This window comes from Chelonia mydas, chromosome 8 (genome assembly GCF_015237465.2).
Source record: "Chelonia mydas isolate rCheMyd1 chromosome 8, rCheMyd1.pri.v2, whole genome shotgun sequence".
NCBI lineage: Eukaryota > Metazoa > Chordata > Testudines > Cheloniidae > Chelonia > Chelonia mydas.
In genome coordinates, this window is record NC_057854.1 from 682,287 (window position 1) to 1,232,134 (window position 549,848).

General features: G+C 56.2%; 16 protein-coding genes across 84 annotated transcripts; 6 read left to right on the top strand and 10 right to left on the bottom strand.

The window, feature by feature from the left end:
* Positions 1-6,235: 6,235 nt before the first annotated feature.
* On the bottom strand, positions 6,236-23,440 carry LOC122461465. Its single transcript, XM_043521217.1, has 2 exons — positions 23,348-23,440; positions 6,236-11,241 (listed from the first exon to the last, which is right to left on the bottom strand). The coding sequence occupies exon 2, from the start codon at positions 9,842-9,844 to the stop codon at positions 8,888-8,890; it is 957 nt and encodes a 318-aa protein (XP_043377152.1). The 5' UTR covers positions 9,845-11,241; positions 23,348-23,440; the 3' UTR covers positions 6,236-8,887.
* Positions 23,441-23,902: 462 nt separating this feature from the next.
* Positions 23,903-55,126, top strand: GRK6 (G protein-coupled receptor kinase 6). 4 transcript variants are annotated; one of them, XM_043521218.1, is made up of 16 exons: positions 23,903-24,064; positions 32,781-32,876; positions 36,915-37,027; positions 37,464-37,541; positions 37,886-37,986; positions 39,521-39,613; positions 40,014-40,077; positions 40,895-41,035; positions 42,949-43,139; positions 43,732-43,769; positions 43,952-44,041; positions 47,210-47,418; positions 48,112-48,249; positions 48,577-48,714; positions 49,020-49,154; positions 52,388-55,126. In XM_043521218.1, exons 1-16 carry the CDS (start codon positions 24,013-24,015, stop codon positions 52,391-52,393), a joined length of 1,683 nt encoding a protein of 560 aa, XP_043377153.1. In that variant the 5' UTR covers positions 23,903-24,012; the 3' UTR covers positions 52,394-55,126. The 4 variants fall into 4 exon arrangements, with proteins under 4 accessions (XP_043377153.1, XP_037762881.1, XP_037762880.1 ...); XM_037906953.2 differs by having other exon boundaries at positions 53,287-55,126; XM_037906952.2 differs by having other exon boundaries at positions 23,970-24,064; positions 37,427-37,541.
* A 23,206-nt stretch (positions 55,127-78,332) lies between these two features.
* On the top strand, positions 78,333-87,313 carry PRR7 (proline rich 7, synaptic). Of its 10 annotated transcripts, XM_043521223.1 has the most exons (5): positions 79,390-79,602; positions 83,438-83,524; positions 84,230-84,312; positions 85,176-85,861; positions 86,275-87,313. In XM_043521223.1, the coding sequence occupies exons 4-5, from the start codon at positions 85,567-85,569 to the stop codon at positions 86,661-86,663; spliced, it is 684 nt and encodes a 227-aa protein (XP_043377158.1). In that variant the 5' UTR covers positions 79,390-79,602; positions 83,438-83,524; positions 84,230-84,312; positions 85,176-85,566; the 3' UTR covers positions 86,664-87,313. The 10 variants fall into 10 exon arrangements, with proteins under 10 accessions (XP_037763271.1, XP_043377158.1, XP_043377155.1 ...); XM_043521220.1 differs by having other exon boundaries at positions 81,801-84,312; XM_043521225.1 differs by lacking the exon at positions 84,230-84,312.
* On the bottom strand, positions 87,290-119,548 carry DBN1 (drebrin 1). Of its 3 annotated transcripts, none has more exons than XM_037907335.2 (15): positions 119,346-119,508; positions 109,231-109,286; positions 108,859-108,971; positions 107,176-107,250; positions 105,332-105,478; positions 100,934-101,011; positions 100,090-100,241; positions 93,986-94,049; positions 93,627-93,689; positions 93,032-93,146; positions 90,591-90,728; positions 89,469-89,603; positions 88,809-89,377; positions 88,340-88,439; positions 87,290-88,220 (listed from the first exon to the last, which is right to left on the bottom strand). In XM_037907335.2, exons 1-15 carry the CDS (start codon positions 119,429-119,431, stop codon positions 88,150-88,152), a joined length of 1,962 nt encoding a protein of 653 aa, XP_037763263.1. In that variant the 5' UTR covers positions 119,432-119,508; the 3' UTR covers positions 87,290-88,149. The 3 variants fall into 3 exon arrangements, with proteins under 3 accessions (XP_037763263.1, XP_037763265.1, XP_037763264.1); XM_037907337.2 differs by having other exon boundaries at positions 90,591-90,731; XM_037907336.2 differs by lacking the exon at positions 90,591-90,728 and having other exon boundaries at positions 119,346-119,548.
* Positions 119,549-128,204: 8,656 nt separating this feature from the next.
* PDLIM7 (PDZ and LIM domain 7) lies at positions 128,205-152,069 on the bottom strand. 31 transcript variants are annotated; one of them, XM_037906118.2, is made up of 15 exons: positions 151,967-152,069; positions 149,389-149,501; positions 140,397-140,548; positions 140,096-140,126; positions 138,785-138,957; positions 137,536-137,556; positions 136,504-136,581; positions 136,031-136,185; positions 135,518-135,554; positions 132,459-132,517; positions 132,009-132,249; positions 131,628-131,808; positions 130,901-131,021; positions 129,850-130,009; positions 128,205-129,511 (listed from the first exon to the last, which is right to left on the bottom strand). In XM_037906118.2, the coding sequence occupies exons 2-15, from the start codon at positions 149,491-149,493 to the stop codon at positions 129,238-129,240; spliced, it is 1,788 nt and encodes a 595-aa protein (XP_037762046.1). In that variant the 5' UTR covers positions 149,494-149,501; positions 151,967-152,069; the 3' UTR covers positions 128,205-129,237. The 31 variants fall into 31 exon arrangements, with proteins under 31 accessions (XP_037762046.1, XP_037762049.1, XP_037762027.1 ...); XM_037906121.2 differs by having other exon boundaries at positions 129,850-129,965; positions 151,967-152,068; XM_037906099.2 differs by lacking the exon at positions 151,967-152,069 and adding an exon at positions 149,166-149,279 and having other exon boundaries at positions 140,096-140,146.
* A 6,313-nt stretch (positions 152,070-158,382) lies between these two features.
* On the bottom strand, positions 158,383-170,202 carry DOK3 (docking protein 3). Its single transcript, XM_037906871.2, has 5 exons — positions 170,070-170,202; positions 166,724-167,017; positions 161,519-161,612; positions 160,880-161,052; positions 158,383-160,689 (listed from the first exon to the last, which is right to left on the bottom strand). The coding sequence occupies exons 1-5, from the start codon at positions 170,124-170,126 to the stop codon at positions 159,829-159,831; spliced, it is 1,479 nt and encodes a 492-aa protein (XP_037762799.1). The 5' UTR covers positions 170,127-170,202; the 3' UTR covers positions 158,383-159,828.
* DDX41 (DEAD-box helicase 41) lies at positions 169,780-183,349 on the bottom strand. Of its 4 annotated transcripts, none has more exons than XM_037906869.2 (17): positions 183,089-183,349; positions 182,906-183,004; positions 182,059-182,218; positions 181,885-181,959; positions 181,404-181,464; positions 179,700-179,836; positions 179,362-179,434; positions 179,018-179,171; positions 177,563-177,699; positions 177,051-177,213; positions 176,378-176,509; positions 176,119-176,190; positions 175,733-175,829; positions 173,367-173,516; positions 172,087-172,158; positions 171,465-171,575; positions 169,780-171,084 (listed from the first exon to the last, which is right to left on the bottom strand). In XM_037906869.2, exons 1-17 carry the CDS (start codon positions 183,110-183,112, stop codon positions 170,948-170,950), a joined length of 1,854 nt encoding a protein of 617 aa, XP_037762797.1. In that variant the 5' UTR covers positions 183,113-183,349; the 3' UTR covers positions 169,780-170,947. The 4 variants fall into 4 exon arrangements, with proteins under 4 accessions (XP_037762797.1, XP_037762796.1, XP_043377172.1 ...); XM_037906868.2 differs by having other exon boundaries at positions 177,051-177,258; positions 183,089-183,270; XM_043521237.1 differs by lacking the exon at positions 173,367-173,516 and having other exon boundaries at positions 183,089-183,242.
* Positions 183,350-187,431: 4,082 nt separating this feature from the next.
* On the bottom strand, positions 187,432-214,192 carry FAM193B (family with sequence similarity 193 member B). Of its 5 annotated transcripts, none has more exons than XM_043521238.1 (10): positions 214,169-214,192; positions 200,759-200,998; positions 198,981-199,203; positions 198,417-198,626; positions 196,508-196,877; positions 195,492-195,687; positions 194,854-195,090; positions 193,154-194,171; positions 192,666-192,741; positions 187,432-189,439 (listed from the first exon to the last, which is right to left on the bottom strand). In XM_043521238.1, exons 1-10 carry the CDS (start codon positions 214,175-214,177, stop codon positions 189,343-189,345), a joined length of 2,676 nt encoding a protein of 891 aa, XP_043377173.1. In that variant the 5' UTR covers positions 214,178-214,192; the 3' UTR covers positions 187,432-189,342. The 5 variants fall into 5 exon arrangements, with proteins under 5 accessions (XP_043377173.1, XP_037762670.1, XP_037762667.1 ...); XM_037906742.2 differs by lacking the exon at positions 214,169-214,192 and adding an exon at positions 212,731-212,801; XM_037906739.2 differs by lacking the exon at positions 214,169-214,192 and adding an exon at positions 210,880-211,151.
* A 1,559-nt stretch (positions 214,193-215,751) lies between these two features.
* LOC102929402 (lateral signaling target protein 2 homolog) lies at positions 215,752-232,349 on the top strand. Of its 4 annotated transcripts, none has more exons than XM_043521240.1 (13): positions 215,752-215,866; positions 222,278-222,418; positions 222,707-222,844; positions 223,289-223,491; positions 223,856-223,945; positions 224,504-224,593; positions 225,145-225,246; positions 225,870-226,553; positions 226,850-226,986; positions 227,956-228,069; positions 228,606-228,693; positions 229,926-230,038; positions 230,348-232,349. In XM_043521240.1, exons 2-13 carry the CDS (start codon positions 222,341-222,343, stop codon positions 230,788-230,790), a joined length of 2,280 nt encoding a protein of 759 aa, XP_043377175.1. In that variant the 5' UTR covers positions 215,752-215,866; positions 222,278-222,340; the 3' UTR covers positions 230,791-232,349. The 4 variants fall into 4 exon arrangements, with proteins under 4 accessions (XP_043377175.1, XP_043377176.1, XP_037763430.1 ...); XM_043521241.1 differs by lacking the exon at positions 215,752-215,866 and adding an exon at positions 216,562-216,927 and having other exon boundaries at positions 228,604-228,693; positions 232,153-232,349; XM_037907502.2 differs by lacking the exon at positions 215,752-215,866 and adding an exon at positions 216,564-216,927 and having other exon boundaries at positions 228,604-228,693.
* Positions 232,350-235,369: 3,020 nt separating this feature from the next.
* Positions 235,370-242,166, bottom strand: PRELID1 (PRELI domain containing 1). Its single transcript, XM_037905998.2, has 5 exons — positions 242,027-242,166; positions 239,328-239,553; positions 239,062-239,175; positions 238,812-238,890; positions 235,370-235,693 (listed from the first exon to the last, which is right to left on the bottom strand). The coding sequence occupies exons 1-5, from the start codon at positions 242,116-242,118 to the stop codon at positions 235,554-235,556; spliced, it is 651 nt and encodes a 216-aa protein (XP_037761926.1). The 5' UTR covers positions 242,119-242,166; the 3' UTR covers positions 235,370-235,553.
* Positions 242,167-242,199: 33 nt separating this feature from the next.
* RAB24 (RAB24, member RAS oncogene family) lies at positions 242,200-249,859 on the top strand. Of its 2 annotated transcripts, XM_037905999.2 has the most exons (9): positions 242,200-242,344; positions 243,501-243,785; positions 244,391-244,459; positions 244,791-244,869; positions 245,417-245,484; positions 245,967-246,066; positions 247,403-247,453; positions 248,074-248,136; positions 249,371-249,859. In XM_037905999.2, the coding sequence occupies exons 2-9, from the start codon at positions 243,669-243,671 to the stop codon at positions 249,433-249,435; spliced, it is 612 nt and encodes a 203-aa protein (XP_037761927.1). In that variant the 5' UTR covers positions 242,200-242,344; positions 243,501-243,668; the 3' UTR covers positions 249,436-249,859. The 2 variants fall into 2 exon arrangements, with proteins under 2 accessions (XP_037761927.1, XP_037761928.1); XM_037906000.2 differs by lacking the exon at positions 244,391-244,459.
* A 2,349-nt stretch (positions 249,860-252,208) lies between these two features.
* On the bottom strand, positions 252,209-392,762 carry NSD1 (nuclear receptor binding SET domain protein 1). Its single transcript, XM_043520693.1, has 24 exons — positions 392,300-392,762; positions 390,714-391,369; positions 356,103-356,238; positions 345,845-346,017; positions 340,808-343,379; positions 315,955-316,035; positions 313,536-313,657; positions 313,066-313,384; positions 308,006-308,115; positions 305,687-305,762; positions 304,064-304,182; positions 297,813-297,956; positions 297,191-297,314; positions 296,726-296,926; positions 295,364-295,543; positions 293,338-293,494; positions 292,755-292,960; positions 291,752-291,864; positions 290,228-290,497; positions 288,699-288,815; positions 284,603-284,744; positions 283,527-283,633; positions 269,979-270,183; positions 252,209-266,057 (listed from the first exon to the last, which is right to left on the bottom strand). Exons 1-24 carry the CDS (start codon positions 392,760-392,762, stop codon positions 264,541-264,543), a joined length of 8,310 nt encoding a protein of 2,769 aa, XP_043376628.1. The 3' UTR covers positions 252,209-264,540.
* Positions 392,763-419,854: 27,092 nt separating this feature from the next.
* FGFR4 (fibroblast growth factor receptor 4) lies at positions 419,855-434,665 on the bottom strand. Of its 2 annotated transcripts, none has more exons than XM_043521250.1 (18): positions 434,444-434,665; positions 431,961-432,098; positions 428,948-429,214; positions 428,578-428,664; positions 427,881-428,047; positions 427,518-427,641; positions 426,599-426,789; positions 426,153-426,291; positions 425,851-426,041; positions 425,199-425,344; positions 424,599-424,720; positions 424,397-424,507; positions 423,940-424,130; positions 422,497-422,619; positions 421,402-421,472; positions 421,008-421,145; positions 420,820-420,925; positions 419,855-420,701 (listed from the first exon to the last, which is right to left on the bottom strand). In XM_043521250.1, exons 1-18 carry the CDS (start codon positions 434,484-434,486, stop codon positions 420,555-420,557), a joined length of 2,502 nt encoding a protein of 833 aa, XP_043377185.1. In that variant the 5' UTR covers positions 434,487-434,665; the 3' UTR covers positions 419,855-420,554. The 2 variants fall into 2 exon arrangements, with proteins under 2 accessions (XP_043377185.1, XP_037763361.1); XM_037907433.2 differs by having other exon boundaries at positions 425,851-426,044; positions 434,444-434,664.
* A 23,869-nt stretch (positions 434,666-458,534) lies between these two features.
* ZNF346 (zinc finger protein 346) lies at positions 458,535-471,961 on the bottom strand. 3 transcript variants are annotated; one of them, XM_037907435.2, is made up of 7 exons: positions 471,841-471,961; positions 471,245-471,348; positions 471,047-471,142; positions 469,601-469,745; positions 467,877-468,116; positions 464,928-465,021; positions 458,535-461,041 (listed from the first exon to the last, which is right to left on the bottom strand). In XM_037907435.2, the coding sequence occupies exons 1-7, from the start codon at positions 471,899-471,901 to the stop codon at positions 460,936-460,938; spliced, it is 846 nt and encodes a 281-aa protein (XP_037763363.1). In that variant the 5' UTR covers positions 471,902-471,961; the 3' UTR covers positions 458,535-460,935. The 3 variants fall into 3 exon arrangements, with proteins under 3 accessions (XP_037763363.1, XP_037763365.1, XP_037763364.1); XM_037907437.2 differs by lacking the exons at positions 458,535-461,041; positions 464,928-465,021 and adding an exon at positions 465,509-465,728 and having other exon boundaries at positions 471,841-471,959; XM_037907436.2 differs by lacking the exons at positions 458,535-461,041; positions 464,928-465,021 and adding an exon at positions 465,735-467,634 and having other exon boundaries at positions 471,841-471,959.
* A 7,582-nt stretch (positions 471,962-479,543) lies between these two features.
* On the top strand, positions 479,544-539,379 carry UIMC1 (ubiquitin interaction motif containing 1). Of its 11 annotated transcripts, XM_037907429.2 has the most exons (16): positions 479,546-479,721; positions 498,333-498,484; positions 507,849-507,939; positions 512,918-513,042; positions 513,354-514,508; positions 514,583-514,618; positions 518,529-518,593; positions 521,529-521,620; positions 526,325-526,404; positions 529,784-529,952; positions 534,137-534,226; positions 534,927-535,005; positions 536,275-536,395; positions 536,794-536,857; positions 537,928-537,970; positions 538,937-539,379. In XM_037907429.2, exons 2-16 carry the CDS (start codon positions 498,341-498,343, stop codon positions 539,139-539,141), a joined length of 2,559 nt encoding a protein of 852 aa, XP_037763357.1. In that variant the 5' UTR covers positions 479,546-479,721; positions 498,333-498,340; the 3' UTR covers positions 539,142-539,379. The 11 variants fall into 11 exon arrangements, 8 of the variants coding, with proteins under 8 accessions (XP_043377181.1, XP_037763357.1, XP_043377183.1 ...); XM_043521244.1 differs by lacking the exon at positions 534,137-534,226 and having other exon boundaries at positions 479,547-479,721; positions 536,272-536,395; XM_037907432.2 differs by lacking the exon at positions 534,137-534,226 and having other exon boundaries at positions 479,548-479,721.
* A 151-nt stretch (positions 539,380-539,530) lies between these two features.
* LOC122461467 lies at positions 539,531-543,942 on the top strand. The gene is made up of 2 exons (XM_043521251.1): positions 539,531-542,146; positions 542,302-543,942. Exons 1-2 carry the CDS (start codon positions 541,681-541,683, stop codon positions 542,793-542,795), a joined length of 960 nt encoding a protein of 319 aa, XP_043377186.1. The 5' UTR covers positions 539,531-541,680; the 3' UTR covers positions 542,796-543,942.
* Positions 543,943-549,848: the final 5,906 nt, after the last annotated feature.

Consider the following 549,848-nt stretch of genomic DNA (forward strand, 5'->3'; position numbering starts at 1 on the left):
TCCCACTCATGCCAGACGGTTCTCTGGGAAGCTATTAAGCCCCTCTGCCGCCCCAGAACCCTCAGCGGGCCAAGCCGTGCCAGCAGAGGGGGCCTCCCGGTCTGGGCTGCTGCATCGCATTCCCTGCCTGGCTGCAGCCCAGCCCCGAGGCCCATGGAGGCTCTGCTCTGGCAGGGCAGCCGCCACTGGATGCTCCCCATGCTGAAGTCCTAGAGCAGCAGGTTGAGGAAGCAGTTGAGGCTGGCGAGGGCCATGCCCGCACGCTGAGCGGTGCCGGTGAAGCGCGGGAGCCTGGGAGCCCGGGTGCTGGGATGACGTCGATCTGCCCAAGGTGTGCAGGGCATGGACGAGGTGGAAGGGCAGGAAGCAGAGGGCCAAGAGGCCAGGCACCAGCAGGATGGAGCAGAGGGAACGTTGTTTCACGGCCCGGGCTCTGGCCCTGGCCGAGGAGTCGCTCAGGTTGAGGATGCGCCAGACGATGGCCATGTAGCAGGCCAGGATGATGAGGAAGAGGAAGAAGCCCAGTGTGGCGGAAGCCAGGGCCGTGGCTGCCAGCTGCCTGCTCCATACGCGGGCAGGGAAGTTTTCCATGCCGTCTGTGCACGCATCTGGGAAGCGGTTGGTCACGGAGCCAGAGGAGAAGACAATCAACAGCCTGACCCCAATCGGTGGCCAGATGGTGAGGGACAGAGCCACCCGGCCCAGCGGCCTCTGGGCTGCAGGTAGTGGGCAGGGTGCAGCACGGCCAGGTAGCGTTCCAGGCTCATGCAGACCAGCAAGAGGGTGCAGCTGCACGTGTTGGCCAGGAAGAGGGCATTGGTGGCTTTGCACAGGCCATCCTCGAAAGGCAGGGGTGACGAAGCGGGGCTGTTCTTAATGTTTCCTCTGAATAGTGTGGGGGTGCCTCAGTTTCCCCTAGACAGTTCTTACGTCTCTAGGTGGTGGGATAAGGCAGGGGGTGTACTTGTTGCAGAGCAAAGGGCCAGGTACATAAATGGCCGACACTCTGTCTCCTGGCCACTGATGGCCTGGCCCTTCCCCCCTGCAAGGTGAGAGCTAAAGGGTTGGAGAACAAAGGAATCCGGTGACCTCCTGGCCTGGGAAAGGGACAAAGCCCAGAGGAGGAGGGGCTGGAAGGAGTTTCAGTTTGGGGCTGGCTGGAGACGTGGAGTGAAGGGCAGACGGGGTTGTCTGGCTCACTGCTCCCCAAAATGGACCCAGCTGAGGGGTCCTGTTTCTTGTACCTACAAACTCTGTGTTAGACCATGTTCCTGTCGTCTAATAAACCTTCTGTTTTACTGGCTGGCTGAGAGTCCCATCTGACTGCGGAGTTGGGGGGCAGGACCCTCTGGCTTCCCCAGGACCCCGCCTGTGCAGACTCGCTGTGGGAAGCGCATGGAGGGGCAGAGGAGGCTGAATGCTCCGAGGTCAGACCCAGGAAGGTGGAAGCCGGGTGAGCTGTGTGTCCTGCAGACAGGCTGCTCCCAGAGAGGAGACTGCCCCAGAGTCCCGCCTGGCTTCGTGGGGAGCAGTTCCCGAGCATCGCCCGGGGACCCCGTGACAGCAAGTCATTGCGGTGTTCGTGGTACATGGTCTGCAGTGGCAGTGACAGTGCAAAGAGCAGGTCGATGAGGATCAGGGTGTAGATGAAGACACGGCCCGGCAGTGCCTGGGCCCTGCTGTCCAGGCAGCTGCAGAGGGCCAGCCCGTTCCGGCCAGGCTCGGCACATACACCATGCAGTGGATGATGGGCAGCACCAGGTACTGGACCTCCGCCCCTGCCACGCACAGCACGGCCACTGAGCTGTTAGCTGGGGGGCTCCATGGCGAGGGCCTCCTGGGGTCTGCGATGTTCTCGGCCGCCTTCCCCTGCCAAGCACAGAGAGGCCATGGCTCAGAGCTGTTCTGCAGGGCCAGGCTGGCTGAGGCCTGCCTTCCAGCAATGCACCGCTGCCCTGGAGCGGGATAGGGCCCATCCTGCCAGGCCCGAGCCACCCATTGACCAGCCAGCTGGAAGCAAACTTCCCAGGGGCTGCTTGTTACAGAGCTCCTGGCACCACCCTTGCCCCAGCCTCTGTTGGAGGCAGGAGCCTGGGTGGGGCTGCCTCCAGGTCACTGCAGCATCAGCACTGAAAACCCACCACACTTCTCTAGCGTCTCCAAAAGAGCTCACCCTGGGCACAGCAGAGCCCCCACCCAGTACTGAGCCTGGATCCTGCCTGGGCCACTAGCTGGGGGAGTGCACCATGGACATCACCCAGATGCTGTGCCCAGGGACTGGGCCCCCTGCAGCCCTCCGGCCCGGGGACCTGGCACCATCCATCACCTGGTCCAGGGACCTGGCCCCCCTCCAGTCCCCTGGCCCAGGGACCTGGTACCCTCCTGCAGCCTTCCTGACTGGTCATGTTTCTGGAGTGTTTTGATCCCACATTTGTATTCATTCCTTGTTCAGGGTCTTTCCCCAGTGCCCCCCAGTCTTACATTCCCATCTGCAGGGTCTCCGCTCCCCCTCCCCACTCTCCTGTAGAAGCATCTTCCCTGGGCCAATCCCCAGGCACGGAAGGGGTAAGCTAGGGCATGGATGGGTAGGGGGCAGAGAGGGGATGTTCCCTCTGCTGTGGCCTGGCCCTTGGGGAGCCCTGGGGGTGCGTGCAGGGCCCCAGCTGCCTCCCCAGTGCAATCCAAGCACTGTCCAGTCCCTGCACAGCTGGTGAGCCCCGCTGGGTCCCGGCCAAAGCCCGGGCCATGGCTGCCCCAGGCCTGAGTAGCAGAGAAAGGTCAGTGGGAGAGGGAGCCAGGCCATTTGGGATGGCGTAGAGGGGGCAGGGGGGCTTGTGCTGACACTTCTGGCCCTGCTTGCAGCCCACAGCCTCTTCCCCTGCATGGCACTGGCGTGGCACGCCCTGCACCTTTCCTTCTGTGCAGCTGGAAGAGCCTTGCTCCTTGGCCCCGTGGTCAGAGCTGGCTCCGTGGTGCCCTGCTCATCCACAGGGAGGGAGAGAGGTGCTTCCAGGAATTAACTCCCCTATTGGCCCTTGCCCCATTTCCCTTCATGGCTGGTCTTTTGCAGTTCACAATTAAACAGCACTTTGCTTCTAAAAATACCCCCGGCAGCTGAGGGTGTTTGACGGGGGGCACGGTGCAGGGCAGGTGCAGCCAAGCAAGGAGCACTCCCTCCATGGGTGGCCCCTCCGCCCCACTGATGCCAGGAGCTCTCAGGCAGGCTCCCAGGCCTGCCCCCTGGGGCCAGGCACAGTGCATGTGACCATGGGTCTTGGGACGGGGGGAGTCGGCTAGGACAAGCGCTAGTGCTACAGGGTCCCTGTGGGCACTAATGTTGTTCCCGCCCAGTCCCTGGGGGAGGCCAGTCAGACCGCATGCTCTGGCCCCTGTTGACCCCACACAGACAGCGATTCTGTGGGGCTGTCCCAGGTATGGCTTGCAGAGCCGGCCTCGCACTGACAGTTTGTATGGGCGCAGACTGCCCTTCCCCCAGCCCTCTGGCTCTGGCCCCCCCAGCTCCCGGGTCCGGAAGTGGCTGCCGGAGGATAATAGGAAGCACTCATACATAATCATGCAGAGCAGGCTGGAGGGCTGGGCAGCTGGTTCCTGAGGCTTAGATTAATTTGGGCCCATCTGTCCAGCAGCCGGGAACCCTGACTGGTCAGATTAAAGCTGCTGCAGCATCTAATTTGTGCAGCCGAGACTCAGAGCAAATCATGATGCGAAGAACTAGTGGGGCGGGTGTTGGTGAAAGAGAAGAGGCGGTGCCTCTCAGCTGAGGTACCAGCTGGGGCTGCTCCAATGCACTAGCCCCCTTGCCCCCTCAGCAGGATCTGTCCTGTACCCTGGGGGGCACTGGAGGTAGGGGCTGGCCCCACCTTGGAACAGGAGCTCTACCCTCCAGGGTGCAAAGGCGAGTCTATGCTACACTGCAGAGGGACTGGTCGAGAGGCTAACGCAGGCAGGGAACGGGCTCCTTGAGGCTAGTCACTGCTGTCTCTGCAGGATGCCCAGGCAAGCTTTCCCCTCTCTATGCCTCAGTTTCCCCAGCTGTCATGTGAAGACAGTGACACTAGCCTCCTGCTGCCTGCGTTCTGTGGAAGTGTGCAGCTTTGCTCTGACTCCTCCCCACTCCCTCCCTCTGCCCACAGCAGCCCCTGCAGCTGGGTCATTCTGGTGCCCACAAGGCATTCTGCCAGCTCTCCAGCACCCAGCAGCCTCCCTTGTCTCCTAGCAAGTGTCCAGCCTGCAGCATCCCTGAAGCACAGCCAGGGCCTGGGCAGGAGGCCTGGCCTGTGTGAGGGACAGACCGTGAACTTCCCTGACATTCCAGCCCCGGCTGTTTGGGGTTTGTCATGGAGTCCCCGGGCGATGCTCTGGAACTGCTCCCTACGAAGCCAGGCAGGACTCTGGGGCAGTCTCCTATCTGGGAGCAGCCTGTCTGCAGGACACACAGCTCACCCGGCTTCCCCCTTCCTGGGTCTGACCTCGGAGCATTCAGCCTCCTCTGCCCCTCCATGCGCTTCCCACTGCGAGTCCGCCCAGGCAGGGTCCTGGGGAAGCCAGAGGGTCCTGCCCCCCAACTCCGCAGTCAGACGTGACTCTCAGCCAGCCAGTAACACAGAAGGTTTATTAGACGACAGGAGCATGGTCTAAAACAGAGCTTGCAGGTGCAGAGAACAGGACCCCTCAGCTGGGTCCATTTTGGGGGCAGTGAGCCAGACAACCCCGTCTGCCCTTCACTCCATGTCCCAGCCAGCCCCAAACTGAAACTCCCTCCAGCCCCTCCTCCCCTGGGCTTTCCCTTTTCCCGGGTCAGGAGGTCACCGGATTCCTTTGTTCTCCAACCCTTTAGCTCTCACCTTGCAGAGGGGAAGGGCCAGGCCATCAGTTGCCAGGAGACAGGGTGTCGGCCATTCTCTGTGTCCAGGTTTCAGAGTAGCAGCCGTGTTAGTCTGTATTCGCAAAAAGAAAAGGAGGACTTGTGGCACTCCAGAGACAAATAAATTGGTTAGTCTCTAAGGTGCCACAAGTACTCCTTTTCTCTCTGTGTCCAGACCCCTGCACACACCTGCCCTCTAGGGCTCTGCAGTGATCATACGCCCTTACCGCACCACCTAGATACTTAAGAACTGCCTAGGGGAAACTGAGGCACCCCCACACTATTCAGAGGAAACATTAAGAACAGTCCCACTTTGTCACATGGTTCCACTGTGCCCACAGAGTGGGGTGATGGGTTTTCCTTCAACCTTTCCCATTTTTCCCTTTTTTAGTTAGTTGCTGTTTAATAAATTGTATTTGCTTTGAACTGTAGGTAATGATCAGTGGGTCAGGGAAGTGTCCAGTGCGGAGAGAGCACTCTGGAGTGGGGACACCCTAGCCCCTGCCCTAAGTGACCACGGCAAGGTTGGGGGTTGAGCCCCCCAGGAATCCTGGGTCCAGCCTTGTCGGGGTTACGAGGACTCTGCCACACAGGAGAGTGGAAGGGGAGCCCTCGAGATCAGGCTGGGCTCTGGGTAAAGGAAGGGGGAGCGAGGACTCAGATCCTTTCGCTAGCCCATTTCCCTGGGATCATGTATAAGCCAGGAAAGTTCCCTACAATAGCGGGACCGTCCTCCGCTTACACTAGCTTGACACCCAGTATTGTGGGCAGGTCGCTGTGACTGTCTCCTTCTGGGCAGGATCCAGCTTGTTCTTCCCAGGGCCCCGTTGACTGGGGGCACCTGCTGGCCTGTCAGCGGGAGCATCCCTGGAGCCAGTTTGCTCCCGAGCAGCGAGAATGGAAAGGGGTGAATTGGGTTTCCGTTTGGGTTCATTGCTGACTCGCCGGTGCTGGGCAGTGCCGCGCTGTTTGCCGCTGTGGGTGTCGAGGTGGCTGGAGTTGACCGTTCTGTTCTGCACTGGACGAGTGGGCGGAGCAGGCCCATTCCTCAACGAGAGGGGGAACCGGCTCGGTCCTGCTCAGTGGCCGCTCATGCTGGGATCCCTGGGCCCACGGCAGGTTGTTCAAAGAACCTGTCCTGGGGGGTTCCGTTGGGGTTTTATCCCACGTAGCTGGTGCCATGGGATCTGTCACTAGCTGGGCCCTAGATTTCCCTCCCGTGGAGCTGGGTTGGCCTATGCTGCTGAATGGTCACGGGCCCTGGGGAGGGTGTGCGTGGGGGGGGGGGGGGGGGGGTTGAATTTGTCTCATGCAGGAGAAGCCCTAGCCCCTGCTTGGTGTGCCTAGTGTCCTGGCATCAGTGTCTGCTCCCAGCCGGGAAACCCGGCGCCCTCACTGAGCTGCCGAAAGCGCCTCTCTCGCCCAGGCTCCTGTCTATGGCCAGCTCTGTCCACACCTCCTTGTGCAGGGGAGACGCAGGAGCCGACCTGCATTCCTGGTGCACGCTGGAAGGAGGCCGGCTGGTCCATGTGGCAATGGGGCTTCAGACCCGAGGCCAGAGTCCCGTCTGAAGCGGTGCAGGGGCTGGGCTGGCACCCAGGGAGGGACGAAGCACAGTGCTTAGAGTTGGGGTGCAGCAATCTGATTCCTGAATGGATGCACCTGACACCGCAGAACTGCCCAGCAAAGGGTGGGCTGAGCTGCACTGCGAGCTGCGCTGGCTTGCACAGGGGTGAGCTGGGAAGGGGGAACGGGTGGCGAGAAATGGGTGGGGAGGATCATATTGCTTACAGAGATAAGATGGCCATACTGGATGTGACCAAGTGGGAATCGTTTGTAATATCTCTATGGAGCCAGTGCATGCCTCAGTTTCCCCTATATGCTACATTGTTACTCAGTGTGGGAGAGGTGTCTGTTTGCTTTTAGGATAAGCTAAGACACAAGTGTGAATGGTGCCCAACTGGCTGGGCCTTAGTCCCCGTATCAGGGGAGCATCTGAGGAGACAATGGCAGATCCAATGGCCTGGACACTGACACCTAGCAACTAAGGCCCCAGAGGGATTTGGCTTGCTCCGTTTCTCAGCCCAGAACGAAGGACTGGGGGCACCAGGGTGTGAAATGTGGGCTGCGGGAAGCAGTCGGGGCACAGGTCAGACAGAGATGGAGCTTGAACTGAGGGGTTCAGTGCAGCTTGGCTGGGCTCTGAGCTGGTCAGAATGGACTGTGCTTTACCCTTCCTTCCTCTGGGCTACCCAAGGCTGCCTGCTGTTTTGATAATGCTGTGTGAATGTCACTGCAAATGCTTGCGGAAGTGCATGGACCAGTCTCTAGCAGGGTCTGTCTCGGTGGGACTCGCTGCCCGGATCTCACAGGATGGAGCAGGGGGGCTGTAGGCCCAGAGGTCCAGTCTAAGGAAGTGATGAAGCTGGGAGACTTACCCTAGTGGGTCTGGCACACAGAAGGGGTTTCTTCTCGAGACTGTTAAGGTGGGGCTATAGCACCAATCCTCTGACACTGGGTCAGACCAGTAGGCTATCTAGCCCAGTATCCTGTCTGCTGACAAAAAGAAAAGGCGTACTTGTGGTACCTTAGAGACTAACAAATTTATTTGAGCATAAGCTTTCGTGAGCTACAGCTCAATTCATCGGATGCATTCAGTGGAAAATACAGTGGAGAGATTTATAGACACAGAACACGAAACAAGGGGTGTTGCCGTACACACTGTAACGAGAGCGATCAGGGAAGGTGAGCTGTGACCAGCAGGAGAACGGGGGGGGACGGGACGACGGACTGTTCCTCCAGGAACTTACCCAGTACTTTTTTTGGCCCCGTTATTTGTTTGGCCTGCGCAACATCCCCTGGCCAATTCCACAAGTTGACTGTGTGTTGTGTAAAGAAAAAACGGTTACTCACTTTCTCATAACTGTTCTTCAAGAGGTGCTGTTCTCGTCCATTCCACATTAGGTGCGCGCGCCGCGTGCACGAGTGTCGGAAACTTTTTCCCTTAGCGGCTCCCGTTGGGGCCCCCCCGAGTGGCGCCACTGTGCCCCGCACAGATACCCCCACCGGCCCTACCCCCTCCAGTTCCTTCTTGCCGGCGACGCCAACAGAGGGGTGTGTGGGGGGGTGTGTGGAATGGACGTGAACAACACATCTCGAAGAACAGTAGTTACGAGAAGGTAAGTAACCGTTTTTTCTTCTTCGAGTGCTTGGTCACGTCCATTCCACGTTAGGTGAATCACAAGCTTACCTCTGGAGGAGGGGAGGAGTCACGGAACAACTGCTCGGAGGACTGCTCTGCCAACCGCTGCGTCCTCTCTGGCCTGCTAATTGACCGCGTAGTGGGTCGTGAAGGTGTGCACCGAAGACCAGGTGGCTGCTCTGCAGATCTCCTGGATCGGGACCTGTGCCAGTAACGCCGTGGAAGTCGCCTGCGCCCTGGTCGAGTGGACCGTGACCGCCGGGGCCGGAACACCTGCGAGCCCATAGCACGCCCGGCTGCAGCTTGTAATCCAAGACGAAATCCGCTGCGCCGACACTGGGAGGCCTTTTAACGTCTCGGCCACAGCCACAAACAGCTGTGCGGATTTGCGAAAGGGCTTGGTGCGCTCCAAGTAGAACGCCAGCGCTCAACGCACATCCAAGGTGTGCAAGCTGCGGTGACTCGGGTCCGTATTGGGTTTCGGGAAGAACACCGGCAGACAAACATCCTGGCCCAGATGCAATTGGGACACCACCTTAGGGAGGAACTTGGGGTGCGGCCGGAGCTGCACCTTGTCCTTGTGAAATACTGTGTACGGTGGCTCAGAGGTAAGGGCCCTCAGTTCGGACACCCTTCTGGCTGAGGTAACGGCAACCAGAAACGCCACCTTCCAGGAAAGGTGGAGGAGGGAACAGGTAGCGAGGGGCTTGAAAGGGGGTCCCATGAGTTTAGAAAGGACCAGGTTAAGGTTCCATGGAGGGACTGGGGGGCGGGAGTATGGGAACACCCTCTCCAACCCTTTAAGGAACCACCCCACCATTGGGTGGGGAAACACTGAGCCCCCTGAGAACCACCTCCACATGGCCCCACACCTCCACCTTGGATTGGCCCACCAGGAGCCAGTCATCGAGGTACGGGTACACCCGGATTCTCTGCCTCTGTAAGAAGGCCGCCACCACCGCCATGCACTTCGTGAACACCCTTGCGGCCGCAGCTAGACCAAATGGGAGAACCGCAAACTGATAATGTTCTCGGCCCACGGTGAAGCGTAGGAACCACCGATGTGCTGGGAAAATGGCGATATGAAAGTATGCGTCCTTCATGTCGAGGGTGGCGTACCAGTCCCCCGGACCCAGGGAAGGGATGATGGTGCTCAGAGAGACCATGAGGAATCGAGCCTTGACAGGAATTTGTTTAGCCCGCGCAGGTCTAGGATGGGGCGAAGGCCCCCTTTGGCCTTGGGGATGAGGAAGTACCGGGACCCCTTCCCCCTTAGGCTGTGCGGCACCGCCTCTACCGCCCCAGCCCGTAGCAGCGAGCAGACCTCCTCCTCTAGGAGATGCTCGTGAGAGGGGTCCCTGAAGAGGGACGGGGAAGGGGGCTGGAAGGGGGGGAGGGAGGCAAACTGCAGCGAGTACCCGTTCCGCACCGTGCGTAAGACCCAATGGTCTGATGTAATGGTGGACCATGCACGGGAGAAACGGGACAGGCGGTTCAGGAAACAAAGGGACGGATCCGGTGACTGGTCTGGTACGTTGTCCTCGAGTGCACCTTCCAAAGCCTGGCTTAGTGCCCGGCGGGGGTTTGTGCTGGCCCTGGTTCTGGCCCGGCGCATTATTGTTACCGTTGTTGTTGTGCTGTCGCCTGATATCCCTGCCTCGCCTACGGTAAGGCTCATGCCTACGGTGAGGCTGGTACTGGCATTGACGGGGAGGCTGCGGCTTAAAGGGCTTCCTCTGGGTCGCCAGGGTGTGCATACCCAGCGACTTGAGCGTAGCCCGCGAGACCTTGAGGCTATGCAGCCTCGTGTCTGTCTGGTCCGAGAAGAGGCCAGACCCTTCGAAGGGGAGGTCCTGGAGCGTATTCTGGACCTCGGGGGGCAGGCCTGACTCCTGGAGCCACGCCGAGCGCCTCACGACCACCCCGACGCGATTGTTCTAGCCGCCGCGTCTGCCGAATCCAGGGAGGCCTGGAGAGAGGTCTTGGCTACTGCCTTGCCCTTGCCCACCAGGGCGGTGAACTCCTGTTGGGAACCTTGCGGGAGGCTGTCCTTAAACTTCCCCACTGCCGCCCAGGAGTTGAAATTGTGCCTGTTGAGGATGGCCTGCTGGTTCACAATCCTCAACTGAAGGCCCCCTGACGAGTACACCTTTCTGCCAAAAAGGTCCAGGCGTTTCGCCTCCCTGGCCTAAGGGGCTGGGGCCTGCTGTCCATGGCGCTCCCTTTCGTTCACCACCGAGACCACCAGGGAGCATGGACTCGGGTGGCAGAAGAGGAACCCATAGCCCTTAGATGGGGCAAAGTATTTATGCTCCACTCCTTTAGCTGTTGGAGCGCTGGAGGCCGGGGTCTGCCATATAGTCTTATAGTTGGACTGAATGGTCTTAATGAGCGGGAGCTCTATTCTGGATTGACTTTCGGGGCTCAAAATGTCCACCATGGGGTCCTCGTGTTCAACTGTCTCCTCAGCCTGCAACCCCAAATTTTGGGCAACTCTGTGCAGCAGTTCCTGGTGGGCTCTATGGTCTATTGGCGGGGGGCTGGATACCTCTGTACCCGCCACGGCTTCACCGGGGGAAGATGAGGTTAGCTGCTGCTCGACCCCCTCTGGTTGGTCCTCCTGCTCCCCATCTCCCGTGGCAGGGGCCCCCGGCTCAGGCTGCGGCGGGAGTCCATGGGACGGCACCGGGCTCGGTGCCGGACTCTCTGGTCTAAGCCGGGGGGATGCTGGAGGCCTGGATACTGTTGCCTCCGCCACCGTCTGGTGTCGGTGCGGGGACCGGGACCGCTGCACCGAGTAACTTGCCCATCGTCTGCACTGAGCTCACTTAGGTCTGGGCTCGGTGGAGCTTGTGTCGCCGGGACCGCCTGTACCATGTCCTTCCCGCTCTTGTCGGTGCTCAGTGCCTTGGGAGGCACCAGCCTCCTGTGTGGGGAACGACCCCGCCTTCCTTTAGGCTGCGCCAGGGGCCGCACAGGGGAAGACGATTGGTGCCGGCGCCTCACCTGGTGCTCCGGGGCCAACAATTTACGGTGCTTCGCTGGTGCTGGGTCTCCTGACAGCTCCGGGGCACTACGCACCAAGGAAGCCTGAGCCGGCGTCGGGCCTCCATCAACAGACCTCCAAGCACCTAATCGCTTAAGTGTTCACAATCTATATTGAGACGACATAATATTAAATCTTGTTGTGACAGATAAAGGGACTGATCAAAGAACTAAAAATTAATGGTAACTTAGCTACACATGATCATGATTTGATCACATTTATAAAGTGCAAACAGAGTAAAGTCCAGATCGGTAAGATAGATATATACATACTTTGTGCTTTAAAAAGGCCAGGTTCACAAAGCTTCTGAGCCAAATCAACTGGGAGGAAGAATTTAATCAGAAAAATGTGAACGGTAATTGGCAGTTGTTTAAGAACACTTTACTAGGTGCTCCAAAAGCCACAATCCCACAATTGAGGAAGAAGGCCATATTGGTTAAAAACCAATCTTGTTTAGTGGGGAAGTGAAGGCAGCTATAAAAAACAAAAAACATGTATATAAAACAAATGGAAGAAAGGGAAGGAGACCAAAGCCCTGAGGTAAGTGGGGAAGTGGGATACTGGGAGGAAGCACGAGCAGGAGTGCGTGAGAGGGGAGGGCTCCTGCCTCATACTGAGAAAGAGGGACGATCAGCGAGTTATCTCAAGTGCCTATAGACAAAGGCAAGAAGCCTGGGAAACAAGCAGGGAGAACTGGAAGTCCTGGCACAGTCAAGGAATTATGATGTGATTGGAATAACAGAGACTTGGTGGGATAACTCACACGACTGGAGTACTGTCATGGATGGATATAAGCTGTTCAGGAAGGACAGGCAGGGCAGAAAAGGTGGGGGAATTGCACGGTATGTAAGAGAGCAGTACGACTGCTCAGAGTTCAAGTATGAAACTGCAGAAAAACCTGAGAGTCTCAGGATTAAGTTTAGAAGCGTGAGCAACAAGGGTGATGTCGTGGTGGGAGTCTACTATAGACCACCGGACCAGGAGGATGAGGTGGAAGAGGCTTTCTTCTGGCAACTTGCAGAAGTTACTAGATCGCACGCCCTGGTTCTCATGGGAGACGTCAATCACCCTGATATCTGCTGGGAGAGCAATACAGCGGTGCACAGACAATCCAGGAAGTTTTTGGAAAATGTAGGGGACAATTTCCTGGTGCAAGTGCTGGAGGAACCAACTAGGGGCAGAGCTCTTCTCGACCTGCTGCTCACAAACCAGGAAGAATTAGTAGGAGAAGCAAAAGTAGATGGGAACCTGGGAGGCAGTGACCATGAGATGGTCGAGTTCAGGATCCTGACACAAGGAAGAAAGGAAAGCAGCAGAATACGGACCCTGGACTTCAGAAAAGCAGACTTTGACTCCCTCAGGGAACTGATGGGCAAGATCCCCTGGGAGAATAACATGAGGGGGAAAAGAGTCCAGGAAAGCTGGCTGTATTTTAAAGAATCCTTATTGAGGTTACAGGGACAAACCATCCCGATGTGTAGAGAGAATAGTAAATATGGCAGGCGACCAGCTTGGCTTAACAGTGAAATCCTTGCTGATCTTAAATACAAAAAAGAAGCTTACAAGAAGTGGAAGATTGGACAAATGATCAGGGATGAGTATAAAAATATTGCTCGGGCATGCAGGAGTGAAATCAGGAAGGCCAAATCACACCTGGAGTTGCAGCTAGCAAGAGATGTTAAGAGTAACAAGAAGGGTTTCTTCAGGTATGTTAGCAACAAGAAGAAAGTCAAGGAAAGTGTGGGCCCCTTACTGAATGAGGGAGGCAACCTAGTGACAGAGGATGTGGAAAAAGCTAATGTACTCAATGCTTTTTTTGCCTCTGTCTTCACGAACAAGGTCAGCTCCCAGACTGCTGCACTGGGCAGCACAGCATGGGAAGGAGATGACCAGCCCTCTGTGGAGAAGAAGTGGTTCGGGACTATTTAGAAAAGCTGGACGAGCACAAGTCCATGGGGCCGGATGCGCTGCATCCGAGAGTGCTAAAGGAGTTGGCGGATGTGATTGCAGAGCCATTGGCCATTATCTCTGAAAACTCATGGCAATCGGGGGAGTCCCGGACGACTGGAAAAAGGCTAATGTAGTGCCCATCTTTAAAAAAGGGAAGGAGAAGGATCCTGGGAACTACAGGCCAGTCAGCCTCATCTCAGTCCCTGGAAAAATCATGGAGCAGGTCCTCAAGGAATCAATTCTGAAGCCCTTAGAGGAGAGGAAAGTGATCAGGAACAGTCAGCATGGATTCACCAAGGGCAAGTCATGCCTGACTAATCTAATTGCCTTCTGTGACAAGATAACTGGCTCTGTGGATGAAGGGAAAGCAGTGGACGTGTTGTTCCTTGACTTTAGCAAAGCTTTTGACACGGTATCCACAGTATTCTTGCCAGCAAGTTAAAGAAGGATGGGCTGGATGAATGGACTATAAGGTGGATAGAAAGCTGGCTAGATTGTCGGGCTCAACGGGTAGTGATCAATGGCTCCATGTCTAGTTGGCAGCCAGTATCAAGTGGAGTGCCCCAAGGGTCAGTCCCGGGGCCGGTTTTGTTCAATATCTTCATAAATGATTTAGAGGATGGTGTGGACTGTACCCTCAGCAAGTTTGCAGATGACACTAAACTGGAAGGAGAGGTAGATACGCTGGAGGGTAGGGATAGGATACAGAGGGACCTAGACAAATTGGAGGATTGGGCCAAAAGAAACCTGATGAAGTTCAACAAGGACAAGTGCAGAGTCCTGCACTTAGGATGGAAGAATCCAATGCACCACTACAGACTAGGGACCAAATGGGTCGGCAGCAGTTCTGCAGAAAAGGACCTAGGGGTTACAGTGGACGAGAAGCTGGATATGAGTCAACAGTGTGCCCTTGTTGCCAAGAAGGCCAATGGCATTTTAGGCTGTATAAGTAGGGGCATTGCCAGCAGATCGAGGGACGTGATCGTTCCCCTCTATTCGACATTGGTGAGGCCTCATCTGGAGTACTGTGTCCAGTTTTGGGCCCCACACTACAAGAAGGATGTGGAAAAACTGGAAAGAGTCCAGCGGAGGTCAACAAAAATGATTAGGGGACTGGAACACATGACTTATGAGGAAAGGCTGAGGGAACTGGAGATGTTTAGTCTGAGGAAGAGAAGAATGAGGGGGGATTTGATAGCTGCTTTCAACTACCTGAAAGGGGGTTCCAAAGAGGATGGATCTAGACTGTTCTCAGTGGTAGCAGATGACAGGACAAGGAGTAATGGTCTCAAGTTGCAGTGGGGGAGATTTAGGTTGGATATTAGGAAAAACTTTTTCACTAGGAGGGTGGTGAAACACTGGAATGTGTTACCTAGGGAGGTGGTGGAATCTCCTTCTTTAGAAGTTTTTAAGGTCAGGCTTGACAAAGTCCTGGTTGGGATGATTTAGTTGGTATTTGTCCTGCTTTGAGCAGGAGGTTGGACTAGATGACCTCCTGAGGTCCCTTCCAACCCTGACATTCTATGATTCTATAAGTTGATTGTAATATAACTCAGAAGACAGGAATTGTAGCAAATTGATAAGGGAAGCAAAGGGACACAAGGAGAAATCTACAGCCAGCAGAGTTAAGGACAATAAGAAGGCATTTTTTAAAGTAAACTAGGAACAAAAATAATCCAAACACTGGTACTGGTCCATTACTAGATGGAAATGGTAGAATTAGCAATAATAAAGCAAAAAAGGCAGAAGTGTTCAATAAATATTTCTGTTCAGTATTAGGGGGAAAAAAAGATGCTGTAGTCCTATCATATGATAACACTTTCCATTTATTGTCTCAGGATGATGTTAAACAGCATCCCTGACATTTTTCAGTCAGCAGGTCCAGATAACTTACATCCAAGAGTTTTAAAAGAGCTGGCTGAGGAGCTTGCTGGACTATTAATGTTGATTTTCAATAAGTCTTGGAGCACTGTGGAAGTTCCAAAGGACTGTAAGAAAGCTAATGTTGTGCCAATATTTGAAAAAAGAGTAAATGGTATCACTTCCATAATTATAGGCCTGTCAGCCTGACATTGATCCCGGGCAAGATAATGGAGCAGCTGAGCCAGGACTGGATGAATAAAGAATTAAAGGAGGGTGATATAATTAATCCCAATCAAAGTGGGTTTATGGAAAGTAGATGCTGTCAAACTAGTTTGATATCTTTTTTAGATGAGATTACTAGTTTGGTTAATAAAGGTAATCGTTGATGTAATAGACTGGGACATTTGCAAGGCATTTCACTTGGTACCACATGGCGTTTGATTTAAAAACTGGAAAGGTATGACATTCACAGGGCCCACATTCAGCGGACTAAAAGCTGGCTCGGTGCGAGGTCTCAAAATGTAATTGAGAATGGGGAATCAGCATGGAGCAGGTGCGTGCTAGTGGGGTCCCACAGGGATCAGTTCTTGGTCCTGCGCTATTGAACGTGTTTATTAACAACCTGAAAGAAACCATAAAATCAGCACTGTTAAATGTAACCCCTCTGGCAGGGGTGTTCTGAGTCCCTGGTCTACAGCGGTAATGGTGGCAGAGGCTCAGGACTCCATTTCCCAGAGTGCCTCAGGCCTAGGGCGGAGCTAGAACTGGCTGGCAGCACCACCAGAACCAATGATGTGCCAGAACTTAGAGACAAGGGTTTGGTTTTACCTTCCATGTGGGCTGTGTTTGGAATGGAACAGGGAGAGACGAGTCACAGCTGTGGGGGGGCCTTCTGCCCATCCTAAGGGAAGACTCTGAGCCCTGTGGGGGTTTGAACAGTGTCATCACAGCTGAGAACAGACACTCAGGAGGCTGTGGAGCGAGTCCTGGCCATGGCCTAGCTGCCCACTGGAACCCAGACCGGAGAGCCGCAAGGACGGTTTGACCATCGGGAGGGACACTGTAAGAACACCCCTGGTTGTTTAGTTTGTTGTTGTTTTAAGAAGCCCCTGCTTGCAGCGCAGCACCATCCCTCAGAGCCCGAGCCTGAGCTCACTGCTTCCCCAGCCAAGTGCTGGGAGGGGGCACAGGCTGTAAATGTTGGGAGGGGCAGAGTTTGTGTATTGTTCATTTTGGCTTTTATCATCCTGATCCCTTTGCTCATTGTCCCCTGCCCTGAGTTCCCCACACCAGTTACTCTGGGCCTTGGGATAGCTATTTGAGTTTGTTGTGCTCTGACTGACACGCCTCTGGATGAGATTGGCTGTTGGATATTTTCCCAAGGGACAAGCCCTCTGTGTTCTCTGCACTGGGAGGGGTTTCCTTGGGTGGAGGCACCAGGCACCCTTATAGGTGAGCCCAGGACCCAAACCCCAGAGGAGAAAAGGGAGAAGGCTGCAGCCACACTGCAAAGCTGGGTTACATAAAGTTTGCAGATGACACAACAACTGGGGGAGTGATAAATAACGAAGAGGACAGGTTACTGATTCACAGGGATATGGACCATGTGGTAAGCTGGGTGCAATCAAACAACGGGCATTTTAATTTGACTACTTGTCAATGGGTACTCCTAGGAGCAAAGAACGTCTGCCATACTTACTGGGTGCGGGGACAGGATGACACTCTAGCTGGGGATGCAGCGACTTTGAAAAAGATTTGGGGGTCGTGGTGGCTAATCAGCTGAACATGAGCTCTCAGTGTCATGCTGTGGCCAAAAGGGCTAATGCCTTCCTGGGGTGCATCAACAGGGGAATCTCGAGTAGGAGGAGGGAGGTTATTTTACCTCCACATTTGGCCCTGGTGCGACCACTGCTGGAACCGTGTCTAGTTCTGGTGTCTATAATCCAAGAAGGATGTGGCTAAATTGGAGAGATTTAGTGAAGAGCTGCAAGAATGGTCAAAGGATTAGAAAAGATTCTTGTAGTGATATATTCAAGGAGCTCAATCTCTAACAGAGCCCCATTTATCTGATCTAATTGGGAATGGGGCCAGATCGGATCATCACAAATTTGGATAATCCGGAAAAATGCGAGGTTGCAGTGCCATCTAGTGGCCACAGGAGAGATCTGCTTCTGGACCTGTGTGCGCAGGTGGTTCCCTTAATATAGAGGGCTGGATAACGGAGGGTCGAATAAACCGGGTTCTACCGTATTTAGCCTAATAAAGAGAAGGTTAAAGGATGACTTGATTGCAGTCTATAAGTAACAACAAGGGGAACAAATATTTCATAATGGGCTCTTCAATCTCACAGAGAAAGGGATAACACAATAGCAGGAAGTGGAAGCTAGATAAATTCAGACTGGAAATAAGATATACATTTTTAACAGTGAGAGGAATTAACCACTGGAACAATTTAGCAAGGGGTGTGGTGGATTCTCCATAACTGGCATTTTTTAAACGGAGATGGGATGTTTTTCTAAAAGATCTGCTGTAGCAATTACTTGGGGAGGTTCTGTGGCCTGTGCTATGCAGGGGGTCAGATTAGATCATCACAATGTCCCTTCTGGCCTGAGAATCTATGAATCTCACAGATGTTATGCAAAATACAGAAGGCACTTATCACATGAGACCCATAATGAGAAACATCCAGCCTTGTCATGAGGCACCACCACCTTCCCTTCAGCCTTCAAACACACACTCCACTGTCATTCTGCAGCTACTCTAGGTAAAATTAAACCACTTTCTCTTGGCAAAGCGACAGGTTTCAGAGTAGCAGCCATGTTAGTCTGTATCCGCAAAAGAAAAGGAGTACTTGTGGCACCTGAGAGACTAACAAATTATTTGAGCATAGGCTTTCGTGAGCTACGAAAGGATATGGGTATCCTTTAAAAGGCTTCAGGAGCCAAGGAAGCAAAGGGTAAGCTGTGTCTTCCAGAATGACAGGAGGAATCATAACTCCGCTAATGTCCATAATGGTCTATGCAGCAAGCAAGTCTGAGTTTCTATAGATCCTGGTGTCATGGATCTTTCCAGACACCCCACATTAACACTGGTGGATCTTCCATGGTGATCAACATTACAACACCGTGGAGAAACACTCCTTCCTGTTAATTGTCTTTGGCCTGGTGTAGAGGACAAAGAATAAGGGTGTGTGTCCCCTAAATAGCCCCAGACAGTTTGGGAACCCTATCCTTGCAGAACCAGCAATAGCTTCCTGTGCATTGTCAAGCTTTGACCCAGAACAACAGCATCTTCCTCATAGCATCACAAACCTCCGTGACAACAGCCCTGAGAGTTGATCTACCATCACCCAACCGGTTGCTGCAGCCAAACTATATCAACCATTTAAATCCATCAAGACTCAACAGGAGGTTTTTGACAAAAGTAGAGACCTTTTTCACCTTCTAGATCAAACCAGGCAAGAGTGCAGGATAGAAACTGTGTCCAAACTGAATCTCACACATTCCAGCTACACCACCTGGGAAATGATTAAGAGACTGTGCAGAGATTCTCGTCTGGACAAGAGGGAATACCCAATCTGCAAACTCCATCACATCCCAGCTAGCCAATGGCAGGGCTCCTAATCAAGACAAAGCTTTCAGCCATCCAGCTGACATAGTGGTTGATGAGAGATGGCAGGCTTCGAGTGTAGACACAAACCTCATGGCTTCTTTCACTGACCAAGAGTTCGACATAGGTATACATCAACTGCAGCAGAACAAGGCTCCTGGGCTAGAGAACATCCACAATGAGTTTGTCTCTCATTTGGGGCCAGTCACCAAAAGCTGGTTATACCCAGAACTGCAGCATCCCAAAAGCCCGGCATAGAGCACAGGTCATAACTGTTCTCAAGACGGGGAAACCATTGACAGACCCAATGAGCTACTGCCTGATTTATCTGCTGTCTTCCCCCATAAACTGAGGGAAGAACTAATCCTGATGCAGATTCATGAGGTGGTTGATCCAGCTGGATTCAGAAGGGGATGATGCACCCAAGATCAGGTATTTCGTCTGATTCAGGACAGAGATGAATTTAGCACCTCGCGTTGCTAGTGGCTGTTTGAACTATACACCAATTCCAGTCTGTACGTGCTTGCACACAGTTCTACCAGCTGTTAAGTCTCTTTCCATCTGTCACTGCTGTCCAAGCATACAATTACATCTCCATTACGCTACGAATCCTATGGCTATCTCCACCCCATTCTCAGACCGGGAACAACACACTGTGTCAGCTCAAAGGGCTGCTCATATTCAGGAGAGGCATCCACCCTTGTGGTCCAGGATGGGATGCTGAGGTTGATCTCTTGACACTCCTTTGCTACAAAAAGAAAAGGAGGACTTGTGGAACCTTAGAGACTAACAAATTTATTTGAGCATAAACTTTCGTGAGCTACAGCTCACTTCATCGGATGCTACAGCCGCTCACACGCTCTCAGCCCTTTCCTGTGCCTGGATGATCAGTGCCACCAGGGAACCGAAAATCAAGTCCCTACAGAGTGGAAGCATCGGTGTCAATTCAGGAATCCATCACTGCACCTGCCTTCTTGTCCACTTGATTGTAGATGCTGGACCAAGCTCAACAGGCTACTCTCTGGCTCAACCAGAATTGCCACAACCATGGACTCACTTGGCCTGGTTTCCTTCCCATGCGGAGTACGGGGCAGCATCACAGGGTATAACTCAGGGTGGAAAAGTGCCCAACCCAATTTGACGCTATACCCCATATTCTTTATGGAAATATCCGTAGGATATGAATATGGCATAACAGATATATTTCATGCAAGATGGGTCATGTGAGGTTTCATTGGAAAGGTTATGATTTACTGAATGTGATTATCCTGTTTGTATGCATGTATCATTTCTGTATCTAAAGTTAGGACTGTTGACTATGTAACAATTACAACTGTGTGTGTATTTGGGAGACACCCACCAGGCAACAGGCCATCAGACTTGATGGACCATTAGGAAGAAACAATGAGACTTTGAAGATACTAATCTCTCTCCTTACTGAGAGGGGTCCTGGGACATAACTGTGACACTACTAGGTCAGGTGGTCCAGTCACCTGGTACTAAACACCACCCTGGACACTGCTGGTACTTTTCCACTGGAAACAAAGGCTTCCCGCCTTATGTAAATTCTATTTAAGGCTGGGGAGTAAGGCAAACAGGACTCTTCTCCATTGCCTTCCTGCCAAAGAAGACAGACTGCTGAAAGTACCTGACAAGACAGAGGAACTGAGCTGAGGGAAAGGCAATGGCTGAGTCCAAACTAAGACAGGAATCTAGTCTGTAAAGAGAAATACCTGGAACTCTAAGCTACAGAAACTCTTCAACTTGCCTAAAACAACATTTTGGGTGAAAAATTACTTCTTGAAACCAAAAAACAAAAACAATGAGGAGTACTAGTGGCACCTTAGAGACTAACAAATGCATCTGATGAAGTGGATTTTAGCCCATGAAAGCTTAGGCCCAAATAAATTTGTTAGTCTCCCAAGGTGCCACTAGTACTCCTCATTGTTTTTGCTGATACAGATTAACACAGCTACCACTTCTTGAAACCTGTCTCTTTAAGATCTTAAGCTTAGTATGTGTCTTTTGTTTTATTTGCTTAGTAATCTGCTCTGTTTGCTATTGCTTATAATCACTTAAAATCCGCCTTTTAAATGTAATAAACTTGTTTTTGTTTATTAGTAAACACAGTTTGTGCCATTTATAACTGGGGGGGGGGGGCAAGAAGTTGTGCTTATCTTCCTCCACATTGAGGAAGGGCGTGAATTTGTGCTTACACTGCACAGATTTCTCTACCATGCAAGACAATGGTATATTGGGTGTACTTTCCAGAGGGGATCTGCACGTGAGTGCTGGGCAATTTCCTAGCTGAGTCATCCCATAGAGAGCTGTTTGCAGACTCTGTGTAATGATTGTACAACTGATGCGTCCTTACCTATCGTGTGTGTGCTGCCTGAGGCTGGTGAGCCTAATTTAGAAAAACAGGGTGAGGGAGCCCAGGCTAGTGGAGCAGTCAGGCTCAGTGAAACCCCAGTACATCAGGTGGCACCCCAGAAGGGAAGTCCAACCTGTCACACCGACCTCTGGAGGGCCGTCTACCATGCCTAGATTCCCTCAATACAAAAGCCATCGTGTGGTTACAAAACACTGGACATCGAGCTGTGATGTTTGCGTATGAGAGGAAGTAGCTAATCGGGGGTGGGAAGCTTCCAGGTGGTGATGGCAGCACGCGTCACTACACTGAGGGGAGCTCTCACGTTCATGTTCTCACACCGTCCCTCCAGGGTTAGTGCTGTGCAGATTTCTAGAAAACTGACCTTTGTCATCTTGAAGTTCTGCAGACAGTGAAGAGTGAGGGGCTGTCCCATCAGTCACTGCAGAGCCCAGAACGGGTATACCACCAAGCAAAGCTGCCCCAGGTAAATGCTCTGCAGAAGTAAACTGCCCCACAGCTACGGCCTGCCCCTCCTCACACCCCAGCCCCACAGCTACCACCTGCCCCTCCCCACACCCCAGTTACCGACCTGCCCCTCCCCACACCCCAGCCCCACAGCTACTGCCTGCTCCTCCCCACACCCCAGTTACCGACCTGCCCCTCCCCACACCTACCGCATCCTCCGCCCCACAGCTACCGCCTGCCCCTCCTCACACCCCAGCCCCACAGCTACCGCCCGCTCCTCCCCACACCCCAGTTACCGCCCTGCCCCTCCCCACACCCCAGCCCCACAGCTACCGCCCGCTCCTCCCCACACCCCAGTTACCGCCCTGCCCCTCCCCACACCCCAACCCCACAGCTACCACCTGCCCCTCCCCACACCCCAGTTACCGACCTGCCCCTCCCCACACCCCAGCCCCACAGCTACTGCCTGCTCCTCCCCACACCCCAGTTACCGATCTGCCCCTCCCCACACCTACCGCATCCTCCACCCCACAGCTACCGCCTGCCCCTCCCCACACCCCAGTTACTGCTCTGCCCCTCCTCACACCCCAGCCCCACAGCTACCGCCTGCCCCTCCCCACACCCCAGTTACCGCTCTGCCCCTCCTCACACCCCAGCCCCACAGCTACCGCCCGCTCCTCCCCACACCCCAGTTACCACCCTGCCCTCCCCACAGCTACCGCCTGCTCCTCCCAACACCCAGCCCCACAGCTACCGCCTGTCCGCCCCACAGCTACCACCCGCTCCTCCCCACACCCCAGTTACCACCTTGCCCCTCCCCATCCCCCAACCCCACAGCCACCACCTGCCCCTCCCCCCACCCCAGTTACCACCCTGCCCCTCCCCATCCCCCACTTTGTGGGCCCCAGCCCGACTCTGCCGCACGCGCTAAGATGGGCAACTACTGGGGGGTTTCATATCTTCATAAATGATCTGGAGGATGGTGTGGATTGCACTCTCAGCAAATTTGTGGATGACACTAAACTAGGAGGAGCGGTAGATACGCTGGAGGGCAGGGATAGGATACAGAGGGACCTAGACAAATTGGAGGATTGGGCCAAAAGAAATCTGATGAGGTTCAATAAGGACAAGTGCAGAGTCCTGCACTTAGGACGGAAGAACCCAATGCACCGCTACAGACTAGGGACCGAATGGCTAGGCAGCAGTTCGGCAGAAAAGGACCTAGGGGTGACAGTGGACGAGAAGCTGGATATGAGTCAGCAGTGTGCCCTTGTTGCCAAGAAGGCCAATGGCATTTTGGGATGTATAAGTAGGGGCATAGCGAGCAGATCGAGGGACGTGATCGTTCCCCTCTATTCGACACTGGTGAGGCCTCATCTGGAGTACTGTGTCCAGTTTTGGGCCCCACACTACAAGAAGGATGTGGAAAATTGGAAAGAGTCCAGTGGAGGGCAACAAAAATGATTAGGGGACTGGAACACATCACTTATGAGGAGAGGCTGAGGGAACTGGGATTGTTTAGTCTGCAGAAGAGAAGAATGAGGGGGGATTTGATAGCTGCTTTCAACTACCTGGAAGGGGGTTCCAAAGAGGATGGCTCTAGACTGTTCTCAGCGGTGGCAGATGACAGAATAAGGAGTAATGGTCTCAAGTTGCAGTGGGGGTGGTTTAGGTTGGATATTAGGAAAAACTTTCACTCGGAGGGTGGTGAAGCCCCGGAAGGGGTTCCCTAGGGCGGCGGGGGAATCTCCTTCCTCTGAGGTTTCCAAGCCCGGCTCGGCGAAGCCCCGGCCGGGATGACTGAGTCGGGACCGGTCCTGCTCTGGGCCGGGGCTAGGCTCGGAGCGCCTGAGGCCGCTGCCCGCCGGACGTTCCGCGTTTCGGAGGAGCAGCAGCCGGGCCAGGCGGCAGCCGCGGCAGGAAGAGCGGGGTTCGGGCACCCCAGGGACTCACCCGTTCCTTGGGGCGGCAGCGGGGAGCGAGGCGGCCGGACCCAGGCAGGCCGCCGGTGCAGGGCTGCGGCCCCGGACGCTCGGATGAATCGGCTCGTCCCCAGGTGCCCGCCTCCCCCTGCTCCTATTGGGGGGTGACGCCTGGCCGCTCCGCCCTGTCACACCCGCCTCGCGGCAGAGTGGCAGCTGGGCCTCCAATCAGGTGTCTGCTCCGCCTGGTAGGCGGGGTCCCTTCCTCACATAGCTCATGACGGTCCAATCCGCGAAAGCGCTGAATTTGCGTTATGCTGATTGGCAGCTCCCTGACCTATCAGACTCCTCTGACACTGCAGGGGCCAGGCTTAGCCAATCGCCGCGCGCTAACACACACACACGCACACACACACACAGCTCTCGGTCCCCGCCCCTGTACACCTCCCTCACCTATGGGCCAATAGGAGCGGAGCGGCGCGTAGGGGGCGGGGTCCGTGCGCCGTGCGGCCCAATGAGGGGGCGGCGCGGGAGGCGAGTGCGCGGGGATTGCTGCGCTCAGGTAAACAGTGGGCGGGGCGAGCGGCCGGGGCGGGGCGGGGCCGGCGGCGGAGGCGGGCGCCGAGCCGGAGCCGGAGCCGGAGCCGGAGGCGTCGCGAGCCCGGCCGGGGAGGAGGCGGCGCCGCCCCGGGCCCCATGGAGCTGGAGAACATCGTCGCCAACACGGTCCTGCTCAAGGCGCGCGAAGGTGCGGCCGGGCCCCGCCCGCTGCCTTGGGGCTCGCCGGCCGCGCGTGGGGGCGGGGGCCCCGGGGCCGCGTGTGAAGGGGGGGCGGTGGGGGGCCCGGGACCGGATGTGAAAGGGGCAGTGGGGGTCTGGGAGGCCCGGGATCGGGTGTGGAGGGGGAGCAGGCGCGGTGGGTGGGAGGCCCGGGGGTGGGTGTGAAGGGGGGGGTCCGGGCCCGGGTGTGAAGGGGGCAGTGGGGGTCTGGGAGGCCCGGGGCCGCGTGTGAAGGGGGAGCAGGCACCGTGGGTGGGAGGCCCGGGGGTGGGTGTGAAGGGGGGCCAGTGGGGGGGGGGCCCGGGACCGGGTGTGAAGGGGGAGCAGGCGTGGTGGGTGGGAGGCCCGGGGGTGGGTTTGAAGGGGGGGGTCCGGGCCCGGGGGTGGGTTTGAAGGGGGGGGTCCGGGCCCGGGTGTGAAGGGGGAGCGGGCACGGTGGGGGGGGGTCCGGGGGGTGTGTGTGGAGGGATGGGGGCCCGGGGGTGGGTGTTAAAGGGGCAGTGGGGGTCTGGGAGGCCCGGGGCCGCGTGTGAAGGGGGAGCAGGCGCGGTGGGTGGGGGGCCCGGGACTGGGTGTTAAAGGGGCAGTGGGGGTCTGGGAGGCCCGGGGCCGTGTGTGAAGGGGGAGCAGGCGCGGTGGGTGGGGGGCCCGGGACTGGGTGTTAAAGGGGCAGTGGGGGTCTGGGAGGCCCGGGGCCGTGTGTGAAGGGGGAGCAGGCGCGGTGGGGGGGGCCTGGGGGTGGGTGTGAAGGGGGAGCAGGCGCGGTGGGGGGGGCCCGGGGTGTGTGTGGAGGGGGGGGGGCCCGGGATCGGGTGTGGAGGGGGAGCAGGCACAGTGGCGGGGGGGCCCGGGGTGTGTGTGTGGAGGGGTGGGGGGCCCGGGACTGGGTGTTAAAGGGGCAGTGGGGGTCTGGGAGGCCCGGGGCCGCGTGTGAAGGGGGAGCAGGCACCGTGGGTGGGAGGCCCGGGGGTGGGTGTGAAGGGGGGCCGGTGGGGGGGGGCCCGGGACCGGGTGTGAAGGGGGAGCAGGCACCGTGGGTGGGAGGCCCGGGGGTGGGTGTGAAGGGGGGCCGGTGGGGGGGGGGGCCCGGGACCGGGTGTGAAGGGGGAGCAGGCGTGGTGGGTGGGAGGCCCAGGGGTGGGTGTGAAGGGGCGTCGGTGGGGGGGGGGCGGCCCCGGGGCCACGTGTGAAGGGGGAGCAGGCGTGATGGGTGGGAGGCCCGGGGGTGGGTTTGAAGGGGGGGGCCGGGCCCGGGTGTGAAGGGGGGGCAGTGGGGGTCTGGGAGGCCCGGGGCAGTGGGTAAAGGGGTGCTTGGTAGGGGAGATGGTCGGGGATGGTTTGGCTTTGGCCAAGCCACAGAGCACATACAGGAGCGGCAATCTCCGAGGCCCAGCTAAGGCCTGGGCATGTGGCTGTGGCATGTGTGGGCGCTGCGGTGGGGCTGGTTAGAAGCAGTGTTTCTGCTGCAGGAGACGTATGGAGAGGACTTGGGGTCAGTGACAGGGTTATTGATAGTGGAGGCAGTTGGGAGGCCCGAGTGGAGGAGGAAGGCAGAGTGGCTGGCCTGGGGGAAGCTCTTGTTGCACAAGCTTCTGCCTGTGAGATGTACGCAGGAAGCTGAGCTTTAGCCACAAGCTGACATGGTTGGGGCAGGCAGAGAGAGGGGCATTTGTGGTGTCTGAAGAGAATCAGGGTGAGTTAGCTAAGGGAGTTGTTGGAGGCTGTTGGGCTGTATTGGGGATCAAGGATGTGCCTTGAATTAAGCATCTTCACTAGCAAAAAGAGGGTAATTGTGCTGAGGGATCTGGGTCCTAGACCCAAAACCAGTCAGGGATGTTGAGGGGAAAAACCTTTCCTAAGGGTTGGTCAGAGGGTGGTGGTCATGCTGGGATATGAGGTGGATAGTGGCACTTTTTAGAGAGCTGGAGAAGGTTCCAAAGGCAAAGAAATTGCTGAGAGTGGAGACAATGTAGGGAGGGGACCTGTGTTTAAATGACAGAAGGAAGGGAGTCTGGAGAATGGATTATGTTGGGTGTGGCTGAGCATGTCCAATAGATTGGAGTGTATATGGATAACCTGGGTGAGATTTTCGGAGAAATTTGAGTGACGCCCCTGAGCGTGGGTGTCAGCCTGGCACTTGTTACCTGGGTTCACAACCTGGCATCTTGCTGGATCCTTTGCTGCTGGATGTCCAGGTGCCAGTTAAGAAAACCTTTCATCACTTTTGCCTGGAGTCTGGGTGAGGGACTTAGCAGCAGGTATCTAGGTCTGTCATCTCGGAGTTGGGTCACTGGAATGAGCTATACATGGGCTACATCTTCAAAGGAGCCTGTTACGTTCTGTTCAGCCCAAACTCTCCAGTGGGTAAACAAGGTTTTATTAAGCCTGAGACAAGTGGAAATGTTTGACATCTTAAAAGTCTAGTGGAACATGTTGTTTTTAAACAAATAACCCTTCTCCAGCCACGTGTGCCACCCAAACACTGGAGCACTGAACTCCAGAGCGGGACTATCATTTTACCAGCTGAGCAAGATGCATAAACCGTGTCCCAGATGTGAACTGACTTCTAGAGATTCTTTCCCTTCTGATAACTCTGAGTGCTGATAGTAACACAAGGAGAGGTTTATTTACATCATATGATTTTTTCGTTGACAGTGCCTCATCTGGAGACTGCAGCTTATGAACTTTCCCAGGGGAAGCATCTCTCACTGGTTTTCTGTGACCTACACAGGCTAGCAGCCCATTTCCATGGGATGTTTATGATGGCTTTGACCTATAAAGCCCTGGACAGTTTGGGTCTTGCCTCCTTTAGAGACTATCTTTGTCCTTGTATGATTCCACAGCAGCTGTGTTCACCAGGAGTGCACAAGCTCACAGGCCCATGGCTTATGCAAGAGAAGCCTAGGGCGGGGTACTTTTGGTGAAAAGTTCTTGACTTCCCTCTCCTTGGTCTGCCAGGTCCTGGATTGGACAGCCTGGCTGCGTTCAGCCCAGGATTGCCATTGGGGAGGCTATAAGGTGGTGCTGTGCCTAGTTTATCACGTTGTCTTTAGTTTTTGTGCATGTCCTAAAAAGGTTATAACTAAATGCCTCGAATCTGTGGGGTGGGTAAGGAAGGGAAAAGTATTAGGGATGCTCCGGTAGAGGAAATACCAACACGAATTAGATTTGTCAGTTTCAGAGAAGGAAGCCAACTGCTTACCCTACTTTTTCCTGGTCAGATGAATGTGGAGAAGAGGCTGTATGAGGTGGAAGACGGCGGACGACTGGCCAGCACTCTTGGCAGTGCTCTCTCTAGTCTGAGCTTTTAGTCCTACAAGCAGAGAGGCCATGTCACTGGCAGCCCACTGGAAGCATGCATCTGCTCAGTCATCATTGCAAACCTCCCCCTCTTTCTCCCTCACAGAGCTCTTGATTATGTTGTCAGGAGACCCCTTTCTAATCTGAGGTGTGAGGATCCTCTCCCCTCCCTTTCGCTTTCCCTGTAAGTTTTCTGCCCTGTGCAACTCTTCACAGGCCTTGCTGCATGGTCTGAAAATGGCTGGGATGTCGATGAGGACAAGTATGCAGGTCAAAGCTTCCTGGCTCACAGTGCCACTGTGGCCAAGCATGCGCTCAGTTGCCAAGGAGAAGCAATAGTGCTGTTTTCAACAGTTGGCACAGGAGAAGTTTGCACGTAGTGCCTAGTGTTCACTCTTGCCCTTCCCATTGCTGTCTTCACCACTTGTACCTTGATGGATGCACAAACCAGCTACCAGTGAAATTCTGGTGCTGTGTAGTCACCCTCAACCTTGTTGGCCTTATCCTTATTTAGTATGGATCCAGATCTCAACCTGCATTCAGTGGTAACTGTGGAGACTCCCTCTTCATCCGCTAGCTGCGCTATGGGGCAGAATTACTCACTGAGGGTTTGCTGTGGGCTGGGCATTATTAGATTTCCTTGGATGTATTTTCAGTCCTGGAGGACAGCTGGCTTTTGGTTTCTTCATCACAGTCTGAGATACTAGAGAGTCTGAATATCTTATGCTGTTGGATGCTCTGATTCTAGATTTCTGCCCTGACGTGGTTACTGAAGGAGACGCGCAGATAGGGCATCGTATCTGTTGATGCAGAGAAAAGCAAGAGCCGGACATGACTAGTCATGTATATGGCTTACAAGAATATGCAGTTATAACAGTTAATGCAAACAGAGTTTGGAAGGGATAAAAACTCATGCTTTGCGGGTTAAACTTGTTAGGGACTAGGATGAGACCTACATGGTAGGTAGTTTACCTCACTTCTGCTACTGCTGGGTTTCTTTTAACTTCCCAGAGGCGTCTGGTGTTGGCCTGTCAGAGGCAAGATATTGGACTAGATGGACTGCAGGTATGATCTGGCCTGGTGATGCCTTTGTTGCCAACGATCAGCCTGGACCCTGGAATTTGATTTCTAGACTTCTTGTATGTCATTCTGAACCCCGAGGATTGTGGACTTCACTGATTAAGAGGCTGGTGAACTCTACAGGGCTGGTAGGATAAACTTGTCCCTATATGAAGCCCCAGAACTTGGTGTCCAGTCCTGCACTCAAGTGGCTGTGAGACTGGCGCACCTATCTGCTTGCCACTGTTCCTTACTGCCTATGTTGCACCAGGAACTCAAGACCCTTTAGGGTTTCTGCATCTCTGGGCAGCAATTCCTCTGTCAACAAAGCCATTTACACACCACACTGTGGATCTCAGTGGTTCTAGAGCCTGTCCCAGAGGCTGCTGCTGTCATAAAGGCAAAGGAGCAAAGCCTGGCTCTGCAGTCTCTTGGGCAAAATGGTAGATTTCAGCCTGACAATCCAACTACCTCTGTAGTGGCCCTCTCCACCCCAGTGCTGATCCCAAAACTTTATAAGTGCACGTCCCACTCCTTTGCTGACTCCTGTAGTGACCATGGGCCTCAGTCTTCTGCAAAACGGAGCAGGCTCTGCCAGGTGCTGAGGCTGAATTCCAGGACTTCTGAGTTGGGTGGCAGGCTAGTAGCAACAGAATTGTGTGAAACGTGGAGCTGGCTAGAGGTGCAAGTTGACTGTGAGGGTGATTAGCCATTGGAACAGCTTACCACTGGAAGTGGTGAATTCATTATCACGTGAAGCCATTAAATCAAGGCTGGTTGTCTTTCTAAAAGAGATCTAGTTCAACCCCATGTTACTGAGCTCGATAGTGTCACTTATTGAGTGAAGAAGAAGAAGAATTCCCTTCACTGCTGGAATAGGGGGTGAAATTCTCTGGCCTCTATTATGTAGGAGGTCAGACCAAGTGAACAGAGAATGGCCCCTGCTGGATTTGAAGTCTATGAAAAGGTTTTGAAGATGAGGGTTTTTGGGGAAAAACAAAAGCTGAATAGGGACATGGGCAGAGAAACTCCTCAAGCTACTTGAAAATCAGCTTTGGGGTAGAAACCCCAGGGAAGGTAGAAGACTCAGGCCAGGTAATCCCAGAGCTATGTGCCAATGAGGTGGGAAACTGAAATCGCTTTAGTGTTGGACTTAGATATGGAAGGATCCAGTGTCTGAAGAGACATGCTATCAAAACCTCCAGAGTAGTGGTGGACAACCTGTGCCTGTCAGGGTAATGTGCTGGTGGGCTGCGAGACAGTGTTTACTTTGACCGTCTGCAGGCACGGCCGCCTGCAGCTCCCAGTGGCCACAGTTCCAGAGGAAACTAGGTGGCAGCAATTATCTTGCTCTCAGATTCAAGAGATGTGAAAGGAACCCTGCTCCTGCACTGACTGCCATAAACTGCTGATTTCCAGAGACTGGAGTCAGTTACTCATACATGGGGAAATGGGGGAGCCACAGCCTTGGTTCTGGGCAACTATTCAGCAAGGAGCTTAGCCGGCCCTTCTGCTTCTGCTATTAACAGTCACTTTCCATGGGCGACTGGGTGCAGTTAAGCACAGCCACAGAGTTAATGTGCTATACAGTCTTTTATTAGAACCATGGAAAGCACCAAACCAGAGTTTGCAATGTATGTGATTAGAGAATGGAAGATGCTGGGTTAGCTGCTTGGGTGTACCAGAGCAGTACGTGGCTGTACCACCTTTCCACATCCCCCTATCCTGGGGGTCAAATTGCAAAGCCCCGCTTGCAAGTGAGAGCAGCCTGTGCTAGCCAGTCCAGCCCTCCCTGGAACCCACTTACACTGATGCAGATGGGGTGGGGTGACGCTGCCCTACACCTGTGGAACAGTGCACTCCAGGGAATCCTCAGCTGCTGCCTGAAGAGCGCTTCAAGTTTCCATTGCACTGCTGCAGCAGGGCCAGGAGCCAAGAGGGGCTGAGGATCTGGCCCACTGACTGTAAAGCTATTCCCTACAATATCAACCCGTCCCCCAAATTAACTCCCCATCGCTCACCCACTCTTGCCCCAGATGCCTTTGAAAATAGGCCAACTTGGCAGTGTGCCCTGGAGCTTAGCTCCTTCAGGTTTTGGGTGGGGAAGAGCTACTACTGGAGAATGGCCTGCCCTGGCTTCTTCCCCCTTAAGGCACAGGCTGTTAGCTGAACTGCCCCCACTGCTGGCTGCTGTGAGGGAGTTGTGCCGGGAGGGCAGCTAGAGCTCAGCTGGGCACCCAGCTGCTTGCTGTAACCAAGGGGAGAGCTTGGGGGGTGAATGCCTTGCTGGTACGGTTCCTTCTCTAAACAAGTCAAAGGAAACATGAGTTCTGCAGCTCTTACCCTTGCCCCCCTCTGCCCCCCCCCCCCCCCGCATGAAGTGGGGTTCTGGGTCTGCCCTTCATCAAACCCTCTGCATGGCAGGTGGGCTCTCCCTGGCTCTGTGGCCCACATCCCCCTCCTGCCTTTGTCACTGATTAGTCCTTCACGTCCTGTCACTGCAGGCTGTAGCTGAGAAGAAGGTGTCTGTGCTGCTGGCTCCTTCCCACTCCTGCTTGCCCTGAGTCACTTCCTTCCTGGGTTTGTATAGTTAGTTGCACAGCAGAGCTGCTGATGTTGGGCAGATGCAATGCTGCTGCCCATAGAACATGCAGCAAACTCTGGCACGTGCACCAGGTGCTCAGCTCCTTGGGCTCCAGCCTGCTGTAGCCTGCGTGGCTGCATGAGACACTCTGGGCTGGAATTTCGCTGTATCCAGAGCCCACGTAGTGTGTTGAGCTGGTGGTTCGTGCCCTATTATCAGAGGCAGCAGTGTCTCCTCTGGATGTTTGCCTCTCTGAAGCTTTCAGTGTTGGGTGTCTGTGTGAAGTGAGCTTGGGGCAAGCTCTCTTTTTGCCCCAGAGAAGGCAAGCTGATTTAAACAGCTCTTGTTGAAAGCAGCAATACCAAGGGCTGGCCAGAGCTGGAGGCACTTGGTCCTGCACTGTACCTGGGGATTTTCTGCTGGGTACAGTTCCTCTCCCCACCCCTCCACCAGGGCTCTTGTCTGTGTATTTAGTAAGTGCCCTGTCCTGTCCAGATGGTCTCTTATAGGCCCCCCCAGTGGTGGCTGCAGGAAATCTGGCTGTCGGGGGATGTGCAAACTGGCCAGGATCAACGCTAGGGGTTGGCTCATGTGCTCAGCAGTTGGTGGTGTGCTGCTGCCAGCTGCTTTTTCACTAGCTGATGGATCAATCAGAATGAAACATCTTCCCCTTTCTGGAAGAGTCCCATTTCTGTGCCTGAATCAGCTGGGTCCGGCTGCGGGGTTGAACACAGCCCCAGTGTACCTTGGCTGGCCTGGAGGAGAGGCAGGTGTGCTGTGGGCTAGTTTCCAGAGTGGATATCCTACCCTGCAGCATTTTAATACTTGCCATTTATATAAAGTATTGTATACACAGTATTTAAAGAGCTTCCCAGTCCTGTCCTATGGCGTTGAGCAATTAACCCTAACAGACCAATCTGCTTTTAACAATATTGATGCTGTAATGATACCTAGCACTTGGATCCTGCTTTCCAGACATTAACTAACTCTTGCTCCCTACCTTGGAGGGAGGAGTTAGTTCCATTTGCAGGTGGGGAGGCTGAAGCGACTTGCCCAAGGCTACCCAGTGAGTTGGCTGCAGAGCTGGGATTAGAGCAGAAATTCTTGTCTCCCAGTCCCACATGCATTTTTCATTAGCATGTTGCCTCCCTGTAGTGAATATATTTAGCCTTGGAAGATTAGGTAGCATGAACATCTCTAATTGTGCTAGGCAGGAAATTCTGCAGCTGGGGATTTCATACCTTTGCAGCACCGGGGTAAATGTTATCCTTCAGCTTACTTTCAGAGATGGGGTCTGAATACAGGCCTGGGAGCTAGAACTTCAGCTGATACAGGTGCTCTTAGGCCTTCTCCAGTCTGTGCCTTAGTTTCCCCATCTGTAAATGCAGATAACTCCTTTGAAATGGTTGGACAGAAGAGCTCATTGTTGTTGATTCAGTGACTTCCTGCTCCTCTCTTATGAGCTGGAGTGATTTAACTTTCCTTTAGTAGCAAGGCGATGTCCTGTCACTCAGGGAGAAAGGCACCATTGCTGTCTAGATCCACAGCATGGGGCTCAGGTCCCCAAGGTGCATAGCCTTGTGACTGTTCCAGGGAGTCCATTCCCTGATTCCTGCTGGCTGGGTCTAGCTCGGCATGGGGGTTTTCTCCTTCCCAGCTCTCTGTGCTGCTAGGTCGGACGCTCTAGCTTGGTCTCTTTTGTGGCTGCCTCATTGTGATGTCTGTTCTCTGTCCCCTGCAGGCGGCGGAGGGAACAGGAAGGGCAAGAGTAAGAAATGGCGCCAGATGCTGCAGTTCCCGCACATCAGCCTGTGTGAAGATTTCCGGCAAGCACTCGGTGAGGAGTAGCTGTTTGTTGGATGTCAAGTGCTGTCCCCCGCCCTGTTTGCATATGCGGCTGGCGGATATACGTGGTTGGCTTCCTTGGGATGACTCTTAGTTGCCTGGTGGGGAGTTGTTCATCCATTGTCCTGCAAGCTCTGCCTAATTGCATTTGTGAGTCTCACTGTGTCATGGGAGAAACTAGGGGCACTGTGGTGTGTATGGGGCACAGATCTGCCAGACGTGGTAAGAGTCTGGGTGCAGAGAAAGGGGGAATGCTGGTAAGTCATGCTTTCTCCAAGCCAGCTGGACACATCCAGCAAGGTCCTCCAGGGTCCTCTAGACCAGTGGCTCTCAACCTTTCCAGACTACTGTACCCCTTTCAGGAGGCTGATTTGTCTTGCGTATCCCCCCAAGTTACATCTCACTTAAAAACTACTTGCTTACAAAATCAGACATAAATACAAAAGTGTCACAGCATGCAATTACTGAAAACTGCTGACTTTCTCATTTTTACCATATCATTATAAAATAAATCAATGGGAATATAAATATTGTACTTACATTGCAGTGCACGGTATATAGAGCAGTAGAAACAAGTCATTGTATGAAATTTTAGTTTGTACTGACTTCACTAGTGCTCTTTATGTAACCTATTGTAAAACTAGACAAACACCTCGATGTGTTGATGTACCCCTGGAAGACCGCTGTGTACCCCTGGTTGAGCCACTGCTCTAAACCATTAGAGGTTTCCCCAGAGACAGGAACTTTCTTGTTCAGGTAAACATAGCCCAAAGGGTGTCGCTGAGCCCCAGATCACATTTCAGGGCTGCCCCTTACATAGATGGAGAAGTGGGTGCCTATGGCCGAGGCCCATATACTCCCTGGCAAGCTGGTCCTAAATTCTTCACCACCATCCCTGGGGATCTGGTGCAGCAGCTTCATTCTGATTCAGCTTTTCAGTGAACTGCAGCTGAGATAGTCACAGTGGGTACAGTAGCGCTGAGTTGTTTGTTCTGATATTCAGTTCAGTTTATTGTATGCTGTCCCCATGTTTTCAGTGCCTGAGGTGCTTCAGGGTTTGGTATTGACATTGCATAACTGCATCATCAGAGCCATGGAGGAAGCTGGAGGTTTTGGCAGTTGAGTAGGGGGCAGCTGGAGCTTTGGGCACTGGAGCTGTTTGACACTGGGATAAAAGCCTTACAGATGAATAGTAGTGAAATAGTGAAGTCACATTTTAAGTTGTCACCCGTAAGTTTCAGTGTTAACAGCCAATTGAGATGAATTATGTAGTTCACCCTCCTGAGCTGTTGTTTCAGGCTGTCTGCGGGCTAGGGCAGATGTTACTGTATCAGGTGCATTCAGGTCACATTAGGAAGGTTCTGTGTAACCAAGAGGCCTGTAAACTTGGGCCATGATTCTGCACTGTGTATGAGCACACTGGATGGTGGTGGCCACAGGGACCTGGGGGTGGTTCCCTCATCCTGAGTGTGAGGCCCCGCCGGAAGTTAGAGCAACAGGGGGCCTACTCTAACTTCCATCCTGTGTGTGAGCTCCAAGCTTCTCCTAGCTGAACTCCATCGCACCCCGTCTCGCCCTGCCCTGTGTGATGCACTCCTGCCCTTCCCCACAACTCCCTTTCCCTGGGGGTGGAGGGTGCAACTGGTGAACTTAGGATCAAATTCTCCTGTTTGCGTTTTAAAACAAAAGCTGAGATTTTGGAGCAGCTCTGCCCCCATCGCTGAGGATGATGGCTGCCTTCGTCTCTAGCCTGTTCCGTAGCCATCCCTGTGTGTGTTTGCATTTCTGACTGCTCTGCAAACTGAGCAGAGCGTTTCCTTCAGCTGGCCTTGATGCTCAGACCTCTCTGTTCAGTGGGCATTACGAGGCATTTTGTTAGCAGTGCATGTCACCTGCTGCTGCGCTGCCTGTTCACGCAGGCTGGCTGTCAAAGTTTAAATGTCCTTTCCACTGTCCTCTGGCACATCTGGCCAAGGCGTTGCTTGGGAAGACCTGGTTCCTGTCCCCACTGCTCGGTCGTTCCCCCTGCCCCCTCTCCTCCCTTTGCTGGACTCCAGCTTTGTGCTTTACTGGCTGTAGATCTGTTCCAGATAGAGACTCCTTCTCATTTACAGTTAAAGGACTGAGGTACTGCTGGCCCCCCGGGGAGAGGTGAGGGGGACGTGCAGTCCATGTTCAGGATGGGTCAGCATGTTTGTTTCCAGCAGTGGTTCCTGTATTTTCCCCTCTCGCTAATGGCTTCAAGGCCAGGTGTGGGCATTCTTCTTTCCCTCCCCACACAACCCAAGGGGGTGGACAGGCCCCTCTACATCACTGAGCTAAAAAGGTCACTGCAGAAATCCAGCCTCTCTGCATGCACTGGTCGTGCCAAGGCCTGCAAGAGCGAGGCCTGTGCCGTGCTGGGGCCAGTGATGGCAGCGAGGGAGTCTCTGACCCTGCCAGGCACCAAACCTTTCACTCCTCATTGGAGTGAGCTCATTTCCCCACAGAGAAGGAAATAGGGGAGCTAGTGAGGCAGCAGTGTGCCCCCCGCCCTCCCCCCGCCGCGCTGGAGCTGTTGTCTCTGAGCTCTGCACCACTCAGGAAGCCGCAGCTTCCTCAGGAGAAACTGCTGCACAGGGGAGGGGAACGCCTACAATATGCCTGCCATGAAGGAGGGCGGGGATCTCTGTCCTGGGGAGTGGCGGGGGTAGGTGCTGAATACAGTGAGATGCATTCTCCCCCTCCCCCCAGTACCTCCCTTAGTGAGGGCGCATGTCCCTTCCAGGCCACCGCACTCACCCCTGTAGTGTGAGCAGAGTCAGGTCCTTCTGCTCTGCCTGGACCAGGGATAGACCGCAAGGGCAAACGGAGCCCCCTGCAGGCTGGGGGTGGCCAGGTGTCCCGGTCCCTGATGGCTGAGTGCGGGCTCTAAAACATTACTGATGGATGGGGAATAAGCAACGTTTCTAATGGGTCTTGCAGGAATCCGTTCTCAGTCCACCAGTATCTTTACCAATGAGCTGAAAGAAAATATAAAGTCATTGCAGACTCAAAAAGAAATAAAGAAAAAAATTGCAGATGGCCCAAAGATTGATCAGGGTGGTAAATAAAGATGAGGACAGGTCACTGATACTGAGTGATCTGGATTACTTGGTAAGTGGGGCATGAACAAATGTGTTTTATTATGGCCAGCTGCAAAGTCCTACATCTAGGAATAAAGACCATAGACCGTATTTTATCCTGGAATGCTGTGGCTCTGAAAAGGACTTGGTGGCTGGGGCGGGGGAGGCGGTATGGTAGATAACCAGCTGAACATTATTCCCAGTTTAATGCGATGGCTAAGAGAGCTAACGTGATGCTTGGGTGTACAAGCAGGGGAATATCAAGCAGATGTGGAGAGGTGACGTTACCATTGTATACAGCATTAGTGAGACCATTAGTGGAATAGAGTCCAGTTCTGGTGTGTGCACTTTAAGAAGGATGTTGACAAATTGTGAAAGGTTTCTAGAATAGCTACAAGAGCGAACTGAGGTTTGGAAAACCTGTTGTACAGGGAAAGGGTTAAGGAGTTCAATATGTTGAACTTATCAAAGACAGAGTTGTGGTGACTGGACCATGGACAGTAAATCTCTCCATGGGGGAAAGATTTTTGATAGGAGGGCTCTGTAATGTAGAAGACTGAGGCAGACCAAGATCCTATGGCTGGGTATTGAAGTTATCCAGATTAGATTAATGGAGGAAATAAGGCACACAGTTCTAACAGTGAAGGGACTTGCCTGTTGGAGCAGCTTGACTTAGGCTCATGTCAGGTGGGGTCTCTAACCAGGACTGGATGTCTTTTTACACTCTAGTTCATCTGCAAGTTGTGGGCTCCACAGAGGAATCACGGGGCGCGATTCTTTGGCCTGTATAAACAGGGGGTGAGAATAGACTGTCGCAGTGAACCCTACTGGCCTGATCTGTGAATTCTCATTGGCTGTGGCTGTGCTGGGCTTTGATTATACCTACGCTTGAGGCAAGTGGCTCACTTCCTCCTTTGCATTTGCAGAGCGGGACTATCGCAGCCTTTGTGAGAAGCAGCCGATTGGGCGTCTGCTCTTCCGGCAATTCTGCGAGACGCGGCCTGAGCTGTCACGCTGTGTCAGGTTCTTGGATGCTGTGGTAAGCACAGAGCTGTGTGAGAAATTCCTCCAGGACGCTCTGACCCATGTTCGGAGAGTCGGGGCCAAGGCCCAATTGGCCTAGAGCCCTCAGTCTGTTGCTAAATCTAGGGCTGAGTGTGTGGGGAGACCTGAACCCTTGGCCCTTCCTCCCCTGCCTCAGCATGGTGACTGCTTCTCTGCTTTATGCTGCAACATTTCCCTGGGGAAAGAGTCTGTTAGCTGCTGTTCAGTAAAGGTCTCTGGAAAGACTGGGGCTGTGCCCTGAGGCTGGGGGGCAGTGTGCAGAAGCCCCATGTGCCAGTAATGGGGAGAGGGGGATTATTGATGGCAGGCGGATCATTCATGCTGTTCTGTGGCACGCCCTCTGCACGCACTTCCTGCATGTCTCCATGCCCAGCAGGGGGACTCCTACCAGCCTCATTTTCTCTGTACAGGCAGAGTATGAAGTGACTCCAGATGAGAAGCGGAAGGAGTGTGGGCAGCACCTGATTGACAGCTACCTAAACCCCAAGGTAAGTGACCTGAGCAGGCTGCTCCAGAGGCTGAGCTGCTGGCTCCATGCTGGCATGTATAAGAGGGACACTTGGGAAGCAGGTGGCCGCATAAGCACCCAGATGCTCACTGCGTGTTGGGAAAGAGCATCAGCCACCCCCAATGCAGGGCATCCCCTTACAGTCTGGGAGGAGGGAGCAGAGTCCCTCCACTACCCCAGGAACAAATGTGCCTGAGCTCTAAGTGTCCTGGGGGCAGGCCGAGACCTGTGCTGGGTTCCTGTGGATTCCATTCCCCTGGCTGCAGCCCATGGAGGACCCTGGGGCTCAGCTTCCTGTGTCTGACACAGCCCCTCCTTTCCCAGAGTGCAGATCATGTGCCTGAAGTTCCCTTGCAGCTGGCAAGCACCTGTTCTGAGAGGCTGGAGCAGGAGCCATGCAAGGAGCTCTTCAAGGAATCAACCAAGTAAGTTGGGGAGGGGCCCCGGGGCCTGGCTAGAGGTTACATTGGATAGTGTAAATATTCCCAGGGGAACGGACATTACAGGTAATTGGCTGAGTCCAGTGTGGCCATCAACATACGCCCCTTGCAGGAGCAATTTGGGTTGCTCCTGGGATTTGAGTCTTGTTAGCTATCCATGCTAGGGAGAGGGATTTGCATTTGCAATGAGCAGGCTGAGTCTAGCCAGCACTGATGGGGAAGGAAGTGTGAGTGCAGGCCAGCTTTTGTGTTTCCTGCATTTCAGGGGTCCCTGAAGGCCACAGGGTGGTGCAGGAATCTCTGTTCTCTTGTGTTCTCTGTCTTTACTGGTGTTCGAGTCACCATCCTGCGTGGATTCTGTCCTATTGCCTATGGTCAGCCCTGGACTTGCTGGCCTCCTGCTTGTGGCTTTTGTTGGGCTCTCCAGTGCATCTCTTTGGGCTGAGATTGGGACAGACCAAGTGTCAAAAGTTCTGCTTGCCTAACGCTGTCTGCATCTGGATGTGGCTGTTGTGAACACATGGTAGAAACTGTGAGTCCAGGGGACTCCAGGAGGTGGGGTGTGCAGGGGCCTGAGGCCTGCTTGCTTGGGGGGAACCGCAGTGATGGTGCCTGGAGTTCTGTACCGTGTAAGTATATAAAGGAAACTGTTAAGCAAGCCAGTCCTTCTCCCCCTCCTCCGTCATGCTGTCCAACTCAGACGTTGCCTGACTGAATACTGGGCCTAGCAGCAGGTGCGCCCGCTGCCTTTATGGAACATAACCAATGGCGTTGTGTGAACAAGGAGTCTCCAGTCTGGGCCCTGCCATCTCTTGGCAGCCCCTGAAAAGGGAAGAGCCCATCTGCTGCTCTTGATGTCATCTGCACTCCAGACACTTTCTGCAGGGCTCATCGCTCTGTGGGCTGGCCTTGGCACTAGCCTCAAGAGCCAGTAATGGTTCAGACAGGTTCCCAGTTTGGCCTGTTGTGGACCCTGCTCCGATCTCCCCGCCTGCACATAGCAACGGTGCCTCAGCAGCTGATTACAATGTCTGGGCGTGGGCCTTCTGCAGGGGGCTCCGTTGCTAAGGACTCTCTCTCAAGGGGCAGACAGCACCACATCCTCCTCGTGTGCATGGCACAGCCTGCACCTGGTCACAGGGGCCATGCTTGGATCTGAGCAGTGCCAGCCCAGCTCCGTAAACTGCTTTCCCCACAGGACGATGTCATCCCCAGTGTCTGCTTCCTCTTCCTGCAGTGGCTGCAGATTACTGAATGTCAGGACCAAAGGGCTGGAGTTTGTGGGAAAGAGCTCTCCTGGGGTGCTGGTGGGTGCATGGGGCAATGCCTGGCTGCCCTGCTAGGAGGGGGCAAGGGTCTCATTCGTCTTGGGTGCAGCTGTGGGGAAGGCCAGCTACTGCTTAGATCAGAGGGGTCTTGGGCCCAAGTCTGGGCTGGCAAGCTGCTCCATCCTTCGGAAAGCATTTACAGTGTCCTCCTGCCCAGGAAGCATAACTGACTGGCTGCGCCTCTCTCCCAGGCTCATCCATGACTATCTGAGCGTGGCTCCCTTTGCCGATTACCTCGACAGCATCTATTTCAACCGCTTCCTGCAGTGGAAATGGATGGAAAGGTAACTCTGTCCCTGCTTCTCTCGGGGGCACTGCAGCCCAGGGGCCCTGCAGGCTCGGGGCTAGGAGGTGCTGCTCGAAGGGAACCTGCAGCCCTTCCTTGAGTTCTGGCCTAAGCCAATCAAGTGGGAGCAGATGTTCTGTTACCTCACATCAGCTCAGGGTGCTGTTCTCCTCAGCACTCACGGAGCCCTTTCCCGGCTTTAATTAAGGCAGTAATAGGACCCTGCTTTCCCTGTGACTGCAGAGCCAGGGTTCGCCCTCTGAGTTCCTGACTCCGTCAGCTAGCTCAGGCCAGGTGTGCCTGCTGCACCAGGGAGGGTGGGGGACTTGTTCCATGCAGCCTGGTACCTCACTGCTCCCCCTCCCATCTCATGCCAGCCTCTTCTGCTTTGTTCACAGGCAGCCAGTGACTAAAAACACTTTCCGCCAGTATCGCGTGCTGGGAAAGGGAGGCTTTGGTGAGGTGAGTGGCCTGCATGCTCTCCTGCCTTTGAGTATGGGGGAGATTCAGGGGCCAAACCTTTGTCCTGCCAAAGGGCCCCACCTGCCCCTGACAATGGGACTGGGCCTTGCTTTCTGACCCAGTCCCCAGGAAAGTCTCACTTGCTGGGTACTCTCTGCTCTTGCTCTTGATCCCCTTTTCTGGAGCTGGGAGAGCACCTTATGTTGGACACTACAGCTGCGTCTGGTGGGGAGGGAGGGGCTGGCATGGTGTGTGTTCAGGACAGGCAGTGCTGGGGGAACACTTGTCACCCTGCCACTGCTTGGGCAGAGGACCAATATCATTATCTCCCATCTTACAGATGGGGAAACTGAGGCACACACCTGGGATTCTTCTGAGTTGGTGGCAGAGCCAGGATTAGAACACAGGACTTCCTGACTCTCAGCCCCTTGCTTATGCTGTTGGGTTACACCTCTCTCTCGGGCTGTAACTGCCTCAGGCATCCCCTCCATGGTGGCCAATGGGCTGCAGGACTTGTGTCCAGGCTTCACTGCCATGTGCTCGCAAGGGGACAGCTCAAAGTTGGTAGAAGTAGATAACCAGAAGAGTCAGATGGGCAGGCCACACTGGCCAATGATCAGAGACCAGCAGGCCAGGGAGAACCATATAAGCCCCACACCAGGAAAAGAGTTGGTCTGGTGGCTTGGCTGGCAGACCCAGAAGTGCATGGCACTAATATTAGCAGTTTGGATGGGGTGGAGTCTGATCCCTGAGCCTTCACCAGCTGGGTTCAGGGGCAGGGTTTGGCCTGCAAGCTGAGCCTGCTGGCTTCCTCCAGGTGTGTGCATGCCAGGTGCGAGCCACCGGGAAGATGTATGCCTGCAAGAAGCTGGAGAAGAAGCGGATTAAAAAGCGGAAGGGGGAGTCCATGGCCCTGAACGAGAAGCAGATCCTGGAAAAAGTGAACAGTAGGTTTGTAGTAAGTACATAGGAATTGCTTTAACTTTGCATTAAGGGGCTGAGAGGCAGCTGACCCACCTGTGGCCCATACTCTGCACTGCAGTGGGGCTGCACAAGGAGCCTGTGTGGGTCCTAGTGCTGCATTTCCCCAGTGCTGGACTGTAAATGTGCCATCTCCCTGGCTGGGCATGAGATGGCATGGCAGCAGTGCTCTGAGGAGGGTGCAGGCCTTGCTCGGGGGAACCCTAGGGTTCCCCAGGTGTCTGGTTTTCGACCGAAACGCAGTCAAAGAGGGACCCTGGCGACTCTGGTCAGCACCGGTGACCGGGCTGTTAAAAGTCTGGTTGGCTGTGTAGCGGGGCTAAGGCAGGCTCCCTGCCTGCCCTGGCTCCGCGTGGCTCCCGGAAGCGGTGACCTGTCCAGCCCCTAGGCTCAGGGGTGATCAGGGAAGCTTCACTTGCTGTCCACAGCTCCCATTGGCCAGGAACCATGGCCAATGGGAGCTGTGGGGGAAGAGGCAGCGCACAGAGCCCCCTCCGCCTAGGGGCCGGAAATGCTGGCTGCTTCGAGGAGCAGTGTGGAGCCAGGGCAGGAGGGAGCCTGCCTTAGCCCGGCTGCACTGTCAACTGGGAGCTGTCTGAGGTAAGCACCGCCGCCTGGCTGGAGCATGCACCCTGAACCCTCTCCTGCACCCCAATCCTATGCCTCAGGTTGGAAACCCCTTTCCCCTTCCCATACCCAAACTCCCTCTCGGAGCCTGCATCCCCACCCCTGGCCGGAGCCCAGACCCCCTCCCATACCCTAACCCCCAGCCCTGAGCCCGCTCCTGCACTCCAAAACCCTTACCCCCTCCTGTACCCCTGCCCCAGCCCAGTGAAAGTGAGTGATGGTGGGAGAGAGTGAGTGATGGAGTGAGTGGGGAGGGCTCAGAGAAGGGGTGGGGCAGGATCTTCTGTGATTAGAAAGTTGGCAACCCTAGACAATCCAGAGGACCCGCTGATCTTCACGCCCCTGCTGTGGGCCCAGATACCAGAATTCAGCCCTGTTTGCTGAACAGGGCACAGTGATGGAGCTCCCCCTACAGGCTGGATGGTGTCACAGCATTAGTCTGCAGAAAGAAAAGGAGGACTCGTGGCACCTTAGAGACTAACCGATTTATTTGAGCATAAGCTTTCGTGAGCTACAGCTATAAGGGAAAGCTTGGCCTATGCAGGAGGCAAGCTGCAGCCAGCCCCACCTCTGACTTGCTGCAGCTCGATGGGGGTGTGTGGCAGAGATCTACTGAGCAACTGTGGCGCACGATCCTGTGCCTGGTGGAGCAGGCAATGCGTAGCGTGGGGACTGCTGCTTCCAGCTGTAGGGAGGTGTTGGCCACATGGCACTGAGCGGTGTGACAGTTCCCACCAGAGAGAACTTTGGGGTGAGGGCCCTGCATGAAGTGCTTCCACCCAGCTGCTTCCTGTCCAGGTGTCTTGCTGTCCTAGCTGGATAGCAGCTTCGGTTCTGATCTCTTCCCTGGAGACTTCCTAGCTCCTTGCACAGACAATGCAGCCAGTTCCCTTTCAGTGTGCAGTGAAGAGGGAATCTCCGGTGAGCTGAGGATCTGCCTCGCTGGACCCACTAGCTACTGCCCTATGGGAGACTTGGATTTGAATGGTTTTCCTCTCTGCAGTGTCTGCCCTGGCTGGTTGAGGGCTTCACAGCTGGAAGGCAGGTGAAGCCAGAAAAATGGGAGGGGTGCAAAAGCCCCCTCCCAAGAGATAATCCCCAATGTGTCTGATAGGTGATGGGGATATGAAACAGTTCTAACCTTGCCACCCAGGCAGCTGTGTCCAAGGCTGGCTGGCTGCCTGGGTGGGCATGGTGCCTGCCAGGGCCTCTATCTGCAGCAGCTCTGTTGTCTTCTAACAGCTTTTCTGCCCTGTCTTGCAGGTGAGCTTAGCCTATGCATACGAGACTAAAGATGCTCTCTGCCTGGTACTGACCCTCATGAATGGAGGGGACCTCAAGTTTCACATCTACCATATGGGTGAGGCTGGCTTTGAGGAGCCTCGGGCTGTGTTCTACGCAGCTGAGATCTGCTGCGGCCTGGAGGACCTGCACCGGGAGAGGATAGTGTACAGGTGAGTGAGCTTTCCTGTGATGGTGGTGGGAGTAGAGGCTCACAGTTACACAATATGTCCTTTAGTGGGGCTGGTTCTTTCACTAGCTGCAAAGGCAAGAGGGCTCCGGGGAGCTCTGCCTCTCCCAGCTAGTTCCCTCCCAATCCTCCATGAGGGTCACCCTGGAACCCAAGTTAATGGGAGCGGGGAAGGCCTTAGAGGAAAGGCTGGCTGTAAGCCTGCTCTGGATGGGTTTGGATGAGCTCTCTACAAGAGAAGAGGGAAGCAGCCCAGTGGTTTTCACTTCACCCTGTGGCTGACAGCTCAGACTCCAAGCCTCATGAAAAGAGGGGAACAGGAGCTGTGCTGGGCTCGCCTGGTGATGGGGATGTGACTGTAGGAAGGCTGTGCTCCTTGCCTGTGGGGTAGGAGCTGCATCCCATCTGCTCATGAAATGCAATATCTGTGCTTTGCACTAGGCTTGTACAGACAGTCAGACTGAAGTAGCAGGCACTGCCCTGGTGGGATGTTGCCTGTAGGACTGTCCCAGGCTGAGCTGAGGGTTTTGCTGCTCCAGGGCATGTCTAATAGAATCTGCTCTCTCCCACTCTAGGGATTTGAAGCCAGAGAACATCTTGCTGGATGACCATGGTGAGTCGAGGGCTGCAGGTGGGAGAGGAGCCAGGAGTGTGTGGCGGTGCTCTGGCCCTGTGCCTGGACTGTGGGTGCCTCTCTCATTTCCTTGTGTGAATCAGGGCTACTTTGTGCTTACCAGTAGCCATGGCCTAGCCAGTCAGCTCATGAGCTCCTAATGGTGTTATTCCCATATTCAGGTCACATCCGTATTTCAGATCTGGGGCTGGCTGTGCACGTGCCCGAGGGCCAGACGATCAAAGGCCGCGTGGGGACAGTTGGTTACATGGGTGAGTATCTCCTGCGACAGGAAATCTGGAGGCTTTGTGCCCTGATTTCCAGATTTGAAATGTGTTCAATTTGCATAATACCTCCCTCTTCCAAAGTTTGCCCTGCCCCACAATGTCCTTTCTGACCATAGAGACCCTGCCTAAATTATGGCCTCCAACAACCTGCCTTTGGCCACAGAGAGATGGCTAGAGTGACTGCCTAGACCAGTGGCTCTCAACCTTTCCAGACTCCTGTCCCCTTTCAGGAGGCTGACTTGTCTTGCACGTCCCCAAGTTACATCTCACTTAGAAACTACTTGCTCACAAAATCAGACATAGAAATACAAAAGTGTCACAGCACACTCTTACTGAAAATGACCAACTTTCTCACTGTTACCATATCATTATAAAATAAATCTACTGGAATATAAATATTGCACTTACATGTCAGTGTACGGTATACAGAGCAGTATAAACAAGTCATTGTCTGTGTGAAATTTTAGTTTGTACTGACTTTGCTAGAGCTTTTTATGTAACCCGTTGTAAAACTAGGCAAATCTCTAGATGAGTTGATGTACCCCTGGAAGACCTCTGCATACCCCCAGGGTACATGTACCCCTGGTTGAGAACCATTGGCCTATACAGTGTCACTCTATTCATCACCCTGGGCTGCATTCTAGCCAGAGCTCCATGACTGGGAGCAGACTGGGGGCTTTGCTTCTGAGGTAGGTGTCTGTGGACAGAGCCCTGGAAGACCCTTGGAATCTCTGATTTAGAATCCTAGCCGTCCTTAAGGATTGCGTAACCATGGGGACATGGTGCTTTGCGCACACAGCTCCCCTACGCTCCCAATGAAAACGGGAGACAGAAGCAGGGGTGCCCAAAACTAGGAGTCTACTGGCAGATCATAACAGCTCTGGTATCCTCAGCTGGGTTCAGTGAGGGGATGGTGTGCGTGCTGACTGAAAACTAGACTGGAGACCTTGGAGCTGAACACTGTAGGCACTGATTCTACATCCCTCCTGTGACCCGAGGTGCCTAGTGTGGCCCACACTGAAAATGCCAAAGTCGGCGCAGGTTGCAAGAATGAGAGCAGATTCTCCCAAAAATAGTGGTTAATACTGTAGTTAGATTCACCAGTCGGTCACAAACTGTGCTTCTGATCCCCAACACTGGTTATCAAGAAGCCAAAAAAAGAAACCACACAGCCCCCTTTATTGCATTCCAGTCTCTGGCTCCTAATTAGCAAATAGGTCCAGTAAAGTGAGAAGTTATTTAAAACTCTATTCACTGTACAAAATGTTCTTCTGATCCCCAGAGGGCCAGCCACATTCCCAGATCAGTACTAGTTTGGATCTGACCCAAAATACCACGCTGCCAGCCAATCCCTTAGTATCTAAAACTAAAGATTTATAATAAAAGAAAGGAAAGAAATGGTTGAAGCTCTCTTCTAACAACTATCAGATACATACATATGACTTCAGAGTCCATATATCGGGTTCGTAGCCACATTGGTGAGTTTGCTGGCTTGTAAAGTCCCTCTGGAACACACCCAAAGCTTGGATGGGTCTATCAGTCCTTTGTTCAAAGCTTCAGTTTGTAGAGAAGTTACTCCAGAGGTGAGAAGCAGGATTGAAGACAAAATGGAGAAGATGCAGCTGCCTTTTATATCCTTTGCCATGTGGCTTGTACATCTTTTGGCCCAGAGGCAAGTTCCCAGCACATGGGCATGGAAAAGCTTTTGGAGTCTTCTGTCCATAGGCATGTCCCTACATGTCCTGCTGACTCATAGGTGTAGCCCCTGGCTTCTCTCAGTGGATTCATTGTACAGATGACTGCCCTTGGTGGGCCATCCAACAGGCTAGATAGTGCTGATGTCAAGTTGCCTAGGGGTGTCACCCAGACACACAGCACAGGTTTGAGATGTAGGTGTATATCACACACTTATAACTCATGATACAAAGATACAGACCTATAAACAAGATTATCATACTTAGCAAATCATAACCATGTAAGGTCTCAGTGGAAAAGTTATCTGGTAAGATTCATTGCCATATATAATATGGGTATCTTCTAGTATAAGCGGTCACCCATATTCCATACAGCGTCCCACCTACTAAAGGCGATGGTAACATATAGCAGTTGAGCAGTGGCACACAGCAATGGGGGGCAGGTGGGGCCCCCCTTTGGGGAGATGAGCCCCCGGCTCCACCCACTCCCTCCCCATGGCCAGAGCCCACAGACAGACAGACAGACACACAAGCCCCTCCCCCATCCAGAGTAGCCCTGAGCTCTCCCCCGACTGGGCTGGAGAAGCCCTGGGCTGCCCGGAGCCCTGAGTGCTCCCCACCGGAGCGGGAGAAGCTCCCTGTGCCTCCCCTTCCTGGCCCCAGCCTGCTGGGTCTGTTGGAGGACGCGTTTGATGTGCCCCATGCAGGGTCCGGGGCGGCTGAGGAAGCAGTATGTGCTGCCTCAGCCGCCCTGGAACCTGAATGGGGCATAATAAAGCAAACCCTGCCACAGGCATTCGGCAGCCATGCCAGGGGAGGCTGAGCCTCCCCTGGCCTATTCGACCCGCAGCCCAGACATGCTGAGCGCAGCCCGCCCCAGGCCTCCCACAGCAGATCCTGCCTAGACAGCTGTGGCTGCACAGCCTTAGGGCTGGACAGGTCTCCTCTCATTTTTGACTGGTCACAAAAATCACCCTTTCCATCTCGTGGCTATTCCTCTTTCCTGAGAGTCCTCCCAGACACAGGCAAGGCTGGGGCTGTGCCCACCCCTGACCACGCCACTCATTCTCAGAATCTGCCAGTGCCACAGAGCAAGCCAGCTCCCTAGCTGTGGCTCCGGGACTTACCCATGGGGGCTGGAACAATGTGTATAGTGGGGGTGCTGAGAGCCACTGAACCAAACTGTGAACCCTGTATGTGATGGAAACCGCTTCCAGCCAGGGGTGCCATAGCCCTAGTTCCAGCACCTGTGGACTGACCTGATAGCAATTCCCCAGCTCTTCTCCCCTGGAACTAAGAGGTGGAGGAGGCTAGAAGCTGGCAGCCTGGAAGGAGCCCTTGCCCAGCTCTCCTGCCTGAGCCATTCCCAGCCCTTCTCTGACTAGGCTAGATTCACCCTCTGCCCTCGTGGGTCGTGTTCCATCCTCATGTTGCACTCGTTTGCCCTGCCCCCTTGCAGCTCCCGAAGTAGTGAAGAATGAGCGCTACACATTCAGTCCCGACTGGTGGGCTCTGGGCTGCCTTGTCTATGAGATGATCGAGGGCCAATCTCCCTTCCAGCAAAGGAAGAAGAAGATCAAGCGGGAGGAGGTGGAGCGGCTGGTGAAGGATGTACAGGAGGAGTACTCGGAGAAGTTCTCGCCTGGCGCTCGCTCCCTCTGCTCCATGGTACCAATGCCTGAGTCCGTGGGTGCCCAGGGCGTCCATGGGTTTTCCAGGGCTGGAGCACCCACCGAAAAAAAATAGCGGGAGCTCAGCACCCACCAGCCACAGCAGTTTGGCAGCTCGAGGAGGGGTTTGCGGGAGGGCGGAGAGCAGCGCGGGGGCCTTGGGGGCGGGGGCAAGGCGAGGGCAGGAAGAGGTGGAGTGCGGGTAGGGATTTGGGGGAGGGGGTGGTGGGAGCAGGGCCTTAGGTGGAGCACCCCGGGGAAAAATAAGTCCACGCCTATATCTGAGTTCCTCCCTTGCCCTGCAGATGCCAGAGCAGCAGTGTCCAGGCTCGCTGTCCTTCGCTCAGCTAACGCTGCTCACGTACCTTTGGTCCCAGCCGAGTCGGCTGGGGATGAGGCTGCAGGCACAGCCTGCTGCCTGAACTTGGTGGGGGATGGGGGGAGTTGCATCCTGGCATCCAAAAACAAGGCATGTGGGGTGGCTGCAGGGTGCACTGACTCCCCCTAGCACCTGCCTGGCTGGAGAGCCTGCCCTCTGACAGGTCATTCAGAAGCCCAACCTAAATTCGACCTCAGCTCCTAGTGTAGACCAAGGCTAGGTGCTGCTGTTCCAGGTATCTTCTTCCCCAGGCTTCTGTGGAAGGGTCCTGCCCTCTGCCTGCAGTTCTCACCCTGCTGCGCTGTGTTGCAGCTGCTGTGCAAAGACCCTGGGGAGCGGCTGGGGTGTCGAGGAGCTGGAGCCCAGGAAGTGAAGGAGCACCCTCTTTTCAGACACCTGAACTTCAAGAGGCTGGAAGCAGGCATGCTGGACCCCCCCTTCAAACCAGACGTAAGTGTTGTTCCTGGGCAGATCAGAGGCCGTGGCCCTGTGGGGAGGAGCTCTGCTCCCACATTACCTCTCTGTCCCATTTGTGCGGATCTTTTCCCAGGTGAGCAGGGGCCCTGTAGCTACTTACTAACGAGGGGGTCCCCCTGCTCCCCACTCTGGTTGGGGTGTTTCTGGAGCAGCTGCCCCAGCCTCCCCAATGTGAGGGATGCTGTTGGAATGGGTGGCATAGGTGGGAAGGGAACTGCCTGGCAAATGGTGGGAGTTCTGACAGGGCCCATGGGGCTCGGCTCCGCTGCTTTGTGACTGCTGCCTCTGCTTCTCTCCCAGCCCCAGGCCATCTACTGCAAGGACGTGCTGGACATTGAGCAGTTCTCCACGGTGAAGGGAGTGGAGCTGGAGCCCACAGACAATGACTTCTACCAGAAGTTTGCTACAGGGAGTGTGCCAATCCCGTGGCAGAACGAGGTAGGGGGGGTTCATGCACAAAGGGCGCCTGCTCTGCAGGGAGGGCTGCCTCCCATAGCACAGCGCTTGACTAGGTCCAGGCCTTGGAGAAGGGGCCAACAGAGCCCAGTGACCCTGCTCCTCCGGGCAGTGACTGAGTGAAGGGTTCTTGGCAGTCTCTTGTGCCCTGTGTGATTAGCCTTCGGGGGGGTAGGTAGGGGCTTTTCTGGGCTGTTCCGGTCAGCGGGTCTCCAGTGCCCAGGGTCCTGTCTGCTGAGGCAGGGGGGTGAGTGTCTCATGCTGCAGTCATCTCGTTTCTCTCCTAGATGATTGAGAGCGAGTGTTTCAAGGAGCTGAATGTCTTTAGCCTGGATGGCACAGTGCCCCCTGACCTGGACTGGAAAGGACAGCCTTCTCCACAGCCCAAAAAGGGCTTGCTACAGCGCCTCTTCAGCAGACAGGTAAACCCCCAAGTGGGGAGCGGGCCCTCTGGGGATGGCACCCACCTTCCCTCTGCACTGAGACTGCCAGCACGCTCTCCCCCTCCCCCACCCAGCAGAGTCAATGGCAGGAGCCAGACACTAGGGGGCACCAGAGGCGCAATGTCTCCCAGCTGGTCACCAGCATGATGGGGCCAGTTTCCAGGGCAGCCACACTCCTCTGAAGTGCCAGCGGAGTGCCTCTCCTGGGCATTCAGAGCCGGGCAGGTCCTCTGGCCTCCCTGCCGTGTTCCCTAAGGGCTGGAGCCCTCCGCTGTGTCCACCGGTGCCTGTAGCGCACTCGCCTTTCCCCAGATTTTCAGGCCTGCAGTTGATGGAGCTTTGTCCCCCTCAGGAGTTACCAGCCCTGACATCTCCAAGTAAGCTGCTGCCCTGCACAGATATCCCTGTAGTGCACACGGCCTGATGGTGGGGTGGGGAGACTCGTACTCCTGCAGACTTCCTGATCATGTCGGCTCGTGCTGGGCTGACTGGGCTTGCGTTTCGCTAGGGGAGTGCCCAGGAAATGGTGAACTGGTCTGGCAGGGGTCCAGCCCTGTCTCTTCTCTGCTGAGCCCTGTTCTTCCCTTGTTTCCCACTTGATCCATACTCCCTGGTCTGAAAACGATACGTGTCTGTAGCATAGAGACTTGTTGCTTCCCTCTGCAAGAGGTGGCCCAGTACCTCCAGTCCTCTGAGACTGACTCCGTCCTCGCATGGTCCTGTGCACCTAGCCCTATGACATCTGTAAAGACAATGCCAGCTGCAGCCAACTGCACTGTTGCCAAGTAATCTCCAACCCTAGGTCAGGGCAGTTCAGCTCATTTGAGGCCCTACTTTAGATCTGCTCATGTGGACACAACCACTCGAACCCCTGGATCGGGGAAATTATATGGCGGGCCATGAACGCTCACAAAATTGCGGGTTGGGGTGAGGGCTCCAGCTGGGGGAGTGGGCTCTGGCATGGGGTCAGAAATGAGGAGTTCAGGATGTGGGAGTGGGGCTCTGAGCTGGGGCAGGGGGTTGGGGTGAGGACTCCAACTGGGGTACGGGCTCTGGGCTGGGGCAGGGGATGAGGGGTTGGGGGGGTGCAGGAGGGTGCTCCGGGCTGGGACCAAGGGGTTCGGAGGGCAGGAGAGGGATCACGGCTGGGGCAGGGGGTTGTGGTGTGGGAGGGGGTCAGGAGCGTAGGCTCCAGGTGGTGCTTACCGGAAGCAGCAGCATGTCCCCACTCCGGATCCTACACGGAGGCACAGCCAGGTGGCTTGGCGAGCTGCCCCGTCCTCAGGTGCCGTCCCTGCAGCTCCCATTACCCATCGTTTCCAGCCAAAGGGACCTGCGGGGGCGGTGTTTGGGACGGGGGGAGCATGTGAAGCCCCTGGCTGCCCCTACCCATAGGAGCCAGAGGGGGGACATGCCACTGCTTCCGGGAACCATGTGGAGCCACAACACGCTCAGAGCAGGGAAAGCCCCCAGCTGGAGCGCCAGAGCAGGGAAAGCCCTGGACCCCACTCCCCAATGGGAGCTCGAGGGCTGGATTAAAAAGGGCTGGATGTGGCCCCTGGGCCGTAGTTTCCCCACCCCTGCCCTGAACCTGTGGCTTTCCCATGCTCTCCAGGCAGTCTGCACAAGCCATCAACTGTCACTTCCTGGGCTTTGCCTTTATTGGAAACTTGAATAAAAGCAGGCTTTTCCCATAAGCCTGGCTTGTCCTCAGGCTTCCTTCAGGGCCTCTCTGTGTGCCTTGTTTGCTCCAGGCTCTGGGGGGCACCCCGTCTGATCTGAGGGGATGGGAAGGGGAAACTGTGGGGCAGCAGGACTCGGGCCCCTGCGTGTATCTCTGCTACCAGAGTAGATCAACAAGAGCCTTCATCCCTCCAGAGGGTGGGAGATTGTTCGGCTCCTGCTGGAGACGCACACGTCCTCCCTGTGCAGCTCCAGCCTATCTGCATGACGCTATCTGTGCTGTGCTGGAGGATGACAAACTCCCTCTCCACCCCACTCGTTAGCTCTTACCCTGCATGTGGCAGCAGTGCCCAAAGGCTGTGCGTGCATTGTGCTGGGTACTGCCAGAGAGACAAGGACGCTGCCCTGAAGAGCTCAGTCTGGTCTGAAACACACGCCAAGCATGTGGCAGATGGGGGCGGGCTGGGCTGGGGTGTGGTGCCCTGAAGTCCTAGGGACGGTGGGTGGTTCTAACTGCACTGGAATGCCCAATCCCCTCTCCTGCCTATGTTGGCATTGCAGCAGGAGTTGGGGGCGAGGCCTTGCAGACCAGCTCAGGGAGGGTGTCCCATGCAGAAGGGGGCAGTGGAGAAGGTGGAGAGGAGCAAGTGGAAGGGGGCAAGGTAGCAAACCTGACAAGGGAATGACACCAGAGAGAAGGCCAGATGGCATGGAGGAGCAGAGGGAGGCAGGGCCTGGATGGGTGAGGACAAGAAACTTGAAGTGGGTGTTGTGCAGGGCCAGGGGAGGGGCACAGTCAAAGCCCCAGGTCAGAGGGCTGATCTTGAATGGGTTGGAGGGGCTACCATGAAAGCTGGGAAGGGAGCGTCACTGATGGAGGTGCCCAGGGACTGGACCAGTTGGCTTTGGGAGGTGGAGGGGAGGAAAAAGTGGCCAGGTCAGATCTATCTGTGTAGTTGGGGTCGGGGTCTGAGTTGTGTACCCCCATCCCAGGCGGAAGGACTCTGCACAGACTCCTGAGGGTCATCCTGCCAGGCCGAGTCCTCAGCGTTAATGAGACTCCCAGCATGGCTCAGCCTGCAGCAGGCAGAGATGCGGCTTGGTGCACAGCTCTTGGGTGCCAGTGGGCACAGAACCACTGCAGACTTGTCTCTGCATGTTCTCTGGCATGGAGTAGTCTCAGTTTGTATCCAGGGACAGGCATAGCCCATGCTGCTGCCACTGAGCTGCTGCCTAGCAGCTGTGTGACCTGAGCACAAGTAAATGTCAGAACAGCCTGGCCCAGACCCGTTCCGAGCTACCTCCTCTGCTGGTTCCCGCTTTCCCCTCGTAGGCTCTCAGCATGGCTGTCCCTCTTTGGTGCTGTTTCATAAGAGCCTCTGGCCGGAGCCACTTATCCCACTGTCCTGGCACAGGAGTGCTCTGAGCCAGCTGTGGGACCTGGCAGGGGGGCGGGAGCTGCAGCAAACATGGGGTCCTGCCTGGTTGTGACTCACCAGCCTCTCATGCCACATCTTTTCTCTTTCCAGAGGTGAGCAGCCCTCTCCTGGCTGCTCTGCTCAGGGAAATACCTGGTGGCCTAGACTCACCTGCGGACATGGCAAGACCTGGGGAAGAGTCGTCTTGTCCTTCAGTGCCTAACCCCCACCCTCCCCACCCCAGCAGAGCAGATGCTGCTTGTGTGTGTTAATTACCCCGTGAGCGACTAACCCTGCTTCCCTGCACTCTCGTTGCCTCACCCCAGTGTGAGAGGGGGCTTTGCCACTGCTGTCCGCTCAGTCAAAGCTTCCCTGCATTACCACTGCTGTGGGCCCTGCTCCCAGCGAGGGGCTCCAGGAAGCCAAAGGCTCCTGCTGACCCACTGACCTCCATCCTGGGCTCTGAGTCTCGCCAGCCCAGGTGCTTTGTAGGGGTTGGGATATTTGTATAGGTCTATATGCCCTGAGGGCACAAGGATTGTTTGTGATGGGCTCCAAGAGCTGCCTTGCCCAGATCCCTGCCCTCTTCCTGCTGAGGGAGCCAGCTGCCTGTGGGCCCCCAGTGATCAAGGGGCTCTGTGCTGTGTGGGGTGCAGCCATTGGGTCAGACGTGAGCTGGTTGCTGTGTGTCTTCTGCACCTCGATGGTTTTCAGTCTGGGCAAGGCCAGTGAGGTCCCACCTCAAGCTGCTGAGCTGGCCAGTATAGGATTGTTCCTCCACTCAAGGGCATGTCCTCTGGGAAATGGTCCTGCTGGAAGGACTCCCCTGTCTGTTCCCCTCCCAAGGGTGTTAGCTCTCTTCCCCTGGCTCCGAGTCCCTTCTCTTGCAGGGCAGGGTGACCCGCCCTGCTCAGGGCAGCTGGGGACGTGTTGTTTTGTACCCATGCTCACCCTCTGCTTGCTGTGCTCCTCTCTCCCTCTCCTCCCTTCTGTTGCCCTTCTGACTTCAGGACTGTTGTGGAAACTGCAGCGACAGTGAGGAAGAGCCCAGCCGGCTGTAGACCCCAGCCTGTTCTCCGGGCCTGGACCCTCTTGCCTCTCCCAGGCACCCAGCTGTGCAGCACGCCAGCCTGATGGACAAGGTAGCAGCTGCCCTGCCACATGGGATTTGTTTACAGTTTTGCACATCTCTATTTTGAGACACTCGAAGTAGACCCAGAAAGATGCTCTGGGCTGTGAGCAGCAAGCCCTGCGCCAGGGAGCACTGTGCAGCAGGGCCTCGCTGTGCTCGGGGAAAGCACATGGCTGGGAAGACCTGGATGCTTCCGAATCTGCTGCTTGGAATTGCTCTTCTGCTGCTCCCCTTCTCAGCCCCGCTGCTCCCCTCCACCGGGGAGGGAGGGATCCCCCAGCACATGGTGGGGCTGCCAGGGCAGGAGCTGGCAGGAGCAGGTCCAATGACCCATTCCAGTAGCTGGCCAGTCTCGCAAGCCCCAGGTTTGATATATTTATATAGGTCTGTATGTATGTATATATCATGCATAGGTTTTTTATTTCTCGGGGGAGGGGGTCCTTCTGCATTACCCCTCCCCCTCCCATGGGCTCTGGGCACAGTGCTTCCCACAATGGGGGAGCTGCTGTGCCTGCTCTGCCCTGGAAGTCTTGGGCAGGGGCCCCTTGGCCACTTCTGGCACCTTAACGTGTCTAAAGTATCTTCCCTAGGACCTTCTGGGACTGCTTCCGAGGCAGCTTAGCAGCTGCCCCTCCCCCACGCCCCCCCCAGGAGGATGTCTCCTGGCAGCACAGGCTAGAGGGGAGGTCCATTGTGCAAACATTCCCACAGCCCTTTGGGCACAGGAAAGTACCATGCCAAAGCATTTACCACTAAAAAGCCCAGCTATGGGACCAGTCAATGCTTCGCCTCACCCCCTTTACGTGCTGGGCACCTTTTCTCCTTGCTAACCCTGGCACTCACTGCCTCTGGCCCCTCTGATGGGAGCCAGGATCACCCCGGCTGTTTGAGGCTGCAGTTCAGCATCTGCTGCTCTCTGCAGCAAGGCAGGATGTGGCCTTTCCCAAATAAAGCTGGAAGCCAGGCCAGCTCCTGGATTCTGCATGTGGCGTGGGGTGCCCTGGCTGCTGCTGAGAGCCATCGCAGACAGCTTGGGTAGTCCCCTGGAGGAGCTGCAGCAGGAGTCCAGCTCGCTGCACTGGCTGGCAGAGGCCATCGGTGCCCAGTGTGTCTGTAGCTTTCGCTTTGTGCAGACTCCATAGGAATGTGCCTCTGCCCCATAGAGGGCAGTGGGGCCGAGCCTGCTGCCTGTGTCCAGCTGTGGTGTCTGCAGCTCCACCCTGCTCGGAGGTACTGAGCTGCTTTCAGTGGAACAGCCCCACTCAGGCCACCACCTCCAGGCTGGGCCCAGCTGGCTGCTGAGCCCCAGGGACCTGTGCCAAAGGCTTAGTTCCCCTCACCCTTTCCCCATGGGACTCTCTTCCATTACACAGCCTTGCAGCATCTGGAAATCTTGTGCCTTCTGGGGAATCAAAGGAGAGGGGCACGGCGTCCCAGCTGGAGCCTTGCATGGCCCTATGGGACTGCTTCAGCCCTCGGACATGCTCTAGGGGTCCATCCATTTGCTCGTGTCCTGTACAGTGCACACTTGTTCCTAGCGGTAGTGGGACTCTTCCCCCGTGCACTGGGCTGTCTGCTCCTCGGACCTGTGGTATCGTTCGCTTGCATTGCACTGATGGTGGGAATATTTAAAGAATTTTTAACCTTTCTGTTAAATGTAAGTTCTGTCATGTCTGCTGCTGCCGTGCAGAGGTGAATACAGTGAGCACAACACTCTTCCCGTTGCCTCCTCCTTCTCCCCCTGTCTCTACCTAGCAGCCTGGTACACAAACCTGCTCGGGGAGAGCTATGCTGCTCTGCCCAGGAGCACAGTCGTCAACTTACACATGGTAAATTAGCTCTCCAACTTTCACAATAAGCCAAAAATCAAGCTAATCCCATTTCAAAACAAGCCAGTCCCTAAGAACCCCAACACTCAGTGATTAGACCCCCGGCGTGCAGTCTGGGACTGTGGTGGGCTCCAGGTGAGCACCCCTGACTCTTCCCCCCCCCCTCCCCCAACACTTGCCCCTGCTTGCCGGGAGCCAATCACAATAAAGAAGCAACAAACTAGAAGCCAAAAACTAGCTAACAAGCAACTCACAAGCCAGTTAAGCCAAAAACAAACCCAAATTCTGTTTTTTCTGTCGTGGGTTTGGTGGGTCTGTTTAGGAGCCTAGGATTAGCCAAGCCAAGCCCCTGGGTTCTCGGCTGCCTGGTGAGCCATGGGCATGCAGAGGAGTGAAAGGTGCTCACCTCTCTTGGGGCAGGGTGGCTCCTCTGTAAATTCTGCACTTCCATAGGCCTGGATCAGGCTTCTGCTATGAACACTGAGAGCCCTCCCCTGGGCATCCACGTGCCAGTCACGTTTGTCTCCCTGCTGCATCCAAGCTCCCCAGGAATCCTGGGTGTAGCTCTGCGGATGGGGCCTGGCTCCTGCTCTGTGCATTGGGCGGTGCCCATCCCAAACTGCAGGATCCCCCTTCTTCCTCCATCTGAGCCACTCTCTAGCAGCTCATCCACAGCTTCCCCTCACTGGGGGCCTTGGGACTTGTTTTGGGTGCTCCTAGCCAACTTGTCTGAGCTGCATGCGGGGCTCTCAAGTGCTCAGCCCTGTCCAGCCAGCAGGGAGCGTTGGCCACTTGAAGGAAAGGAAGGCATCTGAAAAGGGGTAGCAGCTCGATCGCCAGAGGGTATGTGGAGCTGTCTCCCCTGGGGTTGTGGAGGGGAGAACACAGCGACTGGTTTACCCTCAGCACAGGGGCCTGCTCCAGCCCAAAACCACAGCGAGCCTGGCTGTGCAGACATTCTCCTATCCCTGGGGCAGAGCAGGATCTTACATACGGGTGGAGAAAGTGTTTCTCCCTGGGAAGCCCCCTCCAATAACCCCAGTCAAATCCCGCTCCTGGACCAGCTCTATCTGGACAATGGGGATGGCTCTCAGCTGGGAGCAGTTCTCTGGGGCAATACCTGGGCATAAGAGGCTGCATGAGTTCATGCTATGGCTGGGTGCTAGTACTGCCTGGCTGAAGGGGGACTCGCCCCTGTGCTGGAAACTGCAGGCATGCTCCTGCTGAGGCCCTAGAAAAGGGAATCTAACCCGTGCCCTGCAACCTCCTGCTGGGAGGGACTCCAGCTAGCATGGGAGGGTGGCTGCATACCAGGGTTTGCTCTGAATCAGTGCCCTTGTGGATGCTCATCTGTAACACCCACCTCTGCTATCTGATTTGCTCCAGCCCCTCTCAATCTGCTGCCAGGTGCGGGAGCTGGGATTGCCCATCAGCAAGCACAGGCTAAGCCTCCTATCAGCTGCAGTGCTAGTCAGGGTCAGCAAAATAGTTCTAAACGCAATTCCAGGGCCCGTGCAGGGTGCCTTCATTCTGCCCTCCATGCATTGCCCCCTCTGCCTCCCACCAGCCTTTACGCTCCCCACATTCACTTGCTTTTAATCCCTCCTGCCCTCAGTGCATCCCCTCCCTCCACAGCTGCTGAAGTCTGTGGGTTTACTGTTGCATTTTCCTACCTTTAGAAGTGGGTTGTCCACACCCCATTGCTGTGGCAGCCCCACGTGCAAGGGGAAGTGCAGATACAGCTCGACCAAAGTGCTGTCAGGTACACCAAGGAACTACTGAGGCTGTGAACAATGGCCTTTAACTCCTCCTCCTGGTGTGCTGGTGCTGGTGCAGGCTTTGGGGATTGTCAGGCAGGTACTTGGTGCCCCTTTAATGGCTCCTAGCAGGGGCAAACCCCCTGCCATGGCATCTGCTCTGCCAAGCTGTGGCCTATGGGGGGGTTTGTGTTCGAAGGCCAAGGTTTGTTGCAGCACTTGAGCAATAGCTGGAGCCATTCTAGTGTTGCGTTCCTCCCCAGCGTGTTCGGGCAGCACAGGCTGGGGTGAAAGCAAGGGGCTGGGGCGTGTAAGTTCAATCAGATTTGCACTTCCAGCTGGAGTGGGCTGCTTTTGTCCCTTTTCTAGCTGGAGCCGGACACTTGGACTGAGCCACAAGCATATTCTGCCAGCCACTGCTCCAGCATGTGCTTTCTCAGGGCGTTACTAGGCTCCTACCTGGAACCACTGGCTGAAAGGACTGTTCCTATGTGCTGGAACAAGCCCCAGCAGCCGCTGCCCTCCCTCTACAGGGCGTGCGATGGTGGGAGCTGCGTCTCTCCCCTCTGTTTGCTGGAGATCAAGCCCTCTGTTCCTTAGAAATAGGCACTGTGGGTGGGTCCTAGCCCCCCTCCAGGCTGTGGTGAAGTGGCTCGGAGAGCTGCCTGGGCACACGGGGACCTCTGTGTGTGTAGGGGTTGGGGGGGCAGGGAAGGCAGGGCCCCTTCCTACAGAGTCCCAGCTCCCCCCTTCACACATTACTGAGAGCTGGCACTGCCGTCCATGGTTTGTGGGGGGAGGTGGTTTCCAGTAGGGGAGTGTCACCAGGCCAAGTCAGTAGTTGACTTCAGCCTGTGGAGGAACTGCACCTGCCTGGTGAGAACAGTCTGCCCCTACTGTCACTTGAAAACTGAACCTGGAGGGGCAAGCAGCCCAAGTGCCAGAGCCCTCTTGGAATGACTGTCCCCCACTTTTTCTGTGCCTCACACAGTGCCCCTCAGTGGGGGGCAGGACCCTGCATGCCTCGGGCACACATGGCTTGCCCCCTTTTCTGGCTGTTGGCAGGGAGCCCAGCTCTTCTTCTCTGATCACTTCACCTGCTGTTGCTCTCAAGCCCAAGTTCTGGTTCTGACATCACCTTGGTTGCTGGGGTGATGGGTGTGACATCACATGCAAAGGATTAGGGTTTCCTGTTTAGGGCTGTAAGCAGCAAGGGCTGGAAAAAATAGCAGCAAAGCTCCTATTTCCAGGCATCTGTCCTGAGACCCACCAGTTGCTCTTATGCCTGATCTGGGAGGTGGCAGCAGGTTTTCAGTGCTGAAGCTAATAGTTTGAAGTTGTTCCCTGTGAGAATGGGCTGAGTGACTCCATTGATAGAGCATGGATCTACCTGTGGCAAGTGCCCTGTAACTTCACAACAGTTCCTGCCTGCCTGCTGAGGGGTGGGTTTTTTAGGGGGGGCTCCTGCAGGCAGAGAGATTTTTGGAGTGAGCAACGCTGTGTGGTTACAGCACAGGGAAGGAAGGAGAGTTTGGGGGAGATGTGCTCTTTAATATCCTCTCTCATAATTCAGCTTGGTAATGGCACCTCTGGCTCCATGCTGTTGCATTCAAGGTGGAGGAGTAGGACTGGGTGGGTGGTGAGATGCAAGTATTGAAAGGCTGAGAAGTTAATTTTTGGAGCTACTTGCTAGCAACTTGGGGGCATGTGCAAATCTCCAGGCTCCTTGCAGCCTCACTGAACTTTGCCAGGGGGAGGCTGTGCTCAACGAATGTTAAGAAGAGTTCAAGATCCAATTTCCAAATTGAGTACTTGTGGCACCTTAGAGACTAACCAGTTTATTTGAGCATGAGCTTTCGTAGCTACAGCTCACTTCATCGGCTGCATCCGATGAAGTGAGCTGTAGCTCACGAAAGCTCATGCTCAAATAAATTGGTTAGTCTCTAAGGTGCCACAAGTCCTCCTTTTCTTTTTGCGAATACAGACTAACACGGCTGTTACTCTGAAATTTCCACATTGTTGTTCAGCAGTAATAGCAAGGGAGAGAGAGCAAGAGTGTGGCTACCAAATGTGGCACCTCGCAAGTCATTTCCTATATGGAAAGGGGCTCTATCTGCCGAGAGCAGCACTGGTTTGCTTGGCAAATGGTGGGGGCTTTTTTTGTTTTTTTAAAGGAAATTTCCCAATAAAAACGTTGAAACATGGTTGCAAATTGCTTTTTCCCAAGAACTCCTTGTCCTTAGTTGCCCCTAAAAGCCCTGGGCTTCTAAGTTGCAATTACATTTAAAAACAAAAAACTGAGACCCATATTAAACTCTTGGAAATGCTTCATTGCAGGACCAGTAACTGAATTGACCCCAGGTGGTGCCTATCTGCCAGCAAGCACTTCTCCCCCGGCAACGGCAGACTACCTCCTCCTGTGTTGACCCAAGTGGTTAGCCCATTCTGTGCACTGCAGGTAGTTTCCGATGCCCAGGTGGCACGGTGTCCCCGGGCGATGCTCTGGAACTGCTCCCCATGAAGCCAGTCAGGACTCTGGGGCAGTCTCCTCTCTGGGAGCAGCCTGTCTGCAGGACACACAGCTCACCCGGCTTCCACCTTCCTGGGTCTGACCTCGGAGCATTCAGCCTCCTCTGCCCCTCCGTGCGCTTCCCACAGCAAGTCCGCCCAGGCGGGGTCCTGGGGAAGCCAGAGGGTCCTGCCCCCCAACTCTGCAGTCAGACATGACTCTCAGCCAGCCAGTAACACAGAAGGTTTATTAGACGACAGGAACATGGTCTAAAACAGAGCTTGCAGGTGCAGAGAACGGGACTCCTCAGCTGGGTCCATTTTGGGGGGCAGTGAGCCAGACAACCACGTCTGCATTTCACTCCATGTCCCAGCCAGCCCCAAACTGAAAACTCCCTCCAGCCCCTCCTCCTCTGGGCTTTGTCCCTTTTCTGGGCCAGGAGGTCACGAGATTCCTTTGTTCTCCAACCCTTTAGCTCACACCTTGCAGGGGGGACGGGCCCAGGCCATCAGTTGCCAGGAGACAGGGTGTTGGCCATTGTTTGTGTCCAGACCCCTGCACACACCTGCCCTCTAGGGCTCTGCAATGATCATACACCTTTATCCCACCCCCTAGATACTTAAGAACTGCATAGGGGAAATTGAGGCACCCCCACACTATTCAGAGGAAACATTAAGAACAGTCCCACTTCGTCACATCTCTCCCCCCTTCAAGATCGCACTGAGCGGGGTCACTTTAGCCGGTGAGCTGGAGAAGTTCGAAGCCACCAACGTTCCCATGGATGCCCCAGCATCTCTCCCATTCCTTGGTGGGAGTTACACCAGGCCCTTCCAGTTTCACGCCCTCCCTTAGGTTGGGGGTGGTCGATAGCACTCGCAGGCCGCATGTGGGAAGGTTTATGCGGCCCGTGCCCTTTGGCCACCCCAAAACCCCAGGGGGTCAAACTGGGATCGGGTCTTCTCCCCAACAAGCTGGCCAAACACAGCCACTTGGTTATCGGACTGTTTAACTTTCTTAACAGCTTTCACTCCATCTGAGGCCTTCTCAAAGCTATCCACACTGGATCTTTCAACAGGAAAGTCAGTGGATCCATTCACAGCAGAAAATTTCTGGCTGTTAGGAACTGAAATTTTCTTGATTAAAAGAAAAGGAGTACTAGTGGCACCTGAGAGACTAACCAATTTATCTGAGCATAAGCTTTTGTGAGCTACAGCATCCGATGAAGTGAGCTGTAGCTCACGAAACCTTATGCTCAAATAAATTGGTTAGTCTCTAAGGTGCCACTAGTCCTCCTTTTCTTTTTGCGAATACAGACTAACACGGCTGCTACTCTGAAACCTTTCTTGATTAAATCACTTTCACACCCTTCAGTTGCAGTAAACTGCTTGCAAAGACTCCATGGGGATTCCTTTCCCTAGGGGCTTTTCTATGCAACAATTCACCCCTCACAGAAATTCTGCTCTTACCCTCTTCACCTAGGGCTTGCTCTAGAGGAACACTTTCCTGAGCAACAACAGACTCTTTCTGGGTCTCCCTTACATCCAGAATCACCTCTGGCCCATCCGGCAGATTCCTACACAATCCCCTTTCAGGCAAACTCACAGACTTCCTAGATAAAAGGTCAGAAGAATTCTCCTTCCCTTTGCCACACACAAGTTCAGGAATCTTTTCCTTCTTGCGACAAGTTTCCACACCCTCAGTAGGTAACACAATCACATCACCTTCATGCTCTCCTTGTGCCCTGGCTAGGATCTCACCCTGATTAGACAGAGTTGCGACACCCTTTCCCAACAACACACTAGCAACAGGCAAAATACAAGCACCAGAATTGTCTGGTCTCTGGGATTTTACATAGACACTAACTGGATGCAACCTAGTTACAGGGCCATTCTCCCGAGCAGACACAAACTTAGGGCCGTTCGCTTCCTGGGCTTTAGCTGAATCCAGAACCAATTCTGAGACAACTGCACGACCCTCAACCATCACAGGCTGAAAGGCCCCTTCTGTCTGCTCCACAGACAAAGAAGAGCCGGACACACTTTCTCCTTTCCCAGACACCCAGCTTGGGATCTCATTCCCCTTGTCCCAGCACACAAGGCTGGTCACAGACAACTGCTTGGAGATCAGGGTAGCTCCCTCCATAGGCAAGTCAATACCCCTGACAGACACAGGCACGTTTCCTTCACTGTCACACTTCTCCACCCAGCTAACAGGTAAGGTCCAGGGACACTCATTTTCCACTCTCCTCGCCTTCCCACCCTGCTGACGAGACACAGCCATCAGATCACAAGGCTGCCTAGGCTCATCCAAACTTTCCTTACCCAGCACTTTGCCACTCCCAACAGATCCCCTGCCCTGCCCGTGTCTCCCCCCACTCAGCTGGGGTCTCAGCTCCCACTGTACTCAGCGCGGCCCTTGCTGTCCCAGGGGGGGTAGGCAGCGAGCTCGCTGCTTTCCTCACTGCATCAGAGCCAGCCTGAGCCCCCTCTCCGGTGTGCAAGGAGGCGGGGAGCATCTCTCTGTCCCACCCAGCCCCAGGGGTCTGGTTACAGGCAGGCAGGTAGCCCAATCTAGCAGCTCCTCCCCGCTGCCAGCCAGGTCATCTGCATTTTCACTGACCATTTCCCTCTCCCCAATTGGTTCCCTGGATTCAAATTCAAACCCTCAGCAGTTACCGGAGCAGGGTCTGGATCCTGTCCCAAAGAGACACAGTCGCCCCACAACAGGGTCTCGCAGCTGGTGTCCTGGAGAACCCCAACGACCAGCCAGCCCCACCCCTCCTGGGTCTGCACAGGGATCTGGGCCATAGGCAGAGCGAGGGGCTTCATCCCTGGGACCCTCACCCAGCTCACACAGCCCCTCAGCATCTGAGGCTGCACCACCCAGGGCCTGACAACAGTTCTCTCTGTCCCAGGATCTCGCCACCCCAGGAATGTCTCCCCATTGACCATCACCTTCCCCTCCCACTGGGGGTCCGAGGGGCCTGGCCCCAGGAAACTCCACACAGACATATAGGTTGGGACCAGGAGTGGGAGCCTGTCCACCTCCCCACCCATCTGGCTGACGGAGTCTGTGGCCTTGGGACCCAGCAAGGGAGCTAGACACCGGGGCTTTTCCGCAGGGTCCCCCTGGTTCAAATCGCCAGCCTGCTCAAAGGCAGTGAGGTGGGCATCCACATCCCCCCCTCCTTAACCAGGGGCAGCAATTTAGTCTCGAGGTTCCCTGCGGAACTGGCCCCCGGGGTCTATCCCCACTCACCCCAGGGAGGTCCCCTAGGCCTCTCCACTCCCCCACCGCCAGTTCATGCTGCTGCTGCTTCTGCAGCTCTTTCTCGGGCTCTCGCTGTCTCTCACAGTCCTCTTGCTCTCTCGGACTCAGCTCCAATCCCGTCCGTCTCCGATCCCCCGATGGGGAACCCGATCGTGAAGACCCTCGTCTGGTCAGGGACAGGAGTCGATGCCTGGCTACCACTCCAGCTGCTCCCATATCCTGCTATAGCCCCATTTGGGTCAGAAATCTGTTCCTTAGAGCGGTCATCCTCCTCCAGCTGCACGATTAACTGTGCTTTGGTGAACTTTCCAATGTGAAACCCTCTCTTTCTGCACAGGGTTACAATGTCCTTCCTAAGGAGATGGTGACAGGCCATCACTCCGCTCTTCCCAAGTTGTTGTGGACTCACAGGCCTGTGTGCTCTCAGCGCCCCACGGTTTCCAGGGAGAACCCCTAGTGTGCCAGCCCTTCTCGAGGTCACCACCTCTTTGCCAGGGTCGAGCTGCAGACTCCTCGGCCCCTGGGACCGCTCGCTGCAATCCCCAGGGGAACCCTGTTACTGCAAAAGTCCTTCTCTCTCCCAGGGCCAAGCCGCAGGCTCCTCTGCCCCTGAGACTGCTCACCGCAGTCCCCAGGGGGACCCCATTACTGCACAGTCCTTCTCGCTGGTCACACACTCCCAGGGCTTAACCGCCCCCCGAAACCGCTCCTCTCTGAGCCTTCAGCACGCCTGGTCCTCGTCAGTCCCCCTTAGTTTTACTGCTCCCCAGTCACTTACTGCAGGAAGCGCCATCCGCAGGGTGCAGTACATCCCACCCCTGCCACCAGTTGTCACGGAGTCCCTGGGTGATGCTCTGGAACTGCTCCCCATGAAGCCAGGCAGGACTCTGGGGAAGTCTCCTCTCCGGGAGCAGCCTGTCTGCAGGACACACAGCTCACACGGCTTCCACCTTCCTGGGTCTGACCTCGGAGCATTCAGCATCCTCTGCCCCTCCATATGCTTCCCACAGCGAGTCCGCCCAGGCAGGGTCCTGGGGAAGCCAGAGAGTCCTGCCCCCCAACTCTGCAGTCAGACGTGACTCTCACCCAGCCAGTAAAACAGAAGGTTTATTAGACGACAGGGACATGGTCTAACACAGAGCTTGTACGTGCAGAGAACAGGACCCCTCAGCCGAGTCCTTTTTGGGGGGCAGTGAGCCAGACAATCACGTCTGCACTTCACTCCTCATCCCCAGCCAGCCCCAAACTGAAACTCTCTCCAGCCCCTCCTTCTCTGGGCTTTGTCCCTTTCCCGGGCCAGGAGTCACCTGATTCCTTTGTTCTCCAACCCTTTAGCTCTCACCTCGCAGGGGGGAAGGGCCCAGGCCATCAGTTGGCAGGAAACAGGGTGTCGGCCATTTTCTGTGTCCCGATCCCTGTACACACCTGCCCTCTAGGGCTCTGCAACGATCACACACCCTTATCCCACCACCTAGATACTTAAGAACTGCATAGGGGAAACTGAGGCACCCCCACAATATTCAGAGGAAACATTAAGAACAGTCCTGCTTCGTCACACCAGGAGAGATTGATGATGACGTCAGGTGTTTGTTTACAATGTCCTGTTTCCCTAATACAGGAGGAATCAAGCTGGAGTTAGTTTATTTGCTCACAGTTCAAAGCCTCTTTTAACTAGGACTTTGCCCAAAAGCTCTTGCTTACGTGGCCATGCTGCCCGCGCTTCTTTTCTGCCTTCTCTCAGCTTCTCTGGGCTTTCTTGCTTTTTCTATCACAGACACACAAACCTTCACCAAACAATAGCCAGTGAAATTTCCTCTGCCTGTTGGTTCAGATCCTGGGTTACATAAAGGAGTTTAATGCTTTTTACAACTATCTCAAATTGTTGGTCCCAGGCTGTGAGAGAGAGAAGGTGGGTGAGGTAATACCTTTAATTGGATAGACTTCTGTTGGTGGAAGGGACATGCTTTTATAGATTCATAGATACTAAGGTCAGAAGGGACCATTATGATCATCCAGTCTGACCTCCTGCACGATGCAGGCCACAGAATCTCACCCACCCACTCCTGTGAAAAACCTCTCACCTATGTCTGAGCTATTGAAGTCCTCAAATCGTGGTTTAAAGACTTCAAGAAGCAGAGAATCCTCCAGCAAGTGACCCGTGCCCCATGCTACAGAGGAAGGCGAAAAACCTCCAGGGCCTCTTCCAATCTGCCCTGGAGGAAAATACCTTCCCGACCCCAAATACGGCAATCAGCTAAACCCTGAGCATATGGGCAAAATTCACCAGTCAGATACCCAGGAAAGAATTCTCTGTAGTAACTCAGATCCCACCACATATGACATCCCATCATAGGCCACTGGGCCTATTTACCATGAATATTTAAAGATCAATTAATTACCAAAACCATGCTATCCCATCATCCCTTCTCCTCCATAAACGTATCGAGTTTAATCTTAAAGCCAGATAGGTCTTTTGCCCCCACTGCTTCCCTTGGAAGGCTATTCCAAAACTTCACTCCTCTGATGGTTAGAAACCTTTGTCTAATTTCAAGTCTAAACTTCCCAATGACCAGTTTATATCCAAGGCTTTTGAGCTGCACAGAGTTCTTCTCAGGTCTGTCTTGCTCCAGACTTGAGGAAGAGAGCTGTGAAGCTTGAAAGCTTGTCCCTTCCTCCACCAAAAGCTAGTCCAGTAAACTCTATTACTTCGCCTTCTGTCTCAGCTATCTTTAATGAAGGGGTCTGGTTACACCACCTGGTTTCAAATACGTTTAAACAAACTCATAACATCCATCCCCCACAAATCTTAGCTTCAACCATTGTCTCAAGGGAGTCCAAAATGGTGACGATCTAAATCAGTGGCTCTCAACCGTTCCAGACGACTGTCCCCCATTCAGGAGTCTGATTTGTCCTGTGTACCCCAAGTTTCACCTCCCTTACAAATTACTTGCTTACAAAGTCAGACATAAAAATACAAAAGTGTCACAGCGCACTCTTACGGAAAAATGCTGACTTTCTCATTTTTTACCATATAAAATAAATCGACTGGAATATGAATAGTGCACTTACATTTCAGTGTGTAGTGCACAGAGCAGTAGAAACTAGTCATTGTCTGCAGGAAATTTTAATTTGTACTGACTTTGCTACTCCTTTTTATGTAGCCAGTTGTAAAACTAGGCAGTTATCTAGATGAGTTGATGTATCCCTTGGAAAACCTCTGGATACCCCCAGGGCTATGTGTATCCCTGGTTGAGAAACACTGCTCTAAACAATGGATCCCAGCCAGAAGAGAAAGAACTGAACAAATCAGAAATGATTAGTCATGACTGTTACACATTTAGAGTAGCCTTCTGTAAGGGTGTGTTCACATCACCAACCTGACATCACTTTTCATAAGAACCACCATGATCTAGTCTGCCCTGTGTAACAGGCCATAGGACCTCCCTGAATTAATTCTTCTTTGAACTAGAGAACATCTTTTAGAAAATCATCCAGTCTTGATTTTAAAATTGCCTGTGATGGAGAATCCACCATGAGCCTTGGGCAATGCCAGTGGTTAATTAGCCTCTGTAAACATTTGCATTTTACTTCCAGGTTTCTCTCACTTCAACTTCTAGCCACTGGCTTTTGTTAGACCTTTGCCTGCCAGATCAAAAATCCCGTTATCAAATTTTTGTTCCCCATGTAGGTACTTGTAGATTGTGATGAAGTCACCGCAAACCTTGTCTTTGGTAAAATAACTAGATTGAGCTCCTTAATTTGATCACTAACAAGGGTGTTTTCTAATATTTTGATCAATCTTGTGGCTCTTCTCTGAACACCCTCTTTGAATGGTGACCACCAGAACTGGACTTAGTACCAGCAACAGCTGCTGGTGCAAAATACAGAGGTAAAATATCCTCGCTACTCCTACTTGAGATTTCGCTATTTATGCATCCAAGGATTGTGTTAGCCCTTTTGGCCACAGCATTGCCCTGGGAGCTCAGGGTCAGTTTAATATCCACTGTGTCCCCCAAATCTTTGTCAGGGTCGCTGCTTCCCAGGATAGAGTCCCTCACTCTGTAAGTACGGCCATCACTCTTTGTTCCTAGATATTTACATTTAGCCATATTACAATGCATTTTGTTTGTTTGCACCCAGCTTACCAAGTGATACAGATTGCTCTGTCATTGACCTGTCATCTGCAAACTTTTATCAGCAATGATTTCGTTTTCTTCCAGGTCATTAACACAAAAAGTTTAAATAGTGTACATCAAAAACCGATCCCTACGGGACCCCACTAGAAATGTACACATGGAATCATAGAAATGGCGGGCTGGAAGGGACCTCAAGAAGTCATCATGTCCAGTCCCCTGCTCTGAGGCAGGACCAAATAAACCCAGCCCATTCCAGGCAGGTGTTTGTCTAACCTGTGTTAAAAGCCTGCGATGACAGGATTCCACAGCCTTCCCTGGAAGCCTGTTCCAGAGTTTAACTAGCCTTAGCATTTGAAAGATTTCCCAAATATCTAACCTGAATCTCCCTTGCTGCAGATGAAGCCCGTTGCTTCTTGTCCTGCCTTCAGTGGATGATGGATCCCCACCCTCTTTATAACAGCCCCCCACAGATTTGAAAGTCCCCCCCTCAGTCATCTTTTCTCAAGATTAAACATGCCTAGTTTGTTTAACTTTTCTCAGGGGTCAGGTTCTTCTTCAAGTGTGTGCTCCACCTCTGGTGGTCATGTGCTTCATGTGTCTTCAGCTGAAGATTTGTTAGCTGTGTCCTTTCAGCCTACGTATGCACTAGTCACATCCTCATGCCCCTGCCGAGGCTCTCTAGGGCTGTGTGGGCGAAGAGCCACAAAATCCTTCTCAACCACCTTGGCCTGAGATGGGGCTGCAGCGTGTTCGCTGCCTGCATGCCTTATCTTTATACAGTCTCTCTCTCAGTCTTAGTTTAGCAAGTCGTGAGTTTATGTTTTGGTGAGAGGAGTGCCTTTTCCTCTCTTCTCCCACCAGGGAGACTTGTCTTCCTCAGGAGAGCATGCCCAGCTCTTCAGGCTTCAAATGTTGTGTCACTTGCTGGGAGATTCTTCCAGTTAGCCATGGCCGCTCCAAGTGTCTCCACTGCCTAGGGGAGCTGCCCATCCCACAGAAGTGTAGCTTCTAGTTAGCTCAGAAATCTAGGGCGAGGGAAAAACAGGACACCAAGTTGAGACATATGATGGAGTGCTCTCTTGGCCCTACTTTGGAGCCAGGTCAGGAGAATCCCCCTGTACACCACCTCCAGACAGAGCTAGTGCCCCTTTGATTTTGGTCCATCACTTCTCCAAGAAAGGGAATGCTTCAGAGACCTGTAAAAGCCCCGGGAAGAGGTGCTCTGACTTACCTCATAAGGAGTTTGCTCCAAAGAGATCGCAGTCTCCCACTGAGTCAGTGGTCTTGGAATCAACTTGTAGATCTGGTACCATGGAGGCTGCAGGTTCCTCAGCTGCCAGGAAAACCAAGACGCTCCTCCAAGAGCAAGCATGGTCTGAGTGAGCCTTGGTAACAACCGGACATGACGGGAACAGCAAGGAGAGACATTCTTCCAGAGAGGTGCCATCAGACACACCTCTGGCACTAGTATCACCCTCAGTGGGTCAATTGGTACAGTTTGAAGCGTCTACATCTGGCACCCTATGGGAGCATTCTAAATCCTCTGCACCATCTACATCCAGAGAGACTGTCACGCCTAGTGACGCTACATTCAGTACCGGGAGAATTTCGGACTCAAAGGACTTGACTCTAGCAGAGGAACCACCGTCTCTGTTGATCATGGGCACAAAGGGTCCCTTGGTACCAAGACTAGTTTGGTCCAGACGCCGGTTTATCACAGGTACCACCTGATTCATCACCACTTTCGGTTGGGGCTCTTCACTGCTCATGAGGAGGAGGATGAAAAGGACTTCTGTTCACCTCTTCAGTCTCAATACAGGGTTCTCCTTCCCCCGCCCCTCCTAGGAACACTTGCTGTGTGGGCCACAGAGATGGGGAGGAATCCAGGACAAGGCATCACAAGGGGTGGGAGCAACCCTGGGGGCCCTCCTCCCTGGTAGGGACTCCTCAGTGGGACTCCTGGGCTGCTTACCAACAGCAGTTCCCAGGGCTCTGAGCCAAGCTCACCAGGAGGGAAGGGAGGTGCAGTCTCTACCGCCTCAGCCCACCGCAGCGGGGGAGACATTTAAGGAATGAGACGCTAGAGCAGATGAGGCCGCTACTTCTCAACCCACTGTCTCCCCACCACCATGTGATGAAGCAGGGATGCCTCTGCACCTTCTCTGGGCAACAACTTTAAGCAATTTCAAGACCTCACGAAGAATGTGGCAGGCTCCCTTCAGATACCACTCAGAGAGGTCAAGGATTGCAATAGGATTTATTGAATACCTTCCAATTGGCAACACCGACCAAACTCGCCCTTCTGATTAACGAGGTGACCTTGGAATCTGCAAGGATGGCTTGGCACAGAAATGAATCGTACCTGCAGATACTGGGGCAGGGGCACGTGACCACCCCACATGTCACCTCTGGGAAGAGCCTTCAGCCCCACCTCCCTGGGCCAGGGCAGCCAATCCTGCTGGCTCCTGGAGGACTGAGGCCACAGAAGTGGGGAGTATATGCCTCTGGGCGAGGCTGGGGCCGGCCCAGGGAGATTCACAGCACCAGTGTTTCCCTGGAGCTCCCACGCCCTCACGGACATCTCAGCAGGGGGAGGGGCACGGACAATGTCCCTAACTTGAGCTGAGCAGAGGGACCCTGCTCCCTGTTCCTTCCCCAGCGACCCCCACCCCACCCCGGTGCCCGGCCCAGGGCTGCCATATTCCCCCTGCCAGTTACCTGGGGAGGGAGGGGGCTCTGTCCTTTTCCCACTGCACTCCCCTTGCCCCCCCCAGCATGTGTCCAGCCTGCTTGGCCCCTCTCTGGCAGCCAGGAGTGGAGGGAGGGGACTGAGCTGTTTCTCAAGCCAGCTGAGGGTGGCCACAGAGGGTCCTGCTCCATGCAGCTCAGTGGCTGCCTGCAAGAGCCAGGCTGGGGAGGCAGCAGCATCCCACACCCTCCACTCTCAGGCCGGGCAGCCAGGGCCAGGGGCAGGGGCTGAGGGAGCTGGAAATGTGCTGAGGGGGAAGGGAGGCTCCCACCCAGAGGGCCTTAGCTCTGTTCCTATGGTTAGGCCTACAGCTCAATGTTGAGAAGTCTGTGTTGACTCTGTGAAGAAGATACATGGGGTTGGCTGGCTGCCAGGGCTGTCTTCCTAGGGACAGGTTCATAACCTTATCAGTCCTCAGTGAGTCTATTCAACTGAGCTCTCAAACCGCAGTGAGGTTCTGTTTGCAGTTCCTGGGTGACATGGCAGCTTGCACTTGTCACAGCTCATGCAAGATTGCACCTTCGCTGCTTTCAGGGGAGGCTCAGGACAGTCGCCTCACCAAACTGCTTGGACAAACAGGTAGAAGATTCCCTGGACTGGTGGGAGGACACCACAACCGTGAGGCCCGCAGTCCCTTTGGCCCATGCCACTGGCTACCGTAACAACGGATGCATTACTGCTCGGATGAGGGGCACATCCTGGTGTTCATACAGGCCAGGGCAGGCAGCCACCTCAAGGGACCAGTCTCCACATCAACCTGCAGTCAGAAATGCCTGTCTCCGCTTTCTCCCTCTCATCAGACGGAAGCCTGGCAAGATCTTGCCAATGTGGCATGCATGTATCACATCAACTGGCAGGGTGGTGCGGGATCCCCCTTTGGGTGCTGAAGCAGTACAGTTATGGAATGGGTGCATAGCCCAGTGTATTCACATTTCAGCAGTGTGCATTCCTGGAACACACACTGCCACACCAATGTTCTCAGCAGACACTTCTCCCAGGACAGAGAAGGGGAGCTGGATCCCCCACAGACCCTAGACGACATATTTGAATGTGGGAATGTCCAGAGGTGGATCTGTTTGCCTCAGCCACAAACAGGAAGTGTCGTCTGTTCTGTTCCAGGGAGCCTGGGCCTTCAGTCTTTGGAAGATGCATTTCTCCTTCCTTGGACGAAGGGCCTGTGTCAAGGTTCCTTCCCCACTCTGAACTCTAGGGTACAGATGTGGGGACCTGCATGAAAAACCCCCTAAGCTTATTTTTACCAGCTTAGGTTACAACTTCCCCAAGGTACAAACTATTTTACCTTTTGCCGCTGGACTTTATTGCTGCCACCACCAAGCGTCTAACAAATATATAACAGGGAAAGAGCCCACTTGGAAACGTCTGTCCCCCAAAAAATCCTCCCAAGCCCTACACCCCCTTTCCTGGGGAAGGCTTGATAAAAATCCTCACCAATTTGCATAGGTGAACACAGACCCAAACCCTTGGATCTTAAGAACAATGAAAAAGCGATCAGGTTCTTAAAAGAAGAATTGAATTGAAGAAAAAGTAAAAGAATCACCTCTGTAAAATCAGGATGGTAAATACCTCACAGGGTAATCAGATTCAAAACATAGAGAATCCCTCTAGGCAAAACCTTAAGTTACAAAAAGACACAAAAACAGGAATATACATTCCATTCAGCACAGCTTATTTTATCAGCCATTTAAACAAAACAGAATCTAACGCATATCTAGCTAGATTGCTTATTAACCCTTTACAGGAGTTCTGACCTGCATTCCTGCTCTGGTCCCGGCAAAGGCAACACACAGACCGAGAGAGCCTTTGGTTCTCCCCCCTCCAGCTTTGAAAGTATCTTGTCTCCTCATTGGTCATTTTGGTCAGGTGCCAGCAAGGTTATCCTAGCTTCTTAACCCTTTACAGGTGAAAGGGTTTTTCCTCTGGCCAGGAGAGATTTAAAGGTGTTTACCCTTCCCTTTATATTTATGACAGCCTGTATTACACACTTCCCACAATATCTCTGATTCTAAAAGTAAGGAACAAGATCAGGCAAGACAAAGCCAGGGTTGTCCTGATAGTCCCTGCATGGCCGAGGGAAGCCTGGTTGTGACGGGTTGGATCACAGAAACCCCCTGGGAGCTCCCACCTGATGTGCCAAGACTACTTCTGCGCCTGCTTTCCTGCCCTGTCAGCTTAGGACTTCAGTGCCCTGCCTGGTTTGAGCCAGACCCGCCAGCCGGCTGCAACCCCAGACCCAAGTCTGAACCACGTCCCCTAATAGTTGTAGGCTTAACTGAAAGCAGCTTACAGAAGTATTCCTGTCCTTGACACGCAGATGCCCAGCTCCCAGTGGGGCCCAAACCCTGAATAAATCCATTTTACCCTGTATAAAGCTTAAGTGCCCAATCAAGAAGCATTTAAGGAACAGCGCATCTTGGAAGGCTCCAGTCCACATAAGAAGTCTTCCTGGAGACAGTCAAGATGCCAGGTGGGCAATGGTTTCTGCCTGTAAAAACTGAGAGTCATGCATGGACCTGTGACTGGCCCAGGTGACTCCAGAACTCCACCTTGGAGCTGGACTTTGCATAGGCGAGAGGAGGGAGTCTCCACCCACAAGAGAGAGTCTATTTAAGCCCGTGGGAGACCCTCTGTTTTGTCTTCAGCTGGCTAAGGAGATAGCCTCCGCACCCCCAAGGATACCTGAAAGAAACTGGAACAAAGGACAGTAACTACAGGGGGTGTGAGTGATTGCTGGCCCCAGACTAGAAGGAGATCAGTCTGTAAAAGGAAGCTTACTGGAACTGGTGAGGTTTTGTCTGTATTCAGTTTGATTAGACATAGACTTGTGGGTTTTATTTTATTTTGCTTGGTAATTCACTTTGTTCTGTCTGTTACTACTTGGAACCACTTAAATCCTACTTTCTGTATTTAATAAAATCACTTTTTACTTATTAATTAACCCAGAGTATGTATTAATACTGGGGGGGGCAAACAGCTGTGCATATCTCTCTGTCAGTGTTATAGAGGGCGAACAATTTATGAGTTTACCCTGTATAAGCTTTATACAGGCTAAACTCATAAGTTGTTTACCTGCTGTAACACTGATAGAGAGAGATGCACAGCTGTTTGCCCCCCCACCCCCCAGTATTAATACATACTCTGGAGTCACCTGGGCCAGTCACAGGTCCATGCGTGACACACAGGTTTTACAGGCACAAGCTGTTGCCCACATGGCATCTTGAATGTCTCCAGGAAGACTTCTTATGTGGACTGGAGCATTCCAAGATGCGCTGTTCCTTAAGTGCTTCTTGATTGGGCACTTAACTTTGCGAATTCCTTTCTCCAGGAACTGACCAAATGCTCTACTAAGGTTATTTAGAAATCAAACCAGTACACAGCCACTATTCATAACTTTGAATACAAAAATGATACCTGCATACAAATAGGATTAATATTCAGTAGATCATAACCTTTACATAGATATGTTACATGGCATATGTAGCATAGAACATATTCCAGTTATGTCATATATATTCCATAAAGCCTTATGGGGGGGCACCGTCACACTGGTATCCTGACTTGTTTGACTGCTGGACAAGGAGACAATCAAATCTTCCATGCTTCCCTCATCTTCTCTCTCAAGATGTGGGCCGAGCGCTTCATTCCAGCCTAAAGGGCCTCTGCCGCCAAGCATGGCCAGTTCCTTAAGTATTCTAAGTCGTCTGTAATGTGGTCTTTCCCCATGTTGTCTTGCATTCTCCCCTTGTCATTGCTTATGGTGACCGGATACTCAGCACAGTTAACCTTTTTAGTGACGACTGAATCAAAATCGGCATTAAACGCTAAAGTTATCCATCATTAGTTCTTCTTCCCCACTAAGTAAACGACCTGTGCTTTGTCTTGCTCCTAATGTATTTAAAGACCCTCTTTTTATTGCCTTTTATGTTCTTGGCTAGGTGTAACTCATTTTGTGCCTTAGCCTTTCTGATTTTTTTCCCTATATGCTTCTGCTATTCTTTGGTGGTACTCCTTAGCAATTTGCCCATGTTTCCACTTTTTGTAGGATTTCTGTGTGCTTTTCAGGCCATTAAAGAGCTCCTGGTGGTGCTATATTGGCCTCTCACTATTCTCCCTATGTTTCCTTTGCCTCGGAATTGGTGGCAGTTGTGCATTTAATAATGATGACTCCCTGTTTACAATTACATGTTGAGACCTTTCACTCAGACAACTCTATCATCTGCTTCCCCTTCCAATATAGGACAGCAGTATGTATCGAACACTTCGTTACTGCATCATTATTGGCAATTCCACCAGGGACCAAGCCCAGTGTTAGGATTTTTGAAATTTTGTTCCTCATATACTTTACAAACTCCTTATTGACCGTAATTCTGCTGGCATTAGATTTTTTTCCTTGTGTCCTTTTGATTCTTTTCTCAACTTCCTGCAGTTCCTAGCTTCTGATTTGTATTCATTACCCTCCACTTCCCCTTTCTCCCTTTTGTTAGAAATAGGGTGTTGTTTTTATAGCTGCTTTCACTTCCCCTATAAGCCAGTTTTTTTTCTTTCTCAGTTGAGACTTTTTTTATTTTGGTTTTTAGGCATTTAGTGAAATCTAGTCCCATCCAAATGTGCTTAGAGTCGTCCCCACCCCACCCAGCTGATTTCCTTTCAACCACTGTGGAGGGGCTTTTTTTCGCCAAGCCCCTGAGGAATGCCTGTTGTCTTTTGTGGAATATGCTGGTTGACGCGAACCCTTCCCTTTGTATTTTACTGTGGAACTCATTACTGTCACAGCGCTTCCAGCCGCAGGAGGACACCTCTCAGTTGCCTCCCTTTCCCTCTGAGAAAGACAGACCTACTGCTCACTTGTTGGCACCTGGATGCTCCAGTCAGTGGTGCCCTGCTTGAGACAGATGACAAAGCCCATGAGCCTATTTCTCCTTTATGCATTCTGGGAACAAGGCTGCCTTTAGTGTACTCAGAACTGGGCAGCCCACTCTACCTCCTCTGAGTGCACCGAGGCTGTAAGACCTCACACCGCTTCCTTTAGTCATACCTGCTGTGGCAGGGGAGCCATGCTTCCTGGAGCAGGGGCCATCCCTTCCGCCTGGTGCGGCTGTATGATTGCTACGGAGCTGTGGGGCTGGGTCCGATGTGTTTTGACCCTTGCACATGTGGGTTCTAAGCTGGAATTTCTTCTCTTTCCAAAGTTTGCAAGAGCAGCACCTGCATGGCAGGTATCCTGGAAGAGCTTGTGCTGGGCTGCCCCATTCCCTCAGCTTTGGCTGGGCGTGGGGGAAACGGGCCGCCCATGGGAAGGCTCAGGAAGCTGGTGCTGCTTGCAGCCTGATGTGTCTTGCTTGCTTTAGCTGGTCCTGGGTCCGGCTGGGGAGGGGATGGACCCTTGGCCTGTGGCTAGGAGTTGAACTGGGCTGATGCTGGCAGCTCTCTAGGGTCCTGTTCCTTCAGAGCCTCTTGCTGCTCTGCTCGGTCCCTGTCTTTCACAGCTGCACATGCCTGAGAACGGCAAGCACCGCTTGTTATCTTGGGAACCGTCGCCATGGGAACAGGCAAAAGTAGTGCTTTCTCGCCAGGAAAAGGAGCATCTTCGACTACAATCCCAGGAATTTTCTCTGCTGCAGCCTGAAGACTCAAACTCCCCCGTCCTGCAGGAGGGGCCCTGCCCCCGGCACAGCTCTAGCCCTGGCCCCTTGCGGCCACCTTCCCCGACAGCTGCCCAGCCCTAAGGGGTCTCTGCGTGCCCTCAGCAGCACAGCGGCTGGCACCGGAGACAACGCCCCCTTCATGTGAACCCAAGCCAGGGCTGGGGCTGCTTCACCCAGTCTCTCTGGCTCCTTGGGCAAGGCCAAGCGGGTCCGATCTGGGAGGGGGGTTCCCCCGGTCTCAGCCCCCCGAAGGGTGCTGCCCTGTTGAGAGGAGCAGGGCTGCCCGGCCAATGTGTGTGGGCAGCCTGGGCGTTCATGGCTGAGCTGAGCAGGAGAGCAGTGGGCAGGAGCCTGGGCTACTGGACTACAGGCCTGTACATTAGCTATTCCCAGTGGGGCAGTGCTGCGGGGGACCCTCACTGGACTAGGCTGCTAAATGGCTAGAAGAGGTGCTGAATCCCATGCCAGCCACCCCTGTAAAACCAGGAGCTTGCTGGCTTGGCATGTGGGGCATGGATCAGAGCTAGCAGGCACTGCAGCTGCATCACCAGAGGGAGAGCAGGGCTTTCCTCACCTCCAGGGGCCGGAGCCTGGGCTGGCTAACAGTGCTGGGGGGCTGGACCCTCAGCCAGGTGCAGAAGGGCAGGAGCAGCTCTGGCTAGTTCAGCTAGAACAGTGAGCGCATGCCTCCTCCAAGGCTGGCCTGGGCCCCCAGAGTGGTTCTGCCCCCCCCCCGCCCCCTTTCCCTTCCATAAGCCAGGGAGGCAACACAGCAAAGCAAGTTTCAGGGGTGAATGATGCTCTCAGCTGTTGCTAGGATAACCGCTCCTCCCCCAACCGCGTGGCTGGCAGCAGCTTTTTGACTCCTTCCACCCTCTGCTTTCTGGGCTTATTTGGGGGAGTTGGATTCTGTGCTGCCACTCTGCCTTGCAGTGATGGACGTGTTCTCGGCCTGGGCCTGGAGGGGTCTGGCCAGCTGTGGCCCTGGCCTGTTGTCAGCCCAGAGCGGCCTTGGAGTAGGTGAATAATCCTGCCTGGAACAGAGGCAGTGAGCATCTCCCACCTTGCATCACGGCTGGCTGGGCCATGCCACAGCTCCAGGGAAGCTGCACTCACTGGCAGCCTTGCAGCTGGGCCAGGGTGGCCCCCAGCATGGGAGACAGCTCTGAGATCCCATCTCAGCAGCCAAATTGCCCATTCTAGTGAGGGAGAGCCAGGCAAGTGACGGGGAAGTGCTGTGGGAGGAGGGAGCCTGCCCAGGGTTCCAGTGCTGCACAGGGTCCTGCCCAGTGGAGCCTGCAGGCTAATGGCACCCTGCTTGGGCGGAGTAGCTGCTGTTGCAGGGAGAGCTGTCTGCAGCAGCTAGGCAGTCAGGACTGAGCCTAGGAACAAGGGCAGCAGGAGCTGCTGATGGCAATGGGCCCCGTGTCCCTCTGACTTGAGCTAGGCTCTGTTTTGGGGAAGGGGAACTGCAGCTCTGTGCATGTGCCAATGCAATGTTCTGTGGATGAGGCTGAGCGCTGGTCTCCCACTGCCCAGGCCCTGGAAATGGCAGCCTGATTCCCATTCCAGGGGGCAAGGGCTGGTTCACAAAGGAGCTGAGTCAGAGGAAGGGATCTCCGACCCCACCCCCGCAGTAATGCAGCTGCCAATACCCATCCATGGGACCTGGGCCTCCCCTCTGGCCTGAAGAAGAGACAGCCAGGCACTCATCATTGTCCCAAGCGCCTCCAGCCCCTTGCCCTGCACGACCTGTCCCATGCAGCCCCTGCCCTCAGAAATATTCTCATAATTCCTGTAAGTCACAGAACCAGCCAGGGAGTCAGCCTGGAGAAACACCGCAGTGACTGCTGGGGCATGACCCCGGGCAGCTCCCCATGGCCCGGGGGCAAAGAGCAGGGAGGGCGGCTGCAAGTGAGACAGGGGCCTGCAGTGCAACATGGCAGCAGACAAGGCCAGTGCAATGTGGAGCAGACGGTCCTGGAGGGAACAGGATGGAGGGGAACGGAACAGTTGCCCTGGGAGTTCAGGGTCAGTTCTTGGCACTTCCTGAACAACCATGGAACTTACATTACAGCTCCTGGGCTGATTTGAGGCCAGACACCCTGGCCTGGCCCGGGGGCTTGGTAGCTTACTGATGGGCCAACCGCATGGGGGTAGCAAGGGGCTGACATAGGCAGGGAACAGCCAGGCAGCTGTAATGGCCTGGGGCAGGAGGGGCTCTGCCACTGGGGTGTTTAAAAGCTCTGGCCTGAGTCCAAGGGAGCTTGGGGCCTCGGGACAGGAGCCTCAGCCAGCTGGGTGGGGACTCGGGGGCCAGTCTCCAGGTCTGACACCAGTGAGGCCGGGCACGGGGGGCAGCTGGCAGAGAGGTGAGGTCTCCTGGAGAATACCCCTGCTGCAGGGCAGCCCTGCACCACAGCTGGTCCCCAGAGGGTCTCACACACAGGCAGCAAGGGCAGAAGGTGGGGCTGCTCTAACCAGTCCCAGCATGGGGAGACCAAGCTGGCCACACTCAGTCCCTGGGCCAGTGCTAGTGTGGCAGCAGGCAGCCTTAGGCTCACAGGTGCTGGGCATGTCATGCATTCCCGAGTGGCTTGGCCTGTTTGCAGCCTCTGTGCCTGCATGGCCGCAGGACCTCACCGGCTGGCTAGAGAACTTGTAGGCTCTTTGTGGCAAGCTCCTGTCCCACATCTCTGCCCCTCACTCCCTGAGCCCCCTCTACCACCATCCATGAGGGGCCATCTCTGCCCTTCTCTCTTGCCTGGGGGTAACGCCTCTGGAATTTGAGACCCACGTGGGCCAGTGAGACGGGGGGCATGTGTCTGTTTAAATTACCCTGAGCTGACTCCGTGGCCTGTCCCTGCTCCCTCCCGGGGCCCTGCCAGGGAAGAACGACACATGTAATTAAGTGCCAGCGAGCGGCAGCTTTGTGTGTTTCTCCCGGCGCTGTCACCATGACAGCCGCGCGGAGTGGCTGCCGGTTGCATTGTTCCTGCCACTGGCAGCTCTGCAGTCGGGATTGGCCGCTATCGGTCTGTGGCGAGCACATGGGGGGCAGCAGTGGGCTCTGCCCCATGCCCCCCCAGCTCCTGCCAGCCTTGCCCGGGCAGCAAAGCAGCTCGATACTGGGCTGCAGCCCGCTGCCAGCTCCCGACACCCACCTCTGGAGCCTTGCCCAACCTGGCATCACCCCTGTGCCACCCACATGGGCGGTGCATCCTCCCGGCACATGCCCCCCCAGGTGACTCCACTGCCCCCCTTTTTTGTCCTCACCCCAGGCTAAGACTGGGCCTGTCCCTCCCTGGAGCCGCTCGGGGGCCAGAGTTTCCCCATAATCTACTGGACAGAGGCCTCTGTGCCCCACAGCCCCGCTCTCAAGCTGCCCAGTGAGGGCTCTGACTGGACAAAGCAGGTAGCAAATAATGGGGGTGGTGTCTGGGAGCCAGGACGCCTGGGTTCTAGCCCCAGCCCTGGGAGCGGAGCGATGTCCCCTGGTTGGGGGGGGGGCAGGGAGGCGAGCCAGGACGCCTGGGTTCTAGCCCCGCTCTGGGAGCGGAGCGATGTCCCCTGGTTGGGCGGGGGGGCGGGGAGGCGAGCCAGGACGCCTGGGTTCTAGCCCCAGGTCTGGGAGCGGAGCGATGTCCCCTGGTTGGGCGGGGGGAGGCGAGCCAGGACGCCTGGGTTCTAGCCCCAGCTCTGGGAGCGGAGCGATGTCCCCTGGTTGGGCGGGGGGAGGCGAGCCAGGACACCTGGGTTCTAGCCCCAGCTCTGGGAGCGGAGCGATGTCCCCTGGTTGGGCGGGGGGGGCGGGGAGGCGAGCCAGGACGCCTGGGTTCTAGCCCCAGGTCTGGGAGCGGAGCGATGTCCCCTGGTTGGGCGGGGGGAGGCGAGCCAGGACGCCTGGGTTCTAGCCCCAGCAGCGCGGTGAGGGTCCCTGGGACCGGCAGGACACGCCAGGCAGGGGGCTCCCGGGCCGATTCCGGGGGGCGCAGCCCCAGCCGGTTCCACCCCCAGCAGCGGGGGGGCTGGAGGGGCGGCCGGGGGAGGGGCCAGCGGCGGGGCGGGAGCCGGGCGGGGCCGGGGAGCTCGCGAGCGAGAGCCGGGCAGAGCCGGGGAGCGCTCGGCAGACAAAGGGAGCCGGGCCGGGGCCTCCCTCCATGGCGGGGCGCGGGGAAGCGGCCGCCCGGAGGGGCCCGGCCTGAGCGCGGGCTCGGGCTCGGCGCCCCACGTGCGCGGCCGCCCGGCGCAGGATCGGGGCCGCCGAGATCGGCGCATCCGGTAACTTGCGGGGGGGCAGCGGCGGGGGGGGCCGAGCGCGCGCACCTGTCTGCGCGCGTGCCCGGCTGCGGAGGCGAATGCAGCCGCCGCGCGTGCCCGGCTGGGGGCGGGCGCGCGGGGGCCCTGGAGAGCGCGGGGGCTGCACCGTGCACGAGCCGGGGGCGAGCGGGGCTGGGACACGGACCCCCCCTGCGGCGGAGCGGGCTCGAGGGGTGCGGGGCAGAGCCCGGCCCCTCCACGTGCTCGGCGCGGGGGCCCCTGCAGGGCGGCTGGAGCCGGGGTCCCGCAGCCGGGTCTGGCCCGCCCGCGCCCCCGCCCCGCGCCGCGGGAGATGGAGCCGGGCTCGGAACAGGCGCCAAGCGCGGCCCCGGGGTGCGCCCCCTCCCCGCGCGGGCTGGGCCCGGGGCCCGCTGCAGCTCGAGGCTCGCCCGGCGGCTCCGCACCCCGAGCCCTGCAGAGAGCCGGGCGCCAGGCTGCCCCACCATGAGTCCCGAGGCGCCAGCCCCTTCCCCCGCCAAATCCCAGGGCGCCAGGCTCCCCCCGCCACCCATCCCGGGGCGCCAGCCCTCCCCTGCAGTGCCCCCGGGCACCAGCGCCCCCCCACCCCCTTTGCCCTTGCAGGAGCCCTGCCCAGGAATCTGTTGCCTGCCCTTGCCCCAGTGCACCACCTGCTCGTCCCTGGAGGGGGGCAGCTCCGGGGAACGTAGGGCAGCCCCGTGCCCCTGCTTTCTGGCCAGCACCCGACAACCTGTTAGGGTCAATACTGCTCCAAGTAGGGGCCGCCTTCTGTGGCCACAGCTGTGCCTGGTGCCAGAGCTCTCCCCTGAGCTCAGAGCCCAGCTGCGGTCTGACACACACAGGTGTGCGTTTGCTGGTAGGGGATGGTTCCTCTGGAAATGCCAGGGAAAGATCCACAGGCCCTGGGGGGTCTCCCCTCTCAGCACTTTTCCTTGCAACTTGAAGGGAATCTCTTTCTTGCCCTGGGGTGGGCCTCAGATGCTAGACAGAAAGTATCTGGCCCAGTCTCTCCATCCCACTGGCTGCAGTTGCTCCCCTGAGATCAGGGCAGGTTCTGGCTTGGTGATAGCTGGCTGTGTTAGAGGAGGGTCTGCCATAGCTTTGCACCTGGCACCATGGGCAGGTCCCAGTGAGCCCCTCCTTCCCTACAAGGACCTGCAGCCATGTGGCTTGCGGTGGTTTTTGGCATGCTCTCCCCAGGGCTGGCTGGTCTAGGACCTTACATGCCTTGGGGCTCTGGAGGAGGTTCCTTTCTCCAGTGCTAGGGAGGCTGCAATGCCTGACCCTGGGGCGTGGATCTCTCCGTTCAGAGTCTTGATGCCAGTGGACGGTTAGAACCAGCTGTGCTTGGCTCCGGCAGCACACGAAGGAGCGGAGAACTTCCTCCACTGCTGGAGCTAGAACAGAGGAAGAGGCCAGTCTTGCTGTGGAGCCCCCAAGTGGCCCTGGGTGCAGCATGCAATGGTTAATCATTGAAACACAAACACCTTTAGTTCTAGTCTGATTTTTATTCAGCTTCCAGACATTGGAGCTTGTTCTGCCTTTGTCTCGAGTAAAGCTCCCTCTCCCGTCAAATCTTTCTGCCATGTGGGAACTCGGACTGTGATCCATTCACCTCGTAACTGTCGCTGGTAAACTAAACAATTGATCCTCTGGCTCTCACCAGGCAGGGAATCGTGCTACTGGCTCTCTTTGGAACCTTTCCAAGGGTTCTCAGCATCCTTTTGGAAGTGCGGCCCCCAGAACTGGACACAGCATCTAGTAACAGTCTCGCTATGGCCGTCTGCAGAGGTGACACCGCCTGCCTCGTCCTGCTGATAGTTACCAGTTAGAGAATATTTCAATAAGTTTGATGGTTTCGAGGCAGCAGGGCCTGAGGAAATTCATCCTAGGGTACAAAGGAACTAGCAGACGCCATCTCAGAACCATTAGCAATTAAATATCTTGGAGAACTTAGGGGAGGGGTGAGGTCCCAGAGGACTCGAGAAGGGCACACAGGTAAAAAAGGGGAACAAAGGGGACCCAGGGAATTACAGACCAGTCAGCCTAACTTCAATACCTGGAAAGATACTGGAACAAACTATGACACAATCCATTTGTGAGCACCTAGAGGATAACAGGTTATAAGGAACAGCCAGTGTGGATTTGTCAAGAACCCACCTCATCTTCTTCTTTGACAGGGTCACTGGCCTAGCGGATGGGGGAAGCCACAGACGTGATGTCTCGATTTTAGCGGGGCTTGTGACACAGTCCCGCATGACATTCTCAGAAGCAAACTGGGGAAGTTCGGGCGAGATGGAATTACTAGAAGATGGGTGTCCAACTGGCTGAACAATCGTCCTCAATGAGGAGTTATCAGTGGCTTGCTGTCAAACTGGGAGAGCGGAGCTAGTGCAGACATCGGTCCTGAGGCTGGTCCTAGTCACTATTTTCGTCCCTGACTTGGGTAACGGAGTGGGGAGGGTGCTTATAAAATCCACAGCTGACACCAAGCTAGGAGGGGTTGCAAGCATTTAGGAGGGCAGGATTAGAGTTCAAAAGGACCCTGACAAATTAAAGAATTGGTCTAAAATCAATAAGATTAAATTAAATAAAGACAAGTGCAAAGTACTACATTTAGGAAGGAAAAATCAAACGTCCAGCTACAAAACGGGGAATAACTGGCCAAGTGATAGCCCTGCTGAAAAGGGTCTGGGGTTACAGTGGATCACAAATTGAACATGAGTCAACAATATGATGCAGCTGCAAAAAAAGGCTAATATCACCCTGGTGGTGTATGAACAGGAGTGTCGTACGTAAGCCGGGGAGGTCACTGTCCCGCTCTGCTCAGCACTGGTGAGGCCCCAGCTGGAGCGTCCAGTTCTGGGTGCGGCACACTAGGAAAAATGTGGACCAATAGGAGGGAGTCCAGAAGAGAGCAACAAAAAATTGATCAAAGGTTTAGAAAGCCTGACCTATGAGGAAAGGTTAAAACACCGGGCGTGTTTAGTCTTGACAAAAGAAACTCACCAAGGGGTGGGTACCTGATAAGTTTCCAGTTATGTGAAGGGCTGTTCGAAAGAGGATTGTGATCAGTTGTTCTCCATGTCACTGAAGGCAGGACAAGAAGCAATGGGCTTTGTCTGCAGCCAAAGAGATTGAGGTTAGATATTAGGAAAACTTCTTAACTCTCAGGGTGGTTAATCTGTGGAACAGGCTTCTGGAGAGGTTGTGGAATCCCCATCATTGGAAGATTTTAAGACCAGGTTGGACAAACACCTGCCAAGGAGGGTCCAGCTTTTCTTAGTCCTGCTTCAGTGTAGGGGGCTGGGCTCGGTGACATGTCGAGGTGGTTCCAGCCCTTCATTTCTGTAACACGGTGATTCCTTGCTCATATAGCCAAGGATCATGTTCGCCCTCCTGGCGACAGCACCGTGCAGGGTGCTCCCATTCAGCAGGTTTGTCATAAGCCCAAGTCCTGGTCTGCGTTGCTGCTTTCCAAGGTGCTGTCCCCCAGCCTGGGAGTGCGGCCAGTCCTCCAGGTTCCTGCGTGTAGGTGGGTTAAAGGCATGGGGCTGAGCCCACTTTACCGTGTGATGCGAATCACTCTGCAGAACTGACCCGTCAGCAGTTATCACGCCAACAATTTTTGTCCTCTGCAAAATTAGAGCAACTGCTTTATCTTCAGCCAGATGATACTGACAGCCTTTGGCCAAAACCAGACCCCTGCCGGACCCCTCTAGAAACCAGATGTATGTAAAGGGCAGGCCACCTCCCCGCTGCCCTCTTATGGCCAGGGGTGGCTCTGCAGCACCCGGCCTTGGTTTCCCCTTCGCAGGTTCCCAGGAATGCTCCATGGAGGCTTCCATGCAATACCAACCCCCTTCCTTGGGGACTGGTTCATTAACATAAAGCAAACCCAAAGGTAAGTCTTTGCTCCACCAGCCTCCCACGGGGTGCAGCACCTCATCCCTGAGCTCTGGCTGGCTCCCAGCCTCTCCATTTGGCCCAATTTTTAGCCTTTCCTAGGTTCTGCTCAGTCTGTCCCTGTGAGCTCGGGGGTTGCACAGGCCTCCTTGCTGGGCCTGTGTTTCAGCTTCCCCAGCTGCGTCCTTCAGGTGCCTTATTCAGCAGTTCTCGGTCATTCTTCCCCTTCCCTCCTTGGGCTGAGAAGTCCAGACGGCACCCCTCCCCTGCTGCTGGCTCCCCTTCAGGGCCCAGGGGCTTCCTGTAAACCCAGTTGGGCACCAAGTAATCAGTCATGGGTGCTCCAGCCCTGCTCCATCTTAAAGGGGCCAGTCATCCCGTGACAGCCTCTGGGGACGAAAATATCCCATTGATAATTGCTTTTGGAATCTGTCAGCCAGTTTCTAGTCCATTTAATCTGTGCTTCATTAAGAACTAGCACTATACAAATGCAATCAATTAATAATGTAATCGAGGACTGTGGGGCTACAGTTAAATACCTTACAGAAATCTAACTGTCCTGTCAAGTTACCTTTACTAACTATGGCTGTAATCTCAAAACAATACCAAGTTTGTTTGACAAGACCTGTTTATTGTGAAACTACGCGGATAGACATTATTTATGCTGCTCTCCTCTTTATTCTTTACCGATTGCATCCTGTAGCAGCTTTTCTATGATATTGCCCAGGATTAACATCAGACTAATTGGCCGATAGTTACCCGGCTCATCTCACTTAAGCTAAAAGGGTATGTTGTGACAATATTCTTTTTTCCCCTTCTCTGAGACTTACCCATTGTCCAAGAATTATGAGATATTACCAATTACTCAGCTGCTCCTTAGCCAATTCTTTTACAACTCTTGAGTGAAAATTATCCGTTCTTGTCCCTTTAGAAGTGTTTCACTGCAGCAGTGGCTGCTGCTCTCTGGCCTGGTCAGGACCAGGCTGACAGGCCCTGTGGCATCATGGTGGATCCTGGGGTCCGAGGAAGCTGTTTAACCCAGCTCCTTCCAGTTCCCTTGCCTCCCTGGCTCCTTCGGTGAACCTTGAGAAGCAGACGGGGAGAGGAGCTCATCCTGACCCCAAGCAGACAGGGTCTGGGGCTGCCAGCTATAAGCAATGCCTCCCATTTCTAGAATCTTTCAGCTTGTTGCCATGCCAACCCCAGCCCTTCCCAGGAGGCTGGCAAGCCCGGTGCCCCCCTCTCTTCACAATCCCTTTGGACCAGGCTCTGCTGGGCTTGGTGCCTTGGTGTCTGGGGTAGGGCATGCACAAGGCATGGGACCCTGGCTACGGAGGGGGGTGGGAACATGCATGCAGGGGCAGGACAGGGGGCAGGCAGGGACCCTGGCTATGGAAGGGGGTGGGAACATGCACGCGGGAACGCAGCCCTTAAATGAGCAGCTGGGGGTGGGGAAGGGGGCCTGGGCTAATGGGTGGTGGTCGGAATGGGGAGGAGGGAGCGACCCAGCCAGAGGGAATCCACACGGCTGTAGCCGGGAGCCGGCCTGGCCACCCTGAGCTGGGATCACTTACCTGTGGGTGAGTCACTAGGGGCACAGCGGTGTGGCCGTCATGCTCAGGTCAGTCGGTCTGTCTGTCTGTCTGCAGGGGGCACCGTCGGCTGCTCGGCACAGCGATGGGAAGGAGCTGGGCTGGGCGCTCTTGGTTTGGACGGGGCTACCCAGCCTGGCCTGCGGCTCTGCAGATCCCTGCGGCGGACGAGCCCCTCCGGAGTGCCCACCCGCCCGGTCGTCCCTGCCTGGTGCCTGGGGAGCAGGGCAGGCCCTGACCCTCGCCCCCCCGGCTCTGCCTCCCATCCGTCCCCAGCGCGGGGAGCAGGCGCCATGGCAACGGGTGCTGGCAGCACGGGGGCAGCCCTGAGCCAGTGACGAGACATCGGCGCTGGCACCTGGGCCCAGGCGATGGGCAGCGGGCGTGCAGTGCTCTGGGCCCTGCCTGCCTGCAGCTGAGGGGCGCCCCGGCCCCCGGCCCAGCCACCATGGCGATGTCCCAGGGCACCTACACCTTTCTCACCTGCTTCGCCGGCTTCTGGCTCATCTGGGGCCTCGTCGTGCTGCTCTGCTGCTTCTGCAGCTCCCTGCGGCGCCGTCTGAAGAGCCAGCAGGAGCAGCGGCTGCGGGAGCAGAACCTGCGTGCGCTGGAGATGGAGCCGCTGCACTACGAGGGCTTCTCGGGCAGCCCCCCCAGCATGGCCACAGCCATCCCCCCCCGGCTGCGCCTGGAGCCGCGCCACCCCCCCGCCCCGGCCCCCCGGCCCTGGAGCTACAGGCACGGTGAGGGCGGCTGGTGACCCGGGTGCCAATCCCCTCGGCCCGGCCCATCCCCTCCAGGGCTTCCCAAGGCAGCGTAGCGGGCGCTGTTCACGCAGGCTCGGAGCCTGAGGCAGGGCCAGCCCCTCAGAGCCTCTCTGGCTCCAGCAGCCCCGTGCTGCCCCAGTGGCCAATCCAGCAGGACCCCCGGCTGCCTGGCCCTGCTAAGGCCGCCGGGCCTGGCTGTGCTCTGGCCCAGGGCAGAGTGCCATACGGACACTCATCCCGCAGCACCCATCCCGCTGGCTGGAGCCCTGCAGCCCTCATAGAGGCTGCGGTTTAGGCCCCATCTACACATGGAAGAAGGGGGCGAGTCTGGGCCCCAGGGCTGATGCGGCCTCTGCACTCAGTGCTTGTCTCTGCTGCTTGCCTTGCAGAGTCGGACCTGTCCAAGCCCCCGTGCTACGAGGAGGCGCTGCTCATGGCTGAGCCACCGCCGCCCTACAGCGAGGTGCTCATGGACACTCGGGGGCTGTACCGCAAGATCAACGCCCCGTTCCTGAGCCACGAGCGCCCCGAGAAACAGGAGCAGCCCCCCAGCTACAAGCCCCTCTTCCTGGACCGAGGCTACAGCTCAGCCCTGCACCTGCCCAGCTCTGCCAGCCAGGGCCCCGCCTGCCCTGCCCTCTACTTGGAGGCTGAGCACGCCCAGCGCATGTTCCCCAGCTGGATGGACTCGGAGCTCAGTGGCAGGGACACGTATGAACCGGGAGCCTGGCACCTCCCTGTCTCCATGCCCTTGTTTGGCAGGACTACGGCGGTTTAGGGGCCTGCCGGGCAGAGTGCCACACTGGAGCCTGTATGGACTGGGGCTGCAGCAGGGCCTGCCTGGGCTCAAGCTGCCCCTTCTCCTTGGGAGCCGGCCCTGGGCCCCACCTCAGGGCTAGTGCAAACCCTGCCTGGACAATGTGAAGCGCTTCCTGCTGCGGCCAGTGTGTGAGGGGCTGGTCCCCATCTCGCCCCGTGGGCCCCTGCAGGCGCCCTTGGTGCTGACTGGGGCTCCAAGCAGGCCCTGCACTTGGCTCTTTCCTAGTTTGTTTGTTACAGTTTGAGAATAAAAGTTTGTGGCACCAGATTAATTCCAAGCAGGGCCAGGCTGCCTGGGCGGGGGGGACTCGGGGCAGGCTCCACCCTGCCCTCCACAAGGGGGCTTGGAGCGTCCCTCTCAGCAGGTGAGTCCAGCCCCACAGGGCTGGGCAGATCAGCCTGGATCCACTCTCCCCCAGGGCAGGCTGGGCCTCCGTCACAGCACAGGTGCCCGCTGACCCTGCAGGCTGCCGAGGCCCAGAGCCCAGCTCCTGCAGCCAGGGCTGGAGCAGGGTGGCCTCCCCCATGCACTCACCAGCCCAGCTCACTGCCCCTCCCACAGAAAGCAGCCAGGCTCAGCCCAGGCCAGGGTGGAGGCTTTATTTATTAACATACATTAGCACGTTGCCAATACACAATTTGTGCTTTCAAAAAAACCAGTTACTGTACTTGAGAAAGGGACCAAGCAAGGGGGGGACAAAGCGGGGGGGCACAGGGGGGCTCACAGTCTGGGGGATCGCCACATGGTCTCCTACTGAGACTGGCAGGGTCCTTGCAGCTGAGACAGCCTCAGGCAGGGAGGGAGAGGCAGCCTGGCACTAACTCTCTCCCAGCCCCCACCGTAGGGGTGCTTAACATCTGCAGGGGGAACACCTTCCCCTCGAGGGCAGGGCTCTGCTGCACAAGCACCTTGGGGCGCCGCTGAAGTGAGGGGGCTGCAGCCAGCCAGAGCCGCACCCACACAGGGCCATTTTATTGCCATATTTATTTTTAATTCGTGCAAAGTTCTCAGGGCTCTGGGCAGAGCCGGCGGGCAAGAGGCGAATGAGGCCCCTGCCCCATGCACAGAGCACCAGCTGCCCAGCCTCCCTCAGGGCACCAGGGCAGGGGAGCTGAGGGGCACGGAGAAATATATAAGCTCAATGCAAAGAGGCAGGAGCAGCGGGGTGGGGAAGCAGGGAGCTACCAGGGAAGGGGGGCGGGCGTACCCACATGGCTCCTAGTGAGACAACTTTTAAAAAAGAGAGAGAGAGAGAGAGAGAGAGAGGAAAGCTGTAAAAGTTGCCCTGGGGGGGCAGGGGTGCCGCGGGGCTGGCCCATCCAGCCGGGCCCAGGGGCACACGCAGACGGAGAGGGATGGGGCTGGGCCCCTCGTTGTGGCCGTCTTGCACTGCTGGGATCTCACGGTGGCGGTCCCGGGGGTCTGACACGCACAGGGCCCAGCCTTAGACGCTGCCCCCAAAGCTCTCCTCGTCCTCAGGCACCGGGTCGGCATCCCAGCAGGTGATGTCGATCTCTGTGGGAGAGTCGGACACGTTAGCACCAGGCGGCCCAGTGCCCCCCGCATCCCCTCCCGAGGGGGAGCAACGCAGGGCTTTGGGCTGCCCCCCACATGCAGAGGGCTGTCCCACTCACCGGGGGGCTTGGCGTAGAACACAGCAGGAGGAGTTTTGGCAGAAGTCTCCACCTGGCCAAACTCTTCATCCTGAGACTGGCTGAAGTAGCCCTCGCTGGCCTGGAAAGGAGAACGGAGCCGCCATCAGCAGCAGCCACGGAGGAGCCCAGAGCAGAGCGAGCAGCCGGCAGGACAGTGGTTCCAGCTGGCCCTTTACCACCTGGCCACAGCCCAGGACTTGCCAGCACCTGGAGCTGAGCAGGACCCTGCTCCAGGACACCCCTCTCACTGCCACTGCTGCAGGCTCAAGCTGGGCTCTGCACCCGGGAAGGCCCAGGAGCCAGAGCCCACCCGCCAAGGGGTCCACAGGGCGTGGAGGACAGAGCCAGGGCTTCAGTGGGTATGGGGCAGGCGCCCCACGGAGCCTCTTGTCTGACCAGGTTGGGGGAAGGGGCTCCAGGTGCAGCAGGAACCTGGCGCCCAGCTCACCTGCACCCCTTCCTTCTGGGCCATCTCCCCGTTGGTCAGCAGCTGGGGCTCGGGGGCCTGCTGCCCGCTGGCAGCCTCCTGCAGGGCATGCTGGTAGCTGAGCGTCATCTGGTGCGGCCCCTCCATGGCAATGAGGCTGGCCGGCTCCTCGTCCTGCTCCGCGTCGCAGAAGGTGGCCGGTGGCTCGGGCAGCTCGTCGAAGTTCAGCAGGTTGTCGTCAGGGGGGCCGGGGGTGGCAGGGGTGCCTGGGGGCACGTCCACCTCCACCAGGAGGGGCGCGGGGGGCCCTGGCGATGCGGGGGTGGCCAGCTCCCAGGCAGCGGGTGGGGTGGTGCTGTCGTTCTGCCACAGGTCGATAAGGCTCTCGGGGCCGGGGGGCTGCGTGGGGCCCGAGGACTCCTCTGCGGGCAGCACGGCCACGGGGAACAGCAGCGGCTCTCTGGGCTCCAGGAACACAAGGTCCTCGGTGGGGCCCAGCCCGCCCCCCTGTGCCGCTGTCCACGCAGGGTCCCCGGGCGGCTCGTCTGCCGTCAGCGGCGCCAGCACCTCGCTGCTGGGTCCGGGCGAGTCTGCACGGAGGGGGAGAGAGCGCATCAGAGTCCAGCCCCAGCTCCCCCCTGCCCTCCGGGGAAGGGCACCCTGGGCTCCCCTGCACCCCACCTTTCCGCGGGGCCTGCTGCGTCACTTCGTCCAGAGCCCTCTCGATCTGCTCCCCGACAGGTGTGGAGGCCGGGCTGGAGTCACAGGGGCTGCAGCCCACGGCCGAGGCCTTTCTGTGAGTGTCCGACTGGCTGCCTGTGAACGAGCAAGACGGAAGCTGAAGGGGCCCTAGGCCGACCCCTCGCCAGCCAGTGCGTTGGCACGTGCAAATAAGCAGGCCCCTTGTTTGCATGCACCCCTCCCACCATCAGCCCACCCTGCCATTCCCTTCTGCCGCCAAGAGTCCCTGGGGGTGCCTCCTCCCGTAAGGCATCTGCTGGGCACCCTGCTTGCCCACTGGGGCCTGCAGCAGGGTGAGGGGCAAAGGCCTGCCAGAGCACAGGCCCCAGGGTGGTTGAGCACTGGCCTGAGAGCAGGACGCTCCAGGCAGGTGGCTGGGGCCCCAGGGCGACGGGGCCAGCCCTTGAGGTTCACGGACACGGGCAGGGTGGCTCTCCCACGCCCCAAGGCTCCCGACAGCTGGCCTGCCCCACCCAGCCAGACAGGAATTCAGGCCCCAGGCCTACAGTCACACCCCCGCCGGAGCTAGAAACCCCATGGGAACTGGGCCCAGCACCTAGCACACACCAGGCCATAGAGCCCCCTCCCCTTCACCAGACCACGGGGGCAGGACTGCAGCAGGAGCAGGCCCCCCAATGGGACAGGGGCGATTCTGCTCCCACTTGACCCAGTCGCCACTTTAGGGAGACATTTTAAATATTTATTCTACGGAAGCCAGCCTCTCGGCACGCCCCAGCCCCCTGGCCCCCAGCATGCCCCAGCCTCTTGGTCCCAGCCACGCCCCCCTCCTCCGGCACGCCCTGTCCACCCGGCACGCCCCAGCTGGTATCTGTGAGAAAGGAGGTTCCTGGCCCTCCCGTTTGGTCCCCGCAGCTGCTTTCTCCTCCCATTTCCCTCGCCAAACCTCTAGTGCCCTGCAGCTGCCACCTTCCTCTGCAGTGATCACATGCAGGGGGGCTGCAAGGGGGGGGGATGGGGCCTCGGGGCAGGATAGGGCCTCCCCAATGCGCTCTCCCCCCAGCAGGGCGGGGCCTGGGCACTCGCCCGGGCACTGCTACCTACATGGGAAGAAGGAGGAGAGGTTTGGTGTGCGGTGGCAGGTGGCATAGGGGAAGGGGGTCCGCGGGGGGGAGGAAGAGGAGGAGGAGGAGGAAGGCGGCCCACTGTCAGGTGTCTTTATGAAAGGACAGTGCAGACGACCTGCTGAGAGAAAGACAGACAGACGCACGGAGACAGAGAAAGCAAAGAGAACAGTCAGTCTCCCAGGTCTAGTGCCCAGCCCGCCCTCCGGTGCCACCGTGAACGGGGAGGAGCAGTGTGGGCGGGGCTGCACCCCGGGGGGGGGGGGGGGGGGGAGAGAGACAGATCAAGGGCATTGAGGGGACGGAGGGGGAGCAAGGACGGGGGGGGACGAGGGACGGACGCCTGCACTTCTCTCTTGACCGCATCAGCCCTGGCTCCCTGTGGTCAGTAGCACAATCCTGCGTGGCAGGAACAGGACAGGACGCTGCGCCCAGCCACCAGCACATGGGGCACCAGCCCCATGTCCCCAGAAGCTCCAGGCAGAAGGGGGCAGCGACCAGCCCAGCCTGGCCGCTCCAGACAGACATGTCCCCTTGTCCTGCCCTGAGAAAACCCCCAGGAGCGGGCGTATCTCCAACCCTGGAGCCCATCAGCAGGTCAGAATGGCCCCCCAAGAGGCACATCCCAAGCCCAGCCCATCCCTGGGCAGCCTGGACTCCCCACACCCTTCCCCATCTGCTCAGGCCTCGCCCAGGGCAGCGCTGCCCACCCCCAATTCCCCACCTAGCATGGGTGGCCAACACCATAATGTCTGAAAACTGGACCCCCCCGCCCCACCTCTTCCCCCAGGCCCCGCCCCTGCTCCGCCTCTTCCCTGGGCCCCGCCCCTTCCTCCAGCCCCACCCCTGCTCCACCTCTTCCCCAGGCCCCGCCCCTTCCTCCAGCCCCACCCCTTCCTGCGAGGCCCCACCTTTTCCCCCAGACTCTGCCCCTGCTCCGCCCCTTCCTCCAGACCCCGCCCCTGCCCCGCCTCTTCTCTGCCTCTCCCCTTGAGGCCCCCCCCCGCTCCTCTCCCCCCCTCACTTGCTCCTCTCCACCCCCAACTCCAGCGTGAGCAGCCCCAAAGGACTTGCAAAGCCCAGCTCCAGCAGGCTGCCCGGGAGTGCAGGTCACAAGAGTGCTGCGGCCGGACTGGAGCAGTCAGGCAGCCCCACTGCAGCCAGGCAGCCCCGCTGGGGAGCGAGGCATGGCCCTCCTGCCTGGCAGCCCCCCACCTCCCTCCGTGCTGCCTGCCCAGCAGGCGCCTTCCCTCCCCACCCCGGGGCTGCCTGAGAGCGTGGCCAGGAGAAGCACTGGCTAGCAGGCCAGCTTGCATCCCTTCCCTCCCAGGGATCGTTCTATGCCCCTGGGAGCCCTTCACCCCACTCGCTGTGGGCCCCCCACTCTGTCCTCTGCCGCAGCCCTGCAAACCTTGCTCCTCAAAGGGGCTGCCACGGCCCGAGCCGGTGCACCAGGGCTGGGCGAGAGGCTGCCACTTCCCCCCGCCCACAGTAACCAGACTTTTAGTGTCCAGTCAGGACATCCAACTGGACACTGCCCGGTTCCCTTTTCAGTCAAAAACCGGACACCTGGGAACTTTACTCCTAGCCCGGCACCCACACTGCATCAACGCCCTTGAGGGGAGCGGGGGGCCGGCTGGAAGGGACTGGCCCAACACACACAGCCAGGCCCCACCCAACACCCACAGCCAGGCCCCACCCCCTAATGCACCCTCCCACCTCCCAACCCCCACAGCCAGGGACCCCCCCCAACACATGCCGCTGCCCCTCAACTTCCACAGCCAGGCCCTACCCCCAAACGCATACCCCTGCCCCCCCAATGCCCACAGCCAGGCCCCGCCCCCCCCAACATACGTCCCTGCCCCCCCAATGCCCACAGCCAGGCCCCGCCCCCCAACGTACGTCCCTGGCCCCCCAACGCCCGCAGCCAGGCCCCACCCCCCCAACGTACGTCCCTGACCCCCCCAACACCCGCAGCCATGGCCCTACCCCCCCCAACGTACGTCCCTGACCCCCCCAACACCCGCAGCCATGGCCCTACCCCCCCCAACGTACGTCCCTGACCCCCCCAACACCCGCAGCCATGGCCCTACCCCCCCCAACGTACGTCCCTGGCCCCCCCAACACCCGCAGCCAGGCCCTGCCCCCCAACGTACGTCCCTGACCCCCCAACGCCCGCAGCCAGGCCCTACCCCCCCCAACGTACATCCCTGGCCCCCCAACGCCCGCAGCCAGGCCCTACCCCCCCAACGTACGTCCCTGACCCCCCAACACCCGCAGCCAGGCCCTACCCCCTCAATGTACGTCCCTGACCCCCCAACGCCCGCAGCCAGGCACCTCCCCAACACCTGCCTGCTGCCCTTCCCTGCCCACAGCCCGGCCCCACCAGGAATGCCTGCGCCTGCCCCCCCAGCCCCTCACCTGTCCTCTGGCTGAAGGGGGACGTGGCGTCGGAGCTGCCCGAGGCCACTCGCTCCTGCTGCTTGAAGAACTCGCGGGGGTTGTCGGGGCGCCGCGCGATGATGGCGGCAGCTTCCTGCCAAGGCAGAGACGGAGCCGTGAGCGTCCTCCCACAGCGCCCCCAGCCCCCCCCACGCCCCTGTCCTGCCGTGAGCCCCCCACCCCCTGCCCCAGCCCCCCACCCCAGCCCTGTCCTGCCTGGACCCCTCCTCCCCCAGGCACCACCTGAGCCCGCCCCCATTCCCCGCCCCACCACCCCAACCCTGCCTGGCCCTGCCACCCATGCCCCCCCCACTGCAGCCCGAGTCCCACCATCCATGGCCCAAGCCCCAGCCCACCATCCACACCCCACTGCACTGTGCCCCACTCTGCTCACCCCACCATCTGTGGCCAGCCCCACGGGCTGCCCGCCGCCCTGCCATCCATGCCCCACCCTCCGAACCCTCCCCACCATGGCCTGCTTCAGTCCCACCCCAGCCCCCCACCCTGCCAAACCCACAGCTGCCCTGCCATGGCCTGGCTCTGCCCGGCCCCACGGCCACCCAGCCCCGCTCACCTCCACTTCCGACTCCGACTTCTTCAGCTCCTGCCCGTTCTCCGCCCCGGGCTGCTGCTCACCCTGGGGAGAGAGGCAGCGTCAGCCCCCGACTGCAGCCCCCAGCCCCGGCAGAGCCGCCCCGGCGGGGCCCCTCCGAGAAGCACCGGGGGATCCCAGGCCCCCCCACTGTGGTGGCAGAGAGGCAGGGGCCTCCGGAGGGCAGGGCCCCTTCCAGGGCTTCATCTGCAACAAAAGAGGGGCTGGGGCAACGACCCGCCAGGCCCGCGGGGGCCGGGGCTCAGCACAAATTAAGCACCAGCCCCTGCCCCAGGCGGTGGGGCTGGGGCCCGGGGAGGGGGGCCCAGGACGTCACTTACGAAGATGGACTGTTCCTGCAAGCGCTGCCTGGCCTCCTCCGCCTCCAGAGTCTGCTGCTTCCGCCTGCCATGACAGCCAGCGAGGGGGCCTGAGCGGCTGCTGGGGGCAGCCCCCAGACCCACCCCCAACAACGCACCAGCCAGCACAGTGTGCCCTGCCCCACACAGCCCCCAGCCCCGCCCCACGCAGCCCCCAGACCCACCTCCAACGATGCACCAGCCAGCACGGTGTGCCCTGCCCCACGCAGCCCCCAGACCCGCCCCATGCATCCCCCAGCCACGCCCTGCCTCACCACCCCCACGGTCCATCCACAGCATGTCCTGTCCCCCCCACAATGCGCCCTTCCCCCCCCATGCTCCATCCATGCTGCGCCCTGCCCCACGCAGCCCCCAGCCCCGCCCCCAACAATGCACCAGCCAGCACGCCGAGCCCCGCCCCACACAGCCCCCAGCCCCGCCCCACGCAGCCCCCAGCCCCGCCCCCAACAATGCACCAGCCAGCACGCCGTGCCCCGCCCCACGCAGCCCCCAGCCCCAGCTCTCCACACCACGCCCCCCATGTGCCATCCACGCTGCAGCCTGCCTCCTCCCCCCAGCCACGCCCTGCCCTGCCACCCCCACGCTCCATCCACGCCACCATGATTTCAGCTATTTAAATCTGAAATTTCACTGTGTTGTAACTGTAGGGGTCCTGACCAAAAAAGGAGTTGTGGGGGGGATGTCGCAAGGTTACTGGGGGGGCGGGGGAAGAGGGTGGCCACTCTGCCACCCTTACGTTTGTGCTGCTGCTGGCACTGCCTTCAGAGCTGGGCACCCGGCTAACAGCCACCCCTCTCCAGCCACCCAGCTCTGAAGGCAGCGCAGAAGAAAGAATCATCGAATATCAGGGTTGGAAGGGACCTCAGGAGGTCATCTAGTCCCACCCCCTGCTCAAAGCAGGACCAATCCCCAACTAAATCATCCCAATCATCCCATTGTCAAGCCTGACCTTAAAAACCTCAAAGGAAGGAGATTCCACCACCTCCCTAGGTAACCCATTCCAGTGCTTCACCACCCTCCTAGTGAAAAAGTTTTTCCTAATATCCAACCTAAACCACCCCCACTGCAACTTGAGACCATTACTCCTTATTCTGTCATCTGCTACCACTGAGAACAGCCTAGAGCCATCCTCTTTGGAACCCCCTTTCAGGTAGTTGAAAGCAGCTATCAAATCCCCCCTCATTCTTCTCTTCTGCAGACTAAACAATCCCAGCTCCCTCAGCCTCTCCTCATAAGTCATGTGCTCTAGACCCCTAATCATTTTTGTTGCCCTTTGCTGGACTCTCTCCAATTTATCCACATCCTTCTTGTAGTGTGGGGCCCAAAACTGGACACAGTACTCCAGATGAGGCCTCACCAGTGTCGAATAGAGGGGAACGATCACGTCCCTCGATCTGCTCGCTATGCCCCTTCTTATACATCCCAAAATGCCATTGGCCTTCTTGGCAACAAGGGCACACTGTTGACTCATATCCAGCTTCTCGTCCACTGTCACCCCTAGGTCCTTTTCCGCAGAACTGCTGCCGAGCCATTCGGTCCCTAGTCTGTAGCGGTGCATTGGATTCTTCTGTCCTAAGTGCAGGACTCTGCACTTGTCCTTGTTGAACCTCATCAGATTTCTTTTGGCCCAGTCCTCTAATTTGTCTAGATCCCTCTTATCCTATCCCTACCCTCCAGCGTATCTACCACTCCTCCCAGTTTAGCATCATCTGCAAACTTGCTGAGGGTGCAGTCCACGCCATCTTCCAGATCATTAATGAAGATATTGAACAAAACCAGCCCCAGGACCAACCCTTGGGGCACTCCACTTGATACCGGCTGCCAACTAGACATGGAGCCATTGATCACTACCCGTTAAGCCCGACAATCTAGCCAGCTTTCTATCCACCTTATAGTCCATTCATCCAGCCCATACTTCTTTAACTTGCTGGCAAGAATACTGTGGGAGACGGTGTCAAAAGCTTTGCTAAAGTCAAGGAATAACATGTCCACTGCTTTCCCCTCATCCACAGAGCCAGTTATCTCATCATAGAAGGCAATTAGATTAGTCAGGCATGACTTGCCCTTGGTGAATCCATGCTGACTGTTCCTGATCACTTTCCTCTCCTCTAAGGGCTTCAGAATTGATTCCTTGAGGACCTGCTCCCTGATTTTTCCAGGGACTGAGGTGAGGCTGACTGGCCTGTAGTTCCCAGGATCCTCCTTCTTCCCTTTTTTAAAGATGGGCACTACATTAGTCTTTTTCCGGTCCGGGACCTCCCCCGATTGCCATGAGTTTTCAAAGATAATGGCCAATGGCTCTGCAATCACATCTGCCAACTCCTTTAGCACTCTCGGATGCAGCGCATCCGACCGCATGGACTTGTGCTCGTCCAGCTTTTCTAAATAGTCCCGAACTACTTCTTTCTCCACAGAGGGCTGGTCACCTCCTCCCCATGCTGTGCTGCCCAGTGCAGCAGTCTGGGAGCTGACCTTGTTCGTGAAGACAGAGCCAAAAAAGCGTTGAGTACGTTAGCTTTTTCCACATCCTCTGGCACTACAAGGGTGGCAATACCACGATTAGGCCTCAACTGGAATATTATGTCCAGTTCTGGGCGCCACATTTCAGGAAGGATGTGGACAAACTGGAGAGAGAGTCCAGAGAAGAGCAACAAAAATGATGAAAGGTCGAGAAAACATGACCTATGAGGGAAGACTGAAAAAACTGGGTTCGTTTAGTGTGGAGAAGAGAAGACTGAGAGGGGACGTGATAAGAGTTTTCAAGTACATAAAAGTTTGTTATAAGGAGGAGGAATAAGAATTGTTCTCCTTAACCTCTGAGGACAGGACAAGAAGCAATGGGCTTCAATTGCAGCAAGGGTGGTTTAGGTTGGACATTAGGAAAAACTTCCTGTCAGGGTGGTTAAGCACTGGAATAAATTGCCCAGGGAGGTGGTGGAATCTCCATCACTGGAGATTTTTAAGAGCAGGTTAGACAAACACCTGTCAGGGGTGGTCTAGATAATACTTAGTCCTGCCATGAGTGCAGGGGACTGGACTAGAGACCTCGCGAGGTCCCTTCCAGTTCTATGATTCTATAATACTAGTGTTTTCCCATTGACCGGCCGTGACAAAAAACTGGGAGACAAAGGGTTCCCGCCATATGCAAAAGCTATTTAAGGCAGGGGAGTGACATCATCGTGGTTTGTTCTTCACTGACTTCCTGCCCAGGAAAGAAGACTGCTGGAAACACCTGAGAACAAAAAGACTGGACTAGGGGAGAAGGGCTGAGCCCAGACTAGAGGGCGTCTGGCCTACGAAAGGAATAACTGGAGTTTTAAGCTGCAAGCAAGTGCAGCTTATCTTCAAGAATCTCTGCAATCTGCCTAAAACAACATTTAGGGTGAGAATTTGCTACACATGTCCAATTTCTTTAGTACATTAAGCTTAGATTGCATTTTGGTTTATTTGCTAGGAAATCTGCTTTGATCTGTTTGCTATCCCTTATAATCACTTAAAATTAGGGCTTGCAAGCGATTAAAAAAATTAATCACGCACTTAAAAGCACTGTTAAACAGTAATAGAATACCATTTAAATATTTCTGGATGTTTTCCACATTTTCAAATATATTGACTTCAATTACAACACAGAATACGAAGTGTACCGTGCTCACTTTGTATTTATTTTTGATTACAAATATTTGCACTGTAAAAAAAGAAATAGTATTTTTCAATTCACCTAATATAAGTCCTGTAGGGCAATCTCTTGATCATTAAAGTTGAACTTACAAATGTAGACTTATGGACCAAAAATAACTGCACTCAAACAAAACAATGCAAAACTTTAGGGCCTACAAGTCCACTCAGTCCTATTTCTTGTTCAGCCAATCGCTCAGACAAACAAGTTTGTTTACGTTGGAAGGAGACAATGTGGCCCGCTTCTTGTTTACAATGTCACCTGAAAGCAAGAACAGGTGTTCGCATGGCATTGTTGTAGCCGACGTTGCAAGATATTTATGCACCAGATGCACTAAAGATTCATATGTCCTTTCATGCTTCAACCACCATTCCAGAGGACATGGGTCCATGCTGATGATGGGTTCTGCTTGATAACGATCCAAAGCAATGCAGACCGATGCATGTTCACTTTCTTCATCTGAGTCAGATGCCACCAGCAGAAGGTTGATTTTCTCTTTCGGTGGTTTGGGTTCTGTAGTTTCCGCATCAGAGTGTTGCTCTTTTAAGACTTCTGAAAGCATGCTCCACACCTTGTCCCTCTCAGATTTTAGATGGCACTTCAGATTCATAAACCTTGGGCCGAGTGCTATCTTTAGAAATCTCACATTGGTACCTTCTTTGTGTTTTGTCAAATCTGCAGTGGAAGTGTTCTTAAAATGAGCAACATGTGCGGAGTCATCATCCGAGACTGCTCTAACATGAAGTACATGGCAGAATGCAGGTAAAACAGAGCCAGAGACATACAGTTCTCCCCCAAGGAGTTCAGTCACAAATTTAATTAACCTTTTTTTTTTTTTTTAAATGAGCATCAGCACGTCCTCTGGAATGGTGGCCGAAGCACGAAGGGGCATACGAATGTTTAGCATATCTGGCATGAAAATACCCTGCAATGCCGGCTACAAAAGTGCCATGTGGACGCCTGTTCTCACTTTTAGGTGATGCTAAATAAGAAGCAGGAAGTACTATGTCCCGCAAATGTAAACAAACTTGTTTGTCTTAGCGATTGGCTGAACAAGAAATAGGACTGAGTGGACTTGTTGGCTCTGAAGTTTTGCATTGTTTTGCTTGAGTGCAGTTATTTTTGGTCCATAAGTCTACTTTGTAAGTTGCACTTTCATGATAAAGAGATTGCACTACAGGACTTATATGAAGTGAATTGATAAATGCTGTTTCTTTTGTTTATCGTTTTTACAGTGCAAATATTTGTAATAAAAATAATAATATAAAGTGAGCACTGTACGCTTTGTATTCTGGGTTGTAATTGAAATCAATACATTTGAAAAATGTAGAAAAACATCCAAAATATTTAATAAATTTCAGTTTGTATTCTACTGTTTAAGAATGCAATTAAAACTGCGATTAATTGCGATTATTTTTTTTAGTTAATCGCATGAGTTAACTGCGATTAATCGACAGCCCTATTTAAAACCTATTTTTTGTAGTTAATAAACTTACGTTGTTTTGTCTAAGACCAGCGTGTGTGTGGAAATCATAACTTGGGGCACCAAGCTGTGTATATTCCTCTCCACATTGAGGGAGGGGGTGAATTTCATGAGCTTATGCTGTACAGATCTCTGTGCAGTGCAAGATGGTATAATTTTGGGTTTGCCCTCTAGAGGGGGTTGTGCACTTTGAGTGCTGGGCAGTTCGTTAGCTGAGTCTTCCCATGCAGAGCTGATCTCAGCATCCGTGTGAATCTGCAGCCACCAGCAGCCCCCAGTCAGCCCCTCCCCGGTGCCTCCTGCCCACCAGCAGGCCCCACGGATCAGCACCTCGCCCTCCCTCCCCACGCCGCCTGCCCACCGCAAACAGCTGTTTCGCGGCATGCAGGGAGGCTGGGAGGGAGTGGGGAGAAGCGGGGATGTGGTGCGCTTGGGGGAGGGGACAGGGTTGGGGCGGGGAGGGGGCAGGGTTGGGGCGGGAGTGGGGGCAGGGCCTGGGGTAGAGCCGGGGGTCAAGCACCCACCAGCAATTTGAACAGTTGGCACCTTTGCTGGGGGATCAGGTGGGCTCAGTGGTACCCCAGTGCCAGGTGGCACCATGCAGCCCCTAGACTCGCCTCCAACACCGCACCAGCAAGCATGCAGCGCCCTGCCCCCATCCACGCAGCCCCTAGAATCGCCTCCAACAACGCATCAGCAAGCATGCAGCGCCCTGCCCCACGCAGGCCCTAGACCCATCTCTCCATGCCATGCTCCCCCCACGCCGTTCCCCCATGCATGCAGGGCAGGGCGTTCACAAACACCCTGACCCCCAAAGAACACAGCCCCTCATCCCCTGCCCATGCATGGCGGGGGGCAGAATCTTCCCACACCTCCCCTGAGAACCAAGTCAAGCCCAGCCCTTGCCTGTGCTCCTCAATCTGCTCCTCACGCTCCCGATAGCGCTTCTCCCGCTCCTCCTGCTCCATGCGCTCCTGCTCCATGCGCTCCTGCTCAAAGCGCAGCCGCTCCTCCAGCACCTTCTGTCGCTCCTCCTCCTTCCGCAGCTCCTCCTCCTTCTGCGGGGGCAGCCCGTCAGCCCACCAGGGTCCTACCCCACAGGGGCCCCTGCCTGCCCCGGGCCCCACAGGACACCCCCCACACACATACACCATGGAGAGGCATCCCAGGCCTCCAGCAGTACCAGCGGCTCAAGGACAATCTCCTGCTCAGCAGCCAGGGCTGGGCAGAGTCGTGGAGAAGTTTTTTGGTAGACTTGGGGCAAAACCTGACAGTGAAACCCTAATCCCTCCCCATTCCAAACCAAATGGCCCTGCAGGGATGCCGGAGAGCAAGTCCGGCCCATTCACCCTGCGGCAGCAGCTCCTGTTCCCCAGGCTGGACCCAGCTCCCCACTCCGGGCACCGCGCCCTGGTGCGTCCCCGGCTCCCCCGCTCCGGGCACTGCGCCCTGGTGCGTCCCCGGCTCCCCCGCTCTGGGCACTGCGCTCTGGCGTGTGGGGTCACAGCAACACTCAGGTTTCGCCTGGCTACCCCAGACACCACTTGGTTTGGGGGAGCTCTCAAGAGCGGGCTCGGGACACACCCCAGCCACAGATGGCGAGGGGTGCAGAGGACAGGAGGCAGCGTCTGGGCTGAGGGCAGCTCAGGCTTTGCAGAGACCTGCCGGCTGGGCCAGGCCTGGACACATGGGGTGGGGTGCCCCAGGACTGCTGCCTCTGCCCCCTGGCAGGCCCATCGGCTGCCCCTACCTTGGCCTGTTCCCAGAACTGCTCCCGGTTGAGCCGTTTCATCTCTACAGCTGCATCCGTCTTCTGATAGGTCGTGCCCTGGAACAGAAAGGGTCAGCGGGGGTGCAGCAGTGCCCCAGCATCAGTGGGTGGGGCCAGTGTCCCGGGATTGGGGGAGGGGGCACGCAGTGGTGCCCCAGCATCCGGGGGGGGCCGAGGGGGAAAGAGGGGAAGAGGGCCTGGCAGTTCCCTGGGATCAGTGGTGGGGACAGCACCTGCAGCAAGTGGGATTTTCCCACAGGGGTCAATGGCACTGCAGAGGTCATGTCCCCCCCCAGTATCGATAGGAGGTTTGGGGCTCCGGGGCTCCTTTGCTGTGACTCCCACAAGGCGCCCAGTGCTGGAACAGCCCCACCATGCTGGAGCCGGACAGCATGGGGCCAGAGGGCTCTACAGGTGCCAGATAGCACTGGACTCCCCAGTCCCACAGTTGAGAGCCCCAGATCCTGAGCAGTGGGTCTGGGAGAGGCAGCTGAGGATGGCTGGTGGGGCAGGATCTCTAACCTGCTGGGGAGAGGGATGCAGGTGGGGGACTGGGCTGGGGCTCCCCCTCCAGCCTGGTGTGATGCAGCAGGGAGGGGGGAGTGTTGCCCTGGGAATGTTGCCGGGGAGTTTCACTGGGGATGGGAGACCTGAGAGCCTGTAACCTGAGCCAGGATGGGGAGGGGGAGGTAACACCTCTGCCTGGGAAACTGGACAAAGGCTGCAGGAGGAGCTGGGGGAAGCTTGGTGAGACGCTGAAGGGGTTTTTGAGTGGGGAGTTGGCTGGGGATGAGGGGAGAGCCCCAGAGAAGGGGGTCTAAATTCTCCACCGCCCAGAAGGACCTGACTATGGGGTCCTGTTTATGCCTACAAGCTCTGGGTTGGATTGTGTTTCTGTCATCTCTAATAAACCTTCTGTTCTACCGGCTGGCTGAGAGATCACGGTGAATGTGAATCGCAGAGGAAGCGGGGATACAGGACCCTGACTCCCCCACGCTTCATAACAACTGGTGGTAGCGGTGGGATGTACTGCACCTCGTGGATGGCACTTCCTGCAGTACATGACTGGGGAGCAGTAAAATGAAAGGGGATTGATGGGGACCAGGCATGCTGAAGATTCAGAGAGGAGCAGTTTCGGGGGGCAGAGGAGCTACGCTTAACCCCTGGGAGTGTGTGACCAGCGAGGACTGTTGCAATAACGGGGTCCCCCTGGGGACTGCAGCGAGCAGTCTTGGGGGCGGAGGAGTCTGCGGCTTGACCCGGGGAGAGAGGTGGTAACCTGGAGAAGGGCTGGCACACTAGGGGTTCCTCCTGGAAGCCGTGGGGAGCTGCGAGCACACAGGCCTGCGAGTGGCCAGCACGGAGATGTACGCTAAACGCCTTACGAGCGACCTGGTGGAGCTAAGCAGGCAGAGGGGGCTGCGCACTGGGAGGCTCACCAAAGAGCAGCTGATTGCCCAGCTGGAGGAGGAGGATCGCTTGGATGACCCGATCCCTGTCCCTGAGGGAAGCCGCCCAGCAGAGGCAGCGTGGGCCCCGGTGCCTGACCCGGCTGGGAGGGGTCAGACCGCTGCTGAGGGCATCCTGAGACCCCTCCTACCTATGCCTGGGGAGGAGCCCACTGAATACCGAGGGCACCATGACCCCAGCAGCCAGCCGGGGATCCTCCCACCAGAGCTCCCCATCCCTGGAGCTGCGGCGGCTGGAATGGGAGAGGGAGATGAGACTGAGAGAGTTGGAAGATCGAGAGAAGGAGCGACAGGACCGCGAAAGGCAGCGTCAGCATGAGCTGGAGGAGCGAGCAGAACGGGAAAAGCAGCAGCAGCAGGAGCTGGCCAGGCTGAGGACCAGCAAGCCTCCGGCTGCAGTGAGTGTGGGGGGATCCAAGACTGCACCGAGCTTTGATAAGGGCTCCCTGGCCCAGTGTAAGGAAGGGGAGGACATCGATAGCTTCCTGAATGCCTTTGAGAACACCTGCGAGCTGCACAGGCTCGGCCTGCAGACAGGCTCCAGTTTCTCACCCCCATACTGGACCCCAAAGGCGTGGAGGTGCACAGCCGAATGAAAGGGGTGGAGGTAGGGGACTACGAACTATTCAAAAAGGCCCTGCTACGCGAGCTTGGGACGACTCCCAAGATGTACCGGAAAAGGTTCCGGAGGAAGCGTAAAACCCCTGAGGGCACATATCTACAATTGACCCGCCAGATGCAGGGATATGCCAGCAAGTGGGCGGATGGCGCCCAAACTAAGGAGGACCTGCTCGACCTGATCGTACTGGAGCAACTGTATGAACTGTGCCCATCTGATCTGAGGCTATGGTTGGTGGACAAAAAGCCAGAGAACCCGCAACATGCAGGGCAGCTGGCCGATGAGTCTGTGGTCGGTCAGGGGGTAGCAAAGAGGAATCCCAAACAAGCAGGCGCACCACGATGCAGAGAGAGAGTCACCATGGGACCTCCCAAAGGGGAAATATGGAGAACCCACTCCCAAAGGGAACATCCGGTGTCAGGTTGGCTGATCCGCTCGAAGGGACCAACGTGACCTGAGCTGCTATCACTGTGGCCGGAGAGGCCACTTACGGACCCAATGCCCCAAGCTCAGGGACAGACTGAGCAGACCGAACCCACCCAGGGTTAACTGGGTAGGGACCCAGTCGGACGAGGAGCAGACTGCCCAGGCAAGGTGGGCTGGCAGCTTATCAACTGCTCAGGAGGAAGAGTACCCCAGGCCAGCTCCTCTGGAGGGCTGGATGCTCTGGACTCAACGTTTTCAGTTTAGAAGGGGGTGCGGGGCTGTCCCTACGGAGCGAGTGCCTTGTCCCTCTGGAGGTGGATGAGAGGAAGGTCCAGGGATACTGGGACACGGGCGCGGAGGTGACGCTGGCCTGGCTCGAGGTGGTGGCCCCAGATCAGGTGGTGCCCAACACCTACCTGACCCTGAGCGGGGTGGGCGGGACCCCATTCAAGGTGCCTGTGGTGAGGTTGCATCTGAAATGGGCGGCTAAGGAGGGCCCCAAGGATGTGAGGGTGCACCACCATTTGTCCACTGAGGTGTTGGGGGCGCGGGGACCTAGAGGACTGGCCAAGCAACCCCCAGGGAGCCCTGGTTGTGACCCGTAGCCAGAGCCGGCAAGGGGCGCTACGCCCTGACCTCAGGGAGGGTACCTTGCCAGAGGTGCAGGACTGTAGCCCGGAGGGGAGGGAGCGCCGAGGGACCATGGCTCAGAGAGGCTGCGGCCTCAGACCAAGCTGGCAAAAGGGAACAGGTTCCCATCCCTTCCCCGACCGCTGAGTTCCAGAAAGATTCCTCCTTGTGGAAGCTAAGGGACCTGGCCGACCTCAGGGTGGTGTGACAAAGTGGGACTGTTCTTAATGTTTTCTCTGAATATTGTAGGGGTGCCTCAATTTCCCCTATGCAGTTCTTAAGTATGTAGGTGGTGGGTGTGACGATGTGACGCAGCAGGGAGTGGGGAGTGTTGACCTGGGAATGTGGCAGGGGAGTTTCACTGGGGATGGGAGACCTGAGAGCCTGTCACCTGAGCCAGGAGGGGGAGGTAACACCTCTGCCCGGGAATGTGGACAGAGGCTGCAGGAGGGAGCCTGCTGGGGGGGTTTTGGTTTCAGTTTGGTGCTGGGTGGTGGAACGCAGGGAACCCCAGGGCTGGGGTCTAAGCTCCCTGCCTCCCAGAAGGACTTGACTGAGGGGTCCTGGTTGTACCCACAAGCTCTGTTTGAGACTGTGTTCCTGTTGTCCAATAAACCTTCCATTTTACTGGCTGGCTGAGAGTCTCAGTGAATCCCAGGAAGAGGGTGCAGGGCCCGGACTCCCCCACACTCCATGACAGTGGGATAAGGGTGTATGATCATTGCAGATCCCTAGAGGGCAGGTGTGTGCAGGGGTCTGGACACAGAGAATGGCCGACACCCTGTTTCCTGGCCACTGATGGCCTGGCCCGTCCCCCCTGCAAGGTGAGAGCTAAAGGGTTGGAGAACAAAGGAATCCGGTGCCCTCCTGGCCCGGGAAAGGGACAAAGCGGGGCGGGGGGGGGGGCAGTTTCAGTTTAGGGCTGGCTGGGGGAAGCTTGGTGAGACACTGAAGGGGGTTTTGAGTGGGGAGTTGGCTGAGGAAGAGGAGGGATCCCCAAGGCTGGGGTCTAATCTCCCTGCCCTTGAGAAGGGCCTGACTAAGGGGTCCTGTTCATGCCTACAAGCTCTGGCTGGATTGTGTTCCTGTCGTCTCTAATAAACCTTCTGTTCTACCGGCTGGCTGAGAGTCACGGTGAATGTGAATCGCAGAGGAAGCAGGGGTACGGGGTCCTGACTCCCCCACACTTCGTAACACCTGGCTGGGGCAGGCAGCCTGGACGTGGGGCCTTACCACGGGCTCGGCGTTCTCATCCTCTCGCAGCCGCAGGCGGTGTAGCACAGGGCTGGAGGTGCGAGCCAGGCCGTTGGAGAGGCGCTGCCCAATGGCCCCCGGGTCCACATCCTCCACGCTGCTGGCGTTGACGATAACATCCACACCCTGCACCGGGGAGCAGCATGGGAGAGCAAGGCCGGCTGGCATGGGGGGGATCTGAGCCAACAGCTGCACTGCCCCAGCCCAGCCTCTGACCCACCCCCAGCCAGCCCCTCTCCTGGCCCTCCACTGCCACGCTCCCTGGTTCGGCTCCCCTGGGCTGGTCCGCGTCTGCCCCTGCCTGGGGACTGGAAATTCTGCTGGCCCACACTGTGTCTCCTGCAGCACTGCGGTGAGCAGAGGCCAGCATGGGGCCGGTACAAGTTTGCCAGGCCTCGCCGTGCTGGGCCAGGGAGGCTGCGTGTTTCAGTGTCACTCCTTTCTCTCCTCTCTGCGCGTTTGCCGTGGTCCGGCCCCACAGGAAAGGGACCTCCACAGGAAAGGGACCCAGCTCCCGCCTCGGTTCTGCACAGAGGACAGTTCCCAGCCTCGAAGTGTCGGACAAAGGTCTGCCCCTTTCCCGGCTCTGCAGCCAGAGGAAGGGAACGTGGGACTCTGCAAAACTAAAGCCTGGCTTGATACTCACATTTCAAAGACTCAAACTTTTCTTTTTCTGTCTCTTCAGCAAAGGGTCCCCAGGGGGAAGTTGGTGCGGGGTGTCGGGGGGGAGAGGGGGGAGGGGGAGGGCTCGCCAAGGCATTTGCCTGGCACTCAGCAGCCCCAGGGCTCTGGATACCAAACCCAGCCCTTGTTTAACCCTGTTCAATGTTGGACAGTGGCAGGGTCACATTAGCACCTGGGACTCTCTGGGCCTGTTACTGCACCCCAATTAATCCAGCAGCACACCCCCGCACCCAACACATAGAATCATAAAATATCAGGGTTGGAAGGGACCTCTGGAGGCCATCTAGTCCAACCCCCTGCCCAGAGCAGGACCAATCCCAACTAAATCATCCCAGCCAGGGCTTTGTCAGCCTGACCTTAAAAACTTCTAAGGAAGGAGATTCCACCACCTCCCTAGGTAACGCATTCCAGTGTTTCACCACCCTCCTAGTGAAAAAGTTTTTCCTAATATCCAACCTAAACCTCCCCCACTGCAACTTGAGACCATTACTCCTTGTCCTGTCATCAGCTACCACTGAGAATGGTCTAGATCCATCCTCTCTGGAACCACCTCTCAGGTAGTTGAAAGCAGCTATCAAATCCCCCCTCATTCTTCTCTTCCGTAGACTAAACAATCCCAGTTCCCTCAGCCTCTCCTCATAACTCATGTGTTCCAGTCCCCTAATCATTTTTGTTGCCCTTCGCTGGACTCTCTCCAATTTCTCCACATCCTTCTTGTCGTGTGGGGCCCAAAACTGGACACAGTACTCCAGATGAGGCCTCACCAGTGTCGAATAGAGGGAAACGATCACGTCCCTCGATCTGCTGGCAATGCCCCTACTTATACAGCCCAAAATGCCATTGGCCTTCTTGGCAACAAGGGCACACTGTTGACTCATATCCAGCTTCTCGTCCACTGTCACCCCTAGGTCCTTTTCTGCAGAACTGCTGCCGAGCCATTCGGTCCCTAGTCTGTAGCGGTGCATGGGATTCTTCCGTCCTAAGTGCAGGGCTCTGCACTTGTCCTTGTTGAACCTCATCAGATTTCTTTTGGCCCAATCCTCCAATTTGTCTAGGTCCCTCTGTATCCTATCCCTACCCTCCAGTGTATCTACCACTCCTCCCAGTTTAGTGTCATCCACAAACTGACACACACTGACCTGGAAGAACTCTGCGATCTTGGCCACGTGGCTGGCACAGGCACACTTGCGGGCATCGGCCACGTCCTCCCCAACCTGCCAGGGCACAGAGAGCAGAGTGAGACGGGGCTGCAGGGGGTGCCAGGGCAGCAGCTCGGAGTGGAAATTCGGGTAGCTGGGCAATGACAGATGGTGCTTGCTCAGCGTCTCCCCCGACGCCCTCTTCCCAGCCTGGTGCCCGCAGGCACTGGGCTTCACCTGCTGAGCTGGGCAGGTGCATGGGGCAGCTCAGAACATGGCAGGGCAGAGCGGCCGGAGTGTCCCTTTCTGACGGGCGGGCGCAGAGCTCTGTCCTGCACCTCAGGTGCCCGAGGGACGTGCCGGGCCTCTGTGGCGGCAGCATCACACCCCTGCTCAGACTTGCATGGGCCTGGATGCTAAGGGGGGTAGGGGCACGCAGCCTACCCAGGCTACACTCCTGGACTCTGGAGAGACCCCCCCACCGCAGCTCAGCTGGGTCCAGTGCAGGGAGGCAGAGGTCCACTAGGTGGCAGCACAAGAGCAGGATGGGCGCTGAGCCCAGGAGGGATCCCTGGAAAAGCTATGGGGCCAGGTGCATTAGGGCCATGCCATGGGGCCCCACCCAGCGCCACCGGGCCCCGCCCAGCCTCCAAGCCCAAGGACCCTGGAGATGGGGGGCGGGGAGAGTATTCCTGGATGTTCAGGCCACACAGGACCGTCCCCTCTGAGCTCTGGGAGGCCGGAGAGCACAGAGCCCCTGGCTCAGACAGACAGAGGGGCCCAGTCAGGATTTACGGACTCCAAGTGAGGCAGAATCCACCTCGGCCTGCAGCAAGGAAATTCCCAATTAACTCTGGTGGTCAGTTCCCCTCCCTGTTCCCCATCGGTGCCTCCAGGCTCGTCTGGCTTTTGTCCTGTCCCATTTCCAGGCACTGGCTCTCGTTCTGGCTTGGCCAGCAGGACTGAAGGGCCCCCTCCTCTTGGGAATCTCCTCCCCACGTTGGCATCCAGAGACCAGGGTCAGGGCACCTGTAGCCTCCTCTGTGTTCAGTGAATGGACCCAGTGCCGCCAGGCTGGTTTCCCAGGCCCTGGATCGCTGAACCTTCTGCCCGTGTTCAATATCCTGTTTGAAGCCCTGGCTCAGCTGGTTCCCGTCACGACCCCAAGTCCTGTTCTGAGTCGCTGCTTTCTTAGCTGCTGCCCCCAGCCAGCCATGCACCCCCACACCCTCGGGTGCCAGATGTGCCACCCTGTTTTGCACTGTATTCAGACATATGCTTGTCTAATGAGCCCAGCTGCCAAGCGACCCAGATGGCCCTAGAATTGACCAGTCCCCAGCCTTAGTCCCTCCCAGAACTGATGTGTCATTTGCAAACTTTATGAGAAATGACTTGATATTTTCTTCCAGCTCACTGATCACGTTGACTAGCATTAGGCCAGGAACAGGCCCGAACTGGGCAAGGATCCCCCTACCTATAGAGAGCTATCAGATAGCGTATAGGAACAGGCATCCAACCCCCACAGAACAGCACGACCAGCCCCCCCACCTCAATGACTCAGGCGAGTTGCAACCCACACCGGACCCTGAGCCTCATCATCCCGAACGTGGTTCTCTGCAAACAGGCTCAAAGGAGGTGTCCCTCCCCGCAGGCCTGCACCAGTCCTCCGCGGGCCCTACTCACCCAGTTGACCAGGACGTATTTGGGCAGCGCTGCCTGGGGCTCCCTGACGCTGCAGAAGCCGTACATCACCTTCTGGTTCTCAAAGTGGCCAGAGAGCTCCTGCAAACCGCCTCCTGGCCGGGCAGGGAGGAAGCACAGTCAGTCAGTCAGTCTATCCCCCCCACACACACACAAGGGATGGGGCAGAGAGGGACCACGGACAGTCTGTCCACCCCGCCCCCCCAGGTGTCAAGTTCTTTGTGGGGGAGGGGTGTTTAGGCGCCCTCAACCCCCTAAAACTGCAGCCCTGCATTGGCAGGAGGGAGGGAACCCCCAAGGCCGTTGGCAGGGACATGGGCAGCAGAGCGAGGTGGGGGGCTGGGGTCCCCTTACCTCCCGACGCAGCCAGCTTCAGGTCGTCAGACTCATCCTCGTAGGTGTACAAAGCCCTGGGGGAGGAGAGCGTGTGAGGGACAGCGAGGCTCCAGCCATGGCCCCTGCACCGGACATGGGGCGGGCACAGCCGCAGCACTCCACTAGAGCCCGCTCACGGGGGGCCTGCACCCCTTACCACACACAGCACACCTGCCAGCCCCCCCTGCAGCTGAGGGAACCCCCCACCTCATAGCAAAGGGGAAAGACGAGGCCAGAAGCTGGCACACCCTGTCCTCCAGCAGCTGTGGAGACCTCAGCCCTGGGGAGGAGATTCCCACGGGAGAGCCAGGATGGGGGCAGGGAGCTGTGCCCCCCCACACTGGGCACTCCAGGCCACGCTGCACGACCCCTCCCCCAGCCAGCCGCGTGGCCTCACGCTGACCCTGTGGGCGCCAGCGGGGGGGGGGCCGCCAGCAGAGCCCGGCTCCCAGCAAGTCTCTGCCGCTGGCACAAGCCTTTCGCCTGCCCCTGAGCAGAGCAAGTCTCAGCAGCCTGCCCAGCTACCTGGGCACCTGTCCCAGGGCCAGCCGGGGGCGGGAGGCACCAGAGGCCCGGGGAGAAGCCTCCCTGTGGCAACTCCCAGCAAGACGGGGGGCGGAATCCAAGTGCCAGCCACGTGGGGGTCTGGGGCCCCATTGCTCTGTGAGCAGGGAGTGGGGGGTGAGCCACCCCCTGCCCTGGGCTTCAGGCACTGTAGGGCTGAGGCAGGGAAGGGGATGGCCAACAGGGCTGGGGGTCCCGGCCCCCAGGCCAACGCACCTAGCAGGTCCTTTTCACCCCCCCACCAGGCAGCGTGGTGGCTGGTCACCTATGAGCTGGGGGCATGGGGGCAGCGGGCGACTGGAGGGGGAAGGGACCAGGATTCACCTGGCTGGGACCAGTCAGCGACTGTTCACCCACAGGGAACGCTGGGACTCGGGCAGCAGCGCCTCCCGCAGGACAAAGCAAGAGCTGCTCACGTTCCCAGGCTGCGTGAGCCCCTGGCAGGGAGCGGAAGGCAATTAAAGCAGGAGCAGCAAATCAATGAGCCTTCAGGGTGTGATGGGGGCTCCATGGAGACGGTTTCTTGGATACCGGCCCCTCTCCGGACTGTGCTTGGGAAGGCCCCCTCCCCCCACCCACTGCCCCACATGAAGCCCTGCTGTCTGTATCCCCTGCACCCCATGGCGGCCCCTCCTCAAAGGCGGGGGTGGGCAGCCGGCAGAGACGGTCCAGGGCTGGTGGGCGAAGACAGGGAAATTTCAGCTTATCTAGGCAACCAGCATCCTCTGTCTCCATGGCAACCACCCAGCTCTCCAGCTGGGATGGCGCTCACAAGATGAGGAGATGATTAGTGGGGGAAGTGGAGGAGGCAGGGGGCGCACTGGTGTCTGGCAGGCGCCCGAGCGGGGGCACTAGCTGCTGTACTTTGCCCCACGGACCCCTCCCCTCAAACACATCTTGCTCCCCACTGCAGACTGGCCCCCCGGCTCCCGAGCGCGCCGCCCCGGCCCCCGGGCTGCGCACCTTTCCCCATCCCCCACCAGGCCGCTCGCTGAGGGACACTCTGTGGAGCCAGGGCCATTTGCTGAATCACCACATTCCCCATCTGCTGAGCTGGGATCCCCGCACCCAGCTCCTCATCCACCTGGCTGAGCTTCTGGGGTCTGGGGGGGATGGGGAGGGGAAGGGCCACGTGGGCCCAGGGCAGCTCCGTGGCCGCCTGGACTCATCCCGGGAGGGGCAGTCACGTTAGCCCCGGAGGCCCAGAGCAGGGGATGGGGAATCGCAAGCCCTGGCCTCAGCCCCGGGGCCCCCCAAGGCAGGGCTAACAAACCCCGTTCATCCCTCACACCCCTGGAGGTTGCAGAGACTCTGACTGTCGGCTCTGCAGGTCCCCGACCATCAGCACTGGGGGCCCCCCAGCCCGTGGCCCAGCAAGGGCCATGCCAGCAGGAGACCCAGGAGCCCCTAGCCCAGGGGAGGGCAAACTATGGCCTGCAGGCCAGATCTGACCTACCAGGGCTTTCAATCCAGCCCGCAGGATTGCCAGTCCCATGTCGCAGCGGGGCTAAAGCAGGCTCCCTGCTTGCCCTGGCCCCGCACCGCTCCCGGAAACGGTCGGCACCACATCCCTGCAGCTCCTGGGGTGGGGGACAGAGGGCTCCGTGCGCCGCCCTTGCCTGCAGGCACCACCCCCTGTAGCTTCCATTGGCCGGGAATGGGGAACTGCGGCCAATGAGAGCTTTGGGGGTGGTACCCACAGGTGAGGGCAGCGCGCAGCAGAGCCGCCTGCCCCCTCCCACCCCCAGGAGCCACTGCCGGACATGCTGGCCATTCCGGGAGTGGCATGGGGCCAGGGAAGGCAGGGAGCCTGCCTTAGCCCAACTGCGCACGACTGCCCCCCAGAGCCCACACCCGAACCCCTGCCCCGAGCCCCCTTCCGCACCCCAACCCCCCATGCATGGCCCTGCATACAATTTCTCAACCCAGATGTGGCCCTCAGGTCAAAAAGTTTGTCCACCCCTGGTCTAGCCCCTCAAGCAGGATGCTGTTACCAGGCCTAGTAACCACCAAGCTCCAAGCCCAGGGACGCGATGACCCCCCAACCTTCCACCCTGGCCCTCATGTTGCCTGTGGCTCTTGTGGGCATTCACCCCTTTCACCAGGCAGAGTCCAAACCCAGCCGTGGGCGCAGACCACTCCCCCATTCCCACAGGACCTGTCCGTACCAAGCACCGGGTGGGGGGACAGGAGCAGCTGCACCACTGGGGACCAACACCCCCCAAGCAGCCCGCCCCCCAGTCCCTGAACCGGTACAGAGCTGGCAGTACTGGGAGCCACCCCCCTCCCCGAGACACAGATAATGGCATAAAGGAGATCAACGTTAATCTCAAAATCCAAATCTCCCAGATTGGCAGCTCAGGACATTGGCTCCTCCCCGGCCCAGGCTGCCCCCCGACCCTGAGCCGGATGGTCCTGAACTCTGCTCCAGCCCAGCTGCAGGGATGGGGGGGATGTGCGGGGACCCTCAAAATCCCAGCCCACCGCACCAGGACACTCGCCTGCCTGGCAGTGGGGAGCTCACGGGGTTCCTGCGCCCCTGATGAGCACCACGAGCCGCGACCAAATCCCTGCTCCAGCCCCCAGCTCCAATGTAACCAAAGAGCGGGGACAGTCCCCGTCTGCACAGACGCCCCCACACGCACACTGGGCGCTGCCCCCCACACTGGGCGCTGCCCCCCATGCACAGCCCCAGTGCCCTGCCTGTCCCACAGAAGGGCACTGCCCCCTGCCCAGAGCCCGGTGCCAGGCAACACCACACACGGGGCCACGAAACAGGAACAATCGGCTGGAGCCTCATTGCTGCACAGCCCCCCACCAGCCTGCCCCTCCCCGCAGCATGCTCAGCTCTGGGGCATCCGAGACCCTCCCCCAGCTGCACAGGGCAGATGGAGATACCCACAGGTTTGAGCCACAGGAGACTCGAGGGCTGGGCCGGGCACCGCGTGGATTCAGCCAGCGCGAGTGGCACTGCCAAAGGGGGAGGGGCAGGCTGGGGGGCAACACCAGCGGAGTGGGAGCAGTGCTGTTGGGAGGCCATGGGCACGCGACAAGCATGGGGGTCACTGCGGGCAGGGAGCCTGGGCGGGGCTGAGGGATACTGGGTAATTTCCTTCCCCCCAACCCTTGCATGGCCAGGTCAGTGCCCAGGCTGCCCGAGCCCCCTTTCCACACAGGGTGGCATGGATCTTCCCAGTGGCACAGCACCAAAGCCACCGGGAGCCCTGCTTCCTGCACCGGGCACGGCTCAGGGGGGAGCGTGCCTGGGGGGACAGCATGCCCAGGGGCCTGGCCCAGACCAGCCTGGTGCAATCAGAAACCAGCCTGACCTTCCATTAACTCTCACAATGGGCAGCTAATTTTAGCAGCTTCAGCTCCCTGTGTGCCTGGCCCTGGGCCAGCGGTGCAATGCTGGTGTGAGCGAGCCGCACGGGCACCTCTGCAGCCTGGCAGTGGCGGGGGAGTCTGTCCCAGAGCCCAGGGCTGATGGGACGAGGTGACAGGAAGCAGGCCAAGGAGGAAGAGACATGAAGGGCAATGTTAGATATGGGCAGAGCACAAAGGCCCAGAATGCGCCTGCCCCATCGCCCTCCCACATGCCGCGTGCTCTGCATCCCAGCTCCGGCAACAGAAAGTTCCACAGGCCACCGCTACCCCATGTGCCCACATGGGCCGTAGGACCCCCTCCAGCTTCCTCGCCAAGCCAGGCCTTCGCCCCATGGGCACCATCTTCCACGACACGGAGACCTAAGTTCCCTCTAAGCTGCACGGCCGCGCAGCTGCCCATTAAGCCCCACACAGGGGCTCAGAGCTGTGGCAGGGAGAGGATGCCCCAACACGGACCTGTCCCGGACTTGCCGCAGCCAGCCGGGGAGAGGAGCCCCTCCCTTGGCCCCGCCGGAGCTGCCATGGCTGGGGAGAGGCACCTCTCCCCGTTGCAGCCCTGGGGCAGCCTGTACCCCAAACACCTTATCCTTGGCCCCACCCCAGAGCCCAAAACCCCCCACCCCAACCCTCTGCCTCAGCCCTGAGCCCACATCCCAAGCCCCTCATCCCCGGCCCCACCCCGGAGCCCTCACCCCCCGCACCTCAACCCTCTATCCCAGCCCTGAGCCCCTCCTGTACCCAAAGCCCCTCAGCCCCACCCCAGAGCCCGCACCCCCAGCCAGAGCTCGCATCCCCCCACACCACAACCCTCTTTCCCAACCCAGAGCCCCTCCCGCACCGTGAAGCCCTCAGCCCCACCCCCACCACATGAATGTTATGTGCACCAGTACGAAGGTGATGTGCCACACATCACAAAATTCATTCCGCACATGGACATAAATAACGAGAAGGGACCCTGGCAGAGACCCCCAGTGCCGCTGCCTTGCTCAGAGCTCTGGGCTCAGCCGCAGACAAGCTAGCCAGTCACTGCACAGCCAGGCCGGGGGGGGGGGGGGGGGGGGGGATCATCCTCATGAGACCCTCCCTCAAGTGTCCCTTTGTCAGCCCCTCAAGTGCCTCTTGCACCCCAGCAGCCGAGCCAGCGCCCCCCAGTGCCCTGGGAGCAGCACCGCGCCCTGCCCCACCAGCCCTCACACCACATGGGCCGGGGACAGCACACTGCACATCCCAGGCTTGGGGCCCAGCAGCCAGCGAGGGGGGAAGCACAAAGCACGGGCCCGGGACACGCCCGCGCAGAGTGTGAATGGGGCATGGGGCAGCCCTGTTCCGACCCCTGCACCCCATGGCCTGGAGGGGGAGAAGCCCCGTCCCCCCCAGCCCCAGCCTGCGCACATGTGTTTCCAATGCAGGCCCAGCAAGTCACTGCACGGAAAACAGCACCGAATTCCTTTCCTATGGAGTAATGGGCCCAGCCGCCTCCACCAGGCAGGGAGGGGGAGGGGCCGCTCTGACCCCGGACCCTCCGGGACGCTCAGGGGAGGGGAAGCCCCAGACTAAACATCCCCTTCCCTGTGCTGAGCAGCCCTGGGATGGGAGCCCTGTCTGGGCAACAAGGCCGTGCTTAGGAGCGCTAGCTCCCTCCATGGCCCCATCCAGCCCCAGCCCCAGCTCCCTGCTCTGATGATGGCCCTCACTCCCGACCCGCAGCCCCTGCTGTCCGAGCCGAACCCTGAGCACGGAGCCTGATGCCCATGCCCTGAGAACAAGCTCCTGCACAGTCTCTCTCCCAGAGGATGGTGGAGCGGCCCCTCTGCACCACCTCACCCTGTCCCCAGCCTCCTCCCCTTGCACCCAGCTTCTCCAGCAGAGAGCCCAGCCCCTCAGTTAGATCTTTATAAAGGAACAATTCAGGCCCAGTGGCTGGGGCTGCTGCCCCTCCCAAGAAGCTGCCAGGTTCCCAGGGCTGCCAGCCCCAGAACCACCACAAGCCCAGCAGCAACCTAGAGGGAGGGGGCAGAGAGCCCAAAGGAGGGAGCAAGTCCTGCCCCCTGCCCAGCTGCGCCTGAAGCCGTCCTCTGGTCCCCAGGCCGGCTGCACTCACCCCAGCCATGGGAGAGCTTTCTGCCAGCTCTGCTGCAGGAACCATGTGAGCCAGGTCTCTGGCCTGTGCTCCCCAGGAGGCCGGACAAGGGCCTTGTCCCCGACCCGGCTCATCCGGGTGGGTGGGGAGGAGGTGACCAGAGCACACTGTTGCCAGGGCTGTTGTTATGCAGCATGCAGCCCGTGCCCCAGCTGCTGCATGGCTGGCTGGGGGACTGGCTGCATAAGGAGCCCATTGTTCAGCCCCCAGGCCGGCCCTGCTGCATGCGCAGTGTTTCCCAGGGGACTGTCTCGGGTGGGCAGACTGGGCCCTGGCACCCCAGCTCTCAGGAGCGCTCCCCGCCCTGCCCCTGCTCGTTCCCCATGGTGCTGCCCTACTGCCCCCCACGGCCAGACGGGCCCACGTGGGGGTGGGGGCTGCTCAGGTCAGCCTGAGCCACAGGGGAGGCGGCCTGGAAGGGGACTCCCGGCCAGAGAGCACGGGCGGAGTCTGTCAGAAGCCAGCCCAACACTGCCAGTGTCTCCTGGCCCCTGGTCAGTTGACCAGAGATGTGCCGCCCCCTCGGGTCGCCCCCCGTTGAGGAGCGGTGACTTGGCCAGAAGGGCCATGCTGGATGGGCCCTGGCCATGACCTCTCGGAGACAGGGTCCCGCTGGCTGCTGGGGGAGAAGCCAATGCCACTGTCCGCCGGATTAGACAGGTGCCGTGTGCCCACCCCGCCCCCAAGGGCCAGCAGAAACATGACTGCGCCTCCCGTGACCTGGGCCAGCAGGGGTGACCCGTCTGCAGCCTCAGGCGGCTGCTGGGGCTGGAGCAGGCGGGACCTGGCTTCCTTTTCAGCCTGGTCTGCCAGGGGGCAGCACCGGGGTCTTCTGCTGCCTGGCACATGCCCCCTCCGCCCTCACCCAGCCTGTCTCGGGTAGGACACCCCTGCCCAGGGTGCCCACGCGGCTCCACCCGCCCCTGGAGATTTGCGCTTTCCACTTGGGCAATTGCTCAGCAGCCCCATGTGACATCAATGGCCGCTGGGCCAATCAAATGCCACTGGGCCAATTTGCATCCTGCAATCTGACTGGCTGCAAGCTGGGCCTCACCCCACAGTGGCACCAGGCCCCATGTTTGGGGCGCATTGGGCAGCAGCCCCAGAGCCAGCCGGGACGTGCCAGGCCCTTCGGCCTGGGAGCCTCGCGCTCCAGGGGCCCAGACAGCATCTCACCAGCAACAAGCCACCTGCCCCATGCCAGAGCACCCCCGACCCCAGCCCCAACTCTGGAGGGGGACGCTGCCCCCAGGCTCAAAGAGCTCCCGGTCTGAGCACCCCACCCCAGCCCGCGTCTCTGGCTGAGCTGGCCATCCCCAAGTGCTGGTGGACGCCCGGCCCCTAGGTCGCTGCTCCCCTCACCGCCAGACCCGGTGCCTTGGCTCTAGCCACCTTTCCATGCAGCAGCCCCTGGGCCAGGTTCCCTCAGCACGCCCAGGAACAAAGTCTCCCCTTGGCCAGGGCCTCCAATGCAGCCTCCGCCCACCACATGCTCAGAGCTACCTCCAGAGCCACAGGGGCTCCAGCCTGCCCGAAGTGGGGAGTCCTCCTCAGCCCCCGGGGGTCAACTCCATCCCCAGCGCCTCAAGACCCTCCTCCCTGCACACCCCATGGAGTTTCCCCACTTCGCCCCCTGCTCGGCGCCCCCCCGCCCAGACCTAGGGCTCCAGCCTCACTTCACAAAGCAGGTTAGAACTTGTCGGGGGCCACGCTGGCCCCCGGCCTCCAGCTCCCCACACCCAACACTCACTGCATCGCCAGCTCATTGGGCGTCTCCCCGGAAGCCTTTGCGCCTGCTCCCTGGCCCCTGCCCCAGCCCCCCCAGTTATTGTTCCGCGGTAACATGGTTGGGGAGGGGGCTGATGCCCCTCCAAGCCCCCAGGTCCTGTGTGGGAGGAGATCAGCTCATGTGCTGCTGGCCCTTTACCGGGGCAGGGGCAGGAAGAAGGGCAGCACCCCTGCTCCTTGGCTGAGGGGTGAGAGAGGCAGGGAGCTGGCGGGGCCCGGGGAGGGCAGGGAGTGGAGCGCAGCAGCTGGAGTGGGGGTGAAGTGCACACTCGCTGGGAGGGCCTTGTGGGTCCACAGCGACAAGGCAGGGAGCAGGCCCCAGTGCTCACTAACAGCGGAACCGGGCACCAGCCGCGCCGTCCGGCAGCTGGAGGAAGATGCAAAAGGGGCCGAGGGCAACAATCCCTGCACAGAGCGCTCAGCCAGGGCCAGGGAGCAGAGCCTCACTCATGTGCAAGCGATTTTGGGGGAAGGGGCAGACCCAGCTGAGGGGAGATGCCAATGAGATGGTGTGGCTGAGTGGTCGTGGCTTCAGGGGCCAGACAGCACAGGTCCTTTCCCCTGGTCAGTTCGGACCAGCGAGTGGGGGCAGAGAAAAGCTCCAGGCTCGACCGCCCAGGGAACCGCCGGATGCAGCCCCGGCCCTGCATGGCCGCTAACCATTTGCTTCCCTCCATTCCCTGGACAAAGCGCCGACGGAGACGTGTCCGGCCAAGGGGCAACATCGCTATTTCACCCCAGAAGGGGGGTGTCAAAAGCAAGAGACTTTGCACCCTGAGACCCTGCTCCCACATGAACGTCCCGAGGAGCTGGGGCTCTGGCCAGGGTGGGGAGGCACCACCCTGGCACCTCACCGGCTGTTGGGAAAGGATGACTGGAAAGAGAACCCACAGCCATGGGACACATTGGGAAACCAGGGAGAGCCTGGGGGGGCAGGACCAGAGCCACGGGGGCCTCTTCGCTCAAAGACAAAGACTCGGCTGCCCCAGAGCACACCGCGAGGCCATTCCCCAGCCTGGCCAACACCGGAGCAAGCACCAATGCTGAGCAAAGGCGCCAAACAGCCGCCCAGGCTCCCACGAGCCTTCGCTCCACAGGGCACAGCCGCAGGATCCTGTGGGGACCCGGGCCCAGGCACTCAGCACTGAGTTCCCCTACTGGGGGCCATTAGACAGAGCCGGCCATCCTGCACCCCAAGGTGCTGGCCAGGTCTGGTGACCTCGCTGCCCCCTCCCGCTGGCTGAGGTCGCAGCCCCTCCATGCCAGCAGGTACCAGCACCCCCAGCAATGCCCGCCTCCCCAGTGCAGGGTGGGATGTCGGTGGCTCCGGTTCGGGGCCTGTGGGCCCGCATCTCCACCACCAGAACCAGCCAATCCAGCAAGAAGCAATTTGGGGGTCCCTCCAGCACAGGCAGGGTGGACATTGCCCTGGAGAAAGATGGGGAGACGAAAGGAAATGGGGCCTCCAGAGCTGCCCATCCCCAGCGGGTGCCTGGCAGGCCAGGGCCCACCCTGGCAGGAGGCGATGGGCCTGCTGGAGCCAGACTGCAGGGCTGGGAATGGATCCCACGGGAGCCAGTGGCAGGGCCAGCGGGAGGACGGGCACGGCTAGCAACCTGACCACCCCCCACCCACCTCCCCAGCCCCCCAACCGCCTCCTCCCCCCGCCCCTCCCCTCTCCTCCCCCCGCATCCCCCAGCCCCACCCTCCTTTGTGCAGCTTGTCGCTCCAGACTCTTGCACCCCCGAAGGCCCAACAGCCCCGAACCGCCCGGGAGTTGGGCCCGGGGCCGGGCAGAGGCCGGGGCGGTGCTGGGGACCCGGGGCTAGGGACTCCGCGGAGATGGGCCACAGCCGGGAGCCGGAGCGGGGCGCCGGGAGCTGGAGCAACCTGGGCAGGGCTCGCTCGGGTCCGGGCCCCCCTGGAGCCGGACGCTGCCTCCCTGGGCCCGGGGGGGGGGGCGTCCCCCACCCCGCAGCGGGCGGACCCAGGGGGCTGGTCTCGGGGCGCCCTTGGCCCCGGGGGGCTCCGGGCTTCCTCGCCCAGCGCAGCCCGCCCCGAGGGGCCCGGCCCCGGCTCCCCAGCCCGCCGCGCCGCCCGCGCACCAGTCTGGGCAGCTGCTGCTCGGCCCCGGCTGGGGGGCCCGGGGGCGCCGCCCCGGGGCTCGGTCCCCCCCCGGCCCCGCGCGGAGCCGCCCGAAGCGCCGGGCGCTCACCAGTCCGTGGGGCTCCCCTCGCCGATCACCTCCTGGTAGGCGGCCAGCAGCGCCAGCCGGTGCGCCCCGAAGCTCACGCCAGCCATGCCGGGCGCAGGGAGCCGCGCGAAGCCAAGGACCCGGCCGCCCGCCTGCCTCGGAGACACTGCAGCAGCCGGGCGGGGCGGGCCAGGGGCGGGCCGGCTCCGCCCGCCGCCGCGCCCGCCCGGCCTTAGCGCCGCGCCCCGGGCCCGGAACGGACCCCGCGCCCCGGCCCCCGCCCTGCTCCCCCCAGCGCCCCTCGCCGCCCGGCCCCCCAGCACCGCGAACCCGGACCCCGCCCCCAGCGCCCCCAGCGCCCCTCGCCCACCGCCCGCCCCCCCCCAGCGCCTTGGACACGGATCCCGCCCCCAGCGCCCCCAGCTCCCCTCGCCCACCGCCCGCCCCCCCCCCAGCGCCCTGGACACGGACCCCGCACCCCAGCGCCCCCCGCCCAACCCCCCAGCGCTACAGACACGGACCCCGCGCCGGACCCCGCGCCCCGGCCCTGGCCCCGGCCCCCGCCCTGCTCCCCCCAGCGCCCCTCGCCCCCAGCCCCCCAGCACCGCGAACCCGGACCCCGCCCCCAGCGCCCCCAGCTCCCCTCGCCCACCGCCCGCCCCCCCCCAGCGCCCTGGACACGGACCCCGCACCCCAGCGCCCCCCGCCCAACCCCCCAGCGCTACAGACACGGACCCCGCGCCGGACCCCGCGCCCCGGCCCCGGCCCCCGCCCTACTCCCCCCAGCGCCCCTCGCCGCCCGGACCCCCAGCACCCCGAACCCGGACCCCGCCCCCAGCTCCCCTCGCCCACCGCCCGGACCCCCCCAGCGCCCTGGACACGGACCCCGCAGCCCAGCGCCCCCCGCCCAACCCCCCAGCGCTACAGACACGGACACCGCGCCCCGGCCCCCGCCCTGCTCCCCCCAGCACCCCGAACCCGGACCCCGCCCCCTAGCGCCCCCAGCTCCCCTCGCCCACCGCCCGGACCCCCCAGTGTCCTGGACACGGATCCCGCACCCCAGCCCAACCCCCCAGCGCTCCAGACACAGACCCTGTGCCCCTCACCCAATCCCTAAGCCCCACCCCACACCGCCAGGCCCCCCAGCACCCAGGACATGGACCCCGCCCAGCCCCCCATCTGCCTCCAGCGCTCCAGACCCCGCCCCCCAGCGCTCCAGACACGGACCCCACGCCCAACCCCCAAGCTCCCCCCCCATGCCGCCAGGCCCCCCGCACCCCAGACACGGACCCCCCCCAGACCCTACCCCAGCGCTCCAGACACGGACCCCGCGCCCCTCGCCCAACCCCCAAGCCCGGCCCCACACGGCCAGGTCCCCCAGCACCCTGGACATGGACATGGACCCCGCCCCCTAGCGCCCCGAGCTCCCCTCGCTCACTGCCCAGACCTCCCCTGCGCCCCCTAGCACCCACCGCCCGGACTCAGACGCCGCCCCCTAGGGCCACGAGCTCCCCTCACCCACCACCCGGATCCCCCCAGCTCCCCAGACACAGACCCCGCCCCCCACCCAACCCCCAGCCTCCCCCAGCGCTCTGGACACGGACCCTGCACCCCTTGCCGAACCCTCCCCACACCACCAGGCCCCCCCAGCACCCCGGACATGGACCCTGCCCCCCAGCACCCCAAGCTCCCCTCGCTCACCGCCTGGACCCCCCAGTACCCCTCACCCAACCCCCCAGTGCCCTCACACACCCCAGGCCCTCCCCCAGGATCCCCACCCACCGCCCAGTTCCCCCACTCCCCCCATCCACTGCCCGGTTCCCCCAGCACCCACCCCCCACTGCTTTGTTTCAGAGCAGCCCAGTGCACTCAAGGCTCAGCTCCCTGCCCCCCATACAGCGAGTGCGGCTGCGGGGCTGCCATGGCACCTTGCGTGGTAGGTGCCAACGCACCACTTCTCCTGTGTCACGTCCTTCATTAGCACTGCCTGGCTTTGCAGGCGGGTGCTGTGCCCCTGGGGGAGCCCACACAGGCTCCAGCTCCACGCTCTGGCTGCGAAAGTGAGCTCTGGACTGCAGCTGCCCTGCAGGGCTCCCTGGCTGGCCTCAGACAGGCACCAGGGACCCTGCTGGTCCGGACCTGTTCCGCCCTACGATTGGTTTCATACCCCCCAGCCAGGGCTTAATTTGTAATGACAGAGTGGTCAGAGCTCCAGCTGGTTTTTTTACTTTCATAACTGACGTGGCAAGCCCAGAAGCGCGGGGGCTCAGCCCTGCCACAAATGAAGGGCTGCTCCCAGCTCCATTGGCTCCTGACCAGTGTTCCCAAAGAAAAGGCCGGAGCCTGCAGGTGGGGGAAGCTGCTACAAGGCAGCCAAAGGCCGTGCCCCAGACCTCAGCCCCCGGGAAAACAGCAGCCCCCCGGTGACCAGCACGTGCACCAGCAACATCCCGCACCAGCGGCCAGCTCTTAGCTGCAGCTTGGGGCCTCCTCCCAAGCTTAGCCTTCCTCAGGCTCTGCTAATGGGGCACACGACTCACTGGGCCCTGCTCCTGCAATTCCACCGACTCCTGCTGCATTCCCCCAGGAACCTGCCCCAGCCGCTGGCAGCACGAGAGCCAGGAACTGGGCTTAGCATCTTCCTTGGCAGAGAATCTGCTGCCCAGGCCCCTCATCCGTCACTCGCGCTCACCTCCTGGCAGTGCAGCCCCCTCACCAGCTCTGAGCTCACCCGAGGGCCGATGGCACAAGCTGAGAATCAGCCGGGACCTAAGGAAGTCGCCACCCAAGGAACGCTTACAATGGTGGTGCAGGGGGCTCAGGAGGGGAAGGCTTCCTGCAGCCAGCACTGACTCCAATGCCCCAGCATGGTACCAGGGGGTGCGGCCCTGCAGGGGGGCACTCGGCCCTGTGCTCCGTGCTGTTGACCCCACTGGCCCGGCACCGTGCGTCTCAGATCAGATAAAATGGTGAGGGGCTCAAGCCCCCTGCATGACTGTGGTGGCTCCTGCCTGTGAAAGCTTCCCTGGGGTGTTCTCTGCCAGAGGCAGGAAAGGCCCTGGGTCCTGCCTGGACTCCAGCTCCAGCGCCTCTCCAAATGCCCTTGCACCCACAGCCTTTCCTGAGCTGACGCAGGCTCCTGCCCACAGCTGCTGGGTAGGGTCTGGGAGCTGCCACCTCGCCCGGCGCCGCTTGCAGGCTGCTCTCGGCCCGTGGTGCGGATGCCGCTGGAGAGTTCAGCGTTTGGGAGCTTTGTTCTCCCAAGGCAGCTGAACTGGGCAGAGTCCCAGCCCTGGCTCCGCCCACCCGCAAGGTCCCCCCACTCATGCCAAAGCGCGCCGGCTTCTCCAGCTCTGCAGCGCTTTGAGCCGGCAGCCCCTGGCCTTGCCAGGGACGGGGCGCTAAGAGCTCTGCCCCTGCTCCACTTGTGGCTGTGCTAACCCAGGGAGCAGGGAAATGGGAGTGCTGACATGCACAGCCAGCAGCAGCAAATCAACAGGGGCCGGGCCCCCCTTGCCAGGCTGCTGCGTCTGGGGCTGCCTTGCGTCCTGCTCAGAGTTGTGCTCCTTGGGGAGCAGCAGACAACGTGCACACAACCCGTGGAACTCACTGCCAGGGCACGTGAAGGCAGAGCTATAACAAGACACGTTCGTGGAGGACAGGTCCATCAAGAGCTATTAGGCCAGATGGGCAGGGATGCAACCCCATGCTCTGCTCACCAGAAGCTGGGAGTGGAGATCACTCAGTGATTGTCCTGTTCAGTCCCCCTGAAGCACCTGGAACTGGCCACTGCCGGCAGGCAGGATCCTGGGCTGGATGGTCTGACTCAGTTTGTCCATCAGCAGCACCACAGCATCCTGGCTGCCTCAGCAACTGACAGATGGGCTCAGATCTGAGGTTCGTTTAGTCCTGTACCCTGCCAGTTACTGCAGAGAGAGGGGCAAGAACCTAGCAGTAACCAATGAGAGAATCTGCCCCCAGTGGTATCTCATCCTACCTATTCAAATTAGGCCTGAATAAAGACTGGGAGTGGTTGGGTCATTACAAAACCTAAACCTAGTTTTCCCCTACGGGTTTCAGAGTAACAGCCGTGTTAGTCTGTATTCGTAAAAAGAAAAGGAGTACTTGTGGCACCTTAGAGACTAACCAGTTTATTTGAGCATGAGCTTTCGTGAGCTACAGCTCACTTCATCGGATGCATAGCATATCGTGGAAACTGCAGAAGACATTATATATATATATAATGTCTTCTGCAGTTTCCACGATATGCTATGCATCCGATGAAGTGAGCTGTAGCTCACGAAAGCTCATGCTCAAATAAACTGGTTAGTCTCTAAGGTGCCACAAGTACTCCTTTTCTTTTTTCCCCTACGGTTACTCACACCTTCTTGTCAACTGTCTGAAAGGGGCCACTCTCATTACCACTACAAAAGTTATTTTTCTTCCCTTGGTATCCTGCTAAGTGAATTGTCTCATTAGAAAAAAGAAAAGGATTACTTGTGGCACCTTAGAGACTAACAAATTTAGCTGTAGCTCACCTGCTCAGGACCTGGAAAGAGAGGTCAGGGACATGCCGGCTTTGGGGGTGATCCAGCCATCTGCCAGCCCTTGGGCCTCACCGGTGGTGCTGGTCCCCAGAAAGGACGGGTCGGTCCGGTTCTGTGCGGCCTATCGGAAGCTCAGTGCCATCACTGTGTCTGATGCCTACCCCATGCCCAGGCCTGACGAGCTCCTAGACAAATTGGGAGGAGCTCGATACCTTATCACCAACGATCTTACAAAGGGTTACTGGCAAGTGCCGCTGGATGCAGAGGCCCGGCTGAAATCGGCCTTTATCTGGGGCTTTGTGAGTTCCTGACCCTGCCTTTCGGCCTCAAGGGAGTGCCAGCCACCTTCCAGCGCCTGGTGGATCAGCGCCACCAGTTGTCACGGAGTGTGGGGGAGTCCGGATCTTGCACCCCTCTTCCTGGGATTCACCGTGACTCTCAGCCAGCCAGTAAAACGGAAGGTTTATTGGACAACAGGGACACAGTCTAAAACAGAGCTTGTGGGTACAACCTGGATCCCTCAGTCAAGTCCTTCTGGGGGGCAGGGAACTTAGACCCCAGCCCTGGGGTTCCCTGCGTTCCTCCACCCAGCCCCAAACTGAAACTAAACCCTTCCCCCCCACCCCCAGCAGGCTCCCTCCTGCAGCCTTTGTCCGGTTTCCCGGGCAGAGGTGTTACCTCCCCATCCCCCTCCCAGCTCAGGTGACAGGCTCTCAGGTCTCCCATCCCCAGTGAAACTCCCCTGCCACATTCCCAGGTCAACACTCCCCCCTCCCTGCTGCATCACATCTCCCTGCTGCCACTCGCAGGCCTGGGCAGCTTTCCACGGTTTCCAGGAAGAACCCCTCGTGTGCCAGCCCTTCTTGAGGTCACCACCTCTTTGCCAGGGTCGAGCTGCAGACTCCTCCGCCCCTGGGACCACTCGCTGCAATCCCTCAGGGGACCCTGTTACTGCAAAAGTCCTTCTCTCTGGTCACACACTCCCAGGGGTTAACCGCCCCCTGGAACCGTCTCTCTCTGAATCTTCAGCACACCTGGTCCCCGTCAATCTGAAAGCTTATGCTCAAATAAATGTGTTAGTCTCTAAGGTGCCACAAGTCCTCCTTTTCTTTTTGCAGATACAGACTAACACGGCTGCTACCCTGAAACCTGTCTTGTTAGACTGACCTCACACCTGGTAAGGGAACTCCTGTCCTTTCATGTAATCATACCTGCTGCTGTATCTTCCACTCCATGCATCTGATGAAGTGGGTTCAAGCCCACCAACGCTTATGCCCAAATAAATTTGTTAGTCTCTACGGTGCCACAAGGACTCCTCGTTGTTCATCCTACCAGAGCCTGCTTTAGCCCCTCAGTGCAGGTTTACCTTCCCCACTCTGGCTGCACTGGTGTTATAGGTCTGCCGACTCCTATTATCCGTACACATGGCCAGCCCCTCTTGGGCTCTCACTAAATTCTGGGCCACAATGACATCCTGTGGCAATGAGTTCCGCTGGCTAATCACACTTTGTTTGGAAAAGTGTTACTATCACTTTTGAATTTGCCATCTTTCAACGTCATTGGAAGGCCTCCGCTTGTCATGTTCAGACAGGAGCTCCTAATTCACCTGCTCTAGACTTTCATCAGGGGCCCTCGTTTGTCTCCTTTCTAAGATTAACAATCCTAATCTTTTCATTCACTTCAGAAAAGAGTTTTCCAGAGCCCGGCTCAGTCATGTCACTGTTTGCTGCCCCTCCTCTGGGGCTGCCGTGTCCTGCTGGAGCTGGGCTGACCAGCACTGGGCACAGCAGCCAGCTGCAGTGGGACAGCAAGTTACAGAGCAGCCTGGTACTTTCCAGATTAGTCTCCAGGCCATTCTTTACGCAGCCTGATTTGTGGTTTTGCCCCCAGCATCTCATCGAGCAGGGGTCTCCACTGAGTTAGCAGCAGCGATGCCCAGGGTCCTTCTCTGAGCTGAGAGCAAACTTAGACCCCTGTAAGCCAGGTGAGCAGGTCCAATTTTTCCTTCCAAGCTGCATTATTTTCCTTTTTCAACATTAGATTAATTTTTCATCATGTGACCCATTCCCCAGGCCTGGTCAGGGCTCCCTGAAGTTCCTCAGTCTTCTCTGAATAGTGTCATTGCAAATGTTGCTAGCTGTCTGTTCACCCCCTCTCCAGCTTGTGATAAATGGGGGGGGGGAGCTCCCTTTTATGGACACCCACCCAGCCAGTAGCTATAACATCCCTCTGAGTAGCTGTTCTCTCATTGCTCTACCTGTAAAGCGTTAAAAAGTGTCACTGCCTTGCATAGGTCAAAGGAAGCGAGTCGGCACCTGGCCAAAAGAGCCAGTGGGAAGGCCAGAACTTTTTAAAATTGGAACAAGACTCCCCTTTTGTCTGTCTGGGGTTGTTCTCCAGGGAAAGGCAAATAGAGCAGCTCTGCTGTGAGAAGCTTGGGCTAAGTATGAAAAATCATCAGTATCATACCTAGAAACTACTCCTCTAAAACCCCAGCTATGTCAGTGGACCAGGAAACGTCCAGGAAGACGTGATTAGGTTTATCCCTTTTATTTCTTTATGGCTTGTGGATTCCTCTGGGCTAACCCCGGTGCTCTTGTTCTGCTTGTAACCTTTAAGCTAGACCTCAAGAGAGCTATTCTTGATGCCTAATCGTTGGAGGGTTTTGGTTTTTTTTAAATCTAGCAAACGCCTGTTTCCAAATGTATTTTCTTTCTTTTTTAAAAAAATAAATTTTACCTTTTTAAGAACAAAATTGGATTTCTGTCTCCTAAGAGGTTGTGCACATGTTTTTAGTTAGCTGGTGGGGGAAAAAAAGGGGGGGGGGGGTAGTTTTCTCAGCTCTTCCCCAGAGGGGGGGGGTGAAAGGGCTTGAGGGTGCCCCACAGGAAGGAATTCTCAAATGCGCCTTCCTGGGTTCTCAAAGGGGTTCTACACTTGGGTGGTGGTACCCATCCAAGCTCAGAGAAAAGCTGTAACCTTGGGAGTATAATACAAGCCTGGAGTGGCCAGTGTTAATTTTTAGAGTCCTTGAGGGCCCCCACCTTCTGCATTCGAAGTGCCAGAAGTGGGGAATCAGCCTTAACACAGCCCATCAGCAAATCTAGGACACAAGACCCAACCTAGTCAGGAAGCTCCAGGCCCCACTTTTAACCTTTTGCTATAATGTGAATTGACCATCTCCCCTTGTTCTTGGCTGGCTGTCTCCTGGTCAGTCTTTGCTCCGTAACAACACTGAGCTCTCACTCCCTGAACACTTTGCTTCTTTACTAGCCTCTCTCGTGGGACTTTAGCAAAGGTCTCTGAAATCTAAATAATTACGTCAGCTGATTCTCCATCATGCACTAGTGTCACCACAGCCAAAAAATCCTCATAGATTAGCCAGAGTTTTCCTTTACAGAACCCCTGCTGGCTAGACCCTATCACAGCACGACCTACCCAGTATTCGATTATTAATCCTCATTCCAAATCCTTCACTGGGCCCAGAGCTATGGCTTACTGGTCAGCCATTCCCCAGCCCCCTTGGAACCTGGCTGAAGTCTAGGTACATTTGCTACCCTCCAGTCCTTGAGGTAGGAGCTGTTCTTACAGTGATTCCCTGGGTTTGGGAGCAGCAGCTCTGCTAATTCATGCTTACGCTCTCCGAATGGTTGGCTTGGACCCAGCCGCGGGGGCCTGGTGACTTATTGCATTTTAAACGATCAGTTTGTTCCGGCCTCTCTTTGTCCGACACCTCGCTCCCTTTGCTGCCAGGAAAGAGCAGGTGGGAGGGAGGTGTCTCCACCATCCTCAGGGGGGAACTCACGCAAAGGAATCATTCAGCTTCTCAGCTACAGCCTCAGCCTGAATTGCTCCTTTTGCACTTGGGGAACCAGCAACCCCTTTCCCCCATTTTGCTGCTGCTGCCCAGCCAGACTTCTTGGTTTTACCCCTTTAGCAAACTGCTCTTCCCAGTCCCCTGGGGCCTTTCCCCTCCTCTGCTCCCTGGGGTAGCTGCTGCATGAAGGGCTGCTCTGAAAGCCTGGATTTGTTTGGCTCCAAGCTGCTTCAAGGTGCCACCGAGCCAGAGGGCTGAGCCCTGGCTTTCCGGAGGCCCTGGTGGCAGACACCCCCTGGGACTCAGCAGCGGGTGATTGTCCTCCCCTGCAGCATCTCATGCTCAGCAGAGGGTCTAGGTCCTGCCTGGCTCAGGACAAGGCAGCAGGGAGGATGGGTGGCAATTCCCGCCAGGAAAGCAACAGAAACCTTCAGCAAAATGCTTGGGGAGGGACTCTGAAAGGAACATGGGCCCTGCCCCATGCTTTACAATAACCACAGGCTCCGGGGCAGCCGACACTTGTCAGAGACGTGTTTATTAAGGCACTAAAAGCACTGTGGCTACACCAAGCACTGCCCCACACAGGCAGGGCAGCTCTGGGCAAGGCGGCCAAGCTGCCAGCAAACTCATTTCCCAGGTCATGGCCCGTCGATGCCTGTTTCGTAGAGGGCCCAGCTCCTTGCCCCGCAGCCCCACCAGTGAAGTAGCAGCTTCTGCAGGCAGGGTGAAGGGCGTCCTCTTCCAGACAGGTTTCAGCTTCCCCTCACCTCCCCGTTTGCAGAGTCCGGGTCAGTCCCACAGGGGCAGCAAGTGTGCCTCAGCCTGGGACACGGTAGGGCTGGAGCTGGGAAAAGCCTTCACCGAGGGCACTGGGTAGCCCGGGGCAGAGACCCACCCCACCTCTCAGCACAGGCCCAGCATGGGGCTGTGGGGCCAGGATAGGCGAGTGGTCCAGGCAGGATAGCAGCTGCATGGCGGCAGGGAACAAGGCCAGTAGTTTTCGCTGTGGCCACGTGGCTGGTGTGGACTAGCTCCTTCCAGGACAACCAAGAGCAGGCACCAAGCAGGCCTGGGCTCAGGGACTGTACTTGTGTCCTGCCCATGAAGCAAGGGCTCCCTGCACAGTGAGCCTGGGGGCTTGCAGCAAGGCCAGGGAGATGCTGAGCCATGGCCCCTGGTAAGGGAGAAACAGAGCAACCCTGCAGGATTCCCTCATCCACACCACAGCTTCCAGCCACCTAGCAGCCTGGCCAGGTGAGAGGCACCAGTCCCAGGCATGGGCCAGGGGATGGGAAGGATAGATCCAGCTGGCACCCAGGCTGGTCACCTCTTAGGGTCAGAGCAGCCCTGCTCCAGCAAGCCTCTCCCACCTTTGGGCTCAGCATGGGATAGGTCTAGCCCCCAGGCGAGGTGCCTGGCTCAGCTGGTTGTGGGTACAGAAGGAAGGGGACAGGCGGCCCCAGAAGAGCCTGGTCTCCCTGCAGGCCCAGCTGAGACCACCAGAGGGGCAGGGGGCACATAGTTCAGAGAGAAGACAGGCCATTGAGGGTCAAGAGAGCAGCAGGCTCAGCTTTGCCTCTAAGGTAGGCCAGAGCAAGGTGCTGCCCAGGCCAGAGGCGGCAGAGGGAGGGGTGGCTCCAACCCCTTCTCCCTGGGGCCCCATGGAGCAAGAGAGAAGGGGCAGACAGAGATGCGTGCAGGGCCAATGTGTGTGGTGTGGCAGCTGGAGCCTCCCCTTACACATGGGAGAAGGCATGGCTCTTGCAGAGGGGTTTGTCCTTCTTGGAGTAGAACGTCTTCCCTTCCAGGCTGACCTGGCAGATCTGAGGAGAGAGCAGGCAGTCAACAGGGAAAGACCAGCTCTCCCTCCGCAACACCCCATCCACACCCTTTCCCCCCAAACCCCATTACACTGCCCATGCCTGGCACAGACCTGCCCCAGCACTCTGGGGGCACAGGGCACATGTGGTCAGAGGCCCAGGGCAGCCAGAGCTGCTCCCCAACACAGACCAGCTCAGCACGAGAGGCAGGTGCAGCCAATCCCGCTCACGCCACCGCCAGCGAAGAGCCCTCCCCGGCAGGGGCTTAGGCCCTTAGCGGCCAGGGCCAGCCCCATCGAGTCAGGGTGAGCAACAGCAAGGGGCTGCCCTGCTGATCTTACCGCACAGACAAAGCAGGTGTCATGCCAGCTGAACCCCAGTGCCTCCAGGAACCGGTCACCAGCATCAATCTTGAAGTCGCAGCCACGGCATTTTGTGCCGAACATCTTCTCGTAGTCTGGAGAGAGAGTGGGCTGAGATGGGGCTCCCCAGAGCACCCCCCTGGGAGAGCAGGACAGGGACTGATGGGGCAGTCCTGAGATTGCTTTGCTGGGAGGGGAGGCGGGGGGGAAGCATTTTTATTTGTGCCTGGCTCTAACTGGGGCCAGTGCTCAGTGGGTGGCCACCCCCTGCCCCGTTGTAACAGCTCCGCCAGCGCCCCTCAGTCCCAACCCGTGGCCTCCTGCCAGCCTCCAGCCCTGAGACCAGGTTTGCTGAAGGGGCCCCGGGAGCCAGCAGCACGTCCCCATGTGTGCTTCCCCTCGGTCTGCGTGTGCGGCTGCCCCCCGGCCCCGCTCGCTTTGCCAAGGGGATTTCGCTGCAGCTGCCGCCGAGGGCTGGCACAGCCAATCCCATCTCCAAGAGCCCCTTGCCCCCCCGGGGGAATATCGCAGGAAAGCCAGTGTCTGCAGAATGGGGACCCCCATTTCCCAGGATGCCGTGCAGCACTCTGCCTTGATGAAGGTATGCACTGTCATCGCCATGGCAACCTGGGAGCTCTGGCACTGCCCAGCAGCCGTCTCGGAGGCCAGGCCAGCAGCAGAGGATGGGGGGTCCCTGTGGGGGAAGGGTGCCCCCCGCCTTTGCCAGGGCAGGAACCGCAGGGCATCTGGCTCCGGTGCTGGCTGCTCGGCTCCTGCCCTCGGCCCCGGCAGCAGCTGCTCAGAGAGTCCCTGGCAACGCTGGGGGCGGCCCGGGGGCTGGAGCAGTAACCAGTGGCCACAGCTTCCTCTCCCGCCCCACGCAGCGCTCAGCCCCACAGCGAGGCCACAGGGGACAGGCTGCCGCGGAGCCCATGGGAGCAGGGGGCAGCCGCGGAGCCCATGGGAGCGCGGGACAGGCTGCCGTAGTCCCAGCACCCCTGGGGCGGGGCAGGGGCAGGGCGCCCCCTACCTCTCTCGCAGTAGGGCTGCCCCTCCTCCATGTAGAAGGCGCGGTTGCGGATGGGAGTCCTGCAGGCGGCACAGGTGAAGCACTGCACGTGCCAGGTCATCTTCAGAGCGTGCATGATCTCCTGGGCAAGGGAACGCCACCGTCAGCTGCCCCGCCCCAGCCCGCCGGTCCCACCCCCTGCCCCGCCCAGCCCGCTGACCCCACCCCACTACCCACTGGCCCCGCCCCCGCCCCCTGCCCCCACCCCACTACCCGCTGGCTCCACCCCCTGCCCTGCCCGCCGGCCCCGCCCCCTGCCCTGCCCAGCCCGCTGGCCCCACCCCACTACCCACTGGCCCCACCTCCTGCCCTGCCCAGCCCAGAGCCCCAGCCCAGAGCCCCGCCCCCTGCCAGCTGGCCCCGCCCCACCACCCACTGGCCCCGCCCCACCACCCACTGGCCCCGCCCCCTGCCCTGCCCAGCCTGCTAGCCCCAGCCCGGAGCCCTGCCCCAGAGCCCTGCCCCCTGCCCTCACCCCACCACCCACTAGCCCCGCCCCAGAGCCCCGCCCAGCCTGCCAGCCCTGCTCTGCCCAGCCCGCTGGCCCCACACCACCACCCACTGGCCCCGCCCCCTGCCCAGCCCAGCCTGCCGGCCCAGCCCCAGAGCACCCCCCCCGGTCACTCCCCGCCACCACCGGGGCCCTGAGGGGGGACGGCTCCACAGCAGACACTCAGCAGCGACTCACCCCACCAATCTTCTTCTTGCACTTGGCACAGCTGGGAGCGTAGCGCATGTCGTAGCACTTGGGGCAGAAGACCGAGCCCCCCTCCTCGAAGAAGCCTCCCTCATCCAGCCCCTTCCTGCACTGGCAGCATGCGAACTCCTCCGGGTGGTAGTAATGCCCCAGGGCCACCAGGTAGCGTCCCCTGGAGGCAGGAGAGGGGAGGAGTTAGCATGTGCATCTGCCGGACAGGATGGCTCCGAGCACGACGGGAGCCAGCTGCCCCCCACGGCCCAGCGGGTTCATTCCTCCCTCAGGAAGGGGGAGCTGCCGGGCCACTCCCAGGAGACCAGCAGCCCTGCGCGGGGCAGAGATGGGGCTAGGCGGAGGGCCCACCCCACTCACCTGATGACCTTGTTGCACTGGTAGCAGATGGGGGTTTTGCTGGTGCCCTCGGGGGGCTGCTGCGCGGCCTGGACAATGGAGCTGCGGTTCTGCATGGGCGTGGGCATGGCCGGCTGGCTGTGCTTGCTCAGCACGGTGCTGGTCTTGTCGGGGGCATAGCGCTCAGCAAAGGAAGGATCCACAGCCCAGGGCGGGCGGCTGGCAGGGCCTGGAGCAGCTGGGGCCCTGGGGGCTGCAGAACCTGCAACAGGCCCCAGAGGGATTCTCAGGTGATACAAACCCGCAGAGCCCTCAACAGCTGCACTCTGCTAGCCTGGGCGGAGCCCGGAAACAGGCCCCCCAGCCCCGCGACCCCCTTCATGCACCCTGCTGGGGCACCAAGGGCTCCCTCTGCCCACAGCTGGGAGAGATGGCGCCATGCAGTGCCCATCCCCAGCACCCCCTGCTTACCGTGATCAGGCTCCACCTTCAGCACAGTCACCGAAGACAGGTCCAGCCCAGACACCTGGCTACAGAACAACTCGTTAATGCAGCTGCCAGCTGGCCATCACCCACCCCTGCCCACAGGAGGCTCCAGCTGCCCACAGGCCTGGATGGGGCAGGAGCCCAGGGCCTGGCTCCCTCCTACCCCAGCAGGGGCAAAGCCCCCACTGCTCAGGCCAGGCACCCCCTCCTGTTGTGCGGCAGCACCCCCTGGTGGCTGGTTTGGTTAGTCAATGACCCAGTATCGCAGAGCTGGGGCACTTCCTGCTCACATCCCAGGCCCAATGGGCGGTGGGCAAGGAGCGGGAGCCAAGGCACGTGAGGAGCCTGCAAGACGGACCCTGGAACGGCTGGTGCCCTGAGCAGCCATGCTGAGTCCCCATAGTTGTAGGAGGACCAGCCTGCCAGCTCACCCTGGGGGTCAACCCCCCCCCCCACTTCTGGGGGAATCTGACACTCACCCTGGGGTACCCATAGCCCAGTCCCGCCTCCTCACAGGCCCTGTTGCTCCAGCGGGTACGGAGAAGGAGCCCAAGGGTGGCAGCAGCCCACTGGCTGCTCTACCCATTAGGTCCAGCCCCCCACAAGGCAGTTTTTCTTGGACTCCAGTTTCTTCCCCCCTGTTGGCAAACCCAACATCCCCTGTCCCCGGACATCCCCCTAACCCCAGGCACCTAGCTAGCAGGATGCCCACACACAGACATATCACCAGCAGGATGCCTGAAAGGGCAGACCAGCCGGCTGCAGCCCTGCTGGGAGATGCTGGGGGTGATGGGAGGCACCAGCAGCCACAGACCCCACCCCAGCAAGGGATGAGCAGAACACACAGGTCCTTCCAGGGGGGCCAGCGAGCTCGCCCCCAGCTGACAGTTTGGCCTTGCAGCTCTCAGCTTAGGCCTGGGGAAGGCAACGGGGGGGGGAGAGAGAACAACAGCTCAGTGCCACCCCTTCCTCACCTCTCACTCCAGGATCCAGGGCCTCTCCAGCCAGCCCACAGTGGCCAATCCCCAGGCCCAGGATCAGCTGGGTTCAGCCCCTCCCTGAGGGCCAAAGGCAGCACTGGCTGCTGGAGCTGTGTCTTACACCAAGAAGGAGTGGAAAAGCCAGGAGCCCTGTTCCCCAGCCTGCAGCAATGCCCACCCTTGGGGGACCGGTGCCAGCAACCCAGAGGAGTGCGTGGACAGCAGCCTACAAAGCTGCATGATGCACTGGAGCTGGGTTTGCTGCAGGTCAGGGGCCAGCACTAGGGGAAGGCGGCCAGGCTCTGCAGACAGCAAAGCAGCAGCTGGGGGAACCAGCTGCTACAGCTCAGCCCTGGAGCTGGCACAGGATTATGCTGGGCTGCAGGCCCCAGGGCGCCCCAGGCCACCCCCACAGACCTGGCAGCTGGTGCCCTGGTGGCGCCCTCCTGGCAGCAAAGATGACTAGGAGCCAGTTACAAGAACAGGAATCTTTATTTTACTACAGAAGGGTCCAGCAAGCAGCTGTGCTGGGCAGACCCAGGGCCCGGGCCCAGCCCACATGGCCAGGCCACTCCCCAGCAGGGGGCTCAGCCAGCCCAGGGGAGGCACCACTCAGCCCATCGAGGTCACATCACATCGGCACTTGGGCGCACTGCGAGCCTGTCACAGCAAGGCAACGGGCTCCGAGGGGCCAGCACCATGGCACAGAACCCAGGGGCCTTGCTCCCAGAGCCCTTGGCCACCCGCCATGCACCAGGTCACCCCTGCCGGGCCAGAAAGAGGGACGTTCAGTCTAGACCCACCCTCCAGCCTAAGGTCCCCGTCTAGGCTTGGTAAGCAAGGAGACAGCGGCGACAGGAACCTAGCTTAGCCCATGGGCATTGAAAGGGAGAGGACAGGCCACCCCGCTCAGACCTTGTTACCAGGCTTGGGGGAGGCGCACATGGCAGGAGGGGCCCAGGTACTGCAGTCCTTCCCCAGACCGGCGTGAGCTCTGCTGTCAGCCCCCAGCCTGATGGGAGCTAGGACACAGCCCCAGCAATGGGCAGGGCAGGACAGCAGCCCCAGGCCCAGGGCAGCCTGCTGGGTGCTAGCCAGGCCCTCACACCATGAGCACAGCCAGAGGGCATCTGGGAACGGCAGCCTGGGCAGCTCATGGGAACAGGACGCAGCTGGCCTCGCTGTCACAGGCTCACCGTGGGAACACAGGCCCAGGGGACACTGCAGGCAGCAGTCCCAGCTCCCGTTGCCTAGCTGGGCAGAGCAAGGGCACTCCAGCCACCCCAGGGGCTGGGGCTCTTGGGGAAGCCTGGCATGACAGGGCAAGGACGCGCAGCAGTGGAGTCCCTCCACTCCCCTGGGGAGTGGGCAGCTTAGGGGGTCCGAGATCAGGGCCCTGACGCGGACAGCCTCCATCCCACCCTGCACAGGGCCACACAACGCTTCCTGCCCCGGGCCGGCCCTCCCCAGCCCAGGCAGAGCAGACCGCACAGCACGGCACAAGGAGTTCCCAGCTAGGTACGTTCAGGAGCAAGGTGGATGCCCCTCCCCAGGCAAACACATGTGATGTGGCCGAGCCAGCCCAGGGCAGAGAGGTGCAGGCTCCCAGCACAAGGCCAGGCGCTGCTCAGGATTTCACGTTCAGAGAGACAGCGGAGCGCTGGTGGTGCCAGTCACGAAGGCCAGTGTAGCGGGGGCTCTGCAGCTCAGTGACAAACTTTTCTCTGAAAGGAAGGAAGGAAGGAGATGGACAGAGAGGGGGAGGAGGAGGAGAGGTTAGCGCCAGAGGGAGGAAGAGGCTCCATCAGCTGAAATCAGGACAAGAAAGAGCAGCCACATGACATCATGCAACCAACCGGGGAGGGTGAGTGCCAGAACCCCTGACCAGCCCCTCCAGCAGAGGCTAAAGGCAGCACAAGGGCCTGCAGATGGCAAAGGCCAGGCCAGTGGCCTGCCAGCAGGGAGGCTGGTTTAACCTCAAGGCCAGGAGTGGCAGAGTCCAGGGCAGCAGGGACACCCCCAGACAGGCACCCATGCGGAAACCCTGGTGCCCACAGTCCTTACCTGGCTTTTCTAACATGCTCATCATCTGGATCTTGCACTGAGAGCAGCAGGAGAGAAGAGAGAGTAACAGTTGGAGACGCCCTGAGGGGGGAAGGAGGAAGCGCACAAGCACCATCTCTTGGCCCCAGCAACTGGCTCCCGCGGAGCCTGCGAGCCGCTCCTGCCCCAGCCAGCTGCGCTGCAAGGGCTAGACTGAGGCAACACAAGGCGCCCGCGGAGTCAACCAGACTCCATGAGCAGCAGGGACTGGTCTGGGGCAAGCCCACAGAGCACACAGTGGGAAAAATACCTGGCACGCTGCTGGGAGCGGGCTGCCCAAGAGCCGTCTGCACCAGCTCTGCAGGGAGACCGGCTACTCCGTGCCCTGCAGGCCACCAGCCACCCCAAGGCCCCCGGCCAAGAAGGATGCCAGGCCTGTCCAGTCCCAGCGTCAGAGCAGGGCTGCTGGCCAACCCACGCCTGGTGTTCTGTCCATCAGCCCGCACGTGCCAGGACCCTGAGGGAGGCACTTACTGAACTCTGTGCCCGTGAGCTGGGCCAGGATGCGGAAGGAGCGGGACTGGGTGGTGCCAGTACGAGGCTGCCAGTCCTCCGTATCCTCAATCAGCCGCTTTTTGCTGGAGTCATTGGGCAGGCCGACTGGGGGGCTCATTAGCCGCAGAGCGTGCCTGTGCGCAGACAGAAGGGCAGGGCGCTCAGCCAGTGCGCACGGCACACCCCACATCACGCAGGACAGGGAGGGCCTGCCAGCAAAACCCCGAGTGTCCCTCCCACACGGTAACCCACAACAGGGGTTGGGGCACCCCACCCCCCGGGGCACAGCACCCCCAACGCATCACTCGGACACGAGCCACATCCCTGTGTGTGCCTCCTTGCTGGCCTGGCAGCCGGCTGACACCTTCCCTCGGGGGCAAGCAGCTCAGGGCCCAGGAACACAACAGCACAACATGCCAACTAGCAACAGACACAGATTTCCCCCCCCTTACTCATCCTCCACATAGGAGCGGCCCAGGTCTCCACGGGGCTGAGTTTTCCCCTCTGGTGGGCTGGGGCTGGCACCGACCCTGGGGCCAGGAGAGAGGCAATAAGAGCATGAGTGAGTCAGGCGACAATCCCAGCACGGAAGAAGAGCCGAGTGAGCCCCCACGGGACCAGGGAAAGGCTCTGCTGGCAGCCATGGTGCTGAGGGAGCCGAGCCCCAGGAGCCTGCTCCATGGTGGGCCATGAGCTCTCCAGGGCACAGGCTGCTCCACCGCCCGCAGGTTACAGAGCACGTGACTGGGCAGGGATACCCTCCTGCCCCCACAGCCACCGGTCAGTGACACCCAGCTGCTCTCTGCAGACCCCTGCCCCTGGCTGCAGAGGGGTTGAACAGCATCAGGATCCCAAAGCCAGCAGTGGACAGAAAGCCCCCTGCCCTGTGACTGCCCCAGCCAGGCCCTCCCCTGAGCCAGCACCATGCTCCCAGAGGAGGCAGCTGCTCTGCCTGGCTCCATGTCAGCTCCCCACTCAAGGTCAAAGCCATTCGCCTGAGCACCAGCTCTGGGGAGGGCAGCAGGCTGAGCCCAGGCAGTATGTGAGGTTGCTGGATAGGGATGTTCCCCTTAGCTACAGTTCACTGCCCCCAGCACTCAAGCTGGGCCTGAAATCTTGTCCTTTGGGCAAGGAGCAACCCCCTCCGCCAGGACCCCTCCCCCTGCACAGGGCCAGCGCCCAGCCACACCCCAGCATGGCACTTGGGGCTGAACCAAGGGCTCCCGAGCCATGCCTGGGGGAGGGGATGGCTATAGGGGAACACAGCCCATAGGTCCCACTCCTCCCCCCAGCAAGCCACAGGCACCTCCCCGAGCAGAGAGGAGGAACACAGCAAGGCAGCAAGATGGTTCTAGAGACCAGAGGGGAGGGAGCACGAGCCCAACGATGGGGGGGGGGCATGTGGGTGCTCGCCAGCCCAGCGTTCTGGGGGGAGGGGAGGGGCAGGGCATACAAGGGATTAGGAGCAGAGGAAAAAGGCTTACTGACTTGTCAGGGTTCTGCACCTGCAGAGTCGGGGAGGAGAGAGAGGGAGAAGAGGAAAGGAGGGAAGAAAGAGATTAGACCCACTGCACCCACAAGAGAAACGTGCAGAGCGAGACAGAGAGGTCCAACCCTCCCTACACCCAGACCCCACCCGGGCCAGCTCTGGCTGCCGTCTGCCCCAGAGCAGGCCAGAGGAGAGGGTGCCCCAGAGGGCAGAGTCAGCAGTAGATCACAGCACATCCCCCGCTACAGACCAGACCTGGCAAGGGGGTTCTCTGGGGCACCTAGTCCAAGGGCGCTCCCCAGCCCACGCTCCTCCAGGCTGGGTCAGGGCCCCAGCATCAGGCTGCTCTCAGATAGGGAGGGGCTGGCCGGCCAGCTTTCTGCAGCCCAGGCTCCCTGTGGAACACGGGAAAGGATCCCAGCTTGGCGAAGTAACTGCACAGTGCAGAGATGAGGGCCACGCTCAGGGGCCCCCAGAGCTCCCCACACCAGCTCTGGCAGCTCAGCCGTGGGGGTACCCGTGGCACCCCCACCCTCAGCATGCCCAGGAGAGACCGGCCAGGCACATGCTGGTGGAGGCGGCACAAAAACGCCGCCAAGCTCAACAGAACAGCCTGTCCCCTTTCGGGGTGGGGTCAGGCCCAGCCTGCGGCTCCACTGCCCAGCCATCGCCCTGCCCAGATGGGCAGGAGAGCCCACGCCTCGGGAGTTCCAGGTACCCTGCCAGCAGCTGGCCAGGTGCAGGGGACACCAGCAATAGCCCAGAGTCAGCTGGCAGGAAGGCTCCAGGCTGGGCTCTGCTGAACATGCCCCAAGGCTCCTCAGAGAGGTCTGGAAGCCAGAACCCACATGGCCCCTCCCAAAGAGAGCCCAGCCCACATCAGCAAGGGGAGAGGGAGGAGCGCAGGGCCAGCGAGGCAGGTCAGCCAGTCTCTGCGTGAACTAGGTGTGCGGAAGGGGGGGGTGGGGGGCTGCTGCTGCTTTTTGCAGTTCAATACCGGAACCAGCCACCAGGGGTCACTGAAACACCAGCCCTGTAGATGCGGCCCACAGCTTTGGGTGCTGCTCCCCAGAGGGGGTGCCCGTCCAGCCCCGCCAGCGAGCAGCCCTGGCTCGCGGGGCTCTCACCGCATGCACACGAGACATCCGACATGCAAGGGCACAGCACGGCCAGACGCAGGCAGGGCCTCCGGGTGGGAGCGACCAGGCCCGGCCTGCAGTGCAGCGTGATGGACAGCAACATACCCATTGTGCTGGGGGGTGCAGGCGGGCGCGGGGGCCGAGTACGTCACAGGTTTCGTCACCAGCCCAGGCAGCGAGTTGGGCGTGGGACTGGCCCCGAAGGGCCGTGCCGTTTTGTTGAGGGTGGTACTAGGAACGAAGTTATATTTCGGGGGCTGAGAGCAGGGGAATGAATCCTGAGCGGGAGACAAAACACAGCACACAGGCTTGCACATCAGGCAGCATGCAAGAAGCACCTGGCAGCCCCGTGGGGCAGCCATGCTAGAAAGCCAGGCCCATGCCTGGCCTCACAGGGGTGTCCAAGGGTGACAGCCTCTGGCACCTTAGAGCGCTCTGTGGTGGCACTCAGCCACCAGCTGCTTCTGGGCTCTAGCAGGTGCTGCTATGTGCCCACCTGGCACCCAGTAAGGGGCACAGAACAGCACCATGCCCTGGGGGATGAAGGGAAGCTGTGAGCCCAGGAACTAGGTCCGGATGGGGGTGAGGGGCACAATAGCAAGCTGAAAAGAATTAGTGACAAGGATTGAGACACCTGGCCAAACTCACTCAGATGCAGGGCCCGCGGGACAGGCAGACCGCTAATGCGCTGCACTACGATACTTGCCCACACCATGCACCAGTGCCCTGCCCCCCAGAAGCCACCCAGCCCAGTGCCAGGGAAACTCCAAGGCAGTGTGCAAATACTGAAAGTGAGAGGCAGCTTCATGGCTGGGTCCAGCCCTGCCCGCCCCCATCCCTCAGAGGGACAGCACTTTGAGCCAGCCCCTGCAAGACAAGACCAAAGCCCTGGTTCCCAGCAGGATCTGGGAGGAGTGATAGCTCAGTGGTTTGAGCACTGGCCTGCTAAACCCAGGGTTGTGAGTTCAATCCTTGAGGGGGCCATTTAGGATCGGGGCAAAAATTGCAGATTGGTGCTGCTTTGAGCAGGGGGTTGGACTAGATGACCTCCTGAGGTCCCTTCCAACCCTGATATTCTGTGATTCTATGATCTGTGCTGGGACGTGCATGGCCAGGCACCTGTGGGATGCCCATTGACCTGCTGCGGAGGGCCTTTTGGAGGGAGGTGTCAGAGGTCACAGTGCCCAGTTACACCCCTCCGGAGTGGGGTGACTGGCATCTGCCCTGACCCACAGCCAACCATGCCTTTGCCACGGGAACCCCAGCAGCTGGTGCCCTCCAAGAGCAGCCTGGGGCTAATTCCAGAGCCTCCAGAAAGGGCCCACAGACAAGTTCTGCCACCAAAGCAACGGGGACCCCTAGCCCTACCCGCCACAAGGCAGAGCTGGCGCCCACGGGGATAAGAGCAGCACATACCTTGTGTGGCTTCCCCAGGAGGCACTGGACTCTGCAGGAAAACATATGGAGCTGAGGTGAATAGACCACACCTGTCTCAGATTGGGCTCTTCCCCCTCCCCAACCCAGGCCCAGCCAGACCCCTCTGCCAAACCAAGCATTGGCTCTTTATGGGCTCTGTGGGGTGGGGGACAAACCTGGAGGCTCTGAGTGAGGCAGTCCACACCTGCGGCTTGGGGCCTGGGCATTGGAATTGGGGTGGGGGCTAAGGAGGGGGCTGTGTGGGTCCCTGTCCCAGGTGAGATAGCAGCGTGGGCATTACCTGCTCAGGCTGAGGGAAAGCTGGTCTCCGCAGGCACGGATCTTGTTCTGCGCTTCGATGTGAGTCATGCTTCTGGTGTTCTCCCCATCGATGCTCAGCACCCAATCGCCCACTCCCACGCCGGCCTGGGCTGCCTTGCCACCGGGGGTCAGCTGCAGGGCAGAGCCCGAGAGTCAATCACATGGCACCTGCCCCCCAGGAATGATGGGAGCTGCTGGGACGGGTGGCAAGGGCCCCCGCAAACTGGGCCCAAGAGCCAGAGCCGCTCCCGGGAGCGGGACAGTGCGGGAGGGAGGCGGCTAAGGACACAGGCACTGCAGGGAGCAGCGCTGCTGGGGGGGACAGTCCCAAGCACCAGCGAGTGATGCTGCAGGGGGAGGGGAGGGCAGGGCAGGGCTGAGCCACCCACAGCCCTCGGGGATGCTATCGGCACGGTGCTTCAGGAGTCCCGTGATTCGACTACGGCCAACACCCTGAGCACACCGATCCCAGTGCCCCGACGCTCCCCAGCCCAGAGCCTGACTGCACCAGAGGGGGGCTGTCAACTCCGGAGCCAGCCAGGGCCAGCTTCCCCGAACTCTTCCAGCGGGACACAATGCCCTGTATTCCCAGGCCTACGGGGGCCTGGCTGTGCACTAACAGCAGCTGTCTTCCACCCCAGAGGTGGTTACGTTTTGGGGCTGGGTAACAGGCATGCATCTGGGCTGCCGAGAGAGCTGCTTTCGCAGCCCGCCCCGTGCCCCCTCCACCATGTCAGGAGATGCCCATCTGCCAACACTACTCAGTCCGGTGCAGGGCTGCTTTGCCTCCTGGTCCTGCCCTTGCTGCTAATGCATAGCTCTTGATTGGGCTCCTTCCCCCACCACCAATGTAACCTCCACACTGACCAGGGCAATGCCTACAGCTGGGGAGGCTGCAGCATTGGGATTGGGCTAGGCAGGCCCTGGATCCAGCTTCTGAGGGCTGCTTTGGATCTGGAATTGAGCACTTGCTGCTTCCCCTCCTACAGCCCCGTCAGGGATCTCCAGGACAAGAACCCGCTGACTCAGCCAACCCTCCAAGTGTTCGTTCAACAGCTCTAAGCCTTAATTCCGGCCCCTGCCCGTCACATCTGCTGTAACTGATAGGGCTATCACACCCAGCACAGGCTGCTGCAGCCAGTTCTCAGTGAGGGACTCTCCATGGGAGACGAGCTTTCTGCACTGCATCCCGCACTCCTGACACAGCAGCAGAGCGGCTGTAACAGCCTGACTCCCGAGCTGCCGGGTACCCGGGTTGAAAATGGAGTGCCAAGGCAACTCTGAAGTCTGCTCTCCCCCTGCTCTGAGCATCTCTGCTAGCAGGCCTTCCTTACAGGAGTAACTGTCCACCCTGGAAATCCCAGGGAAAGCTGCAAGTCCCAGCTCCGGCACCCATGCGGTGCCTCACAACAAGCACAGATCCAGGCATTCAATACACTGACTACGTGTTTGCAGCACAACCCCCGGGGGTTTTAAGACCCCTTTGCAAGCCACCATTAACGAAAGCATCCATGTTCCGGAACGTGAATACAAAGACCTTCCCCTCACCACAGGCACAAAGAGAGAAGCTGGTGTTAGGGTTTTAAGGCTGTGGGATGTGGTCTGACCCAGAGACCTCAGATGGACAGAACAAGCAACATCTGTAATTAGTGTGTTCAGCTGGTCAGTTCGGGGCATGTACCCAACCCAGTGCAGATGCGAATCACACCCCCTGGGTGAGACCTCTGGCTACCCACACAGCCCACAGCTTTCTGAAAAAGCCAGTCCCTGGGGGTCCCAGGTGCCAAGCGTCCGCACCTTTGGGGTTCAGGAACAAGTGTCGGGGCAGCAGAGCTGGGAGAGGCTGGAGTTTGGCTCCACCTCCAGGGTGGGCAGCACTGGCTCTGGGCCTAGCACTAGCAGCCCTCGTGCCTGCTCCCAGGGAGCCTGAGTGCCGCTCCGCTGGCAGGGACAGGGAGGCAGCGCAGTTCCAGGACTGCGGTAGCACCGGTGTCCCTGCACACAGTGGGGGAGGGGGCAGCAGAGGGGCCGGAGGCGTTACCCCAGGGCAGGCTGCCCCTTCCCCTAAGGGCCGCTCATGGCTCCCTGCACAACCCGGTGACTTGAGGAGGGGAGATTGCATCCCCCCGCCCACCCCACACAAGGAACGGAGGAGGCAGGCCACAGAACAAATTTTGGGGACTCAGTCCCTTCCAGCCCGCCATGCTGTTCTCCCCTCCTCTGCCGCCCCTGCTAGGCCTGTAGGGAGGGCCAGGGCAGGAGGAGGAATGCACCTTCCCCAGCTGGTGCCAGCTGCAGGGTCCCACGCTGCCAGGGCAGAGGCTGTGTGTGTCGGGCTCACTGAGGAAAACCAGGCACCTCCCGCCTACCCTCCCGGCCCGCAGGCTCACCGGCGCTCTGCCTGGGAAGTGCAGCCCCCCAGCAAAGGAACCAGCCCCAGCGCGGGCAGGCATTGGGCTAGAGGCCATAGTGCCGGCCAGGGTCCCTGGGGAGGGCCATGGAAGTGAGTCAGAGCCTTCCCTAACACAGCCCATGTGTCACTCGCTCCCCCGCAGAACTGGAAACCACAGGCATTTCCTAGGCTGTGTCTGGGCGGGAGGGGCCAGGCAGACCCCAGGAAGCTTCTCTCCTGCTGTGCTGATCCCATTCCTCTTCCTCCGGCAGCAGGCAGAGACATTACCTCATCCCCAGCCATAGGGCTGCAATACCCAGCCTGGCGCAGGGAGACATTAACACGGCTTCAGCACCGGCAACATTTCCTCTACTCCCAGCCCTGCTCAGGGCCCAGCTCAGGGGCTGGGCGAGCGGCCTGGCTTCACCCGCAGGGGCCCCCAGAACCAGCCAGGCTGCAGTCACACAAACCCCCAAAAGCAGGGCCCCTGGGTCAGCGCCTCCCCCCAAGAGTCCAGAGCAGAGCCTGGAGCTGGCGCACTCCGCTCAGCGGACAGCCAGGGTGGAGGACAGGGGGACTCCGCTAAAGCAGGCCCCGCTCCCTCCCTGCCCCAGAGACTGTGGGGCAGTCGGGTGCATGCACAAGGGTCTCAGAAAGGCACTGTGGCAATGAGACCAGCCACCCGCTTCTGCAGCAACTCCTTCAGCCCAGCAGCAGAAAAGCCTCCAAGCCACACCCTCCCCTTCCTGTTGCCTCAGCTGCCCGGATGGGCGGGGGGGGGCGGGCTCCCCTCCCAGGGCACCAAGCCTGCCAGCTGCAGGGTGCTAGGAGCTGGTGCACAGCACTTGCCATGCCCTTCTGCCCCAGTGTGACCCCATCACAGCTCCAGCATGCTGGCATGGAGACAAGCGGCGATACACGGGCCCAGAGCCATTCCTGCTCCTCTGGGGTGGGAAGCTCACGGGCCCTGAATTCGGACCAAATATTTCCTCAAGTCCAGCTCAACATGAACATAAAAGGACTCAGATAGGCCACTGGTGCCACACCAGGGGCTGGAAAAATCCCACCTGCCAACCAGACCCCTCTCCCCCCCTTGCCCTCTCTGCACAGGGACAGGAGAGGATGCCCTGCCCTCAAGGCTGCACAGGGGCAGTTCCTGCGCAACACCACATGCTGGCAGAGCCATGTGCTGCACTGGACAGCAGGCCCGGCCTGCGCAGGGGGTCCAAACCCCAGCACCATTCCCCTGCTGCCAGGAGTAAGCATTGGGGCCACTGGTGGCAGGACTGGGATGTCAGGGCACCCTGAGGGAAGCCGTGTCCCAGCCCAACAGGAGCTGCCGGTGCTGGGCCAGTGAAGTGGCTCGAAGGCATCAGCCCAACCCTGGGCAAGATGGTCACAGGGCCGCCCACCAGCCCTTCCCAGCCCCCACTCAGAGCTCTCCAGCCTCAGCCCATGGGGGAGCTTGGGAGAGACCCATGCAGGGCTTTGGAAACCAGACTGCACTCGAGCACCAGGACCTCCAAGGTGGCGAGGAAGGGACCCTGCTGGGCAACACAGGCACAAGCCTGCCTTGGCTGCCTGGGGCGAGAGCAAAACAGCTGCCAGCCACAGGAGAAGGGTCTCCCACAGTGCCCAGGACAGCAGCTGGCTCAGGAAGAGCATAGCCCAGGCTGTGCTGGGGAGGTGGAAGGTCCCTGCTCCTGCTGAGAGCAGGGAAAGCTAGCCAGGACCCTCCCCAACTACACACAGAGCTCCCACCTCTCCAGTCCAGGCAGGAAGTTTTTAGCAAGCTCCCCACGCAGCACAGCTGTGCTGGAGGGGCCATGGCAAGGGGAGGCCCTGGTAGCCAGGCTTGGCACTCTGTCCAGGCTACAATGCTGGGGGAAGTCTTAGTCTTCCATTGCCTGCCTAGTGGGGTGAGTTCCCCAACACAGCTGCACTCCCCACGCTGCCAGCCCCTCCTTTCCATGACCTTCCCCAGGCAGAGGGTCCCCGTTCCGCACATGCTGAGCACCCAGGGCACTTTGCGCCTGCAGCCACGACCAGCTCTGCCCACGTGGGAGATGCCCAAGATGGCCACATGCACCTAGTTCTGAATGAACCATGGTGGGGGGGGGGGGGGTGGAGGAGTCCCAGGATTCTCTCCCCCCATGCCGCCTTGGCTCTCCAGCCCAGGAAAGTCACCTGGGTCATGGGACCGCTGTGCCAGGAGTGTCCCAAGGCCCTGGCACACCCACCCTGCTGACAGCAAGGGCATATTTTTATCCTATCTCTCCTTCCCTTCCCTAGCACAGCCTGGGAACAGCTGAGGCGGCCAGCCCAGAGGGCCCCACCTGCTCCCTTCTCTCACCCAGCGCACACGGAGAAGTGCCCAGGTCTGAGGACGCTCTGGCCTCTCACCTCAGGCACCCCCCGACCTGCCTCGAGGGAGGAGATGTCATCGTGGAGTGCGAGCACCATATAAGCATGGGGCCACCAGGCAGAGCCCAGGCTGTGACCCACTTATTGCTGCCCCCCATGTCAGTGGAGTCACCCACACCTGGCCTGAGGGGAACCAGAGCCCCTGCTCATTAACTGGGGAGCATAACGAGCCACCCCCCTCCTCCCTGCAGCACTAAAGCCCATCAAGCAAGTGCTCAGCTCCCTATTCCCCTCCCTCAGCCTCTCCCCTTCAGCGCTGACCCAGCAGGCCCCAGGGGTTGGGTCAGGAGAGGCAGCCGCCACCTCCCTTCATGCCAGAGCCACTGGTGCAGCAGCCCCGCTCCAGAGCCCACCCACTGCATGGAGCGAAGTGGCCACAGGCAAGGCCCTCACAGAGCCAAGCGGCAGGTGAATCAGCGAGCCCAGACAAGCCTCGAACCCCAGGCCACTGGAGGCCTCGTGGCCCATGGGGACGAGTGCTGGGGGACGGTGTTCTCTGGTCCCCACAGGCTGGGCTATCAGCACCCCCAGTGCAACATTTTCAGCCCCTGCCCCAGGGCTGCACCCCACCACCACCACGCACTGTGCAGGGATGGTGAACGGCTGCTCAGCAGAGGGTGGGGTTAGGGGGTCATGCTTCTCCACAGGAGGTGGAGAAAGTCCCCCTGGCCCAGGAGCACCAGTCCTGGGTACAGGCAAGGGGAACTCTGAAGGACAGTGGGCACAGGGGCTGGTAGCCAGCAGGCAGCACTGAGGGGCCACAGAAGAACCTGGCCACTGCTCTAGTCTCCGCTTCAGCCTCACTCCCAAGCTAGCCAATGGAGCTGGTCTGGAGAGGACCTCTTGGGCCAGCTGGCAGCCAGTGAGAAGGAGCAGGGCACTGGGGTGGTACCGACACTACAGCATTGAGGGCGAGGAGCAGGGATGTCTCAGAAGAAGGGGTGGGAGCTGCCTTCAGCACCTCAGTAGCTCTCCTCTACCTGCCCACCACGCCACATGCCTCTGCATGCACCCATCTGTGGTGACAAGCCAGCCACTCCAGAGAGGCTCTGCCTCATCAGCAAGAATTCCTTTCCCGGGGTGATGAGTGGGAATATTTGGTAATGTTTTTATGAGTCCTGTGTGTGCCTCAGTTTCCCCTGAGTGCAGCAGTGCTCCCCAGTGAGTGGAAGGGGACAGTTTGCTCTCTGGACAGGCTGAGACACATTGGTGAGGGTGTCCCCCAGCTGTCTGAGCCTTAATCCCACACCAAGGATCAGCTGAGAAGACAACAGCAAATCCAGGGGCCAGGACACTGACACCTCACAACCAACAACCCAGAGGAAGATGGACTCCCCTACACCGCACCCCCCCAGCTTGAGATCAGAGGACTAAGGGGTGTGAAATGGGGGATAAGTAGTGGGTGCTGAAAGGAGTCAGGGCTGCCCCTCCATCTGACCTCCTTGGTCAGACCCCAGCTTGGACAGATGGAGCTTGTACTGAGGGGTTCCCTACAGCTTGGCTGGGCTCTGGGCTGGCCAGAATGGACTGTGCTTTACCATTCGTGTCTCTAGACTCACTAGGCCATGTCCAGTTAACAAACCGGACGGTTGTGACAGCGCTGTGTGCACACCACTGCCAATGCCAGGGGAGGTGCATTAATTCAGAAGAGCAGGCAAGTCTCCCCAGGGTCCGTCTCAGCTGGAGGTGCTGCCCAGAGCGCACGGTGCAAAGCAGGGGCTGCAGGCCCAGAGAGGTTCAGTCTCAGGAGGCAGCGAAGCCACGAGGCTCCCCCTGGAGGGAGAGACCCCTGCTCTGGAGTCTGGCCACTGGAGGGTTCCTCCCAGAGCCTGTTGCAAAGCAGGGCCCACAGCATAACCCTGCAGATCCATGATGGGGGAGGGGTTCCCAGTCCCTACAGAACTGCAGGTGGGCCCCACAACCTCCACTTGCACTCCCTGCTGTTCTCAGATAGCCACAGACCCCAGTACCGCGCCAGAGACTTGCAGCCCTTGGCAGGGGTGACCCAGCCACCCACGAGGGGAGCCAGGGCTGCGTGCACAGGAGAGGGGTTCTGGAGTGAAGGGGGCCTCTTGGTGACCGCAGAAGAGTCTAGTTGGCCCCTGCCACCCCCACACATTAGCTTTGCTCCTTATCCCACAGGCGGTGTAGTGCCAGCTGCACCCACGTCACGGGGTACCTGGTCTCATCTACATTAGTCCCATGCTGTCGGCTCTGCCGGGCTCTCCCTTCCACTGGCCGGACAGCAAACGAGACCTTTGTGATGGTACCCACCTGCACTACCCAGCCTTCCTGAGCAGCACACCCCCAGCCCGGGGGAGTTTGCCAAAGACAGTGTCTGGGCCCCAGCACCTGGCCTGCCTAGCCCCAGCACCTGGCCTGGGATTAACATGTCCCAGAAGGAAGCTGCACCTCCGTCAGCACCACACTCTCCAGGGCTCAAACCCAAACCCTGGGGCTGGCTGCCCACAAGCTGGGAACTAGCCTCCGAGCTGGCTGGAAGAGGAGATCCCTGCAGCTTTGCCTTTGTGGCCCTTTGGCCCCTTGGAACAGCGGGGGCTCGCTCAGGAAACCCTCCTCCCCAGGACATGGCCCCTCCCCCCAGGAGCTGAGCCAGGCTGTGCTCACCACTGAGCATAGGGCCCCTTGGAACAGACAGCGGGGGGGGCTGTGTGGGGAGGGGGCTCAGGGGCCATCACAGCAGCACAGCTCTGGTCCTCTGCAGACCCCTCTGCCTAGACAGGCCCTGTTTAGTGCAGGCAGCTAGCCAAGAGACATTGGTCTAGAACACGAGTTCAGGCTGTCTCTGCAAGGAGCCTCCCAAGCGCCTGCAGGGTCCAGTGGGCTGCCGGTGAGCTCCCCACAGGGCTGGGGCAGCAGAGGCCCAGTCAGAGACCCCTCCTCACCCTGACAACAGGCTTGCTGCTGTACACACGGGCTGTCCAGCATATGCAGGAGGGATACACACAGCCTGCTCCTGCCTCCAGTGTGTTGGGAAAGCCTCCATCCACCAGCATTGCAGCACATTCCAAGGCTTATAAGGCAATTCCACAGCAAGGGCCATCTGCCAACGATCCAGTGAGAGGTTCACGAGCATCCTGTGCCTAGGCAGGACTGGGACCCCATGGGGGGCAGCTTGCAAGGCCATGGAACCCCTCCCCACCCAGAAGGACTGGGCACAAGGAGCTGGCCCGAAGAGCCTTGAATGGCAAGGCAGGGGTGCAGTTTGTGCTAGGTGCCGATTCGCAGCCATTACAGTGTCAGCTCCTGTACTGCTCCATGCCAGCCTGGGCCACAGGGGAGTGCAGTCCTTCGCCTCCTCATGGCTTCCAACAAAACAGGGTGGGATGGAGCACCTGGCCACTAGGAATTGAACCAATATCCAAAGGTGTTTCCTCCAGATACTGCCACCCCAATGGCTCTAAGGCACAGAGCACATGGCTCTAGAGGGGTAGTCTCACCCACCTTGGAATTCACTGGCAGCCCCCTGATCCCCAGCCCAGGAATTAGTGCAGCCCTATGTTACTGAGACAGCCCTCCTGCACACAGCACAGCACCCTCCCAGTGGGGCAAGCATACAGCTAGGAGCTAGCCTGAAGTCAGCACCCAATGCTGCTGGGTACAGATCCAGGGCTCAGGGGCTGGGAGAGGGAACCCAGGGCAGAGCACCTGGACTCTCCAAGTGTGACCTGTGGCAGACTGCTGAAGGAGACTGCCAAGAGCCAGGAGAGGAGGTGGCTCTGCAGGACGATCCCCAGGAAGCAGCTGAGAACAACCGGGCACAGCGCCCTACAGCACTTCAGCAGGTTGTCTCAAGGTCCGGGCCTGCCCCAGGAACAGAGTCCAGACCCCAGGCACACTGGGCAGAGTTCATCCCACAGCAGCACCCTGCCCTGAGCACCAGGCTGGCCCAGCTGGGAGCAACTGACTCACATCCAAGCACGAAGGAGCCCCTCAGCATCAGCTTGGCATGGAAGCCACCACACCAAGACCGCGACCCACTGGCAGGATGCCCAGAGTTACTGCTCTTGTTGAGGACACCAGAACCTAGGCACGAAGGGAAGAGACCAGGCAACAGTCTCCAGGCCGGGAGCTCCATGCCGGGGGGGGAAGTCACAGCATGGCTGGGCCAGAGGTTTTCTGCCACAGTTCTTACCCTGGAGATGGAGAGGGGCATGTTGAAGTCCTTGCCCCCCTGCAGCCTGAATCCCCAGGGCGCCGGCCCATCCAGCATCACTTTATAGGAGTCCATGCTGCTCATTTCTGAAGCTAGAAGAGAAGATTCAGGCAGTTAAGAGTGAGGAGAGCAGAGAAGGGGGCCAGGGCATTCTCCTGGGGCCAGCTCTGCCTCTGGGGGCCACTCCCAACCATCTACTGACACACTGCCCCCATGGCTACTCCGGGGGAGCACGGGGGAGATTCCCCAGTGACACTGCTAGAGAAGATCCAAGCTAGGTCAAGCCATCACAGGGAGAGGATCCAACCCTCCCTCAGCATTCGGCCCAGAGTCAGAGAGGGCCACCCCTCATCACTCACAGGCACTGAGCAGGTTTTATATCCAGTCATGCACAGCCCTGCAGCAAGCACACAGCTGCAAAGCCACTGCCCCTACAGCCATGTGCCCATGGTACTCACCAAGCCACAAGCTACTCGGCACTCTGACAGTGACAGCAGGGTTTGGAAACCTTTTTGTTGGGCAAGTCAGCACTGCCAGGGGGGTCTGCTTGACACCCACTAGCCCCAATCACTGGGGGACAGAGGGGAGACAGACTTCACCCCAGCAGCCAGCTGAGAAGAGCAATCCCATCTGCCAGTGTGCACAGGGAAGGGAATCCCTGCAGGACAGCCTGTCCCTACACAGCTGCCAGCCAGGGGGCTGGGGCCAGCCCCAACCCTGCTCAATTCCAGGAGTCACCACCAACCTCATCTGGCAGGAGCTGGAGCAAGGCCTCCGGCCTCTCCTCTCCCTCCAAACCCATGGAGAGGCCAGCACCAAGGGATGGCGACTTAGCCCCCAAATCTAGCTCCACACCCCCACGGGTAGGTGATGGGCAGGATCCCAGCCACCCTCCCCCAAGCTCTCCCCAGCAGCTTGCAGGCTATATAAGGCATGTAAGATGACACCGGCATGCTCCTCTGGCTGCTCATCCGGGCTGGGGGCTGGGAGGGATACTCCAGAGCAATTGCTTCATGTCAGACATTCCCTGTGCTGGCCAATAAAGCAAGCAGACGAAACCAGCTCTGGGCTGGGATCCCTGCCCCAAGGCAGCTCCTGTGGGGGTGAGAACAGCAGCCACCTGGGCTCAGACCCGATCTGCTCCCCCCACTCCAGAGCCCACCATCCCCAGAGACCCCCGCGCCAGCAGGCCCCACTTCCTTCCCCTCCAAAGAGCTCAGCTGCAGCTTAAAACCCATCTCCATGGGACTGGGAGAGGAATGTGCTGGGCTAGGAAGAGGTGAGGAGCCTGAACCCTCCCCACTTCCTGGGTTGAGCCAACAGGACAACATGCCCGAGCGGGGCCCTTTGCCACAGGCTGCAGCGGGAGTCTCGGCTCCGTGCGGAGGCGGGGATGGGGCGGGGATGCCCGGCCGCCCCGGGGGAGCTGCGCAGCCGTTCCCAGCCCTGCTCTGCAGCCAAACCCCCGGTACCGCGGCCAGCAGAGCAGCGCCCCAGGCGCACCGGGCTCCCGCTGCCCCCGCCGCAGACGGAGCGTGGCTTCCTGCCGGACTCCAGCGGCACCTGGCTCCGGGGCCGGGGACGTGCCCAGGTGGGTTCCGGCGCCCGCGACAGGCGGCAGCCCCGAGTCCGGAGCCGGGCGCAGCCGGGGAGGAATAAAAGGCTCCTTCCTCCAAGCAGCAGGAGAAGGACCCGGAGAGCAGCCGCAACTGCCCTCAGCCGCAGGAGGGGAGACCTGGGGGGGGGGGGGGGCGCCCAGCGGGTCAGGGCCCCGGAGACCTGGGGGGGGGGGGGGGCGCCCAGCGGGTCAGGGCCCCCGGGACCTGGGGGGGGGGGGGGGGGCGCCCAGCGGGTCAGGGCCCCGGAGACCTGGGGGGGGGGGGGGGGGCGCCCAGCGGGTCAGGGCCCCGGAGACCTGGGGGGGGGGGGGGGGGGCGCCCAGCGGGTCAGGGCCCCGGAGACCTGGGGGGGGGGGGGGGGGGCGCCCAGCGGGTCAGGGCCCCGGAGACCTGGGGGGGGGGGGGGGGGGCGCCCAGCGGGTCAGGGCCCCGGAGACCTGGGGGGGGGGGGGGGGGGCGCCCAGCGGGTCAGGGCCCCGGAGACCGGGGGGGGGGGGGGGGGGGCGCCCAGCGGGTCAGGGCCCCGGAGACCTGGGGGGGGGGCAGTGACGGGCTCCCCCGGGCACTGCCAGAGCCGGGGCCGGCCTGGGGCGCAGCGGGGTGCGGGGCCGGGGGCTCGGGAGCGGCGGGGCCGGGAGGGGCTGCGGGTCAGCGAGCCGCCGCCGGCCCAGCAGAGCCCCGCAGGCCGCTCGCCCGGCACTTCCCCGGGACGGACCCCGGCCAGGGCCGTCGGCCCCCGCGCTGCGAGGCGCCCCGGCCCCTGGAAGGGAAGCGGCTGCCCCCCCGCACCGCGCCCCGGAGCCCCAAACCGCCCCGCTCCAGCGGGAGCCCGGCCGCCGCCCCCAGCGAGGGAGCTACGTGCGCGGGGGCCGGACCCACGGAGAGCCGGGCCGGGCCGGGCCGCCGCCCCCCCGCGCCGCGCCCTGGCCCCCCCTCACCTCCTCGCGCCGCCGGCTCCGGGCGGGGCAGACTGACTCTGGCCGCGGCCCCGCCCGCCCAGTTTCTTGTATACCCCGAAGGGGCGGGGCGATTCCGCCCCGTCAGCCAATCAGCGCAGCCTCCGTGCACGCTCACACACCGCCTTTTACGCCTGCGCGGGGCTACTCAACCTTCCGCGGCTGGGCTCCCCCTGGTGCCCAGACCGGGGCGCTGCAGGGACAACGCGCCTCCTGCGGGCCGCGCCGCGGGGCGGGGGCAGGCTCCCCCGGGGGAGGGGTCTGCACGGCCAACAGGCCCCGCCCTCCTGCCCCAGCCCGGCCCCGCCCTCCTGCCCCAGCCCTGCCCTCAGGGGGCTTCAGACTTAAGAGCCGGGAGGCAGCAGAACCAGGCTCCCTGCAAACTCAGGCACTTTCTCGCCTCACAGAGTGAAGGGCTGGGGAGTGACTGCGGCGGGAGGGGGCTTTCCTCCCGTGCACGGTGCATAAGCTGACGGGGCCCGGCAGGGCAGCGCCAGTACCAAGGGCACCCATCCTGGCTCACACCAGCCCTTCCCCCTGAGTTCTGGCGGCAGGGACAGCTCTCCCTTCCTTGCCAGTTTATCACCCCCTTTTCCCACATCCAGTGCAAGATTCAAGTTGCAGTGGGGGAGGTTCAAGTTGCAGCGGGGGAGGTTTAGGTTGGATATTAGGAAAAACTTTTTCACTAGGAGGGTGGTAAAACACTGGAATGCGTTACCTAGGGAGGTGGTAGAATCTCCTTCCTTGGAAGTTTTTAAGGTCAGGCTTGACAAAGCCTTGGCTGGGATGATTTAATTGGGGATCGGTCCTGCTTTCAGCAGGGGGTTGGACTAGATGACCTCCTGAGGTCCCTTCCAACCCTGAGATTCTATGATTCTATGATTCAGCTTCAAGCCCGAAACAGTTCTGCCCCAAATCTCAGGTCCTCTCCCTATGCCCCTCTTGAGCCCCCCGTTCTGTGCCCCTCCTTTCCCTCATAAGACCATAAGAATGGCCACACTGGGTCAGGCCAGAGGTCCATCCAGCCCAGTGTCCTGTCTGCCGACAGTGGCCAATGCCAGGTGCCCCAGAGGGAGTGAACCTACCAGGTCATGATCTAGTGATCTCTCTCCTGCCGTCCATCTCCACCCTCTGACAAACAGAGGCGAGGGACACCATTCCTTCCCCATCCTGGCTAATAACCATTAATGGACTTAACCTCCATGAATTTATCCAAAAAGAAAAGGAGTACTTGTGGCACCTTAGAGACTAACCAATTTAATTGAGCATGACCTTTCGTGAGCTACAGCTCACTTCATCGGATGCATCCACAGTATGCATCCGATGAAGTGAGCTGTAGCTCACGAAAGCTCATGCTCAAATAAATTGGTTAGTCTCTAAGGTGCCACAAGTACTCCTTTTCTTTTTGCGAATACAGACTAACACAGCTGTTACTCTGAAACATTAATTTATCCAGTTCTCTTTTAAACCCTGTTATAGTCCTAGCCTTCACAACTTCCTCAGGCAAGGAGTTCCCCAGGTTGACTGTGCGCTGAGTGAAGAAGAACTTCCTTTGATTTGTTTAAAACCTGCTGCCCATTAAACCTGTTCCTCCTGGAACAGCCTCTCTCTTCTTGTGCCTGAAGCTCTCTGCACCACCCCTTCCTTTCACTCCCCTCTTGAGCTAGAGCTGGGCAGAGCTTGCAAATAAGACGTTCTCTTGGGAAAATGGCCATTTCTCAAAAGCATGTGTTTTTACCAAAAATCGTTGATATTTTGCAAAGAGAAAAAAGCCACATTTATCAAAACATGACATATTTTTCATTTACTGGAAAACACTGTCTGAAGGCAAAATATTTCACTACATGTAATATAACTAATTCACCCATCATTTCGAAGAGTAGCTTCATTTCGAACCTTTCAAAATGGAGCAACTCAGACATTTCAAAGTTTCTTCCAAAACTAAGTTTTCATTTTCCAATTAATGCTGCCCAGTCACCTGCCAGTGCTGGCCCCAGGCTCCCTCTTACACCATCCGGCACCATAATAACCAGTGTTTCAAAGGCGGGAGGGGGTTACAAGAAGTAGCAGATCCGGCAAAAACAAAGGAAGGACAAAATCCACCCTGGAGCCGGGTCTCTGGGGGCGCATAGCGAGCCCTGAGCATTTGACCAAAGCTGGGGAGAGCCCTTCCCTCCACTTTGTGCAGACCCCTCTACTCACTGCTAATAACTAATCTAATTCTTGTCATTAACCCCCACCCCACGAGGCATCACCCTTCCCCCTCAAGCCTTTTGCATTTCTTAAGCCTGAAGGTGATCAACCAAAAATGTGAATCTGGAAATAACCATCTGCTCCTGAGCAAGGGCTCTACACTAGCACTCACAGTGCCCAAAGGGCCAGGTGTTGGCATGATTGTCAGTTAGGCAGGGCATTACCACGACATACATTTGTGGTGTAAATCCAAAGACCAACTGGTATTTGTACACATGCCTCAAAGCCTCAATGCCAAGCGACTGACTACAGCCCGTCAGTAACAAAACATTGCTAAGCGTTTGATGAAGCTCCTTACAAAAGGGCTAATGCCAGGGAGTTGGTTGGTCTGGTCTCAGGAGCGACCTTTCTTCCCAATTTACTCTTTGATATCCTGTAACAAGCCAGTGAGGTTGGTACCATTTACCAGCCCTTAGGCCAGCCCTGCTGAAGGAGTTTCCTAGACAGCCAAAGGTTTGCTGCCCCAGGGCCCATCTACCCAGGGCTGGTGTCTGTTACTTTCGCCCAGTGCTCACCTTGGAGCACGTAGGCATTCGAAGGGTCGCTCCAAGCTTAGCCCCAGAACTCGGCTGTCTCCTGATTTCACTCTCTTTGGTTCCATGCTCTGGCCCTGTTGTTCACGCTAATCTCCGGACTCCATTTAAAGCCAGAGGTCACCCCGACCTAATGGGGGCCTGTGGTCCCACGCTGGGAAAGGCGACGCCCGCTCTCATAACCCGGGGCCAGGGGCAGGACCTCCCTGACAGTGCTGCGTGTTGGCTCCATGGCAGAGGAGGGAAACGGGGCCAAGGTGTTGAGAGGCGCGCGGCGGGCTTGCCGCACAGGGGTGCCAGCCGCGGGGCGGAAGGTGGCATGCGGGCTCACAGCGCTTGCACAGGCACCCAGGAACTCCACAGCCTAATCTGAAAAGCTGCTCTCACCTTTCTAAACCCAACATGCTTACACAGGCCAGGGCTCCCCTGCGGCCCGGCCAGCCAAGCCAGCACCCTCTGCTCATTAGCCCCTCAGCTCATCCTAGGGCCCACCTGATGAGCCGCAATCACAGCAGCAGCCTAGGGAAGGCCCCAGCTGTGCACATGGCTGTTCTGAGTGATGGTGTGGGCTTGTTTCTGCCCCCCAGCCCCAGCCCTCTCCCCCTGTTCACCACCTGGGGTCCTGGGCAGCTCCTTGGGGACTGATGTTTCAGACCCCAGCGCTGGGCCTGCTCTGAGCGGACAGAGTCCCCCGTATCCTTGGCTGGGCTCCTGCGCCCCTGCTGAGGAGAGGGGGATTGTACCATGTGTCCAACACCTGCCTGCCCAGAGGCTGAGAGCTGCATTGGAACAGGCCCAGGAGCCCCCCGAGGGAAGCCCTGGAACCAGAGCCCAGCCTGGCTGCCCACAGGAGCTGCCAGAGAACAAGAACCCAATGAGCCGTGGGGAGCAGGGGGCTTTGCCAGGGGCCGCTGGGGCGGGCGCATTTGCCGCTGGCGGCAGTGCGGCCCATGAAGTCCTGTGCTGAGCCTCGGCCTGTTCCCTTGGTGCAGCTGAGCTGTCAGAACCTGCTGCCTTTAGCAGCTTCCCATGCAGCAGGGCAACTGCACAGCTCCTGCCTCCCAGCAGCTGACACCCCTGCACCAGACGTGGGGGGGCAGAGAGGACTGCAGAGACCCGGGGCATGGCCCCCCAGTGCACCTGTCACTCACTGAGGACTCCCAAAGCCCAGGGGCCCCACCCCATTATTTGGCAGTGAGAGGAAGGGCGACCAGGTATCTGGTTTTCAAGCAAAACACCCGGTTGAAAAGGGATCCTGGCAGCTCCGGTCAGCGACTGTCCGGTGCCGGTGCCGCGCAGTGGGGCTGGCAGGCTCCCTGCTAGCCTCCACGCCGTGCGGCTCCTGGGAAGCAGCCAGCATGTCCTCCCTCCGGCTCCTACACGTAGGGACAGCCAGGGGGCTCCGCATGCTGCTCCTGCCCCAAGCGCCACCATGTAGCTTCCATTGGCCGGGAACTGCGGCCAATGGGAGCTGCGGGGGCGGCGCCTGTGGACAGGGAAACACGTAGCAGACCCACCTGGCCGCACTGCCATGTAGGAGCCGGAGGGGGGAACATGCCGCTGCTTCTGGGAGCTGCTTGACGTAGGCGCTGCCTGAAGCCTGCATTCCTGAGCCCCCTGCCACCATGCTCCAACCCCCTTCCCCAGCCTGGAGCCACCTCCTGCACTCCCAAACCCTTGGTCCCAGCCCGGAGCACCCTCCTGCACCCCCAACCCCTCATCCCCAGCCTCACATCAGAGCCCGCACCCCCAGCCTGAGTCCTCAACGCCCCTGCTCCCCACCCCCCAGCCCCAGCCCCCTCCTGCATCCTGAACCCCTCATTTCTGGCCCAACCCCAAAACCTGCACCCCCAGGCAGAGCCCTCACCCCCTCCCGCACCCCAGCCCCCTGAGCCAGCCCAGTGAAAATGAGTGTGTGGTGGGGGAGAGCAAGCGACAGGGAGGGGGGAATAGAGTGAGTGGGGGCAGGGCCTCGGAGAAGTGGGGGGGCATGTGCAGGCCTCGGAGAAGGGGCGGGGCAAAAGTGTTCAGTTTTGTGTGAGTAGAAAGTTGGCAACCCTAGGGCAGGAAGGCATACGTCCGGCCCTGCACAGAGCCATGGCCCGGCTGGGCGAGGGGCCAGTCAGCACCAAAGGGGGGTCAGCTGGTCAGGAGTCAGAATTTCCATTCTGGGGGGCGCAGGAAGCCCCATGGTGCCAGACCCCAGGGTTGGCCCAGGAGCTGCAGACCCTGGACGACCAGGCTCCCTGGCCCTGCAGCCCTCCAGGAGCCGGGGCATGAGGATCCACTGTTGGAGTCCGGTCTGGGGGTCACAGGGAGTTCAACAAACCTGATATGTTGCCACTAAGTATGTGGTGTTCAACGAATCCGCCGTCCCCCAGGAAACCCCCTTTTGCTGCGCAGCTCCCCTCCCTGGCTAATCCCCGAGGGCGGAGAGGAAATGCCCACCCCCTGGGCCCAGCACCAGGCCCTGCCCCAGACACCGGACCCGCCTGGGCTGCCCCCTGGCCATGCCCCGGCCCTGATGGGATCCAGAGTGCCAGCGAGAGGCCTTTGTGAGCCACAGAGCACCTCAGGAAGCAGCTGCACTAGCCCGTGTCGGTGCCAACCCTGCTGTGGCCAGCAACCTCTTCTAGAAACCAGGCCCCAGGAGAACCCCCAGCAAGCCCCCTCCACGGCGCGGACAGGGGAGCCCTTGCATCACCCCAGGGAGCCACTTCAGAGCAGCCCCCAGCCCATGGCAACCCGACACTGCCAGCAGTGCCCGGGCAGAGCGCTCGGTGCTGCCTGCCCCCCACAGCGGCGTGGCCCAGCACAGCTCCCGGGGGCACGGCACCCACCTGGCTGGGCTCAGCTTGACCGGGAGTCTTGCCAGCGGCTGGCGGCTCTGCAGGCCAGAGCTGGGCCCAAGCCCTGCGCGCCCCCACGGCTCCTGCGTGCTCACGGCACAGGGCCCACATCCCCTGAGCGAGAGCGGCTGCCCCCACCATCCCTGTCGACGCGGCTCGGCCCCTTCACCTCCCTGGCCAGGCCTGGCCGAATCCCTGCCAGGCAGCAGCCCCCTTCTGTGCAGCCCTCCGTCCGGCAGGGGCTCCAGCTGGCCCCCAGCAACCCCCTCCCACTTCAAGAGCTGCAGAACCCGGCGGGCAAACTGGGCAGCTGCCTCCTTCCGCTGGGCACAAGGGGCCCAGCTTCCGGGTGCCACAAGGGGTGGGCCCGGCTCCGGCTGCTCCTGGGCCACGCTCAGGTTGCAGGGAGCAGCTCCCGCCCGCTCGGAGCTAGCGGCTGGAGAAGGCTGCTGCTTGTGATGCCCGGCAACAGCCCAGGCAGCTGGGTGCCCAGCCCAGCCCCGCTGCGGAGATGCCAGCACTGCACTGCTGTCTGCAGCAGGGCCTGCTTCCTCCTGGGCTGAGTGGAACCCACCAGGCGGGGAGCCGCCCACCCCAGGATGAACCCTGCTGGCTCCACAGCGCCTGGTGCGGGAAGCCACCAGCAGGTGGGACCCACATGGTACGGAGCCTGGGTGGGGTCCCGAGCTGCTGGGGGAGGTGCAGCACAAGGCGGGATCCATCCCACCCTACCCTGGCCCCCAGAAATGCCCTCCTGTGACAAAGGGGAAGCTTTTTTAATGTTTTGTATAAACATGGTGTGTGCCTCAGTTTCCCCTCTGTGTTGCACAAGTATCTCGGTGCTGGGACAAGGGTGTGTGATCCTTGCACAGAGGGCAGGGGTCATGCTGCCTGGGCCCAGACAATGGCCGAAACTCTGTATCCTGGCAGCTGAAGGCCGGGGCCCATCCTCTGCAAGGAGCCAGCCAGAGGCACCCAGGACACCTCCTCTGTGGAACTGGAATAGCTGCCATGGGAGAGGTTAATAAGACTGGGACTGCTCAGCTTGGAAAAGAGACGACTCAGGGGGAGATGAGAGAGGTCTGTAAATCATGGCTAGGGTGGAGAGAGTGACTAGGGAAGTGTTATTTACTTCTCATAACACAAGAACCAGGGGATACCCAAGGAAATTAACAGGCAGCAGGTTTAAAACAAACAAAAGGAAGTGCTTATTCACACAACGCATAGTCAGCCTGGGGAACTCTTTGCCAGAGGATGTTGTGAAGGCCAAAACTATACCAGGGTTGAAAAAAGAACTAGGTAAGTTCCTGGAGGACAGGTCCATCAAAGGCTGTTAGCCAGGATGGGCAGGGACCAAACCCCACACTCCAGGTGTCCCTAACCTCTGACTGCCAGCACCTGGGGCTGGAGTCCAGGGTGCGAATTGCTCACACTCACCCTGTTCTGTTCACTCCCTCGGAAGCGGAAGCAGACAGGACCCGGGGCGGGGCAGGGCGGGCCATTGGGCTGCCCCAGGTGGCCACGCTCCACTGCAGCGTTAGCGCCAGCACCGCCTGCCTGCTCCTAGCCCGCCTGGAGCACCCTGGCTGCCAGCTGCGGGGCAGCGGAGCGATGAGAACAGGGAGCCCCGGCTGCCTCCCCTGACTGCAGCAGCCAGCGTTGCCCCCAGCCACGCTCAGACCTTCCCCTGCCCTTTGAGCACCTCTGGGGAGCCTGTGCCAGGCAGCTGCCATGTGACCCACCCTCCCGGCAGGGTTACCTCTCCCCATCACCCACCGGGCACAGCCCGTTCATGCAACCTAGACCCAGCCACCCCAGCCCTGGCATGCCCTCAGCACACGCTGGCTCCACCCCTCCCTCCCACACCTTCGAAGGGGAAGGCCAGGCCAGGCCTGTGCAGAATCTGTCCCTGTCCCTGCGGAGGGGCCCAGGTGCCAAGGGCAGAGTCAGCCTATGCCAGGCTTGGGAGCAGCCACCATCCCACTGGAATGACTGAGCCTCACCCAGGCACCTGCCTGAGTAACCCAGGAGTCCTGGGCCAGCCTTCTCTCCCGGGGTTCGGGCTCAGGCAGGGCAGGGGAGAGCTGGGGCTGCCCTTGGCTGACCCAGCTGTGTGCTCAGGGCTAGGGTGAATCTGAGCGTAGGGGGAGATGCAGGCTGCGTGCCCCCCTCACCGCCAGCCTGTGCCCACAGCTGCCCAGCAGGGGGGCTAGGCCTTGTCCAGGCTGCTGGAGCTCTTGCCAGGCACCTTGGGGGCTACCTCTTGGCTTAGGAGGGTGACTAGCTTCCTGAAGCCACTGTTAACTGTGGCCTGCGGGAGGGAGCTGACTAGAGCATCTTCCTCCCCCTCCTCCTCCTCCTCGCCCCACTCCTGCCCCTCCTGGTCCAGCAGCCGCCTGTACTGGGCCTCGAGGGAGGGGCTGGGCCCCGTGCTGGGAGCCAGGGGGCTGCTCCAGCGCTTGGACACCATGCAGCTGTTGTCGTAGATGGGGGCCATGTTGGTGCTGCTCCCTTCCGGGGAGCCCCTGGAGCCCAGGAGTGAGGACCCCTCCCCCTCCACGGAGCAGGAGCGGCCCAGGGTGTAGAGGTTCTCGTAGAGATGCTCCGAAACCCGGAGTCCCTGCCCGCAGAACGCCCTGGCCACTCCCTGCTCCACCTTGGCCTCTCCCCAGGGCTCGAGCGGGGGCTGCAGGCCTCTGTGGATGGAGGCATAGACGATGGGGGTCTCAGCTCCTGCCCCTGCACAGCCCCCCAACTCCAGGGTGCAGGGCAGGGCCTGTCCGCTCTCTGGACAAAGCCCCGCAGGGAGGGACGGCCTCCCTGCACCCTCCAGGGCCCAGGGGGGCAGCGCTTCCTCCAGGCTCTGGGAGCTCCGCAGCCTGGGCTCCATTCCCTGCCTGGAGCCCAGAGGCTCCGGCGCTTGGGGGCTGCTCCTGCCCAGGAGGCTGCTGCTCTGGCGGGCGATGGCTGCGGAGACGAGGTTGCACAGCTCAGCGGCCCGGCTGGTGGCCAAGATGAAGATGCCCTCGCCCGAGTCGCAGCGGCGGCCTGCCTCGAAGGAGAACAGGGCCTGCAGGGAGCAGAAAGCAGCGTTACCTGGGGTGCTGGGCCATGGACGCCTGCCCGGAGAGCTCGGGTCTCCCCAAGGGGCCCACGCAGGCTTGGAGCAGGCAGACGGCAGGGCTGGGCCTGCCCCGGTGCTCCTGCGGCCCCTGGCACTGCAAGGGCAGAGGTGGCCCCTGCGGGAGGCAGCCCAGTACCTTGTCGTGGCCGAATTTGCGCAGGAAGGGGTAGGGCCAGGTGAGGAGGGACTGGCGGGACTGGGGGGTCTTCAGCACAAGTCCCTTGGGCAAGGCGGCCAGCAGGTAGTGCCCACTCAGGCCGCACCTGGCGGAGGCATCCGTCTTGTGCACCAGCACCAGGAACTCGTTCACTGCAGGGAAACAAACCCACACACGAGTCACTGCCCGGCCCCAGTGCATCCCACCTTCTGCCCAAGCCACTGCCTGGCCCGACTGCATCCCCCTTCCCGCCTGTCAGAGTCACTGCCTGGCCCCACTGTGTTCCCCTCTGTTCACCAGAGTCACTGCCCGGCCCCACTGCGTTCCCCTTCCTGCCTGCCTGAGTCACTGCCCAGTCCCACTGCATTTCCCCCCTCACTGCCCGGCCCCACTGCATCCCCCCACCAAAGCCACTGCCCGGCCCCAAGCGGCCCCCAGCCACATTTCCAGCCATTCTGCTCTCCCCAAGCACCCCACGCAGGAAGACCCTCCCCCTCCATTCCAAGGCCCCCAATTCCAGCCTCCCTCCAGCCAACTGGGTGGGATCCTCTGGTCCCTGCCCCTCCCCGTCGCCTGGGGTCCCTGTGCCTGACCCACACGGTGCCCGGCTGTACGTACAGTCCTGCCAGGATGAGTAGAGGGTGTTTTCCTCCACGTGGAGATCAGGTCCAGGGGGGTCCCTGGTGCTGCCAGGTGCTGGCTCCTTAGTGCACTGAAAGCAGAGAGCAGAGCAGCTGCAGCCCCCCAGGGCACCTGCCCTTCCCCGCCCATGGACACAGGGGCTGCACCCTCCTGGCACCCAAATATGGGCAACAGGGTGCAGCCAACTCAGATCCCCTGGGGCAGAGGCCATGCCAGCACCCAGGGGAGGGGCCAGGGGCCATGCCAGCACCCAGGGGGAGGGGCAGCATGTGACAAAGTGGGACTGTTCTTAATGTTTCCTCTGAATAATGTGGGGATGCCTCAGTTTCCCCTAGGCAGTTCTTAAGTATCTAGGTGGTGGGGTAAGGGTGTGTGATCATTGCAGAGCCCTAGAGGGCAGGTGTATGCAGGGGTCTGGACACAGAGAATGGCCGACACCCTGTTTCCTGGCCACTGATGGCCTGGGCCCTTCCCCGCCCCGGCAAGGTGAGAACTAAAGGGTTGGAGAACAAAGGACTCAGGTGACCTCCTGGCCCGGGAAAGGGACAAAGCCCAGAGGAGGAGGGGCTGGAGAGAGTTTCAGTTTGGGGCTGGCTGGGACATGGAGTGAAGTGCAGACGCAGTTGTCTGGCTCACTGCCCCCCAAAATGGACCCAGCTGAGGGGTCCTGTTCTCTGCACCTGCAAGCTCTGTTTTAGACCATGTTCCTGTCGTCTAATAAACCTTCCGTTTTACTGGCTGGCTGAGAGTCATATCTGACTGCGGAGCTGGGGTGCAGGACCCTCTGGGTTCCCCAAGACCCCGCCTGGGCAGACTCGCTGGGGGAAGTGCACAGAGGGGCAGAGGAGGCTGAATGCTCCGAGGTCAGACCCAGGAAGGTGGAAGCTGTGTGAGCTTTGTGTCCTGCAGACAGGCTGCTCCCAGAGAGGAGACTTCCCCAGAGTCCTGCCTGGCTTCGCAGGGAGCAGTTCCAGAGCATCACCCAGGGACTCCGTGACAACTGGTGGCAGAGGTGGGATCTACTGCACCCCATGGACGGCACTTCCTGCAGTAAGTGACTGGGGAGCAGTAAAACGAAGGGGGATTGATGGGGACCAGGCGTGCTGAAGATTCAGAGAGAGACGGTTTCAGGGGGTGGTTAACCCCTGGGAATGTGTGACCAGCGAGAAGGACTGTGTAGTAATGGGGTCCCCCTGGGGACTGCGGTGAGGAGTCTCAGGGGCGGAGGAGCCTGCGGCTTGGCCCTGGGAGAGAGAAGGACTTTTGCAGTAACAGGGTTCCCTTGGGGATTGCAGCGAGCAGTCCCAGGGGCGGAGAAGTCTGCAGCTCGACCCTGGCAAGAGGTGGTGACCTCGAGAAGGGCTGGCACCCTAGGGGTTCTCCCTGGAAAACATGGGGAGCTGAGAGCACACAGGCCTGTGAGTCCACAACAACTTGGGAAGAGCGGAGTGATGGCCTGTCACCGTCTCCTTAGGAAGGACATTGTAACCCTGTGCAGAAAGAGAGGGTTGAGCATTGGAAAGTTCACCAAAACAGTTAATCGTGCAGCTGGAGGAGGATGACCGCTCTAAGGAACAGATTTCTGACCCCAAATGGGGCTATAGCAGGATCTGGGAGCAGCTGGAGTGGTAGCCAGGCATCGCCAAGACTCCTGTCCCTGACCAGATGAGGGTCTTCACGATCGGGTTCCCCATCGGGGGATCGGAGACGGACGGGATTGGAGCTGAGTCCGAGAGAGCAAGAGGACTGAGAGAGACAGCGAGAGCCCGAGAAAGAGCTGCAGAAGCAGCAGCAGCATGAACTGGCGGTGGGGGAGCGGAGCGGCCTAGGGGACCTCCCAGGGGTGAGTGGGGATAGACCCCGGGGGGCCAGTTCCGCAGGGAACCTTGAGACTAAACTGCTGCCCCTGGTTAAGGGGAGGGGGGGGGGATGTGGATGCCCACCTCACTGCCTTTGAGCAGGCTGGAGATCTGAACCAGGGGGACCCTGCGGAAAAGCCCCGGTGTCTAGCTCCCTTGCTGGGTCCCAAGGCCATAGACTCCGTCAGCCAGATGGGTGGGGTGGTGGACAGGCTCCCACTCCTGACCCCAACCTATATGTCTCGGTGGAGTCTCCGGGGGTTGGGCTCCTCGGACCCCCAGTGGGAGCGAAAGGGGATGGTCAATGGGGAGACATTCCTGGGACGGCGAGATCCTGGGACGGAGAGAACTGTTGTCAGGCCCTGGCTGGTGCAGCCTCAGATGCTGAGGGGCTGTGTGAGCTGGGTGAGGGTCCCAGGGATGAAGCCCCTCGCTCTGCCTATGGCCCAGATCCCTGTGCAGACCCAGGAGGGGTGGGGCTGGCTGGTCGTTGGGGTGCTCCAGGACACCAGCTGCGAGACCCTGTTATGGGGCAACTGTGTCTCTTTGGGGCAGGATCCAGACCCTGCTCCGGTAACTGCCAAGGGTTTGAATTTGAATCCAGGGAACCAATTGGTGGAGAGGGAAATGGTCAGTGAAAATGCAGATGACCTGGCTGGCAGCAGGGAGGAGCGGCTAGGCTCAGGCTACCTGCCTGCCTGTAACCAGACCCCTGGGGCTCCCCGCCCCCCTGCACACCAGAGAGGGGGCTCAGGCTGGCTCTGATGCAGTGAGGAAAGCAGCGAGCTCGCTGCCTACCCCAACTGGGACAGCAAGGGCAGCGCTGAGCACAGTGGGAGCTGAGACCCCAGCTGAGTGGGGGGAGACACAGGCAGGGCAGGGGATCTGTGGGGAGTGGCAAGGTGCATGGTAAGAAAAGTCTGGATGAGCCTAGGCAGCCTTGTGATCTGATGGCTTTGTCTCGTCAGCAGGGTGGGAAGGTGAGGAGAGTGGAAGATGAGTGTCCCTGGACCTTACCTGTTAGCTGTGTGGAGAATTGTGACAGGGAAGGAAACGTGCCTGTGTCTGTCAGGGGTATTGACTTGCCTATGGAGGGAACTACCCTGATCTCCAAGCAGTTGTCTGTGACCAGCCTTGTGTGCTGGGACCAGGGGAATTAGATCCCAAGCTGTGGGTCTGGGAAAGGAGAAAGTGTGTCCGGCTCTTCTTTGTCGGTGGAGCAGACAGAAGGGGCCTTTCAGCCTGTGATGGTTGAGGGTCGTGCAGTTGTCTCAGAGTTGGTTCTGGATTCAGCTAAAGCCCAGGAAGGGAATGGCCCTAAGTTTGTGTCTGCTCGGGAGAATGGCCCTGTAAATAGGTCGCATCCAGTCAGGGTCTATGTAAAACCCCAGAGCCCAGACAATTCTGGTGCTTGTATTTTGCCTGTTGCTAGTGTGTGGCTGGGAAAGGGTGTCGCAACTCTGTCTAATCAGGGTGAGATCCTAGCCAGGGCACAAGGAGAGCAGAAAGGTGATGTGATTGTGTTACCTACTGAGGGTGTGGAAACTTGTCGCAAGAAGGAAAAGATTCCTGAACTTGTGTGTGGCAAAGGGAAGGCGAATGCTTCTGACCTTTTATCTAGGAAGTCTGTGAGTTTGCCTGAAAGGGGATTGTGTAGGAATCTGCCGGATGGGCCAGAGGTGATTCTGGATGTAAGGGAGACCCAGAAAGAGTCTGTTGTTGCTCAGGAAAGTGTTCCTCTAGAGCAAGCCCTAGGTGAAGAGGGTAAGGGCAGAATTTCTGTGAGGGGTGAATTGTTGCATAGAAAAGCCCTGGGGAAAGGAATCCTCATGGAGTCTTTGCAAGCAGTTCACTGCAACTGAAGGGTGCGAAAGTGATTTAATCAAGAAAGTTTCAGTTCCTAACAGCCAGAAATTTTCTGTTGTGAATGGATCCACTGACTGTCCTGTTGAAGGATCCAGTGTGGATAGCTTTGAGAAGGCCTCAGATGGAGTGAAAGCTGTTAAGAAAGTTAAACAGTCCAATAACCAAGTGGCTGTGTTGGGCCAGCTTGTTGGGGAGAAGACCCGATCCCAGTTTGACCCCCTGGGGTTTTGGGGTAGCCAAAGGGCACGGGCCGCATAAACCTTCCCACATGCGGCCTGCGAGTGCTATCGACCACCCCTGACCTAAGGGAGGGCGTGAAACTGGAAGGGCCTGGTGTAACTCCCCACCAAGGAATGGGAGAGATGCTGGGGCATCCATGGGAACGCTGGTGGCTTCGAACTTCCCCAGGTCACTGGCTAAAGCGACCCTGCTCAGTTCGATCTCGAAGGGGGGGGAGATGAGACGAAGTGGGACTGTTCTTAATGTTTCCTCTGAATAGTGTGGGGATGCCTCAGTTTCCCCTATGCAGTTCTTAAGTATCTAGGTGGTGGGGTAAGGGTGTATGATCATTGCAGAGCCCTAGAGGGCAGGTGTGTGCAGGGGTCTGGACACAGAGAATGGCCGACACCCTGTTTCCTGGCCACTAATGGCCTGGGCCCTTCCTCCCTGCAAGGTGAGAGCTAAAGGGTTGGAGAACAAAGGAATCCGGTGACCTCCTGGCCCAGGAAAGAGACAAAGACCAGAGGAGGAGGGGTTGGGGGGAGTTTCAGTTTGGGGCTGGCTGGGGACATGGAGTGAAGTGCAGACAGGGTTGTCTGGCTCACTGCCCCCAAAATGGACCCAGCTGAGGGGTCCGGTTCTCTGCACCTACAAGCTCTATTTCAGACCATGTTCCTGTGGTCGAATAAACCTTCTGTTTTACTGGCTGGCTGAGAGTCACGTCTGACTGTGGAGTTGGGGGGCAGGACCCTCTGGCTTCCCCAGGACCCTGCCTGAGCGGACTCGCTGTGGGAAAGCGCATGGAGGGGCAGAGGAGGCTGAATGCTCCGAGGTCAGACCCAGGAAGGGGGAAGCCGGGTGAGCTGTGTGTCCTGCAGACAGGCTGCTCCCGGAGAGGAGATTTCCCCAGAGTCCTGCCTGGCTTCTTGGGGAGCCGTTCCAGAGCATCGCCCGGGGACTCCGTGACACAGGGGCCATACCAGCAGCCAGGGGGAGTGGGTGGGGTTGGCAGGGCCATGCCAGCACCCAGGGGGAGGAGGCAGTGCAGGCGAGGCCATGATGGCATCTGGGAGGTCATTGTCAATGGAGCCATGCCAGCGCAGGGGTGTTGCTTTGGTTTATGGCAGCCCCACCCCATCAGACCCCCTCCCCCTGGGTCTCCTGGTGCTGCCCAGGGAGCCTAGGTGGGTCAGCCCCGGTGCTGAGGAGCGGTACCCAGGGCTGGTGGGGACAGTACCTGGAAGGCCAGCTGGCTGAGCTGTGCTATCCACCCGTCCCGCTGCTCGGCTGCCAGCATGTAGCTCTTCTCCATGGTGTTCAGGGAGAAGGCAGCCATGCCCTTGGGGCAGCTGTGGGCGTCCGCGGGCCCCACAGAGACGCAGTCTGCGAGCCGAATGACCCGGCGCTCACACCTCCGCAGGGATGCCTTCTCTGGACCAGAGCCGTCGTTTCGCACTTCGCATGTCTCCAGCCGGGCAATGCCACAGGGGCTGTTGGCAAAGAGCTGGGCCCACACCTTCCTCCAGGACTTCTGGGGGGCAGATAGGGCACGACTCACCCCAGGGGCTCCTGGCACAGCCCTATTTGCCCACAAAGCAATGCAAATGGCCCCTGGTGCCCACGGGAGGTGGCAGAGAACAGGGTGGGGCCGACAGAGATGAGGGGCTGGAGGGGACTGCCAGAGGGCCACAAGTCCAGGCCTCCGCACCGGGGCTGGACTCAATCAACTGGGCCCCCCCGATGGGTTTGTCCAAAATGGTCTTAAAACTCTCCCACGCCGGGAATGCCACATCCTGGCCTGGCCACTTGGCCCAGCGCTGACCTACCCGGAGACTCAGGCAGTTTCTCCTGCTACCTACCCTCAGTCTGAAGCCCATTGCTCCTCACCCTGCCTCAGCAGACAGCACCCTTTAGAAAAGCCCTCCCCAGATTGGTGCCCCTCGGTTGCTTTTCTCTGAACTAAACACGCCCAGTTTTTTAAATCGTTCCTCACAGGGCAGATTTTCTAAACCTTCCACCATGTTTGTTGCTCTGCTCTCTCTGGTCTCTCCAATTTGTCCACATCTTCCCTCGAGTGCGGCTCCCACAACTGGACACCGCTCCAGCCTCACGCGGCCCCGCCGGGTGGGACAGTCACCTCCTGTCTGCTGTTAATACACCCAGAGCGACAGCAGCCTTTTGCACAGCTGCATCACACCGGGGACTCTCAGTCACCTTACGATCCATGCTAGGCCTGTCCCTTTTCAGTTATTACCACCTAGTCCCTTAATCCCCAGCTGGTAGCTGCGCACGTGATTTCTCTGTCCTGAGTGAAGTAATCTGCAGGAGACAGAAGGGTTCGGGGAGGGCCCACTGGGCACGTGCCCTGCTGACATCTGGCGCCTTCCCAGACCCTAGGTGCAGGAGGACGGCCCACTCCCGCAAAGACACCCTGATCTTACTCTGCATGAGGAGCTGATGCTCCTCCGGCAGGTACCTGGAGCCTCAGGGTCATGAGCACCAAGGGGCGGGATGTGAGGGAAGAGGCAATTCCACAGGCTTCCGAGCCTCAGCCTAGTGGCTAGCCAGGACAGCCACCCCCAGCACAGCCAGATTGGCTTCCCCGACCCAGGCAGGGCCATGCAGCGAGCCAGCAATGGGGTGGGATAGGCCCCAAGTCCTGATTCTGGGCTCCCTGCTGTACCCACTAGCCGCCCTCTCCAGAGCTACAACTTGGCCCTGGACCGAGCTGGGCTGCTGGGGCTGTTTTTAGCGCAGAGCTTGATGCAAATTAAGCCATTTTGAGCCATTTGTTTTCTCGATAGCTGCCCCACATCTGCTGCATGAGCCCAGGCCCCGGAGCCAGCAACAGCCACATCCTCCCTGGGGAGGGTCTGCCTCAGCCAGCACCTGGCCTGCCAGAGCACAGCAGGGAAGAGAGAGAGGGAGCACCCCCACCCCCAGGGGTGTGGGACAGAACAGTGTGGCAGCAGCTGGGTCCATGGGCCTGGCCCAGCAGAGACTAAGGGATAAAGGCAGGTGAGCCTGGCTCGCAGCACCCACCAGGCCATAAATACCGGCCCAGCAGGGGAGCAGAGTGCTTTTTTCAAAGTGGGCGGGGGGGAGTGCACTACATATAAAACAAAACAGCAGCGGCCCCCCAGGGAGGAATTTGGTTCCCAGCCAAACTGTGTTTGCTCATTGTAATAGAATGAGCTGTCCCCAAAGCAGCCTTGCTTTTAATCATGCAAACCCTACACTTTTCTGGGGTGGGAAGGGGCTTAGCCCCCCTCCCACGGGTGTCTATACCCATGCAAGCAGTTCCCATGTGCACACAGAGTCCCCCCCGTTCCCAAAGGGGGGACTTTTCCCGCTCTTTGTTCAGCTCAGGCATGTGGGGCACCCTACTGGGCACAGCTGGGGTGGGGGCAGAGAGCACAGCTGAGGGGCCCATCACCAGTTAGCACAGACAGGGGCCCAGCCAAAGCTGCCCAGTCAGGGCCCTGCCTCTGCCGTTACCTTCAAGGCGCTGCATGCTCTCAGAGCCGAAGGGCCAGGCTGGGGCAGTGCAGCGTTCCTGCGACATGCCCCAGCCTGTCCCAAACCTCCCCACAGTGCTCCATGGGGCAGGCGTATTCCTGGGACCTGCCTTCCCAGACAACCAGGGAGCTCGCTGCATATTCCACAGCCCCAGCCCTCCCCCGGGGAGGGGCCAAGGACAAACCCCGCATGGGCCTGGGCAACCAAGCACATGGCAATCCTGCCACACAGCTCAGATTCTGCCTTGCAGAGAGGACTCCCGGCTCCCAAAGCCCGGAACTTGGTCTGGGGGAAGCTGTGCCCACAGTCCCCCCGGTAGCCACTATGCGCCCCCCCCAAGGCCTGCTCTTACTCCGAGTCCCCAGTGCCTCAGCAGGGCCAAGGCACATTGGTGAAGCTGCCCAGGTGGGATCCCTGCAGCCACTCATTGGAGAATGAGACTTCTGGGGACCTGACCTGAAATCTGCCCCTGCTCCTGCGCCCAGCATGACCCACCTGCCCCAGCCTCAGACAGCAGTCAGCACCAAGCCCCCAGGAACCCACGGCAGCAGCCAGCCCTTCCCCAGAGACAGCGCAAAGGGGCAGAGGGCAAGGTGACCCCTTTGTCTCCCGCCAGCTGTATCTCCCATAGTTCCCTGCAGCAATCACAACCCCTAGTTCTGTTGGCATAGAGGCAGGGGCCCCAAGCCTCCCCCCGCAGACAGTGCCCCACTCCCCCCAGCACATAGCAAGGGGGACTCCCTGTTCAAACTCCCCACCCCCCAAAGCTCTGGATTTTGTTTTCAGTCTGTTTATTAACATTTCAGCGAGAGTTACTCTCACGACACAGCTTATAGCTGGGACAGGCGTGGCTGAGGAACACGGGGGGCTGCCTGGGTGAGCCCCCCTACCCCAAAGCCTGGAGTTGGTGCCTTGGGGCCAGCAGGGGTTGAGATCAGACACAGCATGGTCAGTCGTGGGGCGGTGACCAGGGGCCACTCCCGCTTGGCTTTGTTGGGCCTGAAGACCAACCCCCCCTCTCCCTGCACTCCTGTGCCCAGCACTCTCAGCCCCTCCCCCTTTACCTTTCCAAATTTCAAGTGCTGGACATAGAGGATCCCGGCCTTCACAGGGGTCTCCATGGGCCCAGCCGGCCTGGCAGGGCTGCGTGCAGAAGGCAGCGGTGCCGGTAATGGGGAGTGGTGGCCGCTGCAGCGGAGTGAGTGCGCGGGGAGACTTCCTTTCTCACTAACTTCCCCTTTGTGGTGTGTGGGGTGAGGGGCAGGCAGCGCGGGGGAGCAACGTCCCCCAGGGAGACCAGTGGGGCAGAATGAGCATGGCAGAGGCAGCAGCAGCCTGCATGGGGTTGCTGGGTTCAGACAGTCAAGCCTGGAGACGGGGCCCCGCTGCCCAGCTCCTCCGTAGCCAGCGACGACACCGGGCTGGCCCGCAGCCGAGGGTCAGCCATGCCTCAGGGCCCTTCCAGCCCAGAGCAACTTGCGTGCGGTGAGCCACCACCCAGGGGCCAGCACAGCCGCCCCTCAGAACCCCAGGCCGTCGGCAGGTGCCACTGGGCCCAGCCCCGCGTGACGGCTCCTGCTTCTGGCCATGGCTCCCCTGTGCTCAGGGTCTTTGCAGAGCCTGCGAGAGGCTGGGGGCCCGATGCCTGCATGTTGACACTGGCTGACGTAATGGGCCATTGCAGCATAGCGCTGATGCTTCCTCTCCGAGCAGGGAACCACGGGGCCTGGCTGAGCAGCACTGACCACGGCCCACACAACACGGCACCTTACGACATGCCTGAGCCCAGAGGGAAGGGACATGGACCTGCTTGCAGAAGGGCCGGCCCCACATACTCTTGGGAAGAAGCGGGGCCAGCTGCCAAGGCTGCTGGGCTCGGGGAACTCTCCTGCCTGGCCCAGCAAGCACACACCATAGGCAGTAGCGCAGCCAGGGGCCTGGGCTAGAAGTCCATGGAGCTGTGTGCCAGGTAGTCCTTGCGGCCGATGTTGCTGACTTGCTTGGTCTGCATGGCTTCCAGCTTGGGGCAGTCGGTGATGCGGTGGCCCAGGCCCCCACAGAAGGCACAGCCCCTCTCGCCTGCAATGGAGGGAGTGGGGTCAGAGGCAGCTTGCCGGGGGTGGGGTGGGGACAGTGTGCAGACCCTACAGCACAGGGGGAAGCAGCCCCAGCCCAGCACCCTGCAGAGGCAGGGCCAGCCCATCACATGGGGAGCTGAGCCCCAGACCATGGCAGAGCAGGGAACTGACCTCTCGAGACCCAGACTAGCGCTCCAACCAACGGGAGCACCGGGGCCTGGACGTGCCAGCTCTGGCTGCTTTGCCCAAAGAGTGGCCTGCCAGCCAGGCAGTGCAGGGGTCCAGAGTGCCCTGCCCCCCCACGTCTGCACCACCACGCAGGCAGCAGTGCTGTGGCACCCCCCCGCCCCCTAGGGCAGCTGGGAGCCACCGACCCCTCACCTCCAATATCCAGCATGGTCTCGTCCCCACAGTGCAGCACCTGCAGCACCGGGGGCACCTTCTGCTTGGCCTCCAACAGCAGCGCCTTCAAGTCCATGAGCACGGACTCATCTGGGGCAGAGAGGAACATGAGAACCGAGCCTGGCCTGGGGCAGCTCTGCCCCCCCCACAAGGGCCCACTGGATCTGGGCACCACAGCAGAACAGGGGGCAATGCTCTGTTGAGACTGCACGCGCGCGGGGGGGGGGGGGGGGGGAGAATCAGCCAAGCTGGGGACAAAAGGAGTCCGTAAGCGCCAGCAAACCCCACAGGGCAGCACAGCACCCCCAAGCACGGGCATTGGGGCAGCACTGTCTGAGGGACAGCAGCCCGCTCTACTGAGTCACCTGCCCTGCTCCGTGGGCCGCATGGGGCCTGTGCTAGGGAGCGCCCCCTAGGGAGCCCCAGCCCACTCCCTGCAACACGTGGGTGTTCCTTGAGGTTTCCCCTTTAAGTGCTGAGCCCAGCCCAGGGGCAAGCTCCCAGGGGAGGGCAGAGACACTCCTGGCCCAGCTCAGCCCAACTGCTGCAAACCCAAAGGGCACAGCAGCCAGCCACAGCCCAGCTCCCGCGTGCCCCTCACCACAGGCCTTGTTGATGAAGGTGGTGGCGATGCCGGTGTTCCCCGAGCGGCCCGTACGCCCAATTCGGTGAACTATGGGGAGAAACAGAGAGTCAGACCCAGGCCACTGACCGCAGAGAGCCAGGCAGGAATCCAGCTGAGCACCCAGACGGGGGAACTTCCCACCCCAAGGATGCTGCCTTTCCCAAGGAGACCAGCCACTGCAGGGACAGGCCCAAGGACCTGTCCTCCCATCCCTGAACAGAGCAAAGCAATCTGCCTGGTTCACCCTCTGTAAGGCCTTCGTCTGTAGCCATATTGCAAGGCCTAAAGCCTAAGGCCTTTGTCTGCAGCCAGATTAAGAGAGCAGCAGCCATGAGCTAAGAAGCAGGAGTCACATCCTCACTTTCCATCTAAATTACATTAAAGCAATGTCATATCAGGCTGTTAAAAGGGAGATCCTGGCCTAATAGTACCCTCATCACCAGATAAAGAAACAGATCTTAAGATGGTTAAAGAAAACTTAGTTTGATGGCGTCTGCCTGGCAAGAAATCACTTCTCAATAGTTGGGATTGTGAAATCCCCATTTCTTCTTGTTTTATCATTATGGTCCCCACTTCCCTACTGTTTGTCTGTATGATCTCTGTCTGGTTCTTCGATTGTTTCTGCCTGCTACGTAATTAATTTTGCTCTGTGTAAATTAATTTAGGTGGTGGGGTAGGATTGGTTAGAGATTTTTGTTTCAACTTGTTAGAATTGGTTAGTAAAATGATTGGTTAAGGTACAGCTAAGCAGGACTCAAGTTTCACTATATAAACTGGGGTCCAAAAGGATGTTCTTTGGGAACAACTCCAGGACACAGCCCCAAAGATCAGAGCTGCCAGACCTCAACACTGCCAATGACACCGTGCAGAAACAGGAGGCCCCGAGATGGACCTGATCCTGACTGGCCATCAAGAAAAGTTCTTCTGTCTTATTGGGAGTGGCAAGCATTGTATGTGTAGCATGTGCATTGTGTTGGTGATTGTTAATAAATAGAGGTTAAGTAGGATATTACTGTGAGAGGCTCTTTCACTGGTAAAAGACCCTGTAAACCCGCAAAAGATTAAGCCCTGAGCCCACAGGGAAAGGGGTTTGCACAGAGCCCACGGAGGGGTAGAGCCCTGGGCCTTTCACCTGGAGCCCTAGGAACTGCGTAAAGGTGAGTGCCCTAGAACGTGCGAACAACAGAGAATTTTGTGTGGGAAACACCTCTGCCTGGCTCACCTCCCTCCCCCTGTCCTTGGGCCCTCTGCCCTACCGTAGTTCTCGATCTCCTCTGGCATGTCGTAGTTGATGACGTGCTGGATGGCTGGGAAATCCAAGCCCTTGGAGGCTACGTCGGTAGCAACCAGGACGTCCTTCTTCCCGTCCCGGAATGCCTCGATGGCCTTTGTCCGCTCCTCCTGGTCTGGAAGGGCCCGCACAGAGGGTTAGCGCGGGCCCAGCTCTGCCAGCTCAGGGACCCGCCCCTAAACCCACCTCAGACTAGGGGCATGGACAGAGCGATATGCCAAGTACTAGCCAGACCTCTCCCCCATGCGCCAGAGGCAGGGGGCCCTGTGGGTCAGAAACCACTGCAGGGTTCCATGGGGGCCCAAGAGAGCAGCTGGTCCGAGGAAGGCTCACTCATCTCCTCGGTCCTGCCCCTGGTGTGGTGACCTGCCTGGCCGTGGCCCATGGCACATGGAGCTGAGTCCAGAACAGCTCGTCACATTAGGGAGCTGGGGCCAGATTCACAGCAGAGGCCTGGGAAGTGGACTGCCTAGTCCCTTCCCAGCACTGCCCTACAGGCATTCCTCAGAAGCCATCTCAGGGCCCCACAGCCCCTGCTTTCGTTCAAAGCCACTACGTTTCTACCCGTAGGGCTGTGGCAACCGGCTGGGGAATGCGAACAGAGGCTAGGCTAGTGCAGCACTACCTGCTTGAATCTGCTGAGAGCCAGAACTGCTAGCTTTGAGCGGGGATCCCATCCTGCCCTCTCACACTCTGGGCTGCACCATTTCTGCTGCCAGGGGCCTAATGCTTTGCCTTCCTACCCCTGCCCTGCCAGGCCCCGCCTGCATCTGCCTCCTGCTCCCCAGCTCCCCTTGGGACAGTCAGCTGGATTCCACGGCATGCTCCCAGCATGAGACCATGGAGTGAGCTGTCACGGGGGCAGGGTGCCCAAGAAAGCACCAAGGTTGCAGGCTAGCGAGCGGCCCGGCCTGGAGACCAGCGCAGCTGCAAGGCCCAGAGAGCTAGCTATGAGCTCTCCTGTAGCTGGTGCACATGTGGGTAGGGTGAGCTGGGCCCCTGGAGAACACAACTAAACGATGGGCAAGATGGTAAAACGATCCGTGAGAAAGCAGCACCGGGAAAAAGGCTGAGCTCTGACCCCACCCATGCAAGCATCTGACAGGAAGGCATTGCACCGAGAGAAGAGGTTCTCGTTGTCAAGCTGGCGCTGCAGAGTTTCAGAGAAGGGACCATTGGGTCATCTGGTCTGTCCTCCTGCGTCTCACAGGCCAGAGCATTTCACAGACACCCCTCTATGGAGCCCAAGGACGAGTGCTCCGAGGACTGAAATGCTTTAAGACTCAGCTGTGAGCCACAGGCGGAGAAGAGGAGACAGCGAGGTGTCAGCAGCGCCCGAGGCCCCTGCAGCAGCTGGGAAGTGACTTGGTGAGATTTGCCCAGGTGGCAGGCCATGCCCCACGCTGCAGAGGAAGGTGAAGAAGCCCTTGGTTCCCAGCCAATCTGACCTAGAGAGAAATTCCCTCTCGAGCTCAAACCCTGAGCATGTCAGCAAGACCCACCAGTCTGGTCCACCTGGGAGGTGCCCTGTCTCCAGCTGTGGCCGATCCCTGGCACCCCAGAGGAAGGTGAGAAAACCCCAGAGTACATCTAGGCAATTGTGCACCAACAGAAAAATCTCCTGCCTGACCCCCACAGGTGACCAGTTGAAGCCCTGAAACCTGAGACTGGATTAGTCATTATCTTAATGCAGAGGGGCAGGGTTCTGAGCACGCTGAGGGCCATGCATGCAACTCACCCCCTTCATGGGCCATGGGGAGGTAGGGGAACAGGGCAATTCAGAGTCCATGGCCAGAAAGGACCGCAATGACCATACAACCCAACACTCCAGGCATGCAGGCTGGGGGATTTCCCCCAGAAGCTGGATTCAAGCGTAACTTTTTAAGCCATCTAGTCTCACCTTCCAGACTCCAAGCAATGGAGAGTCCATCAGCTCCCCTGCTAAAAGCCCTATGACCCTCACAGCTGGGAAATGACTTCCTCTGACAAGGCCTGATCTAACTTTCTCTGGGGGAGCCTGTGCCAGCCAGGCTGTTGAACACCCCGCTCTGGGGGAGCCTTTGCACGGGGAAGGATCCATCCGCAGGGGTCCAGTCACCAGCATCCTTCTTGGTGACAAGCTGCTTACACCTCCCATCCAAGACTTTTCCAGCCCCTGCACCAGCGCTTCAGGGCCCTGGCTACCAATCCCCTGGGGATGCACCTGACTGGCATCAAACACAGCCAATCTGATTGAGGCTTTCACCCTGTGCTCAGCCTGGGATCCTCAAAGCAGTGCATGCTGGGATGGCTACCCGTGTGACCCGGGGCACAGGAGCAGCTCTCACTGACCTTTCCCTCCGTGTATGGCCACCGCTTCCACGCCCTTGAGCAGCAGGTACTCGTGGATCGCGTCAACGTCAGCCTTCTTCTCCGCAAAGATCAGCACCTGCCAGAGGGCCAGCATCAGCACAGAGACCCCCACGCTCCACAGGACTGACCAGCGCCGTCACAGCGGAACCACTGGCTGGAAGGTTTGCAGCTGAGAGCCTGGGCACAGCATGGAGTGCTGTGGACCCCGAACCACCTTGGCACGATCTCGTTCGTCCCCTACCCTGTGGTGGGGCACAGGGCCAGGAAGAGCTGGCCTGCATCAGGGCTGCATTCCATCACAAGGAGCAGCTACAGTCCCTCCCTCCCCCGACAAGCTGCTGGGGCAGCTGGTGTGCCGTACTCACGGGCGGCGGGGTCTTCTGCAGGCACTCAAGCAGGTAAACCATCTTGGCTTCCTCCTTCACGTACTCCACTTCCTGCGCACAAACACAGGGCTCCAGTCAAAGAGGGGCAGGAGCTGGGAGAATACGCACAGGGCCGGGACTGTCTGGGAGGCACAGATCGCAGGGCCCAGAGCAAACCCCTCTGGCAGACAGTGGATTCTGGCAGGGCCACCGGGACCCAGCCACGCTGGGGTCCAGCACAGGGCATTCGGGAGCTCACCTGTATGACATCCAGGCTGGCAGCTCCAGCTCGCCCCACATTGATGGTGATGGGCTTCACCAGGGCACTCTTGGCAAAGTTCTGGATCTTCTTGGGCATGGTGGCACTGAAGAGAAGGGTCTGCCTCTGGCCCTGGACCGAGAGCCAAGGGCAGGGAGGTTAGCATGGCCATTCAGCCAGTACAACGAATGGGGTGAGCTGATCTCAGCAACAGCCAGTGGGTGCTGGCAGGCACCCCAGACTCCCTACACAGCGGCCCTTGGAGAACAGCTTTGTGCCAGCAGGGCTGGGGCAACACACGGTGCGACCAGAGCCCCAACTGAGGGGCACATGGGACAGCAGGCATGAGACAGGGCAGAAGTACAGTGCCAAGCTGGGAGGCCAGAGCTGTTACCCACAGTGATAAGCTGCAAGAGGCAGGCCGGGGCAGGAGCAGCTGGGACCTGACAAGGAAGCCGTTAGCCCTGCCAGCCAGGACCCTCGCGCTCCACAGCAGCCAGTGAGGCCCGGGCCAGGAGCTGGGCGCAGCGTTCCCCGGGCAGGTGGGGAGTTGTGCTGGCAACATGCACCTCCAGGCTCCTGAGTGGGCCAGGCCAGGGACTGGGAACAAGGGAATTAAACCCTTCAGGGCACCAGCTGCCCTGCACCCACACCTCCCCTACCCACCAGCTACCTTGAAGTAAGAGAAGATGGTGCGGATGTCTCCTTCGAAGCCCATGTCGATCATCCTGTCGGCCTCATCCAGGGCCAGGTAGCGACAGATGTCCAGGCTCACCATCTTCTTCTGCAGCAGGTCCATGAGGCGGCCCGGGGTAGCCACCATCATATGCACACCGCTGCAGGGCAGGGCAGGCAGGCATGAGGGCTCCTGCACAATCTGGCTGTAGGAGAGGAAGGGCCCCGCGATCTGCCCACCTTGCCAGGGACCCAGCACCCCACACCGCATCCCTCAGCCTCATGCTGCTGGCAGGCACCCTGCCCAGCCCCCACCCCAGCCTTCTCACCTTCGCCTAAGACCGATCCCCTGCTGCAGGGTCCCGAGGCTGCAGGCTCAGAACCCTGGCACCCAAGCAGGCCTGAGGAGATGCAGTGCCCAGTGAGACAGGCTGCTGCATACAATCCTCCTGGGGGTGCCCACACAGGGAGGGAAGAGTACAGCCCGCAGGTCTCCGGAGCAGGACTTACTGTTTGATCGTCTCCATCTGCTCCTTGACGGACATGCCGCCGATGCAGAGGGCGCAGCGCAGCAGGGGCAGGCCGTCCTCGTGCAGCAGGTGGCAGTAGTACTCAAGGATGCCGTGGGTCTGCCTGGCCAGCTCCCTCTACAGAGAGAACAGAGTCCATTATCCCCCACTGCGCCCGCCTCTTCTGGCTAACGCCCGATCCAACATCGCCCCGCAAGCCCCTGGCTCAGACCTGCCTCTACAGAGAGAGGAGAGTCCATTATCCCCCACTACGCCCGCCTCTCCTGGCTGACGCTCGATCCAACATCGCCCCGCAAGCCCCTGGCTCAGACCTGCCTCTACAGAGAGAGCAGAGTCCATTATCCCCCACTGCGCCCGCCTCTCCTGGCTGACGCCCGATCCAACATCGCCCCGCAAGCCCCTGGCTCAGACCTGCCTCTACAGAGAGAGCAGAGTCCATTATCCCCCACTGCGCCCGCCTCTCCTGGCTGACGCCCGATCCAACATCGCCCCGCAAGCCCCTGGCTCAGACCTGCCTCTACAGAGAGAGGAGAGTCCATTATCCCCCACTACGCCCGCCTCTCCTGGCTGACGCCGATCCAACAACGCCCGCAAGCCCCTGGCTCAGACCTGCCTCTACAGAGAGAGCAGAGTCCATTATCCCCCACTACGCCCGCCTCTCCTGGCTGACGCCGATCCAACATCACCCCGCAAGCCCCTGGCTCAGACCTGCCTCTACAGAGAGAGGAGAGTCCATTATCCCCCACTGCGCCCGCCTCTCCTGGCTGACGCCCGATCCAACATCGCCCCGCAAGCCCCTGGCTCAGACCTGCCTCTACAGAGAGAGCAGAGTCCATTATCCCCCACTGCGCCCGCCGCTCCTGGCTGACGCCCGATCCAACAACGCCCCGCAAGCCCCTGGCTCAGACCTGCCTCTACAGAGAGAGCAGAGTCCATTATCCCCCACTGCGCCCGCCTCTCCTGGCTGACGCCCGATCCAACAACGCCCCGCAAGCCCCTGGCTCAGACCTGCCTCTACAGAGAGAGCAGAGTCCATTATCCCCCACTACGCCCGCCTCTCCTGGCTGACGCCCGATCCAACATCGCCCCGCAAGCCCCTGGCTCAGACCTGCCTCTACAGAGAGAGGAGAGTCCATTATCCCCCACTACGCCCGCCTCTCCTGGCTGACGCCTGATCCAACATCACTCCGCAAGCCCCTGGCTCAGACCTGCCTCTACAGAGAGAGGAGAGTCCATTATCCCCCACTGCGCCCGCCTCTCCTGGCTGACGCTCGATCCAACATCGCCCCGCAAGCCCCTGGCTCAGACCTGCCTCTACAGAGAGAGCAGAGTCCATTATCCCCCACTGCGCCCGCCTCTCCTGGCTGACGCCCGATCCAACAACGCCCCGCAAGCCCCTGGCTCAGACCTGCCCGCGTGAGCCAAGCACACTTACAGAGGGGCAGATGATGAGCCCATAGGGTCCCTCTCTCTTGGAGAATGGCAGCCGTTTCTCCTGCTCCAGGCAGAACATGATGACGGGGAGCGTGAACACCAGAGTTTTCCCTGAGCCAGTGAATGCGATGCCGATCATATCCCTGCCGGACAGGCTGCAGGAGACACGGGGAACGGGTCAGCGGGAAGAGACTCCAAAGCAGTGAGGAGCCCTGCGCCAGCCCCTGCGCGTTCCCAGCCAGGGCTGTGTCCTGCCAGGGAGGAGGCGGACGGTGTATCACCGGGGCAGGGTGTCCGTCTCACCCTGCTGGCCACGCTCCCAGAGCTGGGGAAGGCAGCACTCACATGGTGGGGATGCCCTGGATCTGGATGGGAGTCGGCTGCTGGATTCCCTTTTTCTTCAGGCCCCTCAGGATAGCTGCGAACAGAATGTGCGGGGAGAGGGGTGTTAGTAGCACAAGAGTGGTCGGACATAGGGCTGTGACCCACCTCCCCTCCATCCAGTTGCCAATAGCATTTGTTTCATCAGTGCCACCTCCTCCCCTCCCCACCCCCCCAGGCCCTGCCTCCAGACCGGCAGCTCGGGGAGGGCCTGGTTGTGATCCCTGAATTGGATCTATGACCTCCAGGTACTACACACCAAGGTGCCTCCCCCCAACAACTCCTCCCTGCCCCCAAGTCACCTGCCGGGAACTTCATTTCCTTGAAGCTCTTGATGGGTGGGGGGATGCCCTCGCCCTCCACCAGGATGTGGTACTTTCTGCGCACCCGGTCGTGCCGTGCCTCCGACATGCCCAGGATGTAATGCGGCGCCTTCCAGCTGCGGAGAGGGCAGGGGTGGAGGTTCATCAAGGAACAGGAAAACCAAACTGACTGAGCTGCACTCACTGACGCACCCAGAGCTCAACACTGCTTTGCTTGGGCAGGCAGCTGGCGGACTGGCCCAGCTGCGTACTCACTGATCCCCCAGACAGAGCCCCAAGCCCCCCACGATTCCAGGCTCCAATGGCACTAATGCAAAAGCTGCGGCCATCCATGAAGAGGGGACAGAGCCCACCCACAGGGCCCACTTCCAGAGCAGAGTAACTGAACTGTCAGCCACCCAGCAGAATGGCCAGGTACCGTCTGGCACTCTGGCTCCCATGTGCGCTGGGGTACAATGGAAGCAACTGCTCCACTCTGCAGCATCAACCCCTAATTCCATGGCCAAGGCTGGAATATCCTTCGCTCCCAGTGAGGCTCAGGGTACAAGTTATTGAGGAGTATTTCCCATGGCCATGTTTCTGTTATACCCCCTGTGGGGCCTATCTAGGCCTCAGGTGCTGCGTTGCTCTCTAGGCTGCCTAGCTCGCCAGCACACGCGTCTGCCTTCCCAATTCCCCAGCTGGAGACCGGGCCCCAGCTCTCACTCCGAGTCCCCAGCCCTGCTGCTCTGACCCATGGAACAGTGCGCACAGCTGAGGATGGCTGCGGAGCAAGGAACAGCTGCAAGCAGGGCCCAACAGACACAAAAACTTGTTTGTGGGCAGAGCCTAGCACAATGGGGCCCTGAGCCACAACCGAGCCCCCTGTGTGTTACCATAATACACACAGTAAACAGTACCACACCATGCTGGGCACCTGGCTACAGCAGAAGGGTGAATCCCAGGGCATCTTGGGAAAATGCCAGCTTTCACAGCCAAAGAACTGTGGAGTCCATGGGAACCCGAATGAACTGACTGGGGCAGGTCAGAACTCTCCGAGCTACGCTTTCAGGCTCTCTGCAGATTCATCAGTCACACTTTAGAGATTCGCTCTGGAATCGCATGGCCTAGCCATTTTGAAATGACAGGTCAGTGTGGAGCACAAGTACGCAGTGAGAGGGAATTCGGAGGCAATTCCGTGGCCATGCATCTTCAGGGCCACAACTAAGGCCCGGGGGGAACCTCTAAAGCTGGCTCCAGCAGAGAAGGCAGGTTCCATGGCGCTGGTACGTGGGGAGATTCGGTTCCGGCTTCCTTCACTGGGGCTCCCCCTAAGGCTCAGCACTTAGCCCAAGGCTAGCAGTCTGCAGGAGCATTTGCTACCACTATGAACCAGAAGGATCCCCCGTGTGCACGGCAGGGCAGTAAGTGACAATACCTAGCTCTTCTATAGCACTGTCAGCCAGGGACCTCACAGCCTGCTACAAAAGAAATCAGTGTCACCACCCGAATTTTACAGATGGAGAAAGTGAGGGACAGAGGAAATGGCTCGTCGAAGCACACAGCTGCCAGTTCCAAAAATAAAACCAAGGCTCCCAATGCCCAGTCGAGGACTCAAGCCACTAGTTCACACCGCCTCGAGTTTCTTTCAGCTTGCACAAAGCCGCTGCAATCCGACAGCCAATATATCCCCATGGAGCGCACCTGGTTTTAATCGGATCGTCATAGGTGATGCCCTTTGCCATCTCCTTCACAGACATCAAAGCTGCACAAAAACAGAGACCGGAGGATCAGTGCCAGCTCTTGAGAGCTAGGCCAAGGTCAGCTGGGCACGTGGCTTTGACTAGAGGTTTAGCAGTGAGGCAGTCAGGACAAAGGACGTTTGGGGGAGCCAGAACAGGAGTGAAGTGGCAGAGAATTGTCCCTCTCTGTGCATGTGGGGCCCCGCTGGGTCAGCAACACCGAACTGCATGACTCGCTCTCTCCAGGGAGAGCAGCAGGAGCTAGGGAGAGGCTGGGACTGTTGAACCCCACACCAGTTGGCTGGGTTTCCATATGAGGACAGCATGAGCACCGTCACCTTTTCCCTCTGTCACTTCGCCAGCAACAGGCAGGGAACGAGAGTGAATGTCACCTCACAGCCAACTCCACTTCCCCCGCAGCCCTCAATCCCAGCACGACCCACCTCGACCCTCTGCCACGCTCTCCAGGATCTTTTCCTCCTCCTTCAGCTGCTTCTCCTTGGCTGACTCCTTGCGCGCTGTGGAGGGTCGAGAAAGGGAGTTATGTGCTGCCCGCAGATTACTCCCTGGCCACAAGCCACCCCTAAGGGACCCCCTCCTCCTCCTGCCGGCCCTACCTTCCGCCTTCTCTTTAAGGTGCTGGTGCTGGTCCAGGAGGCTGATGTTGGACTGGGGCCCCAGAGGAATATCATCTTCATCACCCCGGTGCTCACTGCTACTGTCCCGCTGCTCCTCCTCCAGCACCCCCTTCCTGCGCATCTGCAGCAGCTTCTGCAGCTGCGGGAACACAGAGCAGTCAGAGCACGCAGCAGCCACAAGGGCCCCGCTACAGGAGACGGAGCTCACGGGCCCCGTTGTGCCCTCGCCAGCGAGGAGAGGAACGTCAGTCTTGGGGGGAAGAGACCCCCCCTTTATCCACCCACAGGGCCCCCTGCAATCTGCCCTGGGGGACCATGATGCTGTCCCCATGACAGCCCCAGTGAGCTGCCCAGGGCCACAGGGGCTCTGCTCGGGGAGTGGAATTAAACCTACCAGCCCCACCTCTTGTGGGCAGCCCCCGGGGCCCATGCCCAGAGGCAGAGTGCTCACAAGCCGGGACTGGGGCCAGGAGCACCACGGCAACGGGGGGGGGGGGGGGGGAAGACGACACCAGCCCCTCCCCTCCCGCCCCGCCCCAAGCAGCCCGGGCCCCCCGCCCGCCCCACACCCACACCCACACCGGGCCCCTCCCCCCCCAGCCCGCCCCGCCCCGGCCCACACCCACACCGGCCCCCTCCCCTCCAGCCCGCCCCGCCCCGGCCCCCACCCACACCGGCCCCCTCCCCCCCCACCGGCCCCGGCCCCGGCCCCGGCCCCGGCCCCCTACACCCAGCCCGCCCCGCCCCGCCCCGCACCCACACCGGCCCCCTCCCCCCCCACCGGCCCCGGCCCAGGCCCAGGCCCAGGCCCAGCCCCCGCCGTCACCATCTCCTGCTTCCGCTGCTTGACCGGCACGTAGGGCACGTATCCGTCATCCTCCTCCCCGGACGGGCCCGACCCCTCCGCCGGCTCCTCGCGCGGCCGCTGCGGGGAGACACAAGGTCACGTCACGCCACGAGCCACGGGCGGGGGCCCGGGGGCGGGGGCGCGCGGGGGGGGGGCTCGCACCTTCCGGTCGCTTCCGACCTCCATGGTCCGGTCCCGCGGACTCGCCGGCGAAACGCGCGTAGCCACCGAGCCTCGGCGCTGGGCCTGGGGCGGGCCCTGTCGCTCAGCAACGCCCCGCAGACGTACCACGTGAGGGGCGACGCGCGGGACGGGCTGCGCTGAAGGACAAACTTAGCGAGTCGCTTACGGAGGGGTCCGCGCCGGGCTCGGGGGTGGAGCAGCCCGGCCGCCGCGCGCTGGGCCCCGCCCGCGCCGCAAGCCCCTGGTCTCCGCCCCCCGCTTCCCTCCAGACCCCGCCCCCCGAGCTCCCCCCCCGCGGACCCCGCCCCTCCCCCAGCTTCCCCCCCGACCCTGATCTCTGCCCCCCCCCGATCTCTGCTCCCCAGACCCTGCCCCTCCCCCCAGCTTCCCCCCAGGCCCCGATCTCTGCCCCCCCGACCCTGCCCCCAGCTTCCCCCCCAGACCCTGATCTCTGCCCCCCCCCGATCTCTGCTCCCCAGACCCTGCCCCTCCCCCCAGCTTCCCCCCCAGACCCCGATCTCTGCCCCCCCGACCCTGCCCCCAGCTTCCCCCCCAGACCCTGATCTCTGCCCCCCAGACCCTGATCCCCACCCCCCACCCTGATCTCTGCCCCCTGCCCCCAGCTTCCCCCAGCCCCTGATCTCCACCCCCAGCTTCCCCCGATCTCTGCACCCAACCCCGATCTCTGCCCCCCCGACCCTGCCCCCAGCTTCCCCCCCAGACCCTGATCTCTGCCCCCCAGACCCTGATCCCCACCCCCCACCCTGATCTCTGCCCCCTGCCCCCAGCTTCCCCCAGCCCCTGATCTCCACCCCCAGCTTCCCCCGATCTCTGCACCCAACCCCGATCTCTGCCCCCCCGACCCTGCCCCCAGCTTCCCCCCCAGACCCTGCCCCCAGCTTTCCCCCTCTGACCCTGATCTCTGCCCCCCACCCTGATCTCTGCCCCCTGACCCTAGCTTCCCCCAGCCCCTGATCTCCACCCCCAGCTTCCCCCGATCTCTGCACCCAACCCCGATCTCTGCCCCCCGACCCTGCCCCCAGCTTCCCCCCAGACCCTGATCTCCACCCCTCCACCCTACCCCCAGCTTCCCCCGATCTCTGCACCCAACCCCGATCTCTGCCCCCCGACCCTGCCCCCAGCTTCCCCCCAGACCCTGATCTCCACCCCTCCACCCTACCCCCAGCTTCCCCCGATCTCTGCACCCAACCCCGATCTCTGCCCCCTGACCCTGCCCCCAGCTTCCCCCCCAGACCCTGATCTCTGCCCCCCCAGACCCTGCCCCCAGCTTTCCCCCTCTGACCCTGATCTCTGCCCCCCAGACTCTGATCACCCATCACCTTCACAGCGGTGCACACCACAAAATTCATGGGGTGGGGCTGAGGGGTTCAGAGTGTGGGAGGGGGCTCAGGGCTGGAGCAGAGGGGTGGGGTGCAGGGGGTGGGGCCAGGGATGAGGGGTTTGGGGTGCAGGAGGGGGTTCAGGGGCTACGGTGGGGAGAGAGGACTCCCCCTCTCCCTGCCGTGGCAGTTCTGGGGTTGGGGCTGCAGGAGAGGCGCCCCTCCCTAACCCCAGCAGCCCAGGCCAGGGGAGGGCCTGGGTGCCGCTCAGCTCACCGAGAGATTTGCCTAGTTTTAACCAGGTTACACCCAGAGCCCTAGCAAAGTCAGTACAGACGAGAATCTCCTGCAGACAAGGACTTGTTTCTCCTGCGCTAGGTACTGTATGCTGACATGTAAGTGCAGTGTTCATAGCCCCGTTGATTTGTCTGGTAAACCTCTAAGTACCCCCAGGGCCCCAAACCCCTGGTTGAGCACCACTGAACAAAGGGATCCCTGTGCCTGCCCAGGCCGCTTAAAAACAGCCCTCCGCTGCCTGGCGCCCTCTTTCCCCCCGCTCCGCGTGGCCCTTCCCGAAGACCTTTCACTAGCAAGTGTTGCTGGTGCCCCCACAGCCGGCCGCAGCGGAGCTGGTCGTGAGAATTGCCCACGAGCCCGATCTCTGCCCCCCCGACCCTGCCCCCAGCTTCCCCCCCAGACCCCGATCTCTGCCCCCCAGACCCTGAATTGCCCACGAGCCCGCCTGGTGTTTGCTGGGCATTAGCACCACAGCGGCACGACTGACCTGCCTGCGCGCCTGGCTGGCTGCTGATCCAAAATGCAAGTTACAGCAGCTTTTACCCTGCTCCTGGCAGGCCTTTCCGGGGCGCAGCTGGTCGCTGCTGCAGCAGACTGGCACCTTCAGGCTGCAGGGTGGGTCTGACTATGGCAAACAGACCCTCCTTGCAGACCCGGACCTCAAACCCTGTGCATGGCCCAGGCAGCACGGGGCCAGCCCATGGCCGGGAAGCTGCAGCGCACCGGGCCATCACCCCCCAGCAGCGGCCCTGGCTGAGGCGCACTGGGCACATGCGGCATCTAGCTCTTTGGGCACGGTCGGACACCTGCTTTGGCAAACGGGGAGGGGGCTATTTTGCTGCCCCTCCCCCTATAATTTGTGGGTTCTCTCTCGGGGTGGCTGCCTAGGCTGCTCCTCCCCACCCACCTTCCCTCTGTTCTTACCCACCAACCCCTGGCTCTGCCACATCTGCCAGCTCTCCTCTTGGCCAGGCCCTCATCCGTGCCCAGCTCGCTGGCCAAAACGCCAACAGGCATTGCTAGTGCCGCCCGTCTCCAGCAAGCCTGGCACGGCCAGCTCCCTGCTGTGGGAGAGGTGGAGAGACTCTGGTGCTGGGGCAGCTGTTCACGCTGGCCTTCCCCACCCACGCTGCAGCACCGAACGGCCAGGCTGGCTCAGAGCAGGGCTCCACCTGGCTCCGTCTCCTGCCGCCAGGGGTGGCCCACCCCAGCTGGTTCAGAAGTTAGAGCCCCGTAGATGGCAGTGATGGGGAACTGTACTCGGGGCGCTTCCTCTAACGCTCCAAGTTAGGGTTGGCTCATGCCCTAAAGCAGAAGGGTTCCTCTCCTTTCCAAGAACTCATTTGGTTTCCATATTTATGCATATCTCTGGATCTTGTTTTCCATGGAAACATCCGAGCCCTTTTTGGATCCTGCTGAATTCTTGGCCTCACTGCCATCATGTGGCAGAGAGTTCCCATGGCTAATCATTCACTGAAAGAACAAATACGTCCTTTTACCATGTGTGAACTCGCTGCTTCCCCATGTCATTGACAGCCTGCCTGTTGTAGGATTAGGACAGGCTGAGAGCAGTGGCCCTGCCCCCTGCCGTAGCCCCCTCATTGGGTACTTTATCAGATCTCCTGGCCCAAGGATTCCCTTTCTCCACAGAGGTGGAGTCCCACCCCCTACTCGAGGTCACCCTCCCCAGGCCAGTACTGAAGCATGGCCTCCAGGGGCCGGCACGGAGGCCTTTAGGGTGTGACTCTGTGCAGCTGAAGCTGCAGAGGGGGCTGAAGGCGGCAGAATGACCTGCCCTGAAGCGTGGCTGGGCCCCACCTCCTGAGAGCCGCCTTTCTGACCGGCCAGCAGCCCCCCAGCACAGAGCCCTGCAGAGGGAAGCCTCCTGCTGGAGCAGCACTTCCTGCAGCTCCCCATCTCCCACCCAAGTGCTGACCTGGCCCGAGGTCAGGCAACATCCCAACAGAGGTTGCCTGAATGCAGGGGCCAGTGTAACTCCATGTCCCAGCCTGGCCCCCCTGCACCCTGGGGCGGGCAGGCATGCTGGGTGAGCGGTGCCTGATCACGTTGCCTGCAGCAGCCAGGGGGTCTGGCAGGAGCACATGGCCTAGCCCACGATACCAGGCTAGGGAGTCTCCTGCCTGTGCCAGCCAGGCTGGGTCAGTGCCAGAGCCACCAGTGGGAGCGCTGGGAAGGCCACCCTTACTGCCACAGCTGCTAGGTGGTGCTCCCGTGGCCATGCGGGAAGCTGCCCCGCTGCTTGGCCTAGCATGGGGCCCTCACAGAACCGTGGGACAGAACGGGACCTCGAGAGGCCATTCGTCCAGTCCCCTGCCCTCAAGACAGGGCTAAGTGTTTGCCTCTCTGCACTGGCCCATTCCCCATACAATCCCCCGGCCCCGCCATGCAGTCCCTGCCAGCAGAGGTCAGCATGGGACAGCTGGGTTTGACAGCAGCCAGGCGCTCAGAAGGGCAGATGGCCAGGGGTAGGGGAGAGCAGGGGAGCGTTTGGCACAATCTACCCCCCCCACAGTGCCATGAGGGGGCCATGATGTCACGGCCAAGGCACCCTCGGGCTGCTGCTGATCAGAATCACTGCCAGGGCCTGGCTGGACCTGGGACACGCTGCTGGCTCGGGGCCTGCCCCCTCCAGCCGCCCGCTAATCACACAGCACACACACCCGCTCTGTGTCCAAACGGCATTTTATCTTTCAGCATGAAAGATTTTCACAGTATCAAAAGTAAATAATTAAAAAAACCAGAGAAGCCAGTCTGGCCGTGGCTGGCTGCACAGCACGCTCCCCCTGCAGGCGGGGCAAGGCCAGCGGCACCTTCCCAGCCACCTGCAGGCTGGGGGACCGGGTAGCACCAGAAATCGTGGTCCAGAGATTGGCAGTTTGTTTCCGTTGTAGCTCCCTAAGGGGGTAGGTTGGTGTGGGGAACGCCGGGCACGTGTGCGGGGAAGGGGACCCACTGCCTGTCCATCCCTCTGCCCTTCAGCACACACCCTGAGAACAGACTAGGAGGCGCTGCTCGGTCAGTCAGAGCCCCCGGCCCGCCGTGGCTCCGACACCTGTCACACCAGGGTTAGGCTGGGATTATGGTACAAGCAGGGGCCTGGCAGGCCAGGGATTCACCAGAACCCTGCGAGCCGCAGAGCCGAGGGTGGAGCCTCATGGTGGAGCCCTGGTGTTATCTGCACAGGGCAGGAAGATCCGGCATGGAGTAGGTGGCAGAGCTCAGGCTGTGTTCGACCCCGCTGGGCTGCCTGGCGCCCTCTTTCCCCCCAGCCCCAGTGCTGCTTGGCCCAAGCTGGGAGGGGAGGTGGAGTGCACATGCTGCTCCCTGGGGCAGAGAAAGCCCCCGGCTCCTGTCCTGGGCATCCCTTACCCCAGGCTCCACAAGCTGAGGCACCCACGCCCTGCTTTCGATCCCCCTCAATCCAAAGCAGGCCTGGGCAGGGCAATACGCCCATCAGGACCTCACCCTATACTTGGGGGCAGGGCACAGGCATTGCCCCCTGAGCAGGCCCGGCAGCCTGACGTGCACAGGTCCGCTCGGCCATAGGGCTGGCCAGAGGGAGAGCGAGGCACAGCCCAGCTAGTACCAACCACGTCCCTCCCCTGGCTCCCAGAAGTGCTGCTCTGGGTGCACTCTGCCCCCAGCCAGGCATGGCCCTTTGGGAACCCGAGAGCAGAGAGCACGTGGACTGGTGCAAAGGGGGTGCAGAGGGCTGCTGCAGGCACCCACACTGCTGGGAGAGCCGCGCCTGCAGACTGGGAGGCCCCGGCCCTTCTGCAGGTGCTGCTGGGCTAATGGGACGCTGCAATGTGCTCATTATGGTGCCCATTGAGGCTTCCCCCAGCAGGTGCAGGGTGCCCCTCGCAGCCAGGGAAGACGCTCAGGGCCTGCGGCTGGGTAGTGACGGGAGGTGGAGAGGCCAGGAGAGGAGTGAACTCAGCCCCTAGGCAGAGTGGAAGTTGCAGCCCCTGCCTAGGGCCCAAACCCTCAGCTCGGCTGGGACACAGTGGGTCAGCTGGACCCCCCCAGGGAGCTTGGAGGGCCTGTTCGCTACAGGAAGCTGGGTATCTCCTGTGACAGGCTGGCAGGGCAGCTGAGCTGGGGGGGGGGCTTAGGGTGTCCCAGGAAGCCAGGAAAAAACAACAAAAAAAGTTGGGTTTTTTAAATAAAATAAAAAATTAAAAAGTTCTTTATTAGGTCCAGCATGGTCCTTTCCCCCGGCTGCGCGCCAGGCTGGCACGGGGGGGCTGCCCACTGGCGTTGGCAGGCTCCCTGCACATCACCAACGGAGTGCTGGGAGAAGAGAAAATCCCCTAGAGGGACTGGGCGGGGGAGGGGGCTGCCTAAGCTAGGGAGTCCCCCTCCCCCCCCTCCCCGCCGAGAGCTGTGACTGGCTGGGGAGGTGCAGGCCTGACAGGCCTGGGGGGAAGGGGTTCCACATTCACAGGAAGAGGAACCCACAGAGAAAACAAAAGGGGCCCCCCAGCAGGGGGAGGGGCACAGTGAGGCGAGTGTCTGTGGGTGCTGGGGGGTAGGCACAGGGCCCCTTGCACACACTGGGGCTCCCCCCACACCTCACTGAGCTGCACTTGAAGTGGTTTTCTTCAGGGTGAAGTTGGTCCAGTTCACGGCCACTTTCTGCCGAGTTTGCTTAGCAGAATCCAGACAGAACCTGGGGAGGGGGGAGAGAGAGAGAGAATCAGGGAAAGAGCAGAGACAGTGACCGCTCCCTGCCCCCTGCACGGCCAGTGCCCAACCCATCCACCCCCCGCCCCACAGCACCACCCAAGCCAGGGATTCTACCCTCCCCACCCTAGCCAGAGCAGGCTAGGTCCCTTGGAAGAAAAGCCCAGGAATGAAGGAGCCCAGGAGAGGAGGCAGTTTCTCACAGGGACAATATTAAAAGCACAACTGCCAACCAGCCCGAGCAAAGGAGAGACAGGGAAAACGGTCAGAGGCCATGAGGAGCCCTTTAATGACCTGAAGATCAAAAAGGAACCCTACACCAGTGGAAACCTGAACCAAGTGCCGAGAAGTACAAAAGAACAGCACGAGCACGCGGTGACAAAATCAGTTACACCTGGCAAGGGACAGACAAGGCTTAAGCGGTTCTATAAATACACAGGGGCAAGAGAAAGAGGAAGGAAAGCCTAGGTCCTCTCCTGGGGCGGGGGATGAGCTCAGAACTGACGACTTCACGAGGTGGAGGTGTTTGCCGCCTGCTTTGCTTCTCATTAAAAAGGTTAATGACGACCAGACACTCGCTAACACAGCAAGGGGGCGGAACGCAAGCCCAGACAGGGACAGAACAGGTTAGAGAATCATTAGACAAGCTGAACGTATTTGAGTCAGCAGGGTCTGAGGAAATTCACCCCAGGGTTCTTAAGGAGCTAGTGTATGGATAAAGCCTTTTCTTATAGCCATATGGTCAGGCCTAAGGCCTTTGTCTGCAGCCAGATTAAGAGAGCAGTAGCCATGAGCTAAGAAGCAGGAAGTCACATCCTCACATTCCATCTAAATGACATTAAAACAATGTAATATCAGGATGTTAAGGAGGAGATCCTTTCCTAATGGCCCCCACTATCACCAGGTAAAGAAACAGATCTTAAGATGGTTAAAGAAAACCTAGTTTGATAGCATCCGTCCGTCAAGAACCCACACAACTATTGATAAGGTTGTGAAATCCTCATTTCTTTATTATTTTGTCTTTATGGTCCCCACTTCCCTATTGTTCGTCTATATGAGCTCTGTCTGGTTCTTCGGTTGTTTCTGTCTGTTACGTAATTAATTTTGCTATGTGTAAATTAATTTAGGTGGTGGGGTAGGATTGGTTAGCGATTTTTGTTACAATGTTAGGATTGTTTAGTAATATTTTAGTAAAATGATTGGTTAAGGTACGGCTAAGCAGGACTCAAGTTTCACTATATAAACTGGGGTCCAAAAGGATGTTCTTTGGGAACAACTCCAGGACACAGCCCCAAAGATCAGAGCTGCCAGACCTCAACACTGCCAATGACACCGTGCAGAAACTGGAGTCCCCGAGATGGACCTGATCCTGACTGGCCATCAAGAAAAGTTCTTCTGTCTTAATGGGAGTGGCAAGCATTGTATGTGTAGCATGTGCATTGTTTTGGTGATTGTTAATAAATAGAGGTTAAGCAGGATATTACTGTGAGAGGCTCTTTCACTGGTAAAAGACCCTGTAAACCCGCAAAAGATTAAGCCCTGAGCCCACAGGGAATGGGTGTTTGCACAGAGCCCACAGGGAATGGGTGTTTGCACAGAGCCCGGAGGAGTAAAGCTGGGAGCCGATGGAGGTGTAAAGTTTGGTGCCTTTTGCCTGGAGCCCTAGGAACTGGGAAAGGGTTGGGGTGCTTAAATGAACCAGGTTACACCTTGAGCCCTAGGAACTAGGCAGAGGTGGGATGTCCTAAAGTGTGCAAGTGACAAAGAATTTTGTGCGGGTAACACTAGTCTAAGCCATCTCGGAACCATTTGCAATTCCTGTATCTTCAAGAATACCTGGAGGACAGGCGAGGGCCCAGAAGACTGGAGATGAGCAAACACAACACCTCTCTTCCAAAAAGGGAACAAAGAGGCCCTGGGAAAGTACAGACCAGTCAGCCTAACTTCAATACCTGGAAAGATACTGGAACAAACTATGACACAATCCATTTGTGAGCACCTAGAGGATAACAGGTTATAAGGAACAGCCAGTGTGGATTTGTCAAGAACCCACCTCATCTTCTTCTTTGACAGGGTCACTGGCCTAGCGGATGGGGGAAGCCGCAGACATGATGTCTTGATTTTAGCAGGGCTTGTGACACAGTCCCGCATGACATTCTCAGAAGCAAACTGGGGAAGTTCGGGCGAGATGGAATTACTAGAAGGCGGATGCACAACTGGCTGAAAGACTGGGCTCAAAGAGGAGTTATCAATGGTTTGCTGTCAAACTGGGAGGGCGTTTCTAGTGGGGTCCCGTGTGGGTCAGCCCTGGGTCTGGTACTACTCATTATTTTCATTCATGACTTGGATAACAGAGTGGAGAGCGTGCATGTAGAATGTGTGGCTGACACCACGCTGGGAGGGGCTGCAAGCACTTTGGAGGTCAGGATTCGCATTGAATTCACAACGCTTTTACAAACTAGGAACTGGTCTGAAATCACAAGATGAAATTCACTAAAGACAAGTGCAAAGTACTTCACTTACGAAGGAAAATCAAATGCCCAGCTACACAATAGGGAATAACTGGCTACACAGTAGTCCTGCTGCCAAGGATCTGCAGGCTAGTGGATCACAACAATGGGATGAAGTTGCAGAAAAGGCTAATATCATTCTGGGACGTACTAACAGGAGTGTCGTACGTAAGCCAGGGGAGGTCACTGTCCCGCTCTACTCAGCACTGGTGAGGCCCCAGCTGCAGTGTCCAGTTCTGGGTGCTACACTTTAGAGAAGATGTGAGCAAACTGGAGACAGTCCAGTTGAGAGCAACAAAAATGATCAAAGGTTTAGAAGCCCTGCCCTGTGAGGAACGGTTAAAAAACTGGGCGTTTAGTCTGGAGAAAAGACGACAAAGGGGAGGAGGGTTGATACCAAGGGGGGGCTATTACAAAGTGGATGGGGATCAGCTGGTCTCCATGTCCACTGAGGGTCGGACGAGACGTAAAGGGCTTCATCTGCAGGAAGGGAGAATGGGGTTAGCTCTTCGGACACTCCTCTGGGTATGCCTGCAGCATGGCACAGCTGAGCCTCTCGGGCTGGAGCCTGGCCTCTGGGACTCTCCCCACACATGGAGTCCCAGAGGGCAGGAATGCCCCTCCCCCCAACAGGATGACACACACATACCCCTCCTGGCACCCCCAGCCCCACTCTCGCAGAGAGCTATAGGCTGGTCTCACCTCTTGAAGTACTCTACTTCTCGGTCCGTCTCGTCCATCTCTGCCCCATCCACGTCTTTGGGCAGGAACACGTCATCTGGCAAAGCAGTGGGACACAGTCAGCAAAGCGCTCCAGGCGGAGCAGGGTCAGCGCCAAGGACCGCACGCCCCAAGAACGCCCCCCTCAGCACCAGGGGCCCGCGCTGCCGCCCGGCACAGAGCCTGCTTGGAGCAAAGAGCAATGGACAGACACCATGGGGTGCAGGGCAGGGGGGCAGAGCCAGGGTACACCACCGCTGACTGGTCTCCACTCGAGCCACCCTATGGCAGCACAGCTCCGTGGCCTGGGGGGTGCGACGCAGCCACACCGACCTGACCCCACCCCCCCATGCATCGTGCCGAGTCGACAAGAGAGCTTCGCCCTCACCACAGCGCTCAGCTGCGCAGGATGACAGGCGGGAGCTGGGACAAGGTCACTGCTGAGCAGAGGGACCGCACAGGGGACTCACCGATGGACGTGTTCGATTTCTCCATCCTGCTCCTGCTCTTCCTGCTCTTGCCCTTGGGCTGGGGGGAGCTGCCCAGGGTGGTGGGGTGCAGGGGCTGCTGGTCCCCAGCGGCAAGGGGAGGTGGCTGCACCAGCTCCGGCTGCTCTGCTTTGCCCTCGCCCCTCCGGCCTTTCCACTCGCTGCTCCTCTCCTTCTCGGGCCTGGAGCCGCCGCAGCCCCAGCCCTGCCCCTTGGCGCTCTCCGGTGGCTCCACACAGCCACTCCCCCTCCGCAGCGTGGGCACTGCTCCAGGCTTTGAAGGGTGCTTGGCTCCCAGCACCAGCCCCTTCGAGCTGGGACTCTCCAGCCCGGCCTGGGCGCTGGGCACCGCGGTGCATTCCCCCTTCCTCGCCTGGCAGCTCTGTCGCTTGCTCCTCCTCTGCCTGCCCCCCGCCGGTGCCTGCTCCTGCGGCTCTGGACCCTTGGCCGGCGCCACCTCCTTGCACTCCAGGCCAGGCCCGCCGCTCTCCTGGGCAGAGTCTGTCGGCTGGGGGGACTGGACCCAGATCATCCGGGAGAGGTTGGGCACCGCGCTCAGGCGCTTCACCACCCCGTTCTCAGCCTGCGGTGGCCCCTCCGCAGGGCCCTCCCCCCAGCGAGGGCCCAGCTCGCTCCGCAGCAGCATGTGGTTCTTGGAGGAGCTCAGGCTCAGAGGGGAGAGATCCAGATCGATCTCCTGCAGGCCCGAGGAGCCGTTAAGGTGGGACAGCAGAGTCTTCTGCTCCAGCACGGCGGCCTTCTTGGGGAAGTCAGCAACGTCCAGGTTGAGGTCGTAGACGCTGAAGCTGGCGCGGATGGAGTCCTTAATGGTGTTCTTGATCTCCTGCAGCCGGCTGCTGAGGAAGCTGTTCACCCGCTCCAGCTCCAGCTGGGGCCACTCCAGGAGCTTCTCCTCCGCCAGCTCCCGGTCCTGGCCAGCCAGAGGGCCGCGCGCCACCCGCTTCTGGGCCTCCGCCTCCAGCTGGGCTTTCTCCTTCTCCTGGAACAGGCAAGGCAGTGGGCCAGGGTCAGAGGTTCTCAGGGGGCCGGAGAGAAGCCCAGCAGGCTGGCACGCCCTGGGCGTGGGGCGGCAAACCCAAGCACTGCTGCGCAGCCCAGCTCAGCCCGTAGCAAGCACAGCTGGGGTGCCACATGCCCTCTGGAGGGGGCACGACAGCCCCTGCTCCGGCACGGCCGCCCACCAGCTCAGGCCTGGGGGAGACTTATCGGCTGGCACAGGCTGCACCACAGACCAGTGGCTGATTCTCAGCTCCCAGAACAAGGAGGGGCCCTGGCCCTGGCCCGCACCGGGATCCAGCACTCAGCCCCATCAGGACAGGCACATGCTGGGGAGACCCCACGTGGGAGAGGTGCCCAGGTCCCTGCAAAGAGCCAGAGGTGTTCCCGACAGGCCCCTGGGGAGGGCGCTAAGCACAGGGAAAGCTTCCGAGGTGGGGAGGACAGAGCCCCATGGGGGTGCAACCCTGATCCAGCCTCCCAGGTAGGGTGGGTGGGGCTGGGCCTCAAGGCCTTTCCCAGCTCTGGGGTCTATCTAACACTCTGGGCTATTCCGGGGGGGGCTCGGGGCCAGGGCCGCTACCAAGGGAAAACGGGACCCAAGGCAGCTCTGACCCCCGCTGGACTGGGTCTGGAACAGCACATTCCCCTCCCCCCGTCCTCACCTTCTTCTTCTGCTTGTGCCGTGCCCGCTTGGCGGCCTTGGCGCTGTTCAGGGGCTTGGGCTCCGAGCTGTTGATGTAGTCCAGGAGCTCGTCCACGTCCCGGTGATCCACGGCCGGCTCCCCCGAGCTGCTGCTGTGGCCCAGCTTCTGTGGGAGCTCCTCCTTCCTCTTGGTGAGACGGGAGCGCAGCTTCTCCCGGATCTCGGCATAGTTCCGGCTCGTGGGGGCCGCAGGGGGCTGCAGAGAGAACCTGGGCTACTACTGTCCTGCCTGGCACAGATGGACGCTGTTCCCAGGCCCCTTCCCACCCTCTGCTTATGGGGCTGCCCCACCCACAGCTCATTGCTGAAGGCAGCATGGTTCCTAGTTTGCCGAGGAGAGTTGCTGGGCTGAGACGGGGGGCCCTGGGGGCTGGGACTGAGAGGCGTTGGCCGAGCTGCAGGGGGCAGGGGCAGTGTCAGATAGAGATGGACTGGCTGCTCCCGGGTGGCTCTCCAGGGCTGGACTAGCAAAGAGGCGCTGATGTCAGGCCTGTGGAGGACACAGGCCCACAGCCCAGCCACCGGCTGCCTGTGCTCTCGGCATGGCAGTCTCCCAAGCGCCCATGGCCAGCAAGCCCAGTTCAATGGCTCACTTACCGCGTTGTGGCCGAAGAACTCACAGTAGCAGCAGTCACAGAATTTCCCGTCTTTCTGGTTGGTGGAGGAGGAGGTGCAGGAGCTGCGCTCGGAGCTGCTGTCCTCATCCTCCCCGAGCCCCTCGTCTGCCTCGCATGACTGTGGCGGGTGGCAGCTGGTACCATTGGGGAACTTGTGTCCTTTGCACATGGGGTCCCTGGGGGAAGGGAGGGAGGGAGGTAGCTGGAAGGCAGACCCAGGGCAGTGAGGCACTGGGGGCCGCAGCCGAGCCAAGCTCAGACGGCGCTGGGGCTGCCGAAAGGAGAAGTCCCCTCCGATGTCCCAGAACTGCTTGGGGCCACCTTGCAGGGGAGGGAAGGCCCCAGGGGAGGTGGCCCCCACCCCCAGACACTCTCCTGACACTGACTGGCTTGTTTAATCGGCTGGGAAGAGACCCCTGCGCTGCTCCCTGGGACCCCAAGCCCTTTGGTAGGGCAAAGACTTGCCGAGCATGCCAGCAAACCAGACCCGGAGCCAGGGGGTGCAGCCAGAGCCTAGCTGCCTGCACTACACGCCCCATCCACCATGGACCCCACTACGGCGCTCTCTGCTGCCCCTCCCCAGGTGGGCTGGGGCTCCCTGCCGACAGGCATCCCCAGGGAGGAACCCAGCGCTCCAGCCCACTCCAAGGGGCCAGGGCAGACGGCTGGAGACCAGCTAGTCCTTGGGCTCCTGGTCCTGCTCGTGACAAAGAGCACGCTGGGCGGGCCCAGGTCTCTGAGCCGAGAGGGATCAATTCCTGAACTGCAGGAGAGACAGGCAGCGAAGGCCACGTCAGACAGAACTGTCATGGCGGGAGAGGCCCTGGAGCCTCAGGGCTGTGTGGTGCTGGAGTGAGACCATCTCTGCAGAGCCGTGGTGTGAGGAGCCCTTCTGCCCTGCAAGGGCTGGTTCCTTGGGATGAGGACAGGGCAACCTGAGCCCAGAGAACACCAGCGGCCATCACACCAGCCACAGGCAGGCAGAGACCCTCTCACCTGTTAGTGCTGGGCAGCTGGTGCGGGGCAGCTGGTGGCACCAGGGAGCCGCTGCAGTGCCCATTGCAGGGGTGGGCACAGCCTGAAAGCGGAGGTGGCATCTTCAGAAGCGGCACGTTGGCGGGGGGCAGGTGAGGGCTCTTGCAGGAGGCCTGGCCATGCGAGAGGGTGCCAGCAGGAGGGGACTCGGCAGCGGCTGCGTGGGGGCTGGCTGCAGGGACCGGCGCTGCCTGCGGTGAGGTGTTCAGGTGGGCGGGTGACTGCTTGGTGGAGATCAGCGCCGGTGGCTGGGAGGGGAGCCCTGTGGGGCTGTTGGGAGGAGCGGCGAGGTCCGGGTGCCGGTGATGGTCCAAGGAGTGGAAGGCCTCACCTGCAGATAGGCAGGATCAAAGATGGGTCAAGCATGTGCGCAGCGGCACCAGGCTGTCCCAGCCCAGCATGGCAGGTAGGGGAGCGCCCATGCGCACACAGAGCCCAGCAGGACCCCAGGCTCTGCTCACCCCCAGCAGAGGAGCAGAAAGAACAGGGGCTTCCTCCCCGAGGACTTCCACCACCCCTGACCCTAGAGCACATAGCCCACCCTGGCCCATGCTCTGATCCTGGCCCAGCACGCTGGGCTGCAGAGTACCCTCCTGCATCCTCACTGCTGCCAGGACTGGGCAACAAAATGGCAGATGAAATTCAATGTTGATAAAATCAAAGTAATGGACATTGGAAAAGATCATCCCAACTATACCTATAAAATGATGGGGTCTAAATTAGCTGTTACCACGCAAGAAAGAGATCTTGGAGTCCTTGTGGATAGTTCTCTGAAAACATCCGCTCAATGAGCAGCAGCCGTCAAAACAGCTAAGAGAATGTTGGGCATCATTAAGAAAGGGAGAGATAATAAAACAGAAAATATCACGTTGCCTCTATATAAATCCGTGGAACGCCCACATCTTTAATACTACGTGCAGATGTGGTCGACCCATCTCAAAAAAGATCTATTGGAATTGGAAAAGGTACAGAGAAGGGCAACAAAAATGATTAGGGGGATGGAACAGCTTCCATATGAGGAGAGATTAATAAGACTGGGACTTTTCAGCTTGGAAAAGAGACGACTAAAGGGGGGATATGATTGAGGTCTATAAAATCATGACTGGTGTGGAGAAAGTGAATAAGGAAGTGTTATTTACTCCTTCTCATAACACGAGAACTAGGGGCCACCCAATGACATTAACAGGCAGCAGATTTAAAACAAACCAAAGGCAGTATTTCTTCACACAACGCACAGTCAACCTGGGGAACTCGTTGCCAGAGGATGTTGTGAAGGCCAAGGCTATAACAGGGTTCAAAAAAGAACTAATGTTAATGGCGGATAGGTCCATCAATGGCTAGTAGCCAGGCTGGGCAGGGATGGGGTCCCTAGCCCGTTTGCCAGAAGCTGGGAATGGGCGACAGGGGATGGATCACTGGAGGATTCCCTGTTCTGTTTGTTCCCTCTGGTGCACCTGGCACTGGCCACTGTCAGCAGACGGGACACTGGGCTAGATGGAGCTTTGGTCTGACCCCGTCTGGCCACTCTTATGGCTGCTCCCTGCTGGCAAGGGGATGCCAAGGGGACTTTCTCAGCCCAGCGAGCTTCTCCCAGCCACAGGCAGAGGACACAGCTGCATCTGCACATGCAGCTGGCTGGGAAGGGGCCTGGCCCAGCAGCTTCCACGCTCTGCAGGACTCTTCATCCTCCAGCAATGAGAAAAGGCCCTTCTTGGGCAGGGCCTTGGGCCTGCCATGCTCTTCTCCCCCACCACAGGCAACCCGAGAGCCCACGGGAGACGGGCTTTGCCGCCGGCTGGCCTGGGAGAGCAGGCGAGGGGGAGGGGAAAGGAGCAGTGCCAAAGGCAGTGCCAAAGGCCCAAGTACACACCTGGCGGGGTGGGCCTGCGGCACATGCTCTTGAATTGCTTGGGAAGCGTCTTACAGAAGTCGAGTGAGGTAGGCAGAGGCGAACCGGGGGCAGCCCCGCTGGAAGCTGGGGGGACGGTGTGGCTGTAGGGACAGGCCTTGAGCCCAGGTGCCGCAGCGGGAGCCTGGCCGACGCACTCCGGAGCCAGCGGGAGGCTGGGGTGCTTGTCACCTGAAATGGAGTCAGCGCTGGAGACGGCTTCTCCTGTGCAGAGCCTGGCCTGGGCCAGCACTGGAGACTCTGGGACGGCTCCGAAGCAGAGCGCATATCGCTCCCCCAACATCCGGCTGCAGCCTCGGGGCGCAGCAAGGGAGGATCCAGCCCCCTTTGTACCCTGGGCACTAAGGCCATGCACTCCCTTTCCCCCTAGCCAGCCCTTCCAGAGCCCAGGGAACCCCAGGGGTTCTGCTCTCTAAGGCAGGGCCCCTGGAGGCCAGCCAGCATAGCACTCCACTCAGGCCCGGACCCAGAGATGGCCAGTAGCCAGGCCGGGACCCATATGGCCCTGGGCTGGCCTGGACTCACCTAGTGCAGCAGGGGGCCCCCCCAAGGGGCTGCCTTGCGTGGCTCCGTTAGCATGCTGGGAATTCCAGAGGCCCGACAGTTTGTGAGCAGACAGGAAGGAGCTGGGATCCCAGTCCCCCGAGTTCCCGTGGCACGAGGAGGAGGAAGATGATGATGAGGAAGATGAGGAGTGGGAGCCGCCCCCACAAGACTGCGACTTGCAGGACGTGTGCGATAATGAGACCTGGAAAGAAACTCACAGTATGAAGCAGCAGGAGGCAAATCCCCAAACACTCTGGGTCTAGTCTGGGCTCCCCAGGGCCAGGCCAAGTCCCAGCACGCCCCCACCTATCCTCACTCATGCAGGGCTCCCTGCTGGGCCTCCCCCAGCCAGGACCGAGCCTGGGCATGGGGGGCCCATCCTGTGTCTCCCCCACTCTGCCACCTTGGTCTCCACATCAGCCTTCGGTGAGAGCAGGTCTACGCTACACATTTACAGCGGCACCTGTCGCTCTAAGACAGCTCTCCCGTCGGCTGAAGAACACGGGAGCCGCGCTGGAGGAGACGCTCTCCCGCCAACACAGCACCGTGCACTGCATGACTCTGTCGCTCGGGGGTGGATTATCCACACCTCTGAGCGACGCAGTTACACGGACTTAACTCTCTAGCGTAGAGCAGGGCTACAACAGCAAGCTCTGGCCTAGACCAGTCAGCTGCACGAGGCTACCAAATGGACGCCTTTAACGAAGTGCGTCTGTAACTCTTCACCCAGAACAAGAGCGTCCCTGGAGGGATGTGCGCAGGCATGAATCCTGGTGCATCTCTGCATGAAGGCCAGGGCTGCCCATAGCTCAAGTTCCATCTGCCTTGTTTACCAAAGGGAAGCGTTAGGGGTGACTAGATCTCAGCCTCTAAGTGCCTGCACAGTGACCAAACATTTGCTAGTGGGCCCTTCGCTCAGTCAGGGGCAGGTCAAACCCAATCCAAGGGCTGGACATTGACACTAGACCCATTCAGACTGGAAATAAGGGCCCGTTTTTAACGATGAGAGTAACTGACCACTGGAACAACTTACCACAGGCTGCAGCAGAGTCTCTGGCCATTTTAAATCCAGCTGGGAGGTCTGTCTAGCATATCTTTTGTAGGGGAGGTCTGGGGGCAGCTCTCAGGCCCGGGCTGTACCGGGGGTCAGATGAGCTGACCACAATGGTTTCCGTCGGCCTGATGCTGCCAATCCCTGACTGATGGGCCCAGAATCAGGCCTCAAGGGGGCAGCTCTGGTGAGGAGCTGGGCCTGCCAAGCCACGGGGGGAAATTCCTGTAACTTAATAAAATCCCCTCACCCCAAGGAGCATCCGAAGGTCTGCGGGAGCAGCGAGCCAGTCTTCCCAGCCAGGAGAGGGATGGGGGGTGGCGGGGAACCGAGGCATAAGTCAGTGGCACACACACTCTTCCAGCTCTGCCCTTACCATGCAGGGGGCCCCTCATGCCACCTGGGCAGCTCTCACACAATCCTGAACAAACAAACGCCTGCCTTCCCCACCAGCACTACCGGCTCCCCCCCGCTAGGAGAAACCCTCCGTGGGCATCACAGCCTCAGGAGACAGCCGCGTGGAGATGCCCAGCAGACAGGTATGTGTATAGGCACTCAGCAAGGGCCAGAGGGGTGCCCGGCTCAAGGGGACCTTCAGCAGCCATTGCTGCCACGTGGCAATTAGTACCGATTGCTCAGCAGGACCCCCTGCCTTGAGGGGAGCCATGGCCCTAACCAGCATGGCCAGAGGACAGCAGCTGCCTACCGCCAAGGCCTGCTCCTGGACGGCTCGCCGCTCCTCCTCCTCCACACTCTTCCGACAGCTCTGGCAGATCCACAGCGGCATTTCTCCCAGCAGGTTCTGCACGAGCGTTGGCACGAAGTCTGGAGGCAGCCTCTCGCCCGGGGAGACCAGCCCGTTGTGAGATGGGCCTCCCCAGTCCTTGCGCTCTCGGTGACATAGCAAGCAACACGTCTGCACAGACTGGTTGGCAGTGGGCAGCACCTGCAGCAGGACACACGGGCAACGAGTCACTCACAGCTGGGCACAAAGCAGGCTGCAGGGCTCCCAGGTGTTTGTGCAGGTGCAGGACAGGCCCCGAGGGCCAGCAGGCTGGGTCCATGCAGCACCTCTGCGAGCCGTGCCCACCGGACGCTGCTATCCCACTATGGCAGCCCTCACAGATCGAGTGGAGCCCAGCACTACCCAATCCAGCAGTCTTGGGCATTTAGGGGAAGTGCTGTGGAGTCTGTCATGGCCACAGCCAGCCCCTTCCCAATAGCTCCCACCTTCGGCTTGGGCACAGACACGCCGGGAGCGCTGAGTGAGAAGAGCTGAGCAGAAGCAGTGACCCTGGGAATACCCAAGGGCAGGCAGAGGACACCAACTGGGGTAGGCAGCCAATACCCTGCTTTCTAGATACCCTGTCCCCCTGCCCAAACCCTTGCTCCAGCCCCACTGGCCTTGGGCCCGCCCCAGCTCTTTGTTTGGTGTGGACAGAGGAACAGATGTGGCAGGAGGCAGGCCCTCACTGCTCTTTGCATTCTGCCCCGCAGTCCCACCCAGGGCCGGGGCCTCCTGCCGGCGCTGGTGGGAAGCCAGGCCGCAGCCCACGGCTACTTTAGAGACCCCCCACCAGCTGGGGAGAGCAGAGTGCAGAGCTGGGGAGGGGTCCCCCATTGTTTGCCGCTGCAGCGGGGCCAGGACAATGAGCCACGTGTTTAACTGCTGCTGTGGAGCAGATGGCGCCTCACACTCAAGGTGAAGCAAAGGGGGCACAGGGAGGGGCCAAGCTTCTCCTCTTGCTAGGGCTGACGCAGATCCTGGGGGGAAGGGGAGAGGCAGGCAGGCTCCTGGCTCACCCTGTGCCTCTCGGGCAGGGGGGGCAGCAAGTGCTGCCCAGAGTGGGGAAAAAGGAGCCCCCCAGGGCACTGCCAGGCTGCGCCAACGTCACCAGCCCAGGGGGAGCAGGCAGGAGGCACCTGAAGGGAAGGTGAGAAGCAGAGTATGTGGGCCCGGCGGGAGGGTCTGCTGCTAGCAGAGAAATGCAAGCCAACGCGGGCTCCAGTACGCCTGTCATTGTGTCCCTTGGCGCCAACCCCAGGGAGGGAGCTAGCGCATCGGGGGGGAAGGATGTTCCCCAAGCCCCTCGCTCCTGGGCCCAGGTGCCAGCCGCGGGCAGGGCTCCCGGCCATCTGCTCTGCCAGCGAGCGCGGAAACCAGCCAGACACAGACAGAACAAAAGCACTGGAGCCCCTGCTCTGGTGGGGGCGGGGCGCCCCGAGGAGACTGTCAGCTCCGGGCAGGCTGCTGGGGGCTGCGACAGACCCGGCATGGGGGGGCTTTTTAAAGAGGCTGGGGGAGGGGCTGGGCTTTCCCTCTCTACGCTCACTAATGACAGCCACATATCACCCCCATGGGCATCTGCTGGAGAGGGACTGAAATCTGGCCCGACCTCCGCCAGCCTCAGCTCCCAGTGGCCGAGTCTCCGTGTGGGGTACGGACAAGGCCTGCCAGGTGCTAACCCATCCCCGGGCGCTCACAGGGGTTGCCCTGAGCAGGTGCTCTGCTTAGCCTAGGAAGCACCCCAAACAGCCAAGCTCCCCATTTTCCCAGGAGACTATCCCATAACTCCAAAGACACTTCCCCAGCTGGGCAGCCCCATCACCCCTAGTCCCCGTGGATCACCCCCCACAGGTGTGGCCCCAGTGCTACCAATGGCCGTTCACCCCCTGAATTCATTCCCACCTGTCAATGTTTGGAGTGTGACAGAGCCCATCAGCCGAGCCGGGGTCCAAGCCCTCTCCCCCCAGGGCAGCACAGAAAGCTAAAAAGTAATCCTTTTGCTTCTGGTAGCATCACCACAACTGTAAAATGAGCATCAAGTAACAGGCCCTTTCTGCTCTGCAACACTTCTGGGGATACAGTCCAGAATCTCAAGGCTTCCAGCAGCCATCGTGCACGACCCCCTCAGAGCCCTGGGCCCCCTTTAGCACCCGCCCTCCACGGACACTGTACAGCCACTGCGCCTCCTGATGCGCCCGTCTGTTGTTCGCCGGCCGGCAGGCTCTGCGAGGAGAAGTGACTTGGCCACACGCAGAGCCGGGAGCGCTGATCACTCCCCTCACAGCACTGCAGGTTTGCCTACAGACACGAGCCTGCATTTCCCCAGCCCTGTAGCATTCTGCTGCCTCCAGAGGCGTGTGCAGCTCCTCACACTTCATCCTCAGCTGAACATCTTCCGTGTACTGGCTCCTCGTGTTCCCCGGCTTTGCTAGCCCCATGCAGCCGGCTCCCCTCCCACGCTCCAGAGTCCAGTTACAAACCGGCAGGTTCCATACACCCCCCAAGGGAGTGAGCTATTGACAGGAGTCCCCCTGCAATAAGGGGGCAAACCCAGACAGGACACAGGCCAAACACAACGAACAAGGGGCAACGCCCCGCCCCACCCCGCCCCTTTGGACCAAGCCAGCCCCAGAGCTGTATTTATGCAGCCTCAGCTCCAACTCCTCCCGGGCCCACACCCAGCCAGCAGCCCAGAGACCTACTGCACATGCTCACTGGGACCCTAGCGGCTTTCAGAGGGAGCCTGTCCCAGCCCTCCAGGGCCAGGGGGCTGGTCTGCCCCTGCCCCGCCAGGCTCTGCAGCTGCCCTGCGAAGTCCCTTGCCACTGTGCTGCGGACACACCTTGGCGAGCCCCTGGATGGCTTCTCCTTGAACCTATTCGTTAGGGCGGCATTGCGTGACGGGTGCCCGGGCAGCAGGGACGGACGGGTCTGCTGTTCGGTGCTGGGGGGAGCTGAGGAGACCGGGGTTCCGTTCCCTGCTCTGCCCCAGGGTTCCCATAGGGCCTTGAGCAAGTCCCCGAAGGGACCTCAGCAGCACAAGGCTGAGTGCCGGGGCCGCGAAGAAGCAGGCAGTCCCAGGAACGTCCCTGCGACGTGTGCTCCCCGCGCAGCACCTGGAGAGCGATGGGCTGTAAGCACGGGGCCACAAGCCAGCCCACGAGGCAGGGAGCCACTAGCCCCTTGCAGACTGACAAGAGGGGGATGCGAAGCCCCGCCCCCTTGAAGAGAGGTGCCTAAGTCTGGGCCGCAGGGAGGCGCCCATCTCTGCTCAGGCCCCCCACGGCACCCAAGGCTTCTCCTGTGGCGCCTCCTGGCTCCATGCAGAATTGCTGGAGGCACCCACCGGTACAGCTCGTAGCCGTGCGGTGGGAGCACTGCTGAAGCATTTATCCCAGTCACGGGGCCCAGCAGAGTGAGAGTAACTCTTTCGGTAATGGTCAGGCACCGCCCTGCGGGTGGGAGACCCTGGGTCCAGACCCCCTGAGATAATGCCATCAGCTTGTACAGGACAGCCTGTGGGAGCCCCCCCGGACTCTCCCAAAGCCCCGCGGGCAGAGCACTCACCTGGGGAGTGAGAGACCCCTGTTCAAATCCTGTCGGGGGGAGGGGGATTGAACCGGGGTCTCCCACATCCCAAGAAGTGTTCTAATCACGTCCTCCAGCTGGACTCTGCCTGGGACCTGACCCAGCAGGTCTGCTCTGGCGGCTTACTGGATTGGCCCTGCATGTGCCGTAGGCAAGTGTATGTTCGGGACAGAAATGCCGGCTCCAAGGGAACATTCACGCTGAGAACTCAGGCACCCACAGCGCTCAGCAGGGATTCTGGGGCTGGGTGGGGTTTGGGCACCTTCATGGCTCAGGGCCTTGGACTCTCTGTGCATCAGGTCCCCATCTACACAATGGGGCTAGCACCCACGGCCTCCCTACGGGGGTGAGTGTTATTGTGAGGTGCTCCAACAACGAGAATGGGGCCAAATGGAGCCTTCAGCCAGATGGGCGCTGCAGAATCAGAGGGGCCCTGCCGAGAGCTGGGCTTTTATAGGCTCCGAAATAACTGGTCATATATCGATCACATGATATCAAAATGGTCATTTAAAAGCACTAATGTATCAGCACGGTAACAGACGAGTGAGGCGTTATGGTCGCCAACAGACTTGGCCTTCAAGAGAGGCCTAATTACAAAAAAGCCACCTAACCATCTACACTATTCTAATTCAGAACAACGAGAGCTTGGCTGAACCGAAGGTCTCAGTAAGGACAGAGTGGCACCATGGTGTGATCCCGCAGGGAGCTGCCCTCTATGCTGGGCCACCCTTCCTGGAACGGCTGACCCCTTCAGAGTGCAGACAAACACCCCTTCCCATGGCAGGCTCCTGGGGACAGCATCCACACCAGGGTTTTCCTTCCGTGAACAGCCAGTGACATGCCCCTGGAGCAGGACGCAGCCTGACATGCCCCTGGGGCAGGGGGCGGTGGCTAAGCTGGGACTAGGGGCAGGACGCCTGGACTCTGCCACCAGCCTGTTCACAGGCAAGTCATGTCATCACTGGTGGTTGGAGCATCTCAGTGCTCAGACTGCCCAGGGTCTCGTGATATCTGCCTAAGTCACGCAGGGCTGCCCTCAACCAAAAACCCGGCACAAGACCGAGTGGGGCTGTGCCTCTCCCGCCCAGGCGGGGCAGGGGCAGAACGCTGTCTCCTCACACCCAGGGGCTAGGAGGGGCAAACAGGCAGGCTGCATCTTCACACATGTATTTAAGACTGAGTTTTGACTTTGATGATCTTCCAGGAGCTGGGAAGCAAGGGCTCCCCCACACGCTGAGAATCAGCAAGTGGTGTGAGCCCAGGGGGCTGATTTCCTTGTCATCACACCGTGCTGGGGGCTGACTCTTGGTGAATACACACAGCTGGCCCTGCACCAATATCAAGTGGGGAGAATCCCCCAGCCTGTGGCCAAGGGAGCTGCCAGCCAGCTCCCCTCAGACACTGCCTCTCCCTTCCCAGCATGGATAAAGCCTGGCTTCACAGCATCCCTCCAGCCCAGTGTCACTAGCTCATGCTGTGGAAAGGGCTTGTCTGCCCTCCGCACCCATCAGACGAGCGTGTCCAGCCCAGCAAGGGTCAGGCGGGAGCACTGACCAGGCTTCACATGGCTGCGCAAGATGGGGACGCTGGAGCCTGTCCGTGGCTGGAGGCACTAGGGCAGCTGGAATGCCAAGCCCTGCCCCACTGGTCCTCAGGCCCAGGTGAGCCATCTCTGCCCCACTAGAGGCAGACAGCCCAGCCCAGCACTCCAGTGGGGCGTCTGGTTCACCCCACTCCAAGAGAGCATGTCAGGGATGCAGAATGCAGGTGGACAGGAAGGAACCAGAGCATCTGCAACTTCAAAGAGCTGCTGGCCCGGACACCCAGGAGCTTGCCTGGCCCAGCTGCCTGCCCTCCCGCCCAATGTTCTGGGAGAGTGGCAAAGGGCCAGGGATCCACGGTGGGCTATGCTGGGAGCTGTAATAGGACCTAGAGAAGCTAGACACGGGCAGGTAGGGGAACGTCTCTCGGCTCTGGAGAGACCACATCTGTGTACAGCCCTGGGCGCCCTGGTGCTGAGTGGGGCTCAACATGGCGACCACAGAGAGGGGCAGGAGAAGGACCCTGATACATGGTCACCCCTCTTGTCCCTGTGCACAAGGCTATGCAGCCCCGAGGATCAGCAAATCCACGAGCAGCTGGCTAGCATCACTGCCTGCCCACAAGCAGCCATGGCCCAGCGTGAGGAGCAGAGAGCCAGCCCCGTGACACACAAGGCCAGCAGAACCTGTATTGGGGGGTGCCTGCCGGGAGCCCCCGTCATGCAGCAGGGCCCCACTGTGCTAGCGCTGTCCGACACGGAACTCACAGTCCACGTGTAACGGGCGTTCCCCTCCGGGGCTCAAGTCTCCACTGCTCTGCCCACCCGTGATGCCAGATGTGATCCCTGGCTGGCTGTTCTCCACAGAACTCCATCCCTGGGCTGGCCGGCAAAGCCAGGCCCTCCCCTATTTGAACCCCAGCTGGCTGCAGGCTGGTCTCCTGCCGGGTCATCCTATCCCTGCAGCTCCCTTACAATAGCCCTCGGCCCCTCTGCGGTGCGCTCGGCTCAACGCCGGGGCACATGGGAACCTAGTCTAGACGCTCCTCCCAGCAGGGGTCCGGGGTTAGCCGCTTGGGGAGACATCTTGAGCACATCATGAAAATACACAGTGCCAGGTGCCCTTCCCTCCCCTTCCAGAGAGGGCAGCCTTCCCCGCCCCCCAGCGCTGCGCCGCACCTGACCCCACATGCTCCAGTTCTTCTCCTTGCAGTGAGCTCGGAGCTGGAGAAAGACACCCGAGAGCCACGCTCTGAACAGGCTCAGCCCAGAGGGCAACTTGAGCTTCACGAACAGACTGAGCCCCCTGGCCTGTGGAGCCTGGCTGGGGGAGAAGGGGGCCGGTTCCCAGGACATCTTTGCCCAGACGGCCAGGTAGATGCGAGGCTGGTATGTTCTACTACCCACCAACTCCTTCCCCACTTTGCCCGCCATCTTCAGCTACTTGCCATAGCTTCTGCTCCTGTGGGCCTGGGGCTGCTGTCACCCTGGAGAAGCTCTCTACGCCTTGCAGCCAGCCGGCCCACGCTGGAGGGAAGCGGTGCAGGAATTCCCTCCAAAGGCAGCAGGCAAATAATGTCCTGCACAGAGATGAGCTTGGCGTTCCAGCCTCCAGCCACAGACAGGCTCCAGCGTTCCCACCTTGTGCGGTCACGTGAAGCCCCGACTCTGCTCCCGCCTGACCCTCGCTGGGCTGGACACACTCGGCTGACAGGTGTGGAGGGCAGATGAGCCCTTTCCACAGGCCGCAGCAGCTGTGCACTGCCTGGCTTTCCACAGGGTTAATACCACAACCGTGAGCTCTCACAAAGCGAAGTGAATCCTCCCGTCCCGGAGATCCGCCATCTCAGTGCACTGGGGGGAGGTGCAGCCTACCCAGAGATGTATCCAGCCTGGTCCAACATCCCACCTGGAAAGGAGCCGCAGGGCACAGCTCGCTGCCAGCTCCCCAGGAGCCTGCCTGCCTGTGCCAGCTTCCAGCACAGGCTGCCCTCTGCTTGCAGCAAAGCTGCCGTCTCCTTACCCCATCACTCTCACAGGAACTCAGGAGATTTCTGCAAATTCATCCCAATGCCACAGTTCATCTCGGCTGCTCCAGCTGGGGGCCCCGAATTCCTCCTGGAGAGGCCGGGGCAACAGTTTGCACAGCCCAGCGTTCATGCACACACTGCCAACGCACTGCAAGATCCAGGCAGGTGGCTATCTGGGCACCCCCCAGCCCAGCAGCACACTCCCTGCAGAGGCCTCCCCCCTCCGGCTCCAGCAAGAGGCACAATGGTCTTCAACTCCCAAAGCTCCCTCTGCTTTGAGGGGAAGTGGAGTTCTGCGCAGAGAAACCGCCTTGTGCAGCCGGAGCCCTGGCTAGGGCCAGCCCGTTGGGGGCTGGGTGTCAGACCCACTTGCAAACTGCCCACAGGAGAGCAGGAAGAGGATGCTGCGATCACCTGGGACAGGACCTGAGCCCTCCTGGAGGGGTGCATGCTGCGTGGCTCCAGCCCCCTGTCCCACCCCCGAACGGAGCAGCAGGGAAAGATGGGGGTGAGTGTCTGCAGGGTAGGCTGTGGCTGCTGGATTCAGTGTCGGGGGAACCATGCTAGGTAGGGAAGGACGAGGTGGGTGCCACACGCAGAGCAGACGGCTGACAGAGGGACGGGGGGATGTAAGGAGCGGGCTAGGTGGTAAGGGTCGGAGATGGGGCTAGGAGCACATGGTTCTGCATCTAGGCAGGGAGGAAACAGAAAGGTGATGCAGAGTGAAGGAAGGGGGCACCAAGCTCTATGTGCAGAGACTTCGAGGGAGGGCGAGAGGAGGGTGCTGCCTGCAGGGGTGGGACATGGGGCTCTGCATACTGGGGGAGGATGCAGGGGGGTGCGCACGTGGGTGCAGGCTGAGATCCGGATAGGTGCTGCAGGTGGAGGGTGGGCGGGACCCAGGTGAGCGCTGCCAGCCTGGGATGGGTGCAGATTGGCATGGCTACTCCACGCAGAATAATGGGGCGCTGCAGGCAAGGGGTGGGTGCAAGAGGCCGGGGGGTGCAGGGGGAGAACTGCAGGCCCAGGACAGGAACGGGATGGGCGCCGGGTGGGTGTGTGCAGAGGGCTGGATGGGATCGGCGTGAGCACTACAGGTGGGGGTGTGTGCAGGGAGGAATTGGGGTGTGCGGGGACGGGTACATGGGTCGGATTGGGGTGGGAGCAGGGCCCCAATGGGGTGCAGAGGGGAATTGGGGTGGGACCTACATACAGGTGGGGATGGGGGTCGGGTGCAAGTAGGGGATCAGGGCAGGTGAACTGGAGGCAGAAGGCGGTGGGGAGGCACAGGGGCTGGGAGCAGAAGGGGCGTGGGGTGCAGGAGATCAGGAGCTAGGCATGAGTGCAAGTGGGGGACTGGGGAACGGGGGTGCAGGAGATGGGGTAGAGATTCTGAGGCAGGGCAGAGGATCGGGGTGTGGGTACAGGGAGCAGGGTGCAGCAGCCGGGGGATTGGGGTGTGGGGTGCAAGGGGTTGCAGGATGCAGGCAGGGGATCGGGGGCGGGTACAGGAGCTGGGGGATCGGGGGGCAGGGGGCAGGCGGGGGGTGCAGGGATCAGGGTGCAGGGGATGCAGGGGGCGGGGACCGGGGTGCAGGGATCGGGGTGCAGGGGATGCAGGGGGCGGGGACCGGGGTGCAGGGATCGGGGTGCAGGGGATGCAGGGGGCGGGGACCGGGGTGCAGGGATCGGGGTGCAGGGGATGCAGGGGGCGGGGACCGGGGTGCAGGGATCGGGGTGCAGGCGGGGGGGCAGGGATGCAGGGCGCGGGGATTGGGGTGCAGGGATCGGGGTGCAGGCGGGGGGGCAGGGATGCAGGGGGCGGGGATCGGGGTGCAGGCGGGGGGGCAGGGGATGCAGGGGGCGGGGATCGGGGTGCAGGCGGGGGGGCAGGGACCGGGGTGCAGGCGGGGGGGAGGGGATGCAGGGCGCGGGGATCGGGGTGCAGGGATCGGGGTGCAGGCGGGGGGAAGGGGATGCAGGGGGCGGGGTGCAGGGATCGGGGTGCAGGCGGGGGGGAAGGGATGCAGGGGGCGGGGATCGGGGTGCAGGCGGGGGGGAAGGGATGCAGGGCGCGGGGATCGGGGTGCAGGGCGCGGGGATCGGGGTGCAGGGCGCGGGGATCGGGGTGCAGGGCGCGGGGTGCAGGCGGGGGGGAGGGGATGCAGGGGGCGGGGATCGGGGTGCGGGGGGCGGGGTGCGGGGTGCAGGGGGCGGGGTGCAGGCGGGGGGGAGGGGATGCAGGGCGCGGGGATCGGGGTGCAGGCGGGGGGGGAGGGGATGCAGGGCGCGGGGATCGGGGTGCAGGCGGGGGGGAGGGGATGCAGGGCGCGGGGATCGGGGTGCAGGGGGCGGGGATCGGGGTGCAGGGGGCGGGGATCGGGGTGCAGGGGGCGGGGATCGGGGTGCAGGGGGTGCAGGGGGCGGGGATCGGGGTGCGGGGATCGGGGTGCGGGGTGCAGGCGGGGGGGAGGGGATGCAGGGCGCGGGGATCGGGGTGCAGGCGGGGGGGAGGGGATGCAGGGCGCGGGGATCGGGGGGCAGGGCGCGGGGATCGGGGGGCAGGGCGCGGGGTGCAGGCGGGGGGGAGGGGATGCAGGGCGCGGGGATCGGGGTGCAGGCGGGGGGGGAGGGGATGCAGGGCGCGGGGATCGGGGTGCAGGGATCGGGGTGCAGGCGGGGGGGAGGGGATGCAGGGCGCGGGGATCGGGGGGCAGGGATCGGGGGGCAGGCGGGGTGCAGGGGATGCAGGGCGCGGGGATCGGGGGGCAGGGCGCGGGGGAGGGGATGCAGGGGGCGGGGATCGGGGTGCGGGGATCGGGGTGCAGGCGGGGGGGGGGCAGGGATCGGGGGGGCACAGGGGTGCAGGGGGGGCCCGGTACCTGCGGGGCTCTGCCCGGCTCCGCGCTGCTGCCCGGCGCCGCCTCGGGGGGCTCTGCGGGGCCGGGCCCCGGGGGGGGCGCGGGGGGGGCGGCTCCCCCCGCCCGCTCCCTGCGCGCCCCGGCCGCGGCCGCCGCCGCCCTGCTCCGCCTGCGAGTCATGCCCGGCCCGCGCCGCCGCCGCTCCCGACAGGACAACAGCCAATATGGCGGCGCGGCCCGTCCGGCCCCTGCCCGGGGGCGGCCCGGCGCGGGGAAGCCGCCGCCGCCATCGCCGGAGCGGGCAGCGCCCGGGCAGCGCGCCCCCAGCGGGCGGAGGGGGAAGCGCGCCGGGGGGGGATGGGGGAACTCGGCGGGGAGGGAACTCGGCGGGGAGGGAACTTGGCAGGAAGGGGAGTGGCGGGGGGAGGGAGGGATTTGGCATGAAGGGGGGGGTGGAGGGGTGGAGGAAGGGAGGGAACTTGGCAGGAGGGGAGCCAGGGGGGGGGAAGGATCTTGGCTGGGAGGGGAGCGGGGGGGGGGGGGGGGGGGAAGGGAGGGAACTTGGCAGGAGGGGGGGCTGGGAGCGGAGTGGGGGGGGGGGAGGAAGGGAACTTGGCAGGAAGGGGAGTGGCGGGGGGAGGGAGGGATTTGGCAGGAAGGGGGGGGGTGGGGGGTGGAGGAAGCGGGGGAACTTGGCAGGAAGGGCCGGGCTGGAGGTAGGGAGCCCCCACCGGCGCTGTGGGGTATAAGGGGGCGCTCAGGCAGGGTCCCCATCTTGTCCCCGTGTGTGTACCTTGCTGAGCCCCATGGAGGCCCGGGGGCTACTCTTGCTTTGCCCTGCCTGTCCCAGACACATTCCCCTTTCCAAGGGGAGCCGCTGGGCAGGGTTCAGACCGGAGGCCCTGCTCCGTGGTCTGCCCCGGCAGCACTTCTCTCCCAGGGACAGAGAGCCTGCATGTGCCTGGGCTTTAGTTCCTGGCCCCGCGGGCACGACCTGCTCAGGGTTACGGGGGCTGCTCCTGCATTCATCCTTCCCATGAAGCAGAAGCCGGTCACGTCCCTGAGCAGCCAGCACAGCTGGGGCAGCTGCATGAAGCCAGAGAGGGCATGTGGCTGGCACTGCAGAGGGGAGCTTCTGGGTAGGCCTTTGCCACTTCGCTGTGTTCCCCCCCCCCCCCCACACTTGTCCCCATCACCAAAGCACCAGGCTCCTGTACTGGGTGGAGAAGACACAGCCAAGCGCTCACAGGGCCAGCATCCGAACGAGCATTTCCCACCTGCGCCAGGCCAGCTGCTTAGCTCGCCAGGGCTGGGCTGATTGACGAGGCAGCCAGGGCTCTGGTGGGACTGAAAGAGCTTCCTCGCATGGTGCCCCGCTCCTGAGCGCCTCTGGCTGCTGCCCGTGCTGACCAGCTGCGAGCCGTCAGGGGAAAGGGGCTGCCACTCCCTCACAGCGGCTTCAGCCCTAGGTCCTGTCAGATCATGGGTGAAACAAACAAGGTCAGCCCTCTGCCACGGCCACCCAGCCTTTCCCCCAAGCCTGTGGGGAGCGGATACAGCGGAGGACTGCACAGGGGCTGCAGGCCCCTCACAGCTGTGCAGCTCTTGGGCTTGGCCATCTAGGAACCCAGGCAGAAACCTCCAATCAAAGGATGGGGAAAATCAAGTGTTTCTGTAGTAACCACCCCGCAGGGAGCGGGGAGAGAACGGGGCCAGGAAGGAGAGAGCGCACTCTAATTGCATTGGGGCTCCCACAGCTGTGAGAGCAGTCCCAGAGCCGTGCTTCAAGAGCGCCTCTAGTTCCTGGTGTGCAGCTGTGTGCGGGTCGCACACCTGCTGCCAGGCTGAGTCACAGCAAGACGTCACACTTACCTGTCTGCGCTGTGGTAGAGAAGCAATGGTCTCTGTAGGCAAAGGCTCTGCGGCACCCCTCACGCCAGAGCTCGCAGTGTCTGTAAGACAGGGGCACCAGGAGAAACAGAGGATTGTGCCCCACTTCTCTGTGTGGACTGAAAGCAGGCCCCTTGCACAGCGAGAACCCAGCTTCCTCTAGCGGGCGCTGTTCAGCAGGAATCAGGCCTGCCTGTGAGTCCGTCACCATGGCTCTGCAATCAGCCGGCTGAGGGCGCTGTGGAGTGAGGTGCCACGCTGCCCAAATGCTGGGCACATGGATCACTACAGTAGAGGTCTGCTCAGGCCTAATATTTATTCAGGAACCAGACCAAGCTCACCTGACCCAAGCCAAAGAGGGTCAAGTCATTTTCTAGGCCCCCCCCCCCACACACACACACACTTGAGTCAGTGCCACCCCCAGCTTCTGCCTGGGCGTTGCTGTGGTGGCTGTGTGCCCTAGCAGCTGCATGCCCGGCTCCTGGCAGCCCCCCATGCTGTGGGGTGAGCGGTGCTCGGACTGCTGGGCACCCTCACTTCACAGCAGTCACACAGGAGCGAAGTGGCAGTGGCTGTCAGGGGCAGGGCCCGTGCACGGACCCTGCGGGTAGGAGGCGGAGACCCAGCTCACCCGAGAGGGGCTGGCTTTTTTCTGACCCAGACTCGGTGCTTGTAGTCCAGTCTCATCAGGTTAGGTTGCAGGCCTCTGCAGTGCTTCCCCAGCTGCCTGGGCCCACGCAGCCCGGGCACGGATCACAGGACAAAGGTACGTGAATAGAGCAGGACAATTAGCAAATCCCGTTTCATGAAGCAAGGAGGGGGGCGGGGGGATTCAATCACTGAAAGGCAGCATGTTTAAAACTGACCTTTTCCATGCAGTGCACAAGCGTCCTGTGGTACTCACTGCCACAAGGTATCACCAAGGCAAAGACCTTCACATGATTCCAAGAAAAAGGGCTGGACGTTTATATGGAGAACAGGAACATCCAACATGGCATAGGAAGGGTTAAAGACAAACCAACCTGAGGTGGGAAGGGGATCTAACCCCCCAGCTTCAGTTCAGGAATCCCCACTAGCTAATGGGGATTTGCACAAAGCTTCCCAGGGGCAGGCTGCCCTCGCCCTACCAGCTGCTGGGTTTCTTGCACCTTCCTCTGAAGCAGCGGATGGCGGTCAGTGTCAGGGTATAATGGAGCAGCGGGACCCTGATCTGCTCTGGTATGGCAGATCCTAGGCTTCTACATGCACAATCCTATCAATCCCTGCGTGAGACGGATATTTTCTGTTTTTCCCCCAGCACCATCCCCACTCAGCATTCCTGAGGGTGAAACCACTGCCTTTGTCTTACCAATGCTCCCCCAGCCCAGGCCTTCCCCCAGGCTCCCTTGTCAGCAGGCACCCATTGGGCTCCCCCTCAGACCTGCATCATCTCTCCTCTCCCCTCTAGGTGTTCTGGGGCTAGACCCCTTCCCAGGGAGCACCCCAAATCCAAATGAAAGGCCAAAGAAAAATCTTCAGCCAAACAGCTCTTCCCCTGCCTCAGGCTTCATGGGAGTTCCCTTGTGGCCCTACCTCAGGCTTCCCCTGCAGGAGCCTAACCTGGACTCTGGTGCTACCTGTCAAGCCCTACACCAGGGCTTCACGGCAGGCTGCCTCCACCGGAGCACCCACGGCCTATGTAAAGGCCCAGCTCCTCCCTGTCTCGCCAGGAGGCAGTTAATCACCCCCAGGTGCGGACCATGAGTAACTGGGATTCTTTCCCTTGCCTTGTAGGTGATGGCGGGGAAGTGGCAGAGAAGGGCAACAAAAATGATCAGGGGTGTGAACAGCTTCCGTATGCTGGGAGATTAAAAAGGCTGGAACTCCTCAGCTTGGAAAAGAGAGGACTCAGGGGGAGATGAGAGAGGTCTATAAATCATGGCTGGTGCGGAGAAAGTGACTAGGGAAGTGTTATTTACCCCTTCACATAACATAGGAACTAGGGGGTCACCCAAGGAAATTAAGAGGCAGCAGGTTTAAAACAAACAACAGGAAGTACTTCGTCACCCAACGCACAGTCAATCTGTGGAACTCCTTGCCAGAGGATGTTGTGACGGCCAGAAGTATAACTGGGTTCAAAAAAGAGCTAGATAAATTCATGGAGGATGGGTCCATCAATGGCTGTTAGCCAGGATGGGCAGAGACACAATCCCATGCTCTGAGTGTGGCTAACTAATGTTTGCCAGAAGCTGGCAGTGGCTGACCAGGATGGATCACTCCAGGGCTTAAATTCTTATAGAGTATTTCCCGGAGCCCCCACATATCCCCTGCCCCAAACATGCTATAAAAACTCCAGGGGTTTTGAAAATATTTACCAGAGCTCAGCTCCAGACAGCTCCGGCTGAATTTAAGCCCTGGATCACTCGATAATCGCCCTGTTCTGCTCACTCCCTCTGAAGCACCTGGCACTGGCCGCTGTTGGCAGACAGGACACAGGGCTGGTTGGACCATTGGGCTGCCCCAGTCTGGCTGTTCTTACGCTCTTGCACAGAGACTCTAGGCTGCATGGCCTCCGAAGGAGGCAGTCTCCTACTAGCAGGGCACCAATGTCCTTAAGAGCACTTATACGTACTTGCAAGGCACCCTCCCTGTCACAGCTGGTGCCAGAGGCTGGCAGGAAGGGAGGCCTTCCTGGTGTGCTGTGGTGCAAAGACCCAAGCGGGGCCAGGAGCCGTCCTTGCCTCCCAGGAGTGGCACTTGCATGCAGGACCAGCACATGGCTCACTGCAGCTTAATCACATTCTTGCTCTTGGAGCCACCAGCTGGTGTCAGAGGCATCCCTGGCTTGGCTGCACCCATGGCCCATGCTGGGATGAACGAGTTCTGCCTGGCTCAGAGTTCTGCCTGGCTCAGCGAGTCCTGACAAACTTCAGAAAACCAAACAACTGCTCTGGGCTACAGTCCAGCCCATTGCAACACTCAGCCCTGCCCAGGGGCTGTCTCCCATCTAGTTAAAGGTACAGGGCAGCTACCCCAGCCAGGCTCACTCCTCACAGTGCAAGAGGGATCTGGGCAGAGCACTGTGGGGGTCCCTGCTGCTGCTGTGGGCCATTGCAGACTTGGCTCCACACAAACCCAAGTGACCGGGGGGCGGGGAGACACTCCGAGTCCTCTGGCTCAGTCCCCGCAGACCCAAGCAGGGGTGAGGCTATTGCCACGGAAGGGACGGTGGTTATGACTGTTGGACAGGCTGGGAGCAGGGCTGGGGCCAGACGACTCCATGAATAACAGACATGACTAGACTGTGGCTCAGGAGTGAAATCCCCTCTCCAGCTACCCTGCGGTTACGCAGAACCCAGGAAACCCCGGCCACCCTGCTGGCGGCAGCCTAGCCAGCCCCCCCACTGCTCCCTGTCCCCCAAGGGCAAGCAGCCAGTGACTCTGGGTGTGGGGGTGTCTGGGGCCCTGCCTGCCAGCCTCCATCTCCTCCGCGGCCGTCCTTTGGGACCCTTCCAAACACTCCTCCGTGGGTCAGTCTGAGGCAGGCTCTGTCCCTTGGGACACGTCCCACGCCACATGCATGGCCTCATGCATCCTGCCCCCAGCACCCATTCCCGGGCCCCCTGGCCCAGCCCAGCCAGGGAACGGCCTGTCTCTGGTGTCAGTGCCTTGGCATGCAGAGACACGCAGGGGCACGCCTGGGACGCCCTGCCCTGGTGGTGTAATGCACAAAGGGGGTGGGTTCTCCTCCTGTCTCTGGGGCAAGGGGGGGCTGGAAGCCGGGAGTCCTGAGTTCTAGCCCTGGCCCTGGGAGGGGAGCGGGTCTAGTGGTTGGGGGGGAGGGGAGGGAGCCAGGACTCCTGGGTTCTATTCCAGACCTGCCACAGTGTGAGTTTGGGGCACGTCCCTTCCGCGCGGTGCACGCGGGGCCAGACCGCCCGCCCCATGCGGGGCTGAAGGAGAATTTGACCTGCCAGGGGCACTTTCAAAAGGGAGAGAAATCGGGGGCGGTGGGCGCTGGGCTCGGGCTGGCCCCGGCAGGCACCGCCCCTGTTCCCCGTCCGGGCGGTGCCAGCTGCGGGCCCGCCCCGTGCGGGCGGCGGCGGCGGGGAGCCGGGAGTCCGGGACCGGGCGCTGCGCTCCCGCCGCGCTCTCGCCATGCTGCCCGCGGCCGTCAGGAAGTGGCTGCACCGGCCCAAGGTGAGACCCCAGTTCCCCCTGCCAGAGACCCCCCTTCCCACCCCCACCCGCCGGGACTCCCCTCTGCCCCCGGGGGGCTGCCAGAGACCCCCGTCCCACCCCCACCCGCCGGGACTCCCCTCTGCCCCCCGGGGGGGCTGCCAGAGACCCCCGTCCCACCCCCACCCGCCGGGACTCCCCTCTGCCCCCCGGGGGGGCTGCCAGAGACCCCCGTCCCACCCCCACCCGCCGGGACTCCCCTCTTTCACCCGGGGAGCTGCTAGAGACCCCCTGTCCCACCCCCCGGGAATCCCATCTGCCCCCGGGGGGGCTGCCAGAGACCCCCTGTCCCACCCCCACCTCCCGGGACTCCCCTCTGCCCCCCGCGGAGCTGCTAGAGACCCCCTCTCCCACCCCCACCTTCTGGGACTCCCCTCTGCCCCCCCAGGGGGGTTCTCAGAGACCCCCTGTCCCACCCCCCGGGACTCCCATCTGCCCCCTCGGGTGCTGGCAGGAATCCCCTGCCCCAGTACCCTGCCCCGTGCTCTCCCCAGGGATGGCAGGGAACTCATCCCTGGGTCCTGGGGGGCTGTGGAGCAGCCAAGCCAAGGATCAGATGAGGGGTGGGTTGCCCCTGTCGCTGGCAGCGATTCTCTGAGGTGGAGGGGGACAGCCTGGACTGGCAGTGCTGGCGGGGGGGCTTGGCTCTAGGGCCCTTTGCCCCAAGTTTTGCCCTGTGGCACAGTGCCCCCCTGCCCTGGCCAGGAAGCGCTGCAGCCCCCTTGCAGGAGCCTGTCGGCACTGGAGAGTGGCCCCACGGCTCCCTGGTGTAAGGGCCCCGGTCTGAACCAGGCACCTAGGCTGTCCCTGCACCTGGCACTGCTGAGGAACCTGTCCGCTTGCCCTGGGTGCTGCTGTCCAGCCTCTCCCCATGCCTGGCGCTCCGGGCAGCCCCCGCCCGCTGTGCAGGGCAGAGAGGGTGGAAGTGTCCCATCGACTCCTGGGGCCTGGCCCCTGTGTGTTCCCAGGGACACCCCTGGCCTGCCTAGCTCTGTAGGCGCCCTGCAGCTCCTTCCCTCCGTCCCCAGAAGAGGGGCTTAGGCTGGGGGGTGGCTCAGCACAGTTCACGCTCCAGGGGCTGGACAGCGTCCACGGGGTCTGGCCGGGGCGAGAACCGGCCCACTCTTACTGCCCCTGCTGCTCTGCCAGCGGGGCTGGGCCCCGGGCCTGGGCTGGGCCAGAGCTGTGGGGAAGACGGGTGCAAGAGGTGACTAAGGCGGGTGGGGGAGGGCCACGGCCACAGCCTACACTTGCCTGAAGGGTGTCAACAGGCTGAGCTGTTTACAGGAGTCCCAGGCCTTCCACTCCGGCTTAAAAAAGGCCACATGTGGGCGGGGGGTTCTCTTCCCGCATCCAGGAAGGGGAACGGGACGGGGTGGGGCCTGGCGCTCGGGGTGCTGACACCTAGACTGGAACGGGGCCAAGCAAGGCCCAGGAGGGAAGATCCCTGTCTTGGCCCTGAGGCCCGGCTCGGGGGGTGACCCAGTGCCAGGAGCTGCGTCTCTCTCTGCGGGGGGCTGGGGGAAGGAACAGGAGGGCACAGCCAACCTAGCTGAGAGCCGGGCCCTGCCACTTCAACTTTCCCTGGAGGAAAGCCATAGGGAAGGCCCAGGCTGGGATTCCCCATGGCCAGCCCCAGGTGGGCCCTGTGTGCTTACGCCAGAGAGTCCTGGGCGACTGGGAAGCAGAGGGGCTGGAGGCAGGGTGTGTCCACGGGCAGCTCGGCAGGTGGATCCAGGCCGTGCTGTGGGCTGATGTTAGACTCTGCTGAGGAAAGGCAACCGACTGCTCGGCTGCAAGGTGCCCTCCTGAGGGCGGGAGGGGTGGCTTCCGGGTGAAGGGAAGAGCTGCAGGTGGCTAGTGGCCACTGTCCAGGCTTCTCTCTGCTTTTCCCCACGGGGGACGGGGGCTGCGTTGCTAGCAGGCTGCAGTAGGCTGTTTGCCTTCTCCAGAGCGATGCTTTGAGGCCCAGAGGGGCTCTCTTGCTGTCCCTGATCAGTCTAACCGGCCCCTCCCAGAGCGGCTCCTGTGGTCTGCGGCTCTCTCCCACACGGGGCGAAGCAGGACGGGGATGCTGCCCCTCGCCCACTGGCAGCGTTACAGTAGGTTTGGGGGCTTTGCAGAGGCGAGGTGGTCCCGCGCAAGAGGTGCAGGAGTGAGGGTCTTAGCGCCAGGTGACCCCATTGTGTGCACGGCCCCGGGAGCCGTGTGTGTGTGGTGGGGAAAGAGGAGCTGCAGGGCTCTCTTCTCCTGTCCACGCCGTGGTCCCTGGATACCTTGCGGGAGCGACGCATCACCCCAGCGACAGCATGTGGACACACGCTCTGCTCCCAGCCACTCTACAAGGCTTCTGGTCCCAGGACCTTAAAGGGACAGCAGCCTGGGCTTTCCCCAAGTCTGACTGATTGCCCTGGGCCCGTCTTCTGCTCTCCCCACGCCTAGCTCTACCCTCCTCCGCGTTTCATCCTCTGTACAAGGCCCAGGCTTTAAGGGACACACCCCAGGCCAGGGGCTGACTGACCACTAGCCCTCACTATTCCCGAGGGCAGTCACCCTGTCACAAAGGCTGCCTTCTCAGACGGTTGTACCTGGGTGTGACATGCACACATGTCCAGCCCCACCCCTACTGGGATCCAGCTTGAGCTCATTAACCCTGTTCTACACCTGGGGAAACTGAGGTAGGGACTTGCACAATCCACAGTGGGGGGTTTGGGTGGAACCAAAATGAGAGCTCCAGGATTCCTGTATCCCAGTCCTGTGCCTGGTCCACTCACTCTAGCTGCCTCTGCACAACCCAGTTCAGCGGCTGTGTGGTTAGCTAATTGTGGAGTGGCTTGGATTGAGGAAGCTTGTGAGAGGCCGGGCGTGCTGCAGGGGTGTGTGCTGCTAACCTGCTCCATGGCTGAGTCTCTTTGGCCTCTTACCGGGTTAGCTCCATCATGCCTGCCCGGGGCTTGTGTGACCTCATGGCCCTAGGCGGGGGCCTGCTGTGGCCCTGACTTCGTTGCTGAATAGCTCTGCACGGCTGTGGCTGTTCACAAGGGCGCGTGCCGTGGCCTGAGGACAGACCTCCTCGCTACGGTTTATAGGTGAGCTTCAACTGAGCCTGCAGCCCTCCTGCTGTCAGTCCTGCCCCAAACCCCGCTGCAGGCGCAGCCTCTGCTCCCCACTGCAGCACCCCTGCTGGTCATGGGTGGCCCTGAAAAGATTCCACTGCTGGGCTCGGGGGGGATGGACGGACGGATCAGTGTTCCTGGGAGCGTCAGCGACAGCTGGGATCTGTGGTGCTGCCCTCAGGGCAGGGGCTCCTGGCTCCTCTGGCAGCAGGAGAGCTGCAGGAATTCTCCAGGCACGCCCCAACCCCTTCCCCCTCTGGAGGATTTGCTGGTTCTGGCTGGCACCCATGCTGGGAACCCGGCTGTCCTGTCTGCTTTGGGCCTGCTGTGGCCAGGAGTGGCTTGGAGCATTGGTGTATTCTGCTCTCCTGGGCCCACAGACCTTGGAGGAAGGCTGAAGCCCCAAGAGCCCTAGGGGGCTGTTTGTCACAGCCTGGGACATGTTAACCCCCGGGCCAGGTAGGGGCTAGAGGCTGCTCTGAACTCAGCCTCCTGCTGATGGAATAGCCTTGGCCTGCGGCTTTGCACTCCGCTCTGCTGGCCCGAGGCTGCCTAGAGATGATCTTGGCATCACAGCTTTACTTGGGAGCAGCCTGGGGGGCAAGATCCTGACCGAGGATAGTAGCTGGATGCTCCTGGCCAGGCTGTCGGCAATAATGGGGCCACTTGGCAGTCCATGTTGCAACAGACTGTATCTAGCTCTTCGGACAGGGTATTGGGAGCCAGGATTCCTGGGTTCTGTCCCCGGCTCTGGGGGAACATGGATGGGTCGCTGCCCCGTGTCTCTGGCTGGCGCACTGAGCGAAGGGCCGGGAGCGCCTTTTGACAAGCGGGTTCTGTGGCGTGGGGGTGCTCTCGCCATACCCATCCCCATGCCATGACCTAGCCCCCCAGTAACAGGGAGGGAAATGAGGGGCCAAAGGACATGGGAATTTCGGGCTTGAGGCCCATGGCTGGTTCATGCTGCCGCTGATGCTGCTGTCTGGCCTGAGGAGAGCCAAGCTCGCCCCATGCCCCCAGCTCTGCATCGCCTCTGGTGCTTACATGCTTGGCTGCAGTGCCCAGAGTACCGCCCCCCCAGGACCCACACGGCCTGTCCCTGAAGCTCTTCCTGCCCATGGGGGGCCCGGGGAACAGGACACAGTGCTGGCCCCTCGCGCGATGGGCTGGGAGGAGGCAGGTGCTGTCCGTCCTTCCTGCCTGTGCTCCTCCTCTGCTCACTGGCCTGCCCCAGACACCCCCACTCTGGCCACGTGGTGCATGTCGTACTGGCTCCATGCGAGCTCTTGGGGCCGAATATGAGCACGTCAGCCGAGCAGGACAGGGCTCTGGAGCTGGGCCTGTCCCCTTCCCCCTGTCACGGGGTCCCCGGGCGATGCTCTGGAACTGCTTCCCATGAACCCAGGCAGGACTCTGGGGAAGTCTCCTCTCTGGGAGCAGCCTGTCTGCAGGACACACAGCTCCCCCGGCTTCCACCTTCCTGGGTCTGACCTCGGAGCATTCAGCCTCCTCCGCCCCTCCGTGCGCTTCCCACAGCCAGTCCGCCCAGGCGGGGTCCTGGGGAAGCCAGAGGGTCCTGCCCCCCAACTCCGCAGTCAGACGTGACTCTCAGCCAGCCAGTAAAACAGAAGGTTTATTAGACGACAGGAACATGGTCTAACACAGAGCTTGCAGGTGCAGAGAACAGGACCCCTCAGCTGGGTCCATTTTGGGGGCAGTGAGCCAGACAACCCCGTCTGCCCTTCACTCCATATCTCCAGCCAGCCCCAAACTGAAACTCCCTCCAGCCCCTCCTCCTCTGGGCTTTGTCCCTTTCCCGGGCCAGGAGTCACCGGATTCCTTTGTTCTCCAACCCCTTAGCTCTCACCTTGCAGGGGGGAAGGGCCCAGGCCATCAGTTGCCAGGAAACAGGGTGTCGGCCATCCTCTGTGTCCAGACCCCTGCACACACCTGCCCTCTAGGGCTCTGCAATGATCATACACCCTTACCCCACCACCTAGAGACTTAAGAACTGCGTAGGGGAAACTGAGGCACCCCCACACTATTCAGAGGAAACGTTAAGAACAGTCCCACTTCGTCACACCCCCTCCAGCAGCCAGGGCTCCTGCTGGGGGAGGCTGGAGCCACAGCGCTCTGCTCCTCGGGGTGCCGCAGTGACTGACAGAGGCTCCCCTTCTCCCTGTGTCTCTCGCCAGCGATCTGACCCCAGGCTGCTGTCCCAGTTCTTCTACGCCGACGAGAGGGTGACCCGCGTGGTGATGGAAATAAATGGCCTGGACGTGGAGACGGACCCTCAGCAATACTTGGTGCTGCTAAACCAGCTGCACCTCAGCCAGGTACCCTGTGAGCCAGGGCCCTGCCCCCCACATGAGGCCCAAGGAGTGTGCGCGTGCCCTGCCCTCAGCTGGAGTAGCAGGCTCTGCTGCTGTCCAGGGTGGGAGCGCAGCGAGGGCGGAGGGAGGGCTGGGACTTCAGGGCTGGGGCCCTGGCCCTGGTGGAGGAGCTGGGAGAGATGGTGCATGCTCTGTCCCGCGCTGCATGGCTCGGCAGGGACCCGCCAGCGACCAGCATCCCTCGTGTGTGGGACAGCGATCTCAACAGACGCCTCCTGCTCCCCTGCCCAGGCTCACCTGCTGACCCTCATCGAGCAGCTCATGAACGAGTGCATCCCCAAGGAGAGGCACTGCCGTGACTACCTCGCCAAGTTCCCGGAGGAGCTGCTGGTGGACAATCTGGGGAACCACGTGCTGTTTGCGGCTGAGGTCAGCCTGCGGTGATTCCCAGGGAGCAGTCCGGGAGCTCCCCTACCCCAGTCCTTCCAGGAAATGCACTTCCTGGAGCTGTCTGGAGCCTCAGAACCCCCTTTTGGGGGCGCAGGAAGGGTGCCAGGATCCTTTGTACGGTCTCCCTCATGCTAGACTGGATTGCACCCAGGAGAGCCAGGGGCTAAAAACACCTGCTCTCCCCAGATACCTTGAGGGGAGGTGCCATGCAAGTGCCCCCCCCCACGCCCAGCTGTCCAGCCCTGGTATCCGCCCAAGCAGACCACGTGCCGTGCCCAACTCCAAGGAGGCTGCCTGGCCCCTGGGCCCGTGCTGAGCCCACGACTCCTGTCACGTGCTCTCGGGGTGGTGGGATTCGGCTAGGTGGGCAGGGGAGGGGCTGCGCTGGGCTGGCTCCGTGAGCGGCTCGTGTGCTCTCCACAGTGTCTGGTGGCGGGCACCGTCCTGGAGCTGGAGGAAGCGGACGGGCTGCAGCTGCGTCCCCTGGCCAAGAACCTGGTGTGCAGCTTGCAGCTGGTGCGGAAAGTGCTGCGGGAGCAGAGCCTGAGCCAGGCCAGCCCCTGCTCAGAGCCCGTGCGTATGGCGCTGATCCGGTTTGACACGCTCTTCGCTGAATTTGAACTCCGGTACGTGCCAGGCGCAGAACTCAGCTTGGCTGCAGAGGCCAGGTGCAAGCATTGGGGCAGGGCAGGCCAGCAGCCTCCGCCACCGCCCCGGCCATTCCCCAGCAGCCCAGAGAGCGCCAGGCTGGGCGTGGCGGGTGCAGAATGTCGGTAGCTGCTTGTCCTTCGTAGTGCGGGGGCTGTGACAAAGGGCATCCTCCGGGACAAGCCACTCTGGAGGGAGCCAAGCAGGGCTAGATCTGCTGTCAGGAGCCCCCTGGGCACAATCTGGGCCCCTCGCTCCAGGCCAGAGCGTTCCATGGCACCCCGCTGGGTGCCCTGGGAAGCAGGACAGGGCTGGGATTCATGGCTGGCCTGTCTCTTGTAGCTACGTGTCCTTGCTGGTCTCGGTGAAGTCCCCGGAGGAGCTCTACAAGCAGCAGGAGATCGTGGTACTCTTCTGTGAGACAGTGGAGAGGTGAGGGGCTGTGTGGCTGGCAGGGCACCCTGAGGGGAGAGGCCCTGGGCAAGAATTGCTAATTCCGCCCCCCCTCCTACTTTGGGGTATAGTTCCCCTGAAGCTTATGCAGGGGCTGCTGGATTCACCGGTGGTGAATGGGAGCTGAATGCCATTCGATGCAGGAGTGGGGACACCCCAGCTCCCCACTCCTTGGTGGGCGGGGAGCTCTCACCTGCGCCGCTCCGTGAGCCAGATTCCTGGACGCTGGAGCGTCCCCCTGGCCGTTCCTGGAGGCCGGCTGCTTGGACTGCCACAATGTGGGGCAGAGACTGTCCCCAGCCCCCCGGCTGCTGCCTTGGGGTCACGCTCACAGAGCGTTCCTGGGGCGCCCCCAGCAAGCCTGCTGGGGAACCAGGGGGCATCAGGTTCACTGGCCCCCAGCCTGCCTGCCGGGGAACCAGGGGGCATCAGGTTCACTGGGCCCCAGCCTGCCTGCCGGGCCTGGCTTAAAGCAACAGCTGCTGCTCTTTGGCACGAAGCCCGTGGTCCCAGCCTGTCTCTGCCCTCCCTGAGCAGAGCCCTGAAACTCGGCTACCTGAGCCAGGACATGATTGACGGGTGCGAGCCGCTGCTGATGTTCACCATCCCCCGCCTGGCCATCATCAGGTGAGTGGGCAGCTCCGTGCTGGGGGGCTGAGGCTGCACGAGCCAGGGTGGTGTGGAGCCAGGCATCCCCCCACGCACTGGGCTTCCGGAGCTGTGGCCCAGGAGTTCCCCGGGGTGGGGCAGTGGCTGCCCGACTCCAAGCTGCCCCAGCTCTTCTCCTCTGCCCTGGGCTGGCTCCCGCTCTCCCCCCTCGCTGGGCGCCAGGCAGTGCAGCTGCCCCGGGACAGGGCACTTCCTCGCCCTGCTGCTGCAGAAGGGTCACTGGCCTGCGGGCGCCTGGGGCTGAGCCCCTCTCCCCGTGAGCTCAGCTGCCCCGGGTGTGTCCCTGGGGGACCTGGAACCGCTTCCCAACCACAGGGCCTGCACCACCCCTTGCCCCTTCCAGCCACTCGCTGAGCCTTTGGCTGCGCCCCTGGCCTGGGCACTGGCCAGCGGCTGGTGGGAGGCTGGTGTCCTCCGGTTTGGAGCCCCAGATCGAGAGCCAGGGTTTGCTTTGGGAGGGGGCAGCCCAGGGCGGAGCTGATGGGGCTGCCCCCTCTCCCTGCATGCAGTGGGCTCCTCATCTATCCTGAGGGGCCCCTGGGCCTGGAGCGGAGGCCCGAGGAGACGTCCAGGCTCTTCAGACCCTTTCGCAGCATGCTGAAAAACATCAGGTAGGTGCACTGGGCCGTGGGGGGCAGCCATGGGGCAGGGGAGGGGGAGCGCCCGGGGGAGGGGGAGGGCTGGGCAGTAGGGAGGGGGAAGGGGAGCGCTGTGGGGCGGCGGAGGGCTGGGCAGTGGGGAGCAGGTTGAGGAGGGGGAGCACCGTGGGGCCTAGGAGGGCTGGGCGGTGGGGAGGGGGAAGGGGAGCGCCGTGGGCTGGGGGAGGGCTAGGCAGTGGGGAGTAGGGTGGGGAGGGGGAGCGCCGGGGGGTGGAGGATGGCTGGGCAGTGGGGAGCAGGGTGGGGAGGGGGAGGGCTGGGCAGTGGGGAGGGGGAAGGGGAGCGCTGTGGGGCGGGGGGGGCTGGGCAGAGGGGAGCACAGGGGCTCCAGTGGGGTTTATAAAGCAGGGGTGCGGTGCCCTTTGGCAGCACGACCCCTGGCCCGGCACAGACTGCCTCGCCGGCGCGCTCCTGGCGCTGGTGCCTGGGAGGGGCCCAGCTCAAGCTGCGGTGGGGCCCCAGGTGCCCGGTGGCATGGAGCTGCCCTTGCTCCCCTCCCGCCCGGCCCGGCCCCCCAGCTGTGGGAGGGCAGAGGGAGGCCCAGCCTGGGAAGGTCTCATGCCCATCTCCGGCAGGGACCTGCTGCGGGTGCTCTCGGAGGAGGAGCTCGCCCTGCTGGAGAAGACCCTGTGTGCTGCCGAATCGGAGGGTCCTTGCAGCGCAGCCGGTCCTGAGCCCAGGGGCGAAGCGGCTGCGGACACTCGTCGCCCTGCCCCCTGGTGCTCCCCGCAGCCCGCCCCCAGCTGCTCTTTGCACCCCCCAGCTGCTGCGGGAGCCCAGCGCACGGCGGCCTGCAGCCGCGGAACAGCTGGAGCCCCAGGGCCTGCGAGTGGAGCCCCACAAAAGGGCAAGGAGGAGGCAAAGGAGCCAGTGCCCCCGGGCTCGGACCCTCTCCCCGAAAGGCCCCTGAGCGTGAGGACTAGTGATGTGGATGCGGCCTGCACCGGGCCAGCCTCGCCGGGCCTGGGGACGCCTGCTCAGGCTGTGCACCAGGGCGTTCCTGGCAATGCCAGCAGGGACATGCGGCTGCAGACGCATGCCGCCAGGCCAGAGGGAGCCGGGCACGCTGACAGCACGGGGCCTCCCTGGGACAGAGGCCAGCCGTCCTGGGCGTGCTCCACAGGCCGTGGCCAGCTGGCACTAGTGGCTTCTAGGCCACAGGAGCCGACTCTGCCAGGAGGAGGCATGGAGGCCTGTGCCTGCCTGCAGGACGGGTGGGCGAGGCCTCTCCCCCCGCTCCTGCCTGGCAACAGCGGCAGGTAAGTGGTGATGAATGATCGGGCTCTGGAGCAGATACCCATGCCAGGGGCCCCAGCGAGCAGTTCCCCGGGCAAACCAGTGCCTCCTCCAGGCCAAGCCTCAGAGTCCATGTGGCTACGAGTCACCTGAGGCAACCAAACCCAGTTCTGGTGTCTGAACTAGGGGCAGTGCCGGGGGCAGGGGGTGAGGAAGGCAGGGAAGGCCCTGCTGTCGGATCAGATGGGGGCTTGTCTGGGGGGCAGGGAAGGGACCAGCCTGTGCCCTCTTGTGTAACTGGCTCCTCTCTTCTGCGCAGGCCCTTGGGGCAACAGCCAGGCAGTGCCCGGGGCAGAGTGCTCCCCGGGGCTGTTCTGCCCGGCGCACGCTCAGAGCTCCGCTCCCGTTACAGCAGCGCCCAGGAGATGATCCACACGCTCTTCGTCTGCATCTCTGGTATGTGCTCTGCGCAGCGGGCCGGGAGAGAACTCCGGCCCTCTGCGCTGTCCCGCCCTGCAGTGGGGGAGCCGGGGGCCAGGGCACGGGGCTGTCCTGGGCTCGCTGCGGGCAGTGGGGTGCCCTGTGAGGGGAGCGTGTGCCAGGCGCACAGAAACCTGCTTCTAGTCAGCTCTTCATGGGGCAGCAATGGCTCTTGCCAGCAGGTGTGACTGCAGGAGGTGCGTCCTCCAGGTGCTTCCCCACAGCGGGCAGCGGGCAGCGGCTCATCAGAGGGCACTGTCCTACCACCCGCTGGGCCCCCGCAAGGGGACAGAGGGAGCCGCAGCAGCGTGGAGCTAGCTGGGCCCATAGGAACTGGAGCGGTTCTGGAACAGGGCAGGGGGAGGCGGGGGCATGCACCCATGCTCCCAGCCGCTGGGCACAAGCGGACACGGCAGGCCGAGTGCCAGCACCGGCCTGGTGCCTGTGCCCAGGCTGCCCAGCCCAGGACCGAGCCGGAGGGTCACGCTGCCCAAAACAGCGGCTCCGCCTATCTGCACAAGAGTGCCGTGGAGGCTACATGTCCCACCCGGCACTGCCTCCCAACGCTTGGCTTAAGCCTGAGCTTTGCTGCGGGATCTGCAGTCTCTCCAGGCTGCATCCTCGGCCAGAGCCCCGAGGGGGGGTCTGCGGGCCTGGAGGAGCCGAGCTCTGCAAGCACCTCACTGACGTCCCTATAAAGTCCGTTGTCGTCTAGGGGACGCTGGTGTCTCCGTAGGTCACCCCATGCTGAGCGTGGGGCTAACCCCCCCTGAACTGCCTGCAGACACAGTGATGGCCAGCCCCAGACCGAGTCATTAGTGCAGAGTCCTTTGGCGCTGTCTGAATCTCACCCTGCGGGCCAAGCCACCAGCACTCTGGCAGAGCCCCTCTCGGGGGGCAGCTGCAGGCCCCTGGGCCCTGACGCTGCTGCTCTCTCTCGGGCAGGGGTGGCAGACCAGCTGCAGACCAACTTCGCCAGCGACCTGCGGAGCATCCTGAAGACGGTGTTCCACATCGTGACGTCCCAGCCCGAGGCTCCGGTGGGGACAGATACCGGCCGTGAGTGATCCTCCTGCTCCGTCAGCTGCAGTCTCTCGGGAGGGGGTGGCTGTGGGGCTGGCCCAGAAGATGCTCCTCCCATCGGTCTTTTCTGTCACTTGCTGGTTAGTGGCAGTGCCAAGCAGGGAGCCCCTTGCATGATGCTGGCTCCCAAATCTGCCCCTGGGGAGGGTCCAGGGCTGGGGAGGCGCGATGGCCAAGCACACGGCTTAGGCAGCACCCCATACAAAGTACACCCCACGCTGTGGTACAGGGGACCGCCCTGATGGGGCAGAGCAATTGCCATGGAGCAAGTGGCTGGCATGTAAAGCTGCTGGACTGTCTGGGAGCCGATGTGCAGCACCAGCCCACACACTGCGGGCTACAAGCAGCATCGCCTTGTGCTGTGGGGCCCCAGCCCCTCTGCCCGTGGGGCGTGCGCCTGCTGGCATGCTGCTGGGTTGCGAAGCAGGGAGCTGAGCAGCAGAAACCAGCCCCTCCCTGCTGCGAACAGCTCCTGTGTGCATGGTGCTGACGCTTCCCCTTGCACCCCAGAGGAGGAAGAAGCGGGAGAAGCTTCCCCCTTGGCAGACTGTGCTCTGTGCTCCAGCCACAGGGAGGGGAACAGGACCAGGCACGGAGACGGTAAGAGGGGTAGGGTGTGACTGGGGTCCCTGCTGGCCCCTAATTGTTGACTAAATAAACTCTCCCTTGGTCCCTGCTGTCAGCACCCTGGCACCACGCAGGTCTGATCCCACCCTGGCCTCCTGTTCCAGACAGTTCCAGTTTCCATGAGCAGCTCTTGGGTTGTGGATCAGGGCACAGGGGCCCACTGTGATCACCAGGTCGGCCCTCCTGTGTGAGGCGGGGCAGAGGCCCCGCAGCAATTCCTGGCTGTCTAGAGCGGCTGGTAGGAGAACAGCTGGGCTGGGTTTACATATTCCAGTGAGGAGAGAGCCACCCCGGCCCTCGGCAGTAGCTGTGCCAGTGGCTAGTTACCTGCGGGTCCCCGAGTGCTCCCCCTCCCACGGCTCCCTCACCCCCCCCCGCAGACTGACCTCACTTGCACCCTGCAGAACCGGCCCAAGCCCGTTCCTGTCAGGGGACACGGCCCTTAACGCCCCCTCGACGTAGCACCCACCAGGCTCCAGCATCTGCTTGCCACCCCCCCCAGGCTCCCCTCCTGCACCTCTGCCCGCACGGCTACCCCAGCCCTTCCCTGAGTGCACCTGCTCTTCCCAGCCAGACCCCAGGTTCTGTTAAGGTCACCTCAGACAGGTCCACCCCTCCCCTAGCAAACCCCTTCTCCTGCCCCCAGGGACCCACCTTGGGTCACTTCTCCTTGAGCTTTTATCACGCCCAGGTGCTGCCCCGCCCTCCTAATTGGCCAAGCCGAGAGCGCCTGTTCCAGCCCAGGGCCAGCCCCTGGGATGCCCTCACTGTGAAAGGTATCGAACCCTTGGAGCAGGCCCTTCCTCTCCAGCATGCTCCCCTCCCAGCTCTGGGCAGGCCCGGCTGTGCCCGGCTGCCCCCTCACTGGAGGATTGGTGCAAAGTGAGGCTCCAGCCCCTGGGCTCGCACAAGATCTGGATCTCTGGCTGCCTTTCCCTCGTGACTCGCGGCAGGCTGGCCCAGTCATTAGGGGCTCAGTTCCCCGTGTGACGGTGGGCAAGTGGCTGAGTCCTGTGCAGTGAGGAGCAAGCCAGCCGGGGAGGCGCTGGCGGTGCCTGGCTGGCCGTCGCCGTGTGAGCCGCTCTGCCCGCCCCCTGCTCTGGGGGTGGCACTTGCTGCTGGCATGCGGCAGGATTTGATTTCTTCATGCGCCTCCTCGGGGCCCGGCTCGTCTCACCAGCCGCCCTCCTCCTGTCCCTCCGCAGGCATCTCCAGGCTGCCTCCGTGGGTGCCGGACGGCACCTGCAGCCGGTGCACATCGTGTGGGGCCCCCTTCTCCATGGTCCGCCGACGGCACCATTGCCGCAGCTGTGGGAAGGTAGGCAGCCGGCTCTGGGCAGGAGGCTCTCCGCCCTGCGGGACTGCGCTGGGGGCTCCTGCCCGGGGGACGCCTGCGGGGCGGCGAGGAGGGGGCAAATGAAGCCCCATTTGACAGTGCCTCTGAGGGGGTGGTGGGGCCCATGTTGGGAAGGGCTGCGTGGACTGGCGGATGCAGGAACAGGCAAGTGCTCACCGCTGCTGCCCTTGGGTGCGCGGGGTGCCCCTGCCTCGGGTGGTCCTGCAGCGGGCCAGAGCTGGATTCCCACTTGGCGCCCCTCACTCATGGCTCAGTTTCTTTCCCTGGCAGATCTTCTGCTCGCGCTGCTCCCAGCACACGGCGCCGCTCCCTCACTACGGCCTCCTGAAGCCAGTGCGTGTCTGCACTCACTGCTACACCGTGCACCTCCCCGCCAGGCCCCCGACCCCCAGCCGCCCCTGAGCCGCTCTCGGCTGCGTGCATTGGTGGCCCCAGTGGGGTGGATCATCGCACACTCTTTGCCTCGGAAAGCTACCAAAGACTGCTCAGGGCTTCTGGCAGCCTGCACCACCTACAGAGAGGGCTGGGACACTGCCCAGACCTGGTGGGGAGCTCCCGGAAGGGCTCTCGCTACTTCTTGCAATGGGGTTTTTAGCTTTAAGTCAAGGAATCCCTGTCTGAGCTGGAGGCTGGGCTGCGGAGACAGCAGATCCCCACGTGCACCCTCCCTGGATCCGAGCCAGCCAGCTGCACTCCAGCTGCCATCTCGGTAGGAAAGGGAGGGCCCACAGGGATGGTGCCTGGACTTGCGGGCACTGCACTCCAGCCACTCCTGCTCACTCTGACCACAGCAGATCCCGCTGGCAACAGAACCGGCCCCACGGTGACCCAGCCGGACTCGCCTGACGTGCTCCTCCCTGTTCCTAGTTCGAGGCGTTGGGACAGGCAGGGTCTGCTTCCTGAAGTGACTGCAGAGAACGCAGCCTGGTGCTGGCCACCTGGCCATGAGCTTTGCCCAGGGGGGCCCGGTGCCCCAGCCTCTTGTGCCACTCACCCAAACAAAGCCGGGTGGATTCAGGAGCTCAGTTCGTGTCCCAGTTCGTGTCAGTTCGTGGGGCCATGGGTCTGGGCCTGCACGGCAGGGTACTAAGTGCTGGCTCTGGTGACAGTGGCGAGCCTCCCCTGCAGCACCAAGGCACGGTGGGGGGCCTAGGAACAGGGGGAGGACTCCTCCTCTCTTCTCCCCATCCCCGCCCGCCCCATGCTGTGGGCAAGGTGCATTCTCCTACTCGCGGAACAGCTCAGATCAGCCACTGGGACTGGTGCCAGGAGCCAGCCCACCCTTGCACACGCTGCTGGGAAACCTCCGTGTTGTATCTCGAGGGCTGCCCAGCCTTCCTGGGGGCAAGAGGGGCTCTGGGTGCTGCAGGGGCTGGCATGAGCAGTGACTAAACCCGGAGCACCTAGACTCTGCCCAGCCGAGGCAGCAGCGAACAGGCACAGAGCAGACTGGAATGCAGGCGGCTGCCCCTGTGGAGTGCAGAGGGAGCGGCTGCCGCGGGGGACTCCGCATCCCAGTGAGCGTAGGGGCCTGGCTGGCCCAATGGGCTGGTCCTGCCCACTGGCATTGGTCAACGTGGGCTGCACCTTGGCTCTGGGGGCGGGGGGGCTGCAGGTGTTTCCTGAGCTGTTCCTTGTCCCCTGCCAGTGTGTGGGGGGAGGAGAGTTTCTCTTCCTCTTTCCAACCAGGGTCTCAAAGCGCTCACACTTTCCTCTCCCAAGCCCCGTGGTGGGATAGGCACCTCTGTCCTTGCATGGTTCTGCTCCCGAGCGGGCTGGAGCGTGGCTCTGAGCTCCTGGCTGGGCTAGGGAAGCTGCAGCTGTTCTAGGCCCAGGCTGTAGCCTGCACCTGGGTAGGGTTGGTAGAAAGCTCTGCCAGGAAGAACAAGCCCTAGCCTGGATGAAGGCTAGCGCCCTGTGGAAGAGTGGCCGCAGCCATGGCTGGGCACCCGCCTGTGGCTGGCAGGGTGCAGCAGGCCCTTTCTCAGGCCAGCTCCCATTCAGTCCCACACCTGCCAGCGTGGAGCCTAGTAAACGAAACGCCAACCAATGGCTCTCTTTGGCCCTGTCTGCAGCTTCGCAGAGTCCCCCGCTCCTGGTGCTCGCTGATGGGCTGGCCTGTGACCCTGATCCCGAGGGGCAACCAAGCTTTCATTAAAAAAGTGCATCCAAGCACCCAGCTAGGCTGGAACGAAGGACAACGATTCTGTGTGTAACGCGCATACTTAAGAAGCAACGGCAAAAGTTATGTTTTGTTTCAGTGGCTCTTGTCCCTTTAAAGATGGGCAGGTGGTGGGAGCTGGTGACCTGCATCCATGAATGGCACAGGTTGTGCACAAGCAAAATGAAGCCGTTGGTGGTTTTCAAGTAATGGGGTAAACCAGGAACATTAGCTGCAGCTGGAGTAACCCCTGAACCGTGGAGTCAGGTGACTGTGGGAGAACAGGGGGGCATTATTACAACTTGTTTTCAGGATCCAAGTTTGCAGCCTAGAGAAAGGTGGGTGGTGGCTGAATGCAGCTCCCCTCTGTTCCCTGGGGGGCAGGCAACACAGCCGTGCAGAGGGGGCCGTGGCTGGCTGGCTCTGGGAGGAAGCCAGGCACAGGCAAGCCCAGAAAACATCCCTTATGCCGCATGCTTGTAGGGCTGGGACTTGGCCCTGCGGGATGACTTTACAAATGGGGGCCAGGTGTGGGTCTGGCCCAGGAATGCAGGACCCTTGAGCTGTACAGTTCCGCTCGGCGTGGGTGACAGCAGCCTGGCTCCAAACGCAGGTGGTCACCAGTTTTCTGGATTTCGAATAGGAAGTCTAGTTACCACAGGCTGGGGGAGGCACCGCGTCCGTAACTCTTGCCAGCTGTGGGCCTAGGCTGGGTGGGCTTTGCCCCCCACCCCTAATGTCTGCAAACACCGAGCCGGGCTTTGCCCCCCACCCCTAATTTCTGCAAACACCGAGCAGGGCTTTGCCCCCCACCCCTAATGTCTGCAAACACCGAGCAGGGCTTGCTCCACTCAGCCTGGGCTGGGGAGGGACGAGGGGCTCTGTCCTGCCCATGCTGTGGCCTGTCTCCTGGTGCCTGCAGGCACGTCCTTCCGCCCCTGCTGCTGTGCAGCAGCGAGTGCCTGGGGGGTGGGGTCCAGGCCAGGGGACAATGGGGATGGGCAGGGAGAGCTGCCACCTGGCCAGGTTTTGGCTTCTATGCCCAGGTGCCATTTAGGGTGGCCAGGGGCCCAGTTTCTGGCCATCAACCTGCACCAGCCCCTGCTCAGCCTGGGCCTCTCTTACCTGCAGCTGCCAGGTGGGCTCCTTGGGGGATCCAATGAGAGACGGAGCGTGGGGGGCAGGACCTTGGTGGGAAAGGGTGGGGCCTCAAGGGTCCAGTTATTGGCAAGGCCACACTGGGCCCGGCCTGTGGGGTTTGCGCAGCAGGTGCCGGCTGGGCTGGGCTGGCCCGGCCCAGGCTTGGCTCTGGGTTCTCCCACGCAGCGGCCAGGCCCGGGACAGGTGTCGGTTAGGAGGGGCAAGTGGCTGCCCCATGCCGCCCGCTGGAGCTAGGGGTGCCAGGGGCCCTGCTCTGCCTGGCTGGGGGCTAGCCCTGAGCTCGCATCGCCTGCACAGAGCAGCAGGATCCAGTGAGCGGAGGGGTCCCGTTACACCCCCCTCAGCTGCCTGCGCTGGCCCTGCTGCAGAGCAGGGTGAGCCCTCGGGGAGCCGGGCTTCTCCCTGCCCGGCGCGTGGGGGCAGAGCCCGCTGAGCAGCACTGATGAGCTGTGAAGCCCAGGAGGGCTCTGGTCCAGAAGGCTCCTGCACATGGCCCAGCCTGGTGCCTCGATGCTGGAGGACAAGGTACAGAGGATGTGGAGGTTGGACAGGCTGAGGTGTGAGCAGCTGCTCTCTGCTCCCAGCAGCCAGGGAATCAGGGCCAAGGCCGTGGACTCCTCCAGGCTCTCTCACAAGCAGTGACCAAAGTCAATGCCACAGAACCCCAGGGCTGGGCCGGCCCCTCCCCTGGCTGCAGCTGTGCTGGTAACAGAATCCTCTGCCCCACACCCTGAGCCAGGGCAGAGAGGCCCAAGCCCTGCTCCCCCAGGGAGGCTTCTTTACTCCTCACCCCAGAATCCCACAGCGGCTTCCATGCATCTGCAGCTGTAGGGGCTGGGCCCGGCAGGGGGCTGTGAATGGGCCCTCTCGTGGCTTGGCCGGCTGGGCCCAGGCATCTCCAGCAGCTCCAGCTAGGGCTGCCTTTTCCCGCCCCGAGGCCGAGACGGATGTGGAAGGACTGGCATGAGGTGGCAGTGACGGGGAAGGACTGGCCAGTTTCAGCACCGGCAGGGAACACAGCTGCTCCAGCAAATCTTGGTTATGCCAGATGGTGCCCTGAGCGAGGGCTCCCCACACAGCCCTCTCTGGGCAGGGCCTGCAGGAGCACACCACACCGACTCCCAAGGGCTCTCGTCCCAGGATTGTTTCTTCTGCAGAGCCTGCCGCAGCAGAGTATGCCCCCCTCGCTACAGCTGCAGAGCCTCCTGCAGGAAAGGCCCCTGCCCTCCCACCCCCTTGGGCCACAGCTCCTGCAGGGAGGGCTCTGCAAGGGGTGTGCAAAGTCTGGCATTCATTTTTCCAGACGAACTCCCAGGCTGAGGCCTCCCTGGGGCGTAGCCTGGCAGCACCTGGCCAGCTTCAAGGGGGCCTAAACCTCACTGGCTGGCATGGGGAGGGAGCTGCCTGGCCTGGTTTCCAATAGCTAAAGTGGCTGGAGCTGCCGGGATGGGGCCTGTGGGAGAGGGGACAGTCACCCTCTGTGAGTGGGAGCAGCCTGCTGCTGCAGGTGGCATGCAGAGTTGTGCTAGGGCGCCTTGCTCTGCTGCTGGGGCAATAAATACTGCACTCAGGGGAGGAGGAGACAACCCAGCTCTCCCTCGGAACAGAGAGAAGCCTTCATTGTAAGTAGGGAAGCAAGCGTGCTGCTTGCCTTCCAGTGGGGAATGGGGCTCCCCCTGCTTTGCAGACAGCTCTGGTAGGGGCCTGCCCATCACAGGTGCTGCAAGGGAGCATCTGCCATGGGAGTTTCTGCAGCTCTAGAGCCTGCACCTCAGCAAAGCAGCAGCCCCAGGAAGCTGCTGTGGGTCCCAGCTGGCCAGAGCTCCAGTCAGGACCACAGGGTTGTCCCTCAGTGCTCTGCTGGTCTGGCAGGGTCAGTGGGGCTAGGGGCCAGACACCCCCATTCTCAGGCCACTACTGGAACCTGTGCGGCGCACTGCCAGCCCGTCATTGTCCAGCCCAGCCCCTGGTGGAAGTAGATTCTTTAATGATAGTTACACCTTAGTAAGGATCTCGCTGCAGCTGATTGTCAGACTTGTACAGTTTCAATTAAAAAATATAAACTCTAGAGAGGCTCCTGTCCGCTGTGAGGTGCGGGACAGAGCTATCCAGTGCTATTCTGCACTCGTGCCAGCAGCAAAGGGGGCTGGCTTCTCACACATACTGCTGCTTCTTCTTGGTGGCAGCCTTGCTGGCCAGGTCCTTGGCTTTCTCTGTGGCTGCTAAGGCTGTCTCCTTGGCCTTCTCAGTGGCCTCCTTCGCCGTCTCCACCAACGTCTTGGAGGGAGCTTCTCCTACAAGGAGCAAGAGTAAGCCAGCTGCGTAGCCCAGCAGGGCTCCTCCCCTGCACTCCCCATAGCCCAGGATCTCAGAGGGCTGCAGCCCTGATAGAAAGGTTCCTCTTGCTCTTGGGTAACAGGCTGACACAAGCAGTCACAGCCTCTTTGGGGCTGGAGCCAGTGTCCTGGCACAACAGGGTGTGCGCCAGTTCCTTTATTGGCTTCAATAGCATCTGCTTAGAGCATGCCCTGTGTAGCCTCAGGGTCTGCAGCAGGGAGAGACCTGGCGGCACAGGCCAGGTGCCTCATTAGGCTGCGATTGGCAGGCTGTCTCCCGGCGGGTTCGTGGGTGCAGCGCACGCCCACTTGACACTGCTGGAACCTCTCACCCACCTCCTGAGCACAGGGAGCCCTTTTAACCACCCTCCCCACACCTTGCTGCAGGCCAGCCGCTAAACCCACTAGAACAGAGGTCCCCAAACTGTGGGATGTGCCCCCCGAGGGGGGTGCAGAGAAATGTTCAGGGATGTGGGGCTGGGGACCAGGCCAGCTCCCACAGGGGGAGGTGAGGGCAGCTGCAATCCAGAGGTGGCTGCAGGGCTGTGACACCATTAACAACACTTGGCTGGAAAATCATGTTGCCATCCCCAGACCCACCTGCTGCCAGTGCAGGCCCCGCCAGAGGCCAGAGTCCCCAGAGGGGGGGCACTCACCAGTCCCCAGAGGCCAAGGCGCTCACCAGTCCCCGGGGGGGGGGGGGGGCGCTCACCAGTCCCCGGGGGGGGGGGGGGGCGCTCACCAGTCCCCGGGGGGGGGGGGGGCGCGCTCACCAGTCCCCGGGGGGGGGGGGGGCGCGCTCACCAGTCCCCGGGGGGGGGGGGGCGCGCTCACCAGTCCCCGGGGGGGGGGGGGGCGCGCTCACCAGTCCCCGGGGGGCGGGGGGGGGGGGGGGCTCACCAGTCCCCGGGGGGGGGGGGGCGCTCACCAGTCCCCGGGGGGGGGGGGGGCGCTCACCAGTCCCCGGGGGGGGGGGCGCGCTCACCAGTCCCCGGGGGGGGGGGCGCGCTCACCAGTCCCCGGGGGGGGGGGCGCGCTCACCAGTCCCCGGGGGGGGGGGCGCGCTCACCAGTCCCCCGGGGGGGGGGGCGCGCTCACCAGTCCCCGGGGGGGGGGGCGCGCTCACCAGTCCCCGGGGGGGGGGGCGCGCTCACCAGTCCCCGGGGGGGGGGGGGGCTCACCAGTCCCCAGCGGGGGGGGGGGGCGCGCTCACCAGTCCCCAGCGGGGGGGGGGGGCGCGCTCACCAGTCCCCAGCGGGGGGGGGGGGGCGCGCTCACCAGTCCCCAGCGGGGGGGGGGGGGGCGCGCTCACCAGTCCCCAGCGGGGGGGGGGGGGCGCGCTCACCAGTCCCCAGCGGGGGGGGGGGGGGGCGCGCTCACCAGTCCCCAGCGGGGGGGGGGGGGGGGCGCGCTCACCAGTCCCCAGCGGGGGGGGGGGGGGGCGCGCTCACCAGTCCCCAGCGGGGGGGGGGGGGGGGGCGCGCTCACCAGTCCCCAGCGGGGGGGGGGGGGGGGCGCGCTCACCAGTCCCCAGCGGGGGGGGGGGGGGCGCGCTCACCAGTCCCCAGCGGGGGGGGTGGGGGCGCGCTCACCAGTCCCCAGCGGGGGGGGGGGGGGGCGCTCACCAGTCCCCAGCGGGGGGGGGGGGGCGCGCTCACCAGTCCCCAGCGGGGGGGGGGGGGGGGGGGGCGCGCTCACCAGTCCCCAGCGGGGGGTGGGGGGGGCGCGCTCACCAGTCCCCAGCGGGGGGGGGGGGGCGCGCTCACCAGTCCCCAGCGGGGGGGGGGGGGGGGCGCGCTCACCAGTCCCCGGGGGGGGGGGGGGGGCGCGCTCCACCAGTCCCCGGGGGGGGGGGGGGCGCGCTCACCAGTCCCCGGGGGGGGGGGCGCGCTCACCAGTCCCCGGGGGGGGGGGGCGCGCTCACCAGTCCCGGGGGGGGGGGGGCGCGCTCACCAGTCCCGGGGTGGGGGGGGGGGCGCGCTCACCAGTCCCGGGGGGGGGGGGGCGCGCTCACCAGTCCCGGGGGGGGGGGTGGGGGCGCGCTCACCAGTCCCCGGGGGGGGGGGGGGCGCGCTCACCAGTCCCCGGGGGGGGGGGGGCGCGCTCAACCAGTCCCCGGGGGGGGGGGGCGCGCTCACCAGTCCCCGGGGGGGGGGGGGCGCGCTCACCAGTTCCCCGGGGGGGGGGGGCGCGCTCACCAGTCCCCGGGGGGGGGGGGGCGCGCTCACCAGTCCCCGGGGGGGGGGGGCGCGCTCACCAGTCCCCGGGGGGGGGGGGGGCGCTCACCAGTCCCCGGGGGGGGGGGGGCGCGCTCACCAGTCCCCGGGGGGGGGGGGGCGCGCTCACCAGTCCCCGGGGGGGGGGGGCGCGCTCACCAGTCCCCAGCGGGGGGTGGGGCGCGCTCACCAGTCCCCAGCGGGGGGGGGGGCGCGCTCACCAGTCCCGGGGGGGGGGGGCGCGCTCACCAGTCCCCGGGGGGGGGGGGGGCGCGCTCACCAGTCCCCGGGGGGGGGGGGCGCGCTCACCAGTCCCCGCGGGGGGGGGGGGCGCTCACCAGTCCCCCGGGGGGGGGGGGGCTCACCCGTCCCCCGGGGGGGGGGGCTCACCAGTCCCCGGGGGGGGGGGCTCACCAGTCCCCGGGGGGGGGGGCTCACCAGTCCCCGGGGGGGGGGGGCTCACCAGTCCCCGGGGGGGGGGGGCGCTCACCAGTCCCCGGGGGGGGGGGCGCTCACCAGTCCCCGGGGGGGGGGGGGGGGCGCACCAGTCCCCGGGGGGGGGGGGGGCGCGCACCAGTCCCCGGGGGGGGGGGGGGCGCACCAGTCCCCGGGGGGGGGGGGGGCTCACCAGTCCCCGGGGGGGGGGCGCGCTCACCAGTCCCCGGGGGGGGGGGGGCGCTCACCAGTCCCCGGGGGGGGGGGGGCGCTCACCAGTCCCCGGGGGGGGGGGCGCGCTCACCAGTCCCCCGGGGGGGGGGGGGCTCACCAGTCCCCGGGGGGGGGGGCTCACCAGTCCCCGGGGGGGGGGGCTCACCAGTCCCCGGGGGGGGGGGGCTCACCAGTCCCTGGGGGGGGCTCACCTTGCAGTTTAGCCAGCACGTATTCAAAGCCCCTGGTGCTCTTGGTCACGTTGCTCTGGAACCTGGCCAGGCCAAACTCCTGCAACGAGAGAGCAGAGCCGCAAGCCTCCCTCCTCCCTGCGCCGGGGGGTCCCTGGGGCTGCTACCTAGGCACCCAAGAGAATCAGCCTCTGTCGGCCACAGGGCTGGTGCTCGCAGCGTCAGGGTGTATCAGGCTTCTGGGGACGCACTGAACATGGCAGCCACTCACCTGGATGGCTCGGGAGACGCCAAACAGACTGGAGGAGACCCATGCTTCCCGTTTGACTTCAGTCCAGCTGCTGTTCTCTGGGTTCACGCGGTAAACACAGCGCTCCTCCACCACCTGCAGGAGACGACAGCCGCATCGGCTCCGTGCTCCCACTGCCCATGCACGCTGGACTGAGGGGACCAGACGGCTCTGGGGCGAAGGAGCTGGGTTACCTCAGGCAGCAGCGTTTGTGGTCCGGTTCGCTGCTTGCTGCCCTTGCCACTCACCATAAGACGTGCATGATTAATGTTCCAGGTGTACGTGGTCATGGTTCGGTTCTGCGGGTCCACAATGGAATCTTCCAGGATGTACACAGAGCGGGCGACGTTAGCAGGAAAGAAGCGCTCTGCCCACCGCGGCATCCTGTTGGTCTTGGTCAGGAGCCGCCTGGAGAGCAGCTTCTGGTCCGCTGTCACCTCCCGGTGCACAATGTCTTCTGTCAGGACATGTTTGCTGGGTGAGGAAGGCAAGGGGAGGAGGGTGGATGTCAGGCTTAAGTCTGTGCCTCCTGTCCCCCAGCGCTCTGTGCTGGGACCCAGTCAGATCCTGGTTGCTGAGCATGGCTAGTGCTGGGTCACTATCTGAATGGGAGACACCCAAGCAAAACACGGTGCAGCAGGGAGCGTGCAGACGAGTCAGTAGGAGGCGCTCTCCCCTAGGAGTCAGTACTGGCCCCAAAGCAGGACTAGATGTAGCAGTGTGGGTGATTCAAAGGCACTCTCTCCTCCTACGCAGTACTGACCCCGTGCCCCAGAACGGGGCCAGGCGTGCTCTTTGCTAATGGAGAGGCCCTGGGCATTTAATCATTCGAGATATCACTGGGTTTTCATTTCACAGAAATTCCAGGGGAGCCAAGCTGTGCCAGCATCCCCAATTCCACCTCCCTGCTGACGCAGCTCATGGGGGGGGTTACCGGCTGGCCCCATCCTGGAGGGGAGTAGCGGACTGGGTGGGTCTCTCAGCAATGGCTGGCCCAGGCCAGGGATGGGGCCCGGCTCACTCTGTGCTCAGCTCCAGCCCAAGCTGCGTGTGGGGAGACCAGAGAGAGGGGACAGTGGTGACAATGCATGATTAGAAGGCTTGGCCTGGCCCGCCTCGTAGCAGCCCCCACAGGCCCAGGGGAGACACTATTGTGCTGGCAGGTGAGGAACTGTGAAAAGACGGGGTGCATGCAAACCAACGCCTGTGGGGCAACTACTCCATAACAATGACACCCCAGGATGCTACGGCCCAGTGTGGAGAACCTAAGCATGAACTCAGAGCTCCTGCATCTCCTTCCAAAACACACCCCAGTGCTGGGCCACAGACACTTTGTAAAATGACAATAATACGTTGGCCATGTCATTTCAGTTCACTTCCTGGCCCCAGGAGCTTTGTAACCTTAGTGTGCGGCTATTCAACAGCTACTGCATATCACCCCAGAAGTCGCTGCATGTCAGCAGTGGGCACAGCAACAGCTGGGTTTAAAGGCTAATGCACGCTAGGATCTTTGGGATGCGGGAGGACCCACCAGGGAACCTGCAGGAGGATAATCAAACGTTCCCGAGCCAGAGAGGTGGCCAGGGAAGCTCATGTGAGCAATGGAAGGAGTTTCTGATAGGAGACATCCTGGTTTCAGAGGGAGTGGCTGCCTGGCACGTGGTGCAATGCAAGAGACCTGTGGTTCTGGCAGACCACACCTTGGAAACAGGCAGCGGATCCCACAGGCGCAGCAGAGACGGTCACCGAACTGGCTTTTGCTGAGTAGAAACGCCGGGCGCATCAAGCCAGCTCCAGGGCGGATGGTCCCGGGAATGAGTGTGCGTGGGCACCGTGTGTGTGTGCGTGCGTGCGCCCTTGAGCCATAAGCAGGACAAGGGGCTGGGGACAAATGTCTCAGCAGACCCAGCCCCCCGCCTCAGCGAAGGGCTGGCACACGACACAGATCTCCCTTCCCTGCCAGGGGCCTGCCAACAAAACGCTGGAGTCTAGGCCCACCACTGCCCCTCGCAGTGGCTCCGTGGGGTCCGGCACAGCAAGCAGTGCAGGGCACCGGTGGGGCACGCTCGCTGCCCAGGGCCAGCAGCAGGAAGAGGCCACAGGGCCACCCCCCACGCAGGCCCCTCCAGCCCGCGAGAGGAGGGGCTCAGCACAGAGAAAACATGGGCAGCAAACAGTGCTGGACACCGACCCAGAGCTGCCTGGGGAGCGGGCTCCTTGTACCCACGCCCTACCGCTGTGGGGGGGCGCCGGGGTGGGGAGGGGGGGCCAGTGGGGGAAAAGGGGGGTGTCGGTGGGTTCCAGAGGTGGGTGTGGGGTCAGGATGGCGTGGGGGGCGCCCGCCGGAGGAGGGGGATGGGAGAGAGATGTGGGGTCCCGGTGTGTGGGGGGTGCCGGAGGTGGGTGTGGGGGGTCCTGGCGCAGAGGTGGGGGAATGGGAGAGAGAGATGGGGTGCCGATGCCGGGGCGTGGTCCTGGTGCCATGGGGGGGGTCGGGGTGGTGCGGGGGGGTGGCGCCGGGGGGTGGCGGGGTGCCGGTGGGGGGGGTCGGGGTCCCGCGGGGGCTGCCGGGGGGAGGAGGGGGTCCTGGTGCGAGGGGAGGTGGGGGGTCCCGGTGCCGGAAAAAGGGTCAGGGTCACGGGGCGGGGGGGGTGCCGCGGAGGGCCGGGGTCCCGGTGCGGGGGGGGTGTCACGGGGCGGGGGGGTGCCGCGGGGGGGCCGGGGTCCCGGTGCGGGGGGGTGTCACGGGGCGGGGGGGTGCCGCGGGGGGGCCGGGGTCCCGGTGCGGGGGGGGGTCCCGGTGCGGGGGGGGTGCCGCGGGGGGGGGTGCCGGGGTCCCGGTGCGGGGGGGGGTCACGGGGCGGGGGGCCGGGGTCCCGGTGCGGGGGGTGCCGCGGGGGGGGGGCGGGGTCCCGGGGGGGTCCCGGTGCCGCGGGGGGGCGCTCACCTGTAGGGGTTCGGGTAGCGCTGCCAGAAGGCGGCGAACACTTGGTCCCAGGGCCCGCGGAGGACGCCCAGGCTCGCGCAGTGCTTCCCCATGGGCTCGCCGGCCCGCCCCGCCCGGCGCCCCGCGGGGGAGGGGACGCGGCAGCCGCTTCCGGGACAGGCCGCGCGCTCGCCCGCTTCCGCCTCCCGCCCCGCGCGCACTTCCGGTCCCCGGAGCCCCGCCCCCGGCCCCGCCCCCCAGTGCAGCCGGGAGCGGCCCGCAGCGCCGGGCGCCGAGTCGGGCCGCGGGTTCCGGGGCCGCGGGCACCATGCGGCCGAGGTGAGCCGGGAGCGGGGCCTTCCGCCCGCAGCCCCCCGGGCCCCCCCCGGCTCCGCCCGCAGCTCCCCGGGCCCCCCCCGGCTCCTTCCCCGGGCCCCCCCCCCGGCTCCGCCCGCAGCCCCCCCGGGACCCCCCCGGATCCTTCCCCGGGCCCCCCCCCCGGCTCCGCCCGCAGCTCCCCGGGCCCCCCCCCGGCTCCGCCCGCAGCCCCCCCGGCTCCTTCCCCGGGCCCCCCCCCGGCTCCGCCCGCAGCCCCCCCCGGGGCCCCCCCCCCGGCTCCGCCCGCAGCCCCCCCGGCTCCTTCCCCGGGCCCCCCCCCGGCTCCACCCCCAGCCCCCCCGGGACCCCCCCTGGCTCCGCCCGCAGCCCCCCCGGGCCCCCCCGGATCCTTCCCGGGCCCCCCCCGGCTCCGCCCGCAGCCCCCCCGGGCCCCCCCCAGCTCCACCCACAGCCCCCCCGGGACCCCTCCGGCTCCTTCCCCGGGCCCCCCCCAGCTCCACCCACTGCCCCCCAGGACCCCTCCCCGACTCTGCCTGCAGCCCCCTGGCTCCCACCCGCTTGGGAGCCCCCAGGCCCTATCAGGCCCCCCCCGGCGCCACCCTCAGCCCCCCGTCCACCCCAGGCTCCCTCCCACCCTGTGACCCCCCCCCCACCGGTCCCCCAGACTCCTGTCTCCGGTTCCCCCCCCCCCCCCCGCACCCGAGCTCCTCGTCAGGCTCCTCCCCTCCCCCCAGCTTCCTCTGGTCCCATGCCGCCCCCATGACCCCCCAGCTCCTGCCCTGCTTTCCCCCGTACAGTTTGGTTGTTGCTCCCTAGCCCCTTGGCTGCCCGCCAGCCGTGCGGCCCGGGACTCCCTCGTGCCGTTTCTGAGCCCCGGGATTCTTGGTTGCCGCCTTCCCCTGAGCTGTACGGCAGCCTCGGGGCCCCGCGCGGAGCCCGTGATGTCGGTGCTGCGGGTGGCCAGGGCCGTGCGTTGCACAGCTCCTTGCCCTTCGGCGAGTGCCTCGTCGTGTCCTGTGGCCGCCCAGCCCGTGGCTTCCATGGGCCTGCGGCTGTCGCCATGCGGGAGGCTGTAGCTGGCTTGGCAAAGGCAGCGGTTTCCTGCCCACGGTCTGTAGTGTCAGCTCATCCCTTCCTTGGTGTCTCCTTGCTGCAGGTGAAATTCTCCGCTTGACTCTCTTTCCTTGGCTGCGTACGGAGCCCCGGCGCTGGCCGGCTCTCTCGCTAAGGCAGGTAGAGTGAGCTCGCGAAGGGGGCCTGGGATCCAGCTGCAGGCACCAGAGGGAAGCCCTTGGCTCGGGCCCAGGCTGGCAGTGGCTGGAGAATGAGTGGGCAGCGTGTGGATGTCAAAGTAGTAATGCTGGGGAAGGAGTATGTGGGCAAGACCAGCCTGGTGGAGAGATATGTCCACAACCGCTTCCTCGTTGGACCCTATCAAAACGTAAGCATGCCCCTCTGCCCAAGCTGCCTGGGGGATCCCCCTGGGAGGAGGCAGGCTGCCCGCCCCACTCATGGGGACTCGAATGGCTAAAGGGGACCTTGATAATTATCACAAGGCAGCTGAGTTGCATGCGATTCCTCACAGCTGGGATGCCAGCAACTGGGAGCAGAACATTGGCCAGGTCTCTGGAGGCGGGTCTGGCTCCCTGGCTGCATCTGGCCCCTCACCCCACAGCCTGGCTCCATCTGGCCCCTCACCCCACAGCCTGGCTCTTCTTGCCTACAGGTAGAAAGCTTTGCAAAGACTCCTTTGAAATTCCAGCGGAAGGTTTTGTTTATAGCCCAAACACATCCAAGCGCCTTGGATCAGTGCTTGAGAATCAGTGGCCACGACTAGAAACAAAGGGGAACTGTCCAAAGAGTCACACGACACCTAGTGCAAATGAGCTTGGGCGAGGGAGTTGGCTAGTAGGGAGACTGGCCGGGACTCATAAAACCCACTGTCCCTCTACGGGGCGCTTGGGATGGGCAAGCTGAGAGGCGAAGCCTGAGGGACCAGGAAATGCTGAGCGAACTGCTGCGTCCATCCCTTCTGTTTCTGTTTAGACGATCGGGGCTGCGTTTGTGGCCAAAGTGATGTCCGTTGGGGGCCGGACAGTAACCTTGGGGATCTGGGTAAGTCTGATCTGAAACAGCTTCACGACCTTGCCAGAAGCCCACAGCTCTAGGTGCTTAGAAACCTGTGGGCCTTTCCCCACTTTCGGATTGGAAACTGCTGTGGGAAAGGGTGTCCTGGCAGCTGGGGGCTCTGCATGGAGCGCCATTGAGCAGCTGGCTTCTCCCGTGGCCATCTCTAAGTCCTAGCTCGGGTAACTGTCCCTGTTCTCTTGTTGCTGGTGCCTCAGCTTGGCTGGGCACTCCCTGGCTGGGCGGGAGGCACAGAGCCAGGCTGGGGCTCTCACCCATGGGGCACGGAAAGGGATGACTGTTCTATTGTTCTTCCTAGGACACAGCTGGGTCGGAGCGGTACGAGGCCATGAGTCGGATATACTACCGAGGGGCCAGAGCTGCCATTGTGTGTTACGGTAAGGGCTTTGCCCAGGGCGCCTGGCTGTCCCTGCAGCTGTGCTATTCCCAGCACCTGGCAAGGTGCTCCTCACCCCAGAGCGTGCGCTGGCACTAGTCTGTAGTGGGGAGAGGGGCTGGCCTGCCAGGCCCTGAGGGAGCTCCCTCTGTAGGAAATGAGGCAATCCACTCCCAGCCCGTCTGAGCAGTGGAGGCAGAGGCCCCTGGCAGTATGCTGCTAGCTCCTGTCTATTTCTTTAATTCCTGGAAGGGGGGAATTTTCAATGTTACCCTAAACACAAGGAGGGGCTCAGATACCAGGGTGGAGGGTGGCACCTTCCCACACCCCCAGCATCGAGGCAGCTTTCTGGCCACCTGAGAGGGTCTCCAGGGCTGCCGAAGCTGTGTTCAACTCTGAGCGGAACGACTCCTCCCCGGGGCCTCTGTCCTTGCTGGTTGGGGGTCTTGCTGCACTCCCTGCAGGCACAGGGCAGGCCGCGGCTTGGGGTGGGGCTAGCTGGGGAGAATGCACTGGGCAGGGCAGGGCTGACTTCTCCCATCTCCTAGATCTCACAGATAGCAGCAGCTTTCAGCGAGCTAAGTTCTGGGTGACCGAGCTGCAGAACTTTGAGGAGGTGAGTTGCTCTCTGCTCCCAGCCTGGAGCTCTGGGCGGGGGGGTTAGTTCACGCTTTCCTTCTGGAGACGCTGAGTGGGTGAACAGTTGGAGGGATTTTCCTTCCTTTGAGGAGCTGGTTCCAGAAGTGGCCAGGGCAGTGAGAGCCCCACCGCACTCAGCCCAGCATAAGGCTTGGGGCTTCCCCACCTGTCCTTCTGCTGGCGGGGGTGTCTGCCCCAGGTGCTGTGCTCCCGGCAGCGGGTGTGCAGGCGCACCGGGGCAGTCTGCACACGCCTGTATGGGGGTCAGTATGTGACTGAGCGGGGGCAAGGCCTTGTGGTGTGGCATGTTGCTATGTGGGTGCGGCGAGGTGATTGTGGCTTGTGTGGGAAGCGTGCTTGGGGAGAGTGCACGCATGGGGGGTTTCCTAGGGGTGCCTGTAAGCTGTTCTCTCTGAGCAGTCTCTGCAGGATGACTGCCCTGTTCTCTCCTTGCTCCAGAACTGCCGGATCTATCTGTGTGGCACCAAGAGCGACCTGTTGGAAGAGGACAGGAAGAAGCGGGGCATTGACTTCCATGATGTGCAGGATTACGCAGACGGTACGTCTCTGCCTTTCCGCGGAGCACACGGCTCTGCCCTGCTGCTCCCTGTCGTGCTCAAGGGGAGATGGCGCTCTGGAGTCCCAAGCACCACCCCACCGTGCTCTGCTCTTAGCTTCGCTTTATGCCAGTCAGGTGCTGGCCGCCTGTCATGTTAGTCCCAGCTCAGCGGGCAGAGTCTTTGGCTCTGGCCAGTATCAACAGGGGAGCCAGCGTTCACCTGCAGAGCTGGAGCCGAGGGGAGATGAAAGGACGAGAAGCTGGATATGAGTCAACATGTGCCCTTGCTGCCAAGAAGGCCAATGGCGTAGTGGACTGCATTAGTAGGAGCATTGCCAGCAGATCAAGGGACGTGATTATTCCCCTCTATTCAGCACTGGTGAGGCCACACCTGGAGTACTGTGTCCAGTTTTGGGCCCCACACGACAGAAGGGATGTGGACAAATTGGAAAGCGTCCAGCGAAGGGCAACAAAAATGATCACGGGGCCGGAGCACATGACTTATGAGGAGAGGCTGAGGGAACTGGGCTTGTTTAGTCTGCAGAAGAGAAGAGTGAGGGGGGATTTGATAGCTGCTTTCAACTACCTGAAGGGGGGTTCCAGAGAGGATGGAGCTAGGCTGTTCTCAGTGGTGGCAGATGACAGAACAAGGAGTAATGGTCTCAAGTTGCAGTGGGGGAGGTTTAGGCTGGATATTAGGAAAAACTTTCACTAGGAGGGTGGTGAAGCCCTGGAAGGGGTTACCTAGGGAGGTGGTGGAATCTCCTTCCTTTGAGGTTTTTAAGGCCCGGCTTGACTGATTTAGTTGGGGATTGGTCCTGCTTTGAGCAGGGGGTTGGACTAGATGACCTCCTGAGGTCCTTTCCAACCCTGATATTCTATGAAAGGGAAGGTCTTGGCTTGATTTCCCGTTAGTTTTCCCACACTCCTGGGGGGAGTTAAGCAGGAGCTGGGAATGTCACGGTGGGAGCTGCTCGCTGCTGAGCCTGTGCCCTGCCCACGCTGTGCCACGTTCAGAGCGTGTCTCCCCCCACAGGAGAGTCTTGGGCTGGTCAGTGTGCCGGCTGGTGGGAGATAGTGCTGACAAGTTGCACCAAGCCAGCTAGGGTGTGGCGAGGAGCTGGGCAGAAGCGGCACTTCCTCTCCTTGCGGAGGGGCTGGAGCCAGCTTGTTCTGCCTGCTGGCTGCCTTTGTGACTCTGGCAGCAGCCCTTGCTTCAGGGTGGTTACCAGGAGGAATCCTGGGGGTGGCGGCGGGGAGCCTCCCCCCCCCACTGCCACTAGCCCTGATGCACACAACACAGGCACCCTCTGGCACTAACCTGTTTGTGTTGCAGAGATTAAGGCTGAGCTCTTCGAAACCTCCAGTAAGACAGGCCAGAGCGTAGGTGAGTTGCCCCTGGCGGGTGCCTGGAGAGCAGCAGCAGCCACTGCAGGCTGCGGGGGTGGCCGTACAGGTTAAGGGGTCGCTGTCTTGGCCATCTTCCTACCTAAACATGTCCTGTGCACCCACCCCAAGGTGTGCTTGGGAGCTGGCTGCTGACGGGGTTTGTGGGAGAGCAATGCCAGGGAGGGAGGGGAGGGGGGCAGAGCGCCTGCTGACCAGGAGTGGGAAGAAGTTTAGCATAATTACTTGTCTGTCCTATCAGGGCTAATGCAGGGAGCAGGCTGTGGAGACCACAAGTCCCATAATGCCATGCACTGGCTGGGCTCCATGCTGGGACCCTGGGCTGCACATAAGCATTACAGGAGAAGGCAGGTGTGGGTCACACCTGGCCCTTGCCCCTTTGGCTCCCTCCGTGGTGAAGCAGATTCTGCCCCACTCCTCTAGTGCTGGAGGGTGAGTGCAGTGGCTCAAGTGAAGTTCCCTGCAGCGGGCTGTCTGCCCTGCCCCGGGCTTCTCATCAGTGCCCCACACTGGGCAACAGTCTCCTCCTGGGAGCCCGGCCCCAGCGCAGCTTGTGCTAGGAGTGCGGAGGAAGCCCTCATTCTCCCCTTCCTGTCCCAGATGAGCTGTTTCAGAAGGTGGCTGAGGATTATGTCCAGCTCATGGCCTTCCAGGTGATGACAGGTGAGTGGCAGGACAGGACCTGCTGCCTTGCGACCCACGCACCAGCTGAGTCAGTGGGCGTGAAACCTTTCCGCTCATTCTCCAGCTGGGGTAGGTTTGTCATGCTGCCTGAGGGGAGCCCACGGGTGGCACTTCCCCTTCGTTAATGCTCCCAGTTCAGCCCAGGCCTACGTTCAGGGCGTTTGCTCCCTCGCAAGGGTCGTGGTGGTTCAGAGGTTGGGTGTTTTCTGAGCTGCCGGCGTGCAAGGAGCGGCGGCCTGGCTGCCGCTTCCCCCAGAGTCCCTGCAGGATCTGTTCTCAGTGCTGCAGCAGGTCCCTGCTGATCCAGACCCATTTTCTTCATTTGCTGCCTCTGCTGAGGCTCCGAGGTGAGATGCAGGGACGCAGCCTTCATTGCACCGTCAGCACAGCTCGCAGCAGAGGTGCTGGGCTGCAGGGAGATGGGTCAGGGGGTGCTGGCTCCCCCTTCGCCTCCATCTGTTAGCAGGGACTGATGTCCCCACACGCTGCTGGAGAGTCACTAGTGCACACGAGAGCAAGACTCCTGTGTGTACTGGGGTGCAGGGAACGATGGATTGCCCAAGGGCCTGCGCCAGGGAGAACAGGTTGGTGTCTGACGGTGAAGGGGGCATGTGCCATGGAGGACGGTGCTGGCAGGATGAGCTCCTAGTTAGCTGGAATTTTAAAGGGCTGCTGTCAACTTGAAAATCCCACTTCCATCTGTTCCAGGGTGACTAGAGCAGAAAGGCTGGAGAGAAACACTCCTCTTTAGTTTTCGTTGGGTCAGTTGCATTTCCTATCCCGTGCTCTACGGGCAGGTCTCGCTCCTGTCCTGCCCTGCCCAGGGGGTGCGCTCGGCCATGCGTTCCTCAGCCCTGGGAGGGGGGCTGGTGTGGAAGAGGAAGCAGGCAGGCATGTTCCTGGGCATGGGCCCACCGGGGCCTAACCCAGAAGATCAGCAGGAAACCCTGCAGGATTGTTCTTTAGTTTGAGGGCTCCCTGATTCAAGGGGCTGTGATTAGAGAAATGGATTCTAAGACCTGTTCCACTTATGTGTCTGCCCTAAGCTCTGTCTGGCGCAACCTGGTGCCCACCGTCATGTCCTTAGTTTAGTAAAAGGGCTGGCAAGCAGGCTGGAATGGTGGCTACTGATTCTGTGGGCTGAAACCGAGCATCCAGCTGAGCGGGGCACCGAAGAGGCAGCAGCCCCCTTTCACTCGTCTTCTCTTTTCAGAGGGTGAAGGCGTAGACCTGAGCCAGAAGAGCAGCACCTACTTCTACAGCTGCTGCCACCACTGAACGCACCTCCTGCTGCCAAAATAAAGCCAGCCTGCTGGGGTGGCAGTTCCTGCTCTTCGGACTGTTTGTTTTCTGCCTGCTGTACGTAAGCTGTAGGGAATGCCAGGCACCCTGGAGTACGGGATCCCCGTGCCTGGCTCTCCCCTCCATGGGACTTGACAAGCAAAGCTGCTGTGGTCCTAGAGGAGAGACGGACTCTGTTCCACTTTTGGCAGGACTCTGCTGCCTTGTGACGGACACCAGGCGCCTGCACATTAGTGAAGAGTGTTTGGAATAGCTGCTTTCCCCAGCCGGCTCCTTGCAGCTCAGGTCATGTGTAGCTGTGGCCAATGTTTTCCATGGGATATGTTGCCTGATTCTTTGTAGGTTACTTAAATGGCTTCTATTAAGTTATACAAATGTAAATAAAGTGCATTGTAGTCCATGAGGCCTGTTGGGTGTTCTTGGGGAAGCCAGGGCTGACAGAGCTTGTGCTTTGGGACCTGTGCCTGTGGAGATGTACCTGCCACAGGAGGGAGGAATGTCCCCCTTCAGCAGCAGCTGGCCAGGAACCTGCACCCCCTACTGTAGCATGAGGACATGGCTCCCAGCACCAAGGTTTTCACCCTCCTCCAGCTCACTGCAGCTGTCCCTGAGGAGGGACCAATCCTCCCCGGCTCCCTCTGTGATTTGTGTTACTGTTGTGCCTCTCTAACTTCCTCTGTTCCCTGGCGCCTCTGCACTTGCAGCACAGCCAGGCTGAGTTCAGTTAGTAGAGATGCTTAGTCAAAGGCTCTGAAGAGCTTGAAATCTGTCCCTCCCCTGGAAGAAGCGGTGCCTGAACTGACCCGGAGGGCAGCTGGGCTGATTCACAGCTCTCTGCCCCCTTCACCACTTCCTGCCCCTGCCTGGCTTACAGAAGCCCAGGACTGGCCCAGTGCTCTCTTGCCACAATACGCAGCTCCAGCCACTCAGGACTGATCTTAGCCTTATGACAACAGCTGGTGGGAGCCTGGGTCTGATGTGGTGGTGGTGGAATGCAGGAGACCAGCTTAGACATTTCCCTCCCAGTGTAGGTGAGCCAGTCTGGTGCCTCTGGGAACTGGCTCTCAAGTTGCTCACTGGATAAGTGCACTGGAGAATAAAATCAACGCCAGAGCTTTGAGCCTCAGCTTTAAGCAAAAGTAGAGAGAGGATCAGGTCACCTCATTTATCCCAAGCTCTGCCTGTTCCTTCTAGTACCGCAGATAAGACTTTCTTGACTGGTTTCCATGCCAGGCTGCAGCAAACCCTCAGGATAGGCCCTTAGTGCTGCCTTCAGCTTGAGAGCATTCTGAAGCTTGTGAGCCAATTCAAAACCTTTGAGGCTCTCTGGTCAAAGGGACTTCTGTCCGTGGCTTGGCTCCGGGGAGCAAGCGTGGAGATTAGTGGTCCATGCTTACTTCAGCGCACACACCAGGATCTCAATTCCTTTCCACATACCCAGCACTGTTCTTGATCAGCCAATCTTCCCGAAAAAGGACCATATACACTCCCACGATGCTGGTTTGTAAACACTGCAGACCTGCCACGCCACCCCCAAATGGGTAATGGTGGTGTCGGTACCAACCTGAGCTGTCTTCTCAGGCACCTGAACATTTCTTCCTGAGATGGAGGCTGGGCCCAGACACCCCGTGAGCACCAGGAAGCGCTGCTGCAGCTGAGTCTTTTGTGCACTGGCAGCCGCTTGCTGGTGGTCTTGGCCCCAAAGGCCTGGATGCTGTTGTGCTGTTTCTCCCCAGGCTGTTGTGCATCCTTCTGGGGAGGCAGAAGAGATCTCAGCACCTAATTCTGCAGATATCACCGGGGATAAAAGATGGCTGCTTGCTCCCACGCCAACACTTCAGGGGGCAGCGGCGGCTGGAGCTGGAGCCTTGGGCTTCTCTTGGAACGGAGACCTGGCATCCAGCCGCAGCGCTCTCACCTTCTTCTTGCCCGTACCGTTGTGACCGCTGTGATGGACTGGACGGGCTCTCGGGGACAAAGGGCAGCTGCTGCAAGACGACCCTAGACCCCTGCGCGGTTTTCTGCAGGCCGGATCCACGTAGCGACCACTGGCTGTGAGTATCGGAGCTTAGAGGCTAGCCCCGCCCAGGGGGGTGCCCGAACGGCTGCCAGGCCATCGCGAGGTAACTGCCACTCCCCCCGGTGAGTCCTCCAGAGGAGGCAACAGGATGCACGGCACAGACATCTCACCCCAGTCTGTTACTCGTAAGGGCTCAATCCCCCAAGCCCAGCACTTCCTGGGTGTCAGCTCCAGCTGGGAATCCCAGAGATTGTCAGAGCCTCCAAAGCATTAGATTAAAAAAATTGAAAACTCCAATGGTGGCATTAACATGACTCAGACTCACTCAATTCTGCTTTTCGGTTCAGCTCATTTGCCATGTCAACTGGGAGGCAGAGACTATGCCGTTGGGCACTACAGAAATTACGCTGTTGGAATGAGCCTAGAATTACCTTCCCCAGAAGGGGCAGCTTGGCCTAGGCAGGGGGGAGGGGGCATTAACCAGCTCGAAGAGCAGGGCTCTAACTTGTGGGGACTACCAATTTCTTCGCAGCAACGGGTCACCAGCCAGGAGAGTCTGGTAGCTGAGTTGACCTCTCTGGGTGGAACTCATCCACACGGGGAGATGTACGTCACTCACTGGCTGTGCGCCTCGCAAGCCGTCACCTCACAGAGACCACATGTAGACTCTCATGCTGCTTGTTAAGCAGCAGCTGCCCGACCTCAGTGAGACAAAACACACACGACAAATTCAAGAGTAAAGTTAAACTTTACTTTACAGTAATTGTTTTCTTCTATATACAAAGAATTACAGTACATAATCTGGGAGCACCTGGAGAAGGCCAACCCTCTTTTCATTATCATAAGTTTCACATACACAGCCAACAGTCTAAGGGGAGCAAAGTGAAATTAATCAATGGTCCAAGACTCTCCCCTTCTCCCTCTTCTAAAAATAATAGATATATACTGTAAATATATAAGCCTCTCTCACTCAATCTCATGTTCTTTGTACAGGACGTGTGGCAGGTGAGTTCTGTGTAACACCATTACATTAGACAATCTTTCACAAACTCCCATGTGCTGTGTTCATCCACCATCCACTGCTCCCTGCACACACATACAAATAAAGCACCGGCAGAGTCATGGCAGGGCACAGTGACACTTGGCAACCCCTTCCTGCAGTTGTTACTCAGGCACTATTCCCAGTTACTTCAGTGGAGGTTTTGCTACGGCATGGGCCCTGCCCGGTGTCCATCTCACCAGCCCCAGGGCAGCGTGCGTGCGGCCTGATATGACAGACTTGGGGTAGGAACGCTATCATGCGTATTCTTCATTCAGCTTGTTAGCGTAATCACACTGAAGCAATTTGCCTCTACAGCCCTCTTCTCTGCTGCGTGACCCTGCGGTGTTAGTCCTAACCTCCTAGTTCCTGGCCCAGGGGCCGGAATATCACAGTCCCAGCTGGAGCTTCAGCTGAAGGAAGAGGAGGGTAGGTTAAGCACGGAGCGCTGGCGGTGCCCCACGCGGGGGAAGGGGCGCTTTGCTTTTTACAAATTTTTCTCCCCCGTGCTTTTAAGCAACTTCATACAAACCTGATCGATCCCTCATGTTTCATCATTTATTCCTCAGGGTAAGGAGGGGCCCCTCCCTTGGCCACGGCAGAGAAGGGCCCCGCAGGGGCACGTCTCGATCCAGATGCTGAACTGTGGGGAAGAGAATTCCCCTGCTCAGTCCTGAGGATCGCGCTGCAGGCTGGGGGGCGCGGAAGGAACTACTGGACTTCTACAAGCCTAGTGCAGTGTTAGGGAGAACCAGTGCAACGGGAAAGGGCCAACCCTGAGGCTGAGCACAACTTTCCAGCCCCAGTTCTGCCATGCCATGGGGGCTAGCCAAGGGGACAACGGTAGGAGCTTTTCTAAGCCGTGTGCACTTTACACCAGGCTCCCACTGGCCTAACAAAGGCAGACCTGGGGGTAGGGGGCAGCGTGCCAAGTGAAAGCAAGGCCAGGCCTCTGCTGTCAAGCTGCTCTGACCAAAGCTTGGAGCATCTCTCACTTGCTAACACACAAACTGCTTGTTAGAAAATACAGAACTTCCAGCACCATTAGCCCCTGCCCATCTCAAGGCAGTGATCTTGCTAACGCTTTACTTCCGTTCTCCTGTGTATGACTGATTGGTTCTCAAACTCCTGTATCATATAGGTCTGCAAGCAGCTTAACTGATTTCATTCCAATCCTTTATCCTCCCTGCAGACACCAACAGAGCATGCTGACTGTTCAGTTTGCTTTACAGGTTCCCAGCATAAAGGTCCAAAATCCAGTTCCTCTAGGTCAACAGTTCTGAAACATCATAAACCTGAAGCCAGCTCAGTCCCTACGCCAACCCAGAAGAACATTCACGTCCCAGCGCACGCACAGGTCCTTCTTTACAAAACCCAGAGACTCGCCGGCAGCTCGGTCTGGTTTGAAGGCATCTCAAATCTGGGTAATATCAAAACAATCAGGGTGTTCCTGTGAGCCCTGTCCTGTCTGTTTCAGTGACTCTAACCGAAGGCCCAGCCCAGCTACCAGAGAAGGAAAGGATTCAGCTTGCAAAGGAACTCCCGGCGTAGGGCTGGGGGACGTGAATTGAGCCCTACTGTTCTGAACAGCCAAACTCTGTACAATAGCACCATGAGAGCCCAAGTACTTAGCCAAGGGCAAATTTAAGATTACAACTTTCCCTAGCAACAGGACACAGCACTATTAATTTGTAGAGATTTCCCCAAGAGGTAGATTGAGTTCTGCCGGGCCCGCCCACCACAGCCACTCCTCTAGCCCATGGTGCAGCATATCACTCTGCTGCCAAGATGGCAGAGGGGGCTGGCTGACTTCAATAAGAACATCACATCAGGACGTCTCTAAAGGAAGGAATCTGCTTTCACTTTAGCGCCCGGTCGCCAAGAGCCCTGCTAGCAGGCTACATGCAAAGCTCCCGCTGACGCCAACGGGAAAGTGAAGGAAAACCTGTTGACAATCTCCCTCCTGACCTAGATTTGTCCCTTTTCCACGGGTACAAGAACCCAATGAGCAGGGAGGCCTGTCTACATTAGAAAAGTTAGTAACTGGATCACTGCATATGCTTCCAATGGTGCAGTACTAGCAAGCATATGTCCTATTGTAGACAAGCCTCAGGCAGCTTTGACACCACGTCTGAGAAGCTGTTCAGAACAGATGTCTGCACTAGTGGCTTAGTATCACTGCACGTTCTGCTGTAACCTTCCCAGGTATCAGCTAGGTTCAGATGGCGTACGGCTGAGCACGCAGAGCGGTAACGTAGGGTAACGTACATTCGAGAGATGTAAATTGAGAGTTAAGGCTAAATTTAACAGAAATCCAAACACGTTAAGGTGTTGAAACGCACAGTTCAGGCTCCCAAACAACCCTGCCTCCGCCCTGTAGTGATGTCAGCCAAGAACCAGTCAGTTACGACTGATGCTCATCAGAGCCTGTGCGCTCAGATTAGACTGAACTGACTTTTGCCCATTTTTCATTTCCGCCTTTACAGGAATGAGCTAAGGTTGTTTCCACAACTCAATCCTGCCTAGTCTCATCTTAACATGTTGTATTTCTTTTATGTTTAACATTAACTCCAAATTCCCTGGGTTTAATGATGCTTGTTTAAAATTAATCACAACATCCCTGTATTTTTTTTACCCTAATTCACTAATATGTATTCTCTACCTTAACTCCATCATACATTTTTCTCTGGGAATTTGTTTTCTTTTTAATTACTAAAGTTTTCATATGTGATCAGTAAACAAAACTCACAAAGAAACAGCTACCAAGGGATATTTTTAATGATCTGAAGATATGTAGCATCAGCCTTAACCATCTTTTAAAATGGTAATTTTTGTGTCCAGATTCACCAGTGCGCTGGCTGCTTTAGGCATTCAGAAGCAGTGCAGAGGTGGATAATTACGCTGCGTTTGCAGTTGTTTTCAATCGTCAGAGCAGCACAATGCATCAAGTGCATATGCCCCTGCCCCTTCCCTCCACATTCCCCTGTGCATACCCCACCCCCACCGTTTCTCCCTGATCTCCCAGCTGGAGAGATTTGGTGCAACAGGTAGTTTTTGAAAAGACCTGATTAGTATTAAGCGTCATCATTTTGCAGTTATTCTTCATAAAGGAAAGTTACTTATAGTAACAGGAGAGCTACGAGATGTCCCAGCAGGTATTCACCATGTCTGCACATGTGCTGTGCGTGCCCAGGACTGGAAATTCTTCAAGAGTGATGTCTGTTGGGGCACCCACATGCCCTGCGTCTCCTTGTGCTGTGAACCAAGAGGTTAAGGGGTGGCATGGACCGACGGCATCTCCAGTTCCTACTCTGCCATGAATCCCGTGAGGATCCGAAGCCGGAGGAGGAGGGTGGGTCTGCAGAGACCACACATAAGAACGAACCCAGTTAAGGAAAATAAACTTCCCTTTTTCCTCATCAAGTGCTGGTCCCAATGGCTACTCACTGTGGGTGAGTGCCAAGCAGGCGGTGGGCAGGAAGAGTTCTGTACACAGCTCACAGAACGGCTTAGCTGAAGGAAGCACGCTCAGCCGAGGCCTGATTCAGTGATTGGTGCCCAGTGAACCGCGAATGGAGCGCCATCGCTCGACACACTTCAGAGGGGTCCCTTGGCAGGATGCCATTGCGGCAGCTTGCGCTCTGGTAGAATGAGCCCTGAGAGTCTGGAGAGGGGCTCCCACCCTCTCAGAGCAGAGAAGGATGCAGCTGGAAATCCATTCTGAGTGTCTTGGAGAAGATACTGCTTCTCCTTTCATCCGCGCAGCTATGGACGCACAGCCGTGGAGATCTCCTGCAGGACCTTGTCCTATCCAGACAGAACCACCAAGCTATTCAGCATCCAGAGAGCAACCTCCCGCCCTCACTATTCCTGTGAAAATCTGGGTAATACACAGGCAGGTGAGTGGCTGGTTACAGTGGAAGTCAGATGGAACTTGGGATACAATCTCAAGGACTCTGTCCCTGTGAATGACAGGATCAGGCAGGTCTGCCACTGGGCCCAAACTCACACATTCTCCTGGCCAACAGCTTTAAGGACAGTTACCTTCAAAGAGTAGGACTGAGGTGGAGGCTCAGGGTTCAAATGGTGGTTTCATGAGTTGGGAATGGACCAAGTTCAGGTCCCAAGACAGAGGGGGGTCTTGATACGGTGGGAACATTCTAACAATGCCTTTTAAGAACTTGACTCTTGTGGGATGGGTGAGAACTGACCAGTCCTCTACTGAGGATGAAAGGCATCGACAGCTCTCAATAATCCCTTAATGAAATGATGGATAGGCCGGCTGACTTCCAGAAGAGGAGACAGTCCAGGATAAGAGGAACGCCAGACCCTCCTGAGGCAAATTGTGCCTCTGACACCACATGGAGAGCTGCTTGCACTCAGCAGTGTAACACTTCCTTACAGAAGGTTTCCTGCTACTGAGAAGCATGGATCGCCGAGTAGGGTCTCTCTAAGTCTGTGGTCCATCCGAAAAACAGGCTGTCAGATGAAGATATGGGTTGGGATGGTTGGTCCTGTCCCCATTCTGTGGCAGCAGGTTCAGAAATGGCTGCAGGCAAATGTATGGCAAAAGCAATAAGTCAGGTACTTACTGTTGTCCTGGGTTGCAAAGTCATCACAAAACGGGGATCCCCACTGGCACAAGGTTTGTTGGATGACGGACAAAGAGAGCTCCCATTCATGGGCTGCGTGAGAACGCCTGCTGAGGCTGTCTGCTAGGGAGTTTTTTCTCCCCAGTAGGTGCACTGCAGAGAGGGTGAGCTGCTGCTGGACGCACCAGCTCCCAGCTGGACAGCCTCCCCGCAGAATGATCTGACCTGGACAGGTGGCTCGGAAAAAGGGGAGGACTTGTGTGCATGCTTTGTGGACAGCACAAAGCTTGAGCAGGTTGATGTGGCATGTGAACTCTTGCAAAGTCCAGGAACGCTAATCTATGTAGTCATGCAGGTGGGCTCCCCCGTCTAGTCAGGCTGCGTCTGTCACAAGTGTCCTTGGGAGTGGGGTGGGAGCAAAGGGAATCCCCGCAAATACTGACTCCCTTTCCCTAACAGGTGAGAGATACCCGAATGCTGGAAGGAAGGGTGTCTCTTGTCCGAGCAGTCCTTGTTTGGGATGTTGACTTTCCTCAGCCAAGCCTGGAGACTGCAGGGGGAAGCCAGGGGATGGGTGTAGGTGCGTGTCACCACATGGCCTAGGAGGACCAGACTGCTGTCTGATGACTGAGAAAAGTTGGATACTGAGGTCTCTCATTGTTAGGAATCTGTCCTGTGGTGAGTAAGCTCTGGATGCAAGCAAGTCAAGAACTGCTCCAATAAATTCTGCAGCGGTGGGTGTTAAATGGACTTTCCTGGGTTTCCCTGAAGTCCCAAGGAGGGGCACAGGTCAAGCAGGGCGGCGAATGCTGTATGTACCGCCTGATAGGATCCTCCCTGGAGGCGCCAGTCACCTAGACAGGGACGTACATGGTAGCGGTGACAGTGTAGGTGTGCTGCACTAACAGGACTTCTGTAAAAGCCACCGGTGCTGCCAAAAGGCCCCAGGGGCGTGGACCTGGTACTGGAAGCGCCCTGACCCCACCATGAAACGCAGGGATTTCCCGACTGCACGTCCGTGAAAAGGCATCCTTTAAATCGAGAGCTGCAAACCAGCTGCCTTTGTCCAGGGAGGGGACTAGAGCATCCACGGTAATCATCCTGACTGCTGAACGGCAGCTGCCGGAGACCAGGGTGGGTCCCCGCCCCTCTTCCTTTTGGGGATCAGGAAGTATCTGGAGTAAAAGCCGTTTCCCCGGCATTCAGCAGGTACCAGTTCTGTTGCTTCTAGGGATGAGGATGGGGATTTTGCAGAAGGACAGGGATCGGATTGTGTAGCTGGCTGAGATGATGCCAAAGGCCCATCTGTTAGAAGTTAAATGTTGTCACATCAGAAGAAAACAGGTTAGATGTCCATCAAAAGGGGTGGGGAGACTGGACAGACAAGCAGTCTGTGTGAAGCTCTCAATTGTCTCCTCGAGGATCAGACTTGCTGAGAGATGTCTGAGACTGGAGAGGGGACAGCGGTGCGTCTGTTGCCCTGTACCCTCTGGCATGTTCTCGATGGCCCATAGGACCCCCAGTGGTACCACAGCTGTGGGGCTGGGCAGTCTCTAGCTTGGGGTAGTTTAGAATATTTTCTGTGAGAAGCTAGGGTGCATATTCCTGAGGAATTGAGGTGGCACAAGTGTCTTTGGGTGACTCATCCGTCCTTTCACTCAGTAAGTTGTTGCCCCCAAGGATAGATCTTCTAGAGCAGCTAGAACCTCCTTGGGGAGATCGGACGCCTGCAGCCACGATGCCCATCTCATGACCGAGGTAGCCACAGAACAGGAAGCCATGTTCACGGCATCCAGGGATGCCTGCAGAGATGACCCACTACAAGCTTTCCTTTATCTGGGACAGCCGGGAAGGCGGCTGGTTTGTGCCAAAGGTTTTTAGCAGGCTCCAAGACGGCCTCATTTATAGAGAGCGCTTTGGAGTCGGTTTCAGAGTGCTGGACTCTCCTGGAACTGCGGGTGCCGGCTCTTGCTCCCTGGGAACTCTGGGCGCACCTGGTCTGGGGCATGGATTCTCACTCAGCCCCAAGGGATGGGGAGCCATCCTCCTCTTTGATGACTTATTAGAGGACTTGTCAGTCTTCTGATGAGTGTCTTTCCCTACCCTCTTCATGCGTCCTCTTCGAGTCTGCAGGCCTGCTGGAGAGCTCTCAGGTCCCTGCAGAGTCTGAGCTGCCGGGATGGCCTAGCACAAGGGGGAGAGGAAGGAGTAGAAGGTCTCACAGTTCGATGGGATGTTAGACTCCTGGAGGCAGTAGAGACAGGTCTTGTGAGCGGTGGTGAACAGGAAGACCTGAGGGCATGCAACACAGTGCTTGAAACCTGGGGCCTTGGGCATAAATGCCTTGGACATAGGGAGAATAAGGTGGGGGGAACCTCCTGATCACCACTAACTAACAGCTACTTGAAAAGCCCTAGCTAACTAGTGAAAAGAGCCACATAACCAATACACCATTAGAAACACGTTTAATGTTTACAGTAACACTGAACAGAGGCGAAGAGACTAACGAACACAACAGGGCTCAGTCCCAGAATGCGAGCGGTAGCAATGAACTGGAGAGGCACCTGATCCGCACTGTCACTTATATGCCCTCAGTTCATAGCAGAGGAGACGCAGAGCACAGACACGGACCAAGGGACATGGTTATTGAAGAATTTGTGGTCCTGAGTGCTTGGAACACGTGCCCCCCATGGCCAGACCTCAAAGTAGTACTGAGTGTTTTCTCCAGCAGCAGAGGCTGGTGCATAGCATCTTGTCCTACAGAAAAGCTCACCAAAGGCTTCCCTTCCAAACAGGCATGCATGCCTACTGACCTCCCTCTCACTGCTCTGAATGGCACTGAGGTCGCAGGCTTTGCAACGCTGACCACTGCTTCCCATTGTTCCCAATGGGAGTGAGTCCTCAGGGGAGACAATGGCTCTATGCAGGCAGGGGACAGACAGCAGCGCTGGGAGGAGCTGATGAGTAAGGTGGTGACCATCTTTGCTAAAGGCAGCGAATGGCCTCAGTCCCTTGGAGAACAATGGGAGCCTGCAGCCATTTCGCAAGAGGGCTTTTATTGGAGAGTTTCTATGAAACCTTCTTCAGCCTCTGCCAAATGGGAAACTTTCAGTTACAAGCAGACAGAAAACATGGCTCTTAACCCAAAACTCTTCTTCTCAAAACCGCCCCTTGCACTAGATCTACTCAGGAGCCACCTCTTGCGGTAACACCTGAGGAGCGGAGACTATTGGGGGGCCGGGGGGAGGGGAGGAGGAGAGAATGTCTGACACCTCTTTGCTATGCAGGGAGAATGTGTTTGTCCTCAACAACGAGGGTGAATTTCTGCTTTAAGTGCAAAACTTGACTCCACCTTGCCTGTGGGGCAGCCCCTCTATCTGGTACTGATGTCTCTAGTTTCAGAGTGGCAGCCGTGTTAGTCTGTATCTGCAAAAAGGCCGAGGAGTCCTTGTGGCACCTTAGAGACTCACAAATTTATTTGAGCATAAGCTTTCGTGGGCTACAGCTCACTTCACTGGATGCATGCAGTGGAAAATAGAGTAGGAATATCGGATGCATGCAGTGGAAAATACAGTAGGAATATATCTTCCTACTGTATTTTCCACTGCATGCATCTGATGAAGTGGGTTTTAGCCCACGAAAGCTTATGCTCAAATAAATTTGTTAGTCTCTAAGGTGCCACAAGTCCTCCTTGTTCTTTCTGATGTCTCTAGTGTAGACGCACCCTGAGTCTCTCTCTCTCCATTAAATTGTTTGATCTCAGTAGAGCTCAGTGTCTGTGGCAAAGGCCAGAATGAACTGCCGGCACACTTTATTTAATTTACTTTAAAACTGACCGTTTCTCTCTCTTGCTACTATCCTACATGAGCACTAACATGTTTGCAATGCTATTTTCTATATAAAGAATCCAGTGACTTGAATTATTGATGAAAATTCTAAAAGGTAGCAAAGGAAATAAATGGCATTTAAACCGCCCCAGTACAAGTGTCTCCTCCGGCCATCCAAGTCAGCAGATGCAGCTGGCTGGCTCTGCTGGCTGCCACCATCTCAAACAGTGGAATTCAGTTTTGTTTCCTTTAGTGTGGATTTACCTGGCATACAAAGAGTGCCAGTCTGACCCTGAGGCTGAAGTCACTTTAGTCCTCCCTGAAAAAAGGCAGCCTTGGTTCCAGCAGAGCATGTCTCAGGGATCACATCTAGAGGCAAGAGAGTATTCTGTTTCAGACCGTGGCCTGTATGCTGAGGTTGCCAACAGGCTTCAGACATAAAGCTGTTAATTTCTTCTCCATCATACTAACTTACAGAGATGTTCCCATCAGTATCAAAAGCTTCCTCCTCTAGCCTGGGATAACACAGAAGTGGCCAGCCAGCCACGATTCGGCAGTGTCCTACGGCTTGCTAGCGAGGGGCCGGGGCACATCCGCTCCCGGGGAGTGGGGTGTTCAGCCCCGGGCAGAGAGGAAAACCCCACTAACTGCACAACCCCTTCCACCTGATACAGAATAACTGCTTCCTGGTTTCCTCACTTCTCCTAGTCACTAACACTCTTACACCTAGAGAGGCATTTGTATTAACTTCTAAGCTGACACAGGCACTGCCTTTAAGTGATATTTCCCAGTACAGATCCATATTTAACCAAGCAGGTGCACAGCTACTCTAAAGTCAGCTCTGTGACATGTGTCAGCTGGAAGGTGGGTGGACTGGAAAACTGGAGCTGTACAGAAAAGGTCTGGAGGGAGAAGAGAAGAGAAACAGTGGTGTAGTCAAATGAGTGGCGGCAGGCCGGGGGCTTAAAATATCATGCAATGGCTCAATCTACTTTCACTGTTCAAACAGGAGCTCCTCAATAACTGCTGAGAGTGAAGGGATTCTGCTGCTGCTGTGAACCTCGCCCTATATTTCAACACATGATTTATAAGGAAGATTCTTCAAACCTGCGCTCATGAGAATTCACTGAGAACTTTTCCATTGTAAAGATTTAAAATAGCCTGCACCAAAAATATTCACAGTTTATTTTTCATGAAACAAATAACTAGTTAACACATGACATTGCAAAAACAGAGTTGGACAAAGCAGTGCAGATGTCTTTTCTTGTTACAGCTCCGCTGGCTGGGGGGCTGGCACAGGGGACACCCTGCTCACACAATCTACATGGCAAAGTCCAGCTCATGGGAAGGGCTATCAATGTAAATTAGAGATTTATTTTCCTTCTCACACATGATAAATACTTAACATACTGAACCTCATTACCGTTTTTTTTGTAATTTTGTTTTTATTTAAAAAGTTAATAAAATGCCCTTAGTTTATCCTCTCTCAATGGCTCTGAGGAGACATCCTGATTCCCTTTGTGCAGGAGTCATGCAAAACAATAGCTGCTTGCATCTCCCCCAGCTCAGCAGAGATCAGGGACTGACCCGCAGGTCTTCACGGAAAAACAACACTAAACACTAAGATTCCATAAGCCATAAAGCTTTTCCAAGTCACGAGCTACACTGAGGGGCCTGAAGTGATTCAGACTAGAGAGGAGACACACGACAGCACTGCCCAGAGGGGACACTCTTGGGGAGCTGACTTTGGAAAGGAGAATGGATCAGGATTTGCCTTGTTACAGAGATCTCTCTGCCTATCACAGAAACCCACAAAGCTAATTATTGCTCTCTCTTGGAGCAGTGGGAACATGCGAGCTGAACGCCAGCCCTGACCTGTGCCCAAGTTAGAGGAAAGGGGCTAGTATGGAACTAGGGCTCCCCTCTGGGGAGAGACCTACTGTGCTCTCTCTGAAACAATGGGCCCAGGTCAGTGGAGCTCAGGCATGTCACGCAGGTAATGTCTTGGGAGACAGTGTTGATGAAACAGCGCTTACCGATGGCACAGCGCACTGCACTGACCGTGGGCAGCACGGACGCAGACTGCCCGGCCGCTCCTTCGCAGATCACAAGCGTCACTAAGTCACAAGTAGTCATTTCCTACGTCCCTGCCTGTTATTCTACCGCACACCGTATCAGTGCCATAGCAGTGTGTATTTCTGCCTCAGCAGTCAGGTCACGTAACTGCTTCCATCAGGTCTACTCGGAATACCAGCCTGGCAAGTCACCAGGCACAGAGTTACCTTTAGTGGGAGAGGGCGGGAGGGGGGGCCAGCCAGGTGCTAGAGCCATTGTGTTCCAGTGTGAGAACTATTACCTTGAGGGGCTGGTTTTCTGACACACAGACACTTCAACATAGTCCAGGTAATTCAAGTCTCCTGTGGGGTTTTTTGGTTGGAAATACAGAGGCTAACCAAGGGGAAGGGTGTTGACATGGTTTTCCATTCTGGATACAGCATGCCTTCTGAAATAGCTTCTTGACTCTGCCCTATGGAGTGAATTCCACAGAATTCACTCTGCTAGGGCTACCAGGACACTCTGCAAACAGGACTCCTAAGCATGTGGTTGAGATGGGGGAGGAAGAGACTATTTAGTTTGCTAGTTCATGGTAACAACCAAGGTCAAGAAGGAACTGCCTGGAGCATTCAGAAGGGCAGCAGCTCTACCCTGGCAAAGGCAGCGCTCAGCATCCCGTCGGGGCCTTACTCAAGCGCTACCCTGCTACAGCTGCCTCCAGGGCTCAGAGCATTGTATGTGCCGTGGAAATTCCGCCTCTCTCACGTTACAGAGCTAAGACCCAAGAGGAGAATCCTGGCAGATGGTATCTTCAGAGACCCTCTCCCCCCATCCCCAATCACAGGGCCTGCGCAGAAGCAGTTCTCTTGCCCACGCTGGAATGAACTGTACAGTCTGGCAGGAGCAGGCTCCTCCACTAACTCCAAGGGACTCCGCCATTTTATAACAGCACCTGTGTTTTGGGTGAGCCTTGCACTGGTGACACATATCAATGCGCACACTCAGGCAAACACTTGCAAAGGAAAACCCTGTGGGGAAGGAGAATGGGGCAGCACAAGTGCTAAATCCCTTCCCCTCTTCAGAGTCTAGCAAAGACACTTGTCCAATTACTCTGTGCACCATTTAATCATTTGAAACATCTGAGATCCCAGTTCAGACTAGTTGTTCTGCTTTCACTAAGAACAGTTAAGAGAAAGGAAATTGCTTCCTCAGGGCCATTTAGCTGTGTTTTGGAAACCCCTTTTGGATGCAGACCTCGCACGCAGACGCGCTAGATCAGTAACATGACCATTTCAATGGAATTAGAGATTTTATCCGGAGTGGACTCTTTATTTCAACTTTACCGTTTGTAAAAGGAAGAGGAAAAAAGGTCGCTGATGCTCACTCTCCGTGGCTGGGCCACACTCCGGTTTAGGTAAACGTCCTTGCTTATGTCATGAGAGCACCTGGGCTCGAGGCTGGGATCAGGGACGTGAACAAGAAACAAAACAAAGAAAATCCCTCTCCCCAAACAAACCGACTGCAACCTGCCTGCCTCATTCACTGACTTCACTTCGGTTTCGATTCAGCCAATTCCTGACTGGGAGAATCCTGGGTGCGGATGAGCACTACGTTTTGCTCAGGCAAAGGGGCCTGCCCCAGGGGTGTCTGTGCTTTTCCAGAGAGCCAAGAGATCTGCTCAAATGTCTGAATGTTCCTGGCAAGCCATGAAGCCTGCTCTGGGGGCATTGGTGCTTCCCTGGCAGGCCGGGGGGTCGGTTCAAATGTACGTAACCTCTCTGCAGTCCAAGGGCTCTGCTCTGTGGGTGCTGATGCCACTTCCCGGTCAGCCTGCGTCGGCGGCTCAGGTGTCTGTAATTTCTCCATGGGCCAAGGTGCCTGCCCCACGTGGGTCATGGCCGTCCCTGCAGGCTGAGAGGTCTGCTCCTCAGGTAAACAAGTTCGCTCTTTCTGCTGCGGCTGCGGCTCCCCCGCTGCGGCTCCTCTCTCTTTTGGCTCAGCATTCTGATCCCCGGGCCGCAGTGCTTTCTCAGACAGCAAAAGCCTTGGAGGCCTGTCGAACGCCTGACGCTGCAGGGCCCCCGTGGCGGGAGCCTCATCTGACAGCAGGGGCTGCGGGCCCTTGATGGGAGACTCGCCCAACGGCTGAGGCCGTGGGACCCTAGCAAGGGCGGGAGACTCGTCCATTAGCTGGGGCCACTGAGCCTGGGTAGCGGTGGGAGACTCGTCCGATGGCAGAGGATGCAGGCCCTTGGTTGGAGACTCATCTGCGGGAGGAGGCAGCGGAGCCCCAGCAGCGGAAGGAGACTCATCTGAGGGTGGAGGCTGCTGGCCTGCAGTGGTGGCAAGAGGCTTGTCCGACTGCTGAAGCCTCAGGGATACAATGGTGGGTTGTTTATCTGACTGCAGCCTCAGGGCCACGGCGGAGCAGGGCTTGTCCGACGGCTGCAGCCTCAGGGCCACAGCAGAGCAGGGCTTGTCCGACGGCTGCAGCCTCAGGGCCACGGCAGAGCAGGGCTTGTCCGACGGCTGCAGCCTCAGGGCCACGGCAGAGCAGGGCTTGTCCGACGGCTGCAGCCTCAGAGCCACGGCAGAGCAGGGCTTGTCCGACGGCTGCAGCCTCAGGGCCACAGCGGAGCAGGGCTTGTCCGACGGCTGCAGCCTCAGGGCCACAGCGGAGCAGGGCTTGTCCGACGGCTGCAGCCTCAGGGCCACGGCGGAGCAGGGCTTGTCCGACGGCTGCAGCCTCAGGGCCACAGCCAGAGGCAGCCTGTCAGAAGGCGGACGCCTGAGGCCCAGGACTGCAGGCTGATGGTCAGAGGGCTGAGCGTTTTGACGGTTAGCTGGCGGGACTGTGGGAGAGACATACTCACGAATTTCCCCGGGCTCTAGAGGGTTGGGTCCGCAGGGATCATGCTCTGTGCATGATAAGCGTCCATCCAGTTTGGAGATAAAGAGCATGCCCTCCCGATGCTGCTTGCAGAAGGAGCTGGGACACATCTCACAGAAGGAAGCTGCTTCTTTGCCACACACATCACACTGATGCCAAGGGCACTCCCACTTCCCTGCAGCACAAACAGGAGAAAAGGCACCTTAGGAGGTAACGTAACAGAGCTATCGGGTTGCAAAGCTACAGCCGAGGGCGGGGGAGACCTGCTTGTAACGGCTCTCACTAAAACATTGTCAGAAATTCCCCTTCTCTGCTCCTGCACCAGTTGCCTTGGATCCATTACACCAAGCACAGAGGGAAACCTAGACTCCGCATAGCTCAGGGCTAATGCAAGAAAAGTTCTGCCTTCAAGCTAACCCCCTACTGAAAGGATTCCAGATGTTTCCAATTTCAACTAGGGCTGAGTGAATTTGAGGCCAATTTCCTCCCTTCACACTGATGTGAGAGAAGATACTGGAAGACACTGGAGACAAGGAACTGAGGGCTGGTCTACACTACCGTGCAGGGTCGATCTAAGAGACACAACTTCAGCTACGTGAATAGAGTAGCTGAAGTTGACGTACTTTGATCAGTGAAGACACTGCGGTAAGTCGACAGCTGACGCTCCCCCCTTGACTCCGCTTGCTCTCCTCGTTCTGGTGGAGTACTGGAGTCGACGGAAGAGCGCTCAGGGGTCGATTTATCGCGTCTATGACCCCGCTGGATCAATCACTGCCTGCCGCCGATCCAGCGGGTAATGCAGACAAGCCCTGAGTTTCTCTTGTCTCCCCCTCTGGGCATAGGACAATAGTTCTTTCCAGAAGCCAAACTATGTCTTAAGGAGTTGAGTTTGGGATTTCACTCACTGCTAGTATCAGAACCATCCTGGAGAAAAACAAATCACCCCCAATGTGCAGCAGAGTCAATTGCAGGCCTCTCTGCGGATTCAACCCATAGCACTCCCCAGCTGGGCACACACTGCACTGGCTGTCACTGGCTACCGAAAGCCTCCAGCTTACAGATTCATAGAATTTAAGCCCAGAAGGGACCATTAGATCATCTGGTCTGACCTCCTATATATCCCACACCATTACATTTTACACTGTTACCCCTGTATGGAATCCAGTCACTTGTGTTTGGCTAAAGCATCTTCCAGAAAGGCATCAGCCTGGCCCTGGAGACATCAAGAGATGGAATATCCACCACTTCCCCTGGGAGTTTGTCCCACTGGTTAATCATCCTCACAGTCAAAAAATGGGGCCTAATTTCTAATCTGAATTGGGCTGGTTTCAGCCACCCACCATTAGTTCTTGTGATGCAGTTTTTCCATTAGATTACAGGGCCATGTAGTACCCAATATTTTACCTGTGAAGGTACTTCTACTCCACAGTCAAGTCATCTCTCAATCTTCTTTTTAATAGTCTAAACAATTGAGCTCTTTACGATGAGAGAGTTAAGGTATCTTCTCCAGCTCTCAACTCATATTTGAGGCTCTTTTCTGACCCTTTTCAATTTTCTAACATCCTTTTAAGAACATGGACACGGTATTGCAGTATCTTCTCAGCGAGGCCATACACAGAGATAAACCAGCTGCTGACTCCTACGCACTACTGCCATTTACACATACCAGGATTGCATTCGTTGGTTTTTCACAGCATTGCCCTGGGAGCTCATGCTGAGTTGCTTGTTCACTACGAGTGCCCAAATCCTTTTCCAAATCACAGGTGCCCCAATCGGTAGCGATGGCCTGCATTCCTTGTCCCTAAATGTATAATGTTCATTTGGCTGTATAAAAACCCATTTTGATTGAATGGGCCTGCTTACCAAGCAATCCAGATCCTTCTGTCTGACTCCCTGCCCTCATCACTATTTACCACTCTGCCAGTCTGTGTTTCACCTGCAAATTTTATCAGAAGTGATTTTATATTTACTTCCAGACCGCGGATAAAAATGTTGAATAGCGTTGGGCCTCGTACCAACCCCTACAGCCCACTAAAACACCTACATTCAGTGACGAGTCTCCATTTATGGTTACTTTGAACTCTGTCAGTTAGCCAGTTCTTAAGCCATTTAATCTGTGCTTTGTTGCTATTGTAAAGTGCCCATTTTCAAAACCAGAACATCATGTGGTCCTGTTAAAGGGTGGCTTGCCCTTGGGATGGAGAGCCTGAGGCTAAGCCAACCTGATAACAGGACAAACCCCACTTGTGAGGGCCCAGCGGATTTCCTGTATACAAGAAGCTGACAGGGAGCAGCTGGGGAAAGAGCTGGAGGGAAGAGACTGCAGGGAGCAAGGTGGTCTCTGTGGGGCCCTGAGTCAGAAGGCCAGTCAGAGCAGGAAAGGAAGCTCAAAGCAGGGAGACAAGCTCCCCAGGCTAGGAGGCCTGGGACAGACCCGATCAAAACGGAAGAGATTGAGAGCCCCTGAGGGGAAGGAAAGAGGTGAGGTATGAAATGGCTGAGGGAAAACTGCAACGTGGGTAAAGGAGCTGAGCTAGCTGTGCGATACAGGTTGAAGAACAGAGATAAAGAGGTTCAGAAGAATTGTTTTTTGCATTCAGACATTTTTGGGATTCCTTAGTTTGGACAAGTGTGACACCAGAAGGGGTGGACTTATGATCGTAACCCAGTAGGAGGGCTGAGGTACTATTCCAGCGCTGGTGACCACTGGCAGGGAGCACTAGCCCTGCGGGAGAGCTGCAATGCCGTATCTGGTCCTGAGGGGGCGGCGGGGGTGAGTGGACTCGCCTACAGTTATTAAGTCAAACACCTCACAAAAGTGTAAGTATTTTAAATCTACATAGTTAACTTTATCAATCAAATTTGTAATCTCATCAAAGAATGAAATTAGGTTTGTTTGATAAGACCTATTTTCATAAAACTATGTTGTCTTGCATTAATTATATTCCTGTCCTTTAATTCTTTACCAATTAAAACCTGTATCAGCTTTTGCTTTATTTTGCTAGCCAATAAATAGCTGCATCATCCCGTTTTCCCTTTTTGAATATGGGCACAACACTAGTACTCTTCCAGTTTTCTGCAATTTCCCCAGTATTCCAAGATTTATTAAAAATTAACATCAGCAGATCAGATCTCCTCAGCCAACACTTTTAGGACTCTTAAGTGCATGTTATACAGGCCGGCTGAATTAAAAATGTTTATCCCTAGCAGACTCTCCTCAGTCACTAATGGATTGGAAAATACTTCATCATCCACATGTGATACATCATCCTGCTTCTTTCCAAACATAGAACAGATTTATTAAATACTTCTTCCTCTTCTGCATCAATATGAACAATTTTATCATCTGCATCAAGTAATGGGCCATGACCACAGCTAGGATTTATTTTGTTCCTGATATATTTAAAAAAATCTCCTCACTGAATTTAGCCCTGCCAGCAATGGATTTTTCCCTGCTATCTTTAGCTTCCCTTATCAATTTTCTAAACTTCATAATTTCCAATTTATATATTATTATTCTATTTTCCCCTTTTTTACATTTGTTATATATTGATGTTTTATTTCTAATTTGCCACTAAACCAGGATGGGTTTTTAACTAAATTTCTCCTCTTTCTTGATTGTGGAGTTGTGGCTTTTGGGCCATCTAATAACTCCCATTTTTCATTCACATTTTTCTGCCTCAGTGTGTTTCTGCTTCTCCTGCTCCCAGTTTTGCTCATAATTTTTCTCTTCTTTAGGAACTTAGCCCTTTTGAAGCACCCAGTGTATATATTACTGGTTGGGACTGTTCTCTGTTCGCTCACTTTGAACGTAAATAGGTCATGATTAATGGTCCCTAGGTAACCACCAACTTCCAGTCTAGTGATCAACTCAACGTTATTCATTACATGGAGGTCTAATACAAAATTGCCTCATGGTGGGTGCAATACCTCTTGTGTTGGAAAATTACTATCTATAATTTTTAGAAGCTCCAATTGTGTGTTACTGCCGGTGAGCAGAGAATTTGCTTTCCTCTAGCCAGGCCTAGCAGTGCAGGTCTATACTGCTCCCTTCCCAAGAGCGGAGCCCAAAGGAGCTGCCCCAGGCATTACTGACCTGCTGGCCGTTTGGTCAGGTTGAGGCAGTCTGCGTGGTACACTTTTGGGCAGCCCGTCTTCTTACACGACACTAGCTGTCCCCCGTCTCCACAGCTGAAGCACTCGTCCTCTCGCTCTTTCATGACCTCTGCCTGTGATCTGCGCTTCACTTGCTGTCGTCTTTTGAACTTCTTGGACTTCTCCTCTGTGAGGTGAGGGGGATTCTGCAAGTAAGATCATACAAATTAACACTGGTCTCTGCCCCCTCTAGGCAAGTGGCACAAGCCATGCTGAAGTATCCTGCTACAGGAGAGCTGCCCACCTAGCACACAACTGTTGTCTCCAAAACAAGGCAACTGGGGATACTCTGCATAGTCAAACAGAGGAAACACTGGAATGAAACCCAAAGCAGAGTAACAATTCCATCTATACACAGTGGGGCCAAGCCACCCAAACTCCTGGCTTTCACGCCAGACTAACCTTCCTCCCCAGGACCAAATCTTGTCTTTTTTTTTTTTTTGTAAACGAGAATCAAAAACTTATACGTTGGTGACTGAATGACAAACTCCAGACAGTGAGATTAAAGAGAGAGAGATGTAAGTGTTTTTTACACATTAAAGAATTAAAAGTAGATTTGCTTTATCTTACCCTGAAAAGTATCAAAGCCATGGACGGTGATTCATGGATGTTAGCTTCCTATTATGGAGTGCACTGACTGAACAATAGAGCACATTTTAATACCTGAAGAGCTTTTAAAACCCCTCATGAAACATGCCATGAGTTATGCTGAAGTGAACATGACGTGAATGGTGCTTTCAACCCCAAATAGGGCAGTGGAAAAGCATCCCATTCTGGGAAATAACTGCTTTGCAGAGGACACATAATTAGCAAAACATTGCCACTGAAACCTGAGACGTACCTGGCATCTGACAGAGCTGTTTCTAAATGTTTTGTGAAACCCATGTGACCTGTAGTAAGATGGGCTGCTGCTGCTACCGTATCTGGAAACGATCTAGAACCTTTGCACTGAACGGGTTGGTAAAAACGGGCACTGCATTGTACTTACCAATGGCAAAACTAACACAGTGGGAATAAGATTGAGGGTACCAGAATGCATGGCTCTCTCTGATGAATGAGGCTGATCAGAATTCAACAGAACTCAGACTGATGTATTTCATTATTTGGACATTTACTGACACAATGAGTCTCTCTCCTTTCCTTTTTCAGCTAAAATTTTCCATACTTGGACTTTGCCAAAAGGTGATTGTTTCTGGACAGCTTGACAAACCCCTGGGAAGTTGGATTTACTGACACACATTGCTCCCCAGTACAAGAAACCTGACCTCTAACATGGGATTAACTAAAAGACCAACTAAATTTGAAAAGTCAAACTTTAGTGTAAATAACCCTCTAGGCCAGATTTTGTCCTGCCTCTGAGAGCGGGCATGTGAGGAGGGGAGAAGCAGGAGGTGAATGCCGTGCACAAGCTGTGTGGGGAGTGACTGCACGGAACAAGGGCTATTTGACTAGCAAAGGCAGTTGTGAAAGCAGGGGATCACTCTAAGCAAGACCCTGCAATACTCTCTAGCTGTGAAATATACTCCTTGCTAAAGAATTATTCGACTGATTCCGAGGCCTGGTCTACACCTAAAAATTAGATCTAGCTACATTTCTCATGGCCGTGAAAAATGTTGCATGTAGTTAGGTCGTCCTAGCCCCCACTGTCAACGTGGCTAGATTGATGTAAGAATTCTCTGTAGTGTAGACACTTCCTACATCAGTGGAAGGGGGAGAGGTGGATTAACTACATCCATGGAAAAACCCCTTCCAACGGTGTAGGAAGCATCTACGCTACCTAGGCACAGCTACAGCGCTGTAGCCTCTGCAGGGTAGATATGGCCTGAGCTCTGACTTAAAAAAAAAGTTTCCAGCCTTTAAAACATAAACAGAAGGGGATGGAACAGCTTCCGTATCAGGAGAGGTTAATAAGGCTGGGACTTTTCAGCTTGGAAAAGAGACGACTAAAGGGGAATATGATAGAGGTCTATAAAATCATGACTGGGGTGGAGAAAGTAAATAAGGAAGTGTCATTTACTCCTTCTCATAACACAAGAAAAAACGGTTGCTCACTTTCTCGTCACTGTTGTTCTTCGAGAGGTGTTGTTCATGTCCATTCCAGGCAGGTGTGTGTGGGCCGCGTGCACGCCAGCCGGAAGATTTTCCCCCTAGCAGCGTCCGTAGGGCCTGGGCGCCCTCTGGGGTGGCGCCTTCATGGCACCAAATATCGAGCCCCGCCGACCCCCCCACCCCCTCAGTTCCTTCTTGCCGACTATTCCGACAGAGGGGAAGGAGGGTGGGTATTGGAATGGACGTGAACAACACATCTCGAAGAAAAACAGTTACGAGAAAGTGAGTCACCATTTTTTCTTCTTCGAGTGATTGTTCATGTCCATTCCAAGCAGGTGATTCATAAGCTAGAGCTCAGGAGGTGGGGAGTTATCCACAGAAAAGAGCATGGCTCGCCCAAAAGCCGCATCGTCCCTGGACTGTTGTGTAATTGCACAGTGCGACGTAAATGTATGTATCGAGGACCATGTGGCTGCCCTGCAGATTTCCTGAACAGGGACTTGTGCCAGGAACGCCGCAGAGGAGGCCTGGGCCCTGGTAGAGTGAGCAGTTATCTGTATAGCGGGCGCCTTTGCCAGGGTATAGCACTCCCTAATGCAGGACGTTATCCTTGACGATATGTGTTGAGATGATACCGGAAGGCCCTTCATTCTGTCTGCCACGGCTCCGAAGAGTTGGACGGACTTCTGGAACGACTTAGTTCTCTCTATGTAGAGAGCTAAGGCCCTACACACGTCCAGTGAGTGCACCCTGCGCTCCCTATCGGAGGAGCGTAGCTTGGGATAAAACACTGGGAGGAAGATGTCCTGGGTCATGTGAAAATGGGAGACAACCTTCGGGAGAAAAGCCGGAGGAGGCCTCAGCTGAACCTTATCCTTATGAAAAACTGTGTAAGGGGGCTCAGACGTGAGGGCCCTGAGCTCCGAAACCCGTCAAGCCGAGGTAATTGCGATGAGGAACGCAACCTTGAATGAGAGAGATAGCAGGGAGCAGGTGGCCAGAGGTTCAAATGGCGGGCCTGAAAGCCTGGAGAGGACTAAACTGAGGTCCCAGGCAGGGACAGGCTGACATGTGAGTGGGAAGAGCCTGTCCAAACCCTTGAGAAAACGACTGACCATAGAGTTTGCAAAGACCGAGAGACCGTCTGAACCCGGATGGAAGGCGGAGATAGCGGCCAAGTGGACCCTTATTGATGACCGGGACAAGTCTTGATGCTTTAGGTGAAGGGGGTAGTCCAGTATAAATGGCCTGGGGGCGAGGAGCAGTGGCTGACTATGTTGCTCCGCCCAGACGGAGAACCTTTTCCACTTGGCCAGGTAACTAGCCCTGGTGGAGGGCTTTCCACTACCCAGGAGGACTCATCTGACCTGGTCTGAACAAGAGAGCTCTGTGGCACTTAGCCATGGAGCATCCAGGCCGTAAGGTGGAGCGACTCCAGATTCGGGTGCCGGAGTCGGCCCTGGTCCTGTGCGATCAGGTCGGGGACCAGTGGTAAGGTGAGTGGGGCCGCTATGGACATTTCCAGGAGAGAGGTGAACCAGTGCTGAGGCGGCCACACTGTCGCTGTTACTATGACTCGGTCCCGGTCCCTGTGGATCTTGAGGAGCGCCCTGTGGACTAGCGGGATGGGTGGGAAAGCGTACAGCTGGCAGCCCTCCCACGAGAGGAGGAAGGCGTCCCCGATGGACCCCGAGCCGTGGCTCCCGAGAGAACAGAATGTCTGACGTTTCCTGTTGCCCGGAGTGGCGAACAGGTCTATCTGGGGAGAGCCCCATAACCGGAAGATTGAGCTCACCACGTCTGGCTGAAGGGACCACTCGTGGCTGTTGAAGGTCCGGCTGAGGCTGTCCACCAGTGTGTTTCGCACCCCTGGGAGGTATGAGGCTTGCAGGTGGATCGAGTGCTCTGTGCAGAAGTCCCACAGCACAAGGGCTTCCCAGCACGGGGGAGAGCAGCGTGCACCCCCCTATTTGTTGATATAAAACATCGCTGACATGTTGTCCACGAGGATTGAAACACATCTGCCCGTTATGCGTGTTTTCAAAGCGTAGTATGCCAGACACACTGCCCTCAGCTCTTTGACATTGGTGTGAAGAGCGAGGTCCACTGGAGACCAGAGGCCTTGGGTCTTGAGGTCCGCTAGGTGAGCCCCCCAATCCAGATCCGAGGTGTCTGACACCAAGGTGAGCGAGGGCTGAGGGCTGGCAAAAGGTACCCCTGCGCAAACCATTCGAGGGCTGAGCCACCATAGGAGTGAGTCCAGTACCAGGTGGGGCAGGCTTACAACCCTGTCCAACGCATCTCTGGCTGGTTGGTACACTGACGCCAGCCAAGACTGGAGTGGGCGCAGCCTGAGCCTGGCATGCTGCATCACGTACGTGCAGGAGGCCATGTGTCCCAGCAGCTTTAGACAGTTTCTTGCCGACGTCGTGGGGAACCGTCTGAGGCCTTGTATGATGTCCTGAAGTGAGCGAAACCTGGCCTCCGGGAGGTACGCCCTGGCTTGAGTAGAGTCCAGGACCGCACCTATGAACTCTGTCCTCTGCATCGGGGACAGAGTGGATTTCTCCTCGTTCAGGAGGAGACCTAAGTGGAGGAAGGTCCTCCTTATAAACTTGACCTGAGCCTCCACCTGGGCCCTCGAGCAACCCTTGATCAGCCAGTCATCGAGGTATGGGAAAATCTGTATCTGGCACTTGCGTAGGAACGCCGCAACGACTGCCATGCATTTTGTGAATACTCGCAGGGCAGTCGACAGTCCGAATGGGAGGACGGCAAACCGGTAGTGGCCTGTGTTCCCCACGAATCTGAGGTAGTGTCTGTGATGTGGGACTATTGCGATATGAAAATATGCATCCTTCAAGTGGAGGGCGGCGTACCAGTCTCCTGGATCCAGTGAGAGATAACGGAGGTTAGCGAGACCATGCGAAACTTTAGTTTCTTTACGTACTTGTTGAGTTGTCACAGGTCCAGTATGGGTCTGAGGCCCCCCTTGGCCTTCGGTATTAGGAAGTACCAGGAGTAGATACCCTTGCCCCATAGCTCCTGAAGAACCTCCTCCACTGCCTCTACTGAGAGAAGGGACTGCACCTCTTGACACAGAAGTTGCTTGTGAGAGGGTCCCTGAAGACGGACGGGGGTTGGGGGGTGTGTGGGAGGGTACAGAATTGGATGGAATATCCCCTCTCTACCGTGCAGAGCACCCAGCGGTCTGAAGTAATTTGAGACCAGGCACGGTAGAAAGGGGATAGACGGGACGAGAAAGTAAGATGGGAAGGATCCAAAGGTCGAACCGGCAAGCCATCCTCGACTGTACCCTCAAAAGGATGGTCTAGAGCCCTGTGGGGCCCTAGACTAGCCTGAGTTTTGCCCAGAGGGAGGACGTTGCCTCCTCCGAGTGCTCCTGTTCCGTCTATGTGGAGCGTCCTGGCGGTTCTGGGGCTGATAAGGACGAGGAGCAGGTTGAGGCCTAAACTGTCTGCACTGGGTAGCAGGCGTGTGAAGCCCCAGCGAATGAAAGGTAGCCCTCGAGTCCTTCAAGCTGTGAAGTCTCTTATCCATCTTCTCGGAGAAGAGAGCTACACCTTCGAAGGGAAGGTCTTGAATGATCTGTTGGACCTCGTGGGGAAGACCAGAGACCTGTAGCCAGGAGCCTCTCCTCATAACCACCCCTGTGGCCAAAGTGCGAGAGGCTGCATCCGCCGCATCCAGGGCCGCTTGTAAAGACACTCAGGAGACCAACTTCTCCTCCTCCACGAGCACAGAGAACTCCTCCCGAGCTTCCTGGTGCAGAAGCTCTGTACATTTTGCCATGGACGAGCAGGTTTTATGTCCATAGCGGCTTACTATGGCCTGTTGGTTGGCTATACGAAGCTGTAGACCTGCTGTGGAGTAGAACTTCTGGCCAAACAGGTCCAGTTTCTTGGCATCCCTGTTTTTAGGGGTGGAGCCTTGAAACCCCTGATGTTCTCTCTGATTGGCCATGTTGACCACCAAAGAGTCTGGAGGAGGGTGGGTATAAAGGTGTTCATACCCTTTAGAGGGAACAAAGTAGCGGCGCTCAGATTATTTGGCTGTAGGTGCCAGAGAAGTAGGGGTTTACCACAAGTTCTTAGACGTTTCAGTTATTGACTTGATAAATGGCAGTGCAACCCTGGATGGGCTGGAGGGAGCCAGGATGTCTATGAGCGGGTCTAAGTCTTCTTCTACCTCCTCTGCCTGAATCCCCAGGCTTTGGGCGTCCCGCTTCAAAAGCTGTTGAAGAACCCCGTTGTCCTCCAAAGCTGGGGCTGGTGAAGTCCCCGCGACCGCTTCATCGGGTGAAGACAAGGAAGAGAGAACCGGAGGTGGACCCAGTTCACTGCCTTCAGCCCCCCCGGGGTTCCTTGGCATGCGGTACTCGGTCTGAGGAACCGGCGCCAATGAAGAACTCTGCATCGCAGCTGGTGCCAGGGTAGGTAAAACCGGTGGGACTGAGACTGTTGAGGTTGGTAGGGACGGAGCTGAGGCTTCCACCGGTGCCGTCAGTTGGGGAGCCGGCGCCGGGACCGGCTGAGGCACTGGTGCCGAAACCATGTGAGTCGGCAGGGCCACTCTGCCCGAGGGCGCCGCCATCATAGGCAGTGCTGGGGCTGACTGTAGCACAAACGACGCTGAGGACACCGACACCGTTCTGGAGCGCGGACCATGGACTTGACCCTGGCTCTGATGGTACGCCCAGGGTGTCCAGAAGGGCCACTGAGCAGGTGGTTGCCACTGTTGTTGCCACGGTGCCGGGTATGGTTGGTGACTGCGCCGGGACCGGGATCTTCTGCTGTGCGATGTGCCCAATTAAGCCGAGTCTACCTCCGACTCCGAGGTCTCTGAATAAGACGACCACGGAGGAAAAGTCCCCTGGGTCGCCAACGAACGACGACTCGACTCCCGGGAGCAGTGCGCTTCCTGCGTCTGTGCAGGTGGTGCCAGAGATGGAGACTGAAGAGCCATCATGGTTGGCCTGCCCCTGGAGTGAAACGGGCCATGCGGTCGCCGGAGACTTGTCCCTCTTTCGGGGGGAGGCCAGCACCAGGAGGTGCATCAGGTCCATTGCGGCCTCAAATGCCTCTGGCATCGATGGTGTTTGTATGTCCACCAGATGGTCCGGGGACCGAGGAGGGTTCGGACTTGACAGGACCCTGGCCGGGGGCAGGAATCAGTGAGACCCTGGGCGGAAGCGAGGTGGACGCGGTCTATGCTGAGCCACTCGCGGACGGCACCAGTATCTTAGGCTTCAAGGGGGGTGATCAGCCCCCTCACCGGCCTCTTCTTCTTTACTGGCACTGGGGATGGAGAACAGTGCCGAACTGATGCCGACGCCCTATGTCCCGAAGAGTGGCGGTGCCGGTGGGCTTTAGAGTCCTTAGTCTGGCCCAATTCACGCGCCGTTGGCGCCGGAGCGCTGCACACGGAAGCAGGTGTGTTCGGTGCCGGGTCGTTGGGTCCTGGGTCGGACTGCGGTCTCAGAGCAGCCTCCATGAGCAGGAGTTTCAGTCTCTGCTCTCTGTCCTTAAGGGATCTTGGGCGAAAACCCTTGCAAATGCAGCACTTGTCCTTTTGGTGAGTCTCACCAAGGCACTGCAGGCAGGACGAGTGAGGATCACTCTTGGGCATAAACTTGCCGCAGGACTCACAGAGTTTAAACCCCGGAGACACGGGCATACCCCCGGAGGGGAAACTATCTATCTACCAGACACTACTAACTATGTGATAAGTACAACTACAGAGAAAAACTACTTACACTAAGAACAAAGACACTGCTAAGGCGCTTGCTGCAAGAGCGAGCAAAGTTCCAGCTAGCCGTCACAGGCAGTAAGAAGGAACTGAGGGGGTGGGGGGGTCGGCGGGGCTCGATATTGGGCGCCATGAAGGCGCCACCCCAGAGGGCGCCCAGGCCCTACAGACGCTGCTGGGGGAAAATCTTCTGGCTGGCGCGCACGCGGCCCACACACCTGCCTGGAATGGACATGAACAATCACTCGAAGAAGAACTGGGGGTCACCAAATGAAATTAATAGTCAGCAGGTTTAAAACAAACAAAAGGAAGTATTTCTTCACACAACGCAGTCAGTCAGTCTGTGGAACTCTTTACCATAGAATCATAGAAGGTCAGGGTTGGAAGGGACCTCAGGAGGTCCTCTAGTCCAACCCCCTGCTTGAAGCAGGACCAATCCCCAATTTTTGCCCCAGATCCTTAAATGGCCCCCTCAAGGATTGAACTCACAACCCTGGGTTTAGCAGGCCAGTGCTCAAACCACTGAGCTCTCTCTCTCCCCAATGATGTTGTGAAGGCCAAGACTATAACAGGGTCCAAAAAAGAAATAGATAAGTTCATGGAGGATCGGTCCATCAATGGCCATTAGCCAGGATGGGCAGGGATGGTGTCCCTAGCCTCTGTTTGCCAGAAGCTGGGAGTGGGCGGCAGGGGCTGGATCACTTGATGATTCCCTGTTCTGTTCATTCCCTCTGGGGCACCTGGCATTGGCCACTATAGTAAGACAGGATACTGGGCTAGATGGAGCTTTGGTCTGACTTAGTATGGCCGTTCTCATGTTCTGTGCTGTCTGCAGATAGCCTGAAATAATCCCTCTGAGGGAGTGAAAAGACCGGTACCTTTTCTGTAACTGGTGTTCTTTGAGATGTGTTGCTCAAGTCTATTCCACAATAGGTGTGCCAGTTTTTCCCCTAGCAGTACCCGTAAGGGGGAGCGTCCCCCCTCCCCCGCAACCCCTGGAGCAGCGCCTACCTGGCACGGTATAAGGGGGGCTGCACTCCCCTCACTCTCAGTTCCTTCTTGCCAGACAACTCTGACAGAGGGGAAGGAGGGCGGGGTGTGGAATAGACGTGAGCAACACATCTCGAAGAACACCAGTTACGGAAAAGGTAACTGTCTTTTCTTCTTCGAGTGATTGCTCATGTGTATTCCACAATAGGTGATTCCAAGCTATATCTGTTGGAGGCAGGTAGGAGTTCACAAGTTCTCGGGACGGAGTACCGCCCTGCCAAACCCGGCATCATCCCTGGCCTGGGAGACAATTGCATAGTGCGAGGCAAACATGTGAACCCAAGACCACGTGGCGGCCCTACAAATGTCCTGGATGGGGATGTGGGCCACGAAGGCAGCCGTCGAGTGTGTCCTCACAATGGGTGGCGGGGGGACACCCGTCAGCTCATAACAGGGACGGATGCACAAAGTGATCCGCTTAGAAAGCCTCTGAGTGGAAATCGGCTGACCCTTCGTGCGCTCAGCTGAGGCAACGAACAGTTGCGAAGACTTTCTGAACGGCTTGGTCCGCTCGAGGTAGAAAGCCAGAGCTCGCCTCACGTCAAGCGTGTGGAAACGGCGTTCCTCACTAGTTGTGTGAAGCTTGGGGCAGAGGACTGGCAGAAAAATGTCCTGACCCATGTGGTAGGTGGAGACCACTTTCGGAAGGAATGTGGGGTGTGGGTGGAGCTGGACCTTGTCCTTATGAAAAACCATATACGGTGGTTCAGAGGTTAGGGCCCTGAGCTCCGAGACCCGCCTGACTGACGTGATAGCTACCAGGAAGGCCACCTTCCATGAATGCATCCGATGAAGTGAGCTGTAGCTCACGAAAGCTTATGCTCAAATAAATTTATTAGTCTCTAAGGTGCCACAAGTACTCCTTTTCTTTTTGCGAATACAGACCAACACGGCTGCTACTCTGAAACCTTCCATGAGAGGTGAGACCAGAAACACATGGCCAGTGGTTCAAACAGGGCCCCCGTGAGACGAGCCAGCACCAGGTTTAGGTCCCATTGCGGAACTAGGGGCTTGGAATATGGGTAGAGACGGTCCAAACCCTTAAGGAATCAGCCAGTAATAGCATGGGAAAATACTGCGTGCCCTTGCACCGGAGGTTGAAAGGCTGATATGGCCACCAAGTGTACCCTGACTGATGAGGGTGCCAGTCCCTGGGCCCTCAGGTGGAGGAGGTAATCAAGGATAAGCTGGATCAGGGCGGCTGTCGGGGAAACACCCTGGCCTGGCGCCCACCTCGAAAACCGAGACCACTTCACCACATAGGACCGGCGAGTGGAGGGCCATCTACTTTTGAGGAGGACGTGCTGAACCTGTTCCGAGCATGTCCTTTCCTTGCCACCTAGCCATTGAGCAGCCACGCAGTGAGGTGAAGTGTTGCTAGGTTGGGATGGAGGAGGCGGCCCTGGTCATGAGAGAGCAGGTCCGGGCAAAGCGGCAACTGCCATGGCGGAGCTACCGCCATCCCCGAGAGGGTCCCATACCAGTGTTGCCTGGGCCACGCTGGGGCAACGAGGAGGAGGACCCTGGCTTTGTCCATCTTTATTTTCTCCAGGACCTTGCTGGTCAGAGGGAACGGGGGAAAGGTGCAGAGGAGCTGGCCTGACCAGGACAGGGTAAAGGCATCGGAGATAGCACCCCTCCCTAGGCCCCCCCCGGAGCAGAACCGGGGGCATCGTCGGTTCTGCCTGGTCGCAAACAGGTCCACCTGGGGAGTACCCCACCTTTGGAAGAGTTGGTGAGCCACTTCCAGGTGTAGAGACCACTCGTGCTGAGAGGAAAAATTCCTGATCAAGTGATCCGCCCTGACATTCCGGGCACCTGGCGGGTGGAAGGCTTTTAAGTAGATGTTGTGGGCTATACAGAGGTCCCACAGACTGAGAGCTTCATGGCAGAGGATCAGGCCCCACCTTATCTGTTGATATAGAACATTGAGGCCGTGTTGTCCGCGAGGACCCTGATTACCTTGCCCTCCAGGTGCGAGCGGAACGCCATACACGCCAGTCGCACCGCCCTGAGTTCCTTGACATGTATATGAAGGGGTAGGTCCTCCAGAGACCACAGGCCTTGGGTCTGAAAGTTCCCCACATGGGCCCCCCAACCCAGGTCTGACACAGCTCCAATGACAGGGCCCTGTCCCTGAACGGGACCCCCTGGAGCATGTTGTTTGGGGCGGACCACCACTGTAGGGAGATGATCACAGAGTCCGGCATGGTGAGGACCTTGTCTACCCTGTCTATGGCCAGGGAGAACTGCGAGGCCAGCCAGAGCTGGAGGGGCCTCATTCTGAGTCTGTGCACGCAGACATGTGACCCAGCAGTTACAGGCAAGCCCTGGCTGTCGTCACTGGGAACCTGGTGACCGAGTTGATAAACACTTTCAGGGTCTCAAACCTGTCTGGTGGGAGAGAGGCCCTGGCAGACGTTGCGTCCAGTAGCGCCCCGATAAACTCTATGCGTTGGACTGGGACTAACGTGGCCTTGGCGTTGTTTATCAACAGGCCCAGGGCAGTACATGTGGACAGGAGGAGCGCCACGTGATCTCTCACCTGCGACCGGGAGGTGCCTTTGACTAGCCAGTCATCCAGATATGGGAATATTTGGACCCCCTGGCGTCTGAGGTAGGCCGCTACCACTACCATACACTTTGTAAAGATCCTGGGGGCAGTGGACAGACCAAATGGTAGGACCGTGAATTGGTAGTGACTCCAAGGAGAGACTGCTGAACTGGAATTAAATCGCAAACTGGATACAATTAACTTAGGCTTGAATAAAGACTGGGAGTGGATGGGTCATTACACAAAGTAAAACTATTTCCCCATGTTGATTCCTCCCCCCCACCACCCGCTGTTCCTCAGACATTCTTGTCAACTGCTGGAAATGGCCCACCTTGATTATCACTACAAAAGGTTCCCCCGCCCACCCCGCTCTCCTGCTGGTAATAGCTCACCTTACCTGATCACTCTCCTTACAGTGTGTATGGTAACACCCATTGTTTCATGTTCTCTGTGTATATAAATCTCCCCACTGTATTTTCCACTGCATGCATCCGATGAAGTGAACTGTAGCTCACGAAAGCTTATGCTCTAATAAATTGGATAGTCTCTCAGGTGCCACAAGTCCTCCTTTTCTTTTAACTAAACTAACTGCATTAGCTAACTGACTACAGGTACTACTGAACAAACGAAGAGTTCTGGGGACGAGCCGCAGCGGGGCTGGAGCAGAGCAGTTCCAACGCACCTTCACTGGCGGCAAGAAGGAACTGAGAGCGGGGGGAGTGCAGTCCCCCTTATACCGCGCCATGGAGGCGCCGCTCCAGCGGTCGCGGCGAGGGGGGCGCTCCCCCCTACAGGTACTGCTAGGGGAAAAACCTCCGCACCCGTGCACGTGGCAGGCACGCACACCTATTGTGGAATACACATGAGCAATCACTCGAAGAAGAACTACCTCAATCATCAGAATGAAATGTTAATTCTGGATCCCAACAATGGCAAGTTAAGTGTAAACACCATTAGCTATTTCACTGCTGATTGTTTTATCAGAAACATCCATAATGTGCTTATCATAGAATTCCAAACCAACCCCCCAGGCCCAAAGCATCAGCTGCTCCCATCCAACTGCCAAAACCTCCAGCTTCCCCTGATTTCTATGATGTAGCAAAAAGATGAGGCACACCAGGAACTGAAAATGTGGCATCAGCATACAATAAACTGAACTTAATATCAAAATAAACAACAGAGGAGCTCACTGTGACAACTGTGCGATTCAGCTCATCCGTAATTAATGGGAAAGCTGTGGTTTTCATTGAAATGAGGCTGCTAAAGAATTTCTAATCTGCTACACCACAAGGCCACAAAACCTGGGATCCCGCTACAGAATTTAGGCCCAGCTTGCTGTGGAGAACACAGGGCCTGGCCTGTAAACTTGTGAGGCTTTGGTGGTGCAGCATCTAACTCAACTCCCAACGAGGCAGTTTCTTTGTTGCAGTACGTGCCCACTAACTCCACAGCACAGAGTTTACAAGCTGCTTTGGGGAAGCATGTGGAACTAGTAAACAGCTGCGGCTCAGACTCTGCTGGTGAAGACTGCGAGCCATGCCAACTGGTTCTGCAGTTTTTCATTAAGTCGTCCCCATCTCAAGCAAACAGTAAAATTCAAAATAAAATATTAATTCCTGTTAGCGCAACATCAAGATTACGAAATCAAGTGCTCAAAAATCAGGAAGCTCCAAAAGCAAACATTTCTCCTCCGATGTTAGCTCATCCCTCTTGCATGTATAGAGTATTTCTGTTCCTATTTTACTCATAAACTTTAATGTATTATTGCCAAACCCGTGGAGAAAAATATTTATGAAATCTCCTAGTGCAGACAAGGCCTCTGTGTGGGTGCTCTGCTCTGGAATTTGGTTCCTACACTGATTTAACGAAGTCTAAGATTCTGTGCTCCTGTAACCTAAAGTGAGGTACTTGCATGTTTGCCCATCTCAGCCTCAGCAGGATTTTCACAACCACTTTGAAAATACAGTGGCATTTATCATGGCACTTCTGTGTCCCTGCAGCAAGCAGGCCACTCCAATTCAAAGAGAGCCCTTCGAATAAAAAGAAGCCAGAGAAGGGCTGTCCTACCTTTGGCCGCACTCCTAGGAACCCGCTGCAATTCGGAGCACCACATTTGCAAACTGTCTTTCCATTCCCCAAACATTCCAGGTTGTAGTTGAAAGTCAGCTCAGTCCCTGGTAATAAAAGAAATCGGTAGGCAACATCTGGACTGTGACAAACCAGACAGCTTCTCCTGCTGAACTGAAGAAACACCAGAGCCTACTCACGGCTGGCAGAAATGTGGAGGGGCACCAGCTTCTTCCCCCTCCCCTAGGGTAGATCTACACGGATTGGCAACTAGATGCAGACCCCATCACCTGCCACATTCCAGGTTTGACACTGCATTTGTTTGCTTGCCAGTGGCAACCCAGGAATCATATTGCTAGGCCCTGGGCAATTATAACTATGCCACTCTGCTCAGGGGCACAGACGCTCACCGAGAAGGGGGGAGGTGGAGAGATAGGGAGCAAGGGGAGCTGTTAAGACTCTATGGGGGCTAGGGGGAGCTGGATCTAGCTGTGGGGGGGCATCCTGACAGTTCCTGCCATTCCTAGGAGAGTTCCTCAGTGTCTGGCTCCCTCTGCACTGACGTCCCCCTACCCAGGTGCCAGTGCCCCATCCCCCAGCCTACCCCAGCTAGCTGGGGGGCTTACACTGTGTCCCCTCTGCATGGTCCCTGCACCCCCAGAGCTGGCTGGCACAACGGCTACAGCTGGCCGGGAAAGGAGAGCGGCTCCTGCCTGCTCTCCAGTGGCCAACCCGATGCTGTGAGCCACTGCAGCTGTTCTGGCCCCTCCTCCAGGTCCCTGGCCCCTCTGCCCCCCACCACGCATGTGCAAGGAGATGGAAACACATCCAGGTCCCGCTCTTGCCTCCACAAGATATTGTGGGGGTGGAAAACATGGGGCAGGTGGCGGAAACACACAATCAGCCCTCCCAATACACCCTCTGTTGTATGTGCCAGGCTTACGTGTTCCACCCTTTGCGTACTGAGGCTTTCCTACAGGCCGCCTCAGCTCCAGACCCTTGCTCCAGACCCTTCCCTTTCCTGACAGAGATGCCCCACCAGAACTCCGGGTCAGCAACAGAACAAGGTCCCTTACCAGCTTTGATATTGACAAGAGCAAAGAGCCCAACGCGCGTATCACCATTCACGGACCATTTCTGAGTCTCACAGTTGGGCTGGCAGCAATGGTTCATAAATCGAGCGTAATTGCCCTTCGGTCCCGCATCAATGATTCGATCCTAAAATCGCAAGGAAAAGCGACTTTTCTAACGTAACATCTCCTGCTCGAGCCACCCCACAAAGGCCCTGCCCTGTCCCCAAAGCGTGTTACGAAGTATTCTCAGTGCTGGCTTTAAGTGCCTGGGTATGTGTTTTACAATGCCCTACAGCCAATACCTTTTACCATATGCACTTCTGACACCTGGCAGAATCCAAACAAGCTTCTGCACTCGGATCTACTTTGCTGGAGCTTGCAGGCAAAGTGCAAAATGCAGAGAACTGCCCTTCCCCAACCCCCCGAGCATCTCTTCCTCCAGTGGAGATGGAGGCTTCCTAATGAAAGAGGCTGCTGTCTGGCACATCCAGCTTTTCCTTCCTCAGAAGGGTAAAACCCAGGGCTTGTATTGGGCCAGCATGCTGTGGCAGGGCATACCAGCACCACTCCTATGCTGCTCTCTTGTGCTCCATAATCATCTTCTTATTTATGATTTGTATCACTGAAGCACCGAGGAGCCCTAGGTGTGGACCTGAACCCCGGTGTGGACCTGAACCCCACTGTGTTAGGCGCTGTACAAACAAAGAATCACAAGATGGTTGGTTCTGCCCCAATCTATGTATAAGACAAGAAACAACAAATGAACACAGACAGACGGGGGTATACAAGTAAACAATCAGACAATAATGGTCAACATGACAGGCGGCAGTCTCTGCGCACCACCAGTCTACTCTTGCCAACTTTTTTATAGCTGTCACAGCAAAGGAGATTTTTGAGACTGCATCTGCAGGTGGATAACAAGGTAGCTTTGCAGATCTTAATGGGAAACGCCTCCCAAGCATGTGGGCCAGCACAGGGGAAAGCACAAGGGAGCTTTCTGGAACATTTAACACGTGGGCAGTGCAGACTCATGTCCTGGGCCAATCAGAGGTGAGCACTGATGGCTTGATAACGAATATGAGATGACTGGAAGGTTGTGACAGGCCACGAAGGGCCCTGAAAGTGAAGATAAGCAGCTTGTGCTTGATGCTCTAGAGCAGGGGGAGCCAGTGGAGGGTGCAAAGAGAGGAGTGACATGGTCAAACCAAGGGCTAGGAAAAGACCTTTGAAGGAGTGTTCTGAATAGATACGAGCAGGGCAAGGTCTCATTTATCAAAGCCAAAGAGAAGGAGGCTGCAGTAATCAAGAAGACGGGAGCTGGGATGAGCGTTTTAGCTGGATGGCTGGCTGGGAAAGGCCGTCTCTTAGAGGCACTATGCAGAAAGAAACAGCAAGATTTAGACACAGGCTCAATGTGAGGCCCTAGCAAGAGCGCCAAGCTGAAGATGACACCAAGTTATGGGACGGAGTGATAGGCAGGATATGAGAGTGTGGTCCACAGTGATAGTTTTCATTTGCGTTCAACAATGCCTGTTGGCTGATCAGTGCTCAGCCGGTAACAATCACGCTAATGAACACGGCGCTTCTGTGGTGCAATTACCTCTGTCCACCCTCAGATTTGGGACTGTACTTTGGTGCGGCAACATTGGTGGAAAGACCTGAGATGCCACTGAAAGAAAGGAGGGCTTCCGGTTTTAATGAGACAAAAGCAGAGCTTCGGGTTCCGTCCTGTCGGATCCATGCTGCTATGGGCCAGGTCAAACATCAACACATAACTGGGGAGCTTGACCCTGGGTTTCTTGAGACCTAGAAGCCTTTCAGGCTTCTGGGTCAGCTACGTGCAACTACTGGAAAAGTCGAAGCCCAAGAGGACTTTTGAGGAGCTCACTCTGGGACCTGATTGCTCGTGGAGGCAGGTGCGAGCGTCTCTCAGTGAGGGCCTTGAGACACCATGCATGAGGCATGCCTGTGCAGAGAGACACTGCATGGCTGCACTTTAAAGCTCCTGAGATACTTCTGCTGTCTCTGAAAGGCAAAATAGAAGGACAGAGAAGCAGGCAAGACAGCAAGAGTGCAGAGAAGCCTACAGCTATGACCCAAGTCTCTGCTTGGTGCTCAGGTGCTTTGAATTCAAGTCACGACGAGCCTCAGAAGCTCAATGATGCACCTAATAGTGGAACAAGAGCAGAGCGTGCTATTGAGCACTATTCTGACACCTGTGATCAAGGGAAGCCTGGAGCTGTGGAATCCCGTGCTCCCGAACAGTGCCCTAAGGGTCTGTCTACACTGCAGTGTAAGCCCAGGGTTAGCAGAACTCGAGTTAGCAGACTCTGGGTTTGTTAACCTAGGGTTTGAACTCATTTGGGCCTCCAGCGACTACACTGCATTACGTGGGCCCGAGTCCAAGCACCCACATCCCAGGCTTCCTAGCACCCTTCCAAAATGTGGCTGCTCTCGCCCTTTGTTCATGGTGCAGTGTGGGAAAACTTGACAGTCCAGAAGCAGTTGGACACTTCTATAGTTGCTCCAAAGACAACCGGAGAATACAGCTCTGCTGGGGTGGATATCACCACCAACGAACAGTGCACGAAGCCAAGACCTGAGGCTGGAGAGTAGACAAAGGGTGCAATGGGGGAGGGGAGCAGTGCTGCGAGGTCTGTGAGTTGACAATCAGCAAGTTACAGTTCCAGCAGGCTCCTTCTCTGACCATAGCCAGAAGGGAAATACGCTCTGGTGAACAGAAGGCAGCCTCAGGATCTTAGCAGGGGTGGCCGGAGACACTTTCGGCGGATCCACCGTGGACCCAAGAACAGAGAGCCATTAAGAGCAGAAATCCTATTTAGAGAAACCCTATTGCCTGTCTGCCTATATGGCCCCTGTGACCATCATATCTGAGCACTGGGGAATCATGGAATCGTAGGCCTGAAAGGGACCTCTCAAGGTCACCTAGTCCCATCCCCTGCACCGAGGCAGGACTAGGTATTATCTAGACCAGCATTTCCCAAACTGGGGTCCGCGAGGGTACTCCAGGGGGTCCGCGGACCCCGCTGATCAACTCCTCCCCCTCCCTCCCAGTGCCTCCCACACACTGGGGAACAGCTGTTCACCGGGTGCAGGAGACACTGGGAGAGGAGGAGGAGGAGTGGGGACAGAGCGCTTGGGAGAGGGGGCGGAAAGAGGTGGAGCAGGGGTGGGGCCTTGGGGGTAAGGGGGAGTGGGGCGAGGCCTGGGGCTGAGCAAGGGACTTGGGGGTTAGCAAAAAAATTTACATAAAAATGGGGGTCCTCAGGTTGCTAAAAGTTTGAGAGCCACTGATCTAGACCACCCCGACAGGTGTTTGTTTACCCTGCTCCTGAAAACCTCCAATGATGGAGATTCCACAACCTCCGGGGGTAATTTGTACCAGTGCTTAGCCACCCTGTCAGACAGTTTTTCCCAATCTCCAACCTAAACCATCCTTGCTGCAATGTAAGCCCATTGCTTCTTGTCCTGTCCTCCGAGGTTAAGGAGAACAATTTATCACCTCCTCCCTATAATAACTGTTTATGTACTAGAAGACTTATGTCCCCTCTCAGTCTTCTCTTCTCCTGACTAAACAAACCAAATTTTTTCAATCTTTCCTCATAGGACATGTTTTCTACACCTTTAATAATTTTTGTTGCTCTTCTTTGGACTTTCTCCACATCTTTCCTCAAGTGTGGTGCCCAGAACTGGACACAATACTCCAGCTGAGGCCTTATCAGTGCTGAGTAGAGTGGAAGAATTAGTTCTTGTGTCTTGCTTTCAACACTCCTGCTCATACATCCCAGAATGATGTTTGCTTTTATTTTTTTTTTTGCAACAGTATTCTATTGTTTACTTATATTTACCGTGTGATCCACTATAACCCCAGATCCCTTTCTGCAATATTGCTTCCTAGGCAGTCATTTCCCATTTTGCATTTATGCAATTGATTCTTCCTTCCTAAGTGTAGTACTTTGCATTTGTCCTTACTGAATTTCATCCTATTTATTTCAGACTTCTGAAAGGGGTACAGTACTCTGGAAAGATTGAGAACCACTGGTCAAAGATACTGGCAAGAGAGAGGCCCATCATGTACCTTGTCCAAAGTCAGCATATAGAAGTTGGTAATGTCATGCTCCTGTGCGTAGCGGATTCGTGCCCGACACTCCTCCTCATCAATCAGCTCTCCCACGTATTCATTAACAAACTCACCCTGCACAAGAAAAGGAACAGGCAGCTGCTCAGGTCTTGCTACTGACGGAAGCAGAACTCTTTGGGGGAGGAAGGCCCTTCTGTGCTAACAAAGCTTGCTATCCATTTCCTCTCTGGATACTTTCATTTCATTAACGACTAGACCCCAGGTACTTTGCAGCACATTTCACCTAGATTCTGCAGCAGCTTCATAAATTTCAAAAAACGTATTCAGAAAACTAAATAGGACCGTTAATAATATAGTCACACGTTACCCCCTGTTCTATTTGAAAATAAAACATTTAGGGACAGCATAAAGCAAAGTGAATTTGGGTTTAGTGTGTTACAGAATTCCGCACTGACACCTGCTCCATAACTGAATTACAGGAGTTGTTGGCAGAATTGATACACAGCCTGGGTCCTGGAACACAACCCTGCAACAAGCTTTGCAACATCGCAGAGCACAAGGCATCTGGTTTGAACACTGCTGACATTTATCCCACACAGTAAAACCTGTTCAAGAGGCCACCAAACACAGTGAGTGCAATGCCGCGCCACTTTTACCAAAAGACACCCCCATTTCAGCATCTGAGTTTCACTGGTTCCTTGTGTGGTGGTTACAGACAGGTTACATGGAAGGTTTTCAGGGATAACCACCTACACTGCATCACTAACAATCAGCAGTTAGGGCAGCCCACCGAGGCCAGGTCAGGGGCCGAGTTTGGCCTTCCTCTCTCTGGAGATGCCAACCCCGCCTTTGCTAACCTGTTCTGCAGTCTAACAGCCCTTACACATATAATGTGTCTGTCTTCTATTCAACTTAATTGTTCTCTGCTTTCCTTCGTTGTTTAACACAAACCCTCTTTCCTATGGAGAAAACCCCTCTGACCACCAGCAGATCTAGACTTCTGGATTTTAGAAAGATAGGGGTTTGGGTAGCAGGGGGATTCCCCCACATCCAGATATGCTAGCTTCAGCCATCACTACAGCTCTCCCAAAGACACTGTCCTCGGTCTGAGGGCTTCCCCAACAGACACTAATTATGACCTGGGTTTTTAAGTAAGATCCCCACGTGAAGAATGCCTGGAGGTTCCAGAATGGAAGCTCATGCTCCTTGTCTGAGAAATCTCAACCCAGTCTAAGGCCTGCTACCTTAGTGCCCATCACTTTAGTGTCTGAGGGCCATATAAGCAGATGGACTGAACCATCTTCTAGACTACCATGGGGATTATTAGATCCCAAGGCACTTCCCCAGGGAAGCTAGAATATCCCTGCCACCTGGATGAAAGCAGGTCAGGAAACTGAAGTCATCCATTTCTCTTCTATATGGGCTCCTTTGGTCAGACAATATGTAAGTTATGGAACCACAGGAAGATGTCTATTAAGACGGGCTCAGTGTTACCACAGAGTAAAATGAAGACACATAATGGGTACCTTCTTAATGTCCCTTTTGGCTTGCAAGCCCCAGCCGCGTGCCAGTGTGCGGAAGATTTCTACCTCTGGGTACTGCCTCTTGGAGAAGCACTGGTTCTGACAACGCTCCCCAGCTGGGCAGACCAGGGGATGGCACTCATACAGCAGCATGCGATTGATGCACTCTGAGTCCAGGCCACAGGGGTTTTCATCTGTGTGTTTGCAGTTGCATCGTGGTATCTCAGACAGGTCTGCTGTGAAGATTTGCACCTTGCCCACTGGTCTGTTTACCTGGAAATGCACACACACAAGGTTAGCTAGCTAGGAAACAACAGCATGATGAGGAACAATCAACGCTGCATTTCATCCCACCCACTGAGCATACAGGCCACAGTGCAAATCAGTTACAGCAAAGACTGAAGGCCACACAGGTCTAAGCATATACTTAACTTGTAGGCATCCCTCTGACTCCATTCACCCCAACCTCTGCCTGCACTCAGGAGGTGCTGCTTTACCACTCTTGCCGCCACTGCCAGTCTGCGGCACGCCCCACGCATCTTCCGTGTGAAACAGCACATTCTGCACTCTCTCGTGACAGGCCTTAACGCAGCTTCGCGTTTTGGCCTCTTGGTTTTAAAGCAGTTACCTCCAACAGTCCTTTGGCATCCACCACCCAGACTGCACATCTGTGACAGGTGCAGGGACTCTGCTGAGCACTGGAAAACAAGCAGTTAACTCCCCACCCAACTATCTTGCATGCGTAAAGGCAAGCGTAACCAGACAAGGCTGGGGTCTGAAGGCCCATTCTGAAACTCAGAGTTAAGCCAGGAAGCTCTTTAAAAACATCTCTGTGAGGAGGTAGAGGGCTGCATCACATGGAGAAGGGATTGGCTTGTTTTTAGCACAAGTGGGGCCTTTGACTTGGTTAAAGGCAAGGAACTCTGAAAGGCAGGCAATAAAGAGATGCTCTCTTGAGAAAAGCCCTTTGCGGTTCTTTGTACCAACTTGCAATCCCACTGAATCCACCCCTCCGCAATGAACACCAGTAGGTTACTCACCTATAACTAGAGCTGTCCTCCGAATCCCCAAGACCCACTTCTTGGTTCTCAAACAGTGGGTTGGGACACAACTGCACACAACTGTTTTTTCCTTCACCACTAGCTAAACCCACATGGGAGAGAGACATTTCCGTGCTGTATATGACTGGTCTGTAGCGATGTAAAGATGCCCAGAGATGTCTCAGTAAATCAGAGCACCTCTGTTACTGATGTCCAGCAGTGACACAACAGCTGCTACATGAATTCAGGTAGCAGAGAGGACAGATGAAGTGCTTCAGGACACTGCTGGAAGCGGAAAACCTTCCTGTCAATCCTCCCTGGGGGTAGCGAATCAGCCTTCAAAGGCATGCTCCACAGTGCAGGACACTGCAAGCAGCAAAGGCATTTCTGTGTGCCTGTAAATATCCTGCACCAACAGCTCAGAGCTTATGACCCTAGAGGCCTCCCCTCTAGCGCCCACCAGCTGGTGATGATGTGATGTGCTCACCTTGATATGTTTGTAGGGAGGAGGCTTCTTATCATTCTTTCTGTCTTCCTGCAGCTGCCTCAGTTCTTTCTGTGCCTTCAGCTCTTCAAACCGCACAGCAGCTTCCTGCAGAGCTGAAAGAAAACAGACGCTGTGTTACAAGAAGCCCCTTGCGCTAGTGTTGAAGTCAAGTAGCCTGAATATTCTCCATGGCCATATTTGTGCTCAGCTGTTTGTATGCATGGTTCTGAATGGACAGGCCACGCTCCAGTGGCCTTCCACCTTGCCCAAAAGAAAGATGTTCCCCAGGTGGAATAACAGCATCCCATAAGAGGTGTCACTGAAGAGAGCTACTAGTAACCAAGTTGGAAGCATTAGCAGCCCCACTGAGGGAGTTGGGGAGCGAGGGCGTTATTAACTCTGCCCCCGAGATGCTAGCCTTCCATCACTGCTTGTATCACAGGGTCCCCTCCAGCACAACACACCGCTGCGCTGAACACCCACAAGCAGGAATCGGGAAGAGGTAGTTTGGAAAAGGCCAGACTAAAGGGGCACACAGTAGCTGCAGTCATGTAAGGTGGGTGCCTGTGGCTGGAGGACTACAGTATGGCTTGTTCTTGTCTTCCCTTGTCCTTGAGCAGTTGTGTTAGGTGTATGGTGTATTTAGCAATTCTAAACTGCTTTGCAACAACGTTTTGTGTATGTTCATTACTCTCACATTACAGACGGTGGCCCTGAGGCACAGTGGCAGTGGTTCAGCCAAGTTCACAGAGTTTGTGGCAGAACTGGAATAAACTGGCATTCAGGAGCTGGGTGTCTCTTGTTCCCCTGGCATAAGCTCAGAGCTCTGAATCTTCTGGGTGGGCTCACTTATGGGTATGAGGCATAAACCAGAGGTGCTCTGCAAGCCTTGCTTCAACCTTGACTATGGGAGGACCATCGTTTTTCCACACCCTTCATGGGACCATAGACAATCTCAGAGCAGACAGCTAGTGTCTCCCTAGAGCACGAGGAAATGTGTTACCTTTCTTATAAATGCCATCCACTCCCTTGCCCATCTTGTCCTTGCTGCTCACATCGCCTTCCATGTAGGGAAACACCCGAGCCTGGTGCGTCCAGAGGTAATCGTTGGACCCAAAAAACAGCACAGGAAACTCGCCAATGTCATGTTTCATCTTTTGGATATTTACAGGAATAGTTCTAGGATGACAAATCTCAGCTGGCCACCACCTGTCACAGGGGATAGGGACAGGAAAAGCAGGTCAAAGCTTTGACACCACTGCCCCTAAAAGCTGGTAACAGCGATTTTCCAGTCTGTAGGGGCACTGAGAAGGAGAAAAGGAACTTTCCTGGGGCTTCCAGTACTTCACACAAAGCAGCAGTAATGGGCAGAAGCTTGGCTTGGGGAAGAGAAAAGCAGCAGGTGGAAGAGGGAAAGAACGGGGAGGAATGGTGCACTCTACTATCAGGTGCCTATGTGGAATTAAAAACAGACCCAGCTGCATAACCCAGAGTAGAAACCAGCACTCTCCAGAGCCCCCCGCATAGTCCGCGCTGCACGAGGAAGGGCTTTAACATGGACAGGAACTACATTTATTTTTACCCACCTGTAGCGCCCAACTTTTACCCAGACCACCTCCTTGTAATGTGGTTTCTTGCCAGCTTTGCAGTCGTTACAGTACCAGCTTCCCTCAGGCATCTCGATGTTCAGACACTCGCGGTGAAAAGCAGCTGGGCATGACTCACAGCACAAAAGGCTGCCCCCTGCATCCAGGAGCGATACAGCAGTGAGAGCCACATCACAGAAACACTGGACCCTAGGCTCCCAGACAGATTCAAACCAGCTCTTGCACAAAGCTCGTTCCATCTGCCCAGGCACCCGATCTCTCCATCTCTGCCAAGCAGCAGCACAGGGCCATGCAGAGGGCCGGGCCAATGCCTACGCACCACCGAGGTCCCTCAAAACAGGGTTACAGTAGCCTACAGGCTTTGCGTTCTGTACCCTTCGCCTCACTCAGGCCCGGCAGCAATGGCCACATGCAGCTGAGGCTGTGTCTCATCTCCTGGGGTACCTGCAGGGAGGCATTTGCGGGAAGACTAGGTGCAACCACATTTGAAAACAGACTTAGGCTCTTCTGCGAAGCTGTTCCAGTGGCAAAGTCCTTCCATCAAGAATATTATCTCATTTCCTGCCCTGAGCAGCTTCTCCCAGCCTGGATACAGAGACCTGGGAGCACAGCTGCCCAGTGTGTGGAACGGCGGTCTCTAACACAAACCAACCCTAATTCAATGAGGCTTGATGAGAGCAAGACAAACACCTTGACCTGGCATTGGACGAGAATGGGGGCCCCAAGCTGGTCTGTCCTCAGTAGTATTTTCCTGCTAAGTAGCTGGTTCCTGCATTAGGTCTTTCCCCTTGGCACCCCCCACGCAGGCTCCACCCTGTACCTCCCACCGGGCAACTGGGTGTCACCCTAGCACAGGCCCCGCCCCGTACTCCACGCGGGGCAAGTGCACGTCTCCCCAGCACAGGCCCCGCCCCATATCTCCCACGGGGCAAGTGACGTCACCCCATGGCACAGGCTGACAGTTGGCTCCGCAGTGCAAGCCCCACCCCGTATCCCCTGCGGGGCGAGCGGTATCACCCCAGCCCGGGCCCGGCCCCGTCTCCCCGGCGGGGCGAGCGCGCGGCACCCCGGCGCGGGCCCGGGCCCCGCCCCGTCTCCCCGGCAGGGCGAGCGCGCGCGGCGCCTGGGCCCGGGCCCAGGCCCCGCCCCGTCTCCCCAGCGGGGCGAGCGCGCGCGGCGCCCGGGCCCGGGCCCAGGCCCCGCCCCGTCTCCCCAGCGGGGCGAGCGCGCGCGGCGCCCGGGCCCGGGCCCGGGCCCCGCCCCGTCTCCCCAGCGGGGCGAGCGCGCGCGGCGCCCGGGCCCGGGCCCCGCCCCGTCTCCCCGGCCCGGGCCCCGCCCCGTCTCCCCGGCGGGGCGAGCGCGCGCGGCGCCCGGGCCCAGCCCAGCATCCCCCGCGGGGCGAGCGCACGGCACCCTGGCCCAGCCCAGCCCAGCATCCCCCGCGGGGCGAGCGTGCGGCACCCCGGCCCGGCCCGGCCCAGCCCAGCCCAGCCCAGCATCCCCCACAGGGCGAGCGCGCGGCCCCCCAGCGCAGGCTCCGCCCCGTATCCCTCATGGGGCGAGTGATGTTATCCCATTGCACAGGCTGACAGCTGGCTCCCTAGCACAAGCCACAGCCCGCATAGCAAGCACAGGTTGCCCAGACCCCGCCCCGTATCCCCTGCGGGGCGAGCACATGACGTCCAGGTCCAGGTCCCGGATCCCCCGCGGGGCGAGCGCGCGGCACCCCAGCGCGGGCCCGGCCGGGCCCCGTATCCCCCGCGGGGCGAGCGCACAGCAGCCTGGCCTGGCCCGGCCGGGACCCATATCCCCCGCGAGGTGAGTGCGGGTCACCCCGGCCCAGGCTCCGGCCGGGCCCCGTATCCCCCGCGAGGTGAGTGCGGGTCACCCCGGCCCAGGCCCCGGCCGGGCCCCGTATCCCCCGCGGGGCGAGTGTGGGTCACTCCGGCCTAGGCCCCGCCCCGCAGTGCTCACCGTGCACTAGGCAGAATACAGAGGGTCTCACCTTCCGAGCAGACAAAGCACCAGCTGACGTTGACGTGCTCATGGTTTCTGCAGCCCCGCCGTGGAGAGAAGTGAGTGGGGCAGATGATGCTGTTGGAGGCGAGGATCACTGTCCCAGCAGCCAGACAGAAATCATTGGCGTGGTATGCCACCGGACACCGAACACAACGCATCAAGCGACCTGGTGGTGGTAAAGGTTGGACACAGGTAAACACTTGAGGGAAAGTGACCATTATAATTTGCTTCTAGAACTTAGTTTTGTCAATATTCAGGCTTACAACAAAGGGTGAAATGAGTCACTTGGCGAAGGGACACCTTGCCTCTAATTACGCCAGCTTCCCAATAACTCATTCCCTGTGTTTAAATTAACTGATAGAACAGCATGCCCCAATGGTGGGTGCTGCACCCTGGGCAGAGGGGCTGGAGAGCGAGCCCGTCCTGCACACAGCCTGCAGCAGAGGCTCCAGGCATTGCAACATGGCACGGGCTCACAGCTGGCTCCCCCCAGCTGTCAGGTGGGCATCAGCTCACAGCTGTGAGCCCCCCCGAATCACGCTGACAGCCCGAACCTGCACAGGCTCTATTTCACAGCAGGGAGCCTACCAGCAGGGAAACCGACATTCTCGCCGAGATGGAGTTAGGGTATCGGTGTAGTGGCCACGTGCTGCAGCGGAAGCAGCTCTGTGGTGCAGACACTGACATCACGTCGACCTAACTCTGGAGGGTGGACCGAGCCTCAGCTCTGGCCCGGCCTGGCCCGGGGAGCAGCTGAGACAAAGCTGAATGGGACCGCCATCTTGGGCACCAGGTTGCCACATCCAGAGCAGGGAGATGGGCCCAGCCTAAGCATCCACACTGCACTGTAAAGCTGTGGGTACAATTGCTGGACCCAGGTCTCAGCCATGCTAGCATGTCCGTATTGAACCACACAGAGCTTCTGACTCAGGTCAATTTGCAGTGTGGACACAGACATCGAGTGCACCGGAGTCTCACTGGGACTTGAGCTCGGCCCCACGCCATAGCAGGGTCCTAGGACCCGGGTCCTGAGTCAGGCTGATTGATATGTGTGCGTGGACAGAGCAGGGTCTTCGACTCACACCTGAGTCAGAGCCCAGGCACTGCGTGGGTATACCCTAGCTAGAGAGCAGCAAGTTCACAGTCCGGCACCTTCCCCTGAGGACCATATTTACACAGCCCACAGCAAATGTCACACGATGAAAGACTGAAGAACAGGCACTGGGTGGGAGACACCAAGCACCTCAAACTGCTCCAAAATTACAGGTGCTTTGGATGCAAGAAAGGGGCTCCCGCCTTTTTTCCTTGACCAGCCCCAGTAACTGCAGGCACAGAAGGGTTTCTTTACCTTTAGACGCAGACAGGTTCGCTGGGTTAGCAGCATGACAAGTCATACAGATGTGCAGTGAGCATCGAAAGCCCTTGTTCTGCATGACCGTGGGTGGATACTTCTGCACACACTCTTCATGGTAGTACTTCCCGCACAAGGGGAGCAAGCACCGCCTCACGTCCTCCCCACTGCTCTTGCACACAAAGCAGGTGTGGACGCCTGGAGGAGAGAACACCGGTCACATGGCACAAGGGAAGGGGCTCTCTCAAAGAAAAAGTTACCACCTCCGGCCAGACTGGCTGGCTCCTTATGAGCTCCCGGCCTGGACTGCACAGCTTCCCAGCCCCCGCCATGCTCTCTGGCCCTGGCCATTTGTCCCAAGAGCAACGCGAGCTCAACTCGTGCCTTCTGCCGATGGCACACTTGAAAGCAGCCCCACACAAGCACCCAGCAAGCGGCCCGCCCTCCCACCCGACGCCGTACCTGTCGAACACTCATTGCAGATAAACTTGCCCTTCGGCATTTCTGAGAGCCCGAGGCACTGCAGATGGAAAGCACCACAGCACTGCGCTTCACACAGCAACAACTCCCCCGGCTTCTCACAGATCTGCACGGGGAGGGAACACAGCGTTACTTCTGGGACAAACCCCTGGCTAGAGACACACAAGGAACGCAGCTGGCTGAGACTGCCACAAGAACACCCTACGGAAATCCCTTCACACCAGCCCTGCTACTTCTCCCTGAGTCCCTGCTGGGAAGCAATGGCTTAAATACGTCCCACGTCATTCCCAGCCACCTAGCACCCACCCCACCGCCGCAGGGATAATGCACCCGGAGCCTGCTGCAGGAGGGACGGGCACTGCAGAGCAGTCATGCCGCATCTACACACAAGGGAAGTGTCCATTCAGCGCAAGGCACAGGAATAACTGGACAGCCAAGTCTCCTGACAAGAGGGGCCCATCACCAGGGATCCAGAAAACATTAGCTAACTCAATCAGATCTGCTTGGAGGTTGCTTTGTTAGCCAGGGTATTAAGTGTGCTGCACAGTTGCTCAACACCACCGTCAGTGTTACGAAGGTTCACACAAAGACCGTAGCTCCCTACCTGACACACGTTCTCCTTGAGGGCTGCTCCTCCTCCTCGCTCCCCCTGCATCTTTTTGGATGAAGGCACTCCATGGTCATTCTCAGACCCATCCTCATTGAGCTCCTTGGGGCTTGCAGCACTCCCATGGATAGGTATCTCTCCCTTTAGAAAAGAAATCCAGAATTTGGACTGTCAGTATTTCCTGGCCCACCCTCTGGGCTGTTAGTTTGGCTATCAAGCACATACAGGTTTTCAGCTGGGCTGTAAGCAGTGCCTCTAACTCTCATCCTGCCTGCAGAGGGCCCCTCATGCCCTGGGGAAAATGCCCTCCGCACTGTTCCACTCTGAGGTTTTATGAGGGAGGAAGCTTTAGTTTGCGCTTTAACCCCAGGTATTCAATTTGGCTCGCTTGCTGCCCACGACCCCTCTTCAAGGGGCTCTCTTTTTGGATTAATTCTGCCCCAACCTGACCCGATAGAAACACTCACTTTGGTGCCAGAACAGTCCTGGAGCCGCCAATATGGCCCAGAAAGCTTCCCCAAGGCACTGCATACACACTCCACTGGATGAGATGCAAATGAGCAGAGCATGGTCAAAGCAACCATTATTTCATTCTGTGTATCGGAGCGCCAGGAACACACTGACACTATTTTAACTGGGGGTGTTGGCTGAGGCGATGCTAGAGAACCAGATTGCTGGTAACGGATCCAGTGGAGCTGCCGAAGGGCAGCGAGTCATCCCAGCCATCTCCTTTAGGGTGCAGTTCTATTCTGCATCCATCTGCAAGCCTAGATTCTAAGGCCAGACGGGGCCCTTCCGATCATTTAGCGTGACCTCCTGCAGAGCACAGGCCACAACTGCCGGTGGCATTAAAGCATCTTTCAGAAAAAATCCAATCTTGCTTTAAAGACTTCAAGTGACGAGAACCCAGCACATCCCTCGGTGAGCTGAGTCACCAGGTCCTTGCAAGGTCCGAGACGGGCAACAGGAGCTGCAGGACTCTCCATTCAGGGCAGAGAGACAAGGTGGGGGAGGTAATATCGTTTATTGGCCCCATCTGCGAGGGGGAGAGAGACCAGCGTTCGAGCTTACACAGAGCTACTCTTCGGGTCTGGGAAGGAGAGCCTGTCTGCATCTCTGTGGGGAGCTGGCCCCCACGCTGCAGCGGCAGACCCCAAGGAAAGGAGAGTTCCAATTATCCTATGGAAGCCAGGTCCCCTGGAGAGCTACTGGTCCACTGGGTACTGCCTGGGGTTGGGAACGTCCCGGGGGTGCCATGGGGATGAAGGCGTGCATGGCAATACACCAAGTGTTGCAGGGGTATGGGATCAAGATGGCAAACGTGCCTGAGATCACTGAGGGATCTGAGCAATTGGACTCACTGAACTTTGCTGGAGCGCAGGTGTATTGCACGCACCTATCCTGTGCCCATTCCCATCTAACCCAGAAGAGCTGTCACTCCAAGGTCAGCAAGCCTTAGGGGAGCCCTGTACCGGTTCCGACAGGCAATAAGATGGCCTGGCACGTGCACCACATAAGGATTTTTGAGAACTCTGTTCTTTTCAGAAGCAGACAGACTCACACTCTTCCCACAGCATAGACAGTGAGGTGTCACAGAATCACTGCATACCCACTGCTCCCCCGGCTCACCAAGCCATACACTGAGCACAGGCACTCAGATGGTGGTTCATCTGCACCCTCAGAAGGCACAGAGTGGTGGTGGAAAGCTCAAAGCAAGACGATGGTGCTGCTGACATGCCAGGACAGTCAGGATCACGAGTCCCGTCACAGCTGTCTGCTGTATTCTGCAAAGGATGAGGTATTCTTGCAGCAATCATTCGCAGCCAGACTGAAAAGCAATGCCACCCAAAGCGGTGACTTGCACTTCGCGTGCAAACAAACCTTGAGATGCTGGGGCCACACCTTTTGTCTGGGCAGAGAAAACAGTGGGGATGGATTACGCTGAGGTGTGCAAATGTCAGCATTCCCTGCTGTTAAGTACCATTGCTAAGGCTGCAGGTTTGTCATGGTGGTCACAATGTCACAGATACAGACGCTCCCCGGGTTACGCAAGACCCGACTTATGCAAATTCGCACGTATGGAAAAAGTTCCATAAGCCAGAAATAAGGATTTTTGAGTTGCGGAAATTTTTGCATAACATACGGGTATACGTTTCTGACCCATGCAAAATTCGAGTTACGCAAGGCTTTCCGGAACAGAACGATTGTGTAAGTTGGGGGGTGTCTGTACCGTGATTTTTCTATTTGGTTAGGACTTTTCTTTGTGTCTGAGACTTTACTGAAGCAGGGTTTCCCAAATGCTGGGTTGCTGAGCTGGTGTGGAGCTGAGGGTGAGCCCTGGAGAGCTTATCCTGCAGCAGGGGCTCCTGTCCCATGAGGCTCAACCTGGCTCCCTGCTGTGGGAACTGCAACCTGGTGCATGGGTTTGCAGCGCTGCTCAAGTTTGGTCAAGCCACCCTCTATTATGACAGAGGCAGCTGGGCCAAATCTGAGTAAGTGGCACTGCAAACTAACAGACACTCAGGGTTGCACTGCCACTCACTCAAATTTGGCCCGGTGCTGCTCTGTTATCATGACCGAGGAGCGGCTGGGCCAAACCTGAGAGGCAATGCAACCCCTGCACCAGTTTGCAATGGCTGGAAGGGGAAGCCAAGCAGACAGGTGCTGTTGCTGAAGGGTGAATGCAGGGTGGGTTCAATTTCCAGACTCCCTCCCTGGGGCCCTCTCCTCCTCACCAGGCCAGGATTAGGGTTGTGGTGCAGAGGCAGAGGGTGCTGTTGTGGGTGGTCAGCGTCCCCTCAGGAGGGCAAGGAGGGGTGGGGCAGCAGCAGAGGGGAAGGATTCTGGCCTGTTGAGGACTCCCTCAGGAATCTGGACCCTGGGTGGGGCACAATAAAAGACAATATGAAGTTGGTGGGTCACCATGCTAAAAAGTTCGGGAACCACTGACAAAGTGGTTTGAACTTGAATATTTGAAAAAAATGCGTATTTTATATAAAGAGCTACAGAGAGTTGACTTTTCCAACCTGTGACTTTACACACCATTTCCCCAGACCCCTTTGGTTCTTACTACATTTCCCATGGCTGCTCTGTGATTTTTGATTTAAAAAACACCATGAGAGATCTGCAGTCCTAGTCACTGCCTCCTTTGCTCCTGCGTTTCTCCATCACTGCAGCCATTTTTAACCGGGCAGGAGTTTGCAGGGAGGAGTTCTGGAGCGAAGTAGGGATGCACTGACGGCACACTGAAGTATGGGACAGAGATATATGGAGCAAATCATGTTTATTAAGCACACAAAAGTGGAAGCCCAGCAGCAGCAACAAACTAGATCAAAACCACAATACTACACACCAGGCACTTCTGCGGACGACAGGGGTACGAATGCATGTCCCGGGGAGCCTGAGTCACTCTGTCCAGTTTGTTGGCAGAGATGGAATGCCATGGAAATGCACAGGAAGGAACAGACCAGTATGGCACAGACCAAAACGAGCTGCCACCATCCTGTACCGCAGCACTGTATGAGGAGGTGGTATGTACAGGTCAGATGCAGGGGCCTGCTAATGGGATAATGGCACTAATTGCCTGTGTCTTTGGATGTGCTTTCTCAGGCGTTCATTCCCTTTGGAATGCTTGCTCCTGCCTCCTCCTTTCTCTGCCATGAGGGATGTATAACATCAGAGTCTCTGTCCTCTTCCCCCACTTGGCTTCTGCCTGGAAGCTGCACATAGGAGCAGAGTCCCCTTTGCACATCCCCCTGCAGCTCCAGGGTCAGATCCTTTTGTTCTCCATTTCCCCCCAAGGACTGGTGAAGCATTTAGCCCGCTGATGTCCTCAGACGCCTGTTCCCGCTCCTGCTCAGCAATGCAGCAGTGGTTCCTGTAACGAAGAAGAGGGTTAATAGGTTTACTGACACTGGAAACCCTTGGAATACCAAGGAATGCAATAGTTCTGGTTCCTGCTCACCTTGGGATTCCAGTGCCACTCACAGGACCTATCTGAGCAAGCGAGGGCAAGGACTTGGATTATTCTCCTGGATAACACAGGAGGACATGTTCAAGGAACTGGAGAGGCACTATGCATTTCCCTGAGGGATCTGGAAGTTAGTATTACACTTGATCTGATTAGTAAGGCCAGTCATCTAGCTTTGCAAAGATTACCAGAGACTGCTCTGAAATCTGGAGGAAAGTTCTCTGTTGGATTGCTGCCCCATGTTTGCAGATAAGTAAATAGTGCACTGCTTTGGTGTGGGGCCAACAGAGACAATGTAGCCTGTGTGGGGCCATGCTGCCCCGGGTGTGGTTTACTGCAGTAGACCGCTCCTGCCAGGACATCTCCTATATTTCAGGGTTTGACCTAAAAACCCATCCTGCTTGGCTGCCCTTTTGAGTCCAGGCACATGCATGGCTAAGCCAGTCACTGTATGCTGAGGGCTTGGGACTTCTGCTCCAGCTTGGAATAATGCTCCACACAGACAAATGTAGAAGGGGCGGCTGAACCTGGTGGAGCAGAGCCAGCTGGGCGGGGGTGGCATAGGAAGCCGCCATGTGCACAGTGGAAGGGAGACTTCCGCTCTCATGAGTTTGCAACTGAACATTTCTCATAAGAACCAGACACATTGCCCCCTCCTCGGCCCTGAATCTGCCAAACCAGCCCTGGTCAGTGAGAATAAATAACAACCACGTACCTCGTACAAAGGGCAGGCATCTCTTCCTGAACCTTCTGCCGCTGTCTCTGCAGCTTACGATTCATTGAAGAGTCCTGGGGCGTCTGGCATGTTCACAGGCATGGCCTGAGCCATATCCTGGACTTGTCCACGCCAGAGCTGTCACCCCACCCCGCCTGGCGCGCCAACATCAGGTTTCACAGGAGGGTGAGTGCAGAAAATACAGTCTTGTTCAGCATGAAAGGGGCAGGTTTCCTCTGCCTTGGAGCAGCTGTTATTATTCCACACTTTGCTGTCCTGGACCTTCAGGTCAGTCTCCCCACACTGTGCACCGGAGTGAGGGCTACCCTGCTGGCAAGCCATTTGGATACCCACTCACAGTCCAGGGCACTCTGAATTACAGAGCTCAGCTGCGACGGGATCTCCTTGTCACCCTAGACACTCACAAGTGTCCAGACATTTCTCTCCGGCCAGCTGGCAGCATGCTCACACCATGGCTGCTAGGAGACCTGCTCTGAAACTGGCGTGCCAGAACACACAGCAATCACAAGCAAGTGGAAGCTGGCAGGGAACAGCACACAATGAGCTGTACAGGGCCTCGGAAAACTTGTTCCCAGGCCAGCAGAAAGTACCACCGCTGCCGTGCCTGGGGCCCTGCGAGGAAGCAGCGGGAGGGTGACCTGCACGCCCGTGCTTGCCCCACACTAGTACTGCACCAGTGGAGACTGCCATGGCAGTGAGCAGCAGAGGGGTTAGCCTTGCTTGGGTGAACAGCTGTGAACCACTGGGAGCCATTACAGCAACACAGTGATAAGAAATGCCTACGGCTGGCTCCTAACATACATCCTGCCAGCACTGGGTGCTGTTCAAGGTGTCCCTCCTCTCCCAGGACATGTCTTGGGGAGACCTGGCTCATTCCTAAAAGGCAAAATGTGGCGGTCAGAGATACTGTTATGAGCGGTCTCTGGCAGGGTGCTTTCACGTATCCAAAGAGGGAGTGACCCACTGGTGCAGGGGAAACACCCCAACTCAGACCTCTGGATTGAGGGCAGAATTCTAACAAGGGGCTGCCAGAAAGCAACCAAGAGCCCTGACCTCACGAGTGGTTCTCAATATCCTCTTCCACAACTCTGCAGCTAATGCTGGAGCGCAGAACGCAGACAAGAGGCGACTGCAGCATGTGATGCCCACACTCCAGAGTTCGTTCTGCTTATCAGTGCGCAAGAAGGCAGCATTCCCCACTGCAGCAGCCACGGCCTTTCAGTTGAATGAAAAACCTTCCAAACTGGCAAAGCAAAACGCCAGATGAAATTCCGCTCTGTCATTGCTTGGAACCCTCTCTTACGGTGAAATTAGCTGAGCAATAGCCCCAAAATTAAGCCCAAGCTTCAGTGGTCTTTAAAAAACAGCTGCTAATTCAAAGTGATACATTCCGTTTAAACTCAGAACAATTTAAACTCTTCTCTCCCATTTAGCCAATCAAATGCTGCAGAGTTTGTTTTTCAGAGGATACTTTGAAGAAGGAGAGGAGAGGTTAAAGGGTTCCTTGATAAAGTTTGCAACACCTAGAAGGACTAGCAGTACCTCAGAACTGGGAGCTTCCCCCAGTGCATCTTCACTCCTTCCTTTCTTGTACTGCGCTATAGCTGGGGAGTATCGCTGTCTCTTGCGCTTTCTCTGCTTCTCAGGGAGTCTGTCAGGAGCTGATGGGAGAGACATGTGTCAAGACAACGGAGAAGTAATGCTTCCCTGGCCATGAGCAGTGCAGTGAATTCTGCAGTTCAGGCTAGGAAGCTCCAAACTTGTCCCACTGCACTAATGGATAATGCGGCCAGGTCCAGTACAAGCCTGCAGGCAATGCCTTGGAATGCAGTTCCCAAATGGCTATACTGGTGACACCTCCTGTTCCTGCAGCCCCTCACAGGGGCATGGACCTGGGAAATGGGGATTCGTTTTGGCATGGCAGCAGAAAAACTCAGAGCCATTCCTGCTCTCCCTGAGACCCCAGCGGGGAAGCGCGGCAGCCAGCTCAAAGCACTGTGAGAGGTTTAGAGATTTTAAAAAAGAAAAGGAGTACTAGAGACTAACCAATTTATTTGAACATAAGCTTTCGTGAGCTACAGCTCACTTCATCGGATGCATGAGATTTTAAAGTTATTAATCGAAATGCTGATCAATTGTCCCCCTTCCCTAAGTGTTGCAACTCAAACTTCCTTGACTTTGGCTCAAGGGAGGGAAAAAGTGCGATACAACTGCAGAATTCTCTGCTGGCAGACCGGCCCCTGCCGAGCCTGGTGCAGGGCTCGCTGTGGCACAAGGCCCCCTACAACAGCCACACTAGACACCCTCAGTAACATCCTCACTTTGGGCCAATGGCTAGGGTGTGAATCCCACACTGGGCCTTGGCCTGCAGGGGCACCGAGCACTATAGAAGCTGCCTTCCATGGAAGGTGTGTATGTCCAGTATCTCCACCGCCCACAGGAAAGAGAAGATGCACTGCCATCTTTTGATAAATGAAAGCAATCCAATCCAGAGTCCAGGGCATTACTCCTGGCAACTCGAGAGCTATTACTGAGTGCACAATATCCACTGTCCGTATTCAGTCACAGCAGTATGTAACGGGCTGGCTTGGCACCTGCATCATGACAGGTGCTAGAGAAAAAGCAAATCTGGTTCCACAGGCCACCGTCTTTAAGGGAGGTATCGAAATTCCCACTGCCTCTTCCCCTTCCAAAATGCAGGGCTTCCAAAAACTGGCTTTCAGGAGAGACAGAAATCCCTAAATCTCGGTATCCCCCAAAACCTCATCACCAGTAACAACCTGGCAGGACCTCAGGAGAAAAACTGCACTGAGAAACCTCTATCCGAACGAGCAGAAAGCACCCACCTAACCCCAGCCCCACCGCAGGACAGTGCTCTGGAGACAGAGTGCACTCACAGCTCTACTGCTCCCTTCCCCAATTTCACACTTTACAGAGCTTACCGGGCGGGGCGGGGGGGGGGAGCGGGGCACAACTTTGAACAAATCAATTAGTTCTCCTGAGCAGTAAATGCCTCTGTAAACCCTGACTGGGTGCTACCTATAGACATGCTCTTCTGCCACAGGAACTAACGTACGTGGTTTGCCAAGAGTCCTGGCACAGACCACCCCAGGAATGGAACCTGGGGCTCCCTGCTTTGTTTCACAGACGCCTAGTGTTTCCTACCTTCTCCGAGATCCAAAAACTGGGGTGTGGAATAAAATTCAGAAAGGTCATTCTCCAGAGGGCCAGCATCAAAACACTAGGAATAAACAAGATTGAAACAATTTACCAGTTGCATTCAGACACGAGCAAGGAGATGTGTTTTCCTGAGCAATTCAAGCTGAATGTTTTTATGAACTGCTGTTATAAGTAACATCTCAGATTCCCACGAACCGAAAGAGATCAGAGAAAACAGGATCCTGTCAACTTTCAATTAATTTGCTTCGTGTTGGACAAATCTTGGCACATAGCAAGTCAACTGGCTGGCCAGCTGGAGTGCTCTGGCTGCTGCTGCTTATCATGCTGACCAGTGTCATCTCACTGGTTCCTCATGCTCCCCGCCTGTGCGTTGAATCCACCTGTTTTCTCTCATCGTACACTTAGCCAGTGAGCTCACTGGGACAGAGCCTGTCTCTTTGCCATACGTTCGTACAGGGCTTAGGACAATGGGGCCCTGATCTCGGGATGCTACCGCACCACTAACATTAACAATCCTGTTGTCTGGGGGGCTTCACGCAGCAACAAGGGAGAGGGAAACATCTTTCAGAATAGGAAAATGTAATCACAAACCCACAAAAATTGGCAAGGGCTCTTGGGTAGGTACAAAATCTAAAATGCATGCACAATTCTGGTCTCCCATTTGTAAGAAAGATTAATTCAAACTGGAACAGGTGCAGAGAGGGGCTACTAGGATGATCCTTATGAAAGGAGACTCACAGAGCTTGGCTTGTTTAGCCTAACCAAATGAAGGCCTAGGGGCGATATGGTTCCTCTCTATACATATATCAGAGGGATAAACACCAGGGAGGAAGGGGAGTTATTTAAGTTAAGGGCCAATGAAGAACAAATGGATATAAACTGGCCATCAACAAGTTTAGGCTTGAAATCAGACAAAGGTTTGTAACCATCAGAAGAGTGAAGTTTTGGAACAGCCTCCCCAGGGGAGCAGTGGAGACAAAAAAACTAACCTGTTTCAAGACTAAGCGTGCTATGGAAGGGGAGCTATGATGAGGTTGCCTGTAAGTACATATGGCTCATCCATGACGCTATTAATGACCATCTCCCAAGGCCGGAGGTGGGACACTAGAAGAGGAGGGCTCTGAGTTACTACACACAATCCTTTCCCAAGCGTCAGGCTGGTGGTTCTCGCCCACTGATCACCATATTTCAGGTTGGGAAGCAATTTTGCACCAGGTCAGATTGGCAGAGACCACGGGAGGTTTTTCGCCTTCCTCTGCAGCATGGGGCATGGGTTACTTGCAGGTTTAACCTAATGTAAATGTTGGATTCTTTGTAACTTGAAGTCTTTAAATCATGATTTGAGGATGTCAGTAACTCAGCCAGAGGTTAGAAATCTATTGCAGGAGTGGGTGGGCGAGGCTCTATGGCCTGCAATGTGCAGGAGGTCAGACTAGATGATCATGATGGTCAACTTCTGACCTTGAAGTCTGAATCTTTTTATCTCATTTTTTGAAACCATGTTACCTGGTGAACATTAGAGACCAGTGGGTGATTTTCCTTTAATCATCAGAATCCAACACCACAGAGAGCAACCTGAACATTTCATACCATCGGAACCCCGTCAATTTAAAGTACAGGTTTGATGAGACCCAGCTAAGACTCATTCTGATGTTCACCAGCTTGCAGAGGAGGGTGATGAGAGAAATGTCGTCCCCACTTCAGAGAAAATTTGGTATATGAAAATTCAGGGGCTAGGACCTCAGGATCAAGATCAAGCAGCAACAGAATAGAACACATGGAGACTCCCTACTCCAACCGGAAAAGTCTACTGTAGAGCACTTCCACCTGGGAGTCCTGGTGAGAGTTCCCTGGAGTGCCCTTTGCCAATGCAAATTAAAGGAGAGGGATGTTTCACAGCAGAAACTATCCAGTCCCCATAAGAAGCAAAGTTGTTTCCCTCCTTATCTAACTTCAATTGTTTTATTCACCGTAACACACAGACTAAAATGTGGAGACTCAGCACAGGGCTCATGTGGCTAAACATGACCTGGTGCTGACAGGTGTTGTTAGTGCTGTCGGGAAGCAGTGCTAGTTAGGATGAATTTATAAGGAGATTTTGTATAACATGTTCTGAGTGGATTTGCACAGAGCAGTCCCTAAAAATCAAGAGAGGTCACCGGAGCCGAGGACATAGCGCTACCCCAAGAGTCGGAGAGCCGCGTTATTACGTCATAATTCACAGCTGCAGCCAGCTAGACACACTCCACGCTGGCTGGTGTTTCGTTCCCAGCTAGCACTCAGGGTTTGCTGGAAGGAACGTACCTTCTTTGGAGGAGTCCACCCCTCCTTCTTTGGCATAAACACAGCATCCAAATCGTTGGATTCCAAGAGCTTCTTAGTTGGCTTCCTCTGACGCTTACTCTCCACATTCCCTGCAATAAAGTTCTAGTTAGGAAAAATACAGTTCCTTTAACTGGACTCAGACTAACAAAATCCATCATCAGATACTAACTGATATTTAAAATCTCATCCACCTGCTACCCCTTGTGTCTTAGTCTGTAGGCTCTCAGAGGCAGTGACTATTAGGCATTTTACATGTGTGGAGCACCCAGCGTTACACACCTCAGCCTGGCTGTGCTCTTTAGGTTTTACCACAATATCTATGTTTAAACAACAACGTCAAACTCACAGAAAAACCGGAGCTGTCAGGTCAGACAGCACACACCAGCAATGCAACTTAGAGAGAGCCAGGCAATCAGCAGCTACATCACTCAACAGCCCTCTGACCACCGCTCACCAGTCCCCTTCTCTACCTCGACGAGTTCCCTTCCACCACCCACAACCCACATATCTCCACCTCCATCCTGAACCCCAGCTGTCTGTACCATTGTGTGTTCATATGCTACCATCAGGTCGGTATGGCTTCAAAAATTACATTAGATGTACTTCTATATTTGACTCTGTATTGGTGCTTTTAGGTGAGTGAGGATCCAGTTGCTGGTAACAGTGTTTTGGGCAGTTTCTTCAGACCATAGCTACTGCGCTTCTGGTCTCGCAATCACGGGGAAAGATCAAGTCTAACTCAAGCACCTGCCTCGTACAGATGCAACAACTACACTATGATCCTGTTTATCCAAAATGTTTTGGGGACATCAAAAAAACTTTCAGACTAACAGGAATATAACCGTTGCAAGCAGCATCCATGCGGAGATAAACATGATCAGAAAAAATGGTTACTCACCTTCTCATAACTGTTGTTCTTCGAGATGTGTTGTTCATGTCCATTCCAACCAGGTATGTGCGCGCTGCGTGCACACCAGCCGGAAGATTTTTCCCTGAGCAGCATCCGGAGGGTCGTTCTGGGCACCACCTGGAGTCGTGCCTTCATGGCGCCTAATATAGGGCCCTGCCAACCTGCCACCCCCCAGTTCTGTCTTGCTGGCTGCTCCGACAGAGGAGTAGAAGGGTGGGTATTGGAATGGACATGAACAACACATCTTGAAGAACAGTTACGAGGAGTAACCGTTTTTTCTTCTTTGAGTGCTTGTCCATGTCAATTCCAATCCGCTGACTCACAAGTCTAAGCTCAGGAGGTGGGACTGGAGTCTGCCACTGATTAGAGCACTGCTCACCAGAAGGCTGCATCGTCTCTGGCCTGCTGAGTGATCACACAGCACATGGTAAAAGTGGGTATGGAGGACCACATCGCTGCTCTGCGGATTTCATGGGTGGAAACCTGTGCCAGGAATGCTGCTGAGGAGGCCTGAGCTCTGGTGGCATGCACAGTGATTGACTGAGAGGGCACCTTTGCCAAGTTGTAGCACTCCCGAATGCAGGACGTGATCCATGACGAGATACATTGAGAGGAGACGGAGACTTTTCATTCTGTCCGCCACTACCACGAATAACTGGACGGACCTTCAGAAAGGCTTTGTTCTCTCGATGTAGAAGGCTAGCGCTCTGTGGACATCCAGTGAGTGAAGCGTCTGCTCCCTGTCGCTGGAGTGAGGCTAATGGTAGAATACATTGAGGAAGATGTCCTGGTTGACGTGAAATTGGGAAACAACCTTTGGGAGAAAAGCCGGGTGAGGCCTGAGCTGAACCTTGTCCTTATGGAACACAGTGTAAGGGGGCTCTGAGGTTAGGGCTGAGCTCAGACACACTCCGAGCCGAGGTTATCGCCACCAGAAACGCCACCTTGTATGAGAGAGAAGCAGGGAGCACGTTGCCACTGGCTCAAATGGTGGCCCCATAAGTCTGGAAAGGACCAGAATGAGGTCCCAAGCTGGGACCGGCTGTCCGACCTCTGGGTATAGCCTGTCAAGACCTTTAAGGAAGTGACTGACCAACGGATTGGCAAAGACTGAGCGTGCCTCTGCACCTGGGTGGAAGGTGGAGATGGCAGCCAAGAGAACCCTTATTGACGACACGGACAGCCCCTGCTGCTTGAGGTGGAGGAGATAGTCCAGTATAAGTGTCACAGAGGTGACAGTTGGGGATGGGAGGTGTTGCGCCGACCAGACTGAAAATCTCTTCTACTTGGCAAGGTAGACAGCTCTCGTAGAGGGTTTCCTGCTGCCAAGGAGGACTTGTCTGACTTGATCAGAGCAAGAAAGCTCCAGGTTCAGCCATTCAGGAGGGAGCAAAACTGGTGACGCTTCCTGTTGCGTCGCGTGGCGAACAGGTCTATCGGGGGAAAGCCCCACCGATGGAAAATTGAGGTCACGACGCCCGGGCGAAGGGACCACTCGTGGCCGTGCAACAAGCTGCTGAGATGGTACTTAAGGGAGATACGATGCTTGCAGGTGTATTGAGTGCTCTACACAGAAGTCCCACAGCATGAGGGCTTCCTGGCACAGGAGAGAGGAGCGTGCACCCCCCAGTCTGTTGATATAAAACATCGCCGAGGTAGTGTCTGTCAGGACTGATACACACCTCCCTGCTAAGTGGGCTCTGAAAGTCTGGTATGCCAGGCACGCCGCTCTCAGCTCTTTGACATTGATGTGTAGAGCGAGATCCACCTGAGATCAGAGGCCTTGTGTTCTGAGGTGTCCCAAACGTGCTCCCCAGCCCAAGTCTAATATGATGAGAGGGATGGCTGGGGGCTGGTGAAGGGGATGCCAGCACATATTACCTGCGGGTCAAGCCACCATAGGAGGGAGTCGACTACCGGGTGAGGCAGGGTTACAATCCTGTCCAAACTGTCCCGGGCTGGCCACTGACACCAGCCATGACTGAAGAGGTCGACGTCTGAGCTTGGTGTGCTGTACTGTGTAGGTACACGCAGCCATGTGTCCTAGAGGTTTCAGGCAGTTCCGTGCTGTGGTGGTGGGGAACTGCCTGAGACTTTGAATGATGTCGCTGAGGGCTCGGAATCTTGCTTCGGGAAGGAACTGTGTCGAGTCCAGTACCACCCTTACAAATCCCATCTGCTGAACCGGGGACAGCTTTGATTTCCCCTTGTTCAGTGGCAGGCCCAGTTTGTCAAATGTCATTCTTATGAAGATGACTTGCATCTCTACTTGAGCCCTGGATCGGCCTTTGATCAGCCAGTTGTCGAGGTATGGGAACACCTGTACCTGTCGCCTACGCAGGAACATGGCCACGACTGCCAGGCACTTGGTGAATACTTGAGGTGCCACTGACAGGCTGAATGGGAGGACTGTGAACTGGTAGTGGGTGTTGTTCACCACAAACCTGAGGAATTTCCTGTGGGACGGAGTTATCGCTATGTGAAAGTATGAGTCCTTCAAGTTGAGGGCGGCTCACCAGTTTCCTGGATCCAGTGAAGGGATGATGGAAGCCGAAGAGACCATGCGGAATTTGAGTTTCTTCACGAACCTGTTGAATTCTCGCAGGTCTAGGATGGGCCTGAGCCTGCCCTTGGCTTTCGGTATTAGGAAATACCGGGAGTAGAAGCCCTTGCCCTTCAGCTCCCGAGGAACCTCTTCCACTGCCCCTACTGAAAGGAGCGAGTGCACCTCCTGTACAAGGAGTTGCTCATGAGAGCGATCCCTGAAGAGGGACGGGGAAGGGGGTGGAAGCGCACAGAATTGGATGGAGTATCCCCTCTCTACTGTGTGGAGCTCCCAGTAGTCTGAAGTGACAGGGGACCACGCACGGTAGAAAGAGGATAGTCGGAACGAAAAGGTAAGATGAGGTAAATCCAGTTTTTGATCTGGTACACCGTCCTCGTGCGCGCCTTCAAAAGGCCTGTTTCTGGCCCACAGAAGACTTGGTCTGGCCAAAGCCCTGGCCTGAGGACAGCTGAGGCCTCTTCCTGCTGCTCCTGTTCCTCCTCTGGGAACCGTCCTGTCAGTTTTGCTGGTAAACTGTGGAGGTTGCGGCCTCAAATGCCTGCATAGTGTCACCAAGATCTAGACCTCCTGCTGCTGGACCTATCTGAACGATAGGACTCTGCCTTGGACTCCGAAAAAGAAGACCATGGAGGAGCAGTACTGGCTGGTGCCGCAGAGCAGTGCCAAACCTCTGGGGACTGATGCAGTTCCCCCCCACCCCCACACCGTGGGCTGTCGGTGCCAGGGAGTGGCACACAGGAGATGGGGTGCAGCGTGACACCATCGCTGGCTTGCTCCTAGATGGAATAGGCAGCCTGGCTGACACCGATGTCTCATCTCTCCTTGGGGAAGGCGGAGCCGTCAGGTGAACAAGGTCCTGCGCTAACTCAAAAGTCTCCGGAGTGGAGTGGAGTTGAATGTCCTGGCCATGACAGTCCGGAGAGCAGTAGTGGGCCAGACTTCACTGGACCCCTTGCGGGGCACGAATCAATGAGCCCCTAGGAGTTGTCGGGCCCGAAGTAGGCTGGATGGGCTGAGGCCTTTCTCCTTTCTAGGAGCCGACTTGCGCACCGTCGGCACCGGTGCGCTCAGGAAGTTCCAGCTAGCCGTCGCTGGCGGTCAGAAGGAACTGAGGAGGTGGCGGGTCGGCAGGGCCCTATATTGGGCGCTATGAAGGCGCAACTCCAGGGGGTGCCCAGGCCGACCCTACAGATGCTGCTCGGGGAAAAATCTTCTGGCTGTTGTGCATGCAGTGCGCGCACACCTGACTGGAATGGACACGAAACATGCACTCGAAGAAGAAGAGGGAGTTCGGAATACGCAGGTTTGGACAAACATGTAGTATGCGGAGAGCACATCACGGTACGGACAATGCTGGGAAATGTGAAGCGAGCAGCTTTTTCTTTGGCTACCAAATTTATAATTTATGCTTGCTCGCTTACAGCCACGTTACTGAGTTTAACAAAACAGAAACCAGAGAGCAGTTCTTCAGCTTTCCAGCACCGATCTGAGTCAGAATTCCTGCAGCTAGACGCAAAGCAGACTCACGCATTTCAGAAGGGAGGCATGCTGCATATCGCTTACCTGATTTCAGGAAACGTTCCTCTGCCTCCAGAGAACAAGCAGAAACTTCAGACACATCAGGGGAAGATAACATCAGCTCCGGCAAATCTGAATGTCCTTCTATGAGTAGGTCAGTGGGCTCAGAGGAATGGGATACTGGCTCTTCTAACAGCAAATGTTCTGCTTCAAGGACCGGAGGAGAATCTTTGGTTGAAGAGGAAGATGGAGTTGACATCACAGGATTCTGCTCCAGCTGCATATTCTGGATATCACTTCCACGACTGCATCGTGCTGGAAGCCTTTCCTCCCCCTTGAACTCAGACCTCTCCCGGGAACTCACCTAGCAGCAGCAACAGATACAGATGGAAGTGGGTTTAACCTGCCCTGTGCTATGCACAGCAAGAACACAAACAACATACTGCAGGGATACAAACCAGAGCCCGAGAGCAAAACCACAGAACGCGAGTTAGCAGCACGACGCTCTCACCTACCCTTTGCAATTGCTCCTGGCCCTTCTTTGATTTTTTCTTAGGTGCAAATATCTGATCATATTCTTCTGCATATTCCAGAAGCCGTTTGCTCGGCTTTCTAAGGCGTTTCTTTTCTGAATATGCTATGAAAAAAGAAAACAGCTTCAGGATGAAGTTTCTGAGAAGAGCAAAAGGCTGGCATGAAATCCCCTTCTAGCCTGTCCGTAGAGGCTGCTCCAGTACCGTTTTCCGGAAGCACCATGAAGAAAAGGCAGTGTAATCCAGAGAAGAAAAGTCCCTTCACATGATTCTCTTGGACAAATTGTTATCTTCAAGGGGATGTCTGCACTGTGACAAAAGACTTGCGGCACAGCCGCAGCTAGCCAGGTTAGCTGACTCTGTCTCGCTGGGCTATAAAATTGCAGTGTAGACATTCAGGCCTGGGCTGGAACCTGGGCTCTGGGACCTTGCCCCTCCTCGGGTCTCAGAGCCCAAACTCTACACTGCAATTTTATACTCCACAGCCCAAGCCCGAGTCACCTGATCCAGGCCAACTCTGGGTCTTCTACTGCAGTGTACCGGTTTCAGAGTAACAGCCGTGTTAGCCTGTATTCGCAAAAAGAAAAGGAGTACTTGTGGCACCTCAGAGACTAACCACTTTATTTGCGCATAAGCTTTCATGAGCTACAGCTCACTTCATCGGATGCTGTAGCTCACGAAAGCTTATGCTCAAATAAACTGGTTAGTCTCTGAGGTGCCACAAGTACTCCTTTTCTTTTTACTGCAGTGTAGATTCTAGTTCCTAACTTATTAACCCTTTCTTGGCACAGTGGGGGAGATTTTCAAAAGTGCCCAAGACAGCCAGGCACCCTGAACTCTCACTGACAGTCAGAGAGAGTTCACCAGCAGATCCTACGCAGGCACATCCGGAAATCTCACCCTGCATCTCCCTTTCCTAAGCTCCCCCCGCCACTGCCCTTTTCACACCATCTCCCTGCTATTTCAGACTCTCTCCCACTCTCTGTTGTTAAGACTGAAACTGTTGCTCTTTTTAACGTAGTTTAGAGTTAAGCCAGAGTTTCACTAGAAGCTGTGCTGGAAGCCTCTCTTCTTCCCACCTTTATTCCGCGCAGCCTTCAGGTGTCTCCCTCCCTCTCCTTCTGCAAACCCACTTCGTCCACTTCGCTTCACAACACTCCACGCTGCTATGATGCTGCCTGACCTGTTTGCTGTCTCAATCAGACTGCACATTCCTCAGGGCACAGACCTGCCTTCCATACGTTTGTAAAGCATTGCAGTATTACAGAAAAATAAATGATAAAAATGCTTCCATTCATAAATTCCGAAGCAAGAAGGAACCCTTGTGGTCATCTAGTGTGACCTCCTGCATAGCACAGGCCAGAGACCTGTCCCACAATAATTGCTAGAGCAGAGCGTTTAGAAAAACATCCAGCCTTGATTTAAAAATTGCCAGTGAGGGAATTCTGCACCAAAAAATTAAATATTCTGCACACATTTTAAAATCTGCATATTTTATTTGTCAAAATAACACAATATAATCACACCATTTTCAATTATTTGCTGATAAGTATTTTGAAATACATTACCAAAAGAATTGAAAATGGTGTGATTATATTGTTATTGTGTTTCTGTGTTGTTTTGACAATCAAAATATGCAGAACTTTGCAAAATTTTTAGTTTTTCAGTTCAGAATTCCCTCAAGAGTACCACGGTTCTGTGTGGTGAAATCTGGATGCTCCTCGTGGGGAGTCTGGGTGCAGGGGGGAATCTGGATGGCTCAGTATGGGATTTTGGGGGCAGGGGGAATGGGACTCTGCAGGGGAGTCCAGGTGAAGGTGGTTAGGGCTCAGCTGGGGGGGCCCTGGGGAAATGTGGCTTGGGTGAGTGGGGGGTCAGGGTGCAGCTGGTTGGGACTAAGTAGGATGGGGGTCTGTGTGGGGGGGGCTCCTGGTGCAGGGGGTAAGGCTCGGCAGGGTGGAGGTTTGGGGAGCTCGGTGGTGAAGTTCTGGCTGCAGGGGGATCCTGATGCGGAGGGGGCTCAGTGGGGAGGGTTCAGGGTGCAGCAAGGGGTCACAGTACAGGGAGCTGCTCCACATCCACCCAACCCCTGTGCATCCAGACCCCCGGCACCTAACCTCCCTCCCACCGCGGAGCCTCACCTCCCCACACACCTGGAACCTCACACACCCTCCCACCCCCACCCCGCAGCCAGACACACACATACACACACACATATATATCCTGGGGTGCAGAGCTTCCCGCAGCTAGTGGAAGTTTCTCGGGCTTGATCTGACCCAGCCCTGGTTGCTCCGTGCAGGGAAGGGGAAGGTGGAACTCCGTCTCCATCCCCACCACCAGCTGGGACCAAGTTCCTGGGTGGCCAGGGCATCCCCAGACCCCTCTCCCCTGACTGATTTACCTCTCCCCAGCTGAGCTGCCAGGGAGGGGTGTGCGAGTACTGGTGCAGCTTCTCTCTGCTTCCCCACAGAAACCATTTCATCTGCAAGGAAGCAAAAGGAATCTGTAAGGTGGGGGACAGGCATTTTTCTGCTGTGCTACAGGGGCACAGAATTTTTCCAGGAGTAAATAACCTCCCTATTCCTACTTGAGATTACCCCGTTTATGCATCCAAGGATCACCTTAGCCCTTTTGATCACAGCATCTCACTGGGAGCTCATGCTCAGCTGATTATCCATCACGACCCCCAAAACATTTTTCAGTCGCTGTCTCCCAAGATAGAGTCTCCTATTGTGTAACTATAGCCTACAGCCTTTGTTCCTAGATGTATCATTTACATTTAAGCGTATTAAAATGCATAGTTTGCTTGGCCCCAGTTCACAAAGAGATCCCTGTCACTCTGAATCAGCAACCCGTACTCTTTATTATTTACCACTCTACAATTTGTGTGTCATCTGCAAACTTTATCAGTCAAGATTTTTGTTTTCCTCCTGGTCATTGTTAAAAATTTTCAATAGCGTAGGGCCAAGAATCATTCCCTGCCAGACCCCTCTAGAAAGACACCCCTTGACGGAGAATTCCCCGTTTACTATTACATTTTGAGACCTATCAATTAGCCAGTTTTTAATCCATTTAATGTGTGTCATGTACATTTTATGTCATTCTAATTTTCAATCAAAATGTTCTGTGATACCAACTCAAACGCCTTATAGAAGTTTAAGTATATTACATCAACACTATTACCTTTATCCACAAAACCTGTAATCTTATCAAAAAAAGATAGCAAGTTAGTTTGACAGGATCTATTTTCCATAAACCATGTTGATCTGCATTAATTACACTTCCCCCATTAAATTCTTTACCAATGAGTCCCATACCAGCTGCTCCATTGTCTTGCAGGTATGTGTGTCAGACTGCCAGGCCTATAACTACCCTGGTCATCCCATTTAGTCTTTTTAAATATTGGCACATTAGTTTTGTGTAACTTCTCTAGTGCTCCAAGCTTTACTGACCATCAACACTGATGGTCCAGAGAGTTCCTCCGCCAACTCCTTTAAACTCTTAGCTAAATCTCTGATAAGACTCCTAATAGCCTGTGCTGTATTGCCATGCAACACATCTAAACCTTGTAAGCGGCAATGAATAGCTTCAGCTCAACACCCCATTTCTACGCAACAGGCTATTGGAGCAGGATGGCACACTTACTTCCCTCCTTTGCTCTTTGAGATACGCCACCAATGGTTTTTGAGCAATGCTATTCTACTGACTTTCCATCTTTCACGGTTGAAAGAATCATTAAACAACATTCTCAGGAGATTCCCGTTAGTCACTGAATGTTTAAAATCTGATCACTTCAATCTCTCCATAGCTCAGAATCTTAGAAACAAACCAAGAACATCTTCCTCCTCCATAAGCTTTTTGTCCACCTCCACGTGTGTGTAGGAGGGGCTATTCTATTTATTTTTTAACTGAGGCACTTCGTAACACAGTGAGAACAGTGGGAGGCCGGGCAGCATCTCTGTGCCTTATTGCGGTTTCATGCTTACATAAGTACAAAAAAAATCTAACTTAGCCACAAGTGATGCGACAAACACTGTTTGCTTACAACAGCTGTCACCAGTAGGCAGCAATGCACCATGTAGGTGCTGTCAGGGTGAGGTGCAGGTCCCGCTGCATAGCCTGCCTGGAAGCCAAGCGCTTTCTATGACACCAACAGCACACAGAATGTAGCACTGCACTATAAAATGGTTATTTAATAGTTTAGCTCACAGGATTGATCTGTACAAAGAGAGACTCAATTGAACAGTCAGACCACCGCATTTGCCAGCCAGATTACTTTCTTAAAAATACCAGGAGTTAGCAACTTCCAATCATCCTCCCTTTTTGCTTATTTGGTGTAGCAATTACACTGGTACCAGAAATATGTCAAATATTCCATTTGAATTGCGAGGGCAAATAATATGTAGCTGAGAACTTCTGCGGTTCAGGATACAGCCTATCATGGTAGTTATGCGGGAGCACTATTATAGTTAAGGTTGCATCATGACATCTGTTTAAAGGTGGACCATTCTAAGTCCTCTGAAATCGACATGCTTAGTCAGATTTCTTTGAAATTACGGGTGCGTGCCTGGGGAGAGCACAGGGTAGGATTAGTGACCCAAATTTGGAGTCACTTGAGCCAAGGGTTCCAGAGATTTAAGCCCCAGCAATAAACAGCCATTTAAAAAAAACCAAAGTGGCATGTCTTTGGCCAGAGCTAGAGATCAAACTGCTGACGTGACGCAGGACAAAATGGTCTCAGTAGAGTGTTACCCGAGGTCATGCATGGCATCACCTGAACCTCTGCGGGACCTAACTTGTGAAGTGTATTTAAGAAAATGGACATTTTTACACAGTCCATAACAGACTCATAGCTAGAGGGTTTCCATTCCTGCCATTTTATATGCTTTAAAGCTCAACTCTTGTAAGTGCTCTAAAATCCAAATGATTCATTGGAGTGCTTTGAAATTCAGAGTGCTTCACAGGGGTTTAGCACAGCATTAGTGATCCAAATTTGGGGTCATTTGACTGAAGTTCCCAAGTTACAGCCTCACCCCCAAAAATAGTTCCCTTCTGCTGCCATATACTGTTAAACTGAGCAGTACAAATGAACCACAGGTCTCCTTGAGATTGATGGCTATGAACTCACTCTTCCAAACACATATCTAGGGGTAAATCAACCAGAAGCCCGCTCCAAAGACAAAAACATTTTGAACTGAGTGGCTGCAATTTGAGAGTCGTGGGCAGCAATTTCATTTTGGGGGAAATGTAATCACAATATTGGTGGTGGGGAGGAATTAGACACGTGTTTGCTTCCTGGGATGAGGAGGATTAGTAGGGGGTGAAGAAGTGGGGGAGCAGGGGAGAGAGATTTGGGCCTGCAGTGAGGGGAGGGAGATTCTGGAGCAGGGGACAAATGGGGATGGATGATAGGGGAGGCAAAAGGGGTTGGGGGCTCAGGTGGGGGAGGCACGGCACCCCGGTTCCCTGCACCACCAGCTCTGCCAGGGCACCCTGTGACCCGAGAACCCCTGTGCTAACTGGCATGGGGCACTGAGGGGCTGCAAAGCGGTTACAGGAATCTCCTGAGTCTGGCATGTGCACCCTAGTTTCAAAGAATGTCGGGTGAGATCTCCAACGAAAGCCAGTGTCAATATTATGGTGAAACGGATGGATGTTCAGTAAATATACTGAAAATACGTCCTTAAAGTCTGTGTCTAAGGAACGGTCACAGCAAAGGGGAACCCCAGATTTTCAGTCTAGTGAACAGGAGCACAAAGAGGAGGTTTGTGAGGGAGTTCTCCAGGTGAAGGAGGACCACCTACAGCTGCGGGCGGGGGGGGAAGGGGGGAAGAGTTTGTCTGTTAGTTTATTTGTCTATTTGTTTGCCATGTGCTTGCCCGCTTGACAATTATTGTGTGGGCTGTTTTGGGGGCATTGAAGGAGCAAACAACACGTCCTTAGTCACTCTCTCCACACCAGCCACAATTTTATAGACCTCGATCACATCCTCCCCTCACCCACAATCTCTTTTCCAAGCTGAGCAGTGCCAGTGCTTTTAATCCCTCAACATAAGGAAGCTTTTCCACACCCCTGATCATTTTTGTTGCCCTTCTCTGCACCTTTTCCAATTCCAATATATCTTTTTTGAGGTGGAGTGCCCAGACCTGTATACAGTATGCAAGGTGTGGGCGCACCAGGGAGTTATACAGCGGCATTATGATATTTTCTGTTTTGTTGTCTGATCCCTTTCTTAACAGTTTCTAACATTGTTAGCCTTTTTGACTGCTCAGAAGTCAAATCCTACCGAAGGAAATAGAAAGCAGCATAAATTCTGGCAAGTCAAGTGTAAAAGGATAATTAGGCAGGCCAAAAAAGAATTTGAAGAGCAACTAGCAAAAGACAAACAGCAAAAAAAAAATTGTAAGTCCATCCATCAGAAATAGGAAGCCTGCCGAAAAATCAGTGGGGCCACAGGACAATGGAGGAGCTAAAGGAGCACTAACAGAGACAAGGTCATTGTAGAGAAGCTAAATGAATTCTCTGCATTGGTCTTCAGGGCTGAGGATGTGAGGGAGATTCTCAAACCTGAGCCATTCCTTTTAGGGGACAGATCTGAGGAACTCTCCCAGATTGAGGTGTCAATAGAGGAAGTTTTGGAACAAGTTGATAAATTAAATAGTAGTAAGTCACCAGGACCAGATGGTATCACCCAAGAGTTCTGAAGACACTCAGATATGAAACTGCAGAACTACCAGCTGGAACTCGTTACAGGGTGTATGGTAACACCCATTGTTTCATGTTCTCTGTGTATATAAGTCTCCGCACTGTATTTTCCACTGAACGCATCCGATGAAGTGAGCTGTAGCTCACGAAAGCTTATGCTCAAAGAAATTTGTTAGTCTCTAAGGTGCCACAAGTCCTCCTTTTCTTTTTGCGAATACAGACTAACACGGCTGTTACTTTAATAACTGTGGTATGTAACCTATAGCTTAAATCAATCAGTCTCTGTACCAGATGACAGGAGAATAATTAATGCAACACAGATTTTTTAACAAGACTCCAGAGGTGATCCTGGCAATGACAGGCTGGTAAGCCTAATTTCAGTACCACGCAAAGAATTATCAGATACATAGATGAACATGACTCTTGGTGAAGAGTCAACAGGGCTTTATATAAAGGGAAATCATGCCTCACCAACCTATTAGAATTCTTTGAGGGGGGTCAACAAACATGTGGACAAGAGTGATCAAGTTGATCTAGTGTATTTAGATTTTCAGAAAGCCTTTGACAAGGTCCCTCACCAAAGTCTCTTAAGAAAATTAAGCAGTCTCATAGACATTAAGGCCAGAAGGAAACATCATGATCATCTAGTCGGACTTCCTGCATATTGCACGCCACAGAATCTCAGCCACCCACTCCTGTAATAAACCCATAACCTCTGGCTGAGTTACTGAAGTCTTCAACTCATGATTTAAAGACTTCAAGTTACAGAGAATCCACCATTTACACTAGTTCAAATCTGAAAGTGATCCGTGCCCCATGCTGCAGAGGAAGGTGAAAATCCCCCCAGGGTCTCTGCCAATCTGACCTGGGAGAAAATTCCTTCCCGACTCCAAATATGGCGATCAGCTAAACCCTAAGCACGTGAGCAAGAACCGCCAGCCAGACACCTGGGAAAGAATTCTCCGTAATAACTCACAGCCCTCCCCAGCTAGTGTCCCATCACCAGCTTTTGGAGATATTTGCTGCTAGCAATCGCAGGTAAGCCACTTGCCACTGTAGGCCGTCTCATCACACCATCCCCGTCATAAACTTATCAAGCTCAGTCTTGAAGCCAGTTAGGTTTTTTCCCCCCACTGCTCCCCTTGGGAGGCGGCTCCAGAATGTCACTCCTCCGATGGTTAGAAATCTTTGCTTAATTTCAAGCCTTAACTTATTGATGGGCAGTTTATAGCCATCTGTTCTTGTGTCCACATTGGTGCTCAATTTAAATAACTCCTCCCCCTCCCTGGTATTTATCCCTCTGAAGTATTTACAGACAAAATCACATCTCCCCTCAGCCTTTGTTTGGTTAGGCTACACAAGCCACGCTCTCTGAGTCTCCTCTCAAAGTAGGTTTTCCATTCCTCGCACCATCCTAGTAGCCCTTCTCTACACCTGTTCCAGTTTGAATTAATCTTTCTTATGGGGTCTCACCAATGCCTTGTATAATGGTACTAACACTTCCCTATTTCTACTTTAAATACCTCGCCTGATGCATCCTAGGACTTAATTTGCCTTTTTCACGGCTATATCACATTGGCAGCTCATAGTCTTCCTGTGATCAACAATACACCCAGATCTTTCTCCTCCTCTGTCACTTCCAACTGATACGTCCCCATCTTATAGCAAAAATTCTTGTTATTAGTCCCTAAGTGCATGACCTTTCACTTTACACTATTAAATATCATCCCCATTTCTATTACTCCAGTTTTCAAGGTTGTCCAGAACTTCTTGTATGGTATTCCGGTCCTCCTCCGTATTGGCAATACCTCCCAACTGTGGAAAGAACAAGGAGTCCTTGTGGCACCTTAGAGACTAACAAATTTATTTGAGCATAAGCTTTCGTGGGCTAAAACCCATTTCATCGGATGCATGCAGTGGAAAATACATTAGGAAGATACATATATACACAGAGAACATGAAACAATGGGTGTTGCCATACACACTATAATGAGAGTGACCAATTAAGGTGAGCTATTATCAGCAGGAGAAAAAAACCTTTTGTAGTGATAATCAGGATGGCCCATTTCCAACAGTTGACAAGAAGGTGAGAGTAACTGTGTGTGTGTGTGTGGGGGGGAAATAAGCATGGGGAAATAGTTTTTACTTTGTGTAATGACCCATCCACTCCCAGTCTCTATTCAAACCTAAGTTAATTGTATCCAGTTTGCAAATTAATTCCAATTCAGCAGTCTCTCGTTGGAGTCTGTTTCTGAAGTTTTTTTGTTGTAACATTGCGACTTTTAGGTCTGTAATCGAGTGACCAGGGAGATTGACGTGTTCTCAGACTGGTTTTCGAATGTTATAATTCTTGACGTCTGATTTGTGTCCATTTATTCTTTTACGTAGAGACTGTCTGGTTTGTCCAATGTACAGGATAAATGGACACAAATCAGACGTCAAGAATTATAACATTCAAACACCAGTCTGAGAACACGTCAATCTCCCTGGTCACTCGATTACAGACCTAAAAGTCGCAATGTTACAACAAAAAAACTTCAGAAACAGCTCCAACGAGAGACTGCTGAATTGGAATTAATTTGCAAACTGGATACAATTAACTTAGGCTTGAATAGAGACTGGGAGTGGATGGGTCATTACACAAAGTAAAAACTATTTCCCCATGCTTATTTCCCCCCCACACTCACAGTTACTCTCACCTTCTTTGTCAACTGTTGGAAATGGGCCATCCTGATTATCACTACAAAAGGTTTTTTTCTCCTGCTGATAATAGCTCACCTTAATTGATCACTCTCATTACAGTGTGTATGGCAACACCCATTGTTTCATGTTCTCTGTGTATATATGTTTCTTCCTAATGTATTTTCCACTGCATGCATCCGATGAAGTGGGTTTTAGCCCACGAAAGCTTATCCTCAAATAAATTTGTTTGTCTCTAAGGTGCCACAAGGACTCCTCGTTCTTTTTGCTGATACAAACTAACATGGCTGCCACTCTGAAACCTGTCCCAACTGTGGGTCATCCACAAATTTTATTAGCACACTCCCACTTTTTGTGCCAACATCTTTAATGAAAAGATTGAAGAAGACTGGTCCCAAGACTGATCCCTGAGGAACTCCTCTGGTAACCTCCCTCTGGCATGTTCACCTCTCAGTATGCCCATTGTAGTCTCCCCTTTAACCAGTTCCTTATCCACCTTTCAATTCTCACATTAATTCCCATCGTCTCCAATTTAACTAATAATTCCCCATGTGGCACCGGATCAAACGCCTTCCTGACATCCAGGCAGATTAAATCGACTGCATTTTCTTGGCTGTCTTCTCAAAGAAAGATCAGGTTGATCTGGCACAACCTGCCTTTTGTAAAACCCTGTTGCATTTTATCCCACTTGCTGTTTACCTCTATGTCCCTAACTATTTTCTCTTTCACTTAAGGTCAAACTAACAGGCCTATAGTTTCCCAGATCACTTTTCTTCCCTTTCTTAAAAATAGGAACTATATTAGCAATTTTCCAGTCATGGCATTCGACCAGAAAGTTTATAGATTCATGACAAATCCTTGCTATTGGGCTTGCAATTTCATGTGCCAGTCCCTTTAATATTCTTGGATGGAGATTATCTGGGCCCCGCGATTTGGTCCCATTAAGCTGTTTGAGTTTGATTTCCACCTCAAATTTGGTAATTTCCATTTCCACATCCTCATGTCCATTAGCCACCCTGCCACTATCCCAAGCCCCTTAGTAACCTTACTAAAACCTGTCTAAAATGGATGGACACCTTCTGGTGTGGCAAGAAGGCCAACAAATTGTCACCCCTTGCCAGGGTCTTCAGCCCCATCTCTGGGCCCTTTAAATCCTGCCCTTCACTCAGGCTTCTGAGCAAGCCTTGTCCCCTTCTTGGTGCCTAGGCCACTTTCCCAGTGGCCAATGGGGGAGATCTGGGCTTTCCCACTACTCTGGGTCCCAACCCAGGGACCCTACACATAACAGCCACGTACAACTGCCTTCAATTTGGTGCTGTTATTCCCTTGGATTTCTCCCACGTAGAGCCTCTCTTCACCCTGGCCTCGGGACGGAAATTCTCAAATCCTCTTTGTCCTTCAGAATGCAAGTACCAATAGAATCCGTCTTCTGGTTCTCTTCTTGAGCTCCTGTGACCAGCAGCGAGCCCCCTTTCCTTGCTTTCCAGCCAGCAAGAGCAGCACCTTCTATCTGGTGCTGCTGGGCTCTGATTGGCTGCTTCTATGCAGCCTCTCTAGGCAGGCCTGGAGGACCCACTTTCACCACTCCTTTTCTGGAGCCCGGTGGGGTAGGACTGTGGGAACTTCAGCAGGAGGCCTCAAAGACCCAGGTTCACTCTAACACAGTCCCCTAAGGACCAGTCTGAAACAGAGGGGCAGGAAGGCAAATAGTGGAGTACCAACTGGGACACACATCTGGAAGAACCACAGTTACTGCACAAGGCGAGTAACCTCCTCTTCTTCTTCGAGTAGGAGGTGCTCCACTTTAGGTGGCTTCCGAGCAGTAACCCCAGATGAATGAGGGCGCTTCGAAACAGACGAGAACTGCAGATATATTGCAGAGCCAAGTGCCACATCAGATCTGAGGGCATGGATCAGGCCCTAATGTTTCTGAAACATATGTTCTGAAGCCCATGTTACGGCCCTATATATTTCAGATACCAGTACGTTATTCTATAGTGCCAGAGATGTTGCCTACAATCTGGTTGAATGTGCCATCACCATTTGGTGATGATATTCGGATGCTGGCAAACCAGGTGCCAGCTTAGCTCAGAACCCCAGGCCAATTCACTTGTGTGTTAGAACAGATCAAAGCGTTAAATGTATAAGCGTGTGTTCAAATGTTTAAACTTCATGAAAACTAGTGGAATGTTACTTGTATTGTTTTCACTTATCTGTTCCTGTTGTAATGCAACAGCAAACATTTACATGGTGTATACCCTGTAACTAAATAACCCACCAAAGAGACCTCGTGAAATGCTAATGAAGGACTTTAACAGAAAATGCTAATTTCAAAGCAAGTGGCCGTTACGTATAGCGGTCAGGGTCAAAAGACTAAGGGCACGTCTTCACTGGCAACGCTAAAGCACTGCCGTTCCAGCGCTTCAACGTGGCTTGTGTAGTCACGGCAGAGCGCTGGGGAAGAGCTCTCCCGACGCTCTGAAAACCCACCTCCGCGATGGGTGCAGCTCCTAGCGCTGGTGCACTGTCTACACTGGCACGTCACAGCACTGACACTTGCTGCGCTCAGGGGGGTGTTTTTTCACACCCGAGTGAGAAAGTTGCAGCGCTGTAAAGTGCCAGTGTAGACACGCCCTAAGTACTTTCCTCACACACATCATCAAAGGAAAAGCCCACAGGGTTAGAGACACTATCAGCTCGCTTTCTGTGTGACAATACTACAAATATGGATTCAACGAAAGATCCTTGATCTCTGGACAGTTTGGACTCTTACAGGGAAGTGTGCCAAATGCAAAGCGGAGATTCCAAGAGACAATCTGGGTACCCTGGAAAGACTTTTGGGGAACAGGCAGTTCATTACATCACTGTCACCATTTGGAGTTAAAAGGAGTACTTGTGGCACCTTAGAGACGAACCAATTTATTTGAGCATAAGCTTTCGTGAGCTACAGCTCACTTCATCGGATGCATACTGTGGAAAGTACAGAAGACGTTTTTATACACACAAACCATGAAAAAATGGGTGATTATCACTACAAAAGGTTTTCTCTCCCACCACCCCACTCTCCTGCTGGTAACAGCTTATGTAAAGTGATCACTCTCCTTACAATAAGAAATGGAGTACTTGTGGCACCTTAGAGACCAACCAATCCATCTGAGCACAAGCCCTCGCGAGCCACATTGTTAACCTATCCAACTATACTCTTAGCCCAGCAGAAGCAGCTGTCCTATCTCGGGGCCTCTCCTTCTGCCCCTCCACCCCCACGAACATGATACAGTTCTGTAGTGACCCAGAATCCTATTTTCGACGTCTCCGACTCAAGGAATATTTCCAACACACCTCTGAACAACATACTAATCCACAGAGACCTCCCTACCAACACTACAAAAAGAAGGATTCTAGGTGGACTCCTCCCGAAGGTTGAGACAGCAGACTGGACTTCTACATAGAATGCTTCCGCTGATGTGCACGAGCTGAAAATGTGGAAAAGCAGCATCACTTGCCCCACAACCTCAGCCGTGCGGAACACAGCCTCAGAAACAACTCTGACATCATAATCAAAAAGGCTGACAAAGGAGGTGCTGTTGTCATCATGAATAGGTCGGAATATGAACAAGAGGCTGCTCGGCAGCTCTCCAACACCACTTTCTACAAGCCATTACCCTATGATCCCACTGAGAGTTACCAAAAGAAACTACAGCATTTGCTCAGGAAACTCCCTGAAAAAGCACAAGATCAAATCCGCACAGACACACCCCTGGAACCCCAACCTGGGATATTCTATCTACTACCCAAGATCCATAAACCTGGAAATCCTGGGCGCCCCATCACCTCAGGCATTGGCATCCTCACAGCAGGATTGTCTGGCTATGTAGACTCCCTCCTCAGGCCCTACACTACCAGCACTCCCAGCGACCTTCGAGACACCACTGACTTCCTGAGGAAACTACAGTCCATCGGTGATCTTCCTGAAAACACCATCCTGGCCACTATGGATGTAGAAGCCCTCTGCACCAACATTCCACACAAAGATGGACTACAAGCCATCAAGAACACTATCCCCGATAATGTCACGGCAAACCTGGTGGCTGAACTTTGTGACTTTGTCCTTACCCATAACTATTTTACATTTGGGGACAATGTATACCTTCAGATCAGCGGCACTGCTATGGGTACCCGCATGGCCCCACAGTATGCCAACATTTTTATGGCTGACTTAGAACAACGCTTCCTCAGCTCTAACGCCCCCTACTCTACTTGCACTATATAGATGACATCTTCATCATCTGGACCCATGGAAAAGATACCCTTGAGGAATTCCACCATGATTTCAACAATTTCCATCCCACCATCAACCTCAGCCTGGTCCAGTCCACACAAGAGATCCACTTCCTGGACATTACAGTGCTAATAAACGATGGTCACAAACACCACCCTATACCGGAAACCTACTGACTGCTATTCCTACCTACATGCCTCCAGCTTTCACCCTGACCACACCACAAGATCCATTGTCTACAGCCAAGCTCTACAATACAACCGCATTTGCTCCAACCCCTCAGACAGAGACAAACACCTACAAGTTCTCTATCAAGCATTCTTACAACTACAATACCCACCTGCGGAAGTGAAGAAACAGATTGATAGAGCCAGAAGAGTTCCCAGAAGTCACCTACTACAGGACAGGCCTAACAAAGAAAATAACAGAACGCCACTCGCCATCACCTTCAGCCCCCAACTAAAACCCCTCCAACGCATTATCAAGGATCTACAACCTATCCTGAAGGATGACCCAACACTCTCACAAATCTTGGGAGACAGGCCAGTCCTTGCCTATAGACAGCCCCCCAACCTGAAGCAAATACTCACCGGCAACCACATACCACACAACAGAACCACTAACCCAGGAACCTCTCCTTGCAACAAAGCCCGTTGCCAACAGTGCCCACATATCTACTCAGGGGACACCATCACAGGGCCTAATAACATCAGCCACACTATCAGAGGCTCGTTCACCTGCACATCTACCAATGTGATATATGCCATCACGTGCCAGCAATGCCCCTCTGCCACGTACATTGGTCAAACTGGACAGTCTCTACGTAAAAGAATAAATGGACATAAATCAGATGTCAAGAATTATAACATTCATAAACCAGTCGGAGAACACTTCAATCTCTCTGGTCACGCAATTACAGACATGAAAGTTGCGATATTACAACAGAAAAACTTCAAATCCAGACTCCAGCGAGAGACTGCTGAATTGGATTTCATTTGCAAATTGGATACAATTAACTTAGGCTTGAATAGAGACTGGGAGTGGCTAAGTCATTATGCAAGGTAACCTATTTCCCCTTGTTTTTTCCTACCCCTTCCCCCCCTTCCTCAGACGTTCTTGTTAAACCCTGGATTTGTGCTGGAAATGGCCCACCTTGATTATCATACACATTGTAAGGAGAGTCATCACTTTAGATAAGCTATTACCAACAGGAGAGTGGGTTTGTGTGTGTGTTGGGGGGGGGGGGAGAAAACCTGGATTTGTGCTGGAAATGGCCCAACTTGATTATCATACACATTGTAAGGAGAGGTTTCAGAGTAACAGCCGTGTTAGTCTGTATTCGCAAAAAGAAAAGGAGTGCATGTGGCACCTTAGAGACTGACCAGTTTGTTTGAGCATGAGCTTTCGTGAGCTACAGCTCACTTCATCGGATGAAGTATGCATCCGATGAAGTGAGCTGTGGCTCGCGAGGGCTTGTGCTCAGATGGATTGGTTGGTCTCTAAGGTGCCACAAGTCCTCCTTTTCTTATTGTAAGGAGAGTGATCACTTTACATAAGCTATTACCAGCAGGAGAGTGGGGTGGTGGGAGAGAAAACCTTTTGTAGTGATAATCACCCATTTTTTCATGGTTTGTGTGTATAAAGACGTCTTCTGTACTTTCCACAGTATGCATCCGATGAAGTGAGCTGTAGCTCACGAAAGCTTATGCTCAAATAAATTGGTTCGTCTCTAAGGTGCCACGTACTCCTTTTCTTTTTGCAAATACAGACTAACACGGCTGTTACTCTGAAACCTGTCATTTGGAGTTACAAACCCACTCACCTGTACGCATATTTTACCTGCTTTAACCGCTTTGCAACTCATCTGTCTGGGTGGCAAGACAGACTGGAGAGTCTAAGGGCACTATCTGTGACTCCATGGTAAGTGACTCCATGTTTAGTGATCCAGGAGTTCACATTTGTCACTGGCTTGGTGAAATCTAATTATAGAACATACTACCAGTTTGGGGTGTCTGCCCTTGTTTTCTGACCATCTGCCCTGAGGTAGGCACTCACAGTTGTGAGTTACTCCAGACAGCACGACTGATACATCCAGATACACGTCCATAGTCTCTGAGTAGAGACAAGAGGGCCCCACGGATCTATCTGCGAAGGAAACAGCCTAGGTGACTTCCTAAATTGCTTGGTTCTATCTAAGTAGAAGGCCAATGTCCTTCTAACATACACAGGAAGTACACAGGATTCCTTTAGAGAACTACACGGCTTCATGAAAAATACTGGTAGATGAATGGATTAATTAAGGTGAAACTCCAAAGGAACGTTAGGTAAGAATTTAGAGAGTGGAAGTAGAGATCTTGTCTTTTAAGGGGGGGGGGGGGGGGATCTGCCATCAAGGCTCCAATCTCCCCAACCCTACACATCATATCTGTGATGCTTAAACAAGGTCCACAGATATAAAGCAGATATCTGCAGATTTGCAGGACTCTAGATATAAAATTTGGATCCGCATCCATCCATGAGCTGCAAAAATGGTTCATGGATGCAGATATCCACAGGTACAAAGCAGATATCCACAGATTTCCAGGGCTCTACTGATCTGGAGACTGGTTTTCCGAGTTGTCCATGAGTCCTGAGTTGTGAGGACACTCAGGTGCACTACCCATCCCAACAGTGATGCCTCTGTTGTTAAAGTCACTGATGGGGCTGGGCGACAGAAAGGAACAGCTGCACAGACGCAGAGTTGATCCTTCACCAGTCGAGGGAGTCCCTCCCCTTGTAGAGAAACTTTCACCTGTCTGTCCAGGGTGCATCTGACTGGAGAACAAGTCGTTCTGAGCCAGCCCTGGAAGCAATGGAGGCATAGCCTTGCACGATCGGTCACAAAGGTGCAAGCTGCCACGTGTCCCAGGAGCTGAAGACAGTTCCTTATTGCAGTTCGAGGGCTCCCCTGAATTGCCCATATCAGACCTGACAAGGTTACAGATCTGTCTAAAGGAAGATAGGCTCTGGCCATCAATGAGTCCAGATATGCCCCTATAAAGTGTATCTCCTGTACAGGGATTAATGTGGACTATTTTCACCATCCTGAACTTCTGAGGCTTTACAAACTGGTTGAGAAGCCTTAGATCTGAGATCAGTTTCCACCCTCCATCCTTCTTTGGCAGAAGGAAAAACTCTGAGTCGAATCCCTTGCCCTTGAGGGGAGGAGGAGGAACCGACTCTATCGCTGCTATCAAAGGAGAGAGAGTTCACTTCTCGTCTCAATAAAAGCTCATGAGGGGGTCCCTGAGAGGGACAGGGAAGGGAGGTGGAAGAGAGGGAGTGATGTAAAATGGATGGTATAGCCCAAAGTTATGACCTTGTTGACCTACTTGTCTGTAGTGATCTGCCTCCAAGCATGGAGGAAATAGGCAAGGTGGTCTCTAAAGCAGAGGATGTGGGCCAATGGATGTAGATTTATCCAGAGGTGCGGGAGGATTCAAACCCTCGACTGACCCATCAAAACTGTTGCTTCAAAGATGATTGGGTGGACATGGAGGGCTGTTGGGCGGTCCTCTCTCTCTGAAATCTGTCTCTCTTTCTGAGGGATTCGGTGGATCTGTTGAACCCAGAACACGGAGCAGGACGCAATCTCTGGGCAGTCTGTGACCTACTAAACCTTTTCTTATTTGTAGGTGTGTATGTGCCCAGGAACCATAAAAGTAGCCTAGAGTCCTTCAGTGCATGCAAGGACTCACCCATGGTCTCCCAGAACAGTTTACAACTGTCAAAGGGGAGGTCCTCCACATGGTTCTGCACTTCACTCAGAAACTAACCACTGCCGGGGAGATGGACCTGGCAGCTGTGTCCACAGCATCTAAGGGTGCCTGAAGAGCAGTTCTGGCCACCCACTGGCCTTCTGAGATAATGGACTGGAATTGCTCCGTGTTCTCATGGAAGACGTTCAATAAAAGCAGGGAATCGGTTATGATTTGTACAGTTATATTTGGACATGACCACCTGAGAGTTGTGATCCTGAATTGCGAGGTTGCTAGTGAACAGGCCTTTCACCCGAAGCGATCCAGGCTTTTTTGGTCCTCGTCATAAGGGGTAGACAGGCTACATCTACACTGGAAACGCCAGAGGTGCCGCTGTCGTGCTTCTGGTGAAGATGCTCTAAACCAACAGGAGAGAGCACTCCTGTCAGCTTAATTACTCCTCCTCCCACGAGAGGCAGTAGCTATGTTGGCAGAAGAAGCTCTCCCATGGATGTACCACTGTCTACACCGGCGCTTAGGTTGGTATAACTTATGTCGCTCAGGGGTGTGGATTATTAACACCCCTAAGCGAAGTAAGTTATACCAACGTAAGTTCTAGTGTAGACAAGGTCTCAGAGGAGTGCTGCCTACCCTGCTCATTTACCACATCTGCCACCAGGGAGTCAGGAGGCAGGTGAGAGAACAAACTCAGAATCCTTAGGGGGAACATAATACTTCTTATCCGTCATTTACACATGGGTGGAATAGGACAGGTGTTTGCCACACTGCCTTAGCTGGATCTGGAGCACCTCACCGATGGGTAATGCCACTTTGAAGGGTGTTGCTGACTGTCAGATATCCAACAGCGTGCGCTGTAAATCCTTGATCTCTCTGAGTGGAATCTGAAAGGGGTCAGCTACCCTCTTTATGGAGCGTTGAAACTGCTGAAAATCACCTGTCATGGATGGCAGCCAGAAGCATAATAACCACCTCATCCAGAGAAGAGAATGAGATAGGTGTTTGAGGGGTGGTCTCCTTATATGCCCTGACCTCCCGCTCCTCAGTCATCTCCTCCCGAAGGGGGCTGGCCAGGAGGAGAGAGCTGTCCGACTCTACCCTCCCCCATGAGATGGTACCATGGTCTGGCAAATGGTTGGGGTCCCAATATGGCCATTGAGGGGGCCCATGCAGGAGTGTGGGTGGCATGCAGGGTTGGTTCCATCACCCTTGATAACGAGCCTGATCTTCCCTATGACTTCCAGAGAATGGGTTCCTGTAGCGATATGCTGTAGAACCCAGAACAGAAATAAAGGAGACTGACTGGAAGTCTCCTTCATCGTCCTCCTCCTTGTTCAACAGAGAAGCACCCGCGAAAAATGGTGGAGTCCTGCAATACCAGAGGATGGTAGTCCAGACCCAAACTCAGTACCCATGTGGAGTGGGGACTCCAATTCATCCATTATCCAGAGGTCCTTCGTCTATCTGAATTCCTGCGGTACTGAACAGGGGATTGGTACCAATGCAGTAGTTGAGGCCATGGTTGCCAAAGCCAACAGCGCCATCTATGGTGGGCACACCAATGGCATCTGGCACCATTGCTTGCTTGGTGCCGAGGGCGCTGCATGTATGGGTCCCGATGGCTGGCCTGAACTCGACAGTGCCGTTCCAGAGTGCCTATGCTTCCCATCCTTGCTGGTAGACGGTACCGAGACCCTCCTGGAGCCATGTCTCTCCTTCGTGCTCTGGGACTTGGCAGCCTCACAGGTACCAGAGGAGTTGCCCTTCGACACAACAGTACCAAGTCGAGCAGTCAAGGCTTTGGAGATGGTAGATGTCTCTGGAGATCTGGTCTTTTTCAGAGCTGGCTCCTCAAGGTGAGAGTCTGCATTCCTCTTTTTGGAAGCCTTCCCTGAAGGCTCCAAATCCTTCTCTTTCCTAGGGGAAGCCAGCGCCGAGGTAGAAGGGTCACTGGATCTGTCCAGAGAAGACATACAGGGACGGGGGTCTCCTGACCTGACTCACAAGCAGCTGAAAGGAGCATTCCCTCTGTAGCAGGCTGAGTTTAATCTCCCTGTGTTTCCTTGCCCTGGGCCTGAGGACAAGGCAGAGTTTGCACTTCTGGGAGACGTGGGACTCCCCCAAGCAATGGACACACTCAATGTGGCCGTCACTCACAGGTAAAGCCTCTTGGCGGAAGAGGTAGCATTTGAAACCTGGCGAGCCAGGCATGCGCTACCACGAAAACAAGATTCCCAGAGGGGAAACAGACAACAAAACAATCCTTTCAATACTTATCTAACTTGCTAGCTATAACTATAAAAACTATCGTACCCACTCCAGAAATATTAGAAAAGCCGAGGGATGCTTCAGGCAGACACGCGAGGGCCCAATCTCAGGCCGAGGCGGCTGAGAAGGAACTGAGGGTGGGTCACCTCTGCACTTCTCAGTGCCTAGCACAAGGAAGCACGTGTCGGCTGAATGGACACTGCGAGCTGAAAATCTCTGGCTCAAAATCCTAAGATGTGGCTGTGCACCTGCAGTGGAGCGCCCGGGGGACACCAGGCGAAGAAGAATCTCGGTTCTTTGACAATACACTGGGTCTTTGTTTTCACTCGAAAGAGAGCTACATGCGGTGTGATAAGCCAAGTGCTGGTCCTTAGCTGACTCTGGTGTGTGCGGTTCCTCTGGGGACAGCAGGCCTGGTGTGCTGGGGCCGGACGCTGCAGGGAACGCTTGGAGCACTCAGGGGTGCGGTGTGATCATCACGCCCGGTACCGAGCAGCAAGGCAGGTGGGTTCAGGGAGCCGATCCACAGCAGCCACAGACAACCAGATACCCCTACAGAAAGTCACAACCCCAGCCTTGCTGCTCCCCAACCTCCCAGCACCCCAGCCACCCTGCAGCCCCAGCTCTCCCAGTGCATCTAACCCACCTGCACTCCAACCCACCTGTACACCAGTGCTCTGCCAGTGCACTCCAACACCCCAACCATCCTGCACCCCACAGGTCTTCCAATGCACCCAACCCGTCTATACCCCCCAGCTCTGCCAGTATACCCCAACCTTCCTGCACCTAGTCTCCTGCACCCCCAGCTCTCCAAGTGCACCCCAATGTCCCTGTACCCCAGCTCTGCCAGTGCATCCAAATCACATTGCAACCAAACCTGCCTGCACCCCACAGCTCCACCAGTAGAACCCGACTCTCTACTCCACACCCTCTGCATCTCCATCTCTGCCACTGCACCCCAACCCCCCTGCACTGCCTATCTCTGACAAAGCACCCCACGCCCCAAGCCCCAATCATCTTGCAGCCCTAGCTCTCCCCTGCACCCAAACTCCCCACACGCCAACCTGCCTGCACCCCCTAGCTCCGCCAGTCCACCCCTAATCCCTGCACCCTCAGCTCTGGCAATGCACCCCAACCACCCTGCACCCCCACCCTCCTACATCCCCCACTCTGCCAGTGGACCCCAACCTGCCTGCACTCCACAGCTCTGCCAGTGCCTCCAACCTTGCACCTGAACCCCTCTGAAATCCACAGCTTTGCCAATTCACCCAAATCCCCTGTGGCCTCAAAATCTTTGGGGGGAAATTAGCCATATGAACACTCCCTGGGAGGAGAGTGGTACTCAGGGGAAGAGGAGTGGGGGGACAGTGGGAGAGGGATTTGGGTCTGCATCAAGAGGAGGGGAGAAGTGGAGATGGGTGGTGAAGAGGGGAGGGAAGCTGGGCAGTGGGAAAAGGGACGTGGACGTAAGTGGAAGCAGGCCTCAGGGGAAAGCAGGGACAGGGGCACCTTCAGCCCCACATACCCCTCTCCCTGTGTTTGCCTAGATCTGTCAGTCTCTTGCCCCTGTATGGTGGTCTAAGCCCCTCTCGCTGCCCTCCCATGTGTGTGCCAGGATCTGTGAGGCCCATGCTGGGCCCTTCTACAAGGAGTTGGATCATCCCCTTCCTACCCTCCTCACGTGAGCTGAATTCTGGGGGTGCTGGCCCTTCTGGGAGGGTCTGAGGCCCCCTCCGTGCTCCCCATGTGAGCCAGGATCTGGGGATGTCCTGCCCCTGTGGGTGGAGAGCTGAGAACAGGCAAACTTCATGCATATCACAGACTCTACAGCACTCAAATAGGGGGATGGGAACCCACACTGAGGCAATGTCTACACTAGCGCTTTTGTCAGTCAGGGGCATGGGGGAAACCCGCACGCACATGTCTGACAGAAGGTTCACCAACAAAAGTGCCCGTGTGGACAGAGCTGTGGGCAGGAGACACTCTCCCCCTGACATAGCTAGCACCGCTCCTTGGGGGTGGTTTAATTATGCAGATGGGAGAGCTCTCTCCTGCCGGCATAGAGCGGCCACACAGGAGACCTTAGAGCAGCACAGCTGCAGCCATACAGCTGTGCCCCTGTCAGGTCTGTGCTTTAGACACTGCCTGAGTCAAATGAAGCAGTTCACATGTCTCAGAGCTGTCTCCAGGCTGTCCCATCCCCCTGTTCTCATTCAGCTGAGACCGTCCCAGTGAGACGAAGGGGCCACTTCACACCTCACAGAGCCTCCTGTTCTGCAGAGGGGGGTGTAGAGTTCAATGCTTCTAAGTGCTCTAAAATCCGCATGCTTGCACGGATTTTCTTGAAATTCACTTTTCCTTGTGGGAGTGCAGGGTAGGGTGAGTGAACCACATTTGGATCCACTTTAGCCAGGGGTTACAGAGATACAAGCCCACAAAAAGACAGTCACTTTTCAAAAAGTTTCTAGGTGAGTTTTTTTGGTGTGGAGCTAGAAATCAAACTATTACTGTGGTGCCAGGTCAAAATGGTCTGTCTGTCAGTCAGTCAATGTTTACCCCAGGCAGTGCCTGGCACCCACTATGTCTTTGGGGGTCCCAAACTGTGACTGGCATTTAAGAACATGTTCTCTTCGCATGCACAGACATGCAGCCCAGGAAGATTACAATAAAGAAAAAAGTGTGAGGGTTTCTACGTAGCCACTTTGTTCTGGCCTGTGTAGCTTGAGGGAGATGCCATTGCCCCATGGACAGCCCACCACTGATGCTTCTAGTCCCACCTCTGCACACCTGTGCTAGTGCCTGCTCCAGGGCACAGAGGGAAGGGGGCACAGGCCCCCCTTTTTCTTCCCTTTTTCCCTTTAACAGTGTAGGATGGAATCCCCTGGGGGAGAGTGACTGGGCTGTAAAAGGAGGTGAAGAGCTTTCAGCAACTGTGTGGTTGTCAGAGAAAAGGGGTGTGTGTATAAATGGGGTAAACTGCAGCCCTGCTGGAAAAGGGCAGAGCTAAGGTTGCCTGGGTTGTTCGGGGAAGTGGTGTTACTGTGCTGATGGAAAAACACCTGTTGGCGTACGCGGCGTCTACACTAGGGCTCTGTTGTCCAGTTGTATCAGTAAAGCTTGTGACGCGCAGAGAAGGCCTTACGCTGGCTGCTGCAGACAAGGATTGGCCGTACTCTCTCAAAGCGCAGCTACTATGAGGAAAACTATTCTCTTTCCTAAGCCACCAACCGTTCTTTTGCCAAACCTCCAGTGTGGTTATGGACCGGTGAAAAGGTCACAGCACATACAGTTTTCTCAGCCTTCCTAACAGCCAACCTTTGTCCGATACCATGGAAAGCAGAATAGCTTCCATGTGTGCATCCTTCACAACATGACCCGTTTACTCAGCACCACCACTCCATGGGGGATCTCTCAGCATTCTCTGCACTCCACTATACACAACAGATCTTCAGCTCCTTGGTCTGATGTCCTTCAGGGCATACTGCAAAGCCTATGCATCTCCCCAGAGGGAAGGCTAGAGTCGGGTAGGTGAGCGGTGTGGAAAGGCTGGGATAGAGTTAGGCTTCACTGTGGACATCGGTCTAATTTGTAACTTATCAGCACGCCTGTCCTTGCAGCTAGAGCTCTCCTACTCAACGCAGCTCTCACCGTGCCCATGGAGGCCCCCTAAGCAGCCCTCCCCTGCCCACCCTCCTCTCTGCCTCCCTTGCTCATCAACACCTCCATGCGCTGTCTGGAAGGCTACAATTTAGTCAAGGGTATTTTTAGTAAAAGTCATGGGCAGGTCATGGGCAATAAACAAAAATTCACGCCCCGTGACCTGTCCATGACTTATACTATAAATACCCCTAACTAAACCTTGGGGAGGAGGGGCCGCTGCTGGGTGGTGCCCAGGGGCCAGTGGCACCAGCTGCCAGAAGCTGCTGGAACAGCGGCTGCTCCAGTCGCCTGGGGGACCACTGCTTGGTGGTACCGGTGCCAGCTGCCCAAAGTAAAGGCCGGTGAGGCTGGCCCTGGGGTCAGTCACACTGGCCGCTGCAGAAGTCACAGAGATCGTGGAAAATCACGGAATCCATGACTTCCGCAACCTCCATGACTGACACGGAGTCCTAGCTATCTGCAAAGGCCCTCTGGCCTCTTTGCCGAGCCCTCTCCCTCACCTTGTTCCAGTCCCTCCTACCATTTCACCGTAACAATATGAGGGGGTGTTCACATGGTAAAAGGATCACCAAATCATCAGGACACGGATGCCCCTCGAGTAACCTCGAGACCTTCTCACTCATGTCTCCCCCTTTGCCCGTTTGTGACTGTTTCCTGTGCCATTGGTGATTTATATGGCACCACCTCGGGGTGGGGATTACACCTGTGTTTTTGTGAAACACCAACACACTGCTGGGTGCTCAGAAACTATGTCACAACAAACAGAGGATTCAATGAATTACTTAAGATGTCACCACTTTTGAGACGGGACCTTCACCGGGTCACCAGTGTATTATACACTTGTTGAGCCTCTCTCAGTTTATCTTCCATGCCCAGTGGGGCAGCAGCTGCCTGTCTCTGTTTTGTACCGTGGCACGCATGGATGGCAATCAGGAAATAACGACTAATATAAAAAGGGCAAGCGGCAGAGTAAACCTACATGAACAGTAAACACAGCAAAACTAGTGGAAAGTAAACTCAAATTCTAAAATTCTTCCAGTTATAATTGATGGTAGTTTTGTAACACTGGCTGCTGGATCAGATTCCTGCCCCAGTCTGACACACAATGCAGTTTAGTGGATCAGGTCTTTTCAAGGGAGGACAAAATAAATTCAGATTTTATTTTCACTGCCACCAAATAACCTTTATTTGAAGGTGTTTTAATTTACAGTTGCTCCCTGGATGATGAAGACAGTTGCGTTGGACTCTATTCCCCCCTCAGTCCCCTGGTATACTACTCCTCTTATTTTAAATAAAGCTGTCTGCACAAGGTGGGGGAGAAAACAGACAATTTTATTTAGAGTCTAATGCTAGTAATGGGCTAAATACAAATATAGAAAAATAGAAAAGGAAAACCGAATCAGGCTTAAAACAGAAGTTACTTGTAAAATCTTTACATACAGGAATTAAAACTCTAGTACTATACTGAATTGTAAGTGATCAACACAACAAAGCCATAGAGGTTCCTCTGCCCTTCTCTCTGCATTAGCACTGGCGATGCTATCCCTTGTCAAAGTTGTAGTTTGACCGATTATCCATTCCCAGGGACAGGCCCCTGAGCCTTTGACCTAAGCACTCGGCTGTCCACTCCACACACTAACCACATCAGAGTTCCATCCAGGGTACCGTAAAGCTCTGTTTTGCTCTGAAAAGTGACTGTGTAAAATTGGCCTAGTGGAGGTTCCATGTTCATTGCGTCTCAATGATGCTCTATTAAATTTTCTTAAGTTAATGCTGCTTTCCTAATGGCCAAAACTGTAAGCGTCATAGACTCCAAGGCCAGAAGGGACAATTATGTGGACCTCCAGCAGATCAGAGGCAAGACAACTTTCCCAAAATAATTCCTAGACCAGATCTTCTAGAAAAAACATCCGGTCTTGATTTAAAATTGCCAGTGATGGAGAATCCACCATAACCCTTGGAAAATTGTTCCAATGGGTAATTACACTCATTGTTAAAAATTTGCCCCTTATTTCCAGTCTGAATTTGTCTAGCTTTAGCTTCCAGCCATTGGATCATGTTATCCTTTTCTCTGGTAGACTGAAGAACCCATTATTTAAAAAATACCTGTTCCCTATGTAGATACTTCTAGACTGTAAACAAGTTATCCCTTAACCTTCTCTTTGTTAAGATCAATAAATTGAGTTCCTTGAGTCTGTCACTATAAGGTATGTCTTCTGGTCATTTACTCATTCTTGTGACTCTGCTCCGAACCCTCTCCAATTTATCAACATCCTTCTTGAATTATGGACACCAGAACTGGACACAGTAGTAAAACAGTGGTCTTACCAGTTCCAAATACAAAAATAAAATAACCTCTCTACTCCAGTTGGAGACTCCCGTTTATGCATCCCAGGATCGCATTAGCCCTTTTGGCCACAGTGTCACACTGGGAGCTCGTGTTCAGCTATTTATCCACCATGACCCCCAAACCCTTGTCAATCATTGCTTCCCAGGAGAGAGTACCTCATATGTAAGAATGTTCTACGTTCTTTGTTCCTAGATACACGTTTCTAACCATATTAAAATGTCTATTGTTTGCCTGCACCCAGCTTACCCAGGGATCCAGAGCACTCTGTACCAGTGACCTGTCCTCTTCATTATTTTCCACTCCCCCAATGTGTGTGTCATCTGCAAACTTCACTGATGATGATTTTGTTTTCTTCCAGGTCATTCATACAAATGTTAAATAGCAAAGAGCCAAGAATTGATCCTTGCAGGATGCCGCTAGAGACGCACCCATTCAATGATAATTCCCCATTTACAATTACATTTTGAGACCTATCAGTTAGCCAGCTTTTAAGCCATTTAACGTGCACTATATGTTCGTTTCATATTTTTCCTTAATCAAAATGTCACGTGGTACCAAATCAAATGCCTTACAGCTTGCTCTTGGACCTGAAAGCCAAGCCGGGTTCCTTCTGGTTCATGCATCACCAACGGAAATATGAGTCTGCCAACAAAACTCTACCTCAGCTACACCTAAGCAACTCCACTGAATTTCCTCAGGTGTTGTAAAACTTTTCAGAACTATTGAATGATGGGAGCCCCTGAAGACCCCATGAGCTCCTGTACATTCCATCCCTCTGCAGATACCTCCCTCCTGCTTCCCAGACCACCTCACCTGAGCTGAAGCTTCCATCTACCCACTCTCTTCCAGATCTAATTCAGCCCGCGCCTCCCATGTGGTTCTCTCCTTCCTGCTCCTCACCTCATAGACAATATGAATGTCAACGCAGCAACATTCATTCCAAAATAGCCTGTGGGTGAGGAACTCCACAAGCTTCCTAATTAACCCCCTGTAATAGTTAATTAGTTCCCACCCTAAAAAACAGGTGGGGCATCAGCCCTTGTTGAGACCAACAGAACAAAGCAAATGTGGTCACTAGGCTCAACTGAGAGACAGAAAATGAGCCAGAAACAAATTGTTCAAAGAGCAGAACCTGGTTTTCCTCCAGACTTTTTGGAACCGACCTACACAGTGTAAGAGTAAGTTGTAACCTTTCAGGGAAAGCCTGGAGGTGAAAACTGGCTTATAAGAGACAGACACTCACTTCTCCCTTCACTATGGAGACGCTAATCTCTCTCCAAAATATACTTCAGCTTTTAGACCAATATGTCAAATAAATCATCATGAAATCAAACCACCCCTCTCTCCTCCGCACTTTATTGGGAGATATCTAAGAACACGACATCACACGCTGAGTGCAGTTAGGTGCCCTCAGTGTTCCACTTAGACCAGTCGATAACATGCTGTTTTATATTTTTAACTTAAAGGATTACAGAACGCACACACGCATGGCCACACATGCACACACACACTCTTAGGTGTAAATCGAACTCCTTACCTCGTGAAGAGAACTCAGACTGGGAAGCAAAACGGCCAAGCTCTGATTCTGAATGCATCCCGTCACTGTCTGGCTTATCACACACACGCAAACTTTTCACAACTAAGTCTAGGTGATTCTCCCAGTCCTGGTCTGTCAGGTCTCCCTCAAGCCCCGGGGAAAGGGCGGGAGGCCTGTGCTCCAGGCGCTCCTTTCCCTTTAGTGAAAAGTCACTAGAATTCAGGCCCCCAAAGGCGCCCCTGGAGCTCTCTTCTTCCCTAGATCTATGGACGTGCCGACTGGTTCTAGCACTGCTTTGGTTAAAACGCTGCCATCGCTTCTTGGGTGCTACATGGTTTACTACATCGTGAGACTCATCCCCCAGGGAGCTTTCGCTATTCAATTCCGAATCCAGCTCTAGGCCCTCACCATTTTCAGCAGAAGTGCAACTCTCAGTATTTTTATCAGGTTCAGGCCTCTTTCTGATACGATCTAAATTATCATCAGATGAACACGCAGAGTCTTCATCCGTGGAGTGTTCCATGAACTCAAGAGACTCTTTCCTTGCAGTTTCTTCTATTTCATTACCAACAAGACTAGTAACCAAGCCCTGCATATCCCTGCGCGGGAGGGATGCTTTCTCCGCTATATTACTGGAGACCTGATTTAGAGGCTTGCTCAGCCCTTCTAGTTTTAAATCTTTTCTGATTGATGTTGCATTATCTACTAGCTTGGATGACTGCTTAGATTGTGAACAGTTGTGTCTTGAGATGCACTTTGTGCCATTCGTACCAGAAAGAGCAGTATCCGTGGGCTCCCTTTTGTTAGTACTCCTCCCACTTATCTTGGCTGTAGCGCTGCACGAGAGAGAGGATTCACTGGCACCAGGTTTCTGACATGTTGCTTCCAGAACACAATCCCCATTTTTTTCTAATTTATAAGTGGATCCTTTTGCAGCCAAAGCCTTCAAGCCACTTGCAGAGTTACTTCCAGAGGAACTGCTCATGCCAGCATTTCGATACGGGACCATGTTCTGAGCTGACATCAGCTGCTGCTCTTTTGTCTTACTATCATGCATATCTTTCAACATCATTAGCAAGGTGCTGAATTTGTAGTCCGGCTCAATGGGCAAACGACTCTGCCCAGAGGCAGAAGAGAAGAGTAAGGGTGCTGTGGTCTTAGGTGCCCCATAGTCACTAGCTTCATCACCAAGAGACCTATAGGATAGCTCCTTCAGCTCTGAGAGGACATGCTTCACCACGGCAGTCTCTATTTCAGCAGAATCCCTGGCTCTCTCATGCACATTATTTAATGGTTCCTGACTATCAACTTTCCCACTTTTGGCAGGAGGACCAGTGAAACCTTTGGCGCCAGAAGAGCAGCAATTCATGCCACACTGCTCTTCTAGGAGAGGGGGTTCTGTCACAGCAGCACTCTCCTTGTGTTTGCTTCTTATACTTTTGAGCCGGGGCACTTTGATGTTTTTCAGGTGGAGATTCAGTTGATTTGCAATCCCAATGTGGGAGCTTTCCCGGCAAACACTCTGGCGTGTAGGGTCCTTATCTACAAGGGAAAGATGGTCATTTCTTATAGCTGAAGTACACTCTAGAGCAATAACAGGCATCTCAGTGTCTGAGGCTGCTCCTTGGAGCTCCCCATCCACAGATTCAGCATCACTTCTGCCACCTGGAGGTCTGTGATCTCTAGATGACCTTTTCCTGGCTCTTCTGCTGCTGTTTTGTGAGAGATACATGGAACATTTACTGTTTCCCCTCATCCCTGTAGAGAATTCCTTCTCTTCTTTATCTGCAGAGTCACTGATCTCCAGGGCGCTGCAAGCTGCTTCAGAACTTTGGTCCCCGGTATCTAGATCACTAGTTCCATCATCTGAGAAGGAAGTCAGCGAATCGGACTCAGTTTGCTTTTTCTCAATAGCAGCGTCAGCTGTAGAATAGTGTACCTGTAATTTGGAACTGCAAAGAATGCCTACGGGGCTTTTCTGTTTCTCTGTAGAGCTGCTGGAAAGCAAATCCACTTTCAGCGTGTCCCGTAGGGAGTCACCATGAGGGGCCTGATACTCCTGTTTCAAGGTTGTCTTTTCAAAACGTCTTTCTCCAAAAGAAGAGAGCAAGTAGTTTTCCACGGCACCATTGGATGCTGTTAGGCTGTTTGCTATCCGGCAAAGTTCGTGTGATGCATGTTTATCTGGCAGGTCCCCAGCAATCATGTTTCTAACTATGTTCTCTGGTGCCTTTCCTCCAATTTCTCTCCTAGATGCTTCCAGTCTGGTGCGGCTCTTTTTTACTCTAGTCCTTTTCCTGCTGTCAGAGCTCTTTTTCACTTGTGATTTAGTGCATGACCTTCCCTTCTCCCTGGCTGAGTGTTTGGAGTCAAATGCCAATGATTTAAAACAGCCATTCAGCTGCCTGTCCGGTTCCATTACAGGGCCATTAGTGCAGGATTCCAACAGCACATCCTCACTGTTCAGCTTGCTGGGATTCTGACTACACTTTTGATCCTCAGTCCCCTTGAGAAGGAATTCTTCCGCATGTCCAACACTGACTTCCCATTTCGCCATAAACCTCTGAGGAACCTGAATGTTTGAGAAAACACAAAGAGAGGTTACCATCAAATAAACATTTAGCGGAACCATAAAGTGAAACAACACATAAGAGATACAAGTGTATCTAGTGTATGCAAAATGCAGCAGCAGTCTCCAGGACAGGAGTCCAGCACCTCATGGCTAACATGGCTCCTGGACAGCACATCCATGGAGCACAAATGCATAGGACTCCAACTGAACCCAACCGAAATCGCTGCAGACCTGCTTGGATCACAATACTAGTAAATTAGTGTCCTGTGTGCTTTCCTAGTGCTATTGAAGCTTCTGTACTAGCAGCCCTATAGGGTTCTGTAATGTGTGTCATACCAACACTCTCACTGGAAGAAGGATGTCGGACATGATTCAGGCTTGAAAGAGGGAGGCGTGCAATTCCCCCCCAACCTGTCACTACTGACAAAAGGGGTCCCTGATGGTACTGGCCTTCCTCAGGGACTGAATGCACTGGCCTCCCAGCATGCACCTAATGCAGCAACCTGGACAGCAGCTATCAGGAAGGAGAATCCGACATTGGCCCCCTGCGTGGCAGGGCAGAGCACCAACCACTGGGCCATCAGAGGGGCCTCAGCATGCATCTCTCTAAAACATGCCATAAAGAAAGCCCTGGTTTGCTCTGTCCCAACCCTTCTTGCTTCCATTTATTTCACACTACATTTCAACTTGTTCTCCCTACAGCATCCCCCTTCTCTGCCACCCCACGTACAAACCCACCGCTTTCTCGGGGATTTACCTCACACAAACCCAAACACACTCTGCTGTTGCTTCTGCTTAGAAGGCTCCCAGGATCCATACTGAGTTTTGTACCCTTCACACAAAAAGAGGTGCCCAGGGCATTGGATAGGCTTTTTAAAGAAGCCTGGCTTTCCATCAGGGTTTGTTGCTCTTAGCGACGACAAACTGTAGGTTTTCGTTACTACTCCTGAACCAAAATGAATCCCAGCTCAGGGGAGCTGTTTGATTTCCCACCACTTTTCTTTTAAAGGGTGATCTACAGAATCTCAGCTGACTAAAGAATGCCAAATAACCCAATGTCACAAGGCAGCCAGATCCTTTGCAGCTCTGCGGGAGACCCTGGCGGGCGACCCCCTCGCGGATACAAACCCAGAATATCAAGTAAACAACGTGTCTGGTTTACATAGGTGCAGCTATGCCAGCACTACACCCCAGCAATTCAAAGAACTGGACTCAAGCCATAGACCTCCTGAGTCTTGGGTGCACAGAGCTAATAGACACTAGGCTGGGAACAAAGGCAGAGGACTGCAAACGCTGAATGAAGATGTGAGGAATATCCCCCAGACAAAAGGAACCAGGAGAAAGGAAGGCATGTGTATAAGAGTAGTGAATCCTCCGGTGCTTTTTACTACAATCACCCAATCACTTACACTGAGACAATCAGATCTGTCCCTTAACAAAGCAGCCACTACTGTCAGCAGTTAAACTATCAATATAAGATACAACTGCTTCCCTCTTGCAACCATCCAGTGGCCCTCTGTATTCCTTCACTTTAATAATGCTGAACTGGTGAATTTATGGCAGGAAGCTTGTATTATATTGCATTGTACAAAGGCATGTCTGCTCCAGGGCTGTACCTTTGAAATAGAGGCTGCTTCATGAGCAGACGATATGCCAGACTATGCAACTCCCTCCCGAAGTCTGATTGGTGAGGCACTTCCTAAGTGAAATCAGGAGGAACTCTAAGTGCTTATACAACTTATTACAGAAGCAGGGTTCAAAACACTATTATTGTTTTTTCCGTAGTGGTCTAATACAGAATGGAAGCATGATCTGTTCCTGAGTCAGCCAGGAGAGGTCACTGGAGAGCAAAGTAAGTTACTTCCAAATGCACACTTTTAATCATCGTAACTGATATTTCACATCCATAGAACCGTTTCAGAGCAGCAGCCGTGTTAGTCTGTATTCGCAAAAAGAACAGGAGGACTAGTGGCACCTTAGAGACTAACCAATTTATTTGAGCATAAGCTTTCGTGAGCTACAGCTACAGCTCACTTCATCCGATGAAGCTCACGAAAGCTCATGCTCAAATCAATTGGTTAGTCTCTAAGGTGCCACAAGTCCTCCTGTTCTTTCTCCATAGAACTGTACTGTTGAATAAAACGGATAGATAGTGAGTATGTCAAACTGTGACAGGGTGACAACTTCTCCACCTCTCCGAATGCTCTCGACAGTAACTTACAAACTATAGACCATGCCCTTAAATAGGAGCATGTCTGGAAACTCCTTGTGGCTTAAAAACTCTGATCATCACAGGAATTCTGCAAATCAGTTTACCAGCTGTGCCCTCACAATTATCACTGCACAAAAACATTTTTAGGGTGCGTTTCCAGACATACAAGAACAATTCGGCTGTGCAAACGCAAGCTACTTTTTAATCTCAGAAAAGAGTGAGCAAAGCAAGCTACCAAGAACAGAAGCTTTACCTTGTGCTTGTAGCCTTTTTCTTTTTGCTTCCCTCTTCTCCGAAGGACAGGTAGCTCTTCAAACTGATATCTGCCTTCAAAAAGTACAATAGCTTTTCCTGCAACCCAGGCTTTCTCAGAAGGATCTCCTAAGGCATCTACGTAGTACTCTCGATATGGTCTCCGATTGGAAACTATTTAAAGAAATTAAACAGGATTATTGTCTTGCTTAAAACAGCATACTAGTGTGGGAAAAGAAGCACAGAAAGTTTATTAGTAGATTCTCCACACATTCTCCTAATAACATCTTCCCAAAATCCTAAACAAATGCCAGCTAGGGGAACTCCTAGTCAGAGAGTTGGTGGGTATGCTTTTGTCTTAGTTTTCCTTGCTTTTAGTTGGTATTTTGCATCTTGGAGAGGAGTTTGCTGTTAAATAGTTGACAGACAGTTTGCTTCCTCACTGGAGCAAAGACTTGGAGTTTGGTGAAAACAACCCAACCATCTCCCTCTGTGACAGGAAATTAATATAAAGTGCAACAAACTTAATTTTAATCCTCTTAACGATCACACTGTCCAGTCCTCTAGATCAGCGGTTCTCAAACTTTAGCAACCCAAGGACCCCCATTTTGATTTAAAATTTTTCACGGACCCTCAAGCCCCCCGCTCAGCCGCAGGCCACACTAGGGTTGCCAACTTACTAATTGCACAAAACCAAACACCCTTGCCCCCGCTTTCCTAAAGGCCCCACTCCTTCTCTGAGGCCCCACCCCCACTCATTCCAGCCCCCCTCCTCCACCCTCACTCACTTTTCACTGGGATGGGGAAGGTGCAGGAGGGGGTGAGGGCTCCGGCTGGGGGTGCGGGCTCTGGGGTGGGGCTCGGGGTGCAGGAGGGGGCTCCAGGCTGGGGCCAAGGGCTTTGAAGGGCAGAAGCAGGCTCATGGCTGGCGCAGGGGGCTGAGATGCAGAAGAGGGTTCTGGTTACCGCTGGGGGCACAGGCTCTGGGGTGGGGCCTGGGATGAAGGGCTCGGGGTGCAGCTGGGGGGCTCCAGGCTGGGGTGAGGGGTTTGGAGTGTGGGAAGGGGCTCGGGGCTCCACACTACTCCCAGAAGTGGCAGCCATGTCCAGCTCCATGGTGCATGGAGCAGCCAGGGAGGCTCCGCACGCTGCCCTCGCGCCCACAGGTGCCACCCCCGCAGCTCCCATTGGCCACAGTTCCCCAACGTGCAGGAGGCGCTGGGAGGGAGCGGGAGGAGTTGTTCAGCATGGTCTGCGGACCCCAGTTTGAGAAACGCTGCTCTAGATGGTTGTGAAAACTGCAGGTAGGTGGAATGGAGATACACAGAAACTAGATACTTTGGATTCATTCACATATTTCCTCCATCTCCCGAACCCCCAGAGAGAAGAGCCCTGCTGTCTCTGTGCTGGAATCTGGGAGAGGAAACCCCCAAACATCATCCAAGGCCTTAATTTCCAGCTTGTTCAGCAGATCATTGCCTGATACTGAACATCTATCCTGGACTCAGAATGGTGGCGACGACAGGCGTCGGAATCTAAGGAGCAGAATATAAAGGTGTTCCAGCTAGTCCTTACTCTGAGCGTGCATGCAATCTCTGAGATGCTGCGCAGTTATACTGGATACCTGCATGCGCAGGGGGCATTGGGAGCCCAAGGCAAAGGCAGGACTCCACTACAAGCACGGATCTGGAAGCGCGTGACTGCTTAAAAGGTGTTTTCTTGATAAGGGCATTCAGTGAGCTCAGCAGGGTGAAGGGATGAGAGGAACTGTAACGCTGGGCTACATGGCATGCTGCAAGGGAATCCTGTGTGCTTGTGAAAGGTGCTGGACTGAGGGCAACAGAACAAACATTACAGGCCTCTTCCCCACACCGTCCCACCAGCACATCCCCACCCTGTTCCGCAGGGACCACCACTGACGGGGACAGGGCAGTTCAGTCTCCGTGGGCAATTCAGTCCTTGGCTTCTCTGCTGAGACTGCCAACAGTAGTGCCACTCCCAGCGGTGTTCTAGGGATATGGGCATCAAGGATTAGACGGAGATCACCCACTCACTTACCAGACAGGACACAGGACAGCACTCGGAACATGGTACAGCATCAAGACTTTTGGCTAATGCTGACCTGACCTAGTGTCAGGCCAAAGAGAGGCAAAAGATTGCACATATCCTATTCCCAATCCCTGAACCAGCCAGTCTCACTGAGGAGAGGAAAACTGCTTTAAACAAATCACTATGTCACAGATGAGACAAGCCCTCTGGGTAAGTGATGGGTTTGAACCAACCTGCCTGGCTTTGAACAACCCAGTGTTTGTTTCCATAACAAGTGCAGGGAGTAACAGCCAGGTGGGAGAACTTGTACGTTTCAGAAGTAGGTGGACAATGCTGGAAATTCCATTTGCCCAATAGCATCAAAGACCTAAGGTTTAATTGGTGCCTAAAGTCGTTTAATTAGGGAAGGAGACAGAGCACAATGGGGCGGGGGGGGGGGGGGGGGGGAAACCAGGGAAAGAAAGATTTCTTCCACACCTGTTCTGATCTGAGCAGGAGCAGAATGTGCGGGGAGGGCTGTGGTCCGAGATTATCTAGGACAAGCACATCAGTTGGACCGTGTTAACCAGCATATTACCTCCATTCCAAATTCGCATTTTAGAAGTAATTGCACACAGCTGTAAGCTGACTGGGAAACAACCATTCCCACTAGATGCAGCCAATAATGGAAAACGCCCATTACACGCTCTCAGGAGGTGTCACAGTAGCCAGAGTACGACATTTAAAAAAGAACGTAACGGTCACACCGGGTCAGCCCAATGGTCCACCCAGCCCAGTGTCCTGTCTGCCAACAGCAGCCAGTGCCAGACACCCAGAGGGAATGAACAGAACAGGCAATCACAGAGTGATCCATCCCCGCCATCCACTCCCAGCATCAGGCAGAGTCTTAGGGATACCCTGACCATCCTGGCTAATAGCGATTGATAAATCTATCCTGCAGGAACTTATCAAAGTCTTTTTTGAGCCCATTTATGCTTTTGGCCTCCACAATATCCCCTGGCCATGAGTTCTTCACACAACGCACAGTCAGCCTGTGGTAGTATTTCCTTCCGTTTCCCTCAAACCTGTTACCTATTCACTTCATTGGGTGACCCCAGGGTCTTGTGTTATCGGAAGGGGCAAATGACACTTTCTCTACGTCATTCATGATTTATAGACCGCTCTCATCTCCCCCCGAGTCGTCTCTTTTCCAAGTTGAACAGGCCCAGTCTCTTTAATCTCTCCTCACGTGGAAGCTGTTCCATCCCCCTCATCATTTTTGTTGCCCTTCTCTATATTATTTCCAATTCTACAATATATTTTTGAGATGGGGCAAAGAGAACTCGTACAGTATTCAAGGTGTGGGTGTACCATGGATTTACGAAGTGGCATTATTATATTTACTGTCTTCTTATCTCTTTCCTAATGGTTCCTAACATTCTCTAGCTGTTTTGACTGCTGCTGCACTTTGAATGGGTGTTTTCAGAGAACTATCCACAAGGACTTCAAGATCTCTTTCTTCAACCCATGTATAGTTGGGATGCATTCCAATGTGCATTACTTTCATAGAATCATAGGACTGGAAGGGACCTCAAGAGGTCATCAAGTCCAGTCCCGTGCACTCATGGCAGGATTTTTGTATTTATCAACACTGAATTTCATCTGCCATTTCATTGCCCAATCACCCAGTTTTGTGAGATCCCTTTGTAACACTTCCCAGTCAGCTTTGGACTTAACTATCTTCAGTAACTTTGTATCATCTGCAAACTCTGCCATGTCACTGTTTACCCCATGTTTCAGATGATTTATTAATATGCTGAACAGTACAGATCCCTGGGGAACCTATACTGTTCAACATATTCAAAAATTTATGGATAATAGGTTCCACAATGGCTATGAGCCAGGATAATAAGGGATGAAACCCCATGTTCCAGGTGTCCCCATTCTGAAAACTGACCATTTATTTCTACCCTTTGTTTCCTGTCTTTTAACCAGTTACTGATCCACGAGAGGACCTTCCCTCTTATCCCATGACTGATTATTTTGATAGGAGTCTTTTGTGAGGGACCTTGTCAAAGGCTTTCTGAAAGTCCAAGTACACTATATCCACTGGATCCCCCTTGTCAACGTGTCTGTTGACCCCCTCAAAGAATTCCAATAGATTGGTGAGGCAGGATTTCCCTTTACAAAAGGCCTGTTGACTCTTTCCCAACATACTGTGTTCATCTGTGTGTTACTAAAGTTAGGCTTACTGGCCTGCAATTGACAGGATTGCCTCTGTAGCCTTTTTAAAATATTGGTGTCATGTTATATCCTCCAGTGACCCAATAGAGATGCTGATTTAAATGATAGGTTACATACCACAGTTAGTAGTTCTGCAATTTCGTATTTGAATTTCTTCAGAATACTTGAGTGACACCACGTGGTCCTGGGGACTTATTACTGTCTAATTTATCAATTTGTTCCAAACCCTCCTCTATTGATTCCTCAGTCTGGGACAGCTCCTTAGATCTGTCACGTAAAAAGAATGGCTCAGCTGTGGGAATCTCCCCCACATTCTTTGCTGCAAAGACAGAGCCAAAGAATTCATTTAGCTTCTCCGCAATGGCCTTGGGTCTTCACAGAGAGCCCCTTCGGCGCTTTGTCCGGTGGCCCCACTGACGTTTTTCGGTTTCTGAAGGACTTAAATAAATTTAGCTGTTAGTTTTTGAGTCTTTTGCTCATTGCTCTTCAAATTCGGTTTTGGCCTGGCCAATTATATTTTTACATTGACTCGCCAGAGTTCATGCTGCTTTCCGTTTTCCTCAGCAGGGCCTGGCTTCCCATTTTAAAACGGCGCCTTTTTGCCTCTAACCACCTCTTTCATTCTGGTTTGCCATGGTGGCATTTTTTTGGTCCGCTTACTTTTTTTTTTTTAACTTGGAATATATATGTAGTTTGAGCCTCCGTTATGGTTTTATAAAATGTTTCCATGCAGCTTGCAGGCATTTCACTCTTGTGACTGTTCCTTTTCGTTTCCATTTAACTACCTTCCTCCTTTTTCTGTAGCTCCCCTTCTTAAAGCTAAATGTTACTGCGGCGGGCTTCTTTGGAATCCCCCTCCCCCCCCCGCACAAGGATGTTGAATTGAATCACATTATGACCACTATTACCATATCCTGTGATCCACTTAGAACTAAATCAAAAACTGCCTCCCTCCTTGTGGGATCCAGGACTACCAGCTCCAAGACACAGTCATTAATAGTGTCTAGAAATGTTATCTCCGCATCCCGTGCTGAGGTGACATGTACCCAGCCAATATGGAGATAGCTGAACTCCCCTATTATTATTATTATTATTGAGTTTTCTATTTTTATAGCCATTCTAATCTCCCTTGGCATTTCACAAGCATCACCACCATCTTGGTCAGGTGATCAGTAGTATATCCATACTGCTATACTCCTATTATTCAAGCATGGAATTTCTATCCAGAGAGATTCTATGGGACAGTTTGATTCATTTAAGATTTGTTCTATATTTGACTCCACGCTTTCTTTCACAAACAGTGCCACTACCCCACCAGCGCGATCTACTCTGTCATTCCTATATAGTTCGTACCTTAGTATTACCTTGTCCCACTGATTATCATCATTCCACCAAGTTTCTGTGATGCCGACTATGTCAATGTCCTCATTTAATACCAAGCACTCGAGTTCCCCCATCTTACTATATAGACTTTTAGCAGTCGTATACAAGCACTTCTAAAATTGATTAGTATTTAGTTGTCTGCTTCATGTGAGGTAACTGAATGGGACTCTTTCATTTGACTGTTTCTCTTCATTTCCTACCTGCAATTTATCCACTTCTATCCTCTCCCCTTTACTAGGGCAGAGAATCCCAGTGAAAGAATGCTCCCCTAAGGGATGTCTCTGTCCGAACCATGTGCTCCTCCGTATCTGTCGACTTCTCCCAGCCATTAGTTTCAAAGCTCCTTTACCACCTTTTAAATTGTATATGCCAGCAATTTGCGTCCATTTTGGTTCAGGTGGAGCCCATTTCTCCTGGATAGGCTCCTCCTTTCCCAAAGGGTTCTCCAGTTCCTAATAACCCTAAACCCCTCCTCTTACCTAGCAGTCTCTCTTCTAGCTTTCCCTATGTCATTGGTACCTACATGTACCATGACCACCGGCTCCTCCCCAGCACTGCACACGAGTCTGTCTAGATGTTTCGAGAGATTTGCAACCTTCACACCTGGCAAGCAATTCACCATGTGGTTCTCCCAGTTATCACAAACCCAACTAGCTATATTTCTAATGATCAAATCCCCCATTACTGTTACCTGTCTCTTCCTAATAACAGGGACTCCCTCCCCTAGAGGGGTATCGTCAGTGTGAGACAATACCATGACATCACCTGAAGGAGGGTCCCAACTATGAGACTGTTTTCTTTTGTTCCAGTTGGATGTTCTTCCTGAAACTTTCATCCTCCTCAACAGCACAGAAGCGGTCAGCCTGGGGATACAACCACACTGCAGTGTCCCAGAAAGTGTCCCATCTGTGTTCCTCTCTGTCTCCCTTAGTTCCTCCCCGTCTCCCTTAGTTCCGCCCCTTCAGCCACTCTGGTCTCAAGAGCCTGTACTCAGTCCCTCAGGGCCCTGAGCTGCTTAAATTGTTGCATATTTAAACTGTATATTCAGATATTATCTAACACTAGGGTGAAGGGATTTAGGGGAGGGAAAGGCAAGCAGAGGGACAGAAAATGAGAATGTGGTGAAGCTGCTGAACCTGGGGGGGAATATAACATGCTGTCTATGGAATTATGTATCACAGAACCATAGGACTGGAAGGGACATCGAGAGGACATCTAGTCTAGTCCCCTGCACTCATGGCAGGACTAAGAATTATCTAGACCATCCCTGATAGGAGTTTGTCCAACCTGCTCTCAAACATCCCCAGTGATGGAGATTCCACCACCTCCCTGGGTAATTTATTCCAGTGCTTAACCACCCTGACAGAAAGTTTTCCTAATCTCCAGCCTAAACCTCCCTTGCTGCAATTTAAGACCATTGCTGCTTGTCCTCTCCTCAGAGGTTAAGAAGAACAATTTACCTCCCTCCTCTTGTAACAAATTTATGTACTTGAAAACTGTTATCACGTCCCCTCTCAGTCTTCTCTTCTCAAGACTAAACAAACCTAATTTTTTCAATCTTTCCTCGCAGATCATGTTTTCTAGACCTTTAATCATTTTTGTTGCTCTTCTCTGGACTCCAGTTTGTCCACATCTTTCCTGAAATGTGGCATCCAGAACTGGACATAATATTCCAGATGAGACCCAATCAGTGCGGAGTAGAGTGGAAGAATTACTTCTCATGTTTTGCGTACAACACTCCTGCTAATACATCCTAGAATTATGTTTGCTTTTTTTGCAACAGTGTTATACTTTTCATACATATTTAGGTTGTGATCCACTATGACCCCCAGATCCCACTCTGCAGTACTCCTTCCTACACAGTAATTACCCATTTTGTATGTGTGTAACTGACTGTTCCTTCCTAAATGGAATACTTTGCATTTGTCCTTATTGAATTTCATCCTATTTACTTCAGACCATTTCTCTAGTTTGTCCAGATCATTTTGAATTTTAATCCTGTCCTCCAAAGCACTTGCAACCCCTCCCAGCTTGGTATCATTCACAAATTTTATAAGTGTACTCTCTATCCCATTACCTAACACGCTGATGAAGATATTGAACAGAACCAGCCTCAGAACTGATCCCTGCAGGACACCACTCAACATGCCCTTCCAGCTTGACTGTGAACAACTTATAACTACTCTCTGGGAATGTTTTTCCAACCGGTTTTTTGCACCCACCATCTAGGTAGTATTTCCCTAGTTTATGAGAAGGTCATGCAAGACAGTACCAAAAGCCTTACTAAAGTCAAGATATACCACGTCTACCGCTTCCCCCCATCCACAAGACCTGTTACCCTGTCAAAGAAAGCAATTAGGTTGGTTTGGCACGATTTGTTCTTGACAAATCCATGTTGACTGTTACTTATCACCTTAGTATCTTCTAGGTATTTGCAAATTGATTGCTTGATTATTTGTTCCATTATCTTTCTGGGTAATGAAGTTAAGCTGACTAGTCTGTAATTCCCCCAGGTTGACCTTATTTCCCTTTTTATAGATTGACTCTATATTTGCCCTTTTCAAGTCCTCTGGAATCTCTCCTGTCTTCCATGACTTTTTGAAGATAACTGCTAATGGCTCAGATATCTCCTCAGTAAACTCCTTGAGTATTCTAGGATGTGTTTCATCGGCCCTGGTGACTGAAAGACATCTAAGTTCTCTTAAAGTGTTAGTTCCCTATTTTGGCCTCTACTCCTACATGAATCACTATGTTAGACGACCAATCGCAACTAAACTTTTTGGTGAAAATCAAAACAAAAAAAGATCATTTAGCACTTCTGACATTTCCACATTTTCTGTTACTGACAATAACAGAAAATGTGGAAATGTCAGATGGACGGACGAACAATAACAGTTCTCAAAGAGAACTCATTAAGTAAGGGGCCTACTCTGACCTTGGTCTTCCTCTTGCTTCTAATGTATTTCTAGAATGTTTTCTTGTTACCCTTTATGTCTCTAGCTAGTCTGATCTCATTTTGTGCCTCGGCCTTTCTAATATGTCCCTACATACTTCTGTTATTTGTTTACATGCATCCTTTGTCATTTGACCTAGTTTCCCTTTTTGTAGGGCTTCTTTTGAGTTTCAGCTGGAGATTTTAACAGTCTGAGCTGAGAGTCACTAACACTGCATGCTCTCAGAGTCCAGCCTTCCAGACTGGTGAGGGCCACAAAAGTTGCAAAAACGCCACATCACTAAACAGCAGACTGTCCTGCATACAGAGCACTACCCCAGACAGACTGACATTTCAAAGGTATTCAGTTACCAAGGGAATGTGGAGAGAGAGAGAGGCTGGAGGGAAAACAAGGAGAAAGAAATACCCAGAAATATACAGGTCCCCCCATTCATGATATGCTGGAATAAAATAGTCCCCTGCTGTAGCTAACTTTACATGGCCAGCAGTTTAAATACATCTGAGTGAAGTGCAAGGTCAGTTTCCAAATCAAAGAGTCTCTTCTCCTCTGTTTACCTGACCTCTCTGCTACCTCTGTCACCACTGACCACTCACGTTGATACCACCACCACCCCCCACCCCGTCTTGGGCTCACAGGACTCTGTCCTTTCCTGGCCCTCTCCTCTTTCTGACCGTTACCCAAGGAGAATCCTCTTTCTCTTTCCTCCCCCTGGTGCATGTGCCTCAGGGATCTGTCCTTGGTCCCCTTTATTCTCCTCCTCCTTCTCACTCACCCCTTCTCTGCTCCCCTGGTGCATTACCCCTGGGGCCAATGGCCCTCAGATCTACCACTCAATCTCCAGCTCTCCCGAGGCCTCTCCAATAAGAGACATCTGTGGGGAGTTCACCTCCTTATATGAAACGAGGCAAAAACTAAACTTCTCATCTTCCTCCCAAGCCTTTGTACCAGGAAAACTGTGATCTACTGGTCTGTAGGCCTCTCCCTTGCATCCAGCAGCTAAAACGATCTCCCTTTCCCACTGCTCTGTTCCTCTTCCCACTACCAGCCTCCTTAAGTCCATTCACTGCCTCCCCGTTTCTTTCCATGTACAGTTCAAATTCCTCACCCTCACTTGTCAGGCTCTGTACAGCTGTGCCTGGCCCCATCCCACTCCCTACTCCTGCAGTTTTCCCTGGCACTCTGCCCAACCCTCTCATCTCGCTCCACCCTCTCTCCTCCCACCCTTGTCCCTTCTTTCCCTTTTCATGCTGCTCCCTATGCCTGCAATGCCATCCCTCTTGGTCTGCGCCAGGCACCACTGCTCTGCTCCTCAGAACATGCATCTCTTGCTTAGCACAAGAATGGAGCTCAGTGGTACAATCTACTCCCCAATTTAAAATGCCGGAACCTACAAGATCCAACTGCTATCTGACCCCCATCATTCTCATTTGTCTTAACGTTCATCTCCCCATCCCTATACTTCCTTTGCTAACCTCATATCAGTATTTTGTCTAATCTATACTGTAGGTTCCCATGGCAGGGACCATCATTTTTGACCTCTCTGCACTGCCGTGAGGTTAAAGGGCTGCCCAAATGCTTATTAGTAACAAAGAACTGCAGCAACTGTGCCACTAGGTGTCCTTAACTGTGTCGTTCAAGTGGGTACAGTACCTTTCATTTTTGAGTGACAGTCGAGCACTGGATCATGACAGATTGTGCAGGGCCACCACGGTCGTCTGTTGAACTTAGCCCAGACTAGATCTCCAACGTCATACTTCACTGGAGCAGGTTTCTTCTTGGCTCGATTCTTTGGACAGAAATCAGAACATGAGGAATCAAGTGAGTGACAGACACCTTTGAAGAAAGTCTCACATCTCACTGGAACGTCATCGGACAATCACCAGTGGTGATTTCTATTTTTAAAAAAAGTTAATATTTCTTGTTCGGACATCTTTCACAGGACACCAACAATTTCCTCCCACCCACTCCTTCCCAATCCACTGTAGCCAGACATCACACCATTCAGCAGTAAAAGCTTTCAGCTCATAGCCAACACCAATTACTATCCAGTTCAGTCAGATGTCCTAGTTCACAGACAAGGAAGCAGAATATCTTGAGGCAGTTCTGTCTGGAAGGTGGCGATCAGAACAACAGATGCACAATATCTGCCACTGAGTAAAGGAAAAGTGCTGGGCACATACAAGCTAATACTACTCTGCTTCTCAGACAAATGCAGGAAACGGAGTTTGCTGATAAAACACTTTATACTACACTGAATGCATGTATGGTCATGATATCTTTGCCATTTCTCTGGCAGTTTGGTTTATGCATGCAGAACCACTGCTGCTCCCCCTCCCAAAATCCACAGGAGTGAGAGAGCAGGCAAGCCTGCATTGTCAGTCTGTCGCCTTTATGAAAGGAACCAAACTATAAAATCCGAGTGTGACTGGTCGAGACACGGCTCACTGGAGGGGCATCAAGACAGGCGCCACACCTGCCTCCAGAAGCCACACCTGAATTGCTGTTACTGGTTAGGAAATTGAATGCCCAAATCCACATGGTATCACAAGTCTACACATGGGCAGGTGGGCGAGCTATTTCAGGGGAGTCAGGGGCCAGCTCCACTAAGGAGAATGAGCCAACCCAGATCCAGCTGTGAGTTAATTACCAATGTGGCTAGGCAGCAGTTAAGTAATTAAGGAACACACAGGCCTTATAAAGGTTATAAGAGCTGAGGCAGGTCTTGAAGAAAGGGGCTTCTCAGGGGAGCTGGTTAGAGAACGCACCAGAAAAGGGGACCTAGGAAAGGGGCTCCTGGAGGGAGCAGGTTCCAAAAGTGCTACAAGGGGCAAAGCCCTAGGGAGGCCTGGTCCCAGCAAAAGGACCTTACCAGGCAGCAGCAAGATGTCCAGATTGCTGGGGAACTACACACAGCTCCAGAGAAGAGCTGCAGCAGTTTGACCTCTGCGGGGCCCTCAGTCCAGAGAAAGAACCCTTCCCTAGGTGATGGCAGGAGCCTGACTCCAGAAGAGGGTCCCGGGTCAAGAAGACCTTACTGGTGAACAGCCTGGATGAAGGAGATGGAGGGACTCAGGTGGGGAAAACAGACTAATATTAATTCGCCCCCGGCCCCAGTTATACCACTGGGATGATGACTTGCTTGCCTGTCTGTTAGGCTTTTCATCAAATGAAATAGCAAAAGACCTGCAGGTAGCCCTGTGGTATCTCGTGCCCTTCTGGAACGTTGAGTTCAGCAAAACTGAAACTCCTGAAAACCAGGAAATAGAGTTACAGTAAAAGCCCGTGCAACCTTAACTCTGTCCCCCCTGGAGCCGGCAACAGCCACTGGGAATTACCTGCATGCTCTCCAGCTGCACTCAGTCTGTTAGGGATAGCTGTACTGAATGGTGGAGGAATATGTTGGAGTAGCTTGGAAGAGCTGTGACTGTGATATGAGGAGATCTGGGTCTGAATCAAAGGAGGAACATATCTATCTTGAGGTTCCAGTCTGCATCATGTCAATCAAGTTGTGTGGATTGTCAGCAGCGGGCACTGGGGCACTCTTGCCATGCGTACCGTCAGTAGTGAGGTGGGAGCAGTCCAGATTTAATGATGGGTAGGGGAAAGTGTAGGTTTAGCTGGTCTGCTGTGTGCAAGAGTGAAGGGGCCATAAAAGGTACAAAAACAGTTGTTAAATGTGACAAGTGTGGTATTCGGGGGGGGGGGAGCAGATGCAGTGTTTGAGCACAGGGCAAGTGAAGGCAGCACCTGTTCATTACCGAGACAAGGCAGAGTGGGAGTGCAGGTGTGATGGATGTGTTGGGGTATCACTCCAAGAGGGGCAGAGTTAAGGTTGTGTGGACGTTTACCTGAAGTCTGTATGTCCTGGTTTTCAGAAGTCTGAGTTCTGGTGAATTCGACGTTCTAGAAGGGCACAAGCTCACACCGGGCAGCCTTAACTCTGTCAGTGTTTTGGCCATTTAATTTCTTAGGTTTTGTTAAAGAAATGTCTCTTGGCAGGAGTTAGTAGTCATTGAGACAGTTTCAGTTCTCACCTAGATTTGCAGCCGATAGGCTCCTGTGGCTAGGTAATAAGTAACTGGCTTTCACACAGTGCTTTTCATAAGCAGATTTCAAAGAACTTTCCCCTTTAAATGAGAAACTGAGTCACAGAAGTGACATGACTTACCCAAGGTCGCCCACCAGGCTGTGACAGAGCTAGGAATAGTCCCAGTTCAGTGGTCTTTCCACTGGGCCATACAGCTGCTGTGTGGTTACATAGTGCTCCCTCGCCCCACCCCAGTACATGTTGTTAGAGTGCAATGGGGACAATGGTGGGTCAGAGCCAGCGAGAGAAACCTCACCCCTGATCTCGGTCCCAAAACCTTGCCAGTTTTATCACACGGCTGTTAGAGTAACGTTAAGCACATGAGAAGACTGGGGTCTCTCTCCACCCCTCCCACCATTCTCCTGAACATGGATCGTCCCACCCTGCCAACGTCTCCAGCTCCCCCTCCCCACCCCATCCCATGGTGCCACTCGCTGCACTGCAGAGGCCAATCACATGTCAGAAGTTGCTCCTTGCTGTCTCTTGCCCTGTGCTGCTACATACATGAATCACAGGCTGCAGCTCACTAGAGGGCTGCCTGCCAGCCAGAGCTCCACACTGAGCCCAGCCCCTCATTCCCACTCCCCATCCCGAGTTGCTCAGCTAAACTTCCGCCATGCCCCAGACCCATCCCGTCCACCCCTCCCGCAAGTCACCCCACACACAAAGGGGGGATATCTTAACTATTCACTTTTTGGATTTCAGATGTTTAAATCTGTTACCCTAAGGTCCTGTCCCCCATGAGATCCAGATTCACATGGAGGAGCAGGAGGAGGGGCTCAGACCCTTTCAGGGGGGTAGACCTCCCTGAGATCCCACATGCACATGAAGGTGAGAATTCAGGACTGACATCCCCCACTCCTAGCCCCCCAACTTCCTTGGCTAGCCCTGATTCTCCAACCCCTCGTTTTCCCCCAATCCCCCCCCTTGCCTAAGCTCCCCTACCACCCATTCCCATGTATACCCCTCTTCATATTATCCCCATCTCCCACTGCACACCTAAACCCTCACCCCCAAATCACCCCTCCTCTCCCAGTGAGCATTCACACATGGAAATGATTTTCAAAAATAGTTTCAGAGCCTTCTGAATATTCAGCTGTGCTCAGATTAAATTTCTCCTAAATTAATAAATCAAACTCGACAGGGGCAGATTTTTCCCACACGTGTACAGTTCGTTCTCAGATTTCCTCCCAGAATGGGTTCAGAGTTGCAGACTCGGAGAGGTGTGAAGTGGCCCATTCACCTTACTGAGACGTTTTCAGCTGAAGGAAAGCACCTGATGGAGATGACTACAGCCTGAAACAATAGCTATGAGACCTGTGGATTGTTCCACTCATGTCAGTGGGTGTGCCCATCTCTTCTCCCCCCTCCCCCTGGGTGCAGGAGAGTTTCTGACATGTGTCAAGCATACCTGTTCTCAGCTCCTCAACCCAGTCTCAGCAGTATGTTCTTGGTGCATGCTCTGAGCATGCCTGTTCTCAGCTCCCCAGAGGGGCAGGGCTTCCTCAGCTCACATAGGGGCAGGGAGAGGGTTCAGATACCCCGGAAAAACAAGCCATCTCCAGAACCTGGCTCACATGAAGGGGTCAGACTCCAGTGGATGGGCAGGAGCCCCCCAGAGCCTAGTGCATACAAGGGGGCAGAGACCAGGGCTCAGGCTCCACTTCGGGGGGCAGGGACCCCCCAAATCCTAACTCACATAGGGAGAAAAAGCAAGGCCTCTCCCTTCCACCCCTGCAAACCTGGCTCACATGAGGGGAGTCTCATTCCCAGGGCACAGCACACATGTGGGAGGGGTATGTGGGACTGACAGGCACCCCTGCTCTTACTTTCCCTCTGACTCCCTGTCACTCACCTTCATGACCCTCTTCCCTTCCTGCCACTGCACCTCGTCCCCATCACCTGATCCCCCAACACCTCTCCCCCATTCCCAACTACTCTTCCACCTCTAATCACCCTCCCCCCCATCAGCGATTTCATGTGTAGCTTATTTTCTTTTCAAAACACTTTCAGCATCTTCTGTGCCCTGGTCTATACTACAAACTTGTGTCGCCCGCGGCGTGGAAACATCCACCATCCTGAGCAACACAGTAACACTGACCCACCCAACGCTCGGTGTTGATGAGAGGGCTTCTCCGGTTAACCCAGCTACTGCCTCTCGAGGAGGTGGAGCACGACGCCTATGGGAGAGCTTCTCCTGTCGGCGCAGGGAGCGTCTTCAATCAGCACTACAGCTGCGCCCCTACAGTGCTGTAAGCGTAGACACGCCCTGAATAATCTGCTGTACTTAGATCACACTGACGGAAAAACCCCTACGTCAGCGCAGGAAGCGCGGACACCGTGGCGCTGCAGCCGCTGTACCACAGACATACCCAGAGGGCTGGTCTACGCATGGGGCACTGCAGAGGCGCATCCGATGGGAAGGTTTCTCCTGTTGGCATAGGTAATCCACCTCCCTGAGAGGAGGTAGCTAGACTGACAGAAGAGTTAGTCTGTCACCCCGCACTGTCTACATCGGGGCTAGGTCTGCTTAACAGAGCTATGCAGAGGTAAGTTTCAGTGTAGACCAGCCCCTAGACTCTCTGGAATTCTGACCAATACGTGCCAATGACACTGTGGCTAACTGAATTCATCTTTTTGAAGGAAGTGTATGTTTCTGGCAAATCTAATCTTCCCTCTGCTCTCTTACTGTGAAGTAGTAATGGTATTAAATGGTGTTAGAGTTAGGCCTGGTCTACACTAAAAAATTAGGTTGACCAACTGTGTCGCTCAGGGGATGTGAAACATCCACACCCCATAGCAATGTAGTTAAAATGACCTAACCCCCAGGCTAGACAGTGCTAAAATGCTTCTGTCAATCAACCTACCTCCCACTTACTGGGGAGGTGAATTAATATGCTGTTGGGAGAACCCCTCCCATTGCCATAAGTAGTGGTTACACCAGCATTTCTCAAACTGGGGTCTGCAAACCCCTGGGGGTCCCCAGGCCCCGCTGATCAACTCTCCCCCATCCTCCCTTAACTCCTCCCCCTCTCTCTATCTCTCGGAGGCTACTGAAGCCAAACCAGGAGATTTTAGGCACTAAAAGTCCGTCAGCACAGTGGGGCTAAGGCAGGCTCCCTGCCTGCCCTGGCCCTGCGCCGTTCCCGGAAGCGACCAGCACATCCCAGTGGCCCCAGGGGGGAGGGAGGGGTCTCCAGGAACTGAGGCCAGTGGGAGCTGCGGCAGCACCTGCAGGCAGGGGCAGTGCACGGAGCGCCCCTGGCCCCACCGACCTAGGAGCCACAGCCAGAGAGACGTGCCGGTCACTTTTGGGAGCCACCCAACGTAAGCGTCGCCCAGCCAGAGCCCACACCCCCTCCTGTACCCCCTCCAAACCCCTGCCCCAGCCCAGAGCCCACACCCCGCACCCAAACTCCCTCCCAGTGCTACAATGGTACAGTTGCAATGCAGCAGCAGCTGTCGCTGTAGCAGTTTGAGTGTAGACATGCCCTGGGTAAAGGTGGGTACAACAGGCTTTCACATAATACAGGTGTTACCATTAGCCCCAATGTGCTAGCTATTTGCCCCTGCCTACAGGCTTCACCAGTGACCTGCCTCATGTCACTTCAGCAGTCCAACAGCTTTAAAGCATTCCAGATGCGATATACTGTACATGAACCTCTAGGGCTGCAAGAGCAAAACACACAGAGTGGCTTCCAAGAGCATAGCCCTGGGGTTCCAGGCAGAACACAGATGCATAGAGTCCTACACTAAGCCTCTCCCTTCACACTTTTAAGTCCTGCAACTAAATTGTTAATTTAACAGTAAGATGACAACTGTTTGGGCTGGAATATATGGACCCAGTTCCAACTATTTATAGGTCAAGATTTTACTGACCAAATGTTAGTTTTCTCTCTCTCTCTCCTTCCCTCCCTCTCTCTAACTGAAGAAAATGCATTATACTTTTGGAAATAATTGTCCAGGTTTCATTTGCATTGCTAAAGAACAGAATTCAAAGCAGAAAGGCATTTTGCAGCGAACAGCGGAGAGGCTAACAGAGGGAGTTCGCCTGGGATAAGCCCACTGAGGCTTTCATCTTGCAGGCTTCTCTGAGTAGTTACTGCAACAGCTGAGGAAGCGGTAGAAGGAAGGTAATATGGATGATGAGCATTCAGCTGTTGTTACCTGCACAGGATGTGCCACGTTTGTCTTTCTTCCACAGGACAGAAGCGACTTTGTCTACAAAGTGCAAGCTGGTCTCCATATTGGAAGAAACGGTTCAAGGTCTGGAGAAACAAGTATCGACCCTGCGTTACATAACAGAAACTGAAGATTTCCTGGACACACGTCAGGATATGCTTCTACGAGCACAACATACTGAAGATTCAGAGCAGGCTGCGCAGCGCGGACAGAAGGACGGTGAAGAAATTTGGCAACATGTGACCTCCAGAAGAAAGGGGAGCATCCATGTACCAGCAATGCAGATACAGGTAAGCAACCATTTTCATGTTCTATTCACAGGTACTAATGCGGAGAACGGACTAGATGATACATCTGAGGGAAGGGAGCAGGAGACTCCACCAACTGGAAGGCATGAGATGCACTGTCTTAGGAAAGGGAGTTCCACGACCACTGCTCCCAAGAGAAGGAGGTGGTGGTTGGGGACTCCCTCCTCAGGGGGACTGAGTCATCTATCTGCAGCCCCGACTGGGAAAACCGAGAAGTCTGCTGCTTGCCAGGATTCACGATGTGACGGAGAGACTGCCAAGACTCATCAAGCCCTCGGATCGCTACCCCTTCCTGCTTCTCTATGTGGGCACCAATGATACCGCCAAGAATGACCTTGAGCGGATCACTGCAGACTACATGGCTCTGGGAAGAAGGATAAAGGAGTTTGAGGCGCAAGTGGTCTTCTCGTCCATCCTCCCCGTGGAAAGAAAAGGCCTGGGTAGAGACGGTCAAATCGTGGCAGTCAACGAATGGCTACGCAGGTGGTGTCGGAGAGAAGGCTTTGGATTCTCTGACCATGGGATGGTGTTCCAAGAAGGAAGAGTGCTAGGCAGAGACGGGCTCCACCTAATGAAGAGAGGGAAGAGCATCTTCGCAAGCAGGCTGGCTAACCTAGTGAGGAGGGCTTTAAACTAGGTTCACTGGGGGAAGGAGACCAAAGCCCTGAGGTAAGTGGGGAAGTGGGATACGGGGAGGAAGCACGAGCAGGAGAGCGCGAGAGGGGAGGGCTCCTGCCTCATATTGAGAAAGCCGGACGATCAGCGAGTTATCTCAAGTGCCCATACACAAATGCAAGAAGCCTGGGAAACAAGCAGGGAGAAATGGAAGTCCTGGCACAGTCAAGGAATGGAAAAACAGAAACTTGGTGGGATAACTCACACGACTGGAGTACTGTCATGGATGGATATAAACTGTTCAGGAAGGACAGGCAGGGCAGAAAAGGTGCGGGAGTTGCATTGTATGTAAGAGAGCAGTACGACTGCTCAGAGCTCAAGTATGAAACTGCAGAAAAACCTGAGTGTCTCTGGATTAAGTTTAGAAGTGTGAGCAACAAGGGTGATGTCACGGTGGGAGTCTGCTATAGACCACCGGACCAGGGGGATGAGGTGGACGAGGCTTTCTACCAGCAACTCACAGAAGTTACTAGATCGCAGGCCCTGGTTCTCATGGGAGACGTCAATCACCCTGATATCTGCTGGGAGAGCAATACAGCGGTGCACAGACAATCCAGGAAGTTTTTGGAAAGCACAGAGGACAATTTCCTGGTGCAAGTGCTGGAGGAACCAACTAGGGGCAGAGCTCTTCTTGACCTGCTGCTCACAAACCGGGAAGAATTAGTAGGGGAAGCTAAAGTGGATGGGAACCTGGGAGGCAGTGACCATGAGATGGTCAAGTTCAGGATCCTGACACAAGGAAGAAAGGAGAGCAGCAGAATATGGACCCTGTACTTCAGAAAAGCAGACTTTGACTCCCTCAGGGAAGTGATGGGCAGGATCCCCTGCGAGAATAACATGAGGGGGAAAGGAGTCCAGGAGAGCTGGGTGTATTTTAAAGAATCCTTATTGAGGTGGCAGGAACAAACCATCCCGATGTGTAGAAAGAATAGTAAATATGGCAGGCGACCAGCTTCGCTTAAGAGTGAAATCCTTGCTGATCTTAAACACAAAAAAGAAGCTTACAAGAAGTGGAAGATTGGACAAATGACCAGGGAGGAGTATAAAAATATTGCTCAGGCATGCAGGAGTGAAATCAGGAAGGCCAAATCACACTTGGGAGCTGCAACTAGCAAGAGATGTTAAGAGTAACAAGAAGGGTTTCTTCAGGTATGTTAGCAACAAGAAGAAAGTCAAGGAAAGTGTGGGCCCCTTACTGAATGAGGGAAGCAACCTAGTGACAGAGGATGTGGAAAAAGCTAATGTACTCAATACTTTTTTGGCTCTGTCTTCACGACCAAGGTCAGCTCCCAGACTACTGCACTGGGCAGCACAGCATGGGGAGGAGGTGACGAGCCCTCTGTGGAGAAAGAAGTGGTTTGGGACTATTTAGAAAAGCTGGACATGCACAAGTCCATGCGGTCGGATGCGCTGCATCCGAGAGTGCTAAAGGAGTTGGCGGATGTGATTGCAGAGCCATTGGCCATTATCTTTGAAAACTCATGGCGATCGGGGGGAAGTCCCGGACGACTGGACAAAGGCTAATGTGTAGTGCCCATCTTTAAAAAAGGGAAGGAGGAGGATCCGGGGAACTATGTGCCAGTCAGCTTCACCTCAGTCCCTGGAAAAATCATGGAGCAGGTCCTCAAGGAATCAATTCTGAAGCACTTAGAGGAGAGGAAAGTGATCAGGAACAGTCAGCATGGATTCACCAAGGGCAAGTCATGCCTGACTAATCTAATTGCCTTCTATGACGAGATAACTGGCTCTGTGGATGAAGGGAAAGCAGTGGACATGTTATTCCTTGACTTTAGCAAAGCTTTTGATACAGTCTCCCACAGTATTCTTGCCAGCAAGTTAAAGAAGTATGGGCTGGACGAATGGACTATAAGGTGGATAGAAAGCTGGCTAGATCATCGGGCTCAACGTGTAGTGATCAATGACTCCATGTCTAGTTGGCAGCCGGTATCAAGAGGAGTGCCCCAAAGGTCGATCCTGGGGTTGGTTTTGTTCAATATCTTCATTAATGATCTGGTGGACTGCACCCTCAGCAAGTTTGCAGATGACACTAAACTGGGAGGAGAGGTAGATATGCTAGAGGGTAGGGACAGGATACAGAGGGACCTAGACAAATTAGAGGATTGGGCCAAAAGAAATCTGATGAGGTTCAACAAGGACAAGTGCAGAGTCCTGCACTTAGGACGGAAGAATCCCATGCACCGCTACAGACTAAGAACCGAATGGCTAGGCAGCAGTTCTGCAGAAAAGGACCTTGGGGTTACAGTGGACGAGAACCTGGATATGAGTCAACAGTGTGCCCTTGTTGCCAAGAAGACTAACAGCATTTTGGGCTGTATAAGTAGGGGCATTGCCAGCAGATCGAGGGATGTGACTGTTCCTCCCCTCTATTCGACAATGGTGAGGCCTCATCTGAAGTACTGTGTCCAGTTTTGGGCCCCACACTACAAGAAGGATGTGGAAAAATTGGAAAACGTCCAGCGGACAGCAACAAAAATGATTAGGGGACTGGAACACATGACTTATGAGGAGAGGCTGAGGGAACTGGGATTGTTTAGTCTGCAGAAGAGAAGAATGAGGGGGGATTTGACAGCTGCTTTCAACTACCTGAAAGGGGGTTCCAAAGAGGATGGATCTAGACTGTTCTCAGTGGTAGCAGATGACAGAACAAGGAGTAATGGTCTCAAGTTGCAGTGAGGGAGGTTAAGGTTGGATATTAGGAAAAACTTTTTCACTAGGAGGGTGGTGAAGCCCTGGAATGCGTTACCTAGGGAGGTGGTGGAATCTCCTTCCTTTGAGGTTTTTAAAATCAGGCTTGACAAAGGCCTGGCTGGGATGATTTAGTTGGGGATTGGTCCTGCTTTGAGCAGGGAGTTGAACTAGATGACCTCCTGAGGTCTCTTCCAACCCTGATATTCTATGATTCTATATTACAGCTGTAGGGAAAGTTCCACCAGTAATTACATTACAGACCACATTGCTCAGAATCTTATAACTCAGCCACCCAGATACCACAATAACGAGCAAAGTTTAAGAGCTCAGATAACTCATCCAGAGAGGCGGCACAGCCTAGTCGATAGAACATTGGACTGGGAGACAGGAGATCTGCCACTGGCCTGTTGTGTGATCTTGGGCAAATCCTTTCCCCTCGCAGGGCAGTCACTTCCCCTCCTGCCTTGTATTTGTCTGGTCTGTTGTACTGTGAGTTCTTTGGAGCAGGGCTGGCCTCTCATTGTGTATGTGCAGCACCCACCAGGATGGGGTCCCACCCTTGTGGGCCTGTAGGGGCTACCATAATATAAATGAACGTTTGTACAGATACAAAAACACATGCATCTGACTGTTCACATTACAACCTTATTTTAGGTATTTCAGGTTGTTTAAATAATAATGAAATTCTATAAGTGATTAGTTTCAGAGTAGCAGCTGTGTTAGTCTGTATCCGCAAAAAGAACAGGAGTACTTGTGGCACTTGAGAGACTAGTCTCTAAGGTGCCACAAGTACTCCTGTTCTTTTTATAAGTGATTAGTCTCAGATGAGCAAACTTTCGTTATGGCTAAGTGAGATTTCTCTCTCAAGAGTGCAGATATATATGCAGTATTTACAAAAACATTTTAAATGCACACAGTATGTGTATAACCCACACACACAATGTACGTATATATACACAGTATGTGTATAACCCACACACACACTGCTCACAGCTCTGGTCTGAGCAGGGTGAACCGCACCAGCGTAGCTACAACAAGGTACCTACACCAGGGCAAAAATCCCTCCTAGAGACGGGCCCTTAGTACACCTCCTCAAAGGCACGTTCTAGTGGGACCTAACTTCTCTAGTGAAAACACCCTTAACGAAATTATCCAGGTTTTAGGCAGCTACAAAATAGCTAACTCTGTTTCATTACACTCTAGAAGCCTTTCAGCAACCTTCAGTCCACTCCACAATTATTTTAATTCTTCACCAATTTACATTCTTATTTTTTCAGCACCAGGAGTCAGATGTTGGTCTTATAATTAAGCATCATCAAGGCTCCATCAATGCTCTCATGAAGGGAAATTGAGCTAATGCAAACTGGTACAGTGCCTTCATGACAAACATTAGAGCCAGCTGTCCTGAAACCGGCTGCCTCTAGGCACTGTCTCTTTCCCGCCAACTCCCACAAAACCAAAACAAAGAAGAAGCAATAAGACTCCTCTATATTTTCAAAAAACATATTTCCTGTTAGACAATGTCCAGAGTACTAATGACAAAGAATTAATGTTGCTGATTAAATAGCAGTGATTAGGCACTTACAGAAACAGAGATGGCTCTTCTGTTAAATTGTGCCATATAAAGCCATACTTATGGTCCCCAAAAGTACAGGATTTTTCTGGGTCAGACTGCCGTAATTTTTATTCCTAGTACAATATAATTACAACATACAGTTTTAGGTTAAAATTGATAGAATATATTAGTGCCTGGAACTGCAAGACTTCAGAGAGGGCTTATTATTTTTTTAAATGCCAGTTAAATTGATTTTTTTAAGGGACACAGGGGAGCCCAAAACACAACTTCTAGATGTAATTCCCATTCCTGGTAATCTAGCATTGAAGCCCATTCTACCACCTATTAGCATGGGACAGGACATGGAATTTTAAATAATAAAGCTGGTTACCTGCCCCACACAAGGTAGATCGTATATTTTATCTCTGGCAGTGATGGACAGAAGTCACGCAGTGATTGTAAACAGAGTACATGGGGAGGGAAATGATATTACCTAGCTCTCTTTGAAAAAGATCACAATGAACATTGTGTATCAAGTCTGACATCCTCTTTCAAGTTGGGTTAGCACTGCCTGCTGTACATTCAATCATTTGGAACATATTAAATTGATTTGTGTTGAGACTGGGCATAAATCCTGGATTATATATAAAATTACAAGTAATTTTTTCACACTATTTTTGAATGAAGCAAGAAAGACTTTTTGGTGGTTTTAAGTGGTCTACATCTGTCAAAGCACGGACCCAAAACTAAATTGTGGAGAGAGGGTCACTGTCCCGGAAGCACAGCCTTGCATGACAGGCCAGTCAGCCTCACCTCAGTCCCTGGAAAAATCATGGAGCAGGTCCTCAAAGAATCAATCCTGAAGCACTTAGAGGAGAGGAAAGTGATCAGGAACAGTCAGCATGGATTCACCAAGGGAAGGTCATGCCTGACTAATCTAATCGCCTTTTATGATGAGATTACTGGTTCTGTGGATGAAGGGAAAGCAGTGGATGTATTGTTTCTTGACTTTAGCAAAGCTTTTGACACGGTCTCCCACAGCATTCTTGTCAGCAAGTTAAGGAAGTATGGGCTGGATGAATGCACTATAAGGTGGGTAGAAAGCTGGCTAGATTGTCGGGCTCAACGGGTAGTGATCAATGGCTCCATGTCTAGTTGGCAGCCGGTGTCAAGTGGAGTGCCCCAGGGGTCGGTCCTGGGGCCGGTTTTGTTCAATATCTTCATAAATGATCTGGAGGATGGTGTGGATTGCACTCTCAGCAAATTTGCGGATGATACTAAACTGGGAGGAGTGGTAGATACGCTGGAGGGGAGGGATAGGATACAGAAGGACCTAGACAAATTGGAGGATTGGGCCAAAAGAAATCTGATGAGGTTCAATAAGGATAAGTGCAGGGTCCTGCACTTAGGACGGAAGAACCCAATGCACCGCTACAGACTAGGGACCGAATGGCTAGGCAGCAGTTCTGCGGAAAAGGACCTAGGGGTGACAGTGGACGAGAAGCTGGATATGAGTCAGCAGTGTGCCCTTGTTGCCAAGGCCAATGGCATTTTGGGATGTATAAGTAGGGGCATAGCGAGCAGATCGAGGGACGTGATCGTTCCCCTCTATTCGACACTGGTGAGGCCTCATCTGGAGTACTGTGTCCAGTTTTGGGCCCCACACTACAAGAAGGATGTGGATAAATTGGAAAGAGTCCAGCGAAGGGCAACAAAAATGATTAGGGGTCTAGAGCACATGACTTATGAGGAGAGGCTGAGGGAGCTGGGATTGTTTAGTCTGCAGAAGAGAAGAATGAGGGGGGATTTGATAGCTGCTTTCAACTACTTGAAAGGGGGTTCCAAAGAGGATGGCTCTAGACTGTTCTCAATGGTAGCAGATGACAGAACGAGGAGTAATGGTCTCAAGTTGCAATGGGGGAGGTTTAGATTGGATATTAGGAAAAACTTTTTCACTAAGAGGGTGGTGAAACACTGGAATGCGTTACCTAGGGAGGTGGTAGAATCTCCTTCCTTACAGGTTTTTAAGGTCAGGCTTGACAAAGCCCTGGCTGGGATGATTTAACTGGGACTTGGTCCTGCTTTGAGCAGGGGGTTGGACTAGATGACCTTCTGGGGTCCCTTCCAACCCTGATATTCTATGATTCTATGATTCTATGATTCTAAGTGTATGCTTCCACCCTGAATAAATGCAATCCCTGCACACTAGTGTTTTGGGAGACGAAAGAGCTGTTGTAATTCATTGAGTATCACTGTGGGACATCACAATAAAGTTTTGAAGAGCTCTTACAGACACTGTAGCAATAATGTTATATAAACGTGTATGAACTACGTAACTCCCCAGACTTGCAGTTCCCATAAATTGGGTGTGAAATAAATAGTGAGCAAAGAAACGTCATACATCTAAAGGATTTTATCAGAATGACACAAAGGCAGGAAAACCCCGTGAGTCTTGCTAATCTTCCTTTTAAAACGGACAATTTATTAAGCAGTGGTAACTACTGTGCATGTCCCGTAACCACCCTTCATAGCATTGCTGTTCATCTCTATTAGTCTTGCTGGAAGGAGGATAAACCACAAATCCACACAAACTAATGCACATGCTGACGGCTATCGGGTGCGTCATTTCTGCAGCCATTACCCTCTCACTCTGACAACTGCAGCGCGCTCAGATCATTAACACAGCATGGCAAGATCAGATATCCCTAGTATTTTACTGGCTTTTTTTCAGACTATTACAGGCAGTGACTCTCTTGCTAAAGAAGCAACAATGAAAGACTACAGGCCAAGTAGCAGCTGAATGTAAGGCAACAGGCCAAGATTTTCCAAAACTAGGCACTATAGTTAGCCTCCTAAATCCTCACCCAGGTGCTTGAACAAGTCACCTGACTTCCCAAAGCACTGAGCACCAAGCGACTCCAGTTAAAGTGACGGACACTTCTGAAAGGTCAGGAGACCTCTCGAGGTGCTGAACTCTAAGCACCATTTTAGAACATCTTGGCCAGGAAGTCTCTATGCTTTCATTCTGGTGCAATGAAGAAATTATTTTATGGTTACAATGCTCTAAAATAGTTTATACATAGTTTATACATATAAATAGTCTATACATTAACATTTATGACTACAGGAGTGAAACACACACTTATGTTGTGCTCCAGATCACTGGTACCATTCTGCCTGCCTAAATTTCCCAGTGGCAGGGTAGATTTGATTTAACTCACTAGTCAGGAAGACTTGATTTAATCATGGTTTTCTACATAAACGTGCATTCTTGTTGGTTGTTATAACCTCAATACCTATTCTTCACCACTCCGAGAAAGAGGAAGGTGTCATTTTTAGAAGGTACACACTATACATTTTTAAACGGTGATTTATTTTGAAAACTTTTCAGATTAGTTTTACCGCTATATCAGAAACTGAATGATTGTTTGGTTATTTCATTTACCAAAGGTAATCAAAGCAGATATTTATGAAGTCACTGGGAGGTGAACTATCGCCAATTCAACAAGAAACGACTATGTTATGGAGTCTGGGTTTTTTTCTTCAACAGCAAACATATAATATTTTAACAAAACAAGCATATGTCCCTCGCTTCTCAGATTCATCTCCAGACCTATTCCACCCCCAACAATCTTCTATTCACTGAACTTTTTGAAACTCTGCACTTTTAGAGAGAGGTAAGGGATTGACTCTATGTACGCAAATTTGCAGAGGGACAACAGAGTTGAGGTCTGTTATTTCTCACCTCTATATATTATTTATTTAAAAACATTTTTGCTGTTAACAAGCATGTTACTTCTGGGAAGACAAATCCACAGTTTGAGAACTGCAAAACTAAGCATCTCTGATGGTAGCTTCTAGACTGAACACTGAGTCCCATTATGTAGATAGAAAGATTAACCTAAATAATCTATACAGAAGCGCCTGGAATCCCATAAAATTGGGTCCCTAATCCATGAACGATTGGAACTCATTTACAAAACTTTTCTTAAACATTACATGAATCTATTGTCTCATTCTATAGAATTAGCATTTATAATCCCTATTCCATGATGAGATATCTTTGAGATATAATGCATTTTAATTAAAACTATCTTTAGATAGGTTTTTCCTCAAAAAGCATTTTATCAAAAAAATCCAATTTAAATAAAAAAAATCTGATTAAAAAAAAATCATTGATTTTTATCCACCCTGCCCAGTGGCATCTTCACTTCCTGGACAAGCTTTGCTGATTCCATGACATTTGCTGCTTCCCAAATGAGAGGTAATTCCAAAATAGTAGAAAGTCAAGTGATCCCTGTATGGATTGTTTGCAACTCTGAAGAGCGTCTTGATGCTTGTAAAAGGTGCTACACATAAACAGGATCTGAAAAAAAATTCTACCCATGCAGGGCAAGTATGAATCTTTCCTACACAGGCACCACCAACTTCTGCAGATTTTAAGCTTTCAGTTTAAAAAAAAGTAAGATTCTCACCCTCAAGTTGGTGCCGCTAACTATCCAAACATGAACTGAGGGCTTGTCTTCAATACTGGGGTAAGTCGAACTAAGTTACGCTACTCCAGCTATAACAATGAGGAGTCCTTGTGGCATCTTACAGACTAATTTCAGAGTAACAGCCGTGTTAGTCTGTATTCGCAAAAAGAAAAGGAGTACTTGTGGCACCTTAGAGACTAACCAATTTATTTGAGCATATTTCTAGCTCACGAAAGCTTATGCTCAAATAAATTGGTTAGTCTCTAAGGTGCCACAAGTACTCCTTTTCTTCTTACAGACTAACACATTTATTTGGGCATAAGCTTTCGTGGGCTAGAACCCACTTCATCAGATGCATGGAGTGGAAAATACATGAAAGGATGGGAGTTACCTTACCAAGTGTCTAATGAGACAATTCACTTAACAGCAGGATACCAAGGGAGGAAAAATAACTCTAGCTGTGTAAATAACATAGCTGAAGTCAACGTAGCTTAGGTTGACCTACCCTGGTGTGTTCACTGCACTGCGTCGACAGAAGACGCTCCCCAGTAGACTTACCTTACGATTTTTGGAGAGCTGGAGTCCCAGGGTTGACCGGAGAGCACTCTGCCATCAATTTAGCAGGTCTTCATTAGACCTGCTAAATCGATCCCTGCTGCATCGAATGCAGCAGCATGGATCTCTCCTTAGTGAAGACTAGCCCTGAGTGTAAACTGATGCAAAAGCACCTTCCTAAGTCTGCAAATAGTCAGCTTCAATGTCTGTTCCACAGCAGTGGAGTAACGTTAACAGACTGGTTAGCTTTACAGTGGCTATTTAAAACCAACCAGGTAGCAGGGAAATTGTCAAGCATCAGGCAGGCTACTGGTGTCCAGGAAGATTACAGGCAGTGACAAACCCAGGAGTTATTCACTGAGAAACTGGACTTAGATAATAAACACAAGGCACTCAGGATCAGGACAGGACAGATCAGCAGAAAGCTCCACCACTGCCTTGCTGCAGCCAGGATGTTCTGGGGCCCGAGGGGAGACAAAGAATGCTCCTTCCTTCCAGCAGACAGAGGGGTTGGAAGCCTTGAAAGCCAGCGCCCGCCCAAGGGCAATACGGTTACACCCTGAATGAGATGCAGAGAGAACAGCCACAAAGGCATCCAAGCATCAACTTACAGGGGTTGTGGCTTCTTATTTGGGTGCTACCCCTCATGTTGGGTATTTACGCCTCTGGCTATTAGCTGTTTGATTAATTTTTCAATTTGTGTGAAGGTGTTGATGGGATGAAGGAATGTGTTAGTGTGTGGATGCATGTGGGGAAGAGACACCGGCGGGTTAAACTGCAAAGAGAAGCAGGGTACTGAGAAATTTGGGGGAGGAAAGAGTAAGTGGAACAGACAAATGGTAATGGGCGGAGGAGGAAGATAAAATGATGCTGGGATCAAAAATAGAGAGTCTAAAGGCAGAGAAAAAGGAAACCACAGACACGGAGCCTAATGCAGGAAAAGATACAGCTCTGATCTACCGTAGGAATGAAAATAAAACATGGAATGAAGACAGGATGGAAAAGGTAAAAAGCAAAGGACAGGAATTATTTTGGGGAAATCCTATGGCCTATGTTCTGCAGGGGACAAGATGATCACCGTGATCCCTTCTGGCCTTAGAAGCTATAAAAGCTACATAGAAATGTGTACTGAATAGAAAGGTGATTGAAAACATGTTTCCAACGAATAGGCAACAAACAGTACGCAACTGTTTATTTCTCTAAACCGCGAGAAGAGGTGGCATGAGACCGTAGTGGCACAGGTATCTCCATCTGGCTAGCAAGCTTAGTCATCAGACTCATACATGCCACTTAACGAAGCCCGGTAAAGCCAATTCATAAATAAGTGTCATGGGTTCAGAAAGGTAGCCACTATTAGCACTAAGTTGAAAGCTTCCACTACTTCATTTTGAATGTACATGACTGTGTATTCATGTTACACCTTTCTCTGCCAGACTGAAGAGTCCATTATTAAATATTTGTTCCCTAACTCTTAAGTCTCTTGGATGCAAGTTATCTGGACCAGCTGACTTTGAAATATCTAACCTTAGTGGCTGCATGTGTCACAGAATGTCAGCTGCCTATCCACCCTGGGGTCCAGCGTTGCTAGAGCTAGCAAAGACAAAGAGGCACTTGCTGCGGTAGATAACTTCCGCAAAAAAAGCCCGAATGTAGTCCAGGCTCACGGGAGCTCAGACTGCTAGGTTCAGCGAGACCAGCAGCTTTCATTTACATGAAAAATGGCTGCCCCATGTCGGTGGCACACATACCCCCACCTAAAATCCAGAGAGAGACACAAAGCTCATGAATACAATTGAACCATGGCCAACCTGAAGTTACCAATTCACGAGGACCCCCACAACCTTTCAAAGACACGTCTGAAATCATTCAAGCTTCTTTGGGAGCAGGCTGAAGCTCTTAAGGGGTCCTCACTTAATCCTGAGGCACACTGGAAAGAAGTCTGGGACAATGCTAATGTCCCAAACAAACACCGAATTGCTGGCTCCACAAAAGAGCTTCCATGCTTCAACAAACCCCAGAAACAATGGCTCAGAGTGAACTGTTTAGAATCCTGCATGACAGATGCGGCCATCTCTTACAATTCTGGAAGACGAAACACAATCCACAACATGACTGTGGACAGCAGTCACAAACTATGGACCACAACGTAAATCGGTGCTCGCATTGATCATTTGCTGGGGGCATCTCAGCGTTACACCAAGCTCCTCCTGAAGCTACCCACTACAATAGAACCTCGGAGTTACGAACGCTGGAGTTACGAATGCCAGAGTTACAAAGTGACCAGTTAACCACATGCCTCATTTGGAACCAGAAGCATACAATCAGGCAGTAGCAGAGACCAAAAAAAAAATGCAAATAGTACAGTGTTAAACGTGAACTACCTAAAAAAAAAATAAAGGGAAAGCAGCGTTTTTCCTTCTGCATCGTAAAGTTTCAAAGCTGTATTAAGTCAATGTTCAGCTGTAAATTTTAAAAGAACCCCCGCCCCCCCCAGCATTTTGTTCAGAGTTACGAACATTTCAGAGTTACGAACAACCTCCATTCCCAAGGTGTTCGTAACTCTGAGGTTCTACTGTAGCTCACTGACCTGGACTTGGTTATCCGAACATTGTTAATCACCTCTCTTGGAGTACAAAAGAAGACGTGACTCCATGGATCATTATTTCTTTCAGTATGGGGAAACAATAGAACAGAGAAGAAAAAAAGACAGGATCACGAAAATATTTGTTTGGTATGACTTGCTTTTTCTTTAGTGAATTTTCTGTTTTAAATAAGCATTCTGAAATCTCTTTCAATCAAATTGAATCTACTAGCCAAAACACATGTAAAGGGAAGAAAAGTAAATTACTACGCAACAGGTAAAGAAGTGTTTGAATCCAAGCAAAAAGAGCCCTTCTATTGAAGTTTCTGCGCAGGAAGTGACACAAAGCACATTAATACGAAGGCCTTGACTATACGCACAATTTGTATTGTTTTAATATACCAGTACAGAGAAAGTGATACAACCGCCCTAGTGTGCTCACAATCACACCAATATAAAAGTGCTTACAGCACTACAGCTTATTACCACAGGAGAAGAGGAGTCAGCTATACCTGTGTAATCGCTTTTAGAGCATTATAACTGCAACCACACTACACCCGTTACACTGGGGTAAGTATTTCAATTTAAAAAAATCTCATACCCCCTAATCAAAACAGTTATATAGCTATGAAATCTGTGTGTCGAGCATGCCTAGAACAAAACATGGACATTACAGAAGCCCAAAGAACCTTAAATGACTCCCTTCTCTAGCCTCAGGGCCTGATCCTGGAGAACTAAAATCAATGGGATTTTTGCCATTAGCTTGGGCTCCTGAGGTCAGTGGGAGTTCAGAGCTGCCCAGCATGTCAGAATGAGGCCCTTAGTGACTGACGGTCTGAAGTGCTAAGCTAAAGAACCCAAATGCGCACTAACAACTGGATAGGAGTTTGCCTATTCTACCCATCATGCCAGAGTGGATGGCTCAGGGTTTTCACCCTTCTATAAAAGCCAAGCATCCTGCATCAATCTCTGTTCATCTTGGTGGTAACTGTAGCAGTAAAAAGTTAACATGTAACTGCTTTGCATTAATGTCTGAAAAGCTACAGCACATCTCACAATTTACAAAGAAGTGGCATCGAACCCTGGATAGTTCACACAGTTCTGTGACAAAACAAAGAGCACAATAAATAACATACCTGGATTTTATTCATATTATACTAGCAGATTATAATCTTATATTTATTCTTTTATCTGAGGCCAATTTTTAGTATTTTTGGTATATATATTTTTAATTAGTGGGCAGCACCCAGACACCAAGGGGCAAAGAGAGAGAGTATACATATAAACTGAAAAGACAAAAACCAGCTGACTGGGTTATTTATAATAACCTGAAATTATATGTTCCAAGAGAGCTTCAAAATTCTAGAGTAAAATATTCTCATTTAGGTATGAAGGAGATGCTAATAGATGAGAGTTCTTTGACACAAAGGGGTTTGGGTTAATTGCATCACTGTTTTACCAGTGGTGACTTTAAGTGTACTTACATATTCTGGATCGAGTATTACCAATGGGATACTGAAGTCTGCACCTCAACACCACCATAGTAACCAGAAATCCAAACTGACATCACGTAACAACTGCAGGAGTTGGAGGTTCTCAGTCCAGTTTCCTAGTGGACGGAAGTCCACACCACAAAAGGCACTCCTGCAAGTGGCACTTTTATTAGCAGCCTCAGCGGCAGAGCCAAGAACTGAATGTACAGGAAGACTGATCCATAGGATGTAGTCCCTCCAGGTTAGAGATAAGAGAGTAGCCGTGGATGAATGTGGGGATGCTTACACTTGCTGTTGCTGAAACTGCATGTTTTCAGGATAAAGATGACTTCACTTTTCTGCTCTAGCACCTTTATTACAAATAAATTACTTCAAAAATTAGAGAAACAGCATACAACATTTCCTGCATTTTGCATAAATGCCTTACAGAACAGTCTTCTCACTAAACACATGTTCCACTATTAGAGAACTCATAAAAATAGGTCACAGACCTGCTCATCTTCCCCCTTCCCTTTATTCACAGGGTTATAGTCAGAGCTGAAGACCAGAAGGGATCACCAGACCAACCAGTGAAATTATTAAGTGAGCTATACCCAAAGAATCCTGGCAAGTGATCTGCACTCACATGCTGCAGGGGAAAGGGAAAAATCCCCACTGTCGCTGCCCTTCACCCTCCCTAGTGTTTACGCTCCCAATGTATTTACAGAGAGCAATCAGATCCCCTCTCAGCCTTCTTTTGGCTAGACCCAACAAGCCATGCTCTTCCGGTCTCCTCTCAGAAGACAGGCCCTCGATTTCCCTGATCGCCCTAGTAGCTCTTCTCTGCACCTGTTCCTGTTTAAATTCATCTTTCTTAAATACGGGTGACTAGAACTGTACACAGGATTACAGATAAGGTCTCACCTATGTCTTGTTCAATGGCATTAATACTTCTCTATCTCTACTGGAAGTGTCTTGCCTAATACAGCCTAGGACCATATTTGCCTTTTTCACATCCCAATCACACTGGTGGCTTATAGTCATCCAGTGATCGACCCACACATCTAGGTCTTTTTTTCCTTCTCTGTCACTTCCAACTGATAAGTCCCCAGCTTGCAGTGGAAATGCTTATTAGCTGACCCTAAATGCATGACCTTGCACTTCGTGCAATAGAATTTCATCCCATTTCTACTACTCCAGCCTTCAAGATCATCCAGATCTTCTTGTATTATGTTCTGATCCTTCTCTGTATTGATGATGCCTCCTACCTATATATCATCAGCCAGTTTCATTGGCACACTCCTAATTTTTGTGCCAAGGTCTTAATAAAAATACTGAATAAGATTTGTCCCAAAATCAATCCTTGAGGAACTCCCCTAGTAACCTCCCTCCAGTCCGATAATCCACCCTTCAACACAACCTGTTGCCTTTTCCCCTTTAGTCACCTTATCCACTTTACTTTGCTTGTTCTGATTCCCATCTTCCCCAATTGAGCTAATAATTTCCCATGTGGTACCATGTTACTGAAGTCAAAGTAGATTAGATCTACTGTGCTTCCCTTATTCTAAAAAAATCAGTTACTTTCTCAAAGAAGCTAATCAGGTTAGACTGGCATGATCTACCTTTGGTAAACCCATGTTGCAGTACATCCCTTTTACCATTTACCCCCATTAATTTAATTATTCTTTCTTTCACAATTTGTTCTAAAGCCTTGCATACTGCTGAGATCAGACTAACAGGTCAGTAATTGCCCAGATCACTTTCTTTCCCATTCTTACACATAAACATGACACCAGCTTTTCTCAAGTCTTAAGATACAACCCCCAAATAGATGGTTTTATTACAAATCCTTGCTACTGGACAAGCCATCTCATGTGCCAGTTCTCTCTCCAGTCTCCTGATTTGAGCACATTAAGCTCTAAGTTTTTCTTAACATCAAGGAAGATGGAAGAAAAATACACACTTTTTTCAAAACCAAAAATCTGCATAGATCCAACATTAAGGTTGCACAGTTAAGTGTGAAAAGTCAGAAAATGGAAAACATTCAGATAGTAAGATTAACTTGGCTGTGTTGCACTTCCTACAAGTATCACACACACACAGAGGACAAATTTTATGACCTAAAAAGTAACATTATTAAGCTACAGATTTAACCAGAAAAACAGGAATAGAAAAAAAAGGTACAATGTAGCAAAGCAAGCATTGCTGCTGAAACCTTGACTTCTGCATTCCAGGACTTGTAATTTTACAGTTCCACAGTCAAAATCATTCAATCAGTGCAACTTCTGGCATAAAAAAATGCAACCTAGGAAGTAGAGTGTGCACCTCTAGATTTCGGAAAGGTTTTCAACGTGCATGTGTAGCATGACATTTTCAAAAAGTCTTATATTTGTGAAGCCAAGCTTTTTTCCAAACCAAGCAAAGGCATTATTAGTTCTTAATGAGGATTATGTTCATGCCAAATTTTAAGTTTAAAACTTCAGCTACTTCACTTTCTTTGGGATACAACAGAAGTCATGACCCGTACATACTCACCCCTGTTGTTTTACTTCTAGAACAAACCAGTAAGCAATGTGCCCTGGAGAACAACAGGGCCACAGCCATCAGTTTCTACAAATTTAAGATTTAATTAAAAAAGATGAATCTCCTAGGCCTTATGGTTGTGAAGGTAACTTCATAAATAGACAATGAATGTACAGAGAACTCTGATGCTGCTGCAGAGTAGAAGGACAGCAGAGTGAAATTAACAAGACTCCAGTCTCTTTCACTGCTGCTATTCAGAAATCTGTAGACAGCTGAGACACTCATCCAGAATAATGTAAAGTTCAAGCAGCTGCCTGGGAAAGCAAGAAACAGCATTGGGGCAAGGGCAGGCATTAATTATCGACAGAGAAAGAAGACCAGTAACTTCATAAAAATCCTTTCCTGTCCCTTTCTGCAGCAGCTAGGAGGCTCTGGGGCAGAAGCAGAGTAGCAAAGGCGCTCCCTGACCTCCTGCTTCTACAGAGGGCAGACAAGTTTCCTTCCTCCTTCTAACAGCCAGAGTGGAGCAGAGCATCAAATTTAAATGATGGAAGCTCCATCAAGGGCCCAAGGACAGCACTTTGCTAGATATCCTACAACCTCAGTCTTGCAGCAGTTCGAGGATAGCTAGATTTTTCACCAGAACACTGCCCAAGGACAGAATGAGCAGGAGTTCCCCATTCCAGTCTCTTGTATCAAACTCTGGCTACTAAGTTTCTGGTAACATTTTAAAGTGCTACTTCCCCCTTCTCACACAACCCAAAACTTACACATGCAAAAATCAGACAGAACAAAAATGGAAAATTTAAGCCCTCAAATCAGTATTTCGGAAAATTATGAGCTTATGAGACTAGGGGAAAGTTACTAATGGAAGCTACTTTGCTATGTTAATTACAGCCATCACTACCAAGAGCAGGAAAGTTCTGGACTTTTACATTACGTTAGGTTACGTTACTGAAGTTCCATCAAAATAATGTCAATGCCCAATCTCAAATGGAGCTCGTAAGTGTCCAGCATCATGCTCTTTTAAAGCCATCGGAAAGGGTTACTATACTATTACGAATTAACAAAAAACAAAACCGCACAATTTTGTTTTGCGACAGCAGAGATCACGTCACGACATATTCAACGCACCCAAATCCTGAAAGGATGCAAAATGACAAGGGAAAAGGCTCCAACATTCCTTGCCACCTTTCCAGTGCCTACAGCATTGTGGAGGACATGCTCTAAGAGGCATTCACTTCCGTCTCCAGTGCATACCAAACACAATATGTACCCCAGCTTCATCCAACTGGCTGTCTACTCCACACACACACCCCAGACTCCCTCTCTCAGCCAGCATAAAGCAGAGTTCTCCCCCTTCCAACCTGCCATCATGATCCAATTTTCAGCATGTCAAACCCCTGAAACACTACAACACACTTTCCTTTTGACCTTGCCAGCTGTGTCTGGAAACAATATGACGGTACCTTATGGAAGTCCTGACTGACACCTCCCAACCCCAAACACAATAGTTCTGCTAACATCCAGGTCACCAGCACCGCGAGGCTTGCCAGTCTGCAAAAGGAAGCAGGAGTCAGATGAAAGGGGTCAGAATTGGCATTTGGTGGAAGTGTCATCTTGGGGGAGGACACATAGAGGGGCTACCACAGGTGTGACTGAGCCCCTCACTTCCCTGTTGCCTGACAGCCAGAGCCAGGAGTGACAACCACAGAGATGACACTGATCATTGATGTTTAATATACTGACCGTAGGTGGCAATAGTTATTTCAAAATGCCCCAAACCTCCTCCTTTCCTTGAAGCATTCTGCATCCCATTCGAACACAGCATGGGGCTGTCTCTCTCTGTAGGGGCTACACCACATATTGAGGTTTCCGAGTCTGCTCCTGCCTTTGACCTAGAGCTCTGGTCCTTTAGCTCAAAACAGCACCAGTTCAAAACCACAAGTACAGGGTTCATTCTCCAGTAAGCGACCCAACGGGGGGCATCATTACACATCATCTAGCCGCTAGAGGGTGACAGAGCCACATTTTTAGCATGGGTCACACTCACCCTGACTGGGGAAGATTGTCTGAGCTGCAGGAGTACATAGCAGTGTAAACCCCCAGACACATCTGTGGGGACTGAACCTAGGACATCTGGATTGAAAAGCATGAGGGCTCTGCTGCTTGAGCGAAAGCAGGGATTCTCAAACCGGGGGTCAGGACCCCGCAGGAGGTCGTGAGGTTATTACATGGGGGGGTCACGAGCTGTCATTCTCCAGCGCAAGCCCTGCTTTGCCTTCAGCATTTATAATGGTGTTAAATATTTTAAAAAGTATTTTTAATTGATATGGGGGGTCGCACTCAGAGGCTTGCTGTGTGAAAGGGGTCACCAGGACAAAAGTCTGAGAACCACTGAGCTAAGGGATCAGGATAGTGTCAGGACCCAATTCAAACCATTATCTGTGGTCCAGCCTCTCCAGGAGGACACACAGTCCCAATGGGCTAGGGTGGATTACAGCTGCCATCTCCTGAAATCCTGCTGCCTGGCAGGGAGCAATATGTCTGAGACATTGTGTCCTCCTAAGCCCTCTGTCCTTGCGCTGAGTAACTCCTATGCTGTCCTCTACCTGGAGTCATCAATAATAATAATAATGTCAAACGTGAGCCTTATATTGTATCAGTGTCAACATTCAAAGAAGTAACTTTTTAAACTTTAAATAATTAATCAAAACATGTAACTTATCAAATATTCTTGCACTGTGCTCCTAGCAAAGAATCACACATTTAATTGCATAACTGGCTGCTCTAGGATATCTTCAAAGGGATCCAAAGAAAATGTCGAACACTAGAAACATTTTAGTTATGTGGCACTTTTAAAAAGTCACAATTAACATTTTATTCACTATAAACTACTACAGGAAATTCTAGCAGTTCAGAAACTACAAATATTTGCAATTGATCCTCTAACTCAAGACATACTTTTTATTAAAATGGGAATCCTGACATAACCTTAATGATGGTAGTGCTACCTCCCCACTGTCAAACGACTTAACCCGCATCTCCCCTAGCCAAGACTGTATAGGACAGGACAGATGGATCAGTACAGACAGGACCAAACACAAATCACCTTTCAAGTATTAAAGTGATACCACCAATTTTCAATCTTTTTTTTTTTTTTTTTTTTTAAATGAGTTTAAAATAGTTCCAGGTCCCACACCGTCTCTGAGCCCTTCTGCCCTTTTTGTGGTTTTACAATCATATTTTTTAACATCTGCCCCTCATTCCTGTGTTCACAACCAGCACAAAGAACAAAAAGAATTTACTGAAGGACTATACAAGAGAAACAATAAAACTTATTGTATGCAAAGTGCTATCAAACGCATCAAGGAACAAGATTTTTTTCTCCTAATCTTTCAGTGATCGTAATCTTCGGTGTTATTCAGAACAGGGGTTCTCACCCTTTTTCTTTCGGAGGCTCCCTCAACACTCTATAAAAACTCCAGGGCCATGGAGTGAGCAGCTCTGCAGGGCTCAGGGCTTCTGTCCCGCAGGGTGCCGGAGCTTGTGGCTCAAGGGGTAGGGGACTCGTGGCTCAGGGCTCTGAGATTCAGCCCCACGGCTCTGGGCTTCAGCCCCATGGGGGGCACTGGGGCCCAAGGCTTTAGCCCTGTGGGGGTGCCAAGGCTCAGAGCTCTGGGCTTCAACCCCACAGGGGTGCAGGGACTTGGGGCTTCAGCAGAAGAGCCCGTGGAACCAGAGACTGGTTCACAGACCCCTGGTGGAGAACTGCTGATTTATAACAATACAGAAGTCTGATTTCTAAGTTGATGGTATTCCTTTAAGGAACACTATAAACTACTTACAGTCACTTCAAGAAAATGCCACTTGGGTTCTTCTTGTGCCTCAGTTCATTAGTTAAAATTCAGAACTCCTCAGGTATAAAACAAACCAAAAGGCTACATCTCTCCATTGACCCTACAGATCTGTATTTCTGATTGTATTTGCTTTATTGGTACTTTAAAGAATATCCAGTTTATACAGCGGAAGTAAGAAAAACAAGAGATCACAGAACTCCCGCTCATATAATTAACTGTCTTAAAAGAAAACTACAAGTTCTAACCTACCTCTGGAAATAATCCACAAAGGGTTTCAAAGGCAGCTGTTACACTGTAGCAAGAAATTAGCAAATTCATGTGACTTTTTTGGGTCAAAAAAATTTGTTTTTTGCACTCCGTCTTTAAAATTATTGTTCCATAATCAAACTGAAACATCAATCTCAACCCTTGGCTAAAATTTATATGAGTTAATAAGAACAGAACTACAGTCATGTTCAATTATATAAATTTCTAATAGGCATAGTTTTGGAAGAGATTTTCTAGAAGAAAAATCAAATAGCTACATAATAAACACAGTACTAAAAGAAGCTAAGTCCAAACACATGGTTAAGAATGAGATACAGGTAGGAAGAATAGACAAAGTAGTATTTTGTTTAAACAAAGTTTCTGTTACTCAAACAAATATTAAAGTAAGAGGAAATATAGTAAACAGAAATTTATGTGAAGGTTTTGACAAAGTTTGACTTCAAAATAAAGTTCTGAGACAGAAACACACAAAACTTTCAGGAGACTGAAGAATTTAATGCCAATGTCTTTTGTGACCCATTTCTAGCAATTTGCAAGACAACACCTGAGGTTTTGCTATTCACAGCTGTAGCATCTGTTCAGCTGCAAACAGTTGCATGACCCTGTATGACCGGAAGATCACTAATCATACACTTTTTGAGGTGCATTATGTGTAGTATAAATATACATACCAAGTGATAACACATTGTTTACGGCCACAATGCAAAGGAAAACCTGTAGCTGACACCTAATTTCCTGAGCACCACAAGTTATCAGGTGGAAACAAGTAGAGGTGAAACTGGAATAAAGAAGATTACTGCTAAAGAGTGCAACACTGCCAAGATCCAATCCATTGCAATGGAAATCTCCATTTCCTGAATAACTATTCAAAAGCCCTCAGAGACTGAAAATAAAATTGTACCATTACAGCAGCCTCTATCGTACTTATCTGCCCCACATATAGGATCTATGTATTTATCCTCACAAAAGCCCTTACAAGGTGTCTATCCTTGCAAGGTAAAGCACTGCGATTATCCCCATTGTACAGATGGGAACGGAGAGACAGAGATGCTAAGTGACATACCTAGGGTCACACAGGATGTTTGTGGAGGGGCAGGAACTAAACCTGGCTCTCCCAAGGCTCAGGCTAACATTTTAACGACTGGACCACCCTTCCTTCTGTATAGTCATCACATTTGAAGATTTTTGCATGAAATTTAAACAGCATTTAAAACAATAATGCGTTTTTAAAAGGTACAGTGTAGTCACTTCACAAGTGTGGTACCCTGGCAACTTCCATGGCATTCTACTTCACAGTAAGCATAAGATCCAATCACACAGCCATTTCCAAGAAAGAACCAGATCTTCCAACCCAGACAAATTTCAGTGTTAAGAAGAGGCCTTTGAAAGAGACAGAACAAGGATAGTGGCCGGTGGACAGCCTCTAGTTTTCAGAGGGTATGTGCATGTTGCCTGTTTTCAATATGGAAAGCCAAACCGATCTGATTACTGCACTGGGGGAAACCAGGGCTGACAAAGGGAACTTATACTCTGAATACACACAAACACTTGCATCTAAGGGACAGTGTGCTACCATAAACATTTAAAATTTAAATCAACATGTAATCTTAGTTGCTCATGCTATAGTGAGGGTTTCATACGAGAAGGTTCTTCTAGAGAGCTCTCCAACAGCAGAGTGCTTAACAAGGCAAAAGGAATTCAAAAAGAGGCAGGGAAAGTCGCGGGGCAGAACCCATTCACTATGCAGCAGCAGGAACTCCTATATTTAGGGTGCCTAACACTTTTTATTGTGAACACTGCTGTCGTTTTTTTCGGAAGAGGTCTCACTCCTCCACGGTTTGCCGCAGGATTTTGAAGTTTAGCAGGGATTAGTTCTGGAGGTCAGAGGTGCTTTTTGCTGGCCTCGTGGAAATCCTTTTAAATTTGGCCATGTTACAAGCAGATGAAAACTGCCATTGCTTGTCCATGTTTCACACAACACAGCTGTTTTCTGGCAACACACCCCTCCCCTGCAGTGTTCCACCAGCCCTGCATATGCACCCGAGATGTCTCAAGTGGAGTATAATCACTGAATAACCTTCAGTCAGTAAAAAGAAAAGAAGTACTTGTGGCACCTTAGAGACTAAGGTGCCACAAGTCTTCCTTCAGTTAGTGGTGACTTTTACAAATTTGGCCTTGGGTCTCCCACTGCATTAGCTCCTCATCAGTAAAACGGGACTAACTACTATTGTCTCTCGCTGAGCACTGTGACAATACATTCATTAATGTTTGTGAGGACCAGATATTACAGTAACAAGAACCACAGAAGAGCCTATGCGGAAATCAATAATCCTGTATTTAGTGTACGGTTTGGATGACATGCGGTAAATAAGACATAAGGCCACACATTGAATGATAAGGAACATTGAACAGAGGCATCATTCCCTGAGCACTGGGCATCCTGTACCCTGACCCCAGCAGAGTCATGTGGAAAATACACCACGTGACCATGTAGTTAAAGGCAGTATCAATGAACATACTTTAAGGTTGCATTGGCAACCTTAAATTCAACATTTCCGAAACACTTAAGCTGGCAATCCAAATAATTTTCTCTTCAGAGTTTGGTGTACTTACTATAATTAACTTTAACAAAACATCAAAGTGAAGGGAAAATAATATAACAAAAGGTATATAAATCAAACCAAAATATAAATGAAGGGTTTTTTTATGAGAATGAATTTATTGGCCCTGCAATGCTCTGCATACAGACATGGCCCTGCATCTACACAGAGCCCTGCGGAAGTCAATGAGGCTCAGAGGTTTGCAGGGATGCATCCATGCACAACGCATTGCAGGATCAGGGCAGTACTGTCTATATAATTCCCACCGTACTTTCACCAGATTTACTCAACTTGCAAAGACCAGAACAACAACAGCGTTCAGAATTTCTGAAATAAGTAACTGTCACATATTCCTGAGTTACCCAGGAAAGAATTTTCTGTAGTATCTGGCTGGTGAATCTTGCCCATATGCTCAGGGTTTAGCTGATCGCCATATTTGGGGTCGGGAAGGAATTTTCTTCCAGGGCAGATTGGAAGAGGCCCTGGAGGTTTTTCGCCTTCCTCTGTAGCATGGGGCACGTGTCACTTGCTGGAGGATTCTCTGCTCTTTGAAGTCTTTAAACCACGATTTGAGGACTTCAATAGCTCAGACATAGGTGAGGTTTTTCGCAGGAGTGGGTGGGTGAGATTCTGTGGCCTCCGTTGTGCAGGAGGTCAGACTAGATGATCATAATGGTCCCTTCTGACCTTAGTATCTACGAATCTATTAAAATGACAAAAACTCAGTGGAAGAACTAGACATGGCTACTCACTTTACAGGTAAACAATAAGCTGTAGTCCAGTATAAGTAACATATGTGGCAGGGAAAACACAGCAACTACCACCATGTTGAGCTGACTTTACTGTGCCAACAGTTCTGAGATGGTGTTACTACACTTTGGTACCCTTACAGCACCTGCAGTAACTGCTATGGATAAACAGAGAACTTGTCTACCCCATACTAACATTCACTTAACACTTAAAAGAAATGAAAAAAGGTGCATATCTCTGCATATACCTTAACTTTAACAAAGCAACCTCTCACCCATGTGACATGTACAGTGTGCAAAGAGATCAGAGAACTACTAACACATCATCAGGCAAAATGGTATAATCACTCAATAACCTTCAGTCAGTAAAAAGAAAAGGAGTACTTGTGGCACCTTAGAGACTAAGGTGCCACAAGTCTTCCTTCAGTTAGTGGTGACTTTTACAAATTTGGCCTTGGGTCTCCCACTGCATTAGCTCCTCATCAGTAAAACAGGACTAACTACTATTGTCTCTCGCTGAGCAGTGTGACAATACATTCATTAATGTTTGTGAGGACCAGATATTACAGTAACAAGAACCACAGAAGAGCCTATGCGGAAATCAATAATCCTGTATTTAGTGTACGGTTTGGATGACATGCGGTAAATAAGACATAAGGCCACACATTGAATGATAAGGAACATTGAACAGAGGCATCATTCCCTGAGCACTGGGCATCCTGTACCCTGATCCCAGCAGAGTCATGTGGAAAATACACCATGTGACCATGTAGTTAAAGCTTTCTATTCTCACCTATATAAATAAAGGAATTTAGCATGCACCAAAGTGCCTATTTTTAAATGTGACTTTTTGTCGCCAAAAAATCCACCTATTTTCCCATCAATTCCATTGGGGGAGCTACTGTCATCTTGGAAACGGTCATCCCTTTGAAAGTGAGTGCCCAATGCTTCATTTAAAAAACAGCTGAACACAGGCACAAACAAGAGGCCCTATCTTCAAACAGGCTTTATTCTTAACAAAACAGGAAGTCTGAGAAGCTGTGGGCATGCTCAAAGCGGTTAGCATCATGAACAAAAGCTCCCTGCGAGTTCTTGTATAAAAGGTGGAGCTCTGTCCTTGGGGGCAGGGTTGAAAGGGCTTACAGAGGAGTCCATCTCTGAAAAGCAACTCTAAAAATAGCCATGCGAGCTCCTGATTTTTAAATCTTTCAGCAACTCCAAAGAAAATTGGCTCAAATTACATGTAAATAGGTGGAGCAAGGAGTTAAATGCTAGCACCACCAACGCAGCTTGGGATCTGAGAATCAAGCTTGGTTATTTCTATCTACTACCATCTGTAGTAATAAAGATTCTGCAGTTGGACTGCAGTTAACTATTCTGTTTGGAATGCGATGCAGACTAAAATCTAGCTTCCTCTCCCAGAGCTGCAGGACTAGCAAATGTAAACTCACAAAAATTTACTTTCACAAATAAAGAAAGCAGATAAGACCTCCACAGTGCACAGAAGAAGATGATCTGTTGGTTAAAAGGTGCTTTTTTAAAAAAAAAAAATTTTTTCCAAATACAAACTACTCTTTAGCTCCACTGAATTATCTTAAGGACTCAGCCAGAATACAGCAAACGGGATTTATTTTATTAGAAAGCCAAGCCTTTGAGCCTCCTGTTTGTACATAAAAAAATATTACAAATCCAATACAAAAATAAATTGATTTTATTTCTGTGCCTTTCCAAATTCTGCAGCACCTATGAAATCACTGATCTACAACTTGAGTGCTTCAGTGCCAAGTGCTGTTGTGAAAACTCCTCTACACAGCTTCTGTTTACAAAGTGAGACCCCTCCCATTGCTGCATCACTGAACACATCTGCTGTAGGTAACTCCTTTGCTTTTCAAAACAAAGAAAGTTGCAGTAAATAGAAAAGAGACAAAGCAGCAACAGGATCTCCCCAAAGATCTAGAAGGATAGTGGTCCCATGCACTACCTTCCCTGAAAGCTTTCTTCACCCAGAGCTCATTGCAAGATTTGGGCCTAAAACAGCAGCATAATTAGTTTAAACTGACATTCCCGATTTTCCAAGATCATCCCTTTCTATGGACACAGAGACTTTTCGAAAGCCTACTCCCCCACCTTTGAACACATCTTAGGAGAACCCTCTGCAGGTTTCTGAATTTATAGCTCCACTTCCTACAGCAAAGAACACAGACCTAAACATGAATCCATTTTCAAGAGTACTGTGTACATGCATAGCATGTCACACTATAGTATCTGTAATTAAATAAAAAAAGTCTTCAGGGGGTGGATGTTGTATTAAGTAATCTCCCCAGCACAAGTGTCAGAAAATATTTAAAACTCAGACACAAGACATGCTTAAAGCAAGGGGAAGTTTTAGCCAAATGCTCTTAAAAAAATTAAAAGAGTGGCATGTGCATTTTAGTACTGCAGCAATTATTTATAAAACACACACTTAGAAACGAAGGAAAGTGACCTACAAATTATAGGTGGCACATGTAAAATACAACAACGAAGCTACACACATCCAACTACCTATGGAACTTAAAAGGAAGGTTTAAAGCAGTTTTGCTTCTAAGGAGCTCTGAAAATCAAGGAGACGTAACCAAAAGTAATGGGATCTTTTTCTGAAAGATTTGCTCTAGGAATTATTTTGGGGAAAGTTCTCTGGCCTGTGTTATACAGAATGTCAGACTAAATGATCACAATGGTCACTTCTGGCCTTGGAGTCTATGAAATTAGAAAGGAAAAATGTAGCCTGAATAGCTAGAGACTTCCTGGCAGTAAGCTCTATTAAGCCATGAAATAGGAAAATCCAGTGGCTTGAGTTATTTAAAACTAGACTGGACAAATAGAAAATGTACTGTAACTAGAAAATGGACTGTAGGGAACAATTTTGCACTTGTAAGGGGTGGACTAGCTGGTCCAATCGCTCTTTTCCATCTCCAGCTTCTCGAGTTTTAAGGAGATAACTCTACTGGCAATGTCAAAAAAACCGTATCTGAAAATAAAGTTTGTCACTGCAAATGGCATTTCCAATCTTTAAAATATCATACAGGGAGAAACAACCCCAGAGGCCAGCAACTATATCAATCCTGCTTTTATACTAGTTTAACATCTCAAAAAACTTGAATGCTTTAAGAACTGCTCCACGCTGGAGAAAGACTAAAAATGGCACCACCGGGTTCCAGTGTCTATGACCTCAAGGGCTGCCAGATCAAATCCACTCAGTTTACAAGTAAAACAATCTGTTTCCTGACGGCCAGGACCTGCAAACTAAGCCTAAGCCCTAAGAGGCCAACTGGGCTCTTCCAGGCTCACACATCACAAACAGCAAATATTCTGCAGCGAGGCCTTCGTTAAGAACTCCGCCGGCAGCTCGGGGGTGTCAGCTCCGGCAGGAGGCAGGGACGCCCTCCGGCGTCTAAGGGGAGCCGAGGGGCTCTCCTTTGCCAACCTCCAGGACTTTGCGCCGTGCAAAATGGCAGCAGCTCTGTGTTACCTGTGCGGGCCCCGACCTCCAGCCCGCCGCTGCGCGGGGTGACGCGAAGTACGCGCTGGGAACCCGCACCTGACACCCCGCCCGCCCCGCCGCGCCCCGCCCCGCCGGCACGCTCCCCCGGGCGCGGTGGATCGGGACCACGGGCTGCTTACAGACTGTCTCCGCGCGGCGGGCTCCGGGGTCCCCACGGCGCTTCGCAGGCCGCCGGGGCTCGGGTCGGGATCCTCCTGGGCGGCCCCGTCCGCGGCGCTGCAGGGCTGCTCCGCTCTCCCACGTGTCGGCCCCGGGGGCCCGGGCACCGGGCGCAGCTCGACCCGCTCGGCCCGCGGCCCCAGGCCGGGCTCCCGGCCGCCCGGGCCCGGCGTCTCGGCCGGCGGCGCGGGGGAGCAGAGGAGGGCCGAGATGGGCTCGTGGTGCCGGCGAGCCGCCGGGCCGCCCGCCCCGGCCCCGGCCCGGCCCCCGGCTCGGGCGGCGGCGGGCGGCAGGGGGCTCCCGCGAGGCTCCTCCGCAGCCCGGCCTCGGGGCTTCCCTCCGCGGCCGCGCCGGGCCGCGCCAGGCCGTCCGGGGCCCCGCGGCCGGGCGGCGGGGGCAGGGGCGGGGGCGGGCTCGGGGGCGGGCTGGCCGCGGCCGGCGGCTCGGGGGCGGGCGGCGGGGAGCCGGGCCCGGGCTCGGCGGCGGCGCCGTGCAGACACTCGGCGCTGATCATGGAGGCGAGGTCCTGCAGCCGGCGCAGCGGGATGTAGCAGGAGGCCGGGTCCTGGCCGCAGGCCGCCTTGGCGGGGAGCGGCCCCGGGCGGCCATGGGGCGGCTCAGCCCCGGGGCTGCCCGCGCGCTCGGGCAGGGCCCGCGGGCCGGCGAAGGGGGCCAGGCCGCCCCGCCGGCTCCCGTCGCAGGCCGGCTCCATCCCGCGCCGCGGGCATCGACCTGCGGAGCGAGCAGAGCACAATGGTCAGGCCGGGCCTGCGCTCCAAGATGGCAGCCCGCGCCCCTCCCCCCGCCGGGCGGGCGGGCGGGCGGCCGGACCGCCGCGCTCCGCGGCCCCCCTCCGCCCGCCCGCCCGCGCCGCTCCCCTCCCCCCCGCTCCGCGCTCCGCGCCCCGCGCCCCGCGCCGGCCCCCTCCCTCCGCGCCCCCTCCGGCCCGCGCGCGCCCGCCGCCCTACCTGCCCCTCCCGCGCCCGGCCCCCGCGCGGGCCCAGAACCAGCAGGCCCGGCCCGGCCCCGCAGCTCCGCCGCCTCCCTCCCCCGCGCCAGTGCGCGCGCCCGCCGGCCGCCATCCCGCCCGCGCCAGTGCGCGCGCCCGCCGGCCCCTCCCCCCCCGACTCTCGGGGTTCAGCGCCGGCCAATCAGCGCCGCGCGGCCCCTCCAGCGCCTCGTGCCCGGGGCCCCCGGCCGGGGCTCGCTGCTGCCTCCCCGCGGCGGCTCCCCCCGGGCCCGGGACCCCCGGCCCCGCCCGCCTCCTCCGCGGCCCCGGGCCCCGCTCGCGCCGGCCTCGCCCGCGCCTCACCCGGGGCCCGGCCCGCACGCGGCTGCCGAGCGGCGCCAACAAAATGGAGGCCGCGGCCGGGCCCCGCGCCCCCGCCTGCCCCCCCCGCGCGGCCCCCGGCCCGGCCCCCCCGCCCCGGCCCCGCAGGCCGCCCCCGCCTGCCCCGGCCCGGCCCGGCCCGGCCCCACGGGCCGCCCCGGCCTGGGCGCGCGGGCCCGGCCTGCCCGGCCTGCCCCGGCCCGCGTCCTCACTTGCCCCGCAGCGCGCGGCCGGCCGGGCGGGACCCGCTGGCCCCGGGCCCGGCGGCTCCCGCGATCCTTGCCTGGAGCCGGCCGCGGGTCCTGCTCCCCGGGAGCCGGGCTGGCCGGGCCGCGCGCGGGGCGGGCGTGCGGGAGGCCGCGCTGGCGTGCGAGGCGCTCACCCCGCACGAGTCCCGGCTCGGGGCGGGGGTCACCCGCAGGGACGCGCGGAGGGTGGGGTTCGGCCGCCCGGCGGACGGCCGAGGGGCTGCTGGCTCGGCGCTCGGTACAATGGCTCCGGCGGCAGCGTGCCCCCTCTTCGGAGGTGTGATTGTGTTCCCGAGGGCTGCCGGTACTTCTGCACCGACAGCTGGGATCTTCTCCAGCACTGGGGGTGTGTGGCCAGCCTCCCTCCTCAGCGCCTTTAGGCCAGGGGTGTCCAGCTCCGCTGGAGGACAGGGCTGAATGCTGGGTGCCATTATACTGTATGGGCCGGGGGCAAATTCAGGAGCATGTTGTCCCTTCAGGGCTCAGGGGAGTGGCAGCAGGAGCCAGCTCTGCAGAGAGATCAAGGGGAGAATATCGCCTTTGAATTAAACCTGGAGCTAGTTATATCCTCAGTGCCTATTGTCACACTCCTCACTCCATGAACAATCTCCGCCCAAGGCTGTCTGTGCCCTTTGTTTCTCTTCCTTCCCTTCCCCTTCTCTGTTTCTCTCTCCCCCTTCCCAGTGTGTGTGTGTCTGTTCTTTTCTCTGCATTTCCTTCCCTGCAGCAACTCCAAATTCCCATCCCCTTCTGCCACTCAAACCATCAGTGATTACACACTTAATGCTGACACAGAAGTGTCATCACTAGCCTTTAAAACTGATAGTCCAGTTAGATTAATAGGGGGCAGTGGACTTTGCTTTTGTGCTGAGTCAGGTTGCAGGCTCTGGGCACACTCAGGCAGACATCACTTCACGGATTACACCGCTCACATTTAGGTTGTGGCCCTGCAGCCAGGAACTTGCTCTTTTGTAAATTTAAAGATGAGATTTTAGAGAATCTGAACATGCCACATATCAGTCATAGAAATACATAATGTGGGCAGGATCTGGCCAGCAGGCCGGATGTTTGGTGGTCCTGATTTAAACCCTGGAAGTTCATGTATCTCCATCCTTCCTAGATCTTCTGCCTAGTTGGACCCTTGGCTTCTGCTAGTGGCAGAGCAGGCTGGAGTTCGGTGTAGGGCCTGAGGAATTGTAGAGCTTGCTCCACCATTCCTGGGCCCCATTGCCAGCTCTCTATGTGTGGTTTCCATATGGCACCAAGGCCTTCGGCCCCTTTGCTGCCAGGGGATCTCTGGTCATGGTCCCCTCTCACAGGCTCCATAACTCACGGGGTTTCTCCTTTGTTCTCCTCACTCCTGGCTATGGCATGGTTCTGTCCTGCCATGTCAGCCAGTTCCTTACTGCCAAGTCGCCCTCTCGGCTGAGAGGAGAGGGGGACTGCTGTCACTACACACTGGGCCATGGACTCTATAGGCCTCAACGGTGCCCCCCTTCTCTGAAAGGAGCATCACCTGGAACATGCTGAACAGCAGAGGACTGGAGAAGCGTCCGGCTCCCCCTCACCAAAGTGGATGGCTTTCTCTCTCTTGGGAGCCGGGGAAACCACCTCACTGGTTCTATTCACATGGCTTCTGCCTCGCGCTGCTCTACACGGGGGGGCGGATGACTTGGCAGAAGGCATGTACTGCGGTCCCCGAGGGCTTTTCCTCAAGAGTCCCCAACTTGGGAGACTGCCATAGCCCACAAGTCTAGGGCTGAGGCCCAACCTTCCCATGGACATTGGGAGAAGACCATGTATTGTCCCCCTCCAGTACAAGCAGAGGTTAACCCTTTGTTCACAGGTAGTGCCTCTGTCACACACGTTACTACTTCTCCTAACATCCACACCTCTGTCATGGTTTGCATGAGAGACAAGGTGAGGGAGGTAATATCTTGTATTGGACCAGCGTCTGTTGGTGACAGAAGGAAGCTTTCAAGCTTATCAGAGCTCTTCTTCACATGTGGGGACCACACTCCCAGTGTCACAGCAAAACGCAAGGTGGAACAGGTTGTTTAGCTTGAGTAGTCAGTTAGCACATAGGTAAGGGACCATTCAAGGTAGAGTGGCCCGTTAACCGCTCTGCAGTCATAGGAGAAAAAGAGGGGGTTCTTTGGTTACAGATTGTTGTAATAAGCCATAAATCCAGTGTCTCTGTTCAGTCCATGAGTTTTAGTGTCTAGCAAAGTTCTCAGTTTAAGCTCCCAGGCTTGTCTTTTGAAGGTGTTGTGCAGGTTTCCTTAGAGGACAAGGACTGAGAGGTCAGACATGGAGTGATCGCTTTGTGAGGTGATGGGGTGTTTGTCATTTATCATTTTCCTGTATGAGTTCATTAAAGAGTGTAGTGATTGTTTGCACCCACATAGTTATTGGGGCATTTAGTGCACTCGATGAGGTACACCACTATACCTTGAATGGTTTCTTACAATACGTGCCAACAACTTGTGTTAAACAATCTGTTCCACCTTGCATTTAGCTGTGACCCTGGGAGTACCTTTTCCAGACCTGAAGAAGAGCTCTGGGTGGCTCAAAAGCTTGTCCCTCTCACCAAGAGAAGTTGGCTCAATAAAACATACTACCTCACCCACTTTGTCTCTCTAATATCCTGGGACTGACATGGGTACAACAACACTGCATATGACAATGGATTGCATAGTCCCACAACAACTACTCAGCACTGTTTCTCTCATCTTCTTATTCTCTTTGAGGATTCTAGCTCCAGGATTGACCCTGGTTGTCAGAACATAGCACTCTGATCTCTTTACAGTCCATCTCCTCCTCCTCTTGTGACCTCTCCAGCCTTACTGTTCTCAGCACTGATTCTGTACTTACAGCGCTATAGCACGTCGTGAAGACATTGCCTGTGCTGATGGGAGAGCTTCTTCTGTTGCATAGGTACTCCAGCTGCCCGGGAGGTGGTAGCAGCCCTCCTGACATCCCGCTGTTTACATTGGGGGTTAGGTCAGTATCACTACTTTGCTGAGGGGTGTATGCTGACATAAGCTGGCAATGTAGACCGGGGCTCAGACTCAAAGGACACATACGCCAGTCCTGCTACCACTTTGTTTTCTGTTATGCTTGAGCCTGGAGTTGACTTTTCTTTTGTTTTTTGGGTAATCTGTCGCTTGCATTTCTGAAAACTTATCCCCATGATAAAACAAAAAAATATATTTGTAAATGCCCCAAAAGGCACTCAGGGCTCTGTACAAAACCAGTGCATTGGTGGAGAATTGTGGTTTTCCTCTTTCCTTCTGTAATACTTTTGTTGAAGAAATAACACAGCAAAACAAAGACAACAAAAACCAAAAACCCTGTAAGTTTCTAACAAAGCACCCCCAGCTTCATTCCCTACAGCCACTAAAAGCCCCCAACTAAATAGATTAGCACTGGGTTATTTCTCAGCTTGTTTTTAACCTGCTGCCTGTTTATTAAGCACTGACAGAGCTCAGCCGTGTGCTAGGACAGAGCAGAGATGTGGAGCAACATTTTCAAAGCAAGCTACCTGTGTCCAGCTTTAGCCACCTAAAGGAAAGTGATTTTGAGAGGTGCTGGCACCCCCAGCTCCCAGTGGCTGCAAGTGCTTAGCTTGTCCGACAGCTAGGCTGCTTTTATTTAGGTGCCGACAATGGATCATTTCAGCCCTGGTCGCCACCACAAAGGGCTCACCACCCAAGGCCCCGGTCCTGCAAACACACTCAGCCCCAGGTGCTGCTTGCAGTCAATGAGGTTACTCACCTGTTGAAAGCGAAGCAAGTCCCTATCTGTTCACAGGACAGGGCCTACAGTGTAATGTTTAGCGGGGCAGACTAGAGTCTCTGGGCCCTAGAAATGCATTTCCTTCATTCCTTTTGTAGTTCTCACTATAAAAACTTAAAAACAGCCGTACTGGGTCAGACCAAGGGTCCATCTAGCCCAGGGTCCTGTCTTCCGACAGTGGCCAGTGCCAGATGCTTCAGAGGAGATGAACAGAACAGGGCAGTTATTGCGTGATCCCTCCCCTGTCGTCCAGTCCCAGATTCTGGCAGTCAGAGGTTTAGGGACTCCCAGAGCATGGGGTTGTGTCTCTGACCATCTTGGCTAATAGCCATTGGTGAACTTATCTAATTCTTTTTTTAGCCCAGTTATAGTTTTGGCCTTCACAGCATCCCCTGGCAGTGAGTTCCACCGGCTGACTGCAATGTCTGAAGCAGTGCTTCCCTATGTGTCTTTTAAACCTGCTGCCTGTTATTTTCATCTGGTGACCCCTGAAATCCCCCTCTATTTCCTGGGATTCTGGAGTCAGCCCAGGCTGAAACCTGGTTTAAAAGCTGCCACTGCACATAACCGTGACTCATGCTCCAGTTCTTGGCAGCAGCAGCTCCGGTGACCCCGCCCTGCTCTGTGTTTTCATTGCTAGTCACGGTTTGCTACTCCCTGGCTGCAGCTCCCTGGCAATCCCTGGTATTGGTGCCCTCTGGCGGCCCGTCCAACAGCTGCCTGACAACCACAAGTGAACAAGCTGCTCCTTGCATGCCAGACGGACGCCTTCCTAGTCGCCGCCTAAATCTCTGTATCATTAACAACCCACCCACAGGCTGCTTAGACTGGCGCTTTCTGGGCAGGGACGGACACACCGCACCAGGCATGATGGGGCCCAACCTGCTTGGCTTCTGTGGCCACAGATGTCGAAATGTTAAAGAGTGTTCAGGCCGTAACCTAATGGTGGGGTTGGTCGGACGTGTCAGATGCACCGTGTCTTCCCCCCGTTGCCCTCTGCTGAGATGGGCCTGAGAAAGTCCGTGCCCAGGGCGCAGCCTTTGGACCATCTCCAGTCTCCCTCTCTGGTACATTACACCGGTACGGCTGGCCAGACTGCCTCCTCACTGGGGGGGGTTATTAGCAGTGCTGCCCTCTGCTCTGCGCTGACACACTGCATGGAGTGGGGAGGCCCCAGTGGGCTCCCCACCCCAAGGAGGACTAGGGGCCTCTGTCTGGTCTCTCGAGTGGCTGCTCTCCCGGCGGGGAGTGTAACTCACTGGGGCTTGTGAGATTTTCCTTGCCGGAAGCACGGGTCTCTGAACGTTTTTTAAAAGCTTTTCCTCCCCAGGAGGTTCTTTAGCACACACACGGCTTCTCTTGGCCTTCTCCAAGACCCATGCCCTCGGCTGTGCGTCCATGCGCTGCGGTAGGGGGGAGGTTAATACTGTGTCTCCATTCCGAGGTCAGGCTGATCCGGGTATATTCCTGCAGCCATGCAATGCAGCTAATCTGTGTGTTTGGCTAGATCCTTCCCAGCCATTCCCTCTGGCGCCAGCAGGTCCCGTCCCGTGTGCAGGGCCCTGCAGTCACTGTGCAGTGAGTGGCAGGGCACAAGGAGAGGGGCCTTTGGTTTCACTTGCTGAAATGGCTTGTGTTAAGCCATTCATGCAGGTCTGTCTGGAAGCTGGCAGAGAAGAATGTTGGGTTCAAGCCAGCATTGTGTTTCCCGTACAAAATAACGTCCTCTTGGTGTGACAGACACCTTGAGCCAGCTGCTCAAATCCAGGGAAACGAACGACACCGTCCATCTGGCAGGCAGGCAGGCAGGTGTTAAACCTGGCCTTGATCACCCTATTTGTTAACGAGTTGGGCAGGGGTCAGTAGGCCGTTAATGGCCAAACTCGGGGCGGTGGGGTGGCACAAAGATCAGTGAGCAGAGTTATAATGCACAAGGCAGGACTAGCTGGACCAATGACAAACGCAGGTCAGGCTGGAGTAACTCAAGTGAGGCCTCTGGGGGAAAACTATCCTAGCTGCAGCTACCCATGTGCCGGGCCCCCCTTGGAAAGCAGGAAGCCCTTGGATCAATGGTGGGGGCATTGCAGGTGACACTGGGCCGCTCCAGGCAACTCTTCATGAAGTGCGCTGGCCACCCTGGGGTTCAGACCAGCCACTCCTACCCCCAACCAAGGCATTCCTGTCTCACGCCCAGCTGGTCCCTGACGGGGTTCAAGTTTGCCGTGTGGCCAGGTGCAGCCAGTCTCCTTCTCAGGGTCACCTGTGTGGAGAGAGCACAAGGCCCTGCCCACACCTGCCGTAGGTAGCAGGTGTGATGAAGTGGGACTGTTCTTAATGTTTCCTCTGAATACTGTAGGGGTGCCTCAGTTTCCCCTAGGCAGTTCTTAAGTCTCTAGGTGGTGGGATAAGGCAGGGGGTGTAATTGTTGCAGAGCAAAGGGCCAGGGTACATAAATGGCCGACACTCTGTCTCCTGGCAACTGATGGCCGGGGCCCTTCCCCTCTGCAAGGTGAGAGCTAAAGGGTTGGAGAACAAAGGAATCAGGTGACCTCCTGGCCCGGGAAAGGGGAAAGCCCAGAGGAGAAGGGGCTGGAGGCAGTTTCAGTTTGGGGCTGGCTGGAGACGTGGAGTGAAGGGCAAATGGCATTGTCTGGCTCACTGCCCCCCAAAATGGACCCGGCTGAGGGGTCCTGTTCTCTGCACCTACAAGCTCTGTGTTAGACCATATCCCTGTCATCTAATAAACCTTCTGTTTTACTGGCTGGCTGAGAGTCCCGTCTGACTGCGGAGTTGGGGGGCAGGACCCTCTGGCCTCCCCAGGACCCCGCTGAGCGAACTCGCTGTGGGAAGCGCACGGAGGGGCAGAGGATGCTGAATGCTCCGAGGTCAGACCCAGGAAGGGGGAAGCCGGGTGAGCTGTGTGTCCTGCAGACAGGCTGCTCCCAGAGAGGAGACTTCCCCAGGTCCTGCTTGGCTTAGAATCATAGAATATCAGGGTTGGAAGGGACCCCAGAAGGTCATCTAGTCCAACCCCCTGCTCGAAGCAGGACCAAGTCCCAGTTAAATCATCCCAGCCAGGGCTGTGTCAAGCCTGACCTTAAAAACCTCTAAGGAAGGAGATTCTACCACCTCCCTAGGTAACGCATTCCAGTGTTTCACCACCCTCTTAGTGAAAAAGTTTTTCCTAATATCCAATCTAAACCTCCCCCATTGCAACTTGAGACCATTACTCCTCGTTCTGTCATCTGCTACCATTGAGAACAGTCTAGAGCCATCCTCTTTGGAACCCCCTTTCAGGTAGTTGAAAGCAGCTATCAAATCCCCCCTCATTCTTCTCTTCTGCAGACTAAACAATCCCAGCTCCCTCAGCCTCTCCTCATAAGTCATGTGCTCTAGACCCCTAATCATTTTTGTTGCCCTTCGCTGGACTCTCTCCAATTTATCCACATCCTTCTTGTAGTGTGGGGCCCAAAACTGGACACAGTACTCCAGATGAGGCCTCACCAGTGTCGAATAGAGGGGAACGATCACGTCCCTCGATCTGCTCGCTATGCCCCTACTTATACATCCCAAAATGCCATTGGCCTTCTTGGCAACAAGGGCACACTGCTGACTCATATCCAGCTTCTCGTCCACTGTCACCCCTAGGTCCTTTTCCGCAGAACTGCTGCCTAGCCATTCGGTCCCTAGTCTGTAGCGGTGCATTGGGTTCTTCCGTCCTAAGTGCAGGACCCTGCACTTATCCTTATTGAACCTCATCAGATTTCTTTTGGCCCAATCCTCCAATTTGTCTAGGTCCTTCTGTATCCTATCCCTCCCCTCCAGCGTATCTACCACTCCTCCCAGTTTAGTATCATCCGCAAATTTGCTGAGAGTGCAATCCACACCATCCTCCAGATCATTTATGAAGATATTGAACAAAACCGGCCCCAGGACCGACCCCTGGGGCACTCCACTTGACACCGGCTGCCAACTAGACATGGAGCCATTGATCACTACCCGTTGAGCCCGACAATCTAGCCAGCTTTCTACCCACCTTATAGTGCATTCATCCAGCCCATACTTCCTTAACTTGCTGACAAGAATGCTGTGGGAGACCGTGTCAAAAGCTTTGCTAAAGTCAAGAAACAATACATCCACTGCTTTCCCTTCATCCACAGAACCAGTAATCTCATCATAAAAGGCGATTAGATTAGTCAGGCATGACCTTCCCTTGGTGAATCCATGCTGACTGTTCCTGATCACTTTCCTCTCCTCTAAGTGCTTCAGGATTGATTCTTTGAGGACCTGCTCCATGATTTTTCCAGGGACTGAGGTGAGGCTGACTGGCCTGTAGTTCCCAGGATCCTCCTTCTTCCCTTTTTTAAAGATGGGCACTACATTAGCCTTTTTCCAGTCATCCGGGACTTCCCCCGTTCGCCACGAGTTTTCAAAGATAATGGCCAAGGGCTCTGCAATCACAGCCGCCAATTCCTTCAGCACTCTCGGATGCAATTCGTCCGGCCCCATGGACTTGTGCACGTCCAGCTTTTCTAAGTAGTCCCTAACCACCTCTATCTCTACAGAGGGCTGGCCATCTCTTCCCCATTTTGTGATGCCCAGCGCAGCAGTCTGGGAGCTGACCTTGTTAGTGAAAACAGAGGCTTCATGGGGAGCAGTTCCAGAGCATCGCCCGGGGACCCCGTGACAGCAGGGAGCACTGTTCTGCCACCAAGAACAGCAACAAGCTGCAGAGGACCCAGGCCGCCTTCCCTGACCTGCCAGCTGAGGATCCTAGACTCCAGCACATGATTGTGACCTTCAGATGGGCTGCTGCACCCCACTTCTCAGTCCCAGCCTGCAGCGTCACGAGGGGCCCTAGCTCCAACCTGTGGGGGTTTGCCCTCATCTAGCCTGTCATGTGACACTGGTGGGGTCATTCTGTTCCCCCCACCACTACAATCCTGGGCAGAAACAGCCAAAGCCGTTCTGTGGGAACGAGTGGGCTGGGCCGCGCTAAGCTCCAGTGGCACGGGCTGCGGTGCGGGCTGTGGGGCAGTCCCAGTGCGCCTGTCCCTTGGCCTCCCACGTGCTCCAGCTCAGGCCAGCGCTCTGTCTGGTCGGCTGCACCACCACACACGAGCCCCAGAGCAGCGGGCTGAGCCCCGGCAGGAGGTGCTAACAGCAGCTGCCAGTCGGCCCCCGGGAGCCAGACAATGTCTGGTGACCAGAGGTTTCCCCCGCCCACGCTGGCGAGCAGCAGGGGAATGGTTCGGAATGGCATCTTAAACCAAGCGCCAAGGCAGGGCTCCCCTGGGGCTCCCGCCACAGCCGGCCCCGCTACACCCACTCACGCACACTACACCCACCATCGCCCAGTCTCCCGCAAGCTGCGATTGGCTCAGCTCGCTCATGGTCAGCGTACGGGACCTGCCGGGCACCTTGTCCTGGGCCTTAAGGAAACTTCCCGCATAGCTTCAGAAACAGCTCTGCATGGTCCCAGCGACGGCCCCTCCCCGAGCTGAGCTGCTCTGCTCAGCTCCCTGCAGCTGTGCAAAGACATGGAGGGTTTAGCTCAAATCCAGGGCCCCCCCTTGGCCCTACAACCAATCCAATGCTGCAGCGTAAACACCCAGCTGCACGGCTGGCTGCTCGCCAGGAGACGAGGTCTATCGGCTCCAGCAGCTGCCAGATCGGCCCCCTCCAGGACCCAGGGCATCCTGCTGCCGCTGGGGCTGTGCGACTCCCCCTCTCTGGGCCCAACACAGCAGCCTCCTGTTGTGCCACTTCTGGGCATGAAAGGAAAGCGTCCCCCAGCCCGTCAGCTGCTGCTAGTGCCTCGTCAAACTGGGGGAGCCCTGCATGAGGGGCAGGTACCCCGCCACCCCCGCAGAGCTCTCCTGGGCTGTGGTGGGGAGCAGGGCTGGAGCTCCAGATACCCTGGAAAAATCATGGAGCAGGTCCTCGAGGAATCCATTCTGAAGCACTTAGAGGAGAGGAAAGTGATCAGGAACAGTCAGCATGGATTCACCAAGGGAAGGTCATGCCTGACTAATCTAATTGCCTTCTGTGACGAGATAACTGGTTCTGTGGATGAAGGGAAAGCAGTGGATGCGTTGTTCCTTGACTTTAGCAAAGCTTTTGACACGGTATCCACAGTATTCTTGTCAGCAAGTTAAAGAAGTATGGGCTGGATGAATGGACTATAAGGTGGATAGAAAGCTGGCTAGATTGTCGGGCTCAACGGGTAGTGATCAATGGCTCCATGTCTAGTTGGCAGCCGGTGTCAAGCGGAGTGCCCCAAGGGTCGGTCCTGGGGCCGCTTTTGTTCAATATCTTCATAAATGATCTGGAGGATGGTGTGGATTGCACCCTCAGCAAGTTTGCAGATGACACTAAACTGGGAGGAGTGGTAGATACGCTGGAGGGCAGGGATAGGATACAGAGGGACCTAGACAAATTGGAGGATTGGGCCAAAAGAAATCTGATGAGGTTCAATAAGGATAAGTGCAGAGTCCTGCACTTAGGAGGGAAGAATCCCATGCACCGCTACAGACTAGGGACCGAATGGCTCGGCATCAGTTCTGCAGAAAAGGACCTAGGGGTTACAGTAGCCGAGAAGCTGGATAGGAGTCAACAGTGTGCCCTTGTTGCCAAGAAGGCCAATGGCATTTTGGGATGTATAAGTAGGGGCATAGCGAGCAGATCGAGGGACGTGATCGTTCCCCTCTATTCGACATTGGTGAGGCCTCATCTGGAGTACTGTGACCAGTTTTGGGCCCCACACTACAAGAAGGATGTGGAAAATTGGAAAGAGTCCAGTGGAGGGCAACAAAAATGATTAGGGGGGTGGAGCACATGACTTATGAGGAGAGGCTGAGGGAACTGGGATTGTTTAGTCTGCAGAAGAGAAGAATGAGGGGGGATTTGATAGCAGCCTTCAACTACCTGAAAGGGGGTTCCAAAGAGGATGGATCTAGACTGTTCTCAGTGGTGGCAGATGACAGAACGAGGAGCAATGGTCTCAAGTTCCAGTGGGGGAGGTCTAGGTTGGATAGTAGGAAAAAAATTTTCACTAGGAGGGTGGTGAAACACTGGAATGCGTTACCTAGGGAGGTGGTGGAATCTCCTTCCTTAGAAGTTTTTAAGGTCAGGCTTGACAAAGCCCTGGCTGGGATGATTTAGTTGGGGATTGGTCCTGCTTTGAGCAGGGGGTTGGACTAGATGATCTCCTGAGGTCCCTTCCAACCTTGATATTCTATGATTCTCAGCCAGTCCTGCTGGGGGGGGGGGTCACTCTGAGATTTGATTTGGCCAATTCTTAGCTTCTTAGGGGAACCTCTGCCTCCCACCCGTGGACTCCGAGACATTGCCCTGTCCTCCCCTTGGTCTCCTGAGCCTGCAGCCCCCACGGCCTGTACAACACGTTACCTCTCCTGCAGCAGCTGGCGACTCACCAGCCTGACTTGCACTGATGTGTGGGAAGTCCTGGTCCTAGTTCCCAGTGGGATGAGCCAGGGCTGTCTCCAGGGGCTTCTCCCTAAGTGGGTCCTGCCTCACAACTGACCAGAAAGCAAGTCTCAGGCCCCTCGGCCCATGGCAGGCTGTGGGGCACTCTCCTATGGAACCCTGTCCGCACGGAGCCTCCTGCAGCCCCTGGGAAGCAGGCCTAGGGTTAGGGTTAGGGTATCGCAGCACAGGTACAGCCCCGTGCACTCTGCACAAGCCAAGCAGTGTCACCGTGGAACAGTCAATGAGCACAGTGGCTACGGACTAGACCCATCCGTTCCCAAAGTGCCCCCACCTGGATCCCCAGCCCCAGAGTAGGGCACTCCCAGGATTCCTGTGGGCACCTCCCCAGGCTGCTCCCATGGCCTCTCTCCCAGCCCACCCTGGCCCCTACTGCAGCCCACGCCACGTGGGCTCCTCTGCAGTGGTTTTCCCATCCTGCAATGGGAGGAGAGCTGGCCTGGTTTGCTAACCCATCAGGGCCAGCCACTCCACAGCTGTGCTGCAGACACATGGGGCAAGGGCTCCCCAGGGTGCGGGTACGTCTCTCTCTCATGAATACAATCCCACCATCAAGTCTCCTCACAAATCCACCTGCCTCTGAACCCTCCCACACTTCCATTCTCCTGCACAAAGGGCTGCCCGTAGGGCTCTTCTGGGGCAGGGGTGGCCCCTGGCAAACACACCGCTGGGCCTGGGGAATTCTGGGAGATATTGCACACAGAACTCAGAGTCCTTCTCCGCAGGACGGGGTGAAGCAGCTACTGTGGAAGTGACCTGGTGCTGGGTGCTATGGTGCTGGTGGCTCAGCCACTAGAGGATAACAGCCTACTACTGCTACCAGCTATCTGAGTTACTTCTCTGGCTCAAGGGCTGGGGTGCTGAAGGCTCTGGATCCACACCCTGCTGAGGACCTGGGGATGTGATACAAGGACATACCCCAAAGGTTCTTTCGGAGACATCACTGCTGTGGGACTCCATGGAGCCCAACAAGGGCAGGGGAGGGGACCAGCAACTCCATGTCCGTGAGCCCCTGTAGGACTTCCCCTCTTGGTGCAGCCAGGCTCTGTGTGCTCCGTCCGTGTGGGAAGCTGTCTCACCAGCCGGTGACGCTCGCTGGGAGGCGCTTTTGCTGGCTCAGCCAGAGTTTTAGCCCCTATGCACCAAAGCGGAGCGGTGTGCGTGGTGACCCGGCCAACAGCTCGGGGGGCTGCGGCACAGAAATAGAGGTGCCTTGGTCCACAGTGGCAGGAGTGGGTGGGGCGGGAGAGGGCCCCAGCTGGCGTCAGGTGAGCGCGGCACCTGGGTTCCAACACCTTATCCCGGGGGATCTCTGGCAAAGTCAGCCTGAGAGCAGCTCCGCTGGGGTGATTGCTTGGGCTGCCCAGTGGGTTTGCAGCCCAGAGCGGGGTCCGTCGCCCACACTGGGATTATCCATGCAGACACTGGGGTCTGGGCAGCTCTAGGCATCCTTGGCTTGGGGCAGCACCTGAGACCCGGCTGGAATTCTCAATGGCCAATGGTGGGGTCCCAGTCCGATGAAGGGGGGAAGGGCTGTGCTCCCAAGGGGCCGGGGAACTGGCTTAATTTGTCCATGGCCCAGGTCTGTGCAGAGGTGGACACAAAGGCTCAGTTCCCAGCCTGTGTGCTGGCGGGACCCTTCCCTGGCTGCGGGCTGGGAGAAGGAAGTGATTGTTTGCAGCCCTGACCCCAGGCACCAAGTTCACAACTTGGGTTTATTTCTGTTCCCCTTGGGATGTTACCAAGGGTGAAGCCATCACGGGCTGTCACCTGCCCATCCCCGGAGGGAGGACGAGGCAGGAAAGATGTCTCTGCAGCGGGGGGCAGGCAAAACTGCTTGGCAGAATGCAAGCTCACAGCTTCACCAAGAATAGTGCAATGAGTCTGAACAAAGACAGGGCAACCCCACACGGAGAGATCTGCGCAGCAGGCCCCAGCCCCGGTATTTGCACACCCAGCCCCTCGTGCAGCTGGACCAGGATCCATGCACCTAGCCCTGAGCGCAGTGAGCCCCGGTATTCGCACACCCGGCCCCCAGTGCAGCGGGACCAGGATCCATGCACCCAGCGCCGAGCACAGCAGACCCCCAGCCCCAGCATTCGTGCACCCGGCCCCCACAACAGTCCCTATGGCCTCACATGACTTGAGAGTGACAGATCACTGGCATCACCCGGCCATGACTGTAGCCCGGTCTGCAGCGTTTGCTGCAGACAATAGCCCAGCCAGGCCATTGAGAAGCCGGAGAAAGGACGGCTCCTTGTGGGACAAGCAGCGAAGGCCAGGCCTGAGGAGCCCTGGACTCAGCCTGCAGCACCCTGAGGAGGCTGACAATATGCCACTGATGGAAAAAGAAGAAACTCCCAAGAGCTGTCTGGGCGAAAGGGCAGCACCCCGGGGCCTGCGTCTCCTTCCGCGTCCCACCGGTAGCTGGCTTCGCTGTCGGTGGGGCCAGATCTCCCTTTCGCCAGCAGATGGTGCTCTCAGCTTGAGCAATTCCCAGGGCAAGCTGAGCGTGAAATCACCGCGGCTTTGGGACCCCCAAGGGTGCATGTAAAAATACTCAGAGGAGCCTGTGGTGCGTTAGCCCGGGGGGCTCCGCCTGCTCCCTCTGGGACGGGCACTCGACTGGGGTCCCAGCCAGCCCATGGCTATTCCTCCCGCAACGCCTGAGACCTCCTGGGCACGGCCTGCCTGTTTGGGAGAACAGCCCCGAGCTCAAGGTGAGGGGCTGCAAGAGGACATGGAGCACAAGCGCCTTGATCAGGTGGGCAGCAGCTGCCACACAGGGCCCTGCCAGTCCAGAGCCCACCCAGCTGGGAAACCTGCCAAGACACAGCAAGGACCATGGGACTGGGCCGGGTCACACACGCACCCGAACGAGCAGACCCATCTCACATCCCCTTACCAGACAGTGTGATGAAGATAGAGCTGGACATGACTGCAATCCCGTCACACCCCATCTCAGCGCCCGTGCACCACCCCGGTGCCGGGCAGGGCTCTGGGAGCCTGGGCGAGTCACCTGTGGGCGGGGGGGGCGGCAGCGTCTGTTCGGAGGGGGCCTGGAGACCAGCTGGTGAGCACACAGGCAGGTGCGGAGAGCTGTGATCCCTGCAGCCCTTGCAGTGTGTGGCGGCCAAGCCCCTCCTGGGGGGCTGGTGATTAGCACTGCAGCAGGGTGCCGGTAGCTCTTCTCCGACCCTGGGATGCGCCAGTCAGGGTGTGCGCAGTGAAACCAGCAATGGGAACGTGTCCGGTGGCTGACACAGCCCTGCTCCTCCTGCCCCTCTCCACCTGACGGCCTCCTGCTCCTACCCGGCAGCTCTCCCACAGCCACCTTAGCCAACTCCACAGTAACCCCTGAGTGACAAGCCAGGCGTGGGGCGCATCCCCGGCAGGCGGGCAGTTCCCCCATCTGGCTTGGCCGTGGCCAGGCCGGCCCTCGCTCACTGCCCCCCCGCAGACCCTCTTCCCCCTGGGGGCAGGATGGCAGGGTGCAGGGCCAATCGGGGGGATGGGGGGGCAGGAGGGCCATTTGGCCTGGGCCTCCAGCTCAAAGGGGGCCTCTGCTCCCTTCTCTGCCCATGTGCCTTGGGCGAATCCCTTCCCCTGGCAGGCAGCAAGGGGGCATTGGGCGATGGCTGCAAAGTGCTCCGGGTGGGTGCCCTGGCCACAGGGCTGGGTGCGTCTCAGTGGCCCAGAGGGGAGATTCGCTGCATTCCTGGGGCGCTGGCTGCTGTCGCCCCCTCATTCCATGGAGCCAGAGGCTGGTCAGGGTCACTCTCGCCTCCCTATGTCCTGGAGCTGGGTTGGATGGGGAGCCTGTGCCCGTCTGGAAGCTCAGATCACAGACAGTCTGTGGTGCCCTCTCTGTCATGCTGGTGTCCCAGGCCTTCCCACGGTGCTTGGGTTGGGATGGGGAGGCTGAGAGCTGGGGCTCGGATGACAGCCTGGGCGCAGGCGGGAAGCACACCAGCTGGCTGGCTCCCAGGTCCACGGCAGGCCTCACAGCCCCTCCTCGGAGCCAGAGGCATCGAGAGCTGGGTGGGGAAGAAGGGGCGAGCACGCGGGAGCAGCCCCTCCTGGCCAGGCTGCTGCTGGCTGGTCCTGTGCCAGCCCCCTGGGACAATGAGGCTCTTCCTCCCCGGGGGTTCCTGTTCCTGGAGTGCAGGAGGGGGCTGGGTCACATTCAGCCTTGCCAAGCCCTGGCTCACCTATGCCAGCAGTCAGGCCCAATGCCAGAGACTGGCAATGCCAGGAAGGTTGGGTCTCTACCTGCTGCCAGGCACTGGAGCCAACGGGGGCCACTTCCCTGCCCCCCGCAGGCCCAGCAGGGCTGGCAATGCTTGGCATTTAACAGAGCAGCACACCAGCCCCAGTGAGCGCCGGAGCCCCCCCCGTGAGCTGCGCAGCCAGGGAGAGCCCAAGTGGGTGTGTCTGCACGCGCGTGGCTGTGGGGGTGTGCGGGGTGCACGTGTGTCTGTGCACGCCTGTGGCTGGGGGCGTGTGGGTGCATGGGGTGGGGGAGCAATGGCTGGGCAGTAACAGGGTCCCAGGTGCTGCCCAAGTTCCGATTGCTCCCCAGAGAACACGGTGACCCATTTCCTTGGATTAGCTCCCCCCTGCTGCCCCCGCCACCCGGACTCCCGGAGTCGGTTCACTCGCCCCGGCAGACGGAGGACTTCCTTTCCTTGGCCTTGCCGAACGAGGGGCACCAGGCACCACCTGTGCTCGGCAGGCGGGCCCGAGGCTTGTGAGTGCACAGCTCTGTCGGGGGCAGGGCAGGCTGGGGGGCCCTGGGAGCCCCAGAAGTGAGGTGGGAAGGGGAGCAGGTGGGCGGGTAGCTCACACGTAGAGGCACTGCAGGGTACTTCCCAGGCTCTGCACGGGGCAGCCAGCCGGGGCTGGACACTGGCCCGCTGGCCCCAGGTGAAGGGAAGACACAAGTGGTGCAGTGCAGTGCGGGGGGGGGGACGGGGACACTGGACAACTGGGAATGAAAAGCTGCTGCAAACACACAAGCTCCTGGCCCCCCCTCCCCGCTGGGACATGGACAGGCTCAAACGAAGGCTCGGGGGACAAGGGGGGCCCTCAGACAGCTGCTGGCAGAGCATGTCAAGTGCACGGCAAGGAGAGTGGAGGAGTCTGGTGCAGGGTGTTTTGGGAAGGCAGCTCCTGGGAGCCGCCTCTCCCCGCAATTGCTGCCCATCAGCCCACACTGCCCCATGGGCCAGAGGCTGCACTTCGCAGGAGCACACACCAAGTGGCCCAGGAACACGAAACGGGCTGCCCCCGGCTGTGAAGGAGCGGTGCTCCCCTGCGGCCAGCAGACGGGGAGCTGCCAGGCCTGGGCCCGGAGGTGCCATTCTGGGGAACCCTGCCCAATAGCCCCCCCTTCCATTTGCTTTGTGAGTGAATGTGTGAAACGCCAAACCCAGCCCCTAGTCAGCCCACTGTGCAAAGCCAGCTGCAGCATTGTCACAGACATGAGAGCAACGGCCACCAAACACTGCGAGCATTCGGTTTGTTCAGCCAGCTTGGGAGCGGGACCAACGACTGATGTTCAGGGCTGGTGAGGGAAGACATTTGAGCCCAGGATTGGGGCTGGGCAAAGACCTGGGAGGCAAGGCAGGAAGACCCTCCTGGGAGCCCATGGGGCTGGCGAGGGGCCAACAGAGCTGCCCTGCTTGGCAGGAAGTGGGACACAAAGTGGGCGTGGGGAGCCCAGGCAGGAAGAGGCTGAGGCTGGTCGAGCCAGGAACACTGGCTAGAGGAATCAGACCCCCAGGAAGGGCAACGTCATTTGTAAATACTCTTGGCTATGAGTAACTGGAAAACCCAAGAGGGAAACTGAGTCAGGGTGAGCGCAATGCCATGCCTGGCCATGCGGGGGCATGCCCCAGGCCTTCGCCCTGAACCAGGATCACAGCTGCCCTTTCTCTGGGGCGGGATTTCCCTGGGAGCCGAGGAGTAAAACGCACAGCGCCCCTCAGCAAAATGGTATTTCCTCCGTTGCTGAGCCGCTTCGCCCTCGTTCAGGCTGAGACTGAGCCTTGGTCTGAGACCGGGGACGGGAGCAGCTCCGGCGGCTGGTGACTGCTCCGGATAAGGGTTCCTGAGGGTTTACGTGCGAGCGCCCTGCTCTGCACAGACGGGGCGGGTCTGCCTGGCCTAGAATTCCTGCCTGATTTGCCTCTGTCAGCCTCTCCGGCCTCTCCCCAAGACGCGTCTGCTCTGTAAGCCTGACACGACCCCTCACCACCCCACACCCCACACTTCCCCCTCTGGGAAGGGCTGGGGCAGAGTGGCCAGGACTGGCATTCTTCCCCCGTGGGCCAGCCGCTCCAGAACAAGGCGGGGGCGCAGGGGGGGCGCTTGGCAAGACCCAAGAAGCAGTTTGTCATTTGGACCCCCTCCGTGACATTCCGAGCAGCCCTGGGACAGGAGCCAGAGACGGGAGCTGCTCGCGGGATCAGGGCCAGTCTCACTGCTCTGGCTGAGCCGTCACACATTCTGGAGAGGATGTGGGGAACTGGGAAGAAGGGAGCTGCCCTGCCAGCCCAGAGCCCCCCTGCAGAAAGAAAGTCATGGCCCCTGACAGGCCCGGGGAGGAGTCTGGGGTGAGCCGTGCAATGCGGCTTGTCCTGCCCCTGCTTCCAGTGCCAGGGGCTCGTGCAGGAGGTGTGGGGGCTCGGGCAGGAGCTCGGGAAGGAGGGGCAGGTCAGGGGCTCGGGTAGGAGGGGCTTGGGCAGGCCAGGGGCTCGGGTAGGAGGGGCGGGGCAGGAAGGGCGGGGCAGGGGCATGGGCAGGAGGGGTAGTGCAAGGAGGCCGAGGCTGTTGGCCAGGGACAGGGAGTGGGAAGGCTCGGATGTGAGGCTTGGCTGTGTAGCAGCTGGTCCCACTGATTGGAGCCAGCTCCCCGAGAAGGGCTGACGGGAACACTTTCCTGGCCCCGCTGCCCCGAGTGCCACGCTGCAGTGCTGGGTCACCAGTGCCGAGGGGCCCCCTCCAACAAGCAGGGCTGCTCCTGGCACAGATGGGGCGTCCAGGCAGATGGGGCTGGTGCTCACCAGCTGTGCTGAGAAGCGAAGGCAGGTGCGCGAGGCCACGTGGCTGTGAATGGAGGCCCAGCCCGAAAGGGGTCTCAGCTTCTTACTCCAGTGAGAAGCCAGTGTCCTCTCCCTGGGCACAGCCAGCTGCTGGCCCCGCTGAGCAGGGCCCAGGGCTCTGCGCGCACCTTAGGTCTCTGCAGCAGCTTTCGGCCAAAGGAGCCTAGAGCACATTGCAAAGTGCGGGGCACCCTCAGCCCCCCAGGACTGGGCATGGGCCTTGGGGATGGATGCACAGCACAGCAGAGCACTGGATAGCAAAGGCCTCTCGCAGCCCAGCCCTGCCTCCACCAGCAACCTGAGCAGACAGGCCGGGAAGCCCAGTGAGCACGGTCGGGGAAGCCTGGGGAGAAGAACAGTATCACCCGTGTTGGGAGCTGGGCGGGAAACCACAGCTCAGCCCAGCTGCGGCAGGAAGCAGCAGGGGCTCTGGAGGGGCCAGTGGGCAGGATCCTTGGCCCCAGGCTCAGCCGCCAGCGCTGGCTCCGAGGGGAGCGGGGCCCCCTGAGCCCTGCACTGAGGCAATGGGGTCAGCAGTGACCCCACTGATTCCAGCGTGGCCCAACACCGGCCTGGGGGCTATGAGCCGGCAGAGCCCCGGCTGCCAGCATCCATCTCTCTGCTTGACCTGTCCCTTGCGCTGCGGCCTGCAGAAGCCAGGGCCCTGCCGCGCTCGGCTGCTGCCAACACAGCCCTGCCACAAGCTCCGGGCTGGGGGGGCAGCTCCGTGGCCAGGCCTGAGGCAGGAGCGGGCGACCCAGCGTGGCCCAGGCTGGGAGGGGTGCAGTGGTTGGGGCAAAGGGGCCTGTCTCAGGAGGGAGCTGTGCAAACACCACACAGCTCCCCTGGCGCTGAATGGGGCCATTGTCCCAGCTGCTCTGGCCACTCACCAGCTCCGTGAGAAAGGGAGTGCGCTCCTGGGTTAACCCTGTCCAGCCTGCGCGCCCAGGCACTGCTGGGGAAGGCTGCCGGTCCTGGGTGCAGTTTGCAGGTGGGGCGGGTGCTGCCTTCCCAGGGCGCCAGAAGCCGGGAGAGGAGCTGAAATCAGGGGAGAGGGAGGCAGAGTGAGGTGTCCCAGGCCCTCCCCCACTGCCCCTTCGCACTGGGGCTTGCAGGAGGAGCTTTGTAAAATTAAACAGCTTCCAAGAACAGTAAGCCGGCCAGTTCCCTCCCTTTGCTGTGTGCGTCCCTGGCCTGGGGGCTGCCTGGGCCTGCCCCGCCCCTCCTGCCTGAGCTCCTGCCCCCACCCCTCCTGTCCGAGCCCCTGCCCCCGCCCCTCCTGCCCGAGGCCCATGCCTGCTGCTGTCCTCCCGGGGGCTGGCCCATCCCCATTTCTGTGCCCCAGGCGGTGAGTGCTGCGTGGCACCCAGGTTCTCCTGCAAGCCTCTGCCCTGCTCCAAAGTGTGTCCAGCTGCACGGGGCGGGCAGGGGGGAGGGGGTGCAGAGCTGGCTAGCCCCCCATGGGGAGGGCTCAGGCAGTCCTGCTGTGGCTCCCTGGGCGGGCAGAGGGCCCAGCTTTTGCCCTGGCTGTGAGGAATTCCCCTGGTGCGAGGAGGGGCCAGGGAGGGAGGTGGATTGAAGGGAAGAGTGGCCCATGGGAGCAGGGTGACCTGTACGCTCTGGTGAGTGCACTGGACATGCAGGAGCCCGCAGCAGGGGCTTGGGGTGGCTGGGGGGCCAGGCAGGCCAGTGTCCCGGGGCAGCCGGGGTGTGGGCATGGCAGGCGCTGGAAGAGGGCGTGTGGGAACTCGGCTCAGGAAGCGAGCGGGATTTACTGGCTGTGCTGTAAATCCTCCCGCACAAAAGCCCCCTGTTCCCGGCGCAGGACGCTGGCGGTTCCGTGCTCGCTCTGCCAGCCGCGCCGGGTGGATTAAGGAGAATTGGTTCAGCCGTGACAGCAGAGCGCAGGAATGTTAAACAATAAAACAGCCTCCAGTTGTTCTGGGCGCGGGGCTCCCCCGTCCGCTCCGCTGGAGCCCACGCGCGGCTCCCACGCACCCCCGGGCTCTGCCCTACCGCCCTGGCCCCTGCGGGTGCAGGATGCCTGCCAGGGCCGTCGCAGAGCCAGCAGCTAAGGAGCAAACCCCAGGCACAGACTGAGAAACGCCAGCGGGGAGGGACGGCAAGAGCGGAGCATGTCCAGCTCCGGCGCTGCGGCAGGGCCCCGTAGACCTGGACACCCCCCGGCAGGGGTTTGTCCAGCCCTCCAGCAAGGGGACCCCCCAGCCTCCCCAGACGCCCGGGCCCCAGGTTAGCTGCCTCAGCGTTAGGAAGTTTTCCCTAATATCTACTCTGGGGCCCCGGCTCCAGAGTAATGGCCTTACATTGCCTGTGTCCATGGAGCCCCCCGAGCCCCAGCCTCTTGGACCAGCCCTGTGCGTATGGGCAGCCTGGCCGCAGGGCCCCCCGCAGCCGCCCCCTGGCCAGACTAAACGCCCCGTCGGTGTAACCGGGCCTCGTTTCCGACCCTTTGACATGTTTGTCGCTCTGCCCTGGACTCTCTGCCGCTCGTGGCGGCTCCTGGCTTTGCCGGCTGCCGACAGCCCCACTGTGCGGGGGGCACTGGGCACCCCACTAGCACAGACCCTGCACTGCCTCTGCCAGGAACACGGTGGGCTGGGGTGGGCCTCACCATTCGGCAGCCCGCTGGCCCCAGCAGCAGGCCCTGGAGGGGAGGCACCCGCCCAGCCGGGGTAGGCAGGTGGGGAGGTGCTGTGCAGGGACCTGGGCTCTTTATTCTACTTCACAGAAAACCAGCCCAAACAGGCTGAGATCGGGGCTAAATCCCGGTTACTAAAGCATCTGACAAGCAGTGCTGGACGTCAGGGCTCCTGCCCTGTGCTGGGCTCTGCCCCAGGCTCCCCGATTGCCACAGCCCCCCCGCGTGCCCAGCGCTGCAGCACAGGGGGACACAGCGTGGGTCCTGTCGGGCCCCGCTCCTCACCCACAGCTGGGCTCTCGCCAGCTCGCTGGCTAGCTGGAGTTCTCCACGTGCTTTGTGGGGGCAAGGCGGGGGCTGCGTCGCTGAGATGCACTCTGTGGGCTGGGCCTGCCCACCCCAGCCCCGCGGGGTATTTCTGCGCTGACTGGCTGATGGATTTACAGCCCCGGCTTTCCCAGACGGCTGCATGACCAGGGGGTGCCACCCGAGTGCCCTGCTGCACTAATTCCAAGGGCCTAAAGGGGCCCTAAGATGTTAGTGCCATGGCAAACACACCCTTCACCCGCCTGTCACCTGTTGGTAAGGAGACCAACCCGAAGGGAAAGCAGTTACAGCCTCTGAGGCTGGCTTCCACTGTGACCCAGCCCTTGTTGTGGCCTGTAGCTGGAGAGAGTTTGCGAAGGAAACCCCTGGGGTCAGGCTCTTAGCTGGCACCAAAGATGGTGATTGCTGGCCTCTGGGAGCGAGAGATGCGTTGGCTGAGCTGGGCTCGAGCTGGGGTTGTTACAGTCTGAGCCTGTTTCACCCGTGGGGAAGGGGGTCAGGATCCAGCTGCAGCTGGGGCAGTCACATGGGTCCCGCTCTCAGGATCAGGACAAAGGTGGCTCCAGGTCCCAGGAGCTGGAGGGCAGAGGTGCCATGATGGGGAGTCTCACTCCAGGAGCCTCCATCTGCTCTTCCCAAAGTCTCTTACCGTAAGGACCCAGGAAGGGAGCGGTGGGTGGAGTAGCCCCACCCCTTGTTATATGTCCACCAATTAGGCCTCGTTTCCAGCGCACCCCGTTTGGTTCATTAATTTCTCCTTCCAGGGCTTGTTTTTACCAAGCAGGGTCTCAGCACAGGCCTTGAGCTGGGTCCAGGGGCCTTTTGATTTAGACGAATCCTGGTTCCTTTTTGTGCCTTTTCCCATCACCAGTGGTTGGTAGAGGGTCTGGTGGCGTCTCATGCCCCTGGACAGCACTTCTCAGCGCACAGCTCCCCACGCAGCCCAGCTCCCAGGCCAGCCCTCCCCAGAGCAGCTCTGCGGGACCCTGGCTGGTGCTTCGCACTCCCTGGGGAACCTGTGAGCCCACCGTCGCTCAGCCCAGCGGGGGCAGGGAACCAGCACAAGGGGGGAATGGCCAACTCGCTCAAACCCCTGTGCCGTGACTCCTCTCTGCAGCATCCCTCCCGGCTACCCGAGCCCAGGCCAGCTCCCGCTGGTCAGGGCGCCGAGCGCACAGCAGTGCGTCCAGCGTGGCTCCTGGGAAGGCGAGGGAGGGCTCTCCGGGCACAGGCCCGGGGGAGCCGCGCTCTGTCTCTGGGGCTGAGACGATGGGCAGGGCACGGGGAATGGCCTGCAATGGGCTGCTGGCTGCAGAGCTGAGGACGGGGCACCCCTCCACTGCTGGGAACGACAGTGCGTGGGCTAGGGCCACTTGGGCTGGGGGCGGGAGCATAAGCCCCCGAGAGCGACTTGGGGGGCCAGAGCTTGTGTCCTGCGAAGGTGGCGTTCGGCTCGCTGCGTGTGCTGACAGCCAGCGTGCTGGGGAGGGGCCCGCCAGCTCATGCATGCACCAGACACGAAGAGGAGGGGTTCAGCTAGGCAGACTCCTCCGCTCGGCCCCTCTGCTTAGCTCAGCCCTCCGCTTCCAGAGCAGCCGCTTGGGCCTGGCTTGCCACCAGTTGCCCGCTTGTGCTCACACAGCACTAAGGGGGTTCAGCTAAATGGGTGGGAACAAAGCGGGGAACACTTAACACAAACCAGCAAGTGTGGGCCTGCCTGGGAGCAGCCAGGCCTTGTTCCCTGGCACACCAGCCTCTGGCCAGGGCCAGCTGCCATGCGGGGAGGAGACGCGCCTGTTTGCTGCCCATACCCTGCAGCCTGCATGGGGAGCGGGAACGTGAGCAGCGCATTTGCTGTGGGGCCTGCGAGCTCCTTGCACACAGTCTCCCCCTTGTCTCCCTCCACCTGGCCCAGCGCTAGTGTTAAACATCCATTAATTCACCTCCTCCCGCCTGCGTTGGCAACTGGCCCCAGGTCCGTTTGCCAGGGCCCTTGGTGGGCCAGGACCCAGGGACTGAAGAGCGAGTGATTGGGAAACCACATCCGTCCCCTTCCCTGGAGCCGCAGCTCCCCGGCGGCAGGGACAGGCCAGCACTGTGGGGTGGCTGAGCGCGCAGCAGGCCTTGGGGGCTGCTGCGGAAGGAAGCGGACGGAGCTGGCTGTAGCCAAAGGCGCAGGCGGGCGCTGGCGGTGCAGGGGGCCAACGCTGCCCAGATGCTGCATCCCCCCAGCCATTCCCGGCTAAACACCCCTCCCCCTCGCCGAGCCGTGGAGGGCGGGAGCTGCTCAGGGTGGGACAAGAAAGGCCCTGCTGGCTGCCGGGGCAGCGGGCCCTGGGCCTGGCTCAATGCCCTCATTCACGGGCTGTGACGAATGCATCGGTTCTGGCACATTAGCGGACAGCTGGGTTTCTTCTCCACGCTGGGCCAGGGCAGGTTTCACACCTGCTGGTGGTCTGTCTGCCTCTTGCCGTGGGCTGGGGAGGGGGCCAGGAGCAGGGATTGTGAGTGGGGGAGGGCAGGGAAGGCGCCTTCCCCAGTGGGGCGGAGGTGCTGGCCTAGACGAGTCCCGCCAGCCTGTAGCAGGTCAGTGGCCAGAGGCACTGGTGCAGTTTGACATCTGGATTTGGGGGGCAACTTCCATGCCTGCCCGAGGAGTTTGGGGGGGAAATGCCTGCCCTGCCCCCTCCAATCTACACTCCTGGGGGGCAGGGAGAGGACAGGGCTCCTGCCACTGCTGGGAGCCCTTCCTCCCCCGGTGCAGCGTGTACACAAAAGGAGCCAGTCTTTGCTGGGACTAGAGAGTTACCAGCCCCTGGCCCGGCCCACCTGCCAATCACCCACGCCCGGCTTGGCCCTGCCCCAACTTCCCACGCCCGGCCCCAACCACCCTTGCCCAGCCCGAACCTCCCGCACCTGACCCGCCGCCAACCACCTGCACCCAGCCCAGTGCCAACCACCTGCACCCGGTCCAGCTCACTGCCACCACCCGGCCGGCTGTGCCCTGAGCACACACAGAAGTGATTGTATCTGGGCAGCCGCCAGCAGTGGACGTGTGTGAAGCCCAAGGTCCCTGGCAGGGCAGGCAGAGGAGAGAGGCTTCCTTTGCAAAACCCTTGGGGAACAAAGGGCTGGAGCACCGGCAGGCTGGCTACGGATGCCCCCGCCAGGGTGCAGCAGTGATGCCATGCCACGTGGGTGACCAATCACAGCACAGAAGCTGGAGGCTGTGAGGTGTGTTTGAGGAGCAGTTGGTGACATGCAGCCCCGGGACACGCGCCCCCCTGGGGCCCACCTGCAGCCTAGTGCACCAGGCTCTGCTCTCGGGGACACCCGGGTGCCAGCGTCCTCCCGAGCCGGGGGTGTGATGACGAGGCGACGGGCGAGTTAAGAGAATTGAGCTAAGAGCTAAGCAGCCCCTGGACCCCAGAGATGCTGGGTTAGCGGCACTGCACCAAGAGCTCGCCCAGGGCTGCCTGTGCCAAGCACCCCTTTGCCCCAGCCCCACGAGTGAGCAGAATTAGCACCACTTCCCTTAGTGCTGGGCAAGCATCTCGCGAGGCGTGGGGCTGCCCCACTTCACACCCGCCTGGGCACTCCCCAGCCCATCAGCTGCAACAAGGGGCCTCCCGTGTCCTTCATCCCCCCTCCCCCTGGGGCTGGGGACACAAGCGCGGCCCCAGCGCCTGTCCCTATGACCCCAGGGCAGCTGGCCATGAGGACATGGGGTCCCCCGTCCCTCTGCCTTGAACGCTCACCTGCACTGGCACCATCTGCAGGGGGCAGGCCTGCAGACGGTTGTTTAGAGCAAGCCCCCCAGCTGGGGCCATGGGAATGAGGGGCAGGGCCAGGCTGCTCTGTGCTATGCGGCTCAGCCCCGGGCAGCCTGGGGCTCTGTGATTTCCAGTCACTGTATTGGGGGGAGGGGGCTGATCAAAACCCCGTGATGCACAAAAAGCTGGAATCAAGTGGCTGAAGCAGCAGGCTCTGCTCCCCCCCAGCAGTGGGGCAGCCCGGGCCCGCTCCAGGCTGCTTCTAGCAGGGCCCCTGGGGAATTAGTTACAGTTGCCTTTGAACAGGCCAGCGGCCTGCAGGGCTGACCTGGCTGAGGGGGCAGTGCTAGCCCAGGCTGGCAGCACCGCTTGCCCGAAGCCAACCCCCATCCTCTAGCCTGTCTGGGGGGGGCCCTGTCCCCACCCTGCCTCCCTCAGCTGGAGGGAAAGGGCAGGCTGCAGCCGCAGCTGGGGGTGGGAGGATGAAAGAGGATCCTGAGGCTAACGGCCCAGCGAAACCCAATCCAGCCGGAGCGGAGGAGAGGCAAGTCCTTGGAGACCCCGGTGAAACCTAAACCCAGAGCGCAGCAGGGCTCGGGGCAAGGGACAGCTGCAGCCCCTCCTGCTGCCAGGTGCCCGGGCTCTGGGCTGAGCTTGGGGGGAAGGAGCCAGCGTGACACAGGCCGAAGCTGGAATTCACCCCCAGCACTGGAGCTGCCCCCGCCCCCCCGGCAGCACGTCCTGTCCCCTCCCCTCCCCCTGCGGGGTGCTGGGGGGGTAGAGGAAGGCCGCTCAGAGGGGGCGGGCCGGGGGGGAGGCGCAGAGACACTCCGGGCTGCTGGTGCGCAGCCGGGACATTCTCCCCAGCCTGGGAGCAAGCTGGCAGCTGCTGGGTCAGGGTCAGGGGGACGCGGGCTGTGGAGATCACGGTGGCTTAACGCAACAGTGTCTAAGGCAGAACAGATGCGGCCGCTCCTTGTGCATGAGCGGGCCCCAGGCCACCCCCACCTCCTGCCGTGCCCCGGGGCACCCAGAGCCCGTACAGACAGCGTGCGCCCAGCCCAGGGCTCCCGGCAGCCACCCCTCGGGGCAGCACAGGGGCTCCCGGCCCATGGCGGCCATTGACTCTGGGCGCTGCAGCGATTCGGGCCCTGGCAGCTCTTCAGGGCTGGCCACGTGCGGAGAGGGCAGCATGCTGGGCAGGAGGGCACCCACCGGCTGGAGCTCCTCCCTCCCGCCCTGTGGGCCAGGAGCACACCCGGGGGCAGCGACTGGCCCAGCCCCAGCCCTGCCCCCTCTGCTGCGCTTGCCTGGTATTTAAGCAGAGCGGCCCACAGGAGGCCCAGCAGCGTTCGGGGCAGCGTTGTACCCCCAGGGCTCGGCTAGCCCCTGTCTCAGGGCAGGGCGCTCTGCCCCACTGCGGGAGCATGCGCCTCTCAGACGGCCAGCTGCAGCCGTCCACCCCAGGCAGTTCTGGCATCGGGGGAGCTGGCAGCCCCCAGCGTCGCTCTGCCCTGGAGTCGCCAGGGCGCACGGAGCCAGAGGGGCTCCCAGCAGCCAGGCTCCCCAAGGGGCAGAACCGGCCACCTCTGACCAGGGAGCCTTTGGCCTCCCGTTCCCGTCGCAGCCCTGCCTGCGCCCTACATTCCTGCCCGCCAGGATCTGTGCCCCGGCCCCACACTCCTGCCTGCCAGGATCTGTGCCCCGGCCCCCAGGGACACGACGCAGCCGCTGAGGGCGAAGGTTTCCGTCCCTCCCTGCCACAGGTTCCCGTGGTGTCCCGGGGGCGATGGCCGTGCCGCCCCCACCCCACTGAGCAAGGCGCCGCCTGGCCCCAGGCAGCATTGCCCCCACCCCCTCCGGCTCCCGGCTCCGACGGGGAAACCACAGGGGCTGAGCCCGCTTTCAGACAAGCCAAGGACGAGAGCAGGCCTGGGGCCGACAAGCCAGGACGAGTCCCTGGCCCCAGAGATGGTGCCCAGGCCAAAGGAGCCCGTGGCTTGCTTGGGCTGTCCCACGGGCAGAGGCAAGACCCTGCAGTGAGGGTGAGGCAGAGGGGGCTCCATGGCCACGGGGGAGACCTGGCAGGGGCGAGGCTCCAGGCCTGCCCCGGGGCGGAGGATGCCGGCTGGACACGGAAGCTGTGCCTGCAGCCGGAAGCCCGGGCTGAGGGCCTGGCAGAAATGCCCGCAACACTGCGGAAGCAGCGCAGGGCGAGGAAGGAGGGGGCTCTGGGAGACGTGTCCAAGCCCCAGGTCACCATGGGAAGGGTCCAGGCTGGGCCCGACACCCCAGCTCGGTGCATGGAGCAGCAGCCCCCACCCCTCCCCAAGAAACCTCCAGCAAGAGGCTCTATTCCAAAAATAATTTATCCAGGCGATCTTTCATGTGCATTAGAGACGCTATGTACATAAATATTCCTCTCTAGCTATGTACAGGGCTGGGTGGGCTGTGGGGGGCGGCTGGCTGGGCCCTGGGCAGGGCACTCCCAGTGCGTGTGCGTGTGCGCGCACACCTGGCTCCCACTGGTACAGTATCACAAAAATATGATTAAAAATGACATCAAAACAAAACAAGCAGAGTTTCCTGGGCAAGGCCTGTGGGTGGCCCCAGGCAGCCCCGCTGGGCACCACGCCCACGCCCCAGGCTGCCCCCCTTGCCCAGGGGCGGACGTGAGTTCACTCTGCCTGCAGGAGGCGGCGTTGGGTTCGGGGCCCAGCTAGCACAGTTCGGGGCTGGGCAGCGCGCGAAGGCCCAGGGTGCCCTGACTGCCTGGAGGGCAGACGCCAGCCGGAGGCTGTGGGGCCCATGGAAGTCCCCAGGCCAGCCGAGGCCAACCCCTCACAAGGAGCAGGTCCGGGGGCTGGGATGGAGGGGGCGGGGGTGCCCGTGGCTCAGAGACTCCCGCTGCTCAGCTCTCTCCAGGGCCCTGCGGTGGGGAGGAGGGGAAGTGCCACAAGAACTGCCTCGTCATTCCCAGCCCCACTGCCAGGCTGTCCAACCCCCAGAGCCAAGGTGCCCTGGGCAGCCACGCCAGTGCCGGGCGGCCCCTCACGTCCTCACGCTGCGGTAGGAGAAGAGGCGGGGGGTGATGGGCAGGGGGTCGTGGGTGAAGACGGAGTCGTCGGAGGAGCAGGTGCTGGTGGTGTCCTCGCAGGAGGGCGAGTACTGTTCGAAGGGCATGGACAGGTCCAGGTACTGTGGGAGGGAAGAGCCGTCAGCATCGCAGGGAGCGTGCCCCCCAGAGACAGGCCAGGAACTCGCTGGCCGCCTTCCTGCGCCACGCACACAGGGCCTGCCTGCTCTGCGAACCTACCTCCTCCGAGACAGCTGCCAGGATCTTGTCCAGCCCCTCCACCAGCTGCTTGAAGGTGGGGCGCTGGGAGGGGACAGCATGCCAGCACTCCCTCATCAGCATGTACCTGGCAAGGCAGGGCAGAGCAGAGAGCCGTCAGCCAGAGGAACCCGCCCCCCCCCATGCCAGCGGGCAGCGCGGGTACTCACAGCTCGTGGGTGCAGTTGGAGGGCTTGTCCATGCGGTGCCCTTCCTTCAGCAGCTTGAAGAGTTCTTCCACCGGGATCCCAGGGTACGGGGAGCCCCCCAGCGTGAAGATCTCCCACATCAGAACCCCAAAGGACCACCTAGGAACAGGGCAAGCGTCAGGCCCAGCGTGGGGCTCGGACAGGCACCGGGGGCAGGGCACTGTCACTGGAACATCCGCCGTCACAGGGCCGTGGGCTGGGGGTGCCCATCTGGCCTCCGTTACTCAGAGAACGGGGCACACTCGACGCCTTGCTGTGTGCACAGTCCCAGCTAGCCCCGGCGGGGGCTGCCCGCGGGCCCGGGCCCCCAGCCCCCTCACGCCAGGCCGGCCCCTGGCAGCGCAGCCGGACTCACACGTCGCTCTGGTGCGTGTACACTCTGTCGAACAGGGCCTCGGGTGCCATCCACTTCACGGGCAGCCGGCCCTGCAGGGAGACCAAAAGCCCTCAGCCCACGGCTGCTGCTGCGAGGCGAGACCCCTCCCGCAACCCTCCCGGCCCCGGGCACCCTGGCCCTCCCCCACCCCCATCCCTCCCTCGGCACCCCCGCCCCTCCCCGCAACCCTCCCGGCCCCGGGCACCCCGGCCCCCCCCCCGCCCCTCCCTCGGCACCCCCGCCCCTCCCCGCAACCCTCCCGGCCCTCCCCTCGTCCCACCCCCACCCCTCCCTCGGCACCCCCGCCCCTCCCCTCGTCCCATCCCCACCCCTCAACCCTTCCCTGCCCTCAGCACCCCCAGCCCTTCCCTCGTCCCACCCCCACCCCTCCCTTGGCACCCCGTGTCCCTCCTGGCCCTCCCCTCATCCCACCCCCACCCCTCCCCTCGTCCCACCCCTCCCTCAGCACCCCCCGCCCCTCCCCGCAACCCTCCCGGCCCTCCCCTCGTCCCACCCCCACCCCTCCCTCGGCACCCCCCGCCCCTCCCCGCAACCCTCCCGGCCCTCCCCTCGTCCCACCCCCACCCCTCCCTCGGCACCCTCCGCCCCTCCCCGCAACCTCCCAGCCCTCCCCTCGTCCCATCCCCACCCCTCCCTCGGCACCCCCTGCCCCTCCCCACAACCCTTCCCTGCCCTCAGCACCCCCGGCCCTTCCCTCGTCCCACCCCCACCCCTCCCCTCATCCCACCCCGCGCCCCTCCCGGCCCTCCCCTCGTCCCACCCCTCCCTCGGCACCCCCTGCCCCTCCCCACAACCCTTCCCTGCCCTCAGCACCCCCGGCCCTTCCCTCGTCCCACCCCCACCCCTCCCCTCATCCCACCCCACGCCCCTCCTGGCCCTCGGCACCCCCACCCCTCCCCTCATCCCACCGCACCCCCCTCCCTCGGCACCCTCCCTCCGCTCGTCCCACCCCAGCCCCCTCCCTCGGCACCCCCCGCCCCTCCCCACCCACCGCCCCGCCCTACTCCCCCCCTCCCGGCCCTCAGCACCCCCACCCTGCCCCGCCGCACTCACGTTGCTGGTCTTTTTATAGTAGTCGATGTGGTGGACGTCCCGGGCCAGGCCGAAGTCCGCGATTTTCAGCACGTTCTCCTCGGTGACCAGCACGTTGCGGGCGGCCAGGTCCCTGTGGATGCACTGCAGGGAGGGGGCAGCTCAGGGCCGGGGGGGGGGCGCGTGCTGCAGCCCGACACCCTTAGCGGGGGCCTGGCCAAATACGTCTCTCCCACGACCTCCGCTCCAGGGGCCAGGAGCCTCCCGCCCCCCCCGGGCACTGCCTGAGCCCAGCACCTGCTGCCCCCCAGTAGCTGCCTGGCAGAGCCGGGTCCCAGCCAAGGCTCCAGTGATGGGCTGGGGGAGGGGGGCGCTCTGGGCCAGGGCGTGTTAACTCTTCAGTGGCCTCCCCCAAGCTCCGTGGCCCAGAGCAGGGAGACGTGTGGGGAGCTGTTCCACTGAGAGCGGTTTGTGCCACGACCTCGGCTATGGGCAACCCCCTGGGTTCCCTGCATTCGACAGCACACAGCCCCCTTTGCCCCCCATAAGGCCCAGCAGAGAAGCTGGAGCGGGCCAGCTGGCTGGGACTTCCCTGATGGCAACCCCCGTCCCTTCCTGCAGGAGGAATGCCGCTCAGTCTGCCGGGAGCCAGGGCCCCCCCATTCCCAGCCAGCGCCCCAGAGCCAGGGCCCCCCCATTCCCAGCCGGCGCCCCGGAGCCAGGGCCACCCCCATTCCCAGCCGGCGCCCCCAGAGCCAGGGCCACCCCCATTCCCAGCCGGCGCCCCCAGAGCCAGGGCCACCCCCATTCCCAGCCGGCGCCCCGGAGCCAGGGCCCCCCCATTCCCAGCCGGCGCCCCGGAGCCAGGGCCACCCCCAATCCCAGCCGGCGCCCCCAGAGCCAGGGCCACCCCCAATCCCAGCCAGCGCCCCCAGAGCCAGAGCCGCCCCCATTCTCAGCCAGCGCCCCCAGAGCCAGAGCCGCCCCCAATCCCAGCCAGCGCCCCGGGGCCAGGGCCCCCCATTCCCACCCGGCGCCCCCACAGCCAGGGCCGCCCCCAATCCCAGCCGGCGCCCCCAGAGCCAGAGTCGCCCACATTCCCAGCCAGCGCCCCCAGAGCCAGAGTCGCCCCCAATCCCAGCCAGCGCCCCCAGAGCCAGAGCCGCCCCCATTCTCAGCCGGCGCCCCCAGAGCCAGAGCCGCCCCCAATCCCAGCCAGCGCCCCGGGGCCAGGGCCCCCCATTCCCATCCGGCGCCCCCACAGCCAGAGCTGCCCCCATTCCCACCCGGCGCCCCAGAGCCAGAGCCAGAGCCGCCCCCATTCCCAGCCGGTGCCCCAGAGCCAGGGCCGCCCCCATTCCCAGCCGGCGCCCCAGAGCCAGGGCCACCCCCAATCCCAGCCGGCGCCCCCAGAGCCAGAGCCGCCCACATTTCCAGCCGGCGCCCCCAGAGCCAGAGCCTTACCCTCTTTGACTCCAGGTACTCCATGCCACGGGCCACCTGGTAGCCGCAGGAGACCAAGTCCTTGAAGGAGAGCTGCTCCTCGGGCATGGCGCTGACGTCGAAGGTGTAGTCAGGCGTGGGGGGGCGCCGGGCACGCAGGAACTCCCGCAGGTTCCCCTTGGAGGCAAATTCCACCAGCACGTACAGTGGCCCTGTGGAGCCGGACCATCCGGTGGGGCTTAGGGTCGCTGGGGCACCCCTCACCCCCCGCAGAGCACAACCCCCCTCCAAAGGGTGGCAGCGCCCCCCCATCCGCCTCAAGCTCAGTCTGCTCCGCCCCCGCTTCGAGTTCAGCAGCCCCCCCGGCCCCCCAGCAGTCCCGCCCGCCCCAAGCATGGCAGTGAACCCCCCTTCCGTGAATATAACAACCCCCACCCCAGCAGCCCCTCCCCACCCCCGAAGCGTGGCAGCCCCTCACCGTCCTGCGTGCAGACCCCCAGCAGGTTGATGATGTTTTTGTGCTTGCCCATCAGTTTCATCATCTCCATCTCGGAGATCAGGTCGGCCAGGTCCTTGTCTGTGGCGTTGTCTGGGGGAGAGGGAGAAGGTCACTCTGCAGGGCAGGGAACCTGCGTACCCGGGGCTCAGCCCTGGGACACTGCCCCGCGCAGCCCCGTTACCTTTGAGCATCTTCACAGCCACAGTGAGAGCTCTGTCCGGCCCGGCTCTGTCCAGCCCATAGGCCTCTGCTCGCACCACCTGGCCAAAGCAGCCTTCTCCCAGGGGCTTGCCCAGCACCAGCCTGCGGAACGGACAGAGACTCCTGTGAGCGGGAGAGGGAGGGGAGGAAGCGTCCCCGGCCCTCCCCACGCACAGCTGTGCGACGCACGGAGCACACCAGAGAAAACCCAGACCGGCCGGGGGGGTCTGCACCTCCCCTCCTCAAAGCCTGCATGGAGCGCGGAGGAAGAAGCAGCAGTGGCAGGAGGCTGAGAAGCCGGAACGAGCTCTCAGTAAAGCGACCCAGAGCCCGTGTCCCAGGGCCACGCAGGGAGCCAGTGGCAGAGGCTGGGGCAGGCCCCGGGTCTCCTGCCCTCTCCGCTGGGCCCTCACTCTGTGAATGGCTCTTTGAGGCAAATGATAACACAGGCCCAGATCTGTCTGTCTGTCTGCCCGGGCCCCAGCCCCAGCCCCCTGCAGCAGGGCAGCGCTAGGTGATCCGTCACCACGCCTGCCTTCGCACGGCCCCGGGGCCAGCCGAGAGCAGCGCAGGGCCCTACTTGTCTCGGGGGAACTCCCACGTGGAGTCCAGCGGCAGGTCGAGCTCCAGGACCCCGGCCAGCATCGGGGTGCAGCTGGACGAGAGGCGGGTGACGCGCATCAGGGACGTGCTGGACTTTCCTGAGCAGCTTGAGTCCAAGGAGAACTGAGGGAGAGCCCAAGAGACCCGCTGTCACCACCAGGCCAAGCCGGGGAGCGCTGGGGGGAGAGGTTGATTGCAGTGCAGGGCACAGCCCCGGAGCTGGGGGAGAAGAGGCTGCAGTGCAGGGCAAGGTTGGAGGAGGGGCAGGGGAGAGGGGGGAAGGGGCTGCAGGGCAGGGCACGGCTGGGCGGGGGAGAGGGGGGAAGAGGTGCAGCGCAGGGCACGGCCGCAGCGGGAGGTTGCAGCCAGGGGCAGGGCAGGGCACGGCTGGGCGGGGGAGAGGGGGGAAGGGGTTGCAGCGCAGGGCACGGCTGGGGGGGGAGAGGGGGGAAGAGGTGCAGTGCAGGGCACGGCCGCAGCGGGAGGTTGCAGCCAGGCGCAGGGCAGGGCAGTAGCATGCACACGCCGCGGCCGGGCCCGTGCCCTGCAGACTCAGCAGAGGGCTGTGGCCAACGCACAGTGTCCAAGACCTGCTGGGGGCTCGCAGGCCCCCCGTGCCCCGGACGTACCTGTCTGATGAGCGGGAATTTGGAGAGCTTGTGAACGGCCATGGGCTCCAGGGGCTGTTTGCTGGGCTGGGTCTGCATCCGGCACAGCACCACGATGACGGCAGCCATGGCCACAGCCAGGGAGCCCGACGTGTAGATGACGATGTCGGTGTACTTGGTCTCGGGGGTCTCCACCTCCCGCACCAGCTCCTCTGCTGGAGAGCGAAGCCAGTGAGCCTGGGCCCTGCTCCGCCCCGCACACCCGGGGTCTCGGCAGGTGGGGCCCTGCCATGGCCGGAGCTCTCCCAGCCCCCCAGCCTTACCTGGCAGCACGGTGAGCCAGGCTGACTGGTAGGACAGGCCGATGGAGTTCCCGGCCAGGCAGGTGTATTCCCCAGCGTCCTCCCTGGAGACATTGTGCAGGTAGAGCACCTCCACCTCCGAGCTGTTAATGTCGGCTGTCTGCGGGGGTCAGAGCCGCAGCATCAGGGCCCAGCCCCACACACGGGCCCTGGCCTCCTCCTCAAGCTGGGCTGCAGGGCAAAGGGGTCCCAGCGGGCAGCTGATTCTTTCCCATGGCGGTGGGGCGCTGGGCTCCATGGACCCAGGCGGAGCCTGCCCGGCCATTCCTGCTTGGCCTGAGCCCCTAGAGGATACCCTGCTGCCCCTAGGTCTGGGGCTCCTCCCACTGCTCCCCGCCCCCAGGCTGCCTCGAGTCCCACCCGGAGAGCCAGCGCCCTGCGCCGGGGGGGCTGGCCCGGGCAGTTACCTTGAGCACTTGGACGTAGGGCACCCCGTCGGGGCCGAAGCTGCTGCCGTTCACCTCGATGTGTCTGAGCCACTGGATGTGGGGCTGGGCGTCGCTGTACACCTTGCAGAAGAACTCCACGTCGCTGCCCACCACCGCCGTGGTGTTGGCAGGCAGCCCGGCCTGCAGGATGGGCCTGTGCGGGGACCTCTCTGCCGGGAGGGAAGAAGGGAGCAGCATCGCCCAGCTGGACAGCCTGCAGCAGGGCCGATTCCGCCCCGCACGCGCCATGCGCCAGCCGCCGCACGGGGCCCCGGCCAAGTGGGCAGAGCAGGGCTCTAGCAGGCAGGGCACCTGGCTTGTGTCACCAACTCCCCCCGTTGGCCTGGGGCGGTCACAGCCTCTCTGAACCTCTTCCCCAGGGGTCAGACGGGAGCCCCCTCCCTCCCCCCTGCAGCACCCAGCTGCTCGCTCAGGTCAGAGCGTGTCTCTTGCCTGTCTGTCCACCTCCCTCCTCGCCCTGGCGGCTGACTCTCCTCTGCCATTACCCACGGCTGCCGCAGACACCTTGCCAGCCCAGCACCACCGCCCGGCCCGGAATTCCTCCAGGCCCGCAGCAGCCAGAAGAGGAGGGCCAGAGAGGGGCGGGAGGCATGTCCCCGCTGGGGGTTAGTTGCTTTCATTTGATGCCAGGACCCAGATGATCTCCAAAGCGCTGTGAAGCTTCGGGATCAGTGACCCTGCACCCAGGAGTCTGGTCTGCTCCCAGGCTGCCTGGGGACGGCCCCTGACAGGGACACAGACCCCTCGTTCGTGCTCCCTCGTTAGTACAGCCCCCTATAGTCTGCACCACGCAGCACTTGGATGGGGAAGTCCTAGAGTCAGTGTCCCCTCCTACCGCTGTGAGCCAGGGCTGCCCTGGCACAGGGAAAGGCCTCACCTAACACGTCCAGCAAGTAGCTGTACCAGATGCTGCCAGCCTGGTTCTCCACCAGGCAGGTGTAGTTCCCCCGGTCGGAGGGCACCACGCTCTCCATGACCAAGCTCCAGTGCTGGGGCCGGAGCTGCAGAGAGATGGGGACACAAGCACCAGGTGAGGGGAGGCAGAGGGCACCCGGGGCCCAGCAGAGCCCCCCATGGAGCCGGCAGGCAGAAGCCTTCCCCGTATCGCGGAGGGCTCGGCTCAGAGGCAGCGCCTGGTTACAGGAGGCTCTGATCTCAGCCAGAGGCCTCGAGGGGACCAGGGGAGAGCCCAAGGGAGGAGAGGTGACAGCTCCGATCGGCTCCCTGGGATCCCGCTTACCCGGATCCCGCCGATGCGGTGCTCCCCCCGGAACTCCCGCCCGTTCTTTAGCCAGCGGATGCTGGGGCTGGGACTCCCCGACGCCGGGCAGCGGAATTTGACCGTGTTTCCCGCGGGGACAGCATGCAGCTTCTTATCCATCCGCTGAGGCTGCGTCCAATACGGGGCTGAGGAAGACATTGCACGATCGACGGCCATTAGCCCCGGGGGCGGGAGACGTTCCCAGCGCCAAGCACCGGGGCTTGGAGTGTGCACGGCGCTGTGCCCAGGGACCCAGCCCACCCTGCGGCGAGGCCGTGCTCCAGCTCCTCCAAAGCTCCCACGTATCGAACGCTGGGACAGCAGGGAAGAGGACTGCAAAGCCATCCGGCAGGTGCAGCAGCGGTCCCCCAGCACTGCCCTCTGCCCCAGGCACAGAGCTTAACCCAGGAACCCTGTGCAGCTGAGCACAGGCCAGGACATGGCCTCATTCAGCCGCCTGCCATGGGTGACCCACAGAGGCTGCCAAGCACATGGGGGCTGATGGGAGGGGCACAGCAACGTTCCTGCAGAGAAAGAGGCGTACGGGCAGGGTGCCCTGCACTCCTGGCAGCTTGAATAACCCAACACCAAACTCCTTTTCCCTCGCCTCTTGCTCCAGCAGAGCTGGGGGCTCAGGACAGCCCCTGCCATGCAGGCAGCTGGCCCCGGGACTGACCTCTGCGGTAGGTGGGCTCCTCGTTTGAATCACCGAGGGACCTGTCCCCGTTGCTGTCTTCATCATCATCACCTGAGGCCAGCGAGTCTGAAGGAAAGTGTTACGAGAGGGGTCACATTCCTGCTGCCGGGGAGCTCCCGGCTACTCCAGCCCCAGTTCTTTGGAGTGGGGCAGGGCACTGGCTTTGGAGAGTGTACCCAGCTACTCCAGACCCAGCAGGGGGCGCTGCCGGGAGCGGGGCAGGAGCACTGGCTGGCTTGGGGGGTGGGGGTGGGGGGGAGCGTTCCCAGGTAGGCTGATCCTGGGCTCTCCCAGCAGGGGGTGCTGCGGGGAGTGGGGCACGACGGCCCCACCTGCCCAGGGCTCTCACCCACAACGGAGATGGTGAAGTTGTGCAGACTCTGGCCGGTGTCCTGCGCCCGGCACCCATAGAGCCCCGAGTCCTCGTAGGCGACCTCGGCAATCTCCAGCGTGCGCTGCCAGATGCGGACGCGCCCGCCTGGGAAGAGCTGCTTGGCCTCCTTGTACCAGGCGACGTCCAGGCTGTGGTTGGCGTCGCAGTGAAGCTTCAGTACGTGGCCGGGGTCCAGCAGGAGATGCTCCTCCTCCGTCTCCAGCAGGCGGCTCTCAAAGAGCGCTGCCCAGCACAGAGGGGACACAGCTGAGCGCCAGGGCCCGCAGGCAGCTCATCCCTCCACAGACAAGCTCAGCAGCTCTGTTGGCTGCGGGGCTCCCCCAGCTCCCCCACACACTGACACCCTGCGGAGAGGCCAGCCATGGGCCCGGGCAGCCAAGTGGGACCTCTGCCCCAGGCAGGCCCCAAGCAGCTGCTCCCTCCACCCTCTGCAATGGACAAGCCAGGGCAGATGGGGGCAGCGTGTCCTGTGGTGGCATTTCCAAGCACGTGAGGAGCCACAGGCAGGCGCATGGACCCTGCCCTGGGCAGACAGCCCAGAGATAAGAGGCTTTAATCAGCAGCCACTGGTTGGCATGGACTTACTGCTGCCCCCGGGCCCCAGACACAGCCAGCTGATGAGCCCAGGCCATAGGGCCTGCTCCCTCCTCTCCGCACCGCTCCAAGGCCAGGGCCTGGGCCCCTGTGTGGCCAGCACATGGGGGCGGTGTGGTGGGGGAGCTGGTTTTCTGGATCCCAGAGCCAGGCTGCCCGTGGCATTGGCTCCCCTTTCCAGAGGCCCTCGGCATGGGGCATGCCCAGCATTAACACTGGGGGCCAAGGGCGCAGGATCCCCACTCAGGGCAGGTGCCATCACCCCCTGCCCGCAGCCTTCTCCCATTGACAGCACCCCCGAACTCCATGCTGGCCCTTCATCTCCTGCTGCAGAGCCTCCTCGCGTTCAGCCGAACCCCCAGCCCAGCTCTCCGCACCGGCCCTGCCGAGAAGGGAGCCCGGCACGTGCCCCCTCCCGGCCCCCAGGGCACCCAGACAGAGACATCCCCTCAGCTGGCTGCTTGACAGGCTCCCAAATGGACCCCTCAGGCAGCCAGGGACTGCGGCTCCTCCCCCGCCAGCCCCTCTTCCCGTCTGACCTCCCGCTGGGCCCATTTTTCTTCCCCTTCCCATGCTCTGCCTGGGCTCAGCCCCGGCCCCCTTTGCAGGGCTGAGGAGAGCACTGGTACTGCGTGTGCTTTAGGTCAGCTGGTGCAGCTGGAGGAGAGGAGCCCCCGGCGTGGCTGTCCCAGAGCTGCAGCAGCCAGCACAGGGGAGCAGCATCTAGCCCCCCCCCCCGCCCCCTAGTGCTGGCTGGGCTGGGGAGGGAGGGCTCCCAGCTGGGCATGGCCAGCAGGAGTGATGGGTTTTCACACTTAGCTGCCTCCAGCACTTCCCGCCGGCCCTGTTTGTCTAACCTGGATTTGAACCGTAATTGCTCTGGTGACACCCCCGCAGAGCAGGGCCCTGGGAACCTGGCGGGCACGCATTCCCCCTCCCCACAGCTCGCTGCACCATGGCCCCACCCAGCCCCTCTCTTGCTGCCCCTGACTGGCCCTGACCTTGCCGGAGTTCTCACAGCTGATCTCCAGACCGGACACCACCTATCCCCTCCGAAGGGCACTGCCCATCCCTGGCCAGGCGCTGCTCTGTTCGGCTGCCTGCCCCCTCACGGCACACCAGAGGGGGGCGAGGGGGATTCCCTCCCACCCCGACCAGCTCCCGGCTCCTGCTAGCCCTGCAGAGTGAGGGGAGTGAGTCCGTTCTGCCCCAGGCGTGGTGACTGAGAACCCTTAGGGCTGCAGATGAGGAGAGGGAAGAAGGGGCCAGATGTCAAGGGTCTGCAGGGCTGGCTGCTTTGTGTGTAAATGGAGCAGGTTTGATCTGGAGTCAGAGCTAACGAGAGCTGAGCCCAAATCCCCCACAACCACACTTTAACCAGGACACGTCCTGAACAAAGCCAGAGAATCCATAACGAGTGACTCCAGCTGCCGGCCTGGCTCACTCCACTGCAGGGCCAGGGCCAGGGCCTTGCTCGGGCAGACCCAGGAGATGGGGTGGGAGGGAGGTTTTATCATTCAGGCAGTTTCTCCATCAGCTGCTGGCTTGGGGCTCAGTGGCTGACACCAGAGCAGAGGCTGAGAGCAGAGTTATCAGGAGCCTAAACCCGCCCACAGCCGGCAAGACAAACAACCGCTCCGGAGCCAGCTGCCAGGTCTGAGGCGAAAAGGCTCTTCTTGGCCCAGCCTCGAGCAGCCAGACTCTGGGCCCCTGGGGAAGGGCCAGGGCCAAACGCTCCATTAGCTGAGGGCTTTGAAAAGCCAAGTCGGTGCCCCCTGAGCTGAGGTCTCTGGCTGCTACCACAATACTAACTAACCCTCCGTGCTGTGAGAGTCTCACTGGGCAGCTCCCAAGCACCACCAAGGGACCCAGGAACCAAGCACCAGCCCAGCTGCTTGGAAGTCCCCGGCATCCTACGTGGGCTACGCAGCCGAGCGCCAGGAGGAAGAGACAGAAAAACCTCAGCAAAGCTGCCCAGCTGAGCCCCACGCCTGGCTGGAGCACGGTGCGACCCCCGTAGCGCTGAACTGCACCATCTGTCTGCACCGGGCCTCATGCAACAGGAGCCGGCCTGGACCTGCGGCCACTGGAGCCGCACTCGATACTCGTCGTGGTACCCGCCTCTGAACAGCGCCTCCCCGTGCTGGGCACACACTCCGTGCTACCGCCCCGTCCTTGCACACGCCTGTGTGCCACGCACACCTACCCGCACGGCCCCAGGCCCGAGTGCTAAGAACTAGGCTGTGACTCCAGCTATTTCCCCCTGCTCCTGGCAGCTCTGCGGGCTCCCAGGCTACCCCTGGTCCTTCCTCCCAGCTCCCCTCACCCCCAGGCTCTGTCCTGCCTCCGCCAGGCCCCCCCTGGCCTTTCATACCTGGCTCCATTGTCCTTCCTGGGGAAGCAGCTGCTTGAGCCCCTGTTGTCACCGCTGCCAGGAGGCTCAGCAGGGCACAGGGCAGTGGCTGCATCTTCCTGCCCTTCCTTTCCCGGCTCAGCCTTGAGCCCTCACAGCCTGAAAACACAGGGCCAGAGAGAGCCACTTACCCTGCCGCGGCCACAGCCTGCTCGCGCCCCAAGTGTTCCAGCCCCCGGGGAACCCCCAGAGCCTCAACCCCCGCCTCAGGGGGGCAACGCAGACTCCCCACCAGGAGCTGAGCTGTTAACCCCTTCCATTCCGCTCCATCCGGAGCGGGCAAGGGCCTGGAGGGAGGGTGTGGGCCCAAGAGGACCCCCCACCCTTCCTGCAGGGGGCTGGCAGCATTTGGCCCCCAGGCAGGGGTGTGCCAGCCTGGCGGATGCGGCTCTCCCAGAGCTACTTCAGAACAGGGTCAGCGCGGGCGGAGCGGGCACCCAGGAGCCGGTGGGAGGGCAGGGGGCTGCCTCGGTGTCCTGGACACCCCGGGACAATCCGAGTTATCCCAGCAGGAAGGAGGGTGCGGGCGGGGGGGAGTCACCCCACGGAGCTGGCTCCAGCCAAGGCCGGGAGAACCAGGCGCTTCCAGGAGACAGGGCATGGGACCGGGGGCTGAGATCGCACTGTCTCCCCATCCCCTGCCCCGTCACAGCGCTGGGCGCAGGCAGGGCGCGGGGGAGCCAGCCCAGCCCCGGCCGCTCCCTCCAGCCAGCGCCAGCCCGGACTCGCCCCCAGCCCCGCAGCCCACCGGCCACTGCGGGAACAAGCGCTGCCCGCCCCCGGCTTTCACTGCCCCTGGCCGGGCGGGCTGGGCGCGCCTGGGGGCTCCCCGTGTCTGGATGGGGTGACCGGGAGCAGGGGCGCCGAGGGCCAGGGAACCAAACTCAGACCCTAGATGTGATGGAATCGCCGGGGGGCAGCGCCCCCCCCGCACCCAGGTTCCAGCGCCCATGGGGGGAGCCGCGGGGCGGCCGCCAGTTTAATGGTTAATCCGCCTGACAAAGGCTCCTGCGCCCGGCGCGGCTGGTCACAGATTTACAGACCCCGCTGCCGCAGGACACGGGCAAAGTCCGCCGGCCCCGCCCGGGCTCCCGGGGAGCTCCCCGCTCCGCAGCTCCCGGCCCCCGGAGCGGAGCTCAAGCAACCGGCCCAAGAAAGTTTCCCTTTTCTGCTGCCCCCGGGCGAGTCCAGCGGCCCCGGGGTGCCCGCCAGCCCTGCACCCAGCGCCCGGCCCCCCACCGCCCCCTGCCACCAGCGCCCGGCCCCCCAGCGCCCCTGCCACCAGCCCCCGGCCCCCCACCGCTCCCTGCCACCAGCCCCCGGCCCCCCACGGCCCCCTGCACCCAGCCCCCGGCCCCCCACGGCCCCCTGCACCCAGCGCCCGGCCCCCCACCGCCCCCTGCCACCAGCGCCCGGCCCCCCACCGCCCCCTGCACCCAACGCCAGGCCCCCCACCGCCCCCTGCACCCAACGCCAGGCCCCCCACCGCCCCCTGCCACCAGCCCCCGGCCCCCCACCGCCCCCTGCACCCAACGCCCGGCCCCCCACCGCCCCCTGCCACCAGCGCCCGGCCCCCCACCGCCCCCTGCACCCAACGCCAGGCCCCCCACCGCTCCCTGCCACCAGCCCCCGGCCCCCCACCGCCCCCTGCCACCAGCGCCAGGCCCCCCACCGCTCCCTGCCACCAGCCCCCGGCCCCCCACCGCTCCCTGCCACCAGCGCCCGGCCCCCCACCGCTCCCTGCCACCAGCGCCCGGCCCCCCACCGCCCCCTGCCACCAGCGCCCGGCCCCCCACCGCCCCCTGCCACCAGCGCCCGGCCCCCCACCGCCCCCTGCACCCAGCGCCCGGCCCCCCACCGCCCCCTGCCACCAGCGCCCGGCCCCCCACCGCCCCCTGCACCCAACGCCAGGCCCCCCACCGCCCCCTGCCACCAGCCCCCGGCCCCCCACCGCCCCCTGCCACCAGCCCCCGGCCCCCCACGGCCCCCTGCACCCAGCGCCCGGCCCCCCACCGCCCCCTGCCACCAGCGCCCGGCCCCCCACCGCCCCCTGCACCCAACGCCAGGCCCCCCACCGCCCCCTGCCACCAGCCCCCGGCCCCCCACCGCCCCCTGCACCCAACGCCAGGCCCCCCACCGCTCCCTGCCACCCGCCCCCGGCCCCCCACCGCCCCCTGCCACCAGCGCCAGGCCCCCCACCGCTCCCTGCCACCAGCCCCCGGCCCCCCACCGCTCCCTGCCACCAGCGCCAGGCCCCCCACCGCTCCCTGCCACCAGCGCCCGGCCCCCCACCGCTCCCTGCCACCAGCGCCCGGCCCCCCACCGCCCCCTGCCACCAGCGCCCGGCCCCCCACCGCCCCCTGCCACCAGCGCCCGGCCCCCCACCGCCCCCTGCCACCAGCCCCCGGCCCCCACCACCAGCGCCCGGCTCCCCGACCCCTCACCGCCGCCGGCTCCCCGCTGCGGGGCTCTAGGGCCGGGCTCCATCCCTCGGCATCCCGGAGGCTGGGGAAGGGGCCGATCCTTCCCCCGGGCGCCGCGCGGTGCCGGGCTGGGGGTCTGGGCTGGAGCTGCCGGGAGCCCCTTGCGCGCAGCCGGGCTGGCTCCTTCCCCCGGGCGCCCTGGCCGCGCTCTGCAGCTCCCGGCGCCGGCTCCCCGCCTCTGGCGGCAGCGCAGGAGGGGCCGCTGGGCGTGTGGAGCGCCGCGCTCGGGTTACACCGAGCCAACAATGGGCCGCCCCCGCCCCGCCCCTGCCCAGGCTCGGGTCAGCCGCATTCCTGCCCCGGGGCGGCCTTGGGGACCGAGCCCTGCTCCCTGCGGGCCTGGGGGAGCTGCAGCCAGCAGGGAACGGGGCTACCCTGGGGGGTCCCAGCCCAGCCAGGCAGGGAGGGATGGGGAGCACGGCCCCTGTGCAGGGACCTGTCACTGGGGGGAGGCACGGCTTCCCCAGCCCCGGCTGCACCGCCTGCCAGGAGCCTTTCTCCCCTGCGGCCATGGATGGGGTGAGCAGGGGACTGGACTAGAGAACCTCCTGAGGTCCCTCCCAGTCCTATGATTCTATGAGGCTGTCCCTGGGGTCTTCTGCAGAGTGTGCAGAGAGCAAACCGCGTTGACACAATGCACCCTAGTCTGTGGAACTCACTGCCACAAGATCTCAGATCACAAGAGCCTGGCAGGGCTCCACAAGGGATCTGGTGTTTAGGCGGAAACATGCAGAGGGACAGACCCCACTGGCTTCAGGCCTTTAATTCACTAGCTGAGCGAGCAGCTTGCTGGGGGCAGGCTGGGGTAGAACTGCAGGCTCAGGACCATTCTCACCTGGGCAGGCCAGAGGGGGGGTTAGACCATCCTGTCTGACCTGCATCACGCAGGCTGGAGAACCTCCCCCACCCACCCCGTGGTTTGTGTGTGGAGCCCAACAGCTTGGGCGTGGGACTGGGGCAGATCTCAGAGAGCCCGTCTGGATGGATGCCAAGACCCCAGGCGCAGGAGAATCCATCCCGGCCCATGGCAATTCCCATGGCTAGTCACCCTCCTCTGGAAAATCGCGTCTTGCGTCCCTTGGAACTTCCCTGCCTTTGTCTGGGACCAGGCAGAGCCCAGTTGTGCTAGGCCCTACGTAAACATGTCACTGGGCGGGTCCCTGCCCAGAAGAGTTTCCAGTCCACAGGCTTGTCTCCAGGGGACCATTACCAGGGGAACCGCAGCAGTATGGTCAGGCCACAGACGGAGCGCTCCGCACCCAGGGACAGACCCGGAGACACACCTGGAGACACACCAGAGCGCTCCCCACCCGGAAACACACAGGAGCGCTCCACACCCAGGGACACACCCAGAGACACACCGGAGTGCTCCACACCAGGGGACACACCCGGAGACACACCTGGAGACACACTGGAGCGCTCCCCACCCGGGGACACACCCGGAGACACACCCAGGGACACACCGGAGCGCTCTGTGCTGTCCCCACCCGAGCGCAGCGAGGCCAGGACAGTTCCCCACGTGCACAAGCTCTAAATATGAATGGAGGCCACCAGCCACTGGGACAAACTCCCCAGGGCCACGGGGAGTCTCTGTCCCTCAGTGGCATCAGAGCCAGGCTGGTGCCTTCCTGGAAGATGCTTTAGCCAAACCCAAGTGACTGGGCTCAAAGCAGGGGAAAGGGAGTGAACCCCCCCGGCCTGTGCTAGGAAGGAGTGCAAACGAGGTGGTCGGATGGCTCCTTTTGCCCTTAAGCTCTATGAATAAGAGACCCCAGGTGGGTACAAAAGCCAGACAGGAGGACACAAGGAAGTGAGCTGATGCAGGTGGTCTCAGCCTGCCCAGCCCTTGCCATGTGCTCTGTAGATATCACGGCAGGGGAGGGGGGAAGGCATAAGGGCACATGCAGGCTGATGCAGAGGGCAACACCCAGTGCCCTTCCTGACCCGCCCCACCTGGCTCTGCTGAGCAGGGGATTCCAGCTCTTGATTAAATCTCCCAGGATCCAAACAAACTCACATTCCAAAGGGATCTCAGCGACCCGCCCCCATCCAGCTGCATGTTATCTTCCCCCGCCACCGGGCATTTCAAACTGGGCTCTGCCTCCTGCCTCAGGGCCCTGGCCCTGCTTTCGGCTGCATATCAATGGCCTTAGTCTGGCCGTGTGCTGGCTCCTGGCCCACAGGTATCTGTGGCCTTTGTGTCTGCTCTGTGTCAGCTCAGCACATTAATGACTGTGGGGCCCGGGGCCGAGGGCACTCCCTGCTGCATGGGGCAGAACCGCTCCTCCAACGGGCCAAACGCGGCTGGGCCTTTTGATATGCAAACCCCACCCGTCTCGAAGTTTGCCTGGACTAGGGGACCAGACACCTGCAGGCCGCCCCAGCCCCCAGCCCAGCCCCTGGGCTCCACAGGGACGGACGGCCTAAGAAGGGAACTGCTGCAGTATCCTTGTCCCTTCTCCTTTCCCGGCTCCGATCACAAATGGGAAGACGGCTGCAGTTTCTGTGCTGGCCTGGCTCAGTGCTGCTCCATCCCCCCGACCTTACGCCCCCTGCACTGCCCCAGGGAACGGAAAGTCACCGAGGAACACTCAGGAACAGGGTCTAGCTCCTCCTGTGGGACCAAGCCGGTGACCCTGGGCGCCACAAGTGGGTGGCCACTTGGCCTGCTCTGCCCTGGCCAGCGTAAGCGGCACAGCTGCGTGGCCGGTGTGGGTCACAGTGACCCCGCGATGCCAGCTGCACCCGAGGCAGCTGCAGTTACCCCGACCCAGGCATGCTGAAATTGGCGTCAGCCCTTCTCTCCCCGTGCAGCCGTGCCCAGGCCGGTACAGCTGTACTGGGAAACCTGCCAGTGCAGGCTCTAGGCAGAGAGGTGCCCCCAGGCCCTGTCTTCTCTAGAGGGGTCCTTGTGTGGCGACCCCCCAGGGCCACGGCAAGGAGCCCCATGTCAGGGCAGGGAGAGCTGTGGCTTGGTTAACCATGAGGGGCCTGCCCCTGGAGGCCTGTTTAACTCTTCAAGGGAGTCTCTCTAGTGAGGTCCTGGAGTTGTGGGAGGAGTTTGACGTCAGCACCCCCTTGCACCAGCCCCAGCCAGCCCCCCTTGGAGTGAGCTGAAAGGTACCAGCCGCCAGCTTTACGGCAGCTAAGTCCCGGGTCCCTGACGTGACGGCACATGCCACAGCCACACACCACAACCACACAGCGATTCCCCACCGCGGGCACCAGATTTATTCTGTTCAAAAAGGCCCCCCACGAGCTGGGTCCCTGACCACTTTTACCTGCAGTTATTGCTGGAGCATAGGCAGGGCCCTGTGCCCCTCCTGCAGCTATGACACCCCCCCATGACATCCTACGGGGTCACACACACACAGAGACACACACACTGCCCACACTGAACACACCCAGAGACACACACACACTGCCCACACATACCCAGAGACACACACTGCCCACACTGAACACACCCAGAGACACACACACACTGCCCACACTGAACACACCCAGAGACACACACACACTGCCCACACACCCAGAGACACACACTGCCCACACTGAACACACCCAGAGACACACACACACTGCCCACACACCCAGAGACACACACTGCCCACACTGAACACACCCAGAGACACACACACACTGCCCACACACACCCAGAGACACACACTGCCCACACACACACAGAGACACACACACTGCCCACACTGAACACACCCAGAGACACACACACACTGCCCACACTGAACACACCCAGAGACACACACACCCAGAGACACACACTGCCCACACTGAACACACCCAGACACACACACACACACTGCCCACACACCCAGAGACACACACTGCCCACACTGAACACACCCAGAGACACACACACACTGCACACACACCGAGACACACACACACTGCACACACTGAACACACCCAGAGACACACACACACTGCCCACACACACCCAGAGACACACACTGCCCACACTGAACACACCCAGAGACACACACACACTGCATACACACCCAGAGACACACACTGCACACACTGAACACACCCAGAAACACACACACACTGCATACACACCCAGAGACACACACTGCCCACACTGAACACACCCAGAGACACACACACACTGCCCACACTGAACACACCCAGAGACACACACACACTGCCCACACATACCCAGAGACACACACTGCCCACACTGAACACACCCAGAGACACACACACACTGCCCACACACCCAGAGACACACACTGCCCACACTGAATACACCCAGAGACACACACACTGCCCACACTGAACACACCCAGAGACACACACACACTGCCCACACACCCAGAGACACACACTGCCCACACTGAACAGACCCAGAGACACACACACACTGCCCACACACCCAGAGACACACACTGCCCACACTGAACACACCCAGAGACACACACACACTGCCCACACACACCGAGACACACACACACTGCCCACACTGAACACATCCAGAGACACACACACACTGCCCACACACCCAGAGACACACACTGCCCACACTGAACACACCCAGAGACACACACACACTGCCCACACACCCAGAGACACACACTGCCCACACTGAACACACCCAGAGACACACACACACTGCCCACACACACCCAGAGACACACACTGCCCACACTGAACACACCCAGAGACACACACACACTGCCCACACACACCCAGAGACACACACTGCCCACACTGAACACACCCAGAGACACACACACACTGCATACACACCCAGAGACACACACTGCCCACACTGAACACACCCAGAGACACACACACACTGCCCACACATACCCAGAGACACACACTGCCCACACTGAACACACCCAGAGACACACACACACACTGCCCACACTGAACACACCCAGAGACACACACACACTGCCCACACACCCAGAGACACACACTGCCCACACTGAACACACCCAGAGACACACACGTGCACAGAGTGACATGCACACAGAGACACACACAGAGGCACAGACTGCACACACACAGAGATACACACAAAGACACAAACACACACCCAGAGACACACACATGCACAGAGACACGCACAGAGACCCCCCCCCCACACACACACAATTTGCAGGGATGAACAAGCTGCTGTTTGCCATATTGGACCCCTATACCATACCCTCGCTGCTGGCAGCCCGAGCCGGAAGGAGCCCTGCCCAGGCTGGTGCTGGGCTGGGCCTGAGCGCAGGGCTCGACAGGAGCAAGGCCTCCTTTTAATTTATTACTGAGGCACAGAAAGGGGAAGTGATTTGCCCAAGCTCACCGGATGGGGCCGGGAACAGACCCCAGCTCTCCTGACTCCTGGCCCAGCGCCCTGTCCCTGGACCCAGCGTCAGAGCCTACCTTGGCCCTATCCGTGGGGAGCAGGTTCAGCTCCCGGTTTGATTTGCCCGTTCACTGGGCCCAGCCTGGGAACTTAGCTCTCTTTGTTGACCCTGCAGAAACGACGACATATCTGCTCTGCACTGAGGCCTTCTCAGACTGCTGCTTCTTTGGGATACCGGGGAGGCGGGCGGGGAAATAGGACATCATGCTTTTCTGTTCAAGGTATTTTCAAACCCAGGAAAATAGAAACAAATGAGAGTTAAAATGTGTATGGAATCCAAAGTGCTGGCTGGGCGGGTTTAGTCCCAGGCCTCAGCTGAGAAGTGTCCTTTCCTGTTGGATTTTTCTCATCTCTTTGGGCTGTGTCCGTACAGCCGGGCGACTCCGGGTGATGGGCAGGCCGGGCTGCATCCCCTACAGCCGGGCGACTCCGCGTGATGGGCAGGCCGGGCTGCGTCCCCTACAGCCGGGCGACTCCGCGTGATGGGCAGGCCGGGCTGCGTCCCCTACAGCCGGGCGACTCCGCGTGATGGGCAGGCCGGGCTGCGTCCGTACAGCCGGGCGACTCCGCGTGATGGGCAGGCCGGGCTGCGTCCGTACAGCCGGGCGACTCCGCGTGATGGGCAGGCCGGGCTGCATCCCCTACATCCGGGCGACTCCGCGTGATGGGCAGGCCGGGCTGCGTCCCCTACAGCCGGGCGACTCCGCGTGATGGGCAGGCCGGGCTGCGTCCCCTACAGCCGGGCGACTCCGCGTGATGGGCAGGCCGGGCTGCGTCCGTACAGCCGGGCGACTCCGCGTGATGGGCAGGCCGGGCTGCGTCCGTACAGCCGGGCGACTCCGCGTGATGGGCAGGCCGGGCTGCATCCCCTACATCCGGGCGACTCCACGTGATGGGCAGGCCGGGCTGCGTCCCCTACAGCCGGGCGACTCCGCGTGATGGGCAGGCCGGGCTGCGTCCCCTACAGCCGGGCAACTCCGCGTGATGGGCAGGCCGGGCTGCGTCCCCTACAGCCGGGCGACTCCGCGTGATGGGCAGGCCGGGCTGCGTCCGTACAGCCGGGCGACTCCGCGTGATGGGCAGGCCGGGCTGCATCCCCTACATCCGGGCGACTCCGCGTGATGGGCAGGCCGGGCTGCGTCCCCTACAGCCGGGCGACTCCGCGTGATGGGCAGGCCGGGCTGCGTCCCCTACAGCCGGGCGACTCCGCGTGATGGGCAGGCCGGGCTGCGTCCGTACAGCCGGGCGACTCCGCGTGATGGGCAGGCCGGGCTGCGTCCGTAAAGCCGGGCGTCTCCGCGTGATGGGCAGGCCGGGCTGCATCCCCTACATCCGGGCGACTCCGCGTGATGGGCAGGCCGGGCTGCGTCCCCTACAGCCGGGCGACTCCGCGTGATGGGCAGGCCAGGCTGCGTCCCCTACAGCCGGGCGACTCCGCGTGATGGGCAGGCCGGGCTGCGTCCGTACAGCCGGGCGACTCCGCGTGATGGGCAGGCCGGGCTGCGTCCGTACAGCCGGGCGACTCCGCGTGATGGGCAGGCCGGGCTGCATCCCCTACATCCGGGCGACTCCGCGTGATGGGCAGGCCGGGCTGCGTCCCCTACAGCCGGGCGACTCCGCGTGATGGGCAGGCCGGGCTGCGTCCCCTACAGCCGGGCGACTCCGCGTGATGGGCAGGCCGGGCTGCGTCCCCTACAGCCGGGTGACTCACAACATTCATTTTACTTCCATTTTCTCCGTTACTCACTGTAAGAGCCAGGACGTAACAGTGCTGGATTCCACGCAAGGCAGCAACGCAGAGGGATGATCCAGGTCTTTAACTACAGTATGAATCCCCCGGTTAATGTGTGTGCAGCTCCTGGCGCAAGGAGTGGGTGTATCAGTGCTGAGTGTTACTCCAGATAGTGGTTATAGTACACCCAACGGGTGCTCGGTCCTGGGCAGACAAATCAACTATGCAGCCCCTGCCCCAGATCATTCACCGTCCGGAGCCAGACACAAGTGGACACAAAGCCGGGAGAGGGAGGGGGAGGAGGGAGGTTCCAGCAGGCGCCAGCGGGCGAGGCAACATGGCACCGTTTCGTACTTGTGTTGATTGCTCCAAACTCATAACGCCTGCGTCCCCGTGAGGCTGGGCATGAGCCGACACTGCTGATCAGTATCTAAGACCAGCCGGGCTCGGAGTGCCTGGGAAACTCCTCTCCTGGGCCAGCAGGGTCACATTGGCTCGTCCTTATTGAGGTGCCGGGAGATAATAATCAAATGCCAAGGGCACCAGGGGGCCCGGCCCCTCTCCCTTCACCGAGCTCTTGCGTGCCCCAGCTCATGCCTCCTCCCGGCTGCAGGCCCAGGCAAGCCGAGGGTGCCGCCTGCGAGCCTGGCTGCCGGGGAATTCTCCGGGTGCCACCTCCTGCCCCCCTCGCTAGCCCAGTGTCCACATGGCAGAGGCAGCTCGGTGGCTAATTGCTGGTCAATTAGCTGAGTCATTATCACCGCCAATGCCATAAAGTGGCTGTGACCCTCATTAGGAGCCCATTAGAGACTCTCATAAACTCTGGAGCAGGGAGCCGGGGGTTTAAACAGCCCTAATCCCACCAATAAACACGCCTGCTTCCTGCCACAGCCGCGGGGGCTGGGGCGCTGGGTCCAGCTTTGTGGGGGCAGGGCAGTGAATCAGCAGGGGTCCCTCCCTTCCCCTCCGTGTCCGCAGGACACAGCACTGCCCCGCTGCCTGTCTAGCCTGCCCTGCAGTGCTGGGGCCTTGGCGTGATCTCCTCCTGCGGGGCAGGTCAGGAGCTCTAACCTGTAGAGGAGAAACCTGCCTATGGATCTCCCTAGTATAGACAGGCCACGGCGCCCAGCCACGGCAGTCCCACCCTGCGCCCTCACCCGCCCCGCGAGCCTGTGAGAGGATGTGCTCAGCCCAGGCACTAGGGATCCAGGCTGGGCTTGGCACACAGGGGGGTGCACCTGCCTGGGAGGGGGCGGGTGCCCAGGCTGGCAGCAGGTCCCAGAGCTACACTTTCGGTGGGCACAGCCTGGTTCCATGCCCCCCACAGGAAAGGGCAGGTGCCCCCAGCTGGGACGAGACGTGGTGCCTTGTGCCAGGACTTACCAGAGCTCAGAGGTGGAGTCGGCAGCATCTCAGAGGTGCTGGGCAGAGGCCCCCCGCCAGTCTGAGTCTGAGGCGTACTCAGCCTGGCACACGCGAGGACCTAGGACAGGCCTGTGGGCCCAGCAGCTGGGCTCCAGCTCTGGCCAGGGACTGCATGTCTCCAGGCCGGCTCCGCGCCAAGCCAAGCAGCCCAGCCCCTCGCTCAGCGCTGGCCCCTTTCACTACAGCACAACCCCATCAGAGTCCTGCCAGCCTCACTCCCTTTCTCGCCCAAACACACGGGACCATCCGGCCCCATCTCAGACATCCCAGCGCTGGAGCCCCTCCGGAGCCGGCCCCAGGCTGCCCGTGGCCAGGAAGGGCTCCTGCTACACAGGCTGTTTCCATTGCCCAGCTCCCGACCACTGCGCCCCAACCTCCCCCAAACAACCCATCCCCCATAGACCTGTGCCCCTTAGACAGCTGCAGACAATGCACCCGGTCCCTGTGCCCCCAGCCCTCCCTTCCTCAGAGGGGCTCTCGCCAGTGTTTTCCCCAGGAATTGAAATTAGTGGGGGGCTGTTCAAATTTACAGGGGTGTGTGTATCAGGGCCGATGAGGGGTGAGACCGTGAGGGTGAAGGTGGGCTGTATGGCACCGTAGTAAAAACTAAAAAATGTTTCATGACCATTTTATTAGATTTTAAAATTATCACACAAATTAAAGTTGGCTACTTGAGCCGTCGATGCAGCACGACGTCTGCATCCTCCTTGGTTTCTTGTTACAATTTTGCACAACTCTGTTAATGAACTTCTTGAATGCCGTGCGTTCATCTTTGGCGGCTTCTCGTGTGAACGGGACTTCCAGTCCTTCAGCTGATAGGCTCATGAGTTCATTCCCAGGATCAGGCAGGAGGCGACGTCTTTCAAAACACAAAATTCTATTCCATGAGGCAAAAGAACGCTCGGCTGTCGCTGCTGTGACTGGGAGGAGCAAGAGAGGAGTTCCGACTTCTCTCAGCCCAGGAAACGGAGCACAACGATCGGGTCGAGCCACGAGCGATGACAGAAAAGAAGCTGAAGTCAAATCTTCATCCATTCGTCGTGTGATATTCCACGCTGTGTTCGAATTCTCTATTCTCTCCTGAGCACATGGCAGCCCCATGGCTGGTAGAGCCTCACTCCACTCAACTGTCGGCGTTTGATAGGACAGGCATCTGTAAAAGCTACATGGAGGTTGAGTAGAATCTAGAAGTGGCTGTTGTTGATTTTTAAGAACCAAGTCTGTGTACTTTTTCAGTTGTCTTAACAAACACTTCGTGTCCTCTTCACTTAAGGATTCAATACAAATGCCTTCATTAGTCAACTTCTGGACTGACGTCTTTGCTTCTTCCAGTATTTTTTCGATGGATAGCTCTCGGATTGATCCAAATGTAGCTTCTATTGCTGGACAAAGATATACTACTGTTGTAGCAGATGCCTGGATGGCCATTGTTTAATGGCCCGAGAGAGAATGGCAGTAGTCTTCTCTGAACATAGTAGCAAAACTAATCCACCAGCCTCACTACTTAGATCCATCCCATCTTGGTAGATACTTTCCAAAGCCAGTAATAATGGCTGGAGTAATTTTAAGACAACAGCCAAGGATCGCTCATGAGAAAGCCACAAGGTTTTCCCAGGTTGGATTAATTTGAACTTCAGTCCCAGTGTATCTTCTATATCTTCCAAGATATTCAGTCTTTTTGGACTCTTGCTGAAAAAAGAATATAATGAAGACATTAAATGTATAGCTTTTTTAATGTCTTTTGAAGAGTCTGCAGCTCGTACTAGCGCTAGTGGGAGTAGATGGCCCATGCGGTGTGTATAGGAGAGATTAGGGCTACACTTTTCTCTGAGCAAAGCTTGTGCTCCACCATGTCTTCCAGAGAAGTCTGCAGCTCCATCAAATGCACAAGCAGCCATCTGTTTGGGGTCCAACTGACAAGCATTTAACTCTTCTAAGATGTGCGTTGTCACAGATGCAGCCGATGTGTCTTCTATAACTTGAACATCTAGAAATGCGTCTACTGGCCTATCACTGACATCAGGATAACATACACAGTGACTTAGTACTTGATGCCCATTTGCATCGGTGCATTCATCAGCCATGTGTGCAAACGTTTTGAATGTGGTCAGAGAGGTCTTCGCTTTTTCAGCTGTTGAGTCCTTCGCTGTTGCACCGCATGTGTCTAGCCAGTCAGTGGAGTTTCTTGCAGAAAGACAGCGAGCATTTGCTGGTCATGTTCAGAACCAGTATTCAGCTTCAGGATGAACAAGTGACAATGCTCTTAACACTGGCCTCCAGTTTGCAGTGTGTGGTATCTCTTGCTGAAAGAGAAAGGAGGATGCCACGGCCATGTTTGTTCGCATGAACTGTGTTGTGGCTCCAGCGTTCTTAACGGCCTCGTGAACACTCACCGGTGTAGTTCTGGGTCAGCGGGGACTCAGAGTTCAGAGGTGCTTTCACAGGAGTTCACCTCCCAGGTGGGGGCAAGAAGGCGCCTTGCTCGTTCCTCCAGCTGCTCACGGTTCACTCTGGCCACTGCTGTTCTTTGTGCCACCGTTCACTCCATTGCTCTGTTGCCAACGGCCTTGCACCGTCACCTTCGGCTGCCACCTCCACTGTGACCTCTGCGAGTGGGTCTCTTGAGGTTCCACCGGCTCTCCGTGATTTCAGCCGAGCTCTCCGGGGGGAACCTCGCTGCTAGTGCAGACTGGGCCGTCTCTGCCACAGAAACACTGTCCCCACCGCCGGTCTGAGCACGTAGACCCGATTATCAGTGATTTCAGCTGCAGTGGTCACTTCACACAACAAAAGACTCTCTATGGAGCCTAATCAGCTCTGTCTTTAAACAGTGGAGAGGGGCAGGTCAAATCGTACTTGTGACTCAGACAGACCATCAAGCAAAACACCTGTCCCCACCCTCCCTCTCATGCCCTCAGTCAGCACAGGCTAGGTACAGTTCTACTGCCCTTTACTCAGACAATAAGAACAACATTTCACTACCCCCCCGCAACCCCCCCGCATTCAAGTGATTTGTAACCCAACCCCAGCCAAAATCTATCACTTGGGCAACACAGCTCTGTTTGCTGAATACCTGGGTAGATTAGGTGTGAATGTAAATACAATCTGGTCCTGAAGCCTTTCGCCCCAGCCCCCAGCTCGTCACCTGCTGTCAGGGAGAGCTCCTTTCAACTTTGCTTAAAAATCATCATTTGAGATTACTAGGTTGGCCAACACCACCGAAATGAAGGCACTGACATTGTTGTAAAAAACAACAGCTGTACAAGGAAGCTAGTCCATGTTCATACTTTTCAAATCTATTATACTTTTTCAGATACACGTCTTTTATCCTACACGGTGTATGCTTTTAAAGTGTGTATTAATGTTTCAATTTCAATTCAAATTTCCAAACAATCATTAAATTGGCAACACTGCACGTAACTAGTTCACAAAACTGGGAGGGGGGTGTTGGGGGAAATTCAGGGGGGGTAAACACCCCCATATGGGGGGTGTAGGGAAATCCCTGTAGCACCGCAGCTCACAGCCCCTCCCATTGGGTGGGGAGATGTAACTGCCCCACCCTGCGCCCTGCGGGGCCGGCCCAGCCTGGCCTAGGGAGCTGCAGCAGCCCCCGTCTCTTGCAAGCCTGGATCCAATTGGCGCTAGGGTGATCTCACCCCCCCCAATTACAACCAGATTTGAATGGTGTGTTTGGAGCTGGAGCCAGGCGTCTGTGGTGGGGGGAAACCAGCCTCCCCCGCTCTGGAGCCGCGGCAGGAGGCCAGAGACACGCAGCCCAGAGCTCTGCACACACACACAGCTTGCTGCACCCCCAGCGCCGTGCCAGGCCCGCAGGTTCCCCTGGCCCTGCCTCCCGCTCGCTAGCGACTGGCTCCTTCTGCAGAGCAGCTTCCCGGGGAGACGCACGGGCCCTGCTGCCCCAGCCGCCCGCCCAGGGGCCCTGCAGCCAGCTACGGAGCGGGGCCGGGAGAGCCCCCTCCCCCCGCTGCGGGGCAGCCTCCTGCCAGCAGGTCCCTGGACCTCTGGCCAAGCAGCATGGGGATGGGCTCACGGGCAGGTTCTCAGCACCAGGTGCTCCGAGGAAGGTGTAGGACCCCACAGGGCAGGTGGGGCGACCAACCCCTCATGCTGGGCCCTACTAGTCAGAGGCCAGGTGAGCCCCGACGCACTGGGCCCAGAATGAAGGGGGAGGCGCCTTTGCCCCCCCAGCCAGGGGAGAGCTGAGTGGGGGGAACGCAGCCCTGGCCAGCCCTTAGCACAGCCCCAGGGTCTCCCTGCCCCAGGCAACTGCGGGAGATCCCAGGGCAGGCAGGAGTGTGCCAGGAAAGAGGCAGTGGGGCGGTTCCAGCCCACACCTGCAGGGGCAGAGCTGGGGCACCTCATCTTCGCTCCCCATGTGGGAAAGCTCCCCCCCGGGCAAGGAGCCCCCTCTGCTTGGGGCTGGGGCTGGATGGCCCTGAGCTCTGGTCCCACCTGGCAATGCCTGAGCCCCCTCATGGTCCCGGGCTCTGCAGCCCCCAGCCCCACACACTGCCCCAAGGAGCCTCACCACTGGCCTGTGCCCCACACCAGTGAGACCAATGAGGATTGGGACACTGCCTCCACCCTCCCCTCCCCAAACACCCCCTGCCCCACACTGCTCCCTCACCACTCCCTGCCCCCAAACAGCCCCTTCCCCAACCACTCCCTGCCCCCAACCACCCTCCCCCCACGAGGGGCAGGCACAGTGCGTGCCTGAGAGACAAGGCAGGTGAGGTCATAGCTTCTGTTGGGGAGATCCCGGCCGTGGCCCGCCCAGAGCTCTCTGCGGGCTGGACGGGACCGCGACTCGCTGGTGGAACAGACTGTTTTGCACAGGCGTTACCGAGTGTGCAAGGGACCATTGGCGGCACGTGGTCCGTGTGCACAGGGGCGGCATGGCCGGAGGTGTCACCGTGCAAGCATGTACGTGCGGGTGGGCACGTGCTGGGGTGAGGGCACACAGGTGTGCAGGTGAGTGCGAGGTGTGTCTCTGCACGCACAGGACGGGGCGGCGTGTGTCTCCCTGTGCACTGCCACGTGCCCATGCCCGTGCGTCCTTCATGTCGCGTGTGCCCAGGGAGGGGCGCAGGGGCCGAGGCTGCGTCCAGCCCAGCGGGTTTCTCCAGGGTTTGCTCCCCCGGCCTCCCGAGCCCGCCCCAGCCGCACCTCGGCCCTGCTGCTCTGTGCGAAAGACCTGGGTGCCAACAACGTTTCTCTTGGGCGGCAGCCGTGGCCGCGGGGAGCACAGCAGCCCTTGCACCTGGCCTGGGCCGTGAGCAGCGGCCGCCTCCCCTCTGATGCTCCCAGCCCACTTGGACCCGGGGGCGGGGCGAGCGCGTGGCCGAGCTGGCTCCGGGGCCCCTTCCTTCGGGAAGTTTCTCTTGGCCTCTCCTGACTCCTTGTCTGGGCGACCAGCACCCCTTGCCCCAGAGCCCCCAGGCCTGACGTGCCCGCGCACAGGGCCGGGCAAGGCTCCTGGGCCCCCGTGAGGCAGGGATCACAGCCGTCCAGAGCACCCCTGTCCACACCGTACCCAGGCCAGCAGCACCATGACCCATGGGCGCACCGAACAGGCCTGGTCCCCACAGCCCCGAACGCCGTGTCAATGAGGGCTCGGGCTCCGGGAACCAGCCTCGGGTGGCAGGCCGGCAGTTTGCACTGGGCCCAGCGCCGAGAGAACCAGCCCAGCCCAGTCCAAAGGCTCCCGGCTCCCTCCAGGTGTTTGGCCTTGAGAAGCCGTCAGCTTTACGGCCTTTGGCTGCTTCCCACAATCGCTGTTACCAGCGGGGGCGCAGGACGATCCTGCAGGGAGTGGAGGGAGCCGAGACCCCAGCCCGCAGCGTGTGCCCTGAGGAGCTGCCGGCAGCTTTGGGGCGAGGCAGAAGGCTGGCGCCATCCCCAAGAGCCAAGGGTCCAGCCTGGGAATTCCCTTCTGCCCCCTCCCTGCCTGGCCTGCTTGAGTTGGGTTGCAGGGCAGCAACTCAAGGCACGTGCCTGGCTGTGCTCCCCCACAGCGGTGCTGCATTTCCGATGTAGGTGGGGGGCACCGGCGCCTGCGGGCTCCCCCCGTGGGACAAGCACCCAGCACACAAGCTGCGGGCGGGCTCGGTGCCCAGGCAGAGCCTTCCGGCCACTGTCTCCTCACCCCCCAGCCAGGCCCGGCACCCCAGGGACTGTTATCTGTAGCTGGGATAATTGATTCCTCGTTAAGGTTTAACCAGGGGAGTCCAGCCTGGCTCGCTGGGGGAGGGGAGGCAGGAGGCTCAGGGGAGCTCCAAGCAGGCCAGGGGAGGGGACAGAGAGGGCCAAGCCCAGCTCTGGTCTGCCCCGGGGCGAATGGGGCTCGGCTGGCCTGGGGCTGCAGACCAGGCCCCTCTCCTCTCCCCAGAGCCAGCCCGGGGCACCAGGCTGGAGCCCTACATTTAGCAGCTCCCCGCCTTGCTGCCTTTGCTGGCCAGGGGAGGCCTGGCCCTGGCGCACTTCATGGAGAGGCCCCCCTGGCCCTGGGAATTTCCCGGAGTTTGGGCAGGGACTGGGGCCCCATGGAACTGGGGGTGCACAGAGCTCGCGGCTGCTTGCTCCTCACGCCCCACCCGGCATGGCTGCTGCTCAGCAGCAGGCACGAGATCCCCAGTCCCTCTGTCCCAGCAACTAGCCCTGGGCCTTGAGCGGGGCCTTCACCCCAGAGCCGCTGGCTGCGCGGGAGGGGCAGAGCCATGATCCACGCCTAGCCCTGCTGGGGGCCTGCCCTACGCCCTGGCCCACGAGCCAGCCAGACCAGGGAGCAGTTTGGGCCTGGGGGGCCAGCCTGCTCTGCCAGGACGCATGCCCCGCCTGTCAGCTTGGTCTAGCCTCGGACACCCTGGGGTGAGGGCTCGGGAGGGGGAGCCTTGGCCCCCCCTGGGCTGGGGGGCTGCCCTGGGGCAGGAACTAGGGCCACGCCTACCACTAACAGCCATAATCACAAGCAGGCTCCATGCTCCCCCTCCCCCATCTGCATCTGATTTACACTCTGGGGATGGCAAAGCCACAAGGACTGGGAGTGTTTATGGAGCACGGGCGTTGCAGCCCCCACCCCTCGCAGGCTGCCTGGGCCCACGGCACAGCACCACTGCCTTGCAGGAGGCGCAGCATGTGGGAGCTGGATGCCGAGACGGGCAGGCTCCAAAGAGCTGGGGAGAGGCACTTCCTCGGGGGATGTGGCTGCTCCGTGGCTCCGTGCCCTGGAAGCGGGAGACGTCCCCGGGGGATCAGAGCCCCCCTCCTGACCAGACCCCAGCACCTCCTGCAGGGCCAAGGGCAGGGAGATTCCTGGACTGGAGAGGAGAGGAGAGTCCAAGCCTCTGGACTGGGAGCTGGCTCTGGGCTGGGGGATTTACAGTGTTTGAAAGAGCAAGAGCCCCGCCTCAGCCTCCGTGCTCCCTGGCCCTGGCGTGGACTAAACAGACACTGGGTATGGAGCTCCCCCCAGCACAGCCCTGCCGGTGCCCCTCACTCCCGACCCGCAGCCCCCTGGTATCCCAGACCTGGGCCCCCCAGCCCTGCCGGTGCCCCTCACTCCCGACCCGCAGCCCCTGCTAGCCCAGACCTGGGCCCCTCCACAGCCCTGCCGGTGCCCCTCACTCCTGACCCGCAGCCCCTGCTAGCCCAGACCTGGGCCCCCCAGCCCTGCCGGTGCCCCTCACTCCTGACCCGCAGCCCCTGCTAGCCCAGACCTGGGCCCCTCCACAGCCCTGCCGGTGCCCCTCACTCCCGACCCGCAGCCCCTGCTAGCCCAGACCTGGGCCCCCCAGCCCTGCCGGTGCCCCTCACTCCCGATTCACAGCCCCTGCTAGCCCAGCCCTGGGCCCCCCAGCCCTGCTGGTGCCCCTCACTCCTGACCCGCAGCCCCTGCTAGCCCAGACCTGGGCCCCCCAGCCCTGCCGGTGCCCCTCACTCCTGACCCGCAGCCCCTGCTAGCCCAGACCTGGGCCCCTCCACAGCCCTGCCGGTGCCCCTCACTCCCGACCCGCAGCCCCTGCTAGCCCAGACCTGGGCCCCCCAGCCCTGCCGGTGCCCCTCACTCCCGACCCGCAGCCCCTGCTAGCCCAGACCTGGGCCCCCCAGCCCTGCTGGTGCCCCTCACTCCCGACCCGCAGCCCCTGCTAGCCCAGACTTGGGCCCCCCAGACCTGCTGGTGCCCCTCACTCCCGACCCGCAGCCCCTGCTAGCCCAGCCCTGGGCCCCCCAGCCCTGCTGGTGCCCCTCACTCCCGACCCGCAGCCCCTGCTAGCCCAGACCTGGGCCCCCCAGCCCTGCCGGTGCCCCTCACTCCCGACCCGCAGCCCCTGCTAGCCCAGACCTGGGCCCCTCCACATCTCTGCTGGTGCCCCTCACTCCCAACCCTCAGCCCCCTGGTATCCCAGGCCTGGGCTCCCCCTATATCCAAAGAGAAATGGCACCAACACAGGCTCCCCCCACCTGATTTCAGGATCGCTCTGATCCCTGAGGGGGGAGCAGCATTTTGGGGGGAAGGGCACCCCACAATCCCTCATTTCATCTTTGATACAGAGGCACTCAGCAAAACCTACGCTTCACACCCCACGCCAGGGACCTCCTGGGGCAGCAGCACAAGGGATGGCTCCAGCTAAGTCACAGCCCTAGCGCAGCTGCCCTGGGCCCCAGCTCAGACACCGCCCCCGTCCCCAGCCCAACCCTGCCCAGACAGACAAGCTGTCCCGGAGTCCCCGGGCGATGCTCTGGAACTGCTCCCCATGAAGCCAGGCAGGACTCTGGGGAAGTCTCCTCTCTGGGAGCAGCCTGTCTGCAGGACACACAGCTCACACAGCTTCCACCTTCCTGGGTCTGACCTCGGAGCATTCAGCCTCCTCTGCCCCTCCGTGCGCTTCCCACATCGAGTTCGCTCAGGCGGGGCTCCTGGGGAAGCCAGAGGGTCCTGCCCCCCAACTCCGCAGTCAGACGTGACTCTCAGCCAGACAGTAAAACAAAGAAGGTTTATTAGACAACAGGAACATGGTCTAAAACAGAGCTTGTAGGTGCAGAGAACAGGACCCCTCAGCCGGGTCCATTTTGGGGGGCAGTGAGCCAGACAACCACGTCTGCCCTTCTCTCCATGTCTCCAGCCAGCCCCAAACTGAAACTCTCTCCAGCCCCTCCTCCTCTGGGCTTTGTCCCTTTCCCCGGCCAGGAGGTCACCGGATTCCTTTGTTCTCCAACCCTTTAGCTCTCACCTTGCAGGGGGGAAGGGCCCAGGCCATCAGTGGCCAGGAAACAGGGTGTCGGCCATTCTCTGTGTCCAGACCCCTGCACACACCTGCCCTCTAGGGCTCTGCAACGATCACACACCCTTACCCCACCACCTAGAGACTTAAGAACTGCCTAGGGGAAACTGAGGCACCCCCACACTATTCAGAGGAAATATTAAGAACAGTCCCACTTTGTCACATAAGCCCACGAACAATGGAGAAGCAGGCTGAGGTGAAAACAGAGAGGGGCCTGAGCCCCCCCCAGCCCCTCAACACCCCATAGCCCAGCCAGGATCACCCAGCCCCAGCTGGCCGAGCCCTCACCAGGGGCAGCTCCAGCCTGCAACACCCCTTCTAGCAGGGATGAGCTCAGGAACCCGGGGCTCAGGAGGAGGAGGGGGACGGTGTATCTGTGTCCCTGCCCCCCCAGCACAAAAAAGGCCCCCACCTGTGAGGACTGGGGCGCCCCCACCCATAAGCTGCGACTGGCAGGCTGAACCTCAAATGGGGCCAGTGCCCCAGGCTCATGCGTGGTGCCTGGGCGGGGCGGTCACCCCCCCAGAGAGGGGCCCGGGGACCTGCTCGCCCACAGAAGCTGAGTTCAGATGGGTCACAGCCCGCCCCCGGGACTGCCCCAGCTCCCACCCCGGGGGCTAATGCAGCTGGGTTCCTCCAGTCCCAGCCACGGCTGGCAGGGTGGCCCTGGCAGACACCAGGCAGCTCGGGGACGCTCTGTGGGGCGCTGGGGGTGCCTGTCTCTGCCTGGGCCACAGCAGCTCCAGGCCACCCGGGCCAGAGCCTCAAGGGGGGGCCTGCTGTGTTTGCCCCAGGGCTGAACCCCAGAGGACTAAGTTCCCTCCCCTGGTGTGCCCTCTGCCGCCCAGCCTTGCTCCCAGGAACGGGTTTTTCTGCCTGCTGTGCTGGGGGGAGATTCAAGCCAAGGCTCTACCACCCCAGGGACAGTTCTACCCTGCCCCAGCCCTGTTCCTGCTCCCGGGGGAAGCGCCCTGCCCGGCTCAGCCCCAGCCAGCCTGGCAGCACCGGGGCCCTGCACAGATGCCTGGGCTGGGATTTCAGGAATGAAACTGAACAAAGCCTGGTGCCCCCACGGAGCCTTGCTCCTGGCCCGGGGGAACACAGGCAGGGCTGGGGTACAGCCAGGAGAGCGAGCCTCTGGCCTGGCAGTGCCCATGGAGCAGTGATGGGCTGGGCAGAGCCCACTCGCCCTCTGGATGGGGAGCTGGAGAAAGGCAGGCCGCTCAAACGGGCTGGGAGCCAGGCTGGGGGGGCGGCAGGTGCCTTTACTGCGAAGGGCCCCTGTGCAGAGGGGGCGTGAGGCACTCGGGGGACAGGGATTTGATGGACTCTGGCCACCGTCCTGTGGGCAGAGGAGGTAGAGCCCTGTCCTGATTGCGCCCCGTGAGCACCCAGCGCCAGGGTCCGAGCCAGGCGCTGCCCCCCCAGCGCAGGCAGAGCGTGAGCTCCTGGCCCGCAGCCCCTGTCCTTGGCTTGTCCCTCCAGCTAGTGGCCTGGCAGATCCCAGGGCCAGGATTGCACAGACAATAGCAGACGCACAGTGGCTGTGGCCTGGTCCAGATTAGCCCCATGGCTTGTGAGCACACACAGCTGCGGGCAGCAGGCCCCACGGGGCAGCATTGCTCTCTGCCGAACACGTCACAGTCACACGCACAGCACCGACTCGCGCACTCAGCGGGAGACTTGAACATCCAGGAGACGCACCATCACGCTGCTAGGCTGGGGCCCCGGCACATCCACCCCCTCTTCCCCGGTTGCACTGGCCCCCATGCAGAGCAGAGGCAAATGTGGCTGCCTGGCTTTGGCAGGGGAAGATAGCGAGTCCAGTTAGCCCGGTATGCCATGGCTGCGAAGCCCCCCCACTCACGACTCGACCCAAAGCCCCAGCTGGCCAAGGGCCCTACAACTGGCTTGGGGAAGTTCCCAAGAGACAGGGCAGGGCAGGGCAGGGCATTCCCAAGAGCAGGCCTTGGGCTCCAGGACTGATCTGAGGAAACGAGTCAAAATGTGGACAGTTGCAGAGCGTGATGCTGGCAAACCAGCTGCCAGCTCATGCCAAGGTCCCCATGTCTCCCCTGAACACAAGCGGAGCAGCCTGGCTCACCTGGCTGGTAGGACACATCAGAACAGGTTGAGTGTTTCAGCTCAGGTGTGTGTGTGTTGCAGCCTGCGTTAATCTCACTTGTAACAGCTGCAGCTCATGGGCCAAGAGGATATTGGAGTGTTGGCACAATGAAAATCACCAGACAGGAGAGGCCTTAACTGGTGGGAAGGGCTGGTTCCCCACAGGTGCCCGGTCCACCCCACAAGGAAGGCCCAGCAACACCAGAGGGACAAGAAAGGAACGTTAAAGAGAACAAGACTTGGTTGTTTTCTCCCCCCCATGAGTCTTGCAAGTGAATTCCTCCCATCAGCTGGGCTTGTAGCTCAAAGCAGGAGGGGGAAGTGCCTGAGGAAATGGGTCTCATTGCAACTTGGACTCTGGGGGCAAGGAGTACAAGGCATTGACCAAAAAACCCTCGTGCGGAGCCTGGGTCAGCCCGAAAGGACAGAGAGCTTGCTTGTGACAGGAGCTACTCCCTTCTGAAGCTTCAGCTGGGAACTCACTGGTGAGAGTTGCCCTGCTTCAATCTTGTAAATAACTTGTTTCTTTTCCCTATAGAATAAATTAAATAATTACAGGCTTGGCTACAAACCTTGCCCTTGATACGAGATCTAGGGGGCAATGGCCCTGGGGTAAGCGACTGGCCCTCGGGGAGTGGGAGCAACCTGAACATTGTCTGACTCCAGAGCAGAGCCAGGCTGGGGTAGTGCCGGAGAAGTTTACACTGCAGGGTTGGTTCCGGAGACTTCAGCGGAGAACTCTCAGCCCATTTCAGGTTTATGCCCTGCCTCTGCACAGTGCCCTGAGAGCTTCTCCTCAGGCAGGCTTTCTGCTCCCTGCAGGCCCTTAGCTGTCTTAGTGACAGCAGATCGCTCCCTGGCCAGCACAGGCTGCTGGCTTTGGGGACAGCTGCTCTACTTTCAGCTAGAGCCCTGCAGAGCAAGCCCAGGGAGTGCAGGGACCTCAGCTGGCTGCAGCAAGAAAGGCTAATGGAAACCCAGCTGGCAGCAGCCCCTTGCAAACCTTGGCTCTGAGATCAGGCCGTTAATAAGCTCATCACAGGGGTGATGGCACGCCAGCCTCCTGCCCATGATGGAGAGCAGTGTTTCCCCATGGAGCAGGCTTCCTCCCCCACAGGCAGCGTGGGGAGCCCCAGGTGCCTGCCCCAACAGCAGTGAAGTGCGCGGTGGAAACGCTGGTACACCCAGCTCTTGGAGGGAAAACACGCCAGTTAAAGGACACCCCTTCCCAGCTCTGCACTGGGCCAGGAGGCAGCCCTACCTGAGGCTGGCTCTAGCCAGCTGCCAGCGATAACCATCCACTGGGGAAGCAAGTTCTCAGGATACTGAGCAGGGAAGCCCCATATGTTCCCTCATGCTGCCCAAGCTCCTGCACCAGCAGGGATTTGCACAAACAGGCCAGCCTTGTATGGACTCTGCATCAGCACAATACACACCCATGAAGCCCCTGGCACGGGGCAGGGCCTAGTCACTGCTGCAGCTCTTAGCCATGAGCAGCTGGCCCATGCCCATCTAGGCTCCAACAGGTGATGTGGGGCACATGGGAGACTTCCCTCCCATGCTCCGGGCCAAGTGCAGTGGTCAGCTGGAGGCAGGGCAGCAGCAGGGCCCTGCTGCCCCACCTCAGGCACTAGGGTTACCAGCCATAAGAATGCCCCTGGCCTAAGGGGTGAAGGGGGCTGCCAGCTGGGGCAGACACTCCCTGCTCAGTAGTTTTCAGCCGCCCCTGCTGAAGGTGATTGTGTTCTGGAACGTACAGGAGCAAGACACCAGCTGCCCCTTCAGTGCAGCACAACACCTGGCTTTGTCATGGCCTCTGCACACCCGAATACCTGGGCTGTGCTGATCCCCAGGTGGAAGAGCTGCAGAACCAGGTCAGCACTAGGCCTGGGCTGAGGGAAAACACCAGCTCTCCTGCAGCCAGACATTCACAGGCAAGTGCCGTGGAGCAGCATGGTGATGCTGACTTGGGTCTGGAGGCTGCTGTTCCTCGAAATGGCCAGACTTCACATGGGATTTTGATGCTGACCTGGAGCCTGACTGCCGCAAACAGCAGGAGCACAAAGGCTAAAGCAATTCAGCCTTGTCCCCTTCCTCCTCCACCTGCCAGGGTAGCGCAACACACCACGGAAGGCACCTGGGGGAAATGACTAGGGGGCCCAGTCTTTCCTTGGCTTCCAGGCGTCCCACACGATGGCGGCAGGTGATGGGACCAGGCCTGCTCTGAGCAATGAACTGAGCTAGACGGTGCTGGGTTTGAGTCATGTTGAGCAAGGGCCTCACTCTGTGCCACGTACTCCGCAAGAGTTGAGACATGGACTCTGCTGTGCCAGCCTCATCGAACCGGTGTCCTCCCAGCTTCCCAATGCACCTCTGGGACCGTTCGTCACGCTGGTTAAGACATGCCGTTACTGCATGGTGATAGCTACTAAGGCAGGTTTCACCCTATAGACTTATATGGTGCTTGGGGATCCAGCTGGGGGAAGGCTGCTTGGGACCCTGCTAACCTGCTCTCCCTTTCACCAGGGGCCCTAGCTCAGACCCCCACTGTTTAAATAGGAGAGAGGAGGGCAGCTTTCCCATGGGAGGGGTCCAATGCCAACAGGAGGTAGATGTCAGGGGCTTGGCTTAGACTTGCAGGCACCCCTGCCGGTCTGTAGCATTCTGGAGTTGCATGGCTCCCTTTGCATGAGTCAGACCCTGAGCTGTAACAAGGATGCTGAGAAGATCCCGAGTTCCCCATACGTTGAGCGTCTGTACCATAGCAGGGCAAATGGCAGGCCATCCCAGGTCAAGCCTACAGCATAGGCAGAGCAGTCACATTCCAATCCTGCAATAGGGAATACAGCAGCCAAGCTGGCCATTTCCACAGGGCAGAGTCCTTCCCACCCCTCAGAGCAGCTCCAGACGCCTGCAACCATGTCCGTATTAGAACAAGCCACCTCTGACTTAGGGGATATCCCTGTGCTGTGTCTGCACTCACTACGCCTCAAGCCCTCCAGCATTCTCACCCCTCGGGTGGCACACAAAGCAAGCTGGGAACCAACTCGCTCTAGCCAGACTCCCAGGCAGCAGGTCCGGGCTGGGGAGACAATGGAATTGTGTTGTCACTGACAAGGAGAATCCTGCTTTACACTCTCAGACCCGGCACTGGCTGGGCAGGGTTTTCAAATGGGCATGAAGCAAATGGAAACACATGGAAGTCACAGCTCAGCCCTCTCCCCAGCTGAGCCAGTGTGAAGATCAAGTTTCAGAGTAGCAGCTGTGTTAGTCTGTAGTCACAAAAAGAAAAGGAGTACTTGTGGCACCTTAGAGACTAACCAATTTATTTGAGCATAAGCTTTCGTGAGCTACATCGGATGCATTCAGATGTAGCTCACAAAAGCTTATGCTCAAATAAATTGGTTAGTCTCTAAGGTGCCACAAGTCCTCCTTTTCTTTTTGGGAAGATCAAGTTATCACAGTATTCTCCTGTCCTTCGAGCTGTGAAACACTTTCTTTTCAAGACATAGCCTCTTAGCCACCACAAATAAAATGCAATTCAGAGCAGGATAATCCAGATTCTACTCTCAGAGCAAAGCAAGGAAGCCACCACATTCCCCCTCTGCTCTCTCATACTGCACATGCCCATTGTGTGCCATGCTGTCGAGGTTAGAACACACACCTTGCATACAGGACAAGGCCTCAGCACAGTGCCAAGCCCTGAAGAATCGAGGCCAATTAAAGGAAGGCTTTACACAACCAGAGGCTGGCATACCAGGATACCTGTCGGCCCCATCAGTCATGGATAAACTAGCTGCCTTACACTGCAGGGCATATGCTGAGTGAATCTCTCAGCATTGCAGCAGCTCAGAGGAATGCCTCCTCAACACAGGGCCAATCTCATTTGATCAGCTGGCAAGCTCTACGCCTGGGCATATGGTGCAGAGCCCTGGGCATAACCAGGCAGGAATGAGGAGAGAGACTGGACTAGGCTAAGTCTGTTCCCTTGATGCATGAGAACATTGTCCCGCTGTGAGTGGGACGTACGCATGCTGAACACCAGCAGAGCTGTGCTGTCTGTCCCACCACACGCCAGCTCAGGCCTGCAAGGAATAGGATATATTCTTACAACTGCCCAGGCCAACCCAGCTGGGAAACATGTTTGGCACAAGTTTTGGAACAGTGAAAGGGGAAGCAGCGTCCAGATTTGGACTCTCCCGTACTCACCCAGTGGTTGCCCTGGCTGGAAACCAGCTACCGGTCACCATCTCACAGCAGCAGCATGAGAAAACCCATCACTGACTGGGTTTCAGCCCCAATATGCCCTGGGCTGCAGCACCCAAGATGGCAGGCTGACAAAGATGCACTTTGGTCCACCAGTGTCGCTCACCCCACCCTGCTTTTCTGCCATGAGCATGAACAGGAACTGCAACAGCCAATGCACACGCACAGTAACCCTCTATTCAGAGGCCTTATCCTAGGGGAACAGCAGCTACGCGGACACTGGGTATCAGATGAGGCAGCCCCGGCAGCGGAGCAGACCTGCACACTGCTCCTGTAATGCTGGAAGTGGAGAGCTCCTGGTGCTAACACACAGTGCCTGCCACCAGGAACTCTGGAGACCGGCACACTGAGACTAGAGCTAGCTAGAAAGCAGCACAGTATGGGAGTGTGCATAATGCACATGGTGTTTCCTTCAGTTTGTTAGAATTTACTGCTCATTAGTCAGTCTGATGTTGGGAAGGGCTCTTCAGCAGGGCAGAGTCAGCCTATGGGCCTCGCAGTATGGCAAGACTGGAAAGCACTAGGCAGACCAGCAGCAGCCTCTTCTGGCGTGGTAATGCAGGTCAGGCTGCAGAGGAGAGCTGCAGCCCGGATTGTGGAGGGGAAGGAGTTCACTCCATAGAGGTGCTAGCTCAGCGATTAGTGTCCAACTTGGTCCCCTTGCTTTGTGTGTTCATTTGCCCCGTGCCTGTCATCTTGGTTATGCCTTGGAGCCCAGGCCAGCTCCCAGTCTTACTCCAACGTTAGCTGCTTCACACAGAGCTCAGGGAGAAAGTCAATGGCCTTGATTCGGAATCCCAGCCACAAAGCGGTAATGCCCAACCACCACTCCCCCCAGCCTTGGCAGACATGCAGCATCCACAGCTGTAACACTCCCTCCTATCGGCCCCAGGAGATCACTGTCCACATGTGTCGCAGAGTGGGCATGCCTCCCTCTTTAGAGGGATGGATGTCACTCCTGGGGGATAAAAGCAGCACAACAGACCTGCACAAGGTGTGGGAAGCCCCAGGTCCCAAGACAAGCCTCATGAGGGACGAGATAGGGAGGACAGCCAAATGGGGGCTTGCCAAGGCCTGGTACAGGGAAGGGGCATCAGCCTGTCAGAAAGAACCCATGGACAGGCCAGCTGGGAGAGTGCAGCTCTGTGCAGAAGCTTAGTAGAGACTAAAAAGAAAATACCTCAACTGAAGGGAAAAAAAATACCACACAAACGTGATCTGAGATTCAAAGCCACCTTAGCCCTTCCTTCGGGGGTCTCCTCTAACGAGTCTGGGAGCATTCTCCCAAGGAGCTCAGCCTTGCTAGCACCACATCAAGATTTGCTAACATCTTTAGGTTTTGAATGAAGGACACCTGATTCAACCATTTCCTCTAACAGACTGACACGAATGTTTGACGTAAAAATAAACCTTTGCAAGGAGGGTTTGAAAGTTTCCTTCCTTTCAAGTGAAAAGCGCCATAAGTGGAGGCCAATGGGGTTCTGAGAGTTCTCTGGAGACCCAGCAGCTTGTATTCTCTACTTCTCTGCGGGCCCTGTCTGCTCCCTGTTTTAGCCGCAGGTTTTGTATGCCATATAGAGTAACTATGTAAAGAGACCACATAACAGATGCTCCAGAACCAACACCTGCAGAACTACAGAAAAGCCCTAATGGCAGTCAGTGGACCAAGAAACTTTGTGCACAAACCCAACTGGGGGAGGGGGCAGGAAGAAACACAGCTCTAGGATTTCCCAGTCTAAGCCTGGGCAAGGCTAATTTGTTGGTGTAGCGAAGCGTCCAATCCACACCTCACCTCCTAGCCATTGCCCTATGAGAGCCAGGAGCCTTCCTTCGGTGACAGATACCCCTGGCACAGGGTGTTGGCTCATCAGATGCAGGAATTCCAGGCTGTTTGTTCTAGGTGAGGGAGGAGGTGGCCTTGAGACAGACTGTTTGCAGCGGTTGGACCCTGCCTGTACCAGACACATCCTCACCTCACCAGCCACACAGGAAGAAACTGCACAATGAGAACCGTTCTTGGGGAGCGAGGTCCTGCTGGCTAATGTCTGCTTCTGCTGGATTCTTCATCAAAGAGAGACATCCAGCCCTAGGGCTGATCAACAGGCGCACACGGGAGGGAACGGCTTTGCTTATCCAGAGGGATAATGAAGCCACTGTGGGCTGGCAAAGAATGCTTGTTCTTGGGCCTCTGACAGCTCCAAGAAAAGGGCTGCAGATTGCTCTAGAAGTCCTGGCTGAAGTAACTGTAGCCCCCAGGGGCAGTTGACTCTTCCCGAACATACTGCTGCCTTGGGAACCGTCCTACGCTGGGCACTGCTCCTGGCATCCTGCACAGTGAATGGAGGGGGGAGGGGAAGAAAGGGAGAGTAGACAGTCAGAACCACTCTGAAGTCTGTCAGTTATCACTGCAAAAACAAACACTGCTATCATCAGCAACAACCCTACTGCAGCTGGGCAGCACACTTACATCAAGGCAACGTGCTTTCAAGTGACCTATTTACAGAACTAAGCACAAATGTCAGCACCCAGTGCTTGACAGCGCCACTCTAATGTCTATCAAGTGTTTCCATTATAAACCAAGTTTCCTCAATTTCTTCTCAGTAAGGTTGTAGAATCCACCTTGGAGCTGGCAGCCAGCAGACAAGGGCTTAGACCAATCGCAGCTTAAAACAAACCAATTACAATGGCGCCAAAGACTGGCAACCCCGGAATTTGTGCTCCTGGGAGCTAAGAGCAGCTTCCTGCTGAAACTCCACTGTTGAGGGTTTTTTCTGTAATGGGGAGAATTATTGCTCTGCCTCGCTAGAGGGAGATCAGAGTTTTTCTGGCCACGTTTCATGACATTGTTCTTTGGAATAGCATTGAAGGACCCTGTGTGGTAGACAAGCGTCTTTGTGGGTGTTCTCAGCTACAGAAAGGTAGATGTGTGCAGTGTAAGGAGCTGGGGTAGGGTCCTACTTGTGTTTTCTGCGAAGAACATAGCGGATTTGAGGGCTCTACAGAATGGCTAACACCACTTAAGAGGTCACTAAAAATGCCAGCAGGCGTTAGTCCTATTTCAGCACTAGAGGCTGAGGAGCTCATTCACGGTGCACATGCCACGCCTCTGCCTGGAGGTGCAATGCCCCAGTGCAAGAAGCCAGCTCACCAGGTACATATGGAACACAAGCACTTGTGAGGGATACGTGCGAGCCCACAAGCACCTACAATTGGAGGGGGACACCAACAGCCTCCTGCCACCCCGAAGTGTCCTGAGCTTGTACAAATGCAAACAAGGTCAGAACTAAGGCCAAAATTCTGGGCAGGCGGAGCCCTCAGCACCTTGCGCTGCAAAGGCTGGGCACCTCCTCAGCGCAGTGTCCTGGCTTGGGACACTGTCAAACCCTTCTGATAGAGGAGTTTGCCTGTGCCGGAATATTCCCACTGTTACAAAACCCACGGAGGGGCTGCTATTCCCCATGGTACAGAAGGGTAGTGAAGCACCTTCCTTCTGCCTGTCCCCATTCCCAGATTTTTCTGAGCATCTCTGGGACATGTGGCTGGAAAGCAGGTTTTCACCATGGAGATTTCCTACTACTGAGCTCCCCTCCCTTTCTAAGGAACACTTCACCCTACCAGTTTGACTTCGTTACGAGAACCCTCTAATTTAAAGCTCAGAATCAGGACTCCCAACTGTGGAAGAGTCTAGTACAAATGTTTGTGGTATAATGGATCAGATGTTTGCCTAGCAACCTATGCTTCTGGAAGTAGTTCTCAGGCCAGCAATACACCAAGTAGAGCAGGTAATTTGGTGTGCATGTTTCTTAGGGGCACACTGTCCCAGGTTACAGTACACTTAGGCCATGCCTACACTACCTGCCAGATCGGCGGGTAGTGATCGATTTATCGCGTCTAGTGTAGACGCAATAAATCAATCCCCAATCGCTCTGCCGTCGACTCTGGAACTCCACCATGGTGAGAAGCGGAGTCGACGGGGGAGTGGCGGCCGTCAATCCCGCGCCGCAAGGACACGAAGTAAGTGATTCTAAGTCGATCTAAGATACACAACTTCAGCTACGAGAATAGCGTAGCTGAAGTCGACGTATTTGAGCTTGATCCCCCCCAGTGTAGACCAGGCCTGAGTGATACTGTCTATGATTGAATGCGCCAACTTCAGACAGGGCAGCAGAAAATGCTGGAGCTGCAAACAGCTCTCCGGCTAGGCTATTTTCAGATCAAAAGCTTTATTGCTCCAGAAACGTTGCTTGGCAGAAGGAAGGCTAGACAACTTGACCTGAGATGTCCATGCATATGGGACATCTGCCTGATGTTATATGGCTTATTTACCGCTTAGCAGCTGGTTGGTGTTTTTGGTTCACAACTGGCAAACAGCTCTTATATGTAGGGCCCTACTAAATTCATGGTCCATTTTGGTCAATTTCATGGTCATAGGATTTTAAATATAGTAAATATCATGATTTCAGCTATTTAAATCTGAAATTTCACTGTGTTGTAACTGTAGGGGTCCTGACCAAAAAAGGAGTTGTGGGGGGATGTCGCAAGGTTACTGGGGGGGCGGGGGAAGAGGGTGGCCACTCTGCTACCCTTACGTTTGTGCTGCTGCTGGCACGGCCTTCAGAGCTGGGCAGCTGGAGAGCGGCAGCTGCTGGCCGGGAGCCCAGCTCTGAAGGCAGAGCCCCGCCAGCTGCAGCGCAGAAATAAGGGTGGCACAGTATGGGATTGCTACCCTTACTTCTGCACTGCTGTCTGCAGAGCTGGGCCCTCAGTCAGCAGCTGCCACTCTCTGGGCACCCAGCGTTGAAGGCAGGAGCGCAGAATGGTGGTGTGGTATGATATGGTGTTGCCACTCATACTTCTGTGCTGCTGTTGGCAGGGTGCTGCCTTCAGAGCTGGGCGCCTGGGTTCCGACCACCCAGCTCTGAAGGCAGCGCAGAAGTTAGGGTGGCAATACCATGATCCCTCCTAAAATAACCTTGTGACCCCCCTGCCACTCCCTTTTGAGTCAGGAGTCCCAAGTGGAGAAACGCTGGTCTCCCCTGTCACATCGGTATACGCACAGGATAAAACACACACGAGACCAGGTTTCACGGTCTATGATGCATTTTTCATGGCCAGGAATTTGGTAGGGCCCTAATAATATGCTAGTGCGGCACCATGGATCGGCCTGTAGAGGGAGCTGTCTAAGCAAAACTGACCAGAGTGTAAACTGTAGTGTAGTCATAGCTGTGTCAGTCGTAGGATGAGAGACAAGGTGGGTGAGGTAATCTTTTATTGGAGTAGTTTCTGTTGGAGAGGGAGAGAGACACAGACACAGAGGGCTTGGCTACACTTACATTACATAGCGTTCTAACTTGCTGGCTCGGGGGGGGGGGGGGGGGGGGTGAAAAATCCCCCCCCCCCCCCCCCCCCCCGCGAGCGCAGCGAGTCAGAGTGCTTTAAAACACTAGTGCGAGCCACGCTCCCAGCTAATCTCCCCCCCCCCATGGAGGTGGATACCAGGAGCGCTGGGTGAGCTCTCTCCCATCTCACGCGTGACCACACTCACACTTCAGTGCTTTGAAATTTCCAGTGTAGCCATGCCCAGAGACAGACAGCCACAAGCCTTCAAGCCACACCACTCTCCCTTGAATGGTCCCTTACAATAGGTGCTAACTACTGACGCTAAACAATCTGTTCCACCTTGCATTTAGCTGTGACCCTGGGAGTGCCTTTTCCAGACCTGAAGAGCAGCTCTGGGTGGCTCAAAAACCTCTCTCACCAACAGAAATTAGTCCCATAAAAGAAAAAAGGAGTACTTGTGGCACCTTAGAGACTAACCAATTTATTTGAGCATAAGCTTTCGTGAGCTACAGCTCACTTCATCGGATGCATCGATGCAATCCGATGAAGTGAGCTGTAGCTCACGAAAGCTTATGCTCAAATAAACTGGTTAGTCTCTCAGGTGCCACAAGTACTCCTTTTCTTTTTGCGGATACAGACTAACACGGCTGTTACTCTGAAACCTCCCATAAAAGAGATTACACAGAGACATGGTGAGGGAGGTAAACAGACACTAGTGGATCTCGGTCATAAAAGGAGGTGCACAAATTTTCAAAGTGCATCATTTTGATTGAGAGTCATACTGAAATAGTGCTCCCAATTCAATGGCATGAAACGGAACGATACACTTTAACTACTGCCATTGTAAATGCATTTAAACCAAAGGTCACTTACTGATTCTTGTGTTTGAAGCCGCTGATGTGAGCTTGGTACTGCTCTATGGAATTCAGTACTACATTACAAGTGTTGCAGGGGTACCCCTTCCCAGCTGAAACAGACATCAATGTTAACAAACAGCTATCCAATCACTTGGTGCCTGAGGTAGAAATAAGCAAGATAAATCAATCAACTGGACACACCAGTGAAACAGTTGCTAAACAGAAATAAATGGCATGTAAAATCCAGCATTTTGACTGGCTGAGGAGATAGCAAGCTCTCTATCTGCCCCCACCAATGGATTCTTAACAGAGGCCACAGCCATTTGGGGAACAGCGTGCCAAGCCAAAAACAACGTCTCCAATCAGAGTGCAGGTTTCTTCATTACAAAATGCACTGTAATGTTTCTGAGGTAGTTCACGCTCTTTCAGTGGCCTGGGGTAGGGTTTGAGAGTTTTCAGTCCAAAAATCTGACACAGCAATGCCTCTGCATCTCCACTTCCCTCTTGATCTGTACATCTCAGTTTCAGACAGCGAACTTTCAGAGAGGGAATTTTTCAACTTGAAGTACAAGGGAAACAGCACCACACAAGATTATATACACAACGTCAAATTTTAAGATACAGCATGAGATTCTGTATGCCATCCCTCAGTCACACATTAAGCTCTGTCCTGAAGCATCTGATATGTTTGAATGATACACAAACTGCAGAGCTCTTTCCTGTTGGTTACTGTCCCCGATACATCAGTGCTCTTGGGTACGATGTCAAACTCCAGCTGGAGTGAGATTTCTGGAACTTCTACTGGAGGTCAGAGATGCTGAGCACAAGGAAGTGGGATCAGGAGTGGAAAACATGCCACAGTGTAGGAGGCTAGTTCAGAGGACAACTACACAGAATTTTTTCTAAGATGAGAATTGCTGTGTACATTCCCAGCTCAGACCCTCAGGCTGCAAGCTCCTTGGGGCAGGGGCTCTGTTTGCTAACATGCCATACACAAAAATACTAAAAACAGGTATCTTAAGAAACAACTAAGAGGCCAAGAACACACACTTCAGACAACATAACTAAGGGGGAAAAAACAGCAGTACAACGACTAACAGCGCGAAGGGCAATGCAGCAAACACTCCTTACAATGCTGATGTATTGTCAAGATTTTGGACTGTTAGGCCATTTAACTTTGAGAACAGTGATCTAGAGTCAGATTTTAAGAGCCAGAAGGGACTTATGACCACCTAGTCTGCATTCCTGCATAACCCAGGCCAGAAAATTTCAGTCCACCACACTTCCTTATGGGAAGACACTCAAGTTAAAGCGATTTAAACTGCATCCCTGCCACCCTATGCTGGTTGTGTTTAAAAAGGAGCGTTTTAAATTGTGAGGTACCTAAACTTACTTATAAAAAAGAGAAGATTTTAGATGTGCCTGCTGGCTAATCAAGATAGGTACAGCCCCAAGATAGGCAGTCCAGGGAGATAACCGGAAGGACCATGCTAGAGAAGATGCCAGAGCCTCCAGGAAAGCACAGATTTGACTTGGACCCCAAGTTTCATGGAGGGGAGTGTGGGTGTATGACATCTGAAAGAGCTAGATAGCAACTGTACAAAGATCTGACAGCTGAAGGAGTTGGACAAAAATAGACGAGAAAGTAGTTCAGACCAATGCTCTTTGTGCTGCATATCAGAGTGGCTCCTGATTGCAGTCCAGACTCTGAAATCTCGTTTGTGATAGGTTAAAATTAACACGAGATGTGACAGGCATTCAGGTGCCTCAAACATCCCATGGAAGAGTACAGTTACTCTAGCAACAGTACAGTCTCTCTACTACAAAGATCCCAGGGGTCACAGCATCCACCTGCACCTGACAGGGTCAGAATTTAAATGACTTAGTGTTGTCTTTATTTGAGTCACAGCAGAAGACTGACACTAAACCAGGGCTCTACTGATTAGGGAAGGAGCAGATTTTTAGACCATCAGGTCACTCCACTGCCTGACCATTTCTAGTCTAATGCTGGATATTATGTGCCATTGGCATCTTCAGTTTTACTGCTCAAGGGGCAGGGAAGACTGCTTAGTATCATTGATACCCATTACTTGTTAGTGCCATCAGTGCCTGAAAGGTGACATGCAAAGGGTTAAAATCTGGGCTTGTGCCCTTTTACGTCTCTTTAGACTAGCGAAAGAGGGCCCGAAAGGGAGGTCTATTGAAAAGGATTTCCTTCTGGCTGTTATTTTTTATTTTCAGAATATCAGAAATGTAAAGTCTGGTTTCTCTGGTGTGAGGAGGTGTAGTGGGAGGTACAGAGGAGTTTATTGTGAGCTTTTAAAAACCTTCACTCCATCTTAACAGAGACTCTATACACAACACTGTTTATAAACAGCAGTTACCAAAAGAGAACATAATTTTAAACAGTCCACAAATCCCTCTCAATAGCTCAGCTTTCCCTCCAGTATGTGCTGGGATACAGCAAGCACACGACCTCATCAGATAGGACTGGAAAGACTACTGTCAAAACAGACAGAACCCCTCGCAGTCCCTATGTATGCATCATAGAGCAGTAAGATTGGTGCAAGCTCAGCATTTTCTCCCATGGCAGGGCACCCTGAAAGGTACCTTTGGCGCACTGATTGCCACCTCTGTAGCTCCAGTTTGGGAGCAATCCACTTGCTAGAAATTCAACTTGCTCCTAAGATCCCTCGGAATCTTTATGTCTTGAAACTTTACATCTAGACAGACGATATAATTACCAACAGCTAAGGTAATACCCCAAGCAATAACAGGGGTTTATAATGGAAACACTAACCAATCCTACCTTAAAAAAACAAAAATTATGCAATTTGTTGTAAGTCTTACTCTGTTCCCTTCAAAAGGCTGTCAATCCCAAAGCTTTCACACCCCCACTGCTGCCGTGAGACCCTCCCACCCCATCCGTCAGCTACTTTGGTAAGCTTGGCTGCCCAGGACTCACCCATGGAGGAGGATGCAGGCGTGTCAGAGGTACGACCATAGTGTGCCATCAGCTTGAGTTTGGTCTCTTGCTTTCTGTGTTTCTTCCCTACATAATGCTGTTTTGCCATGAGCGGATTGTTGAAAGTGGCATGGCACAGGCTGCAGAACTTGTCGGGGTCAGAAGTGTTCTGGTTCTCCTCGCTGGAAGATACAGCAGAGGGAGGGAGGTCAGCCGGGCATTTCTGTGGAGGCATCGTTACTGTAAAACGAAACAGAACACCAATTACCAATATTCAGAGATGTACAAACTGAGCAGCCAGAGTCAGTCTTTGGAATTTTCAGTTTGTTTCTACAGAGAAGGGCTTTTGACACAAGATTTGCTGGAGGCTTTTCATTTGGATCTGTACGCATCTCTTCCTTTCATATCCCATAAACAAATATCGAATGGTAAGACAAGTCAGAGTTTCCAAGTTAAATCAGAACTGCAGATCCTCCTTGGCCGTATCTTAGAGCACACCAGGCCAACAGTGACATATTTAAAGAAACTGGAAACAAATCACCTCCCACCCACAAGGATGTCACTCACTCCCAGCAAATGGAAAAAGGGGAAGAAAAGATACAGAACAGAGCAAAACCCTCCCATAATGTTGTCACGGAGCGTGGGGGAGTCTGGGGCCTGCACCCCTCTTCCTGGGATTCACGGTGACTCTCAGCCAGCCAGTAAAATGGAAGGTTTATTGGACAATAGGAACACAGTCTAAAACAGAGCTTGTGGATACAACCAGGACCCCTCAGTCAAGTCCTTCTGGGGGGCAGGGAGCTTAGATCCCAGCCCTGGGGTTCCCTGCTTTCCACCACCCAGCACCAAACTGAAACCGAAACCCCCCGCAGCAGGCTCTCTCCTGCAGCCTTTGTCCAGTTTCCCGGGCAGAGGTGTTACCTCCCCCTCCCGGCTCAGGTTACAGGCTCTCAGGTCTCCCATCCCCAGTGAAACTCCCCTGCCACATTCCAAGGTCAAACACTCCCCCCTCCCTGCTGCGTCACAACTGTACTTTCAGAGTAATTTTCTTTCAATGGTATGATATTTAAACTGTGTGTGAAGGACCTGATCCTGCACCATTAGTCAATAGTAGCCTTGCCACCAACTTCATTGGAACAGGACTGAGCCTGATTAAGTTAATTGACAAATGCACACAGTTCCATTGCTGTATGATGGAGACACTTGCAACATACTCTTATGCCACAGTGATAGGCACCTTCAAAATATCTGAGCACGCTCCCGCAGTGAGCAAGTGACCTGGTCTCCTATGAGCACCTCTTTTTATAAAGTCTCCTTATCTGACCCAATGCAGAGGTTCCAAAGGGTAAGAATGCCAGATGGGATGCAGAAGTCTACTCTCTCTGCATGCACTGTACATGGAGAACTAGGCACTCCAGTCACTCCAAATTATAATTACTTTTCTTAAAGCAAACTTCAGGGCAATGCAAGTCTACAAAACAGACTACCAAAAGGGGAAACAGAGTTGTTGGCATGTGTTTCACCAGGCTGCCACATGCTTCTGATTTCTAACAGCACTCATCTCACTGGGAAAGCATTAGCACCCTTATGCCAATGGGTCCAGAGCTGTAGCAAGGTACTCAGCCACTCTAATCTAGAAATCATGATGTGACGTGAGTAGGAAGATTACCTACTTGTGCTGCTCCCTCACAGGGCACCCGTACAAGTACTGCAGACAGCCATACCTTCCATTTTGGGGGACTGCTGCTTCAACTTCAGGTTCTTGGCATGAGTCTTGCCTAAGTAGTGAGACATGGCCACAACGGGAGAGGAAAAGGTCATGTTACAGATGGGGCAGCATTTGTTCCGGTCTTCTCCATTGCTGCTCTCCTATTCACAAGAAGGAACATTGATGTTTGAGAATCTGAAGCAACCAGACATATTCAGCTGTCAAGGCCGAGGAATTTGGTACAGCTTCATTCCTTCCTTTGAAGAACCGTGTTCTCATTTCTGACTAGTCTCACTTTCATCAGGTAGCGGCACATTTTGGCGGGCTATTATGACCCAGAGGAGTTGAGGACAAAGTAGATGGCTGAATTGGTGTAGGTTCCCAGACTATTCGCTACAAAATATGGACCACGCAATACAAAGCATTGCAGCCAACTCTGTCAGCTATAATTCAAAGTTACCTGACTAGGTTAACAGTGTCTATTTTATTCTGAACCTACCACCACACACACAGATCCTCCTTTTATACTCATCCCTGCACTGTATATTCTATGTGGGCATATGCAAGAGGCTGGACTGGAGAAGATTTGGAATTAAAGCTGAAGCAGTGATAAAACTTGAATCTGTTACTCAAACTGCATAATCATCCTGCAGGCAGATGGCTGGAAATGCCTTAAAGGCACCACAACCACCAGCAAGGGGAACTTTGAGTAACAAGAGATCATCCAAAAAAGTAAACTCCAGCAATATAATTAATTCCACAGGACATGCTCACTGACAGTAAGTTACATGGTAATTACATTTGTGACTGCTCTTAATCACCTTTCACCCTCACCTGTCCTTCCAAATGTTGCTTCATAGCAGTACTTCTATGGGGGGGGAGGAAGAGGAGGGGTGTCACATTTATTTAGATTGCAGGTGTTGCCACACACTGGCTAAGAGGTGTGCTCACTGCAGCAATGTGTAGCAACTCGAGGGCTCAGCTGTCCTCACTAAGGGCTGGTCTACGCTACCGCGCGGGGCTGATCTAAGATACGGAACGTCAGCTACGTGAATAGCGTAGGTGAAGTCGACGTACTCAGACCTACTTACCGCGGTGTCTTCACTGCGGTAAGTCAACAGCTGACGCTCTCCCATCAACTCCGCTTGCGCTCCTCGTTCTGGTGGAGTACTGGAGTCGAGGGGAGAGCGCTCAGTGGTCGATTTATTGAGTCGAGACTAGACATGATAAATCGATCCCCACTGGATTGATCGCTGATCACTGCTCACTGACCAAGCAGGTAGCGTAGACAAGCCCTAAGTTACCCAATTTCAACAATCCTCTCTCTGATGTATTATTCCATATTCCACTGCACCAGTCATGGAATGTGCCTGCTAAGTCCCTGTCAACGAAGCACTCCTCAGTGCTTACAGGATGCTAGTCCTCTTCTAGAGCCCTGAGGCCCTGTAGTTTTCTACATCACCTGCTTGGTCTCCAGCTTTATCTTCTTCCCCTGACTGAGCTCCTCCTCGCCGTGAATCGACATGTACCGCCGCACTTTGTTTGCATGCTTTTTGCTCTAGCAGGGAGTGAGGAAGAAAATCGGGTTAATGGTCAACAAATATTCTATTCAATTACATCCAGAATAAGAAACCCAGCAACATCTTGCTGCCTGCAGTACCTGGTAATGTGCAAGCTTCTGGGACTCTGAGATGAGCACTGCGCTGCACACTTTACACTGCGCGTCTGTGAAAATGTGGCTGTTCTCTCTGATCATACGATCAACTGTGAAGAACAAGACGTGGAAACGTGTTGCAGTTTACTTTCAAACAAGGTAGCTCCTAGTAAGGGACTCTGGACCCTGAAATAACACTGGGCCACGGCGACCGTCTTCAGATCGCTCTCACGTGAATGTAGTTAGGGGGCCTCGCGTCTTGGATTTCAAACCTTTAGGAGTAAATAATAAGTCTCAGCACATCCAAACCCGCATCTCCGGTGCTGGAAAAGCGGAGTAACCCCCCCCCCGGGGCCAGTCGGGGCGCGGGGCACAGGCGCTCACGAATCGAGGAGGAGAGGCGGCCCCGATTGCCCTGCCCGCTCCCGGGAGGAGCGGAGAGCCCCGGCCCGTCCACACGGGCCACGCTCAAGCCACTGGCGGGCGGCCGCGGGTCCGGGGACAGCCCCTTGGCGGGCGCAGCGGAGCCCGGGCACCGCCCCGCTGCTGCCCCCCCCCGGCTCTGGGAGAGGCCTGCGAGCTCCCGCGGGGCCCGGACCCACCTGCCTCCTTCCCCACCGGCAAGGCCGCGGCGTCCCCGTTGCTACCCGCCCCGTCCGCCATCTTCTACTGGCGCCCCGGCCGGCCCCGCCCCCAGCACGGAGCTATCGCGAGAGCTCCTTCCTCGCGGGGAGGGGGCCGCTGTTCTCGCGAGCTCCGCTCTGCTCTCCGGCGCCGGCGGCGGGCACGTGACCCAGGAGGCAGGCCGGGGCCTCCATGTTGGTTGCGGGCAGAGGCGGCCCGGGCGGGGTTGCCATGGCGACGGGGCGACCTGTCGGAGGGCCCAGCTCGAGCCTGCGGAGGGCGACGGCGTCCGCTGGCCCCAGCAGGGAGCCGAGACTCAGCCCGGCCGCCAGGCCCCGGCCCACGGTACCCAGGCCCGTGTGCCCAACCCATCCCGCAGGCCTGGGCCTGGCCCGCCGGCACCCCGGAGCTGGGCTCTGCTTGGCTGGAACCGCGCGGGGCGGGAATCCCGCCGCCCAGGGCCAATGACCCCCACCCCCAGGGCTGGCATCCTCCGGCGGTCGCAGGTCGCCCGTCGGCCCCCAAATCACCCCCCGGGCTTCAAAACGGAATGTAAGGGCCCGGATGCACTGCAGGGGGGCCTTTATGTGGGTCCTGAACCTCTCGGCCGCATCCACTTCTCTCTGCAAGCAGGAGGGACCGAAGATTACCAGGACAGAGCTGGGAGTCACTGGCAGCCGTGCCTCCAGGAGCTGGAGCTTTGAGACAGATGTCAAATATCACAGGACTTGTGATAAAACTCTGAAAGTTGGCAACACTGAAATTCCCCAGCACAAGGGGTAATGTCAAATAAAACTCACACAGAATCCTCAAGAGAGAATCGGTCACCCAGCGGGAAAGGCTATAACACAAAGAAAGAGAAGGCAAGAGAAAGGCTATGATACAAACTTCCATAAACTAAAGAAAAAGTTACTTATACCACAGCAACCTAGGGGAGATGAGGCTTGTGTAGATCGTGCAGCCCTTTATATGACTGTCCCTCTTTTTGTAATCTGCTTTGATAAACAGTGGAAAAGTTAACTGTTGACATTTAGAGCATCATTAGGCTTCAGAGTTAACACTCCATTGGGATTAGGAGTTGTAATTCACACCTCAGAGCTATTACTTCAGGCTGGCTGTAGCCTCAGGCAGACCTTACTGCATTAGTTTTTGTTTGGGTCACATTTTGAAAATTAGCTTTACTACCAGACAGTCTACTGCCTTTTTTTTTTAATTAAAATTTGGATTGTGGTCTGTAGGAATCATCCAGCAGGAGAAAGTGATGATCTACCATACGCCAGCCCACAGTAGACTCCAGTTCCTTCTGCTGTACCAGGAATTAATTTAAATCCACAAAAAGAAAAAACATTCAGCAATCCAAGATGGTAAAATCTGGACAGAACTCTTCCAAGACCCATACAAAGGACCTCATCCAGAAAAATTCACTCTAACAAAAACATTTGTATGACCAAAATATACGAAGGAGGAGATGCCATTAAAATCTGTCAGACCCCACAGACTCTCCCACTACAATATAAACACAAAACTCTAGAGGAAGAAATCTTGAGGCCTGGATAATATTTCATGTATGTTTGGTTGTTTTGCAAAGCTTTAGTTTTAAACTCTTGTGCCTAGTGGAACATAAGGGAACCTATTTCTCTCACTGTTGTCTGTCCAGAGCAAGATGTTTGACTCCATCGTAAGTTGTCTCCATGATGGTTGCATCTGTTGATTGTACTGAGATAGGTTAGTCTTTGTCCTTCACGTGTTCTCCCTGCAAGTGATATCCAATCTAACATGTACCTTGTGCTTCTGTGCAGTTTGAACATTCACAATGCCACAACAGTTCAAGAATTGTAATATCACTTGTTTAGATACTAGAATAACCTTTTTAGAATCCCTTCTCTTGTACACCTCCTCAGCTTCTCTTGCTTTATTTTCCATCCAGTGCAGTGGTTCCCAAACTGGGGTTCGAGAACCCCTGGGGGTTCACGAAATGTTACAGGGGGTTCTCGGGAAAAAATTCCCTAATGGAGGACGGAGCTCTCCATAGGGACCCTGGGCAGCATGGGGCCCGGAGCCTGGGGGACTTCCAAGAGCTAAGCAGATCAAAGCAAGCATATCTATCACACTGAGGAGATTTAAACTTCAAGACTCCTTATATGAAATAGAAAGGGAGGTGGATATTTTTTGCTGTTTTTAAAATTAAATAGGCAGCTAGTATTGTTTTTAAATTATTATGAAGAACAAGTTTAAGCTTTGTTGTAACATGCGCTGTTTGCCTGGACTGCTCAAGACCTGAATGCTTGTGTAGGAGGAACTCTTGAGTTGGCTTCTTAAATACCTTCCTGCTGTTTCACATCTGATACTCCCTGATGAAACATAGAAGCCAGAGGCGCCAGTACCAGGGGGCAACGAGGGTCACGTGTTGCCCCCGCGTCGGCATGCCCCACCGTGGGTCCCTCCCCTTTTTTTACGGCAGCCCCGATGGGGCCCCCCCACTTTTCTGGAGGTGCCGCCCCAGGGTGCGCAGGGGCTTTGCCCCCGCACCCTTTTTTTCTACTGGCGCCACTGATAGGAGCCTTGTTTTATAACAGGCTTAATCAAAAGTGAGATCTTGGAAGAATGTTGCTGTTTTCGTAATGTAATACAAATACTGTAATGATAAATAATAATAAATAGCGTGTAATAAGCATCTCATAAAAACAAATTTTATTTTTCCAAGATCACTGCTTTTATAATTTATGCTGAGGTAAGGGAGAAAATCCCTGGAAATATTCATTTCTAGGAAGGGGTTCACAAGACTTCACATTTGAGTGAAAGGGGTTCGCGGCTTGTTAAAGTTTGGGAACCACTGATCTAGTGCCACAGGAGAACAGAAACAGAAGGAAAACAGCATCAAAGGTTGCAGGATCTTAAGGATATGCCACTCTTCAATGCCCCAGAGAACTTCAGCTTTGAGAAACCTTCACAGTGGACAAGGATTTTGCAAGATTTCAACTGGCAAACAAGCTTTACAAAGACACCTGAGATATATAGGTATCATCCTTAATTTATGCTATGGGGAAGCAGGCAGAGGATATCTTTAAATTCTGTAGCTCACGAAAGCTCATGCTCAAATAAATTGGTTAGTCTCTAAGGTGCCACAAGTCCTCCTTTTCTTTTTAAATTCTTTGACTTTTCTGAAGACAGTCACAAAGAGGACTATGAAAGGGTTCTGGCTATTTTTGATGCCTACTTTATACCCCAGAGAAATGTGGTTTATGAAAGGAGCATGTTTTCAGCAGAGAATCCAAGAATGAGGGGAAAATGTTGAATGTTTTATAAGAGCTTTGCCTACATTGGCTGAAAACTATGATTTTGGAAATTGTGAAACACAAAAATCTTTCACAGCAGCTACAATTGAAGACAGCCTTCAGTCTAGCTACACCGATAAAGACAGCTTCAGCTGTGCTATTGTCATGCTTTAATGCAGACACTACCTATGCCATTGGGAGGGGTACTCCCATCAGTGTAGGTAATCCATCTCCCTGAGAGGCAGTAACTAGTAACTGTCTACAGTCGGGGTTAGGTCAGCTTAACTACATTGCTCAGGCTGTGGACTTTTCACAGCCCTAAGTGACGTAACTAAGCCCACCTAATTTTTTAGTGTAGACCAGGCCTAGCTTAGAAGCAGTTATTAGAGGCAGCATGAGTGCTAGAAGTCATTGTCATAAAACCCCTGAGGCAAGGTGTAACATTATTGACATGAACTGGGACCATATAGATCATTGGTGCAACCAAGGTCCTATAGTGGCACTAAATCTTGTATAAAGGGGGTCAAATAAGGTGTCTAAGACAAGGTTATGGTTTGCTGGTTATGATTATGCTGTCTGTGTGCATGTATCATTTTTGTATTTAAAGTTATAAGTATTGGCTCTATACTGTCTGTTGTCAAACTTGTGCTATGCTTCTGGGTGACATCCCAGACAATTTGGCGTCAGCACTGCCTAGCCTGCTTGATGGCCCATTAAGGACCATCAGCTATACAACTGACCCATTGAGAGAAGGCAGACACGCCTTGCAACTCAGCAAGGTATGCAGGAACATGCCCATGGACAGAACTCTAAGGTTCTTTCATGCCATGTGCTGGAATGCTTGTCTTTGGAACAAAGAAGGAAAGACCACACAGCAAGAGACTATAAAAGGCTGCTGCGACTTCTCCATCTTGTCTTCAATCCTGCTTCTTGCCTCTGGAGGGACTTTGCTACAAACTGAAGCTCTGAAGAAAGAACTGAGTGACCCATCCCAGCTGTGGATGTTCTCCAGAGACTTGATTTGAACCTGCAGTTTATTCCATCTCTGATACAAGCCTGAACCAAGAACTTTGCCATCCCTGTATGTAATTGCTTCCATGTAGCCAATTCTAGCTCTCATCTGTCTCTTTTTCCTTTTAAAAATGAACCTTTAGATTTAGATCCTAAAGGATTGGCAACAGCGTGATTGGTGGGCAAGATCTAACTTGTACATTGACCTGGGTCTGGGGCTTGGTCCTTTGGGATCTAGAGAACCTTTTTTCTTTTACTGGGGTATTAGTTTTCATAACCATTCATCCCCATAACGAGTGGCACTGGTGGTGATACTGGGAAACTGGAGTGTCTAAGGGAATTGCTTGTGTGACTTGTGGTTAGCCAGTGGGTAGAGACTGAAGTCCTCTCTATCTCTCTGGTTGGGTTTGCCTTGGTATGCAAAGGAACCACAGCCTTGGGCTATAACTGCCCTGCTTGAAGTAATTCGTCCTGAATTGGCACTCTACGTTGGGTCCCACAAAGCCAGCCTCGTTACAGTAGCATTAACAGAACACCAAACAGAAAACAAAAAGTAGAATGTCATTTTAAATTGGTCAGACTTTCATACGTGGAAGTCATACAGTTTTGCTAATCATTGTCCTATACCTAGCTGGGTACTTTGGGAAGTGCTTGGTTCTGATTGTCCTGATAGTTTATTGATTGCTGGGTAAATGTTTTATTTGCCCTCAAAAGTCTTTTTTTTTTTTTTAAATGGGTAAGTAAAAATCTAACCCCATTGTGCCACTTTGGCACAGGAAAAAAGTGAGAAAGCACATAGATCTTCCTAGCTGATTCCCTTACTATCATTTATAAGGCTTTACATCACTCTGGCAATGTGGAGGCCTTAAAACTTTTATAGGTTTTTATGCTCCTGGGGGAATTAATTGACTGAGAATGGGAACAGTTAACTAACAATAGAATAATTAACAATGTTACTATGCAGATAGGTTGCTACATTTCTGCCTCAGAGAATGAGATCAATTAACCATCAACAGCAAGATTAACAAAATGTGTTTGGTTTTTTTTACAAATGCTATTTTCTTTAACTTAAAAACAAACAATTTTCAGTCACATGATACCAATATTTAACTGTTTTTTCAGTTTTCAAGAAGTTACAGTTTACTAGGCAGGAAGGCTGCTACACTTCTGCCTCAGGGACAGAGCCTTCCTCCTGCATAACAAAAAGACCTACCCTCCTCCACTCCCCTCCAACCGCAGTATCAAGAGAGAGGGACAGAGGCTGTGTCTACATTGCCACTTTCAGCACTAAAACTTTAGTTGTTCCGGGGTATGAAAAAACACCACCCGAGCGACAAAAGTTTGAGCGTTAAAAAGCGCCAGTATAGCGCACTCCCGGTGATAAAGCTACCACCACTTGTTTGGGGTGGGTTTTTTTATCGCCAGGAGAGCTCTCCCCATGCGATAAAGTGTGTCTACACTGCCCACGTCACAGGGCTGCTGTGGCCGTGCTGTAACGTGGGCAGTGTAGACATACCCAGAGTCTCTCTCGCTTGTTGGTCAGCCGTGCCCCCCTGACAGTGATCAACGTCTCCCCCACAAGCACGCACACTGAGCCCCCCTCCCCCGGCAGTGATTTGCGTCTCTGAAGCTGCTCCAAGCATGCTGGAACAGAGACACTGCCTGGGCTGCCGGGGAAGAGACGCGTGGCCCCCTGCAGATTTCTTTTGCGTTTTTCTGTGCGGGGGGCACAGAAATATTCGGGCCATATGAATTCTGTGCCTCCGCATGGGCACAGAATTCTGTCAGGAGTAAAATAGGCATACATGGTGAGGCATACCAACAGCCAGACGGAGACAGTTACTTCATATGCTACCCTTTGGTGAACTTTTATGTAGATATCTGACCCAGTGGATCCCTGTAAACCCCCAGGCACCCCTCTGTGCCCCCTGCCAATTGGCACTAAGGGATCTCTGGGTCACACAACTCATTAACAACACTACTTGACAATGTAATTCAACTTACTGTACTAGACGGGAGTAGTCTGGGGCCAACTATAATGGCAGGTTATACCAACTGGGGTAAAACCCACCAGAAATTCAGAACCTGGCATTCTGCAAATGAGTCCTGTTTATATGCAGGAACTTACCCAGCAATGCCTGCAAAACAGAACTTGGGCAGTTTTCTCTGTTAATTATTGTACAACAAAAAGCCACTCACTTTCTAGAATCAGCTCAATTAAAGCAACACACTCTATCTGTTATAAAGCGCTAGCTGCACTCCCAGCCCTCAGTAATATGGACTGCAAGAGCCAGACAAACTAGTTTACTCAGAACCAAATTAATCTCTCTTTGTATGGACGCGTTAAGAGACTGGGGGTGTTCCGTGTGCAGTTCTCATCACTCCATCTCAAAAAAAGATATATTGGCATTGGAGAAAGTACAGAGAAGGGCAACAAAAATGAGCAGGGGTCTGGAATAGCATCCATACAAGTTTCAGAGTAACAGCCGTGTTAGTCTGTATTCGCAAAAAGAAAAGGAGTACTTGTGGCACCTTAGAGACTAACCAATTTATTTGAGCATGAGCTTTTGTGAGCTACAGCTCACTTCATCGGATGCATACAAGGAAAGTTTGAAAACACTGGGACTGTTCCATATGTAAAAAAAGAGATGACTAAGGGGGGATATGATGACAGAGGTCTACAATATCATGGCTGGTGTGGAGAAAGTGACTAGGGAAGTGTTATTTACCTCTTCACATAACACAAGAACCAGGGATCATCCTAGGATATTAAGAGGCAGCAGGTTTAAAACAAACCTAAGGAAGCATTTCTTCACCCAACGCACAGTGAACCTGTGGAACTCCTTGCCACAGGATGTTGCGATGGCCAAAAGTATAACTGAGTTCAAAAAAGAACCAGACAAGTTCCTGGAGGACAGCTCCACCAATGGTGCTAGCCGCGATGGTCAGGGAGGCAGCCCCCTGCCCTGGGTGTCCCGAGCCTCGGGCGGCCAGAAGCTGGGACTGGACGACCAGGGATGGATCACTGGATAAATCGCCCTGTCCTGCTCATCCCCTCACCCGCACGTGCAGCGGCCCCGGGCTAGACGGGCCCTGGGTCTGACCCACGGTGCCCCTCGTAAGGCTGTGACGGGCTTGCCCCGGGCCGCAGTGCTGCCACGCTGTCCCCATAGCCACGGTGGGTCCGGACAGTGGGCGGGGCCATCTCCCAGGACCTGTCTGGGGGCGAGGGGCGGTGCTGGGAAACCAACCCCCGAACCGGGGAGGAGGGAAAGGGCCAACTCCTGGCAAACGGCTCCTCTCTGCCCGGAGGCAAGATGGCGGCACAGGCCTCACCCGGGGTCACATGGGAAAGGGCCGCCGCGTGATCCCAACGGGAGGACGCCACCGCCATGTTGAAGGAGGGCAGAGGGCAGTGAGGCCGCCGCCGCCAGCTTGAGTGTGGGCAGCGGACCCGCTGATCGCGGCGGGCGAGTCGCTTCGGGCCGCGGGAGGGAGAGGAGACGCCGCCCTCGCGCTGCCAAGCGGGCCGGGAGTGGGAGGGGCTCCGGCCTGCGGGAGCCACTGGGCCCGGTGAGTAACGTGCCCCCGCCCCGCTGGGCGCCCCTCCCCCTCCCCCTCCCCGCCTAACTCCCCCCCCGCCCCGCTGGGCGCCCCTGCCCCTCCCCCTTCCCGCCTGACCCCCCCCCCGCCCCGCTGGGTGCCCCTCCCCCTCCGACCGCCACCCCGCCCCGCTGGGTGCCCCTGCCCCTCCCCCTCCCCGCCTGACCCCCCCCCCCCGCCCCGCTGGGTGCCCCTGCCCCTCCCCGCCTAACCCCCCCCCCCGCCCCGCTGGGTGCCCCTGCCCCTCCCCGTCCCCGCTTGACCCCCCCCCCACTCCGCTGGGTGCCCCTGCCCCTGCCCCTCCCGGCCTGACCGCCCCCGCCCCGCTGGGTGCCCCTGACCCCCCCCACTCTGCTGGGTGCCTCTCCCCTCCTGACCCCCCCCCACTCCGCAGGGTGCCTCTCCCCTCCCCCTCCAGGCCTGACCACCCCTCCCAGCTGGGTGCCACTGCCCTTCCCCCTCCCCGCCTGACCGCCCCCGCCCCGCAGGGTGCTCCATCCCTCCCCCTCCCAGCCTGCGTGTCCCCCCAGCCTGCCCTGGAGGGTGCCCCAAACCACTCCCCCCAGGTTACCAGGGGGAGGAAGGGTCATAGCAAGAGACTGTAAGACCCTGTTCGGGGATGGAGCTCTTCGGGGTTAGCTGGGTCTCCGGGCCAGCCTTGTCCGATACCCCTAGCCCATCCCTCTGGGAACCTGGTTGGTTTTATGTGAACACTTAGGCCCCTGTCCTGCAGGAGAGCCTGGGCCAGTGAGTCTCTACCAGAGCACAGGGTCCGCCCCGCAGAGAGCTCCTGGCAGGATCAGGGCCTTAGAGAAGTGCTGTCTAGTGGGTAAGTGACAGGCCTGGGACTCCGGACTCCTGGGTTCTAGTCCTGCCTCTGTGACTGACCTGCTGCGGGCGATGCTGGCCTTCTTGGCCCCATCTCCCGAGATGCCGTGGGCAGCTCTCACTGGCTTCAGTGGAACCGGTGTGTGCTCAGCACTGCAGGAAATCAGGCCTCTCCCTGGGACTCATCAAGTGGTGGAATTAAATAATGGCTGCAAAGAGCCCGAAGACCTCTGGGCAGAAGAGGCTAGAAAAGGGCCTCGTGTGGAATTAGCCCGTGTGGTGGTTAGTCCATGGTGCTGATTGTGAGCAACATGTATCATTCCTGAAGGAAGGGAGCCGTTTATAAAGCAGCAGCCCATGTCTCAGACCTCTCAGAAACTTATCTGTGGATGGGAGTCATTCATTTTTGGCCTCATTTTTCAAGCATTTTTAAGCTGTCACAACTTGGCAGGTCTGTAGCTGCAGTATCAAGATTTAGAATTATCCTGTCATTAACTGTTTTCTGATTCATCAAAATGATAGATGGGGAGAGAGAGAGTGACAAATAGTCACCAGTTGGGGATCTTCAAGGGTTCCCCTAAAAATGTTATGGGTGGAAAGAAGCATGTGTGAGTTATCTCATTACTGGGTCACCTTTGCTGTTGGAACATTTAGAAGAAGATGTTCTGAGCATCCAAAGATAAACAAGTGGGTGACTGGAAAGCTAGATGCGAGCCACTTTGCACAAGTCCAAGTAATGACAGGTTTCAGAGTAACAGCCGTGTTAGTCTGTATTCGTAAAAAGAAAAGGAGTACTTGTGGCACCTTAGAGACTAACCAGTTTATTTGAGCATGAGCTTTCGTGAGCTACAGCTCACTTCATCGGATGCATAGCAGTTTCCACGATATGCTATGCATCCGATGAAGTGAGCTGTAGCTCACGAAAGCTCATGCTCAAATAAACTGGTTAGTCTCTAAGGTGCCACAAGTACTCCTTTTCTTTTTAAGTCCTAGTAAGTAATTCATTCAAGCAAATAGCAGAACCTCAGTTACCAGCAATTGTCCCCTCTGAGAGATCACTGATACATGCTTCCTTTTTTGCCTTGTTCACTTAGTGTGTTTGTGCAGACGCTCTCTCTGCCCCCTCAGCCCCTTTATTTTCAGCCCTGTGGTGGGAGTTGTGTGGGTAAAGCTCTGTGCATCTATTTTGGCGAATGTCAGGGATAAGTAAATCGTCGGACCGCCAGCTGATTCTTCTAAGTGATCCCTTATCTAATGTGGTGCAGCATGCAGAAGGTGCCTTACACAGTCGGAAGGGAGTTAGGGACCAGTGTGGATGTTTGCCTTGTTTCCCTGGTAAATCTAGGTTTACAGTCAGATTCCCCAAATACACAGCTGAGAGGATTCAGACAACAGTGACCAGAGGTCTGTTTGGTGCTGCTTCTGTCCATCATCCCAAAGGGCTTGCTCTGTGCATATCTTTCCTCTGATAAGGCTCCTCCCCCACTATAATGGAATCTCAGAAGTTCTGTATGAGGGTAGTTGCCTGCATCCAGGAGGTGTGTGTCTGGTGCAGGGGAGGGAACAGAAGAGCAGAAAGAAGGGAAAGGATAAGAAGGAATCTCCAGCCATGCCCACATGTAGCTCAGCTGGAGCAGGACAGCTTTGTCTTTCAAGAGCTAACACCCTGCCACATGCTGCCGGATCTTGTTGGGAGCCCTGTTGTATTTCTCAGTAGCAGACAAACAGGAATTTATTGATTGTGCCTTGACAGTTGCAGTCACTTTTAAAATCAATGCATAGAATCGACACGGCACTTTTCATCTTCGAAGGGCTTCCCAAACCTTATTCCCTAGATTGGAAGGCCAGGAGGGACCATTGCGATCATTTCATAGAACTGTAGAATTGTAGGACTGGAAGGGACCTCAAGAGGCCATCGGGTCCAGTCCCCTGCACTCATGGCAGGACCAAGTATTGTCTACCAGTGTTTCTCAAATGCAGCCACTAGGCCATTTTCTTGCAGCCACAGCCTCCTGGGCGGGGGGGGCAAAGCAGTGTCCCCTCTCCCAGGGCCGCTAGCAGCGGTTGGGCCCTGCCCCCCTCTAGAGACACAAACACTGGCGGTGCAGACAGCTGGTGGATTCCCCACTTTCCCAGGGGCAGGGGAGGCAGGCTTTAGCTACAGGGCTTCGGGCTCCATCCACACAGTGGCAGGCTCTGGTTCCAGGCTCCAGCCTCAGGCTCGCCACCCCTGCCATTGTCCCTGTGCCCCGCTGCCTCCCTGCCCGCCTCCCCATCCAGGGCTTAATTTGTCCCAGTGCTTGCCAGGGCTGAGTAAATCTGCTGTGAAAAGTGATATTAACAAACATACAGATATCACTTTTCACAGCAGAAGACTTACCAGCTAGCAAGTCTTAGAAGGAAAAAAAGTGCAACCAAAAAAGCAAAAGAAACAACAACAAAAAGACAAGAACATGCAAAGCGCCTTATTTCTGTTTCTGTTCTGTTTTGGTCCAGTAAAGAATAGAGTCAACTGTAAATTATTTTTACTACTGAGTCTAAAAAAACCCTACATAAATAAATTACAGTGGTTTGGACATGTTTTTGTGCATATTTATTTGTTTTTCCTAAAGTTAATCAAGTATTTTAGGAAAAATTGTCAGCACGGCCATCAGCAACAGTTGGTGGCCACACTCTGAGGCCACCAAAAATTTTGTTGTAAGAACCCCTAGTCTAGAACAGTGGTTTTCAAACTTTTTTCTGGGGACCCAGTTGAAGAAAATTGTTGATGCCCGCGACCCAACGGCGGGGTTGGGGGTTCAAGAAAGGGTTCCGGGTTGGCGGGGGCCCAGGGCTGGGGCAGGGGATTGCGGTGTAGGGTTGGGGCGCGGGCATACCTCCCGTGGCTCCTGGTCAGTGGCACAGCTGGGATGCAGAGACAGGCTTCCCACCTGTCCTGGCACCATGGACCGTGCTGCACCCCAGAAGCATCCAGCAGCAGGCCCGGCTCCCAGGCGGAGGCGTGCAATTGGCTCCGCATGGCTCTTGCCCGCAGGCACCACCCCTCCCAGTTCCCATTGGCTGGTTCCAGCCAATGGGAATGTAGAGCTGGTGCTCGGGGTGGGGGCAGCATGCAGAGCCCCGTGGCTCCTCTGCCTAGAAGCTGGCCCGGTCGGCGGTGCTGACCAGAGCTGCTAGGAGCTGAGCAAGGCAACCCAATGCCTTACATGCTGCGACCCAGAACTGGGTCATGACCCAAACTTTGAAAAACACTGGTCTAGACCATCCCTGACAGGTGTTTGTCTGAACTGCTCTCAAAAATCTCCAAAGATGGAGATTCCACAACCTCCCTAGGCAATTTATTCCAGTGCGTAACCACCCTGACAGTTAGGAAGTTTTTCCTAATGTCCAATCTAAACTGCCCTTGCTGCAATTGAAGCCCATGGCTGCTTGTCCTGTCCTCAGAGGTTAACGAAAACAATTTTTCTCCCTCCTCCTTGTAACAACCTTTTATGCACTTGAAAACTGTTAACACTCATGTTCCCCCCTCAGTCTTCTCTTCTTTAGTGTGACCTCCTCCTGTATAATAGAGGCTCTAGAACTGCCCCAAATAATTCTAGAGCAAATCTTGTGGGAAAACATCCAATCTTGATTTAAAAATTGTTAGTGATGGAGAATCCACCATGACCCTGTGTAAACTGTTCCAGTGGTTAATTACCCTCCCTGTTAAAAACGTACACTTTATTTCTAATATGAATTTATGTAGTTTCCCCTCCAGCCATTGGGTCATGTTATAGCTTTCTGTGCCAATTTGAAGAGCCCATTGTCAAATACTGTAGGGCAGGTTTTCTAATCCTTTAATCACGCTCATGGCACTTCTCTAAACCTTCTCCAATTTATCAGCATCCTTCTTGAACTGTAGGCACCAGAACTGGGCACAGCTACTGGGCAGCAGCTGTAGCACCAGTGCCAAATACAGAGGGAAAATCACCCTCTGCTCCTACTCGAGATCCCCTGTTTATGCATCCAAGGATCGCATTAGCCTTTTCAGCCACGGGGTTGCACAGGTACCGCACGGTCGCTGATTACCCACCACAATCCCCCAGTCTGTTTCAGAGTCACTGCTTCCCAGGGTGGAGCCCTCCATCATGTCACAATGGCCGATGTTCTTTGGTCCTAGATGTACACGTTTACATTTAGCATTATTAAAACATATTTTTTGCTTGTACCCAGCTTACCCAGGGATCCAGAGCACTCTGTACCAGTGACCTGTCTTCTTCATTATTTCCCACTCCCCCAATTTGTGTGTCACGTGCAAACTTTATCAGAGATGATTTTATGTTTTCTTGCAGGTCCTTGATAAAAATGTTAAATTGGAACAGGTCACTGCAAGACCCCACTAGAAACACACTGCTTGCTAATGTTTCCCAATTTCTAGTTACATTCTGAGACCCCTCAGTTAGCCAGCTTTCAATCATGTACTGTGGGCCCTGTTGATTTATATTGTTCCAATTTTTTAATCAAAATGTCACGTGGTACCAAGTCAAATGCCATTCAGAAGTCTGAGTCTATTACATCAACAGTGTTAACTTTATCAACCAAACTTGCAATCTCATAAAAAAATATATCTAGTTAGTTAGACAGGATCTCTTTTCCATAAACCCATGTTGATTGACATTAATTATATTACCCTCCTTTAATTCTTTATTAATCGAGTGCCATATCAGCTGCTCCATTATCTTGCCCCAGATCAATGTCAGACTGACAAGCCAGGTCCTCCCATTTACCCTTTTTAAATATTGGTACAACATTAGCTTCCAGGCTTCTGGAATTTCCCCACTATTCCAAGACTTATTGAAAATCAACATTAATGGTCCACCAGCTCCTCAGCCAGCACTTTTGAAACTCTTGGGTGCAAGTTATCTGGACCTGCTGTTTTTAAAATGTCTGATTTTTATAGTTCCTGTTTAACATCCTCCTGAGATATTATTGGAATGGACAGTATTTCATCATCCTCATACGGTATTACCACATCATCTGTCTTGTCCCCAAACACAGAACAGAAACCTTTATTGAATGCTCTGCCTTTTCTGCATTATTATTGATAATTCCACTTTTTCCATCTAGTCATGGACCAACATCCCTGTTAGAATTGTTTTTCTTCCTAATATACTTTAAAACTCCTCCTTATTGCCCTTCATTATCAATTAGCCCACACAACAAGGATGGTCATCCCAGATTTACAGGTGGGGGTAAGCGAGGGAAATCTACTAAGTGACTTGCACAAGGCTGCAGAAGGAGGGGATGGGAAATTGTTTATTCCTGCCTCCCAGTCTTCTGTCACTGTATCTAAGGCCATGTCTACGCTACAAAGTTTGGTCGATGCAAATTACGTCAGTATCCAGTTGGCGACTTTTGTATATTGCTGGCGTGTGTGCCTGCATCGTTGCTTGCTTCGGCGTGGTGCACGCGCACGGCGAGTGGTTGCGTCAGTGTAAAATGCAGTGCACTCTGGGTAGGTACCCCAGCGTGGCGGGTGCCACTGCCTGACACAATGCCTTGTGGGACATGTCTGAGTGCTTTGTGGGATACTAACGATTTTCCCAAGGATTTCTGAGAACTGAGAGTCAAGTTCCCACCATGCAACTTTCTCTATTCCATGGTGCTTGCTCCATCCTATAATTTTCACGCCATTTTTAAAATCTCCCCCAGTCCCACTCGTCACTTTTCAGCGTGCACCGTATTTGCAGAAGCATGCACCTGCAGAGCTCAGGGTCATTCCAATGACTATTGCTAATACAGGGTGCACGATTCTCCCGTATCTGCAGAACTCAGTAGTACGACTATAACTGACCATGCAGTGAGGAAGCTGCAGAGGTATTCCAGTGTAATAATTGTGTGCCGATGGACACAACAAACAGAAATTCCAAGTTGTTTCTGACATTCATGGAGCAGCTCCACCCAGTGCATGTTGGCTTTTGGGCTGGAGAAACAAGCACTGATGGGTGGGATTGCATTGTAATGCAGGTTTGGGATGACAGATAGTGCTTGCAGAACATTTGGATGCGAATGGCCACATTCCTGGATCTGTGTGCCGAGCTCGCCTCAGATCTCCAGCGCAGGGAGGTCAAAATCAGCTGCAATGACTGTGGTGAAGCAAGTGGCTATCATGCTCTGGAAGCTTGCAACGCTGGATTGCTATTGGTCAGTGGCCAATCAGTTTAAAGTTAGAAAATCTACAGTGGGGGCCATTTTTTTCCAAGCGTATAAGGCCAGTAGGTATATCCTGCGACACAGGACTGTTAGTCTTGGTAATATGCAGGAAATAGTGCATAGATTTGCAGCCATAGCGTTCCTGAACTACAGTGAGGTGATAGATGGCACGCACATCCTATTCTGGGACTGTCCCACCTTGCCACTAGGTGCATAAACAGAAAGAGATACTTTCCCATGGTTATAAAAGCACTCGTGGATCACTGGTGTTGCATCTCTGATATCAGTGTGGGCTGGTCAGGGAAGCATCTTTAAGAACACAGGACTTTTCAAAAAGCTGCAAGCAGGGACATTTTTCCTTGACTGACAAATTACCATTGACAATGTGAAATGCCAGTTGTGATTCTGGGGAACCTAGCCTGCTCCTGGCTCATGAAGACATACACTGGCCACCTCGACATCGCCAAAGAAAGATTCAGCTATCAGCAAATAGCAAAATAGCAAAATGACTATTTAACGTGCTTTTGGTAGATTGAAGAGTGGCTGGCACTCTTTACTCACTAGACTGGATTTCGGGGAGGCAAACATCTCCATTAGAATCATAGAATCATAGAATCATAGAATATCAGGGTTGGAAGGGACCCCAGAAGGTCATCTAGTCCAACCCCCTGCTCAAAGCAGGACCAAGTCCCAGTTAAATCATCCCAGCCAGGGCTTTGTCAAGCCTGACCTTAAAAACCTCTAAGGAAGGAGATTCTACCACCTCCCTAGGTAACGCATTCCAGTGTTTCACCACCCTCTTAGTGAAAAAGTTTTTCCTAATATCCAATCTAAACCTCCCCCATTGCAACTTGAGACCATTACTCCTCGTTCTGTCATCTGCTACCATTGAGAACAGTCTAGAGCCATCCTCTTTGGAACCCCCTTTCAGGTAGGTGACAGCAGCTATCAAATCCCCCCTCATTCTTCTCTTCTGCAGACTAAACAATCCCAGCTCCCTCAGCCTCTCCTCATAAGTCATGTGCTCTAGACCCCTAATCATTTTTGTTGCCCTTCGCTGGACTCTCTCCAATTTATCCACATCCTTCTTGTAGTGTGGGGCCCAAAACTGGACACAGTACTCCAGATGAGGCCTCACCAGTGTCGAATAGAGGGGAACGATCACGTCCCTCGATCTGCTCGCTATGCCCCTACTTATACATCCCAAAATGCCATTGGCCTTCTTGGCAACAAGGGCACACTGCTGACTCATATCCAGCTTCTCGTCTACTGTCACCCCTAGGTCCTTTTCCGCAGAACTGCTGCCTAGCCATTCGGTCCCTAGTCTGTAGCGGTGCATTGGATTCTTCCATCCTAAGTGCAGGACCCTGCACTTATCCTTATTGAACCTCATCAAATTTCTTTTGGCCCAATCCTCCTATTTGTCTAGGTCCTTCTGTATCCTATCCCTCCCCTCCAGCGTATCTACCACTCCTCCCAGTTTAGTATCATCCGCAAATTTGCTGAGAGTGCAATCCACACCATCCTCCAGATCATTTATGAAGATATTGAACAAAACCGGCCCCAGGACCGACCCCTGGGGCACTCCACTTGACACCGGCTGCCAACTAGACATGGAGCCATTGATCACTACTCGTTGAGCCCGACAATCTAGCCAGCTTTCTACCCACCTTATAGTGCATTCATCCAGCCCATACTTCCTTAACTTGCTGACAAGAATACTGTGGGAGACCGTGTCAAAAGCTTTGCTAAAGTCAAGAAACAATACATCCACTGCTTTCCCTTCATCCACAGAACCAGTAATCTCATCATAAAAGGCGATTAGATTAGTCAGGCATGACCTTCCCTTGGTGAATCCATGCTGACTGTTCCTGATCACTTTCCTCTCATGTAAGTGCTTCAGGATTGATTCTTTGAGGACCTGCTCCATGATTTTTCCAGGGACTGAGGTGAGGCTGACTGGCCTGTAGTTCCCAGGATCCTCCTTCTTCCCTTTTTTAAAGATTGGCACTACATTAGCCTTTTTCCAGTCATCCGGGACTTCCCCCGTTCGCCACGAGTTTTCAAAGATAATGGCCAAGGGCTCTGCAATCACAGCCGCCAATTCCTTCAGCACTCTCGGATGCAATTCGTCCGGCCCCATGGACTTGTGCACGTCCAGCTTTTCTAAATAGTCCCTAACCACCTCTATCTCTACAGAGGGCTGGCCATCTCTTCCCCATTTTGTGATGCCCAGCGCAGCAGTCTGGGAGCTGACCTTGTTAGTGAAAACAGAGGCAAAAAAAGCATTGAGTACATTAGCTTTTTCCACATCCTCTGTCACTAGGTTGCCTCCCTCATTCAGTAAGGGGCCCACACTTTCCTTGGCTTTCTTCTTGTTGCCAACATACCTGAAGAAACCCTTCTTGTTACTCTTGACATCTCTTGCTAGCTGCAGCTCCAGGTGCGATTTGGCCCTCCTGATATCTTTCCTACATGCCCGAGCAATATTTTTATACTCTTCCCTGGTCATATGTCCAACCTTCCACTTCTTGTAAGCTTCTTTTTTATGTTTAAGATCCGCTAGGATTTCACCATTAAGCCAAGCTGGTCTCCTGCCATATTTACTATTCTTTCGACTCATCGGGATGGTTTGTCCCTGTAACCTCAACAGGGATTCCTTGAAATACAGCCAGCTCTCCTGGACTCCCTTCCCCTTCATGTTAGTCCCCCAGGGGATCCTGGCCATCTGTTCCCTGAGGGAGTCAAAGTCTGCTTTCCTGAAGTCCAGGGTCCGTATCCTGCTGCTTACCTTTCTTCCCTGCGTCAGGATCCTGAACTCAACCAACTCATGGTCACTGCCTCCCAGATTCCCATCCACTTTTGCTTCCCCCACTAATTCTACCCGGTTTGTGAGCAGCAGTCAAGAAAAGCGCCCCCCCTAGTTGGCTCCCCTAGCACTTGCACCAGGAAATTGTCCCCTACGCTTTCCAAAAACTTCCTGGATTGTCTATGCACCGCTGTATTGCTCTCCCAGCAGATATCAGGAAAATTAAAGTCACCCATGAGAATCAGGGCATGCGATCTAGTAGCTTCCGTGAGTTGCCGGAAGAAAGCCTCATCCACCTCATCCCCCTGGTCCGGTGGTCTATAGCAGACTCCCACCACTACATCACTCTTGTTGCACACACTTCTAAACTTAATCCAGAGACACTCAGGTTTTTCCACAGTTTCGTACCGGAGCTCTGAGCAGTCATACTGCTCCCTTACATACAGTGCTACTCCCCCACCTTTTCTGCCCTGCCTGTCCTTCCTGAACAGTTTATAACCATCCATGACTGTACTCCAGTCATGTGAGTTATCCCACCAAGTCTCTGTTATTCCAATCACGTCATAATTCCTTGACATCACCAGGACCTCCAGTTCTCCCTGCTTGTTTCCAAGGCTTTGTGCATTTGTATATAAGCACTTGAGATAACCTGTTGATCGCCCCTCATTCCCAGTATGAGGCAGGAGCCCTCCCCTCACAGACATTCCTGCCTGTGCTTCCTCCCGGTATCCCGCTTTCCCACTTACCTCAGGGCTTTGGTCTCCTTCCCCCGGTGAACCTAGTTTAAAGCCCTCCTCACTAGGTTAGCCAGCCTGCTGGCAAAGATGCTCTTCCCTCTCTTCGTAAGATGGAGCCCGTCTCTGCCCAGCACTCCTCCTTCATGGAACACCATCCCATGGTCAAAGAATCCAAAGCCTTCTCTCCGACACCACCTGCGTAGCCATTCGTTGACTTCCACGATTCGACGGATTTGCGGATGATACTAAACTGGGAGGAGTGGTAGATACGCTGGAGGGGAGGGATAGGATACAGAAGGACCTAGACAAATTGGAGGATTGGGCCAAAAGAAATCTGATGAGGTTCAATAAGGATAAGTGCAGGGTCCTGCACTTAGGACGGAAGAACCCAATGCACCGCTACAGACTAGGGACCGAATGGCTAGGCAGCAGTTCTGCGGAAAAGGACCTAGGGGTGACAGTGGACGAGAAGCTGGATATGAGTCAGCAGTGTGCCCTTGTTGCCAAGAAGGCCAATGGCATTTTGGGATGTATAAGTAGGGGCATAGCGAGCAGATCGAGGGACGTGATCGTTCCCCTCTATTCGACACTGGTGAGGCCTCATCTGGAGTACTGTGTCCAGTTTTGGGCCCCACACTACAAGAAGGATGTGGATAAATTGGAAAGAGTCCAGCGAAGGGCAACAAAAATGATTAGGGGTCTAGAGCACATGACTTATGAGGAGAGGCTGAGGGAGCTGGGATTGTTTAGTCTGCAGAAGAGAAGAATGAGGGGGGATTTGATAGCTGCTTTCAACTACCTGAAAGGGGGTTCCAAAGAGGATGGCTCTAGACTGTTCTCAATGGTAGCAGATGACAGAACGAGGAGTAATGGTCTCAAGTTGCAATGGGGGAGGTTTAGATTGGATATTAGGAAAAACTTTTTCACTAAGAGGGTGGTGAAACACTGGAATGCGTTACCTAGGGAGGTGGTAGAATCTCCTTCCTTAGAGGTTTTTAAGGTCAGGCTTGACAAAGCCCTGGCTGGGATGATTTAACTGGGACTTGGTCCTGCTTTGAGCAGGGGGTTGGACTAGATGACCTTCTGGGGTCCCTTCCAACCCTGATATTCTATGATTCTATGATTCTATGACGGTCCCTACCCAGGCCTTTTCCTTCCACGGGGAGGATGGACGAGAACACCACTTGCGCCTCCAACTCCTTTATCCTTCTTCCCAGAGCCACGTAGTCCGCAGTGATCCGCTCAAGGTCATTCTTGGCAGTATCATTGGTGCCCACGTGGAGAAGCAGGAAGGGGTAGCGATCCGAGGGCTTGATGAGTCTCGGCAGTCTCTCCGTCACATCGCGAATCTTAGCCCCCGGCAAGCAGCAGACTTCTCGGTTTTCCCGGTCAGGGCGGCAGATAGATGACTCAGTCCCCCGGAGGAGAGAGTCCCCGACCACCACCACCCGCCTTCTCCTCTTGGGAGTGGTGGTCGTGGAACCCCCAACCTCAGGACATCGCATCTCATGTCTTCCAACCAGCAGAGTCTCCTTCTGCTTTCTCCCCCCAGACATATCATCTGGTCCACTCTCCGCAATGGTACCTGTGGAGAGAACATGAAAGCGGTTAGTTACCTGTGTCTGTGTTACTGGAACCCGGACATTCCGCTTACCTCTTCTGGAGGTCACATGTTGCCAAGCTTCTTCACTGGCCTCTTGGCTCCTCTGTGCAACCTGCTCTATATCTTTAGAGCTTTGTGCCCCTAGAAGCCTATCCTGAGTTTTGTCCAGAAAATCCTCATTGTTATACTGCATGTTGTGTACTGCATAATATCTACGGGGCAAAGGGGGGCAGGCTACTGCCAGGGCGGAGAGGTGAGGTGGACCATCTGTCTGCTGAATTTGAACAGCCAGACACAAGGGCTGTTAGAAGAGCCAACTGTGGACCTATATATCTGAAGGAGGCTTTAAAAGACCATTTTTATAGTCAGCCCACAGTAGTGTTGTGAGATGCTTTTATGAAATAGTGTGTCTCGTGTGTATGAATTAAGAATTCTTTAATGCAGCTATAATGCTGGTGTAAACTGGTAAATATACTCTGAGTCTCCAAAATTAAAATGTCATCGTGAGCAAAGAAGCAGGAAACAAAATTAAAGTGCAAACACACAAGGTAAAACATTTTAGCACCACTAACTTGGTGAGCCAGACTTTAAAACCCCACCTCAAAACGCAAGCAAACAGTGATAGTTTACGTTCAGGTATGTAAATCTTTTGTGGTGTAGTGCATTGTGGCTGATGTGTGGTTTTGACAGGGCAGTGGATGTGTAACTGGTTCTCCGTGCTGTCTGGAATGGAGTGATAGGTTTGCGGGTGCACACCAAGTTGCCTCCCTACACCTACAGAGGAGAGTCGGAAGCACTGACCACGGAGCTCTCTAAGCCCTGGAAAGGCTGCTGAGTCCAGCATCTTTGGGCAAGTAGGTCAGAAATACTCTGCAACGTCAGAGTTTGTTGCTTGAGCAAACCCATGATGTCCTGGTGCATTTCCTGATGCACTTATCAGTCCCTTTCCCTCTCCTGCAGCAACCACTGTCTCCATTCTCAGTCCTTCTCTATGGTCATATGGCCCTTCCAAAGCCAGCGTTCACAGCAAGTGTAGGGGGAAGCACCAGATTTGTTGTTGGCCTCCATCGCCTTCTGGTATGCCTAGCAAATTTCCTTTACTTTCCCATGGCACTGCTGCTCATCCCTGTCGTGCCCCATAGATGTCTATATTTCTGTGGCAGAGCATCTTTCCCTAGAGGCCAAGAAGATCTAAGTCTTCTAGCCTGCTCAAGACAGGAGTAGGTCTAGTACAGAGGTGGGCAAACTGTGGCCCGTGGGACTGTCCTGCCCGGCCCCTGAGCTCCTGGCCCAGGAGGCTTGCCCCTGGCCCCTCCCCTGCTGTTCTCCCCCTCCCCTGCAGCCTCAGCTCACTGCGTCACCGGCGCGATGCTCTAGGCGGGGGCTGCGAGCTCCTGGGCAGCGCAGCTGCAGAGCCTGGCCTGACCCGGTGCTCTGTGCTGCGCGGTGCGTGGCTGGCTCCAGCCGGGAGGCGCAGCTGTAGCACTGCCAGCCACCGGTGCTCCAGGCAGCGTGGTAAGGGGGCAGGAAGCAGGGGGGTTGAATAGAGGGCAGGAGAGTTCGAGGGGGTGGTCAGGGGGAGGGGGTGTGGATAGGGGGCGGGGCAGTTAGAGGGCAGGGCACAGGGGGGTTGAATGGGGGCAGGAGTCCCGAGGGGGCAGTCAGGAAGGGGGGGGGTTGGATGGGGCAGCGGGAGGCAGTCAGGGGCAGGAATTCCGTGGACAGTCAGGGGACAGGGAGAAGGGGTGGTTGGATGGGGCAGGGGTCCTGGGGGGGCAGTCAGGAATGAGAGGAGGGGTTGGATGGGGCGGCAGGGGGCAGTCAGGGACAGGGAGTCTGGGGGTTGGGTGGGGCAGGAGTCCTGGGGGGCCATCAGGGGACAGGGAACGGGAGGGGGGGTTGGATGGGGTAGGAGTCCCGAGGGGGCCATCAGAGGGTGAGAAGCAGGGGGGGTTGGATAGGGGCCGGGGGCTGGGCCACAACTGGCTGTTTGGGGAGGCACAGCCTCCCCTAACCGGCCCTCCATACAATTTTGGAAACCCGATGTGGCCCTCAGGCCAAAAAGTTTACCCGCCCCTGGTCTGGTACTTGTTTTCATGCGTGGAGCCGGCATGGTTGGCTCCACACAACAAAGGGGAGGTGGTAGCTGTGCTCGTCAAGGTGGGCAACCAGGAGACTGCATTTAAAAAGCATGCGGAGGTTTGTAAGGGAGAAGGTGAGCTTCCAGTCTCTGTGACCCCTGGGCAGTGGAATTCAAAACCATGATGAGAATGGCCACTGTTGTGGGGAGAGGGGTACCGTGGGACAGCTGCTGGAGGACTCTTACGGTTGACACAACTAATGCAGTGTCTGTACTCACACATTGTCGACCTAAATAGGTCAGTTGTGGCTCTGCATTGCTCAGCAATGTGGTGTTATTGCGTCGCGGTAACAGGGTGCTTATGTCGGCAGGAGATAAATTTTGGTATAGACACATGCACAGCAAGGTCGACACAATTTGGCTTGGGTCAGCGTAACTTTGTAGCAGAGACCAGGCCTGCATGCAGCTGGAGCAATGTGCTACACTCTTGTTCTTCAGGCAGCACGAGTTCTGAGCATGTTCCTGTCCTTCACGTCTGTTGAAGCCACTGCATGCTTGGACTCCTCTGGTGTTTGAGAGGGAATGCGCTGTTCTGTACTGGGTAATGGGGGAAACAGCCGAGGGTCACTGTCGTATATTTTCTTGTGTTTCCATATTAGGCCGAAGCCAGTAGATTCAAGAGATTTCAACCATTTTAATGGAGGCAGCATGGACCGGTGGATGAGGCCCTGGGCTAGGAGTCGAGGAACCTGGGGGCTCTATTCCAGCTCAACTGCTCTCTCGCAGGGTGACTGTGGGTGCGCAGTGTGACCCGTGTGTGTGTCCGTGGCCCCATCTAGGAAAAGGAGTTGAGCCTATTTTCATAGACTCACAGGGACTGGAAGGGACTTCGAGGGGTCACCTAGTCCAGCCCCCTGCACTCCTGGCCATTCCTAACAGTGTGTCCAACCTGCTCGTAAACATCCCCAGTGATGGAGATTCCACCACCTCCCTGGGCAATTTATTCCAGTGCTTAACCACCCTGACAGGAAGCTTTTCCCAATGTCCAGCCTAAACCTCCTTTGCTGCAATTGAAGCCCGTAGCATCTTGTCCTGTCCTCAGAGGTTGAGGAGAACAATTCTTCTCCCTCCTCCTTGTAACAACCTTTTACATGCTTGAAAACTGTTATCACGCCCCCTCTCAGTCTTCTCTTCTCCAGAGAAAACAAACCCAGTTTTTTCAATCTTCCCTCATAAGTCATGTTTTCTAGACCGTTCATTTTTGTTGCTCTTCTCTGGACGTTCTCCAGTTTGTCCACATCTTTCCTGAAATGTGGCACCTGGAACTTGACACAATACTCCAGCTGAGGCCTAATCAGTGTGGAGTAGAGCAGAAGAATTACTTCTCGTGTCTTGCTTACAACACTCCTGCTAATACATCCCAGAATGAAATCTGCTTTTTTTTGCAACAGTATTACACTGTTGACTCATATTAAGGTTGTGATCTACTATGACCCCCAGATCCCTTTTTGCAGTACTCCTTCCTAGGCAGTCATTTCCCATTCTCAAAAAGAAAAGGAGTACTTGTGGCACCTTAGAGACTAACAAATTTATTTGAGCATAAGCTTTCGTGAGCTACAGCTCACTTCATCAGATGCAATTTCCCATTCTGTATGTGTGCAACTGATTGTTCCTTCCTAAATGAAGTACTTTGCATTTGTCCTTATTTAATTTCATCCTGTTTACTTCAGACCTTTTCTCCAGTCTGTCCAGATCATTTTGAATTTTAATCCTGACTTCCAAAGCACTTGCAACCCCTCCCAGCTTGGTATGGTCCACAAACTTTATAAGTGTACTCTCTGTACCATTACCTAACTCACTGATGAAGATATTGAACAGAACCGGACCCAGAACTGAATGGGAGGAGGGCTCCAGGGCCACACGGGGATGGGGCAGATGTGCCTTACTGAATGGGAGGGGCTAGGGATCAACCAGGGTGTGTAAGGGGGAGTCCCCAACTCCCTAACAATTACTCTTTCCCCTTTCCCCCCAAAGAAACTGTTCCATACTTCTCCCATCCACACCCAATAGCCTTCAGGTTCGCTCCCAGGCTCCTTCCCTCTCCCTCTGCTCCTCTGTTATCCCTGACTCCCCCAAGCCTTTGCACTGCTTCTGAGGGGTGCGGGGAATATGTTTCTGTATTGTAGTTTAAATGAATTAGTCAAAGTTACTGTATTAATATGTCTAGGAAGAAACCTATCCATCAAAAAAAAAAATTCCTGAATCTTTTTTTTGTCTATATTGTTACAGACATACTTACTGACAGGTATTTTGAAATAACTTACCAAAATAATTGAAACTGGTGTGATTATTTTGTCTTATTTTGACAAATAAAATATACAGAATTTTGCAGAATTTTAAAATATTGTGCGCAGAATTTTTAATTTGTTGGCACCGAATTTTAAACTTTTTGGTGCAGAATTCCCCCAGAAATAGCACATGCACCTGCCCTCTCTGGTGTTGCACGTAACCCTCACAAGGTTGCAGTGATAATGCTCGGCTCTCCCAACATCTTGAGTGCTCTTGCTTATACTAAACAACATGGCTCCATGTCTAGTTGGCAGCCGGTGTCAAGTGGAGTGCCCCAGGGGTCGGTCCTGGGGCCCGTTTTGTTCAATATCTTCATAAATGATCTGGAGGATGGTGTGGATTGCACCCTCAGCAAATTGCGGATGATACTAAACTGGGAGGAGTGGTAGATACGCTGGAGGGGAGGGATAGGATACAGAAGGACCTAGACAAATTGGAGGATTGGGCCAAAAGAAATCTGATGAGGTTCAATAAGGATAAGTGCAGGGTCCTGCACTTAGGACGGAAGAATCCAATGCACCGCTACAGACTAGGGACCGAATGGCTCGGCAGCAGTTCTGCGGAAAAGGACCTAGGGGTGACAGTGGACGAGAAGCTGGATATGAGTCAGCAGTGTGCCCTTGTTGCCAAGAAGGCCAGTGGCATTTTGGGATGTATAAGTAGGGGCATAGCGAGCAGATCGAGGGACGTGATCGTTCCCCTCTATTCGACACTGGTGAGGCCTCATGTGGAGTACGTGTCCAGTTTTGGGCCCCACACGACAAGAAGGATGTGGATAAATTGGAGAGAGTCCAGCGAAGGGCAACAAAAATGATTAGGGGTCTAGAGCACATGACTTATGAGGAGAGGCTGAGGGAGCTGGGATTGTTTAGTCTGCAGAAGAGAAGAATGAGGGGGGATTTGATAGCTGCTGTCACCTACCTGAAAGGGGGTTCCAAAGAGGATGGCTCTAGACTGTTCTCAATGGTAGCAGATGACAGAACGAGGAGTAATGGTCTCAAGTTGCAATGGGGGAGGTTTAGATTGGATATTAGGAAAAACTTTTTCACTAAGAGGGTGGTGAAACACTGGAATGCGTTACCTAGGGAGGTGGTAGAATCTCCTTCCTTAGAGGTTTTTAAGGTCAGGCTTGACAAAGCCCTGGCTGGGATGATTTAACTGGGACTTGGTCCTGCTTTGAGCAGGGGGTTGGACTAGATGACCTTCTGGGGTCCCTTCCAACCCTGATATTCTATTCTAAAGGCTTGAGATGACCCTTTAGGGAGAGTATTTCAGCAGAGGACAGCTTGAATTCGCAGTTCATTGGGAAGGCAGGTCACGTGACGTGCATTGTACACGACTTCTTGCTTTCGATCTCTTTTCCACTCTTCTACCTTGCAGAGCTTGTGCAGCTTTTCTTGGAGCTACTGTTCTGTGACCATAACTACATTATTGGAAAACTATGGCTTTTGCCCCACATCTAATTGAATATGAAAGCTGACAACTGGTTTTGCTGCTGTGGTTTCCTATTCTGGAGTGCCAAGGCCACCAGGTTGTCAGCATGATTCACCGCAACATCTTGGTTTGTTCTGCAGCAGTGGTAGTGAAGGGTGGTGCTAATAGGGGATGGCAAGGGTCCTTGATGGAGGGCTGGTGATTTCCTGCTGTAAAATTAATAATTGGACACCTTTGCAGATGAGCGTTAACAAGAGGAGTTGGGTGGGAATTTACTCATTGCATTGGAGAACAAGAATGGAGGGCAGTTCTTGTGAGTGCTGCTGCTCCTCCGAAGCCCCTTCTGAGCAAATCCGCTGTGAAGTATTCATGACTTGGGAGCCACATGCATAAGTCCCCACTCATCAACAGCACTAAATCCACCCTGCTTTGCAATAAGATCTAATTCCTGGAGTATTTTGCTTAAAATAGTAAAACTGGATGGCTGTTAAGGGAAAACTGAACCAGATGGAAGCAAATGGCTGCTTTCAACCTCTTTATTTTTTTCAGAGTGCAGGATGCCGAGGAAGAAGAAGCATGCAGAAAGCCCTGACTTTCAGGGCCCGGACGGGGAGGAGGAAGAGCCGAGGGGCCTGGTCGATGCCAAGAAGAAGCGTAGTTTTGTGGATGCCTTTATTGTTATATCTGACAGCGATGGAGAGGTCAGTGGTTAAAAAAAACGGAACCCAAAATCCTGACTGGGGCATGCTTATCTACCAGTGCATTCCTGCCAAGAGACTGTCCTGAGCGGTACCTACTATGCATCTTGGGGCAGCCTGCTGCATTTTGCCATTAGTGTTTTGCTCTGTTTCTTTTCAAGGTGTATTTCAGATTAATCATGTCCCATTTGGCTAGGAAATGAGCCATCTGATTGGCTGGTGCTGAGTCCTGTCTCTGAGATTTGATAACCAAAACCTGTCCAAACACAATCTGAAATCTAATTTAAATCATGTTTCCTCAATCGCCTTGCAAATCTTTTTCAAACTTTTTATTTTATTGCTGTTTAACTAAATCACAGAAACGTGGTTATGTTACATGCAAGTAACTGTTCAAAGTATAGCTAGTGTCAGATCATGAGACTGAATTATGGAGGTTTGAGTGTAATCCACTCTCATCCTTAACCACTAAGCCGTCAGAGGTAACTGCATTGCTTATGGTAGTCTGGAGGTGACTGATAGTGTCATTGGTTCAGGGGAGCTCCAGAGCCTGGAGGCCTGAACTCACGACATGGAAGGTATGTGAGACAGGACCGGATTTGAAACAATATTTTCATTTGTAATTGTTAAGTCTTGGCTTTGCTTTGCTCTGTCAGTGATTTGGGAGCTTAAGATGCTTTTAGAATAATACAATTTTAACAAGCATTTCCGTTCACTTGCAAGCTATGGGTCTTAAATCAAGTGCCCTTAGTGCCCACACCTAGAGCATCAGTCTTGACAATAAGGCAATTAACATATGAGGAGTGGAAAAGCACTAGCAGGAAGCAGGAAAAACAAGCTGCAGGGCACATGCTATTGGCTGTTATTTCTGCACATTATCTGAGCTCTTCTCCATTGGGAAATTCCGTTAACTAGACAGATCTAGAATGTCTGGCAGTAATAGGTCACTGGGGCTAAACCCTCAAGCTCTGCAATAAGCTAAGTTAACTTCAGATGTCTGCTGTATCACTGGCCTTTACTGTGAAACCGATAAGGAAAGAAGAAACCAACAGCTGTAAGAGATGTTGATGTACATGAAAGATCAGGACCTCTCATTGTCCACAATTATTCCTCTTTAACATGCATGTGATTTGTCTCCTCATTTTCAGTCATCTTTTAAAACATGACTATGAAAAGATTAGTCTCCCTGACTATACTGTACGATCAAGTCTATAAACAAAAAAGGGAAATCATGCCTCACCAGTCTATTAGAATTCTTTGAGAGGGGGTCAACATACATGTGGACAAAGGGGATCCAGTGGATATATTGTACTTGGACATTCAGAAAGCTTTGACAAGGTCTCTCACCAAAGACTCTTAAGCATAGTAGTCATGGGATAAGGAGGAAGGTTCTCTCATAGATCAGTAACTGGTTGAAAGGCAGAAAACAAAGGATAGGAATAAATGGTCAGTTTTCACAGTGGAGGGAGGTAAATAGGGGGGTGCCCCAAGGATCTCTACTGGGAACTGTGCTGTTCAAAATATTCATAAATGATCTGGAAAAATGGGTAAACAGTGAGGTGGCAAAATTTGCAGATGATACAAAGATATTCAAGATAGTGAAGTCCAAAACTAACTGTGAAGAGTTACGAAGGAATTTCATAAAATTGGGTGACTGGACAAGAAAATGGCAGATGAAATTCAATGTTGATAAGTGCAAAGAAATGCACATTGGAAAATACAATCCCAACTATACCTATTGTGACAAAGTTCCTGCTCTACCTTGGTGGGTCTTACGCTTATTGGCGGATTTGCTCGCCTTGGAGCTTCGCGGTAGCCCTCAGCTTGGCCGTTTTTCTGAACCCACAGTCCAGGTCGACGACTCCTGTGTCTGACCTGGAGTTGGGACGATTTGGGGGGAACCCGGGCCCGCCCTCTACTCCGGGTTCCAGCCCAGGGCCCTGTGAAATGCAGCTGTCTAGAGTGCCTCCTGGAACAGCTGGGCGACAGCTACAACTCCCTGGGCTACTTCCCCATGGCCTCCTCCCAACACATTCTTTATCCTCACCACAGGACCTTCCTCCTGCTGTCTGATAATGCTTGTACTCCTCAGTCCTCCAACAGTCTGCGTTCTCACTCTCAGCTCCTAGTGCCTCTTGCTCCCAGCTCCTCACACGCACACCACAAACTGAAGTGAGCTCCTTTTTAAAACCCAGGTGCCCTGATTAGCCTGCCTTAATTGATTCTAGCAGCTTCTTGATTGGCTGTAGGTGTTCTAATCAGCCTGTCTTAATTGTCTCCAGAAGGTTCCTGATTGTTCTGGAACTGCCCCTGTTACCTTACCCAGGGAAAAGGGACCTACTTAGCCTGGGGCTAATATATCTACCTTCTGTTACTCTCCTGTAGCCATCTGGCCCGACCCTGTCACACTATAAAATGATGAGGTCTAAATGATCAGTTAGCACACAAGAAAGAGACCTTGGGGTCATTGTGGGTGGTTCTCTGAAAACATCCACTCAATGTGCAGCGAACAGCATGTTCGGAACCATAAGGAAAGGGATACATAATAAGACAGAAAATATCTTGAGGCCACTATATAAATCCACAGTATGCCCACGTCTTCTATAAGGAATGTAGTTCTTGTTGCCCTATCTCAAAAAAGATACATTAGAATTGGAAAAAGTACAGAGAAGGGCAACAGAAATGATGAGGGGTGTGGAATAGCTTCCGTGTGAGGAGAGCTTAAAGAGACTGGGACTGTGCAGTTTAGAGAAGAGACAAAGGGGAGATGATCGAGGTCTAGAAAATCGTGACTGATGCGGAGAAACAGACTTGGGACGTGTTATTTACCCCTTCCCATAGCACAAGAGCTGGGGTCACCGGATGAAATTAATAAGCAGGTTTAAAACAAACACAAGGAAGGACTTCTTTATGGAACGCACAGTCAGCCTGTGGAACTGGTCAGGGAATGTTGTGAAGGTGAAAAGTATAACTAGGTTCAAAAAAGAACTAGATCAGTTCCTGGAGGACAGGTCCATCAATGGCTATTAGCCAAGATGGGCAGATTCACAAACTCCTGCTCTGGGTGTCCCTAAACTTCTGACTGCCAGAAGCTGGGACTGGACGACAGGGGACGGACCACTTGATAATTGTCCTGTTCTGTTCATCTCCTCTGGGACACCTGGCACTGGCCACTGTCGGAAGACAGAATACTGGGCTAGATGGGCCAGTGGGATGACCCAATATGACCATTCTTATGTTTTTAATAAATTCTGATGGCATAACTGGCCATATGACAGAAAGGGATGCCCAGAGAAGCCATTAATGAGCCAGTTAGGTTCTGTTTAAGTGACAGCACCTCACAGTCAGCTGGATAAGTGGGTTTATTCAGTCTGGTCTGTTTCTACCTCTCAATCCTTGGCTTCCAGATCTGGAGTCATAGCAGTGCCCTCCAGTTTTCTCTCCTGGGAAGGATCTCTGCTTCCTATGGGTTCTGAATAATAAATGCCCGGCTTCTGTAACTTACGCTCAGCCTTGCAATGTACATCAAGTTGAATTTTAGTCCTGAGCCCTGTAACTGTTGATTTTGCTCCAGCAAGACCTTGTTACCTGTCTATAAGAGGTGTGTAATACTCCAGATAAATAGCAATTTTAAAGAACAATAAATTCTCAGTTCATCTTGCAGTTGTTAGGACATGGTTCAGGATTCAAAGACAACAAGGAGAGTCTTGGACAGCATAGTGTCAGTGGCCTTTTTCCTTGGCAATCTCCTGGCAGATATCTGTAGTCCCCAATTCTCCTCCTATACCAGCAGATCTTGTAGCAGAAGCACCTGGAAAGCCTCTGGCTTCTTACTGTTGATGATCTCTGGTGAACTGACTCTCAGGAATTTCTCAGTCATGCTATATTGCCAAGCTCATCACTGCTATTTTGCCAAGTTTCCTCTATTTTCTCAGGGCTTTTCAGTGGTATTTGAAAAGTCTTATCTGCAGGAACTTTTCTGGATAGTGGGTTGTGTAATCCACACTGACTGCCTGTGTCTTATCCTGGAGCCAAGGAGCTCTGGTCCTCCTTCTTGGAAAGAGTCAAGCAAATTTGAAACTCTTTTCCCAACTCTGGAAACAGGGGGAGATGACCATACAGCATTCCCTGCACAAACAGGAAATGCTGTGGGAAGTCTGTGTCACCACATACAAAATGGTTCTGATCCTTTCTGGTTGGTGAAAGCCTCTGGGAAACACCAGGCCATCTGTCGACAGAGATCGTTGGTGCTTCCTTGAAGGACAATCTTCTGCCTATCCTCAGATCTGCACTATTTCAGCCAGCGCTTGAGAAACCAGCTGACACTAGCATCCTCGCCAGTTACTGCTCTGTCTCCTGAGAAAAAACATGCTGTACAATTTGGCTTGTTGCTGAGGTCCACTGATAGACCCTTGTCTGCTGGAGGTGAAATCTCGCTGTAGTGTGGCCGTGTTGCCAGCCACGCCGATGAGCTGTGGGCAGAGCCCAGGTAGCTATGCTAATACTCGTAACAGATCAGCAGCCTTTATAAAGTGATTGTAAAGTGCTGCTGGTTTGCCAGTGAGACCTTTCAAGGGGAGGATGGAGTCACTTGAAAGTGGTTTCACTCAGTCATCCTGGATAGAGCCCACAGGGCCCTAGTGGGTAGCTGCTTCTATTCACAGAGCTTGTGTGAAGTCCCACAGAGACTCAACATCTACACCAAGCCCCTGGGAGAGGTTGCAAGATGTAATGAGTTGCAATGCCATCTCTGTTCTGATGGTACCCAGCTCCACATCTCCTTCTCATCTGGCACAAACACCACTGTTACCCCAGTGTCCCTCATTTGAAGGTACCTGGCACCTGGATAAATAGAAGCAGGTTTATTTTCAATCCATTGACCAAGATGATGTTGGTAGAAGGAGAGGGAAGGGTTTGAGGGACTGGCAGGAGCAATAAGCTCAACCTCTAATAAATACCTGGCTTCTGCAACTTACCCTCTGGTAGTCAAGGTAGCGTGTAGTTCATCTTGGGTTAGGGAGTGGTCTTGTGGCTTTCTTCTTGGATGCAGGCCTAGCCATGGTGAGAGATGGCTTTTTGACACTTCCACAGTGGGCTACTACAGGGCCCTCTACCTGGGGCTAACTGTGAAGGCCACGCAGTAGCTTCAGGTAGTTCATCACGTAGTGGCCAACATTCTGGGTCAGGCAGAGCCATGAGAGCACATTCCCATAGTGTTCCATGGTCTGCTGGCCCCCTGTCCACTTCCAGAGCCATTCCAAAGTCCTGGTCCATCTCTCCAATGGGCAAGGCCTTGCCATTTCTAAGATTGGCTGTGCCAACAGCGAAGTTGAGGCCTGAGGTCCCCAGGTGAAACGTGAGGAGGAGAAGGACATTCTCAGGGAGGACCCTTGGCTCTGGAACTTGCTATCACTGGCAATAAAAGCGAGCCTAGATCTGGTGCCAGGGACAGCCCCTTCTCTTTGCACAGGGCTCTCTCTCACCTATCGGAAGCTGCAAGTCTGGCACAAGCCCAGTTGCATCTTGTTGTTGAAGTCTCTGCTTTCCGCAGATTTATGCTGATGAACTGAAAGTGGGAGCAGAGTGGCAACGGCATGTGAAGTGAAGTCTGAGACTAATAGAGCAGAGTGTGACTTTGATTTCAACAGCAGCCTTGGCTAGCGCCAGGAGTGGTACTTCCAACATCGAAGTGACTTTTAACCGTTAAATTATGCAGGGCTCCTGTGATTTTGGCTCTGCCCTCTTGTTGCATGCTTGGTAGCACAGTTGTGCCGTGCTGTTGACCTGCCCTTTCCCTTTGGTGATCTCTTCTGGCTTCCAGTGACCATTCCTTTTCATGAAGATGCTTGAAGCAAGCTCCCTGTCAGGTGTGAGGGCACTTGCTGTGTCCAGGGGAGAAGGAGGGGGGTCAAACAAGCAGACTCTTTAGAGGCAGGTGGAGTTGCACCTGCCTGCATTATGGCTGGGTTTGCTCCTCTGAGTCTGTGCAAAGTGAGTTTGAGAAAGGTCGTTTATTTTTCTATTGCCTGTTTGAGCCTATCATGAAAAACAGATGTTAAACACGCAGAGAGCTTTGGAAGCCAACTGTTTTCTCACTTTTTGGACAATGCTTATAGTGAAATTGCTCATGAGGGTGAACCATAAATTAAAGAGCAGATTCCTACAAACAGGGGTGCTGGAACAATTTGTATAGGGCGGGGGGAGCGGGGGCTGAGAGCCATGGAAGCAAACTGTGAACCCTGCATATGATGCAAACCACTTCAAGCCAGCACCTCTAGTTCCAGTACCTACGCCTACAAGGCGGAGGAAGTTTGGATTCCTTCAGGTTGCTGCATTTGAAAGCTGTAGCCTGGAGAAGAGGCTTTACCCCAGGCTGTCACCGAGAGCAGAAGTGTGCACTGGGCGCTTCGCACCTGCCGTAGCTATTCGTTTCTCCTTGTACACTGCCTATGAGAGATGACCTTGTAACAAAAAGCACGGGCTGCAGCTGGGAGATATTTAATTGATTGAGGGTTTTTTGGACTTGTGATCTTATTAAAGAAGCATGTGGTTGAGTGGCCCCTTGAGTTTGTACCACCCTTGTCGGCAGATGAGCATTATTAAAAGGTTGAGCCAGCCTAGAGCGGGCCCCTCTGTCCACTGCAGGGATCTCAAGGCTGTCATTGCCTACATGCAGAGTGCTTCTGGGCGAAGGGTTTCTCTGTCCCTGGAGGTGCAGCCTCCCACCCGCAGAAGTAAAGCCTAATTAAATGGTGCTTGCCGGTTCTTTGGTTCAGTAAATAAGGAAGATTTAAGACTTTCTGGAGCAGAGATGCTCTGTGTGTGTTTGGGCCCATCAGGCTTAGCTGGATTCACTCCAGCAATTCTGTGGTGGAACATTGTGAAGCAAATTAAACATTCCTCTGCATATAATTTTAGTCCTGAAATTGTTAAATGTCTAGACCTTGTGTACCCACAAATGGTAAAACAGGGGGGCCTACTGCACTAGGTGACTGAGCGTATGAGACTAGAGACACCTCAAGGGATTCTGATGTCCCGGCATGCTGAGCTGGATCCCTTTCCAGTCATTTGGGTCCATTTCCCTGTAGCAGGTTTTATAAGTGTTTGTTCCATGCAAGGGAACAAACAGCGTCAGCAAAGGAAAGTTGGGTACGTTCCTAAATCGCGTCAGGGATCTGCGATGAGCACTGAAGACAGGAGTATTGCGAGTGGTCTTGGAGATCATTTTGGCAATTGCAAGAAGGAAGGAGAAGACTGATGCAGCCCAACTGCTGGTGCAGCAGTGCATCGAGAGATGGGCTGAGGATTTAGAGAGCCTGCCTGGATTAGACAGGAGGGGGATAGACCCTCTGAGGTCTGGAACTGGCAGACCTTTAAACTAGGGATGGAGGGGGAAACGAGAGCTTTCACGTTACTCCATCGGTGTGTGTGCTTCTCACATACAAAGGAAAGGCCAGATTGCCACATGGCTTTATGGACTTCACCCCCAGCTCCTAAGCACAAGGGCCTGTCTGAACATTAGCACAGGGCTACTCTTCCCAGGCGATTGCAGGGGCGCATGTCACCTCAATGGTGGGGCTATGGCAAACAGCATAGGGCGAGGGAGAGTCGGTGTGGGTAGAGCCAGGGGGAAGGAAATAGAGAGTCAGTGAAGGGGCCCAAGGAGGTTGAGGGGAGGGTGACATGGGCAGGGGACTGGGAGTGGAATATTAGTTGAACTGCTGAACCCTGGGTAGGCTGAGGAGGGGGTAGATGGGGAACTGGACAGGGGAAAGTTACTGTAATCCCAGCTAGAGCAAATCACAGTATAAAACAAAGTTTTCGCTTTCGGGGCAGAGCCAAAGGGGCAGATCTTAGAAATGATACTGAGAGCGAAGTCAGAGCCTGGCTGTGATTGGAGAAGGGAAAGTCAGAACTAACCCTCTGGTGGGAGCAGGAGTATGGAGATATTGCATGCTTGCTCGTTTTGATCCAGTTCTGCAATCCGTGGAGGAAGGGACTGCATAGGCATAATGTGTTAGGGTTCCAGGAAACCACTTAATACCGTGTCTTGCAAAATCTTACTTGGCTAAATAATTCAGCTTGGTTTGGGAAGGGACATTCCTGGACTGAAAACCTGCTACAAGGGTTTCAGCAAAGGGTAATGATAAATAGCCATGACTCTAGTTCTGGGGAGGTGTGGAGCAGAGGCCACAGGGGCTGGTTTTAGGATGCTTGAAAAATCCACTGATGATACTAAATTGGGAGGAGGTCCTGACACACATCAGTACAGAGACACAATCCAGAGGGACCTTACAGGATAAGAACTATGGGCAGGAAACATGTAGATTCAGTTTGGAAGGATGCAGCGTATCTATCCAGGGTAAAACAACCTGAAGTGTGCACACCATATGGGAAGGAGCAGTCTGGGACAGGAACAGCGGCACGAGATGGAGGGTGAGAGCAGACAGCAAATTCCGAATGTGGCTGACACTAAATGCCTTCTGGGGGCTGCAAAGTAAGAGGCCTAGTGTCAGGGAGCAGGGAGATGTTAGTGCCTCTCCAGACAACATTGGGGCCTCTCCCTGGAGAACTGTGTTCATTGCTGGGCCCTGCTTTACTAAATGATGCAGACTGGAAGGAATTCAGCGGCAAGCAATGTAAATAACCAGGGATCTTCAGCAACTGACTGATTTATGTGGAAACGTGTGTGGCTTGACTAAGGCCTAATAGGGCAATGTATGTAAGCACACGTGTCGTTTGAACGTGTGAATAGTCCCATTGAGTCAATGAGCTTGAAGTAACACAGGTGCTTATGCAGTTTGCTGAATAGAGGCCTGTTGCAGGAAGCCACAAGACTACAAATGTTTGAAGGTTTGACCATCGACAAGGAATGGCTGACTGGAACATGTGGAGGTCTAAAGTACTAGGATGGAATTAGGGGCCAAGTAGGCTGGCTGGGCTGACTGGGCGGGGTATGAGGCTGAAAGGTTGAAAGCCCTGCCTCTTGGGGGACTTAGAACTGTCCAGGACAGAACGCTAGAAGCTGCGCTGAAGGGAACAGTCCTCCCTTGCCAGGGTGCTGGATGTTAGGAATTTGCTTATGAATATCAAGATTTTACCAAGGCCAGACAGGTACAACAGGTGCACTGCATTGCAGTGGCTGGCATGAAGTCGATTGTCTCTGTCTGCTCCTGTTTGCATGTCAGTCCGTATCTTTGGTTGCTCTTTTAATGGTTACAGAATGTTCTTCAATTAACGTTTGCAACTCAAATGTCACACAAATGGAGGATGGTTCCTTAGAGCCAGTGTTTTTGTCTGCGTGTCTTGGGGAAGGGGGAGAGGGCACCAGTACTTGTGTCGTTTATGTACTCTGTTTTTTTCTTTGCAGCAGGAGTCAAAGGAGGAGAATGGATTACAGAAGAAAAGAACCAAGCAGCAGCTGGACAGAGTGAAGTTTGCTGCTAAAAGAAAAATTGCACGTAGGTCTCACATGAGCTGGGTAGAGGGCAACTGAACCGCGGTCAGTATTTTTTGGGGGTGGGGGTGGTGAGTTAAAGGATGTGTGGGATTTCAGGCTGACCCCCTGCACAATGATGAATGTCACCCTTCCTGAATAGACTGTCACTTGTGCATTCCCCAGGATGAGAGTGCACGCACCAGTGCACTTCCTAGGTGTGTGACCGAGCAAGCACATATCGCATCCGATATCTAGGTTAGGTGTGGAGCTGACACGGAAATAAATGTGTCCAGCAGCGCAGGGGTCAGGCTACGTCCCCACTAGAGCCGCTGGTTGGGATTATGTCTTTGCAGCCTTGGGGCTCTGAAAGGCAGTCCTCCAAATAGTGTATCCAGTTCAAAACAATACAAGGAGTGAAATGTTTTAGTGCAACAACTGCAGCAGGTGCAGTGTGGAGTGCAGCTCTGACACTGCTGGGAGCGCTGGTTTCAATGAACTGTGCTCACTGTTTGCATGGTGCCATCGCCTGCCACTGCCTGGCGCTTTGCAGGGGTAGAAGCCCTAGCACTTGCCCCGGGGCAGAAAACAAAGGAGATAACAGAATAGGGCGGTGGGAGGAGGGGAGAGGGAGGAGATTTTTTGAAACGGCCGGCCGGCGTAGGAATTGCATTAAAATGTCACTGACTCATAGACTGTGTCCCTCGTGCCTGTGGCTCAGGAAGCTGTGCTCCTTGTGTAACAAGAAGGACTGACCCTTCTGGCTCTCCAGCTACTCTATAATGGGTCGGGACCTCTGTAGTTTTGCTGGATTTCTGTACACCGAGAATCTGGGCCAAATGGGGCAAATTCTGCCCCTTTGTCTGTGGAGGCAGAGGGTCAAGCCCTCTGCGTGAAGTAGCTGGAATGGGGAACCTGCACGAAGGGGGGAGTGCTAACCCGCACTGTGAGTTCAGCTCTCTGGGGTCTTTGTGCCTTGCTGTCCCGCTGGATTTGGAGCTAGGAGTGGGGCAGGTTGAGCTGCCATTTGGCATATCCATTGGCCATTCCTTAGCATAGGGGTGGCCCAGCTGGCACAAAGGTGTCTCCTGTCCCGAGTCTTGACTGGGATGACTCCTCTGCCACTCCACAGTTGGTGTGTGTGCAGGGGGATAGGTGTCCTGTCCATTCAGCTCCCCGCACACAGCCAGCTGCTCAGACAGAGGCCTGCTGCGGGACGTGGGGCATCACGCCTTGTGTGAGCAGTTCCGTCCTGACCTCGGGGGAGGAAGGTTTCCATGTGATTTGGATGCAGGTCTTGTATTCTCTAGGGGAAAGGGGTCAGCTAACAATAATTAATGAGGCACTTTCACTTTCAGGGCTGCTTTTTTATTTATTATAAACTAGAATTAGGTTTTTGGTGTTTATTTTTAGGCAAATTAAGCTTTGCAGTAAAAATCTTTTTTCTCTGTGTATTTAAACTTGTTCCTTGAATTGCATGGCAAATTCGGTTCCGTAAAGGCACTCTGTTAATGGGCAGCGTGGGAGCTTCCTCCCCAATCCATTCCCCATGCTGGGAAGTCTCCACTCTCTCCAGGCTCTGGTTTATAAAACGTAGCCTGCCGTTTTTGCTTTGTTGCCATGTTCCTCATTTTAGCCTAAGCCATAAATATAGTAGATCTGTGAAGTCTGATTCAGAGAGGATAAATGGGAAGAGCAAACCCCACAGAAATTGCCCTCTGTCTTTTCTGGCTGAAGTTGGTGCTTTAAAGCCATTGGAACATCTTTATTGTAATTGCACTCTGGATATGTGGAAATCATGCGATCCTGCATTTCCATTTGTAAGTGTTAGAACTAGAATTAGTGGGGTTGGCATCTAATTCGCTTTGGAAATGTTAAAAGGAAACATAACTTGCATAGTAAATTGCCATATTAGCATTTTAAGAGACTCTGAAACGTTTTAATTTGTTTAGGGATGTGATGTCTTAAAAACTGTCTGTCTGTCTGTCTCTGTCTCTCTCTCTCTCTCCCCTGCCACCATGTTTCTTGGTGGGGCTTGGTCCCAGTGGGTATGGGCTATTGGATTTCATGCCTTGTCATGATGAACATCTTCAGTGTCTCTTGGAGTGTGGTATGTAGGAAGCTCAGCTTTGGAATAATGGAGCTACTACTCCTTAAAAAATACAAAGCAGAGGCATTCTTGTGGGAAGATTCAGGGTGGGCGTGGGCATGGACTCACATGTGTCCCTTACTTGCTGGATGGTGGTTTATTTCTCTGAGACCCTGAGAATCTGCCGTCTCATTTGGGACACCCTTGAGATGCATCTTGCCTCCTAAAGCATGGCATCTATTTTCGTGCCTCAGAGTTCTGAAATAGTCTGTTTGCACACATCAGTAGGAGGCTAACACAATACTTAGAATTTCTAATCACCATAAATTATGGCCAGTATAATCAACATCAAGCGCACGCACTTTGTGAGTGTCTGCCTGCAGTGCTCCGATACGATCGGATGTACTATTCTGGGTCTTGCAGACTAGTCAGTGTACAGACAGCTCAACTGAAACAGATCAGCCCCTTTGGATTTTATGTGATCTGAGCAACTCCATCCACTCTCCCAGCAGTTGCGTATTTCCTGGTGGATCTAGGCCTGGGACTGCCCCACTCCTCAGAGCACCTACACATCTGGGAGGCAAACAAACACATTTCCCTTTTTTCTTGTTGGCTTGCCACAGGCAGCACTCATCTACTTGTGTGAAATGGGCAACAAAGGTACGAGAGGAATTTACTGAGAAATCGGTGCATTCACTGAACTGTCTGTATGTCGATAGCCACGTTCTGCAAATACTTGTGCACCTGGGTAACTTTAAGCACATGGGGAGCCTCAGTGACTGCAGTGGGGGTTATTTATATGCATAAATGTACTTGCATGTGTAAATGTTTGCAGAGGTGGGTCATAGTCTTGCCTGCCTTACAGGGCTTGGGGTTTGAACAGGAAAGGTGCTGACTGAGTGCAGAGTATTGGTGTGTTTGGTGACAGGACCCTTCTCTGATATATGGAGAATTGTCCAGTGTTTACACCGACGAGAAAATTCTCTTTTCATGGTTCCTTCTAGCTGGAAAATTACAGCATGACTTTGTCCAAGGACAAAGATTCCCCTGGGTCCTGAGGGCACTGCGGTCTGCCTTCACTTCACCCTGTTGCTCTTTCTTTTTTCTTGATTAATTTGTAAAGAAAAATATAGAAACAAAGCAGTACAGTGCACTGAGATGGCACACAAGTGAATGCAGCAGTTGTAGTCAGAATAGTTGAAAGAATGGTCTGTCCTCACTTCAGTGGAGTAAATCACTTTATGTCAGCACAGAATGGGAGAACGTCACCAAAATGTGAGGTCCTGTGGCTGGCTGAATGCAGTTGTGCTGTAACGTGGTGTCATTACGAAAGCCAACATGTTCCTCCGTTTTTTCTCAACTGAAACAGTGCTGCTGGATCCCACTTGCAGCTGGGGGGAAGCGGATGGTTTTGAAAGCAGAGGCCAGGAATCCCTGGGTGTGGCTTTACTGGGGGACATTTCTCCTGTAAAGTGGGCTGTGTTTGAGATGGTATAGTTGTGGCTGAGGGGGCCCTTCTGTTCAAAACCCCAATGTTTAGTTGCTTCTCAGCTTTCCGAAAGTGCCCTTTTGGGCTAAGAGGGCTCAGGCTTTGTTTTACCCCCAGGGGCAGGTGTGCACACGCCTGGGGGGTTGAAGGACATCTGCCGGTTGTGTTTGCGTTCTGAATGTGACAATGTGTTTTTCAGCTCCTAAAAGAGCTGCTGAGTGGCTTTTCCACATTCTCCATTCTGCAGGTGTGGTATATTTTAAGCATAGTGAAGTGTAGGGTCAAAATCTGACTGAATAGGTCTTCTCCCAAGTACCTGCTTTGGCTGAAAAAGGCAGCCTTGCTTCTCGGTCGCGGTGACTGAAGAATCCTTTTGGGAAGAAATGTGCGGCTGAACCAGCAGTTCTGAATGCGTCAGACCTGGCACAGTGATCCCTCAAAGCAGTGATGGGAGCGGGGCGAGGGGTCATTTGCACATGGCAGATCTTTCTGGGCACTGTCCAGCAGATACAGCTTTCACCTGCTTCATGGGGTGAGCCCGGCTCAGCACCTTTGCCCTGATCTTCAGTAGGGCCTCCCAGGATATCACGCCACAGGGCAATGTGACGTGCTATGTGGCCGGTAATAAAGTATAATACAAAGGAACTGCTTCTCTGCCATGCCGCTCTGCCAGTGAGACTGAACCTTATAAATACATTCATTCGTGTAGAGCTCTGTGATCAAAGTCGAGCTTCCTCCTGTGTCCTTAGGTGCACGTACAGTCCGCAGCAATGCCAAATGCTACCTCTGTTGCACGCTGAGGGGATGAAAAATCCTTCTGTAGTGAATACACCAAAGGAGTCAGAGCTAAGATTGCTATGGAAACCTTAACTGAATTTCCAGACTTTGGGTCAGTGATTCAGCATTGCACAAGTGTTCTCTTTTGCATTTAGTACTGTCTGTGCCCGTATCAAAAGGACCTCTTAAGGAAAGCTGAGATTTAACAGCTTTGGTCTGGTGTAAGTTTTTGTCCTAGGAATGTGAGAGTCCCTGGATACCTTCCTCCAGGTGCCACATACGTGCTGGGTGTTCACATGGGCTAGTCTATGTCGGGACATCCAGGAATGTTAATCTGAATTAATTAAAGTGTATATTTGAAGTGGATTAGTTAAATCACATTAAATCCTTGTTTGAACCCCACTGTCCCACAACTGAAGTGGGTTAATTCAGATTAGTTTGTTTAACTTCTGAAGTGAATTAAGATACTGAATTAAGGCCACTTTAATTCTGAATTAACAGCATCCACACAGTGGTTAATGTGGGTTAACTAATCCACTTCAAATTCGCTCCTTTAGTTAATTTGGATCAATGTTCCTGAATGTCCTCATATTCCCAGGCCTGTAGCTTTATACCACCAGGTGGTGTTATCCTGTCTCCTTTCTGTAGAGATGACTGAAGATGAGCAGTTTGCATTGGCTCTGAAAATGAGTGAGCAGGAAGCCAGACAAGTGAACTGCCGGGAAGAGGAAGAAGAGGAGCTTGTGAGGAAGGCCATCGCCGAGAGCCTTAATGTAGGTGTGCCTTTGTGCAGAGGCTTACAGAAATATTGCTTCACATACTCCCTTAGTTCTCCATGCAGAAAAGGAGTCTTTACGGGGGCTATTTCGTGTGGACTGACGGGAGGACTGTAGCAGTATGGGTGACTTGTAAGGCACGTGGGGACTAACCTCGGTTGTTCCTTGTGTTGTTGTGCAGTGCCTGCGTGTGTCCTGCATTCTGCGCTCTGGGTGACGGCAGAGCACACATGGCCAAGCATATCCTTGGCATTTGTTTTTTGTACCAAAGAATTTATCTCTTGGAAAGCAAATCTTTTGTTTTTCAGAGCTACCAGCCTTTAGATTCCCCTGCTGAGACCTCTGCACCACCTCCTGCACCGACAACGTGCGTGCCAGCGCAGAGCCACCCGGCTGAGCGAGGAAAGGCTGAGATCCATGGAGCTGTGCCACCTGGCCCCGACTCCCCACAGTCGGACTGCAGCTCCCACTCCCGGAGCACAAAAGCTGATGGGAATGGACAGGCAGATGTTGCCAAGAGCCCCCTTGTAGTGCTGACGAGGTTAAGCCAGGAAATAGTTGAAAGCTCACTACTATCCAGCATAATCGTACCTCCAGGGAAGAGCCAGCCTTTAACAAAGTCAAATGAAAAGCCTTCCTCGCCAGCAAGAAGCAATTCCAGGGACACGTTACCCAGCCCTTCTGGGGAGAAGCTGATCTCCCTGAGTCCCACCTTTGCCCGGTTTACTCCGGGCACTTGGCAGCTGACGCCTCGGAGATTGTTTTCAGGCTCGTGCAGCACTTCAAAAGCGATGGGAGGGGAACGAGACAAGCAGCCTCCTGCTGCTACTGGAAGTTCTGCAGGGGAGCCTGCTGCTGGCAGCTCAGCAGTGCTCCGGAAGAGCAGGGCCCTGGAGCTGGGCAGCATTCCAAGGAAGAACTGTGGAGCAGGAGGCCCCGAGTGTGCACCACCACGTGGGCACAGCGGGCAAGGCTCTGTTTGTGGTGAGCACGTGGAACGTACGGAGGGACCCGACAAGGCACCTGAGCTTTGTACACTGAGCATGGCCGATGAAAAGTGCAAGCAGGAAGATGCTAGAGACACAGTGCACTATTATTGGGGTATTCCATTCTGCCCCAAAGGGGTGGACCCAAACCAGTATACCCAAGTCATCTTGTGCCAGCTGGAGGTGTATCAGAAGAGCCTGAAGCAGGCTCAGAGGCAGCTTTTGCAGAAGAAGGAGTTTGGTGATCCAGTTGTTCCCTGCTCTTCTCCCCTGAGCCAGAATGAGCATGGGAAAGGGGAGCGAATAAACAGGGAAAATGGTGTTCCTGACGACACAGAAGATGGCAGGAAGGAGCCAGAGAGTACTGCCTGGCTTCTCTCCACAAAGAACAGGGAGCCCGAGCAGAATCCAGGGCAGAACTTGGAAGAGGAAAAGAACTCTACGTCCGAGGATGAACCAACCACCAGCTATTGCCAGGTAACGGAGTCGGCTTGTACGTATTGTACGTATTGTACGAGCAGTGGGTGCTAATGCTCTTGACTTCTGCCTAGGGGCCAACCTGTGCAACACACCAGCCGCCAGCAAAGGTCAGTGCCTTTTGTTTCTATGTTTGTGCCCCTGTGGCTCCCTTCCCCAATCACCCAGCTCAGCCTCAGGAGAGGAGAGGGCCCCTTTGCTGCTGCGGGCAGCTCCCAGGCTATGCTGAGCACCACAGGGTACTCCCCCACATGTACAGCCCCCTACCCGGCAGCGCTCCAGAACAGCACCCGCTCTTTCAAGAGCTTCCTCCCTCGGGACACAGAGCTGCTGAGAGAGCAGAGCCTTAGAGGCTGGCAAAGCGCATGTGAGCGGGGCCCAGTGACCTGTGGCACCACAGCTTAATAGCTGCACAAGCTTTCCCGGCAGAAGCCTGCCCTTTTCCTCTTGCATTGACAGGCAGGTTTGTGGGTGGGGCGCTTATACAGTTGTACTTTCCTTTTTCTCTTACGTCCTTTCTGCTGCAGACCATAGAGTGAGCTGCTCCATAGTGATGTGCGCTTGTGACACCTTAGAGACTAACCAATTTATCTGAGCAGAAGCTTTCGTGAGCTACAGCTCACTGCATCGGAAGCCTTCACTGCATGCATCCGACGAAGTGAGCTGTAGCTCACAAAACCTTATGCTCAGATAAATTGGTTAGTCTCTAAGGTGCCACAAGTCCTCCTGTTCTTTTTGCGGATACAGACTAACACGGCTGCTACCCTGAAACCTGTAGTTAGGTGTGTGAGTGCGGGTTGCCCAAGGGGTTTCTGTGGTAGCAGGTGCTGTCCTGGACGGGGGAGTTTGCAGCATTAGCCTGCCTGGCCGGAGTTGTTCTGCCTGACGGCCACTAGGGGTCAGTGTTTGTCTCTGTTCAGGGCTCTGTCGGCCGTGCTGAAGACAGCTTTCCGTCACTGCTAAGTTTAAACAGATTGCACGTCGGATGAAGTATTTATTAGTGCTGTATGTTAGGGTTGTGTCAGCCTTTTCCAACCCTCATTTTTCATAATGACTTACTCCCAGATCGTTGTACAATTGTAGCTTCTCTGTGACGGAAGCCTCCACTCTGTTGTTCCTATTTCCAAGTGTATTTGTTCATTGACCCCAGTTGATAGAAAGATGCTTACCTTGTTCTGTGATATTTATATTCTGTCTGGTAACACTGGACACTCTCAGGGAAAGCGTCACGTCTGCATTTTCTGTAGAAAGTAGAAGTGCCGTGCAGTCCGTGCTCAGCCTTTCTTTCTTTCTTTCTTTCTTGGGCTTGGATTTGGAGACTATATTTAAACAAGCCTTAAAGGTAACCTGCAGAGGGGAGACATTGGCCTTGTGCCCTTTTTTGGCTTCTTTATGATGGATACAAAAGACCCAAGAGATTTGTGTCACAAGCATTTTTTTCTCCTCATCTTTTCCATTAGAAATTCAGGTCTTGTTTAACTTGGAAGGCTCTGTAGTGACTGGAGAACTAATGAAATTATGGGATCAAAAGACACTGGAAACTGCAGCAGTTGAGAGAGGAAGCAGGGACTTTTAATCCGATTGTTTAAAACTTTGGGGGAGAGTTGTAACGATGCTGGTTCTGGTGGGACCCAACTGAGAGTGCCAATTCAGGACAGGACAAATTGCTTCAAGCAGGGCAGTTACAGCCCAAGGCTGGGGTTCCTTTGCACACCAAGGCAAACCCAACCAGCCAGACAGAGAAGACTTTGGTTTTACCCCACTGGCTAACCATGAGTCACACAGCAATTTCTTTAGACACTCCAGTTTCCCAGCATCACCACCAGTGCCACTGGTTATGGGGGGGAAATGCTTATGAAAACCAATACCCCAGTAAAAGAAAAAAGGTTCCCTCGATCCCAAAGGACCAAGCCCCAGACCCAGGTCAATATACAAATCAGATCTTACCCACCAATCACGCTGTTGCCAATCCTTTAGAATCTAAAATCTAAAGGTTTATTCATAAAAGGAAAAAGATAGAGATGAGAGCAAGAATTGGTTAAATGGAATCAATGACATACAGGGATGGCAAAGTTCTTAGTTCAGGCTTGTAGCAGTAATAGAATAAATGGCAGGTTCAAATCCAGTCTCTGGAGAACATCCCCAGCTGGGATGGGTCATTCAGTCCTTTGTTTAGAGCTTCTGTTTGTAGCCAAGTCCCTCCAGAGGCAAGAAGCAGGACTGAAGACAAGATGGAGGAGCTGCAGCAGCTTTGTATAGTCTCTTGCCATGTGGTCTGTCTTTCTTTGTTCCAAAGACAAGAATTCTATCACTTGGCCTGGAAAAACCTCAGAGTTCTGTCCATAGGCAGGTCCCTGCATACTTGCTGAGTCCCAAGGCGTGTCTGCCTTCTCTCAGTGGGTCAGTTGTGTAGCTGATGGTCCTTAATGGGCCACCAAGCAGGCTAGGCAGAGCTGACACTAACTTGTCTGGGGTGTCACCCAGAAGCACAGCGTAAGTTTGAAATACAGACAGTACAGAGCCAATACTTACAACTTCAAATACAAAAATGATACATGCACACAGACAGCATAATCCTAACCAGCAAACCATAACCTTGTCTTAGACACCTCATTTGACCCCCTTTATACAAGATTTGGTGCCACTACAGGACCTTGGTTGCAACCAATGATCTATACGGTCCCAGCTTACATCAGTAACATCATAGGGGTTGTTAATACATATTTAACCCTAGTGCCTAATGAACTCTTGGAAGACAAGATGTCTTAGAGATGCAAGCCAGGAGCTCACAGTGCATGTCTTCTGAACCCCCAAGGGCCTCCTGCAAAGCCAGGGAAGAGCAGATTTGACCTTGCTGATATTTCTAAGGGGGCAAAGCCTGAAAACTTTTCTATGAAACCCAGAGCACAAAACCCTGCAGGTCTTTATCTGCCACGAAGACGCCAAAAGAAAAAAAAAAGCACGTGCAGTTCATTTTACACTGTGCTTTCTGGTCCCCTTTCCCGATGCTAACCGAAGAGTCGATCTCCCCTCCCATTCACCTCCTGTTGCATAGCAGCACCTCGAGCCACTGTCGGTGATCTGCTGCCAGGTTCAGTAGATTTACAGCTCACCTGAGCCTTCTCTACGCCAGTTTTCCTGTCAAATTTCCCACTGCTGCTGCCACAGATTTTACTTCACTGCCGGTGGTGGTGACGGGAACCCCAGGCCAGTGGAGTTCTTAACCTGGTTAGAGTCGGCTGCTGGTGCCTTCCCACGGTAGTAACCGGGGTGGAGCTGACAGCAGTGGTGGGAAATTCTAGGCCAAAACTCCTGGTGTCATCACAGCCCGGAGGGGGTATGTGTATGTGACGGATGTCCCGATATTAGGGGCTTTGTCTTATATAGGTAACAATCCCTCCCTCCCCCTGAAAAAAAAGTGGCCTGATTTTTCACACTTGCTGTGTGGTCACCCCACCTGGAGGTTCTCCACCCCCAGGTCGGGCTGCTCTTTGTGGTCGGTTTGTGTCACGGGGGGAGCTGCTGGGTCGTCCCACCACACCCACTTGGAGTGTAACTGCTTTTCTGCCAGTTCCTCCGTGATCAACCCCTCTCCCCGGTGTCGTGCCAATGAACAGAGTGAGAGTAACAGTGTATGGTAGCCCTTCTGTACACTGCCCTGTGACCCAAACCAGGTGAGAGACCTCCCATGTCAGTTCATTCCATTACAGTTCCCTTGATTGTCCACTAATTGCCAGTGAGCCCTGTTACATTTGGCTAATCAGTGTTGTCATAAAAACTCACCATTTTCAGGCTCTTGTGAACAAATTTCAGAGTGAATTGAATAGATTCCATCCTATTTTTCAAAGTCTTTCACACAGGCAGGCAGATTTCTGTTCTCTGAAAGTTTTACACAGAGAGCTCCCTCTGCAAGTGAACGGTGGGAAGGTAGCTTGGAAAATCTCAGCCAGCTCTGGAGAATGAGGAACTGGCTGCTGCTGGCCTGTGTTTTATTTGGGATCCACATTATTTCCTTTCCAGGCCTCCCAGGCGCTATTTGCAGAGGACATGCCTGAAGATGGGGAACCAATGCAGATTACACAGAGGTGAGGAGGAGGGGTTATTTCAGAGCACTGGTTCCTGGACACACAGCCCTCCCCCGGCCTGGCCTCCTGGGCAGGAGAGTGCTCTGGGCGTGCTGCGGCTAGCTGCATGGCTGCTGTGAGGTATCGCTGTGGTGTTCAGCTCAGGGACAATGGGGGGAGGAGAACGCTCACCCCGACATGTGCGAGGAGCACTGCACTGCAGCTGAGAGGACGTGATCCGTGCCTTGCAGAGCAGCAGTCTGATCTGACAGGTGTAACCGCAATAGGACGGGGCTGGGGCGGGAAGGATGAGACCCGGTGGTAGGATCGCGTGGTCTCTCCAGGAAGGCAAGTTTGCAGCAGGTCTGTTGAAAGGAGAGGCCTTTGAAGAGGCAAGAACAGGGGGAAAGCAAAGAAAATGTGTCATGCCAGAGACAGTGCCCCTATGTGCCCCAGATGGAAACAGCCAGTCCGGTCCTCAGCCGGTGGCAGGAATGGGCCATGGCAGCACGATTCTCCTCTGATTTTATCTCTGCCCCTTTGTCTGGTAAAACCAGGTTCTGAATGGGACCCTAGGAGAGTTGGCTTCTGGCTGCCATCTCTCACTGCAGGGCTAGGAGACATTGACTGGGGTGGTTTGCAATTGTTCTTGCAGACTAGATAAGCTCTGAGCGGCAGGCATATGGGGAGCACTTGGGGAGCAATTTACTAGGGAGGTTTTAATATTTGCAGGTGTTGCAAGCCCAGCTGTGGGAAACTGCTTGATTCTCATGGTACTTTAAACTACTTTTATAGTTCAAAATGCTTTTGGCATAAAGCTGCTGCCTTTTCCCTGCCTGCTCTCCACTCTCTTCTCCCCCTCACTGATATGGTAGTATTTGGGCTGAACACCTGAGATTAGGGACAGGGCTTGAAATGCCAGCTGATTGCTTACCTCAGGCCAGTGGGAAGCTCGCCCTGCGGAGCAAGGAGACCTATGCTGCCTGGCTTCAGCAGAACTTTAGCAGTCTTTAAAAAATGCAGAAAGTGTCTAGCCCTGTGGCAGTGAAGAAACTCTTCAGGTGTGAACTGATGCAGTTGCCAGGCTCAGCTTTCCCAGGCAGCAGAGACGGTGAAATAAACCAGACTCTGGTAAGTTTCATGGCTGGTGAAATGTGCCCCCCAGAGTGTGCCCTGTTAGGCTACTACCAGTCCTGTCAGTTTCGATCTGTTGCTGCTTGATGCTGGTGCTGACAATGGTCCCCTGAAAGAGGCTGAGCCTTCTCTCCCTTCGGAGCAGCAGGAGGCCCTGTGGTTGGGACATGAAGGAAGAGGCAGCTCCTACCCCCCAGTTGTGATGGGGGACAGGAGGGTGTAATGTTTCAGGTACCCAGTAGCCAGAGCCTGTTTCAGAAGGTGGGGCTCCCTAGCAGGGTCCAGGGCAGCACCCTGGTAAGAGCAGCTGGGCTGGATGCTGGCTTCCCAACATCAGGGGTTCCAGAGGGCTCGTGCGTCACCCTTTGTGTCCAGGTAGCAGGTTTAAGCCTCTGTTCAATCTGACCCGGGGGCAGCTGACGTGCCAAAATGTGGCCCTGTGAGTGCTACAGTGCAGCCAATGGCTGCCCTCTTTGGGATCAGGCTTCACCATTGCCTGCTGTGACTTCTCATTTCAGCAGACAGCCCCGGTGTATGCAGATAACGGTGGCGGCCGTCTTCTTAGTTGTGTGCACATCAAGCGAGCTCTCTGGCTGCTGGCAGTGTGCCAGTGCAGCCCTCCGTTGGACAATGTCTGGGCATGCTGGTCAGCCAGCTGCTGGGGCAGCCACAGGAGAAACCCTGCTCAGATGTGGGGCGCTCACAGAAGCAGCAGTAGCAGAAGTCACACAGCAGTTTGTGCCCCCAGGCTTGGTGCAGAGTGCAGCAGGTCAGAATGTGAAGAAATGGTTCTGTGCTTTGGCACTAAGGGACAGGTGATGTAGCCAGCCCTGTGGTTTGACTGTAAATTGATTAGCCCATTTTATAACTGTCATAGTAAGTTGTTTTGTGAGAGTCTTTTGGAAGTGACCCCGGTGTTACACACACAGTAAAACGTGCTCAGCTTGGACTCAGACACATGCTTTGAGATGGGTTCTTTAGAAAGAGAAGTCACTTGTGGTTTCCTCTCAGAATTAGATTATTTATCATAAATAGATGGTGTCTGTTTCCTCCTCTCTAGCTAGGCGTGTGGTTAAATTAAATAAATCTTGGATCTGCCGGGGTAGGGATTCATGCTTTTAAAGTGTGTTCTTGCATACTCGCTCAGATTAATCAGAAAGCCACACCGAGGGCTGAGGTGATCAGCAGGAGGAACACACTTACTCAGCAACGGCTTCTTGTTTCATAAAGAGATTGCACTCCAGTGAGAAAATGGAGGAACTGGAAGGTCAAACAGAGGAGCCAGACATGGTTAAACACTACACAAAAGTGCCACTAAGCTAGCCTTGGCAGGACTTTGCTGTAGGGAAGCTTTGAGTAGTGTCACATTCCCGCTGGGTTAGAAAGCCGCATACAGGGATAGAAAGAAGAATTTGCGGTAAGGATGGGGAGAAAGAGGAGTACAGTGTCAAACAAACCTCCTCCTCTTTTGTCTCCAGCGAGTTCCTTGATATTGGTAAGGAAACATTGCTACCCACAGAACTCCTAGAACTGAGAACAGAAAGGATCAAAGGCATCTTTTAGTTCTGAGCCGATATTTTTACTCCTCTTGCATGACACAATGACCTTCCAGATCTTTTTATCGTGGGCTTCTAGGAGCGGGAAGTTCCTTTCAGCCATGTGGCGTTGCATGGCATTTTAAACCTGTGTGTTTGTTAGTTCTCCGGGTCCTTTCTGGCAGTCAGACAGTAATTAGCTGAAGATCCTTGAGTGTGTGTTTGACCCAGCGGCATGCTGTCACACTGATTGATTTGATGTGACGTGTGTGTGTTTGCTTTGATAGCATTTCTGCCTTGACCCCATTTGGCAGTAAGAGGAGCCCAGAGGTGGCCGTGGAGAGCCCTGCTGCTGAAGAAGAGATCCCTGTTTGCCCTGGTAAGAGCCGTATTGAAATGTGCTGAACTGGGCTTTGGAAAGGACACACCATCCGCTCTCTAAATCGCCTCCCCCGCCCCAAAAAGGGTAGTCCAGCATTTTTCTCTCTGGTTTTATTCCTTGAGAGGCCCAAGAGTTCTCCTCCCGCTGTGTCTTCACAGCGCTGAAATTCATGTGGCTGGTTGGTTTCCTTCCTTGGTTGTGCAAACTGCGTTTGCCTCTTGATTTAAAGCAGAGAAACTTTCCAATCTATCTGTCTGAACCCCAGGGTGAACTAGCTGAAGCAATCTCAGAACTGCTAGCGAATATCTTTAACAGCTCATGGAGGAGGGGTGAGGTCCCAGAGGACCGGAGAAGGTCAGACAGGGGGAAGGGGAACAAAGGGGACCCAGGGAATTACAGACCAGTCAGCCCAACTTCAATACCTGGAAAGATACTGGAACAAACTATGACACAATCCATTTGTGAGCACCTAGAGGATAACAGGTTATAAGGAACAGCCAGTGTGGATTTGTCAAGAACAAAATCATGGCAAACCAATCTAATTTCCTCCTTTGACAGGGTAATTGGCCTAGCGGATATGGGGAAGCAATAGGTGGGATATATCTTGATTTTTAGTAAGGCTTTTGAGCACAGTCCCACGTGATATTCTCATAAGAAAACTGGGGAAATGTGGGCTAGATGAAATTGCTGTAAGATGGGTGCAAAACTGATTGAAAGACTGTACGCAGAGTAGTTATTAATGGTTTGCTGTCAAACTGGGAGGTGCATCTAGTGGGAATCCTAGGATTATAACAGGGTTTTAAAAGAGAACTGGATAAATTCATGGAGGTTAAGTCCATTAATGGCTATGAGCCAGGATGGGTAAGGAATGGTGTCCCTAGCCTCTGTTTGTCAGGGGGTGGAGATGGATGGCAGGAGAGAGAGGCCTGTCCTGGGTCCTGTACTATTCAGTATTTTCATTAATTATTTGGACAGTGGAGTGGAGATTATGGTTGTAAAAAGAAAAGGAGTACTTGTGGCACCTTAGAGACTAACCAGTTTATTTGAGCATGAGCTTTCGTGAGCTACAGCTCACTTCATCGGATGCATAGCATATCGTGACACAAATTGTGGCACAAATCAGATGTCAAGAATTATAACATTCATAAACCAGTCGGAGAACACTTCAATCTCTCTGGTCATGCAATCACAGACATGAGGGTCGCTATCTTAAAGCAAAAAAACTTCAAATCCAGACTCCAGCGAGAAACTGCTGAATTGGAATTCATTTGCAAATTGGATACTATTAATTTGGGCTTGAATAGAGACTGGGAGTGGCTAAGTCATTATGCAAGGTAGCCTGTCTCCCCTTGTTTTTTTCCTACAAACCCCCCCCCAAGACGTTCTGGTTAAACTTGGATTATTGCTGTGCACATTGTAAGATGAGCTATTGCCAGCAGGAGAGTGAGTTTGTGTGTGTGGTTTTTGGAAGGGGGGTGTGGGGGGGGGTGTGAGAAAACCTGGATTAGTGCTGGAAATGACCCACCTTGATTATCATGCGCATTATAAAGAGAGGTTTCAAAGAGGGATGGGCTATTACCAGCAGGAGAGTGAGTTTGTATGTGTGTGTGTGCTGGGGGGGCGGGAAGGGTGAGAAAACCTGGATTTGTGCTGGAAATGGCTCTACTTGAGGATCACTTTAGATAAGCTGTTGCCAGCGGGGGAGTGGGGTGGGAGGAAGTTTTGTTTCATGGTCTCTGTGTGTATATAATGTCTTCTGCAGTTTCCACGATATGCTATGCATCCGATGAAGTGAGCTGTAGCTCACGAAAGCTCATGCTCAAATAAACTGGTTAGTCTCTAAGGTGCCACAAGTACTCCTTTTCTTTTTACGAATACAGACTAACACGGCTGTTACTCTGAAACCTATGGTTGTAAACTTTGCAGCTGACACCAAGCTGGGAGGGGTTACGAGCACTTTGGAGGACAGGATTAGAATTCAAAACAACTTTGACAAATTGGAGAATTGGTCTGAAATCAACAAGATGAAAATTCAGTAAAGACAAGTGCAGAGTACTTGACTTAGGATGGAAAAATCAAATGCCCAGCTACACAATACAGAATAAGTGGGTAGGTGGCATACTGCTGAAGAGCATCTGGGGTACAGTGGGTCACAAACTGAGTGAGAATCAGCAATGTGATTGTGACAAAGTAGGAGGCTTTTTTTTTAATGTTTTGCATGAATACTGTGTGTGCCTCAGTTTCCCCTATGTATTAAACAAATACCTAGGTGGTGGGACAAGGGTGTGTGATTTTTGCTGAGACCCGAATGGGCAGGTGGGGCTGCCTCTAGCTGCCTGAACGCAGATAATGACCAAAACACTCTGAACCTGGCAACTGATGGCCGGGGGCCCTCTTCCTAGGAGCCCACCAGCTGCAACAAGTTGGAACCAGGCGAGAGGTGGCAACGAGGTGACCCTTTTGCCCAGAAACAAGACAAAGGATGGAGGAGGGGCAATGGGTGTGTCTGAGGCTGGGCCCATGGAAGCGAGACAGTCTCCTGGTTTGGGACTCGGGGAGGGCCAGGACCCCAGGGTCTGGATTCCTCCCCCCAGATGGACTTTGCTGAAAGTTCCTGATTTCTGTGCTAACAAGCTCTGTTCTACGCTGTGTTCCTGTTGACTAATAAATCTTCTGTGTCGCACACTGGCTGAGAGTCGCTGCTGACTATGGAGTGGGGGCAGGGCCTCTTTGGAGCAGTGTGAGGCTCCCCCAGGAGTCCCGTCCAGGGAGACTCACTGCAGGGAGCTCACGGGGTAAGCAGGGGGCTGGATGCTCCGAGGTCAGACCCAGGAAGCACTGAAGCTGAGCAGGCTCCTTGCCCTTGTGAGAGTGGCCCTGCGGGGCAGAGACTGTGCTAGAGGAGGGATGCCAACTTTCTAATCACACAAAACCGAACACCCCTGCCCTGCCCCATCTCTGAGGCCCCACCCCCACTCACTCCATCCCCCCTCCCTCTGTCACTGGCTCTTCCCCACTCTCACTCACTGGCTCATTTTTACCAGACTGGGGCAGGGTTTTGGGTTGCAGGAGGGGGTGAGGGCTTCAGGGTGGGGCCAGAAATGAGGCTTTCAGGATACGGGAAGGGGCTCCAGGCCGGGACAGGGGGTTGGGGTGCGGGAGGGAGTAAGGGCTCTGGCTGGGGGTGCAGGTTCTGGGGTGGGGCCAGAAATGAGGGGTTCAGGATGCGGGAGGGGGCTCTGGGCTGGGACAGGGGGTTAGGGTGCAGGGTGGGGCTAGGGATGAGGGCTTGGGGTGCAGAAGGGGGCTCCAGGCTGGGGGGTGGAGCCGAGGGGTTCAGAGTGTGGGAGGGGCTCCGGGCTGAGGTAGGGGGTTGGGGTGCAGGAGGGGTGTGGGCTCCAGTAGGGAGTTTGGGTGCGGGAGGGAGCTCAGGGCTGGAGCAGGGGTGCGGGAGAGGATGTGGGCTCTAGAGTGGGACCAGGGATGAGGAGTTTGGGGTTCAAGAGGGGGCTTGGGCCTGGGGCAAGGGGTTGGGGTGCAGTAGGGGGTGTGGGCTCCGAGAGGGAGTTTTGGTGCGGGAGGGGGCTCCAGGCTGGGGCAGGGGATTGGGGTGCAGGAGGGGGTGCGGATTCTGCCTGGGGATGCAGGCTCTGAGATGGGACCAGGGATGAGGGGCTTAGGGTTCAGGAGGGGGCTCGGGCAGGGGGTTGGCGTGCAGGAGGGGGCATGGGCTCCAGGCGGCGCTTACCTCAGGGGGCTTCTTGGAGGCGGCGACATGTCTCTCCAGCTCATAGGTGGGGGCACAGCCTGGCGGCTCTCCGCAGTGCGCCCTCACTGCCTCCACCTGCAGGTGCCACCCCCGCAGCTCCCATTGGCTGCGGTTCCTGGTCAGTGGGAGCTGCGGAGCCGGCGCTTGGAGCCCCTGGGCCGTCCCTCCACCTAGGAGCCGAGGGACATGTCGCTGCTTCCGGGGAGCCACGCAGAGCCAGGTAGGGAGCCAACCAGACTTTTACCGGCCCAGTCACCGGTGCGAACCAGAGCTGCCAGGGTCCCTTTTCGACAGGGCATCAGGTCGAAAACCAGACACCTGGCAACCCTATGCTAGAGTCTTGCCTGACGTCACTCAGACCCGCTAAATCGACCGCCGGTGGATCGAGGTAAAAGGAATTTTCATCTCACATTTCATTAGCAAACTTGATTGGAACCGAATCGTTTGCTTTCTCCAGGACTGTCTCTCCTCGTTGGTCCTGCCACTGATGTCCTGATTCTGGCTTTTCACTCTGAAATCTGTGGTAGGAGCAGTTCTCATTCCCTGGGGAGGTCGAGAGGTTCCTTGCAGCTGGCTGGATGTGACTTTTGGTGATATTGAAACCGTGGGATGGCAGATGAGACTGAGGAGAGGAGGGAATTCTGGGACTCTCTCTGCTGGGTTGGAGAACTCCATTCTCGCACTGCACAGTTCACCAGCAGACGCCCTGCACGTGCTCTGTGGGTCCCGTGAAGCTGTAAAGCTGCGGCAGCCTTGCACCCTGTGCTGTGACTTGTAGCCTCTCATCCAGCTGTGGTGTTACACATCTGCCAGCATCTGTGAGACATGGCTGGAAACGTGAAAACCCTGTCGAGAGAGTGGGCTAAGCTCCCAGAGATAGCAAAGGCTCTCGGGGCTGCAGCCTGCGCTGACATGGCAGACTTCTGTTTCAGAGACCCAGCCAAATCCATCGGAAGCCAGTGAGCCGGAGAGAGAAGAGCTCCATTCAGCCAGCAAAGACACACCTATGCAGGTAAGAGAGTCCCCGAGGGGAAAAGCCAGAGATGTGTCCCCGCTCCAGACCACGTTTACGCCAGCGGGAGCTATAGCAATGCAGCTCCGGGGCCGTGGCTAGGCCGCTGTAAGCCCCTAGCGCACATGCAGACTGCAGTGACAGAGGGTTTTCTCCACCTCCGTGAGCAACACTAGCTAAGTCCATGGAAGCTTTCTTCCGTCCACCGAGCTGTGTCTAGACTGGAGGTTAGGTCGGCATAGCTACAGCACTCGGGGGGTGGGGTGGGGTGGCACTTTTCACCCCCTTGAGCGCCGTCCTATGTTGACTTCAGTTTAAGTGTAGACCGGGCTCCAGGCCTCTATCAAAGTGGAAATCCTCATGCTCCACCAGGAAACTCTAGTGGGTTCCCCAAGAGCAGAGGAGGGTGTACATCTCTGACACTAGGGCCCTAACACCCCTCCCTGATTCCCCAATCCCAGCCACTGGTCCCATGCCTTTGGAGCACCAGGATCAGTTGAAGTGGTTGCTGCTAGTCCCCATTGTTGGGCTGCAGGATGTCAACCAGCTGTTGGGCAGAGCCAATTGCTAGCCCTGAGGGAAGAGGCCAAGGGGTATCAGTGCTGCAGGAAAAGTCCTGCTGGCTATCTGTGACTCCCTGCTATGACCGAACTTGCACTTTGGTAATCTCAGGGGTGAGGCTGGGACTCAGAAGAATCCGTTGAACCTTGGGGTATGCTGCAAACCTTGGTTGTCCCCTGTATTCTTGGAGGGGATTGAATGGGGAGGTTTGATTTTGCTGGGTTGGATTGGATCCTCTCTGGAGCGGAGCAGAGAGCCTGGGGACAGCTCAGAGCCTGGCTTTTATAAGAAGAAATAAATTAATGCAGGGCCAGGCCATTCTCGAGGCCTCATGCCTGTGTTGCCACATCTGGGCAGGTGTCACAGCAACGACAGCTGGCTTCCGGACCCGCTTCTGAAAAAAGCTCCTTTGGGTATTAATTTACAGAGGACCATCGAAGGGGTTCCCAAGTGCTGCTCCAGCAGGGTACAGGAAGGCAGCACGAGAGGGTTCATGTGTGAGAAGAGAGTTCCGGGAGTCTACAGCGTCTTTGTCATGGGCTCTTAGCAGCCCAGAGGCTGTTCCCTTGGACCTTTTGTCCTGCTGCACCTCAGAGCACGGTACATCCGTGAGATAGAGCAGCCACTGCTGTGCACGGGACACCAGTGCTCATGGAGCCTTTGGCAGAGTCAGGGGATCATGGCGAGGATGCTGGGCTCGTCCTCGTCCCGTTTAGATGGTGCCCATGGAGTCTCCTGCTTCCGTGTCGACAGCTAGTGGCTCAGATGTCAGTGACAGAGCACCGAGCGCTAGAGCGGGTACCTCCCTGGGCACGGGCACTGCTCTGCCGTAGGCCCACGGCCAGGGGAGGCTTTGAGCTTTCCGCCTTCTAGACCAGAGGCAGAAATGCCTGTCGCTTGGCTCAGGTGTTAGCATATGAGCTGTGGAACAACCAGACCTTCTCCCAGCTAGTGTCCAGGCCTGGGCCTGCCCTGGAACTTGAGACCTCCGTGTGGGGCTGCTGGGCGCTCTCCTACCCGAGAGCAGGCCAGGCCTGGCTCGGCCGGCGTGCAGTTACGGGTTCCAAAAGCCATTCTCGTAAGGCGCGGCACAAGCTGTTTCGGGAGCCGGCTGACAGGTTTTGTTATACGCTGTTGTATTTACATTTAAAATGAGTTATTTACAGCGAGAGTGTAAGTGGTGTGTTTGGACACCTGGTATTTGCAAAAGATGTGATCTTTACGATTGCTTTGCAAGTGGAAATGAGAAGGAGCAGCGCCTGCTGCTGTCTCCTCACATCTGCATGTGTCGTCTGATTAGGGTAACACCGATCTGATCGGAGCGTTCATATTTGGCATGTCTGATTTTGTATTGGCATGTCCTCATGACACACTAAAGTGTAACGGAGCTTAACAGGACGCAGGGAGCCAGAGAACGGAAAATGGCGTGGAAGTGGCGGTGCAGTAACTGTGAAGTCGCTGAACTTCCCACAGTAGAACTGAGACACGCTCGCTCCAGCTCTCCCGCTTGGGAGTCAGGTTCCTTGGCAAGATGCTTTGTGTGGAGTTTGCCTGCGAGGGTTGACTGCCCTGGCGTTCTCTGCTGAGAGCCTGTCAGCCAGCAATCCCAGGGCGTTTCCTGAGGTGCCTTGTGAGATACAGCCCAGTCCTGCAGACTCGCACGCACACGGTGGCTCCGCTGCTGTGGGTGGCTCGTGCGGTAAGCACAGGAAGGGAGTCCAGGATGGGGCTCGCTCCTGGCAGTGCAGATTCTTACTCAGCGACAGACTGAGTCATAAGACAGAACACGCAGCAGGGGCTGAGCAGCCAGCCTGACCCTAATTACGGGTTTCCTGGAATTGTGCCCTTAGAGGGAAGTAACATCGGTTCTCAGCTGACTGTGTGGGTCACTGGCTGGCCTGCTAGAGCCACTTCTGTTCCTGCAAGTTCCTTCTAGCTAGTTAATATTTACACACACTGGTCCTGGCTGGGGAAAACAGGTTCTGTCCTTTTCTCAAAGGTTCAGGAGGCCGCCTGTGGGTAGAGCTTTCGTAGGCAGCACGGCCGCCTCTGCCAAGCTCTGCTCGGTTACGGCTCGGTGTGCATTCCTGACAGTTGCTAGCACTGAGCTGAGAGGCTGGGGCTAGGTGAGGCCAGACGCGCAGACGGCCTGATGGTTTTAGATCCTACAGTACCAGAGAAAAGCCACGATTGGTAACTTCTAGTAACAGATTGTCAATCATATTGCCTTTATCTTTCCCCCTTTGCCTCTGTCCCTGCCCCCCATGACCCGGACTGGAGGAACCTGGCCATTGCTCTGAGCTCACCCACTAAGAGGGTGGGAGCCCCCCTTCATCAGGGTCCCAGATGTGCGGCTTGTGCTGTGCTGGGCCATGGCTGGGGACTGATGAGTCCACGTCTCGTGGTGAACTCTTGCTTTGCTACGTGAGTGTGTCATGCATCTTGCTGGGTTTGCATCCGGCACTCTCGGGGTCTCTGGCAGGGAGGCTTTACGTGTTACCCAGCGATGCGTAGCAGCAGCATCGGTGATCCTTGCCCTAAATGGACGGCCGGCGATCCGGGGACGCCTCGTGGAGACTCGGCAGGCCGTGCTGCCTTTGGAACACGCGTTTGATAGCAGTGCTGCGGTGTTGGCTCAGGCGGGGCGCTAGTCGGGCAGTTACTAGGTCTGACTCTGGGGGGTCGTGGGATGAATGTGCCCAAGAAATGCAGTGGCTGTGGGAGGGTAAGTAGCGGCAAGACAGCAAGGCGCTTTCGGGTAGGCGTGAAGAATGGAACAGCAAGAGCTGTTTGGCTGATTTCTTGTCCCCTTCCTCAGGCTGCTGGAGATGAAGAAGCTGGGAACATGGCATCTGAATGCAGCCCGTCCGCTGATGACAGTGTGTCATGCCCGCTGTGTGATCGAGGGTTTCCAGCCACTGAGATTGAGCTGCATGCCATGTACTGTAACGGCATCGTGGCGCAGGATGCAAGTGAAGATGTTCCAGGTCTGCTAAGCACTTGGTCTCATACCTTGGTCCTGTGAGTGTGTGTGAGTTCCCTCTCCTGCCCCAGCAGCCATGTGTGCTGAGAGTCTCAGCAAGCCTCAGACTCTTGGGTACAGAGAGTGTAGCAAACACAAACGCTTCTCCAACTCTCTTGCTGAGGCCCACTGAGAGGTGTGTGAGAGAGGCCTCCTCCCCTCTGCCCCGGAGGGCGCTCTGAACCCTGGTCGCTTTCCAGCACTCATTGCACCGCCAAGTCTTAGCATTTCCTTGTAGTCAGTATGTGACTTAGCAGTCCACTGTGAACATGGCTCCAGGGGCCAGCCCTGGCTGTCTCCTGCAATCCCACAGTGCAGGACCTCTCTAGGACCATACCATGCACCTCAGCTAGGAAAATCCCAGGCCCACGGAGCAGGGGGAAGGAGGGAGCCCTGCACCCCGGAGTCTCAGCCAGGATTGTGTGTGTGCGGCACAGCACGGAGCACAGCCTGCACTGAGCACATGACAAGTCCAACACGTAGTGAGCTGCTGAGCCAAGTGCTGTGCAGAAAGGATTGACTCAGCGAGAGGGACTATTCATAGATCCCAAGGCCAGGCAAGACCATTGTCATCATCTAGTCTGACCTGCGTAACACAGGCCAGAGACCTGCCCAACAATAATCCCTAGGGCAGAGCTGTTAGACAAACAGCCAGTCTGGAGTTAAGAATTGCCAGGGATGGAGAATCCGCCACCACCGTGATAAGTTGTTCCAGTGGTTAGTTTCCCTCACTATCAAATTTTTTTGTCTTATTTCCAATCTGAATTCATCTGGCTTCAGCTTCCAGCCGCTGGGTCGGGTCAGACCTTTCTCTGTGGGATGGAAGGGCCCATTATTAAGTATTTGTTCCCCATGTAGCTATGGACAGACTGGGACCAACTCACCCCGCAACTTTCTCTCTAAGTTAAATAGCTGGAGCTCCTCAAGGCTGTCACTATCAGGCAGGTTTTCTAATCCTTCTATCATTTTTGTGGCTCTTCTCTGACCTCTCCCCGCTTTGCCAACATCCTTCTTGAACTGTGGGCACCAGAACTGGGCACTGGATTCCAGAAGCGGGTGCGCCAGTGCTGAATACAGAGGGAAAATCACCTCTCTGCGCCTACTCGCGATCCCAACATCGCATTAGGTCTTTTGGCTACCGTGTCACGCTGGGAGCTCGTGCCCGTCTGATTAGTCACCATGACTCCCAATTCTTTGCCAGAGTCACTGCTTCCCAGTGTAGACATTCGGGCTCAGGCTAGAGCCCAGGCTCTGAGACCCTGAACATCTGTCCGTCCATTTTTAGCCCTGCAGCCCAAGCCCTGTGAGCTCCAGTCAGCTGACCTGGGTCAGCCGTGGCCGGGACGCAGGGCTTTTACTCCAGTGTAGACTCACCCTTAGTGTAAGCCTAACCCGCCATCCATCTCCACACAAGTCGCACTAGCCCAGGGTTAAGACCCAGGGTCCCAGAAACCCATGGGTGTGGAGGGTCCAAGCCTGAGTCAAGCTGGGACCTGCGTTCAAGCCCTGTTGCTTTGCGGTGGAGACGCAGCCACACTGGCCTTGTGCCCTGGGAGTTGGCCAAAAGTATCCCACAATCCCACAGGCTAACTTCTTTTGTCCTGTGGACAGTCAGGCTAGGTGGACTGTCACGTTCTTCCACACTGCACCTCAAACTAAGGGCTAGAGTGGCCACATTTTGGAAGGGCGCAAGGAAGTCTGGTGGTTGGACTTGAGCTCACATCATGCAGTGTAGATGCTGGAGTCCCAGGTTGGGACCCAGGGTTCAACAATTCCTGACCTGAGGTTACAAATGAGTGTAGACGCTCAATCCCTAGGTTAACAAACCCAGCGTCTGCTAACTCAGGTTCTATAAACCCTGGGCTTACACTGCAGTGTAGACAGCCCGTTAGAGCTTGTCTACATGGGGCAGTTGACTGAAACAGTTCCCTATGTGGACTCTGTTCCAGACTAAAGGAGACTGTATTCCAGAATGCCGACTCTGCTCCCAAAGTCCTGCTTCTGCTTTCCTGGGGGCTTGTTTCTGAGTAAATTCAGTAGGGCTTGAAGAGTTTGTTCTAAGCCCTAGACATTGTGCCAGGATGGGGAGAGGTGGGCTCCTCGCTGCTCGTGTAATGAATGTTCCTGACCCCCGTGGGGTGGCTGCTCATCCGTGGGTGATTGTGTGTGCCCTCCACCCCCAGGCACAAGCTCTAAAGGGCCCGTGAGTCTGGAATGAGAACTGAAGGACTCGAAAGCAGTTCCCACGTTCTGCCTTGGGTCTCTGCCCTCTGCTGTGCTTTGCTGCTCCTACCACAAACACCCAGCTCAGTATTCAGGAAGAAAGCCTTGTATTTTACCAAATACCACGGCTGTTGACTAACCGCCCATTCCATTCTGTCCACACTGTCCCAGCCTTCCTGTTCCACAGTGAGTGACAGGAGACGCCATATCCCCCTCCCTCACTTCACGTGCAACTGACACCCTACCATCAGTTTCCAGAGCACCAGCCGCAATGCTGATGCTGCACAAAGCTCCCAACACCAAGAGAAGTGGCACTGATGCAGCAAAAAGAGTAACACAACTGGGGCAGGGAAAAGCTTCATCACTTCCCAGAGGGGCCAACATGCTAGAGAATCTTTCCATTAATAGGATCTGCACAAAAACAGCCTGCTAGCGATGGGACTAGACAGCTCGGGGTGGGGAGACGCAGCCTGAACAGACACGTGCGAAAGGCAGGAAGCGTCGTAATGCATGGATGGCACTTTGCACCTGCCGAGTGTCAGGCATACGGTTATTGAGCCTCTCTACGCTCTGGTGAGATAGACCACAGGCAAACATGCAAGGGACCTGCCCCAAGCCACGCAGCAAGTCCTGGCTCCCATTCCCGTGCACTGACTGTAAGACCTGCCTTGGCTGGTGGGCCAACAGCCATGCCAGTGGTGATGGGGACGAAGGACAAATGTGGAATCATTTCCCAGGGGAGCACTGGAGCCTCGCACAGGCAGGAGGCACCCGTACCCGGCAGTCCTGACACGGAGCTGATGGAGACAAGTCCATTCTCAGACGTGCTCTGCATTGCAGAACATTTCGGATTTCACAAGAGAGTGGCATGGCCTGGGAGAGATTACGAGCCTCCTAGTGTGCTGGGGCAGGGCTCCGTCTTTGGGGTGAGCCCAGTTCCCCAGAGGTGCTCTCTTTCTTGAGGGTCTCTTCTGAAAGGCCTCTCTAGGGATCGGGGTGGAGGGGGTGAGCAATGGCGCTCTTGTTCAGCGTTTGAAACCGTAGCTAGCAAGCGGGCTCGTGTGCGTGTGATGGAGTCGATCAGCAATGCTGGCCATGTTTCTCCATTACTCCTGCTGCTCTCGGCAGCACAGCTGGGTCTTCCCGTGTGAGCCCAAAGATTTCTAACAGGCCTGTCGCGCCAGATGGACTCTCTGCTTTTGGAAAAAATAGAACTGATTAACACCTGAGCGAGTGCACACGGCATCCTGAGACGGCGTTAAAGGAATATTAACAGCACCACCCCCATGGAGAGAGCGGCTCTCACCATGCTGGCAAACACCCCTGAGTCAGGAGGTCTCTGGGAGGCCTCAGGAATCGGTGCCAGGACACGGCTAGGCCACTGGTTCACACCCAGTCCAGGCTAAGGGTGAACAAAGGAGTCCCTGCTGGGGGCTGCTCGTGGGCTGTTGCCCAGTGGTTCATTTCTCCACCACTCCCAGGAGGCTGCCGGGCTGCGTGTTGGGTGGTGCGAAAGGCAGCGGCTAGCTCTAGTCACTGACTGGCCTCCTGGGCCAGCCACCAATTCTGCGGGTTCTCTCCATTCTGCACAAGCACGGAGCTCTGTGATAGCAGACATTAGCAAACAGTAACGGGTGGACGGTACCTGTATCCCGGAGTCAGGCCTTTCTCCTCAGGAGCCTCGCTAATCCCAGAAGCTCCGATGCCAGGCTGTTAAACAGCTCTCGTGCACTTTGTCCTGTAGCCAGCTTGCCCGGGTGTACTTACAGCAACATCTGTTCTTGAGCTGGAAACTCAAACATCCCTACCGGAGCCGGATGAGATATCGAAACCCTCCCTGAGGAGCTTAGCGGGTGGCATGTCAGCAGGAATCTGCTGAGAGCAGTTCAACCAACAGAGACAAACATGTCGAAATTCTCCCTACAGATGCCTGGAGAGCAGGTCTGCGGCGCTGCTTGTTGGCTCCACTCTTCAGAACGCTAGTCTGGAAAGACTGCAGCAGCTACTGGCAATCTGGTGGGGGAAGCCCTTTCCTTTTCCCAGCGCCTACAGAGCGCTTTCCCCTGAGATCTCACAGCATATGACAGTGGGGGCGGTACCCCTCCCACATTTCACACATGGGGAAACCGAGGCACAGAGCGAGGCAGTGACTTGAGATTTACTGTGTGTGTCAGGGAGTCTGACCCAGCCATCCCAGCTCTCACCCAGGGGAGGGAACTGGAACTTTCTTGGAAGCGAGTCACAGCCCTGGTGGGAGGGGCTCACCGGACCCACCCTCTGACCAGTCAGCTCTTCTCTCTACCCCGTCCTTGATCTGGGTAAACAGGGGAGCAGTGCAGCAGCTGGCTTTATCAGGTCGTAGGCCGCTGTTCCATTTCACGGGAACTTCAGTTAAACCACAAACTTGACCCGAAGCCCCTTCCCAGGGGGCTGGCAGAAGCCTCCTGTCAGGGCCACTGGTTGGGTTCAGGAAGGGTAGCAAACTCCCAGGACCCTGGCAGGACCAGTCTGAGTTGTCCAGTTGCCGATTGTGCAGAAGGGAAGACTCTGCCCATCGGCATCCCAGTGCCCCTTTTGCCTTTCCCATCCCGCTGCTGCCGGGCGGCACCGAAGTTTGAAACACGTCCCACCCCAGGTGCTTTCCAAGCCCTCGAATGCTGTCAGGGAGGGAGAAGCCACCCAGCAACTGGGTAACTCTTTCTGTTTGTGTCTTAAGCGCTCGCTCAGCGACAGAGAGAAACAAGAAGTAGAGCTGGCAGAGGTAGAGACATCCCGACCCCCGTAGACGTTGACAAGTAAGTTGGTATGCTGGCTTCTTAGAGCTTGTTTCTGTGCAGCCCGTCCCCCAGCCCATGTCTCTATTCCTGCCTGTTTCCTTGTAGCAACTTCCCCATAATCTGTGTTCTTCCCTTGGGGCTCATCACTGTGGTATCTAAGCCCCTCGATGGTATCTGGGTGTCCTCAGACAAGCACAAAAGAAATCTGTTTCTTTTCATCCTCTCAATTCCATTCAGTTGATTTCAGCCAGCTCGCCGTGCCGTTCGGAAGCGTGGAGGGGTGTCAGGTGGGCCAGCGCAGGCAGTGTGCTGAGTGCAGGAGCCCGTGGAAGGGAGAGGGTAGATGGGAAGGCTGACAGGATGGCACCTGGACTGATGAGCTTAATTCACTTAGACTTCCAGAGTCGCAGTGGTTTTGCTGAATCTCTCCCTGTGCAGCTCCACCTCCTCCCTCCCACACAGAGACTCCGAAGAGAGGGTCTGACGGTGCCGTCTCTGCCAGGGAAGCTATTCTGCCGTTACAAACAGTGGATGGCAACATCACGAATGGAATTAGACTAATTACAGAGAGGACAGCTTCTGTTTAGACACATTATCTGGTAATCAGCACTGCCTGGAAAGAAAGCATCAGAGAAGAACTCACTGCGTGGAGTGTGCTGGGGGCTCTCCTTGCACGTACTGGAGAGCGTGGGGCCCCTCACTTCCCTCCAGTAACCGAGACACCTCTCCTGAACAGCGATTGCTGTTTCCACTGCTCTGTCCCCAGTTATCCCCTGCCAGCCCAGATGGGCACGGCCGCTGACTGCACAGGCCTCCAGAGTAGTACCTGCTCAGTCCTGCGGGCTGTGAAGTAGGGAGAGGGAAGAGACAGACTTGGGCTGCTAATCAGACAAGATCAGCCAGCCCTAGGAACATGGCTCCCTGCTTTAACACGCTGGGTTTGCTTCTCCAGCAACATGTAACTCCCTTGTGCATGCCCTGAACTCTTCATTTCTACAGTTTGACAGGGTGTTTTATGGCTGAGCCATCAGCTGAGCTGATTTCATTACCATCCCACTGCTGCAGCCGCAGGGGACAGAGAAGCAGACAGGGGAAACAGCTGATCACTCCGTTGTTTTGACTGGCATCGGGCTGGCTTTATGGGCGATCCCACTGAGCCAATGCTGCTCCACAGACGTGCCTCATCAGTGGAATGGCCTGGAGAAGTAGAACGCCACGGTGGGCGTAAGTGACAGCCCAGCTGCAGAGTGAATCCTAATGCACTCCTCTGCTTCCCTTGCCCGGCAGGTGTGAGAAGTGCTACCTTTGTAAGGCCCGGGTGCCGCTGGCAGAGTATCCGAGGCATGTGGACAGCTGCCTGCAGACTGCGAGGGACGCTCAGGGAAACCGGAGGCTGCGCAGTGCCAAGGTGAGGGTGGAGTCCAGCCTCATTCCAAGGCCCAGGGGGATTTGTTCTGCATCGGCTTTGCTGCTTGGCCTCCAGCGTGAGCGAGCATGTGATTGGCTGGGTGGATCTGGCTCTGCCCACGCAGCTACGGTCACCTATTGCCTTGTTACAAGAGCATCAGCGCACTCCAAGTGTGGGGGGAGGGCTGGGCCTGTCCTGCTGCACCCCAATCAGGCCAGTTCCTGGGCGACCACAGGTGGAATTGCTGGGGGGGAGGCACAGGCAGGGGGACAGGACTGTGAAAGGGAGCCCAGGCCATCTGCCACGGTCCCTGGGAGAGGCTGGGCAGGGCAGGCTGGGGACGGAGGGGGGCCCTCCCTGGCAGCCCCATGATGGCTCTGTGTTGTTCTTTGTCACAGGACGTTGGGCGGAGTGAAGGCAGACTCCTCAGCATGCTGGAGATGTCCGAGTGCAAGTCTGCAGGTGGGGCCACCACATCTCCAAAGCACACGCACCGTCACCCCCACTCACACTGTGGGGCCCGGGCTGTTCGACACAGCGTTGCTAGCCACTGGGGAGTAACCCAGCGCTGCCCCAGTATCAGCTGGCTCTGATCCCCCCCAGGGGAGCTGGCTGTTGGCAAGCCATGGGGGAAAGGCCTGGGCCTGTATCTCCTCCCCATATGCTCTGGGAACCCCACTGATCTCAGGGCAAGTGCTCCTGCAGGGGGCTCCCCTCTGCTAGGCAGTTGCTGACCCCTACAGCCCATCACCTCTCTTAGCACAGACAGAGCCTGGGGCCACGGACCAGAGCAGGCGGGGCAGAGGGACCCCAACCCAAGTGCTTACTGGAGCTCTGAGCCCATCGGTAACAAGGGGTCTCGGCACCTCAGCCTGACCCAGTGGGCAGTGGCTGATTTCACCTGCCGCGCAGGCTCCCAGGGAGCCATGTGCCGGCTCTGCTGGGGCTGGCTGTGCCCTGCAGTACGCCCATGCCCCATGTCACCCGAGACGTGCTCCTGGCCTGGAGTGGAAGAGAGCTGGCAGCTGGAGGTGGGGGCAGGCTGTCTAGCCAGCCTAGGGTCTGTGGGGTGCAGTGGCCAGGCTCATCCCTAAGCAGATGGAGCGCTTGGGGTGGGAGAAGCCTCCCCAGCCCTGCTGCTGATGTGAAGCGGGGGCTCCATGCTCCTGGCTTGTCCCCGTGTTGGGCTCTGGGGCCGATCCCCAGAACAGACGTGGCCCAGTCCCTAGGTGTGCTAGTGAGCGCTGTGCTCCGAGAGTCGGCCCCGTTGCAACCCGGCGTCGCTGCTCAGTGCGAGGGACGGTGCGACCAGGTGTCTGGGAGTGAGATTCACTAGGGCTGTGTGTCTCCCAAGCATGCCCTGGGATGCAGCCTGCCTGCAGCCCGGGCTGCTCCTGCTAGCGAAGTGCAGTCGGCTGGTGTCAGGGTCCCCTGCCCCACATGCAGGCGTGTTGCCGTGGTCAGCAGTGCCGCTGGCCCCCAGAGACAGAGCTGCTGCGTCTATGTGAGGCTCTGCTGTGTTCTCATTGCAGATGCTGATGCTGGGGCCATGCTGGCAGCAGGAGGAGACCCGAGGTCAGCCGGGGCTTTGTGAACTGCAGGTTTTCTTCTCCCTGCTCTGCCCCGCCCCGGCAGCGTGGTGTCGCTGGCCGTTCTGGGCAGCGGTGCCCGGCACTGGCTGTGACTGTGTGCTGTGAATGCAGAGCCCGCGGAGAGAGCAGAGCTGGGGCCCTGAGCCCCCTTCTCGCGGCTCCTCTTGGTGCCCTGCTTCCACCCGCCCCTCATGAGCCAGGCCACTTTGCCTCTGGCTCAGCCTCAGTGCCAGCTTCCCACTTCATTCCCCAGACCTTGTCCCTTCCTTCCTGGATGCCAGGCTGCTGTGGGAGCCGGGGTCTTTGCTTCTCTCCCTTGAGAGCTCCTTGCCCAGGCTTGTCATCTCCTGCTGTCAGCAGTTTAGCCGGGGTTCCTGGGGAGTCATGCTCAGGGCCCCCTGCAGCTGGCCAGGCTCGGTGCTGGCCGAGGACAAGCTGGCTGGAGGCTGCGGCCAGCTGACCTGTTTGGAGGCTTTGCTGCAGAGCAGCTGCTCCCTGGCCCCTTTGAGGGCAGGGCGGCCCAGCTGGCAGAGTGGGACTGGGGACGGGGTGTACCAGGCAGGAGGCTGGGCAGGCAAATCCTGCAAGGAAGAGGGGTCGTTCTCCACTTGGGGAAGGGCAGGTGGTGGCTGGTTCGGGGGTGGGGGAGCTTGGTTTGGGGATATCCTGGGCTGCTAGACTAGAGGACTGCCCGGCCCACTTCTGGGGCTCATCCCGGGCCCTTCAGTGAGCACCCAGGCCAGCTGTGCAGGGGAGCATCGGACAGCTCCTCCTTTCCAGCTGCTGACAGGAGCAACACCAGCCAGTGTTCGGGCCTGGAAAGGAGGCGGGCAGAGCAGCTTGCGGCGTGAATGGGAGCCTTGGCGGCTGGGCCTAGATGCGGCTCAGTGGTGGTAGCTTCTTGCCTGGCTTGGCATTTATCTCTTCATTCCCTCCTCATCTCCATCAGGCACACCCCGTCGGGGGCTGAGGAGGAAGCTGGGTGCAGCCTAGCCCGGGAGAGCCCCCTTCCACACCTGGCTTTCAGTGACTTGCCCATTCCACCCTTTGTGTCCGCTCCCGAAGCCGCAGGCTACCCGGGGGGCTTCCAGCAGCAGGCGGCCCGCAGCCAGCAGCAGAACAAGGGCAGCCGGAGGAGGAGGAGGAAATTCTGAGGCTTGAGCCATGGAGAAGGGACCACGGGAGACCCACAGCGAAGGGGCAGCAGGGCCGTAGCCTCTGCTGGCCTTGTGCAGTGAGAGCCCCGGGCAGAGCCCCTGCCTGCGGCCAGGCAGTGTGACGTGCTTGTGGGCCAGACTGGGAGCTGTGGGGCGGAGACTCACTGTGGGGTGCTCTACAGCCAGACACTGACACACATTTATGGGTGTGTTTATGGAATGGCAGCGACCCGGAGGAGCATTCGGTGTCTTTCTTTGGGGCCAGGGCAGGGAGGAGCAGCGTGGGATGACCCAGTGACTAGAAATCTTGGTGCCCAGCGCTGGCCTGGGCCCACCCCAAAGGCCCTTGTACACAGCAGCCCTGCAGGACACAGTGCTGTGCCTACCCTGGCCGAGCGTGGGGCTGGGCTGTGCACGGGGCCAGCAGAGGATCCCAGCAATGGCTTTGGGTTCTCCTGAAAGCAGGAGGGTTTCCAAAGGCGGGGGTGGGGGTGCCGGCATGCTGGCATTAGCTGTGCACCCAGTTGGTTATTACATGAGGCTCTGGTGCCCTTTGATCCTCTCCTGCTCCAGAGCCCAGCGTGTTTCCTGGAGGCCTTGCAGGCTCCATGGGGACTGCAGGGACCTGGGAGAGCCCCTCCAAGCCCAGGAAATGCCAGAGCTTCAGAAATGCAGGGTGTGTGATGTGGCTGGCCCAGCCCTCCCGAGTCCCATGGCATCTGCTCAGGCGTCCTGTACGGAGGCAGTAAGCCAGGGAGCTGGGTGCTGGGGGGACAGGCATGGCCCCGGGAGTGGCTGCTGGCTGGGAGTCAGGTGTGTGCTGAGAACTCTGCTGGTTTACAGACACAGACTGGCACGGCAGCCGGTGGGCACAGACTGGCACAGCAGCCAGCAGGCACACCACTGCTCCCCGCCCTGCATTCACCGGAGCCTGCCAAGCTCAGAGGTGTGGGCTGGGCCAATGAGCTGCTGCCCCAGCCCCCGTGGCTCCTCGCCCCGAGGCCAGCCGTGCTCAGGAAGTGACCCGGAGGAAGGCGTGGCCCATGCTGGCCTTACCAAGGGCTAAAGGGAATGAACTGCTGGGCAGAGGGCAGGAGATGTCTGGCTGCATGACCAGCAGGCAAGGGAGAGGGAGCGATTCAAGGCCCTCTGTAGGGGAGAATCCAACTGAAGTGAGCTGGGTTTGTCCTGCCCCAAAAGCTGGAGCTGGGGTTTGCCCTGAGTGGCTGGCCCGAGGGATGCTGCCTGTTCCCCAGGGTGTGTGCTCTTCCTGAGGTGGCCGAGCTTTCTGCTGTACCCCAGGCCAGCCCGGCCCAGCCGGCCCAGCCAGCCCAGCCCATCACCTGGCTGGCCAGGTTGAGCATGTGGCTTTGGGCCCAGTGCTGGGGAGCAGCTGGTCCCCTGGTGCCCTTGACAGATGCCACCTTCTGACTCTGCTGTTGGTTTCCCCCACAACCCCCCTCTGCCATGCCCACATCTCCACCCCCAGCCTCTCCCCGGACTGTGGGGAAGCCACTGCCATGTCTCACCTGCCCTGTGAGTGGCACAAGGCCCATGCCCCAGGGGAGGGGTTCTCTGCCTCGCCCCTGTACCCAGCTGGCACCATTGTGGTATCTGTCCTCCCACCCCCGTGTGCTCCATGGGGCAGTGGAGACCTGAGCTGTTGTGGGGCACTGAGCTACCAGGGAGTCTGTGCTGGGCTGGGACTCGAACCCAGGTCTCTGGCTCATGCCTCACCCGCTGGCCAGGCTGCCACAGTGAGAGCAGGGGCTGTGCCCTGCTCCAGGTGCTGCCTGGCACCATCAGGCTGGGCAGGGAGCTCGAGCTCCAGGCTCCATTGCAATGTGCGGAAGGGGGCTGGCTGGGGGGAATGGGACTGACTGGAAGGCAGGGCCGCTGGGACGCAGCCCCTCAAGGCCGGGGAGCAAAAGCCAGACTGCCGTGACAGCTACTGGGAACGTGGCCGGGAGCCTGGGCAAAGCTGGTGCTTTCTCTTCCCTGTTCAAGTGCTTGCAGCAAGCACAGAGGGGGGCGGGCGGGGGGAAGTCCCTCCCCCCCCCCCGGCCCCCCGCCCCGCCCCCCCCCCCCGGCAGGCGCTCTGCGCAGGGGCAGCGGGGCTGGGGCGTGGAGCAGAACGTGGTCCCTGTGGGACTGTCGTCAGTTCTTGGCCGTGCTGGCTTCTGCCCCGGGACGGCTGCTGCCCCGGGACGGCTGCTGCCCCTCACCCGGGCTTTCGTGTTTCTGGCAAGAGCCCCAGCTGCTGGCACGGGTGGCCCCAGGCAGTGTACGCATGGTAGCCAGGGCCCAGCTTTGGCCTGGGGCCATGCCAGAGCCCCCCCAAGCCCGGGCCAGAGCTCTTCCTCAGGGTTCTCCACCCGCGGCAGCCCAGCCCCCCACTGTTGCTGGCTGAGGCCCCTGAGTTGCTGGAGCAGGGGTGGGGGTTCTCTGTCCCTGCCCAGTGCCCCCTGATCCTGTCAGCTCCAGCAGGAATTCTGGGAAGGGGGTGACACCACATCTAGTCCCTGGGCCCCGGCTAATGGGGACCCTGGCAGTGGCTCTGGAGTCCTGGACCTGGGAGCACGCTGCGGGAGGATGGAGCATGTGGGACCCGGAGGCAGCCGGTGTGCCTGCCCCGGCACCAATCCCATGGATCTGGTGTCCCAGTCCTAGCACATGGTCACATGTCGGGGGCTGGTGGCACTGCTCCCCGGTGCCTGGGCAATGGAAAAGGGCAGGTTATAGCGTGTTAAGCCCGGGGGGAGTCACCCCCCACCCCAGCTGCTGCAATTGGCTCTGGAGTAGGGGCAGCATCGGGCCGGCTCTCCGCGTCTCAGCTGGCCAGGGAGGAGAGCTCAGCCTCCTGGTCTCGTCCATCCTCTGCTGTGACCAGAAGCAGATTAGGGGTTTGTGGGGCCCTAGGCAGAGCAAGTGGGGGTCCCACCCCACCCCTTCCACTTACAGTTCTCCCTGCCCTCCTCCTGCCCCCCATCCCAGCGCTCCTGCCAGGGGGCTGGGCCGGGGCGTGGGGGCACCCAATTGGCTGGGGCCCCTGGGCATGGGCCCTGATGGCCCAGTGGCTAATCCCTCACTGGCTGTGATGGCTGCCAAGGGCCAGGGACACTTGTGGGGGATGAACCCCCCCTTCCCCGACTCACCCCACACAACCCCCAGGGGGCAGGCCCACAGATTCCGCTTGGCAGGCTCTGGCTTCATGTGCCAGCTCCCCCCAGCGGCAAGTGCTGGCAGAGCCAGGGCAGGCACACATGTCTGGGTAGTGCCCCCAGCTCATTAATCCCACCGGGCCTGGGTCACTGCCCAGACAATCCCTGGCCAGGCCAGGAACCAGAGCCATGCCCAGGGCCTGGAGGGGCTCGGTGTCTGAAAGGCCAGCACAGGCATTTCCCCAGGGCTGTCGCCTCCTGGAGCCAGCTCGGGGGGATGCTGTGGGTCCCAGCTGGGGCCAGCTCCGCTTCAGCCTCAGCAGCGGCCATCCCCAGCCCTGCTCCCACTGCGGGGGGAGGCAGCTGGTTCCCGGGGTTTGTTCCCAGCGGCAGTCTGGCTTCCCTCCCTGCTTGGCTGGCCTGGGGCAGACCTGAGCCAATGTCTCCCAGTGGGACAGTCGCCTTCCGCTCTGTGGGGCACAGCCAGTGACCCCTTGTCTGTGGAGTGACTGCAGGGCACCCGCCCAGCGGCTGCCAGGCTCAGCCCTTGCAGTGGGGGGGTGCAGCTATGTGAGGGCCTGTGATGCAGCAGGGAGTGGGGCAGATTGACCTGGGGATGTTGCAGGGGAGTTTCATTGGGGAGGGGAGACGTCCCTTGAGGGAAGACACCTGAGCCAGGAGGGGGGTTGGGGCCAGGTGACACCTGCCCAGGAAACTGGACAAAGGTGGGAGGAGGAGCTAGGGGGAGATGACTGGAGGGGTTTCCAGTTTTGGGGAGTCGGCTGGGGAAGAGGAGGGAGCCCCAAGGCTGGGGTCTAATCTCCCTGCCCCCCAGAAGGGCCTGACTAAGGGATCCTGTTTACGCCTGCAAGCTCTGGGTTGGACTGTGTTCCTGTCGTCTCTAATAAACCTTCTGTTCTACTGGCTGGCTGAGAGTCCCGGTGAATCGCAGGAAGAGGGGTGCAGGGCCCTGACTCCCCCTCACACCATGACAACTGGTGGTAGCTGTGGGATCTACGGCGCTCCCTGCAGGAAGTGACTGGGGAGCAGTAAACGAAGGGGGATTGACAGGGACCAGGCGTGCTGAAGCTTCAGAGAGAAGCGGTTTCGGGGGGCGGAGGAGCTACGCTTAACCCCAGGGGGTGGTGACCTGGAGAAGGGCTGGCACACTGGGGGGTCCTGGAAGCCGTGGGGAGCTGAGAGCACCCAGGCCTGCGAGTGGCCAGCAGGGAGATGGATGCTAAGCGCCTTATGAGCGACCTGGTGGAGCTGTGCAGGCAGAGGGGGCTGCGCACTGGGAGGCTCACCAAAGAGCAGCTGATTGCCCAGCTGGAGGAGAGGGATCGCTTGGATGACCCGATCCCTGTCTCTGAGGGAAGCCGCCCAGCAGAGGCAGCGTGGGCCCCGGTGCCTGACCTGGCTGGGAGGGGTCAGACGGCTGCCAAGGGCATCCCGAGACCCCTCCTAACTATGCCTGGGGAGGAGCCCACTGAATACCGAGGGCACCATGACCCTGGCAGCCAGCCAGGGATCCTCCCGGCGGCACTCCCCATCCTTGGAGCAGAGGGGGCTGAATGGGAGAGGGAGATAAAACTGAGAGAGCTAGAGGATCGCGAAAGCAGCAACAGCATGAGCAGGAGCTGGCCAGGCTGAGGAGCAGCGAGCCTCCAGCTGCAGTGAGTGAGGGGGGACCAAGGCTGCACCGAGCTTTGATAAGTGCGTCCTGGCCCAGCGTAAGGAGGGGGAGGACACAGATCAGTGCTTCTCAAGCTATCTGATGTGGGGGACTGGCATTTTTTCCCCAATGTGCACACAGACTGGCAGCCGATGGCTCGCAGACCGGCACCGGTCTGCAGACCACCACTTTGAGTAGCGCTGACATAGATGACTTCCTGACGGCCTTTGAGAACGCCTGAGGGCTGCACCAGGTTGCCCCTGCTGACAGGCTCCAGTTTCTCACCCCCCTACTGCACCCCAAGCAGTGTCGATGTACAGCCAAATGGAAGGGGCAGAGAAAAGGGACTATGAACCATTCAAAAAGGCCCTGCTACACGAGTTTGGGCTGATTCCCGAGATGTACCGGGAAAGGTTCCAGAGTCAGTATAAAACCCCTGAGGTCACGTATCTGCAACTGGCCACCCGCATGGAGGGATATGCCCTCAAGTGAGCAGATGGGGCCCAGACGAAGGAGGACCTGCTTGACCTGATCGTACTGCAGCAACTGTATGAACAGTGCCCTTCCGACCTGAGGCTGTGGCTGGTGGACAAAAAGCTCGAGAACCCACAACATGCAGGGCAGCTGGCCGACGAGTTAGTGAACAGCCGGTCAAGGGGTGGCAGGGAGGAGTCCCAAAGGAACAGGCCCCCCACGATGCAAAGAGAGAGTCACCATGGGGCCTCCCAAAGGGGGAATACGGAGAACCCCCTCCCAAGGGGAACATCTGGCATCAGGACCAACCGATCCGCTCGAGGGGACCAAAGTGACCTGAGCTGCTATCACTGTGGCCAGAGAGGCCACGTATGGACCCAGTGCCCCAGGCTCAGGGACAGACTGAGCAGACTGAACCCGCACAGGGTTAACTGGGTAGGGACCCATCCAGATGAGGGGCAGGCTTCCCAGGCAAGGGGGGCTGGCAGCTTATCCCCTGCTCAGGAGGGAAGAATACCCAAGGCCAGCTCCTCCAGAGGGCTGGATGCTCTGGACTCAGGGTTCTCGGTTTACAGGGTGGGCGCGGGACTGTCCCTGCAGAGCGAGTGCCTTGTTCCCCTGGAGGTGGATGGGAGGAAGGTCAATGGATACTGGGACACGGGGCGCGGAGGTGACACTGGCCCGGCCTGAGGTGGTGGCCCCAGATCGGGTGGTGCCCGACTCACCTACCTGACCCTGATGGCAGAACCTGTGGTGAGGGTACATCTGAAATGGGGGGCCAAGGAGGGCCCCCAAGGACATGGGGGTGCACCACCATTTCCCCACTGAGGTGTTGATGGGGAGTGACCTGGAGGACTGGCCAAGCAACCTCCAGGGTGCCCTGGTTGTGACCCGTAGCCAGAGCTGCCAAGGGGTACTGCGTCCTGACCTCGGGAAGGATACCTTACCAGAGGTGCAGGACCCCACCTCAGTGGGGAGGGAGCGCCCAGGGACAAGGCTCAGAGAGGCTGCGGCCTCAGACCCGGCCAACGAGAAGGAGCAGGCCCCCATCCCTTCCCCAGCCGCTGAGTTCCAGAAATCATAGACTATCAGGGTTGGAAGGGACCTAAGGAGATAATCTAGTCCAATCCCTTGCTCAAAGCAGGACCAAACCCCAATTTTTGCTCCAGATCCCTAAATGGCCCCCTCAAGGATTGAACTCACAACCCTGGGTTTAGCAGGCCAATGCTCAAACCACTGAGCTATCCCTCCCCCGATCCCTCCTTGCGGAAGCTCAGGGACCTGGCCGACCTCAGTGTGGGACGGACCATGAGGAGAGGCTGCCAGGAGAGGTTCCTGTGGGAGAAGGGGTTCCTGTACCGAGAATGGGCTCCCCCAGGGGAAGGGGAGTCCTGTGGGATCAGGAGGCAGCTGGGGGTCCCCCAGAAGTATCGCCGCAAGCTCCTGTCCCTGGCCCATGACATCCCCCTCGCAGGGCACCAGGGAATCCAGCGCACCCGGCAGAGGTTGCTACAGAACTTTTACTGGCCCGGGGTCTTTACCACCGTCCGGCAGTATTGCCGATCCTGTGACCCCTGTCAGAGGGTGGGGAAGGCCCGGGACAAGGGGAAAGCGGCTTTGAGACCTTTGCCCATCATAGAGGAGCCTTTCCAGAAGGTGGCCATGGACATCGTGGGGCCTCTCAGCAAGACGACCCGGTCGGGGAAGAAATACATTCTGGTGGTGGTAGATTTCGCCACCCGCTACCCCGAGGCAGTGCCCTTAGCTTCCATTGAAGCCGACACCGTGGCAGATGCGCTCCTGACCATTTTCAGCCGAGTGGGGTTCCCCAGGGAAGTCTTGACAGACCAAGGATCCAACTGCATGTCGGCCCTGCTCCGGTGCTTGTGGGAGAAATGTGGGGTCCGGCACGACTGGGCCTCAGCGTATCACCCCCAGTCCAATGGGCTGGTGGAGAGGTTTAACGGGACGCTAAAGATGATGCTGAAAACCTTTATGAACCAGCACCCACGGGACTGGGACAAGTACTTACCTCACCTGCTGTTCGCGTACAGGGAGGTACCCCAGGAGTCTACCGGATTTTCACCTTTCGAACTGTTATATGGCAGGAGGGTGAGGGGCCCCCTGGACCTGATGAGAGATGAGTGGGAGGGGAGGGCCGCTCCCGATGGGGAGTCAGTGGTGGAGTATGTCCTCATAGACTTTAAGGTCAGAAGGGACCATTATGATCATCTAGTCTGACCTCCTGCACAACGCAGGCCACAGAATCTCACCCACCCACTCCTGCGAAAAACCTCTCACCTATGTCTGAGCTACTGAAGTCCTCAAATCGTGGTTTAAAGACTTCAAGGTGCAGAGACTCCTCCAGCAAGTGACCCATGACCCATGCGGCAGGGAAAGGCGAAAAACCGCCAGGGCCTCTGCCAATCTGCCCTGGAGATAAATTCCTTCCCTACCCCAAATATGGCGATCAGCTGAACCCTGAGCATGTGGGCAAGATTCACCAGCCAGACACCCAGGAAAGAATTCTCTGTAGTAACTCAGATCCCACCCCATTGAACATCCCATCACAGGCCATTGGGCCTATTTACCACTAATAGTCCAAGATCAATTAATTGCCAAAATCATGTTATCCCATCATACCATCTCCTCCATGAATTTATCAAGCGTAATCTTGAAGCCAGATAGGTCTTTTGCCCCCACTGCTTCCCTTGGAAGGCTGCTCCAGAACTTCACTCCTCTGATGGTTAGAAATCTTCGTCTAATTTCAAGTCTAAACTTCCCGATGGCCAGTTTATATCCATTTGTTCTTGTGTGCACATTGGTACTGAGCTTAAATAATTCTTCTCCCTCTGTGGTATTTATCCCTCTGATATATTTATAGAGAGCAATTCTATCTCCCCATAGCCTTCTTTTAGTTAGGCTAAACAAGCCAAGCTCCTTGAGTCTCCTTTCATGAGACAGGTTTTCCATTCCTCGGATCATCCTAGTAGCCCTTCTCTGTACCTGTTCCAGTTTGAATTCATCCTTCTTAAACATGGGAGACCAGAACTGCACACAGTATTCCAGGTGAGGTCTCACCAGTGCCTTGTATAACGGTACTAACACCTCCTTATCTCTACCGGAAATACCTCGCCTGATGCATCCCAAGACCACATTAGCTTTTTTCACAGCCATTTCACATTGGCAGCTCATAGTCATCCTGTGATCAACCAATACTCCAAGGTCCTTCTCCTCCGCCATTACTTCTAATTGATGTGTCCCCAGCTTATGGCTAAAATTCTTTTTATTAATCCCTAAATGCATGACCTTGCACTTCTCACTATTAAATTTCATCCTATCGCTATTACTCCAGTTTACAAGGTCATCCAGATCTTCCTGTATGATATCCCGGTCCTTCTCTAAATTGGCAATACCTCCCAGCTTTGTATCATCCGCAAACTCCCACTTTTTGTGCCGAGGTCAGTAATAAAAAGATTAAATAAGATTGGTCCCAAAACTGATCCCTGGGGAACTCCACTGGTAACCTCCCTCCAGCCTGACAGTTCACCTTTCAGTGTGACCCGCTGTAGTCTCCCCTTTAACCAGTTCCTTATCCACCTTTCAATTTTCATATTGAGCCCCATCTTTTCCAATTTAGCTAATTCCCCATGTGGCACCATATCAAATGCCTTACTGAAATCGAGGTAAATTAGATCCACTGCGTTTCCTTTGTCTAAAAAATCTGTTACTTTCTCAAAGAAGGAGATCAGGTTGGTTTGGCACGATCTACCTTTTGTAAAACCATGTTGTATTTTGTCCCATTTACCATTGACCTCAATGTCCTTAACTACTTTCTCCTTCAAAATTTTTTCCAAGACCTTGCATACTACAGATGTCGAACTAACAGGCCTGTAGTTACCTGGATCACTTTTTTTCCCTTTCTTAAAAATAGGAACTATGTCAGCAATTCTCCAATCATATGGTACGACCCCTGAGTTTACAGATTCATTAAAAATTCTTGCTCATGGGCTTGCAATTTCATGTGCCAATTCCTTTAATATTCTTGGATGAAGATGATCTGGGCCCCCTGATTTAGTCCCATTAAGCTGTTCGAGTTTGGCTTCCACCTCAGATATGGTAATATCTACCTCCAGATCCTCATTCCCATTTGTCATGCTACCATTATCCCTAAGGTCCTCATTAGCCTCATTAAAGACTGAGGCAAAGTATTTGTTTAGATATTGGGCCATGCCTAGATTATCCTTGACCTCCACTCCATCCTCAGTGTTTAGCGGTCCCACTTCTTCTTTCCTTTTTTTCTTATTTATATGGCTATAGAACCTTTTACTATTGGTTTTAATTCCCTTTGCAAGGTCCAACTCTACGTGACTTTTAGCCTGTCTCACTTTATCCCTACATGTTCTGACCTCCATAAGGTAGCTTTCCTTGCTGATCCCTCCCATCTTCCACTCCCTGTATGCTTTCTGCTTTTTCTTAATCACCTCTCTAAGGTGCTTGCTCCTCCAGCTTGGTCTACAACTCCTGCCTATGAATTTTTTCCCCTTTCTTGGGATGCAGGCTTCCGATAGCTTCTGCAGCTTTGATTTAAAGTAATCCCAGGCCTCCTCTACCTTTAGATCCATAAATTCTTCAGTCCAATCCACTTCCCTAACTAATGTCCTTAATTTTTGAAAGTTAGCCCTTTTGAAATCAAAAACCCTAGTCCCAGATTTATTTTTGTTTATCCTTCCGTTCAGTTTGAACTGAATTAGCTCATGATCGCTCGAACCAAGGTTGTCCCCTACAACCATTTCTTTTAGGAGGTCCTCACTACTCACCAAAACCAAATCTAAAATGGCATCCCCTCTAGTCGGTTCAGCAACTACTTGATGAAGGACTCCATCAGTTATCGCAGCCAGGAAAATCTGAGCCCTATTATTATTACTAGCACTCGTCCTCCAGTCTATATCTGGGAAGTTAAAGTCTCCCATGATCACGCAGTTTCCATTAGTATTTACTTCATTAAAAACATTAAAGAGGGCTCGATCCATATCCACATCGGACCCCGGCGGTCTGTAGCACACCCCAAGCACTATCCCAGGGCAGGCTCTAGTAGCTTTCTTCCCCAATGTGATTTTTGCCCAGACAGACTCTGTCTTATCCATTCCATCGCTTCTTATTTCTTTACAATCAACCTCCTCGTTGATAGACAATGCTACTCCACCACCTTTGCCTTTATTTCGGTCTTTCCTAAACAGCACATACCCTTCAATACCCGTACTCCAGTCATGACGACTATTCCACCCTGTTTCTGTTATCTCTAGAATATCTGGTTTCACTTCCTGCACCAGTAGCTCTAGTTCCTCCATTTTGTTATCTCGGCTCCTCGCATTGATGTACAAACATCTTAAT

Excerpts from the sequence above, each read along its gene's own strand:
- LOC102929402 (XM_043521240.1), top strand. The coding sequence starts at position 222,341 with ATGGAAATAAATGGCCTGGACGTGGAGACGGACCCTCAGCAATACTTG. Across the intron at positions 223,946-224,503 it reads TTCTGTGAGACAGTGGAGAG|AGCCCTGAAACTCGGCTACC; the intron begins GTGAGGGGCTGT and ends CTCCCTGAGCAG. Across the intron at positions 224,594-225,144 it reads CCCCGCCTGGCCATCATCAG|TGGGCTCCTCATCTATCCTG; the intron begins GTGAGTGGGCAG and ends CCCTGCATGCAG.
- GRK6 (XM_037906953.2), top strand. The coding sequence starts at position 24,013 with ATGGAGCTGGAGAACATCGTCGCCAACACGGTCCTGCTCAAGGCGCGC. Across the intron at positions 40,078-40,894 it reads GAAAGGGAGGCTTTGGTGAG|GTGTGTGCATGCCAGGTGCG; the intron begins GTGAGTGGCCTG and ends GGCTTCCTCCAG. Across the intron at positions 49,155-53,286 it reads AGCGCCTCTTCAGCAGACAG|GACTGTTGTGGAAACTGCAG; the intron begins GTAAACCCCCAA and ends TTCTGACTTCAG.
- ZNF346 (XM_037907435.2), bottom strand. The coding sequence starts at position 471,901 with ATGGCGGACGGGGCGGGTAGCAACGGGGACGCCGCGGCCTTGCCGGTG. Across the intron at positions 469,746-471,046 it reads TAAAGCTGGAGACCAAGCAG|GAGAGCAGCAATGGAGAAGA; the intron begins GTGATGTAGAAA and ends TCTTGTGAATAG. Across the intron at positions 465,022-467,876 it reads GCCTGCATCCTCCTCCATGG|CTGGGAAGGGGTACCCCTGC; the intron begins GTGAGTCCTGGG and ends TGTCTGTTTCAG.
- FGFR4 (XM_037907433.2), bottom strand. The coding sequence starts at position 434,486 with ATGGAGCCCGGCCCTAGAGCCCCGCAGCGGGGAGCCGGCGGCG. Across the intron at positions 426,790-427,517 it reads CTACTTGCTGGACGTGTTAG|AGAGGTCCCCGCACAGGCCC; the intron begins GTGAGGCCTTTC and ends CCCTCCCGGCAG. Across the intron at positions 422,620-423,939 it reads AGTACCTGGAGTCAAAGAGG|TGCATCCACAGGGACCTGGC; the intron begins GTAAGGCTCTGG and ends CCCTCCCTGCAG.
- PRR7 (XM_037907343.2), top strand. The coding sequence starts at position 85,567 with ATGGCGATGTCCCAGGGCACCTACACCTTTCTCACCTGCTTCGCCGGC. Across the intron at positions 85,862-86,274 it reads GCCCTGGAGCTACAGGCACG|AGTCGGACCTGTCCAAGCCC; the intron begins GTGAGGGCGGCT and ends CTTGCCTTGCAG.
- LOC122461467 (XM_043521251.1), top strand. The coding sequence starts at position 541,681 with ATGGGGACCCTGGCAGTGGCTCTGGAGTCCTGGACCTGGGAGCACGCT. Across the intron at positions 542,147-542,301 it reads CCCCCATCCCAGCGCTCCTG|CACACAACCCCCAGGGGGCA; the intron begins CCAGGGGGCTGG and ends CCCGACTCACCC.
- PDLIM7 (XM_037906118.2), bottom strand. The coding sequence starts at position 149,493 with ATGAGCAGCATGGACTCCTATAAAGTGATGCTGGATGGGCCGGCGCCC. Across the intron at positions 140,127-140,396 it reads CTTTCCCTCAGCCTGAGCAG|AGTCCAGTGCCTCCTGGGGA; the intron begins GTAATGCCCACG and ends GTTTTCCTGCAG. Across the intron at positions 136,186-136,503 it reads CGCTCCTATGTGGAGGATGA|GCACGCTCTGCGGCTAATGA; the intron begins GTAAGGGGGGGG and ends GTCTGCGCACAG.
- DBN1 (XM_037907337.2), bottom strand. The coding sequence starts at position 119,431 with ATGGCTGGCGTGAGCTTCGGGGCGCACCGGCTGGCGCTGCTGGCCGCC. Across the intron at positions 107,251-108,858 it reads AATACGTCCTGGTCAACTGG|GTTGGGGAGGACGTGGCCGA; the intron begins GTGAGTAGGGCC and ends GTGCCCTGGCAG. Across the intron at positions 101,012-105,331 it reads ATGAGAACGCCGAGCCCGTG|GGCACGACCTATCAGAAGAC; the intron begins GTAAGGCCCCAC and ends TTTCTGTTCCAG.
- FAM193B (XM_037906739.2), bottom strand. The coding sequence starts at position 211,038 with ATGACTCGCAGGCGGAGCAGGGCGGCGGCGGCCGCGGCCGGGGCGCGC. Across the intron at positions 195,091-195,491 it reads AGTTCTTCGGCCACAACGCG|CCCCCTGCGGCCCCCACGAG; the intron begins GTAAGTGAGCCA and ends TTCTCTCTGCAG. Across the intron at positions 189,440-192,665 it reads GAAGTAGAGTACTTCAAGAG|GTTCTGTCTGGATTCTGCTA; the intron begins GTGAGACCAGCC and ends CCCCCTCCCCAG.
- DOK3 (XM_037906871.2), bottom strand. The coding sequence starts at position 170,126 with ATGGAGACCCCTGTGAAGGCCGGGATCCTCTATGTCCAGCACTTGAAA. Across the intron at positions 161,613-166,723 it reads TCAGCCAGCTGGCCTTCCAG|TGCACTAAGGAGCCAGCACC; the intron begins GTACTGTCCCCA and ends CTCTGCTTTCAG. Across the intron at positions 160,690-160,879 it reads GCAAATTCGGCCACGACAAG|GCCCTGTTCTCCTTCGAGGC; the intron begins GTACTGGGCTGC and ends TGCTCCCTGCAG.
- DDX41 (XM_037906868.2), bottom strand. The coding sequence starts at position 183,112 with ATGGAGGTCGGAAGCGACCGGAAG. Across the intron at positions 175,830-176,118 it reads TGCAGAAGACCCCGCCGCCC|GTGCTGATCTTTGCGGAGAA; the intron begins GTGAGTACGGCA and ends GCCCTCTGGCAG. Across the intron at positions 171,085-171,464 it reads GACCATGCTGGATATTGGAG|GCGAGAGGGGCTGTGCCTTC; the intron begins GTGAGGGGTCGG and ends CCTCCATTGCAG.
- LOC122461465 (XM_043521217.1), bottom strand. The coding sequence starts at position 9,844 with ATGCACACCCTGGCGACCCAGAGGAAGCCCTTTAAGCCGCAGCCTCCC.
- NSD1 (XM_043520693.1), bottom strand. The coding sequence starts at position 392,762 with ATGGCACCCAGCATTCAGCCCTGTCCTCCAGCGGAGCTGGACACCCCT. Across the intron at positions 304,183-305,686 it reads GTTTTTGGATCTCGGAGAAG|CTCCTGACAGACTCCCTGAG; the intron begins GTAGGAAACACT and ends CTCTCCCATCAG. Across the intron at positions 290,498-291,751 it reads CTCCCTACAAACATATCAAG|GTAAACAGACCAGTGGGCAA; the intron begins GTGAGCACATCA and ends GTGCATTTCCAG.
- UIMC1 (XM_037907429.2), top strand. The coding sequence starts at position 498,341 with ATGCCGAGGAAGAAGAAGCATGCAGAAAGCCCTGACTTTCAGGGCCCG. Across the intron at positions 534,227-534,926 it reads CAGCAGCTACTGGCAATCTG|CGCTCGCTCAGCGACAGAGA; the intron begins GTGGGGGAAGCC and ends TTGTGTCTTAAG. Across the intron at positions 535,006-536,274 it reads ACCCCCGTAGACGTTGACAA|GTGTGAGAAGTGCTACCTTT; the intron begins GTAAGTTGGTAT and ends CTTGCCCGGCAG.
- RAB24 (XM_037905999.2), top strand. The coding sequence starts at position 243,669 with ATGAGTGGGCAGCGTGTGGATGTCAAAGTAGTAATGCTGGGGAAGGAG. Across the intron at positions 244,460-244,790 it reads CAGTAACCTTGGGGATCTGG|GACACAGCTGGGTCGGAGCG; the intron begins GTAAGTCTGATC and ends TGTTCTTCCTAG. Across the intron at positions 248,137-249,370 it reads GGCCTTCCAGGTGATGACAG|AGGGTGAAGGCGTAGACCTG; the intron begins GTGAGTGGCAGG and ends TTCTCTTTTCAG.
- PRELID1 (XM_037905998.2), bottom strand. The coding sequence starts at position 242,118 with ATGGGGAAGCACTGCGCGAGCCTGGGCGTCCTCCGCGGGCCCTGGGAC. Across the intron at positions 239,554-242,026 it reads CGCTACCCGAACCCCTACAG|CAAACATGTCCTGACAGAAG; the intron begins GTGAGCGCCCCC and ends TTCCTCACCCAG. Across the intron at positions 239,176-239,327 it reads TTAATCATGCACGTCTTATG|GTGGTGGAGGAGCGCTGTGT; the intron begins GTGAGTGGCAAG and ends CGTCTCCTGCAG.